Raw genomic sequence first — 516725 nt, forward strand, 5'->3', positions numbered from 1 at the left:
CTCTAGCTATATAACTCAATTGAACCAATTTGTCACCCACAAATATTTATTCAAGATAAATGTCTATGATTTTGAGAAGCATCTGATCGACTGTACTGGTCTCACTTATCTGGAGTGTGATTAATTCATACTCACCTTCCTCATTCCCTTATACTATTGTACTCGATAGAAAGTGTTTTTCTTGCCACGTAACAGCTACACATGCTACACATGCTGTATGTTGGAATGTGGTCCATCTGTTGACATGCTATGCCAAATAAAATTATCTTAAAGAAAAGAGTTTTAATATCTTGGATCTTTGTTCAGAAGGAGGGAGTTGGGACTTTGTATTATAATACTTTCAGTCTTATAATAAAAAACTATTATACTATTATACTATTTAATAATAGTTTGGTTAGGTTCTCAAAACTCTTTCCTTTGACTAGATCTTTTATTTATTTAAAAAAAAAAGATTGACAAGATTGAGAGTAAAGTAATTGTCTTAAAAAGGAATGGTCCAGTCCATAGTGAAGGACACTGGAAGTCTGAACTTCTGGGTTTTGTTCCTAGTTCTGCCAACTATGCATTATGTAACTTTGGCTAAGTCAAAGTTTTCAGTTATAGGTCCTAGAGTTAGCCCCTAGTGACCTGATTTTCAGAAGTGTTCAACACCCACATTTTCCATGAAATTGTATGGGATCAGCGTAAATATGGATTTAGGTGCCTAACTTTAGGTATCCAAGCTTGAAAATGTTTGTTCTTACTCACCTGCTCTCAGGTTTGCCACTTGTAAAATACTTACATATCTCAGATGTGTTATGGAGCTTCCTCAATTAATGTCTGTAAAGCACTTTGAGATTCCCAAAGGAAAAACCCTACTGAAGCACCATGTACTAAATATTAAAAAAATATTATACAGTCTTCATCTGTGTGCTATTGCTAGAATCTGAGTGAGCAAACCAAATCCCTTACAAATAATTTCATTTAGGACACAATGGCCTGAAAAATCTAACAACAAACTAGTTTATCAACTTTACTTTATTGAAGCATGGATCTTTAGCTTGGTTCACCATATAGTGAAACATTTTATTTATGATATTAGACAGCTTAGGGCTATAGGGGCATTGTAATGTTGCTGGTGTAGGTACAACTTTATCAGAAGATACAAACATGACCCGCAATAGAAACAAACACCAAATAGAACACGATGAAACGTTCACTTTACAAATCACTCCATTACTACAGACATCAAATGGCAGTTATTGTAAGTAAATCAGTCACAGAGAACTGTTTTACCTTTAGACAAGGAAATGGGAACTTCTGTTTGGGGTTTTATCCACAGCTGCTTAGTAAAAAAAATTAAATGTCAAGCATTCTTCTTATCCACAAAACAATGCTAACCAACAGACATATCAAAGAGTAAGACTGAAGGAGATCAACGTCTTTACAACTACTTTTGCAATTATCTTCTTGAGTAGGTATTGAAATTTGCTTTATGCATGTTATCAGAGTGTAAATAGCCCAAAAATCAGCAGCAAAATATTACAACAACATAACAAGTAAATACAGTGCCAATGTGTCATGTTGTAGAAGAGAATACAAAGAAGACAATGATAACTTAATCATATAAAATATGATACAGAGCTGAAATACAAGTGCATTTAAATAGCTATGTGACAAAGAATGTTAAATACTGTACTTAATATGTAGTTTTTTAAACATAAAATCTGAAAAAGTCTTTGTGCTTAAACTTTTTTCCTGTTAAACAGATTAGTTGCTTACTTCCCATACTGCCACTGTAACTGATATTACAACAGATCACAATTTTCACAGACACGTCAACATTAAAACATTTACCTATGAGAAAATAAGTCACTTCTCATTAGTTCACAGTGCGAAAAAGTGGTGTACACTCTGTCTTGAGAAAGGCTTTTCGTTATTCACCAAGCCAGTTGCAGAAAAGTCCTGATACCAGATGCAGTGCTAAGATTTAAAGAATGGAAAGCAACACATCACATGTTGTGAGGAAAATATAAATTTCTCGTTTCTTCATGGGTATCGTCTAAGTGACCTTCGTCTTCTGTTGTAGAAATGCCTGAGCCCATGTTGCCGTGAAAAATTCATCATGTAATTTTGTTTGCGAGTGCTGTTAAAATCAAAGGGTAGGGAGGAGGAAAAGAATGTCAGTCTCTTTGCATCCATTTTGAAATTGCCTTCTGACACATAAGCTGGGGGGCCAGATTCTCCACCCTCTTGTGCCTTGCACAGTGTTTTCTGCCTCTGCAAAGTGATGTAAAATACTACCATTTGCATCTGATAGCATGTTCGAACAATGACAATGACTGTACAAGGTGCAAGGCAGTTCAGAATCAGGCCACTCTGATTTTGCTTACAATTCAGTATTTCAGAACTAGAGCAAGAGTTTAAATTAATTATCACTGATGGGGGCTTAGGGCCAGATTCACTCAAGCTGTATGCACTCTATCCCCTCCCAACATAGGGCATTTCTCCAAGCCTGATTTATACTCCAAAAATCCTTGTCTCTCTCATTTACAGATTCCTAAATGGGAGAGATGCTGTCAACCCTTTTCCTCTTGAGTGCAGCAGAAAAATACGGCTCCACCTCACTAAAGTCTGGCTTTGCTATTGTGACGATTTGGGGAATCTGTTTGTACAACTTGTGAATTCAGGCCAATGTTACTCAGTTGTTGTTATGAAAATTTCTGTACCATTGACTACCTCTATATGTATGTGGTTCCACCCTTGCTGACGAGGGCTGTGTCACATTCCTCCCTCACCAGGCACAATGGGGGGTCATTAGAATGCCACAACTACTTATTCACAGGAAAGTACCATGGGACAATGGTTTAGCTCAGGGGTCTCAAACATGCGGCCCGCGGGCCGCATGCGGCCCGCGGAGCTCTTCCCTGCGGCCCGCGGAGCTCCCCAGGGGAGCTCCGCAGGGGCCCCCAAGAGAAAAGCGGAGGCTCCCGCCTCCGCCCCTCTCCTGGAGCCTCGGCGCATAGAGCGCCGAGTCTCCGTCCGAGCGCCTGAGCCCCGCCCCGATCCGAGCCGCGTGGGGAGGGGGCGGGGCTGGGAGCTCTGGGCTGAGCGCTGCGCTCGGCGTGGAGCTCCCAGCCCCGCCCCCTCACCACGCGGCTCTGAGCGGGACCGCCGGAGACGCGCTCGGGTAAGGGGGGGGGAAAGCGGGACCCGCCGGGGCCGGGCCGGGGGAAGGGAAGCGGGACCCGCCGGGGCCGGGCTGGGGGGGGGGGAAGGGAAGCGCTCAGGGCTGGGGCAGAGGATTAGGGTGCGGGGGGATGAGGGGTTCATGATGTGGGGGCGCTCAGGGCTGGGGCAGAGGATTAGGGTGTGGGGGGGATGAGGGCTCTGGCTGGGGCTGAGGATTAGGGTGCAGGGTCCTAGTGCCTGCCCTCCGCCAGTACTGGCAAGGCAGGCTTCCCTTACCCTGAGCCTCTCCAACCCCAAACCCTCAGCCCCAGCCAGAGCCCTCATTCCCCCGCACCCTAATCCTCAGCCCCAGCCCTGAGCACCCCCACATCATGAACCCCTCATCCCCCTGCACCCTAATCCTCAGCCCCAGCCAGAGCCCTCATCCCCCCACACCCTAATCCTCTGCCCCAGCCCTGAGCACCCCCACATCATGAACCCCTCATCCCCTGCACCCTAATCCTCTGCCCCAGCCCTGAGCGCCCCCACATCATGAACCCCTCATCCCCCTGCACCCTAATCCTCTGCCCCAGCCCTGAGCGCCCCCACATCATGAACCCCTCATCCCCCCGCACCCTAATCCTCTGCCCCAGCCCTGAGCACCCCCACATCATGAACCCCTCATCCACAGCCCTCACCCCACACTCCAAACCTCTTCCCTAGCCCTGAGCCCCCTCGCATCATGAACCCCTCATCCACAGCCCTCACCCCACAGCCCAACCCTCTTCCCTAGCCCTGAGCCCCCTCGCATCATGAACCCCTCATCCACAGCCCTCACCCCACAGCCCAACCCTCTTCCCTAGCCCTGAGCCCCCTCCTGCATCATGAACCCCTCATCCACAGCCCTCACCCCACAGCCCAACCCTCTTCCCTAGCCCTGAGCCCCCTCCTGCATCATGTACCCCTCGCCCTCAGCCCCACAGCCCTCACCCCTGCACTCCCTCCTATCCCCAAACTCTGTCCCAAAGCCTGCACCCCCACCCCCTGCCGCAGCCTGGAGCCTGCATCGAGCACAGAGCCTGCATCCAGACCCCCTCCCCCACCCAAACTCCCTCCCAGAGCCTTAGGCAGTAAATCTAAGTGCGTGTTTTGTCCTTTGAGTGAGGTGCATTACTGAGTGTATATATTTATTAAAACTGCGCGCGCTTAGGGGAGGAGGTGGAGAAGAGACAGGGCAGGGGCGGGGCCTCATGGAAGGGGTGAATTGGGGGTGGGGCCAGGGGCAGCAAGGGGGCGTGTCAGTGATGCGGCCCTCGGGCCAATGCACTAGTCCTCATGCGGCCCTCGGGGTCATTTGAGTTTGAGACCCCTGGTTTAGCTGAAGCCTAGAAGAATCAATTTTATCCTCTCTCTCTGCAGGAGGCTGGGGAGGGGGAGAGAGAGGAAAATCCTCAGCCAGAATAAAGGGACAGAGATGACAAAGCAGGGTTTCGAAAAGGGCTTATACGTGAGAACCACACAAGAAGTTTTGAGCAGGTGAGGGGGAAAAGACAAGCGATTTTCATGGCAAACATGGCCCAGTTTAGCTGCAGGACCAACCAAAATCAACAGGGCCAGCCAGAGGATTCAGGGGGCCTGGGGCAAAGCTATTCTGGGGGCCCCTTCCATAAAAAAAAAGTTGCAATATTATAGAATACTATATTTTTCTGGGGGGCCCTGTGGAGCCTGGGGCCTGGGGCAAATTGCTCCACTTGCCCGCCTCTCCTCTGGGCAGCCCTGAAAATCAAAGCAAACTGATCTGGGGAGGGAAAGATAGGAGCTCCATGGCTGAGAAGACAATCCATGAATGCAGAAGAAGGACCCTGGGAAAACCCACAGAGGATTCTGACCCCAACCCAAAGAATGCCCTGCAGTGTGTGTGTGTGTGTGTGTGTGTGTGTGTGTGTGTGAGAGAGAGAGAGAGAGAGAGAGAGACCTATTATATGCCCTTGAAGCGTTAACCCTGTGACCCCAGAGTGCATACCTGGCTGGTGTGCTGGGAAAGGGTGTGTTAAACTATGGGAGAGTGAGGGGTTAGCATTAGTCCCAGAGGCTAGGCAGTTGGACTAGAGGTCTAAGCTCTCAGGAGGGGATGCTAAAAAGATTTGCACACCACTAATGTGCCCAGAGACCTCAAACCGGGGCAGTGCCTGAACTCTCTTCAGACTCTAGAGCTTAAAGCACATGGAATCCAGAGTGGGATCCCTTACACGGTCTGGTGAGTAGCCACTTCCTACTGAGAATAAAATAAAAACACTGCTCCACCTCCCAAACAGATTTGCTAAGTAGCAAACCCTTGAACTACGAGACTTTGACTGAGTGAAGTTTTCTTTAAAAACCCCAACAACCCAAAAATCTTTAGAAGAGGATCAAAGAAACACATGGGAATAGAGTGACCAGATTTTAAATGATAAATCAAGACACTTTTTCATTTCCAACTAGGGCTCTTTCTTTGAAGACGGTAAGGCTAAATAAAACAAAGCAAAGGGAAATCCTGGGGCACAAGGGAAACAAATAGAAAATTCTGGAAAGTACCATGAAAAGTACCATGAAAAGTAAATTTCCTTACTGGCTGAATAGGATAGGAGTATTTGTGGGGCTAATATACATTACAACTGAATGGGTGGAGGCTGTTGTATCTAATCACTAGAAACTACCACTACCATCTAGACTTCAACTTCGTTTAAGGGAGAGGGGTATGGATGTTGCTATTTTTGGCCCTTTGGCTACACCAGTCCTAGCATATCGAATGGCCAGAAGATGGTGCAAGAATTTTGGTGCATATTATGTATAAATTCCATAAAAAGGCTGAGCTGTATTTAAATATAAACATAGTTAAAATAATCTACATTGAAACAGTTGTAATACATATAAACAGCTAATATTTGCCAAAGAAGCCTTTTCCCTTATGTTCAAGCCCTCACTTAGGTTGGGTGTCAGGAGATGCCACTTTCAGAGCTGGAAAGAATGAACTGGGAAAAAAGAGAGGTCTCTCTAGTGTTTCCTGCTGAGAGGCTGGTTTCTGAACAGTGTGCCTTGTAATATCTTTATCTGGCCAAAAGTTATAAATCCAAGCCAATATATTCCTGGTGTGGCTCCACTGATTAAATGCACTTGCACCAGAGATGTCTCTCCATGTTTCTCCTGGCAGCTTAATTCCTAACTGGTGGGAATGCCACTAGCTCCGGAGAAGAAGCTTATAACTTTCATGATGATTCAATATAGTTCTGCTCCTAAATGCAAACTTGCACATAACCCTGAAGAGACTCACTTTTGAGGCTACATGGCAATTCTAAGCTCTACCATCTGTGCTGGTGGAGTGGAACTCTGAACAGCTACATTTGGTTTAACTTTGTTTGCTTGTAATTCTCATTAGCACATTGGTGAATACAAGTCTCATTTAAAGTTACAAGCAAAATCCATCCAGAGTTATGAGAATGAAAAAATACATGTAGCACAGAATGCAAACATCTGACATTACTACAGCGCCTTTCAAGCCTATTGATCACAAACCACTTCACTATCCATATACACACATCACTATAAAGCAACCGGTTCTTGGTGAGGAGCGTGGCAACCACTATGGCACAACACTGGGAGGAGAGGGGACAGATACATTGGCCAGAACCCTGGGGTGAAACCCCTGCTTTTAAAAATGCAAAGAATGTGTCATGGGGAATTTAATGTCCATACATTGCAGCAAGGGCCTAATTTGTGAAGTCTCATCAGAGAGATCCCACACAAGAAACTGCGCAGAATGAATTTATCTCAGAATAATAAAGGACACTGTTGACTCTATTGGACTTTGATGCTGTTCTAGGAAACCCAAGTATCATAATCCTGATGCTTAAGGCCACTGCACTATCCCTTCTGGACACTATTTGCAAAAAATATTAATATTCCCTCAAGGCTATGCTAGAAGCCATTTTAGTCCAACATCCACAATCAGATCCTATGAGCAACCAACAATACTGATGGTTGCCAGCATGAGAAAACTCAGTGATTCAGCAGAACAACTGCTACCCACCACAGGATGAACTGTCATAGGACCTGATCCTATCTTTTCTAGTTTCAATGAATGCAGGATCAGGCCTATAAAGATCAAGTCTCAAGGTCAGATTCACCCTTGTGGATGCAAGGGGGTGGGGTGCAATTTTCAGCCCTATGCATCCATGAGGGGAACACTGACTGCACCAGAGTGAGGGAGATTCAGTCCAAGGAATGCTACCATAATTCCCTGGGGTGATTCCATGGAAAGACAACAATACGTTCTGGTGGAGTCCATGCAGCTTCTGGCTGGTTTGTCTCTGCCCCTCCAGGGCTGATCAGCCTGCTTTGGAGGTAGTGGGGGTTAGTTTTGGTCCCCCAGTGGTGAAAAGGATGCTGGTAGCTTGGCCTATTTACCTCTGCTGCAGGTGGACTGTGGGCCTCTGTTGCTGGAGGTCCACAACCCAGGGAGTTCAGCAAGTCCTAAGTTTTGTTATAAAGGTGATGCATGAAACAAAAAACTGGCAGCAGGTGTCACAATTACCTCTCTATTTGGGGAGCTAGGGCAGGGTGGTGAGTTTTCATTGTGAATGAAATCATAAACGCTCAGCTTGCAATCAATTACCCCCTCCCTTCCAAGTGCATACGCTTATTTTTAGTGAATATGACTCCTAAGGAAAAAGATTAAATACACGTTTCTCAAAATAAGCATGAACCTCCATGGGCAAGAATAGCTTTTACTGTTGTATAAAGAAACCACCTGTATAAAATTGACTTCAAAATTATCCCCTTTCCAACAACTAACTGAGAGCTTAATTTACTAGACTACACTAAAATAATTGATGCTATAACCCTGCCCGCCCAGTTTTTCAAGCCATGCAGCTTCTGGTGGGAATGGATACAATACAAACTCTTGCATTGTTACAGTAGCTATTATGCCAGAACATCTTTCATTTAAGAGGTGGTTTTTGTTGAACATTTGTTGAACACCTGGCTTTTACCCAGAAAGGGAAGTTCTGCACTACAATAATTTATTATAGTTTTGTGTGAGACTGACAGTGATTAGCAAAGCTAATGTTTCCTGTGCACCTTTATTTTCCTGCCACCTTATAATCTAAGGCAAATCAAATACGTTTTTAAGAAGAACAAATAGCTCAAAATGTTCTTTAACAATTCTTATTAATACACTATCATCTCCATCTAACACTGCTTACCACCTTAAATGTAATGACACTAACAAGACTTAAGCAACAATAATTATGCTACAGACATTTTAAGGAAATAAATGAAGAAATTTATAAAAGGTTATCATGTGAGTTATAGGCCAGAAGCAGTTGCTTAGTCTTTGACTTAAATTCAATCTATTAGTGGTATTTTCCAAGGTGGTGAAATGTATTTGTTGTGTGCCTCAAGGAAAAGAGTTCACATGTTTTACTATGTTAAATCAAAACTGTGCAGTACAAGGAAAAAAGTAAGGTATGAAAACAAAACAAAACCACAAAACAACAATTAAGCTAATGGTCAGTCCTTTAGTTGGGCTGATAGGATCCAATCTCACTCCCACTGAAGTCTGTGGTAGTCTTCCCACTGACTTTGGTAGGAGTTGGTTAGGGCTTGAAGGGTTGATTCAATGCCCAGTGAAGTCAATGGAAAAATTCTCATTGCCTTCATAGAAGTTGGATCTGACCTTTGGTGCAGCATATAAGAGTATATTCTGCTATCTGTGGGCTGGGGTGGAGGTATATGCATATCATTTTATTAACTATAATGGAAGTTAACTTCATAAATTGATACGAGAACAAAGTCCAATAGTACTTTATAAGATCACTTTAATAGCTATATCATAAAGCCATTGCAGAAAAGGTAATTCTGCATTTATTGGATTTAGTGTCTGTAAAGAAGCCCTTTAATGTTTTTATATAGTGGTACGGAACTTTATTTCTGTTTTTTAGAAATAAACAGATTTGTCATTAAGACTTATGAAGATGCTGCTGTTACTATTTATATTGTAACAGTATCCATAATGTGCGAGGTGCTGTAAAGATATATGGGGAGAAACAATCCCTGCCTCAAATACTATGGGATCTGAATAGAATCATTTCAGTCGCAAAGGGAACTTAGACACCATTTACAATTTCAGTGAAAGGGCACAATAAACTTTCCAAGGTTCATCAGCATGCACTGATCCTTTGGTGCATCTTCGGTGCACTTACCAGATCATTGGATGAAGGGTACAGATGAAAAAAAAATCTCCCAAAGACTAGTTATCTGTGGATCATTTGACAGAATGAATAGTAACAAAACTTAGGAAGCAATTATTGCACAATCCAATCTGTCACCTTTTTAGGGCAATCTGCTTGTATTTAAAAAATATATGGGGGCCGATACTGCCCTCACTTACACTAGTAAATTGTAAGTAATTCCAACGAAGTGACTGGAGTTGCACCACTGTACACGAGAGCAGATCTGGCAGACATAGTCTAATGCAGAGCCATGTTGGGTATGCTCAGTAAGCATGAACAATAAAGCAATTTATGAGGAGTTACTCTGTATGTGTCTTTTAAGCCTCAGCAATTTAACATGATTTGTTTAAAATATAAATTTCTTAAAGTACATATTGGACTATTATCCTGCATTTTTTTGTTTTTAAATCAAACATGGCCAAGCGAATAAGAACATTTGGTAAATAATATGTACCTATTCTAAGACCATTAATTATTTTTATTTGTTATTTATTTTTTTAACTGTCATGGCACATCAGAAACAAAGGCTTCTGGATGCCAAACCAAACTTTAACCTAAATCAAGCCTTTGAAAAAATGAAAGGCAACATGGTCTGATAAATAAATATAACAGTGTTTAGCATGAGTTACAACCTCCTTAAGAATGGTGACAGACTCCAGGCAAAACACTGGACCCGCTGAAGTCAATGGCAAAACTCCAATAGGATCAGTATTAAAACCTATGTCTCTAGCTACTATGGTGATTAGAAATGCCTAGCTGCATAACTATGGCTGTACAAAGTGACGCTGTTATAATAAGCAAAAAACCCACCCAATAAATACTTATTGCTGTTTTAGTTACATGGGCATGCATCACTGCATATATTTATTGTACATGTTTACGGACACACAGGTGATAATTTTGGCCTTAATTCTGTAATTTTAATTTACTGAAAATAGTGGAAATTTTACATCAGGTCTAAGGGCCAGATCCTGCAAGTTGTTGAGCATCCTCAGTTCCAACCTACTTCAAGGATTGCTGGGAGCACTCAGGAACTCTACCATGATCAGGGCTCTCAATCCTTAGTTACAATGCCCACTGTCTTAACTGAAAGTTTGCTTGAGGGAGGTGAACATATCCTGCAAACTTTAACTCCTCATGGCACTGAGAACCCTGCAGAATCAGTCTGTGAGGAACTGTTGCAGGGTTTGGGCCTTTATGAGACAGCAATGCATGCTCACTTCTTTGAGAGTACAAATGGGGCCGATCCCTTTCCCATAAAATATCATCATCGACAAAATACAGGGTTAGAGTCTTTAAAAATACCGTAGCTGTACTACCAACATATATTTGATATTATTTCAGGGAAAGTACTTACCTTACTCTAGTGTAAAACCAGTGACAGCAAATAATGAAATACAACACAAATTAGAAAATGCCTTTCAATGCATGCAGCACTGTGACTAGTCATAAAAGCCTGATGAGGTTTAGAGGCAATATAGGACTTTTCATCTCTTTTGAAAATAAAAATTGAACAAATTATTTCCTGATTTTTAAAATCAACATTTATATTTTTATTTTCTATAAAAATTCATCATGCAATTTTTTTTAGAAACATAGTAAAAGACAGTCTTAAAAGCACAGTCTGCACCCTACTAAATTTGGCATAAATCTTGTAAATACAAAGCTAATGCCCTAACATTTTAATTGTTCCTTTTCTTTATTACAAATATTTTTAACAATCTTGAGTGAAATGTTTCAAAGCATTGCTTTCTGCTAAAGGTATGAAGCAAATGAAAATGTTTTTCCACATGAATATGTTTTGTTACGGCTAGAAGATACAATTTGTATTTGAATATTGCAAAAAAGCATAAAATTCTTTGCAACAAATGCAACACAAAATCCTCAACAAATCATTTGTGCCAAAAGTGTAAGATTATCTCAACAATGAATTGCATGAAGTGATGGTTTATGGAGGGATTATTTCTGTGTTTATTATTGCAAAGTTAACCCCTCCCCCCCACACAAAAATTTTGGGGCCATATCCTACATTTCTTGCACAACTAAAATTCCCAAGGATGTCACTGGGAGTTTTGGGTGCTTAAAGAATGAAGGATCAGACCCTTAGTTTGCAGTTTATTCCCCTTCTGTTCTGAATACATTTATCAGAGCTCACTATTTCTTTATAAGTTAAGGGCCCACCCTGTTTACAAAGAAATGGCTTTTCAAGAAGCACATGCAAAAAAGGTGTGTAGTTTTATTGTGCAGCAGACAGACTGTGAATTATATGTAGAGAAAAACTGAAGTGCAAATGCAATGCAGAGCTGGATGCAGGCCGTTTTTAGGGTAGAGGTACTTGGGCACAGAATAAGCATTCTTCTTTTAGGAGTGGAAGGCGGGGGATGGGAGGTAAGGGAGAATTACCGTATTGTCCCGAGTATAGGCCGCACTTTTTCCCCCTAATTTAAGTCTTTAAACTAGGGGTGCGGCCTATAAGCGGGATCTTGCAAAAAAAAAAAAAACCAATAAAAATACTTTCAATCCCAGCCGCGGCCCGGACTCAGAGCGCTCTGGGCTGCCCGCCGCGGCGGGGCGCCCAGAGCGCTTTCAATCCCAGCCGCGGCGGGGAATCAGAGCGCTCTGGGCTGCCCGCCGCGGCGGGAAGCCCAGAGCGCTTTCAATCCCAGCCGCGGCAGGGAATCAGAGGGCTCCGGGCTGCCCGCCGCGGCGGGAAGCCCAGAGCGCTTTCAATCCCAGCCGCGGCCGGGAATCAGAGGGCTCCGGGCTGCCCGCCGCGGCAGGGAGCCCAGAGCCCTTTAAATCCCAGCCGTGGCCGGGAATCAGAGCGCTCTGGGCTGCCCGCCGCGGCGGGGAGCCCAGAGCCCTTTAAATCCCCACCGCGGCCGGGACTCAGAGGGCTCTGGGCTGTCCGCCGCGGCGGGGAGCCCAGAGCCCTTTAAATCTCAGCCGCGGCGGGGAATCAGAGTCCCAGGTTTTCTGTGGCTCCACCCAAGTCACCTACATTCAGACCCATTCCAGGGTAGCAGAAACAAGTCCAAACAAAAGTCCAAATTAATAATTCTTCTGCCCTCTTGGGCTACCGTTCTCTTCTCTACTTAAAAATCCTGTCTCAGGGCTCCCTCCCACAGGAGCCTACATTACTCCCGCTGTGAATTTCCCTCTGTAGAAAAGTCCTGCCTTCCCCCAGTCTCTCCCTAGATCTTGCCCCCATTTTTTCCAGGGCCCACCACGGGTACCAATCCTGTCCCTCTGGCCTTCCTTAGTCTGCCTACCCCAGGCCTTTCCCAGGGAGGGAATTCCTTATCTCCTCTCTCATGGGTCTTCCCTCCACAACTGAGCTCCCTCAGTTAACTTATTAGGCCTTGCTCTGCCTCTTCTGGCCAGGAGGCAGTTAATTAATCAGCCACCCTACAGATGCAGAGCATGACTAACTGGAGTGTTTGTCCCTTATCTTGCAGGTGATGGGGATTAAGCCCCATCGCACCAATCTAATCCAGGTTTTTAAACTATAATTTGAAAATATGAATTTTTTGGTGAGTTTGCACACAGCCTAAGATTTTAGTGAGAAAAATAGGCCTTTACAAATTGCATGTGTATATTTTCTTTAAGTTAAAAAAAGTTAAAAATTTAATTTTTTTAAAATAGCACCAAACTTTAAGGGTGCGGCTTATAATCAGGAGCGGCCTATACTCGGAACAATACGGTACTTTCTTATCCTAAGAAGGGCCACATTCATTGATCATGTAAGAAATCTGCCCAAAACTTTCTTCAAAAGTACAGAGAACAAGTATGCTGTATTAACAAAAGAAAACTCGGTTTAAAGGGACAAGATGACTTGATAGCAATTTCATCCCCACTTTATAGGTCCACCACTATTAAAACAGTTTGACAAATGATTAGCTGGCAAGATCATGCCAATATATACTATATTCATAATAGCTTCTATATTCACTCTGAGCACTATTTGCAGCTGCATTACAGGACTAGGAATATTTTTGTTGTATTAATTGAATGATTCAAAGAAGTATTACAGATAGACCCTTGTTTCCAGACTTACTTATTGCACACATAGGTTTTGCATGTGCAAATTAACTGCCATTCTAAATATTGGCATATTTGTTTGTGCAATCTATCTTGGGAGAAGAAAAAAAAATTGCCTCCACAAAAGGAGAGGCGAGGCTTGTGGAAATGTAGCCCATGCAGTGTCTGCTGCTCACAGGCTAGTGGTATGTTTGTGTTATCAGAATCAGGAGTCAATCAGAATGAACAATATATAATAATCCTCTTTATAACTCAGCTATAAACTATGTTCTGGATGCTAAATTGGCATGGAGTCTCATGAGAAAATTAATTTTAAATATTTGGAGAGATGAGAAGAGCCAAAGCATCAAAATAGAAATTATAAGGTCATGTAAGTATAAACATATTCATAAATGTAACTCTAGAAACTGCTTTATTGCTAACTGATTAAGTGGCCACTAGAGGGCACTGTAGGAGGGAGTAGGGAACATTTGTAAATTGCTGGAAAGCAGAATCAGACCAGCACTCTTGCTTCCAATGAGTCCCTACTGACCACAACATCCCTGGAGGGTGCCACTACTCCCAGCCTGCTCTCTATGTCCCTCACTCTTCTTGAAGGTGGGAATCTTCAGGGGACAGTGAGTGCCTACCAGCAGCAGATGCTGGGGGTGAGGAGAAGCTGGCATGGAACCTACAGTCATTCAGTGCATGTAGGCCAACTGGCAGTGATTAGAGGTGGGCTGGGAGAATCTGGCTGTCTGCATGCTTAGGGAGGAAAAGTAGTGAAAGCAAGGGTGGGTTAGAGAGAGGAGACATGGGGAGTTGTGGTAAGAAGGGTGCACCTCAATACAGAATGCTGAGAAGTTTAGAGAAACAAGATGGGTGAGGTAATATCTTTTATTGGACCAACTTCTGTTGGCAAGAGAGACAAGCTGATCTGAATGACCTGAAGAAGAGCTTTGCATGGCTCGAAAGCTGGTCCAATAACAGACATTACCTCACCCACCTTGTCTCTGTAATATTCTGGGGCCAACACGGCTATGACTGCATTGCACACGACAAGAGAAGAAGTATTGTCATCCTCAGCAGCCTAAGGATTAAGATGCTTACTAAGATACTTTTATAGCTTTAAAACAGTTTGAATTTAATAACTTAAGATCCAGATACTCTGGTCTCACTGAGTCACATCCAGAGCAGAATATGGGGCAGGAGTCAGAGATTACTTAATCCTTCCTTTGTGCTCTCCTAGTCCTATGGAAAGCTAAGTACTGTTTTTATTCCTGACATCAAGCTCTAACCATGAGCGCCGCCAGCTTTTTTGCTGCCCTAGGCGGCGGAAGGTCCCGCCCCCGAAATGCTGCCCCCGACAGAGCGGCAGAAGGTCTGGCCACCGCGACCGCCTCCCTCAAAATGTTAGCGCCCTAGGTGACCGCCTAGGTCGCCTAATGGGTTGCACCGGCCCTGGCTCTAACTCACACTGGCTACAATGGCCCTTCTGTGGCTGTGGCCATTCTGCTAGCACAGGACTGCCGGAGTTCAAGGTGCTCTGGTCATGGTCTCAATTCCCCAACATGCCTCCTGTGCTGGACAAGGAATATGCTGCATATAGCTTGAATAGCCTGCTCTACACCAGCAAGAGAGTGCCCTATGCAAGAGGAATCCCCACCTGCTCCCGGTTGGCTTTCCAGTCCCTGTGTGCCATGGCAGAACAAAGGGGTTGGACTGGGAGATGAGGAGCTGGTCTTTAATTTGCAGCCCTCAACCCCCTGCCAGAGAAAAAGGAATATAAAGTATGATCATAGTATGGTTTAATATTATGGCTGGAATAGTAAGGTTTATAATCAGATGGTGTATATAGTGTTTATACCATCTCCTCCTGGGAAGTTTGAGATGTATGTGGGAGCTCCTCAATACACACTGACAACACGGATGATTAGATTTTTAAAATGAAAAATCAGGACATCTGTCTCCTGGGGGTAGAGCAAAAGAAGGCAGGGGAGGGGATGATTTTGGTGCAGGGCAGGGAGGTGTACACAGGATGGTGAGAGAGAAGAGTGTGTCCACTCCTTGATTTGTGCCTACTCCTTGATTTGTGCCTCAGCCATGCAATGCCTCTCCCTCTCCTTCACCACACTGTGCTTCTGGCTCTATGTGTTGAGTAGGGGTAGTTTGAGAACTTGAGCAGGAGGGGACTCGCTGGGAGGTCTCCTTGGGAGCAGGACAGGTTGTCAACATACGACAGACCTGGCCAGGGCTAGTCCTTGAGGTGCACTCAGCTGGCCTGTGAACACTGTCACCAGCTCAGCTAACTGGTGTCTCTTTCAGGTGGCCAATCTGCAGGGGTTACAAAAATGGGGCGAAACTCAAATTTTATAAAACAGACAGGGACCATCAGAGAGGCCCTGAAAACAGGGATATTCCTGGTTTTCTGGGACATATGGTCACCCTACATATGAATCATTAGCTATTTGCTGACTAATACTTAGATAATACCCTCCCAGAAAACACTAGCAAGGGGACTGGGGTGGGGTGGAAAATTATGAGAAGATTGCCTCTTGACTTTTTCCTTGGATCAAACCATTGTGGAGGTAGGTTTTGTTCTCTTGCAGAGCGGGCAGCAATTCTGTGCCCATAATCCATGGATCAATACAGGACGCAACTCTACCATTCCCTGTGGTTTCCTGACAACTTAGCTCCAATGAATGCCCCCGGCATAGGGTATTTTTGTGTGCAGAATTTAGTTTGTAAAGCCAAATTATGAGATGACATAGCTGGTGGTGTAAGTGACAAGTTGAGATGGAAAGGCAGGGCTGCAGCAGGACAAGCAGTCTATGGAGAAGTGGAAGAAGGTTTAGGGTAAAGCTGCTCCTCCATTACTTTTAATTAAAATATTTTATTTAACCCTTTCAGAAATAAAATAGAGCACAAAATCGCACCTGTTGGTTGGTACAGCTCTGCCTCTCTACCTCCTTGGCATCTGCTACCCCAATTAATACTTGCTTACACTGATTTACTGATAAAGAACTTACACCACCATGTTCTGGGGCTGTGAATATGACCCAGCATATCAACTTTCCTGTGCTTCCAGGACCCATTTTCTTCCTTATCCTCTCTCTTTTTCTCTCAGTTATTGAAAATCCCAAGGAAACTCAGATATTACAAACAGTATATGTCTAGAGAATCAAGGAGAATTAAGAATTAAAGATAAACTGTATTCATAATACAAATTGTGATGCTTAATGCGTGGATGTAAGACCATCCAGCATTAATAGTAATAATGGTAATAATTAACATTTATATAGAGGTTTTCATCTGTACTTCTCGAAGCACTTTACAAAAGTGGTTATGTATCATTATCCTGATTTTGAAAACGGGGGAAACTGAGGTGCAGAGAGGTAAAGTGACCAGCCCAAGATGACACAATGAGGTACCAGCAGAGCTAGGAAGACAACCCAGTCTCCCAGCACCTGTTCCAATATCCTGTATCCACTGCATGCTATTTCCCGCCCTTGGCAAGCTAAGCAAGAGTTGGGATTTTGAGTGCTCTGAGTTTGTGCTATAGCTGAATGTTATTTAAAAGATTTTTTTTTATGTAATATAGAGAATATTCAGATTAACTACAGTTCTAACCAGTGCAGGTACAGGGAGATACAAAGAGGTCAGAACTAATTAACTACTAATTAGTACCCGCCATATGTGCCATTGTGTAGCATTTTTTAAATCCTGAGAGCAGCATATCTTACAGTATTGTGATTAGCAGGGTTTTTGATTCTACATCTGGCCTTTTACTAACATACTGCTATAGCTCTGTATGTACCAATATCTGCTGTGGAAGTAAACAGTTTATTTGTAATGATCTGTCTACCTTGAGAGATTGTGACCTAAATTCTGACAGGCATATAGGCGCTCACCTGAAAACCTATATCCAATATCCAATGCAGAGAGCAAAGGTTGTTCTCTCTGTTCTGGTTTTGCCCAAAACTCAGAGAAAGCCCTCAAAAAGTCCTCAACAGGAGCAATGGGGAAGAGGAGGGAGCATGGTCTGCATAATTCCTCTTCTGGACAAAGCAGATATACTATTCCTACAGTATATTTTCTATTGCTTTCTCCAGTCTAGTTTTAAAGTATCTCAAGTGATGGGGCTTCCACTACTTTTCTTGGGTGACTCTCCTACAGCATGATGGGTCACATTGTCAGAGAGGTTCTCCTGGTATTCAGCCTAAATTTTCTTCTTCCAAATTCTCTCATTTTTACTAATTATACTCAATTTCAGTATAATCAATGGTTAGATTGCTTAATTTTTTTTTCAACTGCTTTTCTCCTTTTTTTCAACTTAAAAAATACATTAAAGCAGAGAGAAGTGGGAATGTTGCATAAGCATCTGTACTTTTCCTCAGCTCAAACACTGCCCTAAATAATTAGCATTGGGTGTTTACATCCTTAGTCATTGGGAGATGCCAAGAACCATGTCCATCCCTCTGTTCCTTCAAACTTAAGGGTAATGTTATGAAGGCAGAGCCCAGCAAGGTGTGTGTAAAAGCAGTGGAGCGGATACAGCTACTTAGTGTTGGGATCAGAATGGCTTTTGTTCGGGGTTGATATGAAAGCCATGCAAGCTGGTACGCCTCAGTGGAAAGCAGAACAGGGCTAACTAGAGATCAAGTAATCCAATTTGCTACTGTTACAAAACAATACTTGTGCTGCCTCTACTAGTTTGAATTTAAAGACAGAAACCTCATTTTTATAATTACTAAATCTGGATGTTATCCAAATCTAGTTTCTATGCTGATTTTTTAAAGTTTTTCAATATAAATGAACATTTGAACCTATCTATCGGGAAGACACGCTTCTCTCTGCCAACCACTGTCAGTGATGAGTCCCAGCCCGTCAAGGCACTAGCATTTCAGCTCTACTGGAACTAAATTGTTAAAGAAAAAGCAGATAATCTCTCTGTGATGTAATACAGTAAAAATGGGTTAATACTGAGAGTGAGACCCATTTTATTAATGGGGAAATCAATATGGTGAAGACACTTTACTTGGTAAAATCTTGACGGGGGATGAATATAGAGCTTGGATCATAGGAACCTGATATAGTGAACCCTGTTTCTGAACAGTATCCTTCTTACTAAAAAAAGGAAATGAATACGGCATTAGTTACTAATGCAATTTTTCAGAGCCTGATTCAACAACATTACTCTGTACAAAGAGCAATACAATAGACTATTTTGTATCTTTGAAAGGACGTAAATCAACTTTATATGGCAGCATAGTTGCTGAACACACACATCCTTTCAGATATCACATCATAAAATGTTTCAAAGACCTTGATGATTTATATGAATACACCAATATTTAAAGATGCTAAAGTCCATGCTTTCCCTTCTGCATTTCTCCATGATGCACAATATGCTCCCTTGGTCTGTACCTTTATTTCCTGGTTGCCTTAAATGCTGACCTTTGCAGTCAGTGGAGAACATAAGCAAAGAATGATTTTCGGAGAACATTTCTTACTGAGTTTAACATTCATGCCATGCTGAAGGAATGTCAATGCTTTTTGAGATGGAGATGTTATGAGGTGAATCTGATACTCACAGGACGACTTCTACATGGTCCAAAGCCCACTGATCATGACCTGTTCCATTGTGACGGGGCTGCCACCAGCGCAGTAAGACTCCTTTCATTCGTGCCTCCCTATGGTTGCAAACAGAAGTACCAGCTAGATCTCCATACCAAGAAGGATCCTTTCCAGCCTGCCTATCCACCCCCAAAAATACTAAAAGCAAAACCAAAATATTATCCATGTGCTCCTAAACCACAATATACAGCATTCATAAAGAGTTAAGGGGAAACAATATAAATACTGTTAGCTTAAACTGAATTGATCCAGGAGACAAAAACAAGGTTGAGATGGCTTATTCTTTTATATTTTAAATTTAAAGTAAAGATTTTGCACTTATTTTAATTATACCAAAGGACTGCAGGCTACGCTTTTAATTATAACTATAATTATCATCCTTTTCCTCCACATTCTCTTGTCTCCTGTCTTTTCCTGCACAGATTCCTTTCTGCAGGAAATTTATAGTATGCATTTAGAAGTAATGTAGTGTGATTGGGTACTTACAGTGGAACATTGTAAGACACTCTTTGGGCTTGTATAAAGTCCTTTGGCTGATGCTGTGCTATTACTTGCCATGTAATTCCATTATTTACACTGTACTGGAGTAGAACTGCCTTGTCCACCGTATTCGGATCACTCAGGTTGGTATTGCAACTCTCTGTTTGTGAAATGCTTCCAATTTGTAAAACAAACATTATTTTGCTGTAAAACAGAGGGAACAATGATTTTTAATGTATGCAATGTATTAAAGTAGGAGTGAAAACATTGCCAACTTGTAATTATCCTTTTTAAAAAATACAGAACTTCAAGAATAATTACTATTAGCAAACAAATAAACTGCTGTAATATCCATAAAACACAACCCCTTTTCTCAGTAATAATATGCTTTGTTAACGGTTCTCTGTTTAAGTATAATTTTAACATTCATCTGTGTAATTGGAGGCAATCAATCCATGATTACAATGTAACTGCTCAAAAGTGAGGTGTATCACCAATGCCAAAAAGTCAAATAGGAACATGTACAAAAAATAAAAAGGGAAAAAACAAAGGACAAACAACAATAAGTGCCTTCTAAATCCTTGTTTAGGTACCGAAATAAGAAGTTAAATATTATGGATAACATTTTGGCAAATTTGTGGAAAGGTCCTAATCCTAATTTTGCCTTTTACAATTGGCCTCAGTGATAAACACAGTATCCTGTAAGCATTCCTTCTATTAAGTACCAAACTTGACAGATTTCATTTTGCACTCTATAGCCAGAGAAACAGCAGAGATGAAAAAGGTGTTCTTGTTAGCTGGTAGGTGAATGTAATTGTAGTTTACCAGTAATACCGGAAGTGGGTCTGTCATTACTGTTAGCATCCTCACTCACTAACGGTCCAAACAGTCCGGTGTCCAGTCTCTGCCAATGGCCTCATCTTCAGTGCTGGCTGTGCATACAGTGCTCTCTTGGGTGTGCTAAAACCATCTGACCTTTCCAGCCAACAGTCACTTCCTATTCCCTGACAAACTCCCAGCTGACAGTTGCTAAATATTTTGTTGCCCTTAATTTTTTGCTGCTGAAAGGTGTATGCCAACCCGGTAGAGCCATCCTTCTTCATCGTTATCATTGGAACCTTACATGCCATTTCATTTTTATAAATAGTTACTTCTGTCATGAGCAGTTAAGGTTGTTTTTCAAATGAATAGTAAAGTGTTGTTACCTTGCTCGGGTGAGATCCAGAGGTTTAGTAATAGCTTGCCTTATCTGACATCCGTTAAAGTACAGTGAATCTCCATGGGCATATGGTGCCAGCTGTCCACATCCATTCCCTATAACTCCACCCTGAATAGTTTCCCAGTTTATTTCAGTGACTCTTTCAGATTCAAAGTTATCTTTAATGTAACTGGGAAGCTCATGGCTGAAAACAGAGCAGTCATCACCTAAAAAGGACAAGGCGAAGTTATAATACAGACAAGTATCGAAACATTGAGAAAAAATGACTGAATTCAATTGGAGATTCAACTTGTTGTAGTTACTGCCACAGGCAGGGCCCTGTGTATAATATGATTGCACAGTGGCATACATTGCTTCCTAATTGCAGATTATGCTCAAACTGTTGTATAACTGTGCATGAGAATCTAAGCTTTCATTTAAAAAAAATAAGGGCATGATTCTCTTCTCATTTACAGCAGTGTAACTACATTGACTCCAGTAGGATTTGCACAGTAACAGGGAGAGGAAAATCAGGATCGAAGTCTCTAGTCTTCCTGTTTGCAATGAAAACCTTCAAAATGTGAACCTAATGTAAACCAATGCAGAGATGTCTGCCTAAGTCTGCAGGAGGCCTGAAACAATTGCTTTAATGGAAATGTCTCTAAGATAGCCAGGACTCAGTGTTATGGGGCTCAATCCTGCAAAGTGGTAGCAATCTGGCCCTGATCCAACAAAGCACTTAAGCAGTTTAGTGGGACTACTCATGGACTTATAAGCACATGCTTAATTGGGTCGATGGCTCAGGACCCAAGCGCTGTACTTGCAGGACTGAGCTCTTACAGGTCAAAATAAAAAACTTGAATACAAACTGGAAGGCTGCGTACTCTGTGAAATGAACACAGGTGTAACATGGTCTCTGTGTGGAGTAGCAGAGTAAGCAGCCAGCCACATTCTGTGCTTGGTGAGGTCTGAGTGGCCTTTAAGTGTAGCTCCACGTAGAATAAGTTACAGTAATTCAATCTATATCTGGAGGTAAAAAAGGGCAGGGATAGCTCTTATTCAAAGGTGAAAAGTCTTTCTGTTTATGAATTTGTATCTTGTCACTTGTTACTGAGGCACTCCAGTGCTGAGTTAGTAGGTTTGGCTGTGTCTCTACTTTATTTGTTTCATTTTGAGCCAGATTAACATATATACATACATACATATATATACATATAAAGGAATATAAGAAATAAAACCTTGGTATCTTTCATCACAAATGCAAATGGCTCCAGTAGTGCAATATCCATGACCACTGCAGAGTTTAGGGCACGCTTCTCCAATGTACACATGATCTATTGCCCAGCTTTGCCTCTCTGTTTCCTCCCCTTTTTGAATCCACCTGAACTGAGTCGCACTACAAATACCAAACAACACAATATCATATTATGTTGCAGACAGCACTTAAGCATTTCTGTACAGAAACATTCAATCATATGGACACACGCTGAAAGAGAAAAAATGCCTGGTAAGAACGCTAGATTTGCATTTTGGGGTGAGGCACAGGGGAGACTGAAGTGACTTGCTCAATGTCGCACACTGAGTCAGCGGAAGAGCTCAGAGAATAGTACCCAGAAGTCCAGGCTCCCAGTTTCCAGCTTTCACCAGAGGGCCAGACCGCGCTAAAGAACACCAGCACACTTTGTTCCATTGAAATGGAATTTTATATTGATGGGCCTCATCCTGCAAACATTTGCTACTCATTCTAGGGCCCACTTCTGTAAGTAGTCCCACTGCCTTCAGTTAAGCAGCTTTAGGATTAAATAGATAGCAGACTTTGGCTAGTCTGCACTATGAGATGGGGCTGTGATTCCCCTGCTTGTGCTAGCTCACATCAAGTTGCACGGTAGCACAGGTATCGACAGCAGAGGTATGGCTTAGCTGTGCTGAGTACCGGTTTCAATGAGGTCTGAACTCTGCCATGCCTCTGCTGCTGCTACCCTTTCTATTGCTATTTATACTTGCGCTAGCTCGATGAGACCCAGTGCAAATATGTGTACACAACCAGGGGAGTCACACCCCTAGCTTGTGCCGTAGACAGAGCCTCCGGCTAAGAGCTTCAAAAATAGAAGTTACGCTCCTAAATGCACACTGAGACCCTTCTGTGATTTTCAAAAGCTTTGGGAGCCCAACAGCTCCTAGGAAGATAAACTGGAGCTGTTGAGTGCTCAGCACTTTCCAAAATCAGTTTCCAGGATATGGGTTTAGAAGCCTAATTTCAGATTTCTATTTTTGAAAATACTGCCCAGGGTCTAAAGCAGCCGTTCTCAAACGGTGGGTCCGGGCTCCCTTTGAATGGGGTCGCCAGGGCTGAAGCCCGAGCCCCACTGCCCAGGGCCAAAACCCGAGGGCTGAAGCCCTGGGTGGTGGGGCCCGCTGCCTGGAGCTGAGGCCCTTGAGTTTCAGCTCTGGCCCCCTTGCCCGGAGTGGTGGGGCTCAGGCTTGGGCAGGCTCAGGCTTCAGTCCCCCCTCCTGGGGTCGGGAAGTAATGTTTGTGGTCAAAAGCGGGTCATGGGGCAATGAAGTTTGAGAACCTCTGGTCTAAAGGTTTACATTGGTCTACAATTATAAATCCCAACCTGGAAACCAGTTACTGCCAATATTAGTGCTTGCTAACATTACTACCCTGATTGGCTTCAATGGACTACTCAAAGTAATAAGTATTTGCAGGATGAGGCCTTATGATTGTGTCACAATGGCAATCTTTAGCCTGAATGTCATGACTATTTAATCCTTGGCAGTAGCAGTTTTTATTAAAGAAAAGCAATTCCAAGGGTGTCCATTATGTATCATTTCCAAATCCAGACAAAAAAGAGACACTTTAAATTCACCAGTCGTTCCATACTAACAGTGCCAACTAGACAGATGAAGTTTGATATCTCCAAAGTGAGCTGACCTTTTGGTAACCTACCTGGAGGAGACATGATCAGGCAGCTGGATAGTTATTCTTTTCCATGCGGAGCTGTTGACAGAGTTATAGATGGTAGCTTCATGGAATTGAAATGGGGAGCAGCCAATGCTATTAGATGAGGAAGGAAGACATTGCGTCTGGACAAGCTGCCATGAATCTGTCCTGTAGGAAGCAAAGAAAATATGTTGTTAGAACAACTGAAAATCATAATGAAAGGGAAGTTAGAAACCTACTAGAGGTCATGGCAATATTTCTTTTTAAAAAACCACAAAGGGTCTTCAGCAATAATTTCCATGCACCTGTAATCACAAATAGAGTGTGAAAGTCTACAAACTTTGCGTAGCCATGGTAACCTCCCACAGGATGGAAATGCTGTGATACATCTGTGCAGGTAAGGGGATTTGGGAAGCAGAGACCAGGAGCCCCTATGACCTGGTATGACTGGGAATTCTTTTCCTTAGTCCTTTCCTTTAGAGGTCAGAGAAGAGCCCTTTTATACTGGCTTTGCTCCATGGTCTTGTTTTCACGCAACAGGCATCTAAGCTCAAAATACAGCCCCACTTTTTGAAGTAATTCATATATTCTATTATACTACATTGCAGGAGACAATAATGGCACCAGTTAAGCCACAAATTAGCATCACATGACTTCTAGTACAGCATAGCTTTAGCCCAAAGTTTATAGTCCTTTATCAAAGACCACGACATACTGAAACAAGAGATACTTTGAAGACATTTGTGTGTGTGTGTGTGAGTGTGTGTGAGTGTGTGTGTGTGTGTACCAGCAATATGCTCATTAGATATAACTCCAGGTACAGTGTCATTGATCTTGCAATGTCCTGGGGTAAATTATCGAGAGAGCTTACCTGGCATCCTTAGTATATTCCAGCATTACAGAGTGCAGGTCACCACAAGAAGTTGCCTCACAGCCAACCACAATCTGAAACACAAATAAAATGTGTCAGGTACTGGTAGATCAGGGAGATCAAAAGGACATTTAATGTAATACATAATGAACTGTCAGTTGTCCTTTCTTTCTAAAGATACAGAATTAAAAGACTGCAAACTTAGATCTAAAACCCCCCACACCACAACAAAAACACACTTTAACCAAAGTGCGCACCACTTCAAACGTTGCTGCCTTTGTGAATCTTTGCATAAGACTGGAAATATTAATAATGACATTTGGGTCTTTTTATACCATGTAACCAGAGACTAGTGTTCACCTTTTGTATTCTAATGTACAATAATAGAAAGGGAAGTGCCATTCTAGGTACTAGAGCTTAGAATGCATTTGGAACTGGGGGCAAAGATTTTCAACAACAGGTGCCTAACATTAGGCTCCTAAATCATGTAGACACTTACATGAATAGTTAGATTTTCAAAGTTCTGGGCACCCTGCAGCTCTCATGAAAGTTAATGTAAACTGCTGGATGCTCAGAACAATTTTATAAAGTCAGGTCACTTATTTAAGTGCCTAAATATGGATTTAAGAACTCAACTTTAGGTAACTGTTAATGAAAATCTTGGTCTGCACAGTTTGGGGTGTACTCAGGTTCATCAGGTTAAATCATTTTAAAAGGCTCTGTAAACAGAAATATGCTGTATGTCTGAGGAAATAAACTGATGACTCATCTTGACATTATATGATGCTCAAGTTCAGAGACTTCAGTACACTTGACATATTACTGAATGGCTAACAAACAGAAATATCTGAATTTGAGCAGCTTCAAAACCTGTGCCCTCACTGCAGCTATACAGGAGAACTGAATCCTTACTTTAGAAATGTTTCAGAGTAGCAGCCGTGTTAGTCTGTATCTGCAAAAAGAACAGAAGTACTTGTGGCACCTTAGAGACTAACAAATTTATTTGAGAATAAGCTGTAGCCCACAAAAGGTTATGCTCAAATAAATTTGTTAGTCTCTAAGGTGCCACAAGTACTCCTGTTCTTTTTACTTTAGAAATAAAATCTGTAGCAGTAAGGAGGGGACAGAAAATATAGGAAAGTCAGGAGCAAAATTTAGCCAAGGGAAGCAAACTTAATAATATGAACGTAACATTTCCTCTGGATCAACACAGATCACACCCATTAAAATCTAAGTAAAAGATGGCTGATTGAGTAAGCTGACCACCTGTGAAGCTGATATACAAGGCTTTTCTACACCCTTTGTATACAATAGTAACAGTAGGTGAAATTCATCCCTGGGGTAACTTCAAAGGTGGTGGATTATGTGTGTGGGTCAAATGCTGTGAGGGAATGGATTACAGACATTTAATCTAAGGTCAGGTCTACACTACTGCTTATGTTGATCTAATTTACGTAGCTCAGGGCATGAAAAAGCCTCACCCTCACCCGAGTGATACAAGTTTCATGCTATCCACACCGGCACTATGTCGGTGGGAGATGCTCTCCTGCCAACATAGCCTCCGCTTCTTGCCGAGGTGGAGTAATAATGTCGACAGGAGCGTGCTCTCCCATCGGCATAGTGCGTTCTTCACCAGATGTGCTACAGTGGTGCAGCTGCATCAGTGCAGTTGTGCCGATATAGCGCTGTAGTGTAGACTTGCCCTAAAACTGGCAATGGCTGTGTGAAAAGATGAAGGTGTTAATTTGTGGCAGAAAGGGAAAACAGGGTGTTTCACTTAAAAACAACCACAAAAGACCAAGAAGCAAATATAACTAGGAAGACACATATGCCTATCAGCCTATCTCTTTGCTCATATGTTACATCCTGTCTTTGTTTTTTAAGCTTGTGTGCTCTTTGGGTCAGGGTCTTCCCTTTTGTTTGGAAAATGCCTAGCAGATTTTGAGCACTACTGCAATATAAATAAATAATAGCAATAATAATTTAATAGCTACATTATATTGATTATAAAATGTGTTGGCCTCATTCAAAAGTCCAGCTAAAAATCAAGAGTAACATCAAGTGGTGCTTTGTTGATTATCTAGACTATTTTTGCATGATAGATGACCAAGTAACAAAAAGGGTTATTACTTTTAGCACCTTCAGATTTTCAATATATCCCATTAGTTATTTTTCTGCCCAACTCTGACTCTGTATCTCCTTTTCTGCCTGGTCCTTGGTAGGAATTGTTTTTTTCTTCTCAATGCTCATTTTGATAGGCAATGGCAGGCACATACCCCAGATCTCCATCTTACTGGACTTATTAATCTTGCTTTAATGTTCCGTTTCAGTCAGTCTTTGTCTCCCTGTCCCCTCCAAGCAGCAGCTGCTATTATAATGACATCTCACTTAGATATGAGAATAAGAATAGTTGTTCTGCATAAGACCCAGTTGCCACTCACTTCAATAGAGAGCAATCAGGCAACCAATACCTCTAGCAACCCCTAGTACAGGGACAGTCATTCCATCCTGGTTTGAACTAACATTTATGCAGAGACAAGGTGGGTGAGGTAATATCTTTTTTGTTGGACCAACTTCTCTTGGTAAGTGAGACAAGCTTTTGAGCTTACACAGAGGTCTTCTTCAGGTCTGCGTACGCTCTAAAGCTTGTCTCTCTCACCAACAGAAGTTGGTCCAACAAAAGATGTTACCTCACTCATCTTGTCTCTCTAACACCCTGGACCCAACATGGCTACCACACTGCATACATTTATGCAATCATTCTGAACCCATGTTATTGTTTCTATTACTGTATTTCCCTGCATTCCAACAAACAAGTTATCATTAAATATTTAACAGACTACTGAATTTTATATTCTACTTGAAACTGTAATAAATTCCACAGACAAATTAGGTGAATTTTTATAGTATGTTTTACTTTGGATAAAGAGAAGGGTTTCCTTACTTTAAATTGCATCATGTATCCTGGCTGTATAATGAGCTCCCTGGAGGACAGGATATTGTGTGTGTTGTCCTTTTTTTTATTTGGCCAGTAGAGGTGAAATGAGGGGTTGCCACAGAATCCAGCAGTCCTGACTGCATTAGGGTAAAAACTCCAGTTTTCTTCATGGGAAGTGCCTTCTATTAACATGAGTTACATACAATTACTGGAATGTCTCAAAAAACATGTAGACTTAGTATTGAATCCACAGAGACATTATGTACAACATTTTAATGATATATGCTAAACGAGTAACCAAGAGTCTTAGTTAAAGTGTCAGCCCTAGTCAGATAGCTTAAATTGGTTTCAATACTAGTATATTAAAAAATATGGGAATTTCCAAATCCAGGCAGTTAGATGAAATAAACTGAACTGTCCTATAAATGTATGGATTTAAAAAAAATCATAGTAAAATAAAAAAATCCTTAAAACTAGCATAATCAATAAAATATCAACCTTGTAATTGTTTATAAAAAAAAACAATGTACAGTTGAAAAATAAATTAAAATGTGCATTTGAAAGACCTTCAGTTAACAATTATTTAGTTCAATAAAAAGGCTGACACAGGCTTCTTAAATCAGATAATAGAATGCTTACTACATCCTCCCTTACCATCATCGAATGTATCTACTAGTTGACTGGGATTGATCTCAGCACCTCCAACTAGTATGTCATCTAGTGCCCACTGAGCACGGTCAGAGCCTGAAACCACAATTCCATTGCTAATCACAAAAGGCTGCCACCAGCGCAGGCGAGTTGTATTGGTCAGAGCGTGTTCCGGGAGAAGTATGTAGTCATGTCTGACCGAGATGTATTTCTGATAATCCATCTCATGAAGCAAAATCCAAGATATGCCTATAATGAAAGGATTCAGGATTAGTAAAGCAACATAAGGTGGAAACTGTCTAAAGATTAATGGAAGGTAATATAAAGTCATAAGATAAAATCTTCAATCTTTTGATAGGAAAACCTTAAGTCCTAATACTATTGCTACTCATGTGATTAGTCAAACTAAAGTCAATGGGATTATTTATGTGAGTATAAGTACCAGGACTGGGTCTAGTTTCTTTTGAAACAAAGACAGTTTTATATGAGGGGAAAACACACAAGGTATAACGTTAATAACTGTAGATTACAGCTTTGAATAATTAACCCTAAAATATTTAAGTTAGATCTAATTCTGCACATTTCTCAAACATGATGGTGTTTGACTATACACAAAAAGTTTGTTCAGCTGCAACTAAAATGTTGACTTGCCTCCATCAATTGAATAATCTAACAGAACTCCCTCCTTCCTGCATGTTGGTCTGTGGCATGTTGTCATGTTGTTTTCACTTCCAATTCTTCCCCAGTACTGTAGAAATCTGAAGGAAAGAATGTTGGTAGTTACTCACAGAATATCATGTATCCTAACGATATGGAAAATTTGTTGCCGAACACAGTTCAAGAGATTAGTTTTCTGCCAACAAATAGATTGAAAATGCATAATATACTAAAATGTTTTATTAAAGAAAAGTGATGTTTACTTAGTGCAAATTTTTCAAAAATAAGCATCTGAATAAATCCTGCAAAATATGCATCTGTAGGTGCAAACAGGCAATCGTGTGCACAAAAATATTAATTTGTGTGTGCAATTAAGCAGGGAAACCAGGGAACTGAATGAAAATAAGAAGTGATTTCAGTAAAACGCAAGGAAGGGAAGGGAAGAGCTATATACAAAAATACAAATATTCAGCAGAAGGAGTGAGACCTTATTTAAAGTAAAAGACTGAGGTGGGCAGATGAAACTAACATGCATCGTCTCCTATATCTTATGGGCCATATTTTAGTTTCCATAAATTGACAGAGCTTCACCTACTTTAATGGAGATATGCTGCTTTACACCAGCTAAAGTTCTGGACTACATGTGTACACAAGCTGCACATCTAACATATCTAGCTTGTGTATGTTAAACAAATTAGGTAAAAACCTTTTTAGCTAGTGAACATGAGGTTATATTTCATAGCTGTCTTGCCACCGGACAACTCAATGTTATCACAATAAATAAACAGGTACTGGTGTTGCAGAGGCTGCAGCCCGGGCTTAGGCAGAGGCAGCTGGTCCGAACCCCTTGCCAATGATGAGTGGCCATTACAGACTTCAGTCTGCTCCAGTGAGCGGGGGCTAGATGAGGACTGGCAGTAGCCACCGAGGCAAGGTGGGTTTAGAGAGTTGGGGGTTCCCCTGGAAGGGGAGACCCAGAGTGTGGGGGTACTGCTGGGGCAGAACCCCGAGGAAAAGAGTAATGGAGTCTGGGAGGGACACAGGGCCTAAGGCAGGTGAGACACTGGTCAGAAGAAAGCGCTCTGGAGCTGAAAAAGAGCTAATTCCCAAGATGACCAGCAGGAGGCGCTGTGCCAGTAAGTCTCGACCTCGCTACATTCCCATATTTCAATGGGACTACTTATCCAGGAAAAGCCAGTCATGTGTGTAAGTGTTGCCAGGACTGGGCTCTTTGTTACCAATTACCACTGAGAATTGTTCCTTTAAATATTTGGCAAATACAAAGCTTTCACATACTCTCCTGATTTGGGGTGAGGAGAGACCGCAGGAGGAGGTTCTCTGGGCCATGTTGAAGTGTTAAATGCTTCATATTCACTTTACAGAAGCCTCATAATAGGCTTGAATTAGATGCTATGTATCACATCTTGATGCAAAGGAGCGAGTCTCTAGAGTTATTTTTGAATATTTGTCTTCCTTCAACACAATGCATACCCCTCCCAGCTACAACAATATATGGGATTACATCCAGTTCCCCTGTAGTCCAGCATTACTAAACACAATTTGTATTTTTGAAGTAAACAACTTTGCTTGGCTATTTTTTAAAAATAACTTTTTTTAGTGCTTGTGAAATGTGCTGGTGATACACTCTAGGAGACTGAAATCTTCTGGAGGTGCTGTTTTCCCCCATACCCATTTTTGCTGAGCCTTTTTGCTGAGACTTGCAACCCATGTGCTAACTAGTGCCAATTGTAGTGGTGAGGTTGTGATGTAGTTACCTGTCCGCTAAAAACTATACAGAGACCACCAATTCCTCACTACTCTCCCACACCTTTGTCTGTAAATTGTCTATTTAGATTGTAAATTCGGTAGGTTAAGGACCTTCTCCTATATATCTACAAAGCAGCAAGCATCCTGCGGGTGTTACACAAATGATATATTAACAACATAACTCATTGCATACAGTCAGTGAAAAGTCCCCTATTGACCGTAAGAATAAGAACTATTTGTCACTGCCTACCTAAGCTGACTCTACTCTGGTGGTGGCCAGGGCATAAAAAGGCTCTATTTCCTAATATCCATCCACTGAACTGTCTCATCTCCTGCTCTGTTATTATTTAATGAAGGCCTCCATTACAACTTATTAGCTATGTCAAATTCTACTACGTAACATGACATACTTGGCACCCCTCAAGTCCAGGTCTTGAGTGACAGCTTGCCTCACGGTATCACCTCCGAAATACAAAGCTGTATCCTCTGCTAGAATCCCACATTCAGTACAGGTGTTTCCACCTTCCAAGGACATCCATAAATCTGGTTTAATTTCTTCATTGTCAAAGCGCTCCTTTAGGAAAGTCTGCAGGAAGGAAGGTGACATCTGAGGAACAACCATGAAGAGGCATCATACTCTTTAGCTTTTCTAATGAACCCAGCTGGAACTGACTTTCTAAGTATGTTTAAGAGAGACAAGGTGGGAGAGGTAATATCTTTTATTGGTGAGAGAGACCAGCTTTCAAGCTACACAGAGCGCTTCTTCAGGTTCATGTAAAACTCAAAAGCTTGTCTCGTTCTCCAGCAGAAGTTGGTCTAGTAAAAGATGTTAGCTCACCCACCTTGTCTCTCTTCAACATGGTTACAATAACACTGCAAACGTAAGTATGTTTAAAATACTCACGTAAACTGTAACATTTTTTTGCCTTTTTTGTTGGTGTGGGTTAAGGGTCATCAGCCTTTTACAGACACTATAGCTTTGTGGGCACAAATAGGGTCATTTAGATGTTCAAATGCCTGATATATGGGAGCAATTACTATTTGCAATTATTTGATTTATGGTAAAACCCAGACACACAATTAGGATCAGGGCTCCATTGTGCTAGATGCTGTACAAATATACGGCCCCAGCCTTGCAGAGCATATAAGCATGTAGTCAGACATCTAAAATGACATTGACTGTATCAGTGGACAATTGTGAGCCCAAAACTGTGTTTGACATTATTACCACCTGCAACACTGAAGGAGGCCAGGTTGAGGCTCTACTGAGAGGGAAATTGAGCCCTAAATATTTAAAAATAGGTATATACTGACCAGTGCTGTGCAGCTACTAAAATATATATATTCACAAACATTACTTTGAATAAAAGATTATTTATCTTGATGGAATTCTTGACCCTTTTATATATTTTTCCCCACAAGTACTTGTACAAGTGATGTGCTAGCCACAAGAGTGAATGTGGAAAGTGAAAGTCTTGGATTACTTGTGAATATATGTTCATGTAATGGTTTGTACCACAGGTATTCGTACAAAGCTCAGTTGGGAATCTCTCTAAGTTCCATGTTCCTATTTATAAAAGTTTTAGTCAGTTTATCAGAGAGCTGAAATAATATCAGGGATGAAATCCTGGCCCCAGTGAAGTCAATGGCAGAACTCCCATTGACTTCAATGGAGTCAGGATTTCACCCTATATTAAATACCAGTCACGCAGCATCAATAAAAAATAACAAATACATGAAGACATAGATGAAGGAATTAGTTTACAAGTAACCCTTAAATGATCTAGAGCTCCTCCTGTTTCTACATTCCACCATGTTAGCTGGGTGCGTTGCAAGAGTCACCTCTTCTGGCAGGATAACAAAAGTAAAATGGCCATACCAATAATGCTCTGCAAGTAAATCCTTAAACTGAATATATGAGAAGTAAATGGCTTTAATCTTAGTGGAAAGGAGGGAAATTGATCAATTTCCTATAAAGATGTGGTACTAATTTACGTTTATGTAACTAGTACCTTAAAATACTACTACTACTATCACTAATAATAATAAATTATAATATTAATAATTCAAATAACACAAATTCAAATCTTGTGTAGTTTGCATTTCCTTTGGAAAAAATGTGGTTCAACTAACTTATCTCTTCTGTAGATTATGTACATACATTATCATGTATAAATATGGTTCAGAAAGCCTGAACAAGGTGAATACTGTCATTTGAAAACAGTTTGGGAATTCTTAAAGTTTTTTCCTCAAAATATAAACAGTATTTTAAATTGGAGACATCTGCTAAAGTCCTAAAAGTATATTTTTGCCTACACTGTACTCTTTTGCTGTATGTCTGTGCATGTTCATAGAATATCAGGGTTGGAAGGGACCTCAGGAAGTCATCTAGTCCAACCTCCTGCTTAAAGCAGGACAAATCCCCAGACAGTTTTTTTAAATCCCAGTTCCCTAAATAGCCCCCTCAAAGATTGAACTCACCACTCTGGGTTTAGCACTGAGCTAGCCCTTGCTGCCTCCACACCATCATCTCAAATCTAAGTATCTTCAGCCACACAAATACCATTACATCTTTTGTTGCAGTAATTTATTAACCTGGGATGTAGACTACAAGTGTGGAAAATTAAAACTATATGAAACTTTATCAGTTACTTAAATTAATTTTATATGACCTGGAGTTCAGTGCCTTGTTTACTTGTGTCTCCCTCTTTATTATAAAGATGAGTTTTCTATACTTGGTCTCGGTAAATTTATTGGTACACCTCTACCTCGATATAATGCTGTCCTTGGGAGCCAAAAAATCTTACCGCGTTATAGGTGAAACCGTGTTATATTGAATTCGCTTTGATCCACCGGAGTGCACAGCCCCCCCCCCCCCGGAGCACTGCTTTACTGCATTATATCCAAATTCATGTTATATCGGGTGGTGTTATATCGAGGTAGCGGTGTATTTGCAACAGCAGTTGTGTCCAGGAACTAACAGCAGGTTTATTAGTATTGTATTTGAGAACTGTTTTGTTCATTTACACACAGCAATGTACTGCAACTGTTAAATAGCAGTTTAATGTTTTTTTACTTCAGAAGGAAAATATTGTGTAATTATTGGTGTTAGTGATAAGGTGATATTTCTTTAGATACCAATATAGAAATGATATATTTTTAAATAGATGATCCAGAGCTGTACAGTTCAGATCCGAATGTAGATTTGAGGAGTCAGACCCAACATTCCAGTTTGGGTGCATCTGTTTTTTTTAAAAGCTCCGCTGATTCAATTTTTCTACAACAAACTTTTGCAGTACTACCAAATGCATTTAAGTTACCTTTAAAGTTTGGGTCAAGTAGCAGTTTGGACCAGAGTACCCAGGATCACAAATACATTGTTTTTTCAGGCAGTCTCCATGGCCTCTACAGTTGTCCAAACAACCAGGTCCCAGATAGAAATTATCAATGGCCCATTGAATATCTGAGTACTTCTGATAGAACCTAAACCTCACTGGACTATACATACAAGAATGAAGAAAAACAGATAAAGATAAAAAGATAACTTTACACAAATGAAAAATGTACACTATATACATACACTTATGAACAGCACTGCATGGAGTAACAAATCATAAGACACTTTTGTAACAGGAGATATGTTAATTAAAAAGTTTCTTTAGGGCCTATCATTCCTCTAATTGACACTGAGCATTCCATTTTAACATGTTGTTATTTAAATTATACTAGATTATAACTAAATAAAATGCAAATTTCTTGTTTTCAGTTTAAAGAAGTTTTATTTTCTTTTAAAACAGAAAGAGATGTTTCATCTGAACTCCAGTATAAATCTTCTGATTTAGGCCCTAATCCTGTGAGTAGTCCCACTGAACACAAATAATATTCATGGCATAAAATCAGACACATTTAGGATCAGGGCCTTTTAAAATGATGTCTAGCACTCTGTTGCCCTATGTTTATAGAAAGCCAAATCTCTTCTATTGTTCCTTTGAAAGTGCATCATCCAGCAAAACTGTATTAAGGAGAAGAGAGAAGCCACAAAGAAACATGAAATCTGATATGGATCTCTTGTTTCTAGGGTGGCATGGGCTGGAGTGCTGCAAAAGCAGATTACTCAGTTGCTGGGAAGGAAGAATTTTTCAGTGCTTTCCAGCAAACTCTTCTGGAGTGGAGTTTTGAAGACAACCTCTTCCAACCCTTTTCTGTAAAAGAGAAAGTTGCTGTGACATGGGCACACTGAGAAAAAGAACAGGAAAAAATGGAGCTGGAGGGGATTCTTGAACTTTGGAGGACTTCCTAGGAAAAAAGATGTCAGTAGGAACATAAATACCCAGTCAATCTGAAGAGTGGTTCAACCCTGGAAAGTGACTGTAAATGTTGCATCATAAGAGTCCATGTTCATTCTGTCTCCGTCATGTTTACTCATTTTACAAGTAAATAACCCCCCCCTCAATTTCTAGCTCTGTAAACTCAACCAAGTATCTTAAACCAAAATTGTGCTCTTTCTGGCTCACCATAAAGATTCAGTGGGCCAAACTCTGCCCTTAGTTACAGCTGTGCACCTCTATTGCCTAAAAACATATGCAATTAGAATCTAGTTAAAAATTCCATTGGTGTTGCACAAGCCAGAATAGAATCCAGCCCATTCTCACAGAGCAATGTTGGCCCTGTATAGAAAACGGGAGCATAAATGAATAAACCCCTTTTTAAAATCACTCAGCACTTAGGACTCCGAATAGACAAAGAGGCCCCAATTGAGCAAGATTCTTAAGCACATGCCTTACTTTAAGCACACGAATAGTTCTGTTGACATTAATAGGACTACTCAGGTGCTTAAAATTAGGTCTATGCTTACGTACCTTGCTGAACTGAGGCCATGGAGCAGATCTTTTGCATAAGGAAGTGTACACATAGCGTGGTTTTCAGACTATGTACTCCCCCCTTTAATTCTGCACTGAACCCAAGGTACTGTGAGTAGTTGTTTCATACTTACTTGCCCACTAGGTTTTCAGGCAGTGAATAAGTTATCCTCTTCCATCCTTTTGTTGGAAAGAAGACAGAGGGCTGTGAAATACTCCCAGAGCATTTTGGATCTGCAGGTAAGCACTGAGGAACTAAATAGCTCCAACTCACGCCGAAGTCAGTAGAATATTGCACATGGACTTGATTCTGTGCAATTTTTTCTGAAGTTTTACATCCAACAGAAATCTAATATAAATAAAAGCATATGTAAATTGGTATTGTAATAGTTCTTACTATCAATAAAGAGCTGGAGGGATGATTACAGTTTAAAGATTTTTCAGCAAGAAAGTTGATTGGAGGTTATGCTTTAAGTTACAGCAGTAACAGTTAGCAGCACTAATATAGCACTTGTCGCCCATAAATCTCATTAATCCCAATGTGCAAATGGGGAAACTGAGTCCAAAATCCTACTACAAATCAATGGACCCTGATCTCATGACTCCCAAGTCTGGTGCATTATCCATCAAATCATAGCACCTCCCGTGCAAGCTGCACTCATCCTATTATTATCCCACGACAGCAAAAGTTAAGATACTAATATTCCACAGGGGAATGTTTAATAAAGGGTGACATTTCCCTCTTAGTGAAAAGTGGAAGGTGGAAGTTGCCATATCAAGGTGGAAGTTGCCATATCAACTTACAGTGATTCAGTAGCTCCAAATCCTCATTAAAAGGATGTGGAGGGAAAGTGGCTGCTTTTTCAACCCACATGCTGGAACAGTGACGACAAAGGAAGCGTAGCTATATTCTAGCCCCGTAGCCTGTTGGTGGGCTCACCCAATCCCCAAGGAGCAAACAACATGAAGTTCTATTACTCCAACTTTGTGTGGTGACAAGTGAATTATCTGATGTGTAAATTTTGGTTAATTGTCACTTCATTAATCATAAATGACAAAACACACTTGGTGTATCCGTAACAAATCCCATTGCTGCATCATGTTCTCACACCTACACCATCGGAACCAGAACTCAGGATTATCTTTGTACCCTGTCAATAACATTAACACTGACAGCCTGCTGGTAGGTCACCACTGGAGGGTGACATAATAACAGTACGTGAGCAGTGCCACTCTTTTCAGTAGGGGGAAGTGGTGCAGACATCCTGGTCTATGCCACACATATCAGGCTGTTTCTTGTAAATCTGTCCTGCTCTGAGGAAAACAGGCTATTTTAGTATAATTATGAAGAATATTTAGATTATAAAGATTTTACCTTGAACTGCATAATCCAGCTTTCTGTAGGAGTTAGGTCATGGGTGACTGCATAAACTTCTCTGCCATCATGGCTACCACAGATCATAACACCATCAGGAGAATCACAGAATCTTTCAATTGAGCAATCATCATGGAACAGCCAATGTTCATTCACTTGAAAACAAATATGAAAGTCAATATTGTCAGGGGCGGCTCCAGGCACCAGCGTTCTAAGCGCATGCCTGGGGTGGCAAGCCGCAGGGGGCGCTCTGCCAGTGCTGCGAAAGCGGCAGGCAGGGTGCCTTCAGCGGCTTGCCTGCGTACGGTCCGCTGGTCTCGCAGCTTCGGTGGACCTCCCGCAGGCGTGACTGCGGAGGGTCCGCTGGTCCCGCGGCTTCAGCGGACTGCGGGAGGTCCACCGAAGCCACAGGATCAGCAGAACCTCCGTGCTTGGGGTGGGAAAATGTCTAGAGCCGCCCCTGAATATTGTATAACATATTGCAACCTTACCTATAGAAAACAGTAAAGTGTTAACCACTAAAGATGAGCAATGGATTAAGTCTTTAACTATGTACAAACTATTTAGTATTGTTCTTTGAAAAATTCCAGAGTACTTTAGTATCCACCATTCCCATATGTCTATACTTAACATTCAGAACAGCCCATGCTATTCTCTGACCATAAACCTGTTCACATAATTTTCAATGCATAAGAATTAAGGACCTGAGAATTGCTCACAATGTTTTGCAATTATGTGGCATACATGACATTGCTGTCTTATTATATAATAATACAGTACTAAATAATATTCTCTTCTTAAAACAAAGTGAAGATCCTGCAATTGACTCTGTGTGGGCAAACCCCTGTAAGTTGAATGGAGATCCGTGAATGCAGAAGTCTGCAAATGTGGAGTCAATTGCAGAATCAGAGCACGTGTGACCAAAGCAATACCACAGTATCTTCAACTAATTAGTCCCACTAGCATGCACAAATATTTCCTTATTTATATTTTACTAGCTGTAACTCAATAACTTAATCCTCTGGGTAAGTATTTTAAAAATCGTTGCTAGCAAATGTCTGCAAAATAGGAAACAAATACTCAGTGTAGGAAATCCTTTTAGAATAATGTGGCATTCAGTCAAATAATATTTGTTCCTGGAAACAATAACAGAAAATTCTGCTGTGCTACATGGTACAGAAATAAGAAAAAAAAATCTAGACAATTCTTTTTCTTTGCAGAGAAATGTCTCATAAGTGATTTCACTAGTAAGAAACCATTTTGTATAAAATATTGGTTATTTGAAAAACAGACTGCAAGATTTCTTTAAAATTTTTATTTCCTCCACCCCCCATTTACTTCCCCCTTTCCCTCCACGCACAGTTTGTAGATTTAAAAGCAGTTTGTTACATGTTGTTGGTTAAAAAAAAGTACAGTACAGGGATTGGCTCTGACATCCATTGTGGTGAGACCAACAGATCAGATTTAGAAGTAGCTGTACTGACTTCCTGCTCTTTGGCTCTGATCAATATCAAATTTTTACCTGTCGTTTTGTCTTCTGTAAACATATCAAAAGCGATCCTCCCAATGGGTCCTGCATCTGCAGGAGAGCGTTCGTGTTGTGGGAGTGGAGCACTGCTAAAAGTGTCTAACATCACTGTCCTCTGATCAGCAGAGCCAGATATCAGCACATTGTCAATAGCCCAGTCATTCTGATCTAAACCGTCATGTTTAGGTTGCCACCAGCGGAAACGGGTTCCGAGAGCTTTGGCCTCATGAGGAAGGAGAATGTTCACAAAGCTAAAATGTAATAATGGAGATAAGTCATGTGACAGACACATCTTAATCTCTTGAATTTTGAAAAGAAAAAACAAAGTTTTAAATAAGTAGTCGAACGGGGCTTTTAAACAACGCTGGGCCAGATTCTTTGACCAAGTCCATCCTATTTGCCCTAGGGTGCAAAGGGGTGGAATCTAACCCTAGCTCTCCCCGTTGAAGATTTCCTCACTGTAGGAGACTCCTCAATGGACCCAGAGCCTTTAAGACTCGTTCTTATTTCATTGTCCCAGCAGCATGTGGCACAGGTGGTGTATTATGAGTGGAGAGGGACAGGGAGGAAGAGTAGCCAGAGTATGGTGTGTACTGGGTATGCTTAAGTGGACAGTCCCTTTAGGGAACACTGCCAGTGATGCAGGTTTAGTGTAGCCCCATGGCTGCTCTAACTTGTTCCAGAGCCAGGCAGAGAATCAGGGAGTCATAACCATTTCAAGAAATTATATGCTGAAATGGAATCAAGATATTAATTTGATGTTAACGTTAATCAAGATGTTTATTTTCAAAGCTGGAGACACTGATCATATAACAATGTTTTATTGCAATTACCTTATTTCCTTTATAGCAAATGACTAATGCAGACATGGGTTAAAATGGCATTGATTCCTTGTAGTATTAGGAAGTAATTCATTAGTGCACAGAGGGCCAGTCCATCACTTAAGTCCCACTTCAGCATTAAAATAAGACTTAAATATAGCAGAGACCTTCTGTTTAGACAACAGATCTCCTTTGTGCTTTAGCAAATCAGAAATCAGAAGATAAATAAATGTATGTTAAAAATAGTATAGACTTTTATAAATCAAATTCTTCTGACTAGCTATAGTTTTACTTTAACATTTACTGGTGAATAATGGTCAACCATGCACCAGTGTAACTGGCTGTCACACACTCGATCTTAATAAATGGATGGTATACTGCTCTAATGTTTGAAGCCCAATCCTGCCAACACTTACACACATGCTTATCTGTAAGCACACAAGTTAATCAGGTACATAAATGTTTGCAAGATTATTTACCCACAGCAATATTAGCAATCGGGGCAGATTCTTTATGAAAAATCCAAAAGAACGAATTAGTAGAAGTATATATTTACAAACCCGGGTTTGCTGAACTGGTCATAGAAAATTTCCATTAAGAGGTTCCAAGTAATGCCACCATTCACAGAGTATTCCAGGAGAACTCCTTGGTTCCGATTGTTAGGAGTTATCAGACATCCATACATGAAATAAAACTGGATGAATTCTGCATTAGTCAAGTTTAAATCCACTGTCACTAATAAACGGCTGCATCCCTAAAAAAAAAGAAAAGAAAACATATTTTTGTTGGTGTGGCTGTTCAGTTAAGATAATTCCCTGGCTGTGATACTTTCAATGAATATATTCCTGAAACATACATTTAATTATTTCATTACTCAGTTGTTTTATGGGAATTAAGTGGTATTTTAAAAGGCCAATCCTCTTAATGGGAAGGCTTCATAACACTGAGCCAAAATAATTACAGAATCAGAGGATCATAGAAATGTAATACTGGAAGGGACCTTTACAGGACATCCACTCCCCTGCACAGAGGTAGGACTAAGGCCTTGGCTACACTGCAGGGGAAATTCGATTTAAGCTATGCAATTTGAGTGACGTGAATAGAGTAACTCAAATCGACCTAGCTTAGATCTACTTAGATCTACTTACTGCGGGGTCCACACTATGCGATGTCGACTCCCCCCACCCTTCTCGATCCAGTCAAGTACAGGAGTTGACGGAAGAGTGATCTGCGGTCGATTTAGTGGGTGAAGACCCACTAAATTGACCATTGATGCATTGATCACTGTTCGTTGATCCCCCCGGTAAGTGTAGACAAGCCCCAAATATTATCTAGACCATCTCTGACAGTTGTTTGTCTAGCCTGTTCTAACCTGTGGATGAAGGTAATTTGTTCCAGTGCTTAATTACCCTTATAGTTACTGAGTTTTTCCTTATTTTAACCTAAATCTCCTTTGCTACAATTTAAGTCCAATACTTCTTGTCTTGTCCTCAGGGGATAAGTAGAACAATTTATCATCCTCCTCTTTATACCAGTATTTTATGTGCTTGAACACTGTTATCATGTCCCCTCTCAGTCTTCTCTTCTCCAGACTAAACAAATCCAATTTTTTCAATCTTCCCTCATAGGTCATGTTTTCCTGACCTTTAATCATTTTTGTTGCTCTCCTATGGACTTTCTCCAATTTGTCTCTCTTTTAAAATGTAAATTATTATTTACAATTTAATAATTTTGCCAGAGAAATGGAACATACCATATCCTTTTTTTTATCACCAGTGTCATATGTAAGATTTTTTTTAACTTGTGAAGGAGATCTAACTTTATGTACATACACACAGAGCAAAATTTTGCACCTGCAGCTTTGCATGTCTAACTAACTGAATTGCAGGCTGCAAAGGTTGTCAGATGCCATCTCTCTATTTACTTATGCCCACAACTGATTGTGGCTGAAGAATTTCAGGCAAGAAAATTAGAGATCAGTTTGAGACTCTTAGAAAATTAGGACCATTGCTCTTTTAAAACAAAAATGGTTTTGCTTTAGATCAGTAATTCTTAATTAGTTAATATTTGTCAAAGCTCTATGGACATGAAAAGGGCTAGACTACATACTGATAAATAGGCTAATTCTACCTTGTAAAAAGCTTTAAAATATTACGAGTCTACAATTCAATTTGAAGTCCCATGTAACATCACAATAATTAATGCTAAAACAGAATAATGAATGACCTGATCTGCAAACATAATTTCAATTAATTTCCATTTTGAAAGATGTGCACTGTGGATTTACTGTCACAAATTGCTATCTATATTTATATGTTTACAATATTCAGGATCCACTGTATCTTTCTTTTCTTAAATCTAGATTACAAAAATCCTTATCCCCATCTTTTCAACACTGGCTGGAATAAAACACTTCAACTAACACAAAAGTCAACGGTCTGGTGTGTGTAGACCCTCAGGAGACAGAACAATTTTAATAGATTATTTTTACACCTTCTCTAATACAAACTGTATTTTATGAATGACTCAGGCTGCCCAGTGCATTCATGTGGTGTCAACTAACTCTTAATGGGAAAAGGCAGTGAAAAGTTACTGCTTTCTGTTTTTAGAAAATAATATAGGTCTGAGACTCAGTTCTAAATATACATTAAATAGCCCCCAAAACAAGTATGTTTAGACTTTTTAAAAGCAATATTAATATGTACATGCAACCTAGGTAGTAGCAGCACCAGACCCTGTACAAATTATTCTTGCCAGAAGTACAAATAATCTGTATGAGCAGGCCATTGGTGAATGAGTGGATATAAACACTTCAATACCATGAACTGTGCCTTGGTCTATAGGCTCAATTCTGGAGCCCCCCTCTACGGATTGTTTCAGAGAGCCTGCACATTGACCTCTTCTTGGGTACTGGAGATGGGATGAGCTGAAAGAGATGTATCCAGTTCTCCGTAGTGTTTCAGGCAGGCACCAGTGCAGAGTCTGCCAGACCTTGACCCCCATCAAGGAAGTAAATATATGTTTACTTGACATGAGGGGACATGATTTATTTCTAATACCTTTTTTAGGTTACTTATTTATTCAGTTTTCTAAATTAATCACATCGAAGAGTTAACCACAGAGTTAAACACCAACCCCGCTGAAATGAAGAGCCATTCCAGATGCCACAGCTCCACAGACTGTGCTCAGTTTCCCTCCATTTACTGTTAACCAGTTCTGATTAGATGGAGCTCGATTGAAGTTGTCTTTAAGTTGTGTTGGAAGGGATGCCTCTGGCTCATCACAGTAGAGCCCACCCCAGTGTTCATCACAGCTGCAAAGACAACAAACACAGAGTAAACTCATTTGGAAACGTTTTCTACACCAAGACTTAAAATCATTTTATTCCAGCCCAGGGGAGCAAGAGGCCATTTGTCTCACCTACAAGCACATGCTTGGAGGAGTCGCCCTGCTGTCTCTTTCTGAAGCTGTTACTGTTTAACAGGATATGTTAATTGTGTAAAGACCTGCATGCGCACGGTTTTAATTCAAGCTGATAATACACCACGTACATATGACATGTCTAACACCGAGCTTTATCATTAAAAGAAATGGTATTTTGGTAGACAAATCTAATCAAGATAGCATGCCAACCCTAAGCAAATAAGTTTAACCATCTTTTGGCGCTAGAACTGTATATGGATGGGAAGCAGCAGCAGCAGACAGCACATCTCTCGGCCTGCACTGCTTCCTGCAGCCCTCATTGTCCTGGAGCAGCAAACTGCAGCTTGTGGGAGCCGCGATCAGCCAAACCTGTGGACGTGTCAGGTAAACAAACTGGCCCGGCCCGGCAGGGTGTTTACTCTGGCGGGCCGCATGCCAAAGGTTGCCAATCCCTGACCTAGAGGATAGAACAGCTTGTACACTGCCTTTGGGCACCAGGGGGAAGGATTAGCACCATCTCTGTCTAAATTCTCCAAACCACATTGTCATCAGCATGGGCATGTATCTCTAAGGAAAATCTGGCCCACAGGAAGTCAGAGGGGATTCACTCACACACTCCAACATGCCCACCTATCCCTCCTCTTAGAATTTTATTTCCCAAGTGATGCTGGTGCCTCTCTCTGTTTCAAAGAAGAAATTCTGCTTTTATTTCAAAATAATACCTCTTCCAAGCAATTTCCTTGAAATCACACACTAAAATGGGAATGAAAAATCTACAGCCCTACCTACCAGAGGGAAACAGCTATACTTACACACAGTTCCCTTGTGTGCAGCTCCCATGGCCACTGCACATATCTATACAGCCATCCCCAATGTAGACATTGTCTATAGCCCATGTTTGCTGCTTGTCAAATGGAGCGGGCTGGTGCCAGCGGAAACGAGTTGCTTGAGACCTTTGAGAAAGAAAAAAAAATTCAAAGGTAACTCTTCCAGCTGTGCTAAACCCTATTTTGATTAAAAGGAAATACGACTGTGTATGTTCACCCCAAACTTGACCATATTTAGAAAGATGATTTATTTACTAACTGAACAAACAAGGGCTGGCTCAAGTGAATTACCGAGCCACTTAATAGGGCCCTCTGCTTGTAAGGCCAAATGTTCACTATGTAGCTTCTCTTCCCACCCTTGCAAAGCTGCTCTGCTGTGCCTGGAGGACAAAGGGAGTTAGTCCCAAGGAAACAATGAGATGATACAGCTCATCATAATGAGCAATGGTCTCATGACACCCGCTGTCTAATCACTGTCAAGTTTTTGTGTGCATTACAGCAGAGGGGAGATTTAAGGAGGGGTCTGAAGGAGAATAATGAGGAGGATGTTTACAGGGAGCTCGTCCCATGCATAAGGGGCAGCATGACATAAAGTATGAAGATGCTTGTTGAAAATTTTTAAAATGGGCAATCAAGATTGGCATCATTAGTGGAATAAAGGTGGGGTTCAACGTATCAAGAGCATCTTAGAGACAAAAGGTACAGCAGGGATAGCCCACAAAGGTCCTTAAAAATAAAGACAAGTAGTTTGAGTTTAATTCAGTACAGAAGGGGGAGAAAATGGAGGTATGACATGGCCGAAGGGATACGCAAAGAATTTCACACTGAAACTGTAGCCAGTTCCTGGCGGAGTGGGGTCCTGTATGCTGTAGGTTTAGCAGCATTGTCTGAACTGTCCAAACCAAAATGCCAAATACAAACAATCTTGACTTTGAGAGAAGTCTGGATCTAGATCCATATCAAGAGGAAAATTGTGGTCCCACTGAAGGCAATGAGAGTTTTGCCATTGACCTTAATGGGACTAGGATTTCATCCTTAGTTAGGCAGAGCCTGCTTGAAAGTAATCTGAACACAATGTGCATGCTAAAAAATAGACATTTTTTGTGACTTCTCATCAGTGTAGTTTCCAAACTGATTTAGTATATGTTTTGCTGTACTTCGGCAGTAGATGGCAGCATCAAACTACATGTTGCTTTACTCTGAGCACAAAAATAAACCACCTATTAACAAGTAACAGAAGAAGGTTTGTGCAGAAGAAAAATAACTCTTTTTTGGCTGGGTCAGTGATTGATATCAGTTTTATCTTAACTTTTAAAAGAAAATAATTAAACATTTTACTGGAAACTGGTATTGATAATTTCCCAGTTCAAAAATTAAATAAATTTAGTTTCAGAGTTTCTGAATTCACCAATATCAGTCTGGAGATTGTAGAGGATGAGCTCAATGTGGCGTTATCAAGGTCTCATGAATCATAATCAATATACTCTTGAAATCATCCACAATTCCAGAAAATTAAGTCTATTCTGTTTCCAATCTACAGTTCTGTCTGATATTCATTAAATCTAAGATAAAGGCTGTTTTATTTCCCTACTCTTCCATTTTTAGGTATAATCCCTTATCTATGAAGAAATGCATTGTTTACACATGCAAGGAAATGTTTTATTTTTCTGAATCTCTACTATTTTAAACTTCTTTATATTAGTTATTTAATAGCTTGTTGTAATATATGTGGTGGGACTGGAAAGGAATTAGATAATCCAAAACAATAGTTACTCTCTCATGAGTAAACTCATAACATTCAGAGGCTTTAACTACTGCGATGATCTCTAATTTAGACCCAACATGGGCTTTCTCAGAGAAACCTCACAGATTAGCTCACCCATGTAGAATGTTTGAGTTTCTTCTTCTTTTTTTTAATCATGAAGAAGATCTTGTGAAAAAAAACACAAACCCTGAGTCTCAGGTTTGGTGACTTCTATGACTTTTTATGGAATCTAGCAAATGAATGGTTCTCCTGGGAGAACCTTTATATTCTGATTTACATTTTAAAATCAAATCTGAGACATAAGAAATAACTATTCACAGTCTCATCTAGGCCACAAGTTACGTAGCACTCTGGAGTACATAAATCCCAGAAGGCCACATATGAATACTGTGCTCTAGGCCAAATTATTGGATAGACTGACTGGCAAGTTACATAAAATGCCCACAAAAATGAGCTATTAAACCACTGGGAGGAGCAAAGCAGCGCAAAGAACAGAGTGCCTTGTAAATGAGATGCCTCACCCTCCTAGCGGTAATAGTTCCTATTCTAAATCCCAGACCCCCTTCCTGCTGGGATCCTAGGGCTGTATTAACCCTTCTCTCACCCAACCCTTGTCTTAAATAATAAAGATAACTTTGTGGTATGTGATTGTGGTGGGAGGTCTCCTACTGTAGCATACGGCAAGAGGCAAAGCTATTGGTCTAAGCGGAGCAATGGTAGCTGTGGGGTCAGTCAAAGAGAGTCTGACTTAATCCTAGGGTTCTTGGAGGTTCTTTTCAGATCCAGATTAAATTGGGTTGGAATGTTCATGGAACCCATTATCTTGATTCAACCCCAGAGAACCCCTTTCTCAAAAAAAAAAAAAAGTGTGAACTTTAAACATTTAACAATGTTGCCAATTGATTACGCAAAATATATATGTAAAGCAATAGAAAAGGTTTGCCAGACTAGATGAGGCCAACAGACAGTGAGATATACAAATAATACTGCCTTATGAATATACTTAAAGAGACTGGATGCCTCAGTTGGTTAATAATAGGACGTGGAGTTTTTCAGTAGTTTGCTAGTTCTAATCCAGGTTAGGGTAATAGAAAGTGATGTAATTGCTAGTAAACAGAGGTCCATGTGACAGAAACCACACCTGGCACTATGGCAATCTTCACAGCAATCTTATCAGACACAGTAAAAATGAAATAAAATCAGAGTCTAAACTACTCTCTTGCCCCTAGCTGGGCCTTTCACGTCTAAGTTGAGGTATGTTGGCAGGGCATTATGGGGAAACTTATTCTGACACTGCCCTGCTGTACCTTTTCTGTGAACAGATAGAGAACTTCAGTCTCTAGCATTGTCAGCACAGAACATCTTCTTTCACACACGAAATTCAACCCAAAAGTGAAAACAAGTGTTTTTTTTTTTAAAGAATGTACTAAAAGGAAGTAAAGGTGATAATGGGACTTTTTGAAAACAATGAATAATATGTGAAAGCAGAATCATATGTGACAAGTACAACAGAAAAACAAGAAGCATCAAAATATTACTTAAAAATATAAATTTGCAGCCAATAACAGCAAGTACAGGAAGCAGGTGGGGATTTAGACAATAGAATTAACCAACCTCCTCCAAAACCACTGCTGGTAGCATAGAGCTATGGAATGTAGTGACGGTAACCATAACATTGCAATTCTCATCAAAGTCCAAACTGAGAGAGGCGCTTCTTAAATCATAGATATATTTCATCTACTAAAGACCACATTATGCCTAGCTGTCCGCTGGGTGCACTAAGGGGCTAAAGTAGCCTCCTCCCCTCTTGCTGGGGATAGGAATTTGCTGTGCTTTCCAGAGCATAGGAATTACTTCAGTCTAGCACCTTTTGGGGCACAAGACACCCCAGAGAGGATGGGGAGAAGTCAGGGCCAGGGCTCCACCTCACCCTCAACACTGAGCAGTGGAAGTGTCTGGGCCTGCAGGGGATTGGGGTGGGGGACGGGAAGAGTAGTGCAATACACACCAAAGGGATGTCACCAAGGGCATGTTCCCATGAGGGGCAAAGGACAGAGTGATTCTGCCTATTGCTGCATATCTGCGTATTGCTCTCTCTTTCTCAAATTGGACCTCTGCCATGCTCGCACTACAGGGACAAATGGATGGATACCGCAGAGAGGAGAGATGTGTGAGAGTCAATTGTCTTTTGTCTGCTCCCATCAATCCTGGCTATTTAAAATATGCTAAGCAGGAAACCTAACCTCCTCATTTCTAAATAACTGGTAAATGCACTTAGTAATTCTCTACTTCTTACTCAGAGCATAATGGCATTTTCATTTGCTCATCTGTATAACTACTATACACACAATCAGCTCAAAAACGGCAATACATTTTAGTTCAAGATTGTATTACATTAGGTCTTGTCAGATATTTGTGCACTAAGATTTTCTCTATTCAGTATGTAGCTACCTAGTATAATGAGGCAGGGGCAAAGTAATCCTGGTCCATTTGTTGAATGTGTCTGATACCAGAATCCTTTGGAGATGGTACTTGTTGCATTCTACGTTACTAGGCAGGCAGTCTTGCAGTATTGGGTGCCATGTCAATCCGAGATTCACTGAATATTCCAGCTCAATAGCTAAAAATTGAAAGATAATAAATTAGTTAATACAGAAACTTGTATGCTTAAGTGAATATGTTGTACCAAACTGGTGACAACAGAAGACTTCATTGTTGTCCCTATATTTATCTTGACAACTCAGAAGTTTACAGTTGCAACAGGGGACGTTTCCAGATTCTCTGACACCAAAAACACAGGCTTGCTCTTGAGCTAAAGAGGAACCTCTATTAGCTGGTAGCATTACAGGACCTATGACACACAGTTGAGCAGTTCTGATTCTACCCAGTAGAAGGCAAAAGAGCATCTCTACACTAGTCACTTCATTAGAATATCTTACATGAAACTCTTTTCAACTGAGTTTTTCACCTAGTGATGTTGTTTTCAGTTATATATTTCATTATCTAGCCATATCAAATCGACAAATACATTCAAATACAGCAAAAATCAGCAATTAAACTTATTTTAAGCTTATTGCTTATAAACTTTCATAATAAAAATAATGGGTAATCAAACTGGATAAAAACTTCAATTTATTTCCTCATACTGGCTGCAAAAAAGTTTAAGTAACAATAAGCACAGACCATAGACTTTAAATAAATGTTCCAGCTGCCAGGCATTCTGGCTGTATGGAACACTGAGTGATTGGTGGTTACAGTTACATTAGTGATAATTTTGCTTATCTTTTTTGATTCTGCTACTCTTAATAATCCTGAATAACCCTCAATCACACAATCAGTCCCACTCAATGTCTGAGCTCAGAACTGAGCATTATATAAATAAAAGGATAAGTTGCCACAAGTAGTTTTTAACATTAATTTTTCATCAAAATGAAGTCCTTCCTCTATCAGGACTAGAAGCACATAATTAGCTAGTGTCCTGCCTAACTGGATATTCAATTAAATAATGTTACGGGCAAAACAATAAAACAAAGGAAATTATTACCTGGCAAGAAATAACTAATCTGTCAAAACACTCTTACTCTTAATGGGGATGACCTAAGGGATGCTGTAGTGGCTTTAACACCACATGGAACAAAATTATTATGCATGGGGCAGTAGCTAATTTCCAGGTTTGGATATCTTGATTACTTCCATAAGTTTCAGAATAACAAAATCAGCTAATCTACTTTAGGGATTTACTGGAAACCCAATTTCCATTTTTATGCACAATCCCAAAGGAATTGCCAGAAGCTCAATGAAATTATATATATTACATTAAAAAAATGAAATTAAAAGAATGTTATGTAGGTTGCAAAGTCAAACACACAAAAGTTATGAAATGCCAGTATTTAATTCTTTGTTGTGCATACGCATTATGACACAGGTTTTAATTATGTAGTTACGCTATTTTTTCCATAGGAGCCATACCTCATTCACTGCATGGAATTATACAGGTATGAAACCTCTAAAACATGTTCAGGATTTCATGTAAATGATGATAATAAAAAACCCTTTGTGCCTGATTATGATCTAATTTGCATCAGGTTTATATCACTGTATTCCTGATTTACATTGGTGCAAGTGAGATCAGAATTATGACGTTGTTCTCTGCATTTGCACTAAGCACATCATTTTTAAGCATTGTCTATTGTGCAATTGTGGAGGATGTGAAGCTATGAAACAAGAAAATTATGCTGGAAACATCAAGCTACTTGGCATTAGACATGTATTATCTAGAGTTGAGAGCGATGTAACCACAAGGAATGGATGTGCTGAACTATTAGACTGCACCTACATTTGGGATTTATTAACCTGTCTAAATGAATTAAACTGAAACTTGAATTCTTATAAACTACATCTTAAATGCTTGTAAAGCACACAAGGAAAAAACTCAGTGCATACAATCATGCACATTCCAAACCTTTTGGGTTGTCTCAGCCTCCAGACACCAACAATAAATGCTAAAATTGCAATTTCCTTACAGAAAACTATTTTCCCTGTTTTGTTTCTGTACTTTAGTATAGTAGACAGCTGAAACAGAAAATAAGTAGCAATACTTTCCTATATAAAAGGAAAACAGAAAGTATATGATTTATGAAGAAGACCTCACCATAACAGGAGTCAGTGACAGAGCAGGATGCTGCAAAGTCTATTTGTATGAAAGAGTCCTCATTAACCACAATATCAGTGGTTACAACATAACGGGTGCTAGCTTTCTCGATGAAAACCAGTGCATTCCCAGTAGAACCACAGACTGGCATCTTTGTTCCACCTGGATGGAGAAGCCACTTCCTGCTATCCAGTGTGGTAAAATCATCTTCTATTACAGTGTTACCAGAAATATTTCCACCAATAAGAATCTGAAACATGAAAATAGGGGTTTGTTTACTTTATGTAAAGAAAATATAAAGTTCAGAAGTTTTTACAGACTCATAGGAATTTCATAGAATCCTAGAGCTGGAACATAAGAACAGCCATACTGGGTCAGACCAAACGTCCATCTAGCTCAGTATCCTGTCTTCTGATAGTGGACAATGTCAGATGCTTCAGAGAGAGTGAACAGAACAGACAATCATTGAGTGAACCATCCCTGTCATCCACTTTCAGATTCTGCCAATCAGAGGCTAGGGACACCTAGGTCAGTGGATCTCAATGAAGGGTCCGGGGCCCCCTTGGGGACTGTGGGTAGGCTTCAGGGGGGCCACCAAGCAGGGGCAGCATTAGACTTGCTGGGGCCCAGGTTAGAAAGCAGAAGCCCCACTGCATGGGGCTGAAGTCCAGGGCCCTGAGCCCCGCCACCTGGGGCTGAAGCCAAAGCCTGAGCAATGTAGCTTTGGTATGGGGACCCAAGCATGTTGGGGGCCCTCAGAAAGAAAAAGGTTGAGAACCTCTGACCTAGAGAATAGGGTTGCATCCCTGACCCTCTGGCTAATAGCCATTAATAGACGTATCTTCCAGGAAATTATCTAATTCTTTTTTGACCCCAGTTATAGTTTTGGCTTTCACAACATCCCATGGCAAAGCGTTCCACAGGTTGACTGTATGTTGTGTGAAGAAGTATTTCCTTTTGTTTGTTTTAGACCTGCTCCCTATTAATTTCCATGGGTGACCCCTGGTTCTTGTGTTATGGGAAGGAGTAAATAACACTTCCTTATTTACTTTCTCCACACCAGTTATGATTTTATAGATCTCTATCATCTCTCATCCAAGCTGAAAAGTCCCAGTCTTTTTAATCTCACCTTGCATGGAAGCTGTTCCATACCTTTAATCATTTTTTTTGTCCTTCTTTGTACCTTTTCAAATTCTAATATATTTTTTTAGAGATGGTGCAACCAGAACTGCACGCAGTATTCAAGATATGGGTCTACCATGGATTTGTATAGTGGCATTATGATATTTTCTGTCTTATTATCTATCTGTTTCCTAATGGTTCCTAACTTTGCTGCAGCACATTTAGCAGATGTTTTCAGAGAACTATCCACAATGACTCCAAGATCTCTTTCTTGAGTGGTAACAGCTGATTTAGAACCCATCATTTTGTATGTATAGCTGGGATTATGTTTTCCAATGTACATTACTTTGCATTGGTCAACTCTGAATTTCATCTGCCATTTTGTTGCCCAGTCACCTAGTTTTGTGAGATCCCTTTGTACCTCTTCGCAGTCTGCTTTGGATTTAACTATCTTGATAGTCTAGTCCATGCTCTGCTAGTATAGGATTATTCCATATTCCCCAGTGCTTGATTTTACCTGAATTTTCCAAAAAGGGATCAAAATTTACATTGTACAGACAGGTTATGAGAAAAGGGAGTAACTCAAAGGAGTCCATGTTGGAAAAGTACCCATGCAAAAGGAGGAGAGGAAAAAAATAAATGCAGACATAGGGCTTGATCTTGTAAACACTTGCACACATGGGTAACTATATTCACATGAATAGTCCACTGAACTACTGACTCATGAAGTAAAATTACTCACATGCATAAGTATCTGCAGGGTCATGTCCACAGCAATCATTTTCTTGTTGACTGTTTAAGTGCAGTACAACTTTATGCATTTTGATTGGAATTCTGACTCTGCTGAAGTCATTGGGAATTTTGTCATTGATTTCAGTAGGGTCAGGATTTCACCGTTGGTTTCCAGTCAGCATGAAATTCATTATTTATCTTTTTTTCTGAATTCAGTTCAAAATTGTGTGTTCTGACAATGGTTAAATAATTGTGAGGACCTAGGAATTAATAGTTGTTCTCTCCTTTAAACGAAGGAAAGGAAAGAAGTTTTGCAATATTGATATTTGACAAGGCTGAAAATTCAGTATCTGGGAATTTCAGAGATGGCCTGAGCTAACAATTATAAAAAATGTACACAAATATTTTACAATATTGGCCCCAAACAATGCAATAACATCACTGTTAGACATAGAGCCGGAGTCTCCTCCACTTACACTTGTTTTACATGACTGTGACACCAGTGACTTTAGGAGAGTTACTCCAGATTTATACCAATGTTCATGTAAAGAATATTTTTGATAACTAGCGTAGAATAATGTATAGAGGGAAACCCCAATCCTGAATACTCCCAAACTTTCAATATGCTCAAAATTGGAAGACGGATCCAGATCTAAGTTTTGCAAGTAGCTCATCTCTTTATGTGCCAAACCAAACTTCATACCTGCATCTCTTGATTTTCTGAGTTTCCCAGGTTAGATCCAGATATGTATTTTCCACATTAAGCCCATCTCTAATCTTCACCTGTTTTTTTTTACAAATTGACATTATCCATATGTCAAAGCCCTATCTAACTCTGATATGGATATCCTCAGCCAACACAAGAGCTGCATATTAGAAACAAAAGAGCTCTTACATATTAAGTTTGATCAACAATTTTGCTGTATTTCTGTCTTTCGGAAATATCATCCTAAAGATTTTCTAGGTACAGCTGGTAAAGGAACAGATATAAAACACAGTGGAAATATTAAGATTGATGGCAATGTGAGGTAATACTGTAAAGCACAAAAGATTAATTACCTGATCAATTACCCATGGGCTGTAAAAATGCCCATTCTCAGATGGTTGCCACCAGCGGAGACGAGTGGAGCTGGAACGGGCCTTCAAGGGAATTTCCAGAGCAATATATCGGCCTACATTGCTTGAATTGCTGAAGAGGAATTCCTGCAGCAGGCTCCATGTGAGGCCCCCATTGAGTGAATACTGCAAAAGCACAGGTTGGCTTCTGGGGTCTGGAACCCCCTTACCGCATCCCAGTCTCATGAAGAACTGCACAAATCTAACATCGGTAACAATTACTGTAAAACATTTCTTCACAAAAAACTCTGTATAATCAGTTAAGGACTAGAGGGAACTCAGCACTCGTCCAATCAGTTTTGGTTTTTATTGCAGGGGATAATATTTAACAAATATTCTAATTACGGAGACAGTGTCTGTACATACAAAAATATCTGCCAGCTCCTCCATAAAGCAAATGGTCACATTTTTTGTTTCTTTTCTAGTATTCTTGGTAGAAGGAAGACTCCACTTTAGGAGAGATCTAGTGTCTCCCTCTCCACAGGTCATAGAGACTAAAGCAGACAGTAGTGGTGGTGATACGTTTGATTTGTGTGTGGAGAGGTGCTAGGAATATGGAGTTAAACAAAGCTATTTATGTATCCTTCAAACATTTCTGTGCAAAACTGATATTTTTGCAAATATCAGCAAATTTGACCCGGAGTGAAATTTTACCCTTTCAGCCTGTTGGCATGGAGTTTAATGGTCAAAATAGCAACCCATGGCCCTAGGGAGAGAGCATGATTTTTTTTTATGCATTTGCTCTAGGGCAAAAATTCACCAAGTCTTGTTACTTTGACAAAAAGAGAGAAAAACTGGCAATGAAAACAAAGAATGTATAACTTCCGAGCTGATGAAAAAAGGGATGTTTTTGTCCATTTAGTCAGATATGAAAATTTAGTCTAAAAGTCACACTGCTTTAAATATACTGGGGGAAATCCTTGTCCCTTTGAAGTCAAAAGCAAAACTCCCATTGACCTCAATGGGCACAGTATTTCAAGCACCTTCTAATGGCCTGTATGAAATTTGTATGAAGTTAGGGAATCCTTCCTTTTGAGGTACCACAGCGATGTTTGAACAGGTACATCAACTCCATGTAGTACACAAAGAATTGTTGAGGACTGATTCAGTTATGATCCTATAATATTTTATATTAATTAATCCACACCATCATGCTCCATCTCTTACTGTTTTGTTTAGTAGAGTTTCAGGTTTTTTGGTACCCACGTAAAATGAGATATATGCACATGAACTTTTTTAGCATATGGAATTTAACTTCTGGAGATAGGATACTGAGCTACATGGATTGTTGATTTGATCTGGTATGGCAATTTCTACAGTTCCTAACTGCTGTGTATCGTAGGCTAGCACAGCCAGAATTACCAGTCTATTTTTTTCAGAGAATCTCTCATGAGAAAGTACATGACTTTTAGCATGGTTACTGACCCCACTGCTCCTACATTTACACTCGTTATTCCTTTTATAAGCTCTATTGGAGATTCCCAATCTCAGAGGGCAAAATTAATGCCTGACTTAAGTGGACACAGAACCTAATGACTTCAATGGGACTTGGCTCAGTTATATCAGGGATGAATTTGGTCCAGAGTTTAGCAGGAGGCCTATGAAGCTAACCTGGAAATTAATTAACTACAATAATAGTGGAATGCTAGAGAATAGTCATCCAAAATGACTTTGCAGTCTATACTGTTGTTTTATCCACAGAAGAGAAGAAAAGATAGTTATTTGCTGACTTTTCCAACTGCAGACACAAGGAATTAAATATGAGGTCCTGTTTTTTCTTTCCATTTTTGTTAGCATGGCATTCATTTATCTTCAGTCTTTGAGAAAATTGGGATTTTACATAGAACACCTTGAGGTCAATGTATGCAAATCCTGCTACAGCTTACCACAGAGAAGAGATAAATGACAATGCTTTGAACACAAGAGAGAAGGAAAACACATTGTGGATTAGTCTAATGGAGCATCATACAAGGACTCTTGTATCTTTTGTGAAATAGTGTTGTTAATTTTAGAACAACCTACAAAATCAAATTACTGAAAAAGTACTGATGTCTTCGGCTACCAAGCTGTAAAACCCCATTTGTCTTGCTTTGAGGAACCTTGGAATATAAATATAAATGTGATGACACTTTAGTGATGGTTCATCTACAGAAATGGGTTGTTTCTCTGAAAAATGTATAAATTAAGCATTACTGTAGACTAAGAAGATGGGCAATGAAATCATCATTTTAAGCCTTTATGTTAATGAGGACTACAAGCCAAAAAGAGCTAACATGCATGTTAAAACATGCTTTATGTAGTGTTAAATAAGTCTTGCATTAGGAGTTTTTTGTTTACTAAGAGTCAGTGAACAAATCTGTGCAAAAATACAACATTTCAGAGGTAAAATAGTATTAAGGATAATAGGCTAAGATAATGAATAAGTCAAAAGACAATGACTGTTCAATGGTTTGCAAACAATTAGGACACAGCTTCATTTTGCATTGGTTTAACGTTTTTTTCCCCACTTGCTTAATATTTTAGACATGTCCTGCTATCAGATATGTTCTCTGCAGGCCATAATGACAAGAGATATTCTCTAAATACATTAATTTTTTTTAATATAACTGTGATCAGTGTAGCTGGTGATAAGCTTGACTGGAATTTGTCAGTGAATTATTGGAAACAAATGTGTGCCATAAGAAGAAATTAAGCTTCAGAAAATTAAGGAATTATATGATGATGAATACAATGGCTATAATGGCAACAGATACTCCTACTTCAACAATGATTCATGGTGCAACAAAACTGTAAGAGAAGCAGAGTGTCTGATATACAACAAATTTCACGTTATGCATATGAGAAATGAACATATTATTGTTCACATGAATAAACTACACACGATGTTGTTTCAGATGCTGCTGTCCTCACTCTTGGAAAATGACCCCTGACTTAAATGGGAATTCCCATTGACTTAAATAGGAGTTTTGCCTGAGTAAGGATTGCAGGATATGCCCTGACATAGTTATACAAATTTGCTTTCACCACAGAAGTATAATATAAAGAATAGTTTAGCTATTCTCTCAATGGAATCTTGAAAGTGTTTTAAAATTGTATTACCTCGCCTGTGACAAATCCAGATCTCGAGTCATCAGCATACGCAAGCCTTCTTCATTAAAAAAGAGGTTGTTTCCTCCGGACAGGATACCACATTTCCTAGATGGTTTTCCACCACTCACCATCAAGAATCTATCAGACTCTAGCTGACCTGAGGGCACAGTACATATATTTTTAGGATTTACCCTGAAGCACTCCTGGTACAACAGTATTATTTCCAAAAGAAGTAAGCTATATAAATCATTATGTTCAGAGTGAACAAATATTTGTACCAGAACTTTTTGACCCCTAATATGTTTCCTGGAAAACTGCTACGGAACAAAACTTACTAAAATATAAAAACGTAACTCTGAAACTTAAGGTTTTCATCTCCGTTCGTTCAAAGGAGATTCTGCTTGCTTTCCTATGCTTTTATTTGGATTACATAAAAATACCCAACTATGTAAGGAAACAGCTCAGTGTTATCTCCAAGTTGCAGTTAGCAGTTAGTTCAGTTTGAAATAAATAATTACAAGTATTATAGGAGGAATTTGACTCTAAGACACTATTTTGTCCAAAATTAGTACTTTCAGTTATGTTTGTTTACAGAGTAGCTTATACTTTACTTTCTGTTGTGGGGAGTGAGGGGTTTTGAGGAATGTGACATGAAATTCTTTCTCCTGCTGCTCGATCCACCATGGCTCCTTAGTCTGCGGTATTTGCTCAGCTGCAGCCCTAATTCACCACCATTTGTGTGTCAGAGGAAGCTGGCATAAAAGGGAGACTGGGTGGCAGTGCAGTGACATGGGTGGAAATGGAAGTTGTATGGGTAGCAATGGAGGGTTCCAATGTATTGAAAGTGTTGCTTTGTGCCCCTCATTTCAGGGGTTGGCGCTTCCCATTTGGAAGTTTTTTGCCTCTCCTATCAGTGTCAGGAAGCTGAGAGGTATGGTCTGGTTTTCAAAGGCTGAGGAACTTTGAAATACTTAGGACTTTACTCCAGATTCTCTGTGTGGCAGAACAATCCTCTGCCAGTAGGCAAACTGTTCATCCCATTCTCTATTATTCTACTTATCTGAGAGGATGAACTAAAAGTAAAATTACTTCAAAACCAGACAAAATATTCATTTATTCACAACTTTCAGTGATTTAACTTAAGAGCTATTCCTTGCCAGAAATTCCATGTGCTCATTACTATGATAAAATGAAGTGCTTCTCTAGAAGTAGAGTTTTGGAATCATAGAATCATGCATCTGTTCTGGGGCAGAATGTATGCTTTTGTCATCATAGGTCAGTAAATAGGAAAAGATGTCTAGATAAATACCGTAGGAATCATCAAATGATCATAAATATTGTTTAAGGCTCAAATCCTGATCACTTCACTCATGTGAACAGTCACACTGACGTCATTGGAACTAACATGCATGAGGAAGGTCAGCAGGATTTGGCCATAAGAAGTCTGATCTCTTTAACCATAGGTTCTATGAAGGATGGTAGCTAAAAATCATTATGAAGAGTTCGTATAAAAAAGAGATACCTTCAAAATCGTCCTTGAGAAAGTCTGAATTCATGGTGCTTATTTTACAGGTTGGCCCAGAATATCCTGGATCACAGATACACTTAGTTCCATTGATACAGCTGCCATGCCCATTACACATCTCTTCACATTGTGGGCCAATGTATACATTATCAATGGCCCAAGTCACGGGTTGGGACCCAGCAGGATAAAATCCCTGGTACCATCTGAATCTTACTGATCTGAAACAGGTACATAGTATGTCCAGGTCAAACAATAATTAGTTGCATATGAAATTACAATGTGCTTTTTGCTAGAACTAATATTCTTACTAAGTTTGTCCTAAAAATGGAAAGATATAGTCACTACCTTCAATATCCAATACATCCCGCTACTCATTCAACACGGATGTATTTACAGGAAAACAGAAGGGCTTGATCCACCAGTTACATTACTTTAAAAACTTAGTTATGGACTTAAATCATCCCTCAGACCACCAATTTTTTGGGGGTGAGGGGCTGGACTTGGATGGTTTTCCTTTGCCTTTAATTTACAAACTTAGGACCAGATTGTACCACCCTTGCTCGTGTTGGACGCTATCTTACTTCACAATTAGTCACATTGATTTCAGTGAGACTAGTTATGGGATAAGAGCCCTAAATTAGATGGAAAGAAGAAATGATATGACATGTCAACAGACAGTCAACTTGGCTTTATATTATTTAATCCTAAAAAAAAACAAACAGAAAAAACCCAAAAAACCCCCCAACATGTTGCAAGATGTTAATTTAAATTGTAAACTCCTTGGGGGTGTGGACCTGTCATTTTTAATTTGTCTTCTAAGTGCTATGCGCATCTGTGCTGCATATAAATAATAACAGACCAAGGGAAAGGAGGGGTAACAAATGAAACAAGCAGAAAACTGCTCTTCAGAGAATAATTTAAAATCACTCCCTGCCCCTTCCCTCAAAAATGAGAAAACCTTGAAAAGGAGAGAGAAAACAGAAGACGTATGATAAAGAAGAAGCATTTAACTATGTTGTGGACTTTCTTTAATATATACCCTTCTAAACTATTTCTAAATTCAGCTGCTGAATCAGCTGCATAAACAGTAGCACATGTCTGGTGCACAGGTACTTTGGCTTTTATTTGCCATTGAATAGCAATTTTGGGGAGTGATTCAGAGAATCAGAGATGGCTGCTTGATGGTGAAATTACCAACAACTGATTCATAGAAAGGGAGCCAATAATCATTCCTCCTGTAGTCAGTAAAATGAATTGACTTTATTGCCTCCTCAGTTATCTTCTCAGACACAACTACAGTGTCAAGGGAGTGTTTTAGAGACTAATTTTTAAAATGAAAATTCCATCCATTGTGCTCAACCCACCAACATGAAAATTCAAAAAGACCAGGAATACTTCTCACTATCAATAAAATGTGACACATGATTGAAACAGAGGGTGAAATTCTGGCCCCAATGAAGTCAATGGGAGTTTTGCCATTCACTTTGCTGGGGCCTGGATTTCACCCAGAGTATGCAACTGCAACTGGCTATTCTTAGTTTACTGCTAGAGGTGCCCATCTGCTGAGGAAGCACATCAATTTCTGACAGAGGGAGCCTAATGTAAGAAACTAAAAATGTCTTCAAATTACTTTAATATTGGTTTAACCTCTAGAAAGTGCAGGTAGATGAGAGAATGTCTGTTTTAGAGTAAAACAGGTGGGTCAGTCTGGGGGAGCTAGTCGGAACTTTAGGAAGGTATCTGGATGCTGGCAGGTTGGGATTCTGCCTGGATCAAATCCCATCTCACCTCCTTGGTGACAGAAATTCACAACATGCACTACTCCCCATGAAACCCATTTTCTTGCTGCTGATTTATGACCCAACTATTCAAGGTGAGGTGCATGCCTACTGGCTTGGGAAAGGAACTGAGGGGAACCTGGACTGGCCATCATCCTGGAGGGCAGGAAAATGAGAAAGAGAGACCCAGAAAGAAAGGGGTCAGGTGGGATCTATTTGGCAGGTTTGTGGGAGGGCAAATGACCTGGGAATGTGTATGTTCAGATCTCTGGTTGGAAGGGAGGGATCAGAGCTTGGGGAAAGGGTCAGGCAAATCTGGGACAGATGAGCTGCTGAGGACTTTTCTGTGCTTCATGTGTTAGTCATAAAAACTGAATGCTCATGCCTAAAAATTAAACATTTTGTTTAATTACTATACATTAATGTTTTTCAAAATCAATAATATTATATTATATTAAATAGGATAGAACTCTCCTAATTCCAGTGCCACAATGAGGTCACTTGTTTAATGGGATGGCCATTACCCACAGCAGATCCAGAAATCCAGCCTGCAGTTATACAGTTTATTTTCATTCATATACAGGTCACAATTTAATCCATGGTCAGAACTGAGAAGCTCTCCTTTTGGTGAACTGGATTGAGAATAATAGTTGGAGGTTTCTCTGACAAAGGAGACTATACTGTTTTACATTTAAAATAATATGTAATAAAAATCCTATGAACAGAAATTACCTTCCTTTGCTGGATATTTATGACTATTTCACTTGTCCTGAAATAGGAACTACAACAAGTTCTTTGATTAACTGATTGTAAGGCTTAGTTTCACTATACTCTGTATCTTCTGAGGAAATGCTCATTTCAAGCTCTATGCAAGAATGCTCTAGGTGAATTACAGCAGACCTCCCTTTGCCGTACAAATCCACAGTAGGAGCATTTAGAAAGCCCTGCACCTAAAAAGATGTAGGCCATTTAACACTGACTTTACTATGCAGACTCCTTTTGTCTGTAGCAATGTTCCCAATATAAGTGAATCACAAATACCTTAGTAAGCTTTAAAATAGAATCAGACATGTAGATTAATAAGAAAAGTATCTGCAGGTATACCACAGTATCTGGGCCATAATTCCAGGGACTATCAATCTTTATGCTTCAAGGCATAAAATGATAACTGTCTGGGACCAAAGGGACACTTCCTTCAAGAGTGTAGTAATGTACAGTTAGTTATATTATTGAGCATTTACATACTCCTGTGAAGTATCCAAGCATTAGCCATTATTCAAGACAAAATATGGGACTTATCTGGATGATGGGTGACTGAGAGAGTAAGATCCCTACCCCCAGCACGAGTTATGTGGATTGATGGTTCATGAACAGGATGCTCCTGGGGGAATTCTGCACCACTGCACAATGCAGAATTTGTGCAGTATTAATGTTCTGAGCAGAATTTCATTTTCCCCTGCTGAATTGATGCTGCAGAGCTGCTGTCCACAACTAGGGATCGCAGGACCCAACAGAGCCCATCTCTACAGCTCACACATACAGGACACTGCTGGGGCGGGGAGCGGGGAAGGAAGAGGAGTGGGAGCTGGAGGATTCCAGGCAGCTGCGGTTCCCAGCTCATCCTGAAGGAAGCAGGAAGCATGCACTGCAGGAAACTCTGTACAAGCCCGGGACCCAGCATCAGGCTGTTTCTTTTTCACAGAATATCAGAGTTGTCTGTATTGTTACAGACATACTTGCTGACAGGTATTTTGAAATAAACTACCAAAATAATTGAAACTGGCATGATTATATTGAGTTATTTTGACAAATAAAATATGCAGAATTTTGCGGAATTTTAAAATACTGTTTGCAGAATTTTTATTTTTTTTGGCACAGAAGTGAGTAACAGGAGGCTTCACAAGGGTGCTACTTCCCCCACCCCACCTTGCATAAGTGGGCAGAGAAGGGCAGGCAGCAGCTATCATGGAAGCTTTGCACCAACCACAAGAACTAGAACCAGCATAGTGGCAGAAGTAATCTGTGCCAGATGAAGAGCTGGCACACTTTACTTTACACTTGGAGAAAAGGGTGAGCTAGGGAAAGAACTGTGACTCAGGGTGAGACATAACATCTCCATTTCCTCTATAAGATGGTTACTGTTTCAATAAAGCAAATTCAAATACAGAAAAAAACCTTACTAGAAGTAGAAGCCAGACACTTACCCACACAGGTGCAGTTTTCCAAAGTGGATGACCTCTCTTCTCCAGCCCTGAGCTGTACCAGCATAGTAAGTGCTGCTTGGATGATGCTCAGTGGAGCATAAGGAGCTGAGATAGCTGCTACTACTGTAGCACAGTGGAAGAAGCAGGTGCCAGGTTGCCCCTAGATCTCGTGAGAATTCAAGTTTCACTGGGTCTGCAGATGAGCTATCAGTGGTGCAGCCAATATTGATCTAGAGTAGAAAAATAAAATCACGAAGATTACACAGGTCCAAAATGTGGCATTTAGCTGCTGACCCGCATTTTGTGTGGTGCAGGGCTACATTGCCCTGGGGGAGCTCAAGGAGGGATTGCATCTCAGGGAGATATAATCCCTCCTTACGCAGCCCAGCATGCTGGGGCACTTTACAGGCTGTACAATGTTCTAAGATATTGCAGCCCACTCTTTCTCTTGATACTCTGTATGCTTGTGTGTGTGTGTGGTCCCAACTCCTCAAGGCAGAGGTTGCCCTTGTGTGGTGTTGTATAAAAGGTGAAAGTTTCTTGTGCATTCCCCTACCATCCACCTATCGAAGGGCATGCCACAGTCCAGGCTATCTTAAAAAAATTCAACTGCTACTACTAATAAAAAATTAATTAGATGCATTAAATATTTCTACAAGGGCAAAAACGTGTTTCTGAGTAAGCAAAAGCAAAAACAATAGACCTGCTGTTCCTAGCAGTATGGCTGTAGTAATTTGCAACATCTCTGGCAGTACTTAGTTAGAAAATGCACTAGACACGACGGCAGAGAAATGCAAATTTAAAAAAAATAGAAATGATAATAAAATGAACATAATATGCAAACATTCATTGTTGATTAAATGATCCTTAACCTAACTGTGGTTCTCTTTACTCTCATAGGGAATTATACTATCGGAACAGATTTATACTATAGGAATTATCCCTAAAGGTATTTACTATATCATTCTAGTCTCTTGTTCAGAGTTAGTAGTCTCTTTTTTGCTTATATAAAACAGTGGGGCCTAGGAGGAAGTGTCCAAAACACCTACGGATAGGGTAGGGTTTGGATTTGAGGCCAAAGCAGAGATGTAATTTGAGTCTGGCAGTGCCAGAATCTCTCATGCTGTTCTTGTAAGATCCTGCTGACATAGTGAACTGTAGAAATTTTATATAATTAGCAGTCCTACTAATATCCTGAAAAAATGTAATGTATAGTTTTGTGAAACATCTGAAACCTTAAGGGCTTAAAGGTGTGACTTTAAAGTGGATTAGTTTAACTGCATTAAACCCTTGCGTGGATGCTCTCATTCAGAATTAAAGTGGCTTTAATGTGGTTTCGTTTAATTCACTTTTTGGGAGTGAATTTTAATTCAGATTAATCTTCCTAAGTGTCCCTGTGTAGACAAACCCTAAAACATATTTTGGCATGCCCATAATGTAAAATAATCTGATTTCCTGCCTCCCATGTGTTTGTACAAAAATATGCTTGCAGTTTGAAATCTTTTATGCCATTGTGACAGTTATAAAGACATAATAGACTGGATGGAACCAGGGTTGTTAGTACACTTGTAGGACGAGGAAGCCTTCAAGAGTAAAATATATTGTGTTGTATTTACCATATCATAAGTAAAAACTCATGTTACAGACAAAATACAAAGCACAGATGAAAACCATTTAAATATTTTGTTTCCATTTATCTTTTTAGGGATAGTAGTTTTATTTCTAATGTACTGATCCTTAACTTAAAACAAATTATTTCCGAAAGCCAGTGACATACAGCACTATGTATAAATGTTGAAAACACACCATATAAGATAAAGCTTCCCTTATTGCTCCACAGTGCACATGAGACTTGTCAAGCTATTATAACTAGAGAATCCACCCATCTGGAAATTAAGAGAAATGCTTGACCAGATTGAGTTCTTGTACTCTTGAGACACAGACTGAAACTTTACTGCATTATGTATAAAAGCTTCATTTTAATGTCCTCAAAAACCTTAGCTGAAGGCATTTAACTTTTTTCATACAATGCGTATATCAGATCCAAAATATGCATGTAGGTCTTTTGAGGTTAACACTCAGAAGACATGCAGTATCTTATTGTGAACTCATTTTTTTGTTGTACAGGCTTTCAACCTATTTCTTAAAACAGAAAACAATTTGTGTTCCATATTTTATTAAGTGCTTGCATGACAAATTGAAATGTACATTAGTACACAACCAAATTTAATTTAATTTTCTTAGAATACTCTAGGTATCATTTCAGTAACAGTTTATAATCCAAAATGATTTGTTGTTTAATGATGGAATGTGCTATGACTTAGCTAAATGCTATATACATATTATATTGTATTATATAGCTTCCCGCAGCTCCCATTGGCCAGGAACGGCAAACCGCGGCCACTGGGAGCTGCGGGCAGCCATGCCTGCAAACGGTCAATGTAAACAAACTGCCTTTGGCCTGCCAACAGATTACCCTGACGGGCCGCACGCGGCCTGTGGGCTATAGGTTGTCCACTACTGATTTATACCATTTAGTATAAATATATATGTAGAAGTAGTTAAAAGAATTGCAAGAAAACAGAGAAAAATTGGAGAGAGAAATTTTCCATAGCTATCTGATAAAAGCCTGCTAGCCACATCCACAACAAGAATGGCTAGCAGCTGTCAAACCATATACAACAGTTTACAATTATGGGAAATTATACAGATCTCTATATTTGGGCAAACACCAGAGAGGAAACAAAATACCAAAATGAGATCAAGAAAGATTAAAACTCCTCATGTAAGAAAACAGAAAGGTTACATTGTGGGGATAAGTACCTCAAATTGGATTATGGTGTTCTCATTCACATTTAGTTCCCTCGTTGTAATGGAATGTTCTCCAACTTCATTTGAAACAAACACCATAGCAGAATCTTCCTCCCTACCACAAAAAGGAAACAGGTATTTTAGGTCTAATTTATTTGAGGGCTATTTATTTCCAATTTATTGCTGAGAGGTGGATTCTTTTAATACGTACGGGGCTCCCTTTGATGAATACGGACAATAAAGCCCAATATTACCACCAGGGTAGAAAAGCCAGTTATCCTCTTTAGGTCCAAAGTCAAATGTATCCAGAAGTATAACAGAATTCTTTAGGTTGTTTCCATTAATAATGAAGTTATCTATAATCCAGATTTCTTCTTTCTTGCCTAAGAAGAAAGGGAAAATGTATTGTGTTAACTCTTACAGAAGAGAGAGTGAGAACAAATAACAATGGGTTAGAGTGCAAAAGTCTCACTGCATTGGTGAACAGCTGCTTTCATGAGTAGTCTGTCCCACTGACTTCACTGGGCCATATGCATGATAAAGTACTCATCAGGCTGCATCAGGGCACCACGATCTGGCCCTATCTGCCCCTAAGCATAGAGTATTCTTCCAAAATAAGAAACCTGCACAAAAGTAATGACCAACTGAAGTGTGAAAAACGGTTTTGCAAGTATCTTTCAGTAAAGTCATATTTACTTTGCAAAGTAAGCTATAATAAAAAATTCATTGAGCTAATTGTCCAAAAAGTCAAAACTGATGATTAAACGGTATACTTTGTGCATGAGTCACAAGTGACTTGAACTGAATAATCTCCCTGGGCCAACTAAGAGCTCTTCAGTCCTAGTGGGATAAACACACATTTGAGAGAAAGAAAACTTTGGTGGCAGTCTCCAAACTCCCAAATAAGCGGTGGAACTCAGGGCAGGTCTACACTAAGGGCGGGGGTCGAACTAGGGTACACAAGTTCAGCTACGTGAATAGCGTAGCTGAACTCGAAATACCCTAGTTCGAACTACTTACCCGTCCAGACGCCGCGGGATCGAAGTCCGCGGCTCCAAGGTCGACTCCGCCACCGCCTTTTGCAGTGGTGGAGTACCGGAGTCGACCGCGGCGCTTCCGGAGTTCGAACTATCGCGTCTAGATCAGACGCGATAGTTCGAACTCCGAGAAGTCGAACTCACCGCGTCGACCCGGACGGTAAGTGTAGACTAGCCCTCAGATATGTCACAAAGGTTATGATTAAGGCTATGATTTAGTCACGGGTATTTTCAGTAAAAGTCATGGATAGGTCACAGGCAATAAACAAAAAGTCATGGCCAGTGACCTGTCCATGACTTTTACTAAAAATACCCCTAACTAAATCTTAGATGCTGGGGAAAGAGGGGTGCTCTAGTGGATGTTGCTGCTCTGGGGCGGGGGGGGAGGTGGTGTGCTCTGGAGGTTGCTGCTGCTCCTGGGAGGGGGCAGCCAGGGACCCCGCTGCTGCTTCTGAGGGGGGGGCGGCCTGGGGCCCCGTCGCTGCTCCTGGGTGGAGGGACGGCCCAAGGCCTCACCGCTGCTGCTCCAGGCAGGGAGCGGCCCAGGGTCCCACTGCTGCTGCTGCTGGGGGAGTGCGGGGAGGGTGGCCCAGGGTGCTGCTGCAACTGCTGCTGAGGTGGGAAGGCAGCCCATGGCCAGTGGCGTATTATCACCTAGGCCATCAAGGCCTAGGCCTAAGGCGGCAAATTTGCTCATGCCCCCTCCCCGATTCCGCCTCTTCCCCAAATCCCCGGCCCGCCTCCTCTCCCAGGCGCGCCGCACTTCCCTCCTTCCACCTCCCTCCCAGGCTTGCCGCGCGAAAGCGCTGGGAGGGAGGGAGAAGTGAGTAGCGGCACTCAGAGGACACGGAGCAGAGGTGAGCTGGGGCCCGTGGGCGTAGGGAGTAACCTGGCGGGGGGGAGGCTGGGAAGCGCTCCCCACCCCAACTCACCTCCACTCCACCGCTGCCATCTCCCGAGCGCGCCGCAACTCTCCTTCTCCCCCATCCCTCCCAGGCTTGCTGCGCGAAAGTGCTGGGAGGGAGGGAGAAGCGAGTAGTGGCGCGCTCGGGGGATAGCGGAGGTGACCTGGGGCCGGTGGGTGCAGGGAGTAACTCTTTGGGGGGGGCAGGGAACCACTCCCTGCCCCGGCTCACCATCACTCCACCTCCGCCATCCCCCAAGTGCGCCACAACTCCCCTTCTCTCCCGTCCATCCCAGGCTTGCCACGGGGGAGCAGAGGTGAGCTGGAATGGGGGGGGGCAATTTTTTAAGGGCCTAGGGGCAACAAATTTGTTAATCTGCCACTGCCCATGGCGCCACTGCTGCTCCCAGACTGCTGCTCCAGGGCAGCGGCCAGAACCAGCTGCCTGGGCCCTGGGGTCAGCTGCACCAGTGCTGCAGCTGCAAAAGTCATAAATCCATGACTTCCGTGACCCCATGAAAGACTTGCAGCCTTAGGGTTAGGGTTAGGCTAGAGGGTATCATTGTGATCATCTAATGTGACCTCCTGCAAAACACAGACCACAGAACTTCCCCGAAAGAATTCCTAGAGCATATCTTTTAAAAAAACACCCAATCTTGATTTAAAACACCACAACCTTTGATAAATTGTTCCACTGGCTAATTACTCTCACTGTTAAAAATGTATGGCTTATTTCCAGTCTGAATTTGTCTAGCTTCAACTTCCATCAGTTGGATTGCATTATACCTTTCTCTGCTAGATTGAAGAGCCCATTATTAAATATTTGTTCCTGATGTAGGTACTTACAGATATAATCAAGTCACCTCTTAACTTCTCTTTGTTAAGCTAAATAAATTGATCTCCTTGCCACTGTTACTTTAAGGCATGTTTTCTAATCTAATCATTCTTGTGCTCTTTTCTGAACCCTCTCCAATTTATCAGCATCCTTCTTGAACCATGGACAGCACAACTGAACACAGTATTCCAGCATCAGTCACACCAGTGGCAAATACAGAGGAAAAATAATGTCTCTACTCCTATTTGAAATTCCCGTTTATGCATCCAAGGATTGATTTAGCCTTTAGGCCACCATGTTGCATTGGAAGCTTGTGTTCAACTGATTATCCATCATAACCCCCAAATCTTTTTCAGAGTCACTGCTTCCCAGGATAGAGTCCCCCATCCTATAAGTATGGCCTACTTTCTTTGTTGCTTGCTGTATACATTTTCATGCTTTTGAGCTGGGTAGGATGGCTCTTCTGCATAATTGCCTCTTTCTAGATAATCCACAAAGTGAGTTTGATGTTATCAGAGAGGAGGCTGCAGGGCCTTCTCTCTAGGATATTTCCTTTTTAAGGATACTGTCTGAAAGGGAGGATGTCATTAAACATTTGCAGGAAGTCCACCAGAAAGATGAACTGGGGGAGGACTATTAGGACTTGGTCTGAATTGGCTTTTAGATAGTTAAGCCAACCAATGGTGAGCTAGAAACAACAAAAAGCCAAGTATATAAACAAGAAACCAAACCACCTGAAATAAAACAATTGTTGTATTATTGTGTTTAAATTACTACTAGAATTTTTCAGCGCTTTGATGTCAACATCACGCTATGAATCCTTTGTGGGGTCACTAAGATATTTCTTCTTCATCAGATGTATATCCTAAACTCAGTAGGAACAGACAATATTCCTTTGGATTTATATACTGCTTTGAAGTTTACCTTTCTACTTTAACTAGCAGATTACACACTAAGTATATTTTCTTATTCTGCTTTTAATGCCTTCTAGGGCATATAGGGCCTGATTCTTATTTACACCAATGACCCTGTCTACATAGCTAGAGTCAGGTAAAGGGTGCTTAGTGTAAATGACAATCAGGCCTATTAAGAATAATGAGACAGACTTTAACAAATTTAATTTTATAGATTACATTTCTAAACTCCCCTAAGGACCAAATCCTGCTAATTTTATGCAAGTAGTCCCAGTGATATTAAATTACATACTTTTATTTTAAAACATCCACCAGTAATATGGAAACTGCATGCATAAAAAGTACAAATGTAATGGTGTTGTAATGTCTAGCAAATCAAGTCCAAAAAACTTGAAATTTGAGTATTAAAAATACTGTATATAATTACAACAGAATACTGCACAAGATTGAGAGTCCTGATTATTATTTAGCCAAAACAACTTCAGAAATATAACTCTGTAAGCAAGTATTTGGAGTAACATGTGTTTATCATCTTTACCATTGTTGTAAGGTTGCCAGAGCCTGAAACGTGTAGAATTGGTTTGTGCAGTGTATGGTAGTGGAACATTAATGAAGAGAACATCAGTAGTTTGAGTGAAGTAAAACTCATCTATTAGATGCCAAGTGATGCCACCGTTGATGGAGTATTGTAGCAGAATGGAATGAGACCTCTCTGGGGTACCTACAGCAAAGTGAATACATTTACGTTCATTATAATCTCATTTGCAAGAAACACTACTTTATAAACATATATTCATATTTAATGTAATTAGGTTACTCATACTTTTATTACAAATTTTTACACTATGCATCACTGTTTTTTTTATAACAATTTTAACTGTTGGCAGGCAATACGCATACTGTACGTATGCATCCTCCTAAGCATTCAAGAGGATGGGACTCTGGAAAATGCTACTGATGTAAGGGTTACATTTGTATGAATATTAATGATATACATAATAATAGTTAATTTATTTAGACCCAAAGCAATCTCAGCGTTATCACTTTTTATTTCAGGCAAACCATTTCCTTTCCTACAAAACAACCACCATTTTTCAGCAAATCAATATTTGTTTATAGTATCACAAATTATATCAATACAGAATCACAGTATTATCACCTGTGTTACAGTAGTACCCACAACATCCACACCTTTTGGGCAGACAGTCCTCATCCTCAAGAATTTACAAGCTAATCCTACAAGCACTCATGTCAGCAACTTTATTCATGTGAGTTGTTTTACTGATTGAATGATCTGTAGGTATTTACTTATAAGTCTTAATGAAAAAATAATAATGCTTTGCACCTTCAATCTAGACCAGGAATTCTGTGGCTGAACCAAGAGTAAAACTCAAGGCTTTTGACTACCAGACCTGACCCTTAAACACAAGACCCTCCTTCCTTCATAAGAACATAAGAATGGCCATAATGGGTCAGACCAATGATTCAACTAGCCCTGTCTCCTGAGAGTGGCTTGTACCAGATGTTTTAGAGGTAGTGAACAGAACAGGGAAATTTATTGAGTGATCCACTCCCTATCTTCCAGTTCCAGCTTCTGGCAATGAGAGGTTTAGAGACACCCAGAGCATCTTGGCTAATAGCCATTGATGGATCTATCCTTTAGGAACTTATCTAATTCTTTTTTGAACCAAGTTATAGTTTTGGCCTTCACAACATCCCCTGGCAATGAGTTCCACATGTTGACTGTGTGTTGTGTGAAGAAGTACTTTCTTATGTTTGTTCGTAACCTGCTGCCTGTGAATTTCATTGCATGACCTCTGGTTCCTATGTTATCTTAAGGGGTAAATAACATTTCCTTATTTGCTTTTTCTACACCATTCATGATTTTATAGACCTCTGTCATTTCTCTCCTCAGTCATCTCTTTTCCAGGTTGAACAGTTCCAGTTTTTTAAATCTTTCCTCAAATGGAGGCTGTTCCATACCCCTAATCATTTTTGTTGCCCTTCTCTGTATTTTTTCCAATGATATTATATGGGGTATTTTTTGAGATGGCATGACCAGAACTGCGTGCAGTATTCAAGGTGTGGGCATACTCTGGATTTATACAGGGGTATTATGATATTTTCTGTCTTATTATCTAGCCATTTCCTAACGGCTCCTAACATTGTGTTAGCTTTTTTGACTGCTGCTGCACATTGGGCAGATGTTGTCAGAAAAGAATCCATGATGACTCCAAGCTATCTTTCTTGAGCAGTAACTGTAAATTTAGACCCCTACTATTTTGTATGCATAGTTGGGATTACGTTTTCAAATGTACATTACTTTGTATTTATCAACATTGAATTTCATCTGCCATTTTGTTGCCCAGTTACCCAGGTTTGTGAGATCCCTTTGTAACTCTTCACAGTCTGCTTTGTACTTAACTATCTTGTATACATTTGAATCATCTGCTAACTATGCCACCTCACTGTTTACTCCCTTTTCCAGGTCATTTATGAATATGTTGAACAGCACCAGACCCAGTACAGATAATTGAGGACCCTACTATTTATCTCTCTCTATTGTGAAAATTGACCATTTATTCCCACCCTTTGTTTCCTGTCTTTTAAGCAGTTACTGATTCAGAAGAGGACCTTCCCTCCTATCCCAGGACTGCTTACTTTGCTTAAGAGTCTTTGGTAAGGGACCTTGTCAAAGGCTTTCTGAAAGTCCAAATATACTATATCCACTGGATCATCCTTGTCCACGTTTGTTGACTCCCCAAAGAATTCTAACAAATTGGTGAGGCATGATTTCCCTTTACAAAAGTCATGTTGCCTCTTCCCCAACATATCATGTTCATCTATGTGTTGGGTATCAGAGGGGTAACCGTGTTAGTCTGGATCTGTAAAAGCAGCAAAGAGTCCTGTGGCACCTTATAGACTAACAGACGTATTGGAGCATGAGCTTTCGTGGGTGAATACCCACTTCGTCGGATGCATCACACACGAAAGCTCATGCTCCAATATGTCTGTTAGTCTATAAGGTGCCACAGGACTCTTTGCTGCTTTTACATCTATGTGTTGGATAATTCTGTTCTTTACTATAGATTCAACGAATTTGCCTGGTACTAAATTTAGGCTTATCTCTGGAGCCTTTTTTAAAAATTGGTATTACATTAGATATCAGCAGTCATTTTGTACAGAGGCTGATTTAGGTGATATGTTACATACCACAGTTAGTAGTTCTGCAGTTTTGTATTTGAGTTCCTGCAAAACTCTTGGGTGAATATCATCTGGTCCTGGGGACTAATTACTGTTTAATTTATCAATTTGTTCCAAAACCTCCTCTTTTGATACCTCAATCTGGGACAGTTCCTCAGATCTGTCACCTAGAAAGAATGGCTCAGATGTGGGAATCTCCCTCTCATTCTCTGCAATGAAGATGATGCAAAGAATTCATTTAGCTTCTCTGCAATGGCATTGTCTTCCTGGAGTGCTTCTTTAGCACCTTGATCATCCCGTGACCCTACTGATTGTTTGGCAGGCTTCCTGTGTCTCATGTACTTACAAAAAAATTTGCAGTTAGTTTTTGTGTCTTTTGCTAGTTACTTTTCAAATTCTTTTTTGGCCTGCCGAATTATACTTTTACACTTGACTCGCCAGAGTTTATACTTCTTTCTATTTTCCTCACTAGGATTTGATTTCCAATTTTAAAAAGATATTTTTGGTCTCTAACTGCCTTTTTTATTCTGTTGTTTGGATAGGATGGTGGGGTTTTTGGTCCTCTTACTGTTGTTTTTTTATTTGGGGTATACATACAGTTTGAGCCTCTATTACCGTGCTTTTAAGAAGTTTTCATGCAGCTTGTAGCCATTTCACTCTTGGGACTTCTAATTTCTGTTTTACTAGTCTTCTCATTTTTGTGTAGTTCCCCTTTTTGCAAGTTAAATGCTACAGTGATGGGTTTCTTTGGAATTCCCCCCCCCCTGTACAAGGATGTTAAATTTAATTACATTGTGGTCACTATTACCAAGTGGGTACACTATATTCACCTCTTGGACCAGATCCTGTACCTCTCCCCTTGTGTGTTCCAGGACAAACTGCTCCAAGAAGCAGCCATTAATAATGTCTAGCAATGTTATCTCTGCATCCAGGGCTGGCGCTTCCACTAGGCGACCCTAGGTGGTTGCCTAGGGCAGCAGAATTTGCGGGGTGGCATTTTGCCGCCCTTGGTGGCAATTCGGCAGCGGGGGGGGGGAGGGTCCTTCCACTCCAGGTCTTTGGTGGAAATTTGGCAGTGGGTCCTTCACTCACTCCAGGACCTGCCGCCGAAGTGCCCCGAAGACGCAGAGCAGAAGGACCCCCCCGCCACCGAATGCTCAGAGGAGCGCTGCTGCCTAGGGCGGCAAAAACCCTGGCGCCGCTTCTGTCTGCATCCCATCCTGAGGTGACATGTTCCCAGTCAATAAGAGGATGTTGAAATCCTCCATTATTATTGGGTTTTCTGTCCTATGTTACCGAACTTAAAAAACTCTCTGTAATACCTAGTTATTAACATAGGGTCAGATTCTGAAACTCTTACTAATGCTGACTAGCACATTGCTCCAAAAGTAGATCTTACAGGGAGTATACAGCCCTGCTTCAGAATCTGACCCATAATGTTTTGAGTATGAATGCTTATTGGAATGATAAGTATACTGAGCTGCACTTTCAATCACCTTGGCAATGATCATATCCTTTTTATTATTATTTTTGAAGGGGTAATTTTGAAAAACAAGAAGTCATCAGCCAAGATTTTGCTTTTAACATGTGCTATTTGGGCATGGTCATAATAGTTATCCTCTTATTTCCATAAAGATGTTTAATAATAGGAGCAAGCAGCCAATTATATTATTAAATGACAGACTGGAAGGATCCAAACTGAATCCACATGGATTTTTTTTTTAAATTGCCCAAACAGAAATTGACATAAGACTTTTGTTTAAAAAATAACCAACGTGGTTCCGAACTATTTTGGCATTGTTCTTTGGCAAAGAAACTAGTAACTTGGGTGCAATTGTGCAGCCCTTAGCTGCATGTAACTCCCTAGTAAGCCAATAGGAATTTTGCATCCACAAGAATTGCAGGAATGCAAGCTCTGTGCAAGTGGCCCCCTGTGCCTGTGTGGAACTCCACATAAGTTACCAGGGCCCCATGCACCTCCTGTGGTCCGCACACACATACCTCCTTTTCTTAATAACGTTATGACACAAGGAAAAAAAAAAGTCAGGTAATTTGGAAATGAGGATCAGACTGCATCACCAGCTTGATCAGACCTATATTAGATAAACTGTTTGGCGCTTGTTATTTCTGGTGAACACTGATTATTCTTCACATTGTATTAAACATAATTCCTATGCTAATTTATATTATGTCTATTTGGATGTCAGATGGTGGCAACTTTTGATCTCTGTCAAGCTGGGTTAGATTTAAATCAGCAATGAGCACATGAAATCTCCACAGTTTGTTACTAATCCCCTAAGTCATCCAGTATAGAGAGCATTTTATTAATTAATCAGTTGCTAAAAACCATTTCCAATAATTTTGATCTATGAAATTCCAAAAAACTTTAAATTATAATTTTTCTTTTATGCATCTAGAGAGTACTCAAAAATGGCATGTTTCTGGGCAGCACAAGTCTCTTGGTTGAGACTGCATGTGACATAACGAGCTAGAGCTTGGATTTCATTTTAAGGCCAAATTATAAACCCCTGGATAAAGGAAGTAGGAACAGAAGGGGTGATAGCTTTAATAAGAGTAAAGATAACAGCACACCTATCATTAGTTTGATGTTTCTTCTTAGTTAGAATAAGTATGGTGAACCTATTTGGTATTAAAATGAGCATGATAAAAAATCTCATAAAAGTTTCAATGTTATTTAGCATTAACTAATGGCCATTTAAATTAATTTTGTAAATTTAAACCCACATACTTCTCTGTAATGTTATAATATATGAGTAAAACTACTGAAAAAAACACAAATAAATAGTGAACCTACCTTTTGCTATAAATTTAAATGAAAACTGGATGTATATAGTATTTGTACAATCTAGATCTCTTGAAACAAGCATTCTCAGCCCTTCCTGTAAATACAGAACATACATAGAAAATTACTGTTTCCCATATGTTACATTAGCGTGTCTATATTTCAGTCTTGCTACATAGTTCTAAATAAGTACTGTAAAGGCTTAGTTAAAAATCAAGAAACAGAACTGATAAAATAATTTTTCCAGAATTCATATATACTTTTACAGAAATATCTAACTCTTGCCAGTAAGCTGCATTATACAGTCTGCATTATTATAGCTATTTTCTGCGTATTCTAAACAGAGTTTACACTGATCTTGAACTTTTCATTTCATAGTAGCATATTTTAATACGATCTCACTTTAAACAGCACAATGTGAGATGAATAACATAGCATGGATCAATGATGATCCTAATATTTCACAAAAACTCATGAAATCACTAAGCAATATTTAATTGTGATAGATAGGGTAAGAGCAGCATGGAGGGAAGAATGCCAGGAAAAAAACAGAAATAGAGAGATTATGGACAATTTCTTACTGATAATTTCCTTTTTGCTAGCACCATCACCCACAATTCTGGATGTCTGGGTTGCTTGCCTCCAGGGCCGGTTCCAGGCACCAGCAAAGGAAGCAAGTGCTTTGGGCGGCCAATGGAAAAGGATGGCATGTCCAGGTCTTCAGTGGCAATTTGGCGGCGGGTCCCTCAGTCCCTCTCAGAGCAAAGGACCCGCCGCCGAATTGGCGCCAAAGACTAAAGTGGCACAGTAGGGCTGTCACCGAAGTGCTGCTGATTGCGGTTCCCCCCCATCCGTCCCCCGCTTTGCCGCTTGGGGTGGCAAAAAAGCTGGCGCCGGCCCTACTTGCCTCTCTCTGCAGCTCACAGAGGCAGATCAGCCTTTTGGTGCTGCATGATCTGGTTACACTGCCTCTGCTCTTGCTTGCTACCAGATGAGTTATTCCCAAGCTCTAAAACTTGCATAACATCATTAACACCACATATGCCAGAGAAAACGAAATTATTATGTATATTAGATCAAGGAAGATGGTCATATGGTAATGAATCCATTTAATATCTGACCCTTGACTCTTAAGCCATTCAGGGTGGGTCAAATTACGGGAGATGTTGCTAGCAGAAAGGAAATTAACACCAAGAAATTTTCCATTCTGCAACCCAACATCTCCCATAATTCTTGATGTCTGGAAAGTAGCGATTATTGAACAGATGCAGGGTGGGTTATGAAACAAGTATCATAGGAAAGAAGTACCCCACTTTTTGCGAGCTCTCTCAAAAGTCCATATAATTTCTGAAGCACCTCCCTTGCAAAGGAGGCTTCTCCAGAAAACAGAAGCTCCATTTTGCAGCGCTTAATGAAGGTGTTAGCTGTAGACCAATGAGCACTTTGCAAATTTCTAAAGTGGATGCACGTGTTTGTTCCACCCATGATGTTGTTAAGGATGTCGTAGAATGCACCTTGAGCCCTTCTGGGACAGGAACCTCTGATGATCTGTAGGCTTCCACATTACACAGTCTAATTACACATCACTTTGTGATGGAGGACTTGGAAGTTCCGAGTCCCTGGCATTTGGGGTGGAAGGACATGAATAGAGAGCCCAATCTTCTTATGGATTCTGTATGCTTGAGATGTTCTCTTGACATCAAAGATGCCACATCTTTCTAGTTGGACAGAACAAAGGAAGCACAAACTCTTGGCAAGTGTGCAAAGAGGATTTTACATTAGGAAGAAAGGTCCTGAACACCACCTTGTTTTTGTGTAACACGCAGTAATGTTCCTGTATAGATAAGGCCGCCAGCTCTGGTACATTCCTGGTGGAACTGACAGCTACTAAGAAACAAGTCTTAATGGATAAATAAAAGGCCAATACTGAAGTTAGAGGTTTGAAGGCATGGATTGCCATGGACCACAAAACTACATGAAGGTCCCATTTTTTGAAGAGTGGCCTGACAACTGGTCCGGCTAATCAAACTGCTTGAAGATGTCTGGCTAGCTATGGATTGTCTGCCAGGGAGCTGGAGGACCCTGTGAATAGCACACTAATAAAGGCAGACACCTGACACACAATGGTCTATGCTTTCTTGGAGGAAGTCCAGAATGGTTGGAATTCCTGGATTTCTGGGATTTGCACTGTGCTCTTGGCACCAGTTGTTGAATCTGGGCCAGAGATAGGAGTATGCTTTTAGTGCTCTCCTAGGCGAAAGCAATGTCTTAATAACTCTGGGAGGTAGATCAAGACTTTCTAGAGCTTCCCTCTCAATAGGCAGGCTGTTGAAGTCATTTTGGGTCTGGATGAAGCAGAGGGCCTTGCAAGAGGATGTCTGGTCTCCATGGAAGTTGGAGTTGGGGCTCCATTAGGTCTGAGATCCAAGGTCTCCTCGGTCAGTGAGGAGTTTTCAGTATTAACCATTACCTGTTCTCTTTTTATTTTCAGGACCACCTTCTCCAGTAGTTGAAAGGGTGGAAATGTATAGAGTAGGCCCTGCAGCCAGCTGTGCTATAAGGCATCTATTCCCATGGATCTAGGGTCTGCCTCCATTGTGAAGTATTTTGGCCTCCTTGTGTTTGTACAATCTGAGAACAGGCTGGTTGGAGAGAAGTTGACAGTCTGAACTAGGAGATCGAAAACCTCCTGATTCAGGCTCCACTCAGAGTTTTGACCCTACGCCTGCTGAGCCAGCCTGTCTGTTAGTTCAGATCCCCTTTGATGTGAATCAGTCTCAGGGAAAGGAGGCACTGTTCTGCCCACCTTATTATTTCCACTGATTCTGCGTATAGTGCTGAATTCAGGATTGTTTAAATATATAACCATAGTAGTACTGTCTGATTGAAACAGGGCACTGATCCCCTTCAGGGTAGGCTGGAACCTTCACAGAACTAACTTAATTACTTTCAGCTCTAGATGGTTTATCCTGGGAGCCTTTTTCTCCTGGCTCCACAGGCCCTGAGCTGTTTGGGTCTCCAGGTGAGCATCGATTGTGAGGACTAAAGGATCTGGAAGAGTGATGGGCATGCCTTTGTGGACATTGTCCTGGGCTGACCACCAATATAAGGAGTTGAATACTGTCAGAACCTGTCCTTGATCTTTGATGCCTTACAGGGCGTGGTCTCACACCTTCAGAAAGAAAGCTTGAAGACATCTGATGTGTGACTGTGCCCATGCAAAGAAGTCCTAGGAGTTGGAGGCATAATACTAGGGTGGGCCTCCTGTGGCTCTGGAGCAAGGAAATGCATTCCTGGATGGAACCAGGGAACATTTCTTGGCACTGATGATGAAGCCATGCTCCTGAAGGAGATTCAAGATGTCCAAGATGTGGCCCTGTGTGCTGCTGACTGTGATAGAGCGCTGATCACAATGTCATCCAGACATGGTTACTGGTCAGTTCCCTGCAATCTGAGTCTGGCTATTATCACCACCACCATCTTTGTAACAACTCTGGGGCTGAGGACAGGCTAAATGGGAATGTTTGGTACTGCTAATGTTTCCTGCTGTAGGCGAACCTCAGATGTTTGCAGTTGCATTGTCTGAGGAGGATATGGAAATGTGTCCACTAGAACTACTGAAATCAAGAACTCCCCCTGGGGCAGGAATGAAACTGTAGAGGCCACGGTTTACATCCAAACCTTCATTTTCTTCATCCACTTGTCAATCCTTTGAGGTTAAGAATGGCTCCGATACACGTACTTCTGTACAGTGAAGATGATGGAGCAGAACCCAGATAACTTTTCTTCTTCTTTCTTCTCTCTTTCACTCCCATATCCAGATGATGAAATATTTTGTTCTGGATCAGACTGTGTTTTCTGGGGTCATGGGAGCTGGGTGACTGGAGGAAGAATGGAACGGGTGGAGCCCACCACTTGAGGGAGTAACCCATTCCTCTAGGAAATGGAAAATCCTGCTCCCTAACTTCAACTCTGGATGGAAGCCTATGTGATCTTTGTCATAAAGTGGATTTTGGGATGGAGGTAGAGCTCCATTTGGACTTCCACCCCCCCTCCCCCAGACTTCGAATCCACTGTTTTCCACTGAGGAATCTATTGTCCCTTTGCTGCTACCTCTGTGAGGATGAGGGTGAAAGAAGGAACTCTGACAGTAAAGGCTGGTCTATATCACCTCCTGAGGGCACTTAGTGGTGAAAGGAAAGACAGTTTGGATTTGCTGCACTGTCAACCATCATCGTAACCAACTTTTCTCCAAAAAGGAGGGATCATGTAAACTTGGCTGAGCATAGAACCTGCTTACAGTGAGTATCCACTTTCCAGGATTGGCGCCATAGTGGGTGCCTGGCTACTGAGCTGGAAGCCATGGCTCGAGGTGAGGACCTCATTGCATCCACTGAGGTGTCAGCTACAAACATCATTGCTAGGGAGAATTTCTTTAAAGTGGAGCCAAAGTCAGGGTGATCTCTGTCTTTAAGGGCTTTGAGATCTTCCAGCCAGGAAGGAGATGCTCTTTCAAAGCAGGTAGCTGCCAGGGATGCTCAGAGGGTGACAAAAGAGGCTTCAAAGCCCTTTTTGAGAGTGGCCTTCATCTTTCTATCCATGGGTTCCTTAGGATCGATCTCCCCCTCTTAAGGAATAAACATATTCCTGGGGAAGGTCGCTACAGCGTGTCACCCTTTGGTATCTCAGCAATAGAGCCCTTTGGTACTTGAATGTTATAGAGCCTGGAATTTGCTCTTGTTAACATGCTTGCCCTGATCAGGCTTGTTCCATTAATCCCTCATCGCTTCCTTGAAGGAGGAGTGAAGGGCTATTGCAGCCTCAGGGGAGGATTTTGAGAGGAGAAATTTACTCTGAGGTTTACTCTCAAGAGCATGCTCAGGTTTCACAGCCAGACAGCTCACCTTCCTCAGTGGGGGAGGGGAAGGAGGAAGAGAAAGAGGAGTCAGAAGATTCTTATCTTCTGTTTTTGTGTGTGCCTTTTCTTTCCCCTTTTTAGCCTTTTTAAAAAAATCTTTTTAGTGTGCTTTGAGAGTGTAGGAGCTCTGCTGTGGCTTGGTGATGCCTTTTGTGGCTTGCCTTCCTTACGACCTAGAGTCCTTTTGAGAGGACTGTCTCACTTCCCCTGGGATCGGGAGAGGGAACTCATTGTCAGAGCCCTCCCTGCTGGAAGGCTGATTACAAACCCTGCTTCTTTCCCCAGGGCACTCAGGATCCATTGTAAGACTGGGAGGAGGAGAGGGAGATTTGTGGCCCTGCAACCTCCCCTCTTTGTTTTACGGGGGTCCCATGGGAATTATCTCGTGAGTCAAGTGGTCAGGGCCCTCCTTGCTTTTGGAGCCTCTCCCTGCTCTGCACTGGGGTTCCCAGTTCATTTTTCCCATATAGAGTCACAGCTGCCTCTGTGGGTAGGAGACCCCACCTGCCTGTCCAACTCAGGATCTAACAGCGTAAGGGACAAAAGGCTGGGAGCCGGCTGGGCACACCTCACCATCTGCTGAGTCTGGCAAAGCTGCCTCACGTAGAGCACCACTTGGCTTTGACCTGGTGCTTTCTTGGCTGCTCTGCCATGCCTGTAAGGGGCAGAGGAGCTAGCAGGAAGATGCTGCAGGGGAGGCTCAGGGAGCCTTAAACCCCCAGAAGGTTGACAGACCCAGGGAGGAGGAGGAATGTCAAGGAGGGAGAGTGCTGCTCCCCACTGCCCAAAAAAATAGGCAGAAAAGTTAAAATAGGAGGAGGAAGAACGGAAGCAAAAGAACCATCACCGCCTGCTGCTGCAGAGGCACAGAGTCTGTCACCACGCAGGAACAGAGGGAGTTTGGCCAGACCATGCAGCAACAAAACTCTGCCTCTGTGAGCTGCAGAAAGAGGAGAGCAGCCCAGATGTCCAGAATTGTGGGAGACAGATGGCTGCAGAAACCAAACAGCAAGCAATTGAATTTTAAATCACATTGTCAAGTTTTGCTAAAGGATGCTTGTACTGGTGATAGGGCGTACAGTACAATCAGATTGTTACATCCTTGAACCCATAGGACACAGGTCTGGAAAGGACCTCCTTGGTCATCGAATCCAGTCTCCTATTGCAGGCAAACTCATCATATAATCCTATTTATAAATTTATTAAGATCTATCTTAGGTTGCTTGCCCCCACTACTCCTACTGGAACACTGTTCCAGAACTTCAGTCCTCTGGTAGTTCTTCTAATTTTCAGCCTAAATTTATTCATGGCCATTTTATAACCATTTGTTCTTGTGCCACAATTGTACTTTAGTTTAAATTGCTCTTCTCCACCTACAGACCCTAATACCTCCCTGATGTATTTATAAAGAGGAGTCGGATCCATGCTCAGCCGTTGATTTGCAAGCTTAAACAATCCAAGCTCTTTTAGCCTCCACTCATAAGATAGGCTCTCCATTCCCCTGATCATCCTGGTAGCCTTTCTCTGCACCTGTTCTAGTCTGAACCCATATTCTCTTTTAGGTCTTTCTGTTCAACTGCTATAATACTCAGCTCTGACTGTTTGCTGGAGCTTTGTGGGACTACTGGCATATTAACAACAACATTGTCACCACCATTAAGCTTTTATATAGATCCCAAAGGGCTTTACAAAGGAGGTAAATATTGTAACACAACCCTTTTAAAATGGGAATAGATCAAAGCACATTAACATAGTGTTAATATGTGTCAGCAGGATCCACCTGGACATTAGTCCACGACAGGCTAGTTTCAGGTACATTCACACCCCAGTTTGCTGTGAACTAATTGTTCATCTAGACAAGCCCTAAGTGGATGGCCCTGACTTTGCGTGGATCTGGGGAGCAGAACCACTGCTCATTTGGCAGGGATTTGGCAAACCCAGACTCTGCATGGGGTTCCTCACAGATTTTTCCCCTCTTCTAGGGTTTCCTTCCTCAGGTATTTCTTCAAGAAGTATCTATCCAGGTTTAGGACAGTTAATATTCTTAATGTGATTTTGATTATCTGAAGTTGCTTAACTGGAAAGGAATAGAAGTTGTGCAAAGAAATATTTTTAAAGATTTCACTGATTACACCTAAATTAATATTTACACTTTATTTTTGAGACGCATTAAACTAATGGTATGACAACACAGCTGTGGATTTGCACTCTAACTGAAAATGGCTTGCATGTCAACTCAAAACTAGAGTGCTTGTGTGAACAAAGACATATCTTAAGGTTATAAAGGCAGTGCAAGGTTTGGAAAGTAAGCTCTATTCTGTCTTACATATTTGATTTTTTAATCTATCTATCTATCTTCATAAAAATAAAATTTAAAAAATATACATTAAACACATAAATAAATATAAAATAATGCTAAATAATCCACATCATACAAAATTTGCAAAAATAAACATGTAGGTTGAGATTTATAAAATTAGCAATGGGATTTACAAAACTAGAAGGGGATTTAGACACAACTCCCATTAATTTTTTCAAGCCAATTATGGGAGTTATGTGCCCAAACCCTATAATTGGCTTGGAAAAATCTCAATCATGGAGTTTTATTTTCAGCTTTCAGCTTTGTTAGAAATGACAGCAGAAGCTAAAGTAGAAATTGGAAAAATAATATGTTAAATGTTCAAAAAAGGAAACGTGCTGAACACAGTGAATATAACTCAGGCCAGAAAATAGTATCAAAGGTGAAAAATAACCTCTTGTCTAAAATTATTAAAATAATCATTTGCAGGAAACAAAGAAAGGAAAATATACTTGCTATTATTAAGAGTATTGATATTTTATTAAATGTTTAAATATAAATAATATCTAACCCCTTTAAAAATGAGAGTGGTTCCAGATTTGATTGTGTCACTGTTCAGGTTTCCCCTCTCGGCACCATAGACTTCAGGCCAAAGATCAGGATGCAAGTTACCGTTGAAGTCATCTTTCAGAACAGAAGGCAGAGGCGCAACAGGGACACAGTACGGACCTCCAAAGCCTCTGTCACACCTGACAACATATTGGTGGAAAAAGGGATTATCTATCTGGGGTAATAAAAATACAACTTTACTATGAAAACAGCACATGATGTCAGGTTTGTCTACTTACACACAGTGGCCTGAGTCACAGATTCCATGGCCAGAGCACATCCAGGGACATCCTGTAGCCAAGACTACATTATCTATAGCCCAAGAATCTGCTCCAGGAGTGTAATCATATTGAATCCATCTGAAACGTGTTCTGGGAGAGCTAGCAAAACAGAAAAAACAGAACTCAGTTCAAAAAATGGCATTCTAGTCTGCATTTGGGAAAGGCAATAGAAATATCTTAAATGTATTCCAGCTGAAACTGAACCCTATCCTGGAGTCCTTCTCAGGCAAAATTCTAACTGACTCTAACAGGAGTATAGCCTAAATGAAAACTGATTAAGGATTTTAGGATTATTGTGTCTTTCTCTTCAATATCTAACTCTCTGAGTCTCCATTTTTCAATACTGTACACATAGTTGGGGGGGAGGGATAGCTCAGTGGTTTGAGAATTGGCCTGCTTAACCTAGGGTTGTGAGCTTAATCCTTGAGGGGGCCACTTAGGGATCTGGGGTAAAATCAGTACTTTGGTCCTGCTAGTGAAGGCAGGTGGCTGGACTCAATGACCTTTCAAGGTCCCTTCCAGTTCTAGGAGATAGGATATCTCCATTAATTTACTTTATTTATTTATTTATAGTACTTTGCAATGGGACATGTATGATGCTGAATTCATTGCTTAGATTTATGGTTCAGATGTGTGCACCATTTAACACAATGTAGTTGAGCAAGAGGCATTAAATACATTAGTATTCAATAGCTTGTTGCACACACAAATAACTTTTCAATGCAGCTAGGAGTTTATCTGTATGAATCAGTTTGTTTTAAACTATGATATGTCAAGCTAAAATTCAGAAGATAGAGAGCCCTATCCTGTGCCCATTGACACGGAAGCAGAATTGGGTCCTGTGTATTGTCAGGGTTTTAAAAAAATCATAATTTCATCAGAATAAGAAGGCAGATGAAAGATCTTCTCCAGTATCATGTAAGGAAGAAGGAATGAAAATATATATTTCTATAACTATTGCCCATCCTGCAGTACATTATGGTTAGCTGGAGGAAAAAAGTTGAAAAATCTAAACAAAGATGCTATTGGTTAGATGATCTTGGATTTGTTCAGGCAGGTAACATGCAGTGGACTGGAACGCATTGCATACCATACCATCTATATCACTGAATGCAAAAATCCCATTAACTTCAATAGGATCAGGATGGGGCCCAATGTATGAAGAAGACTATTTGGGAACGGAGGCATGGCGTAGTGGACTGCGTAGTGGGATTTGGAGCCATGAGTTGAGTTCTAGCCTCCATTCTGATGTTGACTTCCTGTGTGACCTTGGATATGTCATACTAACAACTATGTACCTGTTTTTTTTTCTGTAAAAGGGAGTAACAGCATTTACCATAAGGGTGCGAGGCTTAATTAGTTAATAGTTGTAGAGAGTTTTGGTGAGGGTGAGGTAAAGCACTAAGATGTGTAATGCTAAGTATTATTATCATTAGTGTGTTAATACTTAGCATTACACAGTTTAATGATATTCCTAAACTTGGAGAATGGGTTCATTAAGAAAGCAGAACTCAGCACATCTGCCATGTTTGGTTACAACTGTATCTTATTCATATTAAGGAGCAGGGTTTTAATTCTTCCTAAAAATGGAATTTTTTTCCCAATCAGAGAGGCTGAGATTCGCAGATTCAGCAGAAGCACATTCTGATTTTCTTTAATGTCACAATTAATTCTGCCTTAGTGGGTGTTATGTGGTTATGCTATGTAAGATATAAATTTTATCATTCTTATACTGATATGATGATGGCTTAATTAAATCTGACAAAGGAAGGACATGTGGGGTCTTATCATTGTAAAAGTGTAAGTGCATAAATCTTGGTCTGAAATGGCATTGTATCTATCTGTGCACATGGCAAAATGCCTTTATTTTAAGGTGTTTTTCTTCTGAAATGTGTGAGTGCATTAATTTCTGACACTTCATTGGTGAATCTTTAAAACCCCATAGTAGATTTACAGCCCTTGTTCTGGTTAGGTCAGAGGCAAGACTCAAGAATTGACTTAGCTAAATTTGATATTTTCACAGACTCTCGCAGCTCATATTATATCTGTTGAAATATTCTAAAGTGCAGTTTATAGGGATGATGTATTTATTTTCTGACACATTTCATATTTAATTAAGAAATAATCAGAAAATTCCCAAGCTGAGGCATATTTGTTCAAATTAGTTCAGAAAAGCCTATATTTTGATATATAGCCAACACAACAATTCTCACATGGTTGCAAGTGGAAGGTAGACAGTAATTCGCTTCCAGTTCTGGAATCTTTCTGATCTGTAAATTGAACTCTCAGTGTAATGCTGACAACCTATGCTTGGAGGAACACACTCTTCAGTCACCAGGTGCCAGTCTCTTCCATTATTTAAGGAATACTGCAAGTGAATGCCTTGGGAATCGCTGAATGGCTTACTGCAGCCCATGCTCAGCTCAAACTGCAGGAAAGTGGAGGCTGACACATGGAAATCCCAAGTCTCAGCATAACGAGGTTTTCCTAAGAAAAGAGAACAAAAATACTTTCTTATTATGTAATGTTTTAATATTATGTAATGTTTGCTTTTTCCTTGGGCTCAGCATTTTCTACTTTATAGCCTGAAAGCATTTCTCCTTTCCCCAACAGACTATTATACAGCTATCCTCCATTTTTTAAATGGATCCTATAAAGACTTAAGCCCCCTGTAGCCTAAAAAATAGGCCCATTCAGACCTTCCTTTAGACTCACATACCAGTATCTTCACTGAACATCAGAGCTGTATCCATAGATAGACAGTCAATATCTACTTGACCCCCTTGGATCCTGTACCAACTTGCTTGTAAATCTGCAGATCCATCAAATTTATCTTGAAAACCAGTCTGAGAGCTGTCATTCATTCCTATAAGGACATCATCCAAGGCCCACTGTGCTGAAAGTTTCCCTACAAACAGAAAGACAGGGAGGTTAGTGGAGCTCCAGTAAGATATTTAATCATGTCTGTACTATTCATGCAGACTAGCTTAATTGTTTCACAATTCCAATACCACCTTTTTGTGAGGATAAAGTTCAATCAATTAAAATCTTCTTGCTAACCATACCTGACAAGTTACTCAAGATATAATCCACCATCTATTGGTGGCACTATTTCTGAGGAACACAGACATTTCCTCCTCTTTAGTTTTCAAGCTGGAATACTAGTGCCATCATAATCTTTTCCTCTTTTTAAATGAAGTACTCCCTGAGCCTCTGTTATGCAGATTGGGCTTCTCAACCTGCCCTTTCTATTGCTAAATGGGAAGGGGGTCCTGACTAGTTAAGATGGGGGTTCTGGTCTGGAAAAGGGAGCTGTGGTGAGGAAAAGGTTGAAAACCCCTTGTGCAGATGATATTCATGGAGTTGTTCTTCACCTTCTCCCTACCTCATCTCTGTTCTCGTCTTCTTGCCTGAGCCAGCCCAACAATCCCATCAATCCATTTCTCTCTACACTCTCATACTGGATGTCCTACTACTGTATCCCCTTTAATACTATCAACTGAGAAGCAGGAGGACAGGAAGAGAAAAATGACAACTAACTTCAGCTTATAAATTGTAGGCAAAACATACATCAAGATGATAAAGAGCACATCTAAGTAACCATATAAGCTTACTTGGACTGCCTTCCTTTTCTCATTCCCTCATGTCTGTTATCAATCATAAAGTTTGATTGAAACTTAGAGTGTGAACAGTTTGGTGTAGGAACTGTGCAGTTATTTGCTCTGTAAAGCACGATGCACATTTATGGTGCTATATAAACAATAACAACAACAATAATAATATTATGACTGAGAAAAGCCTTGTTTAGCAGTAAGCTATGAATAGGCCAAGAGCCAAAACTGTCCTGTGGTAGCTGTAAAGGCATAATACATTTTTAGTTTGTTTTTCCTAAAATAAAATGTCCACAGCTCTTAACCTTATTTCCAAGCACTGGAAGGCTAGATGTTTGTTTTATTGGAAAACTGCTTATTAAATTTTTAGTAAAGCATTGGTTACCATGTTGGGGTTGCCACCATCGGAAAGCAGTTGCAGATGTTTTAGCTTCACGGGGTAGATCTATTGAAACAATCTGTGGTTCTAAGTAAGACATGTAATCGAGCTCTCGCAGCAAATGCCAGGTTATTCCATTGTTATTTGTGTACTGAACTACAAGCCCTGTATTAAAAATGAACAAAATCATTTATTTAAACCGCACAGAAAAAATAAGGCCAATCCTTCAGTCCTTATTCAGCCAAATCCCCATATCAGTTTAATGTACACTACATGACATGGGAAAATGGTTTGTTTTTTTCATGTAGCACATAATTTTTTGTGAAGAGAGCCCTTTGTTGGCAGCATGTTATTACTGTTGTCAGGATTACTGGTTGTCATATGTTGCTTGCATCTGACAGGGCCAGATTCTCCCTTTGGTTATACAGGTACAGCCCCACTGAAACTAGAGAGATTGCACCACTGAAACTGTGGGAAGGATTTGACTCACATGTTTTAATACATTTAATATCTATTTCATATAATTAATCTTGTGGCTTGTTTGGGTCACTAAGAGGATGTGTTTTTGCAGGCTATAAACCCAGTCCTTTCTGAAGATGGTGCCTGACTGTGATTTCACCCTTACTATATATACTACATCCTTAAAAGTTACATTATCTCCATTATCTTAGATTTACTATGGTAGATATTAGAACACAGTAGAGCCATGGGGGACAGAAGTCATTTATTGGCACTGCCTATCATATAGGAGAATGAAAGAAACACCACTAAGATACTCTGGGTTTGATTCTTCTCTCACATCAGTTTTACACTGCTGTAACTCCATCGACGTCAATAGATTTACTCCTGACTTACACCATTGTAAGTGTGAAGAGTATCAAGCCCTGTGAATGTAATGTATGAAAAGAGACTCTGGCCCTGATTCTGATCTTATTTATACTGGTATAAATCAGGGGGAAGTCCACTGACGTCAATGGTATCAAACTGCAGTGAGAGGAGAAAGAGGCTCTCCTGTGTAGAAGGTAATGAACTTCCTTGTCTTGCTTCTCATTTCACTTACCCTCAGTTTAAACTGGGAAATTCCATTTAATCTAATGGATTTACTCTTGATTTAGACCAGTGTATATAAAGGGAGAATCAGGCCCTCCCTTCATATTCCTATTTTATTCTAATTTTCTCACCCTCTTTAACTTCTTAGCTGAATAAATTATACAGTGTAAATGAGAGCTGACTCAAGCCTCAATGTTAACAAACACTTTTAGCTAGACTTTCAACTGGGGTCACACTTTCTTTAGAATACTTATATGATAATAATGTAACTTTCTTATCATTAGACCTCAGAGTGATTCACAATCTCTCATGCATTTATTTTAAGGCTGTGATTCTCTCACTGAGGTCGCAGAAGTCACGGATTCCGTGACTTTCTGTGACCTCCGTAACTTCCGCAGCAGCTGGTGTGGCTGACTCCAGGGCCAGCTACTTGGGTGCCCCACAGCCAGCTACATTGGCCGCTGCTGGAGCAACCCTGGGCGAGCTGCTCGGGTGGTCCCGGTGCCAGCTGCACTGGCTGCTGCTTGGGAGGCCCCGGGCAGCTGGTCCTGCAGACTGCTGGAGCAGCAGCCCTGGGGGAAGCCCCGGGGAGTGCCTGAGCAAGGGTCTTGTGGCCGCCGCAGAGCCAGCTACACCAGCCATTGCTGGACTGGCCCTGGGGCCAACTGCTCGGGCAGTCCCCGGGGCCAGCCGCACTGGCTGCTGCTCGGGTGGCCCCGGGGAGCACCTGAGCAGCAGCCCTGGGGGCTGCCCTAGGGCCAGCCGTACCGGCCACTGCTCGGGCAGCCCCGTGCAGCTGGCTCCGGGGATCGCCCGAGCAGTGGCCGGTGTGGCTGGGTCCAGGGAGCGCCCAAGCAGCAGTCCTGGGGGTGCCCTGGGGACCGCCCAAGCAGCAGCGGTCCTGGAGCAGCGAGGCCCCAGAAGTAGAGATTTAGTTAGGGGTATTTTTGGTAAAAGCCATGGACAGGTCACAGACCATGAATTTTTATTTATTGCCCGTGACCTGTCCATGACTTTTACCAAAAATACCCATGACTAAATCTTAGCCTGAATTTATCTTCATAACATCCCTGTGAGGTAGCTTTATTAGCCCCATTTTCATGATAGGGAATTGAGGCACAGAGAGGTTAAGTGACTTGCCCAAGGTCACGGTGGAAGTCTATGGAATTGGGACTTGAATGTGGGTCTCCCACAGCTTAACCCAGTGCCCTGACCACTGGATCATCCTTCTTCATCTCTTTCATTATTGGTTTTCTGCCTAAATGAAAACTGTATATTTCTGATTTTAAAACCAACTATGATTATTAAGACATGCCAGACTATGCCAGAATCTTTATTTTCATTGCTTCAAGAACTCTGTGCAAGGATTTAGAGAGATTTACATTTAAACTGCCAGTATTATACTAAGCCTGAGAACTGTCTGTGGGATGCAAATCACATGGGGAGTAAGATCTTTTGTACATTAAGGTTTTCGAGTGGTGCAGAAATGATGTTGTTTGTTTCTGTACCTGTCCTGTCAGGCAGTGTCCCCGTGGTGCTGATAGCATCCCTATTTGAATTGAGGTTAGTCCTTGTACTGAGTATAGACCCACGCAGAGGTAATTTGCTACAGTGCATATTATTTGAGCTCAGACACAATTATACTTGGAATCAGTACATAGTCATATGCATAAGCCTAGACATATTTTCAAACTGCTGTAGAACCAACTGACAAATCATGTTGTGGTCCTGTTGTTACACTCTGGGAGGAAAATTAGAAAGCATTCAGGAAATACACAAACAATTAATTTTGATTCACTTTCAATGTTATTTTTTAAACAGCATGCAGTCATCACTCCCCCTGCTTCATACCCAGTTCAGTTGGCAGAATAGGACCATAACAATGCAGGACAAGCTAGCTTTAAAAAACACCTCTGATTATCACTGTATCTTACATTTCCATGGGAAGCTGAGTTCATCTGCATGTAATGCCAATAAAATAATTACATAATTTTCCCAGCTGCCCTTACACAATAAAAATTATAACACATAGGGCCAGATTCTTATTTGGCATAAATTGTCACAGCTCTAGTGTCTCCCGTGGAACTACATCAATTTACACCAGCTGAGGATCTGCCTCCTGAGTAACTCCCTCATTCTTACAAAGCTCAAATTTCACACACCTCTCCCCTCCCCCCCCCCAAAACCCAAAAAACCAACAACAACCAACCTAGGGACACAAGAAAAATAAGAGTACAAGCAGATGGGAAAGATTAATTTATTTGGCCTAAATAATATTTTCTTCAGATTCAGTTTCATAATTCTGCATTCATGAGGCGAATAACGTATAATAAAGTTAACATCAGGTTTGTATGGCTTGGAGGTAAATAGGAGTTCAAAATGTGGAACAATAATTAGGAGTAGATTGCTTGTTTTTTATTTAAAAAAGACTTTTGTACCCTTCATAAAAGGGGGACAGTTAGTTGATTCGTATTAACTATTGTGACAGGGTCAGGCCAGAGGGCTACAGGAAAGTGATCAAAGATAGATATATTAGCCCCAGATTAAGCAGGTCCCTTTTCCCTGAGTAAAATAATGGGCTGTTCCAGAACAATCAGGAAGTTTCTGGAACCAATTATGGCAGGCAGGCTAATTAGAATACCTGGAGCCAGCTAAGAAGCTACTAGAATCAATTAGAACAGGCAGGCTAATCAGGGCACCTGGTTTAAAAAGGACCTCACTTCAGTTAGTGAGGTGCGTGCAAGGAGCTGGGAGCAAGAGGCATGCAAGGAGCTGGGAGTGAGAGGACGTGCTGCTGGAGGACTGAGAAGTACAAGTGTCATCAGGCATCAGGAGGAAGGTCCTGCGGTAAGGACAAAGAAGGTGTCGGGAGGAGGCCATGGGGAAGTAGCCCAGGGAGTTGTAGCTGTCATGCAGCTGTTACAGGAAACACTGTACAGAGCTGCAATCCACAGGGCCCTGGGCTGGAACCCAGAGTAGAGGGTGGGCCTGGTTTCTTCCCATCCCCCCAACTCCCTATTGGATACAAGAAGAGTTGACCCAGACTCTGGGTCCCACCAGAAGGGAAGGTCCCTGGCCTGTCCCCCGACCCACTAGGTGGAGATTGTTCTCCCCGCTTTCCCCATGCTGGCCAGTGATGAGGTTAGCTGAGTGAACGGTAGGTTTGAGCCATTAGCAAAAGTGGCCAAACCGAGGGCTGCTGTGAATCTCTGAGGCGAGCAAATCCGCCAATAAGCGCAGTACCCAACAAGGCAGGGGAGGAACTTTGTCACACTATGTAATGATCTTATTAATTCTGTAAAATAGGTCCAATGAACAAAAACTCTGCTAAAAGCTGGTTTCCAATGAAAAGGGACATTACCTTCATTCCTGGCTCTTGGTTTGTTGCAGAGAGTACCAGCTGTTTTGCTTCCAATTTGTAAATAAAACTGAACTAGTCTGTTGAAAAAAAAATAAAAAAGTGTTCTTACAAGAAAAATATAATACTGTTAGTTTTTTGTTGTTGTAGTTGAAATGTCAAAGCACAAATGCAGTATAAACAACTCTACTTTCCCTAACTCATGAAGATTTTTTATTTAGGTCGCTATTCAGGGCTTCTTAATTTAGGTAAAGTTTCCATCAAAATCAACAACCTATTAGGTCTATGGAAGTTTTTCCCAAGTAAGGAGTAATGTGGGGTCTGTAGAGCAAACAGCATTTGTGTGGACAGGTGATACCATGCTTAACAAATGCACTGTTCGTACAATGAAATGTATCTATTCACTAACATTGAAAAAACTTTCATAGAATTAAAAAAATGATTCTGAAGCAGTTTAATGTGGTTTCATTATTGTGGCAATAAAACCACCTGGACTTCTCTCCTTGTGAAACTACTGTCTAACAGCATAATACTGGGCTTTCTTGAAGGATGCTGCTTACTACTGCATTTGTGGAGATTTGGTAGCTCTTGAGAGAATGATATGGGAGAAAGACAAAGACACATTTATTATTATTTTTGAAATTTTAGCAATAACATTAAAATCCTAGTAATCCTAGTGCAGTGTTTATGCACAGACTGGAACACAGGAATTACCATACTAGTTCAGAGCCAAGGTCCAACTACTCCAGTATCCTTTCCTTGACAGTAGCTAGTCCCTGAGACTTCAGATGAATGTGTAAGAATCTGGTAATATTTGTGGGAAAATCTGCTCCACACATTAGCTCTGATCTTGATCCCTAATAGTTAGAGATTGGCTTAAACCCTGAAGTATGAGGTTAACATCCCTGCTAAAGTTTTTATTATTATTTATGATAACTCTGGATATTCCTGATATCCCTATAAATGTCCAGTCCCTTTTTGAATCTTAAGCGTTTGGCCTCAATGACGTCCTGTGGCAACATGTTCCGCAGGTTAATGATATGTTTTGTGAAAAAATATTTCCTTTGATCAATTTTGAATTTCCCATCTTGTAATTTAATTGAATATTATGAGGCAGAGAAAACAGAAGTTCCCAATCTACTTTCCCTAGACCATACATTATTTTATATACTTTTATCATGTCCCCCTTTAATTATCTCCTTTCTAAAATAAATAATCCCAATCTTTTCAATCTCTCTTCCTATTAGAGTTTTTTCCATGCCCTTGATCATTCTCATCACCCTTCTCTGCACCCACTCTCATTCTGCAATATCCTTTTTGAGATGAGATGACCAGTGCTGCACACAGTATTCCAGGTGAAGCCACACCCTTGAGGTATAAGATGGCATTATAATATTTTCAGTATTACTCTCCATCCCATTTCTTATTCACCTTACCATTTTGTTAGCTTTTCTGACTGCAATTACATATTGAGTGGAGGTTTTCACTGAGCTGTCTACACTGATGTCCCAGTCCCTTTCTTGAGTTTACAGTTGATTTGAACCCTGTATGGTGAAAGGGCAGTTTAACTTTTCCTCTCCAATGTGCTTTGTTTTGCAATTATCAGTATTGGATTCTGGTGTCATGTTAGATTTGGTGTTATGTTTCCCATTTGCATAGCTTATTTAGGGGCAGGTCTTCACTCAGCGGGTAGTGATCGATCTATTGGGGGTTGATTTATCGCGTCTAGTGTAGACACGATAAAATCGATCCCCAATTGCGCTCCCCATTGACTCCGGAACTCCAGCTCGCGAGAGGCGGAAGCGGAGTCGACGGGGGAGCAGCAGCGGTCAACTCGCCACTGTCCTCACGGCCAGGTAAGTCAACCTAAGATACACCGACTTCAGCTACATTATTCGCGTAGCTGAAGTTGCGTATCTTAAGTCCACCCCCACTAGTGTAGACCTGGGCTGTGTCTCCGAAATTCGTCACAGTCCTCTCTGGTCATGACCAACCTAAATAACTTTGTGTCATCTGTAAATGTTACCTCACCATTCATTTCTTCCTCTCTCCCTTTTCCAGACCATTAATAAATATATTAAGCAACAGTGCGATGTAGTAAAAAACCATGAGGTGCCCTACTGCTAACCTTTTGCCATGATGAAAATCTTATTCTTTGCTTTCTGTCTCCTAGCCAGTTTTGATCCATGACAATACTTTGCCTCTCCCCCCACGACTAATTAGCTTGTGTGGGAGCTTATGAAAGGCCTTTTGAAAAGCACTCACATAACTTATTTAAACATTTTACTTTATTATTTTAAATATACTTATTTTAGTGGGTGAATTTGTGGGTTGTGAAAGACCAAGGGCTTGATCCTCACTCACGCTGGTTTCATACCAGTGTAACTCCATTCTCTTCACAGGAGGTACACCTGATTTGCACTGCTACCAGTGAGCTCAGAATCAAGGAGTAGGACTATAGCCAAGCATAATGTAGTGCAGGTGCTGCACAAATTTCACTTGCACAGTTGTGCATGAATATCACCATAATCATCTACTCCTGTCTCTTGGCTTCTCTAAACCACAGTTTGTACTCATGCTCAGTTGTCTCAAACTGTGTGTTGTGTGTGTTATGTATTGTATGTCTACAGGAACTAGGATGATACTAGCAAGGTTATGTCCATCTGAGTCTTATTCTGGATCTAAACCCATATGCCCAAAAGTGAACCAACGTGGACCCTCTGCCCCATGCCTTGGTTTTGAAAGCCACTACCAGACCTGTATGTCTGTATAATACAGTGCTTGGGTAGTTAAACACTAGCTGGTGACAGATTTGAAAAAAATTACAGTTCTATTGTAAAATCTCTTTTTTTATGACTAGTAGTTCTCATGAAGACAGACTAGGAAGATGAAAATGTTGTGCAGAAGGACCAGCCTGCCCAACCAATCTTTAAGGGTTTGGCCCAAAACAAGTCTCTGAGACTATTCCACAGCCATTAACAACAGAGTCTGCAACACAGATGGGAGCCAAATCAACCAATGAGCCAGATGTCATCACTTGGAAAAAAATATATTCCACAGTTTTTATCTAGCGTCTGCAGCTGCCAGGCAGGCCCCATGTGTTACTACATTCACTGAGCTGATAGTGAAGGAAGCCACAGGGGGAAAAGATTAAGAGCAGGAGGCCGTGACTAATCAGTGATAAAAGAGCATCCAGGTTGGCAGCCTATTGGATGGAAATACTGCAGGTGAAATGGTGTCCTTGCTATAGTGGGCCATGTTTTGAGAATAGGGCTCTTTACCAGTAGGTGTCACTATAGGCAATTAAAATTACTGGGGCAATTTTGAGACGCAGGACAGCTTTTTCATGCAAACCAGGAATGATAATAGTTTAAAAGGGTCAAGAAGGAGCTTCAACTTCATCTCTGTAAAGTTTGAAATATTTAAAAAAATTAAAATGGTTTCAAACTCTGTAAAACCAGAAAGCTATCCATGTAAAAATGGCTTGGTACTAATGTGAAGATACTCCCTGGGCTTTACAATAGGTTTTCTGTGTGACAGGAGAAGTAATTATAAGTGTAACTTGCATATAAGTTTTACTATGATATGTTTACATCCGACATTATGCTCTGTGATTAACTACATAAGATTTCAAAAATCTGATATGACCCTTCAGGACACAGAACTAAGTGCTCTCCTCTGTCACATGGTTCACGGAGTAGCAAATGGACACAAATACCAGCCAAACATGAGTGTAACACACAAAAAAGGCAGCTGTTACGTTGCATGCTGCCCCCCTCCAAGATGCCAGCAATCTTGCTAAAGCCCCTGCACACACAATACAATATGTAGGGTTCTTTGGGGGCAGTGAATGGGCTGAAAAAAATGGTGTTAGGGAATGCCGACTCTGTGTAGTATGATCCCGTAGAAATCACCCATAAATGATGGGGCAAATTGTTGCATTACTTATTCCTGACCCTACAGAATTAACCCCCACTCCAATTTCTGCACCCCTTATAGATGGTGGTAGTGTACAGCAGCAGGCGGGCAGACAATGGCTCTGTGGCAATGCTGTCAGGATGTACAGGGTCCAGGACAGCACGTGAAGGAAGCTTTCTGCATGTTTGAGGCACAGATTCTTTAGGGATTCTCTGGTTTTGTACAATTTCAAGGCCATGCCTCCTGCCTGTTCCATCTAGAACCCGCTGCTAAGCCATCCTTCCAGAGGGGTGAATGGATCACATTTTCTAGGCTGCTATTCCCTTGCATATATTAACTTTTCCCCTTCTGAGTTTTTTTTCAAGGAAGGGAAGGATTTTGCCAAGAGTTTTCAAAAAGAGTAATTTCTGCTGGAGCATGCTGCATTTTCTCTCTAAGATGCGCCTTAATAATGTATTGGTTGCAGTAAAAACAAGAATGGTTCATACCCTCTCTCGCTTTATTTCTGTAACAATACAGGGGACACAATGCTAATATACATACATTTTCTGAGAAGCAGTATTTACTATTGACCTGATATTTGTGGTGTCCAGAGGGACAGTTCTTGCTTCCCTTTTGCCGGGCCCATCGAAGTAAAGAGATTTCCCATCACTGAGTGTTCCACAGCCTGTTCCAACCTGACCTCCAGTTATCTTGTACCAGAGAGGGCTCAGCTTCCTCTCAAACCTGTCGAACATCTCACTGTGATTAGGTACATTAGACACACAGGTTCCATGTGCGGCTTCAGAAGAAAAAAATATATAGGAGATGCTTTGTTGAAATAGTGCTGAACAGTAAAAGTCAGATGCAGTAAATTGGCAAACGGTATTATTACTTCCACATATTAGACTCTTATGAGACAGCTCCATGATGAAATGATTGCACCTCCATTTAATCCTCTTTACAAACACCCTTTCTAGTCAGAAAAAGCCTCCCTCCCCTAACCTCCCTTCTCAGAGTAGCAGGATGTTTAATTAATACAGTGAATATTGCAACATTTTATGTTATCAAACACAGTTTTTGCAAACAGAAAAGGTGTTATCCTGTTGCTTCTGTTTAAGTGCAAAACATGTTAGTTTGTTGCTTTGCTGCTGTAGAGGTTCAGAAAAGTTGTATATGCAACTGGTTGTGTCAATCACAGGTTTTTTTTTTCTTTATAAAACACTTGAAACCACAAGTGAACAGAATTTTCCACAGAAGGTCTGTCATAACATATGTTCATTCCTGGTCACATGCCATCTCAAGGCCAGGGGACTGAAAACAGAAGGAATTCTTTTGAAGACTGGCCAAAAAAATTCAAAGCAGACTTTTTAGTTTATAATATTTTCTCCAGTATTCTCTTTTATCTCTCTCTCTCTCCCCATTTATATGGATGGCAACATTCAAAGGTCGTAATGGTCAGAAAACATCACTAGTGTATGTGCTTTTGTAATGTTCCATTTTGGCAGTGTTGGATTTACTAGCTCATGAAATGTGCTTTTACAGAATTAAAAAAAAAAAGATTCTCACTCCAGAGTTGTGAAATTTATGACATCATGTTTTCCCTCTATAGCAGAGAATATAAGGAGATGATACATTTTAAACATTAGTTCATCACAAACATGCTTACAGCAGTCACATATAAATAATGTAGCCTTACCTGTATAGCCCAAGTCACAGAAACAGACTCCAGAGACACAGTCCCCATGACCACTGCAGTAATTGGGACAAGGCTCTGAGATGTAAACCCCATCTAAGCCAAAAGGGGGCACATTCTTGTGAGAACTGCTCTCCTGGATCCAGCGGAATCTAGTCTTACTGTGAAGAAATGATAACCAAAGGCACAGCATTACTGCTGATTGCTTTAATGTCCCTTTTGTATTTCATCTACTATCTCATGCTGAAAACTAAAAGAAGCTTTGCTAGAATAGCCTTTATAAATGAGATACAAACATGTGCTTGGAAAACACTGACCATTTTCTTTACATCCTTATATTTTTGTGAAATTTCCTTATGGATTTTCTTTCCAGACAGTTTCTTCTATGTATTATGACCTCCTTTATTTCTCAGGCAGCACAATGCCCAGTGTGGAGCACTGTGCCTGACGTGCTTATCAGTAGGCAGGAGTGAACTGAATAGATGCACTCTTTGTGATTTGTCTCCTTTTAGTTCTGCAAATAGCTTTAGACACTGCTGCGCGGGTAGTTAAGTTTTGAAATTCCTGAAACCCATTTGTTACAGTGCTTAATAAAAGAATCTAGTATTGACAAGGATGCAGAATGTAACTGATGGTACAGTGTATTTATGTGTAAAATGCTTAAAGAAATGAAGATTCAGTTATTACAAGAATTAGTTAACATCTGCAAATAATGGTAGGTAAAGAATCTTAAAGTACTTTGTGCACCTAAACAGAATAGTAAGTGTCTTAGTCCTGGATCATATTATGGCCAAAAACCGATTCCTTAAAAACAATGGGCCAAATCCACAACCAGTGAAAATTGGCACATGTCCATTAACTTCAGTGGACCTATACTAATTTACACCAGCTCAGGGTCTGGCCCATTGCTCAAGAAATTTGTCAATGAAAAAGGTGTCTATATAGAAAAATAAATTTTCTTTTAATCCTTATAATAATGATCAATTTGTAGGAGGATGACATCTGGGAATTTGCCTTGTCAGTGGTTTTATAGCTGCTAGTTAAAGGATCAGGAAGGTTTCCAGATTGGGTTGTCTCCTGTCTGATACTGGACCCAGGTAATTCTAACATCCAAAATGTGCTCATCATGTGAACCATTACAAGTTCCTGACTCACCTATAGGATTGGAAGTTGGCTTGGAAAGGACAGGTAAGCTGTGAGTAATGTCCACAGGGATCAGAGGTTAACTGATTTACCCAAGGTCACACAGGAAGTCTGTGGCAGAGCTAGGAACTGAATCAAGATCTCGTTTCCCACTTCAGTGCATTAACAACATGACCATCCTTTTTACCCTTTCTAATGTATCTACTTTTTTTCTACTATCCATGACCATGGTATCTGAGTGAGGAACAAGGGACATATTTTAATTTAATTGTCAGCTCTCAATCACATTCCACCAACTAACCACACAGCATATTCCAGAGATAACCCCAGAAGCACGAATTCCTAGTTGGTACAAAACCAATGCAATGTTGACACTTTAGGAACCACATAATACTGTCCTATCTGTAATGCTAATCTGCTGAATTTAAGATACTGGTGGCAACTTTTTTCTTTCAGTTGTGCTGGGTTTTTTTTCTGATCATGCTACTGAACATAACTCCAAACAGATTGCTGCTATTGATTCTGTACTGCTTGTTTTGGGTAAATCAAATCAGCTAGTGTCAGATTTGTGTGGCTTGGCCCCTGCTTTTCTTGGCTAATTACTGAAAAAACTTGTTACGGTACACATTGGTAATTCAACTCCTCACAGTAAAGACACAGACTCCCTCTGCTACATGACATGCCATATACAGTAAATCTTTGCAGTGGGAAAAGCATAAGGAGTGACTGGCAGTCTGACAGAGCAGAAAACTGCAGATAGCAATAGTATGGCTGCACTGAGAGAGAATTAGACAAGAGAGCAGATGATCTCAATCAGTGGGTGGTATATGGACAGACAGGTGTATAATTGCATGGTAGCTTCGGAGAGAAGCAGGAGGGATATTTCTATGTGGAGAACTAGGGGTATGCCAGACTTCAGAGTTTTTATCTGAGGATGTGGGAAGGCTGGAAATGGAAATGAGAAAATTCAAATAAGTTCAAGTAGGATTCAGACAAGGCTCTCTCTTTTGGGGCTTGTTAGAATCTTTCTAAACCTTTGAGGTTTTCTCATTTATATAGATCACTCATCAAGTTTATATGTGGGTAGTGTGACTGATGGGAGCTACTGAAAAATCTAAGAGCACTGATTTTCACCTGCATTTGCAATAGACTATAACGTAGACTTAAAGCCATCTGATAAAGTGACCTCTTTTGTTTTGGGGTTTTCTGGCTGTGAATACAATTTGACTGATTGGCACTACTCCATAGTGGAGTCTTTATAATGTTTATCATTATCCGATGACATGACACATTACATAGCAGCTCAAATACCCTTCTGGTTTTTTCGTCATCCAGTAGCAACTGTTTGCAAGACTAATCCTGTTGAGACAGCTTATTTGATTCCTATGACCTATCACTCTCTTGCTGGTGTTGCTGATCTAATTGATAAGCATTAAGAAAGGTAGCTTTATTATAAAAAGATTTATGTCAAATTAAAATGTGATTTTTATTATCGTTGCCTGTTGCCTTGTAATTTAATTTTATAGACTGTTCTGACACCTGTAAAATGAAAAGCTTTTTCCCTGTTTTGTATGAGAAATGAATATATTCTTTCTGGACCATGTAGTTTGGTTTTAATTTGCTAAATCTTACTAGTATTGGCTCAAAGTACAGAAGTCAAATTCACATGTACAGTAGAACCTCAGTTACAAACACCAGAGTTACAACTGAGTCAACCATACACCTCATTTGGAACTGGAAGTACACAATCAGGCAGCAGAAACGCCCCCACCCCCAAAAAGCGAATACTGTACAGTACTGTGTTAAATGTAAACTACTACAAAAATAAAGGGAACGTTTAAAAAAAAGATTTGACAAGGTAAGAAAACTCTTTCTGTGCTTGTTTCATTTACCTTAAGATGGTTAAAAGCAGCATTTTTCTTCTGCATAGTAAAGTTTCAAAGCTGTATTAAATCAATGTTGGGTTGTAAACTTTTGAAAGAACAACCATAACATTTTGTTCACAGTTACAAACATTTCAGAGTTATGAACAACCTCCATTCCTAAGGTGTTCATAACTCTGAGGTTCTACTGCATAATATAATTCACAGAATTAAAGACCTATAGTACCTGGCTGCAAGAGATCTTGGAATGATAATAGTAATTCTTGTCCACTCCTCAAAGTCTCCTGTGTAATACATGGATGGCTCACTCAGCTCCCGGGAACTTCCTTCACATCCTTTGATTCCAGGAGATGCAGGATAACAGCCCTCTTTCACAAGTGACCAGAACAGGCCAGCATCATGGGAATACTGAAGGAGAACTGGAGCAGAACTACTGTACTGATTACTGCAACCGATGTTCAGCTGTAAGAAATATGATAAAAGTAGAATAGAGTTGATGAGGTGTAGAGACCTGCAGTTTTGTTTTTGATTATCAGCTGCACCTAATCTGTAATTTTAAAATTTGTGAGGCAGAGTTCCTATGAAATATGGAAACCCAAAGACAATCAGAGACCATTATGTTTTGGGATCTATTTGGCATTCCTCAGTAAAAATCCTTGCTGCATCTTTGTTGAGGTTGCTGGGCACATAAAATGTGATGCTTCAAAGTGGATTTTATGCACATAAAACATATTAGGTATAACACTGTACTTGTATTTCTGCAATAAAGGACACAGACCCCAACTATTATTGGACAAGTATTCTGTTGCTTGTGTTCTAGTCCTCTCTTCATAAATGAAAGCAAAGGTGCATAGAAGTCCTTAAACAAGTTGTAGCACTGAGTCAGGCTGAAGAGTATTATGGAGAAGAATATTACATATACTATGATGATGAAGGCAGTACAACAATATTGCCAATTCCAAACGTTCAAAAATCATGAGTGAGGCTCCAAAAAATTAGGAGATTGTTTTAAAAATCATAATATTTTTACATAAACGCATGACTCCAGTTGATGGAGTTGAAAGAACACCACCAAATATCATGAGATTTGCAATCAAATTGCAAGAATTGGTATAAGAACCTGTACAGAATAGAAAAGAATGCACACTGAAATTCACTGTATCCTTCTTCTTCATAAAAGGCCCTATTCTGGATCTCTTATTCAAATGAATCATCTCAGGCCTGATTGTCCATGACCCTTGTGCAAGTGGATAGGTGGGAAAGGTACAAGGAACCTTCCTTATCCTATGCAAGAGGCTAAGATAGTCATAATCTCTGTGCATAGCTGGCCACAGAGAGGGGAATATACTGTGGGATAATGCAGCCTGCACATTCCACCTGCACTCCTGGAAGCACCAGGAAGATTTGTGTCTCCTGAGACACAATCTCTCCCAACGTTCCAAATACAACCCAATGTTTAGGGATGTGGCCACATACCACAATTTAGTCCATTGATTCCAGTTGGATTATGTATATGAGCAAGAGGTGCAGGATTAGTCCCCAATATATACGCAGCTTGATTAAATTCAAACAGTGCCACCAGCTCACATGAAATAAGAACGTACATTAGACAAACTTCAGCTACCACTTTCAGTTTTCAAATTATTACAAGTGTAATATTAGAAAAACTGATATTAGCTTTCATTATTGACCTGTAGAAATTCTACATTACTATGGAATATTTGTAAAAATATGCCAAAACATTTATGACAAATTACGATAAATGTGACTGTGCTTGGGTTTACTAGGAAAAATTATTCCCTACACTTGTATTAACAATGGAAACGCCACAAGTTCTCCAGGCACCTCAGTTAGAAAGAACACGCCCTTGTTTTATGAAGTCCCTCCTCTGTAAAGCCTGTGCAATACATTGGCAATGGGGATGTTGGGGAACTAATGGAGAGGAATTTCATTTTGGAGGTGTCATGAATAGTTAGTAAAGGGTTAAAGCATAGTACCTGGTGGGCATCTGACCTGAGGACCAATCAGGGAAGAGAATTTGAAACTCCTAGGAGGGAACTTTTCCCTCTGTTTGGGGGGGTCTTTGTCTTTGGCCGTTTGGAGTTCAAGAGACCAGACGAGTTAATCAAGTCCCTACAAGTTCCACCTTTCTGAACTAATTTCTTCTAGTCAAGATAGTGAGTATTAGAAAGATACTTTGTGTCCTTATCTAATAATCCTATGTTTGCAATTCTGTGTGTTTGTTATTGATTATTCTTAATTCTGCTTGTACTGGTTGTACTGAGAAAGAGAGAGGATTCTCTCCAGAACTTAGCAAGGTTATACCCTATGAGTGCCCAGCTTGGATTCATAGAGATTCTGTATTTTCTTTTTATTCTTTAATAAATTCTTTTCTTTTCTTTGGACTTGGTTAATTCCTTCCCTTGGGGAAATTCAGGGGAAGGGGAGGGGGAAGTGGGCTGCTTCCCTGTGTGTAGAGATTCAAGGCATTTGAATCCAGGCACCTCTGTCTCCGGAGCAGGGGAGAGAGGGAAGAGGGGGGAGGTTCCTCCTCTGTGAATTGATCTGTGTTCCCAAGGGGGGAAACAAGGGTGTCCCGGCCCACGGAATTGACCGGGTGGTGGCAGCCGAAGGGGAGACCTACCCTAAGATTTTGGGGTGGGGGGAAGACATGCGGGTCCTCACTTTGAAACCGCCCAGTTTCAAGTGAGGGTAGACTCTGACACAGGAGCCAATGTTCAAACCATGGACGAGCTAACCCTCCTGATGATGATGGAGCAGTTCTTGGATGGTGTTCCTGAGAACATTAGACGCTACATCCAAGATGGTAAACCAAAAACTCTCACTGAGGCAGGAGAGATTGGAGCCAGATGGATGGCATCGGTAGACAACACGACAGCTACTGCCAAGGGGAGCGAATCCAACAGGGTACACAGCGACACTAAACCCTACCGTCGCGGACCAATCAAACCCACACCTACAACCCACGGACAGTCACACTCTACCTCTTCTTCTACCTCACCAGTCTCCAGTAGACCAACACAAACCGGTGACCCATCAAGTGGGCGATGTTTTCAATGCAATGAATTGGGGCATATCAGAGCCAAATGCCCAAAGAACCTAAACCGAGTGCAACTCCTTGCACCTTCACACCAAGGAAAGCCGGACATAGATGTATCTCAAATACCCTTAGAACATAGGGAAACTTTGAGAGTGGACAAAAAGGAGATCATCGCATGGAGAGACACTGCAGCACATGTGTCAGCTATCCACCGAACCTTCGTGGACCCCAAATTCATCAACCAGAAAACCAAAGTGACAATTCGACCCTTCATGTCAAAACCTGTAACATTACCTACAGTGCGTTTACCTGTCCAGTACAAGGGCTGGTCAGGGAAGTGGACTTTTGCTGTCTATGACAACCATCCGATTCCCATGCTACTGGGGAACGACTTGGCCCGACACATTGAACAGAAAAAACCAGAGGGAGTGGTTACACGCAGCCAAGCCAGACGAGCTGCCGGACCCATCCCTGTTCCTGAGCCATCCACCGGGACCCCGTCTGTGTTACCAGGGACCCAGACAGAGGTGGTGGAACCGGATCCCAGGCCAACACCGACAGCAGCCATAGTTCATCCAGTCCCAGAACCGGAACTGGAAGGGCACCCAGCGCCAGCACCGGCGCCAGCTATTACAACTCCACCGCCAGAGGGCGACAACGGGCCTGAACTGGAAAAACCAGCAGACAACCCTACCCAAGAGGCTCAGCCGGAGCCTGAAATGACGCCTTGTGCACCAGCGGAGAGCGGTTCACAGTCAACGGAAACAACCTCATCACCTACATCGCTCCCAGAGGAACTGGTGTCTCCCGCCTCAAGGGAACAGTTCCAAGCAGAGCAGGAAGCCGATGACAGCCTCAAGAAAGCATGGGCGGCGGCACGCAGCAACCCACCGCCTCTCAGCTCTACTACCCGATCCCGGTTCGTTGTGGAGAAAGGACTGTTATACAAGGAATTTCTTTCTGGTGGACACCAGGAGGGCTGGCATCCTCAAAAACGGTTGCTCGTTCCGACCAAGTACTGGGAAAAGCTCTTAAGCTTAGCCCATGATCACCCTAGTGGCCATTCTGGGGTGAAACGAAGCAAAGACAGGTTGGGAAGGTCCTTTGACTGGGAGGGGATGGGCAAGGCGGTAGCCACTTACGTCCGGTCTTGTAAGGTATGCCAAACGGTAGGAAAACCCCAAGACCAGATCAAGGCCCCTCTCCAACCACTTCCCATAATGGAGGTCCCATTTCAGCGAGTAGCTGTGGATATTATGGGTCCTTTCCCAAAAAAGACCCCCAGAGGAAAACAGTACATACTGACTTTTGTGGACTTTGCTACCAGATGGCCGGAAGCAGTAGCTCTAGGCAACACCAGGGCTAACACTGTGTGCCAGGCCTTAACTGACATTTTTACCAGGGTGGGTTGGCCCTCTGAAATTCTTACAGATTCGGGAACAAATTTCCTATCAGGGACCATGAAAGACCTGTGGGAAACTCATGGGGTGCATCACTTGGTTGCCACCCCGTACCATCACCAAACTAATGGCCTAGTGGAAAGGTTCAATGGAACTTTGGGGGCCATGATCCGCAAATTCGTCAATGAACACTCCAATAATTGGGATCTAGTGTTACAGCAGTTGCTGTTTGCCTACAGGGCTGTTCCACATCCCAGTTTAGGATTCTCACCATTCCAGCTGGTGTATGGCCATGAGGTTAAGGGGCCATTACAGCTGGTAAAGCAGCAATGGGAGGGGTTTACACCTCCTCCAGGGACTAACATTCTGGACTTTGTAAGCAACCTTCAAAACACCCTCCGAGACTCTTGGGCCCTTGCTCGAGAGAACTTAAGAGATGCTCAAGCGGAGCAAAAGGTCTGGTATGATCGACATGCCAAGGAGCGGTCCTTCAAGGTAGGAGACCAGGTCATGGTCTTGAAGGCGCAACAGGCCCATAAGATGGAAGCGTCCTGGGAAGGACCATACATGGTCCAGGAGCGCCTGGGAGCTGTTAACTACCTCATAACATTCCCTGATTCCTCTTTAAAGCCTAAAGTGTTTCATGTTAACTCTCTAAAGCCCTTTTATCCCAGAGAATTACAGGTCTGTCACTTTACAGTTCAGGAAGGAGATGACACCGAGTGGCCTGAAGGTGTCTACTACGAAGGTAAAAGAAATGGTGGTGTGGAAGAGGTGACCCTCTCCACAACCCTACAACGTCTACAGCGGCAACATATCAAGGGACTGTGCACTGACTTCGACCCCTTGTTCTCAGCCATCCCAGGACGGACTGAGCAAACCTACCACTCCATTGACACAGGTAATGCTCACCCGATTAGAACACCACCCTACCGGGTGTCACCTCATGCCAAAGTTGCTATTAAACAGGAGATTGACAACATGTTGGAGATGGGTATCATCCGCCCTTCTACCAGTGCATGGGCATCTCCAGTGGTTCTGGTTCCCAAACCAGATGGGGAAATACGCTTTTGTGTGGACTACCGTAAGCTAAATGCTGTAACTCGTCCAGACAACTATCCGATGCCACGCACTGATGAGCTATTGGAAAAGTTGGGACGTGCCCAGTTCATCTCTACCATTGATTTAACCAAGGGATACTGGCAGGTACCACTAGATGAACCCGCCAGGGAAAAATCTGCCTTCATCACCCATGCAGGGGTGTATGAGTTTACTGTGCTTCCGTTCGGACTGCGGAATGCACCTGCCACCTTCCAAAGGCTGGTGGATGGTCTACTAGCAGGATTGGAAGACTGTGCAGTTGCATACCTCGATGATGTGGCCATTTTTTCTGATTCATGGCCCGAACACCTAGAACATTTGAAAATGGTTTTAGAGCGCATCAGGCAGGCAGGACTAACTGTTAAGGCCAAAAAGTGTCAAATAGGCCAAAACAGAGTAACTTACCTAGGACACCAGGTGGGTCAAGGAACCATCAACCCCCTACAGGCCAAGGTGGAGGCTATCCAACAGTGGCCTGTCCCAAGGTCAAAGAAACAGGTCCAATCCTTCTTAGGTTTGGCCGGATATTACAGGCGATTTGTACCACACTACAGCCAAATCGCTGCCCCACTAACTGATCTGACCAGGAAAACCCAGCCAAATGCAGTTAAGTGGACTGATGAGTGTCAGAAAGCCTTTACCCAGCTTAAGGCGATGCTCATGTCGGACCCTGTATTAAGGGCCCCAGACTTTGACAAACCCTTCCTAGTTACCACCGATGCATCTGAACGTGGGGTAGGAGCGGTACTAATGCAGGAAGGACCGGATCACAACTTCCATCCTGTCGTGTTTCTCAGCAAGAAACTGTCTGACAGGGAAAGCCACTGGTCCATCAGTGAAAAAGAATGTTACGCCATTGTGTATGCCCTGGAAAAGCTACGCCCATACGTTTGGGGCCGGCAGTTCCAGCTACAAACTGACCATGCTGCGCTAAAGTGGCTTCACACCAACAAGGGAAACAACAAGAAACTTCTCCGCTGGAGCTTAGCTCTCCAAGACTTTGACTTTGACATTCAACACATTTCAGGAGCTTCCAACAAAGTTGCTGATGCACTCTCTCGTGAAAGTTTCCCAGAATCAAGTGGCTAAAAACTGTTCTTAATATGTTTTCATGCTTAGTAGTCGATGTAATAGTGCATGTGTTTTATTACTCTGGTTGTTTTACAGTTCTAGGAGGAAATCGCCGCCAGTGGATCCCACTGTGACGATTTGGGGGGCGTGTCATGAATAGTTAGTAAAGGGTTAAAGCATAGTACCTGGTGGGCATCTGACCTGAGGACCAATCAGGGAAGAGAATTTGAAACTCCTAGGAGGGAACTTTTCCCTCTGTTTGGGGGGGTCTTTGTCTTTGGCCGTTTGGAGTTCAAGAGACCAGACGAGTTAATCAAGTCCCTACAAGTTCCACCTTTCTGAACTAATTTCTTCTAGTCAAGATAGTGAGTATTAGAAAGATACTTTGTGTCCTTATCTAATAATCCTATGTTTGCAATTCTGTGTGTTTGTTATTGATTATTCTTAATTCTGCTTGTACTGGTTGTACTGAGAAAGAGAGAGGATTCTCTCCAGAACTTAGCAAGGTTATACCCTATGAGTGCCCAGCTTGGATTCATAGAGATTCTGTATTTTCTTTTTATTCTTTAATAAATTCTTTTCTTTTCTTTGGACTTGGTTAATTCCTTCCCTTGGGGAAATTCAGGGGAAGGGGAGGGGGAAGTGGGCTGCTTCCCTGTGTGTAGAGATTCAAGGCATTTGAATCCAGGCACCTCTGTCTCCGGAGCAGGGGAGAGAGGGAAGAGGGGGGAGGTTCCTCCTCTGTGAATTGATCTGTGTTCCCAAGGGGGGAAACAAGGGTGTCCCGGCCCACGGAATTGACCGGGTGGTGGCAGCCGAAGGGGAGACCTACCCTAAGATTTTGGGGTGGGGGGAAGACATGCGGGTCCTCACTTTGAAACCGCCCAGTTTCAAGTGAGGGTAGACTCTGACAGGAGGTCAGTCAGGGATAGGAAGGAAGGTGTTGTATGAATCTCACCTGTCCTTCCAAAATAATAAGTGGAGGGTAGGAGCCCTCTAGAACATGCCAGTAATGGAGCAGAAGGCCCTTTCACAACAAAGGAATTCTCAAGAAGAGGAGTTCCTAGCTATAGCTAGTTAAATTATTCATTGCAAGAAAAAAATTCTGTGAAATTTTGCCATTTTTATCAAATAAGGCCATATAGAAAAGTCCTATAAAATTTAACAGGGATAACATTAATAAGGTCCTGTAGAAATTACTCTAGAGCCTACAAAACAGAAAATGCCATCCCTTCTGTAGATTTGTGAACCATCCTATATAGAATTCTATAGAAGGGATATGGTTCTCTATTATATTCTATATGCTTATGCAATAAGGGAATTATGCCCAAATAAGATGTTTCATTATCTCACCAATTCTATCCCGACCATTCATAGGTGATGGCAAATGGAGAGAATAGGTTTCTAATTTTTGCTAGAGCAAGAAATACTAAATCCAAAAAGAAAAAGAGGTTGAATTATGCTAAGCAGAAATCATTCAACTATTTCACAAGGATATATAATTATTAAGTATGGGGGGAAGACGTACAGTTTTACCTATAATATCAATAACTTTTGGACTGCAAGTGATACAGACAGTTAAAATCACTGTGTCTATTTCCCTTATAACAAAAAGAACATGAGTAACTTCTATGTTTAATTTTAATACTGTGTAAAACACAACATTTAGGACCTGATTTAGGAAAGCACTTAAACATATGATTAAAGTTACGAATGGCAATGGAATGTAAGCAGGTTGAAGTTAATCACCTGCTTAAGTGGATTCCTGAACAGAGAGAGACTTAAACACATGCTCAAGTACCGTCCTAACTTGAGACCCTAATCTATATACACAAAAAAGAAAGAGTTATTATTGCTTCAATAGATACTTTTTTTGTTTGTTACTTTGCTAAAAGTTTCAAGAATGGAAAGCATTTTAAAAAATGTCTGCTTTATTTACACTATACATCATGCTTGGATCCCTGCTGAGTATAACACCTACAGAACGATGATTTTGTCACTCGAGTAGAAAAAGTCTCAAAATGTGATTAGCATATATTTCTGGTGAAATAGTATTTACATAGTTAAGTGTTTTTTGTTTTGCAAAACAGTCTTAGGCACAACACAATGAACACTGATTTATGTAATGTACTGTAGTCCTCAGATGGTATAGTATTTTATCAGCATAACTTCTAAATCTGGAATAAGATTATTTTACAAATTCCCTTATTCTAGCCAACTTCCTATTTATATAGGGGGACCAGATGTCCCGATTTTATAGGGACAGTCCCAATATTTGGAGCTTTTTCTTATATAGGGTCCTATTACCCCCCATCCCCTGTCCCGATTTCTCACACTTGCTATCTGGTCAGCTTATATTTATATAACTGTGGGAATTATATCGAAAAGCTGCCTGTAAACATCTGATCTCTTTAATAATTCTGTTTGTAAATTATTCAGTATCTGTATCCACCAATTATGTAAGGACCATGTATTTGTGGCTAGCTCATTAAACTTGCATTGCAACCGACCCCCAGAATTCACCAATGGGATTTCATTATAAACTCAATAAAATTTTGATTAGGGTTCAGAAACAACAGCTTGTCAAAGCAAATACGCTTCCTTTTGAGTTTATATTCTGATGTATTGTCACAGCAAAGAAAATTTTGTAAGCCCTTTAAAGAAGAGAATGCTAATTGGAGCCTATATTCACTGCCACAATAAAAGTTAATTATTTGAAAAATACACATTGGAGTGTAGAACAGCTTGTAAATTCTTAAATACTTTCAAGTATAAAAAAATGTACTCATGCCACATGGAAGCTTTGTAGTCACTGGGTCCCAAATGGGATACAGTCTCTCTCCACACCCCACACCCCATTGCAGTAGCATTTCCTGATACTGAATGGCATATAATGACACTTCAGAGGCTTATTAAAAATATAACATGTTTTTAAAATTTATTTTGGTGAAACAAACAAATCTTTCCTGTTCTATGGTTGTTATCCTTTTCTTTCAGAAAGCAGGGTCTTAGGCCTGGTCTACACTGTGGGGGGGGTGTCGAACTAAGGTACGCAAGTTCAGCTACGCGAATAGCGTAGCTGAACTCGAACTACCTTAGTTCGAACTACTCACCCGTCCAGACGCCGCGGGATCGAAGTCCGCGGCTCCCCCGTCAACTCCGCCACCGCCGTTCGCAGTGGTGGAGTTCCGGAGTCGACGGGAGCGCGTTCGGAGTTCGATATATCGCATCTAGATGAGACACGATATATCGAACTCCGAGAAGTCGAACGCTACCCGCCGACCCGGGCGGGTAGTATAGACGTAGCCTTAGTTAATAGAGTATGACAACATATTTATGTCCTCTGCATCTTTTACACAGACAGAAATGGGAAGGATGTTTTACAACCTTTAATCTCACAAGTAGTTCTTACTCATATGAGCAGTCCTGTTAAGATCACTATGATTGCTTGGGTGAGTAAGAAATATTTACATGAGAAAGGGTTGCAGGATCAATGCTCTACACCTCAACCTGAACTGGAGAGATCTGAAATAAAAGAATACCTTGAACTGCAGGACATATCCAGGTTTCAGTGTTAAATCCCGAGTCACAGCAAATCGATCTCCATCTGATTTACCAAATATCATTGCTGATGGAGTGGCAGAACAGAAACTTTCATTTTTGGTCATCCCTTCATTAGCCAACATCAGCCACACACTGAGCTGGTTCATAGGGTAATCAAATGCTGGCTTCTCATAAAAATTCTGGCAGAAATGAAAGAGACATCAAACATCACCACCACGCAATGAAGAAACTTTCAAACACTCTTTTCTATCTCGAACGGGGAGTTACGCATGTCAATCAGTCAGCACGAGGATTAGGTGCTCCACATCTATTATGATTAGGGTGATAAAAATACCTAGACAGACAAGGATATACCTGCAAATACTTCAGTTTTCTTTAAAAGCAGTCAGTAAATTCAAAGAAAACTCTATTAAAGCTCCTGCTTCATTAAGGTACCTATTTACCGGCATTGCTTATTACCTGTGGTAATGTTGGGTTAATGACAGGAATGATCTGCTTCTGCTTTTCTGACAAAATGATGATATCATCAATGGCCCACTGGTCATAGCCTTCCCCTGAAAATACTGGCTGCCACCAGCGGAATCTAGTACAAGGAGTCTTTGCAGCAGCAGGAAGCTCAAGATAGACAAATCTAAAAGACAAGATTTTAGCAGAACTATATAGAACAGTCAGATCTTAAAAAGACATATGAAACACTGTAGAACAGAGAGTGGAGGCCAGAAAAGGTAAAATCTGTTTTACAGGTGAGAATCCTTAGAAATCTTCCAAATTCTTGGAAATTAGCTCCTGATCTGTAAAATGAGGATAATGATACATCCTTTGTCTGTCTTGCCTAGCACAATGGGGCCTTGATCTCAGAAGGGCTTGTAAGAAGCTACTGTAATAAAAACAATAAATAACAATAATCTAGAGAGCTATCACTGAAAGCAGGACTCTGTTTCATAATAATTCTCCATAGCAATATCAGAAGACGATTCCAGCAAATTAGGCATTCCCTTTTTGGTGACATCCTTAGGCCAAGTATCTTTCTGATAAGTATAGGAATAAGAATAACAGTATCACAAAGAGTTATTTTATGTCCTACTTGAATAAACTTCATTCAGTATCATTGACTTGGACATGTTAGAAGTATGTCTTATGTGTAAACAGAGACTATTTTAGTCCAAACGTCATACTTTGAACTAATTAAGTAGAATACACATTTTGGCTGGTTCTTCACTGAATACAACAGTATTTTCAAATGTTCTGTTTAGCACATATTAAAGGAATGACTCCTGTGTTGTGAGTTATTTTTAACACATTGATTGTAATCTAAATTAGAAATACATAAGTTTTAATAGTAATAAAGGGAGATATACCAATCTCCTAGAACTGGAAGGGACCTTGAAAGGTCATTGAGTCCAGCCCCCTGCCTTCACTAGCAAGACCAATTTTTGCTCCAGATCCCTAAGTGACCCCCTCAAGGATTGAACTCACAACCCTGGGTTTAGCAGGCCAATACTCAAACCACTGAGCTATCCCTTCCCTCCAATAGCCTCTCTTTTGGCAACCCTGCAAATCCTCCCATACATTACCCACTGTGTGTGTTCTGTAATTTATTATGTCTTTTTTATTAGTAAGCCCCTAACTTCTATGGTGATAGCAGGTATAAATGTCAGTAAAATAAGTAATAAAACAATAATACTTGATGTCATGTGACCTAAATAGGGTTATCAGAGTAACGTACTGATATAAATGGCATTTCATCTATTCTTCTATATTAACTATTTGTAACATTACAGGCGGAGCTGGTTGTTATGTCTATAGTTAAGGTTGCCCTGCATTTTCCATTATAAGACCCAATTTTCAGGTGCATATAACTTTGCTAAACTTTAACCATTCAGACTGAAATTTTCCATGCTGGGTGACTCCCTCAAACTGAACATTTTAGGGAAAATTTCAGCCAAAATGGTTCAGACATTTCTGAGAATGAGGTTAGGGAAATACATTTTTGCATATGTTAAATATCTTTATAATTATTTCAATGAGCAGCTCGAGCACCTCCATGCTTTGGAGCAAGAACTTGAAATTTGTCAACAAGCCAGAGAAGCCAAGAATCAGAGGGATGTTTGAAAATCCAACTAAATTTTGCTGACTTATAACACTTTGAAAGTCACCATTCAAATGTGCTCAGTAGAGGTTTGCAAGAGGCTGGCAGCTAAATTCTCTGTACATTCCCTCTGCACTGAGTATGTGCCAACCAGGCTTTCCTTGCAACTGCTCCTCCTGCCTGCTATGAGCTGCTGTGGCACCAGGCACCAGATCTGACAATGGTGAGACTCAGTGCTCCCTTTGCTGTTGCCCAGGAAGCATGGAGAAGAAGGAAGAAGCAACCTGACTTGAATGTAAAGGTTCAGGGGGTGGTGGACAGGGACAGAATGAGGATGGGAGACTGGAGCAGAGGGTGATAGGAGCAGGAGGTGACTGGGCAGAAGGGGACAGATGGGATGGAGGAGACAATACAGGGGCAGAAGTGCATGTAACTACTAGAGCACATTCCCATCCAGAACCTCAAACCTAAGCACAGCTGGGTGGAAAATGGAAATCCCTTCCCATGCAAAGTTTTGCATTTTTAAAAAATATTTTCACCCTGAATCATGACAAAAAGTCAAAATGGTGACATTTTTCATGGGAATTTTTGGCTTCCTTGTTGCCCACTTTGATTGCTCTTGTTTTCACTGTAGTGAAATTGACAAAAGCCTTCCAGCCAAGCTTCCGGAGTGGCAGACAAGCTGCCAGGGAGGTCAGCTACTCTCCAGCTCCATAGCCAAAGAAGCAGAGCGCACAAAGCACTCAGCCTTTCCACCTCTCACCACCGTCTCTCGGAGCCAGAGAGGCAGAGTCATGGCACTCAGCCTCGTAGTCCTTCTGGAAGGCTTTGATAAGAGCCTTCCACGCGGGCAGCTGGGGAGCTGTCATTTCCCATGGAAAATTTCAATTTTGTCAAAAGGGCATTTTCCATGGGAAAATGATTCTGACAAAAAATTCTTGACCAGTTCCAGTCCTAAGTTACTTAGGCCCTTTTGAAAATGTTACCCTCAGTTCTTTCGTGCCTCAGTTTCCCACATGTAAAAATGGAATAATTGTATTTATCTACCTCACCAAGGGTGTTGTGAAGCTAAATACATTAAAGCCTGTGAGTTATTATAGTAATAGAAGCCACATAAGTACCTAAGATAGATAGATGTAATTAAAGCAACCTTAATTCTGGCATTTCCTAATTTTGGAGTGTTTAACTTTGCATCCTTAATGTTCTTTTAATGTACTTTTTTACATGTAATATCAATACATATTCATCAGAGCTGAAACCAGAGATAAAAAGAAACAACAAATTTCTGCACCTCATTTTGGGCAAGTTCTGTATTTTCCTGTTAATTTTGTATATATATTAGTGGTCATGTTGCACATTCGATTGACTAACTGGACACTTTAATTTTTCACTACAGTTTTTCTTTAAGGTCCAGCTTTATTATTATTATTATTATTTATTATTATTATTTTCTCCAGTCCTAGTCATAGTACTTTACTACTGAAGCCTGGAAGAGTTTCCTTGTAATGGATTTTAAGCATTATGCCTTGCAATGTTTTTGTTTAGACTTTTAATAAACAGAGAGATTTTTTAAAAAGTCTGATATGATATGGCTTTAGTTTGAACCAATACCTTACCTAGGTTTGCTGAAGTCAGAGAAGTACATTTCTGCTAGTAGGTGCCAACTGATACCTCCATTGTTGCTGTACTGCAAAAGTACACCTTCCTCTCTGTTGTCTGGTTTATTGCATGAAGAGCTCTCCCCACCTATCTGAATGTAAAACTGGACGAAATCTGCCCAGGTGGTGTCCAAATCCCAGCTCACCAACTGCCTTTTTCCATCCTGTAGTACAGAGGCATATGAAAAAAAAATAAATGTATTCAGATTGTTAATCATCACACTAAGACACTTTTACTGAAAATGTCTAAATGTCAAACACAGTTGTATATGGAAAATTATGTACAATATACTGCAATGCAAAGGAGTTCCATTTTGTACAAGTGTAATTCTCCCCGTATCGGGCTTTAAGACACAGTCCCTACTTTGGCCATTCTTTACACTGTAATCACTTTTGACTGTATCACTACTTCTATCCTGAACACCTTTTTATCATCACAAGCCCAGCATTCCATGTTTTTTTAAAATTATTTATCTAGCACTAGGCGTGCAAGGCCTTAAACACACATTTGTAAATTTTGAAAATGACCCTCTCTCTTCTGTGCTCCTCCTCATGGTTTCTGGTGTCTTGCACCCTCAAGGGAGCCAGGAGGGAACAGACCCTGTACATCCTGAACCGTTTAGGGCCAGAATTTCAAGTGTCCAGCACCTAGCAACTGCCATTGTTACACATATGGAACTGCACTAAAGTGTTTTGAAAACCTGGCCCATAACATCTAATTTTCCCAGTCAAATCTTGTACTATCACTTTGTCTGAAGTCTAGATCCTGAAAATTGTTTAGCACTGTGTGATGGGGTATACAAACCCCACACTGGACAATGAAGGGTTAAGGAGCTGCTCTGGGCTCAGGTAACTCCATCCCCCCCATCTGCAAGACATGCAAAGGTTGGAGGAGGAGTTTAAAAGGGTAGCAGAGCAGTCACTTGTTTGTAGACCAGAAGAGAGAAAGACCTTCAGCTCCTGAGGAAAGGGCTGGCTGAAAGCAGGAGCCTCTCAGATGACCACTCCATGAAGGCCTCTCCCTGAAGGAAGGGTGGCCTAGATTTTGATGCACTCTAAGCAGAAATAATTCCCCTCCATTTCCTATTAACTTAGTTTATTTGCATTAATTCCCTTTGCTTTTTGTTCATGGACTACCTCAGAAGAAGACAGATTTTAAAGTGACCTGGCTGGAGGGCCAAGTCATAGGAAGAGGCTGGTCACCACAGAGGCCGTGTGGCCATCAGCAGCAGACAGAGGGGAAAGAGCTGCTATGCAACATCCAGTCACCAGGCGGCACCAGCAATGAATGACCCCCTTCACACACTGTCAATTCCCACGGACTTTAAAGGGACGCGAGGGTGCTTAACATATTGCAGGGTCTGGGCTGGCACACACTAACACCCTATCATAGTATCCTTGTTGATTTCCTGCATTTTCCTTCCATATTGCATCTTAAAAAAAACCTAGGACCATTTTTGTCCAGGATCTACTCTCACAGAGCAGCACTGACTAAATACTTGTCTCATTCACTCTCTTTTTCACCTACCCATGAAATATCTTCTTTCTTCTGGGTTGTTTCTGTGGTCCAAGAAACATTCTTACCATGGATGCATACGTTCACCTCATACTCACAAACTTTTTCGCATTCACAGCATTCAACATAGCCATAGCCATCCGACCCTCTCCACTATTGTTTTTCATTCATTTTCCTCCATGCAAGCCTAATGTTTTAAAAGAATCTGAATTGAAGGCTTCACATTTTTTCTGAGGCACCCAGCTACCTAAATCATCATCATCATCATGGCAGCTATCAAGGATCCAGTGATCAGAGTAGCAGAGTCAAATTCCAGATCTCCTCTACACTTTAAAATCAGTATGTTTGATATCTCTGCTTCCTATTACCTCCTTATGGAGACAGTCCATGGTAGCATTCACTGAAATGGATAAAGTCGACTCTTGCAACAGGGGTAAAAGAGAGGCATTTTACCTTCAGTTCTCATGTAAGTATGTTTCACTCGCACCTAGGGATATGTTCTGCTCCCAATTACACTGGTATAGATCAGGGGTTGCTCATTTCAAGTCAGTGAAATTACTCTGTGAAATCACTGCGAGAGCCAGATCCTGAGCATAAAGTGGTTTGACTACATGCAAAATGTCACCATCTCCCAAGGATGTGGCCTTCCTTTATCTGCTCATTATATTCAAAAGCAGCACTACATGCTCTTCAGCCATTTCACCCAGGATGGACAAAACCAGCCCAGCTCTCAAACTTTCCACTGACGTGTAAAGAGGTGGACATGACATCCTGACCAGACCAGGCACTATTCACAGGCTGCCCCCGAGTTTCCTGGATTTGCAGGATTGAGCCAGATCTAGAAACTTCACTACATGACTTCTGGTGTGATGCCATCAACCATGATTACTCTGGCTGGCACAATGATCCTTATTAGACTATGTATGTTTGATGATGAATTACTCTGGATTTATGCCAGCAGAAAGCAGATCTGGCCTGGTAGTATTTAGAAGTCTGTTTTGCTATCTGTATCTTTGAGTACCAGCAAAGGAGACATACCATCTTTCTCTACATTGAACTATTGAAGTGATCATTGCCTGCCTTGTTATCAACTTAGGGGAGGGCAGAATCAAGTTCAACAATGGTTTTATAGAGTAGTGTATTTCCACTCTGAATACATGACCCCTCTTTTATAGGGAGGGCCCTATCTTCAACAGAACCAGTGCAGTACTGTTGTGCTGGGATGGGAGCAGGAGTTGTAGGGTCCTACCCCCAAAACACCTCTCTGTGAAGCAAGGATTTGAGGGTAAGACCAATGCCTTTGACACTATGTAGGTCCACCAAACTTCCCACTCTATAGAGGTGATTTAAGCACATGAAAGGGGCCATACTGGGTCAGACCAATGGTCCATCTAGCCCTGTATCCTGACTTCTAACAGTGGCCAGTGCCAGATGCTTCAGAGGGAATAAACAGAACCAGCAATCATTGAGTGATCTATCCCCTGTTGTTCACTGCCAGACACCCAGAGCAAGGGGTTGCATCCCTGACCATCTTGGCTAATAGCTATCTATGGACTATGCTCCAGGAACTTACCTAGTTCTCTTTTGAACCCCACTATAGTTTTCACTTTCACAACAACCCCTGGCAATGAGTTCTACAGGTTGACTGTGCATTGTGTGAAGAAGCCCTTCCTTTTGTTTTAAACCTGCTGCCTATTAATTTCCTTGGGTGACCCTTGGTTTTTGTGTTTGTAAAGGAGTAAATAATACTTCCTTATTCACTTTCTCCACACCAGTCACGTTTCTGAAGACCTCTATCATATCCTCACTTAGTCATCTCTTTTCCAAGCTAAAAAATCACAGTCTTTTTAATCTCTCCTCATACAGTAGCTGTTCCATACCCATAATTATTTTTGCTGCCCTTTTCTGTACCTTTTCCAATTCTAATATATCTTTTTCGAGACGGGGTGAACAGAATTGCACCCAGTATTTAAGGTGTGGTCATATCATGGATTTGTATAGTGGCACCATGATATTTTCAGTCTTATTATCTATCCCTTTCCTAATGGTTCCTAACATTGTGTTAGCTTTTTTGACTGCTGCTGCATATTGAACGGATATTTTCATAGAACTATCCACAGTGACTCCAAGATCTCTTTCTTGGTGGTAACAGCTAATTTAGCCAACGTTATTTTATATGTATAGTTGGGATTATGTTTTTCCAGTGTGCATTACTTTGCATTTATCAACATTTATCAACACTTTCCATTCTGCATGGAGGCTACTCCTGCCATGATGCTGGATTATTAGCCATGGAGTGGCTTCATGGCTGCCCCATGGTGTGATGGGTGGATTTTTTTGCCCATAGCTTCCAATGCAATTTCAAGAGCTCAGCCAATCTAGTAAAGATGTGCATTGGGGGAAGATTTGGTGCTACTGTAATTATGTGCTATAAGATATGGAGGGATTTCTAATGTGTCTCAGTTGATGGAAATGAAGATACTTGAAGAGCAGAATTACAGGTCCAGAGATACACAGGGAAACTGAACTAGAGACCTAGAGAGGAAATGGGGTTGGACTGGGGAAAGGATAATGGAGGAATTACAAGGAATTATCAGAAAAGAACAAAAATCTTAGAGGAAGATTTAGAGAAGCAAACAGGAGATGAAGTTGAGCTCATCACCTGATATCAGGCTCAAGGACTGACCAATCCTGCACTGCCATACTTTACTATAGGTAAGATGGTGACAGGAAAAACCATCACCCAAGAGTATCTGTGCAGGTGGAGACAGAACACTGATTTCACCATTTTTGTGCTCTAAAAAAAGCCGTAACTTGGCATATTTTGGCAGTAAGAATCACTGACTTTATGGTAAGCATCTGAATAAACTTTACTGAGAGGTGTAACCTGATGTATCGACTGCTCAACAGTTGGAAGGGAGGTGATTAAAGAAAGCCCTTTCCTGGAGCAGAGAATCTTCAATACGTTTCAACTGAAGTAAGTACCCAAACTCCCAGCATTTCCCCCTAGAGATTTGCCTTCACCAAAGAATTCAGCCAGGAGGGAAGAGAGCTGAGCTCAGTTTGGGTTAATTGCTCTTTATAAAAAGAGTGTTACAGGAGTCACTGTCTCACTGGGTTGGAGTACGCACGGAACCAGATCCATCAAGACAAGGCTCTGACTGTGAAGAGTCTTGTTTTTTGGATTATGGCTACAAAATGGATCAACCCTCTGAACCTGAATGTATGGATTGTTTGTTCCACTCCCAACATCATATTACCCGATCTGCCACAACAGTAACAAAGTTGAACTCTGGGTTCCAGAGTAGACTAAACAAACATAAGACTTAGGGACACAGTGGAGCAGAGTAGTGGACACTCATGTTATCTTAAATTTTCTACAGAATCATCTCTTGCATCCGACGAAGTGGGCATTCACCCACGAAAGCTCATGCTGCAAAACGTCTGTTAGTCTATAAGGTGCCACAGGATTCTTTGCTGCTTTTACAGAACCAGACTAACACGGCTACCTCTCTGATGCATAATATTATACATCTAGTTCCATAGACTGTACAATACACTGTATATGCAGAATATCAAAGTATCAATCCCTTTACATGTTTAGAGCAATAATCTTTTGTAAATTGATTTATGAACCAAATTAAGTTCTTGAAATTCGGCAGCCAATTGCAGATTTTATTGGTTTAAAACTTTTTTTTAATATGCAAAAAATCACTTGAGCCTCATGAAATTAAATTAAAACCCAATGGTATTGTTTCATTTGAGTTATATAAGCTTTTGTGACATAATATGGGGCCCCCGCATGAGGAAAGTCTACCTGGAATGAGAAGGTGGTGGGGTAAGATGATTGCAACAGCAACTGTGCTGTGGGGTCCAAACCTGGCTAGCATGGTACCAAAAATGGGTTACACTAGCCAGGGAGGGAGCATGTCCAGGGTGCAGGGAAGGGCTGATATTCCCCTGGGAGCCTCCATGGCAACTTCCTTCAGCGACTGAGCTGGAATTGAAAGCTGTCCTGATCAAGCTGAACCTCTGAGGGGGGAAGACATGTAAACACACAATCTTCTGAGGGTACCAGTCCTGGATAACTCAGGGTCTGTGTGCAATGTACTTCATCCTCTGAACTAGCAGGAGTGAATCAAGCTTCATGTGAAGAACTGAGATACTATTTCAGATAGGTTTGCTGTATTTCTCATACATATAACACAAAATCCATTCTACCAATAGAATAATCAGCTACAGAATTAGGTTAATTAAAACAGGCCTCCAGTTTTGCAAAGTCACAAAGGGAATGCAGGGGGCTAATTGAAAGAGTACTGTGATGCAAACACGCCTACAACTGATTAAAATGAGTTATAAAAGATAAACCAGGACTCAGCAGAACAAAGCCAAAATTAATCCTGAAATGAGAGACTGATAATGGCAGTAAACATTAGAAGTTCAAATACAAAGTGGCTATTTGAACAAATACAAAGAAATAGCAACACATGTGTACGTGCTCCGAAAACAACACACAAATGTCAGCCAATGATTACAAATAATTTATTATAACATCTATCACCATGGCAGCGAGGTGCATTTAACACAGAACATCTAAACACAAATTAAATAAGCCACCTTCAATTATGGCACTCAGACTGCTGCTACTGAAAAAAATAAATGCTAACCTAACCCTTAGAGATCAATAGAAAGAAGCCAAGAATTTCTAAATGAGATTTTCACTCTTCCTAAGCAGAAATAAGAAGAAAAATAATAAAAGAGAACCCCAGATCATAGCAGGCTAATTCTAATTTAGCAAATTAGTTTGAGAAACTTGGCTTGAGAAAATGAGCCAGAAGGAGGAACATCTAATAGAGAAGACAATTATATCAAAAATCCAATTATCACAATTAGCTAGTTAGACTGATTGGTCTATTATGAAACTTGCAGTACAGCATTGCATTTCCAGGAGACTTGGCTGTATACATATACATAGGTGCTGGAATTGAGAGTACTGGGGGTGCTGCCACACACCCTGGCTTGAAGTGGTTTCCATTATATACACGATTTACACTTTGGTTCAAAGGTTCTCAGCACCCCCACTATAAAAATTGTTCCAGCACCCCTGCATGTATATAGAAGTTCTGAAAATTATTTGATGGGATAGATTTTGTAAATGAGATAAACGACGTATAATTACATAGCTTAACACATTAGCTTATTCCTCTGGGGGTCTGATCCAACTTCTATTGACTGCAGTGGCAGTTGGATCAGGCTTGTAAAAGGAAACCACATAACTATGTGTATAGTTTTCCTTTCTGTAATGAAAGTCAGATATTACAGCCAAGGTAATGTAAGAAGAAAAGTAAATCTGTGACCACAAAGCCATTCTCCTAATCTTACATTTGGTTATAAAAGTATCTTTTTGCTTTCATCTGATTATATATTATTGATCTGCACATTTCCTAATTTTCTCTTTATTTCATGTTATTTTTATGTGTGAGCCAACTGAGTCATGCAAACAAAGTATCTCATAAGAGCATTTTACAGAAGGCTGGAGGAGTAACATATCTGTATTTTCACCAGTTCCAGTTCTTTGACTTCACAAAAAGTTGAATGCTTTGAGTGTAGGAAAGAACTAGCCTCTGAAAGAAAGACTACTGCCCTTTCTTAAGAAAAAGAATTAAAGAATAGTTACTAATGGGAGTTGTAAGTTACTTGAAAGAAAATACAGTATATATACAAATCCTATTATAAACAATAGCAGATTAATATGCAGATTTCTCAGGTACATCACTGATCCTTTACTTCCTCCCATTACACATGGTATTTCTTAGGTGAACAATCAACTTCTGCATTCCCATCCTTTTTGTCTGTAAAAAGTCTAACTTGGCTTTGTTCTGCACACGTATCCATATTTTTGTCTGTTTTGCATTTATGTACTGCATGTCATCTAGTCTTGTCACTCTTCCTAACACATACACACCAATCTCCTTCTTTGTTGCCATACAACGACATTAGGTTCCACTTAAAAATATATATAAAGTGTTTCTAATTTATCCAACTCTTGGCCGTACCTTGGTGAAATAGAGGGATGATCCAGAAGAAATGACCCCACAGCCTTGTTCAGGTTTTACAATTTCTCCCCCAATAACTTCCTGCCATTCAGTCTTCAAACCATTTGGGTTCTCAAAATCAGACATTACAGTTGAAGGGAGGGAAGTCTCAGGGTGACAGTCAGTGCCCTGGTACCCTGGATCACATCTGGAGAGAAGCATAAAGACACCAAGCTCCTAAAGATACATATATATTCTACTTGATGTTATCCACAATTACTTTAAAGCAATGCAGCAGCCCTTCTAAATTAGGTGTGAAATAATCAGACTCCCTGGAATCACAAGTTCAGGTCCTGGCATGTTCAGTTCAGCCCTTCTGAAACAGATACACAGAAACTACTATGTAGGTAGATGTTTCCAATGAGACAAAAAATGTAATGGCTATTCTCTTCACAGGGGTATTAAGGGCCAAATTTCCAAACAGGCCTGCACACTTCTGCACATCTTCTGACCTGTGTATTGCACAGTCCCTGATTTGCATGGGCACACTACTACACACGAGTGTGCAAACTGGAGAGAGTATTAGCAAACTGGAATTAGAGCATATACAAGTTGGCCACACACAGAAAGGCCCATGAACTGTTAAAAATCTATCCTTACAAAAAGTTTCATGGGATATTTAAGAACAGGGGCTTGTCCTAGTGACCATGATCAAAACTTCTCCTCCACTTACAGTTACATAGTGTTGCTGTCTCTCCCCCCAAAGATGGCTACATTTTAGTGGTTAGTTATACCTGCATTTATATAGTCAAAACACTCTGTGATCTTTTGGGATGGAAGGTAAATGAATGATACTATGGGGAGAGAAAGTCAATGGCATTTGGGTTACTGACTTCCATTTGTGACTTAGAAAATCTCTCTCGTAACGATCTATCTTGTGTGGACGTGTACCACAGCTCAACTCTGTGTCTTAGGTTCTAGAATAATAACAGCGATCAGAGGTTTTCCTCCTGCTCACATGGCAGGGGCATTTGCTTTTGGTGTAGATGGATCTTAGTTGTATCCCTGCCGTCCCTGTAAAGTTCTGGCCATGGTGTGGAGCACATTGACTACTTTGCAGTGTCCAAGAGGTCTTGAAATTTGTTAGTCTACTATACTTTTCTATGTTTTTACAATGTGGATAAACATTAATTGGTTATGTTTTCTCTATATCCACGACCTCTATATTTTTTAAAAATACCATCTATCTTTTTCTCTCTCTAGTTATTTAAAAACATGCCAGTCACTGTGGTATCTAGATGATCTTGAGGCCAGTAGGCACTAGCCAAGTCCCTGGTATAAGTCACAGAAGCCTAAAGATACTGTGTGATACTGGCTACCAAATAGTACCCGCCCAGGGGTCCACTCTGACAACATGGGATCAGCTGGTCACAGCAGTGCCCTGGTCATATCCCCTAGCCTGGGACAGGATGGTGATGCTGGAGTAGATGCAGTTATGATGGCTGTACCCCACTGAAGGATCCCTCCACAGCCTGGATCCACCAGGTATATGGCTGCTTTGCTTTTGGGGACTGGAGCACCTGTTAGTTTTTGTTCTGGCTATAATGGTTTAACCAACACATTATTTCATTTATTTAATTTAGATGTTAAATGATTGAAAGATACGTCTCCAAAGCTTTAGGTGCCCTAACATCCTTATAACACAGTACATAAAATCTCAGCAGCATTCAGAGTCACCATTTCCAGAGGAACTGGCAAACATGCAATACCTGCATACGCCATGGTCGCACCAGCCATGTCCATTACACATATTTGGACACTGCTGTCCAATGTAGATGTTGTCTAAAGCCCATTCATCTTGGACTGTGTAGTAGCACTGACTCCAACGGAAACGTGTAGCACTGGACCTTAAAATTAATAACAAAATTGTTTTATTTGTAATGCTTTACACAACTCTCAGCAAGAGGCTAGAATGCAACAAAGCAGAAATACAGAATAAACTAGTTCTACAGTTCTACTTGTAAGAGATTGACAGAACTGAAGATAGATTTTGATAAACTAATTTTCTAGACAGAAGCACCTTTATGTGCAGGAGAAAATGAGGGACATTCCAATTATTCATGACATTTCTGAGGGATGTTACAGAGGTGCTTCAAACGCTTTATGCTTAACTGAAACATGATGTTTAAAAACTTCATGAAGAGGAGCAAACTTCTATTCAGTAGCATTCTGTGAGGATGATAAAACATAAAGCTAGAAAAGAATGGTTGGAGATTGAATTTAAGAGATTTTACATGTCAAGCTTGTGAATTAATAGGTTGTACCTTGCATGGTAAGACTGCCTGTTGGGTACTGCATTATTTAAAACAAGTCATTTTAGAAAACAATTTTTTTGTATGTTATTTCCATTCACTAACAGTTGTGTCATTTTTACTGAATACAAAAGTTTAACTTTTTTGAGACAATATTACAAGAATTTATGATCTGCTTATTGACATTTTAATCAGCTTTTAGAGGCAGATATGTTTTACATAATACATTTTTGCTTTTATTTTAATATTTTTTAAACGACCCATTGTTGGCTAGGCACTCAAATGAAATCCAAACCCTGTAATTTCATGCTATATGTTAAAGGTGTAACATTCCCCACCCCTAACCCAGGTTTTGCGGTTGTTGTCGTTTCTGTCCTGCTGGTAATTTGACTTCTCCACTTCAGCCATTTCTGAGAACAAGGTTAGAGAAAAATACATAGCTTTGGCCATGTTAAAACAAACAAAACAAAACAAAACAAAAAATGTTAAAAGAATGTTAATAAAGTTGCAAAGTCAAGTACTAAAAAGCAGAAATGCCAGAACTAAGTATGCCTGTACCCCTTTATGCATGTATGCATTATGACACCATCTTTAACAATATGATCATATACTATTTTTCCCTCTGGACGCCTGTCTCATTTAGTGCACGGGATGGACCTCTCTTGGGGATGAATCAGGATTATGTTAAAGCAAGCTGTTGTTCATAGGACCCCTAGCTCATTTGTTGCAGAAGCTGGCAGATGTGGAGTGAATGAGGCAGGGGACTGCAGGGAGAGAAAGGAGGGTCTCATGGCTGAATGCTGTCCTAGAGAATTGGATTCTACCTTCTTCTGCCAAAGAATTCCTGTGTAATGTTAAGCAAATCACTACACCAAACTTTTCCCAGGTGGTCACTAAGTGTGAGTTCCTCATTTTGTAGGTGACAACCTGAGACCCTGGTCCTGATTTGTAGAAATGCTGAGCAGAGAGTTGTGCTTGAATATAAAAAGTACTATATGATGCTAAGTACTCTGAAAAGTCAGGTCCCAGGCATCTCAAATGGGACACCCAAAATTAATGGATATATTTTACCATCATCTCTGTGTGTCTGAGCTCCCAATCTGTAAAATGGTGAGAATACCCCACCACCTCAAAGGAGGGGTTTGTGAAAAGAAATTAATTAATGTTTGCGAAGCCCTTGGATACTATACTGATGAGCTCCATAGCAAAGACTCTAAGGAAATTAATAATTGTTTCTTCATAGTAGGGTCTGAATAGTGTGCCATAAATAAGACAGAGGGCACATATTGAACAATGAGCCTAAAACAAAATATCGAATAGCTGCTTATTAGTTGAGCACCGTGCTTCTTGAACACTGAGTGAAGCAGGGGATCTGTGGAAAAATAATATGTGATTATGTAATTAAAGACTGTCGCATAATGTATAAGGGAGCTAAAGTAAGATCGCTCAGGCATCGTTAATTTTGGCATTTTTTAACTTTTGAGTGCTTGACTTTGCTAGCTGAATAATGTTGTTTTAACATAATTTTACTTTGATTTGATACATAATAGTGAGAATCACTGAAATCCACCCACAACTGAACAAAAAAGTTAACTTCTTTTGCATAGGAAGACCTCACTTTTTCTTAAAGATGTTTAAAGGTGACAGAGTTATAGCCAGACATATCAAGATGCCTAAGCGCTTGTGGGAAGTGTATGTATCCCGATACTCAAAAAATGAACAAAGCAACAAGGTTAGACAATTCAAAAACTCCCAGAATGTACTAAAATTCCCAATTTTGAATTGTCTAACCTTGTTGCTTTGTTCATTTTTTGAGTATTGGGTCTTGAGGTCTTGGGTAGTTTGCCCACCCCACCCCCGAACCGCCTACCCCAGACCGGAGCCTCCTCCCACACCCCAAACTCCTCATTTCTGACCCGACCCCACCCCAGAGCCTGCACCCCCAGCCAGAGCCCTCACCCCCTCCTGCACCCCAACCCCCAATTTCATAAGCATTCATGGCCCGCCATACAATTTCCATACCCAGATGTGGCCCTTGGGCCAAAAAGTTTGCCCACTTCTGATTTAAGTGATAGTTAGAATTTGGTTTAAAGCCATCAACTAAAGGTTTCTGTTCACCTTTAATGCTGTAGGCACTGCTTTTTCACCCAAATGAACTATTTCCCCCCATTCTCAGTAATTACGTTTCATCAAAAATATAGTAAGAGTTTTACAGTATATAGAGTTAACATGCCTGGGCAGGTTTGCAGATTAAATATTCCTTCAGGATATGATGTATTGAAAAGTTAGATCATAAAAGCTATGAATGATCCATTAATGCCTATCACATCATTTAATCCACAGAATAAGGACTTCCTAAGTACACACAGACACAACTGACCATAAACATTCAGAGTTAGCTTTTACTGTTTATTTTGTCAGTGACCTGAAGATAATGTGCTATTGACTCCTTCCACCCCCTCAAAAAATCCTTTAAATTCTTAGAACTGTGTTTCTAAAATTCATTGAAGTATATCAAGGAACACTAAAGCTCACTGAACAATGGTGCTCCTCAAGGCACCTTGATCATTTTCACTTCATTGAGATCACAATTTGTAATCCCAGAAGAAGAACCATAACAATCGGTATTTGCTCTTATTGGGTTCAAGGAAATAAAAAAGCCACTGACCACAAGGAGAAATATTTTTGTAAAAGACTGTTTTTAAAAAACAATGCACTGACAGATTATTTAACTCAAATTGTTGTTCCAAGTTACTGGAGTGGAAGCATTATCTCTGTATTCCCTTGCTTGTAAATGATGATCATAGCTTCACAAAACTCAATTATGCAGCACTAGAACCAGTGGGGGACATTTTCAAAGGCATAAAGGACAATTAGGCACCTAACTTCCACTGAATGTTTCCTATTGTGTAAGTAGTAAGCATGAGTCCTATGCACAGTTTCCTGTAGCAAAAAAAGTCGAGAAGGTATAGTATAAAAGGCATTTCCCTGATTTCCCCCAGTTGCCTCGACTGGCTGCCCATGGTGCACAGCTCAGGGGATGCCAGGACACACAGGGCTCAGAGGTGAAAGCAAAGAGAGGTGAAAGTTAAGAGCCTGAAGATTTTATACCATCAGGCTCTTAACTGCTCTGCACAAGTGACAGTACCAGCAGACCCACTGGTAACAATTTACACCTCTTTTTGTGAAGAGTGTTGTGCAACACATGGGATGTGGAATTTAAAAGTTCATTCACATTTTATGTGGCAGCACTTCAAAGATGCTACAGCTGGCCATGCATTACACAGTACTGTAGCCGGGACTAATGGACTGTGCAGGAGATGCTTTGCAATTTACCAACAGTGACAGACCAATAGGTGCCACTGCATTGCCTGCCAACAGAGATGACCGTTCGCACAAGAAGAAGCCTCTCCTCCAGACATATCTTCCTGGATATGGAACTGCTTCAGTGACCTGCCCTGTGATTCTGAATGTGGAGTAGGATTTATGTCAACTGCAATGTGGAGTTTGAGTACTGAGCAAGAGTAATGGAAGTGAGTACATATTCTGTATTCTGAACTTGGTGTGCTGGGCTATAGCTGCAACTCCAATTACTATTAAAGAGTGTTGTGGCTAAAACTTGGTGCATTGATTTGAAAGGAAGTCCTTTAATTGAGCTATGGCATGAGATTTGTTTCTCATATTTACAGGTGGTAAGTACATTGAGTTGAATTTTTTAGACCAATAGAAATGTGGCCAAAATCTTCTTATAAAGAACTTATGTGAAAACAGCTTGATCACTTTGTCAGAAACTGAGAAGTGGATGGTCAGGCCTAGTGGTTGAAGCAGCAGTGGTAAGGCCTAGTGGTTGGGCTGGAGACCAGAGACAGAGTCAGAGCAGGAATCAAGAATGGGGTTGGAACAAGGCTGGAGCAGGAGCAGGAGTAGTCTGTCAGAACCACGAAGTGGCAGGGGATACTCCCAGTGAGACAGTGATATTGAACAGACTGAGTGGCTGCTCTCATTGAGAACCTATATCCTTGGATTTGGGGTCATCTGGTTAGACCTGCACCTATGGACTTCCTGGGCCCCAGTTGATTCATGTGGATCCCTCAGGTAATCAGGGTCAGGGATGACTAATCAGCCCAGCAGCACTTATAGGGTTCAGGCTGAGAGTACTTATCAGGCTCAGAGATGACTCATTACATTTCCTTCCCTCCCCCCATTCAAAAGATGCCTACCAGGGGTCTTTGGAGCAGGCTTAATTGATGGAATTATCAAAGTGGGTCGGGTGCATGTATGTTTTCAATGGGCTCCCACAAATGATCAGCTGGACCATCACCCTCCCAATTGACAAGGTACATAGCTTGGAATCCAAAATTTGCTTCATCAGGTACTCCTCATACCCCTGGACCATGATGGGTGGAGGTGATGGTTGTACTCATCTGGGGAAGGAGTTGTTGATGTGCTTTTTCAGCAAAGAGATGTGGAATACTGGCTGCATTTTCATCACCCTAGACAGCTGGAGTTTGAAGGCCACAGGGTTGATTTGCTGGATGACTCGGAATGAGCTAAAATATCGATAATCCAACTTCCCTGAAGGCCAACTAGAATCAAGGTATTGTGTTGAGAGCCATAATTTATCTCCAACTGTGATTGGAGCAGTTGCTCACTCATGAAGGTCAGTATAACACTTGTAATATTTTTGGGCTGAATCTAGATGAGCTTTCAATTTTTCCTGGATGCAGTGATGGTAATTGACTAGGACATAGGCTGCAGGTACATAGGAGGCTTGTGGCATGGACAGGTGAAAATGAGTGTAGAAACCACAGTTGGCATAAAAGTGACTCTGGGGGTTGATCAGTAGTTGGAATTACTGTACAGTAACTCCTCGCTTAACGTTGTAGTTATGTTCCTGAAAAATGCAACTTTAAGTGAAACGATGTTAAGCAAATGCAATTTCCCCATAAGAATTAATGTAAATAGGGGGGGTTAGGTTCCAGGGAAATTTTTTTCACCAGACAAAGAACTATATATTATATAGATATACACACAGTATACATTTTAAACAAACAATTTAATACTGTTCACAGATATGATGATTGTGAAGCTTGGTTGAGGTGATGAAGTTAGAGGGTGAAAGAGGGAGGGATATTCCCCAGGGAATGCTGCTAAATGATGAACCAGCACTCGGTTGAGCCCTCAAGGGTTAATACGTTGCTAGTGTAGCCTCTCACACAAGGCAGCATGAACACGAGGGAGGGGAGACAGCATAGTGGACAGAGACAGACCCACACCTTGTGTGTGGGAGAGAGAGAGACAGAGATGCACACTGCTCGTTTAAGTAAACTGACCCACTCTTAAGTGCATTGTCTTTTTAAGTGGATCAGGAAGTTGAGACAGCAGCTGCTGCCCCAGGCTCTCTCTATCTCTCATGTCCCCCTCCCTGCTCTATATGGAGAAGGGGTAAGCGGGGTGCAGGAGTGGGGGGGAGGGGAATACCCTGACATTAAGCCCCTCTCTTCCTCCCCTCCTCCCTGCACAGCAAGCAGCAGTCTTGCCCGGCAATTGATATCTTGATGGGTGGCTGCAGCACAGGGAACCTAGGGGAGCGGGGAGCTGATGGGGGGCTGCCGGTCCACCCTGATTACAAGTCTCCATCAGCTAGCTGCAATAGGCTGCTCTTCCTGCATGCAGTGGACAAAGCAGGCGGCTGCCAAACTACGTTAGAAGAGAGCATTGCGCAACTTTAATCGAGCATGTTCCCTAATTGTTCAGCAACGTAACATCAAAACAACGTTAACTGGGATGACTCTAAGTGAGGAGTTACTGTACACAAATTTGCTGAAGGGAAGGAGGGAATGGTGATGATAATTCACAAAGCAATGGAGGTACTGCTGCAGAATTTGGTTCACTCATTCAGTCTGTCTATCAGTCTGTGACTGATAAACTGAGAAAGCATACAGTTTAACATCCAGGAACTTGAACAATTCCTGTCAGAAGTGTGAAACACACTGTGATCCCTGGGCAGTGGAATCAGAGCACCAAGGGGTCTTTGTTTGAGCACAGACATCACAGGATTCAATGTAGGACTCAATGGATGCATGTAGTTTTGGACACGAGAAATATCAAGAGACCAGCTTCAACATTTTCCAGTGGCTGAAATGGCCAGCCAGGGATGATTCATGGCATAGCTAGAGTATTGCTAAATGTGGTCCACCACTGGGGATATAGATCTGGTCCTTTAACATAAGAATCCCATTCTTGACAGAGAATTTCGGGTTAGAAACTAAGTCATACCAGTTGACATAAGGTTTATCGCAAATGCAACATAGGGTAGGAGGGGCTTCACATGAGAAAGCAAGCCATTGGTCACCATCACACTGATGAAATGGCAGGCTTAAAGACTATGGCAGGTTCAGGTGCCATATTTTTCTTATCCAGCTACTCTCCCTTGTGGACAGTGCATTGGGTTTACCATTCCAGGGATCAGATCATGGTGAAATTGAACCTGGAGAAAAAAAAGACCACCAGATCTGATGCTGGTTGAGAGCCCTTCCTCTTTGCAGGTACTCCAGGTTCTTATGGTCTCTATATACCTGGATCAGGAAATATGCACCTTTCTGAGATGATGAGGATGTCATCTAGATAGATTCCATGAACTGGCCTAAAACATCCCTGAAAATGTCCTTGACAAGGAACTAGAATGTGGCTGGGGCATTGGAGAGACCAAAAGGCATACCCAGATATTCGATATCGTCGTAACAGGTGTGCAATGCTGTCTTCCATTTGTTACCTTCCCAAATACAGACTAGACTGTAAGCCTCATAAAGATTGAACTTGATAAATATCTTGGTCGAACCAATTCTTTCCAACAGCTTGTTTACCAAAAACAAAGCATACTTGCTCTTGATGGTGATTTTGTCCAAGGCACGATAGTTCATGCAAAGGTACAAGAAGCCATTCTTCTTTTTTCATAAACAAAACTGGGGCCTCAGCAGAAGACATGGATGGATGGCTGAAGTTCTTTGCAAGATTTGCATCAAGGTATTTCTGGTTCTGATAAGGATTACATTTGTCCAAATGGAAATTTAGCCCATTACTGGAGATCGATGGGGCAAAATCTACATGGGTGTAAAATATCAGCATTCCTTTTATCAAATACATCAGCAAACTGTTGATATTTTGCTGGGATTAATGTGCCATTAACTCCTTTAATCTGGTGGTCACAGAAGGCAGTGGGCTTCTCAGTGCTGGTTCTTGTTTCATTGGCCCGGACTCAGCTAGACACGATTCTTGACAATAGCTCAACTCAAATCATAGTTTGAGCATCTTTCATAAGATGTGTGGATCATGTACTGAGAGCCATGGAATACTGAGCACGGTCAGAGAGTGTGGTGACTTAATTAAATTAAAATGCAGTCTCTCTTGGTGATCTTGGTTTTCAGCCTGGAAGGGCATGGCTTATTGGACAACTGAAGAAAAGGACAGCATGCTACCATCAATCATTACCACTAGATCTGGGGTGGGCTTCCTTTGCACTGGAAGCTGATTAACGTTAGTGAATCCAGTATCCATGAAATTGCTAGAGGCACCAGAATTCATTAGTGCAAGCTGGGTTCAATTCACCTCAGGTGTAACTGAGACCCAGAGATGGAGAAAGACCTGCAGGTGCAGAGGATGACAGTTCATGGCTGCCAAGATACATATGGGCAGAAGAGGGGGCTTCGTTGGAGAACTCAACTGTGAGGTTACATCCAGCGGCAAACCCTCTAATGGGGCTGGACATGATTGTTTCCCTGGGTCTGCTGAAAGCCTGGATTTAAGGGGTCACTCAATGGCAAAGTAGCCCCGCCCCCCAGTACCAAAAGCTGTTCTGATGTCAATACTCCTTCCCCTGATTAATGAGGTATCTTCTCTTCACATCACTCTGCATAGGCTCCAGTTCTAGGACAGCTCAAGGGGATGGCTGGAATGAAACAGGACAAGGCTGGAGTTGTGTGCACGACCTCTTCTTTTCTTGGCATCGTTCTAACAAATGACTCTTAATCTGGAGCCTCCGTTCAATATACAAATCCAAACTAATGGGAGGTTTGACCTGTACCAATTCATTTTTCCTGTCTTCATTCAGATCCTGGAGTAAATGCTGAATCGATGCCACCTTGTTCCACTCTTGTCAGCAACCAGATGCTGAAAATGGGCAGCATAGGTAGACACAGGCTGACAGTCTTGCTGGAGAAACTGCAGCGTGGCTTAGATGGTATAGGTGCAATTCTGATAATCAAATATTACAGAGAAGGTGTGGATGAACTTGTCAAAGTTACTGAGAATCAGGCTGGCCTGTTCCAGGAGTGGCTAGCTCCAGTTCAGGGTTTCACCAGTCAGTATATTGATAATAAGGCCCATCTTGGTCTGATCATCAGGATACATCGCAGGACTCATCAGGAATAAAAGGCAGCACTGATTAAGAAAACCACAGAACTTCTGGTGGTTCCCATCAAATCTTTCTGGCAGTGAAACCTTTGGGCTGGGTTCCCAAGGTACCATGGCTGACGGTACTGGGGTTATCTGTGGCTGTGGGGATCTGTGAGTGTAGACAGGCATTCTCTAGATGCAATTGGGGAACTTGATCCTGAAGACTCTGGACCATCTCTGTGATCTCAGTGATAGACATAACTCCAGGGGTTTCCAGCTCAGCTTCTGCAGCTGGGCACAAAAGGAGGCAGTCTACTCAAACTGTCAGAAACTGATGGATGATCATTCATAGAATCATAGAATCTCAGGGTTGGAAGGGACCTCAGGAGGTCATCTAGTCCAACCCCCTGCTCAAAGCAGGACCAAACCCAACTAAATCATTCCTCGTAGTTAAAGCAGCAGCAGTCATGACTAGTGGTTGGAACTGTGGCAGTCAGGACTAGCGGTCATGCTGGGGACTTAAGCCAGGGGTCAGAGCAGGAATTAAGAATGGGGCTGGAACAAGGCTGGAGCAGGAGTAGGAGCAGTCTGTCAGAACCACCAAGTGGCAGGGGATACTCCCAGTGAGGTAGTGATGTTAAGCAGACTGGAGTGAGAGCTCTCATTGCCTATATCCTGGGCATGGGGGTCACCTGGTTAGACCTACACCTGTGGATTGGCTGAGCCCTGGCTGATTGATGTGGAGCCCTCAGGTAATCATGCTCAGGGATGAATCATCAGGCTCAGGCTGAGGGATGAGTCATCAGCTCAGCAGCACTCATCAGGCTCCGAGATGACTCATTACACTGACTAGGACTAGAACAGAATGTGGGGTGGTTTTTTTTGTCTTTTTGTTAAAAAAAAAATTAAAAAGCTTCTCAGCCATTATGCTGGAATCTGAACAAGCTAGCTATACCATTGTAATGCAAATGTGAGTGTTCAATGCAAATGTGATCTGTATCAAGGCAAACGGCGCAGATTTCTTCCTTACCACAGCACAGGTAAATTGGACAGAAGTGATTGGAAGGAACCCTGTGAAAATGAACATGACTGTCACTTGGCTCTGAATAATAAGAGCTGTTACATATCTAGGTGTCTGTCTGAATTAAAGAAAACGTATTTAGACTAAACTCTTGGTTGCAAGAGCAGTGTTACGGAAAAAACAGTCCCTCCCATACTTTTTGAAAGCCCTCCAAAGCTACACTGCAGCTCAAGGGAACAACTGGTTTAAGAGGATTACTCTATTTAAAATTGTAATCAAGATTTTAAAAAGGCCATGTTAATTAAGGAAAAAAGAATAAAAGGCAGAGTGTCAGCTGCATTCTCAGTGATAAAAAATTGGCTGTCTGGACAATCACCATTTGGCCACCTACTAAAACAAACAGTGTAATATCAAAAATTTATATAAAAAAAATTACAGGGGAAGAGCACCTTCAAAATGTTACAGCTGTTTCTCAAATTTTATACTTTTTGTATGGCTCAAAATCTGTTTTTGGCTTCCTGATATTACATTTAAGTCAGGTTGATGTCAAATTTAAGTTATTGTTATGGCATTACAGTTAGAAAATCATACTGATTCCCAAATGCAGAAAAGGTACTGCAAGCAAAACACTCTCCTCTTTTTTACAGAATTTTTGTGATATGTAATTTAAAATAATGCTGCATTCTCTCCTGGTATTAAGGAAACTTGAGGAGCCAATGCAAATTTGAAGCTGATAAAAATTATATTTGCTACCTTCTGAGATACTGTAATTACATTTACTCCATTATCCTGAAACTCTCATTCAGTCATTAAGTGCTGATTTGTTTATGAAGTCAGCAAACTGACAGCTGTTTGTTTCTCATTAAGGCCTGTTCTTATGTAAATGTCTTTCATAAAATTGAAATAAATTTTGATCAGTGTTAGAAATGTTCAATTCACGTACAATACAATTTCAGAGAACAGGTGCATACATTTGCTTTTTCCAATGCAATTAGATTCCTTATAACAGATTTTCTAATCCAACAGATCTCAGCTAAAACAGGGACCTTGTAAAACCATGATTACTTGGATGCACTACATTTACAGATGCATATGTCAGTATAAAAATACCTGAAGATTAAAAAAGATTTATGCCAAGGAGAGACACTGTTTAAATGACTCATTTGAAAAGGAAAACCATCCAGTCCCATGGTGAATATGCACCAAGTCTAGTTGCTTGTTCAAGACCTGAGCAAAAGGACTTTGCATTACAGGAAAAACTCCTCTCTCAGAAACTAGAGGCAGAACTCAGAGCATCCCTGCACACCCTGGCTACAGCTCTGACTATCACCATTGGCTTTGGGCCTTAGCAGAGGTCGTGACTCCTATCTACAAAAGGCTCTGATTCAGAGGATTTATGCAGTTCACTGAGCCAATGGCCAACACCAGTGGAATTGTGTTTCTGTGGCCTCCGAGCAGATTTAAGGATTTGGTCCCAAGTGAGTAATAGAGACACTAGAGTGATGGAATGGACTTATTGCTACATTTTCATCTCAGAAAACCTACAGAATTAACAGTTACAATAATAAAAATATCTATACATGAGGTCAAATGATTTCTGAACAGATAAGAAAAAGAACTGCTGATTTATTTAAAAGTTGGATTCATCAAGGGCTAAATTGTGCTCTCAAGTACTAACATGGCCATACAGGGGAGTAAGGGTACCTCCCACCTGGCTGCACTAGGGCTACCCAGAGCTTGGGTCCAGGTCCTCAGTGCAGCTAGGGGGTGAACAAATGAGTGGGAAGAGATCAGAGGGGCCTGGAGTAGGTGATGGCTCAGCTACCTCCCGTATGCTGCGTCTTAGAAAGCATATTCTCCCATCCTCTAGAAGAAGAGGGGCTTGGTACAGTTCCTCCCAGGGCTCCGCCCTGGGCTGTGCAGCTTATACAGGACCTCAGGACACAATAAAGCTGTACAGTCCAGATGGCTCAGGGGTCCTCTGTATATCCAGTCCCCACCCACAGCACACCTCAAACTTGCAAGGGCAGAAATTTCCTTTCTACTAGCAAGTGCCCAAACAAACAAAAAACTACTACTAATCTCATCAGTGTTAGTTGTGTAGTTGTGTCCTATCCCCACTCCTCACTGATGAAAACGAAGGAAAAAATAATATCAGCTGAGAATAGTACTGAGTATCAATTACCTTCTAGTGGAGGGCATGCCATCCCTTTCCCCTCAACGGGAATACTCAATATCATGTCACAGTTTCCTAAAAAAATATTTTTATGAACAGGAAGTAAAGTGCAGCACCCATGCCTGCTTCATGTAACACTCTATCTCCCTTTAATGGCAGCCAGACCAGCTGCAGATTGATGAGTCTGCTACAGCCTTGGCTAAGAAAGACAGGTCTTTTAGCTCAAGCTTCAGAGGTCCCAGGTTTGATGCCACTCACCACCGATTGGGGTCTGTCCACATTACACAGTGATTATTTGTACTTTAATTACATACAAAACTCTACTAACAGAAGGAAATCCCTTCAGACACAAGATAAAGTGGGATATATTAATTTTTTGTGCATGGCATAAACCAGTAACTTGACTATTATTTCACTTTGACTCTTCCCTTTAAACAAGTCTCCTAAATTGAAAATGGAATCATTTTCTTCTGTCATCACATATGTCTAGAAAACCTAAAATGAAAAAATGCCTGTAATAACACCACTTGCACATTTTGCATTATAACTTTAGGTACCAGGTATGTCTTACTACTGAGTTTAAAAACAATTTATTTCGGACCTGAATCCTAAAAAGTGCGAAAAGCCTCTTGGAAGCTACTGGGTGCCCTTAGGCCTCCCAGATTTGACATCTGAGGCCATTCAGCACCATGCAGGATTGGGACTATTATAATCTAACTATTTGTTCATTGGCCTTTGAATGGGGATGTTTAGTATTTTCTGACTTTATACAAAATATGTGGAGACATGCAAATGAAATGATTTGCAGCCAGCATATGGAGAGTACAGAAAAATTACAAAGGACAGGAAAAACAATGAAAAATTGATCTACACTGGCTTTAATTCCAGCTGCTATGATACATTGGGTTTGAAGATAAGCAAGGAGTAATTCTAACTGGAATGATGGAGTAATTTAATTCTTAAATGAAGGAATCAGTGAAGATTAATCAGACATATAATAATCTATTATTTGAATATTATAATAAAGTCATAATAAATAATGTAAGACATCATCTAGTTAAGCAAATAAAAATATGAATGAAGGCAAAACAGTTACGATTACAAGAAAAAGGAACAGGGTAGGACTTTCTGGTCATTTTTCTTTTGCAAGAGGGAATGCTATTCTTGAACACCTCTAGAGTAAAAGAGGAACAGGGGTGACAATTCCTGGAAATGAATGATTAGTTAATGTTTGTACAGAAATTCAAAAGTGTAAACGGCTATAAAGGAACAAATTATTATTATTAATGAATCATTTTGTTGGTGGCCCCTTCAAAATAATGTGGGTGTTGTTCCTACAGTGAGCTCCATGCAGGCAGATCCCTATGCCAATGCAGAGCTCATTAAAGGATCAGAGTCTTTGTGTGTATTGTGTCCTTTGAAAAAACACTTGGTGTTCTTACCAATACTTCACAATCTAATCATGTAAGGAAGATGGTCATTGATAAAGTATTGTATCTGGGCCAAATCCAGCAGCCATTACTCAGACAATACATCCACTGGCTTGAGCAAGGGCAGCAGGATTTCGCTTATTCCTTGTGATATAAATACAAGGTTAAGTGAATAATTACATCAAAATATGTAGTCTCTTACCAAGTTTTCTGTGGTAACAGGGCTGTAATTCTCCTCCACTGCATGAATTCACTGGAATGGTAGATACTTGCTGACGTAAACTCCTGACAGCTAGGCATACTTGGAAGGCATTCCTTAAAGTAAAACATTTCAATATCAGGTTTAATCTGGAGGCAACATTAGGAACTGAATTCTTTCTGGAAGGTGAATCACGTTCAGTGAATCTGGAGGTTGTGTGGTCCAGATGGCAGAGCAAAGAACTGAGAGCCAGAAGGATCCTAAGACGAGCCAAAGGCTTTCTTCGGTAACCTCATAACAGCAACAGTTTAGGATAGAAGAGACCATATGGCCCATTTACAGCAGGTCTGTCTAGCATTATTACCATGTGATGTTTTCTCCTCCATGTGGATGTCTAATTATATTTTTCAATATGTTCACAGATTCCTTTGGTATAATTCTACAAAAACCCTTTTGTGTCCTTTTGCTGTCTTCCTGTATGTGATTCCTTCACATTCTCAGGCAGTTTAGTCACAGCCTTCTTTTTACAATGTTATGCACTTCTATCATCAAACCTCTTTTTATAATGAAAATAAATGCAAGTTCATTATCTTTTCTGTATCATTCCTGTTGTTGTTGACCACACCAGTGTCCAGTACCCTTGGGTGTGGTTTTAGAAAAACTGGACGAGCACAAGTCCATAGGGCCGGATGCGCTGCATCCAAGGGTGCTAAAGGAGTTGGCGGATGTGATTGCAGAGCCATTGGCCATTATCTTTGAAAACTCATGGCAAATGGGGGAGGTCCCGGATGACTGGAAAAAGGCTAACGTAGTGCCCATCTTTAAAAAAGGGAAGAAGGATGATCCGGGGAACTACAGGCCAGTCAGCCTCACCTCAGTCCCTGGAAAAATCGTGGAGCAGGTCCTCAAGGAATCAATTCTGAAGCACTTAGAGGAGAGGAAAGTGATCAGGAACAGTCAGCATGGATTCACCAAGGGCAAGTCATGCCTGACTAACCTAATTGCTTTCTGTGAGGAGATAACTGGGTCTGTGGATGAGGGGAAAGCAGTGGATGTGTTATTCCTTGACTTTAGCAAAGCTTTTGATACAGTCTCCCACAGTATACTTGCCAGCAAATTTAAGAAGTATGGGCTGGATGAATGGACTATAAGGTGGATAGGAAGCTGGCTAGATCGTCGGGCTCAATGGGTAGTGATCAACGGCTCCATGTCTAGTTGGCAGCCGGTTTCAAGCGGAGTGCTCCAAGAGTCAGTCCTGGGGCCGGTTTTGTTCACTATCTTCATTAATGAGCTGGAGGATGACGTGGACTGCACTCTCAGCAAGTTTGCAGATGACACTAAATTGGGAGGAGTGGTAGATACACTGGAGGGTAGGGATAGGATACAGAGGGACCTAGACAAATTAGAGAATTGGGCCAAAAGAAACCTGATGAGGTTCAACAAGGACAAGTGCAGAGTCCTGCACTTAGGACAGAAGAATTCCATTCACTGTTACAGACTAGGGACTGAATGGCTAGGCAGCAGTTCTGCAGAAAAGGACCTACGGGTTACAGTGGACAAGAAGCTGGATATGAGTCAACAGTGTGCCCTTGTTACCAAGAAGGCTAATGGCATTTTGGGCTGTATAAGTAGGGGCATTGCCAGCAGATCGAGGGACGTGATCATTCCCCTCAGTGGTAGCAGATGACAGAACAAGGAGTAATGGTCTCAAGTTGCAGTGGGGGAGGTTTAGGTTGGATATTAGGAAAAACTTTTTCACTAGGAGAGTGGTGAAGCACTGTAATGGGTTACCCTAGGGAGGTGGTGGAATCTCCTTCCTTGGAGGTTTTTAAGGTCAGGCTTGACAAAGCCCTGGCTGGGATGATTTAGTTGGGAATTGGTCCTGCTTTGAGCAGGGGATTGGACTAGATGACCTCCTGAGGTCCTTTCCAATCCTGATATTCTATGATTCTATGACCTGACTTAAATGGAAAGCAGCTAGCAAATCTTGCTATATAACTAACAATAGAATCATAACTTGAAAGTACTTTTCGTGACTAATAATATTTGTATTTAAAGTTTAAAGAAGCTCAATATATATTAATGTTTTGCAATTATCGTTAGAGAAATCGGATAATCTAAAATCACCCCAGCCATCCATTAAAAATATTAAAATACTGACCAAAGTTCTCACAGCTCTATGTGATTTTGAATATTTCTTCTGAAGAAAGAGGTTCCTTCTAGCAATTTTCCAAACATTTTCTCCATTTCATCTCTCATAAAAGGTCTGATAAATGCAGTCTGATCATTTATGAGAAGCAAACAGAACTTTCAGACATTTTAATTAATTAGTGCTTTATTTACTGGCTAGATTACCTCCTTGCAGCATACTACAAATAACTTCCACTCTTATCCTTTCATCATGGTAACACCTGGTGATGTGGGAAAAATGATTCAGCTGCACACTTTTCCTCTGAACTCAACTCAGTTGAGATAGGACAAGGACGTTGAAAACTAAAGGGAATTGATCTCTCCTTAATGACAAGGACAAATTCCAAACACCTGCCAGTAGGATCTATTTGTAGAGACTATTACAGCGCTTTCCAAGTAGAAGTGACATGAACACCATTTAAGTACAGTATGTATTGCTTTGCTCTGAATACTATTTCAATCAATGAAGCATTACTGAAGGGAGAATAATGCAATGTTTAAACCCTTAGGCTACTGCCATTTATCTACTCTGCCCCCCAAAATAAAGTACCAAGACACAACATGACACACAAAAACTTTTATATTACTCATGAAAAGTGCTGGATTGGAGTCCTGGACACTGAAATTCTCCCCACGTATCTGCAGGATCAGTACTGCACAGTACATGCTTCTCTACAACTTCCTTAAAACTGCCATCTAGGGAGCTCAAGGATAAGATGTTAGTTTACTCTCTTGGCTAGTCAGAGTTTGGTCTCTCTGTTGACATGGACAACAAGGATGCAAATTAAGACCAATGCAATAATCACACTTTTGTTATAGGAAAAGGATTGAGACATCAATTCACATAGACAAATAACAAGCCAGAGATGGTGCTCACTGTTGATCACTATTACCCTGGTCTTGATTTGAACCAGTGACTTGAGGTAAGAGGCTTCATATATCATTACTAGTCCCCAGAAGGGATGTACTTTGGGTCTACGGAATGATTGAGCTTGACGGCAGAAAGAATTTATGCAAAACCACATTCAAGCAAATAGCAGCTATATCTTACTACAATAGTAGCATGGGAAAGGTGTGACCCACTATGCTGTAGTGGTGGTAAGCATTCCCATTTTTTCCTCTATAAATGAATCCCTTTCTTCCCCAATTGTGTATTTCAGACTTCCAGACAATGTTCTTGCAAATGTTATGAAAAGCAGGGTGTCACTAAACACAAAAGTTACTAGCCAATCTGCCTTACCTCCTGAACAAGGTGCCAAGTCAGGCCGTGGTTGGTGGAGTATTCCAATTTCACCTGGTTGTCCATGTGAGGAGTAAACTGCTGTCCACAGCCCATCACCAAGTTGAATTGTATCATATACGAAGCTCCAATTTGCATGGACTGTGTTTCCACATAACGCATGCTAGAGGTTAATTTAGAATCTCCTGTAAAACTGAGAGATAAGGTAGAGAATCAGAATTCATTTCTGAAATAGTTCAAAAGGTAACATTCTGAAAGATTATGGGATTAACTACAGCTTTACTTCTGCAAACCTTTCATTCTGCAGACTACCACATAAGAAAGAGACCCAGGCATGGTCTTCACAAACCACTAGTAGACCCCAGACCCCAGTTTGAGAACCACTGAACTATAAGTTATCATATTTTTTGTGTTACAGTAGTGTCTGGGAACCCTAATCAAGTATCAGGTATGATACAGATAAGCACCAAAGAAGAAAGTCTTTGCTTCAGAGTGCTCACCATGTAGGTAAAGTTGTAATTTCAGACGAATACTGGGCAATGAAGATAACAAAACATGAATGTAGTTAAAATGTCTTTCTTACAGATATTTGTAGTTAGTCCATTTGAATACCATCACCTTGTGACAAAAGCACAGTTCTTTTCTCCACTATACATTCCAGAACTAATATCCACAATGCATATTCCTACTGCATATCCTGTACTTATTCTGAGTGAATTACCAGAGGGTTATACGTATTTATAGTTTGGCAAATTGTTTTTGCCTCAAATCAGAAAATTTGAGATCAATAAAGCAAAGTCACAATAGTTCAATTGAACAAAATAAAAAAATTGAAAGTAGTAAGTTTGAGTAAGTATCTAAAGATCCCCTATCCATGTTAGTTGAGAAATCCTCCTTCCAAAACTGATGAGTGTATGCACCCCACTCCTGGAATTTAAAATAAAAGCCTTTCCCCCCAACCCAAGTGTGAAACTTGACTGTGTGAGGTACCGCAGGATTCATTATTAAACCCTTTAAGTTGATCTCTGATCTCAGAGAAAACTTCACTTCTTTGTTAATGCTGGTACATAGACCAGAAAAAATTCTTACAAGAGAATCCTGGTTTATCTAACTTGCAGGCCATTACTAAAATGAAATTCCAAAATAAGTGTCCTATAGGAAAGGAGGATAGTCTATGTCTATGATACTCCAAGTAAAGCTTTTTTTCACTTGGAGGAAGTTTCAATATGGACTCATGGAGTCCTTTATCACCCACAAATTGCCTCCAGCTAAACAACAGTAGCATTAAAGATATGATCTCTACCTCCTTTCCCACTACTTTTCCCTACAATTCTCCAGTGTACGTGTTTACTGCTGGACTCTACTGCTAGTATATTTAATGCATCCTTTGTGTGGGGAAACATTCAGTTGGAATACATTTGAAGATGTTATAGAAAGATAGACTAATGTACTTGGTACAAAAATAAATATAAAGAGACATACATGAAGTGTGTTTAAAAACACTGTATTATAAATATTAGTTGTGAACTGATTTCTAGTTATGTACATAATTACAGATGAGCAGGCAGAGAAATAGCCAATACCCACATGTACCCTCAAAATAATCATTCTACCTGCAAGCACTCTGAACTAATTGGTACTTCTGGGAATGATATCACAACGAATGTCAGCCAATCATCTTTGTAAACTGTGATGGGATTTGCAGATTTACTACACCTTCAAGGCCAGTACTTCCAGGAATAATAGAAAGCCACATGGATATAACTGAGTGATAAGGCTAAACTGACCTAGAATATTAACATAACAGCCAGACTCCAAACTCTCATATTGGGCCCAATCTTGCTCCAGCCGAAGATAGCAGAAGTGTTAGCATTTTACATCTCCTTGTGTCTGATACACACAGATAATTCCCAACTATATCATCATATTATATTTTAATTATGTGTATTGCATGAAAACAATATGCTTTATGTCACAAGTTGATGCTTAAAATAAAAGGAATAATCTCCAATGAAATACAAGCAAAATCTCAATCGTGTGTAATGCACTCACATTGTAAGGATTTGTCCAGTCAATTTTACTCCTTATTGATTGTGAATCTGGCCCATTATGAACAATTTCCCTCCCAGCACAGCATAACCATTTGCTCTCTCTTATGGGCTAAATAATAGTATCATGATCTGGCCCAGTATGATTTACTGATATGCAGTTAGTTTAATTTACACCTATGGGAGTATCCCAAAGAAAAGGCTTTAAGTTAAGTTTGATAACTAACTACAGTTAAACAAACAGAGCTGAATATTACAGTTCATATTATGCTCCCACTACAATAAAAAAAACATGGGGTTAATCATGCCTGTATATGACCATTCTGCAAAGAGAAGTGTGCAACTTATTTGTTTTTTAATGTGAAACTCTCTGCACTCAGTGTGTCCTGGATCCCTTCCGTATGTTGAATCTACTTACTATTATAAAATATATGACTCAGATGTCAAACGGATTATAAACAGCAAATTTAGATTGTTGGTTATATATAATCACAAAAAACCTCAAACAATAAAAGCAAATATTCCTAAAATAAAATTGGGGATTATTGGGGAAACTTTCCCAAAACGTACGCAGAAATAGTTCCAGATTTACAGATTCCAAGCCAGAAATGAAAGCAACACAGACAATTAGAGGCAATCGTCTCTCCACTGAAAATGGGCTTTAGGATGACATGCTGTAAAATGATTTATTTCATATTGACTATAGTTGTTCTAATGAAAAAGCAATTGTCGGAGTATTCTCAGGAGAACACTCTCAGTGCTACAGCTACCCATGCTCATGGAAAGTCATGAGTTAGAAAATGAGAACCAAATGGACTTTCAGCTGGGAAAAGCCAACAATAATTAATTTAACTACCAGTCATTTGTACAGACCTGTTATAAATTTAAAATTTCCCTCGAGAGAAACAAGGTCAGTGGAGGGCATAGTTCATGTCTTACAATGAGCCTGAAGAATACTTATCCAGCAATAAAATGTTGGTATTCCAAAAGCTTTACTTATTTATTTGGTAACAAGAAGAGATCAACATTTTTACCACTACAGAGAATTACTGACATAGCTGTAAATAAAACCCTGAATTCAGTACTGCAATTTTAAAATTTTGATGTGGTCTTAAAGGAAAATAAAGCAGAACTTTTGCTTTCCCAGCTAATCTTGAAAAACCATGTATGTTACATATGTCTAATGATAAGAGAGGGAGAACAATGTCATTAGAGCGCTTTCATGATAACTCTTTGATTAAGAACATGCAAACAATTTGAGTCCTGCCATGTTGTTCCATTTTAATGAGCAGTGAATACCTTCCTCATCCTTATTAAAGTAGTTAATGCTGCTTCTATAGTCTCATTATCACTGCCAGAGCACATTGTGTGTTGTTACCACAGCCAAGTCAACTCCTTATAGTTTGAGAGATGATCAGAAAATCAAATCAGATTGCTCAAATTTCCTTGTTAATAAAACTCCTATGGTGCTGTTCTAGGTGTCCACGGGGATCTACAATTATTTATATTTCCTTGAGGGTTCTTATAATGACTATGATTGTACTTTCTCAAAGTAAATGTATCTATACCAATTAAAACGATAGTAGGTTAAAAATGTTGCTCAGACTGAGATGAAACTATGTTGCTTGGGGTTTGATCAAAGCACAGAAATTAAACTACTGTTATCTTACATTAACCTATGTATTATATTAAGACACTCCACAACTTTATTTGAACAGATATTAACAATTTACAAAAAGAGCATTGTTCAATATTGTACAAAAATATGTATTATGAAATTAAATTTGAAAGAATATTTAAAAAACTGTTCACTAAAATAAAATGATTCTATTCAAGTCACATTGCTATTAATTAGACTTGTTTCACTGGTATATCTATAGATGACAAGATCTTACCAAGCTACTGGATCTGAAAATTACTCAAAGGTAGAAACAACAGCTCAGAAGTAAACTTTAAACTCGTTCATACCTTCCCTTCTGCATTAATCCCTTCCCTGAGCTTGTCTGAAAGGCTGCTACAGTACCTTCTGCTCATTCAAATCCCTCCCTAAGGTTAACTTCTGCTATGGTGACTATAAGAAATTACCCAAGTGATAATGGCTGGATAGTAAAGGAATGAGTGGGAATCAGTTTATAAAAATCCATATGATGTTTCTCCTTCCCAGGTCTTCAGGTGTTTCTGGGCATATCACATGAAAAATTTCTGGGGGGCACCCTTGGCAAGAAAGCATGTAGGGCTAGCCCTCACTGCAATTCTTATATCAATGCCGAGCACAGTATAGATGCCTAGATAAGCAGTAATGCCAGACAAAATTACTTGCAACATTGCAGACCTTTCTCCTGTCCCAGAGAATAATTGTAATGTCCATGCAAACAAATGTAGAAATATAATTATTTGTCCTTTACTGGTTATTCTGTATTATAGAAGTAAAGTGATAACAACAGATGCGTTTATATTATCATTTGTAGTCATTTTGGGATCAACTTTCAATATATTGCGCAGGAAGTGTATTGTATGTGCATAGTTCTCATCAAAAGTAAATCTCTGTGTAATGCAGTGTAAAATTTACTCCTTATTATGAAAAGGTCATTGGTTCTATTGTTGTTAGTGATGTGTACGTGGGGGATAATTACAACAAATAGGTACCAGAAAGAAGAAATCAATTAGCTCTTACTAGTACAAGGAAGCAATCACTTTGTACATTACTCACTTATTATATTAAAATTAACTACTTAAATACAACATAAATGATCTATGTTCTCACCAAAGTGTCCAGTCATGGCCACAGCATGGTTGAATGTTTCCCAAGTAGAATCCCAGAGACTGAGTGACTTCTACTAGATTGGTGAAGTCTAGACTAATGCTGTTGAAAAGCACGGAGGTCATGATGATCTCATCGATAGCCCATACATCTTCTCCCTGAGAAGAATGATACGGTTGCCACCATCTGAACTGAATACCAAATTGTCTTGCGTCTTCTGGTAGCTCCACAGAAATTATTCTGAAAAACAAACCCAAGTTCTTATTCACACAGTCATTATACATAGTAATTTTGTGGGAATCCAAAATGGTTCATTTTTATTTTAAAGTACATACAGAATCTAAAAATTATGTGCTAAATTCAGCCTGAGGTCTACACTGGTTTCTACTGCTGTAGATGGACTCAAAGGCAGAAAAAGTCAGGGGCAGCGAGTTGGAGTTAGAAAAACAGCCATAACATCTACTCTGTCATGGGACCTTGGACCTGCAGGAGACCCACACATCCCTAACAGTGGATGCATCAGGTGAAGCAAAGGAGGCCAAAGGTTCCATTGATTCAGCACAGCCCCACTGTAGCTTCTGCCATGCTGCTACTAAGGAGATCCAGGAAGATTTTAAAGCTTCCCTTCCACGTGATGTGAGAAACCTGGAGGGAGGGCAAATGAGTGCAACAGCTTTTGTTTCACTAGAACTGAGATTTGAGCTACAACACAAAGGCTCATATTGGCACAAGGAGGGGCAATATATATCTCCCACCATCAGCTTCAATGTCTCAATCCCTATGTATTTTGTTTTGATCTGATAAAACACATGTGGTTTGTGTGCTCTACTCTTTAGTGTAGGAATACTTTTAATTTCAAATTTATTTTCATTGCAGCATACAATGAAGTTGTGCATTCACTTAGAAGAACTGACCCTAGCAAATTCTCATCTTGAGGACCAATCAAGATTAATCTTGTCAAGCAGAGAGATTATGTGTAGTCTTGTGTGGCATACACATTTCTTTTATGGCTCTGTAGAAATTTTATTGTAGGTCAGTCCCATGAGCTTACTGTGCTGTGCAAGGTCACTTGATTTGTCATGGCAGCTATGACAACAAACCTGTACTTGACAAACTGTGAAGAAAATTAAGAATAATATCTAATTTCCAGGAGCAATTATTGTATACAGCAGCAGGAAACATACATTAATTGCCACGGCAATGACACCTTCTTGAAAGTTCCATAAATCACTAGTACCATGCTGCCCATGTACAACATATAAGGTGAGATGTGAAGCAGAATGGCAAAATGGACATTTGTCTCCATCGGAGTACAATTAATTGCTGGCAAAGGGGTTTTCAGTAAATTTATTCTGAGACTCATGTTTTTTCTTTTTTTTTAAAGAGGAAATTTAAATACAATAACAAGCCAGATAAAGTGGAAACATTTTATATTCTTAGCACTAATTTTTTTCCAGATTTTATGATTATTCAAGGTTTGTGGTATAATCTTTTGTTCCCTGTGACGTGTGAAATTGTCTTGTACCTTTAGATATCTTTGCTTAAAACCACACAGTGAAAACCACTTGCTAAATTGTTTTTGTGAAGCCTAATTTATGCATTAAAACAACTGTGCAATGTCACATTTATTTTAAAAAAATAACATGTTAATTGATTAGCAGGAAAAATCAAATTGTGTGACTAAACAAGGGACTTTTGGGAAGCACTGAGAAATAAATGTAGACCACAGAGTCAGGATAAACACTTGCAAAAAAAGCTTTATTGAGGTTCTAGGCTCATGAGATGGCATCCAGGATCAGCAAGCACAAACAGTTTGTGAAAAAGGTACACTGAAAAAATAGCTCAGTTATAAACATGGAAGGATATTTAAATAAGACAGCAACATCAACTGGGTTGCAATCACTGAGTGGTCAAGAAATGCTGTAGAATCTGCTCAAAGGCTGATTGAACAGGTTCTGCACATGTTCTTTTATGATGGGACGTAGGAAGATGAAATGGTGTTCTCGGGCTTTAAGAGCACCAGTGGAACTACTCCACAGCTACTACTCAAGGTTGTGATAGTGTCTATGGACACTACATTCCCTTTGAGAAAGGAACTTTTTGCTAGGGGATCTGTGTAGTGCAGAGGTGGGCAAATTATGGCCTGCAGGCCACATCCAGCCCACGGGACTATCCTGCCCAGTCCCCGAGCTCCTGACCCGGGAGGCTACCCCTGGTCCCTCCCCTGCTGTCTCCCCTTCCCCTCAGCCTCAGCTCGCTCACTCTGCCACTGGCACAATGCTTTGGGCAGTGGGGCTGTGAGCTCCTGGGGCAGCGCAGCTGCAGAGCCTGGCCTGACCCAGTGCTCTGTGCTGTGCGGTGGCGGCAGCGTGGCCCGGCTCCAGTCGGGTGGTGCGGCTGTAGTGCCGCCAGCCACCGGTGCTCCGGGCAGTGTGGTAAGGGGGCAGGGAGCAGGGGGTGTTGGATAGAGGGCAGGGAAGTTCGGGGTGGTGGTCAGGGGGTGGGGGTGTGGATGGGGTCAGGGTGGCTGGGGGGGAACAGGAGGTTGAATGGGGGCAGGAGTCCCAGGGGGTGGCAGTCAGGAAGGAGGGGGGGTTGGATGGGGCGGCAGGGGTTTCAGGGACAGTCAGGGGACAGGGAGAAGGGGTGGTTAGATGGTGCAGGGGTCCTGGGGGGGCCGTCAAGAATGAGAGGAGGGGTTGGATTGGATGGCAGGGATCCGGGGGCAGTCAGGGGACAGGGAGCGGGGGTGTGTGGATGGGGCAGGAGTCCCAGAGGGGCCGTCAGGGAACAGGGGGGTTGGATGGGGCAGGAGTCTTGAGGGGGGGCAGATAGGAGGTGGGGGCCGGGCCAAGCCCCCCTACCCTAACCAGCCCTCCATACAATTTACGAAACCCGATGCGGCCCTCAGGCCAAAAAGTTTGCCCACCCCTGGTGTAGCGGATTTTAGGACCTAGCTCCTTTATAGCACTTGAACATGCAGGAGGAATAAAATCTCTCTGCGTGGCCTCTTTGCTAGGACTTGCTCTAACCCCTTACAATAGAACCATGCCAGTTCTGCCTCTTCAATGGCTGAGATGGGTATCCTATTCCAAACCCCCTGTTTTCAGTTTGTAACTTTCTAAATAAGGGTGGAGAGGCACTAAAAGGATCCTGCTAAATAAGGAATTAACTTCAGCTCACCTTCCTCTCCTTGGTTTCAAACCAAAGATACGTTTTTGAGAAAGTTTGCGAAAAATCTATTCAATCATTTTAAAGTTAGGGGTGCAGAAAATACATATTTTCTACTTTAAAGACAACATTCAACCTAAACAATTATCCCCATTTTACAAATGAGGAAACTGAAGCACAAAGAGATTAAGTGACTTGCCCAAGGTCACACAGGAAGTCTGTGACACGAATAGGACCCAGCTCTCCTAACTCTCATGTACATTGACCACAAACCAATCCTTTCCCCACCAAAGAAATCCTTGTCCACAAGGAGTATCAAACCTACAGGGTAGAGTTTTCAAGGCACAGATGGTAGTTAGGGGCTGAACCTCCACTGAAAGCCAAAAGAGTTGTTGAGCATGATACTTTGTTTCTCACAAGCCAATAAAAATGAAGTAAGCTGAGGAGAGATTGCACTCATGGGCCATTAAAGAACACTCTGCTCAGCACACAACATGAAGCACTGATCAGCTGCCTGCATGAAGTAGGACTTTCTTAGAACCCTGGATACATTTCTATTTTAGTGGCTGACTCCGATGCCTGCTATTTAATTCCTTTTGCATCTCTTAAATTCACATACGTAGTTGCTATTCCTAGCTGGCAGTAAACAGTAACTGAAAATCCTAAAAGTAATCACTACACTCATCACTAATATATTGATGATAAAGAAAAATTAACTAATTACTTGCCTGTAAAAATACACTACTCACCCCCACGACAGGGTACAAATAGAACAGGGAACACTGAAAGGCTACGCAGTGCATATGTTAATGTGTATTTACGTTTACAACAGCTTCTCTTGTTTGACTTTGATTTGCAAGTGATAGATAAAATAGGAGGGAAATTCTTACTGATGACTTTTCCACTGCAGAGAAGAAAGGTGTTCTTAGTACTATTACCACATACCATTAGGTTTTTTTTAAAAACCAGCTGAGAGACCTTTGCTCTGATCTCATTCTTTCAAGCTATGCACATACCTAATATTGAAAAACTACCGCTGTTCTTCTTAGAAGAAAAATGTTGCTGTCAAATAGCAGTAGATTACATGCACTTTCCAGCAGAACATTAAATATGTAATTTTTTCATATGACTGAAGATTAATTAAATTTCTGGATACAGATTGACTGCCAAACTTTACAGGAGTCCATCTGTTACCCAAAAGTAGTTATTTTTAGACAACTTAACATACAAAGGTGAAGCTTTTTCATGTTCTTAATCATAATAATTGTCAGTATTACCTTCAGGTTTGCATGTCTGTTAATTTGTTCCATCTTCCCTTAATCTAGTAAAAACTTGGGAAAACCTTTATAACATGCATGTTTCGATCATATATTGGGTCTATGTTGAGCTTAGTCCTTAGTGCCACCAGAACAACAGAAACTAAACTGCTTATACTGATCATCAAATAGAAAAAAGGGTGACAGCACCAATGTAAATTACTACCTTTATATATGAAACTTGATTAAAATCAGTAACCAGTATGTGCATTTTCCTTTTTATTGTAAAAAATTAATAACACTGTATATTAAAAACCTTGAGGAAATATAAATCCTACAGTTGTAATTTTGGACCTAAAAATTAGAAACAGCACCCTATAAAATATATATGTGACTGTAATAAAGGAAGTAAAAGAAAATTTTGAAAGGTGATTATTAGTATTAGAGTTTATATAATCACTCTCTAGTACACATTTAAAAATTCAGAAATTAAAGCCTATATAAAGAAGATCCGATCAAAGACAGTCATTGTCCTCATTTTATGGGGTATACTATTTATTACTCCAAATAAATATTTTTAATGTTACAGAATTGTTTACATTGTAATGTGCTTAATAATCTTTTCTATTGTCTAGTTATTACATTAGTGGGAACAGTGAATCAAATCTTTCCTTGACATAGGCTCATCTGTGTTTGATAAATGTACATTTTAATTACAATTTAACAATAGTCAGCAACTAGGGGAAAATATATAGATGTGTAAGCACCCAAAGGAGCAATTTTTATTTAGTGCTTAGCTAGGATGCAGGGTGGAAAGGCTCAAAAGGTTCTGATTCTGAAAAGCACTCAGGCATGTGTTTAAGTGAGTTCAATGGGGCTTCTCATGACCTTAATGTTAAGCATGTGCTTAAGTGCTTTCCTGAACTGTAGCCAAACATGAGTGGTCAGTCAATGGCAGCATGGCTGTATAATAAACTGGGCTGAAAAAGAAGAAGCGTCTTTCTGTTTCGGTGGCTCAGGATTTTCAAGATTTCCCTGAAGAACTTGAGACATCCTCATGGTTAGACCGTGCCCTCGCCTCCTTCTTAGGCCCACAAACTCCTAGCCCAAGCGAATAATGTGGTAGGATGTCTGTGGCTTTAACGCTGTGCATATTTTATCTTAACCTTTCCCTTTAATCTGCTGCAAGGCCAGAGATTCACTGTGAAACTTTCTTCCTTCTCTTCCACAAGTGCTCCAATTTGTTCTGCCATGTACTCTGGAAGGTTGTTCCTAAATATCTATTTTTATACGAATAGGCAAAAAAGGAATGTTTTCAGAATTGGTGCATATGTTTGTGGAGGGAGATGAAGGCACAGAATGCTCAGTTAGCAAGGAGTAACCCACATTTCAAACCATACCTGGACCCTCTGCAGGTTTGGCAGCACAGTTTCAACTTGTCCAAGGAGGGGATGATATAGACTTTAATATTTTATTGTTGTATTAACAACAGAAAAGTGGCAAGGGCTTATTGTATGAAGGAAAAATCACTGATGCTTATCTGCTCCTCATTTTTCCTTAGCTCAGCTTTCCAATACACTGGGAACAACTTCAGTTCTGTTTGGGATAAGCAATCCTGGGCTAAACTGAACCTGGTGTAGGCAGATGCAACCACACTGAAGCCAACTTGCTTACACTAAGGCTGAATTTCCTTGCCAAGGTACAAGGCTCAGATACATACAGTGCTCAGAATACTCTGATTTTCTGTAACACAATAAATTGGTCAGTGTAGATTGTATAAATTAGTTCCCCTACATCTCAGTACAAATGTATTTACACTCTATACCGCTGCAAATTACTGCTTACAATATTAGCTGTCTTTAGATATCCCTTTTCATAATTATAATCCATATACCTTGGCTCATGATAGTTGAGATAAGAATAATGTTCCAATAGTTTCCATGTAATCCCATTGTCATATGAATAGTGTAGTAACACTCCTTCTCCTGGCTGATCAGGTGCTTTGCATGTACTCAGCACAGACTTGCTTCCCAAGCGTAGAGTGAACTGGAGGAACCTAGAATTATATAAATATTGGTAGGGTACCATTTATATAGCATTTTTTCCTAATCACATTTTCTGATCTTAAAAATCTAGCCAAATTTTGAGAAACAGCAGTTATGAGTTTGTAGCTGAAATGGTTTTTACAATCAAGTAATGCAATGTGGCATATATATTTTTAAAATGTCAATCATTACAACATTTAATTATTTATTAGGCACTGGAGGGGAGGAGGAGATACTGAATGGATCTAATCAGCTGCCACAAGCTGTCAAATAAATACAACCTTATACATAATTAATTAGCACTTGGCTCTGACATTCAGTTTTGATATTAACATTTCATATTTTCTAGCCTGGCTATATAATAACTGCCCCCACATCTGTTTAATACTCATGCTATTTACAAAACAGGGGAAATGAAAGGACTATAGCCTATTCTACACAATCAAAATTAAAATATGAAACAAAATGTTCTATAATTTTGCTCATACCACAAGAGAGGTTAAACAAAACAAAAAGTGAAGATGAAAGGACCAGTAAATTCTATTACAAATAGCCTCTAGATTTGTTTATAGCACATTACTATTCTTTCTTATTCACCTGGACTGTGAGCTGTCAAGAAAAGAAGTGATCAGTTGACGTCTTCCATCTTTGTTAAAAACCAAGGCCTTGCCACTTGCTAGGACTCCGCAGCCAAAGCTGACTTCAGCACCACGGATAGAGTAAAAATTGTGATAGGATGAGAGCCTGGAGCTGCCAAAGCTTTCTGAAATAAACACGGGGAAGGTCTGGGAAGCCATTTCACATGCAGGTCCTGAGTACCCAGGGTCACACCTATAAGAAAAATATATTAAAACATAATTAATCCCAAATAAATATTTTAAACCTTTTTCTCCCCTGTGGAAGATCAAGATACAGTTTTGCAACCAATCATAACTGTTGTAAACTTTTAAAACCCTAAAAATAAAGTCCATTGATTCTCTCAAACCTAAAGTGAGAGACTCTTCAAAATAAGTTATACTGTATTCAAAATATTCTTATGGATGATGTATTTGTTTTGGTCAATATTTACCCTTTGGGTAAAAAAAAATTGTTATTCATCTAAATAGAAGTCAATATTTACATATTGTAAAATAAAAATATAGAGAGAGTCTACTTCTTGTTTGTGGTACTAAGATCCTACTGCCAGGGCTGCCCAGAGGGGGGGCAAGTGGGGCAATTTGCCCCAGGCCCCGGGCCCCACAGGGGCCCCCATGAGAGTTTTTCGGGGCTCCTGGAGCAGGGTCCTTCACTTGCTCCAGGGGCCCCAGAAAACTCTCACAGGGCCCGGGCCCCCCAGAGCTTCTTCCGCTCCAGGTCTTTGGCGGCAATTCAGCGGTGGGAAGACCCCAGGCCCCCTGAATCCTCTGAGCGGCCCTGCCTACTGCCACTGCCACATGTCAAACCATTAGTTTGCTACTATGTAACTGTAACAGATCAAATGTGATTACAGCTAATGCCACACAATACAAAAGAACCCAGAAAATATTTAGAACAACATCTTCAAAAGTGGCTAATGATTTTGAGTGCCTTGAGTTTTAGCAAGACACCCTGAAGGAGCTTGACTTTCAAAAAGCCCCTCTGAAAACCAGGCTGTTTTTGATCTTAATATAAAGATTCTAGTCTGTTCAAAAGTGGCACAATTTAATGGAAAATGGAAAAGCCACAATTTACCAATAAAGCATAATATAAAAAAGCATCATTGTAATTTCTAGCAGGTAATACAGTACATTTCAAAATGAATAGGTGGGCCAAATCTCTCCAGGTTTAATATAAAAGAAAATTATTAGATAAAGTCATTTAGAAATTTACTATTAAACTTACATTGTATTAATAATTTGATGCATTTCAGATGCTACATTAACTGATTTTACATTTAGCCTTTATAGAATTACAAGGGCTGAAATGAAAATAATTTCAGTGTTCAGTTTACAAAGTAAATTGCATGACAAAAAGTGAACACATCAACTCTGGTATTATTATAGCCCTTACTTGCAGCCATTTCTAGTACATTGTCCTCGCCCTGAGCAGAATCTGAGGCAAGATGGACCAATATAAACTGCAGAGAAAAGAAATTAGTTAAATTAAAGGTTATATTATGTGACAAAGAAAGATTACCAACACCTTGTTGAGCATATGGGTCTGATCTTGCAAACAGATATTAGTGTTTCTCTGTGTACCATTGACAGGAATGGGACTACCTGAAGGAGTAATGATGCACTCTGTGGTACCTCTCTGGAAGACTGAGTAAATAAATATTGACTTAGATCAGGGAGACCCATGGATAACCTATTGTACACTGGATGCTGTATTTTTGTGTCCACTCTCAGTTTGAGGTGCTGGAGATGTTTTAATATATGCACCTATTTTGTTTCAAGATTTCTAAAGAGGAGACTAGATGTAGCTAGCTTGTCTGAGCATTTCTTATCCTTCCCCTTTTTCCACCCTATTTTGGGCATGTAGGCTTCCCATTAGCATTGCTGCAAAATTTTGAAGGTTATTCCTTATCTGACTGAAATTAATAGCAACACTCCTGTAGGACTCAGTGGCACTGGGATCTGGCCCCAACTTCTGAGAGGGAAATATTAATATCATGCATTTTTAGTAAGAGACCTGTATTAATGTTTCATTTGCATTAAACAAAAATGAAAATCATATGCGCTGAATCCCTGACAACATACTACTATAGCTCACCTTTCTCCGGTCAGAGTAGCTTTTTTATTTGCAAGACAACTTTCATATTCAGTGATACAATAAGAGGGTAGGATGGTTGGGATCAGCACAGTGTGGTTTTTATGGGATAATCCAAATTAATACATTTATTTGCTAACTATCTTGGGGGTAAATTTTTGTAAGTCTGAAGTTGAGAAACTAGTAGCATTAACTGGAGCCAGGGACAGTGCAAGTACATAGGGAATATCTCCTTATGCCATACCTCTGTAAATGCAGCATAATCCTGAATGGACACAAAGACTCTCCTGCACAGATTACCAACTACATAGAGCTGTGGCACTTGTATAGTGACTTTTGAATGTTATCAAAACCTACCTGACACCAGATTGAGAGGATCAGTTCCTTCTTTCTTTCTTAAACTTCCGCCCATCATGGCAGTGTATGAGCTCTTGTCACGTAAAATAGACAGCAAGAGCAATCTTCCCTGCAGACTTCATGGAGTCTGTCTAGCTTTTCTCCCTTTTTGGATGTAAAAACTCTGCTCTGGATAAGGTTATGTTATCTGCTTGTTTGATTCATTTATTTGACTTAGCTGTGCTGTGAATGTCATTCTTGTCATGTCAGAAAAGCTTTATCAAAGTTGAAGGTTCGCAACATTTTCTAAAGAGGGTCGGACTCCGATTTTGTGTGACTTAATACATATTTGAAAAGAGGTCTGGAGAGCTAAAAGGTCAGTGTATTGAATCTTTCAAATACTTCTCTCTCTCCATCTGACATTTTTAACTGGCAAGCTGTGCTGTGAATGTGGGTGATTTGTCAACAAATATGGGTTGGATCCTACTAAGTGCTGAATGCCTTCAATTCCACCGACACCTATTCAAGTTGAGAGCACTCAGCACCCTGGAAGACCAGGCTTTCCAGGCCTGATCCAAAGTCCACTGATGCCAAAGGAAAGACTTCTACAGGTTTTGGATTGGGTACTTAGTGGATAGCTGGCTGATAAGTTTGCCTGCATGCTACACTGCTCAGTGTTTAAAATCCTTTGACAGAACTACATTTACTGCATAACTATTAATTCAGCATATTTTGTTCTAAAAATAATGATAGTTTAATGGATTTATGGTGAAATCCTGACACCACTGAAATAAACAGGGGTTTTGCCATTGACCTCAAAAGGGGCAGGACTATACCCTTAATCATTTTGTATATATTTTTTATTCCTGGATTTACAGAACAGAAAAATGCAGAGATTTGGGGGAACATGATGAGCAGCATGTGAAAAATGGGCTTAGACCATTGGCACCATCTGCACTTTTTTTTTTATTTCTAGCTCCATAGTTTTATTTCTAGCTCCATATCAAGGGCAAATATTAAGTAGGATATTTATACTATGTTATATTTATACTTAACATGGTCTTGAAACTGTAGTCCTTACACAGGCAAATCTCTCAATGGGAGTCTGGCCTGCATAAGGTCTGCATTACTGAGCCCTAGCACTGCTGAGGAGATACGTCTCAGCATGGCCCCTACATATTCCTCAAGGAACTGACAGAGTTACAACATTGGGAAGTTAAAGAAGAAGTGTGGAAACAGTATTACAGATGAATAAGAACTAATCTAAAGACACAACTCATCTCAAGGAATTTCATCTGAGCCATTGGGTGATAAAAGTATTACGGTACACTGCCGAAGTTAACAAGTGGAATCAAGAGAAGAAAAATTTCACATCCAAACAAGAAAGCTCCTGAAAATGCATAGACTTAGAGTAATGGATATCAATCAAGACATGGCCAGGATGTACATCAGACAACATGATGGAGGAAAAGGTCTGCTATCTATGGAGGAAGCAATTGACAATGGAAAATATCAGAGGGGTAGCCGTGTTGGTCTAGATCTGTAAAAGCAGCAAAGAGTCCTGTGGCACCTTATAGACTAACAGACGTATTGGAGCATGAGCTTTCGTGGGTCAATATCCACTTCGCCGGATGCATCATGAAAAATATAACACCCCAAAATATGAGGAGTCAGCCAAAACAAAAGATCATGTGGTCGCTATACCAAGTGCTGGACAAGCATGCATTCCAGCCCTGGAAAACATAAAAAAGGAGAACGCAAATCACCAAAGAAAGACTAGAAAGATTTACAGAGAAATCAATGTGATGGAGAAAGATCAAAGCCATTAGTGATCAAAGATTAACAAGCTTATGACTTGTAGAAGGATACTTCAAAAGAGAGACAGTGAGCCTCATTATGACTGAGCAAGAGCAATCATTAAGGGTTGATAACATTCAAAACAAAACTGGCCAACAGAATTGCTCCCCGAACTGCAGAATGTGTTCTGAAAAAGAAGAGATGGTGGAACTTTTGTTGAGCACCTGCAGGAGCCTGACTGGAAGAGAATTTATGAAGAGACACAATGAGATTGCCAACTGTCTGAACTGGAGCCTCTGGGGCAAATATGGATTTAAACAAAACATGCAAAATTAGGACCCACCAATTTGAAAGTGCTCTGGAGAATGAAGATTTTACAGGATCTGGCAATTGTCACAAACTAAACAGTGCAGGCCAACAGGCCAGACATAGTGGTTGTAGAAAAGAAAACAAACAAGACTGTGTTAATTGGCATTGCTGTGCCAGCAGATAAACATAAAAAGGAAACAAGAAGAGAAGATAGTTAAGTATGAAGAGCTATTCCATGAAGTGGAACAATTATGAAAAACTAGAACAAAAGTGATCCATTGATCTGTGAAGCATTTGGAGCAATCCCTAAGGGTATGGATGAGCAGCTCAAGAACACATTAGGAGTGGAAGACATCACAGTCATTGTCCTCCAAAAGACTGAACTCTTTGGCACTGCAAGAAGTTTAAGGAAAGTCAAAAGAGAACTGCAGGAATTCTGCAGCGGGTTTAACAAGATTCCTGACTACCCAAACCTATGCAGTTAGTTCATGATCAGGATTTATTGGTAACTCATGGAGATAAATTTTAGACAGTTTTCCCCTTAAAGGTCTGATATGCTGTGAAGGCTATTTTTTTAAAAGAAGAAAAATCCCCATGATGTAATACTGAGGGATAATAATATTTTTGAATTAACAATCCAAACCCTGTATTTTTCTTCTGATTGTAAAACTTCTGTAGACTTGCATTGACTGGATCATTCTGTTGTTTCCAGAAACTTGCATTGACAGCTACATTTTGTATTTCCTTATATAGTAACTCACCTTTCATAGACATCAGTGTTTTGACTTACCCTTCATTTTGCTTAATTTTTGACATAATGTCACTATATTCAAGACAAGAATTAATACTGCCTTGGGAATATTGAGATGATACTAAATCACACTAATGGGAATAAGGAAATAGCATTACCAAAAACGTGATGGAAATTAACTACTTCATTAGCTTAATTTTTTTTTTTTACATTTCAATATTCTGGCAGTTTCAAAAGGCTTTTCTTTTTTCAAAATGCCAAAGGGCTTCTTTGTAAAACTTAAAATGTAGCGATATTGGGAGCATAGTTTGTTTAAAATTAAAATTAAAATGTGCTGTATCTTGCTGTTCCCTAATATGTCAAAGTGTCTTAAGAATTGTGGCACCCCACAATTTAACCAGAAGTTTCAGACTATAAAATATGCATTCAGAATATAATGCATTTTTATCTACATACCTAGAAAAACAAATTCCTGTGCTCCACAAACCTATCTGTGCTTTGGTTTGTAGCAGAATGTCTTCCTTTTAAGTTAGCTGAGGCCCTCTCAGTATCATCCTTATATATAGTCATCCTTATATATGAGGTATAAATCCAGAGATATACAAATCTTGCATTCACAAAGTACTTGTTTCTGTTTTAAATATTCCTATCCTGACTGAGCTTGCCTTTCCATGACTGTAAGATTTATTACTATGTTATTCAGTGCAAGATGCCTTGCTTTTTTCAAAATAAATGCATATTTTTTTTTAAAAAGATGTATTTATAGGTATTAGGAAATAATTTAGGTAAAAATAAACCTCTAAAATGGAAATAGAGAATGTACTATCATAGAAGATACTTCTTCCCAGCAAATACTGTACACAGTGCAGAAGCTGTCATCCATGTGCTGGTGGCAGTGTTTCTTTATTACGGTCTTCTGTGTCTAGCAGGTATAATATATCCCAGATGTTGCAGTTACTTAGGGAAGCACAGTACACATTTTTAATAGCACAATGTAGTACCTACTTATGTTAACTGGATTTAAGCAGTCAGAGGAAATGTTATATTAGCCCCTCATCATGAATATTCTACTTTTAGAAAACTTTCAATTAAAAAAAAAAGATAATCTACATTTTGCCCACTGCAGCTCTATATATCATTTATCTTCTGATTCCACTGCCTTTTCAGATTATATAATTCCCCTCTAGCTTCATTAAAGACTGGTGACCACGTGCACATAAGATAGATGTTTAACAATCTGCAAATCCCAGCCTTATGACATTGGGAAATATGTGTCTACTGGGAACTGTGGATGGAAATTGTACCTGAATGGTACATGATGATAACAGGTATGAATACTAACTATTATCAATCGCCCACATATTTCCATGGATTGGTCCTGTTTGTCTCCATCGAATTCTGGTATTTCTGGTTAATGCTGCACTGGGAAGGGGAATAGTTATTCGGTTCCACCTGAAATACATTTCACACATAAATTCCCACATTTTTAAATGGTAGTTGTTAAATATTAGTATACATTGATGACATTTTTTTACACTGAAGAGTTTTAAGAACTTTATACTTATATAGACCTAAATTCTCCTTTCACAAGTCAATGCAGTTACTACAGATTTATATGCTGTAAATGATTCATGGGTTCCAAGGTCAGACGGGACCACTGTGATCATCTAGTCTGACCTCCTGTATAACACAGACCATAGAACTTCCCCAAAATAATTCCTAAAGCAGATCTTTTTAGAAAAATATCTTGATTTAAAAATTGTCAGTGATGGAGAATCCACCATGACTCTAGTCAATTGTTCCAACGGTTAATTACTTTCACCATGGAAAATGTACACCTTATTTCTAGTCTGAAATTGTCTAGCTTCAACTTTCATGTATTGGATTGTGTTATACCTTTCTCTGATAGACTGAAGAGCCCACTATTAAATATTTGTTTCTGAAAAAAAAAACTTTAATCGTTAATTCCAAGTCCCAAGCTAGTGCCCCAAATGCTTTCCCACCCCACAGCTACCCAAAGGAGAATTTGGTCCATGGTATTTTAGTACATTACAGAATATGTTATTTAAAGCATTTAAAATGAAACAAACAAAAATATGCTGTTGTTTCTATTCAAATGATCAAAGTTAATACTGCCCTTGAACGGCTTAGTATAATGAACCTTTCCCTGACAGTGGACCTCTCTAAAGCTACATATAGAGTTAAGCCTTTGGATCTGGCTGAGCTCCACTTGGAGCAGGACCTGAAGAGGAGATAAAGGCTGCCATTTGCCACCTTTACAGCCACCCAATCCTGGGGCGGGCAGGCAGGGAATGGCTCTGGCCACTAGTGCAACTTTTACCCATCTAGGTAGTTGTATGGCTATCATCCTTATAATTATCTGAGCATCTCATGTCTCCTGTAAGTTATGATCAATTGTAATGGCCATCAAGGCACTCCAACTATGTTCCCTTCCATGGTCATGCCTCTGACTTGCTCTCTATTCTGAGGGCTACAAGGAACGTGGGATACAGGAAGTTATGTCAGCTCTGTATCATCATGGGATTGCCCTATGCAAGAGGAATCCACAGATGGTCACTTAAGTCCATGTTGAACTGCCAGAGTAGCATCAAGCATACTTAATTGGGAACAGAATCTGGCCCTTTATTTTTCTTCTGTTAGATTAATGCATGATTAGCATATTTCACCCAGTCAATGGCTATTTTTTTCTTGCTGAACCTCTATATGCTGTTCTACCCAACAAAATATTTACAATCACAATTTTTGGCTAGTGAAATCCAGAGGTATTCCACTGTATTCCAGATGTCATAATTCCAAATTAGTAAAAGATGTGGATCATGTAAAACATGGCCATAGGGGGAAGAGTCCTTTGTTATTATAATTTAATAGCTTAATCAAAACAAAACCTCAAGTAAATTTTGCCTCATTTTGTGTATGTATGTAATTTTTGCCTGTAGCATCAGAAAAATAATATTGCTATACAACAAAAACTGTCCGAGGTACATAACTTTTCATTTCTGAGCAGCCAGAAAAAACAGCTCCTTTGTTTGCTATCCTCAGTTAATCAGAAATGAAAGATTGCATGGGGACACTTTCTTCACTGCTTTCCAGTGTCACAAAAGATTTACTTCCTTTTGTAGTCTTGAATCTCTGCTAGTTTTGCACAGAACTCTCTTACCCACTGTAGTTTTCAGAGGCATAGATGGTACTGTGAGGAAGATGAGACCCAGCACATATCTCAGGTAAGCACTCAGTGTGAAGTAAGGACCAGGAACGGCCATGATTGGTTGAAAACTCCAAGTAGACACTAACAACATAAACAGAGTATTCACCTCAGACTAAATATAATACATCAGGATTTGTAGCACCAACATATAAAAGCTTTAAAACTCATTGGTTGCTAAATAATTGATACCTCTGATGTTGAAATATGAAATGCCTTTGAGGGTAAAACACTGAAAATGCAAACATGAAGCAAGTTCAGTATTTTAAAGACAACAAAATGTAAACCATATACGAACACCTTTAACTGATAAAGGTGAAAGCAATTATTGCAGTCCTTTTTTGGCCATGACACGTTTATTTTTATGATGTATTTGAATGGGATTGATGTTATTCTTACATTATTCCTGGTGGAAGTCTGCACCACTGCCCAATGCAGAATTTTGCAGAAATTAATGTTTTTAGCGCAGAATTTCCTTTTCCCCGCAGAAATGGGCTGCAGTGCTGCTGGCTGCCACCAGGAGCCGCTGGACTCAGCAGAGTACAGCTTACACATGGAAGACACTGCCAGGGGGAGTGGGAGGGAGCCAGAGTGTTCCTGGCAGATGCAGTTCCCAGCATCCCCTGAGGGACGGAGAGGGCAGCACACAGGAAACTTCACACAAGCCTGTGACTGAGCAACAGGCTGTTTCTCCCTCAGGATCCCTGGGCTCTGAGGGGTAGGGAGTGGGTGTCTGAGCTGGGGGGGTGGCCTGCGGCTGGGTTCTGGAGGGTAGAGTGTTTGGGTGTATTGGATGGGGGGACCGTGGTTGGTTTTTTAGGGGGGGGGCGAGGAGGCAGAGAAACAGGAACTGGGTTGTCAGAGGGGTTTCTTTAACTCTACTTCTGGGGGAAATTTTGTGTCTGTGTTACAGAAATACTTGCTGACAGGTATTTTGAAATAAATTACCAAAATAATTGAAACTGGCGTGATTATGTAGTGTTATCTTTGTCAAATAAAATTTGCAGAATTTTGCAGAATTTTAAAATATTATGTGCAGAATGTTTAATTTTTTGGCGTGGAATTCCCCCAGGAGTATTACCTGTTAGTAAGAACCAGTCAGAGCACAGTACTGAAGAAAAATATTAAGAAGGAGAGTCTGACTGATCTGACTGCTAATAGATTTTATGAATTATTTCCTTGGGAGAGTCACTAGATTGAGAAAGCAAATGAGTTACGTTATTTATATTTCCTTCACTCAGAACTATCTGGACTAAAAGGCCAAGTGATTGACTGCCCAGGCATGTAGCACAGCACTACTGAAATATTTTGGGCATACAATAGGTGCTTTGATTAGGAAATTATATAAAACCCTCTATAGCTCAAAATATCCAGGACTCTCCAATCCATGCATCCTACATAAAGCTGTGGATACTAGCTCTATAACAGGCCAACCTGTTGAAGGAAAGAATGTCTCCATACATCTATTGGGATATTTCAGCTGTGCTCCTGTTGAGGAACCCTTTGTCTTTGATCTGTCCCTCCATCCCCACCTGAGGCTACACTGCTCATGGGAGTAGCACACTGGCAGTAGCCTTAGGGTTAGACTAACTCCAATGAGTTGTCTCACTGTTGAAGAGACTGACTGGTTTTCCTTCCTTCTACTTTTCTTTAAATATCAAGTGTGGGCAAGACCTCTGCTACTGTCAATCCCCAGATAGGTATATATTTAGAAGACAGGGGAGACAATATTAGTCATCCACCTAATGCTCCTTTTTTCTTTTCACTCTCTGATAGTTATCAGATCCAACTGTCATTAGAGTCTTTCCCTCAATAGGGGGAGGGATAGCTCAGTGGTTTGCGCATTGGCCTGCTAAACCCACAGTTGTGAGTTCAATCCTTGAGGTGGCCACTTAAGGATCTGGGGCAAAAAATTAGTCCTGCTAGTGAAGGCAGGGGGCTGGACTCCATGACCTTTTGAGGTCCCTTCCAGTTCTAGGAGATTGGTATATCTCCAATTATTACCTATTTAATGACTGAATGCCAGTCATAAAAGGAATAACCAATGCCTTGCATTAGGGAGCAGGGAGACTGCTCAGTGCATCTGTCTATCTACGTAGCAGCTGGATGGAGAGACATCACAACAGCCATCCCTGAGAACAGAATTACCCAACTGGTATCATCTGACTGTGACAGAACAGGTAATGCTCACCTGGAGTCAGCACCCCAGATGTTTAGAGCTGCTCTAGGGACACAACAGAGACATAAACTGTGTATCTCCAAAGCTGCACATAGCTGCTGAAATGTACCAGTGAAGACAGACAGATGGAAATCAGACAAGGAGAAGACCCATTAGATCAGTGATACTCAGACCTCAGTAGTTCAGGAGCCAAATTAGAGATCTACATTATCCAAAAGAGCCCCAGTAGTATGAATTCATTGTTTCATTTACCTATATATATATATATATATATATATATATATTATTCTCACAGCAAAATGAGTGACCACGTATTCTACAATTGGCTAATAACATAGTAAAAGCAATCTGATTAATAACTTAGATTGATTTATAATTAAATCACACAGTGTTTTAATATAGAATCATAGAATATCAGGGTTGGAAGGGATCTCAGAAGGTCATCTAGTCCAACCCCCTGCTCAAAGCAGGACCAATCCCCAACTAAATCATCCCAGCCAGGGCATTTTCAAGCCTGACTGTAAAAACCTGTAAGGAAGGAGATTCCACCACCTTGCTAGGTAACTCATTCCAGTGCTTCACCACCCTCCTAGTGAAAAAGTTTTTCCTAATAGCCAACCGAAACCTCCCCCACTGCAACTTGAGACCATTATTTCTTGTTCTGTCATCTGCTACCACTGAGAACAGTCTAGTTCTATCCTCTTTGGAACCCCCTTTCAGGTAGTTGAAAGCAGCTATCAAATCCCCCCTCATTCTTCTCTTCTGCAGACTCTCCTCATAAGTCATGTGTTCCAGCCCCCTAGTCATTTTTGTTGCCCTCCGCTGGACTCTTTCCAATTTTTCCACATCCTTCTTGTAGTGTGGGGCCCAAAACTGGACACAGTACTCCAGATGAGGCCTCACCTATGCCGAACAGAGGGAAAGGATCATGTCCCTGGGTGCTGCAAAGAGCCACAGGAGGCACATTAAAGATCCACTTGTGGCTCCCGAGCCTCAGTCTCGGTATCACTGTGTTAGATGATATAGTCAATCCCCTGGCAATGCAGTGTCATTTTCTGTAATATATCTACAAATGTTCCTTGAGGACTTCGGCTCTCATGAAGCTTCTGATGGCATGTTCCCCCCTACCCTTGCATTTCACTGCAGCTTATTTTTTAAAATAAAGTGTTTATAATACATGACTCCGTGAATGGCTTTAGATTTCTAACATCCTGTGAACCTTCAACAACTAATGTAGAAAGCATTTAATTTATTTGAGCTTCGCTGCTTTATTGAAATATTCACATAGAGTAATTTACTAAGCATAATTTGTTTCTAACACTCTATTTTAAATAACGCAAATGAAGGATTAAAAAAGTCACAGTTCATCATCCTGACACCACATTGCTGGGCTATGACTTTTCTATTTCAGAATAATTTACTGAGAATATGATTTTATTTAAAGAGTGTCTTACTATACAACTATTGTCATGATATTATAAACATATATTAAAATGGTTTATGAGGGTTCAGCCAATTCATTTCAGATTTACCTATACTGATACTTTGGAGGTTTGTATTCACATAACATATTCTCTTGCATTCCCAGTAATGAAAACATTATGAATAATACTGTAGGCCAGGAGATCTGCACTTCCAAATTATTTGTGAAATGCAAATCAGGCTTATGGAGACCTAGTGTTTCTTTTGTTGTGAAGGAGCTCACTCCTGTCTTAGAAATGCTATGTGAGTGGGAAGAAAATTAATCTGAAAACATATAAAAACATTACAAAAAAACTCCGCTAGAAAATTTGTGATAGAGATGATATAATAAGTATTATGGTTTTTAAAAGAAAACGTTCCTTTAAAGGATCATTTTATATTTAGCTCTCAAATTGCTGTGTACATATAGTTAAAATACTTACAACTGCTAATATAACCCATTAAATATGACAGGACAAATTCTAGCAGTCATTCCATGTAGCTGACCACCAGAAAATCCACCTGAAACAGTGGAAACATGGAGCAGCAGTTGGCTTTCTCTATCCAAGTTCCTCCCCTGATTCCACAGAGAAACTGCTTTGCAGCCCCTCTAGAAGAAAAGCCAGAGGGGAATGTTCTGGAGTTGGGCCTAGATGTGAGGGCCTCATGTTTATGCCCACACAGCTCTGATCTGACAATGGACACTTTGCACCATTCCAGAGTGGATTATTCATGATATTGGCAGCAATAATCTATGGAAGATTAGTAAGCGGGGCTGCCAATAGCACACTCATAGGCATACATCATTGCTCTTTCTTCAGCACGAAGTGTGTGCAAGCCTATTTTGGAAACTATTCTTTTCCATACCTTGATCCCTTGAGAAATCCATGATGTGCTGACATTTACTGTTATAAGATACAAGAAGGTTCTTGCCTGCACCCAATCAGGGCCGGCTCAGGCTTTTTTGCAACCCCAAGCGGCACAGGGGGAGGAAAAGGAGGGAAAAAAAAAGCCATGATCGCGGCACTTCGGAGGCAGCTCAACAGCATCGCTTCATTCCTTGGCGGCAATTCGGTAGCGGGTCCTTCCCATTGGCCCCCCAAGCACCTGCTTCATTCGCTGGTGCCTGGAGCCAGCCCTGCACCCAATATCTTCACCCAACAAAGCATGAAGAGCCAAATCCTGTAGTCCTTAATGCTTAGTTCAGCAAAAGTCCCATTAATATCATTGGAGTTGTGTCAGAATAGGACCTGAATAAGAACTGCATGATTTGAGCAGTGAGTTAGGGAGACAATAATATCTCCATTGTACAGAATAGAAACTGAGCCCTCACTCTGTGAGCCCTCATACTGTTTACAAAATAGCAGCAATAATTTCAAAGGGGCCAAACAATACTAGCCCATTATCCATGTAGCTTCTTTCATGTTGACTATTAAATTAACTATCTCCCCACAAAAGAACCCAGACAAAAACACATTTAACTCACTGCATGGCCATACTATCCTGGGTGAAATCAATGACAGCTTTGCCATTGACTTTCAACTGGTACAGGATCAAGCCCTAAGTGGTTTGCCCACAGTCACACAAGGCATCTACTGCAGAGCCAGGAAGTGACCGCACATCCATATAAATGTAATTCCTCTCAGTGTAACAATTATGAATGAAAGGATTTGGTCACAAATAAAAATCAAGTTCAGTCATCCAAGATCTCTTCATCCAGACTGAGAACCAGTCCAGTGCCTTAACCATACGGTTGTCCTTCCTCCTGAAGTCAATAACCACCCTTCTGCTGGCTTCAGTGAGAACAAGACTGGACTGGTGCTAGGTGAGATGCTGCATGCAAGCCTCAAACCTGTTTACATTTGTTGTTTTTAATTGCCTTCTTTCTTTCTGGGAAAAAGATCCAAATCATTTCAGAGATGCTATAATATGAAAAGTATAAGACAGCAGGTTAGTTGCAAGATAAATCTAGCCTGTTGTACCTGTTACCAGGTTGATGAGTTCCACAGCCCAGATTAATGGAAAACTGGATCATGTGAGTTATGGTGGAGGGGAGTACCGGCAGGACGTGGAAGTAATCAACAGCCCAGACATTCTTGTTATGCCCTTGATGATTCTTTTGCTTAAGACAGAACTTGGTAGCAGGAGTCTGCAGCTCCGGACTAATGACAACAGAAGCCAAAGATGGAACCTTCAAAAGAAATTAAACTAATTAGATTTATATAAAAAATTACACAGAAAAATACTGTTTACAAAATAGCAGCAATAATTTCAAAGGGGCCAAACAATACTAGCCCATTATCCATGTAGCTTCTTTCATGTTGACTATTAAATTAACTATCTCCCCACAAAAGAACCCAGACAAAAACACATTTAACTCACTGCATGGCCATACTATCCTGGGAATCAGGGGTGCTCAGCACCTACAATAATCAGGGTATTTGACTGTAAACACCTTGAAGGGACCATGTCTTCTGTGTTCTGAAAAATACTAATTAAGCTTGATTGCTTAGCAGTGATGGTGCATTAGAAAAGGGTATTGCTTCTCAACTCTTCCAGTTCACATTAGCAAATGCAATGGAAGTGCACCTCTGGTTTAAATAGAATGGAATAATTTGGAGAGGATGTCATGTTTAAAATATAAGGAAATGTTCTTTTGATTAAATTTAGCTCGTGTCTGGAGCTATATGACTAGTCTTTTTTAATATAATAAAGGGACACTTTTAGCTGTAAATGTAGTCGATTTGAAAAAAAAATGTCAAATGTAGTTGTAGAGACTACCCCTGCCTCTGAGTCACCCTATTATTTTCTTCAGTTGTCAATAATAATTTCCTTTTTTTAAAGTGGGTTCTTTCCAATTGCCATGCAAAGAACAGGAGAAACTTTACTACAGTGAAACAACAAAACTGACTCAGCACAAAGTGCTTTCAAATACATAAAGTAAACAGACTGAAAAAAAAAATTTTTCTCTAAATTTTATAGTTATAGTAATCTTAGGTGTTAACAAAAGAAAGTGATAAAAGTTTAGAAGTGCTTTTTAAGTAGTCTAGACCTTTAATACAATATCCTCTATGTACTGTAAGGCAGAAACATGCTGTAGTTTAGTTTGTAACAATGTTATGTGCATATGTATATATGTAACCCCTGTCTTTTCTTCTTCCTTTTAGACAGCACAATAAAAATATTGTACCAGAGTTACTGTGCTGGCTAGGGCTCTGTGTATGGCACATCCACAGACAGCCCCTAAAGCATATGGCTCTTCATAGCAGGGAGGACCCCAGATTCAGGAAGCAATCCTGAGAAGAAATCGAGGGGTGAATATTCTTGTTGCCTGGGAGAGAAGGCAAAAGTGTTTTCCAGCAATAGTAATGGAGCTGTCTCTGTATCCTTTTTTAGTAATAAATACATTGTCTGTTGTTTACTGAGCTCATGCCTGTGTGATCATTCCAGGGAGTCTGTCTGCTTGTGCTAAACAACCAAAAAGGAGACTGCGAGGTCACACAATTGCCAGCGAACCGAAAAATCCATTATTCGCTCAGCTCTAATTTTAACTTTCATCTAGACTTCTCATATTTTGATTGGTGTATAAGCTTGACAAAACCCAGGGTGAATTTTGCTCATGTGTTCCTTTCACAATAGAGAACTCTTTGGAAATTGCATATGAAAGCCCCATATTTTCTGACACAACAAAAACAGCATGCTCTTTTTAAAGGATACATCTGCTATCACAGTAGGGCTGCAAAATTATTGCCCAGTGCTAGCTTCACAAACCTACCATGCCTACCTGACTGCTTACCAGACCATACGGCCAGCACAAACCTCTCCTTTATTGACACTCCCATTCCCCCAATCTAGCTGCTGCATGCTCAGAAATAGCTATAAGAATTACAAGCTTCCAATCTCTTTATCTGCTACCAAATGAGCTAAGTAGTGGGCATTGCAGAATTTTGATGCTCAGATGCTTTCTAACAGAGTGATCTGTATATGTTAGTTGCTTGAAAAGCTCTTGTTGAATTACCCCAGTGGAATGCCACACTCAGCATGGTCAAATTGGCTTAAAAATTTACATGTATCCGACGAAGTGGGTATTCACCCACGAAAGCCCATGCTCCAATACGTCTGTTAGTCTATAAGATGCCACAGGACTCTTTGCTGCTTAAAAATGTAGGTTGTCTATCTTTGTCTATAACACCTACCTTATAAGAAGCATAGGTCAGTGTATCAAGAGCTATGTGCTCTTTCTTTCCTTCTATCTTTGCATAGAGGAGGACATCATTTTCATGGGCTTCTCCAGAATCACAAGTTCCCCCTTTACAATACATATTTGAGAAACAAAATAATTGAAGCACATGTTATTTAAAAGTACAAGCACGTTCAATTCCCATAATTATGAAAACAATTACACCTAGATATTATTAAACTAAGATCTGAAACAAAAGAACACAAGCCCCAATGGAATAATGTATAAGAACCATTGGATCAGACAGGCCATGCTGGAGATCAAGGCCTTGACAGAAAAGCCTAAGTAACTATTTTTATCAGTTTATTGAAATAAATTTTAATAAAAACAATGTTATGCTACAAGTGGTGTTTGTATCTGTGCATCTTACACCCTATTCACATGGAAGTGCTCTGCTTTTTTCAGTGTTTGATTTCCCATGTTTCTGGTAGAAATCAGTGAATTGTTATTATTTAGTATTTACATCCTGGTTAGAGTCAAAGGCCTCTGTCAGGTTCAGGGCTCCATCATGTTTGGTGCTGTGCAAACACAGAGGCCATATAGGAAGATTGTACTGGGCCCTGGGCACAAGAGTAGTCCTTGCAAGCAGGCAGTGCAGGGCTGTTCAGGGCTAGCCTCTCCAAAAGATACAGAGGGAAGTTCAGAGAGCCTGTGGGACCATAGTTTCTACTTCTTCCTCCTCACTTCACTAGCTAACAAGGCTAACTAGGTGCATGCCAGGCCCTGTCTTCATGGGTGTGGTTGCAGCCATACTTTCTCTGCCTCCCTTTATGCCTCTCTGAGCTCTGCCCGGAGTGGTGCTACACAGTTCCTGATACATATGAGCACAATAGAGCCCTTAGTGAATATTGTGGAGAAGTAAAAGATATGCCATTTGTAATTGTGATTTACAGTACTTTCAGTAGGGAATAAGAGAGACAGTCTTTACTCAGCCAAACTCCCATTGCTCAATGGAAAGGAGCATGGTGTAGTGGTTTAAGAATGAGATTAGGAGTCAGGAGGATTTGTGGGTTATTTCTGTCTTTCACAGACTTGGTGTGTAATTCTGGGCAAGTTCAGCAAGACTCTCTCTGCCCACCTGTATAATGAGAATAATGTTTATATAATCCATAGGATTGTTGGCAGGACTAATTAGAATTTGTTAGTTGCTTTGAGATCTCTGAATGAAAGGTGCTATATACATTAAAAATACTAGTATTAACATAGCAACCTTATTGCTGGCTCTCCCAATATACTTGGCATTCATGGATGTGAAGAGGGTGCTAGTCCTGTGTCCCAAAGCCTTGTTATGGCAGTGAGGTCCTAAGCAGTTCTGCTGCAGGAAGTGGACCCCCAGTTGGGTGTGGAAAGGTTCCCTCATCCCCTTCTTCTTCCCTTTCCCCATTTATCCATAGTTGTGGCACTTCCCAGATACTTTGGGAAGCACAGTTAGCTGAGCATGAGTTATACTTTAGTCATACACAAGTTATTAGGCTGAATACAGGGGAACAGTGAAATTTAATGGCATGGGACACATAGGTCAGATGAGATGATATAATGGTCCCTTCTAGCCTTAAACTCCATGAATCTATTCATCTACTTCCTCTCTGGCTAACAGTCAGCTGGCCAGCAGGCAGGCAGGCAAGAATTTGCTTGGGGAAGTGCATGGTGCATCTTGCTCAGTGTGCCCCTGTTCCCTAATGTCATTAACATGGGCTCAAATGGAGTTAGACATGGTAGAGTTTGTGACTTGTTTTTCTTCCCTGCAAAGGAACAGGGTTTCAGCTGGGGCAGCATCTTCATATCTGTAGAGCTCAAGAGACTTGTAAAGCTTTCATGTGGTAGCAGCTGTGGAGGCAAATCTGGGCTGGGCATATTCTTCAAATGCTGCAATAGAGATAGAATGGCTTTAAACAACATGGACGCTAATGGTAGTATATTTTATTGGCATAGCTCCATTTGGTATCCTGGATAATGAATATTAAAACAAGGTATCTGTAACTGAAAAAAGGAAGTTTCACGCTTTCCTGTATCAGGCTGACATTGCAGGTTGGTTTAAAAAACAGGATGAGGAAACTCCTTTAAATAGTCTGTAAGATTTCAGATATAAAACACTTCAATTGCGTTGTCAAGCAAAGATGGCCAATTATAGGGGTGGAATAAGCAAAGGGTGTTCTGAAAAGCCTTATAAGGCTTACATCTTTGCTGTGACTTACATTGGCCTATGAAAGCTCTACTTGCTTCAGTGAGGCTTTATTTGTATCCCTGAATATTTACACTATTATGCATTTAGCTACAAACAGGCATAGCTTATGTTTTCAGTGCGAACACCCAATTTCTCCACCACTCTTGCTGAACTGACAGCCTCTCCCGTAAGTTCAGAAGGTTGACAAAGTTTCTTTCCTGTTTCTCTTGCAGGTGTTGCAATGCCTGGAAGACCTGGAAATAAGGCAACCTCCCTTTCCTGTGCTTTATTGGTAAATCATGTAACACAGGGGAGATGTGTGACAATTCAGAGTAACTACAGCAGGACTTTAAATCAACCAATTAAGGGTTTTTTTCTTGTTGACTCAAAAGGTGGCTTTGGAAGGTCACTAATTTAATCCATGCTTCCTCCTTTATCATCCCATCATTTTCTTCCCTATTTTCTAAAAACTAAATCCTGTGTTGAGAGAATAAATTTCATGTGGAATTTCCTTTATTTAGACATGTGCACATTAAATTCCTGGAAAAATACAACAAAATATTGGATGATTTCCCCACACCCAACAAACATTTGTATGAATTTGGATTTGTGAGAGCGAATGCCTAATACAGTTGTACTAACAACAGCCTTCTTATTTGGAGAGGAAACTTCTTGCTTTTACTTCATCTTTTATTCTTGCTAGTTTACTATTGCCCCCCGAGAAAACCATTCAGGGTGAAATTCATCCCATTGTGAAAGGTCTGCACACAATCCTCAGCACTACTTAAGCATTTAATATAGTATTTCAGTATTGTGGAGTTCTTGTGTGGACTTTGTGCTCTGGGGTTGAATTTCACCCTCTAGTAAGACATTATTGTGGCAGCTATTCATGTGTCTGGTGATGGCTTAGTAGCTCAGGAGCAGAAACCATTTTGTGAGTTAGTTAACAGAAACATGGTCTGTTGTAATAATTGAGGCCTAGAAGGCCTTCCTCAGCTGTGAGCCTAACTGTGGGAAAGTGGATGGAAGTTTGTAATATTGTTAGGTTACCTGGAATAACAAATGTTTGCAAACTTTGATGTGAAAAAGGTAACAGAAGTCCAACCCAGAATGTTACATAAGGTTGTTTGTAAAAATTATTAAAAGTGAAATACAGAATGACTGAGTTAGTCTAAACAAAAAGGTGTTACCGATATAACTGAAGCACTGTGTTGAGATCATATGTGGCAACAAGGCAGAAGTGGAGCCAGAAATCAATGGATTAAATGTGGCATGTCAGAAGTAAGGCGAGAGTGATGAACAAAATAATGAGAGGATGGCCTATTCCGCCCATCATTCGGTTTGGTTTTTTTTAAAGAAACAGACTTTGTGAGAAAAATTGGCGACTGCAGGAGATTCACAATTATGGCTGCCACCCCAATGTTACCTGGGAACCTGGGTCTTTTTCATTCTGATCCTGTCCTGATGAGACCAAGCCAGAGAGAGGGACCCAGATGACATTGTCATCTCCACCAGCTCTGGCTGAATCCCAAATGTCATTTAGGATGTGAAGCTCTGTTCTCCCGCCTCTCATGTGTCCTTTTCCTTCCCCACCTTATTTCTTATCTTTCTTATTCCTCTTCTTTTGCCTTCTGTCTAAGCAGAGTCTGGCTCAGCTGGCCAGGATTATATATTTTGCAACACTACTGTAAGCCCGAGACCAGAAAGAGGCAGCTTAAAGCAATGCCCTAAACAGGCCAATGCATATTTGCCAGGTCTCAGAGTGGCTGATAAGACCATGTGCTGGGCCTGTATTTTTCCAGCAGTGAGGTTGCAAGTGAAAGTCAACATCAGAGACAGAAAAAGTTGCATTTTAATCTTTGCTGTTCTTTCCTTTCCCATTCATGCGTGTTTGTCTTGTTTTGTCTTCTAGAAAATGGGACTGGACTTTAATAACACAGCAACAACAACAGCTTCAGCCTATCTCAACTAACTTCACTTTTTCCCAAAAGGACAGTTATTGCCACCTAAGAGACTGTCAAACACGGGCTTTATTCCCGGTAAAGACTCTCTCCAGCTACAGGAAAAGAGAACAAGGGATTTGTTAAAACGAGAGCCTTATTTAATACTTTACATTTCAATTGCATTAACTGTTTTTCCTTCTTTTCTGTATTTTTAATAAAAGATTAAAAGGATTTTTTTGCCATAGTATTAAGCAGGCTGAGATCTCTGTATACCAAACGCTGAACCTTGTTTAAAACTGTTTAATGCTGGACACTGACTGGGTTATGTTAACACCTATGACTCTATGGACCCCATTTTTCTCTCTAAAATTTCTCTCTCCACCTGGACTCCCACTTCAGACAGAACAAATTGGGCCTGATTCTCCACTGTGTTACTCTCCTCTCACACTGGTGTGACTCTGCTGAAATCAATGAAGTCACACCCGTGTAGAGGTGGAGTGACTCACAGCTATCATCTTCAGAAGATATTTAGCGTCTTTTGGTTCAGATTGTAGGATTTCAAATTTATTCTCAAATTCGAGGCTGATATATTCTGCGTGTCCCAAATATGTTAAAAGTACATACTCACCCATGCTGAAGTAAAATCTCAGGTTCCCATAACCTGTAGTGTCCATATATGGAGTACATAGTTTTCTCTCTCCATCTCTGAGGAATACCATAGATGAACCTGACTCCAGTGTTCCACATTCAGTACCAATGACAGCTCCAGATATGTCCCATCTAAATACATCAACAATGTGTTGAGAGTCAGATACCTGGTAGGGGTAAGCCTGCATGTTTCTAACAGTTTACTTTATAAAGAAAAACTTCTTCAAACCTCATGTGGTATAATGAAAAGCAGTTTGTTCAAACATGCTAATCACCACAAAATAACAGCTCCTTCAATTCAGTCAACTTAAATAGCATACAATTAATGTATGTCAGCAAAGTTGTAGATTATATTATTTAAAATACAATAATTGGCAGAATTGTACAAAGTTATTTAAGTTGTTGAGATATTTATTTTGGCTGTTGAATATTACCCTCTCTCAGTACTTTGGTGTTATATAAACAAATAACATGTAATGTAAATGCAACCTCCATTGTATTTTCATTCTGGTTAATTTAGAAGACATTTACACATCACTGAAACTTTAAAAGGAATACTGCATTGATCATATCTACTATGCAGTCATTGAACACGTAGGCCATAACAGGGGATGCCCTCTATTTAACTTTTTGAGTAGCATTTGAACATTTTTGAGTAACAGTTTTAATTCAGTGCTTGAATAGAGGAAAAAAGAGATACTATGCTTCTCAAAAAATTTAATTTGATCCCCCTTTTTCTCACATTTCATAGAAAACGTGTTTTTGTTTCTTCAGCCAGTGGCAGTGAATATAGTTGGTCAGGAATTTTCCAAGGAAACATTTTTTCATCAGAAAATGGTGTTTGTTGAAACTAAAACTGTTCATAGGCAAGGGTTGGTTTCCAAATCTCTTGATTGAAAAACAGGTCGGTAAAAATCCTGTTTTGACATTTTAGAAATGAAAACTATCATTTTTGAGTTTGAAATGACTTTTCATTTCAAAGTTTTAGTTAATTTATATTAAAAAAAGTTTTAAACATAAAAAAGGTCAAAATAAGATGGAATGTTTGAAAATGATCAAAATGAAACACTTGGTTGGCCCTATCTGAAAAGGTCTTTTAATGACTGATTTGTGAAAATTTTCATTGTGATTTGTGATGGCAAAATAATTCAGAATCTCAAAAACACTCACAGGATGGGAATACCATTTCCTGCTCAGCTCTAGCAGTGAGAAGTGAGTGAACAGAACCTAACAACTACCTAAGGTCTCCTTTTCTAATTTCTAAGTAGTGGTTTCTTTCCAGTAATAAACAATTGTCAGTAACCCCCATCGCAATTGTTGATCTTGTTTATATTTGATAATTTTTTTAACCCCTTAAACTATTTCCAAATGTACAAGTATGATTTTTTTTAAGTGCTCAGTGCTGCTACCACTTAAGTCAATTGGAGTTCAAACATTAACTTCAATGGCCTCAGAGTTAGGCCTATACTGAGTGCATTTGAAAATCCCACTTTATATCTTATAGTAGATTACAAAGAAATATTTGAAAATCTACCAAATTAACGTTTATTGAAATACTTTTATGGTACAAACATAAATGTGTCATCTGAAGAACAAAGAGCTCCGCAAGAATTTAATCTGTTTGGCTGCAAAAGTATTGTTAGTTTATATTTCAGTAAATTTAAACATTCTGTAGCAAAGCATTTTTGTTTGATGTACATCTAATTCTGATGAAAGAACTTTTGTGGTTTGGATGTTTAAAAAAATAACATGTGATATGATAAAAAAATAGTTACCATTTTTGAAGATGGGTCTTTGGGGACCAAGACAATTGCAGAGTTAAACAGTTGAGCCTGTTTTGATTTATACAAAGAAATCTCACAATGGTTCATTGGTCTTTTTATATGCTCCATTTAGCCCAATTAAAACACCCTCTTTACTGACCCACAAAACAACTTGGGGTCATGAATGATGCAGATCATGGCTGTTTCTAGGGATAACTTCCTTTTAGGGAACATTCAAAATGAAAAACAGAAAGTTAAACAATGTAAAATGACTCTGGCATTTTTGTAAAAATAAATCCAAATTCTCTCTGTAATGATAAACAGAGAAAGAATGGGATTAACTGCATCTATTATCATATTATAAACACGTAGAAAATCTTTGTTAAACGTAACTTTGGGATACATTTATCCCCCAAATCAGTCTATAGTCATTCTTCTTTCACTGGTGAATGATAAATGATGTGCAAAAATGGTATGATGGTTTATCAATCTAAATGTTTACACTTTATGTCAGATGGAAACATAAGACCCAGTCCTGCAAGTAGATCTGTGTGGGAAGTAAACAGGGCTCTGCAACAGTCTGCTCACAGGGATCCAGTTGCAGGATTGAGTCCCTAATCTGTGTTATAAAAGAGAAATGGGATAACAATCCTTTGTGAATGAGAAGATTAATTCTACTATAAACGTAGGTTATTGTAAATACACTTTGAGGAATTTTCAGAAGTACTGAGCATTGGCCTTACTTTGCTCCCATTAAAGACAATAGTAAAACTCTATCACTACCTCGTTGATTGCACAGATTAATTATGCCTCCTTGTGCATCCAAAATTTTGCATGAAACTGTAAATCTGGCATTTCCCAACTTTTCAGTGCTTGATTTCACAATCTAATGCAATCCTTGGATGAGTAAACAAGGGACTCTTGAATAGGAATAGAGATATTATTTTACTGTTGAATTTGTCAGTTGTGCAACCACTGCTGGAGTACTGTGTCCAGTTCTGGTGTCCACAATTTAAGAAGGATGTTGATAAACTGGAGAGGATTCAGAGAAGAGCCATGAAAGTGATTAAAGGATTAGAAAACATTGATAGTGATACAGTGATAGTGTCAGGGCACGCAATCTATTTATCTTAAAAAAAGAGGGCCTGGGGTGACCTGACCACAGTTTGTAAGTGCATATATGGGGAACAAATATTTGATAATAGGCTCTTCAATCTAGCAGAAAAAAGTCTAACCCAGGGGTAGGCAACCTATGGCACATGTGCCAAAAGTGGCACGCGAGCTGATTTTTAGTGGCACTCACATTGCCTGGGTCCTGGCCACCGGTCTGGGGGGCTCTGCATTTTAATTTAATTTTAAATGAAGCTTCTTAAACATTTTAAAAGCCTTATTTACTTTACATACAACAATAGTTTAGTTATATATTATAGACTTATAGAAAGAGCCTTCTATAAGTATTACTGGCACGCAAAACCTTAAATTAGAGTGAATAAATGAAGACTCGGCACACTACTTCTGAAAGGTATACCCCTGGTATTACCCAATGGCTGGAAGTTGAAGCTAAACAAATTCAGACTAGAAATAAGGTGTAAAGTTTTAACAGTGTGGGTAATTAACCACTGAAACAATTTACCAAGGGTCATGGTGTATTCTCCATCACTGGCAATTTTAAAATCAAATTGGATGTCTTTCTAAAAGATATGCTCTTGGAATTTGGGGAAGTTCTATGGCTTGTGTTATACTGAAGGTTGGACTATATTATCAAAGTGGTCCCTTTTGGAATCTATGAATTCAACGGCTTTATACAGGGTGGAGTAAATTTCTCCCTGTGATGAGGTGCACCTACCCCGCCCTGGCTCTGCAGGGGTTAACTGTGCATTGCGGACTGAGGAAGCCACACCCCTTCCCCTGTACTGGGCATGCTCAGTCTGGAGGCAAGATATAAAGGGAAGCAGCCAAGCTCAGTCTGGACAGGCTGCTCAAGGGAGAGGACGCAGACTGCAGTATCTCTCCAGGGAGCTGCTACAGAACCCAACCCCAGAAGCAAGGTCTGCCGAGCCCCAAATGGATTGCAGGTGGCCTGACCAACCCAGAGAGGAGGCTACACCATCAGGGCTATGCTGCCTGAAGACCCCAGAGACCTGTGGGAAAAGTGGCCCATCGCTGGTAAAGACAAGGTAGGAAGCAGCCCAGGGGACTTAGCCTTTGCTCCGGTGGATGAAGCAGAGAACCAGTCAGCGTGTTTTGGAAGGATCCCTACTGATTCGATGGTGAGTAATCCCGTCACTGCTAGAGCACTGGGCTGGAGCTTGGAGGAGTGGTGCCACCCCCTCCTGTCCCTGAGTGGTGCGCTACTTCCCCAATGGACCAATAGGCCATGCAACCCCACAGAGTGGTGCAACTTTATTGCCTCTGGCCATTAGAACTCACTGCCCTGACTGAGAGGGGCTTTTGTACTGACTAGGGACATTAGGCTACACTACCCTGGTTGTAGGGGGCTCGTATATTGATTCTGGCCATTAGGCCACCCTGCCCTGACAGTGAGGGTTGCTTTATCATCTCTGGCCATTGGGCCATGCAACCCTGACTGTAAGGGGTTTCGGTACTGATTCCATCCATTAGGCCACACTGCCCTGGGTGGAAGGGCAGCTCTGCTGACTCCAGCCACTAGGCCGTAATACCAAGTTCACAGTAGGGTCTTCCGCATAGGACTTAACCAGCTGCAGTACAGCCTCTTCCCTCTCTTGTGACCAGACACCCGGTGATGGGGTACACCTACCCTGCGACCCTCCCTATATTTGTTTTTATTTTTTCTTTTAATCTTTGTATGGCAGCTAATTAAAAGACTGAAGTTGAAAATTCATACAATTTGATTCCTGGTTAAACATCCTTAACACTGCAAAATCCCCATTAAGCAAAATTCTTACTAATATTGTTCCCATTAAACATCAGTCATTACCATTCACTGTCATTCAGCTAAATTGGTTTCCTGTGAGGCATCACAATAAAATAGCAATCCTGATTAAGTAGACTCCACACAGTATATCTCTAGGACTTTGCATTTGGAAGCCATGGAAAATTGCATGTATATGAGCTCTTTTTTTCCACCTTGAATAATTAGTTTTGAACATATTCAGAATGTGTCAGTAAATCAAGGTAATTTGTGGGGAAATTATGCAGTTAATATGTCCTCAGTGATATGTATGGAATTTCTTATCCCAAGGAACTGCAAAATTGATACTTAATATTTTTACTGATTACATAATAAAAGAAGCCTTAAAATCCTGTATATTAAAGATTATGAATCCCTTAATGAAACTTCCTACCAAAATGAACACTTTTCTGAATACAGAATTTCATTAGAAGTAGAAAACTAATAGGAAGTTAATGGGTCATATTCTTCCCTGTGTAACTTCAGACACTTTGGTGGATGAATTTTTAACTAAAATATTTTTAAGGAATCAAAAGACACATTCTTCCAAAGTAGCAGCACTAAGGAAAATCATAATATTAAAATGGTGTTTAGGGTGCAAAATTCAGAAGTAATTAACAATAGGGTTTTTGTTTTGTTTTTACTTAAGCAGCTACTTGGAATTTTTTATAGGAAATCAGATTGGTGAGTCACATTTATAGAGACATGAAGACTTCATTTAGTACCCACATACAAACAAATAAAACTGCAACCATAGAAAAGCAATATAAATATAGCAAAACAACCTTTAGCATTGCACATACAATTTTAGGGAGACCATCAGAAGTGAAGATGGAAAGAGCAGGATATGGAGAAGCACTGTAAATGGCAATGACAATAAGATTTCCACTCTCCTGTCATCCCGATAACCCAAGTAGGGTTGGTCAGACAATCTTTTATAACCCTTTTTCCTTACATTCCCACACTTCCAGAACCATATTGGATGAGGCCTCAGCCTTTTGCCCATGTTTGCTATTTTGAGGGACGATAATTAGTGGTCCAACTGCTAATGTAAGCTATTTGCTTCAATACATTTCCCAATAGTTTTGACACGTGAATGCCATTGCTCCGTGGTTACATATACCAGAAAGCCCCTTAACTAAGTCTGCTAATTTAAAATCAAAACTGTTATTTTGCTGTTTGTGTTTATTACAAGACACAAACTGCTAAATCTTATATTCACTGGTAGCAGAGAACCAGTCAGGACCCCCAGAGTTCCACCAGTCAGATCCCAGGACTGGAATCAAACTTCTTGTTCTGATGCTTGTGGACAGGTTGGCACTTACTAGCTCCTAAGAGCCGTCTAGATAACGGTTCAAGACCCGTAGTCCCTAGCTCAGAGCGACTGTGTAGTCATAAACTAGCACATAGTGAACAGTATTTTATTTCTGTATTTGTACTCCCTGCTGTATTTTTTTAATTGTAAGTCACTTCTAAATATGTTTGAAAATTAGGCTCTTTTTCTACTTAAGATGGCATCCATATCAAAACAATTGATTTAAATGGACCTAATCTGTTTTACACCAGCTAAGAATATGGCTAGTAAGTACTCTGTCTACAGAAAAAAACAGATGTCCACTACAAGTCACCATTTTCCAGTTCTCTGAAAGAAGAAGAAAATAAAGGCCAAAAGGGCATCAGACATATGGTTCACTTAGCAACCCTTCCCACACATACTCATGTTTTGTTGTTGTATAAAAACTTGTTCTGAAATGAAAAGGATAACAGCAAAGAGCACAAGACAAAACAGCAGGGCCGCCCAGAGAATTCAGGGGGCCTGGGGCAAAGAAATTTTTGGGGCCCCTTCTATAAAAAAATTGCAATGCTATATTCTCCTGGGGGCCCTTGCGGGGTCCACAGCAAATTGCCCCACTTGCTCCCCTCCACGGGCGCCCCTAGGAAAAATAAACCTTCTGCATTTTGGCACAAACCCAGTTTTGAGAAAACTTCTTTACAAGGTATCACTGGTTCTCAGCATCAGCTAGTGCTAAAAGGCACTAAAGCTCATTAAAAGTGTTGGACAAATATTTTCCATCAAAACTTTTTCTGGATCGAAAACTAGGGGTTTTTAAAAAGTAGAAAAAAATCACGGACAATGTCTGCTTTCCTTCAAAATTTGTTGTGTTTTTTTTTATTGAAAAGCTGAAATTAGTCTGCCAAAACCTGAACATGGTTTGAGGTTTCAGAAGTGTGTGGCCAAATATTTGCTGCTTGCTGTGTTTGATTGTTTAAAGAAACAATAAAAAAATTCTGCTTAAAAAAAATCCAAAACTTTTGAACCACCTCAGCTTGTAACCAAACACCTGAGCCCATCCAGGCAGAGATTTTTCCAGGTTTCTGATACTCTGCTGGCTTCCTTGACTCATATCTGTCTCCATAACTTTGGGTTCATTTAGGTTAGAACATAAGAACAGCCATACTGGGTCAAACCAAAGGCCATCCTGCCCAGTATCCTGTCTACTGACAATGGCCAATGCCAAGTGCCCCAGAGGGAGTGAACCTATCACGTAATGATCAAGTGATCTCTCTCCTGCCATCCATCTCCACTCTCTGACAAACAGAGGCTAGGGACACCATTCCTTACCCATCCTGGCTAACAGCCATTAATGGACTTAATCTCCATGTATTTATCTGTTTCCTAGAGAATGGCTCCATGTGGTCCCTCACAAACTGGAGACGGTTACTGTGGGTTTGTCTTTAGTATAGCTTATGTACATACTCCACGGAATGAGCATTTGAGCTTGTTCCAGAATCTGGGATGAGCCTATGTTGTCCAAACTGAAATGCTCAAAATAGCACATGCATGTGAATGGACACAGGGTGCTAAAATTAAATTAATCCAGGGGTTCTCAAACTGGAGGTCAGGACCCCTCAGGGGGTCACGAGGTTATTACTGGGGGTCGTGAGCTGTCAGCCTCCACCTCAAACCCCGCTTTGCCTCCAGCATTTATAATACTGTTAAATATATAAAAAAGTATTTTCAATTTATAAGGGGGGGCGGGTCGCACTCAGAGGTTTGCTATGTGAAAGGGTCACCAGGACAAAAGTTTGAGAACCACTAAATTAACCCCTCTGAAGCCTCAGGGAATGCAGGGGAGAGGGGTCTCCCTTGGTAGGGTTGGGAAGGATATTGCTCTTCTCATGTGATCCCTACCCCCAGTGGCTAATTTTAAATGAAGCTACCCTCCCCTGACATGAATCTCTCTATGGCACTGAAATTACATATAGACTATAATTTGGCATTTGAGAAGTGAAAGGGATGGTAGCCCTAATGGAAAAGCTAACAGCTTGGCTCTTCTGCAAGCCTCAAACTGCTGAATGAGCTTTAGGGTGGGGAAGGCTGTGCCTCCCAAACAGCCTAGCCCTACCCCCTATCCAACCCCCACCCACTTCCTGCTCCCGACTGCCTCCCTCAGAATCCCTGACCCATCCTGCTCCTTGTCCCCTCACCGTCCCCCAGAGACGCTGTAACCGGGTCAGCCTCACCCCTGCGGCGCCTCCTGCTGGTTGACCTTGGGAATTAGCTCAGCCCAGCGTCCAGAGCGCTCTCTGCAGGCTGGTGATCCGCCTTCCAGCTACTGGCCCCCGTGTCCCTCCCAGGACCCCAGTGCCCGTTCAACTGGGTCTCCCCCTCCCAGGGGAACCCCCCACCCCACTATCCCCACTTTGCCTCAGTATTGGCTACTGCCAGTCATTGTCTAGCCCCACACCCTGGGGCAGACTGCAGTATCAGCCTATTCATCACAGGCAAAGGGGTTTGGACCTGCTGCCTTTGCCTACCCCTGGGTTGCCCCTGGCAACGCCCAGTACCTCTTGGCCTATAGCTAGGCTGCAGCCTGGGGCTTTCCAGGCTGGAGCTCCCCAGCTCCTCAGCCTTTCCCCAGCCCTGCTCCACTCAGGTACTCTCTCTCAGCTCCTTGCAGCCAGGCCCATCTCCTTCTGAATACAGAGAGAGACTGTCTTTCTTCTGGTTTCCCTGGCCTTCTTATAAGGCCCTGTTGCTCAGTTTGGGGCATGGCCCCAGCTTCAGCCACTTCCCCCAATCAGCCCAGCCTAAAGCCCCTTCCCAGGGCTGTTTTAAAGCCCCAAAGGTCAGGAGCAAGTAGCCATCCCACTACAGATCCCCACCCCCCCAACCACCACCCTGGGACCCCACCCCTGCTCCCTATCTGCCCCAACCCCTATCCAACCCCCCCATTTCCTGCCCTCTGACCACCCCCCAACCTCTGCCCCCTCCCTGTGCCCTGACTATCCCTGGGACTCCCTGCCCCTTATCCACCCCCCGGCCCCAGCTTCTTACCCCCAGCTCCCTCCTCACCTGGAACCTCAGCGCCTCGCCCGACAGCCGCAGCGTGTGTCCGGCGGGGCCTGAGCCCCGCCCCGCTCAGAGCCGCGTGGGGAGGGGGCGGGGCTGGGAGCTCACGCTGAGCGGAGGCAGCTGAGCTCAGCCCGGAGCTCGCAGCCCTGCCCCCTGACCACGTGGCTCTCAGCGGGGCGGGGCTCAGGGGCCCCAGCGGAGACACCCCGCTTGATGTGCTAAGGCTCCCGGAGAGGGGCAGAGGCGGGAGCCTCCGCTGTTCTCTTGGGGGCCCCTGCGGAGCCCGGGGCAAATTGCCCCCTTTGCCCCCCCCTCTGGGCGGCCCTGCAAAACAGATCAAGAGTTAGTTATTTAGATTGGGAATAAGTTTACATTTCCCCTCCCCCCCTAAACTCAAAAATAAGCTCAAGAGTTCACATAACATATTTGCATATATTACTTACAGAGTGATCTTTATCTCAGACACAGCATAAGCAGCATGTGATTTGGTAGCTGCTAATGAAATTATGTGTCTTATAAGTTGAAACCAGTGTTCAGAAGAAATGACATAAATTATCAGTCTGTTTTACAGCTACCCTGTGGCTGCAGTAACTAATATAATCCTCACTTTTTTTTAAACAGAAAAAGTCATTTTACTAAGTGCATCCAATTTGTTGTTGTTCTGGTTTGTTTTGCTTTTTACCCAGAATTTCTCTCTTTTGTCCCACTTCATGGCTTCACCCCGCAAAGTGCCACTGGGAATGGCTGCATGGTGTCCACTTTTGCAAATAATAAAGAGGCAGGAAGGGCTGAAGCCAGGATTTAGTGAGGTTACAGAACAATTTGAATAGGTTGAAAAAATGGCCAGATGTTGGGAAATTGATGTTCATTATTAAGAAACTGCATTTGGGGAGGCCCAACAAGCAGGAGAAATGCTCAGTAAATGGATTCAAATTATATGAGAGACACAGAGGGAGCTAGAACACAGAGCTGAAATGAAGAGAGCCACAATGGTGTTAAGTTAATATTTACCACAGGGGCCAAAGCTACCTCCCAAGAACTGGGAAAAACTATGGTAACCAAAGATACCACTTAATTGTCACTGTTTGAAAGATGTTGATTTTTAATGTACCCATAGGCTTGTATAAGCAGAGAGCACTTAAAATGATCTACATGCACAGAGGAGTATAATGCTTGCTTATGATGTGACTGTTCTCTTTTTACTATTAATGACATATATTAATTATTATTAATACTAATTATTATTAATTATAATTGTTGTTGTAATGAAGAGAAAAAGCCTGGAGAAGAACTGGCTGTTGGACACCTGATTATGTTGTACTTAGGTCCTTCATTAATAGTATCTTTGATAATAGTTATTTGATGTGTAAGCTTAGGTAAGATAAGTAGTTTTACTATGTCTCAGTTTCCCTATCTGTACAATGGAGATAATGTGATACTTACTTTGCTTTGTAAAACACTTTGAGCTCATTTGATGAAAAATGCCATATAGGAGCTAAGTATTATTATTATTATTATTATTATTATTCTCATAGTGAGTTAATAGAATGTGGGAACAGACAGTATAAAGATACTAAGATAAAGCTGCTTGGCAAAACAAAAAAGGTAGATACTTGGGATAGAAAAATCACAGCTTGTTATATTTACTGAGGTGCAAGAGGGATAAGTCAAGATGAATCTTTTTGTCTTTCTATCTAAACTTCTTTTATTTTTATATTCTGTATAATGTAAAACCATTCTTTAAACTAAATTTCCCCCAAGCTGGGGCTAAATTATGATGCAGTTTTGCTGGGAGTTCTGGGAAGAAGCTCTTAGGCCAGTTGCTACCATTAAATATTATGGCATCTATTTTCAACTTAGGCATGTGCAAGTGTATGCAAATAACTGCATGTGCTGTTATGCACAGAAATACCCAATGCACATATACACATGAGATATTTATGTATACACATGCCCAACATGCTCATGCACACAGGCCAAAATGTTCAAAGAAATTGGTCTAAAGTCAGGCACCCAAAGTCATTTTTGACATGTAACATAAATAAATGGTTGACTTTAATGGCTGGGAAGTCAATGGGATCTGTGAGTGCTCAATACTGTCAATCAGGCCATTCATTTATGGCAAGTGCCCAAAAATGGATTTGGGTGCCTGACTTTAAATATCTTCTGAACATTTTGGACTTATGATATTTCATGTATAACTTGGTTGCACACAATTGTATGTAAGTATCCATGCCAAATTAGAAAATCTGACTGTGTATGTCAAGCTTCCAATTCCCCGTCTGTAACCACTACTCTACATTCTTTACAAAACCAAGGGCTTGATCCAAAGCCCATTGTTATCAATGAAAAGAGTCCTGTTGACTTCGTGGGCATTGGATCAGGCCCTGTGGACCCTGTTTCAGGTCCAAACACTCTCTCACTCACCAGCTGTATATTTAAAGAAAAAATACTGGGCCAGATCGTCATTTATGGCCATAGAACCTTAAATACAGCTGAGGAGGGGTACACAAGTACCCTTTCCATTCCACCAGTCCAGGAACTGCTCTTCACCAGGTTAATCTCCCTAAACCTGGGGCTGCTGTAACCTCCACTAGCTACAAGGGAACATAACAGTTGCCCGGGTTTACTAGGGCAGGGCAAAGTCCTGGCCATGCCTCCTGTGCTTGCAGCCAAGAGCAGGGGTGGCAGCTGCCCTATAACACCTCTGCATCCTCCCATGCAGAAGTGATTCTCCCTATTTCACCAAGATTTAGGGCTGGTTTGTGCAGCCAGAGTATGGCTCAGTATGGGGACCATTTTGTCCAACACTGACAGTAACAAGATTATGTTTTGCTCGAGGGAAAGTTTGAGTTTTTCAAAAGATTGGATTTCGTCCAACTGTGTATTTTTAATGCTAATTTGTGGCAGAAGTGGAAAACATTGCAACACTGAAAGTTTCTAATGTAACACTATGAAGTTCATGCACACAACTTTTGTCTATTTAAGCAGCAAAGAATCCTGTGGCACCTTATACACTAACAGACGTTTTGCAGCATGAGCTTTCGTGCAAGCATCCGAAGAAGTGGGTATTCACCCACGAAAGCTCATGCTGCAAAACGTCTGTTAGTCTATAAGGTGCCACAGGATTCTTTGCTGCTTCTACAGAACCAGACTAACACGGCTACCCGTCTGATATTTGTCTATTTAGATATCTAGAGACAAAATAGTCTGGAATCAGACAGGACCTAATGACCCTCCTTGACTTCTTCATCTCTAAAACCTATAATTACCAACATTAGTTTCCTTATCTCCTGAAGTAATGTTGCATGCACACTTATAGCACTGGAGATAACAAGTACTCACCCTTTAGGCTGGCTCTCAAACTCCTCTGCCCACTGCTCCTGGGTATCCTCAGTGGAAAGATCCACATCTCGGGTTGTGGCAAAATTGAACTCACTGCCTTCAGTTCCATGGAAATAAATGGAGTTTCCATCTGATTGACAGCTATGCTATAGATAAAAGGAAAATGCAAGAGATGGTTGTTTAAATGTTTTCTGTTTTTAATGGCAGCTGTCTTGCTCATGTACAATCAGAGCTCTGAGAAAGTCACTAAATTATTTAGCATGGACACCTGAAACAAAACAAAAAATAGTTTGTTCATTCTTTATCTTTCTTGAACAACTCCCAGTTATTACTGCCTCTCAATGTCATATTTTCTATTTTCTTCAATTTCAGTCCTCTGTAAAGTGTATAACTTTGTTTTCATAATAATAACAATTTTAAAGCATTACATTGCATCTATCTCAGACCAAAAATCACATTCATATGTTCAAATAACTTAGCAGTATATTAAATCTAGAGTGGATGTTTTGCCTGTTTAGAGGTTCAGAGACATGTCTTGAGACAAATGCCAGATCTTCTGTGCCTGAATGTTTGCCAATGGAGTATTGTGGTTTGTTATTAGTAGTAGTATAAATGATATTAAATAAATAAATTAGATTTAAATAACATAACTTTTGGACTTTTGACATTTATGAATGAAAAAAACGATTGCATGTTTAATTCAAACATATTATTTTCTGTCAGCACCATGTTCCTGAGAGTCTATTATTATTAATTTGTATTACAGTAAAACACACAAGCTGAACTGAGATGGAAGCCCTCTGGGCTGAACTCTGTATAAATGCAAAGCAGGAAGCAGTTCCTGCCCTGAAGAGCGTGCAGTCTAAAGAGACTGGGGGAAGGAAAGGGTGGGGAGGAAAAGGAAACATTATTATTCCCAGATGGGAACTGAGGCACAGAGAGATTAAGTGAGTTGCTCAAGTTGACACATGAAATTGGTAGCAGAGATATGAAATCAGCACAGATCTCCTGAATCCCAGTCTGAAAGAACATCCTTTCTCCAATCTTTTTAATATTCCCTTTCTACAAAATACTCTTGGTCTGTGAAAGATGCCTTTCATCTGCATTAAAAATTCAAAGCAAAACAATATATCTTTTCTTCTTTCTGAAATCCCAATTTTGCTGGTGGCTAAAATTTCCCCATTTCTAGTGACTGGATGAAAGGGGGTAAATTTTCAAAATGTGAGAAAGTTGATCAAGGAATTTAGTAGCATACAATTTCTGTTATTAAAATAATTAGTTTTAAACACTTTTCAAGAGAGCCTCGGGTATATTAAAAACTGAAGGATGAAACAAGAATTAGTTAATTAGAATAATTTTCCATTCTTATCACAATTCATAAGAATGAGATACAATAATGAGATTTCATACTCTGGGAATTATTGCTGGATGTGAAATCACATTGACCTTTTCAGTGTAATCTATGCTGGCTCCTCTAATTCAAACCCCTCATAACTGGTGACTGTGTCTGTAAAGGGGGATGAGTATGCTGCCCAACTAAACTAATAAGAATGAAAAAAGGTCAAGGTAGTGCCAGGGTAATTCCATAACTTATATAAGATATAGGGTGTGGAAAGCAATGGAAAATTGCACAATATTTCTTTTAATAATTTCATAAGAACAAAGTAAAAATGATGATTCTTTGTAGCATTCCACAGCTCATCTTCAATTTAATACTGTGAGAGCAAATTTAAATTGAAGAGAGTTTGCCAATGATTTTCAAACTTGGGTACCTAAACTTAGGCTGTTTAGTTCATATTTAGGCTTGTAAATAAGAGACCCAATATTCAGAGGTGTAGAGTACCTGCAGTTTTCATTACTAGAGAAGTAACCATGTCTGAATTTCGCTCATTGACTTTTTGGTCTAAGGGCATGCAGATTCTTGCTATATTGATGTTGGAATGACAGTCAGTTTCAGTGCAAAATAAGAACTACTCAACTTCATATAGAGAACAAAACATGGTATAAAGAGAAATTTCAGCAGCTGAAATAAGTAAACTTCTGTGAATATATTTAGCCCCAAATAGAGGTCAAAGCAATTATGAGATTTAGAAATGCTGATAAGCCATGAGCTATGTTTACCCTAGAAAATAACAAGAACTCTACCGTAAATACACAATAATGCTTGAAACAGTCAAGAAACTACCACAACACTTTAAATATGGGACAACCCAACATACCTACAACTGAAAGAAAAAAATTATTTTCACTGGGTTGTGACACAAAGTATGTATTGATAGCAACTATTATCTGAACACATACCTCTCTGAAAAAGCATCCCTTGTACTTCATTGTTATTATATACTACATTGTTCTAAAATGTATTTTGCTTGTCTATTTTAATACCTTTTATGTTTGCATATATTGCTCACTTGAGACTTAAGAGTAAAATTCATTTGTTTATTTTGTTACTTGATTTTCAGTATATCCGTTTACAGAATGGGGAGGAAGCTGGCCATTTATCAGTCATTCAATCTGCCACAAAATTCTTTTTTTATGCTCAGGAATAGTGAAAATGAATATACAGAATGAAAATTTAATCCTTAGGCTGCAGGAGCCACCTTTTCAAGTTTGTACGGTCTTGTTTTATCTTTTACTAAACAGACAGAACTTAAAGTAGAGAGAATTATCTACTATAGTTGCATATAGACACTGGAGCATCATTTATGGATCTAGTATATTTCTCAGTTGGCAAGTTACAACCAAGCATTAATTTGATAGCTGACTATACCATTTGTAATTACTTACTTGATGAAAGCCAGCAATTAAAATCTACCTCAAACAGATGTAATCACATTAGCATTTAATGGCTAGTATGTCCTTCTGCAGTCTACAGTAATATTTATTGTGGTAAGTGTGACGGAGTTTCCATTAAAGTAGTCTGGATAAGTAAATAGTCATTTTGACTACAGGGTCAAAAAAAAGTCATTTATATTGTGATGTACTGCAGCTGTGTGTGGAAGCTTTGCAAAATTCAACAGGACACAAAGCTATAACTTATCTAATTAGGTCTATAAAACTGTTTTTTACTTTTAGATAAAGCTATGTTGTCTGTGGTGTGTGTGTGTGTGTATTTCATACTTCTTTTAGATGTTAATTTACTACACAACTCAAATTGACCTTTGTTCAGGTTAACTTTGGCTGTAGTCAACTTGTTCACCTGTGAGACAGCTACATGGGAGAGAAAGTTTAAACTGAGGTTTATGGGTTTATTGTTATTTGAGTTACCAATGAAGCCAAAGCCCTGAAAGGGAGTGGCAAAGATGTTCAAAATTGAGGCTTGGATTTTTAACAGAATCTAAAGGAGCCAGGTACCCCTATGCCATTAAAATCCCTACCTGAGTATCTAAAGTTGGGTACCTAGAAATCCATACTGGGGTACCTAAATATACATGGTCTGGTTTTTAAAGGCGCTGAACACCCATAGTTTCTATTAGTCACAATGGGAGCAGTGGGTGCTCATCAGCACCTTTGAAAATCAGCTCAGCATGTGTGTATTCTGTTCAGAGAAAGATGTGAACTCCGTTGATTTACTGATTTTTGGTCTTGATCTGAGCCTTCAAAAGCCTCACTCTGACCTACCATGTTATCTGTGAGATTTGTTTTCCTTTTATAACCATCCTCAGTTAGTGCTTAATTTCTGATTTACATTTAAAGTTTTTCTTTTTCTTTTACCTTTCAAGTTATTACTCTTAGTGCTTGGTATTGCTCATTTTTGTTTGTTATAGTCAATTCATAGCATTTTGAGCCTTACAAAAACACTTAACTAAATTTTCAATCGAGCAAAGCTCTGCCAAGACACTTCACTTCTGACTTGCGCCACCTCCCCAACAATGTCAGTTTGTTCAACGATCTAACAGACTGCTGACTGTGCTGAATTACAGTGTGCATTTGTGATAGGGCTCACTCTGTACTCTGGGGACTAAAGTAAGCCCATCAAATTCATTTTCTCTTTTGATCAAAATAGGATTTGAATCCAGGCCTCTAGGAGTGAACAGTTACTGTTTTTACTAATGTTCTATGTCACCTCATTCCCAAAGTACATATTCCTTGTCAGGTTGTAATTATTTGCAGTATTTAAAGTATTTAAATCTAGTTCTAATGGGTTTTATATTAAAGAAAGAAAAGTACTAAAATGTGAGCAATTAAGGTATTATGAACCAAATCCATAACTGGTATAATGGGAAGGCATAATTCCACTGATGTCAATGGAGTTGCACCTGCTTTTTACAGAAGTTAATTTGGCCTTGCATTTAAGATACTGGACATCTTTTATCTAAATTATCAATTTAAGAATCAACGCTCTCAGTTACATTTGGATTTATACTTTTTTGAATGTGTATTCAACATTAGATTAAATTGCTAAATAATATTTGTAATTCAAGAGACCATATGATATCAGAATATTTCCCTCTGTTATGGAAGCACCAATTGCAGTTCCATAGTTAAGGCTGAGTTGAATTTAGCATTTAAAGCAGGGATTCAATCACATACGAAGCATACACCATATCATCCCCCAAATTACAGCATTCACTCTGAGTACAAAATCAATTTTCTGACAATTTACAATTATATAGCTTAGTTTATGAGTTAAAATTAATTTAGAAAATGGATCCTTTAAGAAATTAAAAACCTGCGTCATTCCATAGTTTTTTTCCAAATTATCTTAATATTGGAATAATTATTCCCATATAGTTCAAACTCACTGAAGTTATGTGCCTAGGCTACTTCTGAAAACTTTGTTTTAGGATTAATGGTCATTTTTTGTTGTTCTTTAGCAGAGGCTGACAATTTAATGTTCTTCTACAGAAAATTCCATCACCTCTTTTAATAAACTGGCCACCTCCTATTATTCTCAATGGACGTCAGGCTACCGGACTACCATTAACAAAATTGTGGATTTCAGAATGGTCTCTGCCTCCCATGGTTGCCAATAAGAGTGAAGCCAGGCTGTCCTCAGGGAAGATGGCAGCCCCAAGAAAATGAAAAATGAAAAAAAACCCGAATATATGTTTAAAAATCAATTTAATCTAATCTAGTACTACAAATACCCATTACATACTAACTGTAACTGTATGGCGATTGCATACCATAAAGGCAAAATTAAGGTTGCTTGGGTGTCTTAGCTGTGCATTCTCATATCTCAACATACATGGATTCCTTTTCAGTTTAACCTTAACTCTGAATTTCCTGAGTTTCTTATGCATGATTTTTAGTTAATTACAACATCCCTGTAATGCTTTAGTGCTAAAGTTACTGCCTGTATTCAATACTGACTCCAGTTTAACCTAGGTTTTAGCTGAGATTTTTTTTTGTACATAAGTTGCTCCATTAAATCTGTCCTTTAAATTGCAGCTGTGGTATTATGTTAAGTTGTGTTATGTTGTATCACATGGCAATGCAATATGCAATGGCTAAAATCTAAATGAACACCACATTTTTGGAGTGGATACAACTATCAGTTTGTCTAGCAAATACTGGCCCACTTTTTGGCATATTATCAATAGACTAGGCATCCCTCTAAAAGCTTATAACTTGAATTATCCATGGGCGTTTCAAATCCAGGAATAAAAAAATCTTCCACAGCACCAGGGGCGGCTCCAGGCATCAGCACGCCAAGTGTGTGCTTGGGGCGGCAAGCCACGGGGGGCGCTCTGCCGGTCGCTGCGAGGGCAGCAGGCAGGCTGCCTTCGGCGGCATGCCTGCGGAGGGTCTGCTGGTCCCATGGCTTCGGCGGACCTCCCGCAGGCAAGTCGCCGAATCCGCGGGACTGGGGACCTCCCGCAGGCAAGCCGCGGAAGGCAGCCTGCCTGCTGTGCTTGGCAGGGGCGGCTCTAGCAATTTCGCTGCCCCAAGCATGGCAGCATGCTGCGGGGGGCGCTCTGGCGGTCGCCGGTCCCGCGGTTCCGGTGGACCTCCTGCAGACGTGCCTGCGGAGGGTCCGCTGGTCCTGCGGCTCCGGTGGACCTCCCGCAGGTGTGTCTGCGGAGGGTCCGCTGGTTCCGCGGGACCAGCAGACCCTCCGCAGGCACACCTGCGGGAGGTCCACCGGAGCTGCCTGCCACCATCCCGGTGACAGGCAGAGCACTCCCCGCGGTGTGCCGCCCCAAGCACGCGTTTGGCGCGCTGCGGTCTGGAGCCGGCCCTGGTGCTTGGGGTGGCAAAATACCTAGAGCCGCCCCTGCACAGCACAATATGAGGACATTAGATAGTCATTTGAAGATAATGACTATGGGAAAGAGCACAGAATGGTTTCAGAATCCAGCTTTTGAGAAGAGTCTGTGTTTGATCAATCCTGCGTTACTCTATAAGTTACAGTTTTTAGATATTATATCAATGTCTTTCACCTAATTTAGGAAGATCTCTCCAGGAAAACCTACTGATCTTCTGAAGGTTAGAAAAGTTTCAATTAGGACTGTTCAAATCTGTTGGATTTCAGAGGCAAATGACTAAAACCACACATGGTTATTCTCATAATTGTTTTTGTATAACTATGGATTGGATCAAGGCTCAGAACCTAACTTAAGAAATATCCCCAGATTTTTGCTATCACTGTGTCCTTCTTCCTAACCCTAGCGCTACACTACATGACATCTACATATTTGCATAAAGAGATATTGGGTAAAATTTTCAAAAGAACTGAAGTTCTTTTGTCCTATTTTCAAAAGTGAAGTAGGCTATTAAATCACTTATGCGCTTTTGTAAAATGTACTCATTACAAATGATTTGTACTACAGAACTATCTAGAGGCCTCAGCTGAAATCTGGGCCCCACTGTGCTAGGCACTGTAAAAATACAAAGTAAGGGACAGTTCCTGCCCTGAAGAGTTTACAGTCTAAATAGACAAAGGGTGGGAGTGGAAACACAAGCACAAAGAAGTTTCACATCAGATCAGAGGACAAAACCCAGATCTTCTAACTTTGAGTCCAGTGGCCAAGTTACTGGACCATGCTGCCTCTAAAGATACAAATATTTGATTTCAGTTTTATAAGTGTGGTACAATAACACTCCAGTTTACATAGGTCTGCAGGGACATATGAAACTTTCATAAAATAAGATCAGTAAAACTGGGGGAACGTGCAGGAACCCATTAAAAGACTGGTAGGGGAACGGAGAGACACAAATTTGGGTTAAAAATTTGGGGTTCATAAAAATCAGGCTTCTTTCCTATTTGTTTATGTCAAAAATTGTCAATCAACAAATATTATCCTATTTCCCTGACTGTATGGCTTTCTTTTGCTTGAAAAGAAGAACACAGTGTAACTAAGTGATACAATTTTGCCATTCAGAAAGCATCAACAGGAAACATCAGTGCTATATTCCCCAGTGTAACAGATTTTTGGCCTCAGCTGTGGATAACATCTTCCTGAGGTTGATCCCCACACGCCGATGTAAATGTTAGTGGCTTCACCTCTGTGTTTTTAAAGTATTCTCAGTCACCTTTACCATCACTTAATTAGGTTTTTATTAAAGATGAGCACTGATGCACCTCTTCGTAATATCTCTCTGCGGCCTAATGGCCCTGATGATTCTTTCAGACAGCTGTAGCCTCACAATTAAATTTCTGGCAGTATTGTTTACAGTGGAATGAATATACTGGGCATTTGGGCAATGCCAGCTTGCAAAGGGCTGGTGGCAGATGGAAAGAAATCTGCCCAGTATGCCTCACCTTTCCATGAGCAGAGTCATCAATTTCCTCCATTAAGGAGTTGTCACTCGGCCCACCCAGCTGGAAGAACATTCCGGATAACCAGGCTGGCTGGTGGTACACAATTCAAATACAAAATGCACTTTAAAAGAAAACTAAAATATTGTTTGTAGGCCAACAGACAATGCATTACTTTGACCGCAGCCAATTTTTTAATGACTGTAATATTTTAAGTGATTATTTTTGCCACTTCAGATTGCTCCTTAGAGACGAGAGGTTTTTTTAATTAAAATCTAGGCAGTGCAAACAGATGAGATTTGAGAAGCAGAGGAAAGAGAAATAGAATGAAGAAAATTAATTAAAGCTGCGTTATTGGCAGAGTCATAAATTTGACATTGTGTCTTGCTGGGAATGAGTTATGTTGGTATTTGGAACTTCAAGATTTTAAATGTGATAGCAGGTAGGTGGATTGAACTGATGTTAATACAATTCTAATTCACATACAATTTCTTGCCTTGCTAACATATTTAAACGTATAATTACCATCATTCAGAACTAAGCAGTTATATGATTTTGACTATGAGGATTTCCGGGTTGAAGTCCTTCTTACCGCTAAAGGAAATATTACTATAGGATTGGACAGATTTCCCCATTAGGTAAATGAAGATTCTAACATTTTCCACATGTTAGATATTTAGATAATTTACAGCAAGTTACAAAACTGAAAACGTGGCTAAGAAAACAGACCAGGTGCAAGCAGGGTTACAGTGCACTTTCCCCTTTCAAAACAATAGGTTGAAACTTGCTCTGTAATGTGAGGAGAGGCAATTTATAAAGTGTGATTTTGCTCATCATTTCTTGTTACAGATTGTCATTCAAATGGTAGCACTAGAAACAATTTGCCTTTTTATGAATCAAGCAACATTAATTCTTTATGTGGAGTATTTTATGATGCATGTATAAATTGACTGTAGAACTAATACATTGCAAACCTGGGATTAAAACTATTTTCAGCAATGGTTTGAATGGTTATCTAAATGGTGTGTGTGCAGATGTGTTAGAACCACTGATGTTTTAGTATTCCAAAAGTGTTATTCTACAGTAGTGAGCCTGATTCTGATCTCGTTTACCCGAGTAAAAATCAGAAGTAACTTTATGGAAGCCAGCATAAAATGATGTGAACGGAGAATCAATCCCAGTAGTTTGATCTCTTTTACATTTCACTAGTGTTACTTCATATTGATTATATTATGCTGTATCACACGGTGAACTGTGAAGGCCAGATCCTTTGTTGTTTACAGTGACTAACTCAGCGTTTCTCAAATGCGGCCACCGTGGCCACGTGTGGCCACCAGGGGGTTTTCTTGCAGCTACAGACTCCTGGACTATGACTGGGAAGGGAGCAAAGTAGAGCCCCTCCCCCTCCCTGTTGCTCCTGGATGCACCACCTTGGTGATGATTGCTGGGGCTGCCAGCAGGGGTTGGGCCCTGCCCCCCTCTGTAGACACTTGGGGCACAACGCTGGAGAAGCAGGCAGCCAATGAGTTTCCCAACTTCCCATGGGTGGTGGGGCTCAGGCTTTAGGCTTCAGCCCTGAGGTGGTGGACTCTGGCCTCAGGGCTTTGGTCTCCAGCACCAGGTTCCAGCTGCAAAGCAGCAGGCCCCAGGCTCTGGCTGCGCAGCTTCAGGCTGTGTCCCTGGGTCCTGTCCCCTGGCCATGGGACATTAGGTTCCGCTCCCCCTCCCCCGACATTGACTCCCCCGACCACCCATCCGGGGCTTAATTTGTCCCCAGGTTTGTGGGGCTGAGTAAGTCTGCTGTGAAAAGGGATACTTGTATGTTTGTTGATATCACTTTTCACAACAGACTTATTAGATAGCAAGAAATACATGGATGTGTCTATGTGCATATTTATTTGTTTTTCCTAAAGCTAATTAAGTATTTTAGGAAAAAGTGTGAGAGGGGCCACCAGCCAGAGTTGGTGGCTGTACTCTGAGGTCACCAAAACATTTGTCCTGAGGAGCCCAACCTAGGGGCTATAAAGCTAATGAATCCAGCCACTGGAGATATCCTCAGTGAAAGGGGATTCCCTGATTGCCACAGAACTGGAATATAAAGTCTATGCCATTCACCCTCACAGTTCTAATGTACAGGATGTGGGCTGGACTATGCTGCGCTCTAATTATTCTCAGCTGTCAGAATGGCCCAAGGAGTCATAAACAGCCAACTGTAAGGCCTGGTTTACACATAGTTATTTTACCAATTTAACTATTTTGGTCAAGGTAGTGATTTTTTTTTTACCCAAATAGTTAAATTGGTAGAACCTCTCATGTGAACACAGTTATACAGGTATTAAGGTGCCTTATACTGGTACAGCTTATTCACATAAATGTACAGGAATAAGATATACAGGTATAAGCACCTTAACACCTGTATAACTGCATCCACATTAGGGACTTGCACCACTTTCAAATTGATATAGTTAAAGCAGTACAAAAACTGTGTGTTGACAAGCCTGTAGTTAGAGCAGTCCTGAGGCTGCTCTGATTTCTCTTGGGGCAGTGGTCTCCAACCTTTATGTGGCCAGTAACACATTCATGTTTTCAGAAGAGTGTGGCGGGCGCCAACAATTTTGCAAGGCTTATTTTGTATTTGTACATTAAATAATGCGAAAAACATCATATTTAATATTACATAATATATGAATCCATAAGATAAAAAAGGTAATTTTACATGTAAAAAGTATTAATTAAATTATTCGGCAATTACTCTTTCACCTTACCACGGGAATTTGCTCTTTTTTATCTATCTGTAAGAAAAATTAAGGCGTTTTTACAAAATAAATATCATAAACATTCGGTCCATTCTGCAAAGGTGGAGTGTTTGGGTTTTTTTTGTTTGTTTGTTTGTTTGTTTTTGGCAGCAGTTCTGGGCAGTGCAGAGAGAAGCCTGAGAGAAGTTGCGAGGACAGAGAACACCGGTGCCCGCAGCCCTGGAGTACTCTGTCCCCGGCAGGCGCGGGGCCCCAGCTTCTCTCCCCTGCTGGGCACTAGGTGGGCCCCATGCCTGCCAGGGACAGAGAACACCGGCGCCCGCAGCCTGCAGCCCCGGAGTTCTCTGTCCCTGGCAGGCACGGGGCTGCGGCTTCTCTCCCCTGCTGGGCACTAGTTGGGCGCACATAAATGCCTCGGCGGGCGCCATGGCACCCGCGGGCACTGCGTTGGGGACCACTGTCTTGGGGGGTTGAGAATACAGGAGGCACAAAGGTAGATTCAGTCAACGTTGTCTCTTTCGCTCTTTTCTTGCAAGCAAACACAGCTAATACAGATCAGAGACTTGGTTCCTCAACCTACTGTTTGATATCATTTTTAAAAACTACAAAGGAAATATACAATGTTGTTCATTTGAAATAAATAAATAAATAAATAGAGCATAATCAGTTCACAATGGTAAAAATATATTAAAAAGGTCAACGCCAGAATGTTGGTGGTGAAAAAGATCACATGATGAAAAAAATGTGTCAGTCATACTGCTTAATTGAGCGCTCAATGAAAATTTGGAATTCTGATCTGGATTTGCTATTGTGGAGTAGTTTAGCCAGTCTTTTTGCCAGTGTCTTGTGAGTTTGCATGCATGACTTCTCCACTTGCTGACACCCAGCAATGCACATTCAGGAAAAAGATGTGGAAAAATCCCGGATCTAGGATTGTGCAAATCACTAAAGCACTATGAGTGGAGGGTGAGGACGTGAGTTTAGCCAGTCAGTTGATGAAACTGCCACATGTGGCACAGTAACTGGCATATCTTTGTCATACATGGCAGATGCCTGCTCAATTAAGGAAGAAATTGTGATTTACAGATGTACTTCCAAGGTATTTTTCTGAGTGCAAACTTTGATCCCCGCCCCCCTTGAACTGGCACATTTTTTTAAAATTTAGGGCACACATGGCAGAAATATTTGGAAAAGCATGCAATGTATGTACAAAGCTGTTTCATAATTAACAACATCGGGGACATGCACACCGGGAGAGTATCCCACAACAGGGTGCTCACACTATCCTCAAGGAGATACACTGAGAAACATTTTAAAAACAATCCATATTGCTCAGCACATCTCTTACAGCATTAGCCTATTTGATATGGACAGCGTGTCTGAGTTTGGCAGAGTCCCCAACTTTGGCACCTGAGTGATTTTAATGAAGTTTATTAAATAAATAAATAAAATAAAATAATAATTGGAGATATACCAATCTCCTAGAACTGGAAGGGACCTTGAAAGGTCATTGAGTCCACCCCCTGCCTTCACTAGCAGGACCAATTTTTGCCCCAGATCTCTAAGTGGCCCCCTCAAGGATTGAACTCACAACCCTGGGTTTAGCAGGCCAATACTCAAACCACTGAACTATCCCTCCCCCCTTAAGAGTGGTTGGATACCTGTCTTTATCTCTCCTTTTCTATCAGAAAGAAATATGGATGATTTCCTGTTCTCCCAATGTCGGCTGCTGTAAGGAGCAAGTACATGGTGAAGCACTTGTCAGATTGATATGCAAACGCATAGATTTGCAACTGCTGATCTATTTGAAAAACATGCCATATTGCAGCTGCTTTGTTTAGGTTGGGTCATAGGGTGGGAATGTATATGAGAAAGAATGAATATGTGAAATGTCCACAGTACATATAAAAGCTTTTTATTTTTGTAAATGTTCTTTCTTTTTTCTTTCTCTTTGGGTTTCTTTCCCTTTTTCCTATGAAATTAGTCAGCCTTATGGTGTAATTTTTATTTTGGAGAGGAATAGAACGCTCGTCCCACACTGAATTAGTTATGCAATAAAGTGTTTCTGACAAATAATAATGTCCAGGAAATCTGACTGATGTTTGGAAGTGTCAAATAATTTGATGGGGGAAAGCCATTGATGGACTGGAGTGGACTTCAAGCAAGATTTTAATGTCAAACCACACAAAATGCTAATTGATGGGGTGGGGGGCATAAAAATGATAGGTACAGATATTTGTATGGACATAGCAGTTTGGACATCAGACAAGGGTCTTGAGAATCTGAAATGGAAAATATGGGAGTGCTGCAAAGACCTGATTTTTTGGGACTGATTAAGACTGATTTTGTGAACTGCAGATAGCCAGTATGGTGATGAAATTTGATGATACTGCATTGGCCACCCAAGATTATACCAAAATCAAGGTGGCCATTGTTGATGTCCTGAACATCTCGCCTGAAACCTACCAGCAGAGGTTCTGCAGTGAGAATTCCTGTTTGGGCTAGGCCCCAGGCCATTGCCCAAAGTCTGGAGGAACATTGCTGGTGGCGGGTCCAGCCAGAGAAATGCGCAGGGGTTCAGGTGGAGGAGAAGATCATCATGGAGCTGTTCATGCAGATCCTCCCCATAAAGGTGTGTGAATGGGTATTGAGAGACAGTCCCAAAACTTTGGTAGAGACCATCGCTCTGGCAGAGAATTATCTGATGTCCCATGGGTCCGAAGTAGAGACACCAAAGATCAATTCAGCACATCACCAGGGCCTATACACTATGGAGCCTCAACCCTGCTGAAGGTGTCCTGGGGAACTTGGGCACCCAACCCAATAGAAAGAAGTACAAAGACCTTGAGAGAAGCCCAGAAGCCCACTCTCAACTGGTAAGGAGGGATCTGGGCCTGGCAGAGTGACCTCAACCAAAGGGGCCAGTGTCCTTGGTTGAATTAAGGACTGAACCACATTCTACTGGGGGGGCCTGTTCTGCATCAGGGTAACAAGTGTATATCCACCCTCAACTTAATGAAGGCGTATTGGCAGAGCCTCTTGATGCCTGAGGCTAACGAGAAGACCGCCTTCTTCACTTCATTTGGATTATATCAATCTAAGATGATGCTCTTTGGGCTCGATGGGGCTGTGGTTGATGGATAGAGTGTTGCAGCTGTCTGGATCACGTGCAGCGCCCTACATCAAAGATATTGCCATCTACAGTGAAGGGTGGGCTGACCATAAGGCACTTTACAGCACTACTACTTCTTCTTTGTATGGCAATAGTGGAACAGTGAAAGCAACAGCACGACTACAGTTAGATCTTAAGGTCTCTTATCCAGTCCAGAGCAGAGGGGGTAGCCATGTGAATGGCCACAACACCTCCAGGATGAGCTCAGACAACAGTACTCCTAAGGAGGCAGGATTGACAGCCAACCCAACCAAGTGCCGACTGGCCACCCGGGAATTCACCTACCTGGGATATGCAGTGGGAGGGTGACAGTTATGCCCTCTAGTGGACAAAGTCCAAGCCCTAGTGGACTGCTCTACCCTTTCCATTGAGAAGCAAGTTAATTTGTTCCTGGGATTAGCAGGGTACTATTGGCGATTCATCCCAAACTTCACCACCCTTGCTGCTCCCTTAACAGACCTGATCAAAAATTCTGCACCCAAAAGGATCTATTGGATGACAAACTGCGATGAGGCATTCAGAACACTGAAAAGCCAGTTGAGCCAGAACCAGTGCTGTTCCATCTAGACCTCACAAAACTGTTTGTCTTACAAACCAATGCATCCAATGTCAGGCTCAGAACTCAGAGGAGAAGAACATCCCACCCTTGTCCTCAGTAGAAAGTTGCTCCGACAGGAGGTTGCATACTCGGGACTGAGGAGGCAGCCCCTGGTAGTGAAATTCCAATGTCCTGTGATATTACTTATGGGGGCAGCTCTTCCGTCTAATAACTGACCATGCACCAATCCAATGGCTGAATTTCATGAACAATCAGAACCTATGCATCATGTAACGGTACCTCTCGCTGCAGCTGTATAACTTCCAGGTGTCTGACTGTGCAGGTCTGGAAGATAAAAATGTGGATTTCTTTTCATGGGACAGAGGAGACCCAGAGCAGCTCTATGGCACCACAGCTCAGGGTCTGAGGGAGAGGGGCTGTGATGTGGTATACAAACCCCACATCGGGGCCAGGTAGCCCTGCTCTTAAAAGTCTGCTGAGCATGCTAGAGTTGGAGGAGTGGGTTAAAAGAACTCCAAATCCCAGACAATGGGTGGTGGGAAGACTGCAGGAGAGAAGAATCCTTCTCCAAGGAGGTTAGACAGAAGGTGGAGCCTGAGAGGGGACCACATAGCAGGTAAGGTCCTCTGCAGCACCTTCCCCAACCATCACCCACTTTAAAAAGCAGCAGGTGTTGCAGCGCCCTGCTCAGTTTGTGAAACTATTGACTGATTGGACTACAGGAGCCTTGCCCCAAACAGATGGGGCATATAGGTAGGAAGTAGCCCAGGGTGGCAGACCTAGGTTTTCTATGGGGAGGAACATGCCAATGTTACTTCCCACAGGGCTCTGGGTTGGGATCTGGTGGAGAAGAAGGGCCCCAGGATTCCCTACCATGCTCCACTAGCCACTACACCACCCAGACTTTCAAGCTTCTAATCACATGGGAACAAATGTCACCTGGTGATTAGATTGACAAACTCATTTAATTTATCACCTAAAACAGGGTACAGGTTTAGAAAAATGTAAAGTTAGTGAACTAATCCACTTTCTTCTCTGGCATATGCAATGTTGGTTTTGAAAGGGATTTTTGATAAGAAGCATTATGTGAAAAACAAGAACAGAAAATGTGGAAATGGCAGAAGTGCTAAGTGACCTTTTTGTTTTAGTTTTCACCAAAATGGTTAGTAATGGTGGGACAACTAACAGTGAATGTAAGTGAAAATGAGGTAGGATCAGAGGCTAAAATAGGGAAAGAACAAGTTAAAAATTACTTAGACAAGTTAGATGTTTTCAAGTCACCAGGGCCTGATGAAATACATCCTAGAATGCTCAAGGAGCTGACTGAGGAGATATCTGAGCCATTAGCAATTATCTTTGAAAAGTCATGGAAGACAGGCGAGATTCCAGATGACTGTAAAAGGGTAAATATAGTGCCAATCTATAAAAAGGGGAATAAGGACAACCCAGGGAATTACACACCAGTCAGCTTAACTTCAGTACCCGGAAAGATAATGGAGCAAATAATTAGGCAATCAATTTGCAGACACCTTTGCAGAAGATAATAAGGTGACAAGTAACAGTCAGCATGGATGTGTCAAGAATAGATTGTGTCAAACAAAGCTATTAGGGCAGCAAGCCTTGTGGATAGGGGAGAAGCGGTAGACATGGTATAATGTGACTTTAGTAAGGCTTTTGATACTGTCTCTCATGACCTCCTCTTAAACAAACTAGGGAAATACAACCTAGATGGAGCTACTGTAAGGTGGGTACATAACTGGTTGGAAAACCATTCCCAGAGAGTAGTTATCAGTGGTTCACAGCCAAGCTGGAAGGGCATATCAAGTGCAGACCCACAGGGATCAATTCTGGGTCCGTTCTGTTCAATATCGTCATCAATGATTTAGATAATGGCACAGAGAATACACTCATAAAATTTGCGGACCACGCTGGGAGAAGTTGCAAGTGCTTTGGAGGATAGGATTAAAATTCAAAGTGATCTGGACAAACTAGATAAATGATCTGAAATAAATAGGATGAAATTCAATAAGGACAGATGAAAAATACTCCACTTAGGAAGGAATAATCAGTTGCACACATACAAAATTGGAAATGACTGCCTAGGAAGGAGTACTGTGGAAAGGGATCTGGAGGTCATAGTAAATCACAAGCTAAATATGAGTAAACAGTGTAACACTATTGCAAAAAAAGCAAACATCATTCTGGGATGTATTAGCTGGGGTGTTGTAAGCAAGACACGAGAAGTAATTCTTCTGCTCTACTCCATGCTGATTAGGCCTCAACTGGAGTATTGGGTCCAGTTCTGGACACTACATTTCAGGAAAGATGTGGAGAAATTGGAGAAAGTTCAGAGAAGCAACAAAAATGATTAAAGGTGATTGAAAAAATTGGATTTGTTTAGTCTGGAGAAGAGAAGACTGAGAGGGGACATGATAATAGTTTTGAAGTACATAAAAGGTTGTTAAAGGAGGGTGGAGAAAAAAATGTTCTCTTTAACTTCTGAGGATAGGATAAGAAGCAATGGGCTTAAATTGCAGAAAGGGTGGTTCAGGTTGGACATTAGGAAAAACTTCCTAACTGTCAGGGTGGTTAAGCACTGGAATAAATTGCCCAGGGAGGTTGTGGAATCTCCATTATTGGAGCTTTTTAAGAGCAGGTTAGACAAACACCTGTCAGGGATGGTCTAGATAGTACTTAGTCTTGCCATGAGTGCAGGGGGCTGGACTAGATGACCTCTCGAGGTCCCTTCCAGTCTTATGATTCTATGATATATAACTTTTCATTTGCTAAATTACCCAGTTTTTGCATGAAGTTTAACCATTGTTGTGTGCTGGTGCTACACAAGTGTAATTTAAAAAAAACCAACAACATATAGTGCTGCTTGCTAAACATGTATGTGCTGGTTATGTGTCTTTCAGGTATAGTAAGTGATGAGTTTTTGCAACAAAAATTACTGATTGTGTGCATCCAACTGCTATTTTTTTTGCTCTTTTTTCCCCTTCTAAAATCCTAAGCCTATGGGCCACATCTTTTCCATGTTCAATTCCTTTAAACAGAATCTTTGCAACTGCTTAAACTGATATGTGAAAAGGAATCTTTAGCTCCTGATAAAAAAATTAATTGTATTCTTGAATAGAAATCTTGTTGCCTGACTCTGATACCCATACTCTTGAGCAGTTGTCTTCAGTGAGACTTCTTATGGAGTGAGGTATTATTCAACATCAGTGAGGGCATTACAATATGGCCACTGGACTTAAAAAACACTAGTCTCCGTCAGCTGATAGGAGCAGTATCTGACACACATCAGTCCTTTCTTTACTTCAACATCTTCTTAAATGGTGAACTGGGGTTATGTATTCTTAAACATCACTGATGAGATTGAAAGCACAATAAAGATAAAAACCACTATAGGAAATGACTGACTAAATATACTAAACAAGCAGCACAGGATTACATTCCAAAATCCCATATGCAGAATTTTTCAATTTAATGTAAATTACTTTACTGAAGCAAAAAAGATGATTGCACTTTATCATGTACTATGAGTAGATTGCAACGTATAGTAGAAACAGCATTTATTTCTACAAAGGCTTATCAGAGGCCATACAAGTCTTATTATGGGGGGAAAGAATGAAGCCATAAACACTACCTCACTGCCCTGAATTCCACATCTGTTTCCTGTGCACTTGCCAAAACACTACCAATATCATTAGTGAACTTTGACGACACCACTGCTTTTTTTGTGAACGAGTAATAAGATGTTAACAGCAAGTCATTTGCTATTCAAGTTTTCGTATATTTTGCAGCATGAAGGGGAAGATTCTATCAGCTTTCCGCACAAAGAGATCTCACTGAAGTCAATGGGAGTTCTGTGCAGGGAGAGGTTGTAGAATCAGGCCGATGGAGAGCATGCTCATGTATTACCAAACAGCGTGAAGCCTTTCTATTAGGTGCTCTCATCTTGCCAGGTCTCATACACTAAGCAAGCTCATGATGGGAATGGAAGATTTCTGAGGAGCTATTTGGTGCTACCGGAAGTATTGATGATGATTCAGTAGATAGCACTCCTGGTGTACACTACAAATATTTGTATAAATATAATGAGATATTTCAGGATTTTTGTACCAGTACCCTCTCCTGGATGGCATCAGACCTGCTGTAGTTATGACACCCTCTAGGAGGTTGCCTCAAAGAGAATAAAACTTGACAGCTAATGGAGATTCTCATTTAATTCCAGTGGCAGAAGTTGGTATTTTTAGAACAGAAGATACAGACATCTGTTCTTCGTGCCATATGTTTATGGAGTAGCTTGCACCCACTACATCTATATGTATACTGCAATGGATACATTATGCTCACCTAAGTCACATTTAGGAAAATTTGGGGGTGGGGGGGACACTATAAATTTGTGTAAATTGAGTATTTTTGTTACAAGTTCACTGACTTGAAGAAATATTGTTTACAATGATTCTATGAGAGATGTCACATTCATCTTCACCATCATTTCTGTCATAATGATATAAAACTGAAGGGAATTGCATGGGTAGGGGATGGAGCAGGTATAATTGGCAGCAATACTACACTTCGGCTGACAAATACAATGACTGGAAAACACTTCGTGGAGAGACTTGTATTCGTTTCAACAGTTCTGTACTGTTTTGCTAAAAGGAAATAGTTATATGTTTTCTGCTACATGATCTTTGACATGACAACTGTTACAACCCCTGTTTAATTTTGGTAAATTGCAGAAAAGTTTGAGTTAGATGTGATGGACAAGAGGTTAAATGCTACTTCAAAGAGGATTAAAGAAAAAAGAGCCAAATTCTGCAAGGGGTGATGGTAACTCAAAATACACTTTTTCAATCAGAATTTGGCTGAAAGTGACTTTTCTATTACTACATGCATTCATTTTTTTTAAGTACAAAACAAAATTAAGCAAACCTTAACTGTGGCCCCAGGGAAGAAAAGCCAGTTGCCAGTGTCCACAGGATCAAGATTATCTTCTAAGACAATTTGTCTGTGAGCAGCATTTATGATCAGAATGTTGTCCAATGCCCAGCAGGCTTCATACACTTCACCAGCATGTACATATTCCTGTTTCCACTGAAACTGAACATTCTCTCCTTTGGCATCTTCAGGAAGGTACAGGATGTGGATGACGGTGCTGACATTGGAAGGGGCTCTGTAGAACATCAAGATACAGAATCAGATCGATATCAAGCCAATGAAGGTTTGCCTGATCAAAGTGATTTACCAGATGGGATATAGTTACACCCATGTCCTAACATGTCCATAGATTTTTCTGTGCACAATAGAAAATAATTTTAATGAGCATGGAGTTCAAGCATAAATCAAGATAATTCTGTCCAAATACATGAGAAAATGAAGAGAAATAAACATTCATTAAAATCTAATGGTACTTTACTGGAATGTTACATAATGTTCTAGGAAAACCAATTTGATTTTACTATGAATTATTTACAATGGACACCATTAAAGTCAGAATTTGCCAACAGATTTTACATGGTGGGATCTGACATTTTACAGTTTCAGCCTCTGCTTAGAATAGAAAATAATTGTGGTAACCATACGGTATCTCTTACAAATTTTGACATTTTAACAGCAACCACTGAATATCTGATTATAAAGGAACATGTTGCTTTATAAGCCACAGTCTAAGGCACAGGCCCTGCACCAGAATTTACAATTAGCTCAGACAAACAAACAGAAAGCACTAGGTGTAAGAGGGCATGGAGCCCATAGAAAGAGGGACTCATGGAAGAAATGGGTTTTGAAAGACAGATGAGGGATACCCGATGAGCTAGAAAGGAGAGGCTGTTTCAAGTGCAGGAGGAAGCTAAAAAGGTATAAAACTATTTTTTCTATAAATGTTTATTACATTTTTAAAACATATACACAGAAAAACAAACTATACATAAATTTGTCATAATACATAAACTTCTCATACCATATTAACCATTTACAACCTAGACTTAGCTATATTTGAAACATTTAATTATATATTGTGATGTGCCCCCCATAAGGCTTTAGGGAATATGCTTATGAATGTATATATGACATAACTGGAATATGTTTTATGCTACATATGCCATGTAACCTATCCCTGTAAAGGTTATGATCTACAGAATCTATTAATCCTATTTGTATGCATGTATCATTTTTGTATTCAAAGTTATGAATATTGGTTGTGTACTTGCTTGATTTTTAAGTAGCCTTTGTAAAGCATTTGGTCAGCTTCTTGCGAAAGGAATGTGCAAATTAAGTGCCCAATCAAGAAGCACTTAAGGGACAATGGATCTTAGAAGGCTCCAATCCACATAAGAAGTCTACATGAGGATGTTCAAGGCAGCAGGTAAGCAATGGCTGCTGCCTGTAAAAACTGAGTCATGCATGGACATGTGACTTGCCCATGTGACTCCAAAACTCCATCTTGGAGCTGGACTTTGCATAGGAGAGAGGAGGGGGTCTCCACCCGCAAGAGAAAGTCTATTTAAGCCCGTGGGAGATCCCTCCATTTTGTCTTCAGCTCCACCCCTAAGGATACCGGAAAGAAACTAGAACAAAGGACAGTAACGACAGAGGGTGTGAGTGATTGCTGGACCCAGACTAGAAGGAGACTAGTCTGTAAAAGGAAGCTTACTGGAATTCCTCTAAGGGTGAAGTTTTTATCTGTACTCAGTTTTCTTACTGTATTAGCCTCAGACTTGTGTGTTTTATTTTATTTTACTTGGTAATTCACTTTGTTCTGTCTGTTACTACTTGGAACCACTTAAATCTTACTTTCTGTATTTAATAAAATCATTTTTACTTATGAATTAACCCAGAGTATGTATTAATACTTGGGGGTGGGAGGGGAGGGAACAGCTGTGCATACCTCTCTATCAGTGTTATAGAAGGCAAACAATTTATGAGTTTACCCTGTATAAGCTTTATACAGGGTAAAATGGATTTATTTGGGGTTTGGACCCCACTGGGAGTTGGGCATCTGAGTGCTAAAGACAGGAACACTTCTTAAGTTGCTTTCAGTTAAGTCTGCAGCTTTGGGGCATGTGGGTCAGACCCTGGGTCTGTGTTGGAACAGATGGGCGCGTCTGCCTCAACAAGACAGGGTGCTGGAGTCCCAAGCTGGCAGGGAAAGCAGGGGCAGAAGTAGTCTTGGCACATCAGTTGGCAGCCCCAAGGGGGTTTCTGTGATCTAACCCGTCACACATATAATATGAATTGTTAAAATATAAATCAATTATTTGTATTACACAATTTACAAACAAAATTGGTTTATAAAAATCCAACTAGTTATATTATTAAAATAGGATAAAGAACAGAAGCAAAATTCAAAGGAGGGGATACAGATGAGGGAGGGAAGGAAGGAAGTAGCGAGGAGGGGGCAGCAAGGGAGGGAGGGAACCCATAGGCTCATTCAGACACTTCCAGGGAGAAAGCCCATATCTCTGAGAATTTTTCTTGTTTTTTTTTTCTGTTACAGTACACAATTCTTTCCATGGTGGCCAAGCTTATGATGCCTATATTCCAGTCTTCAATTGTTGGATTTCCAATTTTGTGGTACTAGTCTCTTTTAACAATTATTAATGCTCTTCTAAGCCAAAGTTTTTCAGATGTATTCAGCTTCCAATTAGAACATAAGAACATACATAAGAACATAAGAACGGCCATACTGGGTCAGACCAAGGGTTCATCTAGCCCAGTATCCTGTCTACTGACAGTGGCCAATGCCAGGTGCCCCAGAGGGAGTGAACCTAACAAGTAATGATCAAGTGATCTCTCTCCTGCCATCTATCTCCACCCTCTGACAAACAGAGGCTAGGGACACCATTCTTTACCCATCCTGGCTAATGGCCATTAATGGACTTAACCTCCATGAATTTATCCAGTTCTCATTTAAATGCTGTTATAGTCCTAGCCTTCACAACCTCCTCAGGCAAGGAGTTCCACAAGTTGACTGTGCGCTGTGTGAAGAAGAACTTCCTTTTATTTGTTTTAAACCTGCTGCCCATTAATTTCATTTGGTGGCCCCTAGTTCTTATATTATGGGAACAAGTAAATAACTTTCCTTTATTTACTTTCCTTTATTTACTTTCTCCACATCATTCATGATTTTATATACCTCTATCATATCCCCCCTTAGTCTCCTCTTTTCCAAGCTGAAAAGTCCTAGCCTCTTTAATCTCTCCTCATATGGGACCCATTCCAAACTGCTAATCATTTTAGTTGCCCTTCTCTGATCCTTTTCTAATGCCAGTATATCCTTTTTGAGATGAGGAGACCACATATGGATGCAGTATTCAAGATGTGGGTGTACCATTGATTTATATAAGGGCAATAAGATACTCTCTGTCTTATTCTCTAGCCCCTTTTTAATGATTCCTAACATCCTGTTTGCTTTTTTGACTGCCACTGCACACTGCGTGGACGTCTTTAGAGAACTATCCATGATGACTCCAAGATCTTTTTCCTGGTTCGTTGTAGCTAAATTAGCCCCCATCATATTGTATGTATAGTTGGGGTTATTTTTCCCAATATGCATTACTTTACATTTATCCACATTAAATTTCATTTGCCATTTTGTTGCCCAATCACTTAGTTTTGTGAGATCTTTTTGAAGTTCTTCACAGTCTGCTTTGGTCTTAACTATCTTGAGCAGTTTACTATCATCTGCAAACTTTGCCACCTCAGTGTTTACCCCTTTCTCCAGATCATTTATGAATAAGTTGAATAGGATTGGTCCTAGGACTGACCCTTGGGGGACACCACTAGTTACTCCTCACCATTCTGAGAATTTACCATTTATTCCTACCCTTTGTTCCCTGTCTTTTAACCAGTTCTCAATACATGACAACTTAATTTACGTAAGAGCCTTTGGTGAGGGACCTTGTCAAAGGCTTTCTGGAAATCTAAGTACACTATGTCCACTGAATCCCCCTTGTCTACATGTTTGTTGACCCCTTCAAAGAACTCTAATAGATTAGTAAGACATGATTTCCCTTTACAGAAACCATGTTGACTTTTGCCCAACAATTTATGTTCTTCTATGTGTCTGACAATTTTATTCTTTACTGTTGTCTCAACTCATTTGCCGAGTACTGATGTTAGACTTACTGGTCTGTAATTGTCAGGATCACCACTAGAGCCCTTTTTAAATATTGGCATTACATTAGCTATCTTCCAGTCATTGGGTACAGAAGCCGATTTAAAGGACAGGTTACAAACCATAGTTAATAGTTCCGCAACTTCACATTTGAGTTCTTTCAGAACTTTTGGATGAATGCCATCTGGACCCGGTGACTTGTTACTGTTAAGTTTATCAATTAATTCCAAAATCTCCCCTAGTGACACTTCAATCTGTGACAATTCCTCAGATTTGTCATCTACAAAAGCTGGCTCAGGTTTTTAAACATCCATCATGTTTAAAAATATGTTTAGTTTGTAACACAATTGTATTTGATTGGAAAACATTAACTCTGCAATTATGTTCTTTCCAAAACATACAGGTATAAGCGCATTCCCAGACCATACAGGTTAAGTTAGCACCTGCTGAATCACAGTGCCAATGTTTATTTAACTTAGCAGTTGTTTTGAAGATTTGGGGATGGATCCAATGCATCCTTCATATGATATTCTGTTGGGTTAATCTTAAATGGAGGTCCAAGGAACGGTTTGGTGCACTGGCTAAAATTTGTTTCCATTGGTTAGCAGAGAATAATTGTCCTAGTTCCTGTTCCCATTTTTAGGGAATCTGTGTTTAGTTTATATTTGCTGGCTAAGTTTGCATATAATGTTGTCATAGGTGTTGGCAATCTGAGTAATATTTGGAGAAATGAAAGCAATTCAGGTGGGTCAAGCGAGTGCAGGCATTGGGCCAAACAGATGGGAGATGGCATGTTTAGGCTGGATATAGTGCTACTCCTTCTTATTTTCTAGATTGAACCTTTCTTTTAATATTTGAGAGGAAGTTATTTTCAATAAATTGACTGATGGTCAAAATCCCTTTCCTGATCCAATCTGGCCAGATGAATGTGTTGCCTGCTATGTGGAGTTTCAAATTACCCTAGATAGAGGCCTCACTATATAGAAGGGGGTGATTTTTAAATTTAGTAGACATGTTACACTAAGTATTTTTGGCTGCCACAATAGCTGGTAATTGTTCTTTCAGGGAACTGGTAGTAATCTGAGTCCAGGAGAGCCACTTCCAACTAAACTCAATGAGATCTTTATTGTTTCCTACTTATCCCAATTTATCTTGTAGCCACAGAATTTACCAAAGTTACCTATTGTTTGTTAGGATATAAGAGGTAGGATTGGAACATAACAACTTTATCCATGAAATTAAGGATTTCCCCAACCCAAATTTTATCCAGAGTAAGAAACATATTTGCAATTCACTCTGTCAAAAGTTCTTGCTGCATCAATTGAAATCATTGTATGGAAATTGCCAGAGTTTTGATGGAATGCCATAACATTAATCAGCTGATGGGTGTTATCTGAACCAGGCCTTTTCAAAATAAATTCCACCTGGTAGGGGTGAACCATATTACTTATTACTTTTTCAAGTTTTTTGGCCAATATTTTTTAGAGTATTTTTATATCAGTATTGATTAAAGCGATGGGGCTATAGCTGTTACACTTTTGTGCATCCTTACCCAGTTTTAGTATAGAAATTAGGGTTTCCCTGAGAGTAGGAGGTAACCTACCTTTCTTTAAGGCATCTTCATAAATGAAAACAGTTTAGGGGCCAGAATTTCTTTTAAAGTTTGATACAATTCTATTGGTAGGCCATTAGGGCTGGGGGTCTTCCTGGACTCATTTCCTCCAAGACATTGATTATTTCCTCTGGGAGAGGCCAGCTTGGTCTCCTGCTTTTCTGAGATTTGTGAGAGGTTAAGAATTTTAACAAAATTATTCAGTTCTTCAGGTGGTGAATCATTATTGTAAATAGCTTGGTAAAATTTCAAAAATTGATCATTGATCTCCTTTTGACTACTAATAAACTGCCCTTGATCTGATTTGGGTGATACTTTTTGGGACCTTTGACCTCCCACTATGAATCTGTTTGTAAGAATTTTCTCTGTTCTCTCCCTCGACTCCCTGTACCTTTGTTTGAGTCTAAAAAGGGCAAATTCTGCTTGTGCTGAAGTCAGCCTATTTACATCATGCCAAAGATTAATTAATTTTTTAAAGATTTTCTTGGGAGGGGTAGTGTGCACATTCTAAATCCATAGCTTCCAATTGTTTGGTTAATTCCAGGAGCTGAGCCTGGCTAGCTCTGTTCCTACACACTGAGTAGGAAATGACCCTGCACCTAACAAAGACTTCTAGTGTATCCAATAGGGTGAATTGGGATATCCCTAGTGTATAATTTGTTTAAAAGAAAACCTGAATTTATTCTGTGGCATAGTTCTGAAAATGTTTATATTTCAACAGAGAGGAGTTCAGTCTTGACCTTTTACAGATCCAGTTTATCTCAGGGTGGGGGGGAATTGTAGTATCACTGGTGCATGTGTAACCCACACACTTCCTGAGTGTGGTGCTCTGTCCCCCTCTAGTGGCACTGAGACCACTTAGGCCTGGTCTACACTAGGACTTTAATTCGAATTTAGCAGCGTTAATTCGAACTAACCGCTCAACCGTCCACACCAGGAAGCCATTTAATTCGAACTAGAGGGCTCTTTAGTTCGAATTTGGTACTCCACCCCGACAGGTGGAGTAACGCTAAATTCGACATGGCTAGCTCGAATTAGGCTAGGTGTGGATGCAAATCGAACTTAGTAGCTCCGGGAGCTATCCCACAGTGCACCACTCTGTTGACGCTCTGGACAGCAGTCCGAGCTTGGATTCTCTGACCAGCCACACAGGAAATGACCCGGGAAAATTTGAATTCATTTTCCTGTCTGGGCACTTTGAATCTGACGTCCTGGCTGGACATCGGGGCGAGCTCCGCAGCACCTGCAACGATGCAGAGCTCTCCAGCAGAGGAGTTCATGTTATCTGTGAATAGAAAGAGGGACCCAGCATAGACTGACTGGGAACTCTTCGATCTGATCGGTGTGTGGGGCGAGGAGTCTGTGCTTTCGGAGCTGCGCTCCAAAACAGGGAATGCGAAGACCTACGAGAAGGTCTCCAAAGCCATGAGAGACAGAGGATACAGGCGGGTGCAACGCAGCGCCGCATGAAAATCAAGGACCCCAGACAAGGCTACCAAAAAATCAAAGCGGCAAACGGACGCTACGGAGCCTGCCACCACTGCCCCACCAGTGACCGTGGACTCTGACGATGGGACAGTGTCGACGGCCAGTTCCTCGGTGATGTTCGCGGACGGGGAAGATGAGGAAGGGTTTGTGGAGGACGAGGCAGGCGAGAGCGCTTACAACGCTGGTTTCCCCGACAGCCAGGATCTATTCATCACCGTCACGGAGATCCCCCAACAACCCTCCCCGGCCATTAACCCGGACCCTGAATCAGGGGAAGGAGCAGTCGGTAAGTGCTTTAACCATGTTAACTTTTATTCTTAATATAACAGGAATCTTAACTGTGTGAAAAGGAGGTCTCTCTAGATATGGGGATAGAACAGAAATCATCCTTGGAGATCTCCACGAAGCTCTCCTTGCGTTAATCGAAAAGCATCAGCAGGAGGTTCCTGGGGAGAGCTGCCTTATTGGGTGCTCCGTGGTAGCACAGTTTTCTGCGCAAGGCTTTCATGAGGTACTCAGGGAGCACTGCCTCCCCGAGCACGGCTGCATCGGGCCCTGGTTCGTGCTAGCTTTCACGCAGCATGCGCTCTCTATCTCCTTCAGTGACCCTCCTCAGGGTGATCTCGCTCGGAGACTCCTGCACCTAATTAGGGTAATTACTGTAATTTTACGCCTGGTCCAAAGTATTTTTAAAAAATCTACGGACAGACGGCATAGCACAGACTCAGCACGCAGCTGCGTGACGAGCGTAACGGAAAGCCAAAGAATATAATGGACGCTCATGGAGGGAGGGGGGAATGAGGACGCAAGGTATCCCACAGTTCCTGCTGTCTCCGAAAAGTATTTGCATTCTTGGATGAGCTCCAAATGCTTCTAGGGTCAAACACAGTGTCTGCGGTGGGTCAGGGCATAGTTCGGCAATTTGCGCACACACCCCACCCACCACCAGAAGTGAAAACAATCCTCTGTTGACTCTTTTACATGTCACCCTATCTTTACTGAATGCTGCAGATAGACGCGATGGTGCAGCACTCAACACCAACATCCTTGCTCCCCCCACGCTATGGATGGCTGATGGTACAGAAAGATGGAAATCCGTCCTCATCATCAGCCTATTGGCACATGGGGCAGTGCAAAAGGGCTGGTAACCATGCCGACTAGCATCAGTAAGGTCGATCAAGGGCGCCTGTCCCTAATTTTTGATGGCAGATGGTGCAATATGGCTGGTAACCGTCCTCATCATTGCAACAGGGGGCTGAGCTCCATCAGCCCCCACCCTTCATTGTAAATAAAAGATTCAATTGCCCCTGGACTAGCAGAGGGATGATGGGCTCCTTCATCCACACCCCTTAATGTCCTGCCTGGACTATCATTGCAGCTGGAGGCTTCCTTCCACTCATTTCTCACAAACAAGTCACTGTGTCTTATTCCTGCATTCTTTATTACTTCATCACACAAGTGGGGGGACAATGGTATGGTAGCCCAGGAAGGCTGGGGTAAGAACGGAATGAACAGGTGTTGTTGTTGCAGGAGCACCCCCTGTGAATAGCATACAGCTCATAATTTATGCAGGATCGGACACAGAGCAGCTGTGCTCTCTGGTTCTATGATACAGTGGTTCTCTAGTACACTTGCCCATAATCTAGGCAGGACTAATTCTATTTTTAGATACCAAAAAGGAGGGATTGACTCAGGGAGTCATTCCCAATTTTTGCTTTTGCGCCCCTGGCTGCTCGGCCAGGGGCACTTATGACAGCACCAAATGGGGCAGTGCAAAAGGACAGGTAACCATGCCCATCTTATTACCATCTTATTACCAATGTATGGTATGGTAGATGGTACAATATGGCTGGTAACCATCTCTGCTGTCATGCAAAAGCAAAAGCATGCTGCTGTGTAGCGCTGCTGGCCCCCCTCTATCAGCGGCATCTAGTACACATACGGTGACATACACAAAAGGCAAAACAGTGTCCATGGTTGCCACGCTATGGCGTATGCCAGGGCAAATCTGGGAAAACAGGCTTGAAATGATTGTCTGCCGTTGCTTTCCCGGAGGAAGGAATGACTGGCGACATTTACCCAGAATCCACCGCGAAAATGATTTCTGCCCCAGCAGGCACAGGGGTCTCAACCCAGAATTCACAGAGACAGCCTAGACTCAGTTAATTGTTCGCAAAAATGTATCTTTGCAAGGAATTAACTCCCTGTTTCCCATCTCACAGCTTCCACTGTCTCCAGACCTGCCACAGCATCCCCCTCGCAGAGGCTGGCAAAGATTAGGCGGCGAAAGAAAAAGACAAGGGACAAGATGTTCGAGGAACGTATGGGCTGCTACCTAGCAGAGGCGGACCAGCAGAGCCAGTGGAGGGAGACAGTCTCTCTGTGCCAGTGCTCACACAGCGAACGGGAGGAGAGGTGGCGTGAGGAAGACAAGCAGGCGACTGAAACAATGCTTGGACTAGTGAGGGAGCAAACGGACACGCTCAGGCGCCTTGTGGATGTTCTGCAGGACCGCAGGAGGACAGAGACACCCTGCAGTGTATCTGCAACCGCACTCCCCCGCCACAAAGTCCCATACCCCCCTCACCGAAAATAATCAGGAGGAGGGGCGGCCGGGGACGTGAATACTGTCACTGCACCACAGCACAGTGCTCAAGTACCCAAAAGCTCTCATACCCTACATTTGCCGAAGTCCTTCACTTCCAGACTCACAGTAGTCCCAATCCCAGTCCCATCCCCTAACTGTCTACTTAATTAATACAAATGCTTTGCTGTTAATTACTGTTTCCGTTATGTTTTTTCAAAGAAGACTGTGTTTGAATGGGGGGCATGGGGAAAGGGGTGGTTAATTGCATAGGACAGTCACCTTTCCCAGGGTACAGACACGGGGGCAGGATCAGCAGCGGGTCACACACACGGTGCAGTCAGTAGGCACCCTGGTCGGTTTTTGGAGGTGGTTTCCAGGATCTGTGTGGGCGGGGGAGATGTGACTTTGCAGCGTGGGAGGGCGGTTACAGATCTTATACAGCGGTCCTTGTCCTGGACCGCTGAGTCACGCAGCTGAGGAATCTGTATCCGTCCTCCTCCACCACAAGGTCACATATCCGCCCGCACACAGAATTCCATAAAGAGGGATGGCAGGTTCCGTTGAAAGAAGCATTCCGGCACTGCGGACCGCTCTCGGAGCAGGAGCCTGTCATTCCTTGAGTTTAGAGGCGGTCTTTACATCACCGCACACCCTAGCCAGCACAGCCTGCGTCCCAGTTTCAACCCTTTCACGAAAAGTCATGAATAAAGAAACCTTTGTTAAGTAATAATGGGACATGTATTTTATTTTTACACGTGTGCTGGAAGTGGGGGTAACGGGGTGAACGGGGTATGTAACCGAAGAGGAGAGTCAACAGTAACTGGGTAAAGAAACAGGGGCAGGTTCAGCTTCTCTGTAAAGAAACTGAACAGTCACAGGTCACGCTGCTCGCTGCTCGCTGCTCGCTGGTATTTGAAGAGTTCCTTTTCGCTGTCCCAGGCGCCTGTATAGGGCTTCATGAGCAAGTGCATTAGCGGGCAGGCTGGGTCCCCGAGGATGACTATAGGCATCTGCACATCCACAACAGTTATTTCGTGGTCCGGGAAGAAACTACCTTCCTACAGGCGTCTGAGCAGCCCACAGTTCCTGAAAACACACGCATCATGAACCTTGCCCGGCCACCCGACGTTGATGTTTGTAAAACGTCCCCTATGGTCCCCCAGTGCTTGCAGCACCATTGAAAAGTAGCCCAATTTCTCATTAGCTGACTGTGGAAGAGGTGGACGATAAAGTGCGAGGAGGAGAAAACGGCGATGATCGCAGCGGGCTCCGTGCTTGCAGTGCTGTGGCGTCCGCGCTGTCACTGACCAGAAAAGTGCACGAACAGATTGCCCGCAGGCGCTTTCAAGGAGGGAGGGAGGGAGGTTGTGATTGACGGTTCAATGACGACACTTACCCAAAACCACCCTCGACACATTTCTCCCCCCAGCAGGCATTGGGGGCTCTACCCAGCATTCCAATGGGCAGCGGGGACTGCGGGAACTGTGGGATAGCTTCCCACAGTGCACCGCTTTCAAAGTCGACGCTGGCCCCGTGAATGTGGACTCAGAAATTCGAATTAGTGTATTTAGTATGGATACACAAATTCGACTTCATAAGGTCGAATCCACAAATTCGAACTAAGTTGATTTGAAATAGTCTTGTAGTGTAGACAAGGCCTTAGAGATTAATGAGGCTGCTACAGCCTTAACTGAGAGCCATGTGGCTTTTAGCTCATGCAGTAGAGACTTATGCATTTAGCTCCAGAGGTCCCAGGTTCAATCCTGCCTGCTGATAACTGGGATGTGTCAGTATTACACATGGTCAGAGATCATGATAGACAATTTCATTATTAAGCACCGAGTCCACCAGATCTGTAAGAAATCTATTGATTAATAGGAATGTGGGGAGAAAAAAAATGTAAAATTCCTCATTGTAGGGGTCTGCAACCATCATACATCTTTCAACCCTGATTCTTCCATATAACCTTTAATAATGTTTCTTGCATTGATTGTGCACACGGGGCTTGGCCTGACTTATCTAAAAAGCCACACCTCATTAAATCTCCTGCTATGATAATTGATTATAGTGGGATACTAATTTGGAAAAAACTTGTTAAAAAAACTTGGGTATACATAAAGTCAAAGATCTTAGTATTCTCCATCAAAAAGCTACCTTCCTCATCTTTATTTACATCTAGAATTTGTGAAATTGAGTCTCTTGTGAAACACTATTGTTACATCTTTTGTGAGGAGGAGGAGAAATTGTTGAACACACCTTTCCCCATCCACTCCTTCCTAAATTTCTCTGCCTCCAAGTCATTCAGATGAGTTTTCTGTAGGAAGAGAACATCTGCTTTCAGTATTTTTAGATGAGCGATGATACTTTTTCTTGTTATTTGTTGACTCACCCCTTTGATGTTCCAGGAAACAAAATTTATAATATTAGCCATAAGGAGTGCTGAGGTAAAATATCTCTTTATCAGGCACCTGAATAGTGTCATTACTTGGGTCATACACCCTCACCGCCCTGAGTTATGAAGTGGAGTCAAAAGGGAACAGAGGAAGGGAGGCCAGCAAAGGTAGAAGATAGGTATAACACGAGAAATAGAAATGATCAAAATTGACCAAGGATTACTTAAAATATACATAACTGTTACCCAAACTGAAATAGGATTGAATGTCTAGGAAACTTGCAAGGGGATGGCCTCATCACTTTCTTCCCCCAAAATACCCAGCTGGGATATACCTAGAGTCCAATTAAGTTTATCAAGAGGAAATAGTCTCACGCCAAGGGCAGCCATGGTTTCTGCACTATTCACAACAAAAAAGGAGGAAGATGGCTAGCATCTCAACTTAAGAGCAAGTCTACGGTGGAGATATGAGAAAGATGTACAAATTTAAATAATCTTATTCCAATATAACTGAATTATTTGCAAATAAGGGTTCACTAGCAGAACAATTCTGCCAAAATTTCACCGCCCCCCTACCAGTGCCTTGTCCATACTGGATTATAGGGTGAATGTATTACCCCATAGTTTGATCAGCAATGTAAATCAGCATAACATATTTTTCAACTAATTGAACAAAAATAAAAACTAAAGAACCTGAACTATTATTGAAAAAAACAACTAACAGTCTCATACTAACACATTCTCAGGAATTTTGGTGACTCATAACCAGAATAATTATTCATGGATAGGATTTTAGAAGATCAGATTTCTTTACAGTTTGAATTGAAAAGAGTTGTTTTAATGCATCCTGTCTATGTCTTCTGCGGGGGGCTTTTATTGTAGTAAGATTAGATACCTTCCAGCTTCTTCTGCTATCATAAAATTAAGCATCTTGCCTTCCTTTTTCACTTTGAAAGTAGCAGGGAAGTAAACAAAGTAGTCCAAGCCCAGTCCTTTGATAGGGCTCTTGATGTACTGAATGTATCCCTCCTGTCCTTGGTGTAAAAAATCTGCAAAAATCATCAGCCTGTGTCCGTTCCATGTTCGGTTTTTAAGTTCACTGGGTTTTTTAAGAATGAGTTTCTTAATATTGTATTTTAAAAACCTTACAATTATGGCCAAGGCTTTGCCTTTGTAGAGGCTTTTGGGGCAAGGGAGCAGTGGGCTCTCTCAATATCTAAATTCTGATCAGGAGGGAGAGACTGACATCACTGACAGAATGGTGCATAAAAATTGCACACACCTCCCTTTTTCCAACCCCTCTGGGAGACCTACAATTTTCAGATTGTTTCTTCTTGATCTTCCCTCAAGATCATTAACCTTCTCCTGCAGTGCTTTAATAGTCATTTCCTCTTGCTCTGAGGTTATATTTATAGTAATCACTGTGTTCTGTAGTGAGAAGATTCTGTTCTCGGCGTCCTCTAGTCTTGACGCTAATCCTTGCAAATTAGCTTCATGTGTGCTAGTAATATTTTTGATCTCAGTTTTATCTTCAAATATTTTTCTCAAGATCCCAATCTCAAGTGACCACACTGTTGTAGCCAGTCCATAATTTCATCTAGTCTCAGAGGAATAGCCTTTCCCTGGTCAGAGGACTGACAGCTTCTGTTTTTTAGGATTTTGTAGAAAGTCTGGAGACGGAGAAGCATCCATAATGATATTACATTAAAAGAACAGAGTTGTAGAAAAAATCTCATGAATATAAAATGGGGGGGAAAAGCTGATGGTTATGGATTTTAGAAGGTGGGGAAGGGAGATGTAAAGTTATGCAGCCACTATCCCTCTAACAGCTCCTGGAAGTCAACAGCACAAAGCCATTCTATTCTAGTCTTACACTGTGCTCATCACCATAGTATGTGAGCACCTGGGTGTGAACAGGAAACAAAGGGGTAGATTTTGATCTAAGTTTCACCAGTGCAGATTGTGAAGATTTTGGGAATTTGTTGGTAGAGCTCATGAATTGTGAGATATTAGGGGCTTTTTATATGCATCTGTGTCAGACTGCAGACTCCATTTTGGATGTGGGGTTCTTTACCTTCTTTGTTACCTCTTTACCTTCATGTTGGACTGAAATTCCAACAGGGTAGTGGTATAGGCCCGACAATAGGGGGTCGTTAAATCTGGATTGTCCTCCACTGAGATCTTTCTAGACAAAAGGCTGGCAGGGGAGACATCACCTAACAATGAAATCACTAGGCAGGACTCTGTGGTAGGACTCTGGTCACTTGTGGAGGCTGACCAGGGAGTCACTTGACTGAGGGACTGGAATTTTATAAGAGGCAGAAACTGCTCCATTTGTGCTATTTTTTTGGACAATTTTCACCAGCTTGAGAAGTGGGAAGCTTCTGCAGGAGCTGGATGAGGCAAAGGGGATGGGGGGGGGACCCTTCCTACATGAACACTGATGGTCCTTCAAAGACTCCCAAGGGAAGGATGGGCTAGTGTGAGGGGCAATGCTTGTAAGGTTTATTATTTTTGTCTGGATCAGTGCATTTTTGTGTGACTAACAGTGTCTCTGTGTTAAGTTCTATTCCTATCACATGCTTCCTGAGAGAGTTAAACTATAACCCAGAAGGCTCATGTCTTGAGTGGGATTCTGGGAGAGAGTGTGTCTATGCTACTGGGATATATTGGTGATCAGCACTGGACCTGGGGGCCTAGAGAGGTGGGCTAAGAGGCTCACTTCTGTGAAAGGGTAACAGATAAGGAACTTCCCATAAACATCTGCAAAGATACCTGATTATCCACCTTCAAATCCCTCCTCAGAACTCCCCTTTGCCATGATGCCTACAAAAAACCTTGACAACGGTTAGGCTGTTGGTATACTGTGAACACTGCCTACCATGGTGACTTCTTGTTTCCCCCCTTCTGTCTGTATCCATCTGTTATCTTATCTTGTGCTTAGATTATAAACTCCTTGGGGCTGGGATTGTCTGTTCTGTGTTTGTACTTTACCTCGTATACTTGGTCCATGACGAGTATACCTAGTATGCCAGGTCCATGACTAGGTCTCCTAGGTACTATGGTAATAGTTTTTGTTATGTTTTTGAAAAACCCAGTCAGTGGCTGGGTTTCTCTTGGACAGAGAAATGAGTTTCCAATTTTTCTAAGATCCCTCAACAAATAAGGGATTGTTAGCAAAGGAACCTTTGTTCTCTGGTAACTCAGAAGCATTGATGGAGCAGAACTGTAATGGGGAAAAAGTTGGACAACTTCCCCTCCAGTGACATACTTAGAGAGGAGAGGAAATGGAGTCATGTATGTTTTGCTCAGTTCCTGCCCCACTTTCCTACAAATCCCCCCCATCCCTCAATAATTCCTCCCCATAGGTGTTCCACCAGGTCAAATGAGGGGGCTCAGGGATTCCCCTTCCCTTCACTGCTCCCTGTTCAAGGGAAGGAACTCATAACTCCTCTCCCTCCCCATGCTGCCTCCAGCCTCATGCTTTCCCTTGATGCTGCTGCTTCTATGGCAAAAGGGAAGGTCAGAGGAGAGTGTGAAGAGGAAAAGAGGAGGTCAGAGGCATGCAGTAGGAGGTGTAGGGGGGCTTCAACTCAGCTCCCAACATCCCTCCATTTCTTTCCCTCCTACAAAACATGGTTGCACTGACTCCATGTCAATCCTTGCACACTGTTCCTGAATCCTCTGCCCACCTCCTCAACCTGTGGGTCTTCCGCCAAAGTCTGCCTTTTTGGGGAAAGGAGAGGTAGCATGGGAGGAGCAGGCTGTACTGGTTAGGCAGAGAGAGAGAGAGGAGGCAAGGTGATGATGCTGGGGTAGTGAAGAGACTGACATACAACCAGTGTTTTCTGTGGCTAGTTTAATCATTGCCAAGGATCCAGAGGCAGTGGCAGGGGAGAGCTGGGGCTGTAGAATATAAGGATGCTGAGAAATAATGGTTTAAAATACAAGAAAATTGGCTGTCCCAAAACTTTGTTAATGCAGAGTTTAGTCTGGCTGGTGGTGCCTCATGCTCTTTCAGAATGTCTAGTTCAGCTGCACTCAAACCTCTGAAAACCAGGAAGTGAAGAACTGAGATAATAAAAACATAAACCTCTGAAAACCAGCAAACGTGCCAGTAACACATATACTAGCACTCTACCTTTACAGATGCTACAGAACACTTTGGGAATCGAACGCATGAGCACCATAGGACTAAGTCTAAGCACTTCTCTTTGCTATGGCAAAGCTCAGGCTTAGATCAGGCATAGTGCACAGGAGTTGCCTACACTCAAACACTCCGCCTACTCCACACATATCACCCCAGACTTGCAAAATATTACCACCACGTCATCCTTCCCTGAGGATTCCTTCTGAGAAATTGCCTTCACTTTACTCCTTACTAAGCCCTGGAGACCATTGCCATGTATTCCGCTAGACTGCTGACAATGCCCAAGGCAAGCAGACACTCTTGTGCACCTGTACTGAGACAACCTACAGAATTCAGTGCTGAAATGAGGCATACTTGATCCCTCAAGGTACACGTGCTTCTCCTCAATCACAATGACAGGTCTGCTAACCAGGGCCGGCTCCAGACCCCAGCGCGCCAAGCGCGCGCTTGGGGCGGCATTTTGCCGGCAGGGCAGCAGGCAGCTCCGGCGGACCTTCCGCAGTCATGCCTGCGGGAGCTCCACCGGAGCCGCAGGACCAGCGCACCCTCCGCAGGCACGTCTGCAAGAGGTCCCCCGGAGCCGCGGGACCGGCGACCGCCAGAGCGCTCCCCGCGGCGTGCCGCCCTGCTTGGGGCGGCCAAATTCCTAGACCCGCCCCTGCTGCTAACCCACCCCAGATGATCCCTCCACCTTTAGCACAGGTACACCTACCACAGTTCAAATCTGGAACATAATACAAACATTCACACCATCTCATAATCCTCTTCATGTCTACTTATTATGGCACCACCCTTACTGAACTATTCCCAATAGCTATTGACAGGGCCAGCGGGCACAGTTCAGGTAGCATTGCCAAAGTGGGGTATATTTTAACTTTGTATTTCCTGGTTTTCAGAGGTTTGAGTGTAGCTGAATTTGACATTCTGAAGGGGCCTGGGGTCTGGCAATCATACCTGCATTAGCAATGTTTTGGGTAGTTAATCTGGAGTAACATGAGTGACCTCAATGAATGATTCATACCTGTGTCAGATGGTAATCAGACCTACTGGTCTCATTGGAGTTACTCTGTTGCCAATGAGATAAGAATCTTGCCCATCAGGCGCAGGAGAGTGTGGAGCTGATGTCAGATATCTTAGGAACAGACTCTGGCACACTCACCACTGCTGAATACCACCTTACTCTGAGTAATCACAAGGGTATGAAACTTTGCCCAAGTGGACTACTTGTGTAGTAAACGTACTACTCAAGATAGGTAAGGGTGGCAGATTCTGGCCTTAGGGAGGACACAATAGACAAGCTGCAAAATCTTGTATCTTGTTTCCCCAGCAGTACTATTGAAATGAACAAGGCAGGAGTTAATGTATACAGTACATTTCCCAATACTACTTTTTAAAGTGCTTGCTCTGCCTCTTGCAAAAATTCAAAGCTTATATTGAGTCTCAATTTAAAGGTATGGAGATTACAGTAAAATATTTTTAAATCCTCATTCAAAACCCTTTATACTTTAATGTAAACCTATTTATTTAAAAACATGGCATAATTTACCATAATTTTGATATTATGACAATGTTAGAAGCCGTCTTCTTATCAAACCATAAAATATTTTTATTGAACATTTTATTCTAGTGAAGTACTAACCTGCCATGCTGGAAATTATTGTTCCTGCTGAGATTAAAGTGGTACTAAAATGCAAACCAATGCTAGTTTTGGTTTGTAATAAAACAGCCATGAAAAGACCATTTTTCATTCTTTGGTGGAGCACTGGTAAAAGTGTCAGTGCATATAATAGAGAACCTATTTCATTTTTGCTTTAATCAATTTATACTTTGTTTTAATTTTTTCATTATCTTCACTAACTTTTGAATGAATGCATTAATATTGATAAAAACACGGATAAAAAGTGGAACGTACTGGCTTTTTAACATTAAAGAAGAAATCTCTATGGGAATTTCCGCTGCATTCTCCTCAATGTAGTATTTAGACACCTTACAAATATTAATGTACAATATTAAGCCTTACAACACACCTGTGCATGAAGGAAGTGTTACTCACGTTCTAGGGCCTGATCCAAAGCAAACTGATTTTGGTTACCCATTCAGCCAGCTTTGGATCAGACTCTTCCTGAGGAACAGAGAAGTTAAATGATTTACTTAGGGGCACATAGGAAGTCTTCAACAGAACCAGGAATAGAACCCAGATATCCTGATTCCCAGGCCTGTAACACAAGTTAATCCATTCTCCCTCAGGAAGAAACCCATTCTTTTAAAAGTCCTTGGGTGAAATCCTGCCCCATTGTAGTCAATGGAGTTTTGTCCTTGCTTTCAGTGGGGCCAGGATTTCACCCCTTGTTTTTAAGGCATCTAAAATAGGGAGAACGGACACATTAACCACCCAAATCAATAGATAAAAACATTTAAGTAAAAATTTAAAGAAAACAAAATGATGAGTAATGAAAATGGAGAAAATGTCTCTGGGTCAAAATGCATTAACATGTTTTTTTTTTTAAATATTACAAACCTAATTTTCTCCAGCTGAATCCAATCTGCAGAGTTATTCCTGGTATAGGACACAATGATGCTGGGATCTGTGTAACTAAAGCGACATGAACCTGAACCTGTGAAGAGCAATACAATTAAATGTGTTATAACACAACGAAGCAATACATTATCCTTCAATAACAGCAGCTTCTGACGAAGCCCTTGTCACCAATATCACTTTTCCATATTTTAAATTCTTTGATTGATGAAAAAAATTCCTGTGATCTGTTGCTGAAAATAATGCATGCTTTGAGTCAGAAATAACGCAGAAATGATAAAGCACAACACTGCAGTGTAATCTGCTGTAAATTTCCCATGGGAACCCAAAATAAATTACCGAACAGACCCCTTGCAAAAAAAAAATGCATGTGTTATGTTGAAACAAAACCTAAATATTAGAGACTAATTCACACATCACTTTTTAAGGGGGAACATTAAAAGGCTGCTTTAGACCCAAAGAATAATACATGAAACAAAATATACTAAATGTTAGAAAAATATATGCAAAATTCCTTGAGTTCTCTAAGAGGGAAATGTACTATAGCAACTATAAAGAATAAAAATGCTGCAGAATGTCAAGAAAAATTAAAAACCAATCCTAAAAGCAACTTTGTAGTATTGTTATATTAAAAAGAGATTTTTAAGTCTATACAAGGAAAATGAAAATGAGAAATCATAGCGTAAGCTCACTAAAGCTTACAAATAACAAACTTTTGTCACTGATCTGGGAATCAGAAAGTATTTTACTTAAAAAATGTGAATTAATTAAGTCCTATGACACTCCTGCAAGGTAGGTTAATATATTTATTTATTTATGATTTCTCAATGGGCATCTCTAGGAGATGACACAAAATAAATATAAAAATTTATTACAGAACAATCAAAATAACAAAAACCGAACCCCCAAATTCAACCAACATAATGCAATAAACATCCAGCCAGGTAATCAAATTCAACAACAACATGTCACCTTCTCCAGAACATAATTATGATGTACAACTTAACTAACCACAATCACACATACATACCCCCCCGCAAAAAAACCAAAAAACAACAAACCAAACCAAACAAAACAAAAAAGCAGATCAAAAAACCAGATGAATCTTGCTGTGTGCTCTGTAGGCCAAAGTTTTGGCTATTTTGTACCAACAATGAAGAGTAAGTTACAAAAGGGGAGGACCATCTCCTATAAAAAAAGCTTCAGACATCATTTTAAAGAAAAGGGACTCCCTGTTGAGTGCTTCCTCTGATCACAGCTGCCATAGAATCACATGAAGACAGACATGGTAGGTAGGTAGGATGTTATATCCTTGGGGCAGCCGATGTAGGAAGCAATCACTTGAGGCCAGAGAGCAGGCAGCTAACCAAAACCTCCATTTTATTTACAGATATACAGAGAGCTCACTCAGCCGGTTGAAACCGGCTGAGCTATCCCTTAATAGTCTAACTCAGTTGCCATAGTAACAAAACCCATGACAACCAAATACACAACATAGGAAGATTCCAAACTATTTAGGGCTTTGTAGGTAAGCATGTAGGTGATAATGTACAGAGCAGTAAATTGCTGCACAGAGAATGCCAACATTTTCAGACATGGCTGCCTAACACTAAGACACCTGAAACTATACTTAGGCACCTAAATAAATGGCCTGATTTTAGAACGTACCAAGCACTCTCATTCAAATAAACAGTAACTCAGGCCACAAATTTACTTTCCCTGCAATTCAGTGGTAGAACTGGGAACACAGAATCCAAAGTATCTTGATTTTCAAATCTGGACTATATCTTAAGACCTAGACCACACCCGATTCCAGAAGGGAAATCGGAGGGTGAAGTCCTAGCTCCACGGAAGTCAATGGGAATTTTGCCATCAACTTCCGGCGCGGGGGGGGGGGGGGTGGTGGAGGATTGCTCCCAGACTCTTTTGAGTGTCTTTGAAATTATCCAGTGTATTTCTTTCTCATACCAATATTTTTTATTAAATTGTTAAATCATTACTATGAAAACCATAGTAAAGTTTTAAACCACTACAACTATGCTGAACATGTTCAGCCAGCTTGGTATGGGTACTACTGCAACAAGGCTGAAAATAATTAATGTTGCAGAGCCAAGTTGCCACCTCGTACTCCAAAATGGCTAGAAAGCAACTGTCTGTTGTTTATTTTGACCGACGTGGCAATTTTCCCCTACTGTTTTAAAAACAAATGAAGTAAAAAAATGTTTAATTTGTACCCATCTGCTGGGATAGTCTGCTTTACTGAATGGGCATCTGTTGTTGGCTCTTACATTTGTATCACTTAGGGGTTCAAAACTTTAATCATACTCATTTATTTTATTTCAGAGGAATTCAGTTCAAAACCAATGAACTTCAACTAGTTTATAATCACCAAAGCTGGCAAGAGGCTGACAGGCCAAACTGCAGTGTTATTGAGTTTGATGTGTAGAAAAAGGAGAAGGAAGAAGTGCATACATGATAAAGATATCCAGTAAAATAGACCTAAGGAAATGATCTTTGCATAATTCCAACTATTGTTAAAGTCTGCTTTATGTGTTGGACTTTTCAAAAAACAAAACAAATCAAACTACGCCACTGAAAAAAATGCAAGTGGGAAAGATTCTGTTTCATAAATATAAAGCAAAGTGGGAAGGGTCACTGCAGGAAATGTAGATTGTCTAACAATTCTGTAAAAATGAAAAATGTTACCTGAGAAACCTGCATATCTCACGTAACTGTCTAATGATATCACTTAATTCCTGAAAGAAATGGAAGCACTGGGAAGGGTCTGTGCAAGGCAGATAAGGTGCTTCACTTTTGTTATTGTATAAAGAGAGCCATAGAGGAGGGGTGATAAGGGAAAGAGAGAGGTTTTTCAGTTCTAATAAACGAGACAGGACAAATTAAGATTGGGAAAGTCAACAAGACCAGCATATGCAGCAAAGATGTTTTGATGACCAATAATTATGCTTTCATTAATGTTCAACTTCTTTTTATATACATTCTTTTCTCAAACCCCAAATAAGAAAATCAGATCCTTTATAACCTAAGGGCCCAGTTCTGCAAACCCTTACTCACAAAGGGTACATTTACGGAGCAAATCAAACAACAAAAACTCTGTGGCAGCACGTTTCAAGGTATGTCTACATTGCAATAAAACACCTGCAGCTGGCTTGGGTCAGCTGACTCGGGGTTACAGGGCTCAGGCTACCAGGTGATAAAATTGCAGTGTAGCCCTTCAGGCTTGGCTCCAACCTGAACTCAAACATGAACACTTCAATTGTATAGCCCCACAACCTGAGCCCCGGGACCCCAAGTCAGCTGACCCGGCCAGCCACAGGTGTTTTATTGCAGTGCAGATGTTCCTTTAGAGCCTTGGGCCAACTGACTTGGCCATACAAAGCTTGTGCTATGGGCTAAAAATAGCATTATAGATGTTTGGGCTCAGGCTGGAGCCCGGGCTCTAAAACTGCTACTTATCACCTCTCAGAGCCCAGGCTCCAGCTTGAGCCTGAATGTCAGCACTGCTATTTTTAGCCCCAGGGCATAAGCCCCAATCAGTGGACCTGTGCTCTGAGACTCACTGCTGGAGGGGTATTTTTGTTTTTGTTTTTGCTGTGTAGGTTGTACTGAAAGGGAAGGTGATATTAATCCCCGTGAAGAAGGTCAGCACAAGGCCCAGGCATTATTCAGTGCTACTTGAGCCCTGTTATTGTTTACTAAATGGTGCCTGGACCTTGTGGTCACCCGCTACGCAGAAGTGACTTTCAGCCATAACTCTTGCATATATTAATAATTTGTTGGTATGAATGGGAGCTGAGAGTGCTCAACATCTTGAAGGTTCTCCAACTTTTGTATTGGTGACCCCTTTCACACAGCAAGCTTATGAGTGTGACTCCCTGCTCATAAATTAAAAACCAATTTTTAAATATTTAACACTATTATAAATGCTGGAGGCAAAGCAGGGTTTGGGGGTGAAGGCTGACAGCTCGCAACCCCCCACATAATACACTTGCGTTCCCCTGAGGGGTCACAACCCCCAGTTTGAGAACCCATGGTTTATGTCTTCAATCCTATTAAATTAACTCTAAAATTTAAAAGTAAATTATCAACAATTATCATACAGGATATCTGAAATACTAGTTATTTGCTATTCTTGGCATAGTCTTGAAGGGTTAACTACAATAGGAACACAATTGCACACAACTGTGTTTATTTAAATATTATGAAAAGTCAATCGATAAAGCAAGCTATTCAGGATTACTGAAGACACTTTTGGAAACCTGCAAGTTTGATATCTGCATTTATTTATCTAGATACAAAAATATATCTTGACTTTGTTTAAACATATATGAGAATTTTTATTCAAGTAATAGAGAAACAGAGATTGAAGGCAGAATCTCTGGAGGAAGGGGGAATGAAAATGTCCTTCAGACTGCTTCCAGAGATGGTAATAAACAGTTTGTCAGTTTCAAGCAGAGAAGAAAGGGCAGGATATACACTATAAATCTTCAGTCCCAGTGCCCTCTATAGTAGAGAATCTAGGGGACTAGGTAAAATCCACTGAATGATGTCATTTACTAAAGGACTCTGGATATTGTACAATTTAATTCAAGAATATCCTGCTTTTGTATAAGCCATGCAAACAGGTAATAAACCATATACAGTGGTTGTTTTAAAAAAGCCAACATTAACCAAATTACCACACTACAGGATGTAAGACACCAGTTATTTCCTAATCAAGTATAGTTTTGCAGAATCTCTGATACTATGGTGTAGTTACTGATAGCAAAAACTGACTTTCTAATAGCAAGTATTTTATTTTTCAATTCCAAAGGCTGATATCTTCCTCTGGTCAACTGGAAATAATTCTCTGTTTGTCCAAAAATGAATACTCTATTCCCCTCACATACACAACCAACCTTTCCCCTAGCCTTTCCTTATACTATATTTTTCTTTCTTTACAACAATGTACTTACCATGTGTCTTTATCCAAAATCTGTAGATTTGTAAAATGCATTAAAAAAACTGCAGTGAAGAGAAACAATCCTCACAGAGATATTTTCAAAATGGTGCAACTATCACTGGCTGCAATGGAGGTCAAGCTTCATGGATAAGTAAATAAGCCCAACCCAGATTGAAAATTACCCTTAAGAGTTTTAACATACCTTTTTTTTAAATTTGCCTTGGCTTATTAAAAAAAAACAAATTTCTGATATCAGGTTTGGTTTTAAGAGGGTCATTACTTTATTTTAGATACTCTTTTTTTATTTGGCCTTAAAACCATTCCCCAGTCCTGCAAATATGTTTCATAAATTGTTATTGATTGAGGCTGAAGTAGCTCATTCTAAAAAAATATTTAAGATTATAATATTAAATTGATCACTGGTAGTGGATGGCTGCCAAACAGTTTCCATTAAAAACCTCATTTTCACACACACACACTTTGAAATGCTAAGTTTTGGGCTGCAATTGTCTATGTGCAATTTCTACCCAAAGGTAAATTTCTTGGAAAGAAGGGCTGCTCTAAACTGAACCAAGCTGCAATGGCTACTGAGGGCCCATTCTGACAGCTGGAGCTCATGGAAATGCAGCCATATTCCAACCAGGCTTCCTTTCCTTCTCCCAGGCAGGGAGAGGGCCAGCACTGAGCCAGCTATGTTAGCACCATGCCTCTTAAATCAGAGGAATCCCCAGGTAGCTATTTAGCCTTCAAGCAGCTTTGTCTACTAGAGCAGCACAAATTTCCAGGGAGTATTTAAGTTCTTTCTTCCATGGATTACTTGTGAGAGGAATTGTAATATCTCAAGGTCCTGGATATAGAAATTAGGGCATACACTTGCAAGTATTCATCATCTAAGACTTTGCACAGCAGAGATATGTATTTAATTAAATTAGGATACCATTTGTTTCTTCTAATTGGTTCTTCCCCAATTGTGGAGTCTTTCCTTTTGTAACAGTGTACAGGAAATATCTAAACATATAAGTACATATAGAAATCCTGAGAAGGTAGATTAAATTTAATTTTGAGCTGTTCAAAGTTCAGCAATCATAGAATCTTAGAACTGTAGAGCTGTAAAGGACCTTTGAGAAGTCATTAAGTCCAGCCCCATGCACTGAGGCAAATCAAGTATAACTAGACCATCCCTGTCTAATCTATTCTTAAAAACCTCCAGTGACAGGGATTCCACCACCTCCCTTGGAAGTTTATTCCAGTACAGAACTATCCATGTATTTAGCAAGTTATGTCCTTGAAAAAGTCTCCTGTGGTGGACAGTTGGTTTCCTTCCTATCTTTTAAAGTTAGTGTCTTCCTGTCCTAGAGGAAAACCTGGTAGTCAGCATATCCAGGAGGCAATGAAAATGTTGGCACTACCCCAAGTGCCCAGTTGTCTTATTTGTAGACTGTGTTCTCCCTAAATCAGACTGGAAAGAATGCTCTCTCTCCCTTTTTTTAACCTGCTTCCATGTTTTGTCACATTGGGGCTGTTTTGGGGGGTTTGTAAAATGTAACCAAACATATCAAACTCGAACACACAGTTATAGAGTTTCCAACTGGGGATGGGGGAAGTTAAATACCACTCTTGGTCTTTGTGTCTGGAGCTTGAATAATGTGAATTTGGTTTCTTCCAATGCCATATGAAATTGCTGTGGATAAAGTACTGGGAGGACTCGAAGGAAGTACAGCACTCAGTGAAGAATGTTAATTGTTATCAGTCAAACACAGATGATGGTAAGTTATGCCATTTTTGAAGTTCTTGAGAAGCTGCAGATTTAGCATTGTTAATTCAGTGAAACTTTGTGAGATTTTCACCTCCAGCTATTTGATTCCCCCAGGGGATAACTGGCAGGGAAAAATAATTAACGTCTTCTTAGGCCATTGCTTTGGAGTGTGTCAAATTTATACAAAATCCAGATACAGTGCTGTTGGCCTCTAAGACTTCTTCACAGCATTGATTGGAAGCTTGTGTTTCACAGAGATAAAGCAAGATGTCAACTGTGAGGAGATAGATATTTTGTGCTTTGTCATGGATTGTGGTGCCTTGAACCTCTAGAGAATCCCTTGATAGCCACTTGCAAGTGGCTCAATGGATAGAGAAAACAGAAGAGGTATCTTGTGATGGTCTTCAAGAAAAAAAATTCTAATGGGGTGCTGTTGCTCAAATAAAGGAATGCCCATGGAAAATTGTAGAGCAGTTTGATGGTGAGGCTCCAAAAGAACCCTTCACATGCCTTCTCTGTATCTAATGCTAGACTGCTTTTATTCATCTGGTTAATGTGATGAATGATGATTAATGTTTGCTGAGTATTATGGTTTGTGGCTTTCGATGGAATAAGGCCAGATTGGGTAGTGTGAATTAGTATGGGTCAGAATAATAATAGCTAGTTTAGTAATACTTCTGCTTGTTTTTTATTCTCCAGATTGATGAATGTTATTGACTGTTATGGCATACAATCTTTGGATTTTTACCTTTTTTCAGATGTCTGGTTATACTAGCTTTGAGGGAGAAATAGGCAATTTTAGCTGGTCATGAGAGTGATGAAATATTGTGTACTGGGTGCTAGAAGCTCCTGGAAAAAAATTGTAGAATTCACTACCAAAGCTGTCCTGTTCTGGAGATTTACCATATGAAAGGTCCCAACAGCACTTTAACTTTTGCCTCATTATCTCTGCTTCAAGTTGTGATTTTCTTTCTTAGTAACCTGCAAGATTTTGAGGTTGTTAAAAACAAACAAACAAACACTTAGAATCATAGAATCATAGAATTCAAGATCAGAAGGGACCATTATGATCATCTAGTCTGACCTCCTGCAAGATGCAGGCCACATAAGCCGATCTACCCACTCCTTTAGCAAGCGACCCCTGCCCCATGCTTCGGAGGAAGGCGAAAAACCTCCAGGGACACTGCCAATCTGCCCTGGAGGAAAATTCCTTCCCGACCCCAAATATGGCGGTCAGCTGAACCCCGAGCATGCGGGCAAGACTCTCCAGCCATACCCTCTGGAAAAAGGTTAAGAATATCATATCATTGACCCATTGTACTATTTACCAGTCTGGCACTTAATTGACCTATTGACTAAGCCCGTTATCCTATTATACCATCTCCTGCATAAACTTATCTAGCTTAATCTTAAAGTCATGGAGGTCCTTCGCCCCTTCTGTTTCCCTCGGTAGGCTGTTCCAGTATTGCACTCCCCTGATGGTTAGAAACCTTCATCTAATTTCAAGCCTAAATTTCCTGACTGACAATTTATATCCGTTTGTCCTCGTGTCTACATTAGCACTGAGCTGAAATAATTCCTCTCCTTCCCTGGTGTTTATCCCTCTGATATATTTAAAGAGTGCAATCATATCTCCCCTTATCCTTCTTTTGGTTAAGGAAAACAAACCGAGCTCCTCAAGTCTCCTTTCAAACGACAGGCCTTCCATTCCTCGGATCATTCTAGTGGCCCTTCTTTGTACCCGTTCCAGTTTTAACTCATCCTTCTTAAACATGGGAGACAAACACTTATGTATTGTTGAACAGGAAAAAAAGGTTTTGTAGAACTTAAAAATGTGCCTTCCGTTGCTTTGTTATAACTTCTTTTATTGTCTTCGCTTAGAGCTGTAGGTATAAGGATACATGTCTTAAACATATGCCTGACTTTATATTTTTGGGCATATGAGAGACCTACTTGTGTTCTCAGTGTGATAATGTGGTCAAGTTGCAACCTCTTAAACTTAAGCTTTTGCTTCTTGGGAAGCACCAATTGTCAGTTACTGAAGATATTTTCTTTTCTTTTCCAAGACTAATTGCTCTGCTATAGAGCTCTTTTGCCTCCCACAAAAACCTGAGTGAGTAGGCTGTTCCATTGTCATTTATTTCAAAATATTGTTGCATATGTCCATTGATAAATTGAAGAATTGCTTTTTTGTTTTAGCACCAAGAAGGGACTTTCTCACACGGGTGTCTGGTCTTTGACATCTCATGCTTCTAGCCAGACACATTCTGTGTGCGATCTGAGTACTAGACCTATTCTAGAAACTAAATATTTAAAGGGTGTTTCAACTTTAGTGAGATTCAGATCTGTTCTATATGAGAACCATGAATTTTGGAATGGAAAGTAAAATCTTTACCATTTGGTTTTACATTTCCCCAGAGGGCAACTACATCTTGTTCTATAAACAGAGAACTGAAAATTTTAGATTTTTGTTTTAGTCTGGAAATTGGGGATAGTTGTATCTAAGTTTGATTTTAGCACAGCATTAAATCTCCCATAAGAAAAATAATTGTTTGGAAGATGAGTAATTGGTAAATACATCTGATAGAAATTGAGAGATTTATTAGGGGTGGGGGAAAACTTGTATGCCTCAGCTATTCATGTTATTACCAGAAATGTGTGAGAAAGCCAGAATGTAACATCCTCTCTCTTCTGTAATGCTGAAGTAAGACCAAGGAGCAAGTTTTTACGTACTAATATAGCTACACCCATTTGAGATGCATAGGATGCAGCAAATAATTGTCCCATCCAATCTCTCTTCAGCCTATTGTGTCAGAGATATGTAGATGGGTTTCTTGAATTGCAATGATATACACTTTATCTTTCTTAAAGAGAGAACTTTGTGACAAGTTACCAAGTGCTTAATGACCTTAGCATTCAATATCCAGAATTTTAAAGAATGCAAAAGAGATCATAAGTGCTGGAACTAGGGGTACTGGGGGTGCGGATGAACTCCTTGGCTTGAAGTGGTTTCCATTATATACAGGGCTTACAGTTTGGTTCAAGGGCTCTATACACATTGTTCCAGTACTCCTAAAAGAGATGAGTTAGGAGGTTGCATTTTGCTTCCTGTCTGTAGCCAATGAATTCTTGTCAAAACAGGCTCACTTATATATAATGTTACTTTCTCCAACAGGTCAGCTATTGGGTAATGTGTCTGTTGCCAGATGAATAATTAAACGATACTTCCAAATTTAACCAGGTTCTTAAACACACTAAGAGTGTATATAATATACTTCTGAGGGCAAAGTGAGGTAGACTAGTTAGTAGCGCTGTCAATTAATCACAGTTAACTCACGCAATTAACTCAAAAAATTAATCACAATTAAAAAAGTTAATCACGATTAATCACAGTTTAAATTGCACTGTTAAACAATAGAATACTAACTGAAATGTATTTAATATTTTGGATGCTTTTCTACATTTTCATATATACTGTATTCTGTGTTGTAATGGAAATCAAAGTATATATTATTTTTTATTACAAATATTTGCACTGTACAAATAATAAACAAAAGAAATAGTGCAAGTACTATAGTGAAATCTCTTTGTCATAGAAGTGCAACTTACAAATGTAGATTTTTTTGTTACATATCTGCACTCAAAAACAAAACAATGTAAAACTTCAGAGCCTACAAGTCCACTCAGTCCTACTTCTCGTTCAGCCAATCACTAAGACAAACAAGTTTGTTTACATTTACAGGAGATGATGCTGCCCTCTCCTTATTAACAATGACACCAGAAAGTGAGAACAGGCATCACATGGCACTGTTGTAGCTAGCATTACAATGTATTTACGTGCCAGATATGGTAAACATTCATATGCCTCTTCATGCTTCAGCCATCATTCCAGAGGACATGCTTCCATGCTGATGACACTCGTTAAAAAAATACATTAATTAAATTTGTGACTGAAGTATTTGGGGGAAAATTGTATGTCCTCTGCTCTGTTTTACCCACATTCTACCATATATTTCATGTTATAGCAGTCTTGGATGATGATCCAGCACATGTTCATTTTAAGAACACTTTCACTGCAGATTTCACAAAATGCAAAGAAGGTACCAATGTGAGATTTCTAAAGATAGCTACGGCACTTGACCCAAGGTTTAAGAATCTGAAGTGCCTTCCAAAATCTGAGAGGGACAGGGTGTGGAGCATGTTTTCAGAAGTCTTAAAAGAGCAATACTCAGATGCAGAAACTACAGAACCTGAACCACTAAAAAAGAAAATCAACCTTCTGGTGGTGGCATCTGACTCAGATGATGAAAATGAACATGCGTTGTTCCTCTCTGCTTTGGATTGTTATCAAGCAGAACCCATCATCAGCATGGATGCATTTCCCCTGGAATGGTGGTTGAAACAGGAAGGGACATATGAATCTTTAGTGCACCTGGCACGTAAATATCTTGCGATGTCAGCTATAACAGTGCCATGAGAATGCTTGTTCTCACTTTCAGGTGACATTGTAAATAAGAAGCTGGCAGCATTATCTCCTGCAAATGTGAACAGACTTGTTTATCTGAGTGATTGGCTGAACAATAAGTAGGACTGAGTGGACTTGTAGGCTCAAGGAGAAAGCCACTTATTGTAGCACGCAATGGGATATCTCTATTTTTATCTTATTTTCTTTTATCTGTAGTTCTAATAGTTTTAAAATCCATTCAGGAAAAAAAGTTAACTGGATGGAGGTTTTCCATTCCTTTAGGTAGACCCAAGAGTTTTATACTGAGTTGGCGGCTCTATTTTATTTTCCAGGAGCTGCAGACATATGTTTGAGTTGATTCAGATGCTTTCTACTCTTTGTTCTACTGCTGTAGATGGATTCTGAAATCCATGTACCCTTTCAGTTTGCTGGTCAAGGGAAGACTGAAGACATATTTAAATTCTGAAAACTTACTATCCATCGCTATGGCCAAGTTTAAGATAATTTCTTACATGATCTTGGTGGCCCAATCACTGGATTTTTACAGACAGCATAACTCCACTGGATTGTCTGATTTGCACCCACTCTTTTACAGTTGTGAATTTTGGTATCAAATGTAGCAAGGTAGCCTCTCTTAGTGCTCAAAAAGGAATCTGTAGAATATTGGAGAGTTACCTCTATTCTTAACTAGTCAAAGACTTGCAATACAAGCTTGAAATGAAAATATTAAAGGGATCCAACTGGAGGCTCTTGGAGACATCACACACATATGCACAGGGCCTATAGAATACCATAAATTCACATACTGAGTGAGAATTTCCACTCAGGTTATGGATTCTTCCTAAAAGTGGGGGATGCCATGAGTCCCTGCCCCCTCCATGGCCCCACCCCATCCCTCCTCTCCCCCCCCCCCGAGGCCCGCCCCGGAGAAGCCAGAAGCCGGAGTTGGGCTGGGGAGCCTGGGCCCCTTCACTCCTGTCTGGGTGGGGGAGAGGGGGCGCTGAGAGCAGCCCCCAGCCCATGTCCCCACCACCTGGACCCCTTGCTCAGGGCAGGTGGAGGATCCACGGCTCCCCACAGCTGCCTGCATGGCTCTTGCCCTGCCCCAGCTCCAGCTTCTGGGCTGGCTTGGGGACGGGGCTTCAGGGACCAAAAGGCCAGAGCCAGGCCATTGTAAGAGCTGCCCAGGTTGCTGTGGGAAGCCGCAAGCTCCATCTGCCCGGGTGAGAGTCCCTGGGGAAGGGACACAGCCTGAAGGCTGCTCTTGGGCCCTCCCACCCCAGGCAGGTTGAGGGTTCCTGGCTCCCCATAGTTACCCGGGCTCCCTGGGATGCTCTTACCGAGGCCAGGCTCCAGCTTCCAGCTTGGGCAGGGGGCGGGGCCAGTGATGAGCTGCCAAAATCTTAACAACCGGTTCCCTATAAAAAGTTCTGATTTAAGGTGAAGGGAGGGAGCGGGAGAGGGGCCAGGGGAGACATCCTTGTGGGGCTGGAGGCCCCTGCAGGGCCTGGGCCAATTGCCCCACTTGCCCCCTCCCCTCCCCTCTGGCCAGCCCTGGAGCTTGCAGCAGCCCCCTCCACACACACCTTGCTGGGCCATTCAAAAAGTGGCAGCAGGACGTCTCTGGAGCTCAGCTGAGCTGCCCAGCTGAGCTGCCCAGCTGGTGCCGGCGGCTGGCCACGCTGCAGCTGGGGGGAAGCGGGGGATGGGCCGGGGGAGCCTCAGCCTCCCCAGCTGGGAATCCTGGGAGCAACAGGATGGTCCGGCCCACGGACCAGAGTTCTTTGCCCACCTCCTGGCCCTTTAATAACCGGTTCTCCACGGAGGTCTAATTTTAGCAACCGGTTCTTGAGAACCTGTGGGAACCTGCTCCAGCTCACCACTGGGCGGGGCCTTAGGGGGAAGTGGAGGGGCAGCGGGCCAGGCCCGTGTTGAAAAGTGGAGGGTCCAGGCCCATCCACTTTCAAAAGTGGAAAGGCCATGGCCCTTGGCATCCCTGTTCCAGCACCCCTGCTTGGAGACACCTATACATTAAAAATGAAATTCCACTCTATTTTTTGACACACACATATGCACAGAGCCTATAGAATACCATAAAATCACATACTGAGTGAGAATTTCCACTCAATTTACAGACGCACACATGAAATTCAAGTGGAACCTTGACAGGGTATTAGTTTAGAACAGGGGTTCTCACTTCATTACACTGTGACCTCTTTCTGACAACAAAAATTACTACGTGAGCTCAGGAGGGACGACCAAAGTCTGAGCCCGCCCAAGCCCCACCGCCTTGGGTGGGGGTTCAAAGCCAAAGCCCAAGGAGTTCAGCCCCAGGCAGTGGGCCTGTAACCTAAGCCCCACCACCTAGCGCCTAAGCTCTCAGGCTTCAGCTTTGGCCTCAGGCGGTGGGGCTCAGGCCCCGGCTTCAGGCCCCACCAAGTCTAAGCCAGCCCTTGTGATCCCATTAAAATGGATTTGCGACCTACTTTGGGGCCCCGACTCACAGTTTGAGAAGTGTTGGTTTAGGATAAAGAAATCCCGGTGTTTATGGATGTTGTACAATTTTAAAACACTTATAACTCTGCCAAATCAAAAATGATTTTTATCAGCCCACTGAAAGATATCTCTGCCAAATTTCAGTTTTCTACCACATCCTGCTGAGGTGCTAGAACTGTACAAGAGAAAAAAGTGGCAACATTTTTTTATATTGGCAAAAGTGGGGGTTTTTTTTAACTTTGTTTTTTAAAAATAGCTTAACTGTTTTTTCCTCCTCCCCCCCCCCCTTTTTTTTTTAAAAAAAGATTCACTCTTAGGCTGAAAACAAATGAGCAAAATTTCAGCCCAAAATGTAAATATTTGACAAAACATGTGAAAATGGCCCTTTAGAATGGAAACACTTGTGCAACTTTACAATAGGTGTCACTGTGAGCTCCACATATGCTAAAGGTTGGGGCTATCCTGGTGGTCTAATGAGAATGAAACACATTGTCATGTGTGGCATCCACATTTGGGTAATGAGCTTTATCCTGAGTCCTGTTTCTGGATTGAATGGAAAAGGCTTACTTACTCCAGCACATTTTTAAACTGCAGTTTTCTATAGTATTTCTTTGTAAAATCTACAGCACACTATTCAGAAGTGGAAACTAGTTTTTCAAGTTATATTGACGAAAGCAGTTATGGTCTAATAAAAATGGACAATTTTAATCATACAAAAGTGTTATCTTAATAAAATGCAGCAAGCGGGATTAAGTTTAAAGTCTGCCTATAATCCAGCCTTTACTATTTCAAACAACTAATTCCCTAATGGCATTTGCTTCTGCTTCCAACGATCCATTTTAACACAAGGAAGCGATTCAGACTCAGTGCCCTAAAACAGAATGCTAGGATTTGTCCCTGTTTGTTTTTTCTGCTTTTTTTCCGTTTGCTAAATCTCCAACAATTACGATTTATTTCTCAATAATGGCAAAAAGCACTGGTGTAAAAGTAATTAAATATGGTATTTCGAATAACCAACAAGCCATACAAATAATTTATTACAACTCCATGAAAGTGTCTTTCAAATAAGACGTTGACTTTTAACCCTGGTATCTTTTAACTCTAGGTATCTGAGCAAGCGTCCCTTGTATAATTCAGCAAAATCAATAAACAACATCTAACATTTCCATGTATGTTATGTGAAGTGTGTCAGATTATATTACTTACCCATCTTATCTTTCACATTAGATGTAATTTACAACCTATATATTTCCACTAAAGACTTTTCTGGCAAAAAGGTGAGTTTCCCAAATTCCCTTCAGCAGGGGTCTGTTTTTCATTTTAGCTACAGTGAACATTGTATAGTGAATGTTTGGCAACATATCTGAAACAAATAGTTTGTCTGAGTCCAGTTGCATATGGATGTGTCCAATATCCACATAAAACCACCATAATTGTCATCCTTTGTTCACGATCTAAAAAGTGAACAAAACCAAATGGAGAGAGAGAGAGAGAGAGAGAGAGAGAGACTCAATAATCTAAGCACAGAGGGCAGCTCCTCCAGGTCAAAGCTGGACAGTGTGTGGAAGTTACCCCTCTGAATAACTGGTCTGTCCATGACTAGTAGATAAATAGATAATTTCAGTGCAGTACAGTCAATATGATACCTGTCACCAGAATTATAGTACACAAACAAACAATAAAGAATAACAATAACAAAAAAATCTACAGATTGCTACAAATAAGGGCCAAATTCACTCATCAGAGTCCAACTGGTTGAGCTAGATGCTATGGGGAGGCAGAATGGGAAAGAGGAGGAATCCTTTTCCCACACAGCTGCTCCATGGAACCACTCTAGATGCTATTACTTCTTAGTGGCTGGAGAAATTTTCACAGCCCCCAGGTCATCCTTTCCTCTAAAGAAATACATAGAGCAAGTTATTTCAGCAGAGGTGAGTGAAAAAAACTAATTATTACAGCAGCACTGATGATGCAACAAGATGAAATGGTTACTTCCTGTAACTGTCATTCTTTGAGACGTGATGCAGATGTTTATTCCACTTAGGTATGTGCGTGTCCAGTGTGCCGAAGCCAGAGAATTTTGCCTAGCAGTACCTGTAAGAGGGGCGGTGCTCATGCCTTGTGGTGGTAGCTCCTCCCTTGGTTACATGAGGTGGCAACGCCCTGACCCCCCTCAGTTCCTTCGCACCAAATGCCTATGAGATGAGACTCCGATACAGAGGGGACAGAAGGGTGGGTCATGGAATACTGTAACGGGTTAAGGACTCACCACCTGGCGCCTCCTGCTGGTGACTCTGGGAATTAGCTCTTTCCAGTGGAGCGCCTCCCTCCTGGTGGTGTCCCGTCCGTCATTCTGTCCTCCGTTGTTGTCTCTGGACCCGCGTTGCTGCGTGCTCGGCGGCGTCCTCTTCAAGGCCACTGCCCTCCGGCAGTCCCCCTTAGTCCATCTGCACCCCCCTTCCGGGGGTCGGTGCTCAGCAGTCCCACACCTCAGTCACTATGTTCAACCGCCCTTTGAGTCCAATCCCTTTCGTCAGGGATCTGGCGCAGCAAGATGGCCGCTCCCTATGGCCAATGGCTGGGTGCACTGCAAGGAGTGAAGGGGGGGACCGAGGCCCGCCCTTTACTCTGGGTCCCGGCCCAGGGACCCTCTGGCGTCAGCCTCGCTGTCCTCTCCCCTTCCGCTGTCTGTTTCCCTGGGCCGCTTCCCCTACGGCCCCTTGCACCCGCTAGGCCCTTCCCTTCAGGGCCTGCAGCCTGGCAGGCTACAGGTTCAAGCTCCTTAGCCTCCCTGAGCCTGGCCAGCACTGCGCTGTCCGCGGTGCTAGTCTCCTCCCTTGGAGACTGACCTTCCCCTGTCGAAGGCCTGGGACAGACTGACTGCTCCAGCTCTGGGCAGGCTTTATATACCTCTGAGCCTGGCCCTGATTGGCTGTCTCTAAATTGGGCCCTAGTTGGCTCACAATAAGCCCCTTGCTGATTGGCTCACAATAAGCCCTGTCTGCGCAGGCACCCTGGCCTGCTGCAGCCCATTCTCACAGGGAGTGGGGCAGTCCGCCCCACTACAAATACACATCTGCATCACATCTGGGAGAACCACAGTTACTGGAAGTAACTATTTCTTCTTCTTTGAATAGATGCAGATGTGTATTCCACTTAGGTGACTCACAAGCCGTACCCATCCCAGGAGGCAGGACTCAGAACAAGGATTGCAGGACCGCCCTTCTAAAACTTGCATCCATCCTGAAAGATGCGGTGATGGCATAATGGTTCATAAATACACGTATGGATGACCATGTAGCAGTCCTGCAAATGTCCAATATGGAAATATCACTGCGGAATGCTACTGACATTGTTTGTGCTCTCATCAAATGAGCTTGCATTTGCTAAGGAGGCATAGTTAGTTATTCACTAAGGGGGCGTTGCTAAGCTATATCATATGCAGTCTTGATACAGGATGTTATCCATTTAGAGATGGTCTGTCAGGAGACCGCTTGCCCCTTCATGTGATCTGCATATGACACAAACAGGGGAGGTGACACATGAAACAGTTTAGTCCTATCCAGATAGAAGGCTAATGTATGGAGACAGTGTTCCCCCGGAGACGAGCTTATGAAAGAAAATGGGTAAGTATACTTCCTGGTTCAAATGAAACGGAGAGCACTTTAGACAAAAAATTTGGGTATGGTCATAAAGTCACCTTGTCTTTGGAGAATTGTGTGTAAGGACGCTTTGCCATCAGAATCTGCACCTCACATACTCTCCTTGTGGATGTTATCGCTATCAGGAACGCACTTTTCTGACACAAGAGTGGAAAGGGACAAGATGCTAGGGCTTGAATGGAGGACCCATCAGCTCTGCTAGGACTGTGTTACAGTCCCACAGAGGAACTGGCTCTTGGACTGGGGGATGTAGGCAAAGAAGCCCTTTTAAGAACTTTGCTACTATGGGATTTGAGAAGACTGATCTTCCTTGGATGGGGGATGAAATGCCGATCTCACTGCCAGATGCACTTTCAGTGAACTAGGCACAAGTGCCAACACACAAGAAGGTCAGAAAACCAGTACTGCCTGGCCATACCAGGACAATGAGGATGAGCTTTGCCCAATCCCCCTTCAGTTTGAAGATGACCTATGGAATGATTGGGACTGGGGAAGGTATAGAAGAGAGCCGCTTGCCAGATGAGAGAGAAGACATTGGACCTGGCACCTAGATTAGGGCCCCTGCAAGAGTGGAACAAATGACATTTTTGGCAAACATTCTCGAGGAGCGTCCAACACTAAGGAGGACCAGTGGAGGAAGATGGAGCAATTTGTCCAAGGAGCAAAGAGTCAGATGGTAAACTCTCCTGAGCCACATTTGAAGGGGGCAAAGGTGCAAACTGAACCACCTGTGTGCAAGCAGAGATGTGGCCCAAAAGTCCCTGGCACATCTGAGCTGTTGTGGAAGCCTGAGACTGCAGATTGAGGAAAAGGTGGCAAATCACCTGAAAATGGTCAGTCAGAAAAAACGCTCTTGAACTTGTAGAGTCTATTAGGGCCCCTAATGAACTCTATTTTTTTGAGTGGGAACCAAAGTACACTTGCCGATGTTTAGGAGAAGACACAGATGATGAAGCAAGCACGGTGTAGTGTTGATGTGAGAAAGAGCTTCCTCTCTAAATCTGCCCCTCAGTTACCAGTGGTCCAGATATGGCAAGATGTGATTTCCTTTCTTTCTGAGATATGTCATGATGATGGCCATGCATTTGGTAAAAACCCGAGGGGCAGAAAAGAGGCCAAAGGGAAACACTGTATACTGGAAATGGCAATCTGCTTTGACAAATCAAAGGAATTTTCTGTAGCTTGGCAAAATTGACACATGAATGTAGGTGTCCTAAAGGTCCTAAAGGTCCATGGCATCAAATCAGCTGTTCTGAGACAACATGGGGAGAATAGTTGATAGGATGACCTCACATACCTGATATATTTGTTGAAGCTGCGAAGGTTGAGATTGGGTCTTATCCCTCTTTTGGATTTGGGTACCAGAAAGTACTTGAAAAAGCAAAGCCTGACCGTGGTGATCTGGCAGAACCTTCTTCACCAATCCCAGTGCCAGCAGAGAGCAAACCTGCTTGAGGAGCAGAATCTCGTAAGACAGGTCCCTGAAGATGGGTGAGGAGGAAGGGTGGAGAATAGGGTTGGAGAAGAACTGAATGGCATAGCCCCATCTGATGGTGCTTAGGACACAGTTGTCAGTTGTGATCGAGCCCCAAGCACTGAGAAAGTAGACCAGCCTGTCCCCAAATGGAGGGGATGAGAGAGAAAGTGAGAACTGGAACACTTCTCTGAACCAAGGAGTCCAAATGGAAGCTTGGGGAGTTCCAGAGGATGACATGTGGACTGTAAAAAACCCTAAATCAAAGTTCTTCCTCGTGTGATGGGACCTATGGCCCTTTCCTGCAATCTTCGGGGAGAGAAAGGCTGCCCAAATGTATGCTGCAGACAATACTGCAAATGCTTTTGCTGTTGAAAGCCAAATTGGTGTCTCTGCACTGCTAGTGTATACACCCACAAGGATTGAAGGGTAGCTCTACAGTCTTTGAAGGAGTGCAGAGTCTCATCGGTTTTATCCAAGAACAGTGCCTGCCATCGAAGGGCAAATCCTCAATGGCTGCTGGATATCGGGGGCAATGCCTGAGTTCTGCAGCCAAAAAGACCTCCTCATGGTCACTGCAGAGGCCATCACTTTGGCTGATGTATCCATGACATCCAGCGTGGACTGCAAAGCTGTCTTAGCCACCAAGCAGCCTTTGGTAACGAACATCCGAAATTGCTTCCTCGAAGCCTTGAACATAGCTGTCCAGTTGACAAAGTAATACTTGTAGGTGTTCTCCAGCAGGAACTCAGCTTGAATACCCATATGCCGCAACAGATCCTGGTATGCCTTGAAATCCTCTGGTATCAAAGGGGAGGAAGTGCCCAGCATTGCAGAATTGTCTGGGAATAAGGATGAGGCAGTTGAGTGTGATCGAGCAGGATCCTACTCCAGGGCTGACAGATTTGGAAGGGATCTGGAGGCTCCTTGAGGAGAAGCATCACTGGTACCTGGATCTGTGGTGGATCGACAGTCACTGCCACAGACCTGACCAGCAATCTTGACTTTGAGTGGGATGACTGAGGAGTGTCCCATGGGGGCAACTGGTCTGGATAGGGCATTGGTGGCCAGTAGGTGCCAGGCCAGGGGCGAAACGAGCACCAAACCTGGTGCTCATAGCGCTGCACGAATAGCCCTCACTCAGGTGATGGGGAGTGGGAAGAGGATGATTCCGACTCAGACACCGAGGGGTCCAGGCCTTTGAGGTAGTGGTCTATCCAGCCCGGAGGGTGCACCCAGCCGGTCCTACTTGTTCATAGCCCTAAATGACAAAGGGGCTGGCGCCAGAGGTGGAAATGGTACTGCTGGCACCGAATACATCTCCTTCGTTTCGGGTGCCAGGAGTGGTGTTGACCCTGAAATCAGCATCGGTAACAAAGTAACCGAAGGTTCCAAAAGTGGAAGTTGGTCACTGCTGCCATGGCAACATTGCAGCGCTGGTCATAGGGGTACCAAAGTTCCTGGTGCTGAGGAGGTCCCCTGTGCATTGGCCCCATTTCCACTGAATGTGGAAGGGAATCACTGGGGTGTGGCGCCAACAGACCTGACAGGTTCAGGATCCCAGCCAGCCAGTGTGGCTACAAAGTCCTGGACCAAGGGAGAGGTCAGGACAGGGAGGCAGAGGAGACCTGTTGCTGCCTGATATGCTGCTGGCGTGGAAGCAGCCTGTGGCAGCATCAACCTCGTCGGTACCAGACTCAATTGACACCCCAGGGCCAGAACTGGAGTCTGTGGTACGGGGTCTCTGACATCCCTGCATGGTGCTGAAGAGCAGTTGACAAGACCTGCTCCATCCCGTGCATCAGCATTCATCACATGCTTATTTACACTTCCTCTTAGGGAAGGAGACAAGTCCAAACAGTCTTGGTCAGTCTTATAAGATCTTTTCCTTGGTGCACTCGGTGGGGAATGACTCGTCTGTCTCTTTGGAGAGATGCCAGCACCAGGACACAAAGCAGCAGCACTCTCCATGCTGACCTTCGATCTGACGAGGGCCTTGGTGCCAAAGCAGACCATGTGACCTGTTTGACCAGATGCTACTTCATACAATGATCCCTCACCATTTGCATCTGTTTCATGATGATCTGCAAATCAAACACCAATCCTTGATGCGGGCTTCTAGACACAGCAAGCACCACATGTGGGGATCATTGTTTGGGATCATCCTCCCAAATGACTGACAATGTTTAAATCCTGGTGAGGGCATCAGTAGGGAAACTTAAACAATAACTAACTAACACTAAGTCTGACTATATTAGCGGTACTAATTAGCTATATACAATTAGAGAACAAAATCACTAGAGGAATGTGATGTAAAAGCCATGCAGAGCTCCGATTCCAGCCACCAGCAGTAGGAAGGAGCTGAGAAGGGTTTGGGGTGGCAGCGCCCCCTTTAGCCGTGGGAGTGGTTATGGTCACAAGGTGTAAGGCAGCTCTCTATGGGAACTGCTAGGCAAAATTATCCAAGTCCAGTGCGCTGGGTGTGCACACACCTAAGTAGAATCCGTGTCTGCATCTACTCGAAAAAGAACATTCAGCTTGTGTTTCTCTCTTTAAGATCACATTTGTCCATTATGATCTCTCATGTACTGAAGTTAATAGAAGAGCCAAGTATAAAAACTTTGCATATAAGGCCTCATCCTTAGGGTGCATTTGAGGATTTTGTTAAAAAAAACCAAAATCATTTGGATAGTGTACATTTATGACAGTGCAAAAAAGGTGTTCCTTTCATTTATATATAACAAGTTATGTTTTAAAATACAATTCTGCAGGACTCATGATAGTAATAAAACAAATTGCCACTGAAAAAATGAAATAATAAATACAAGTCAAGTGAGTTGCCTGGCTTTACTACAGATACTAGACAATCTCAGTGCATTCTCTCCTAAGAAATGTCAGATGGATTCTTGGTATGTGGACTTACTGAGCAAGAAGGGACTTCTCATTGACCCTATCAACCTTAACGGTTCAGGAAGAGTAAGAGAGACTATTAGGTCAATGATTCATTAACTCAACATTTCTGACCATTAACTCAACATCTCTGACACGAGAGCCTTTTGGAGTCATTACAATCTATCATGTCAAGGACCCACATACAAATTTATGATTCCTATCTACGTGCTAATCGAAGACATATTAAAATTGTCCTCTACATATACTTATGCAGTAGACTGTGAAACAAACAAGCATTGTGGAAGATTGACTAAATGTACATAGCGTAATAGAGGAGATTTCATTACATATAGTTTAATATATGTATATATATATTTTCTTGTTAAAAAAGTGCTTCTATAAAAATATAAGCCGCCAAGATCAAAATAATTATATTACTGTATTTAAGAAAAGTCAAGGGTTTTATAACCTTACAAAAGTCAGGAAATTCTACGTGAAGGCTGAGATGATTTTGCCTTGACTCATTTCATTAGAGAAAAGGAAAGTCACAACAGTGGGAGGTAAAAATTGAGAATGATCAAACAAAAACTGCTAGCTTAATTTTTTTGCAGTCACACTTTATATTAAGTATATCTATAATATATGTGTAAATATATGTGTGTCCTTTTACATTTTATTTTTATCCTGCATCCTGAAACTTTTTTGAGGGGAGAGGACATTCAGGTGAGTGGCAATAGGAAGAAAGCAGAGAGACTTCCTAAGTGGGAAGGGTCAGTGGCAGTAGCAAAAACAAGGAGCGGGGTCCTGTCCATATGACAGTTTCAATAGAGTTTGATAGAAATTGATAACTTTTCTTTAGCTTTTTTTTCCAAGCAATCCTCTTGTATTTAATCAATAATTTTATCCATGCCAGAGAATTATACAGAAAGGCTAAAATATCAGTAGACTAAATGTAATAAATAGAGAATGATAATAGGGGTTTATATAGTAATTTCTATAAAAACTATTACATTTCTGTAGAACACTACAGGTTTCATTGCTATTTAATTCCATAGGACTTTTTCAATAAGGGTGATCATCTCAGGGACGTTTGGGCAGGAAAAGCTGGAACAACATAGGGAGCAACAGCAGCATGTGATAAGAGCAGTTGAATAAGGTGGGATAGGGAGAAGCAATAGAGAACCAGGAAGGCAGATAGGGAAAGAAGTAGCAGTAGTAAAAAGGTCATTTTCCAGCCTATGATTAGAAACAAGGAGTTCCTGGCTCCAGACTAACATGTAGACACTACACCACACATCTCTTATATAATCTGTGCCAACGGTTTTAACACCAGTGGCAAGGGCCAAAAAGCCTCATGAGAACATTCCCAAGGGCATAAGTACCTAGTCACTATAAGAAATAGAAAAATATTAAGAACATTTAGAAGTACCATGAAAGGTGCAAGTATACTATGAAAAAAGTGTAGGTGGCAAAAGTCAATTGCATTTCCTTAGCTAGCCAGACAGAACTTTCACATGTGCTTCCATCCACATACCTAGATTCTTGTGGGACATTAATAAGGACATAAATAAATAATTGTATCTATTCAGATTGATTTTATTTATTTGAATTGAGTAATTTATATAATCCAAAAAAAAAAGAGCCAAGTAGGCTCAAATGAACATTTATATGTAAAAATTATAAAACTCAAACCAAGTATTAAATAATTACAGTAAACAAATTAAACTCTAACTGGATGAATGCATATTCAGTTGTACTGCACACTGCAAATTCAGTGGCCTCTGTGTTTTAATTTTCATCTTCCTCTTCCTTGGCTACTTATCCCTTCCTCAGTTTCTTTAAACTGTGTATTAAGGAAGTGGTGCACTTTCTCTGGAGTAGTAAAACAAAAGCCCTTCCAATACCACCCCCCCCCACTGCAGACATAGTTTTGCCTGGCAAATTAAAACAAAACTCAAGCCTCCTCTCCCAAAATGTTGTTTCACTGTTGCACCATTTTTCTTTCTTTTTATTTTTTTAGCAGGGCAAACAGCAACACAGCTGATAAAAACCAACAGGACTGTTTTGAAACAGCACCTGACAACATAGGTTACATAGGTCCCAATGAACATGAAACTAGATTATCTTTGTGATCATTTTCCATTAGTATTTATCAGAATGTTGCACAGTAGGCAGAACAGGGAGCAGCTCAGAGGTTTCATTTGCAGGTGTTCATGCAATTTGTCTTTCTGGTTAAACTTCACATGAGTTTGCACCTTTTGAGTTTCACTTTTATTTTTCTTTTGAATTAAATCAAAACAAATTTAACTCAGACAAAATGGCCATGCTTCTACAGGAAACCATAGATCAGCCCAAGTAATTTAGGTTAGAAATGGGATAATGACAGAGGATCTACTAAATCACAGCATAGAAACTCAAGATGAAAGAAAATTATTATATTAGAATCCTGCCTTCAGCAAACATTTCCTATTTAGCCAGTATTTGGCCTGTTGGTTGCCTACAGTCATGTTAGTCACATAACAAATTAGAGGTGTTCAAAAGTTTTGTATAAGCAAAAATGAAGATAGTGTAGTTTGTACTTTACAAGCTACCTACCCATCTTTAAAACAACTAGCTGTACAACAGATGATCCAGCATTAATAATAAGTTATGAGAGTAAGATTGGGTAACCGATTTTTTCAAAATAATATCATGTTTTTATGTTAAGTATTTTCATATTGAGATTTACAGGCAGTTGGTCAGTTCCAGTAGCATCCATCTCCAGTACAGGGTCAGGGGATGTGTGTGTGTTTGGACTCACCACAGAGTCTTATGCTATTGCTTTATACTTGTCTCATGAACACCACAGAGAAAAAGAAAATTAAATAGTCTGCTAATGCTTAATGCACTGTTACAGGATGCAAAACACACATGCAGTGAAGCTTTGGAGTATACACCTTTCAAAAAGAACATACACAAAATCTGCAACCATCAGGAGTGAAGCGATGCCTATCTACAAAACTCATGCCTCAGGGCTGCTCCACCTTGAGACTTTCCTCTCATCACTCTTCCTTCTTACAGCTATCTTATAGGCCTCTGTGTATGCTCAGTTCAGTCATCAGTCTATCATTAATATGAGTCACCTTCCTCATATTGGCCTATGGGGATGGCAGATCATGTTCTGTGGAAGTTCAGAGATGTAGCTAAGGGGAAGTCTGAGTTTGTGAGTGAGATGCAGAGAATACTTCAGCTAATGAATCATGCTAATGCTTTATGGCAGCTGGGTTTGGAAGCTTGTGTGTGATTCTCCATGGCCCCAAACTGTGGAATTAGAAATTCTGGTTTGAGAGAGCCCAAAGGTATTACTTTAAATATCTTAATTAAGAGCAATCCCACTGCACATTAAAGTAAATGTTAGAATTTGTCTTTCATGTATCAGGAACAGAAGCATTTGGTCTTAGAGAAATACAGTCAAGAATGATGAGGAAATCTGAAGTAAATGCTTGGGCAGATAGTGGGCTAATGTAAACACCATCCCAACATTTAGGTCAAAACCAACGCTAATGGTTCTGAACAGTTCAAACACAACTCAGCACAGCAGGCAAATCCTGTAAACCCTGGGAAGATGTCACAGGGGCTGTATATCAGTAAGTGCAAGTCTTACTAAGTAACTCTTCAAAGTAATTATTCACTGTCTCAGTAAGAAGGTAATACAAACCTGCAGTTTGACACTGTTGCCTTTAAAAGAACCCATGGCTATTGAATATGTGGCACTTTAGGGACACTAGTTAGAAGCTCAGTTAATGAAAATGTCACTGGGAAATTATCCTTCCTGTACACATGATTTAAGAAGCTTTGGGATTTATGATGAAATCTGGGCCATTTTGTGCTTAATTCATTTGTCATTATCCTTTTCTCTAACTCAAATTATTAAAACCCACCAGATTAACACCTGGTGGTTGGCAGTGGAAGAGGACTGGTTAAAAGACTACACTTAATTGTTGCTTAGGGGTTTGAATGTACAGTGTAGTACTAATCTAATATAACAAGCTTTAGGATCCTTTTTACTCCTGGGGAAATTCTGCGCCACTGCAGAACAAGAAGCAATGGTCTCAAGTTGCAGTGGGGGAGGTCTAGGTTGGATATTAGGAAACACTATTTCACTAGGAGGGTGGTGAAGCACTGGAATGGGTTATCTGCGGAGGTGGTGGAATCTCCATCCTTAGAGGTTTTAAGGCCCTGCTTGACAAAGCCCTGGCTGGGGTGATTTAGTTGGTGTTGGTCCTGCTTTGAGCAGGGGGTCGGACTAGATGACCTCCTGAGGTCTCTTCCAACCCTAATTTTCTATGATTCTATGATTCTACTGTACAATGCAGAATTTATGCTGAATTCATGTTCTGCGCAGAATTCCCTGTTTTCCCCACAGAATTGGGGCTGCAGAGCTGCTAGTGGCCGTTAGGGGACCTGGACTCTGTGGAACCCGGATCTTCAGCTTGCAGTGAGTGGAGCACCCAGTCTGGCAAGGTTGGAGGCCCTGCACACTCTGGCTGCCTGGCTTGATTCTCACGCTCCCGAGAATGGGAGAGAGCCCGGGAGACCAGGCTCTGGCAAAGGGTGAGGAAGGGCAGGGCCTCACCACACTGCATCCCTCAGTGGAACAGTAAAGAAGCTGGAGTAAAGGCTCTGGGAGGTGCAGGTATCTGAGCCAGGGGATTCACCCAAGCTGGGCTCTGGGGGAAGGGGGTTGTGGGTGCCTGGGCTCTGGAGGGTCCCACACAGTCTCCTCCAGCACTCCCCAACTGAAACTGGTTTGATGTAGGGATTTCTTAAACTCTCTACTCCGGGGGGAATCTTTTTTGTTGTTGTCTGTATTGTTAACATACTTGTTGACAAGTATTTTGAACTCTTGCATTTCTAATATGAAAACATACAGGGCAGTTAATCTCATTGAGCCCTCTAGGTAAAGTGCCTTCTTCCTTCTCTCCATCTACCCCACCCCCCATTCATAAATTTCTCTTTCCAGACATTTCCCACCTGTATTATTATTTATTTCATAGTTCCCAACAGTATACTAGATGCTTCACAGAAGACATTGTCCTTATCCCCAAAAGCATACAAACTAAAGCCTCAATCCTGCAATTGATAGTGTGTGATCAGACTGCTATGTTCATTAAAAAAAAAAAGTATTTCTCCTAGATGAGTCTCTCAGTGGGGTTTTGATTAAACTATGAAACATGAAGAAAACATCTAGTAGTTCTGGTTGCAAACAGTTCTAAAACCAATTCCATTGGCTCCAACGGCAGTCTGCACAGTGCACAGGCATACCCACCTCTTATCAGTTATAGGATCAAAGCCTAAAATTGCAGATATGAAACAATGGGTGAGGGTGATAGATACCAGAAGGGATGGGATGAGGAAGGATTAGGGGTATAGCCATATGATTACACAGTCACTCAGGTTATGCATGTGCACATCTGACTGGTTTTGTAAAAACAATAGTTTAAAATAAAATAAATCTCTCCGAATAGTAATAGTGACTCCCTCACTAGAGATTAACTACAGTACAGTTACTTGTATTGTGGTAAGTAATTATGAGATAAAATAAAAACCCAAATGAACAATTTAAAATAATATAAAAATGAATCTTGCTGACAGGCAGTTTAGAGCCCATTGGAATTTGGTCTTAGAATTGTTTTAAATCCAAATCACTTGAGGTACATCATTCTAACTCATAGTTCTCATTTCCAGGAGAGATTTCCACAGTTTAATCACAACCCTGCTGATGTACACTAAGATAGGAGAATTACTTTTTTTAGAATGGGAATATAATTTGGAAATACATTTCTGGGAGTCCACAGAAGAAACAGTCAACATTCCTTGCCTGTTTATTCTTACTGAATTATCTTCACCATAAGAACATTTTCTCTCCACATTTTGTAATGAATCATGCCCTAAGAAATTAAGTTTCTTCCAAATCAGTCTCACAGCACAAAACACTGCTGTCCATACTCTACAGTGCCAAACTGTAGTAATTTATAATAGGTAGTATATTATTGACATAGCAGCATTAATAGTAGCAAAAACTTCCTTTAGGCACTAAATGAAGCAGATATGATTTGAAGACACATTGAGTTTTAATATATTGAGAGAGAGGGATCCATTTTTACTTAGTCATTTTTTTCTTAAACCATTCTAAAGAATAGGCAATCATTGTCATAATGCTAGGGTGATCATATTTTCCCAAAGGGAAAATGGGACACCGCACAGGGCTGGCCTGAGGCTCCACCATCCCCCAGTCTTCCCTGCCATCCATTTGTGTGGGGCCTGCCTAAGGCTCCCCTCTCACTTCCCCCACATGCAAGTCCAGACAGATCCCGCCTGCCACCCGCCCACCCACAGGGGTGGCCCGAACACCCTGCCACATCCCTGCGTGCAGGCCAGTCTGAACTCCCCTGCTGCCCGCAGCCGGTCCAAGCCCCCCTGCCACCAGCCTGAGGCCCCCGTCTCCTCCACGCGCATGGGGCTGGCCCAAGACCCCCTGCCAATCACCTGCGCTGGGCTGGCTAGACCCGAGCAGCTTGCCTGAGCCCTCCACCCCACGCAGGGCTGGCGTTGCGGCTCGCCCTCCTTCCCCCCTGCACATTCCTCCATGCCCAGCTAGGGGTTGCACTCCACTTTTTTTGGCAAAACTGCATTTGTCCAGTTTGCCTTTGCCAACTGGTGGATGGGACAGGGCTTAAAAAAGGGACTGTCCCAGCCAAAACATGACATACAGTAACCCTACACAATGCTGATTATCTACTAGATAATGAAATAAGCATGAAAGGATAAACCAATAATTATATAAGGTTAGACAAACTGCTAAAATTCTTTCTTTCCGTTGCTTTGGTTAGAAGCTCTAAATATCATCGGGGGTCAAGAAATGTTGCAATTTTTTAAGATTGATTTAATCCCTCATGGCAGATGGAAATTATGGCCAAAAATGTAAATTTAAAATTTAGTGTTTTCCATATTAACAATGACCTTTTAATACCTTTTAAAGTAAAATTGCTATACAAACTTACCGATGGAAAATTGAAGGACAGAAGCTGTGGTTGTGTTAAGACTAGTGGTGGTCTAGAGGAGGAAAAACATGAAAAATAGAAGAAGCATTGCATTAAACCAGCAAAACAATATATTTATAACCTTTTAAAAAATATGGGAGTCCTGTGGATGCCCAGATCTCCCATGTATAAATCATTCATTTCTAAACCTTTCAGATTGACAGATCATGGACATTTCTGTTACATCCTTCGAATTATTGTTATCTCATCATATGTCACAATGAGAAACCCTTTTTGTTTGTGGCAGTACAAATTTTTATAGCTCCAGTAAATTTTTCCATGTACTAGTGCTTGATCAGTGATCAGAAAAATTTAAAAAAATGAATTCATAACTTCAGTGGGACTCTGCATAGGCTCAAGGATATGCACGAGCAGATCCTAATGCAGAACCAAGGCCTAAAATTATAAAATGGAACAATAAATCTAAGTGCTTACCAGCTAAATTCAAAACTTCACATATATAGCATAACATAAACCAACTAGGTTTTGTACTTATAGCTAAATACTGTTATGATATGAAGTGTATATAATTAGCCCCCTCCTCTGATGGCTCCCACACAAAACCTCATCAGTCCATGTTGGGAAGGTTTTCTTGAAAACCATTAAGAGCTAAAAACTTTAATATTTGCTGAAAGTGGTAGTATCACCCAAGAAGTACCATAATGAAGTTCCAGTCCTTTCTGGCTCATTTTGAATCCTATAATTAATTATACTGGTAGATAGCAAGCAAAATTATTGCTTAAAAAGGCTCCTTGACTGGAACATTTGGAAGGGGTAGGGGGAGAGCTAAATTAGCACTGTGACTGTTTACAGAGATCAACATGTAACAAGATGAAAGTTAACCTCAACCTTGTTTTTCATGGGAGGGCAATGACTCTGTGCAGTGTCATGTTCACATAATTTATTATTTGATTATAACTGTTTAATGTTTGTATTACCATAGTCCCTGGTAACCCTAGTCATGGACCAGAACCCCATTATACTAGGCTCTGTACAAACACAGAACAGAAAAAAGATGGTTCCTGTGCATCATAAAAAACTCAAGGACCAAGACTCCTCCATCAAATTCACAGCAATTGATATTCCACAACAAAGCAGTGCATGCCATGTGACAAGAAACTCTTCTCATCTGAGTGGGGATAGGGGGAATCAAATAAGCGGTGTGAACAAAGGAAGAGTAGAAATCACAATGGGAACAAGAATGGCAGTTTATAAACACATTTACTGAAAAAGTCAAGTGCACAAATAAAAGCCAGCTTTGCTGAGCAATCTGAATTTGTGTCACCATCACTTAAGTGGCCTTGGCAGTATTACAAAGATAGTTCTAGTTTGTAATGATGAACAATGCAATTTCTGTACAATTTACCTGAGGCATGAGGTGTACACATGATCTCTTTCATTATCAGGCATTCTCAGGCATACCTGCCTTATTTTATTAACTAATATTTCTTGAAAAATATATAAGGTAAATCCTATTTCTCATTTATGTCTGAGTTTCCAAATTTCCCGCTGACAGCATATTAGGGTTAAGATGCAGAACAGAAGCTTGTTCTTAACTTAGAGGCTTTTTTATTCTTTTTCAGGACTTCAGTGCCACAGAACAACTGGTAGTGCTTAGTGATATGCATTGGTATTTCTGTCTTTTGGGAATTTCAGTAGATTTCCTCATCTTGGCAAGTGGATATCCCAAGAGTGCACTCTGCCCTATCACATCAGAACTTGCAACAACACCAGCAGGTGAGAATGGAGACAACAGATTTAGAGGTATTAAAGGTGAAGAAAGAATGTCCTAAGGGATGTCTCTCCTGATACCTTGAAACCAAAACAAATCCTACTGCCTCTTTGTTGATGAATTCCACAAAATTCTTTTTTTTAAGTTCTAAAGCAGAGGTGGGCAAACTACGGCCTGCAGGCCACATCCAGCCTGCGGGACTGTCCTGCCTGGCCTGTGAGCTCCTGGCCGGGGAGGCTAGCCCCCAGCCCTTCCCCCGCAGCTACACCGCTGTGTGGGCAGTGCTCTGGGTGGTGGGATTGCGTGCTCCTGCCGAGCAGTGCAGCAGCGTGTCTGGCTCCGGCTGGGTGGCACAGCTGCCAGACATGCTGCTCTGAGCGGCATGTTAAGGGGGCTGGGGCCAGGGAGTTGGATAAGGGGTGGGAAGTTCTGGGGGGCAGTCAGGGGACAGGGGGAGGATGGATGGGGCGGAAGTTCTGGGGGGTGATCAGGGGGTGGGGGATTGGATAAGCGTGAGAGTCCTGGGGGGGCTGTCAGGGGGCAGGGGTGTGGATAGGGGGCAGGGGATGGGGAACAGAGGGGTTTGGATAGGCGTGGGGTCCCGGGGGGCCTGTCAAGGGGCAGGGGTGTGGATAGGGGTCAGAGCAGTCAGGGGATTGGGAGCAGGGGGGTTTGATGGGGTGGGGTCCCGGGGTGGTTAGGGGCAGGTGGTACCGTGAGGGGGCGGTTAGGGGACAACGAGAAGGGGGGATTGGATGAGTTGGAGATTCTGAAGGGGGCAGTCAGCGGGCGGGGCAGGGGGGGCAGGGGCCAGGCTGTTTGGGGAGGCACAGCCTTCCCTACCCGGCCCTCCATACAGTTTTGCAACCCCAATGTGGCCCTCAGGCCAAAAAGTTTGCCCACCCCTGTTCTAAAGGGTTGAGCGTTTTAAAAGTTTGATTTGGATGTCTATACCAGACAAATAACAGGAGTCTGATTTGATATGGAAGATAGATAGGTCAGTGTTTTTGGTACAGTTTTGGCCACACAACTTATCTGTACTTGAGACCATCTGCCACCTGAAATGCAATTAATGTCAGTATCAAAGAAGATCACATGTTAAGACTGCCCAGACAGGGAAGTGCTACAGCAGTGATTAGCAAGATGGGTCCAGGGAGACTTAGAAACAACAGAGACTGATGTTTGAGAACTGGCTTTTGAACATGCACATGCATGCATGCTACATTCAGAGGGAAAATTTCTTATAGTTATACTATGATCTTAGTAAAAAAAAGGCCAGGAAAATTTTTTATGGTTGGTAATAATCTGTGAACTAAGAAGGACTTGGTGGGATATATTTTAAAGACTTTTCGTGTCATATGAAGCATCCACTTTTTAGAAATGCATCTAAAAACCTGGACCTACGTGTATGTGCCCTATACTGAAACTATACCTCTAACACTTTATGATCTTCCGAATAAACAGTATTAGCCTCTCAACAGATATAATGAAGCTTTGCTTAAATAATTAAAAAACCCTTTAAAGAAACATTTAACTCTTCATTCGTGTCCGTTTAGTTAGGATAGGTTCAACACTGGTATTACGTTTATCCTGCCAAATAATAAAGTGCTTTCTGACTTGAGGTATGAGCAGCTGTTATTTTAATTTACATTCAGTTAATTCTGTTGTGTGGGTTCTAATTTCAACAAGAAAGCCTTCAATTTATCAATGTTCTGTGGCTCATATCTTCAATAGATTAAATATATCAATTACCATGGAAGAGGTATTCTCGTAGAATTAATTAAACTGTTACTAAAAATTAATTGGCCAGTACTTTTTGATAATTAAATCTTCTTTTAATTGCTTTATCCCTTTAGAAAATGATGTAAATACAGGTTGTTAGGAACTGTTTACATTAATTATGCTAATCAAGATGGTAGGGATTGAGGGCTGCAGATAAAGAGGAACCTGTATTTTCCAGAATGGTGAGAAATTTTAAATGAACGTCTATTATTTTGCTTGCAGCATATCAGCAGCTATCAGTTGTCCTATGATTCCTTTAGTGGTGATATCCCAACCAAATAACATGTGTGGTTTGGCATTAAAAACCTCTATATCAGGAGTACTAGACTGATTCCTCCGTGCAGCAATTGAGAGCAGCAGTGGGAGGATGCAGAGGTCAAGGAAACAAACCATCTAATTAATTTAATTTTGCAAATTCTTTTAATCTTGCTTAAGTATTTCAAAGCAAAAATAAAATGTACAAGCACGCCTGAGCCTGAGATGTGAGCAGGGATTTCAGCAACCATGTGTAAGGACAACAAGATAAAGGACTGGCTTAGGATGGAGAAAGGAAATCTGATTATTTAGGGAGGAAGAGACTTGAACATCAGGGATGAAAAACAGATCCCAGAACTGCTGGAGGAAAGTAAGTGAGAGTTAGGTGTTAGCAGGGGGATGGAATAAAAAAAAAAAGGAAGAGAGAGTTAGAGGAAAAATAAAATATTATATAATGAGTATTAAAATTCAACATCTGTGAGACCTAGACACCGGACTGGGAAAAAGTAACAAATTGGTTCTAGTCTTGGCTCTTTCAGTGACCTTGGATAAGTCATTTAACCTCTTTGTAGCTCAGTTTCCCTCTATGTAAAATGGGATAACATTTACCTGTCTCACTTTTATAAAGTGCACTAATAATTATGCTGGGATGATGACTTGTAAGATTTTGATTTATTCACATCTGTTAGGCATAATGATCAATATTTTCAGTTTCAAAGGGTATAGTATGGTAGTGCCAGTTAAGCACCAGGTCATATGACCGCTTTAGCCAATCACAGTCCAGGATTTTAAACCCAATTTTATAATTGCTGAGCGTAGTCTAAATTATACATATTTAGTGGAGCACAATACATTAATTAGAATGAAAAGCATGCCATCTAGGTCTTTGGAAAGCATGGAATCTAGGTCTATTTGCTCAATATCTGTACTGTGGGCTGAATTTCAAGCATCCTAATCAGCAACGAGTAACAAAATGTGGAAAAAGTATCCCAAACATGTGACTTTAATTTTTGAATGGACACAAAATGGAACCTCTTTCTTCACAAGTATATCAAGGCATTAAATGAGACACAGTATATGCAAATAATATTTAAAATAGCAGGCAGAGGCATCAATGTCTGGATTCTCCCACAAGGTTTGTGCATAAGTGAAATGAGATACTGTGAGGTTCCACTATATCCATGAAATTTGTGAAATATTTTTAAATGACTTCTCCTGTCACCATAACACATGCATTTGTATTGTGTTTGTCAAACACCACAAGACAATGCAAACATTAACAGAACATATTAATATGATCAAATTTAGCATGCACATAAATGGTAACAGAAATATGCTAGTCAAATGTGTGCATATTTGGCAAGGTTGTATTACTGTCACCAATGTGTCATTTAGTGGTTCAAGGAGAGTTGTGCCTGCTTAGGCCAGGGTTAAATTTGGTCTCAGGAGTATTGTGTAAGATACAATATTACCAAAACTCCCTGTCTTCAAAAATCACAAGACAACCATTCCCCAGACAAGAAAATCTTAAAAATCATTAATATTATTTTAAAATTGCCTACATTTTGGGTTGGATTTCTGACTACCAAACTCCTTACAGAAAGCATCCTGCCTCCTTTGCATATGTGTCTGTGGTCTGTGGTCACCAGCTCAGAGCCAATTGTAGGATTGTTGTATAACTTGTACTTTCTTTTCCATACCCACTGGATCCCAAATTAATGCAAATCACACTACTTCGATACTTACATCTATTTTACACCCAATTTACACACCATGTGTAATATTTACCGTGACAGATACTGCAATCCCATGCAGTATCTTTGAGGACCACTGTATTAAATTTATAAATGGTTTACATATGATTATGTTCTACTCCATGGGGAAGGGTTACCATAGCTCCTACAGGAACTAAAAATAGTGTGTGTGGGGGATTAAGGTGAATCACTGAGACTAAACAGCTCCAGAGATGTTACACCCTCTGGGGTAATTTGCATATACTGGTTCTGCTTAAAACTGGGTTTTCCAGAGACTAAGAAACAAGGAAAGGGCTTGTGATATAAAAGGATGAGCTTGAACTAACTCATGGCCTTTCTGATCAGCCAGATAGATAGGATCTTCAGTCCAAGGGGGGCCCCAACCCTTGTGGTCTACTGGGGCCCTATATGACTGAAGAATGAGTCTTGGTATGTTTAGTGTGTGTTTAAACCTTTGCAATGTTTCAATAACTTTTCTTCACTTTTACCTTAAGAATAAATGTGCTTACTTAGAAAGAGATGTGTGGTCACTTGGAATTGCTGGCAATACACTGTTCATAGCCCTTGGAGAGAAAGCAATGCACAGGCACTGACCTTTAGGCAGACTGGCTTGCTGGGGATATCACAGTGGAAGGCAGGAATTCATGCAACCTTGAAACTACCACTCAGAAGGGGGGTTCCTGCCCAGAGGCAGGTGATAGGTCTCTGGTTTCCAGCTGACTTGACAGTCCTGGAACGGACCAGAGAGGTGGCAGATACAGCTGCAGTTATCCTGAAACTGTGACATCATTTACCTCACCACTGATTTTGGCACAGAGACTTCTACAGGACAGGCAGGTAATTAATCCAGACTGCATGTGACTGCTTTAAAGCCACAGAGTGCATTATTCCCCAGTGATATTTTACACAAACAAATTAACATTTTTTGACTATAAAGAAAATAAGACACAGCCAAATAAAATAAGAGAGGAAAAAGTAAGTCTTTGGTTGTCTAAAATGAAGAAAGCATCCCAGGCCCCAAATTTGGTTCTATATTTTGGCCTTCCAGCCTTTTCTAAACATTGAAATAACTTTCATGAAAGTTCACTCAAAAGGTTTCCTGGCCATGTGCAAAAAGCATGCAAAATATTTAGAAAAAATGTGAGGAGTTTTAAACATTTAACCTTACTATCCTATGCATTATTGAACTGCTTAAGAACCTCTTTGCTGAACACCAAGCTTTCAAAGCACACCAGAATCACTGTGGTGATAAGGTCTGAATTCAAAACCTGAAGTCCCATGATCCATGCAAATTAGCAAACATCCACTTACCAATTCTCTTGGACCATATGGCTCACAGAAAGTGACAGCACTGCCATGCATAATTACACCGCACTGCTCTCCAACCTCACAGTTACTACATTCAAACCTGCAGGAAAATCAGAACACATCAAGCTGAAAATTATAAATCATACATCTGGGGCTGTAAGAACCTGCTAAACTGCTAAAAGAAGAACGTTTGATTTTGACACTCAGACAAATGGAACTATTTAGTTATCCCAACATTGAATTTAAAGGGCAATCATGCATGATAGATGTCTCTATTTAGGAGGGACAAAACCTAAATTTCTGAAAAATGTTTACTTCCCCATCCCACTACTGTCCCTCAAAAAAGCTCTGACAGATTTGAAAGAAGTGCCCCTACTTTATTTTCAAATGTGCTCCTAAGTATGGTTTTCCAGCTTAATTTTCTCTGGGGCTATATTCCTTTCATAATATTGACAACTCACTTAATAAACTATATACAAACCCAACATCATACAATCAACAACTTATTTCCATTGCAGAACAAACCAATGGGGAACTGTTAAAACTGGACAGGTTGTGTATGTCAGATAGTGTCATTGTGAGTTATTAAAGATTATGTGGCTACTGATACCTCTTAGGTCTAGAGCTAACTGATCTTTTGCTTTGCTTGCCAAACTGAAAAATTGAAAAAAAAAATAATTTCAGGTTGACCAAAAACAGTTTTTGGGTGAACCAAAACAGCTGGGTTGAATGAAACATTATCTTTCACAGAAAACATTTTTTTCAGTTATTATGTAGCATTTTTTCAAAGACTAAAAGCATGGGGCTTATTTATGGTGTTTCTAGGCAATTGCCTTGGTCATAGTAAACGATGTAACAAAAGGAAACAACAACTAAGGTCACATGCATTTCAAACATTAGCATACTATCAATAGACCATTTTAAACATGTTTCCTGGAGTTGTTTTGTAACACTGGACTCATTTAGTCATCGACTATAATAGATCTTATTTAAATATTTCATATTCTTGCTAACAATACACTGTTACTCATTTTTAAAAAAAGGCAACCCTGGCAATTACAGGCCAATAAGCCTAAATTCAATACTAGGCAAATTGTTTGAAACTATAGTAAAGAACAGAATTATCAGACACATAGACGAATATGATTTGTTGGGCAATAGTCAACATGGCTTGTGCAAAGGAAAATGCCTCACCAATCTATTAGAATTCTTTGAGGGGTCTACAAACATGTGGACGAGGGTGATCAAGTGGATATAGTGTACTGGGACTTTCAGAAAGCCTTTAAGGTCCCTCACCAAAGGCTCTTAAGCAAATAACCAGTCATGGGATAAGAGGAATGGCCCTCTCATGGACCAGTAACTGGTTAAAAGACAGAAAACAAAAGGTAGGAATAAATAGTCAGTTTTCAGAATGCAAAGAGGTAGATAGTGGTGTTCTCCAGGGATCTGTACAGTGACCTGTGCTGTTCAACATATTCATAAATGATCTGGAAATAGGGGTAAGCAGTGAGATGGCATTTGCAGATTATACAAAATTACTCAAGACAGTTTAACCCAAGGTTGACTGTGAAATGTTAAAAAGGAATCCCACTAAACTAGGTAATTGGGTGACAAAATGGCAGGTAATTTCAAGTAATGTACATTGGAAAACAATACCAACTATACATACAAAATGATGGGGTCTAACTTAGCTGTTACCATTCAAGAAAGAGATTTTGGGGTCAATGTGGATAGTTATCTGAAAACATCTGCTCAATGTGCAGTGTCACTCAAAACAGCTAACCAAATGTTAGGAATCATTAGGAAAGGGATAGATAATCAGACAGAAAATACCATAATGCCCCTATATACATCCCTGGTATGCCCACAGCTTGAATTCTGGGTGCAGTTCTAGTCACCCCATCTCAAAAAAGATATATTAGAATTGTAAAAGGTAGAGAGAAGAGCAACAACAATGATTAAGGGTATGGAACAGTTTCTGTATGAGGAGAGATTAAAAAGATTGGGACTTTTCAGCTTGGAAAAGAGATGACTAAGAGGGGATATGATAGAGGTCTATAAAATCATGACTAGTGTGGCAAAAGTGAATAAGGAAGTGAATAAGTGTCTGTGGTCTGTGGTTACCTGCTCAGAACCAATTGTTGTATAACTTATACTTTGTTTTCCATACCCAATGGATATTTACTCCTTCACATAAAACAAGCACCAGCGGTCACCCAAAAAAACTAATAGCAGGTTTAAAACAAACAAAAGGAAATACTTCTTCACACTATGCATACAGTCAACCTGTGAAACTAGTTGCCAGGGGATGCTGTGAATGTTAGAACTATAACTGGGTTCAAAAGAGAACTAGAAAAGTTCCTGGAAGATAGGCCCATCAGTGGTTATTAACCAAGACGGTCAGGGATGCAAACCCATGCTCTGGTCCCTACACGCTGATTGCCAGAAGCTGGTATTGGACAACGGGATGGATCACTTAATGATTGCTTGTTCTGTTCATTCCCTCTGAAGTACCTGGCATTGGCCACTGGATATTGGGCTAGATGCATCATTGGTCTGACCCAGTTTGGCTGTTCTTAAATATTAGAACAAAAATAAGCATAAAGAAAATCTGAAATAGGTCTAATAAAGTGCAGCTTGGCCAATTAATCACACATCTCCCTACCTCTGAGATTTGTTGCTTTAATCCTAGGACTTCAAATTGGGCCTGATACTATGAGACTCTGAGGTCCTTTTGGGAGGTGCTGATTGTCCTTTGAGGATCTGGAGTGCTAGTGTAACCCACATGCCTAATAGGGAGATATGTCTTGAAGAGATTTATGGGAGAGGGTAGGAATGAGTTGTGTCTGGATCATTGTTGCTAGGCAGATGCACAATTAGCTCTCCACACTCAGAAGTTTCTGGAATTGGGTGAGGCAGTTTTGGGTATGCTCAGTAGGTTCCCTGTTGCTGGACTCAAATTCCATGAGGCATCTGTGGGTTGGGAGAAGCTAAGCCACAGAAGCAGAAAGCAGGCTGTTTTCCCCCTAACTCTAAAGCATTTTGCAGCAGGTTAATTATATTAACCCTACAAAAGGGAAACCCCCAATAATAAATGGAGATATACCTATCTCATAGAACTAGAAGGGACCCTGAGAGGTCATTGAGTCCAGTCCCCTGCCTTCACTAACAGGACCAAGTACTGTCCCTGACATATGTTTGCCCCAGATCCCTAAATGGCCTCTTTAAGGATTGAACTCTCAACCCTGGGTTTCGGAGGCCAATGTTCAAACCACTGAGCTATCCCTCTCCCTACAGTGGTAATTATAGAAAAGGAAAATTGGGAAGGGAAACTTATTTCTTTTATTTTACTTTTATAATTGGAATGTTATTTGATTTTAGCCAAACTAATTTAGTTAAATTGTCTCAGTGTGATTCACCAACTCTTCTCTTATTTAAATATGATGATGGGGAAAGAATCACTTTCATATTGCTATTCTTAGTTTGTATTTTTCTTGTAACAAGTTTTTTTCCCCTATATACTTCAACTGAGTGGTAGGTTAATTAGTTATCTGACTAGTTAACTGAATGATTTCAGCAGAGGAGGAGGAAGAGTCTGCATGGAATCCAGTTGGAAGTTTCTAGAAGAGACTGGAAGACAAGAGAAGAGAAGATATTGTTGCAGTGCTTCTGACTGAACAGACTGCATAGATTTTGGTGATCCAAGACTGTAACTGAGACTCACGTGAACTCAACCTAAGCTTTTGGGAACTCTGAGTTACTTCTCCCTGTGTTTCTCTAGCAACTGACCTGTTTAGATTTAATTTGTTTTCTTTATGTATGTTTACGTGTAACTGAGGAGTTAATGTATGTGGATTATAAAGTAGCCTTATGTTGTAGAAATTAAGTTATTATTTTTCTGTTTCCTTATCATTATAAGATTTTATGAAGTTGGTACTTAAGAATTAAGTTACGGTAATTCCTTTTTTTCTTTTTGGACTTAATTGTAGGGAGGTTGACCCTGTGCACTCCTTGCTGAAAATCCTCAGTGACTGAATTCTGGGTCTCCATGTGCATTACTATGGAAGTTGGTTTTAGGCAGTAGGAGAAAGGCACTGAAGTAAACTCTAGCCCACCAAAGGTTACAAATGCACCTGAACAGACAGGGACTTGAGGATTGCTCAGAGCTCACCTGATTTCTTTTTGAGGAATATTGCAGCAGTTACTTATGAAATAATTTAGTGTTATTGAATATTGTTATTGAATTTGTACACTGTATTAATATTGTTAAGATAATGGAAACTTGTGCACAATTTGGGTTAGATCACTATAGGACCATTTTGATCAGTGAGGTGTCCCCTTATTGTACAGCAGAAGTTAAGAGGGCTGTTAGAAATTTTGGTCATGTGACTAATATGAGGCAGGTGAACAAAAATATATGATATTTTTTGAATTTGAAGACCCTGTTTCTGTGAAACACATAGGGAGGAACTGTATGTTGTGGAAGCTAGAGCAGAAATGGGATGAGACTCGTATTCATTTTCAGGTTTTGCCATTTATATCCACTGGTTCTGTGCCCAGAGTACCTCAGTGCAGGGATCAGGGATATTCTCTGTATTTTGACACAGGATTCAAGATTGGGACACAGGATGTGGTTACACCTGTGGGTGATAGATAGACTAGGTGGTTAACAGATGCTACACCTGTTACGGACGGAGGTCCAGTAGGAATCTCTACGCCTGCTGAGAGTCTCCCTCTTGACATGCAACATCTTTGTTAGACCAGGTGCTGAAATGTACCAGTGGAACAGTGACTAATGTGGAATTTAAACTGAAATGTTTTTTGGGTAATTCACCCAGACCCCGTGTAGAAATAGATTATTTTAACTGGTGAGCATAAGTCAAAGTGATATTGAAGATAGTGAAATTTCTGACATGTGTCCAAACCATCGCAGTCGTCTTTCTTGATTCTTTTGTAACAGCTTTATTTCTTGCCCTAGCCATTTTTTCTCTCTTCATTTTTTATTTTTGTACTCTTTAAACTCTCAAGTATTCTCTTCCGCCAGGTTCTAGTTCTTTGTCTCAAGGTTTGATCTTTACCTCTTTCTCTTGTCTTCCAATTGTCATATTTTTTTTCTTCTCTCTTTTTATCTTCAAGCCAAATTTTCTGCTTTCCCAATCTACCTTGTCATTTATTCTCTGTAAATCCTCCTTGGCCAATGCAGTGAGGTCAATATCACCTGCGAATCTAAAGTTATGCTCTGTCCTACCACATAATATGACTCCTCCTGTTTCATCTCTCAATGCTACAGCCATTACTGCCCCCAGTACTCAGTTAAACAAATCTGGTGATAGCATGCATCCTTGTCTAACTCCTGTGGTCATCCTGAACCATTCCATCCATTTCTTGTGTACTCTCACCTTATACACTGTCTTGTTGTAGATATTTTCTGTCAGCTTGATCAGTTTTTTGGGCATGTCATACATTCTTATAACTTGCTACAACTCTTTCTGATAAATGCTATTGAAAGCCATCTTGAAGTCCATAAAGTAGTTGCAACAGGTTCAGTTGTGTTCTATGTACTTCTCCAATATCTGTATTATCACAAATAACTGATCTGTTGTACTTCATCCTGGTCTGTATCCTGCCTGTTCCTCTGTAAGTGCCACATCTACCTATCTCTTCATTCGCCTCAGCAATGTCTTGGTGAATGCTTCTCCCAGCACATTTGGTAATCTGATTCCTTTGTAGTTCCTGCATTCACTTTTACCTCCTTTTTTATAGACTGGTTCTATTATCACCTTCCTCGATTCATTTGGCATTTGCTCTTGTTCGTAAATCTTGCTGGACAGCTTGTGCATCACCTTTACTATATGTTCCTCACCTGCGTGCAGCAGCTCTGTGGTTGTCAATTCCCAGCACCTTTTTCTTTTTCAAACTTTCTATCAGGATCTTTATTTCTTCTAAGAATTTTGATATCTGCTGTCCCTCATTTGTGCTGGGAAGTTTCTCCAGGACCACTTCAACCTACTCTGGTTCTGCACATTGTACAGCTGTTCAAAATTTCGTTCCATTGCTTATTCTTTGATTGTTCATCCTCAATTACTTGTCCATGATTGTTTTTCATCGCTGACATCTTCACCTCATATGTCTCATTCAGTTCTCTTATCTTGTGATACAACTGTGTTGTACTTCTCTTCACACAATTTTCTGCTTCGCGTATCCAGGTGTTTGTCTCTCTCTGCTTTCTGTTTTATCTCTTTGGTCAGCCTTTTGTACTCATCTCTTAGACTTACACCCTCCTATTCTCCTTCATCATCCTACGCTTGTCATGCAACTGCAGCACTTCAACCATTATCCAATTGGTTTCTTTGTAGTCCAATACTTGTTCAGTCACTCTCGTAATCCCACTTTATATACTATTACATGTCTCGTCAACAGTCATTTCTTCTTTCACCAGAGATTTGCTGAGGACTTCACATATACTTGTACTATTATAGCTGCACTGGATTTGATACTGAATCTCGCCTTCAACATATCAGTAGATAAATGCCATAAGAGGCTGGCTTACCTTTGGCTTTAGAACCAATGCAACTCTGTCCTGGCATCCACCATTTTCTTTTCTTGATGTCATTATCCTATGTTCATCATGATACAATTCTCCTTCCCAACTCATTTTGCATAGACTGATGATTTCTCATAATGTTCAACTTATGCATCATTACCACAAGTGCTTCAGCCTGGATCAACTTGTGAGCAGGCATAACGCTATCCCAACAGATGGCTATAAGCACAGTTGGCAAAAAGACTGTCCATGAGCATCACATGGAGTTGTTTATGGCACAGTAGTTAAGACATTCAAATTGCTGTCTGTTCTGAGTTATGGGCCAGTGAAAACAAGCTATCCGGCTATTGATGGATCCACTTCCTATATACATATATATACATATATATATAAAATGCTTGTTCATCCACATGAAGACAGTTCTGAGTCCTGGTGAATTGGTGGTTAGTGTTTCATGCAGCCGCACATTGTCATTTATCAGTTCTTCTGGCTTCCCATGAGAACTCTCCTGAGGTAACTGAAATAAGGTTCTTTATTGTAGCTGACTTTCTGAAGAACAGAACAACTTTGTGAGAACACAGTGCCCTGCAGATTTATGAGTGTTAAGATGTACTGAGTGATTGATGTTATATTTTCAGATGCTTTTTCTGGATGTGGTGAATTATTGATTGGATTTGTTATTCTCAATCTCTTCACATTTGGCCCTGGATCAATTCATTGTAGGGCTGGCTTTGTTTCACCAAAGTCCATTACAGGAGTCAAAGATGACCTCATCTCCCCTTAAGGTCAGGTTCAGTTCTGTTTTCCAAAACAATGTGAGATATTATACAAGAAAGTAGTTTTTCCTCTATACAATCACATTAAGGTACTCTTAGCAATTCATATTGCTGCAGCTTAATAAATCATTATGACGGAATAATTATGTAAGCTGGTGCAACTCCTATTGACTTCATTATGATTCCTGTCCACTTACACCAGGGTTGAATTTGGCTTATAATTTTATTTTTCTTTAAAATGCAGGGAAGGAGTGTATGAGGGGAAGTCAGAGTATTATCAGGAGAAAGGCATAGGAAGGGAAGGTAGAGAATATTTGTTTTGTGTCTTTCCAATGATTCTTCTGAAAAAGAATGTATCATGTCTATGGATTCCAGCATGCGTAGAAGATAGGAATAAGAAAAAATCAATTTTAGGGGACTTTTGGACATTTTTGACCAGCTTGGAGTGGTGTCATATCTATAATAATAGTACATTAGTGTCCACAAAATACACAGATCAAACTGTTTTCTTTATTTGTGAGTTTCATTATTCCATTCCATAATAAAAATAAGACAATCCAGAAGCTATCAGTATATTCGGGAAATTAACAGAAGCCAGACTGAGCATCAGGAATCCTGATACGTTTTCATTACTCTTTACTGTTCTATGACCTTGGGTAAGTTACTAAAGTGAAAATTTCCCCCAAGTGTCCACTAATATTGAGTTTCTTGATTTCTGGGTGCCTAATTTAAAGCATATAGGGGCCCATTATTGGGGTGCTAAGCACCTACAGCTCCATTTGAAGTCAGTGAAAGCTACAGGTGCTCGGTATCTATGAAAATCAGATTCTAAGTGTTTCAAGTTTAAGATCCCAAAATTAGTGCACCCAGAATTAGCAGACACTTCTGAAAATTTTGGCTTAAACATCTCTTGTGGCTCAGTATCACACATTTCTAAGATTGGGATAATACTAACCTGACTTGGAGGGTTATCTTGAGACTTAATGAATATTAATCGAGTACTTCAAAATTCTCATAAGAGATTTACTATAAAAGAGAAAAGTAGTATTACCCTTCTCAATTAAAGTCACGTGGTTTCTGACTGCATCCAGATTACCAAGAAAATCCATCATTCAGTCAGTCACTGCTGATCACATACTAAATATATTTATGTACAATTTGGATAAACTGACAGAGATATTGTGACACAAAGTTCTTCTGTAGACAACTTGTTTTAAATAACAAAATCATTTCCGTTTATATCAACTTCATGTAACTTCATGTAACCTCAGCAAAGTAAATGTATTATGCCATTTTTGCTCAACTACGTTGCTGATATGATTATTCTACTTGATTATAAGCATTATTTTTATTTTCTGTCCCCATGTTTTTGTTTTTCATAGCTCAGCTCCTACATGAACCCTTGCTATGTATGTATAGCAGGGCAGCATTGTCTATAAATATAGTGTAAGGAATACTCATGCACGAGTAAGAGGATAAGCTAGATGACCTAACTGGTCTTTTCTCTCTCTAATTTCTAAGATACTATGAATATAAAGTGGTTCAGCTGCTCAGATACTTTTCTTCCGTAATCTCATCTGTGAAATATATTGTGAAGAACTCTGGATAGCTGTCCTCCTAATAATCATTCATCTTCTTTAGGATTATTTTCTCATAAGAAGTATGAGTAATCCTGATCCCAAATCTTCATGTTCCATTTGAAATATATTGCTCCAGAGTTAATTGCTCAGCAGCTTGACAGAAATATATGGACAGTAAAATAATTGATGTGTATTTCTCTAGATCATCGTTATCCTCTTGCATGTATAGAAATAAGAACGCTCCAATTTGCTGTGCTTCATTTCCTCTTGGTGCAAACAGTAATGCTAATTCCTTATACCATTTGTACTGTCCTAGCTAGGTGTGTCCCTTTGCATAGTCTTAGCTACTTCCTTGCCTTATGTCTTCATTCAACTTTCTCTTCATTTCTTTTGCTTGGTGTCACTATTGATACATGTTCATCTAGATGTCTTTTCTGCAGAGCTCACATTGCTTTCCTCTGCTCTCTACAAATGCCTATGTTCATTTCTTCTCTTTTCTCATTGTGCTGAAGGACAAACATCTGTTGATACCTTGTCCCCATTTGTCATCTTGTTTTCTACCAGCTCCTTGTTTCCTTCTAGATTACACTAGATTGCTGACATTATATTGCCTCATGTCTTCTATGATCCTAGAAATGTAACGGGGATAAACATCTCAAATTGTCACATAAATCTTTTTGAAGTTTCATTCTTGGCTTTACTGCAATTTGGAGATCGTTTTAGGACCTTTGTCTCCTTTCACAGAACTTTCATCCACCTCTTCGCCACTGGAAATATCACAATACCTGAACACTTCATTTCTCACAGGCTATGGATAAGAGTTGGAGTCTGTTTCTTAGTGATTGATTTCATATGCTCAGCTTTTCTTCATGTCATCTTCTAAGAGGGTTTTTTTTTTTAGTAAGTGATTGCTGTTATGAGTGTTGATGGGATTTGAGATGAAACACAGTTTCATGCTGGTAATGAGAGCTGCTGGACTTGAGCCAGTAGCAGCTTTTATTTTAAATCATTTTTTAATTTACTGAATGTACCCATGAGTATGCTGCTTATTTTGAGCAGCCTACTGTTTGAATGAGAACTTTTGTACAGCACAGGATAGATCACTGACAGCAGGTGTTCTTGACTAATTTATAGATCGTAGAGGTTTTTCCTCTCTCCAGTTTTCTTGTGTTGAAGTTAAAGCATTGCTCTTAAGTTAACAAAAAATGTTGTTCTGGATCTGCTTTCTAATTTGGTAGCCTGTTCTGGTTATTTAGCACTTTGCTATAACATTCTCCTCAGGGAAAGTTCGAATGTTGTGCCATAGGGTCACTATCACTGCTATAAAGAGTACACAAATACTAGCTGTAACGTCCCTTATTTAGTCTTGGTGTGCGTATAGAAATTTATCTTACTTGCACTATCCCTTTCCAACACATGTGAGGAGATATAAATCAATAGGCAGTAACAGCCAGATCAGTCCAATGCTCCAGGATAAAATACAGTTATTTCATGTGAGGCTTCTACAAGTGAGGAAGTGACATGCTCAATTTCTACAAGGTCTCATAAAATTAGACACACATAGCCATGAAATGGCCTATCTGTGCACTTGTACTATGCATCCCTGGCTGCAGTTGTACATGCCACGAAGGCACTCTGGATGGCTGGGGCAGCATCAAGCACATCCAAGTCAGAGTTGCTATTTAGGGATTTGGGAAGAATAGAGAATAGAAAGCATGATAAACCTCTTTTCATCTTTACACAAATAATGGCTACAACTAATTATTAGTGGGGCTTAGTCTCACTAGCCCCTAGTGACCAGCCCCCACTAGAGTATCCTGTGCATGCAAGGCAGCTGCTACTACATTCTGAGCAGAGCAAATCAGGGAAAGAATGGGACTGGAAATACTGCAGTTGCAGTTACAGCAATTGTTTGTGATAAAGAGAGGATCTCACCAGCTGCCGGGGAAAAATGCGATTTTAGGGTAGTTGGCATAAACGGTTAGTAATCCCTGACTTAACTCCAGCTACACAGTCAAGGAAGAATGAGCTTTCTGAATTAAGCAGGTCTTCACTGAAGGGAGTGTCTCTGGAGAAATCCTCTATGCAGCAAAGTGCAGGATATCTTACAAGAATTACTCTTTTCCCCTTACATTTTTTCTAACTTAATTTATTGTTGCTGAAAGGTGTCAGGCTTATTATTATTATTTGTAGTTGTACCAAAAGGCCTGTGAAGGATCAGGGCCCATTGGACAGATGTATTGTATGAGATAGACATCACAATGAAGACTAGAGTCCTTTATCCAAATATCAGCTATGGCACTAGTGCAAAGTCCCAACACACTGACACACCAATATGTCTCAAGGTTATTAGAGGGACCAAATCTAGGGGACTGGAGTTCAGTCCATGGCCTGTCTGTTGAGACTTCTAAGAAGCAAGGATGAATTTATGAATAGGGCCCACCCAGTGAATAAATAAGTTATGGAGGCTCCCAGTAGCTAGGCCCTCTGTGAGTGATGAGACATCTGTTGGGGAAATAATGCCTTCTCTCATTTCTTTCCTTTAAGTCTATTTAACACACTGAAACTAAAATTATCTTCATTGCCTGCTACTCTGTATCCCATTATAAAGCCCCTGATCTATCCATTCCCATGAAAAATGAGATATTTATATGTTGAGATTCAAGATTCTCATTGCATCTGCCCAGAATTCTAAAGGAGAACATACAAAATGTAACAAAAAGAAAAAAAGATAGCATTAGAAAAAATATCTGCAACAGACAGATATCTGTGAAATTCTTATAAACTACAATCTGGATACATAAAAAGGTAAAACTCTGAAAGATGTCGACAGGAGGAAAACAACACATAGCAGACTGTAATAAAAAAAGAAAAATTAAGTCAGATCACCAACAGGGAAAATATACTTCAGAACCAGCCATAAACACAAATAGAACTAAAGCAATCACTGTTCATCAGATAAAAAGCAGAATTTGAATTGCATGAAAGAAGCTTTGCATTTGTCAGGAGTTTCATTGAACAAAACAAGTTAACCCACCAAAATATTTCTCTGTCTTGAAGGAAACACAACCTATAAGGTGAGTAGTATTAACTGAATGGGGCGGTAAATGGCAGGGACCGTTATTAATAATCCCATCCAAATAAAGGACTGGAGGGAGGAAGGGGCAGCCAAGCTAATTGCTGGTGCCCCCTGGTGGCGGATGTCCAATGCAGGTACTCCATAGGGAGGGGATACAGTGATCAGATAAGTGGTTTGATAAAGGATTTAAAGGAGCTGTTTGTTAAATAAGCGGAATGGGGGTGGGTGTGTTGGGGTGCTGAGACTGGCATGGCCGTGAACCAACCCACCCCCGCTCCCTTTATAGCCCACTTTAACCCTCATTTCAGGGGGGATGGTAAGGTCCCAGCAGTGGGTTGGCTGGGGACCAGGATGGAAAAAAATTAGGGGAGGCTGACGGAAGCCCCCAGGTAGCTATTGAAATGATCATGGAGTTACCTGCACTATACACTTTTATCTGCCAGGTAGTTGCAGACATCTAATAATAAAGTTAACGCCTAATTAAACCACATCCAGTGTATCCTGTCTTTATTCTGGTACAGCTGGACAATGTTCATACTTAAAATCTTTCTCCTAAGACTGATATTATAATATAGGATATTAGCTTGTACCCAGGAGAATTATAGTTTACTGGGTTGTGCTAGTGCCATGATTCCCTTTGGTATCATAGTGTGGCCCTGATAGTGTGGTAATGCTGCTCCCAATCTTCCTCTCCTGGTTCCATATAAATACCTGTTTACCGGATAGTGGGTTTGTGACATTACATGAAAGACATCCCTTTAACAAGTCATTATTAAGTGACAGAATTGTGACATTACAATGGCTTAATGAAGCTGTGTTTGTACCTGTAGAGGTTGAGGGATGAGGGACACATGAGACTATTTTATATAGATAAATATATATAACATTTTGTTATGTATCAATACAGTAGTTTGCCCTTGTCAAGAGTGATCTTGCAATCTAAGAATATTTGCATGTTAGTGCCTATGGTGTACTGTAAAATGGGAATTTATAATGGAGTCTTGTGGCTTTAAGAGCCAAAGTGCAGTAGCAGTATCTCTGGGATACACTTGTAAAAGAGAGCTTTATTAATAATTGCTGATTTGTTCCCAGTTATAAGGTAGATATACAATTGTTATAATTACTTACCTCATTTGAAGTTACAGTGTGAATCATCTCAATGTCATCCATCTCACATTTATCTTTGCATAAATGTCATCATTATGTATAGAGAGACAAGGTCAGGGAGGTAATATCTTCTACTGGACCAACAGAAGTCACACGCTTAGCCACTCCCTCAGAAGTTGGTCCTAAAAAGATATTACCTCACCCACCTTGTCTCTTTAATATCCTGGGATCGACCTGGCTACAGCTACACTGCATAACATTGTGCATACACATCTAGACAAATTCTGGTCCCACTCAAGGTAATAGGAAAAACTCCCATTAACTTCAGTGGGAGAAGGATTTGCTTGATTATGGGTAATGATGTTGCATCTGTTTAAAACTATGTTTTTTATTTCACACAAAATATAAACTGAACTTTAAATTACTAAGGATACAGTGACACCACTCAAAGGAAGAATAATTTGGTGGCTACGGCACTGGGCTATGACTCAGGAGAGCCGGGTTCAGTTTGCAGCTCTGCCACAGATGTCCTTGGTAAGTCACTTAATCTCTCAATACCTGAGTTCCACACCTGTATAATGGGGATTGTACAGCCTTTCTCCCACCATTTGGGTGAAATTCTGGCTCTGTTGAAGTCAATGTTAATTTGCCATTGATTGCCATTGGGGTTAAGATTTCACCTTTTGTCTTTTTAGTTTATATAAATTGTGATCCTGCAAAGACCAAAACACTTATTTAACTTTGCATACTTTGAGTAGTCCCACTGAAGTCACCTAGGTGCTACCATAATACAAATACATAACCGTAATAATAATCAAAGCATATTCACTTCCTAAAACAAATGTAAAGGGAAGGAGAGACCTGAAACTTACCACATACTGGGATTCAATTCTAGCTGATGATAAGAGTCAAAGTCATCTCGTAGGATAATGCTGTCACTATGCATTTCAGCTAAAAAAAAGAAATAAAGCACTGTAGGAAAGAATTCCAGTGTAATGGTCCATTTTGCTAACCAAACCTGACAATGTATTGCCTTACCTAGAGCAAAAGTATTTCAGAATTGTAATGTAAAAAGAACAAACCTAATAAATCAAACATCAGCTTTAAGCATATAAGTGTTGTAATGCAGGATTTTCTGGGGAAAAGTTTCTTATGGTAGTGGTCTGGTCTCAATTCATTCACTCTGGATGTAACATAAACAGATTTTATAGGATTCAAAACAAATGTTTTAAGGGACTGTGCTCCAAACTCCCCTTCACACTGAATCTTGTTTCTAAATACAGAGTTGGAAAAATTCCTGCATTGACAGAGAGATGGACTAGATCAGGGGTAGGTAACCTATGGCACACGCGCCAAAGGCGGCATGCTAGCTGATTTTCACACTGCCTGGGTCCTGGCCACCGGTCTGGGGGGCTCTGCATTTTAATTTAATTTTAAATGAAGCTTCTTAAACATTTTAAAAATCTTATTTACTTTACATACAACAATAGTTTAGTTATATATTATAGACGTATAGAAAGAGACCTTCTAAAAACGTTAAAATGTATTACTGGCACGCGAAACCTTAAATTAGAGTGAATAAATGAAAACTTGGCACACCACTTCTGAAAACTTGCCGACCCCTGGACTAGATGATCTAACACAGGGGTGGCCAACCTGAGCCTGAGAAGGAGCCAGAATTTACCAATGTACATTGCCAAAGAGCCCCAGTAATACGTCAGCAACCCCCATCAGCCTTCTCCCACCCCCGCCACCTCCAGCACACCGGCAGCCCTGCCAATCAGCACTTTGCCCTCCTGCTTGCTGCAATCAACTGTTTTGCAGTGTACAGGTGGCTCTGTGATGGAGGGGGGAGGAGCAAGGGTGAAGCAGGCTCAGGGGAGGGGACAGGAAGGGGTGGGAGCCTTGGGGTAAGGGCTGGAGTGGGGGCAGGGCCTGAGGTTGAGCAGTGGAAAGTTGGCACCTGTAGCTCCAGCCCCAGAGTCAGCACCTATGCAAAGAGCAGCATATTAACTTCTGAAGAACTGCATGCGGCTCCGGAGCCACAGGTTGGCCACCCTGATCTAACAGGTATTTTACATCTCTAATGTCCATAGACTTGACTCTGGCATGACACAAGTTATTCAACAGTGTAAATCCACTGAGTTCAATGGAGTTACTCTGGATTACATCAGAGTAAGTAAGATCAGAATCAGAATCCATGATTTTTAGTCTCCTGTGAAGGTACTTAGGAGTATATTAATAGCTAGTGATGTAAATTTTTTTTTACACATTGCTCTATAAGCATTGAACACCAGTTTTTCCCCTAGATTTGCTTTGTGGACCAAATACAGTATATTTCTGCCCAAATCAAACTCTCTGTGGTTTTCAGCCTTTATGTTTACCGTTTCTCTTCTGTCATTTTGGAAAAGTTATGCTGACATAAATGGACAGATATCCTTGATACCCTTTGTCATGCTGAATAGTGTAGTACTCCACAGATAGTCCCACTGAAGTGAATGAGACCACAGTGGAATACAGTACTACTCAGCAGGAGCAAGGGTATCAGAATCCGGCCCAAACTGATAAACACATGATGGAAAAGCCTTCGATGCATTCCCACATTTTAAACGTTTTGGAAATGATAAGCCTGATCCTGACATCACAAGGTTTTACATCAGTATAACTCCAATCACTTCAGCGGTATTATTCCTGATTAACATTTGCGCAAATGAGATCATAATTAGACTCTGTGGGCATATCCAAAAATACTTTTTTTAAAGCCAGCAACAAATAAGTATGATCACTGGAGAGTACTGAACATTGGGGGACACAGCCTTATAGTCATGGAGGTCTCTCTTTTTTAAGCTCTATTTGAGGTCTTGACAGGCACAGAGTGACACCATCTCTCAACCGTGTTAAACAGAACACACAAAACTAGTCAGAAAATAATCTGTTTTGATATTCAGTCAGATCAGGAATTCAACTAGAACACAGAACAATTGTATCTTTTTCTATTTGTTTTCATAGCACATAAAGCCAGACAGTGGCCTATTGCTCCTGTGCTGACATAAAAGAGTAATAAGCAGGCTAATGTGCCCCTTACTCCCTTGTGCCAGTGTGTTATGCCACATGGATTGGAAGGAGTGGGAGTGGACGGAGTCTTGTCTACCCTTCCCACAATTTACCCAGCAACACAGTTAATGCAGCAGGTTAGGAGTTGTACGCTTCCTCATGTATAGATCTTTTGTAGTTCGCTCCCTCCCTGAAGCAGCAGGAAGAACAGGTGCACAATCTTCCTACCGGGCTGCTCCAGGGATGGTGCACGAGCACAGTATCTCTTACTACAGGCTAAATCATAAACTGATAATCTAGCCTATAATTAGAGAGGAAAGTTATGAGACACAATGTATTCATGCTGCAAGAACTCAGAGCCAATAAGCAAGTGGCAATGAAAAAATCATGATAAATAGCAAACCAACCAGAACTAGATTTAATTTGATCCCTTTTAAATGAGTCTCATATTTATTTGAATTTCCCCAAAGCAACAATTTCTATGTGACTTTACAGGTTATTTATGTATAAAAAAACTAGTGATTTCAAGTTATGACAATAATAGTAAACACTTTTAGCACATACCTAGATGAGGATGCAATGAGGCTTCTGTTGGAGCTGAGGAAAATAAAGACATATAATATGTGAATTTTGATTAAAATAGGAATTAAATACTGTATTTAAATTCTGTACAGTGTAAAATATCTTGTAATAGCATACATATTATTAAGTCAATTATACTGAAGTTTTAATTTATGAAGAACAGGGTATAAATTAAATAATATGATAAAAACAAACATCTAGAAAATGATGGTAGAATTGTTCTCTACTTAAAAGAAAAGTCAATAAGTACACTAAATAACAGTTACAAGCAGTTTTACCTGTAGACAAAGAGAGAATATTTTTAATGTGGGGCTAGGAGACATAACTAGAAATAATTGGAAGATATTAATACAGGAAAACATTAAGTTGACTATCAACAAAAAATTCCCGAGATTGAGATCTGTTAGATTATGGAATAGTTGCCCATGATAAGAAGCAAAAAAACGCACTCTTGGGTCATTTAAACTTCACTATACTGTACAAAGAATTGCAAAATAATATTATAAGGGCTGACTTTGGCCCTGATTCAGCAAAACACGCAATAATACGTTTAACATTAAGTAAGTGCTTAAGTGCTTTGCAGAATTATGTCCTTCATAGGTCTTTTCCATCTGTGATTTCCATCATACAATAAAATATATTTTAAAAATCCAGTGCATGGTTGTGGCCTATGTGAAATTTAAAAATTTTATGAGATTTTGATCTTTTACTAACACTATGTAATGATAATCCAAAACTAAACCAGAGAAGATTCAGCATTTGTTCCTCCTACCACAGAGACAGACTAGGCAGCTGAATCTGAGCATTCTTATCCAGAAAGCATGTAGAAAACTCCTTGCAGAGAAGAAGAGCTTGACTCTTACTATAGAAATGTCCTGAATTAACCAAGTTGTTCAGCACATGGAAAAATTTTGCAGATTGGGACTTTGCTGATACAATGGTAGAGGAAAATCAATCTTTCTTCATTTGCTGTACAGATATGGTATGGATTAAAAAACACTTTATGCTATAAATGGTCAGACTCAGAACAAGACTTGTAAAAGCAGCAAAGAGTCCTGTGGCACCTTATAGACTAACAGACGTTTTGGAGCATGAGCTTTCGTGGGTGAATACCCACTTCGTCGGATGCACCCACGAAAGCTCATGCTCCAAAACGTCTGTTAGTCTACAAGGTGCCACAGGACTCTTTGCTACTTTTACAGATCCAGACTAACACGGCTACCCTCTGATACTTGAGAACAAGACTTCTGTCACTGACATTGTAGCCATTTTCTTTCCCACATCATTAGATGCAGGATCATCAGTAGATAATAAATACCTGTGAGGACACAGCTGGGGAAGCGGATGTTTAGAAGCCACTGTATTGCTGGTCACTGACACAAGATTATGATAATGTAGTATTAGGCCATTGATGTAGTGATCAATTGGCTGAGCAGGATTTCTCCCCAGTGTCATCTGAATTTAAACAGGTCATTAGCTATTGAGAGCAAACCAATAAAATGGGTTCTGTGCTCCAAGTAGAGAGATAGACCCTAAACTGAAAATGAAGATAGGAGGCCTAATTCTCATTCACTGTTAGGCTATGTCTACACTGCAAAGTGAAGGTGTGATTGTAACATGGATAGGCATACCCATGTTAACTTTAATTTAGCTATGGCCTGCTAAACCCAGGGTTGTGAGTTCAGTCTCTGAGGGGGCCACTTGGGGATCTGGGGCAAAATCAGTACTTGGTCCTGCTAGTGAAGGCAGAGGGCTGGACTTGATGACCTTTCAGGGTCCCTTCCAGTTCTATGAGATAGGTATATCTCCTTATATTATATTATATAATATTTATATTACATTATATTATTAATAACAACAGTGGATGTGGTGGTACAGGCTTCCACACGAGCTAAAAACCAGACTAACAAGCCCTCCAGGGACCCTTTGCAGTGTAGACATACTCTAAAGCTCCTGTTAATGAGCCTTATTGTAAATGAGAATGCAGCCATGATGTCTTGAAAAATGTTGTATTGAAAAAAAATTATGCTATCTTAAATTATGTAAATAGTAAAAAGGTAGCCTAGGCTCAATCCTGCAAACCTCAAGGCTACATCTACACTTGAAGCTGGGAGTGTGATTCCCAGCTCAAATGCCCATACTTGTGCAATCTTAGTGTCTAAAAATAGTAATGTAGTCAAGGTAGCATGGGCAGCGGTGAGTGGTGTCATGGGCTAGTTGACTGTACCCCATTGGTACATACTCAGAGCAGCGAGCCCATGCCACTGCCTGCTGGTGCCTGCATTACCTGCAGCTACATTACTGTTCTTAGTGCACTAGCTCAATGAGAGCTATCACAAGTATGTCTACTCAAACTGGGAATCATACCCCAAGCTCCAAGTGTAAACATAGCCTTAAACGCATAAATCCCATTGACTTTGGTGTATCTCTTTGTGTGTGGACAAGGAATTCAGGATTAGGTTCCTAAGAGGCTCAATAAAATAAAAGCACAGGCTTTTCAATTATATACACAACACACTGCAAAACAAATCTAGTTGTAACAATGGACTGCCCATTAAACCAAACTGATGATAATTATGCATATTAGCACAACTAATTATTAATTTCAAAAACAAAATGTGGAGTTAGACAAACACTAAATGTAGAACAAAATACTTTTGTGACAAATAAACATTGTTGAGGGGGACTACATTTACCACTTCTCTACTGTATCCAAATGCTTATGTATTTTTGCCTCAGGTATCCCTTCACCTAATTTGTCATTCAAATTCCTCAGCTAAAGATGACAAATTACACAAGGGCTATGAATTTACCATTTAATGAGTGATGAACCTAGACTTTCATCTCCCCAGGAATAATTTCTTTATTACATTTTATATTTTATTGCAATACAGCACTGTTTTGACCTTCAGGTATTATAATTAAGGTCCCAAAATGTTATAAATTTGGAGCATCACACAGAATTGATTGTAGTGGTTTTCTAGCTATTCTCAAATCTTCCCTTTTTATCAGTCCAAAGGATTACTTATTTTAAAGCAATGTAAATTATACGCAGGCTGATACTGCACAGCTGAGAGGCATATTAAGTCTCCTCAAGTCATTTCACTAAAGTTCAACAAAATAGCATATGCTCCAAAACAAAGTAATAATATAGAACCATGAAAAATTCCTACTTATTTTTTCAAAGTATCATAAACTATAATAAACTTGACAAATGAGAGGGAAAAAAAGAGTATTTAATATTTATTTAAAAGTGTGATTCTCAGTTAACAAATCCCCCTCAGACCCTTCAAGTGGGTAGCTTGAAACGTATATGGCATATGTGTGTGGATTAAAAATGCATATAGCTTCGATGGGGATGGCATTCTCTTTTTTAAAAACTATGTAAATGAGTTGATTATACATTATTTAAATAATAATTAATATAAATAATAAATAGTCATAGTGCCTAGATAGTGCTTTACCACACATGAATTGTGCCATGCAAAGAATAGAGTCACACTGCCCAATAGTGCTTAGGTGTGAGCAGGTACAATACAGAACAATACAAGGAAAAGGAGGAGGCTTGCCATACAATGATCGGTAACCTTTTCCAAGTGTAGGGGGCAGCATTGCAGAAGGCACATAGTAAGGAGTGATTGAAGGAGAGAAAGGAAACTGTGCTGCAATCATGAACAACACGAAAGGAATAAAAGGGAGTGGTGGAGCCAATGAAGTCAAATATATAAGAGAGGACAGAATTACAGAGTCCTTTGAATTAACAGTTTGAATTTTATGTGGACAACAAGTGGAAGCCAGCACAAAGACACAAGTAAGGGGAAGATGTTATTACATCATCAGGAAAGGAACCAGTGTTTTGGATGAACAGGAGAGAAGAGAAATGGGAAAGGGGAGATAAGATAGTGAGAAACTGCAGTAGCTGACATGTTAGCTAAATAAAAGTCAGCACTACCCAGAACTGAACTGCTAACATAACACAAATTAAATGTGACTATGTCCCACCAGTGCAGACTAGAGACACCTGAAAGTGGGTAGGCAAAAATGACATGTACAGGAAGGTTCAGAGCCTGTCTACAGCAGCAAGTAAACATCAGAGTGTATATAACTCAAAACAGGCTAGGCAAAGCCTACTATAAGGAGCCGCCCATAATCCTCGCTTTTACAAGCAAAATCCTCAGTAAACGAATGGACTTTGTGCTGAGCTTTTATAGCTAACAAATTTAGACTCTGTTAGATCAAAAGGGGAAGTGAGGTACTGGGTCATCAGCTCTTCTAGGAAAATGTCTTGCCCAGAATTTCAAATCCAGGGACTGTTAGCTGCAGCACATCAGTTCCTCACAAAGGGGCATATGAATAGATGCTCATGGTATGTTGTGAAGAATATGTAAGATGCTAATCTCCCTCTTTTTTTCTCTAGCAGTCTGACGAAGAACAAAATAAAAAAAATAATTATTTTTTTCAGACTGCAGCCAATATTTTCTATTTACTATAAACAACTGTTTAAATACTGAGGTTGAACCTTTCCCTCCAGATTATGTTGCCTTAGGATTGCTTTACTCGCATGGACACACAAGTCAAGGAACTCTGTGTCATTTCTGAACTCAAGCCCTCCGTGTAGTTTTATAAAATACTAAAGTGTGCCTAGAAAAGCCTCCAATTTATGTTTCAATGTACGAAAAAATCAGCCTATCGAGCACATCTTGCGTAAATATCGTAGAAAGTGACTGGAAGAAAATAGAAAAATGAGAATTTGGGCTGAATCTCAGGATAAACTTCCCTACAGTGATATCTCTAAAGAGTAGGCTCCTTAAGGAATCAGTGGAAACCCCATAATGTGTGACATTTAACACTAGATTGGACAAAGCTAGAAATTATGCATCAAAGGGACAATTCTGCACTGGCAGGGAATAATCTGTTTCCATCTCTAATTTCTATGGTCCTATGACTAAGGCTGCAAGTTTGTCATGGAGGTCACGGAAATCACACATTCTGTGACTTTCCGTAACCTTCGTGACTTCTGCTGTGGCTGGTGCGGATGGCTCAGGGGCCACCTGAGCAGCTCAGGCAGCCCCTGGGCCAGCTGCACCGACCAGTCCTGGGGCAGTCTTGGGCCACTGTGCCCCTCTCCCCCAGCAGCAGCAGGAGTTTGGGTGGGGGACTCAGGGCTGGGGATTGGGATGTGTGAGGGAGGAAGGGCTCTGGGCGGTGCTTACTTTGGAGGCTCTGCACGCTGCCTCTGCCTGCAGGCATCGCCCCTACAGCTCCCATTGGCCGCAGTTCCTGGCCAATGGGAGTTGTGGAGCCAGCACTTGGGGTGGAGCCAGCACACAGAGCTGCCTGGCTGCGCCTCCGCCTAGGAGCTGAGCGATGTCACCACTTCCGAGGAGGCCCAGAGTCTGGTAGGGAGCCTGCCAGCCCTGCCAACCCCCGCTCCCCTGCAGCACCCATGGCACCCCCGGGCTGCCTCCCCACCTCAAAATTTAGTCAGGGGTATATAGTACAAGTCATGGACAGGTCATGGGCTGTGAATTTTTGTTTACTGCCTGTGACCTGTCTGTGACTTTTACTAAAAATACCCATGACAAACATAGCCTTATCTATGACACTTCTCTAGTTAGCTGCAACTACATTAGCCACTCCTCTAATCCACTGATACTCTCCTTATTCCAGAGTACTATACTATTAGCTATCTTTACAAAATCTTTACTATTTCTATACTGTACTATCCTACCCCGTCTAGAGCTATGTAATGTAATTCAGCAGGTCTAATCCTTTGCCAGCATGATTTTGCTTTGGCAAGTGTTTATTAATGTATTAGTTTTACTCCACCGTAATCAAGGAAACATGTTTTTTTGGCTAACTTCTTTTAAAGAAATAAACCTCCTGCAAAAGACGGGGTGTGACGGCAAATGCTTTGGAGTTGGGAAGAAGCTAGGCCTGGTGACACCATCCAATCTCAGATCTCAGCCCACATCTCTGAGTCTTCACCTAGGAGTTGCACTGTCAGCGCAAACAACATATCCAGAACTGTACTCCAGTGCTACACTCTTGAAATTCCGCCACTGTTCACAGCAATACTATCTTCCCAGGCCCCTGCAACTCCCGCTCTCTCTTGCCCTGCACATGAAGGCCATGTCTAGATCTTGTCAATTCTTCCCCACATTTCCAAAATCCAACCTTTTCTTTCTGTTCACATAGTGAAAACACTGATCCAGGCTTTCATCATCTCCCATCTTGATTACTGTAACCTTTGTACAGCACCTAGCATAATAGGCTTCTGGTTCATGACTAGGGCTTGTAGGTGTTACAATAATAACAATAACAATAACAATTCATTATGGTTTCTCCAACATCTCCAATCATGTTCTTCTAGTTCACTCAAAACACAGCTACTAATACCGTCTTCCCAGCTCATCATTCTGACAATGGCAGCCTCCTCTTTGAATCCCTCTAGTTGCTTCCTATTTTCTACCCCCCATCAAATTAAAGTTTCTTGTCCTCACCTTCACGGCTCTACATAACTCTACCACTCACAGCTCCGTTCTGTTTGTTTCATTCTCTTGATCAAATATTCGGCTACATCTTCCTATAAAAAGCTGAACATAAAAACATTCCCAAACTCATCAAAAATATCTGCAGTTCTGTCTGATGCTTAAAGGGGCTTATCTCATGGGATTTCCCCTTATTTATGAATCTGCATGATGCAGCTCTGATTTTGGAATATTTCTTTTGGATTGACCACAGATATACTTTTTGGCCAGTTTTCCACTGTCTCTTCTAGCATGAAAATGGGATTGTTGGGAGTGTATACATAAAACTCAGAGTCAGTGTAAATGCAGAAGTTCCTTTGCTTTTCCACCATAAGTGATGAACACCCACTTCAGCACCAAGTATTTTAATGAAGGGTGTTCAGTGTAGTATGTCCTGTTTGTAGACATACTTTCACAATATAAGATTTATTATCAGATCATTCATCAAAAGGATTTATGTGATAACCTGTAGCAACAGTTTGATTTTTGAGGAAGTTAGTATACTTCAAACACTCCTGTTTTGCTTTAAAAATGATCAAATGTTGTAGCTGACTAGCAGAAATCTGATGACCTACTTTTGCAAAATGGGAAAGCAGATTCTCTACAAAATACCATCCAGATCAATGGTAAATGAAACTTTAGCTTTAGGCATATTGCATTTTTTTACAGTTAATACATTCATAGTTATTCAACCTGTGTTTCTGATAAAAATAGAGGTTAGCATGTTTTAAAAGTTTCAGAGTATTTTAGAATATGGTTTATTTTTATTTTTTTTTGTTCCTTCTTGTTTAACAATTGGGACCTACATGTGAAATCCCGATCACTCATTAGGGGGTACAAATGTAAAAAGGTAACTGACTTCAGGATATAAAAAGATACTAACTCTAGATTTTCTCTGATCAATGAAATAGCCTCCTTCCGTGATGAATTATACTGATATGAATAAAAATGTAGAAAGCACATTTGGCATTAAATTTTAAAATGCAGTAGCTCTCACCTCCCTGTTCACACAACTGCTGTGCTAAGGCATCCTTGAATATAACTTGGCCTCTGTGGGTAGCTGTAGCCCTGGAAATAGAAAGAGACAACAATAAATAATGTGGCAAACTTATTTACATACATGGATGGTCAAATCAAAGATGAGCTTCTAGTTTTTTACCTCCTCCCCAGTCCTCCTTTTGGAAGAATAACTTGTTTATTTTTATTTTGCTTTACTTAATTTTATTTACTTTATTTTGCTTTACCTGAACCAAAATGATTCATCTAGTAGTAAAAAGGCACCACAATGTGCTATTCACAAGCACAGAGCTCAGCAGAGGACATTAGATTTTAGGTCACCACCTGGATAAGACTAAGCATGTTACAAAATTGATGTGCTTTGCCTGAGAAGGGCTGTTGTGGAAGGTAAGAGGAACATAGGAGAGATGTTCACAAAGCAACCCCTGTAAAATCGCTATCAGTTGATCCAGGGAACAATAGTTATATTAGTTCTGGAGAAAGTGACATTTATTTGCAGTAATGTATCTGCCAGAACAAAAAGGAATAAATGTAAAATTCAGTCTTTTAGATGCAATGGGTTCACAAGGCAAAGCCCACCTAGAGCTGCCATCGTATTGATGTCCATCAGTAAAAAAGCTCCTTCCTCAGGAGCTTTAATTTGCCTTTTGATCATGCATGTAAGTCCCATTGACACTAACTGGAGTTACACATGCGTATCGACCTTGTCATCTTGGTAGATATAATAGAAAATGTCCATATACGTTGCAGATATTAGGGATTTTATATCAGTGTTGTAAACCTGGGGCTATATCATGCTCTCATTGACTTTAATGGAAAAACTCTAGCTAATGTTGATAATGGGCTCAGAGGGCATGTCTACACTGCATCTGTGTTTGAACTTCTCTGCCTGGGTCCACAGACATGTGCTAGTGAGGCTCATGCTAGTGCGCTAAATATAGCTGTGTACACAGTGAGGCTTGGGCTGGAACTCCGGCTCTCAGCTGCAAGGACTAGTTTGCAGAACTGGGGCTATAATGTATAATTTTATTTGTTTTGAAAAATAATGTCTAAAATGTCCTTTTCCCCCATAAAAGCAACACATATTGTATTTAGGACAAATGCATTTCATTCTGTTCATCTTAGTCACAACGGCATGTTTATGAAGTGAACTGATCAATAGAATTTAAAAAACTAAATTTAATTAATAAGCTAAATTGTTTTCATCAAGCTTTGAAGAGGATTGGCCACAGTATTTGATCACTAAAAAGGCAAATTGGTTAGGAGTCATCAGTGTTTGATCATTAGAAAAACAGAGTAGCACCCTCAGTTTCTTTGTCTAGACCAGCTGGGGAAAGAAAATCCTTGGCTCCTTTAAGGAATGCATCCTTCCTTCTCCCCTTATGGGCTGGAAGAAGGTAAGAGGGGAGCTATGTGGCTGATTCTGATTGGTTGGACAGAAGGGTGCAGCATAAGCCTATTTGCTTCCATGCAACAATTATAAAGCCTTCCACCTTCCCAAATGTGCCACTGTGTGCTGGAAAGAAAAGCCCCTCCCCAGCACTTCTTCCCTTTGAATTAGAGCAGGGCTGAGTTTTCAGGTCTTGCTGTGGGCTTCCTGCTGGTTGCCTTTTGAGGGCTGGGAAGGAGTGTTTCCTTCACTACCAAACAGGTCAGGCTGGGTACATTTTTTCATCTTCCTCTCAGCAGCCCAGGGAGCCAATGGGTAGCTTAGGTTATAAAATTCATTTTGTCACAACTTGTCAGGTGCCCAATGCAGTTAATTGTTCAGTAGGAGGGTCCAATTCCCTGATAAACCAGAACTGGAAGCGGATTAGGAGAAGGCATCACCTAAAGAAGGTGGGGAATGGGGTTGGGCTCCTAATATCTGATACAGCGAGGAGAAAGCCCCCTTTTCCATCCCCTTTAGCTCTTTATGAGGGGAGAACGGTGGGCTCCCAGCACTGGTACTAATGGGATGGGGGGGGCGGGCTGAGAGCAGGCCTTCACCAGGTGGAACAGATTACAAAAGAGGGATGATCTGCACTGGATGAGAGTTATTGCTGAATAGTTCCCAGATGTGTTAATAAAGCTGCAGCTTAATGAAACCACATCCCTGGTGTCTTGTCTGTCTTCCTGCAGTGTCTGGAACAATAAGTGTGAGCTGTATAACACATTTTTAAAATGCAAATGCAATGAAAAAATAAGTCCCAAGAAATCTTCATGTGGACACTCTTTTAGGATTTCAAACACTTTTTACAGTTGTGTGAAATATGGCATAACTTATAACATTTCTATTTTAGCACATGCTGTCTGTGTTATTGTGACCCAGTGGCCATGTAGTATAAAAGAAAAGAAGGAGAAGAAGAAGAAGAAGAAATACATTATTTTGGCACATGAAGACAGCAAAGAATTCTGAAAACTTTACAGACTCCTTTAAAAACCGGAGCTAAAATACAGCGAGCTTTCAAAATTCTTAAAGCACCATCCTGTGTACAGAACTCACACATTGTTTTTAAGTGCTCACAGTTCTGAGCTTATGGATATTCAAGGAGATTATTTATTATTTCTATTACATTTATACACTTACTCTCACAGTGAAAAATGGGTACAGAGGTTAGAATGCTACCAAAAAAAATATTCTCCAAAATGGAGAACATATACTCTGCAATCCATAGGCGCAATTGGCCAGCCTTCTTGAAAGGACCAGATATAGTGAATGCAGTCAACAGACTAAATACCAGAACATTCCAAAGCCAGCTGTTACTAAAAATCCAAAATAAAGAGATGTTACTTATATAGTTAGTTGTGTGTTGTATATGTGACAAAATCAGGCTCCTTGTGCTCCTGTGCACACGTAGGAAAATGCCACAAGAGAAGTGGGGCAGACATTTTCCCTCTTGATTCTGTTCCTCAATCAAGCCAACACATGGAGAGGCCTCTTCACAGATCCAAAACATAAGCACATGGCAAGGTTGGAGTAGGAGTTCACCTCTACAGTTAGAGGGATTTTTCCCTGACATTTGAATGCAAACACAGGGGGCTGGGTACTGGAGATAGTGATGGATGCATATGAGTGCGAGACAGAGAGAAGCTGCTGAAATATCACAGACACAGACAGAGAAAACAGCAAGGAAGCCCAAGAGACTGCCAAAGGAACACTAATAAAAAAGAAAAAGCTAAGAGGCTTTTTGGGTAGCACATTGGCTAAAAAGAATCTTGAAACTGTGAGCAAAGAAACTGTCTCCTATTGTTTGATTCTTACTATGTTCAGGGAAACAGGACTTTTATCTATATTCTTTGTAAATAAACAGGATTGCATCAAAGAAATACCTGGCTCCACCATTTATTTCTTTCCTTAATGGAAACAACCCACAAGACCCTGAAAATTGGCTAAGTGTACAGTTCAAAAGGGATATCAGAGCCACTGAGGGACATTCTGGGGTAGATTTTCAGAAAGCCTTTGACAAGGTCCCTCACCAAAGGCTATTAAGCAAAAAGTAAGCTGTCATGGGATAAGAGGGAAGGTTCTCTCATGGATTGGTAACTGGTTAAAAGATAGGAAACAAAGGGAAGGAATAAATGGTCAGTTTTCAGAATGGAGGGAGGTAAATAGTGGTGTCCTCCAGGGGTCTGTATTGGGTCCAGTCCTATTCAATATATTCATAAATGATCTGACAAAAGGGGTAAACAGTGAGGTAGCAAAATCTGCAGATGATACAAAACTACTCAAGATAGTTAAGTCTCAGGCGGACTGTGAAGAGCTACAAAAGGATCTCTCAAAAGTGGGTGACTGGGCAACAAAATGGCAGATGAAATTTAATGTTGATAAATGGAAAGTAATGCGCACTGGAAAACATAATCCCAACTACACATATAATATAGAGACAGTCTATATTAGCTGTTACCACTCAAGAAAGAGATCTGGGAGTCATTGTGGATAGTTCTCTGAAAACATCCACTCAATGTGCAGCAGCACTCAGAAAAGCTAACAGATTCTTAGGAATCATTAGGAAAGGAATTGATAATAAGACAGAAAATATCATATTTCCTCTATATAAATCCATGGTACAGCCATATCTTGAATACTGTATGCAGTTCTGGTCACCCCATCTCAAAACAATATATATTAGCATTGGAAAAAGCACACTGAAGGGGAATAAAAGAGATTAAGGGTGTGGAACAGCTTCCATATGAGGAGAGATTAAAAAGACTGGGACTTTTCAGCTTTGAAAAGAGATGACTGAGTGGTGATCTGATAGATATCTAATAAATCATGACTCGTGTGGAGAAAATGAATAAGGAAGTTTTATTTACCCTTTCATATAACACAAGAACTATGGGGCACCCAATGAATTTAATAGGCAGCACATTTAAAACAAACAAAAGGAAGTACTTCTTCACACAACACACAGTCAGCCTGTGGAACTTGTTGCTGGGGGATGCTGTGAAGGCCAAAACCGTAATGGGGTTCAAAAAAGAATTACCATATATACTCGATCATAAGCCGGTTCGTATATAAGCCAACCCCACCCCAAGATGGATAAGTAAAAATGGAAAATTTTTATAACCTGTTCATAAGCCAACCCTATAATTAGGGGTCAGCAAACTTTGGCTCCTGGGCCATCAGGATAAGCCGCTGGCGGACTGAGATGGTTTGTTTACCTCGAGCATCTGCAGGCACGGCGGTAAACCTAAGTAAACAAAGTGTTCCGGTGTGCCAGCTGCTTACCCTGACGGGCTGGGACAGCAACTTGTGGGGAAATGTTTTTGGGGGGAGAAGCTGGGAGCCAGGGGAGTAACCCTTGTGACCATCCCACATGACCCCACCCCTAGCCCGGGACCCCCACACTCTCCCCATCCCATCCCTTCCCACCTTATCTAGGGAGGGCTAGGGTAGGATGTCTCTGGCCTGGCTGGAGCTGCTCTAGCAGGCTAGGCAGCACGGCCGCAGCCTGCTCCGGCAGGCCAGACCGGGCAACACGGCCACAGCATGTTCCAGTGGGCTGCAGCCTATCAGTCCCGGAGCTGTGTCTCACCTCTCTCTCTCTACACTCGTTCATAAGACGACCCCCTTCTCTGATGCTTCCCTTTTTTACTAAAAGAATCGGCTTATGAACAAGTATATACAGTAGATAAATTTATGGAGGATAGGTACATCAGTGATTATTAGTCAAGATGGCCAGGGATGCAAACCCATGTTCTGGGTGTCCATAAGCCTCTGACTGCCAGATGCTGGGATCACAGAGGATGGATCACTTGATAATTTCCCTGTTCTTGTTCATTCCCTACAAAGCATCTGGGATTGGCCACTGTCAGAAGACACAATACTGGCGTAGATTATCTTTGAAAACTCATGGCGATCGGGGGAGGTCCCAGATGACTGGAAAAAGGCTAATGTAGTGCCCATCTTTAAAAAAGGGAAGAAGGATGATCCGGGGAACTACAGGCCAGTCAGCCTCACCCAGTCCCTGGAAAAATCATGGAGCAGGTCCTCAAGGAATCAATTCTGAAGCACTTAGAGGAGAGGAAAGTGATCAGGAACAGTCAGCACGGATTCACCAAGGGCAAGTCATGCCTGACTAACCTAATACCTTCTATGAGGAGATAACTGGGTCTGTGGATGAGAGGAAAGCAGTGGAAAGCCTGACTTTAGCAAAGCTTTTGATACAGTCTCCCACAGTATTCTTGCCAGCGAGTTAAAGAAGTATGGGCTGGATGAATGGACTATAAGGTGGATAGAAAGCTGGCTAGATCGTCGGGCTCAATGGGTAGTGATCAACTGTTCCATGTCTAGTTGGCAGCCGGTTTCAAGCGGAGTGCCCCAAAGGTCAGCCCTGGGGCCAGTTTTGTTCAATATCTTCATTAATGATCTGGAGGATGGCATGGACTGCGCTCTCAGCAAGTTTGCAGATGACACTAAACTGGGAGGAGTGGTAGATACGCTGGAGGGTAGGGATAGCATACAGAGGGACCTAGACAAATTAGAGGACTGGGCCAAAAGAAACCTGATGAGGTTCAACAAGGACAAGTGCAGAGTCCTGCACTTAGGACGGAAGAATTCCATTCACTGTTACAGACTAGGGACCAAATGGCTAGGAAGCAGTTCTGCAGAAAAGGACCTAGGGGTTACAGTGGACGAGAAGCTGGATATGAGTCAACAGTGTGCCCGTGTTGCCAAGAAGGCTAACGGCATTTTGGGCTGTATAAGTAGGGGCATTGCCAGCAGATCGAAGGACGTGATCATTCCTCTCTATTCAACATTGGTGAGGCCTCATCTGGAGTACTGTGTCCCGTTTGGGGCCCCACACTACAAGAAGGATGTGGAAAAATTGGAAAGAGTCCAGGGGAGGGCAACAAAAATGATTAGGGGGCTGGAGCACATGACTTATGAGGAGAGGCTGAGGGAACTGGGATTGTTTAGTCTGCAGAAGAGAAGAATGAGGGGGGATTTGATAGCTGCATTCAACTACTTGAAAGGGGGTTCCAAAGAGGATGGATCTAGACTATTCTCAGTGGTACCAGATGACAGAACAAGGAGTAATGGTCTCAAGTTGCAGTGGGGGAGGTTTAGGTTGGATATTAGGAAAAACTTTTTCACTAGGAGGGTAGTGAAGCACTGGAATGGGTTACCTAGGGAAGTGGTGGAATCTCCTTCCTTAGAGGTTTTTAAGGTCAGGCTTGATAAAGCCCTGGCTGGGATGATTTAGTTGGGAATTGGTCCTGCTTTGAGCAGGGGGTTGGACTAGATGACCTCCAGAGGTCCCTTCCAACCCTGATTTTCTATGATTCTATGATTGGTCTGACCCAGTGTGGCCATTCTTCTGTTCTTCTCTTCCCTATTTATGCATCTCAAGATCACATTTGCTCTTTTGTCCACAGTGTCAAATTTGTTAGTCTTTAAGGTGCCACAAGTACTCCTGTTCTTTTTGCGGATACAGACTAACACGGCTGCTACTCTGAAAAGTGTCACACTGGGAGCTCATGTTCAGCTGATTATCCACCATGAACTCTAGCTTTTTTTCAGAGTCAGGATAGAGTCCCCCATCCTGTAAGTATGGCGTATATTTTTTGTTCCTAGTTGTATATATTTACATTTGGTGATATTAAAGTGCATATTGTTTCATTGTGCCCAGTTTACCAAGTGAGCCACATTGCTCTGTATCAGAGATCTATCATCTACATTATTTGCCACTGCCCCAATTTTGTCATCTGCAAACTTTATCAGTGACGATTTTATGTTTTTTTCCACGTCATTGATAAAAATGTTAAATATTGTAGGGGCAAGAACCTATCCCTGTGGGACCTAACTGGAAACACACCCACTCAGTGATGATTCACCATTCATAAGTACATTTTGAGACTCAGCTAGTCAGTTAGCTAGTTTTTAATTCATTTAATATGTGGCATGTTAATTTTATATTGTTCTAATTTGTGGTACCAAGTCAAACACCTTACAGAAGTCTAAGTATATTACATCAACACTATTGCCTTTATCAACCAAATTTGTGATCTCATCAAAAAAAGATATCAAGTTAGTTTGACAGGATCTATTTTCAATAAACTCATGTTGATTGCATTAATTACATTACCCTCCGTAATTCTTTATTAACTGAGCCCTATATAAGCCACTGCATTATCTTATCCAGGATTGATGTCAGGATGACAGGCCTATATTACCACATGTAATGGACATAGTTAAATCAGTTAAAAACTGTGTGTAGACCAGGTCTTGTCGAGATTATAGCTCATTAGGAACATGCTGAAGCATTTAGAGCCTTTCACCTGTTGATCATTAGTTTGAATGCTGCCCAATTCATTAGCAATTAAAAGTTGTTCCCATCTAATGGAAGTTTGGTAGCCCTAAATAAGATTAGCTTGGTGCATCCCAGTTCCAGCTCCCAGGTCACAAATTCACTACCATGTTTTGCACTAGACTGTACACTCTTTAGGACAGAGACTCTCTTTTATTGTGCATTTGTATTGTGCCTACCACAATGGCAATACTAAAGGTGACAATAGAGAATCAGGCCTGAGACTCTTTTGAAGTCAGGGATTGGTTGCAATGGCAGCTCTGTGTCACTTGTTTTTGCCTCCTGCCTGCATTTTATCAAGAAGGTATAGGAGGGGGTTACCAGATTGTATGGCACTTTGACTGACCCTCAGCCAGCACAATTCCTATAAGACTATGGCAAGTGGCATAATTTAGAGCAGCCCTAAGTTATGCCAGGAGTTATTTTGGTCCCTGACTGGACCAGGATCAGGGTTGACTGATTTAAATCACCAAGTGGAAAACCTTGATTCAAATAATTGATTTTAATCAACTTTTCTGTTTGTACTTTAGTTATTTTCTAAAGAAAGGCACATTTTCATTGGTTATGACCATTAAAACATGTTGACTTACAACAAAATAGAGCTTTTACACTAGATTTAGTACACCTTTTTGCTACCCAGGAGGGTAAAGTATAACTATGTATATTTATTTGAGCAATTATATAGCTTAATATTTTCAGCTTCTCATTAATTGTACATTTTTAGTATGTTGGAAAATGGTGAATGTTATATTGCTTATTTACTAGATAAACTTTTTGCTCATGATTTGTGTCAAACTGCATTAGGATGGTAACTGGAATTTAATTAAACACACAAAACAGCATATGAAATTTATTTTTATTAAACCGAACAACCCTAAATGTTTTGGATACAGAAATTTCTCTTATCAAAACATGATTTACATTTAAAACTACATGATTTATTAAAGGAACAAGAGGGCTTAACTGTATTCAGTGAATTAAAGTGATTAGTTTGGGTCAGCCAGGGAAAATTTTCAAATATGCCTAAGTAAAAGTGACTAGAGATTTACTTCCTATTCACCTAAGTGTCTTGAAAATGAGACAACGGTCTCCTAAGTTACTTAGGCTGATAAGTAATGGAATCATCACATACCAGCACTACACAACAATTTGGAGCAGAAAACAAAGATGAATGCCATATCTAACGGTGTATGTTTGTGAGAAAAATGATGGGTTCCCAGATTTTTCATGTTTAAAAAAGAAACATTTCTGAGAGATGTTCTAAATGAAATTGGCTCATTGAGAGTTGCCAAGTTAAAACCTGTGCTGCTTGGTAGATAAGAGAGAGAAGGAACATTTAGAACTTCATAATTAGGGCTAGTGGTATTTCATCGGAGAAGGGGAGGTAATGGATTCTGTGACATTTCTGGCCATTGTCAGGGTAAAAAAGGCATGTGTGCAGAGCTGCTGCTCTTGTTGCTTTACCAGAGGCTGAGGTAGGAAAGCAGTTCTGAAGAATAAGCAGCAGTGTTTTTTTCCACATCCACATTTATGCACTGCTGCAGGGCTGAACCTGAAGGCACTGGGATAGCACTGTTAAAAGGTTTTAAACTATTACTTACTTAAATTGTTCTAATCAGTTTCTACTTGAAGTTAAATTTAAGGCATTTTAAATATCAATTTGTGACTTTGGTCTCTCTCCCCCCCCCCCCCCGACTGTCTTTTTCATATGATTATCATGAAAAACCATCACTGTTAACAACATTCAGCTGAAATTGCAGAAGCAAATTTGGCAAGCAAAATGTAATTACCCCATATGGGAATTTGGTTAGGAAACTGGGATTAACCCCCTATTCATAAAGCTTGTCTAAAAGATGAAAATGGATTTGGGTAGGCATTAAAGCGGTCTATAAATATTTGATAGCTGCAAACATCAAGGACCAAATTGTGAAACCAAGAACCAACTCACGCATGGGAGCAGTCCCACTGAAGTCAGTGGGCCAAATTACAAATAAGATGTAAGATTGTGTGACTTAGTCTCCCTTGCATTTACTTAGACTTCTTTACACAAATAGAGTGGGTCCAAGTGAATGTAAGAGTGAATATGAATTACACCACTTTATGTATCACTTCTGAATTTGTCCGAGTGGGCTGACTCACTTGAATAAAGTTACTATAATTTGAACCCAGCGATAGAGAGATTTATTTGGTGTGATTCACAAAAGTATAACCCAGAGTAAATGAGAGGAAGTTAAGAAGGGGGAAATTTAAGCTGAATATCAAGAAAAACTTGATGGGAAGCAGTAAAAGCCCCCTTATTTGAGACTTATAAAACAAAATTAGACAAAATTCTAAAAATGGACTGGAGGGACCAATCCTACAATGCCAGATAGGTAGACTGAATGACCTTATAGGTCTTTTTCAGCTCTAACCTCTATGTTTATAAGATATTCCTATGAAAGCGGCATAGAAGCTTTCTTTTACGTCTCATCTGACAGGTGCTATCTTCAGCAGCTGTGTGCCCTAGTCTCATGCTGGGGCATTGGTTCAACAATATGGCAAAGGAAAGTGCACCACCTACTGAATCCTCAGCTACATTTTCTGAAGCAGTTATGTTTTCTCCCCTGCCCAGTTTTGTGCTGGAGCACATGACTGAGATATGGAGGTGTCCCAGCGTTCACTAGTTCTGCAGGTAAATTTCTTTTTATCATTACCTTTAGAAATAATTACACACAACACTCTTTTACCTAAATTACCACCAAGAAAGAAGAATAATTAAGTAGATGATGATTGGGCGGAATTCAAAGTTAGAGAGTCATATTCACAGACCTCCTAACAGTCCCAGGTTTTTGTCCTGCTTTGACCTCCAAAGCCTGCTGTCCTGGTTGAATCAGCTCCTGTCTTGCAAGGCTGGCTGGGCTCAGCTCCCTGCTCCAGGATTTGTTTCCTGCTCCCCCTTCTCCTTCCTCCCAGCCCTGCCTCCCTGAGAACCTTTCCTGGCCCCTCCTTGAGCCTGGCACATGCTCAGAATACTGGAGCTGAGCCCAGCCAGTCTGGCAGGAGAGAAGCCACAGGAGCCACCTCTGAGGGGTCAATGCGGGCAGGGGCGGCTCTAGAAATCAGGCTGCCCCAAGCAGCGCGGTGCGCTGCGCCGCCCTTCCCCGGTCCTGCGGCGGGTCCCCTCTTCCCGCGGCTCCGGTTAAGCTCCCGCAGGCATGACTGCGGCAGGTCAACCGGAGCCCGGGACGAGCGGACCTGCCGCAGGCATGCCTGCGGGAGCTCAACCGGAGCTGCGGGAAGAGGGGACCCGCCGCAGTCATGCCTGCGGCAGGTCCACTCGTCCCGGGGCTCCGGTGGACCTCCCGCAGGCATGATTGCGGCAGGTCCGCCAGCCCAGCCTCCCGCCCTCCCCGGCGACAGGGGACGCCCCCTACATTTTGCCGCCCTAGGCACCAGCTTGTTTTGCTGGTGCCTAGAGCCGCCCCTGAATGCGGGGTAGACTTTCTCTGCAAACCCCCCCGGCCACCCCCCCCGGCCTGCAGGGCGGGGTCCATCCTGCTTTAGCCACTGGGAATGTTGGGAGGTATGTATTCATCACTAATAAATCATCTGATATGTTACTTGAATCATCACAATGCTCATGCTTTCCTACATAGCTGCACTGAGGCCTTGATCCTGCAAAGTGCTGAAAATTGGACCTGTGTGAATAACTGATTTTTCTCTTTGGTGACTAAATTGAAATATATACAACAAGAACAAAAATAGGTTTGGATTTTTTTATTTTTCTAGCAAAACAAAGTTTTAAAAAAATTCTTTGGGTCAAACAATGTTTTCTTGGCTCCAAAATGAAGTGTTTCATTTATTTTTTTCAGGTCTTATAAGCTTTTAAAAATTAAATTGAGTGAAATTCTGAAATGCCTTTCTGAAATGAAAAGTCAAAATGTTTTGTTTTGAAAATGCTGAAATGAACCATTTTGACATTTCTTTCCAATTTTTAAAAATTTTACATGATTGAAACAATTTGCCAAAATTGACCCAAATTCAATAATTGTTTTGGTCAACCCAAATCTGTATTTTTCAGCAAAATACTTCCACAAAATGTTCATCCAGCTCTACTGAGAACCCTTAAGTTCTATTGGAATCAAGTCTCAAACGCACATTGATCCATTAAGGGAGATATTTTCAAATCTCTAACAGAGTTGGGAAAGTAACGAAAATATTGTTGATAGTTAAATTAACTATAATATATGTTGTAACACAGCTACATATTTCTCACACAATGATTAGCTAAGCACAGCATGTCAGCAAACAAATAGTAATAAATCTTCCAAGGCTGCTCTCAATCATATTGGGATATGATGCCCTCCAGCCTACTATCCTAACAATTTACCAAATACGTGTGCTACTGCTATCTGAATCATGAGCCTAATCCCAAACTCACTGAAGTCAATAGACTCTCACTGACTTCAATGGGCTTTCGATCAGGCCCCATATGCAAAGAAATTAATATTTTTATTTTCTATATATTCAGTAGAAAAAAAATCACAATAGTCCAATGCCAGAGACTTGATCTGTCTAGAGCTCTGTTCCACTTTAAATCAAATTCTTACCATAAAAGGTCAAGTTAAAACAGCTGTTTTCTATTTAGGGATGGATCTAAAGGTGTTTACCGGTTGTAAAGAAGAAAAACACACACTTTTTTTTTTAAAGCCTAGACATCACTATGGAAAACAGATGCCAGTTCAATTGCTTTGATTTTTTTTTAACTACCTTTAAAGCTTGTTGTGGGTGAGTTGGTGTGTGGGTGAGACCGAGAGAGACTGCATTAGAGACTTTTTTAGCCAAGACTAGGTTGTCATTAACAAAATATGCATCAGTATGGTGGTCTCTATTGCAAATATCTCCCTTGTGCTTGGAATTAAGGAGCTATTGGTAGAGTGATTGAGACAAAAAAAAAACCTGTTAACTGAGCACTCTACAAGATGGCCATAAGTCTACATACCTTACAAGGTATGACCTGTATGGGAAAGCTCAGACAGAGCCTTGTCTCATTCAGTGCATTCACATGCAAACATGCATTTTTAAAACAGACATCTTTAAAATACACTCTGAATGAGGCACTATTAAAGTGTGGATTGGTCCACTCACACTTCTGTGCATTGGACTGATTTGTACATTTTAGAATGTGTACATGGTTCAGTGCACACTTATAAGATTTGTAGAGAATAGGGCAATGTTCCTGTGGGCCCTAATCCCATTCCTTACAAATATTCAGTAAATTTTTAATGGTGTAGAATAAATTATCATGCATAGATGTGTAACAAAAATGTATTTCTTCAGGATGTTAGGCTACCATTGTTAAAAATATATAAATGAACATTTATTTTGCAGGTGCAAAGTACGATTTTTCATAACTGAGTTAAATCAAATCCAGTTTCACCACTATATTACAAAGTACTTCTCCTCCATGACAACTATTTCCTTGCCTAATTTCAACTTTCAATCCCTGCCATTTTGGAACTGGAGTTGTTTAAAAAGGTTGATTTTTTTTTAATGAGGAAAGTTGGTTGTTGGGTTTTTTTTGCATAGCCTCAAATGGCAAAAGTATTCCTCAAATTGTCCACTCAAAGATCACCTCTGGAGAAAGACAACGCCTATAAAAATGTCAGTCCAATAGGTAACAGTTTTAGAAAGTTATGAGCAACTGAAAATATAGGCTTAGAAAGGAAATACCTCGGAAACTTTAAGTATGGGTGCAGCTACTGCTCCACCGGCAATACTAACAAAAGTTTGTTAGTGTACGAAATGCTGTCATTAAAGCATATAGTTAAGGTTGCCCAACCCTTTCCATTATAGCCCATAGTTTTCAGTTTGTTTTGACTCTGACTAACTTTAACCATTTTGGCTGACATTTTCCCTATTTTATGTCTGCCTCAGGTTTAATTGTTTGGAAAGTTTAAAGAAAAATGGTACAGCTATTTCTAAGAGTAAGGTCAATTAAAAATATATAGGTTTGATAATTCTAAATATCTTCTATCTTCTGTTTAGTGGCTCTAGTTTTTCTGTGGTTTGGTGTAGAAAGTTACAGTGAGATCCCACACATGTTCAAGTGCTATCCTGAATAGGGATGTATTTAAGTACATGTTTAATTGCTTTCCTAAATCAAGACTTGAATGAGGCAAGAGTCCTAAAGTAAAAAAAAACATGTGATATGTAATTAAAGACTGCATCATAATGGATACAGAGAAGGAGACAGAATATAGGTTGCACAGGCAACCTTAATTCTGATACTTCCTAATTTATGAGTGCTTGAATTTGCAATCTTAACTATGTTCTTTTAAGATATGGTGGTGGTGTTGTTTTGAGGGTATGGGAGCAAAAAGGAGAGGTATGTTAGAATAGTGAATATATAGTATAATAGAGGGAAGGAAGAAAGTGGAAATCAGACAATTTAAGTTGTACATAGGTGCTTATATTCCCTCTCCCCAATATCCCCTATAACATAAAGATGATTTTTCTCTACTATATAATCATATGTAAATAAACTGATTAGAAACTACTTTTCTGCTTTCTGTAAACACATTATGAGAGACAGTTTTTGACAAAGCTTGCCCCCCAATTACAGGAATTCTAGTATTTTTGAGTATTTGCCGTAAGTCTGACGAAAGGAAAGCAAATTCTAATGTTTCTATACTTTAAATAAAGGGTTATTTTAGTGGCATCTGCCAAGTGAGTCAATTCATATAAATAATAGAACAAGCATCTATTGTCTCTCTGCTGAAACAGTGCCAACAACTAGGTCTTACCTTTTCCAGTGGGGAAATCATGTTTGTAGGCTCTGTAGTCTATCCTATTACCCTTTGAGCTGTATCTGGAATACTGACTGTATATAAAGTTACATACAGTATAGAGTTTAGATTTCTAATTTAATGAGTATGAGTATTAAAAACCTATATTTATTATAATCTAATGATTCTATTGCACTTCTTTAATATTTAAAAAAGCAAAAACAGATTTATTAAATTGTGAGTCTGGGTACACGATTGACAGTCTCGCAAAGCCTACGTTTAATTAAGATCTAATTCAAATACTCAGATTATACTTTCATATCATTCAGGAAAAAATCTTTGGCATTTCCTGTCATAGCAATAAGCATATTACTACTTACTAAACACTTACTTAATGCCTGACATCTTCAAAACAATGTACAAGCATTAACTAAACAGATTTGTCATTATATAACTATTTTATTTGCTTGTACTGTAAATAAAACATTTTACTTAAAATGGTGTACCAATAATGTAGTCTGAAGTTTGCAAAACTGGTAAGATTTTAGGTGTCAGATCAGATTAATATATGAAAGAAAGTCTTATACAATTGTGTCTAATTAGGTTAATCAACACTTATTCTGACAACTGCTTTTTATGTAATACAAAAGAATCCACCACTTCATTAAATGTGACACTCTGCAGACATACTGTAGTTGTTTGTAACATGGCTTTGCTATGTAGTTGAGATTATGCCAATACATTCTATCAGTGCTGTCAGTCATAACTGAGAGAGAGTTTGGAGGATTCTCTACATTTAAGAACCTCTCCATAGTTCCACTCAGGTTATTTCAAACTCATGACACATTTTCTACATAACTGCTTACAAAAATCAGCAAGCACACCCATCACATATGAGTAAAGGATCATTTAAATGAAAAGGTTTTATGGGGTTTCAAATAACACATAAAATGCATTTTAATAAGGGTTGCCAACTGTCCAGGATTGTCCTGGAGTCTCCAAGATTTAAAGATTAATCTTTAATAAAAAAAAAACTATGTCATGTGATGAAACCTCCAGGAATATGTCCAACCAAAATTGGCAACCACAATGTTAATTAAAGCAAAATCTGAAACACTGTGCTAGATCCTATGGTTAAGCCAAATTGGTCTTAGTGAAATATTGAATGGTGGGGGCAAAGGCGATTAAAGCCATCTTTGCAGTCCACTGCTCCTGAGCCTTCTGTTCTCCAGTCAGCTTCCCAGCTCAGATTAGAGCAGCCTTTTATAACATACTAGCTGCCCACAGCCCCTAAAGGACTGTTCCAGCAGCTATGGATCAGCTGGACCAGATGAATGCTTGAACCACACCTCTTGCACTAGCTCTACATCACCCATAGAGAAATCCTCCAGTAATCATGCTTTTCACATAAAACTCATTTGAACATTAGCTATACATTATGCAGCTGATGGCTGCATAATACTAAAACCACAAGCATACAAGGAAAAATAAAACCAGCAGCTTCTGTTCAGCCTAAAATCAGAAAATTATACACCAAACATGAAACCCTACTCAGACAGCCCCTCGGCCCACCACCATATATACCAGCGCTCAGCTTTCTAAGACTTCACTGAACATTGCAATATTGATATCTGTAGTATGAGATTTCTTTGTTCTCTTCCCTTCCTTCTATATGGTTTAGCTACATTTAAAACTTACTGGGTTCTGAAAATTTATACAAATTTGATAAAAATAAATTTAGGGAACAATCTGCTTCTGACAGTTGTTATTGATGAAATTTTACTCTCTGCTTTTCCAAGAAGAAATTACAGTTCCTATTTGCCTCCAGCATGTTGAAAACATGCTAGATTTCTTGACAACATGAAGGGTTACTAATCATAGAAAGGTTAGCTATTTTTTGTCCATTTTTAATATTTCAGATGGGCTTATATTCTGGAAGAAAAATATATAACCCTGAAGAATAGAATTGGTGAAGTGACATATTGTACCAGGAGAAAAATTAATTACATTAGCCAATGAAAGAATAACAAATGTGTTAAGTATTATATTGCTCCAAAGTATTAATATGCTATGGGACACTGTTCCTTCAGAAGTGAGATTTTGCACTGCAGAATTTGCAAAGTCCAGAATGTAAAACCTGTAGCCATCATCTTGTACAAACTCTGTGGAGAAGTGACTTTTCCATGACTGCTTTGAAGCATATCCAGTGCTCAAACAAGCAATTAAATCCCTAGACAATGCTGAAAGTGGCCATGACAACTCACATATCATGGCAGATGGGAGAGAATCTCCATGGCTGTTTTTGAAACATCATACTTTTTTTTTAATTCATGAGGAATACCCGAGTTTGGAAAATAATGGCAAGATATTTAATGAAGACAAAACAATTTATAAAACTTTACAATTAGCCTTGAAGATTTGCACTCAGCCATTACTTTGAATATCATTCATCTGGTAAGAGAATAGCCCTGAACTGTTTTTCAAACTTTGTTTATATGATGAAATGCTGATATGAATATTGCCTTGCCTCAGATACATTTAAATACCAATAATGAAATTCTAAAAGTTTCAAAAAGAGTGCAAAACTTGCTCCTGAGCACAGTGACACCAGTGGCAGGACATTGCATAGCTCTGAGGGGCAGGATTTTAAGGAAACAATGAGCCTGAAAACTTTTAAAAGAAGGGACTGTACTGTATAGAACTGTGGAGTAACACTTAGCAGATATACTAGTGTTTAAGAGCCTGATCCATAGTCCACTGAAGCCAGTGGGAGTCATTCCACTAGCTTCAGTGGACTTTTGATCAGGTACTAAAAATGCTAATGTCATTATTTTTCTCCTTATATCAGGGGTCGGCAACCTTTCAGAAGTGCTGTGCCGAGTCTTCATTTATTTACTCTGATTTAAGGTTTCACGTGCCGGTACATTTTAACATTTTTAGAAGGTCTCTTTCTATAAGTCTATAATATATAACTAAACTATTGTTGTATGTAAAGTAAGTAAGGTTTTAAAAATGTTTAAGAAGCTTTATTTAAAATTAAATTAAAATGCAGAGCCCCTGGACAGGTGGCCAGGACCCGGGCAGTGTGAGTGCCGCTGAAAATCAGCTCGCGTGCCACCTTCGGCACACGTGCCATAGGTTGCCTACCACTGCCTTATATGATATATTACCAACTTGTTTGAAGTATAATCCTAGTTTCAGGAACAAGTCACATAAAATAAATAACTAATAATAAACACATTTGTCTGAGGATGTTTTTTATATATTAGTGCTCTGTTCATTTATATATAAATACACCCTTGGAGGTAACTTGTACCCTCATTTTAAAAGATGGAAAAACTGAGGGAAAGAGAGATTGAAGTTTAAATTTTCAGAAGTGACTACTCATTTTAGGTGAGTCAAGTTTTAAGTGCTCAACTTGAGACACACACGACACCCCCACGTCTCCGGACGGGACTTTCACTGTCACTGCGGACTCACAACTCCAAAAATAAGTCAATGAAAGCTGACGAATTTCAGCACCTCTGAAACTCAGGACCTAAGTATCTCAAATTACTGCACACTTTTAAAAAATTTTACCTCACTGACAGCTCGCAAATAGTAAGAATATTGTAGAAATGATTTCCAGCCTAGCAGTAATTGGGTCTTCTTTTTTGTACCCACAGTTTTGTTCATTCAGATGCCTAAATTTATCTAAATTTCACCCACAAGTGTTTGCACATGCAAAAAAGGAGGCTGGGTTTTGAAAATGTAGCCCTGTGCACTCAACAACACTTTCATACCGTCAGGAATTTGTGCATTAGAATGTGTTTACTTGATAATGGAAATGTTAGCAAGGATACCCAGGATTATTTTAGACTAAAAATGCCATGTCATCTCTAACTTCCATCTGGTCATCCATCAGAGAGAGGCAGAGAGGGCCACAATTTCACAAGTTATTTGGACAGCACCTTTCCCTATCAACACTGGGCTGTTCTGCCAATACTGATTTTGACCCCAAGTTCTGCCATGAGACATGAGCCCATGACTATCTGATGCAGAAATGAGAGCTACCAAATGAGCTACATTGACAGTATCCTGTGTTTTAACTATTTGCTGGGGCTATACAAAAAAAAATCTCTCTCCAAAATATTCAGGTCTGTTTTTAAGCATATAATAGAATATTAATGAATAGATTCAACAAGCAGTCTATCCTTGAAAGAAATCATATTAGATTAAAGTAACAGGGAATACATTTATTATATGTACATATAGAATAGATGGTTGGTTTCAGCTCATTACTACGAATTCATATTTTATTTGAGCATAGATTTGTTTTAAAATATTTTGGCAGAGTGATCACAATGCTGGGGAAAAAATGGTAGAGAAACCTTTGGAAGTGCTATGAGATTCTGTATTACAGACCCAACATAGTTCTATTTTCCAGGACAGCAGAAACTGGCAATGTTAGCAAATATGCAGTTAGCCTCCCACTCTTCATTTATTTCCTAATGACACAATCTAGCTACAAGGAATGCACTGAGAATCTGGGTCCAGTAAAGCTGCAAAAAAGGTGAACTTTTCACATACACACAAAAAATATCATCCTGTTAAATGTGAAATATTGTTGAGGATCATAAATTAATTTGTTTGAAAATCCTCAAATACTAAGTACTCAAAAGAGGACATCTATCAGAGACATATTGTACAGGAAGATATATATACCTGTTGCTGTATGCAAGAGCTGCCTGATTTTCTACATGGAAATCTATGGTAATTACATTTCTAACAGTAATGATTTACGTTATAAAATAAACTCTAGGTAACTTTTATGATAAAATCTGATTCTTGTTTAGCACTCAAATTCTGATGGACTTTGCAGGTTACTTTCTTACTTTCAGGACTGTAGATACAAGAATGCACTAAGGAAACACCAGAAAAAGTGGGCTGGATTCATCCTGGCGTTCTGCCATCATGAACTGATAGAACCCAGGTTCCATCACCCCGGTAGTAGAAAGTCTACCGGGGGAGGGAGTGCAAAAGCACAAGCTGCTCGCAGCCCCTATGCCATCAGAGCTTACAGCCATCTGGGCAAGCTCAAGAATGAGAAGGCAGGGGCTAGCTGGCTTGAAGATATTTTGACTCAATGGAGCTCCTAGGCACTCTCCTTTGCAAGGGGAACTCCAGAGCATATTTCTCAACCTTTTGGATACCAGGGATCAGCTTGCTACCTGCCTAAACTGTGTCATGGAGTTCTCAGGGGCTAGCACTGGTCCCTGGCCCAGTCATTGAGAAACACTTCTCTAGAGCCCTGACTGGATTTAAAGCTGCTGTCTCCAGGCAGCATCCTCTGGTAAAGGGAAGCAGTATAGCACCTGCTGTCCTTAAGGTGATGCCTCCCTGTGGTGCATCTCTAGTGAATCTGGCTGGATATCTATATATCATCTAATGGAAGGACTCAAAAACTGACTCTAGACTTAGGTAAAATTCCAGGAGGCTGCCCAAAGAAGGCATTACAAATATTTTCTGGTTTAAATACTTCCACATCCAATGTCCTTCTATGAAGAAACTGACATGTTTGCCTGACGTATATTCTGAAGCCTTGAAAAATTACAGAGCACACACGACATCCTACACAACAAGGCACCTTGCCCAATTATGAATTTATATGACTAAGAATCACAAATTTTGAACAAAAGCCTTGAAACAAACGGAAAGAATAGCAGCCGTCTCTTAAATGGCACGAGCATATGGCATCTAGATACAATTACCAGTTTAGAAGTAGAAATGAAAAATCTGTGAATGCCATCTAACACCAAAGCTGCAAAAACAGCAATGACTACACACTTGTTTAGGATATGCCAAGAACAAAGCCAGATTTCGCTCAGCAGCAAGTATTAACCCTGGTATACTGTAAAATCAGAGGGAGTGTGAAAAACAATCTGTCAACAACAAAAAGTAAAGAAGCACCTTAATACACAGTTGTTGACCTGTGAACCCTGCAGCCTCAGGAGTCACCCACTTTCCAGGGATACCTCAATAGAAAAAGCTTATAATAGGTACTGTTCTGATGCCCCTTTGCAAGGTATGAAGCCCTCTACTTCTTCTTTTTTTTTTTTTGGTTATTCACAGATCCTTTCGTTATGACCTCAGGCTAACCCTGTGCATTTGAAACTGCAATCCTGATACATATATTATGTATTTGTAATATTAAAAGGACACACATTTTTTAACTTCAGAATTTACCAAAACTAACATAGGAGATTTTATATATATATAAAGAGCTGTGTGAAACCTTGTTATGAGGGTGATATGAGTGAGCTCATCTTTCAATCAACATAACTGTAAATGTAAGCCCCATCTAAGACTAAAGGTGTGTATGAACCCATTTGGGGGTTTTGGGCTGAGCACTGTTTTGGGTAAGTATGTGTGGGAGTGTGAGGGAACACACTGTCAGAGTCTGCACCCTCACTTGAAACTGGGGGGTTTCAAAGTGAGGACCCGCATGTCTTCCCCCACCCCAAAATCCTAGGGTAGGTCCCCTTTGCTGCCACCACCACGGTCAATACGTGGGCCGGGACACCCCTGTTTCCCCCCTGTCTCCCTTCAAAGACACTCCCTGGGAACACAGATCAACTCACAGAGGAGGAACCTTCCCCCTCCCCTCTCCTCCCTCTCTCCTAGCCACTCTGGAGAGATATACACCGTTTCAACTCTGTGAATCACTGAGAGAGAGTGTCTTAGCCCCTCCCCCTATATCCACAGTGGAAGGGATTTAATCAAATTTTTATAGAAAGAATTTATTAAAAGAAAAACAAGAAAATACAGAATCTCTATGAGTCCAAGCTGGATACTCATAGGGTATAACCTTGCTAAGTTCTGGAGAGAATCCTCTCTCTTCTCAGTACAACCAGTAAAGGCAGAATTAGGAATAATCAATAACAAACACACAGAATTGCAAACATAGGATTATTAGATAATGACACAAAGTATCTTTCTAATACTCACTATCTTGACTAGAAGAAATTAGTTCAGAAAGGTAGAAACTTGTAGACTTGATTAAAACATCTGGACTCTTGTAACTCCAGACGGCTAAAGACAATACACACACACACAGAGGGAAAAAGTTCCCTCCTAGGAATTTCAAATTCTCTTCCCTGATTGGTCCTCAGGTCAGGTGCCCACCAGGTACTATGCTTTAACCCTTTACTAACTATTCATGACACACACGGATACTGAGGTGACAGACAAGAACAGAGAGAGAGACAGACAGAGAAAAAGAGGCAAATCTAGGCCATAGTCTGTGAGCACAGTGTGACTGGAAAACACTAGAGAGAGAGCTTTGGGGTCAGGTTTTGGCTAAAGGAGCTTGGTGGGCTGGTAAGCTAAGAAACTGCTCTTTTTTTGTTCTTGGTTTCTTCTTCATTCAGAGACACATGGCTTTATATATTCCTTGTAAATAAACAAGACTGCATCAAAAGAAATACCAGACTCAATTTCTACTCCCAACAGGAACGCTCTCAGAGCCTCAAACTTTGTGTAGCTGCTTGGGTCAAAAAGGGGCAACACTAGCACCATAAACTTCTTTTTTAACAAATATATAGCCTGCACTCAAGCATTCAGGTACTTACAGTATGACACTATATATAAAGTGACATCGAAAAATCAACTTTGAGCTCCTTACATACAGGAAAATAAAAGTCATCATAGTTATCTCTAGCTTCTGTCTGTTGACTACAGGATGGATGAATGGACTGTAAGGATGAATGGACTATAAAGTGGATAGAAAGCTGGCTAGATTGTTGGGCTCAACGGGTAATGATCAACGGCTCGATGTCTAGTTGGCAGCCGGTATCAAGCGCAGTGCCCCAGGGGTCAGTCCTGGGGCTGGTTTTGTTCAACATCTTTATTAATGATCTGGATGATGGGATAAGAACATAAGAACGGCCATACTGGGTCAGACCAAAGGGCCATCCAGCCCAGTATCCTGTCTACCGACAGTGGCCAATGCCAGGTGCCCCAGAGGAGTGAACCTAACAGGAAATGATCAAGTGATCTCTCTCCTGCCATCCATCTCCATCCTCTGACAAACAGAGGCTAGGGACACCATTCCTTACCCATCCTGGCTAATAGCACCCTCAGCAAGTTCGCAGATGACACTAAGATGGGGGGAGAGGTAGATACGCTGGAGGGTACGGATAGGGTCCAGAGTGACCTAGACAAATTGGAGGATTCGGCCAAAAGAAATCTGATGAGGTTCAACAAGGACAAGTGCAGAGTCCTGCACTTAGGATGGAAGAATCTCATTCACTGCTACAGGTTGGGGACTGACTGGCTAAGCAGCAGTTCTGCAGAAAAGGACCTGAGGATTACAGTGGATGAAAAGATGGATATGAATCAGCAGTGTGCCCTTGTTGCCAAGAAGGCTAATGGCATATTGGCTGCATTAGTAGTAGCATTGCCAGCAGATCAAGGGATGTGATTATTCCCCTCTATTCGGCACTAGTGAGTCCACATCTGGAGTATTGAGTCCAGTTTTGGTCCCCCCACTACATAAAGGATGTGGACAAATTGGAGAGAGTCCAGTGGAGGGCAACGAAAATTATCAGGGGGCTGGGGCACATGACTTACAAGGAGAGGCTGAGGGAAATGGCCTTGCTTAGTCTGCAGAAGAGTGAGGGGGGATTTGATAGCAGTCTTCAACTACCTGAAGGGGGGTTCCAAAGAGGATGGATCTAGACTATTCTCAGTGGCACCAGATGACAGAACAAGGAGTAATGGTCTCAAGTTGCAGTGGGGGAGGTCTAGGTTGGATATTAGGAAACGTGATTTCACTAGAAGGGTGGTGAAGCACTGGAATGAGTTACCTAGAGAGGTGGTGGAATCTCCATCCTTAGAGGTTTTTAATGCCCGGCTTGACAAAGCCCTGGCTGGGATGATTTAGTTGGGGATTGGTCCTGCTGTGAGCAGGGGATTGGACTAAATGACCTCCTGAGGTCTCTTCCAACCCTAATCTTCTATGCTTCTATGATCTCATCCCAGTTTCCACTCTAGACTTTTCTCATCTATGCTTGTTACCAAGAATTCTCATATCGTCTAGTTAAAAGGGAAACTGTCCATTTCTTGTATTGTATTTTGTAAATGTCACAAATGGTCTGAGGAGTTGCTATTCAAGATTAGGAAATAGGTATTTACTGTCCGATCAATATGAACATTAACTTTTTTTTTTGTTCAGTTGATGTCTGAAATGGCTATCAAGATTGTTCTTATTACAGAGTAATTCATCCATCACATTAAGCACAATAAAACACACTAAATTACAGAACATATTTGTTTTTCAAACATTGAGGGTAATTCTCCCATGACTAAGATACTGACTGTTGATTTTTATTTTAAAGGACCTGCACACACCAAACACACACACTAATATATTGTACTGTGTGTTCTTTTTTAAAACACCACTCATCTTCAGAAAGCTATTATAGAAGTCAACACTTAAACCGTTATCAACATAAAGTCCAGGATACACACTTAAAACTGCCTTCACCAAACAAGGACACTCTACCAGAGAAGTAGCTCTCCTCATGGAACCAGCCAGCCGGTACAGACACTGGATTTATATCCCATTAGCCCTCTTTTGTCCTATGACTGCAGAGGTGTTGGCTGCTCCATTTCCTTGAATGGTCTCTTTCAACATGTTAACTCCTTATGCTAAACAATTTCACCTGGTATTTAGCCTATGACACTCTGAGTACTTTTTCCAGACCCGAAGAAGAGCTCTGAGTAAGCTTGAAAGCTTGTCTCTTTTCCCAATAGAAGTTGATTCAATGAAACATATTACCCTCACACACCTTGTCTCTCTATGCTAGGACCAATATGGCTACCAAAACTGTAAATCAGCATAAAGAACAGAAATCCAGTTTAAACATTTTGATAATCAGCATAACATGAAAAATCGAATCCTATATTCCTGATGGCAGATATGTTCCCACAACCTGCTGTGTGAATAATAAAACTAGCTTCTTGCACTTAGATTTCTCAAAATCAGCTACAATGAACGGATGAATATGCATACAAAATGCATGTAGGAATATGTTGAATTATATGTTTTTATGATGGACCTAGCTGCTTCAGAAATTAACCCAATAGGATTGATTAACTGGAGAACAGCATTCTCTCAAACAGTTCAAAGCTGTTGCACATAACTTCTGTTTCTTCTTATTCACATCCGAATGAATCAGTAGAATTTCAAAGCACAAAAAGCCCTAGAAATGTGTAAAATTTCACAGTATGTTTATATCTTCCTATTTTTATGGATATAAACACCTTTTGGTACTAGTAATAACAAACTTGTCTTCAGCATAACAGCTGAGTGAGAACTTGGACAGTAGCCCAGTAATTTGAATTCCATCACCACTTCATCATGCACAGTAGTTTCTCATTTTAAAACATAATTCTCCTAAACAGATGACATGTGACGTTATGAAGAGAAATTACTCTGTGAATAGATATTTTAGAAGTAATAAAAGGTGAACTTTTGAGTTTGAAAGTAATCATTATGCTGTTATCCTCTGATCTTAAAGGATGAAACAGAAATTATGGAGATGAACACATTCATATAATGAAATAGGAGCATAAAACCCTTTACTCAGGGGCGTGTGCAGAAATTTAAATTTCACTGCTTTTAGAAGGGCACGTTCTGTGCCCGTGCCACGGCCACAGGCTGGAGAAGCTGTCAGCTCCCGCTGCAGCCTTGGGGCCAAGCTCTCTCTCCCCACTACGGCCCTGGTGCCAGAGGAGTTCAGTGCCCCTACTGATTATGGGGGGTTCATGCCCCTGCTGTGCATGTTTACATCCCCATGTAGGTGAACAGGATGCCCTGGCTAACATGACAGCAATCTGCTTTGTGTGCCCAAGACACAAGTCATTTATATACAATTTTTTACAAGTGAACAGTGATTTTATGTGCTCAGCTTGAGACACCATGAACTCTGATTTTCAGAGGTGCTGAGCAATCATTACTCCCAAAGAAGACTCAAGTTATCAAAACATGGGCCGGCAAAAATTGCGCACCTTCAAAATTAATGGTCACTTTTTAAAACTTTGGCCATGTTTTACTTCAGTTCAGGAAGAGATGGGCTTTTAGGAATTAAATTATATATTCAGTCATGCAAGGGCATTGTTCATTGTGATGTTCCTAGCAGCAATTCATTAGTCGTGATAATTCTGGTAATGGTGATATTCAAGACAGTGGCATCAGCCTACTGCCCAAGCACAAGGAGTTGTGAATGGGTTGAGGTGGAGAAAAGCTGGTGGGGTCTTCTGTGCTTTTTTCTATTTCTCTGTTTCCTTTATTTCATGGCTTTGGGCTTACTACTCCAAAATGCTGATGTATGACAACTCCAGTGTCTGTGATAGCTGCAGAAGGGCTGTTCATTATTCAAGGATGTCAGCAGAGACACCAGGTCTCACTGACATCTCTCCCTTGCATCTCATTGTTTGTCTGTATGGTAGTAGGGGGATGGAATCATTCACTCGACTTATGGAATGGGGAGACTGGTCTTGGTGGCTCCATGGCTGATGCTATATTGGGGGAGGTTTCACCCCTAAAAATCAGAGGTGTATACTAAAGGTGCTAAGTGCAGCCAGTGGGCATCTAACCCAAACTCCCTTGTGGCTATTTCTGTATTTCTATTTCCTTCCTCTGTATAAGAGCTCTGATATTATGGCAATGAGTGCAGTAAATCTGCACAGTAGATAGATGGATTATCATTCCCTTTTTCATCACACTCTTGCTTGTGTGGTGGTACCATTTCTGAACTGACATCATTCTTTATAGGGTGCAATTTTATTCTTTTGTTTAATTAATGTTTTTCTTATTGTGCAAAATATGCCTTAGAACATACCTATATACAAATATCAAACAACATGTATACTCAGCAAAACCAAAGAAAATAATCCTACAGAGAATTACAGAACAAACATTAATATACAGAATTAATAAAATTAATTATACTAAATGTATGCTTAATAAAGTCCTCATATTCTTAATATCTCTGGATGGCCTCTGGTTTGATAAAATGTTCTAATGAGACACACATTAATTCTCTTAATATACCAGGATACTGAAGGTACAGAGTCCAGTGTTCATTATGCATACTCCTGGCAATGCTGCCCCCATATATTATCTTTGATGTCTGTTTAATATAACTGTTCTTTAAATTGATGCTATATCTGCATGTACCCTTGTCTCACTTGCCTCCTACACCAGTTTGGTTGCTGCTGCTGCTTGCACATCCTGCCTCATACGACTTTGCACCTTCTTGGGTATTTAACCTTTACTTTCTCCCCGTATCCATTTTTGTCTTTTGTTCCCTATTATCTTTTTCTTCTTTATACCCTGAATTTTTAAAGTTGTTCTCTTTAAATGTTTCCACACCCGCCTTTTAAAAAAATGTGAGGCTGCATGGTGCCTCCAGTTCCATGGGCAGAACCTTGAGGATGCTGGCTGGCAGGGTTTGGAAGATGGGAGTGTAAGTTCTCCAGTAGGTTCCCTCTTCCCTCAGGTTTTACCAAATCCCTTCTGTGAGTTCTCTGCAGTTTTGAAGGTGGTGCTGACTGAAGCCTGGTCTACACTAGGCGTTTAAATCGGTTTTAGGAGCGTAAAACCGATTTAACGCCAAAACCGTCCACACTAGGAGGCACCTTATATCGATTTTAATGGCTCTTTAAACCGATTTCTGTACTCCTCCCTAACGAGAGGAGTAACGCTAGTATCGGTATTAACATATCGGATTAGGGTTAGTGTGGACGCTGATCGACGGTATTGGCCTCCGGGAGCTATCCCACAGTGCACCAGTGACCGCTCTGGACCGCAATCTGAACTCGCATGCAGTGGTCAGGTAAACAGGAAAAGCCCCGCGAACTTTTGAATATTTCCTGTTTGCCCAGCGTGGAGCTCCGATCAGCACGGGTGGCGATGCAGTCCGAAATCAAAATAAAAAAAGAGCTCCCGCATGGACCATGCGGATGTGATCGCTGTAAGGGCAGGCAAATCCGTTCTATCAGCGCTCCGTTACAGAAGATGAAATTCAGAATCCTTTTTTAAAAATCTCCAGACAGACGCCATAGCAGGGACTCAGCGCACTGCGGCGTGACAAGCGTAACGGAAAGCCAAAGAATCAAATGGATGCGCATGGACTGGAGGACTGAAGCTATCCCACAGTTCCTGCAGCCTCCGAAAATTATTTGCATTCTTGGCTGAGCTCCAAATGCTTCTAGGGTCAAACACAGTGTCCGCGGGTCAGGGCATAGCTTGGCAATCTACTCACCCACCCCCCACCCACCCCCAGAAGCGAAAGGTAAAACAATCCTCTGACTCTTTTACATGTCACCCTATCTTTACTGAATGCTGCAGATAGACGCGATAGTGCAGCACTCAACACCAACATCCTTGCTCCCCCCCCCGCCATGGGCGGCTGATGGTACAATACGATGGAAATCCATCCTCATCATCAGCATAAGCTGATCGTACAAAAAGATGGAAATCCATCCTCATCATCAGCCTCAGCTGATGGTACAAAAGGACTGGTAACCGTCCTCGTCATCAGCCTATTGGCCCTAATTTTTTCTGGTGGATGGATGGTGCAATATGGCTGGTAACCATCCTCATCATAGCAACAGGGGGCTGAGCTCCATCAGCCCCCACCCTTCATGTGTAAAGAAAAGATTCAGTTGCCCCTGGACTAGCAGTGGGATGCTGGGCTTCTCTCCTACACACTGCTTAATGTCCTGTCTGGACTATCATAGCAGCTGGAGGCTGCCTTCCACTCATTTCTCACTAACAAGTCAGTGTGTCTTATTCCTGCATTCTTTATTAATTCATCACACAAGTGGGGGACAATGCTACGGTAGCCAAGAAAGGCTGGGGGAAGAACGGAATCAACAGGTGGGGTTGTTACAGGAGCACCCTCTGTGAATAGCATACAGATAATAATTTCTGCAGGCTCTGACACAGAGCAGCTGTGCTCTCTGGTTCTATGATACGGTGGTTCTCTAGCACACTTGCCTATATTAGGCAGCACTGATTCTATTTTTAGATACCAAAAAGGAGGGATTGACTCAGGGAGTCATTCCCAATTTTTGCTTTTGCGCCCCTGGCTGATCGGCCAGGGGCACTTATGACAGCAGCTAATGGTACAAAACGATGGAAGGTGCAATATGGCTAGTAACCAATCTTGGCTTTTGCGCCCCTGGCTGATTGGCCAGGGGCACTAGCAGCAAATGGTACAAAAGGACTGGTAGCCATGATCATCCTCAGTTCCAATTTATGGAAGGATTTGGATGGTGCAATATGGCTAGTAACCATCTCTGCTGTCATGCAAAAGCAAAAGCATGCTTCTGTGTAGCGCTGCTGAATCGCCTCTGTGAGAGGCATCTAGTACACATACGGTGACAGTCACAAAAGGCAAAACAGGCTCCATGATTGCCATGCTATGGCATCTGCCAGGGCAATCCAGGGGAAAAAGGCGCGAAATGCTTGTCTGCCGTTGCTTTCCCAGACGAAGGAGTGACTGACGACATTTACCCAGAACCACCCACGACAATGATTTTTGCCCCATCAGGCACTGGGATCTCAACCCGGAAGTTCCAAGGGGCGGGGGAGGCTGCGGGAACTATGGGATAGCTAGGGAATAGCTACCCACAGTGCAACGCTCCAGAAATCGACGCTAGCCACGGACCATGGACGCACACCACCGATTTAATGTGCTTAGTATGGCCGCGCTCCACCCGATTTTATAAATTCTGTTTTACAAAACCGGTTTATGCACATTCGGAATAATCCCGTAGTGTAGACGTACCCTGAGGAGGGGAAGAGCTGTTATGATGTTCTCCCCTCCCTAGGCAGTGGATATGTGGGTCTCTGCTGAAATTAGCTTAGGACCTGATCAAACTTCCATTAAAAGTCAAAGAAAGAATCCCATTGACTTCTGTGGACCTGGTCAGGCCTTAAAGCAGTACTAACTCAGGCCCTATGCCTGTATCTGCCTTTCTGAGAGGATTTTGTGCAGGTGCAATAATCTTATCAGTTACATCATGGCTCGCAAAGGAGCCATGCTACCTGATATGGGTGGGAGGAAGAGTAGCAGCAGGAGGGAAAAAGGGAGTTCCTTCCTTGCCACTGCCTCCTCTGTGTATTCCCAAGCTCATCCCACACCTGTGGGAAGAATTTCCAGGAAATTCCACCAGATATCCTTCCTGGAGTTTTTAGGACCCCAAGCCACTTCCAGTAGCTGTCCCAATGGGCTGTTACTTTGGCTATACGGTTTTGCAATGCAAAAGTGAAAACAAAACAAAACACTTATTAGAATTATCAAATTTATAAATTGAAACAGGCAGACTATTCTCATTTCTTGGGAATCCTGTGTTCATATTCTTTTTTTTTTTCCCCCGAAGGCCATGTTACCTCTTTCTCAGAAGGTTAATCAGCCTTGTTCATCAGAAGGGGGATGTATCACATCATAACATAAGGACTCTGAACTCTGACATTTTATTTTGATTTCATTTTTTAAAACATCCTGTTTCCACTGCCACAGTAACAGTTCACTAAATAATAAAATTTAAAATAAAATAAAGTGTTGGCACAGAACATTTTTTTTTTAAAAAACAGACAGTTTTGTTGATTTTGATTTGTGTGAAAATATTAACGTTCTTCTGTGAATGAAAGTCATGATCGTCATCTATAACAAATTTATGTTATGGTAGTGCTTAGAAGTGTCAAACAGACTGTGGCCCAGTTCTGCAGCTAGGCAATGGACAAACATATAGTAAATGACGCACATGAGTAAAAACCTCAGTCTCTTTCATAATTATTATAAACCTGATATTTTATTTTAGTAATCCATAGTTATAGCATGAATAGTTAAATCTTGTTGATTCAAAACTACCATGTATATATATGAATGATATTAAAATTTATAGAGCCAAGGTGGATGAGGTAATATCTTTTCTGGACCAGCTTCTGTTGGTGAGAGAGATGAGCTTTCAAGCTACACAGACTCTTCTTCAGGTCAAGGAAAGGTATTCAGGGTCACAGCTAAATATAAGATTGAACAGATATCATAGGACAAAAAGGAGGGTTAGTGGGTTACATACTTTTGTAATCAATCATAAATCCAGTGTCTTTACTAAGACCATGATTTTTAGTGTCTAGCAAAGTTATGAATTTAAGCTCCCAGGATCATCTTTTGAAAGTGCTATGCAGGTTTCCTTTGAGGATGAGAACTGATAGGTCATATATAGACCTGGGACTGACATGGCTACAATGACTCCGCGTATTAAAATCATAGGTGCTGAGTTCTAGTTTTCCCCAAGGGTGCTCCACACCTGCTCCACCCTGAGGCCCCTCCCCCATTCCACCCCTTTCCTCGAGGCCCCACCTCTCCCTGCCTCTTCCTGCCCTCTCTCCACCCTCTTCCTCCAAGGCCCTGCCTTGCTCTACCTCTTTCCACCCCAACTCCACCCCCTTTTGAGAGTATCCAGTTTAAGATACACTGTCAGGTCAAATTTAATGCAAAATTTAGGCATTATAAAAATATTTTTTTACGAAATGTAAGATGTATAGAAATATTTCCATAAAATTAACAAAAGGAAAAAATGATACCATGAAAAGAGTTTAAAAAAATCCCCTCTATTATTTTCAACCCAAAGTATTGCAGTAATATGCTAGTTCATGAGGACCTTAAAGTGATATGGAGTACAAAAAAATTGTAATGAATCATAGAATACCAGGGTTGAAAGGGACCTTACGAAATAATCTAGTCTAACCCCCTGCTCAAAGCAGGCTCACTCCGCCGACTAAATTTTGCCCCAGATCCCTAAATGGCTCCCTTAAGGATTAAACTCACAGCCCTGGGCTTAACAAGCCAAAGCTCAAACCACTGAGCTATACCTCATCCCAAGAAAATAAGGTCTATCTTAATTGTCTATATTTAGAGAAATGAAAAAGTATAACAATAAAATAGAGAAAAGTGTATTAGATTTTTCAAAATAATTTTAATCATCAAGATGCTGTTTGTAATATGGGAAAGGAGGTTTATTTTTCAAAATATACATATCCCTTAAGTATCACTTTAAGTGTATTCATGTAAATACATTCCTTTTTTGTGCTGTGGTAAAAGCATAACCAATTGTACCCAAATAAATAAAAAACAAACATTATTCACTGACAAACTGCACTGCATTGCCATATATTATTTTCACATCGAGCATAAGGACACGCAGATAGAGCCTGAGTATAATCAAAGAAGTACTGTAAAACATATTTGTGACACCTCCTAACCTAACCCACACCTAAGTGAGAGATTGGTGCATCTTATGAATTAAACATAATTTCTGATTTATGTTCAGCTACCCTTATATCAAAAGCTATAGTTGCAGAGGAGTGACACTGTGAATTCATTTAATGATATTGATGACACATCTAGCCTGGAGAATGCAAAGTAACAAGCAGCGCATAGCATTGTTTTATAAATCACTCCTGTAGAGTAGTTAGGCAATAAATAACAAGTCATTAATTCACTCTAAATTATACTAAGATCCTTAAACTATGTGTGTATCATATTGTAAACAGCTGTCATTTCTGGTACAATGATGGAAATAGGCAACATCTGACAAAGAAATTCTATCAAATTAAATTGTGTAGACTAGAATTCACAATTAATCTGTTTTGGATTCTTTCTCATTTCCTCCTTAAAACAAAAGGAAGCTCTCAAAGAAAAAGTGGAAAAATTCTATCTTTGATGTTATTCAAATTCTTAGATAATCCACTGCAACTGGACCATTATTCAGTGCTTGAATTACTGAGTTATCCTTTCAGTTCTGTAAAGAACCAGTTAAATTGCAGCTACTTTCTGAAATAGAAATCTATCTAAATAATCAGGATTAGCCTTGCTACTTTAGCCTTTTTACATTGCTAAATGGGCCAGATTCTGATACCCTTACTCATGTTGAGTAACAGTACCTTACTCTACAAGAGGTCCCATGTCACATGACTAGCACTTCACTCTACAAGGATTCCGTCTGACCTTAGTGGGACTACTGCTGGAATGAGGATAGTAGAATATGATCCATAGTAAATATTGCATTACATTAAAGTTAAGCAGCAGGGAACCATAGAGGAAATTCGCTTACACAAAGAATCACTGACGTTAAAGATAGTTGACAGATGTTAAAGTCATATAGTTGAGCCCTCTGCCAGGATAAATTTGTTACATACAGTATAATTTCTACTACTTTGTGAAGTTTAGTTTCAGTGTTGGGTTTTCCATAATTATATGGTACAGATTAAAAGTCTGTCTCTGTCTGTGTTTTGGGGACAGTTATAAATATATTTAATAATACTTAGCAGTTTTATATTATCAAATACTTTACAGGCATTAAGTAAATATCTTTCACAATCCTATGTAAATCAAGAATATTATCCCCATTTTACAGATAGTGGAATGGAGACACAAAGAGGGAAAGGCCTAAACTTGTCAACTGGCGTTGTGGGTGCTCAGAATCTCGAAAAACAGGTCAAAAGTGTCTCAAGTTGGGCACTCATAAATGGAGGCACCTAAAATTAGTAGACACTTGAAACCTGTGGCCTAAATAAATTGATCAAGGTCACACAGCAAGTTAGTGAAAGAACTGGAATTACAACTCAGGAGTTTCTCTCTCTCAGTCAATTCAGTAACACATACTGACTCTCAGTATAAATAATTTAAAAAGCATTCTTTTCAAGGGACTTTCTATTTTATTTACATTTGCATGGTAATTTATATTCTCCCTAAGACTGGCTGTAACATATTTGCAATATTTGACCACAATGCGGGAAAGCCTCCCTCAATGTATAGTACATAAGCATCTTTCCCCTCCATGGTTAGCCGGCTCTTTCTTTTCCTTCATTCTGGTGAGGCTAGAAGCCACGGCGACACAACCAGAGACCATTAATTGCACTCAAGAGGAGAGGATGGATGAATAATGGATTTTTTGATTTGGTGGGCAAAACTCCAAAACCCTAAAATACCAAACTGAAACTGAAACTGTTTTTCCCTTTTTTTATCACTGAAACAAAAAAAAATGTTTGAGTTGAATGAAACATTTCCAATGCTGCTTCAAAATGACATTTTCTAAATAAAATGTCAATTCATTTTGAAAATGTCCTTTCGAATCAACATTTTTTGAAAATGTTGATTTTAAATTCTAAGGTTTCTTTTTAAACGAAATGTCAAAATGGTTTATTTAATATCAAAATGAAGTGTTTGACTTTTTAAAAAATCCTCAGTTTTTAATTTGCCAAAACTATTCACCAAATTCATGAATAGTTTCAGTTGCCTGAAAACTGCATTTTTCAGTGAATTTACAATTTGACTGAAAAATTCAATTCAACTCTGTTCAGGAAAGCATGACAATAATTGTTTAATAGCCCAATGCCTGTTCAGCTTGAGTGTCATGGTACTTGGCCAAGAATATGGTCCAGGTTAAATCTCTCTTTGTGTGTTTGTAGGACAGTTATAACAATATTTAGTAATACACAGCAATCTGATACTTTCAAATGCTTTACAATTTGGGTGAAGCCGATACACTGCCCCCTAATCTGTTGCCTCATGATCCCACCCAGGTGCACACTTTCTCATTAGAAAATGGTAAAAAAACAACAATCAGCTGCATTCTTAATATGTCAAGGCAAAGCATATATTGCACAGGTAAGCAACTGAAAGTGAGGAAGCATAAAAATTAAGGTTGAATACATATTAATTCTGTCCCTTTGTCCATGTAGATTATCATACAGTCATTACTCGATCACATTATCTCTGACACCCATTTTATCTAATGTTGCAAAATATACAAACATAAATATTACCTGAGAATTAGTATGTGATCACTACATTATTATAATGTGTACACACAAGTACAGAGTTAAAGCTGTGCATTCACCGGTAACTTTCATACTTCCTCACTCTTGAATATTTAACTATGCAACCTTAATGTTACATTTTTAGATGCTGAAAACTTTGTCATAGTATATATTGAGAGAATTATGGCCCAAATTTTTAAACTTGGGTAATTTTGACATTTCAAATTTTTTCACAGAATGGAAATTCTGGAAAAATTCTGGAAAATTTTAGTTCAGAAATATTTCAATATTTGTGATGTAAATGAAATATTTAGATATTCCCAAAATCAAAATGCTTTGTTTCAGTTTATTGAACTCACCTGAAATGCAGTTTATTGAACTGACCTGAAATGCAGCTCAATATTAACCTGCACTCTCCCATAGTGGTGTATTTCCCTATGAGAGTTGTAGTTTGGGGGCCTGATATCCCTGTTCTCTTCCTTATAAGCCAGGATCTCTGTTAGGGCTACATCTCCCCTAATGCATCTAGAGTCATGTGACTCCCATGATGACCCAGGCAGTTCAACCAGAGGAAAAAATTTTTTGCATCATGGGAGATGCAGTCCTTCAACTTTACTGGAACAAAAATGAAAATAACTTTCCATAACTTCTCCTACTGTATACCTAATGTCCCTGGGCAGAGATCTAATTTTCTGTATAGAGTTTTTCCAAACCCTTATTTACTCTAAAGCCTCTAGTGATTGGACTTCTCTGACTGCAACAGATTACACAATAAAGCTAAAAAAAACCTGGGCCTTATTGAAGGACCTAGATGTTCTGTCACTTCACCCCTTTTAAAAAATTTCCCAGATCAAATTTCCTTCCCCCACCGATCTTCATGTTTTCCAAAATAGAACTTCTAATCTACAAGATGGAAAACACAATTAACAGCTTGCTCTAATGGTCCAGATAGGAAATATCTGCTAATTTAACTTCCCCTTTGAACAAACCATTCAGTTTCACACTGTTTTAAATATGCTGTTTGGATATCAATATAATTATATCCCACATAAATGAACACCAATATGAAAAATATGGCTTATTTTTTCCACAAGCCTGCATCATCATTAATGAGATTAAGAATTACATTGTAATTTTTGAATATAAGGAAATTATATATTTAGCTGCTGGGATCTCTGCCCTGTTTCTTATCTCAATAATTTCCAAACTGATTACATATTAAAGACTATATACTGCCCTTGATCTGTGATTAATTTCACCAGTTGCAAACTCAGACTGGGGGCAGTGTAATTATATTTGTGCACATAACTGATTTTTCAGTTTGCTGGCATTTCTGAAAAAAATGCTTTTCAGGTAAACCTGAAACAAAACATTTCATTTAAATTTTGAGCATTTTAAGGTATTTTAAATTTTTTTTAAATAAAATTGAAACATATTTCAAAATGAAAAGTTGTTTTAAATCAGAAAAACAAAAATGTTTCATTTTGAAAATGTCAAAATGAAATATTTAGACCTTTTCAGATTTTTTCTTTTTTTCTTTGAGATGTACAATTCAGCAAAACCAACATGAATTCACAAAACATTTCAGTGTTGCCGAATCTGAATTTTTCACTGAAATAAAGTTTTGGATGACCAATTTCACTCAGCTCTAGGTGTAATATCTTTTAAATATATCAGATAAAAATATCTAAATGGCAAGCCACTGATTTTATGTATACTAGATTGGAGATAGTAACAGTCAGGATTTTTCCAAATAAAGACCCAGATTCTGATACTGCTAAACAGGTTCAACATCACTGTCATTCCATTGCTTTTAATGGATACACTCGCAACATAACCGAGAGCAGAATCTGCTCCAAAGTGTGCAAATAATGGATACACACAGTGGGCCAGAACCTCGGCTTATGTAAATCTGGTCCAGTTTGTAAAACTTGTCAAAATAAAGTGTTAGCATATAAAGAAGCTAAATTTAGAACGTTCAAAACATAAAATCACTTACCTCTTTTCTAGCTGCTACTCTAGTTATGACATTAAATTCTAATAACATGCTGAAATACAGAACTCACCATAGCAAATGCTATACTTTTCAAACTTTGATACAGGGGTTAATAGTCAATAACTTATTTAATCTTTATTCTTATTTTGATGCTGTTTTGGTAATGCTACTGTTGTTTTAACTCCATTCATATAGACTCTATAAATGCATAGCTTCAGAATTTGCAGCAGGCAGTCAACTTTCAGCTGGTGAATTCTCTGTACCGTGCTGCCCAGCTGTGGTTAAAAGTACTTTCAGCCTTTGGCAAATGCTCTCTTAGTGACAGTATAGCTGCGGGAATGCACAAGCTGGAAAGGTATTATTACGTTGCCATTTATTATGCTAATTTAGTTAAGGATCTGTCAGAATTTCATTATAAATCTTATTTTCAAGGAATTCATAAATCAACCGTGAAATGTATTCGAGGAGGGGGAGACTTCTTACACAGAAAAGAAGTCCTAATAACATTATTATTTTGCCAGTTGAAAACAAAATAGCAACAAGGCTCATTAAAATTATATTTATTAATTTTTCAAAGAAAATGTAAAGGAATTAGCAAAACACTATTCATTAGAGCACTGCAAAACTTCCAAAGCCAGGCAAAGCCTGAGTTTCACTCACCTTAGGGTGTTGTTACTAAACCTGAAACTCTAATGAAGATCAACAAAATGTCATTAACTTGGTCTAAACTTTGGGTTTCACACTGCTTTGAAAGCCTCCTCCACTCCCTCTATTAGCTCTCTCCTCCCCACGCTCCTCCTTCTGAAGTTTGGAGAGACTCAGTTCCTGCAGTCCCTCAATCTAATGATACTGAAGAGGACTCATTGGGTCCTTCCACAAATCATCTGGGGTGTTGAGTGGCAACTCACCCCTTCTGACATCTTTCAGGGGCTGGTTTATATGGACTGTGGCCCCTAAATACATAAAATCCTGCAGAAACAGCAATAGGAAACCACTTGTTCTCACTTTTCCTTTCCAGTTCATTGTGCTCTTTGGCTAAAAACATCCCAGAATCCTTTGACTGCAGTGGCAAGAGGTTACTCAGCTATTAGTCAGGCTTCAGATTGGTAGCCAAGGAAAGCCCAAAATTACCCTAGAAATGCTCATAAAAATTTTTGTGGTGCCCCAAAATGCAAAGAGAGTGGACCTTGCTGGAGTTTTGGGTTCATTCAAACTCAACAATAGCAAGCAAGCAATCTCCTGAAATGCTTAAGGTCTGTACATCATTACAAAGTACTAAAAAATAAACCTCTAAAAGCTTAATAATGAAAAAAGGCCAAGTGCAATTTGTAAGTACTAAAACTAATGGGTTTCATACAGTTCTGCTTATCTTCTGTATAAGTCTAACAAACTAAAATACAAACTCCTAGACTCTTATGGGCTGAAGTAAAATTTCCTCTAAGTCCTTATATTTGGCCAATGGCCTCAATATCATATTAAGGTATTAATGATCTCCTTAAAGGTATTATGTAAACAAATAAATGTACAATTTGTTCAGTAGATATGCTAGGACTGTATTCACGGATAAAATAAAAAAAATAGAAAATTAAATTACCAAAATGTAACTTATTTATAGCAAATACATCAGTTTCTTGGGTGGGTAGCTGAACTAGGGCTCTGTATTATAACAGGAGTGTAAAAGGAGAAAGAAGTCATTCATATACATTTGCTACTACAATTAGACCTGAGGAATCTGATTTGAAAACAGGAATACATATGTCTGAATTATATTAATCAGGAAATATTTAGAGACAAAGATCAGCGAATGCAGACGTAAACTTTTGCATGCTAAACATTCAGACTCAACTGCACTCAGTTTGTGTGGATGTGGAACTCTGGAGCAGAGCGGAGGAAGCAGAGAGAACCTCCCTTCCCCCATCCTTTTGTGCACTCAGAGAGCACTATGGGGATGAAAAATACGCAGAACCAAGTCCCAGCCAATGGTCAGGAGAGCTGGCCCCAGTATGTGTGTACAGGTAGTGAATGTTGCACCTTTCGAAAGTTTGGTACAATGACTGTGTTCCTAAAGCTCCAAGAAGCACTGTGCCTCTGGCCTCCTGCAATCCAGCCAGGACTGTGAAATTCCTCATCATTCCCAGTATGTGGCTTTTGCTTGAGATCCACAACTGAACTCCTTAACAAAATGAGGGGAAAGGCCACCATAAAAACTGTTCTAACTGGATTATTCAAGGAACATAAAATGGAGAAACATATTAGGAAAAACTCTGCTCAACTGTAAAGAAAAATATGTTGGCAGAAACATACTATTGTATCCTGAAAACATTCTCCGAAGTCCTTGTCTGGGCCAGAAATGTGAAAGCTAGCTGCATCTTTTCTTCAGAACCAAGATAAAATGTCATCTTTGTCTTCAAAAGAACTTCTATTTTTGACATAAAACAAAAGTGACACAGAAATCCCTTGAGACTCATGGGCTTCTTTCAACAGGGACAAATGTTTACTGTATTAAAAAACTGGGCCTTAATCAAGAAATGCTTTAAGCAGGGGAGGAAAGGGAATTAGGTGCCCTTTAGCTCCCTTATACAGGCTCTCTTAATTATTGGTTTGTGCACAGGCAAGAGAGCAGTCACCATAGGCTCAGCATTACGGCTTTGATATAGGTGGGGGAGTGGGAGGAGCCGCGGCTCTACTCTCCAATGTGCCGGCCATTGCAGCTGAGCTGGCAGGGAGAGGAAAGTAAGCTGCACCAGTTGTAAGCCTAGAGCAAGGGGGAAAAGGCGCTGAATTCTGACTGTGACTTACAATTCAGTGCCCGCCCAGTTTGCTCCTGTAACAGCACACCTACAGGCCACTACTCACTCTGGTCTCACAGTCTCTCTCTTTCTAAGTCCCATTATTCAAATGAACAGCAAATGGTAGGAAGTTGTATTTCTCACCAACTTATGTATTAACAGTTAGTGTAAAGTACCAGTCAGAATCAGGTTCAGAAAGAACCTCATACTCTGATTGCTCTTTTACCCTTCTATACTGAGATCAAATCAAACAAAAGAAAATTAAGGACTGCTACTGAACTCCATGTAGTGACAATGTTCCTCCTCAAAGGGTACCTCTACACTAGAAATGCTACAGTGGCACAGCTGCAGCCGCTGTAGCTCTGTGGTATAGACACTTACTACAGTGATGGGAAGGGTTCTTCTTCTATCACTGTAATAAATTCACCTCTCTGAGAGGCAGTAGCTAGGTGGACAGAGAAACTACTCCATTGACCTAGCGGTGTCTACACTTGGACTTAGGTTGGCTTCACTACATCACTCAGGGGAGTGAATTTTTCACCCCCCGAGTGACAAAGCTAGGTCGACCTAATTTTGTAGGTCATTGTCAGACATAGCACTACTGTGTGATGCAATGATATTTGCACAATGTTACCTTATACTGAGAGTTTACTGGTTTGAAATATTTTTTGTTCTAAAGTCACTCAAAAATTGCTTTAATTTGTTAAAACAAAATAGAAGACAATTTACAAGTGGATAGTAATAATATGATCTAATAGTCTGTACACAATAAAAGGTCTGGCTAAAAGTATCAGTGACCTTTGAGCAGTGCCAGCCCTGGAAGGCTAGGGACACTAGCTCCTAAGCAGGCCACTCCACACAAAGTAAAGGTCAGCCTGCCATGGGGGGCAGGAAATCCCCCAAGTCTCCAGCTCCACAGCCTAGATGGCAGAACTTCCCTGGCAAGGGTGGTGGGCAGGATAAAACAATCATTCATCTCTCCATCAGGGCTAACTAGTGCATGGAAATTACAATGGCCCTAGAGACTCCCCACCCACCCTTCACCTCGGAAGAGGGCAGTGGACTCAGTCTGGGCCCAGCCTTTAAAAGAGCAGGCTAAAACAGCAATAACAATGGTACAGTACATTGATTTGTTTGGGACCCCTCTGCCTCCCATGGTGAGTTGCTGGTTTAGTGTATGCATAGGAAGGTAGAGAGGGTTGGACTCCCCTAATCACCAGACTCCAGTAGGGAAGAAGTTCCTCTAATAGATAGTCACCTGCAAGGCATAGTATTCCCAAGTGCTATTTTCTTACAAAGCAAGCAGGATGCTCCCCTTCTGCTGTTCGTCCCATGCGGTATTCCACATCCTTTCAACTGCCCAGTTCGGTGAAGACTGACGAGTTACGACTATTCATCAGCATATCCCTCCGTGATCTATTATAGACCTTGCAGCGCCAGTGGCCTCACTGCTCCAGATGGCATAAAATCCAACACAGTGACTCTAAGGGTCTGATTCTGTGAGGCGCTGAATGCTTTTGGAGAGGTGCTGAGTATTGCAACTCCTGTTGACTTAGGACCAGACTGTGATGGCTCTTGAGCAGCCAGGCAGTGTGTGGTAAGGAGGAGGTGTATCTGGAGGAAGGCTTGCAAAAGAAGCCTCTTCCATTTGCATTGCCACAGAAAGGCCTTCCGCCATAGCAGTTCTTTTGCTTTGGAAAACACTGCTTGCTTCTGCTCCAACCCAGGAACCCACTCACCTGAGAAGCAGTGGGGAGGAAAAGGAATGGTGCTCCAAGAAAAACGAAGGGATGGAGCAGAGAACATATCTCCATGCTCAATGAGCAGACTGTGACAGTCTCTCCGTGGGTAGTGTTGCTTTGCACTGCCTCCCATACAGGCATAAACACAACAATCTAGTGTTTAAATAGCAGTTGAAGGTGCTTGGCACTTCTCAGAATTGGGCCCTAAAAGAGTTTCAGATATGTGCTGGAGATATGTTTTTAAAATGTATTTGGCAAAGAGTGCCTAAGCCATGCTTCTTCCAGAACAAGGAATGAGATTCTGCCTGCTGGAATGTGTCTCCAATGTAAATTAAGCAAGTTGTGACGAAAGGCAATGAAAAGCACATTTACATGCAAGGTAAACAAAGCCACCAGAAGAGCAAGCGGAGAGAGATCACTACTTAACAATGCTGAGGGGAAGCTTTCCTGACTCTTGAAGCCAGGGCAATGAACTTTGGGAAGATATAAGGAGAGAGAAAATAATCCATTTTAGCATCCAAAATTTGAGGGACTAAAGAGGCCAGAGCTCCAAACTTGCGTAGACAAAGACTTTAACTTGCTGAAATTAAGTTTTAGTCTTAGAAGCATATTTTACCTTTGTTTGTTTATAACATGTTCCATCTTTATTCCTTATACTTGGTATGACTTAAATTTGTTTTACTTTTACTATAAACCAGTTCAGTGCTTTGATTGAAATAGTGTTTGTAACCCTGCTTAAGGTAATGAGCTGTTAGTACTGTCTCTTTAAGAGAGCAGTGAACTTAATAACATCTGCAAGCATTCAGTGAGAGGGCTGGACACTACAGGGAAGATTGTTTGGGGGAAATCTGAGATGGAAGAGGTTTGGGGTCACCCTGAAAAAAAGACATAAGAATGGCCATACTGGATCAGATCAGTGATTCATCTAGCCCAATATCCTGTCTGTGACAGTGCCCAGCATCAGACGATTCAGAGGGAATGAAACAAATAGAGTGAATTAGAGGGATACATCCACTGTTCTCCAGTCCCAGCTTATGGCAGGTGGAGGTTGGGGGACATCTAATAGCCACTAATGGACCTATCCTCCATTAATGTATCTAATTCTTTCTTGACCACAGTTATACTTTTGGCCTTCACACCATCCCCTGGCAATGAGTTCCACAGGCTGATTGTGCACTGTGTGAAGAAGTACTTCCTTGCTGCTGCCTGTTCATTTAAGCCAGTGACCCCTAGTTTTCGTGTTTACTTTTTCCACACCATTCATGATGTATAGACCTCTATCATAGCCCCACGTTAGTTGTCTCTTTTCTAAGATGAGCAGTCCCAGTCTTTTTAATCTCTCCTCATATGGAAGCTATTCCATATCTTTCTGTGAGCATTTTCCAATTCTAATATATCTCTTTGGAGATGAGGTAACCATAACAGCATGCAATATTCTAGGTGTGAGCGTACCATAGATTTATTTAGTGACATTCTAATATTTTCTGTCCCTTTCCTAATGGCTCCTAATATTCTGCTAACTATTTTGACTGTTGCTGCACATTAAGGAGATGTTTTCAGAGAACTATCCACAATGACTCTAAGAATGGTAACAGCTAATTTAGACCACATCATTTTGAATGTATAGTTGTGATTTTTTCCATTGTGCATTACTTTGCACTTTCCAATATTGAATTTCATCTGCCATTTTGATTCTTCCCCAACATATATTTATCTGTGTGTCAGATAATCCTATTCTTTACTATAGTTTCAACCAATTTTCCAGTCACCCAGTTTAATGAGATCCCTTTGTAACACTTCACAATCAACTTTGGACTTAACTATCCTGAGTAATTCTATATCCCCAGCAAATTTTGCCACCTCACTGTTTACCCCTTTTTCCAGATCATTTATGAATATGTTGAACAGCACTGGTCCCAAACAGATCCTTGGGGGACCCCTGCTATTTACTTCTCTTTATTGTGAAAACTGCCCATATATTCCTACCCTTGGTTTCCCTATCTTTTAGCAGTTAGTGATCCCTGAGAGAACTTTCCCTCTTATCCTGTGACTGCTTAGTTTGCTTAAAAGCTTTCGGTGAATGACCTTATCAAAGGCTTTCTGAAAGTCCAAGTACACTATATCCATTGCATCACCCTTGTCCATATGCTTGTTGATTCCCCTAGAGAATTCTAATAGCTTAGTGAGGCATGATTCCCCTTTACAAAAGCTGTGTTGATTCTTCCCCAACGTATATTTATTTGTGTGTCAGATAATCCTATTCTTTACTATAGTTTCAACCGATTTTCCTGGTACTGAAGTTAAGCTTACTAGTTTGTAATTGCCAGGATCACTTCTGAGCCTTTTACAGAAATAGGCATTGCATTCGCTATCCTCCAGTCATCTGGTACAGATTAAGCAATAGATAACATACCATAGTTAGTGGTTCTGCCATTTCATATTTGAGTTCCTTCAGAACTCTTGAGTGGATACCATTTGGTTCAGCTGACTAAGTACTGTTTAATGTATCAATTTGTTCCAAAACCTCCTCTACTGACACCTCTATCTGGACAATTTCTCGGATTTGTCACCTAAAAAGAATGACTTGGGTGTTGTGATCTCCCCATATCCCTCACAGTGAAGATCAATGCAAAGAATGTATTTAGCTTCTCTGCAATTGCCTTGTCTTTGAGGAGAGCTCCTTTAGCACTTCAATTGTTCAGTAGCCCCGCTGACTGTTTGGCAGGCTTCCTGCTTCTGATGTACTTAAAAAAATGTGTTATTAGTTTTTGCATCCTTGGATAGTTGCTCTTCAAATTCTTTTTTGACCTGCCTTACTACACTTTACACTTGACTTACCAGAATTTATGCTCCTTTCTATTTTCCACAATAGGATTTGACTTCCAATTCCTAAAGGATTCCTTTTTGCCTCCATCCAGCTCTTTTATTCTACAGTTTAGCCACTGTGGCATTCCCCCCCTCCCACTCTTGTGACTGTTCCTTTTCATTTCCATTTAACTTGCTTCCTCATTTTTGAAGTTTGAAGTTGAATGCTACTGTGGTGGGTTTCTTTGGGATTCTCCCCACCCCAAAGAATGTTAAATTTAATTACATTATGGTCTCTATTATCTAGTGCTTCAGCTATACTCACCTCTTGGACCAGATCCTATGTTCCACTTAGGACTAAATCAAGAACTGCCTCTCACTTGTGTGTTCAAGGACTAACTGCTTCAAGAAGCAGTCATTTAATGGGTCTAGAAATTTTCTCTCTACATCCCTTCCTGAGGTGACATGTACCCAGTTAATATGAAGATAGCTGAAATTCCCTATTATTACTGAGTTTTCTGCCTTTGTAGCCTCTCTAATTTCACTAAGCATTTCACAGTCACTGTCACCATCCTGATCAGCTGGTGGTAGTATCTTCCCACTACTATATTCTTATTTTTCAGGAATGGAATTTCTATCCGTGCCAGTGGATAACTGGGCAGTAGAAGCCAGGTGTAGCCTGCATGCTTGTATGCTGCTGTTGGTGTCAGGGCTGAAAGCCACAGGAGCATCGCATTTAAGGCACCCAGAATTGCAGGGCCAGCAGTGACACAACCCCTTACTGGTCTGAGTTGAGCTCCAAAGTATCAGAATGACTAGCACATTTTAGGTGCTATCACCATATAAATAACACACAACAATATTGTGCTGACCCAGGGGCCCCAGGCCTCTGCACATTGATGTGCAGGGGCTAAAGTTTAACTGGAACAGTAGTTACAAACTATCTGTGTGGAGTCCTGCTCCCTATCTCTGGATATAAGGGGCTAGAGGTTTATGTGCCATTAAAACCCCATGCTCCATTTAGATTATTTACATCTTAATGTTACTTTCTCTCTCTCTGACCCTGCCCTTTTTGCTTTAGCAAAAAGAGTTACAGTACATTTATCAACGTTACAAAACACTAATGCTAGCTGATAATATTTACAGAGAATGAACATCACATTCACGACATTATCTGAAGAAAATACATTTTCCTACTAATAATACTGGATCACACAGACAATACTGCCAAATACAATGGGATTTAGATAGTCTAGCCTTTTGACTTATTGAGATTTAAAATACGCTTCCATGGCTATTGTTGTTTTAAACTTTCATATCTTCAGAGGGTATTATTTTGCTCTTTACATTTTGCCAAATTGTGATCTTGCACATTTTGGGGAAATTCTCAAGCCATGGAGGTATCTTTTAAGCCATTTTTAAAAAATGGTCCATCATATTTTATGACAGATAAACAACTTCTAGCTCATCAGCTCAACAACTGCTAATAAGCAACAATAGTTTTTTAATGAATAAGGGCTAAGTATCACTAAATAATGCTAAATCAATCCTGATTTACACAGAATTTCAATGGAAACATACATGATAGTCACATTAATATTAAATGAATTCATTATGATCTGTGCTATTACAGTGAATCACAAATGAATTCTTAATGATGAGAAACTTTATGTGTTACCAAGATCAGGAACTGACAAGAAAGCCACTTAGGGTATGTCTACACTACGGGATTATTCCGATTTTACATAAACCAGTTTTGTAAAACAGATTGTATAAAGTCGAATGCATGCGGCCACACTAAGCACATTAATTCGGTGGTGTGCGTCCATGTACCGAGGCTAGCGTCGATTTCTGGAGCGTTGCACTGTGGGTAGCTATCCCGTAGCTATCCCATAGTTCCCGCAGTCTCCCCCGCCCATTGGAATTCTGGGTTGAGATCCCAATGCAAAAACAGTGTCGTGGGTGATTCTGGATAAATGTCGTCACTCAATCCTTCCTCCATGAAAACAATGGCAGACAACCATTTCGTGCCCTTTTTCCATGGATTGGGAGCTCAGCCAAGAATGCAAATGCTTTTCGGAGACTGCGGGGACTGTGGGATAGCTGAAGTCCTCAGTACCCCCTCCCTCCCTCCCTCAGCGTCCATTTGATTCTTTGGCTTTCTGTTACGCTTGTCACACAGCACTGTTTGCAGGGCTTTTCCTGTCTACCTGGCCAGTGCATCCGAGTTCTGATTGCTTTCCAGAGCGGTCACAATGGTGCACTGTGGGATACCACCCGGAGGCCAATACCGTCGATTTGCGTCCACACTAACCCTAATCCGACATGGCAATACTGAGTTCAGCGCTACTCCTCTCGTCGGGGAGGAGTACAGAAATCAGTTTAAAGAGCCCTTTATATCGATATAAAGGGCCTCTTAGGGCTTGTCTACACTACAGGACTATTTCGAATCTACTTAAGTCGAATTTGTGGATTCGACCTTAATAAGTCGAATTTGTGTATCCATACTAAATACACAAATTCGAACTTCTGAGTCCACATTCACGGGGCCAGCTTCGACTTTGGAAGCGGTGCACTGTGGGAAGCTATCCCACAGTTCCCGCACTCCCTGCTGCCCATTGGAATTGTGGGATTTCCCCCCAATGCATGCTGGGGGAAAAAATGTGTCGTCATTGAACCGTCAATCCCGCCCTCCCTGTCTTCCTTGAAAGCGCCGGCGGGAAATCTGTTCGCGCCCTTGTCTGGTCGGTTACAGCACGGACGCCACAGCACTGCGAGCATGGAGCCCGCTGCGATCATCGCTGCACTTATGGCCGTTGTCAACTCCTCGCACGTTATCGTCCACCTCTTCCACAGTCAGATGCTGAGAAACCGGGCGAGGAGGCTCCGGCAGCACGGTGAGGAGAGTGGCGCAGACCTCTCAGAAAGCAGGGTACGCCGGGCAGTGGAGATCATGGTGGCAATGGGTCAAGTTCATGGTGTGGAACGGCGATTCTGGGCCCGGGAAACAAGCACAGACTGGTGGGACCGCATAGTGCTGCAGGTCTGGGATGACACAGAGTGGCTGCGAAACTTCAGGATGCGTAAGGGCACTTTCCTTGAACTGTGTGACTTGCTGTCCACTGCCCTGAAGCGCCAGGACACAAGGATGCGAGCAGCCCTGAGTGTGCAGAAGCGAGTGGCCATAGCCCTCTGGAAACTTGCCACGCCAGACAGCTACCGGTCAGTAGCGAACCACTTTGGCGTGGGCAAATCTACCGTGGGGATTGCTGTCATTCAAGTAGCCCACGCAATCGTTGAGCAACTGCTCTCAAAGGTAGTGACTGTCGGAAATGTCCAGGTCATCATAGATGGCTTCGCCGCGATGGGATTCCCAAACTGCGGTGGGGCTATAGATGGGACTCACATCCCTATCCTGGCACCAGCCCACCAGGCCAGCGAGTACATTAACCGAAAGGGCTACTTTTCAATGGTGCTGCAAGCTGTGGTGGACCATAGGGGACGTTTTACCAACATCAACGTCGGGTGGGCGGGCAAGGTTCATGACGCGCGTGTGTTCAGGAACTCTGGTCTGTTTAGACGCCTCCAGGCAGGCACTTTCTTCCCGGACCACAAAATAACGGTTGGGGATGTGCAGATGCCTACAGTGATCCTCGGGGACCCGGCCTACCCGCTAATGCCCTGGCTCATGAAGCCCTATACAGGCGCCTTGGACAGTGAAAAGGAACTCTTCAACTACCGGCTGAGCAAGTGCAGAATGGTGGTGGAGTGTGCTTTCGGACGTCTAAAGGGGAGATGGCGGACCTTACTGACTCGCTCGGACATCAGCGAAAAGAATATCCCCGTAGTGATTGCTGCTTGCTGTGTGCTCCACAATCTCTGTGAGAGCAAGGGCGAGACCTTTTTGGCCGCTTGGGAGGTTGAGGCAAATCGCCTGGCTGCTGTTTACGATCAGCCAGACACCCGTGCTGAGAGAATATCCCAGCGGGAAGCGATATGCATCAGGGAGGCTTTGAAAGCGAGTTTCCTCGCAGAGCAGGGTAACCTGTGACTGTCCACTTGATTTTAAGAGAGCCTGATCATAAACCAAATTTCCCCCAGTTCCGAAGGACGTTTTAAAACTAAGGACATGTTTTAGTAATTAATAATAAATCTTTCGTTGACTTTGCATTTCTCTTTCTTCGTTGAAACATGGAAGCACTCTGTGCTGGTTAAGGTGTGCACTGATGGGTGGGTTTGCAGGAAGGGGCGAGGGGTGCCGTCTTTGGATAGGGGTTAACATGACGGCTGTGGGTTTGGGCGTTGGAAGGGGTGAGGGGTGTGGGGGAAGGGTGAGTATCTGCCCCTGGATGAGGTCTCTTTTTGGGGCTCAGGGCACCGGGGAGGATCGTGACTACGGTCCAAGTGCATGTGAAGGGAAGCCTGCCTTTACATTCTGGGATGTCAGGCACCAGGACCCTGCACAAGCATACACATCAAGGAAAGACCCGGGGCAGCATACACCACACAGACTGTCCCTGGTGCCTAGTGACTGCAGTCTGTGTGTGCCCTGCAGTTGACCCTGCAGCCAAGTCTGTAGCATGGCACTGTGGGCTATGCAGTGAAATTACAACCCCCCCCCCCCCCTACAGAACAACAGAAAGTCTTCTGACACCAGAAACGTGACGGAAACAGTCAGTAACACAAAACCGCTTTTAATAATGTAGTACACAGTGGGGGGTTTAAACTTGGAGTTGGGACTGGTTGATGCTTTAAGGAAAGAGCTTGTACAAATTTACAGCGCGACAGTTGTCTCGAACATTATCGGTGTGCTGCGGTGCAGGGACAGTTCTCACGGCCCCTACCGCCCCTCCGTCTTGTCACTTTGGGTGAGGGGGGGACAGGACTTCTTGGCGTTGGAGGGCGGTTGCAGATGCACTGCAGGGGGGCTCTCTCCTCCTGACTGCGGTCTTGCAGAACATCTACAAGGCGCTGGAGCGTGTCCGTTTGCTCCCTCATTAGACCAAGCAGCGTTTGAGTCGCCTGCTGGTCTTCCTGCCGCCACCTATCCTCCCGTTCCATGTGTGTGCGATGCTGCTGACACAGGCTCTCCCTCGACTGTCTCTGCTCTGCCGCCTCCGCTCTGGAGCTGGCCATCAGTTCCTGGAACATGTCGTCCCTTGTCTTTTTCTTTCGGCGTCTAATCTGAGCCAGCCTCTGCGAGGGGGATGGCGGGGCAGTCCGGGAAGGACCCGAAGCTGTGTGATGCGAAAAAGTAGGTGATTTCCTTGAACAAATACATGTTTGCCAACAGTAAACACAGTCTAGTCAGTTTCAGTTAAGAAGACCAAACAGGGAACCAAGTCTCAGGAGATCTCGGAACTAGTCCGAGATTTCGGAATACGCTCTCATTGGCGGCGCGATTGCACTGGATAGCGCACAAGCGAGGAGAGACAGCTGCATCCCTCTTGCACAAAGTCCTGGTAAGCCTTACAGTACAGAGTGCTTATCAGTTACTGCTTAGCTGTGCTCTCCTGCTGGAGGCAATGTGCAAAGCAGAAAAGATGAGCGTTATGCGGCACCTCCCGCCAGTGAACGGGAAAGACCCCTGTATGCGTTTCCTCTGTGGCCTGCAACACGTGGCTGTTAAGCGAGGGTCATTCTTATGCAAAGTAAAACTCTGTTAAGCGAGGGTCATTCTTATGCAAAGTAAAAGTCTACCATGCACAATAGTAACGGTACACTAATTCCACTAATTAGATGCAGCACTTCCACAACGACATCACCCTGAGGCGTGTCAGGCGCACACAGAGAGAGCGGATGCTAACAGAAGCCCTGCACAGACCAGGACCATACGCTGCCATGCTTGTCGAGGCGATGGTCCCCCTGTACCTGAGGATGGCCTGGCGCGGAAGAGTGTGCTTCAACGGAGCACCCAATAAAGCACCTCTCCCAAGAAACCTCTTGCTGAGGCTTTTCCAGCTGCTCTCTGAGAGCTTTTTTGAACTATCCCCAGAGGACTATTGCTCCATTGCTGTTTGTGTAGACCTGCTGTTTGTCTAGTTTCATATTTAAAAATTGTTATATAGTATTTCTATTTTTTATATATATCCCTGTTTCTTAAAAAAATAAATGTATCCCTGTTTGTAGCACTTACCGCCTGATCCTTCCCCTGATTCCGAGTCCGGGTTAACGGGCGGGGACGGTTGGTAGGGGATCTCTGTGAGGGTGATGAAGAGATCCTGGCTGTCAGGGAAAGCGGGAGTGGGTTCGATGTCGCCTGCGACGTCCTCAACAGACCCTTCCTCATCTTCCCCATCGGCGAACAGGGAGGGGGAACTGTCCCGGTACACTATTCCGTCCTCGGAGTCCACCGTCACTGGTGGGGCACTGGTGGCAGACCCACCTAGAATGGCATGCAGTGCCTCGTAGAAGCGGCATGTCTGGGGCTGGGCTCCGGAGCGTCCGTTTGCCGCTCTGACTTTTTGATACCCTTGTCTTAGGTCCTTCACTTTCACGCGGCACTGCATCGCATCCCGGCTGTATCCTTTGTCTTTCATGGCTTTAGAGACCTTCTCGAAGGTCTTCGCGTTCCGCTTGTTGGAGCGCAGCTCCGAGAGCACAGACTCCTCGCCCCACACAGCGATCAGATCCTGGACTTCCCGGTCAGTCCATGCTGGGGACCTCTTTCTATTCTGGGATTGCCCGGACTCCTCTGCTGGAGAGCTCTGCATCGTTGCAGGTGCTGCGGAGCTCGCCCCGATGTGCAACCAGAACGTCAGATTCAAACCGCCCAGACAGGAAAATGAATTCAAATTTTCGCGGGTCATTTCCTGTGTGGCTGGCCAGAGAATCCAAGCTCGGAATGCTGTCCAGAGCGTCAACAGAGTGGTGAACTGTGGGATAGCTCCCGGAGCTGCTAAGTTCGATTAGCATCCACACCAAGCCTAATTCGAGCTAGCAAGTGCGAATTTAGCGTTACTCCACCTGCCGGGGTGGAGTACCAAATTCGAACTAAAGAGCCCTCTAGTTCGAATTAAATGGCTTCCTGGTGTGGACGGTTGAGCGGTTAGTTCGAATTAACGCTGATAAATTCGAATTAAAGTCCTAGTGTAGACCAGGCCTTAGTGTGGACGGGTGCAGGCTTAAATCGGTTTAACGCTCCTAAAACCGGTTTAAACGTGTAGTGTAGACCAGGCCTTAGATACACCTTCCTTATTCTGCTACATTGCTAACTATTAATATATTCAAAAACTTAAAAGCAAAGCATGAGTATTTTAAAAATAAGTCCTTTCACAATATATGTAATGGTCAGGAACAACTATAAGGTTTTATTCTTTTTAAAGGTTCATTTTTCCCTTTATAAATAGAAGTTCATTATAACAGGTGTTAGAATAATTAAAAAGTGATTACGGTAGGGTTCAGGGATTTGTTTGTTTGTTTGTTTTTTTAGCAACCAACCGAAAGAATGGAGAGTTTATAGGTGTCCTTGTCTCACTTTTACAACCTCTTTGTTTTTGACGTGTAGGTTTTAATGTGCATCATAACACCTCTCATCCTGCAGTAAGATACTCTCTGGGGATCACTTGCAGAAAATAGGACATTGAGTCCATAATTAAAGTAATCTCTTTCCAGGCAGATGCTTCAGTTGGCTCTGTTATCACATATTACAAAAGGCATCTTGAGGCCTATAAAATGTGAAGCAAATGGCTTTGGAGATGAGAAACAGCAATTTTTCATCTAATTTTGATCCATAGACATGTAAGTACTGCATTGCCACTTCTTGGTATGGAGCCAAATAACTATTGTGGTTGCTGAAATGAGCCTGGCAGTAACCAAAATTAAAGAGTACTTCAGCTTTTATCCTCAGTCAGGAAAGCTTTTTTTGTAACCATCTTTGTGCTTAGCAAATAAGCACGCCATCTCAAATATGAGAGTTAATGCCTACATGTGGATTTGGAAGAAAGGCTTTATACAGTTTAAGTTGTCATTCATATTCTCTACATATTTGCTTAAATTAAAGCCATAGTTCAAATTATGGTCCTAACATCTTCACTGCTTTGCAAAATAGTCTGCAACATTAACTGGAAACATTTTTCCAGTTTATCTTTTGTATGCTATTTTAGGACACTTAGGACATTGCTCTTTGAAATCTGTAAGTAGATTCTGCTAAGTAATTTGTTCACATCACTTTTAATCCTTTCCATAAACACTAATGCTGATAAGTGCTGGGTGAGCTTTATGAAGCATATTTTTGGTTCCAGATTAAGACTCCCGGGTTGTACGTAGCCAAAATTTGACCTCAAATTAGTAAAACATTGAAAAGGAAGACTGACTGTCTTGTATTATTCATGTCTTCCTACTTATTGTTTTAAACCCTCCTCTGCCTATGTGGGAAATAACACAGATTAATAAAGATCTGCTTGTTTTCAGGAGATTATAAATGTGTTTCACAAAAAACATATTAAATAATGTATATCTTATAACTTGGTTCAACTGAATTATGCTGAGTTAAGGAGGCTATTTAGAAGACTATACATAATATGTTAGATTTTTGCATCACTAAGGAGTAGAGGATCCAAGACAGCCAACAGTATGTTTGAAAAAATTATCTTACATTGTTACAGTATCTGTAAAATTCTTGTTACAGCAGTTGCCATTAGAACATCAGCACTTACCAACAGTAGCTACAAAGTGGTGTTGGAGACACTGCATTTATTTTTTCTTACAAATACTATAATTTATTATTTGTATCACTATAGCATGTCGGAGTCCTAGTCATGGACCAAGACCCCATTGTGCTAGGTGCTGTGCAAACACAGAACAACTGATGGTTCCCGTCCCAAAGAGCTTACAGTCTAAGTAAACAATACTAAGTAATAAGGTAATATTGTGATGCCTCAGATATATGTATGGTCACTGTTGGTAAATGACGACTTTTTTTTATAGTCACCACTGTAGGCAAGACTGGAACCAATTTCTAGCACCTGATCCAAAGCCCAATTAATAGAATGGAGTCTTTTCTATTGATTTCAGTGGGCTTTGAATCAGGACCATAGCACTTGTGGGGATGTACATGTCACAAGCTGGCTAGAAGAAATACATGGAAAAGGGCATTCTAAATATGGTCTCAGAAGAATTTAACATTCTTGGTGGCTGAAAAATATTCAAGTGAATGACAAATATCAATAATAGTGTTCATCCTGGGACAAGTCTCAAAGACTGCTCATTTTCTATACAGATCTTTCTCAGTCAAAAATCCCATTGAAGTAACTAGAAGGTTTGGTCAAAATAAAGACTGAGTAAAGGAATTGTGTACATGGAAATTAGAAAGAAAAAACTAAAATAGTTGTAATTCACACTGTTAGCTGTTTCGATGCAAGTCCATGTGTGAACACTCTTTGATTTGGAATAATAGTGCCCTTTTTAGATATAACTTACCGTAAGTCATATATTGAAATAGCTCATTGACCAGCTTAAGTTTTATGGAAATAGAGCACTCTTATTCCAGAACAAAGAGTGTCCACATACAGAATAGCTAAAGATGTGATTAACAACCAATCTAGTTATTTGAGTTCCAGTTTCCACATAGACAAGCCCTGATCAGGGACTCTAGGATTTGGCACTCTGCTAGAAGTATTAACAACAGTACAACTTTATGACTTTCCCTAAAATTAATGCTCCAGTCAGTTATTTTGATTATGAAACCACACCATTTTGGTGACCTATTAATAGTAGCAGAATGTAGATTGTAGCAGAAAGTAGCTACATAGTAGGAAGCAAAACAGATGAGCTAACATTTCACTTTTTATTGGTTGGAATTATTTAAAATAATGATAGATTTGTTTTTTTTTAATACACTTAATTGAGATGTGAAGAACAGACCTCAGAGCTTCATACAGTTTGAAAAACAATTAGGAAGTATGTGATGGGATATACTTTCCATATTGTTCTTGACATGCCCCTCTTCCCCCCTCTCCCCAAGCTACTGTAGGGTCACCCAGGGGAGGGTCAAAGCCAATTTTTCAGGGAAGAGGATAGGAAACATGGCAGAGGTTCAATGACTGGAGAACCAATGCAGCTGGTGCTAATTTAAGTTTTGCCACTAACTTCAATGGGGCCTATATTTCATTCCTTGACTTTTGGGGGACATAAACGTCAAAGAAATGCCCTTTTAACAGAGACTGAGGTGAAAAAATAAATTTTCTTGTTTGTGTTGGACTAGCATTACTTGCTTCCCACAAAGTCCCCAGCCCTCAGATACACATAAGAAGTCCTGCTGAATACTACATTTGAAATTAATCTCTGCTGTACTTCATCCAAAGAAGAAGGAAGAGGGAAATATTCAGTTTTGCTGGTGTACGTCAAGAGTAGGAACAGAGCATCCTAATGTGTTTTCTACTGACTATTTAAACAATCAAACCAAAATTTCAAACAAAACCTAAACTGAAGCTTTAAAAACACAAAAAAATTGGTAGTCTGTGTCTACAGCAGGACCATCACATATTTGAGTGCTTTGCTGGATTAAAACTCTGCAGCACCTTGCAGGGTAGAGCCCCTAATGATATTAATTCTATAAAAACAAAGTACTTAGCAAAATTCTCTTGCAAGAAGTCCAGTGCCTCCCACAGAGGCATACACACAATGCTCTTATCTGAAACTCATCCATGCATTAAACATTTGCTGTATTCTCCATTCCAGAGATTGCATTAAAATTATCTGACTCACTCAACTGTCTATAGGTGCATCTCAAAGCTGAGACCTTATAAAAGAGTTCTGTGCAGACATTCTATCTGGCTGTGGAAACTTTTTTTGTAGGACTGAGGCCTACCTCCCTAATACATCTCTGTCTGTCTGTGTCTGTCTGTGTGTGTGTCTCTCTCTCATGGGGAAGGAAAGGAACAGACCATAGTTGTATATATTATTCATCTCTCTGATTTCACAGTGTGACTCACTCAATGTTTAAACCTCACTGTTTAGAAACACCAAGCATTTCCACAGCAGTTCAAGCAATTTCCACTTCATGTCCATCTCAATGAGCATAATTCTTCCAGGGGCTCATCTTCAAAGCCTAATTATCAATCAAAACATATTCCACCCAAGTAATGGGTACATTTCTCAATGGGGAATAAATTAAAATCTAATCTCAGCTTCTAAAATTCCCAAATGAACATTTGTGAGAAGGGAAGTATTCTCATTGCAAGTGATTTATTATTTAGACTCTACTAGCAGAAAATGATCAGCTTCCATTTTCTCTCATGCAGAAGGTGCCAAGGTCCAATATGGAAATATTCCAAAATTGTAACAAAACATTCAAAGGCAACAATAAACAACAGCCTCCTGCTACAGTACAATACAAGTATGTGATATACAAAAGTTGTAGTTGTACAAAGGAGAGAGGCGGGAAACAGAGTAATGCTAACATTGTCATGACATTTAAACAAATACTCTTTTTGGCATTGCATGACCCAATTGAAAGGAGGAATTTATCCTTTGCTACCAGTAGAGACAGGGAAAACTTATGCCTATTATTTGAACTGAGTCCAAACAACCTTTTGGCAGAACTGGTGTGTCCTTTTCTTTTAAATCATTTTTTCACATGCTCACTCTTCCTGATTTGTGCTGATGTGAGCATGTTGGGTCACATCAGGTACTTGGCAGACTCTGCATCCCCTGAAACGAGACAGCACCATGCACTTTATGGTACGAAATGGCCTTTTTTTGGTGAGACCTTTGAGAAAGAATTAAATTACCGGACAATCCTCCTCTCCTCAGAGTGAACTCTTAAATGAATAGCTTCCTTCCTCAGGAGAAAAGGCAAAATAAGCTGTAAGATGTCATACAACTCTTCCCTTTATTTGCAGTCCTTTATCATAGAGCTAATCAGGAATATTTTGATGAAATTTTTTAGTTGGAAAATGGGGATTCTTCCAAACTGGAAGTTTTCATAGAAATGTATCAGTTTTGATGACTCTTTCATTGGGAAAGATTTCTCAGGTCCAGAACGGAGCAGTTGGTCAGAACATCAGAGTGAGAGAAAAACAGCCAAAAGCTCAGTGATTAGAACTGTCAACTGGCATGTGTGAGTCTCTGCTCTGCTTGATTTGGAGCTCTGAACCTGACTCTCCCACATCCCCAGTAAGTCCCCTGACCACCAGGCTATTCTGGGGTAGGTTGTTCTCAGTCTCTTCTGTTGAAGCTGTTACACTTTATAAATAATGAAACAGTCATTGGGCCAGAGGGAGACTGACTACAGCTCAGTGGTTAGGGCACTGAGTCAGACACAGTAGGGGCCTGAACCTTGGTCTCCCACATCCCAGGCTATTCTGGGGTCTCTCCAGGGGTGCTAGGGGTGCTCCTGCACCCCCTGGCTTAAAGTGGTTTCCATCATAGACAGGATTTACAGTTTTGTTCAATGGCTCTCAGCACCCCCACTATAAAAACTGTTCCAGCGCCACTGGGTCTCTCTCTTTTTTCATGAAACGTTTCATAAGGTCTCGGTTTCATCCCAATGTGACTGAAACGAAATGGCGAAACCTCATCATTTTTCACAAAATGGAATCCTTGTTTTCCCAGCCAGCCCTACTTATATTGCTTGCAACTGCCAACTGCTCTGCTCATTTAGAAGCTCTTGGCCCTGGATGACGATGTGGCCTGTATAATAGCCCTGTAGTGGTGGTGAATTCCATACTGATGTTGCCTAGTAGCTCCACAAATCAGCAAAACAAGCTGCTAAAACCATCTAGAGAAAGGGATCCAAACAAAGCCAAAGTTTTGATTCTCAAAATTCAAACATGTCGATCCCTTCCACATGCTCTGTCAGCCGCAGAACTGCTAGCACCTTACAGGACTATTCACAAATTAGATTGTCATAGTCTATGGGCTTGATTCACCGCTCCATCTGAGGAGGTGTGCTGAACCCCGCCTGTGCCAGTTCCCATGATTCTGAGCCACCTTGCCTCTACTAAGCAGCCCTAACTCTCATCACTGGCATAAGGTCCCTTATGCTAGTGGAAGATCAGGTGTAGTGGAGCTTTGCCATGTTCCCTCCCACCCCTATCCCATCCACACCCCACTCTCAGAACACCCCAACATGCCTCTTCCCTCCTCATATGCAAGATGTCCATGAGCAGAGTTCCCCAGTGGTCCCCAAATTGTGGGGCACCCCCCATAAGTGGGCGCAGAGGAACATTCAGGGGTGTGTGCAGCAGGGCCTGGGTCAGCCCTCATGGGAGGCAGAGAGTGCCACCCAGCCCTGCTCTGCCCCGAGCCCAGCTCTGGCCCCAGTCACAGCTCCATTCCGTCCCCAGCCACAGCTCCACTCCACCCCCTGCTCTCCCCCCAGCCTCTCTCTTCCCTCATTCCCTTTCTGTCCCCAAACCAGCTCTGACTCTAGCCCCAGCTCCTCCTTCCATCCCCAGTTCAGACCCCAGCTCCACCTTCAGCCCAAGCTAATCTACTGAGTCAACTGTGCAGTAATGAAGGAGGGACATGAACAGATTCCATTTCTGGTAAGGGGGGCAACCAACAGGAAAAGTTTGGGCATCACTGCCCTAGACTGGGGAAATTCTCCACTGGTCATTTCCAGCTGCTTTCAGGCAGTGTAAAATAAGCATCCTTGGTGGACCAGAGACGCAAGATCAATTTCTGCAGAATCAGTGAGGTCTAAGCTGTTTTGGGATCATATTCAATAGAGCCATAATAATAGCATGTACAGTAGTTAGCAGTTACTGCTCACTGAAAAATGCACAAACACTGGAGATAAAGGAAATAATCTGGGCACCACATCACAGTGAGACCTGTTTAGAGCCAAGTTCCTAATCAACTATTGGCCTGCGCTTTTTTCAAAAATGCTTCACATAATGTTGATTGGCAGCATAACAAAGCTTGTTTCAAGAGAAGAGTCCAGGGAAGGGGGAATGCTTTGTATCAGACTCATCACAGTTCTACTAAACTTAAACACCAGAAGGAGCAAAAAGGCATGATTTTTTTTTAAAAGCATGTTATCAAGAACATTGAAAAATAAAACAGCCAGAATATTGGGTTAATATTTGACTCACTCTTAGGGATCTAGCACATGGTTCTTAACTGCAAACAGCAGCAGAAGGAAAGGTACTCTGGGTTCATTCATGTCTGGTGTTTCACCAAATGTTTTAAATGTAATCCTGCAGTTATGCTGCATTTTGTCAGTGATGAACAACTGTGGGCAAGGATTGTGTTAGCTGGACAGTGTACCACACAAAGTTTGCATCAACTTTATCTGTTTACTGAAAGACCATGAGAGTCTTCCTTGAAAAAATACATACTGCAGTAGCTCATTCCATATATAAAGAACCAGAATTCTATGTACTACACCATTTAATATATTTTACAATATATTAAATTTAATATCTTTACAGCAGCTATTGTTGCATACAACTGGCACAACAATGGTGGAAAGAGTACTTTTTTATATGGACAATGGTGCAACACATCTTCCGATCCTGAAACCTTCTGTAATTTCTAACAAGAAAGTGAGTGCTGGAACAGCAGCCTTAGTCCAAGTAATAACATGTATCCAGCTGTTGAAAAATAAACTAGAGAAAATATGGGAAAACTCCCAACTCTGAGTGGCCCTTTCTCATCTCATACAAATTAAGGCTGGTGAGAATTTCCAGAATTGATAACCCTTTGTTTTTCAAGGAGGCAATATGGTGCCCTCCAGTGGATAGGGAAATGCAATAGGACCGAAGAAACCTGAGTTCTCTTTCCAGCTCTGCCAATATCCTGTTGTTTGATCATAAGAATTATCATACTTGGTTGTTTGACTAGTGGCAACCATGGAGAAAAACATCTAACCATGCTGGTAGATGTACAGAAATTTCTCAGCTGACAATACAGCAGACACTCTAAAGGATGTGTAGTTATACTCTGAATGGTGATACTGTAAAAATGGCATCATGGGGTGCCATGTTCATTGTATCTAAATGAGTTCAGACCAAATGTAGTCTCAGTTTATAAGTCAAATGCTATTTTTTCTAACTGCCAGTCCTGGAAACTCACCCAGGACTCTGGAATCAAGCTGAGTTCTTCTCTTCTTTCATTTCAAGAATATAAAAGCAAATGGGACTATAGAGGGAGAATACCAGTGCAGTTGCCCTGAACTGTGACAGGTGCCAATCTCCTCTATTCTCTGCCTGTGGCACACAACAGTTTAGTCTCCTGAGGACTGAAATGCTTTAATCTAACCTAAGTTACTGGGCTCAACATAGAGATAAACTGGGTGAAATTCAATGGCTTGTGATCTATAGGAGATCAGATTACGTGATCCAATGGTTCTTTCTGCCTTTAAACTCTATGAAACTATGAATGCAAGATTCCTGAATCTCAGAATTCCTCTGCCATCAGCAAATAGTTGTGAAACCATTGGCAACATTCTTGTTTCATCCCCCTTTAGTGGTTGGTTCACATAGAGGATGACAACCTACTACTACTGCTATCCATTAGTCCATTCGCTCATATGTGCTCTGAATCTAAAGGTTCCAATCCTGTTGATGCTCTGTGTACATGTCAAAATGATTCCACATGATTGAATTTCTGTGTTTTCAGTTTGCTATTTTAAAACTTAGAAAATAATAACCCACAAAAATATATTAAAATAATGGTAAAGTTGCAAAGTCAAGCACAAAAAGTTAGACTATGCCAGAATTAAGACTGTGACTTAAGGTTATGCATATGCATTATGATACAGTCTATAATTATATGATCACACATCACAACAAAAACGGAGGCAGGGGACCTACACACAACTCTGATCCAGCCCCCAAAGTATCATTAAGGCTGTGAGTCTGTCACAGAGGTCACGGAAGTCACAGATTCCGTGACTTTCTGGGACCTCTGTGACTTCTGCAGTGGCCAGTGTGGCTGGCTCCAGGGCTGCCATGACCTCTGCCCAATGCTGCCAGGGCCTACCTCCCCAGCACCGGTGGGAGTTCCAAGCCTCACACCGTCGCCTCCCCCTGAACACCCCGGGGCCGTGTGCCATCCCCACAGCACATGCTGCATCTCCAGGCCACCCACAGTGCCCTGGGACACAACCCAAGATTTAGTCAGGGGTATATAGTACAAGTCATGGACGGTCACCAGCCATGAATTTTTCTTTACTGCCCGTGACCTGTCCATGACTTTTACTAAAAATACCTGTGACTAAAGCGTAGCTTTAAGTATCATCCATTCTGTGCATTGAATTAGTCAGGGGTCCTATGGAAAAAGTAGTATGTGATCATGTAATTAAAGACTCTATCATAATGCATATCTACATACCCAGGGGACTGAATTTAGCTTGACTGGGCAACCGTTTGAGAACTTGACTTTGTTACTTTAATGTTCTTTTGTTGTTATTTTATGTGTGTAATAAATACAATCACATATTTAACTTTGAAAGTATTTTCCTGTATTTCTTTCAGTCAATTATTTTTAACAAACTAAAAAGTTAGTAAACAGACTATCTTAAATGACAGTTTAGCTAAGTGGTTTACCAGGAGATTGTGGTTCGCTCAGACAGTATGTCACTTTTCCACCATGGTTAAAGGACTAATATAGCAGACTGTGTAATCTTCTTGGCTGTTTGTTCAATATTTCCACAATTCTCATCATAGTTTCTATAACTGTTTTAAATAGGTAACCAGGCTTTTAAATCACAGCCTTTATTTTATGTATTGTTTGTATAATATGACATTTCAGGTTCATGTATTAACATAGTTGCCAACTAACAGCAATAGTCCCAGACACATACTCATTCAAATTTTATTTCTGGAAGAGGGTACTTAAAATTTCCCAGAAGGGAGTTGTATTATTAGAGGATTATAGTAACATGACCACATGGAAAAAGCATATTTGATTTCCTGTAACTTAACTTTAAACCAGGGGTGCCAAACATCTTCTCTGGAGAGGGCCAAATTACATTTTAATTTATGGCCTTTGGACTGGGTCTATTACAAAATTAGGGTCATATTCTACTCTCCTTCAACAGTATGGTTGTCTGCACTACTATTCAGTCCCCACTTTTGCGGGACAATGCTACTACATGCTGCCTCAGACAATATGTACCTCAGGGTTGAAAATAAGGCTGCTGCTCTATCCCTTAGTAAAAAGAACAGGAGTACTTGTGGCACCTGACAGACTAACAAAATTTATTGTAGCATAAGCTAAAAGTTGCAATATTACAACAAAAAAACTTCAAAAACAGACTCCAATGAGAGACTGCTGAATTGGAATTAATTTGCAAATTGGACACCATTAAATTAGGTTTGAATAAAGACTGGGAGTGGATGGGCCATTACACAAAGTAAAACTATTTCCCCATGCTTATCTCCATCCCCGCCCCCCCCCCCCCCAGTTCCTTATATCTCCTTGTCAAGTGCTGGAAATGGGCCATTTTCATTACCACTACAAACAGTTATTTTTCTCTCCTGCTGACAAAAGCTTATGCTACAATAAATTTGTTAGTTTCTAAGGTGCCACAATACTCCTATTCTTTTTGCGGATACAGGCTAACACAGCTACTACTCTGAAACCGATCCCTTAGTAAGTTACTGTTACATTCAGCTTTACTTAAGGGAAAAAATGAGGAAAGGAACTTGTAGGACCACAGCTATTTCTGCCCTTTCTTGGCCACTTGCACATGCAAGTACCCAGTATGTGCACACGATTCCACTAACTATGCAAATTAGGTAAATACTCTTATTTTCTAATAACTTTGTTTAGTATTTCATTAGACTTAATTTACAATGCATCAAGATGAATGGGTCAGTTCAAATCTCTTAGATCCATTGTTATATGCTACCTACAGATTCAGGAAAACAACACTGTATAAGTTAACAAATTCAGTTCATATTTGAAAGGAATTTTTTATGACCACAAGGTCTAATAATAATAATACCTTACATTTTGCAATCAGAATCTGTCACATATGCTTGATAAATACTTAAATAGGCAGTAACACCCCACAGGATGGGTGGTTAATACACTGGTTTAATCTCCAGGTTAGCATACAAGTTACGTGCAATGTGCTCATAGCAGCAATCAAAATGATATTTTCTTCAGTGACTAATTAAAAAAAGAAATGTATGACACATATACACTTCTAAACACATCGAAAAGAATATTTTTCTATAACACACCGAATATTGCTCTATAATATTGTATTTAGAGACTTCCGTAGTAAATTATTCCAGCGATTAAAGCACAAATTGCTTTTGCAATTGAGGTCATCCTTATCACTTCTACAAACTGGTAAGTGAAGCTATCTATAAAAGCACCCGTTTTAACAAGCTAAGCTATAATGTTATGTATCACCTTGCAAAGGAGTCAATACAAGAAGGGGCTTAACTAGGTTAGTGTGAGCTCAAAGAACAAACGGCAAATTTTAATAGAAAGATATTATGTTATGCAAATTTCCAAACAAACAGTAAAATGACTTATTGGCCAAATAAAGGGCCTGATTTTGAAAGGTAATCAGCATTTACAACTCCCATTGGTTGGGAGTCACAAGTGCTCAGCACATCTTAGGATCAGTCTCGACATTAAATATTTTTTAAATTTACATTGCCGGAGTTCATCTTTAAATATCTCTGGTGGGAAGACAGGGAAATATTCAAATGTATCATATTAAGCTGCTATCAGAAGATTTCTACTGCTTGGAAATATCTGTACTTTTCATTTTCATAAACGATGTATTTGTAAAAGAGTGCCACTATGTATTCATTGTTGATTGATTGAGATATTTAGACAAGAATAAACAATAGCTCAAATGCTGCCAATCTAAGCATAGTTCATTATCTGATATTGCACAGAGACAGAACAGATCTTGTAAGATTGATGCATGTCATCACTATGGTCCAGATTCTGATACCTTTACTCATGATATATCGTACCCACTGACTTCTGTGGGACTACCTATGGAGTAAAGTGTAAAGAGAGTAAAGCATGAGTCAAGAGAGAGCATGAATAAAGGTATTAGAATCTAGCCCTATGTGACTTGCAGTATAAGTGTGTATTCACATGATCCTACACATAATATGAATAATCAGACTACATACAATTATAAACAGAACTGGGCTGAGAAAAGAAGAGAAGAAACTTAATCTTGCATTGACCTCAGTAAGAGCTGAGTATGCTCAGTCCCTTTTAGGATTGAGCTCTAACAGAGCACAGAGAGACCAAGGGTGAAATCCTGGTGCTACTAAAGTCCATGGGAGTTTTGCCATGGACTTCAATAGGGACAAGATTTCACTATAAGGGCCTGGGTTCTCCTCTCACTGATTTTACAATAGTATAACTCCAGTGACTTCAATCAAGTTACTTCTGATTAACATGAGTTTAAGTAAGAGGTGGATCTGTCCCTAACATTCAGATATGATCTTGTATTCCCATTCCCCAGTCCTTGGCATTTAAGCATATCAGTCATTAAGATACTCCTCATATATCTGCCTGGCTGGGGTTAAGGGATGATGGTTACTGTAAGAGATGGAGATGATTAAGAGCTACAAAGAGATACAATATTAGTCCTAAATTGAAAGGATGACCTTTCGGTGCAGCTAGGCAGTGTAAATGAGAGACCATGCTCCAATGAATAATAGAGAGTGTAGGATTAATAGAATGACCAAATTCAGAACATAATGATGACTTGAAATTCAATCTTAAACTGGAGATTATTTAATTCTATATTCCACTCCTGAAGTCTTTTAAACTGTTTCTAAATAAATACATTAGAATATTTTAAATCATGTCATTAATCTAAGCGTGGATGCTACTAACTTGAATTCATTGTGTTTTTTGTTTTCCTACACATATGTGTCTGGTGAACTCCACCTCAGGTCAGTAGTGTTGTTACTATAGGATAGCTATTAGGTGGCCTGTGAAAGATTGGTTTGGTGGTTTCTGTCAAGTTCTCAGGGCAGAAGTATCAACATTACAAAAAAAATCCACCCCCATAACTGGCACTAATTAGCAACTTTGTTATCAGTCTCAACAGAGGTCAAGGACTGAATGGCTATAGAGGCTGAATTGAGACAGACATACTGGCAACAGCATGGAGAGACTTGCATTACTGCTGTCTGTGCTGTTCCTGTTCTGTTGATAAACAGTCTCCTGGGTACTCATTCTGGCTCATTTCATATGTATTAAAGTCACACTAATTTTTAAACTAGATTAGCAGTTAAAGATGGTGACATGTTGTTTAAAAGTTAATTTTGTCAAGATGTCTGTTAAGGAGCAGCTACATCCTACCAAGCAGAACAGTGATGAAGAGCAATGAGATCAGCCTGTAGTTGCCCTTGTACATGGACATATGATGCTGGTACTTTGCCTGAAACCCACACTTTTAAGTTGATGCAGGCAGTTGTTCACTGGTTCCAAGACACCTTTGAGCAGCTGAGGTGAAATACTATCAGGTTCAGCAGCATGTCCATTTCATAACTTTTAGATGGCCTTGCATATTCCTCAAGTGACAGAGGATCAGTGCTTGTACCTGGGTCTGCAGCCATGTGGTTCATGTAGCTCTGGACAGTTGTCAGCAGGTGTGTAGTTCAGTGAGCTTTCATAATGTGTTTCCTATCAGTCCAGGACCTCGTCTATCAATGAGCAAAGAGAGATGTCTGGTTTTGTGATGGGGATGTTAGAAGGCTGTTTATGGCTACCAGGCAAGTATGTGATGGTTCAGGCAGGATGCAGGTTGTTGTACTTTAGGCTTTGTCAGCCAGTTAGTTGATGTAGATCTCATGGTCACATTCTGCCGTGGCCTGGAATATGCCTTTCAGCTGTTTATGTTCTTGGACAACTCCCTGTTTGTGTGCTTCTGCCTTTTTTGCTAATATAGCAAGAACTCTTCAGAAGGCCCAGGTTTCTTGAGAGACCATCCAAAGCCGATTGTTTCAGCAGTGGCATGGTGCATAATCTTCATACCTGTATTGGTGTGAGAGTGTGTGTTGGATCACAGCTTTTGCCACATTTCTGCACAGCCTCACATGTGCAGCAGAGTTGTATTCTTGCCCTGGCACTATTCTGCTGAGCTATTGACTGGATATTAGGATTTGTTGCTTCACACCTTGGAATCAAGGTTGGTCAAGAAGTGTTCACCAACCAGGACTATGCCAGTGATACTACCTTGCCTGTGGAGAAGTCAGAGAATTTCATCTGCATCTCCCAAGGTCTATAAGACATTGCCCACACTATGGGATTGAACATCTCATGGCAGACGATCAAGGTCCAGAACGTCAGAGTTGGGCCACCAGAACCCAAGCACAGCTCAAATGGTTGCAGCAAACGGGACTTTCTTTGACAAATAGATCTTACCACCACTTCCATGAAGTCTATGTCTCATTTAAGGATGCACAAATGTCTTCATGCTGAGACAAAGTTCCAGATCTATCAAACCTATATACTATCTCTATCACTATACTGGTCAAAAACCAGGACCCTTTTACAAGCAGACTTGGAGTGGTTAGAGACATTCCATATGTGTGGTCAACACCAAATCCTGAGCATACAGTGGTTTGACTTTGCGAGAAATGTAATAATCTTGCAGAGATCTGGCCTTCCTTCAATCGCTCATTATATTAAAAAAGCAGCATTGTAAGCTCTTCAGCCAAGTCACAAGGATGGACAAAAATGCCCCAATACATCATGCTCTGAAAGCTCTCCATCAATAGGTAAAGGGGTGCATGCACTGTTCCTATATGTTGCTGCCCATAGGGCTGACCCAAAGATTTGTGGATTTACAGGGTTGAGCCAGATCCGGGAACTTCACTACACGATGTAGGTCATTGTGGTCACTCTGGCTGGTGCTGTGGTACTCAGTAGACTATGGATGTTTGATGATGATTCAGAAACATAAATTGCTTACATTTTCCTTGGACAGGTACCTTCCCTAGTGTATACATTAACTGTTTATATAAACAATTAAAGGTAGGATTTCCATAGTGATCATTGATGGCCTAACTGTGCCAGCACTGAGGGCTTTTGAAAACTTATAGTAACTTTTAATTTTTCATAGACCTGTCCTCCAACTGTCTTTGAAAGTGAAAATTATACAAAATATTGGTTTAGGAATAAGGGAATTCAATGCAAAATGCTAGCAAAAACATCTTTTGGAAAGTCGCCACTCCTATAAATGACCTGAAAATCCCAGACTTGGGTAGGACCAACAATTATTTCATGAGCAATCCTTTAAAAGAGAAACAAACATCTGAGAAGAAAAGGAAATAAAATAGGGGTAGAAAGAAGGAAAAACGTCTTCATATCCTGCTCTGGATTTCTTTGTATAATGACTCCTCCTCCCAGCTAACTCAAAGTATGGACTAGAGCTGGATTAACAGTTTCTATACTTTCAGTTATCTGGGAGGAGGAATCATTATACAAAGGAACCTTCAAAACAACAGGTTGTTTTGAATTGGAAAATAGAACTTTCCACCTCCACTTATCTCTCTCCAAATGTAAATTTTTGGACCAAAACTGTTTTTATGACAGAAAAGTGCAGATTCGGTGACAATGAAATATTTTGACAATTTCTTTCTATTTGCCAAATTATTTCAGTTGGGGGAGGAACAAAATTCAGAATAAAAATATTCATTTTGAAATTTTCAAAAAGAAAGATTTTAATTTTTCAATTCAAAACAGCTTTTTGTTTTGAAGTTTCCTTTATTTTTTTTTTTTTTTACTTTTTTTCATTTTAAAAAATGCTGGAAATTGAAGTGAAATGTTTTTTTTCTGATCAAACACGATGTTGCTTTACTTTTTGTTTCACTTAAAATTTTGACCCAAATATTTTTATGTTTATCTTTGGAATTGCCAGTAAACCAAAAAATCCACTATTCACACCGCTAGTTTCAAATCCGATATGGTGTAAGTGGGTGCAATCCATTGATTTCAGTAGAGTTGCATATTCACTTATGTCTGTCTGAATGTGGCCATTTGAGTTTATACTCTTTTCTGCAACTGAGTAAATATTGGCATCTATTTATTTGGTCAAGAGTGTCATAAAATTTGATGTAACATTTTCAGTTCTTATTTCTGCAACCCTGATCTTTTAATTTTTTTTAAAGAGAGAGGAGGAGAAATAGGAAAAATGAATAATTTTGTGTTACTATATCTTTCAGGGTAGCAACTAGCAGTAAAATAATGCCATTCTTTAGGAGTTATTATTTTGTGGTACAGTACTCCAGTAAAGCTAGACACAGCAGCAACAATATGTCCCACTTACTACTTTTTGCTTTGTGTTTGTTACAGACCCTGCAGAATGTGTGTGAGGCCAATAAAAATACTGCAGCTATTATGAAAGTTATATTAGTTATGAAGTCTTTTATTAAGTTAACTTTTCAGAATATGGAAATTAAACAAATGCAAAAAACTGCACTGACAATATTTTGTCAATGGTAGCCAGAATCTTTAGCCAGTTGGGGAGAAGCAACCAAAGCAGGGACTGCTGCAATAAGGAAAAGTGAGGAAAATGGGGCCCAGTCAAGGCACCTCTCCCACTAGCACCCTGCTGGACCCAGAACCTTACTCTGGGGGCACCAGGACCCAGGCAGTGCCTCCCTCCTCCCCTGCCCTGCCACATGGGCTTGGGCATAAACTGCAAAGATGAGCCAGCCAGCATCTCCAGCCACTAGGACAGAAGCACCCAAAGCTGGGATCTTTGGTTCTTGGATATCTTTCTGAAGTTTTGACAGGACCTTCTCTGCCCTGTGCTGATTAGCTGCCTGCTTCAACCCTCCCCTACTCCTCCCTTTCTTCCACAGTCTCTTCACCTCAGCTTCATTCCGCACCTGTCCCACTCATCCTCTTCCCTTCATTATTCTTTCCATTTAGTCGATCCCCTGCTAACTAAACCCAAACAAAGAAAGTAAAAATAAACAAAAACTGTGGCATTAAGATGACATTTGTTATCTTTGTCTGTGTGTTCAATCCCTTCCCCCACCCTGCATCTGTCTTGTTTATTTAGATTATAAACTCTTTGAGGCAGGGACGGTCTCTTTGTTCTGTTTGTACAGCACTTAGCACAATGGGGTCCACATCCATGACTAGGGCTCCTAAGAGCTATGGTAATACAAATAATAAATAATAATAATAACTTGCGATGATGTAAAAGTAAATTTCCTTTGAGTCACTATGCACAGCTGCTGTGCAATGCTATGTGCTATAGGAAACATCTCTGGTTGAATCATGAAAATAAGGAGGCATGTATATACTCCGAAAAGGCCACCATCATTAATCTTAACTACTTTCTGATTCCAGTTTACTATTTGAGGTTAAAAAAATAGGATAGTCACTGCAGTTTGTGATATATTAACATCCAATCTATGATCACTGTGTCCTAAGAATAGAAAGAATGCCACACTGTTAGTACAGAATAGTATTAAAGACTAAAATTAAAAAAGCCGCCTATCAGTAGTCATTACATTACCCACCTGCACTTATGTTCCCAACCAACCAACCCACCCACGTTTTTAAATATAAGAACAACTTAAGATTTCAGTAAGAGTATGTGGAACTTTGATATCGACAACTTGTCAGTGGTGGTGGAAAGGAAAAAAATCCTCATCTAAAACACAGACAGCACAATTCATTTTGACTAACATAACAGATGCCACTATTCTGAGTGACAACAGACATTTATGTAGAAAGCCTTAGAAACCTCAAACTGTTTGAATTGTTTACCTACATAATTATGGCACAGTCTGGCTTTAATTTGATTTATGAATGAGTCAGGCCTGAAATATTTCCATTTCCAACCCTACTGTAGGTGTGTTTCCCTTCAAAGACCTAATTTATCAAAACTTTAGGCTGGATGAATGGAAATTGCTTTTTCTAATTTTTTTTAGGTGACATACAAAAATTATATTACATTGCTAGAATACGAGGATATGTTATGCTTTGCAACTCTGACAGCACTTAATATGGCACAATATAACCTAATGATGATTCAGGCTTTTAAAACAAAATTACCGGAGAGAATCAGTTGGAGAATTAATAAGCTGGATTTTTGCATGTAGTAAACAAACTGGATTACCCAAAAGAAAAAAATATAAAGTTGCTGGCTATTAAGATTTTCTGATATCTCAGTATGATAGGTTTATTCTGTTTTATGTCAAGACTTGGAATCTGGACAATATCAAAATTGAGCTGTCATTTACTAAATACCTAGGATTAAGAATGGACACAAAGTGAGTGGAATTATGAAGTGATATACACAGTCACTGGATAACTAATTATCAGTTGATCATTTAAATCCACAATATGATCGATGGCTAGAAGAATCAGTTCGTACTCAAATGCCAGGCTTTCAAAAACCTGGATGAACCTACAAATTGAACCCCACCCCATTTTTGTTTCACTGGAAAATGTTAGCTGGAGAAAGATGACAGGATATTGGTTTTTGGGTAGACAAAAAAACAGAACAAAATATAAGATATGTATTCTTTGGCTTTCCGTTACGCTTGTCACACATATCTTTGTCACAAGATATGGAGAAATGTTTAGGTCTGGAAGATGGGAACTGTGTGGTGATGAACCTTAAAAAGATGAACAAATTTATTTGGGCATAAACTTTTGTAGGCTAAAACGCACTTCATCGAATGCATGCAGTGGAAAATACACTAGGAAGATATAGATACATAGAGAACATGAAAAAATGGGTGTTGCCATACCAACTCTAATGAGACTAGTCAATTAAGGTGGGCCATTATCAGCAGGAGAAAAAAAGCTTTTGTGGTGATAATCAGGATGGCCCATTTGATTTTCTCCTACTGATAATACCCCACCTTAATTTACTAGTCTCATTAGAGTTGGTATGGCAACACCCATTTTTTCATGTTCTCTATGGGTATGTCTACACTACGGGATTATTCCAATTTTACATAAACCGGTTTTGTAAAACAGATTGTATAAAGTCGAATGCATGCGGCTACACTAAGCACATTAATTCGGCGGTGTGCGTCCATGTACCGAGGCTAGCGTCGATTTACAGAGCGTTGCACTGTGGGTAGCTATCCCGTAGCTATCCCATAGTTCCCGCAGTCTCCCCCGCCCATTAGAATTCTGGGTTGAGATCCCAATGCAAAAACAGTGTCGCGGGTGATTCTGGGTAAATGTCGTCACTCAATCCTTCCTCTGTGAAAGCAACGGCAGACAATCATTTCGCGCCCTTTTTCCATGGATTGGGAGCTCAGCCAAGAATGCAAATGCTTTTTGGAGACTGCGGGGACTGTGGGATTGCTGGAGTCCTCAGTACCCCCTCCCTCCCTCCATGAGCATCCATTTGATTCTTTGGCTTTCCGTTACGCATGTCACACAGCACTGTTCGCGGGGCTTTTCCTGTCTACCTGGCCAGTGCATCCGAGTTCTGATTGCTTTCCAGAGCGGTCACAATGGTGCACTGTGGGATACCACCCGGAGGCCAATACCGTCGATTTGCGGCCACACTAACCCTAATCCGATATGGCAATACTGATTTCAGCGCTACTCCTCTCATCGGGGAGGAGTACAGAAATCGGTTTAAAGAGCCCTTTATATCGATATAAAGGGCCTCGTTGTGTGGACGGGTGCAGGCTTAAATCAGTTTAACGCTGCTAAATTCAGTTTAAACGTGTAGTGTAGACCAGGCCTTAGTATATATATCTTCCTACTGTATTTTCCACTGCATGCATCTGATGAAGTGGGTTTTAGCCCATGAAAGCTTATGCCCAAATAAATTTGTTAGTTTCTAAGGTGCCACGAGTACTCGTTCTTTTTGCCGATACAGACTAACACAGCTACCACTCTGAAACCTAAAAAGATGTGTGGCAAACCCAGGACAAATGGCTACAAAGGGAGGGGTAGTAATTAGCCCCAGGGGGGTTAAAAAGCCTCCCCCTATCCACTGAGGAGAGATAGCCATGGGGAAATACGGTTCAGCTGGAACAGGGGTTACCAGGGAACTAATTAGGTTCAGCTGGCCCCAACTGCTGGAGACCTTTTTAAACCCTGCCTGGCATGGAAGCAGGGGGAGAGAGTGAGAGAAGCAGAGAAGCTGCCAACACGTTAGGTGCAGCAAAGCTCTGAACCCTTCCAGCAAGGAAGGCTGCACTCTGTCCCCAGAAGGGGAGAAACCCAGCACAAGGGACTGACTGAGAGAGGGATCAGCCAGACCCTGTGTGACCTGGAAGGATTTTGCTTTGCCCAAGCCTGTGTCTCCAAGGCTAAAAAGGACTGAGCCTGCTGAGGAGAAGCAGGTACTTTGCCACAGATGGTAGAGGTTTAGAAAAACTATTTCCAAAGACTGTTAAATAAGAAGAGAGAGTTGTGAGTGCAAGCATCACCGACAATTACGGAGAAGCCTCAAATGGTATTGATCTCTGTATAGGAGGTAGAAAAAGCACTTAATAAGATGAAGAATGGTAAAGCAGTTGGTGAAGATGAGATAACTGCTGATATGACCAGGGCAGTTAGAAATATTGGAATAAAGTGGCTTCACAGACCATTATGCATTTCCTGGGATTGTCACAATACCAGATGATTGGAGAACAGAACTGATTGTCCCTCTTTGAAAGGTTAAGGGTTGTACAAAGAATCATAGCATCTATCAGGGCATCATCCTGCTAAATCAGCCTCTTAAAGGTCTTGAGAGAGTTTTGGAGGTAAGGGTTAAGGTGCAAGGTGGAGGAAAATATATGAAAGGACAACATGGCTTTAAGAAGGGAAGGGTACCATACATGCAATATTTGCAGTAAGATAGAAGCTTGAAAGAATGATAAATGGAGAGCATATCACCCTATCACCCAGGGGTGAACACTTTGCACAAAGCGATCACTCTGTATCTGACCTATCAGTCCTCTTCCTGAAAGGAAACCTGCACACTTTCAAAAGATGAGCTTGGCAGCTTAAATTCATTACTTTGCTAGACACTAAAAATCATGGCCTGAACAGAGACACTGGATTTATGGCTTATTACAACAATCTATAACCCACTAACCCCCTCTTTTTGTGCTTTGACCATAGAGTTATTAACGGACCACTCTACCTTGAATGGTCCCCTTATAATATGTGCTAACTACTTATGCTAAACAATCTGTTCCACCTTGCATTTTGCTGTAATGCTGGGAGTATCTCTCCAAGATCTGAAGAAGAGCTCTATATGGCACAAAAGCTTGTCTCTCACCAACAAAAGTTCGCCCAATAAAAGATATTACCTCACCCACCTTGTCTCGCTAATATCCACGGGCTGACGTGGCTACAACTACACCACACATAACTGCTCTTGAGAAAGCATGACTTGGTTCTAGATGAGCTGGTGTCTGGGGTACTGAAATGGGAGGGAGGGGAACTGCAAGAAATGGAGATGACAGAGGAGCTGTATTGAGGGTCAAGAGCTAAGATGGAATTTCGAAGAGTTTTGAGGTGACAGTGAGATTGAGACAAGGCAGTGTGCTGAGTCCACTTCTCTTCATCTTACCTATGCCGTTAATTAGTAAGATAACTGAGCCTGTGGAGACAGAGAAAACTGATGTATGTTGATGATCTGCTTGTGACAGAATTCATCCTTTTATTTGCACTATACACACTATTGTACTCATCTTTGTAGAATGTATGCCTTGTGAGGTATCATTTGAAAACTCATAACTAGCTGGTCAATCTTATCATGGTGAAATTTACATAGCAACATTATGTGTGAAGTTATAAACTTCCCCCATATGATGTTAAAAGTGTATGTTCAAAACTCATGTAGCACCAAACTGGCCAAACAGGCCTGTCCTTAACAAAGGAGTGTGTGTTTGCATTAATTTGTATTTAAGCAGTAAACTGAGTCATCAAGCAGAAAGGGGAAGGGAGGAAACAACAGGAAACCTGCATGTGAGCATAAACAGTGAAAAAATCCGGCAGGGAACATCCTTCCACACAGATTTTGCATCTCCTGGTTTCCCAACCAGCAGCCCCATGTGCTCCACTGTGACTGTCTTAACCTGGGTCTGTGGACATGGTGCTGTGATGAACTTCAACTCCTGGGAGAATTCTGCACCTGCACATGCCCAGAATTTTTTTTTCTCCACAGGAAATACATTCGGCCCCAGAAATGCTGCAGTTCCACCGTTTGCCTACCAGAAGCTGCTGTGATGCCAGAACAGCCAGCTGCATTCATGCTGCTGGCTGCTCTGATGCCATAGCAGCTTCTGGTGGGCAAAAGGCAGAATTTCAGCACTTCGTAGGCAGAATGTATTTTCTCTTGAAAAAAATGAATTCTGTGTGTGCGCAGTGGCACAGAATTCTCCCAGGCATAATATACTGAGGAGAAAGGCAGGAAAGCGGAGCGTAGACAGAGTGTGCATGGAAAAAATTAGAGAGACGATGGACTTGGGACTCTCAGAGATAGATAGACTGGACAGTGGACATTTGAGGTGGGCTGCATATGTGATATGAATGGGTAAAGAATGACAAGCAAAGAAAGCATGGGGAGAAGACAACAAGAAGAAAGGATCTGGAAGACTGAGGATATGATGGAAAGACTCTGTCAAGAGAAGTTAGAAGAGAAAAGGACCGAAACCCAAGACCTATGAAGCCGTTATGTACTGGAAAGAATGGTGAAGAATAGTGGGTACCTCCAACCCTGTGTAAATGGGAAAAGGCATCGAGAAGTGAAGTGAAAAAATGTTTACCTAATTCTTTCAGTCCTTAAAGTATAAGGGCCTGATTCTGCCAGGTGCTGGTCAACTCCAAGATGCTGAGTGCTCTTAATTCCTGTTGAATTCAACACTTTGCAGAACTGAGCCCATAATCCTTATATTTGCAAGTTTATAGTGCAGACAGTTTGGACAGTTTAACTATTTGCAAACAACAGTCACACTGACGAAACATATTGTTATTCTGATTAATAAGAAAGAAAATGTCAGCACAGTATATTCATGTAAAATAATTTCATGGGAGATTTATGTGATCATACTTCAAAATGTTTATACTGAACTAGTATTTATTGTATATATTTAGCCTTTCAACAATAAAACAACCTTATTGTTTTTGATAATTGTTCCACAAACTTACATGAAATTCACACAGCCTGTTCCTGCAGGTGGAGCAATCCAAACGAAACTGAGATTTGTCGTTGGTAGATGACTCACATGAGATGCAACCACACTGCACATAAACTGATTTCCAAACTGGCGATCGGACATAATTCCTAAGAGAAAGACAGAAAGGTAGGATAAAAAACAGCATATTTCAATGACTCATTGCAATGTTTTAATAGTGTTATGTAATGTATCTACATCTACAACATTTTGCTTTCAGGAATGGCAATATGAAAATCAAGACCAAAAGGCCATGGTATAGTCAAAGTTAACTCCACTAGTGTCAATGGAGTTGCCCTCTGCTTTCACTAACATTGAATGTGGCCCAAACAATTTTCAATCATTATTTTTCATGACACAGTAACACTATCTGAGTTTGTTTTTGTTTTTTTTCCCCAGGAAGGCTAGATCTTCAGATGGTGTAAATCGATGTTGCTCCACTATCTTCACAGATTTGCACAAATTAAGGATCTGGCCCATAATATTTAAAAGAATGCAAAAAACTCTACGAACAAATTTAACACTTTAAATTCATTTTCATTTTACTGCAACAACTTTTTATGTATTTTTGAACGTGGATGTCTTACATAAACAACACTTTGGAATTCACCTAGTTCATCATTAGATAAAAGAATCGTATCACTAAAACAAAGCAAAAACACTAGCAGACAGCAACCTTTCTTCTACTCAGATCCCTTCTATTGTTGCTTACAAATTAGTGCACAGTTCCATTATTTTTAACGCCTTTGGGCTTGCTATCTGAAGTCACTGGAATTATGCCCTGAAACTGAAGGCATTCTTATTCAACTGAATTACTACATCTTTAATCTTTTCTACATGGTACATTAAACATTAAATGTTTAAACTGTCCTTTATAATGCAGTTATCAAAAGTAAATACCTTGTTTCGCATTACTTTCTTCAAATATTGACCCTTCAACTCAGAAAACAATCACATTGACTAAGCATATTGTGAGTCTCATTAAAAAGGAAAGCAAATGGCAGCAGTACATTCATGTATAAAAATGTTCATGTTAGATGTTATGTGATTATACTTCAAAATGCTTATACTGAGCTGGTATTTATTCTCAGTTCTATTTATTTCAGTTCTGATAAGAATAGATACCACTGGCTCTAGGCTCCTTGACAAATGTTTTGAAGTACAATTCTTATGAAATGCAACTCTAGCAATTATGCTTAATCTCTTACTCACCCAACCAACAATGACCAAGCATAGAAAATAAACAAAAAATCCCCCTTGCTATTCTCCTGAGAATTCTAGATCTTCCTCAAAAGCAAACAGATGACCTTTGCAACATACCCTACCGATTCCAGCCATGAGGGACCAGAGTTGTAGAGATTTTTAAAGCTGGAGACCTTCGTGAAGAATACCCAGCAGCATCCTCTCTATTAAACCAAGTATCAGAGGGGTAGCTGTGTTAAGTCTGTATCCACAAAAACAACGGGGAGTCCGGTGGCACTTTAAAGACTAACAGATTTACAATATTTGGTCATAAGCTTTCGTGGGTAAAAAGCCCACTAAGCTTTTTACCCTCAAAAGCTTATGATCAAATAAATCTGTTAGTCTTTAAGGTGCCACTGGACTTCTCATTGTTTTTATTAAACCAAGGGAACTCCAGCTTGACTATCTTCAGAGATTGCAACTACTGTTCAGAGAGAAAAGTGGTCTCTCAAGTAAATCATTTAGGGCTTTGTAGATCAAAACCAACACCTTAAAATCCACTCAGGAGGCAAGAGGCAGCTAGTGCTGATCATGGACAATGACTCAGGGTGAGATACACAACTTAATAAGTGAGCTGACAAATTCTGCACCAGCTTCAAATTCTAGATAAATTCAAGGAATAAACCTGTGAATAGTAATCTAGAGGCGACACTCAGGCATGGATGATCATAGTGAAGTGTATATCCGTAACAAACAATCACAACCTTCTACTCAGAAACAGATGGGGGCGGGGGATATCCTTTAGGCCATTATTGCAACATCTAAAAGCAGCAGGGAATTGACCAGGCTCCCAGATTGTGAACATGAGTATTAAATACTCAACACACACCTTCAATCCCAGAGGTACAGATTATCCTTGACATATCATATATTCACAGATTTTAAGGCCAGAAGGCATCATTATAATCATCCAGTCTACCCATAAGCGGCACAGAATTTTACCCAGTAAATCCTAATCAGCCCTATAACTTCTGGTTGAACTAGAGCATATTTTTTAGAAAGAGACATCCACTACTGACTTCAAATGATGGAAAATCCACATATATAAATTGTTCCATTGATTAATTATCCTCACTGTTAAAAATGTGCATGTTATTTCCAAACTGAATTTCTATAGCGTCAGACTCCAGCCACTGGATTTTGTTGTGCCTTTGTCTGTGAGGTTAAAGAGCCCTTTAACTAGAGCTGGATGACATTTTTGAACCAAAACTTTTTTGGCAAAAAATAAAAGATTTAATGACATCAGAACATTTTGCAAATTTGTGTCAATGTCACTGAATTATTTCAGTTAAAGAAAACCCTACAAACGGCCCGTGAAATAAAAATTCTAACAAAACCAAAAATGTTTCATTTAGACATTTTCAAAACAAAACATTTTTGTCTATTTGAAAAGCTTTTTATTTTGCAATTTTGTTTACATTTTATTTTTTTAATCTAAAAACATAAAAAAAAATTAAATGAAAGTATTCATTTTGGTTTGAACAAAATATTTTAAAAAAATTTTTTACTTTTCAATTCACTGAAAATTTTGAAAAATCTGGTTTTGGGTTGACTCAAAAATATTTTTATTTTTATTTTTTGGAACGGCCAGCAAACCAAAAAAATCTGTTCTTCAACCAGCTCTACCCTCAACTATCAGAAATCTTCTCCCCCTGTAGGTACGTTATATACCATCAGGTCACCTGTTACATAAACTAAATAAATGAGCTTCTTTAGTCTTTCACTGAACAAAAGATTTTCCAGACCTCAAATTATTATTGTAGCTCTTTTCTAAGTCCCTTCCAATTTGTCAACATCCAGAACTGGACATGGTATTCCAATATTGATCTTACTAATGCGGTACACAGTGACTAACACCTCCCTATTTCCATTCCTTCTTATTCACACAAGGCCCATATTAGTTTTTAGCCACCACATGGCACTGGCAGCTCACATCCAGTTGGCTTACCCACAATGACCCCTAAGTCTCTTTCAGAGTCATTGCTTTCCAAATACAGTCTCCCATCCTGTAAGTGTGACCTACTTTCTTTGTTCCTAGAAGTAAGATCTTGCATTTGGCTATATTAAAGTGCATCTTGTTCAAGTGAGCTCAGCTTACCAAATGACCCAGATTGTATTGTAGGACTGACCTGTCTTTATCATTATTTACCACTCCACCAATTGTTGTGTTATCTGTAAATTTTACCAGCAACATTTTTCTTCCGGATCATTGCTAAATATTTTTAACAGATCTCTGAGATCCCACTAGAAAAATCTCCATTGGATGATTTCCAAATTACAATTATTTTTGAGCTCTAATTTGGTTTTAATTCACTTCCAATCATCTTCAGTTAAATGGTATGATAAATGGGGCTTGCTGTAGAATTCTAGCCCTTTTGCGCATGCACGCACACGCACGCACACACACACACACACATGCACACTTTGACCCCTAAGCAATTTTCTCAAATTTTTAAAGAAGTGCTAATTACACTTTTTGATAGAAAAACTTTATGGTTTTATCCAGTTTTGGAGGAGTCTTGTGCTTTCCCCCTCCTCACTTAACCTTTCCCCAATCCTTTCCTGTTTACATTAAAATCTCCCTCACCATACTGACCTTGATAAAAGCATCTTTTAAAACAAAGGTTTCTTTGAAATGTTATCTTTGGACTTCTTTCCCAGTAATTAAAAGTTGGTGAGGTGCCAATTACATCATTTCAGTTTCCTAGCCCTTCTTATCCTCCGAGGCTATGTCTACACTACTACAGTGCTGCAGCTATGCACCTGTAGTGCTGTGACATATACACTTGCTACAGAGCAATGGAAGGGGTTTTTGTCACTGTAGTAAATCCACCCCCAAGTGGTGGTAGCTAGGTTGATGGAAGAAGTCTTCTGTCAACCTCGCGATATCTATACTGAGGCTTAGGATGGCTCAAGTACATCACTCAGGGGTGTGAATTTTGGGGCACTGACCCCATGAATTGGGAAGAGCTGGCTGCCAATAGACTGCAATGGCATCACATCATACATGAAGCCTCAGCCCATTTTGAAGGGAATCACCTTGCTCTAAAGGCTGAGAAATGGCAGAGGAGGAAGAAAAATGTACAGCATCCCGGCCAGCATTGTGTTTTCTCCAAGCAACCACCTATCATATATAGAGCACGGACTGGGCTCCTCAGCCATCTTAAATCTCATCAGTGACCTTTTCCCCTCTGGCAGACATCATCCTGGTATCAAGCGATAGCCAACAATGAATTTTTCACACCCCTGAGCGACATAGCTAGGTCAACCAAAGTTTTAGATGTAGACTATGCTTTAGTGGACATTCTTGGAGTCTAGATGTCAAGCTGTGAGAGACATTTTCCCCTTACTAGATGGAAGCTTCAAAGAAAGTCTGGTTGGCAGTTTTGAACTTGTCTCTCATTCTTTCAAACAGTGACACTACTGATGAGATATCCAGGCTGTTACAGCTTTCTGCATATGCTTGCTCTTACACATTTGTGGTTAAACTTTGTTAAAATTACCTGGCCTTTGTGTGGCATTTTTCCTTTCTTCTCTATAGACGTATTTAATATGTGAATCTGAAATTGACCGACGAAGTAATTCAATTTTTAATTAAAACAAGATCTGTGCCACATAAGAAGTCATATTTTTCACTGGCATTAGGCTTAACTCAATTCCAACTACAGCCACTGGACCCAGTTTGAATCTGTACCGGCAGAGTGCTACAGGTGCACTGAGAGGGCAACTTCCCCTCGGGGTGGCTATGTTGTGCACATGCCACTACTTGCCTCCTGCCCAGGGGTGGGAGTCCATGTCTCTGACCCATTCCCACACTTTTTGGGTCAACTCCTGTTCTCATGAAGTCCATGTTAAAATTCCCACTAACTTCAGTGGTGCAGGATTGGGCCCTTAGAGTTGATGTTAGGGAGGTGGTAGCACACATGCACAGTGATCCCTGACTGCACAGTTGGAAGTGGAGCAGATCTCCACTGGCTGACTGGCAGTAAGCTATAGACCACTGGGTCTCAAATTTTTGCATTGGTGACCCCTTTCACACAGCAAACCTCTGAGTGTGACTCCCCTTAGAAATGAAAAACTTTTGTTTATATTTAACACTATTATAAATTATAAATAAATTATAAATGCTGGAGCCAAGTTGGGGTTGGGCGTGGAAGCGGACAGCTCATGACACCCCATATAACAAATTTGCAACCCCCGAGGGGGGTCACAAAACCCAGTTTGAGAACCCCCTACAATAGACTTTAAAAGGCTCAATCAAAAGAGTAACAGCACTGAGAGTGGAGATGGACAGACGTCCCACTCTCTTTGAAAGCCGATCAGAAAGTGGGAGAGGACAAAGATCTAACACCGCACATCCTTCAACCAGTTGGGGAGGAGCAGCAGTTTGGGGAACCTGCTTCTTTCCTTCTGTAGACGCTTCCTGAAGGTTACTGACGCCCCTGGGCTTTAGGCACTTGACCAGCAGGGAAAGCGCACAGTGCACCAAGCACACACAACATCCGCAGAGTTTATGTTTATTTTTTGTAAAAGGAGCCACTTTGCAGTGACTTGGAAAAATTCTTAACAATGAAAAGGCAACTCATTCAATTTTTCCACAGAATTTTTTTTATTCATTCTTCAGCATTTCTACAGATCACCAATTCTATTTACGTACGGTACCTGTGCTCCCTGGGATTAACACCATTAGGGAGATCAGCATCCTCAGAACATTAAAAAAAACAACAACAATATGTCGCAACTTTAGCAAAATGATATATAAACCCCCTTCCTTAAACGTCTTACTGCAGCTTAACAACAAATCACTGTGGTGAAAATAATGAAGATGTGGTGAAAGAATTGGAAAAAATAATTTAAAAATTCATGAAAATAAATGCACAGTGAATATTTCCGATTTGCCTCCAATGTTCTTGTGTTCCTCTGCTATGAAAAGCAACAGCATTTCACCTCCTGATGGGAAACCCTCTTCCCAAACAGAATGCTGGCTCAGTGGGTGAAAATAAACAAGCACAAATATAAAGGAGGCTTCCACTGAAAACAATAAATTAGAAATAAAAATAACTAATTATACAACAGTTCTCAAAAACACTGAATGGCTCTATGCATCCCACAAACAACTTCTGACACAGAACTCTCCTTATTTTAAGGTGTTTGGCTCCGATCCAAAGCACCATGTAGTCACCATATTCTCAGCATGTCCTATTGGCCAGCTAGAATGCATCTGAGATGCAGAAATCCATCCATCTAAAGATAAACAATAAATTAGAAATAAAAAAAAAATAAAAGGAGGTAAAAGCCATCAGATAATATCTGAAGATCTGTATGTCCATCTGTATAAATCTGTTCGCAGTGTTGTAGCTGTGTTGGTCCCGGGACATGAGAGAGACAAGGTGAATGAGGACCAACTTCTGGTGGTGGAAGAGACAAGCTTCCAAGCTTCACAGAGTTCTTCTTTGAGTCACCTCACCCATCTTGTATAAATCTGTACAGCCAGAATTGTAAATAACCAGGTGTTTCCTTGGGAATCTAGTTTATCAAAGAATGTTCAAAGGTTTGTGGCAGCTGTGCATCCACAGCTCTAAGACATGTACTGCTTCCATGAAAGTCATTAGCATCTCTCTGAACTCCCTTTCTCTTCTGCGTTACAGTGTGTGCTCATTTATGTTGAGGATTTTCATACACTACCACAGTCCAGTTCCCCTCTCCCTTCTCTAGATTTATCAGAGTTTTGTTTGTCTTCAAAATATAATAGGACAAATCCCAGCAGTGCTTAGCACCTGCAACTGCCATTGCCATCAATAGGAGCTGCAGGTGCTCAACCCCTCTAACCCGAACAGCTGTTTTTCCTGTATAAATTTCCCTCATTTTAAAAATTACATATTTTGTGCCAACGGTATGCTTGGCCCTGTATAATGCACAAAAATACAGTCACTGCACAAAAGAGCTGGTATCCTAGAAGGCAGACACATAGGAGAGGAATGCAGTAAGAAATACAGAGGGGAGATAACTTAGCAGGTACATGACTTTTTTAAAAAGTCAGGAATTTTCTCTTCTTTGTAATCCAAACCCTTATGAGGATTTAAGAAGCTGATATATTGTGCCTGACTTTTACGTATGGGCATGGAGGTGTAGAGGGAGAGGAGGAAGAAGGAGCAAGATGCAAAGACTCTTTTCCCTACTTAGATGGTTCACATAAGGGCCAAGCATAATTGCAGTCCCTGAGTTCCTCCCTGTGCCCCGGGGGCATATAGTATTACAACAGGCCAAAATGTGCATTTTTCAGCCTACAGGAAATTTCAGGGTTTTTTGACATTTTGGTTTGTTCCACAGTGGAACGAAACCAAATTTGCCAAAATTTCTCAGTGAATCCAAAATTTTGTTTTGGAAACGCTGAAACACACTGTTTCTGAAACAAAATGTAAAACTGACATTCCAGTCAGTCTCACTGAGCTGCTGCCAGGGCTCCCAAGGCCTGTGGCTCCAAGGCAGCCCTGCCATCCAGACTATCCCAAGGCTGGGAACCCCAGGACTTCCAAACTCCTGGACCAGCTAGCTCCCTGAGCTTCTCCCCTAAGCAGGCAAGCCCGGGAGCTAGCTGACCTGGGAGTCTGGAAGCTGTGGGGTTCCTGGTCCCAGGGCAGCCAGTCTGAAGGGGATGCCCTGGAACACCAGACCTTTGTAAGCCAGTCCCAGGACTTCCAGGCTCCAGCATCATGACAAGGAGAGTATGAATCCAGCAGGGAGTCCTGGGGCTGGCTTGGTCCCTACCATGTAGCGGGTAGCCTAGCAGCCGACAAAGTCCTGGTTTCAGTCAGGGCTCCACAGACTGACAGGCTCTGTGCCATAGGACGGGGAGCTTATTGCAGTGGCATAAAAAGGCCTCAAAGGGCCCTCGTACAATAAGTTGGGGTCCTTCCCCTCCAGCCTCCCTATCCTCCACCCCCCAGGGCTGGGGACCTGCACTCAATTTGCCCCGGCAACCTTCCTTGGGAGCCACTCAGCTCAACCACAGTGGCACCCAGACACCCCCTGCATGTCTGACTTCCCGCACTCTGTACCCGCACCCCGCCTCCACTGCCTGGCCCCCAGCATCCATCACAAACCCCAGTGCACCTCCTTCCCACACCTTTCTGGATGAGCGCCTCACTGTTGAAGCAGTGGCCGCAGGGCAAGTCCAGGGTCGTGGTGGTGGCCAGGACAGGGGCCAACAGCTGTCTGGTCAACAGGGCACATAGGGCCCAAAGAAACAGCAGTGGCCAGGAGCAGCCCCAAGCCTCTTAGTGCCTGAGCCATAGCCATGATCTTACCCATGCTGGGGCCAGGGTGAGGCTGGGGAGGGGATGGGAACACTTCCCTGGCAGTCCAGCTGGGGGCTGCTAGTCTGCCTACAGGTAAAGCATCCTCTGCTGGTTGGGCCCCCATGATCTCGTTGGTCCTGGTGTGACTGCACCACTTCCACCTTTGTAGCAACACCATAGCTCAACAGCCTCCCCCACCCCTCTCCCCTCCAGGGACTGTCAGGCTCCCTGCTGCAAAGCTGGGAATCTAGCAATCCCCAACGACCTAGCTCTAGCCAGGACTCTGGGGGCTGGCAAGTTCCCTGCTGCAAAGCTGCGCGTCTAGCAGCCCCCAGAAACTCAGCTCTAGACATGGATCCAGGGGCTGCAAGGCTCTTGCATCTTGTCTACACTAGGACTTTAAATCGAATTTAGCATCGTTAATTCGAACTAACCGCTCAACCGTCCACACCAGGAAGCCATTTAATTCAAACTAGAGGGCTCTTTAGTTCGAATTTGGTACTCCACCCCGACAGGTGGAGTAACGCTAAATTCGACATGGCTAGTTCGAATTAGGCTAGGTGTGGATGGAAATCGAACTTAGTAGCTCCGGGAGCTATCCCACAGTGCACCACTCTGTTGACGCTCTGGACAGCAGTCCGAGCTTCGATGCTCTGACCAGCCACACAGGAAACGACCCGGGAAAATTTGAATTCCTTTTCCTTTCTGGACAGTTAGAATCTCATTTTGTGGTTGGACATCGGGCGAGCTCAGCAGCACCGGCAGCAATGCAGAGCTCTCCAGCAGAGGAGTTCATGTAATCTCTGAATAGAAAGAGGGACCCAGCATAGACTGACCGGGAACTCTTCGATCTGATCGGTGTGGGGGGCGAGTAGTCTGTGCTTTCGGAGCTGCGCTCCAACAAACGGAATGCAAAGACCTACGAGAAGGTCTCCAAAGCCATGATACAGACAGAGGATACAGCCGTCATGCAACGCAGTGCCGCGTGAAAATCAAGGACCCCAGACAAGCCTACCAAAAAATCAAAGCGGCCAACGGATGCTACGGAGCCTGCCACCACTGCCCCACCAGTGACCATGGACTCTGATGATGGGACAGTGTCGACGGACAGTTCCTCGACGATGTTCACGGACGGGGAAGATGGGGAAGGGTTTGTGGAGGACGAGGCAGGCGACAGCGCTTACAACGCTGGTGTCCCCGACAGCCAGGATCTCTTCATCACCGTCACGGAGATCCCCTACCAACCCTCCCCGGCCAGGAACCCGGATCCTGAATCAGGGGTAGGAGCAGTCGGTAAGTGCTTTAACCATGTTAACTTTTATTCTTAATATAACAGCAATCTGAAGTGTGTGAAAAGGAGGTCTCTGTATATATGGTGATAGAACAGAAATCCTCCTGGGAGATCTCCACGAAGCTCTCCTGCCGTTAATCGATAAGCATCAGCAGGAGGTTCCTGGGGAGAGCTGCCTTATTGGGTGCTCCGTGATAGCACACTTTTCCGCGCGAGGCTTTCATGCGGTATTCAGGGAGCACTGCCTCCCAGAGCACGGCTGCATAGGTCCGTGGTTCGTGCTAGATTTCACGCAGCATGCGCTCTCTATCTCCTTCAGTGCCCGTCCTCACGGTTATCTCGCTCGGAGACTCCTGCATCTAAGTAGGGGAATTACTGTAATGTTACGCCTGGTCCAAAGTATTTTTAAAAAATCTCCGGACAGACGGCATAGCACAGACTCAGCACGCAGCTGCGTGACGAGCATAACGGAAAGCCAAAGAATCAAATGGACGCTCATGGAGGGAGGGGGAACGAGGACGCAAGGTATCCCACAGTTCCTGCTGTCTCCGAAAAGCATTTGCATTCTTGGCTGATCTCCAAATGCTTCTAGGGTCAAACACAGTGTCCGCGGTGGGTCGGGGCATAGCTCGGCAATTTACGCACCCCCCCCCGACCCCCAGAAGTTAAAGGGAAAACAATCCTCTGTTGACTCTTTTACATGTCACCGTATCTGTACTGAATGCTGCAGATAGACGCGCTGCTGCAGCACTCAACAACAACATCCTTCCTCCCACCCCGCCATGGGTGGCTGATGGTACAATAGGACTGCTACCCGTCCTCATCATCAGCCTATTGGCACATGGGGCAGTGCAAAAGGACTGGTAACCATACCAACTTGCTTGGGACAGGTCGATCAAGGTCGCCTGGTCCTAATTTTTCATGGTAGATGGTGCAGTATGGCTGGTAACCGTCCTCATCATTGCAACAGGGGGCTGAGCTCCATCAGCCCCCCACCCTTCATTGTAAAGAAAAGATTCAATTGCCCCTGGACTAGCAGAGGGATGATTGGCTCCCTCCTCCACACCCCTTAATGTCATCTCTGGACTATCATTGCAGCTGGAGGCTTCCTTCCACTCATTTCTCACAAACGACTACCTGTGTCTTATTCATGCATTCTATATTACTTCATCACACAAGTGGGGGGACAATGGTATTGGAACCCAGGAAGGCTGGGGGAAGAACGGAATGAACAGCTGGGGTTGTTTCAGGAGCACACCCTGTGAATAGCATTCAGCTCAAAATTTATGCATGATTGGCCAGAGAGCAGCTGTGCTCTCTGGTTCTATGATACAGTGGTTCTCTAGTACAGTTGCCCATATTCTAGGCAGGACTGATTCTATTTTTAGATACCCAAAAAGGAGGGATTGACTCGGGGAGTCATTCCCAAATTTTGCTTTTGTGCCCCTGGCTGATCGGCCAGGGGCACTTATGACAGCACCAAATGGCGCAGTGCAAAAGGACAGGTAACCATGACCATCTTATTACTGTCTTCTTACCAGTTCATGGTATGGTAGACGGTGCAGTATGCCTGGTAACCATCACTGCTGTCATGCAAAAGCAAAAGCATGCTGCTGTGTAGCGCTGCTGGTCCGCCTCTGTCAGCGGCATCTAGTACACATACGGTGACATACACAAAAGGCAAAATAGGGTCCATTGTTCCCACGCTATGGCGTGTGCCAGGGCATTTCATGGAAAACGTGCTCGAAATGATTGTCTGCCGTTGCTTTCCCGGAGGAAGGAATGACTGGCGACATTTACCCAGAATCCACCGCGCAAATGATTTGTGCAACAGCAGGCACAGGGGTCTCAACAAAAAATTCACAGAGACAGCCTAGACTCAGTTAATTGTTCGCAAAAAAGTATCTTTGCAAGGAATTCACTAACTGTTTCCCATCTCACAGCTTCTACTGTCTCCAGACCTGCCACAGCATCCCCCTCGCAGAGGCTGGCGAAGATTAGGCGGCGAAAGAAAAAGACAAGGGACACGATTTTCGATGAATGTGTGGGCTGCTACCTAGCCAAGGCGGACCAGCAGAGGCAGTGGAGGGAGAAAGTCTCTCTGTACCAGCGCTCACACAGCGAATGGGAGGAGAGGTGGCGTGAGGAACACAAGCAGGCGACTCAAGCAATGCTTGTACTAGTGAGGGAGCAAACGGACACGCTCCGGCGACTTGTGTATGTTCTGCAGGACCGCTGCAGGTCAGAGCCCCCGGCAGTATCTCTGCAACTGCCCTCCCCCGCCACAAAGTCACATACCCCCCTCACCCTAAATAACCAGGAGGATGCCCGCCCTGGGCCGTGAATACTGTCACTGCACCCCAGCAGAGTGCTCAAGTAACCAAAAGCTCTCATACCCTACGTTTGCATAAGTCCTTCCCTTCCGGACTCAAACAAGTCCCAATCCCAGTCCCATCCCATAACTGTGTACTTAAGTAATAAAAATACTTTGCTGTTAAGTACTGTTTCCGTCATGTTTTTTCACTGAAGACTGTGTTTGAATGGGGTGCGTGGGGAAGTGCGTTGCTAATTGCATAGGACAGGCACCTTTCCCAGGGTACAGACACGGGGGCCGGATCAGCAGCGGGTCACACACACAGTGCAGTCAGTAGGCACCGTGGTCGGTATGGGAGGTGGTTTCCAGGATCTGTGTGGGCGGGGGAGATGTGACTTTGCAGCGGGGGAGGGCGGTTACAGATCTTATACAGCGGTCCTTGTCCTGGACCGCTGAGTCACGCAGCAGAGGAATCTGTATCCGTCCTCCTCCGCCACAAGGCCACATAGCCCCCCGCACACAGAATCCCAAAAAGGAGGGATGGCAGGCTCCGTTGAAACAAGCAGTCCGGCAATGCGGACCGCTGTAGGAGCAGGAGCCTGTCATTCCTTGAGTTTAGAGGCGGTCTTTACATCAGCGCACACCCTACCCACCACAGTCTGCGTTCCAGTTTCAACCCTTTAACGAAAAGTCATGAATAAAGAAACCTCTCCTCAGTAACAGTGTGACATGTATTTTATTTTTACACGTGTCTTGGAAGTGGGGGAAACGGGGAGAACGGGGTATTTAACCGAAGAGGAGAGTCAACAGTAACTGGGTAAAGAAACAGGGGCAGGTTCAGCTTCTCTGTAAAGAAACTGAACAGTCACAGGTCACGCTGCTCGCTGGTATTTGAAGAGTTCCTTGTCGCTGTCCCAGGCGCCTGTATAGGGCTTCATGAGCAAGTGCATTAGCGGGCAGGCTGGGTCACCGAGGATCACTATAGGCAAATGCACATCCACAACAGTTATTTCGTGGTACGGGAAGAAACTACCTTCCAGCAGGCGTCTGAGCAGCCCACAGTTCCTGAGAACACATGCATCATGAACCTTGCCCGGCCATCCGACGTTCATGTTGGTAAAACGTCCCCTATGGTCCCCCAGTGCTTGCAGAACCATTGAAAAGTAGCCCAGTTTCTCAGCAGCTGAATGTGGAAGAGGTGGACGATAAAGTGCGAGGAGGAGAAAACGGCGAGGATCGCAGCGGGCTCCATGCTTGCAGTGCTGTGGCGTCCACGCTGTCACTGACCAGAAAAGTGCACGAACAGATTGCCCGCAGGCGCTTTCAGGGAGGGAGGGAGTGAGGGCGTGATTGACGGTTCAATGACGACAGTTACCCAAAACCACCCTCGACACATTTTTTCCCCCAGCAGGCATTGGGGGCTCTACCCAGCATTCCAATGGGCAGCGGGGACTGCGGGAACTGTGGGATAGCTTCCCACAGTGCACTGCTTCCAAAGTCGATGCTGGCCCCGTGAATGTGGACTCAGAAATTCGAATTAGTGTATTTAGTATGGATACACAAATTCGACTTCATAAGGTCGAATCCACAAATTCGAACTAAGTTGATTCGAAATAGTCTTGTAGTGTAGACAAGGCCTTGGATGCAGACCTACTGATCCTAGAAGTGAGCGCTTTGCCAAAACATTTAGCTCCAGTGATTTGCCATTTTCCGATATAGCTTGGTGAACATTTCCGACGTGCTCCATGTAGCATTCTAATAGGAACAGGAAAGGAAAGGCAGGAAGTAGGGTCATGGATTCCCATCCCGCAAGTGGCCCCCATGGAGAAGGATGCTGCACTGTATAAAGGAGTATAGCCTGGTGTCCTGAGGAGTTTGGGGAGTACCTAAAGAGCACTAATGAGCCCATAGAGATACACATGCATTTCTACCATAATTAACAAAGTCATAGGGAAGTCTTTGTATTAGTCATGAGTCATGTGTCAACTATGTAATGGTGATCAATTGGAAATGAAGTTCTAAAAAGCAAATTTTAAAAAATATATTTCTTTTGCACACCTAGATTCCTGGCATACTCCCCAAACATTTTGAAGATATACATCAAAATTGTAATAGCATTCTATATGCTACACCAGATAGCAGAAAGCTTAGGACTTGGCTTTTATTTAAACCAAATATGACAATGAATGAAAAGGTTAATATTAGATAAGAATGTAAAATGAAAGACTCTAAGTGTTCTTGTTACTTCTGAGCTGGGAACCTTGGGCATCAGGTATATGTGCTCCGTCTCAATTACATATTTGGGAGTGACAGCCAAAGGCACAAAAATGAAAAATTCTATAAAATATCAAAAAATGATGCTGTACATGTCTTGCTCTTCAAAATCTCTCCTAGCTCCTTTGAAAATTATTATTGAAAATCAGACATTGTAGATTTAAATGTACACACAAAGTGCATAGAAACAGTATTTATTGCAAAATATGTCTTTTCATTGAATACGAACTCTGTTTATCTATGATGAAAGAAGTAATGTTTTATTTCCAGTTTATTACTGCAACTGAAGACTATTTCAGCCCATTACCTTGGATCATTATCAACCATTTTTCGTGATTCAGAAACCTTTGCTTTATAATTCTATAAAGCAGTAGGAAGGAAATTAAAATCCTTCCTGAGTAATTTTTTGTTACATAAATATGCATTTAAAAAAAGAATATAAGAATTCAGTGTTAATAACATACTCACTAAAAGGACTGATGTGTGTAAAGAAACATCAACATTTAGTTGGCTTTTTAAAAAAACTGAACTATTAAACTATAAAAACTATTAAAAACTATTTTGTTTAAAAACTACATCCAAATGTACAGTAACAGCCTCCCTCTGCAATCTTTACTCAGGTGAGTACTTTCATTAAAATCAATGGAACTACTCACTTAAGTGCTACTCAGAGTGAATAAGGGTTACAGGAGTGGCTCTAAGTGAACTGCATCCTCATACCTAAAATACATTGCTGCTGATTGATTTTTTCTGGACGGTTACACGCTGCTTCATGGGAAAAACACACGTCTAGTTTGATAGAATGTAACAGACTTCTAAAGCACTTCCTGGCTCTTGCAATCAGCTAAGGGTCAGCATGACTTGATAAATTATTAAATATTATGAAAAAGAATAGACTAGCAATTCTGGCAGATGGAGTCTTCTACCCATCAATATACAAGCTTTATATTGAAGCCTTGGGATTATTTTACCGTTATTATTACTTCTCCATTATTAAACAATAAAGCCTTTCAGTGCACGTAGTAATGTGGAAAATATTGCCCATAAACTAACATGAACTTTATGAAAGAGATGAATAAGTAGACAACAGTTTAATTGACTCTGTAAGTAAAATATTTAACTATTCTGGTATTCAGAAACAAACCAGGGCCTAGACAGAGTAACTGAATCCATTGTAGGTGGACCATTACATCCGTGTGAATCAGGTTGCAGGACTTTTAATATCTACTTTATAATCTTTTACTGGATATAAAATTATAAACATTATCTTAATATATATATAAAAACAATAATTTATTACGAGTTCAACTCCCAATCCATTACATGATTTGGGATTCAGACATGAACTAGACTGGGCCAGATTGTGAATACACTTACAAATGTAGTGTTTTATGACCATGCACACTGACTACAGTAGTAAGCAATTTGCTTGGAAGGGTTTGCAAGAATGAGCCCATAATATACAGATTTAACAAATTTATTCTGAAACCTTGAAAATTCTGCTTAATCTCTTTTTTTAATGTCCTACTTTTAAAGGATTGTTTAAAACTTTCTCAGAGGCCTATTATTAGACTCTGCTTGTGGTATATTTTCATTTCATAGATTTATGAATAGAAGTACCAATAAACTTAATAGAAGTTACACATTTAGAAATTCCAGCGCACTGGGAGGTGAATATACCCTCTAATCTGCATAATTCCCCAAAACACTGAATGAGATCCCTTGTGTAATGTGTGATGTCTGTGTGAGTTGAAGGACGGGGTTATGGGGATGCTGATACATAATGTATTGGCAGTTTAAGGGTGTTCACTGTCACTGTGGATGAGAGAATTATTTACAGCTGATGTGTAAGTGCTCCTTAGAGAACAATACGACATAAAATGCTCTAAGGCAAATGGATTTAACAACAGTAAACAGGGACCAGGAGTTAATATAAATAGAAAATGTTAATAAGCTACCTTACTACTGAAGTCATAAAAGAGAAAATTCACTTTTCTAAGACTTCCCCAGGCCCCTTCACCACAGCTGCCAACTTTCAGGTGGTAAATAAGCACCCGACTTTCACAATAAGCCAAAAATCAAATTAATCCCATTTCAAAACAAGGCCAAAACAAGCCAAGCCCTAAGAACCTGAACACTCTATGTGACTAGGTTCCTCCGACGTGCAGTTTGGGACTGTGGTGGGTCCGCTGTGCACCCCGATTCTCTCTCCACCTTGCCCTTCTTGCTGGGAGCTAATCAAAAAAAAAAAGAAGCAACAAGCTACAACAAGCACCAAGTTACAAGCCAAAAACTAGCCAACAAGCAACTCACAAGCCAATTAAGCCCCCAAAAAGCCCAATTTCTGTGTTTTTTCCATGGGTTTGGCATATCTGTACTTCACCCACTTTCTATTTTTAAATGCATCCTTACCAGCTTTCTAATGCTGTCTTTTACTATATCTTTCGCTTTATAAAAATCTGTTAGACTGGCACCTTCATTCTGCACTGCTGGTTTCACAGGCCTTACTTAGCGTGTATTCTCTTTTGGGAAAATGGCTGTTTTATATTCTATCTCTGGTTTATATTAATTTCTCCATTTATATAAATTATGGTAACTGGCTCCTAAGCCCTTCATCAGTGTGAATAGCTTTTGTGCAATTTTCTCAAAACTTTGCATTAGCTTAAATCTTTTCATTTTGTAAGTTTTACAGCTTCTCCTAGAAGCTCAAATATCAGACATACCATTTGGTAGTTATTGTGTCAGTGACAAGCTTGACAAAGAACCTCTATACCGTCAGAGGCACCAAACCCCTAGCAGGTTCATTCTCAGTAGCAAGTATAGCCAGATTCTGCTGCTTCTTACTTCAGTGTAAATCCAAGTAACTCAATTCAAACCAGTGTATTTACCCTGAATTTATCTTAATTGTAGTGAGATTAGGCCCCGGCTCGTAGGCTTGGCTATCATTATGATACTGACCCACACCAGTTAACTATGGGAATCCATCTAACCAAACCTTTCAGTACATTGACAGTAAGTAACTCCAAATAAACTTCTGCCTTGCTGTAAGCAGAGAATTGCTGGAAATCTTCTTTCCTCAATGAGGATAAACGTCACTAACCTTTTCACATAGCAAGTATTCTTGAACCCTACAATCATCCTGATTTGTGCTACAGCAATAATATCCTACAAAAAGATGATCACAACGTAACCCAGTATTCTAGTTGTGCTCTGCCCTAGTGTTGTGTAGAGAGTAACTATCACTTCTTTGGTTGTATTTTGTTTGTTGATATAGCCCATTATTCTGTTTGCCCTTTATGTAGCCTTGTTTGCCTAGCTGGGATGATGGCTCTGAGGTTTTACCTACAAAACCCTAAGTCTCTTTTTATTTTATTGTAAACAACTATAATAGTTACTGGCAGCAGTTTCCCCTGGTAGCATCTCTATTTTGGTCCTTTGCCCACAGACACATTATGTATTTGCCAACATTACCATTACTGGCTCAACAACCTAAGAGGGGACTGGGTTCTTTTATGAGCTTGCATTGTTCCTTATTATAATTCTAAATTTGATAAAATCCACTAATTTTGATGTTTTGATATTCTCATCCAAATGAATTATGTACACTGTAACAGCAAGGTCCTAAAAGCAATCCCTGAGGTACCCCTCTGGCAACCTCTTTCCAACTAGAGAATTTATCATTTACAGCCACTCCTTGTTTCTTGTTTCGCAGCTAGTTTTCTGTTCAACAAGTTACTTTATCCTTATTCCATGATTCCTTATCACAACCTGTCTAAAAGTCAACTTGAAAATATGTACTGTATATAATACCCACAGCAGATCCCTCATCTACTAACACAATAATATCTTTAAAGAACTTTAGAGAGTTACCAAGATAAACTTCTCTCTCATAAATCAACACTGGCTGTTTCCAATTAAATTACTCTTTTCAAGGTGTTCCTTGTCCCTGACTGAAATCTTACAAAACACATAGTGTATAACTTGAAATATGTGATTGAAAGATCATTTTAAATTAAATCAATGCTGATGGCTGAAAACATTCACTTTGGGACTGATCCGACAAGTCTTATTTATGTGAGTAATCTTTAGACACAGAAGTAGCCCCATTGAAGATAATGTACCACTCACATAAGTAAAGATTACTATGAGATCTACAGGTGAAAAAAGCTGTATACGAGCTAGTTGTTATTATAAATGTAAGTACTTGCTGGATCAGGTCTACTAATAGCAGTAAATTAGTTCTGGTTTTGTCTACCTTATCTTTTGTACCTTCAAATATGTTACAGATACATTGAGGTCAGTTCCCAAATACAGTTCGCCACTTCTATAAGATTATTCTCAAAGACAAAGGATTTAACATGATATAGCATAAGGCATACTGAAAAGAAGGAGTTTACAGAGTAGTTCACATCAATTCAGTTGAAAGATGGGCACTGGTGTAGTTTAATAATGAGTATGATATTTTTCCCCTTGTGAGAAAAGGGAAAATATTTAAAAGTTCCCAAACAGTTACAAAGTTGAAATTAAAAGCCAAAAGAAAACCTGTTGAATCAGCACCACTATTGGCAGCAAAGGGCCAGATTCTCAGTGAGGGAAAATTGCTATGCTATTTTACTCTAGCTGTGAATCTGGTCCCATGTATTTAAGACAAAGCGGGGAAAAAAGATGCGGGGGGGGAGAGCATAGTGAAAAATATGTATTGGTTGGTTCAGTGGAGCAACTTCTATTGAAACTGACAATTTTCAGGAGTTCTCTTCCTGAAAGTATGGGTTGAGAAAACAATTTCACTGCCCACTTCACATGAACTTCTGTAGGTGAGTACATATCAGAACACAGTGTGAAAGCGCCGTAATTACTCTGCCTTAATAAGCCTAAAAAATATTGTTGGGTTTCCCCCCCCCCCATCTGTAACTGAGAACCTATAAAATTCACAGTGTTTATGTAGTAATTTTCTGCTCTGATCAACAAATTTTCCAATGCTCAGGAGTACAGTGGGAGCAGAAACCTCCCTCAAGTCTGGAAGGGTATGTCTACACTGCAATTAAAAACCTGTGGCTGGTGCCAGCTGACTCGGGCTCAGGCTAAGGGGCTGTTGAATTGCGACATAGATGTTCAGGCTTGAGCTGAAGCCCAGGCTCTAGGACACCCAGCCGCATGTGTCTAATTGCAGTGTGGACCTATCCTCTCTGACTTCTACACCTGGGCAGAAGATGTGGGAGGGCCAAAGGAGCAGTGGCCAGAGTTCAGTGCATTCTGGTTACCCACAGCTGGAATGCTGACACTTTTATTAACTTTGAACTGTATTACATTTACTAATCAATAATGTATTAGGTATTTGTTAGTATTTAAATTAGCAGTTTATTGGAGGAAACAGTGTTGAATACTGATTATGCATACTGAGGTACTTATCAGATCGGCTTTCAGACCACTGAAAATAGAACAGTAAACACTAAGGAGAAAACCCACAGAATAGGACACCTCCCACCCCCTCACTTGAAAGTAATAACAAAAATCTTCACACCAAAGGAAGCAAAAACAAACAAAACCCAGCAGGAAAACAATCAAACCCTCACCATTTCACAGCACTGCTGCTAACATTCTCATTAGTAAGGAATACTATATATATCTGCTATAATGTCCTTTTGGCTGTATTATCTATATTAAGGGACATTTACTACAAACAGAAACTCTTAGTATTACGCTGCTATTTCCATCCAGCATAGCACACAATCAGTTAAGGAAAACAAGAGGGCAGAAAATAAAGTCATGCTGCATTTCATACCTCTGCTAGAAACATATTAAGACTTAATACCAGCAATCCCAAATATGCAAAAGCAATTCCAGATCAGATATGGGAAGGGAAAATAAAATTAAACTCTCAGGAACAGACATCCTTTTGTAAATGATCGTACAGTATAGGTAGTGATTAAAAAAAGAAGTCCATTGTTAATGGAAAGCTTTGTGCTCCAAAGCACACTTTATGACTGAATCTTAAGAATTAGACTTGGTGGGCTAGGTCCATTCCATGGCCAACGTGTTTAGGATTTTTAGGCATAATATTTTTGAGTGTTTCATCCAAACTAGTTTTAAATTCTTCTAGCTATGGGGTTTCAAACATATCCCACCTCCTGGTTATGAGAGTGTCACACTTAACAGGGCTAGCTGCATATCCATCCCCTTGCTGGTCTCTCTGAGTGCACCCCCACAAGTGTCAGATCTCATGCCTTTACCTTTTCTGGGGTGGAATGCTTCAGCTCTCCCACCCAACTCAGGCACTGGGCTATAGTACCCTGTATATCAACCATGCTTACTCAGCAGGTCTGACTGTGTTCAGCACCTGCCGTTCTCTTCGGGAGTCTGACCAGTGGTGTCAAGTATCAGAGGGGTAGCCGTGTTAGTCTGGTTCTGTAGAAGCAGCAAAGAATCCTGTGGCACCTTATAGACTAACAGACGTTTTGCAGCATGAGCTTTCGTGGGTGAATTGCATCTGAAGAAGTGGGTATTCACCCACGAAAGCTCATGCTGCAAAACGTCTGTTAGTCTATAAGGTGCCACAGGATTCTTTGCTGCTGACCAGTGGTGTATATAGTGATCAAACAGCCTGGAATTTCTTGTCTCTTAACTTTCAACTGGCTTCAACTCGAGCCGTTCTTTTCCCTTCCTGATTTTTTCCGTAAAGCTGCTATTAAACTAAACCAATACATTCACTCAGTAAACATCCCAATAGCAAGGTCAATATACAATATTCATAAATTATTGCAGAATACATCCAGTTCCATCACTGAGAGGACGGATCTTTCTTCCTCATCCTTATTGTAAGAAGGAATAAAGCCTGAGGGAACAGACCTTTGCAACAGTGGGCCATCAGAACTCATTGACCTATACTCTTCTAAAGACAAGGCACAGCTAGGTGACTACTGATCAGTACATATGAGATGGCAACTCACCCCACAGCTGCATCTAAAGTTAGGCCTCTCCCATAAATTAGAGAGCCCCAGGAATTTGGGGACTTTTGGCCATGGGAGCATGCTCTGTGCAGTTGGCATGTAAGAGCTCCACGAGGCTGGAGTACACTCACTGCAGATGGAATGCTCAGAGAATTTAGCAGCTAGCCTAAAACGAACATGTGTAAATGGCAATTTTCAGAGACTTGTAACAGATATATCTGGGTGGGTTTTCATGAGGACAGCAAAAGGGATCCCCCAAACCCTAGAACTAACCCTCAAATTTCAAATCTCTGCTTCTCAAACAGATGATTGGGTGTGTGTGGGGGCGGGGGGGATTAATTTCAGCTTGAACAGTTCAAGTTAGATAAGGTTATAAGCAACTGAAAACAGGTCTTATAACAGAAAGTGTTTGGCAAACTTAACTATCAGCTCTCCCAGCTGTCACCACCAGCCTCACTTTTAACAATGGGGAATTCAAATAAAACTAATGTAAAACTATCAAAACAAACAATTTTGATAAGTTTCCCACATGAAACTTGGAACAAAGTGGATCTGAAAATTCCTAGTCAATAACTTGTCTCTGAACTTTGGCCTCAGCTTCTTTGGGTTTTGCTGAAAACAGGTCTGCAAACAACCTGAACTTTGATTAATTAATGAACTTAATATGATACTTTTAACACTCCTATTTCTTCACCATTTGTTGGCAAATCAAAAAGCTGGCTATGTCATTCCACACAAGCTGTCCATAGGCTTGCCAATTTTCTACTTGCACAAAACCAAACACCCTTGCCCCGCACCCTGCCATATCACTCCTACGAGGCCCCGCCACTTCTCGGCGGCCCTGCCCCCTTCTCACTCCATCCCCACCTCCCTTTGTCATTCACACTCCCCATCCTCCTTCACTCAATCATTTTCACTGGGCTGGCTCAGAGGGTTGGGGGTGCAGGCTCTGGGGTGGAACCAGGGATGAAGGGTTTGGGGTCTAGGAGAGTGTAGCAGGGTGGTCACCTGCTCCGAGCCTGAAAGGGTTACAGCTGGCCCTGGGAGAGGGCTGGGGCTGCGAGCCAAAGGCTGGGCTGATTGGGGAAACAGCCTCAGCTGGTGCAATGCCCCAATCAGGCCCCAGCTGGCCTTATAAAAGGCTGTGGGCCAGGAGCTCAGGCAAAGTCTCTCTCTTGCTGGAGAGAGAAGGACCGGGCTGCCTGGAGAAAAGGGTACCTGGAGTGGAGCAGGGCTAGGGGAGGGCCAGAGGAGCTGGGGAGCTCCAGCCTGAAAACCCCCCAGGCTGCATGCCTTGCTGAAGGCCGGGAAGGGTACTGGGGTTGCAGAGGTGCAGCTCAGGGTTAGGCAAGGGCAGCAGGTCCAAACCCCCCTTTGCCAATGATGAATGGCTTATACACTGCAGTCTGCCCCAGTGAGCGGGGGCTAGATGGAGACTGGCAGTAGCCCTAGACTGAGGTGAGGTGGGGATAGAGGGTTGGGGATTCCCCGGGGAGGAGAGACCCAGATCTGTGAGGCAGCACCCAAGGTTAAGGGGCACTGGAGTCCGGGAGTGACATGGGGCCAGTGGCAAGTGGGACACTGGCCTGGAGAGGGCGCTCCTTAGGCTGGAGAGCTAATTCCTGAGACAAGCAGCAGGAGGTGCCGCACCAGTGAGTTGCCACATTGCTACAGAGGGTGCTCTGGGCTGGGACGCAGGGGTTCAGAGAGTGGAAGAGGGATCATTGCTGGGGCAGGGGGTTGCTACAGAAATGCTACTTCAAAGTTGGCAGGAGAACACAGGTTTCCTTGGCAAAAGGGCCTGGCTCATCTCTGAAACTCTTCTTCTCCCAGCTCACATGGCTCAGGGAAGAGGGGCCTCCCACCAGAGTGGATGTCAAAGTAGCCACTAGAGCAGTAGTATCAGTAGATTGCTAAGCCCTGTGACAAGGGTATAGCTTTTTCTAATACTGACCCAGGAAATTTAGATCTGTTGGGCCCATGATAACTAATCATACCCAACTAGCATTTTAGCTAGATGTGGCTGTTAAAATTAGCAGCAGTCAGCTAGCTAAATGATGATCAGGATTCAGCATTAATACCTCATTAGGAGGAATAGGGTTAGTTTACACCTCTGAGTGATCATTTCAGGTGCTGTGTTGATCCAGATGCCATACATTCATTCAGAAGGTTTCCACTGTGATCACATAGGCCTTAAAACTTTTTTTTTTAACAAAAAGTTCAAATTCTGCACAGAATGTCAGAGTTAACATGAGTTGTACAACACATGTTTAATATATGTATATAAAGTACCACTAGCCAAAAATAAGAACTATTTTAGAACTGAAAGTATATTTTCTTGTTAAGTCTGAATATAATTGATGGGGGGGAGGACAGAGGGAAAGCAAATATAATTGCAACAGCCACAAAATGACAACTCTTAACAATAATACTCCTAAATATTGTCTAATTTGATCTTATGAAATAAATGTTTCTACATGATGCTTTCTTGCTGAGTATAATGCAGTGATGTGTCTCCTTCATTAGGAGGATAACACTATTTTCCTGTCCAGTTATATTTCCCAGTTTGACCATTTAAAAAAAAAACCCTTAACTTTTAAGAAAGATTACTTCATTACAGTGCCTTCCTGAAAAGCAAGGGGATTTGTTCTTTGTCCTTAGGGCACAAAAATACAAAAATTGTCTGTGAAGAACCCATGTTACTTTGTCTTGATGACTGTAATTTCTATCTTATTTACAACCTACTGCACTGTTGACACTTGCCTTCCTAAATGATTCAACTGCTGTAAAAAAGTAGTCCCTCGTAATGGTAACACAGTTAAAAACACAAGACCAAATTGTAAATTTTAACAGTGAGTACCCTAAGAAAATTAACTTGCAAATAAACTGGACTGAGATTTAATGTATTAAAGTGCAAATTTTTCTAGACTTAGAAATTATATTAAATGCTTGAAAAACACTACATCTCTGATCTTTGTTTATGGTTTGTGGAAGACATAAAACCTTACTTATGTCTCAGCATTGTTACCTCTGAAATGCTACCAGTGGGCAATATCTCATTTTTATCAGGGGCACTACTCCAGATTTGACATATTTCTTCCCTGGTGCCTTTGTTTGCCTCCAGGAGGTTTTGTACTGTGACAAGTACACCAGAGCACATTTTGTTTTATTAGTAAATCATGTAGGAAAGTGTCAATTAAACAGACAATGAAAATCAACAAAACAGAGCAGGATATTTTGTTACAGTTCACAATACTATGTAGTGATTTACAAAAAAGACCCCCTTGTTTAATTGATTTCTAAAATGTTGGGATATGTTTGTGGGGCTTAAATAGTAAACATTGTTCTTTTAAAGCCCATATGGTAATTATTAGTATTTTCTACCAACCTGCCTTTGGCCAGAACATTATCCATTCAAATACTAACCAACGAATCAATATGCTCCATCTTCCATCACTGTGTGCTCAGGGTTAGCAGGCTGTATATATCTGAGATACTGTCCAATACATACATTAAACTGATGTTTCTTTCATGTAGATTAATTATGGCACATCACTTTAGGAACACAAGTGTACATATTAATCTGTAAACTCTCAGCAAATCAGTGGAATTGTCTCCAAAATATTATACAAGTTGCCATCTTGAGTGCATAGATCCTTAAATTACAGTAATAAAGGAGAATTATAGTAGGCTTGTGTTTCCTGCAAAATATGGTGAGGATTTGTGAAAGATTACGGTAAATGAAGCTGAAGAGCCTCAAACCATCTCTCACGACTGACCCAACTGAAGCCTCCGTGGGACATTGTAAATTAACCAATTCAAAATAAAATGCTTTCTGAGTCATTCACTAGAGACATACTGTAGGGTGGAATTCAGCCTTTGAGTACATATGGGAAACTACCTAATGTAACTCAATAAGGCAACACATGAAAAGCCACTTTTTATTTTGAGATTCGTTCCTCCTGAGCATTTCAGAGGCTTTCAGGTAGCGTGAATTTCCACAACAAATACTAAAACAATCTACAGTATCTTAAGAGTAGCTACTTTTCCTTTTTTTCTAGTCATGCATCATCAAGAACTCTTCAAACAAATTAATTGAACAGAGATTCACTGAACAGGTCTAACTTCTGCAATATTATTATGAAAAAATAAGTCATTTGTTGAAAGAAAACAGTTGTAGTACATAAATTGATAGTTATTCCACAGACTGAACCTTAAACATGTATATACTTGGTTTCATCAGAGGAAATAGATAATGCTGTTTATGTTTCTCAAAATCCAAAGCAGCTAATTGACATTTGTAACATCTCTAGAATCTTGTAAAAGAGCATTCTCACTGGGAATGAGCAGTATTTACCTTGTGTAAGAGAATCATGACAGGGAAGCCTGAGAAAAATCACATAAACACCATACAACAGCTAGGACTAAGGACTGGTTCTTGGTCAAAAGCAACTGACTAATAGGCGAACTCTCAGTTAATTAAATTACATATTACTTACTGTACATTAAAAGAAATTGCTGTAGTATTAGCTTAAAACTCCAATTTCTGCTTACAAGAAATAAATAACAGAACTGCAGAAAAAAATTGATTCATAGCAGGTAAATTTTTCCCATGTTGGTATCTGATACCTTATTCATATACAATGTAATTAAATAATGATCATATCACAGGAATCAAGACAATCAGCACCATAGCAAAATCTCTGCTTCTGTCTGAGTGTAGTACATTGGGTAGTATGGAGCCTCCTCAAATCTCCAAGAGAAAAATAAAGGCAATTCTGAGGACTTGTCCCCACTGCAGAGTTACCTTGAGTTATAACTTAAGGGCTGTTGTGTTTGGACAGCATCTGAGTTAGGGGCAACACAACTCAACAGCAATGGTGTTTTTAATTCGAGCTGGCTGGCCCATCGGGGGCATGGGCGACAGCTTGAGTTAGCACAACTTGTCAGCTAATATAATCACTCTGTGCAGCTAATATAATCACTCTGTGCAGCTCATATGTTGTTTTGAAGCATAACCATTCTCACTTTAGAGGAATTAACTCAAGTGTAGATAAGATAACAAGTTAACTCTGCAGTAAAGAGGTAGCCCAAGAGTGCAAACTTGCAGTTCCCTATGTCCCTTATGCAGGAATAGCCCAGGTAGGGGGATGATAAAGTACTGGGATAGTTTTTGTATATGGAACAACTGATGTACTGCAAAGCAAAGTTCAAATGTAAAGGGCTATTAAAAATTATAGTAGGGACTGTCCATAAACTACATAATGCTTTTTGGTGATTTTTTTCAAGACTCACCCACCCCTTGTACCACTGAAACAAACATGCAAAATTAAGGACCCACCTACACCCTAATGCATTATACACCAGATGTTACTGGAGAGGGAAATATGACTGAATTAAATCTTGATCCTTTTCAAAACAATCTATTTTTAAGCAAATACATCAACATCACAGTAAAACTCTGACACTTCTGCACAGTCTGTAACAAGTGTCATGGCTTCATAGTTCAATTAAATGGACTTGTTCACCATGAAGAGCCCCTGCAATTTGAATCCAAAGCCAAACAGGACAGGAAATTGTTTTCTAATTCACAAAAGGAAGACTGGCTAGCAAATGTGTTTGAATCATTGGCTTACATGCAAACTGCTTTCAGCTTTGACGATGCCAAAACACCTACAATATCAATATCACTGCACATATACAGCACCAATTGCCAAATTTTACAACCAAAATTCAGTGTAGCAAGGCTAGTCCACATGGAAAGTTAGCTAACAGAGCAAATTAACCAACTATAAACAGACTGCCTTTAAAATGATCTTTGGGGATAGAACATGATGTGGCTTTTCCACCTCTAAGAACTTCTTTGAGTAAAAATGTAAAGTGCAAGTGTACTATTCCACCTCTTCTGGTTGGCCTGTATATTCAAGATTTAGATGTGCATACAAGTAAATTTGCTAGGAAGGATATAGAGGTAATCCTATGTAGTTTCACATAGGAGACAGTGCCATAGCCTGTATTTATATCTTTTGTGTACTTCTAACTCAGGGGTCGGCAACCTTTCAGAAGTGCTGTGCCGAATCTTCATTTATTCACTCTAATTTAAGGTTTCGCGTGCCAGTAATAATACATGTTAATGTTTTTAGAAGGTCTCCTTCTATAAGTCTATAATATAGAACTAAACTATTGTTGTATGTAAAGTAAATAAGGCTTTTAAAATGTTTAAGAAGCTTCATTTAAAATTAAATTAAAATGCAGAGCCCCCCGAACTGGTGGCCAGGACCCGGGCAGTGTGAGTGCCACTGAAAATCAGCTCGCATGCTGCCTTCGGCACCCGTGCCATAGGTTGCCTACCCCTGTTCTAACCCCTTAAAAGGAAGGAGTGACTTTTTGTTCCAGGCTTTATTTTCAGATACTATTTGTAACAAGATATGTATGTTTCTTATTACTACATTTGAGACTTGAGCACTAAGAAAAGTTAGTTGTCTATGAAATATCTCAGATGTATATATCTGCCTTGCTTGTTATTAAAGCAAAATGCTACATGTCAATATTGTACTTTAAGAAGTCTAGTCAGCCAGTCTGGTCCATCCCTGAAAGTTTATCAGATCTAGCTAATTTTCCTTAAGTACAAATTAGTGATTGTAGCTTCTAAAAACCATTTCTTAAATTAAACATTCTAGGCCTGGCTTGATATAAAGAGTGTGTGTGTGTGTGTGCGTGTGTGTCCTGATTAGCCTGCCTTGATTGGCTGCAGCTGTTCTAATCAGCCTGTCTGCCTTAATTGGTTCTAGCAGGTTCCTGATTACTCTAGTGCAGCCCCTGCTCTGGTCACTCAGGGAACAGAAAACTACTCATCCAGTGACCAGTATATTTGCCCTCTACCAGACTCCTGTACCCCACTGGTTTGGATCTGTCACAATATATATAAAGGAAGACGTTTGCTGTGTAATCTTGGACGTGTGGTACACCTTGTACACACCCTCTATATTTCATTCTGGTCAACTCAGCCTAGCTTTGCTGTATGCCAAATAAACTTACCTGAGTGGTGAAATATAGAGTTGAACTGAGTCCTTGGGTAGACTAGGGCAAAGAGGTCTCAGAGAGAATACAAACAATCATGGCCATGAGAACACAAGCTTATGAAACCTCATGGGCTATCCAATTTAACCCAACTACTTATATAGTTGTGGTGATCACTAACACATTACTGTGTTCTTTGTTGTTAAGTACAGTATATTTCCTGTTCATTTTTAACATGCCCTCTCTACTAGTTGCTTCTCCTGCTACCCTTGTCAACGTAACTTTCCTCTTCTGCAAAATGTCTCTGGCAACTAGTTTCAGAAGGGAAATGACTGATGTGATTAATTGTCCATACTAATCCAAGCAGTACTTGCAGTTCTGATGTCTTGTGTGTTCCATGAGCCTGCAATGACTCTTCATATTACTCAGTGACCACAACATAGAGCCTTTATGGAACACTGCTAGGTCTAAAAATAGTTAACATAAGAACAGCCATACTGGGTCAGACCAAAGGTCCATCCAGCCCAGTATCCTGTCTGCCGACAGTGGCCAATGCCAGGTGCCCCAGAGGGAGTGAACCTAACAGGTAATGATCACGTGATCTCTCTTCTGCCATCCATCTCCACCCTCTGATAAACAGAGGCTAGGGACACCATTCCTTACCCATCCTGGCAAATAGCCATTAATGGACTTAACCTCCATGAATTTATCTAGTTCTTTTTTAAACCCTGTTATAGTCCTAGCCTTCAAAACCTTCTCAGGCAAGGAGTTGCACAGGTTGACTGTGCGCTGTGTGAAGAACTTCCTTTTATTTGTTTTAAACCTGCTGCACAATAATTTCAATTGGTAGCCTCTAGTTCTTATATTATGGGAACAAGTAAATAACTTTTCCTTATTCACTTTCTCCACACCACTCATGGATTTTATATACCCCTTTCATATCCCCCTTTAGTCTCCTCTTTTCCAAGCTGAAAAGTCCTAGTCTCTTTAATCTCTCCTCATATGGGACCCGTTCCAAACCTCTAATCATTTTAGTTGCCCTTCTCTGAACCTTTTCTAATGCCAGTATATCTTTTTTGAGATGAGGAGACCACATCTGTATGCAGTATTCAAGATGTGTGCGTACCATGGATTTATATAAGAGCAATAAGTTATTCTCCATCTTTTTGTATTTACCAGCAACTGGACACAGATGTAGCTGGGTATCATAACTGAATGCAAGAGCTACCTTTTGAAAAGTCCAGACGTTGACTATGCAGAAGGTCCAGGAAGCTAGGGCACCCAGAGCAGAGGCTGAATTTTCCAAACGGCTGAACCACCGACTGTCAGCTTTGAAAATTCCTCTGATTTTAAGAAGGTCTAAAACTGAGTGGCCAAATGCACCCCAAATATTTCTTGGGGCAAGGAACGTGTCTTGCTTGGTATCTATATAGCAGAGTACATCGGAAGTGCAAAAATAATAGTACTTTTTTGAGCAAAAGGTGCCTTGCTTTCAAAAAGTCACACATGATTAAAAAAACAAAAAACAAATTCCCAGGTCCAGATCTGAGATTTCTATTCAAATTAAATCCTTAGCCAAACTTCAATTAGACACCAGAGTGCTGTTTCATTTCTTTGACTTTCGCTGAGAAAATTGCAGCGAAAGCAGCTTTCGTGAATTTTAGTACATTTCAAATTTAGTTGAAGTGAACTCTGGCAGCTTAAGACTGAAGATTTTTGTAAGCATTCATTAGATCTTTGCCCTTCTTAAATAAAATTTATCCCAAAGGTCCCGCACAAGTAAATTATTATTATTAGTTGGTTATGAGTGCTATGATATTACTGTTACACGTTCAGTGATAACATTTAAGAAAGTAATTGACTGAGAGAAAGCCCATCCAAGACTATTAAGGGGAATCTAGGGAGAATTACGTTCCTCTTGTAAAGTACTGACTTTAATATGCTGAGTGCACAGATGGAATATTTTATATTTACCATTTGAATATGAATTAGTATTTAAAATTTAGATCTGCTTTTTAACTAGTCGACATGGAAATGTCTTTTTGGAATTTTTTTTTCCTGCTGCAAACACAGAGTATCTATAGCAAAAGAGCACATCCGCAGGCTTTGTTTGTTCTGCTTTAGGCTTGTGAGTCATAGCATCCACACAACTCTGTACTTTTTCAAAACAGCTGCCCAGCATTCTAGGCAGATATTGCATGATGCAGTTTTCTACTGCTAGGCTCTGTGCACTCTTGAATTTTTCTCACTGGGAGATTCCTACCTGAATTGACTTGAATTCGGGGATTTGGGGTCAAATTAAACTACTCCTACGATTCCTCTCCTGGCATTCCACAATTTTTCTGTGTTTTGTAAGCCATTGCCATTTTTGAACTGCTGTCACGCAGCATAGAGAAAACACAGCTGAGCACCACAATCCTGACCACCGTTAATATGAATAGGCTCCCCACGTGCATTGGTGTTCACGCAGCTGGATGACTTTGGATGGGTTGTGTAGGAAAATAGGCGACATTAGATATTGGTGAACTTTGGTGTTAAATTGTGTTGGCATATTTCATGAGCAATAGGCCCAAAACATGTGACCAAAAAGAATGAGATCACGAGAAAGAAGAGTGGTTTTGGTGTTAAACTTGCAGTGACCCTTTGAAATATCAGTGTTACCTCATTTAAGATTTGGGCTGAAGTAAAAGAAATAAAACACAGTTAATTGTGTACCAGGTGTAGTAAATAATTGGCTATATAAGAAACTGCTTCCTCTGGCCTTAGCTAAGGTTGGATAATTGGCAATGACATCATTTGTTTCTTAAAGAGTATAAAAAAATAAAGTCTTAAAAGGTTCATTGCTAATACCTGCCTGATCAAGTTGGAGCCGACCAATATGGGCCTACGAACCCTGGGTTTAGCCCATTTGTAAGCATTTTGATCAAATGCATATAAATGTTTTGTCACTCTTTGGCTGTAGTAAATTGCTTATTTAGGCTTTTTTTAAGCCTGTTTAGAGCAACTGCATAAATACCATTCAGCCTTTGGATTTAATAAAGGAATTTATGATTAAATTATTATTCATACAGGATATTACCATGACACTAATTCCAGCAGGTTAGGAGACAGCCACCATAATGCTGTGATGATTTGAATAGAGGAGGAGATGGGGATGAAATCAAGCAGTTACTTCTGCGGGCCATTTTCTTGGTGTGGCGTCACTCAGTGCAAAGCTGCTTCTGGGTTCAGAAAACAAGCACTGACTGGTGGGAAAGGATAGTGCGGCAGACCTAGAATGACCAATTATGGTGGCAAAGCTTCAGGAGGACAAAGGCTACTTTCCTAGAAGTCGGCAGAATTCATCCCGGTGCTGCAGCGATAGAACATCCAACATGAGGGTGCCTCTCAAAAGGGAGACCAATGCAGCCATCACCCCCTGGAAGATTACCACTACTGATAACTACTGGTCAAATGCTAACAAGTTTGGTGCTCACAGATCAATCATCATGATTGTCTCGATTACAAGCCCCATTGCTCTAACCACTACATACACTGTTCTACAAGTTCATGTGAAAACATGGGGAATAGCTGATCTAATGGCTGTATACTTGTCATGAGCTAGAAACACAAAGATGTGCATTTGGCTGCATGCCAGCATTTAAATGGGGAGGTGACATCTGTTGAAGATGACACTAACAATAGAGGGTACACAGGCCAATCCAGGTGAGAAGCTATGCAGTATGGGGTAGCAGTGGAAGGATTACCAGATGCCAAACAGTTCATCTAAAATATGACAGCGTCTATATTCATCCATATTAACATTATCCCCCAAAAAACTCATTCCAGTATAGAATTATTTTACTCCCAAAGCAGATTAATTAATATGGTATGAGATGCAAAATAATTAAAAAAAAAACTTGTGTGGACAAAAGGCAATTTAAACCCTCTCCTCCCTGCCCCCCCACCCTCCCAAAAAAATACCCATGTAGACAAGGCCTAAGATTTCTGTCCGTCTTGCTAACGGAGCAGCTCCACTAGCTCAAGGCTGACCGGGCTCTCTTTTCTAACCTACACTTCATTACCACTTACAGTCTTCATCCAGCAGCTAGTGTCAGTATTTATTGATTCATTTTACTGATAATTACATTGCCCTCGTAGTAACTCAAAGAATGTCAAGGTGACCATGATGCCATCTGATTGCAGTATGTCTGTAATGTCACAATACATTTGTGTCTGCTAGTCATTCGAAGACAGATATATAAAGAGCATGAGTATGTTTAAAAAGCAGACTATTGACTTTATTAGTAATCTGTTATGTAAAATGTTTCATTACTCCCTATATTATGTCTGATACAATGTTATTGTCATGGAGAATGCTATTTATATTTTCCACCATTCCTAGTAAACTATAAGTAATAACTACTTATATTTGCATAGTCTCTTTCACCATAAAGGTTCCAAAACCACTCTAAAAGCTTTAAACTAGATATAAGAACAATTTCCCCACCATCACTGAAATTCAGAATTCACTAGATATTCTACTTGAATAAGTTTTACTGTTGTAATTACAGGGGGAAATTTAGGCAAACAATTACCCAAGTAAAATTACTCAAGTCAGAATTCTGCAAGGACACCATGACCAGCACCCACTGTCTTTTGATACTCATGGTAGTTAATAATATTGAGTCCTCAGTTTTACATTACATCTGAAAAATAACTCCAACCATCAGGACACAGTGTTCCTTCAGGGATCAAAACTGGAGTATGTTTATCAACTCTTCTGGGATGAATGAACACTATTGGATTTCCTGTATCACCTTGATTTCTCTTGTCTAAGCACTAACCTAGCCCAAGCCTGATGAACTCATGAGATAGACGGTTTGGCCACAGGCCATCTTTGGTTTTAATAACTGCATTACTTTTCACTGCTGCTGAAAGTCAGATGGGGATTACAGTATGGTGCCTGGTTTGAGTTTCATAAATCCCTATCTTTTAAGTACATTTATATTTTAATATCACATTTTTTAAAGTAAAAAAATGTTTTATTTAAGAAAATTTCTAATATGGTTTATTCCATGCACTGAATCAATTCAATATCCTTTGACATATAGATTACCTTCAGATTTATCCAATAGACAGCTGGATTTTTATACCTCTTATTTTCATCTTTGAGCATATTTTTTCATTCATCTATTCTCGAACTTCAACATACAATTAAAAAATATGAAAAATATGTATATATTGATTCCAAAGCTGAGAAGTATTAGTTTTAAAATAAAATATTTCATGTTCCTTGCCCTGCTTTGGCAACAGCAGTTACTCAACAGGAAATGAAAACTAAATTCTAGAAAGGGTTTACACAAGGATATTCCTTGTCACATTAAAGAAACTACAGTGCAGTTTTCTTTTATACCAGCTTGTAAATTAAGCATAAAATAGTGTTGAAAAATTATACCTAAATTACTCAAGTTTTTCCTCCTCCAATTTATTAAGAGTCATCAAGATATGTAGTCAATTGTTCTTTTCACAAGCGCTATGCACAGACATATAGTAATAATAAATTTTAGTTTACAGGGTATGAAAAAGGATGTAACAAGAATAGGAAATAGCAGGATGAACATTACTATAATTTCTTATAAACTATAAACTGAACAGCATTCCCACTTTAAGTCTTGGCAACTTTTTATGTTTTAAAAACATAGCTGCCTGATCTTCCTCATGCCCGCTTCCACTTGTAACCCTGCAATGTTGTATATGCTTTTGGTGCAGTAACACCAGCAAACACACCTGACGACAGATTCCTAAAAGCTTTGTTCAAATGTGGGGCTGGGCTTGACCCCTTGACAGACTGAACCTGGCTCTTGTTGCTGTCCTTCTCTCCTGGCAGAAGGGTTACATATGCACATGTGCCTGTTTGCAATGCATATTTTTATCCATAAAATAGTTGAGGGTGCCTACATTTGCAAGTGCAGGAACTTGATCTAAGTAAACTGCTCTCTTCAGAATAGCCAAGCTGTGACCCTGATATGCCCACACACAGTTCGGAGGGGATCTTCAAGAAGGGGGTCAATCTTATGGGGAAAAAGGCATAAGAATCTGTGTCTACTACAGCACGCCCCCCTCCAGAACATACGGTAGAATGGAACCCAAGATTCCTGAGACTCACCATTCCTCTGCAGTCAGCAAATATCTATGAAAACCACTGGCAAAGTGTGTATCTCATCCCCTTCTAGAGGATGCAACCTACTATTGCTGTCAGTTACTCTGTTAGTTCAAGTGCCAGAGGTCTGTGTAGTGGATCTATGAGCTGATGAACCATAGGGATATTAGTCTGATGCCACATGATGGAATTTCTGTTTTTTAAATTTGCTTTTTTTTAAAAAAGATAGGTAATTATGCAGAAATTAATTGACTGAACATTCAGGTTGCAAAGTTAAGCAGCCAAAGCCAACATTAATTCTGCCCCCTTGTGCATAAACATAATGAAACATACTTTAATTACCTGATCATATCCCCACAACCCCTACTTCATTCAGTGCACAGGATGGTCTTAATCTATGGATGAATGAGGGTTGTACAGCCAAAGAGGACCCATGCCTCATTTGTTGCAGAAATTGGAAGCTATGTAGTGAATGAGGTGGACTATTGCAGGAAGAAAAAGGATAGTTTTATGGTTAAGGCAGTTGAATGCTGCCCTAAAGAATGGATTCTATCACTGCCTCTACCACAGAGTTCCTGTGTGATGCTAGGCAAGTCACTTAAACCATACTTTTCACAGGTAGTCACTAACTGTATCTTCCTCATTTTCCAGATGGCCAACTTCATAGCCTGGAGTCTGATTTGCAGACGTGCTAAGCAGTTACAGCTGCAACTGAAATCAATGGGAACTCCACTTCAAACATACAAAGTGCTATATATTGATAAAACTGGGCACCAAAATTAGTGAATATTTTTTCTCAATCCCTCTGCACCTCAGCTCTGAAAAATGGGGATAATAATATTGCGTCACCTCAGTTTGAGAAAGATAAATTAACTAATATTTGTGAAGTATTTGGATATTATAGTGATGAGCACCACAGAAAAGCCCAGGAGGAAATTAAATTTTGCTCTGAAGGCAGAATTATTGAATAGTATGCAGTAAACAAGGCCTAACACATTAACAATGAGGATAAAATAAAATACTGAATAACTGTTCATTAAGTAAACACTGCCCATTTTCCCCACAACCCCTACTTCATTCAGTGCACAGGATGGTCTTAATCTATGGATGAATGAGGGTTGTACAGCCAAAGAGGACCCATGCCTCATTTGTTGCAGAAATTGGAAGCTATGTAGTGAATGAGGTGGACTATTGCAGGAAGAAAAAGGATAGTTTTATGGTTAAGGCAGTTGAATGCTGCCCTAAAGAATGGATTCTATCACTGCCTCTACCACAGAGTTCCTGTGTGATGCTAGGCAAGTCACTTAAACCATACTTTTCACAGGTAGTCACTAACTGTATCTTCCTCATTTTCCAGATGGCCAACTTCATAGCCTGGAGTCTGATTTGCAGACGTGCTAAGCAGTTACAGCTGCAACTGAAATCAATGGGAACTCCACTTCAAACATACAAAGTGCTATATATTGATAAAACTGGGCACCAAAATTAGTGAATATTTTTTCTCAATCCCTCTGCACCTCAGCTCTGAAAAATGGGGATAATAATATTGCGTCACCTCAGTGTGAGAAAGATAAATTAACTAATATTTGTGAAGTATTTGGATATTATAGTGATGAGCACCACAGAAAAGCCCAGGAGGAAATTAAATTTTGCTCTGAAGGCAGAATTATTGAATAGTATGCAGTAAACAAGGCCTAACACATTAACAATGAGGATAAAATAAAATACTGAATAACTGTTCATTAAGTAAACACTGCCCATTCTGTGCACTGAATGAGGCAAGGTTGCTGTGGAAAAAAGTAGTATGTGATTATGTAATTAAAGAATGCATGATAATGTGTATGCACAAGGGTCTGCATTAGGGTTGTACAGGCAACCTTAATACTAATGTTTCCTAACTTTTGAGTTCTTGAATTGGCAGCCTTAGTATTCTACTAACATAGTTTTGTGTCATATATATCAGACTGAAACAGTAAAGTGAAACAGATATCAGTAGTCCCTACTGGTCATCTATACTAGCCATTATACTTTAAACTACAAATTTAACCAACAAAGTGTTTTTATTAAATCAGGATTTATTTATTTTTATGTAATTTACATTAATTATAATGTTGCATATGATTAATGAACTAATTATTACTATTTGTCATTATCTGTGACAGAGGCCTATTGATGGTTCACTACTCTGTGTCAGCAACCCTTGTCAGACCTGACATACTCACCACACTTAACACTCTGTTGTCATGATACATACCCAAAAGGTGGCACGTAATATCTCACTGGAAAATTCACTTATTATTAATATACTTGTGTGATGCATATATGGGGTGTGTATAAATAGTTATGGATATGTGCTAGAATTATGTTATTAAAATGTGTTTGGCAAGCAATGTATTAGCACTGTTTGTCTTAGACAAAGGAATGTACGTTTGTTTGTCTGTACAGCCTGATCATCAGCCAGAGACCACAAAGGACCATTTACACATTAAGGTAAACAAAGCTAACATAGTGTCTCCACTTCAGCAGGAGAGAGAAACTTTATCTGGGCTATAAAAACATGGGATCTGAACCTTAAATGATAAGTAATTGAATCAACTGACTGTATACAATATTACTGAATTATAAAAGTATATCAGGTAAGGCCTTATGAAAGCTAATGATCACACCGGTGATGAAAATGATTGTGACATTTATGTATGAACACTATATGATGAAATATGGATACTCAATGGTATTATGGTTTAAAGTCTGTGACCAAACAGAGAGAAAAACAGGTATTCTTCCCCCCCCCCCCCGCATAGGAGGAAAGGTAGCACTGTGGAACCAAAACAATTGAAGCCCTATTTACATATGAGTCAGCAGGGAATGGGAAGTCCAGCATGAGGAAGAGAAAGGTAAGAACAGCATGAGGTCATCCTGACTCTGGGGACAAAACAGTGAGTTTGGGAAGATGATAATAATCTTATAATAAGGAGAGAGAAGAAGCCATCTTGGCATCCATCTCTGGACAGACGTCAGAGCTCTTGCAAGCTAAGAAAAATGGGTCGTTCAGCCAAGGGGGTTGTAGTCTCTGGGAACTGAGTATATGTGAGTAACCTGCTTAGGCAAAGATCTTTCACTTAGGAAGACAATGGAAGACAGCACCTTGTACTTCTGTGGAAGGTCCTGACTGAGAGAACATCAGCCATGGCTGGAAAGAAAAAGACCGGTAAGAAATCAATCTTGAACCAAGGCTGTAGTTTGTTGAGTCGAGTCTTAGCCACTAGAAAGCAGACTTTTACTTCTGTTTGTTTGTGAAACTTTCTAACTTTATTCCTTCAACTTGGTATCACTTAACCTATGTCCTTTTGTTAATAAACTTTTTGTTAATACATTTTTACAATAAACCAATTTGGTGCTGTGCTTGAAGTGAAGGGTGTATTTACCCCAGTTAAGTTAATAAACGGTAATGTGCTTTTGTCTTTTTAAAGGAGCAAGTGACCCTTGTTATTTCTCTGAGTGTTCCAGGAAAGGGTGAGACCCTTCACAGCAGATGGCTTTGGGGAAGTTTGGGACTAATAGTGTCTTGGGGTCACCTCTACAAGCAGTAACCAGAAGCTGGTGGAAACCAGGATGGAACTGCTGTGTTATAGGCAGGCTGCTGGGATCAGAGTGCTGAACCAGGGCTGCACAGCACACAGACTCAGGGAACTGCATGCTAGTCTTCTGGGTGTTGGTGTCCATGCTGCAGAGCATTCAAGGCCCCCAGGGTTACAGGGCAGGCGGTGACACAGCCGCTTACTGATCTGGATTGCACCCCAAAACATGACATTGTCACAAACCCATTACAATGAAGCACTGTAAAATACCTCTGTTACTGAATTCCTCCATTTATTGTAATCATTTTACAAGCTGTATAACAGCAAAAGGAATTCTCCAGTCATTCCAAATGTTAAAGCAGTGCTTTATTAAATGCTTTTATTAAAAAATAAAATGCAATAAAACTTCAAAAATGCTCTATGTTTTCACCTTAATATATTCTGGGCATCCCCAGGGAGAACAACAGATGTATCAAATAGTTGGAGAAGCACCACTATCTAATAAACATGCATGCCAAATTGACCCAAGATTGGCCCCAGTACAACTGTTTACCACTTTGGTTTTGGCTATGTAAACTGCTTGTAAATGCTTTCTCATTTGAAAACCCTGGGGCTCCTTTATAAACACTGTATCATCCCACAAAATAGTCTGCCTCCTTCCCATTTGTCCAAAAAGCTGATCAAATTATCTGTAAAACATTAAGTGCTGCCTGATGCTATTAATCTCTTACCTGCTACTCTGTAACATGACAAAGATCACAAATAAACACAATTTTATGCATTCCTCATTTTGAGAAAGGATAAGTCTTGCTGTCTTTTATGTCATTACCTTAAGACATATTAAAGGATATAGTCGCAGATATATAAAAACTATAGAAAAGTACATTCAAAGCTTTTACTGCTACAGAGAGATTTTACAAAAAATAAAATATGGGCTTGATTCCATCATCCTCGCATACATGAAATTAGGTATCTTATTCTACCATCCGCAATTTACTTCACCCTGCATAGGACTACTTGCAGAATAATGTCAACAACATGAGTGACGGTGATGGATTAGGGCCTTAATAAACTAAAAGTACCCAACCTTAGATTTTTTTGCATAATCTTTTTTTTCCAAATTATCCTCCTCTCTAATGCTGGGGCAGCTAGAAGTACATTATATTTGAAGAACCTTCAGTCTTTTAGCAAGCAGAATATTCAGAGACCACAGTACTCCAATTCTGATTAGGTAAACTCAGGCAATTATTGTCAATGTTATGATTATGAAAATATACTGGATTAAAAAAAATCAAATTCTATATGTAATGCGTATGACAGGAGACAGGCACTTTTCATAGGAAGGGTCAACTTCTGGCATTAAATGGAATTGACAATGCCACGACATTTTATCTTTAAAAATTTCACTGTCATTATGGTTCTGGTACAGAATGTTGACAATGAGGGGAATCTTAAAACTATACTCAAATTTAAACTTTCTTGACCAATGTCAGCTTGGCATCAACTCACAATTTAATTAACTGTTAACAGATTCTTCCAGATATGACTGCTATACCGATATTTTATCTTCCTGTTAATTAGTAATTATGCATTGGCAGGAAAAACAGTGTTTCTTTCCAATTATTCCAGAACTCAGTGATTATTTAAAGTTGGCTAATTAGCAGTGGACGGCTGGTACATCTTCTGGGCAAATTGTGTTTGATAATCCCTATTAAAATATACATGGCGGTAGTTGACTTGTAACAAAAAAAAAGTGGCAGTTCAAAGGGTATTAGATACAGCACAAGGCAAATGGGGGCCTATTAAAATTTCCCCAACTGTTCTAATGAGAATGCCGAGGGTAATTTCTTCCTAGTTTACCATCTGTTTGATTTCTGGCATGTATCTCTGGTGTGAAGGAAGGGTCCTGGAGCCCAATTGGCTTGTCACAAAGTAAACCAGGGATCTGAAGCAAGTTCAGTAGTTTACAAAACAGCCCATCAAGAGCAATGTTATGTGCATAGCTAAAAACTTTTTAAAAAAATAACATTTTACAGAATATTCCCTACTTTTTAAAGCTGTGAGTATAGCCACTGGAAAAAAAACTTCATAGGCTCACCTATGCATAAAATTCAACAGCTGGCTTTTTTCCTTCTCTTATAAAGGTAGTGGGAGATGTTTTTCCTTTATCTAGATCTGTAAGCTAAAACATTACTCCACAAATACCTACATTTGAGTATAAGTCTCTGAAGGGTAGGTAGTGCTCCTAATACACAGCTCAGTGTAAAGGCAGTGGAAATGCACTGCTTCACTAGGAGCTCTCAGACTACTCCTTGGCAAATTCTGTGCAACTGCAGCACAACAGAAAAATGCCCCCCTGCAGAATCCCTTTGCTTCCTTGCAGAAAATGCTGCACCAGTGCTCACTCACACTCCCCGACAGCTCGGCAGCTCAGAGGCATCTGTTCAGCCAGCCTGTTCAGGAAGCTGTGCGCTGCAGGGGGAGGGGAGGTCTGCATGCGGGGCGGTTGAGGCTTGGGGGGGTTCCAGGTGCGGGTGGGTGAGGCTCAGCAGGCGGGGGGGTCGTGCGGAGTGGGGTCCAGATGCGCTGGGGTTGGGCGGACAGAGAAAGCAGCTTCCTGTACAGTGATCCCCCCCCCCACCAAGCTCCCTCCATATCAGGAACCTGCCGCACTCAGTACCCCCTACAGAGCCCTCCAGACTCCCACCCCGCCAAGCCTCACCCCCTGCATCATGAGCCCCCACCCCACCAAGCCCCACTCCCCCCCATCCACTGAGCCCTAACCACCTTCAACTTGCCCCCCCCTGCAGAGTCCCATTCCCCCTGCACCCAGAACCCTGCACCGAGACCCTGTGAACCCAGATTCCCTGCTGCACCCAGACCCCCCACCGAGCTGCCCACACCCAGGTTGCGCCACACAGAACCCTGGTGCTCTTGAGGGAATTCTGCACTGAAAAATTTAAAAATTTAAAATTCTGCAAAGCTCTGAATATTTTAATTGTCAAAATAACACAGAAACACAATTATATTATCACACCATTTTCAATTATTTTGGTAATTTATTTCCCTCAGGAGTATCAGATGCATTGTGGTTGAAATGGGCCATTTCCTATGATGGCTATAGAGAGCACAAGTCAGAATGACCCCAGCTGCAAGCTCTTAAATTGCAGACACCTCATGCACTGCACTCTCTTCCTCCTCTCTTCCCCACCCTCTATTTCTCATATGACTTGAGTCCAATTCCCAGTCCCTCACTCTCACCAAACCCCACACCAAGTCTCCAGCTTCCTACCTGTAATTTTCACCCCTCTTGCTGTCTCCCTCCTTCTCTTTTAAAAAGGAGTGCAGAAGGTCTTGTAGCTTCCCAATAGGGCCACTCATTGCATGCTGAAGCCTTCCAGTTATTTGCGCCTCAAAGTGCAACACCTCTTTGAAGGGAAATGTCAGAACAAGGGATTTCCTGCTTTACAGCTTTGTATGAGGTGTGCAGTCCTGGGGTACAAGTAACCATAAAACTGAAGGGTGCAATAAGCAAACATACTAAGATGTAGCAATGAGGCCATCAGCCATGTTCATGGATTCCAAGGTCAGAAGGCAACATTGTGATTGTCTAGTCCAAGGGTTCTCAAACTGGGGGGGGGAACCCTCACGGAGTTGCGAGGTTATTGCATAGGGGGTCGCAAGCGATCAGTCTCCACCCCAAACTCCACTTTGTCTCCAGCTTTTATAATGGTGTTAAATATATAAATAAGTATTTTTAATTTATAAGGGGGGGGATCGCACTCAGAGGCTTGCTATGTGAAAGGGGTCACCAGTACAAAACTTTGAGAACCACTGGTCTAGTCTGACCCACTGCATAACACAGGCTGGAGAACTTCCCCAAAATAGTTCCTAGGGCATATCTTTTAGAAAAACATCCAACCTTGATTTGAAAATTGGCAGTTGGGCCCTCATTTTACTTGGGGAGAGGGATAGCAGTAGAGTAGGGGGTAAGGAATATAATCAGGGATGAAGATGGGTCCACAGGGAAGGATATTTGGGGACTAGAACGGGAGTGGGACAGGGAGGCAATCCTGGAAAGGACAAGGAAGGAGAGTGGAGACTTGAAGATAAATACGACACTAAAATGAAAATTGAGCTGAGCCCAGAAACACAAACTGCACTAATTGAGGACTAATGGTATATGTGATGATTCAGAAAGATGCAGTTTGAGATATCTTTAGTGAACTAGTATATGCCAAGAGATCTCACAAGGAGAAAATAATTCATATTAAAAAGTAGGTTTAAAGCTTTTTTCTGTGCTGTAAGATTCTCAAGCCTGGTTAGTCAGGCACACAGCACATATTTCTGTCTTCTCTCAGTTCTGATTTTAGCTTTGCAGTTCATGTTTAACTGAGCCTGACCAAAGGTTCTGTTTGGGTCAATGGACAAATGTTTAGGACCTTCATTAAATTTTACCCAGATCAGTTCCCTCATTCCTTCCTAACATGATTGTTAGATTAATATTCAAATTAATATTTTGATAAGATGGTAAAGTCCCTACAGGAAAACAGAAGTGACTCGTTCTCTTGGCCAGAGAATATATGGTGTTATGCCTATAAACATAAAGAAACCTAACCCCTTTGGAATAAATCTATCAGCATAACTCTTTTTTCCCCCATAATGATTCCAAACAGAGGAAACTAACTAAGGGTTCTCTTCATTGCATTGTCATCTTGAGCTACAACCTGAGTTTTGATCCTAACCTGACCACACACAAAAATCTCTAATTTTAAGTGGTGCTTTGAGCTTGAGCTAACTGGCCTATCAGCTGGTATGGGCTGAAGCACCACTGCTGCTGATGCTGGAGCCAGTAATGCAGTGGAGTTGCAGCAGCTTGACTTACACTACCCATCAGATGCCAATCCAGTCACTGTGTGTATCTTCAGTGTTGTCTTGAAGTGTGGTCACTCTCATTCAAGCTAGCCGAGCTTGAATGGAGTGACATGAGTGTAGTAACTTCAGCTAACTATTGCAGAGAAGAACTAACAGCATTTGGGTCTCTATCAAATGTTTTTCTAAATTAGGTAGATAAGAGATCATTATCATGACAGCATGAAAGATTTATTGGAAAAATTTCATAGATTTTATCACCAGACAGAACCATTAAGATAGTCTAGTCTGATCCCCTACATAAAACTTCCCCCAGTAATTCATGTAGTAGAGAGAATTATTCTTTCCTACTATACAGATAAACACTACCAAGCCCAGTTTCCTAGTTTTCATCCCTCCAGTTCTTGTAAGGGCCAACGTCTGTCAAGTTTCTTCTCCACAAAATGCCACACAAGTGTCCAAATTGATGTTTTTAGGCCTCACACAATTGCAGCCAATTTTTTTTAAGTTCATTTCTGTATGTACTATGACAATCTCACCCACATATGACTGATAGATAGGTGGATCTGCTTCTCTGATAAAAAAAAAGAAAAATTAAACAGAATGTTATTAGCCTTCCTAGCAATGTTCTTTATGTTTCTTTCAAAAAGTAAAAGCATGCCATTGTCTCTATTGTTACTTTGCTTCCAATGACCCTGAAATATATTAAACATTGTGGCTAATACATTTTTAAAACTACCATTCCTCTAGGATCTGATCCTACAGTGTACTGATTGCTATCTGGGAGGCTTTCACCACTTCACAGGGTAAGTTCCCAAATGAGCCTAAAAACTAAAAGCTGTTGTTATCACCATTGCTCTCATGGTTCTTTTTTACTGCCAGTGTTAGGAGAGAGCACAATAGCATCAGGTCTTAGTGATCATCCAAATGATTTTCTTGAATTTATACTTAAACTTACGAGCAAGCAAAGAAAAATAGCAATTAAAAATTAAATGAGATTTTATCTAAAATGCCATTTAAACAACGCTGCTCAGATAAAAAATGAGCCCTACAGTTTGCATGGTTAAGCTGCAGCTCAAAAGACAGGTCAGAGATGGAAACATTTTTTCTGCAACGCATAAAGGGATATTCATAATTAAAGAGTAGACTTCCTCAGGGCATCGTGTTTCAGTATTCATATCGACAAGAAAAATGAGATATTTCAAACTATGCATGACTGATTTTGCATAACTTCTGCTTTAATTTTTTTCTGGCCTTTAGGCTTTGAGATCTTTTTGGTCAGGCGTGCACACATTTTAGAGAGTCTTGTTGTTGAGTCTTTTTATCTACTATTCCAATAATATGTTAACACTTAAAGAGTTAGATTTAGAAAATGATATCTGACAAATAAAGAAGAGATTATGTTTTGTTTTGTTGTGTATGTTCTATAAATACTAGGCACAGTGAGGAGCACATCATAACACACACCTTTTATGGATGATAATGCCAATGGAGAAACTTAGGGAAAAATATATTTGCCTTTTTGTAAATGACCAATCCTGCTTAGATGGTATTAAATATCTTACTTAACCATCATTCTTAGTTAGACCTAGTTAAACATAATATTTACTGTTTACTTTTGTGAATTGTTAGGAAATTATTAATATTCTTTGATATTTGATGTAAACTACTTAACATTTCATACTGAAAGATTATACTCTTACAGTAAATTGGCCATTCTAGAAATCTGAGATATGTACATAAACCCTGTACAATTCCTATCATTTACAGTTTTTAAATCAAATATGAAGGTAACTCATCTACACCATGGATCTGGATGTATAAAAATACTATACAACAATGGTACTCAACCTCCAAGAGCTGAAGAGCCATCATACAAATTAGTTATGCCCTAACTTCAATTTGCAATAGTTTCATCTCTGCAATTCTTCTAAACAATGAAATTGTTCTTCACCTCCATCCCTTCCTTTCTGCACCCTGAGAGGGAGGGGCCATGTTCCTTCCCCATTGAAAGGAAAGGTTGTTTCCTTTCTCTTTCACTCCATCCTACCCTTTCTGGGTATCACTACTGATGGGGGAAGCTCCTTTTCTTCTTCTTCCAGCAAACATAGATTCCAGTGACTCACATGCTGTTGATGAGTTTGGTACATGATTCCCATGCTGTCTCAGGCACCATAGGAAGTACCTGCAATATATGCATTTTGCTTCCCTCTGGATGGTTCTTATGCAGAGCAAGAAGACACATAAGCTAAGCGGAGTTGGGATGGGTGAAAATGGTGCTGTTTGGTAGGTACCATCAGTGAATATTAATGAACCAATACTTGGTATTAAAACCTTTTTTAAAACTGGATTATTTTATGTTTTGGAGGTGAAACAGATAAGTCATAGGCTCAATGATTTTGTTTAAGAATGATAATACTTATCATTCTACTATCAGAGGGGTAGCCATGTTAGTCTGGATCTGTAAAAGCAGCAAAGAGTCCTGTGGCACCTTATAGACTAACAGACGTATTGGAGCATGAGCTTTCGTCACATGCATCCGACGAAGTGGGTATTCACCCACGAAAGCTCATGCTCCAATACGTCTGTTAGTCTATAAGGTGCCACAGGACTCTTTGCTGCTTTTAATAACCTACTATGTATGTTTGCTATATGAAAGTTACAAAGAAGTTATAAGAGTAATGTTAATAATGTGCATTGTAACAGAGAGTGTTACATCCTCCTCATTATTTAAGATTCTTATAAACAAGGTGTTTACAGTTTAGCTATAAAATGTACAGAAACATACAAACAAGTTAGTGCAAATGCAAAATGTGTATTTTTCCTCTCATTCAGATATGCTGCAGCATAATTACCCATTTAGCGGATCAGAGATATATTTATACTGCAGGCACTGCTTTCACATCTGTTGTAGGAAATTTAGCCCCAATTATTTGTTTTCAGAAGCAAGGGTCATAATAAAGTTAAGTGTTACAGAGAAACCGTGTCAGTAAAAGACCGTCAAGATAAGTAGAAGATTGGATGCAACAGCTACATCTCAATGAACAGATAAAGTTAAAGGTCACAAATCATCATAGTACCAAACATGTCCATTCTATTTTGTACAAAATGTTCTTTTGGAGTTAATGACTGCAGAGACATCTGTTATCTGAGAATAAGTAAGTGTGCTTATTTTTTTTTAAAAATCACCAAGTCTTAACCAAATGTCAAGAGTTTATGTATTACTTGCCGTTTATAAAAGTGGTAAAACAGACAAAGAAACAAAGGTAAAGTACGTGTATTGTGAAAAATTTTGGCAGCAGGAGATGAAATCATGCAAAAGTGGGTTTCTCCCAATTCTGCATATGACATCTTTGTAATTTTCACCTAGTCTCCTTATAGAATCTAATTTATATTAATGCAGAAGATGCTTCCAAAAGATGAACTGCAAAAACAGGTGGCTGCAAATTATTCATATGCACTTAGGGTGGGATTTTCAAAAGTGCTCTGCATTGGCCTACTTCTACCATTGGCCTACTTCTACCATTGGCCTAACTTTTACCAATGAATTCAATGATAAAACCCTCAGAACATTTGAAAATCGTCCTCAATCTTTTACTAAAACTCTGGACAAAAATAATCAATCGTTATATAATATATATTGAATGGAGTTTTGGTTTAAATAGAAGGCTATTGTGCAGTCATTGGAAAAAGTGGTTGACATTATTGCTCAGCAGAGTTGGTTTTCCAATCTGTTTCTTTATGAATTAAATGCTTCCAGTTATACTGCAAATTATACCATATAGAAATGACTGTTTTCCTTCAGTTACTCTGCTGAGGCTTCTCTTTCAGTTCATATGATTCTTTCAGCAAGTAGAATTGCTCCAGCAGTAATAGAAGCATCCACCTTAGATAAACATATCTGAAGTATATGTGAAAACTTCTCACTTTTCACAGTTATCCCTCACATTTGTAGTGTAATCACCAGTCCCTTCCAGGCCAGGACTTACGGGAAACCTATGTGTTGATTAGAAGCAGGCAGTGTGTTTAATTAATATTTGAGCTACAGAGCTATGGATAACTAGAGGGCCACCTAGCTGTATCAACGGCCTGGCTACAGAATCACCTTTTTATTCACAACAACTCGGTCCTGTCTCTTTTGTATTATCATGGACACAATAACAATCACTAAAAACTGTTTTTATTCAGAACACATTTTGGGGTATGTGGGTGTGTAAGTAAATTATTTTTATATGAATGGGGCAGCTATTAGTGACTTTTCTCTTCAGGTTGCCTAACACTTTCCATTACAAACAACTCTTGCAACCTTTTCTTTGAAGAACTCTCAGACCTCCATAGTTTGCAGCAGGCCTTTAAAATTCACCCATAAGAACATCCTCCAGGTAAAAAAATGCCTTTTCTTTGGCTCATGAAGTTCTCCTGAAAACTTGTTGAGATAAAAACAGTTAAAAATATCACCATTTCCCTTTTTTCACTTGCCTTCCTCAGGTAGCATGACAAAATAGTAACTGACCACAAAAATTCTAACACTGGGTCCATGCTGCTTCCAAAACTGCGGCAGCAATGGGAGAACCTAGAGCAGCTGGGGGAGAATGAAGCAGGGAAAGAGCTGGGCTCCCCCAAGCAATCTCCTGGTCCTAACGTATGGCCCCAACTCTGGGGGGCACCTAATAGGGCAGGCGCTCTTACAACTCATGGTGGGGGAAGGGAAAAGTATTGTTTCCTTCATAACCACCTCCCCTGGACCCAAACATGGTCATGCCCACCCTGGAGGCATGAGTCCCCCACATCTGGCAGGTGGGGTGCAAGGGAAAAAGAGCCAGTCCAGGATAATCCCCTAGATGACTCCCCAATGGATGTAGCACATGGTGCCAGAGTCTGGTTTTCTCCTGCCTGGGGTAGCAGCCTAATCTGCCAGCACCAGCTAACATAATTAGTCCTATGTCTCAAGTGGGAAAAGTCTGTGCTACAATGCTGACGACTCAGAGTTCAAACTCTACAGATGATATACAATGGAGAAACCTTTTTACAATTGCAAAGAAAAGTTTGATCTAAATTTTCCCCTTAACAAAATCCTAGAAAATTACATAAAAAGCTACATTAAAAGAATGTTATTTAGGTTGCAGAGTCAAGCACTCAAATATTAAAAAATGCTAGCTTCATGCTTCCCATGCAATTTTAATTTTGTCCCACTGTACATGGGCACTATGGTATAGTCTTTAATTACATGATCACATATGATTTTTTCCAACAGGATCTAGGCTTCATTCAGTGCACAGATTGGATGCACATGAATGCCAAGTTAAGGTTGCATGGGCAACCCATCTATCATTTCCTAAGGTTCAAGTTTTTGCTTTGTATGTATCATATTGCTATGTATCACTTGTTTGTGTATGTGCGTGTGTCTGTTTGTGAAAACAGTGACAGCAGAGGAGAGACCATTTCCTCTCTAGAGCAGCTGAATATTTCCAGAGGTAAGGAACATCCGGTAAACTTTCCAGTAAGGGAAAGGTGATCACTCTTGTAGTATCAAGTGTGTGAGAGAATCAGGGTCTTCTTGTGGGAACTGGTTCTCTCTCTGGAATGCATGCAATTCTGTGCATCCGAGGCATGTCTTTGGGATGGAAACTTTCTGATTGGTTCCCCCCCCCTTTTTTTTTTAAACTGTTTAAGGAGCTGATCCAAAGCTCGTGGAAGTTATTGACTCCTATAGGTTTGGGATCAGGTCCCAGCATGCAATATAAAATCAATTTATTTAAATAATTGCGTTCACCTTAATTTCTCTACAAAACTAAGTATTTGTTATCTTGAGTTGCAGAATATTTTGAATTAGAACAAATACACATCTAGGTTTGTTAATCACAATAGACTTACCAAATCCAAAAGTACTCGGGCCACCAATGCTTTGTGAAGCCTGAACGCTGGTAGATGTATAGAGTCCCGTTACCAGTAAGCCATCGAAGAATGTACTTGTTGAAATAGTCACTGAAATGAAAGATATAAAAATTCTGTAAGGACCACTCAACTGTGTGCTGAGTTCTGTACTCATTCTATGGGCAAGATTCTGCCATCCTTACTTCATTGACTAAAAACTTTGCTACACACACACACACACACACAGTGGTTCTTCTCATGGAGTAGAGCAACTCTGAATAAATAAGAGTAGCAGACTCTTGGAGCTCAAATAATGAACTTCGGTTCTGTGTAAGCAACTGTCCTGAAGTAATACTCTCACAACATATAAAATGATTTAGTGACTGTAAATTGGTTTGCAAATGTAAATTTCACAAACATCATTGCTCAATATCTAATCAGGGTTCCTATTTTGAAATTTATTTTTAATATTTTTCAGGGTTTATTTTTAGCAAAGAGACTGTATTTAGAATAGAACAATTGGTGTTTGTTACTTTTTTACTCCTAAATCAATCATAAATCATTTATCAGTAATAATCTGTTGCATGAAATGGACACAATTGAGAATTACAGCACCAGGATTTGAAATTAACATCAGAAAGGTCACTCATCTCTATCCGATAAGCTCCTTTTCCTAGAAGGCAAAACTGAAAACTGGCTGTCAAGACCACAGAATAAATGACATAAGCAATAAAATAATTAAGGTTTATAGTATCACTCTTTCTGGATTTCAAATGTGTGCTACATGACAATAGTAATACTGAGCTCAACTTTAGTGTATTAAGCAGTTAAGTCATATGCGCACATAGGTCATTACAGACCAAGTGTATTAAAATAATCCACTGGATACTTTTAAAAGATATTCTTAGCTAGATCAGTTAAACCACTGTCCCGGTTTTCTTGACATTTGCAATTTTCAGGTCAAAATGCACATTATTTAGGAAGGCATTGAACACTGAAAAAATGCCAACAATTCACAAATTTTGCAGTTTATTCCATAAACATTCATCCTCAGCTTTTTGCTTCGATGTCTTATCAGATGTTATCAGTTTAAACAGAAAACCCTATGTACAATCTGCTTGAATGTTTTATCCTAAAAAGGCCAGAACTGTTAAGTGATAAGTTTTGTTCTATTATGTAAATGCAATATACACAGCGATATCCTCTATGCCTGGAATGACCTCACTGATCCCGTAATGCCATGCAACCTCCTTTGCCCCTCTAAAATCTATTGTCAAAACCCATTTCTTCTGACAGTTTCGAACACTTGTCCAAACAGCTATATATTTTTAAAAATGGAACTAACATAAAGCACAAAAACTAAAGCAAGCAACTAAACTATATATCAGGTAAATTTCCATTCTCCCTGTCTAATACCCTCTCCTATCTTGGTGTTTTTGTTTGTTTGTAACCTACTTTGTAAAATCCTTTTTTTTCTAAAGTGTCAGTAAACCATGTTGCACACCTATAGCTGTGTATAAAGAACAAAGACCAGCAATTTCTTAGAGGCTATCAAAGGCCCAGACCCTGCAAAGAGATTCACACAGGCAGACCTTTGCAACAGTGAAGAGTTCCATTGAGTTGATTGGTGTCCCACACAACTTTTTGCACGATAGAGACCTTAGTAACAATTACAGGTTCTCTTCCACTCTTTCATCCACAGAGCTCAACAATGGAATGTAATCTCTGATCAGTTCAGACTCCCTTGTCCTCCAAACATTTTTTGGTTCTAAATATCTGGCCACATAGGGCAAACATACTCTCCACCCCCACTGTATTCCTCTCTTACTCCTGCTAGAAATGTCATGTGCTGGGGCTAACTCAGTAACTGAAGCAGTGAGGTGTTGGTTCAGGGTTCTGTCCAGTTACCATTTAAATCAGTGCCATGTTAGGACATTCCTAGTACATTCAGCAGCAGGACTAGTCTGTTGTTCTGGCTGTACCATCACCAGTCATTCAGTGGTTAATCTGTGGGACACATTAATTCAATTTTTTTTGAGTGGGGTAGTAGTATTGTATAGTAATAGGACCTGTAAAAATAACAGGGAGAAGGGGTTGTTTTGGTTTTTAACTAGAGCAGGCCTGCACAACACGCGGCCCGCGGGCCGCATGCGGCCCGCAGAGCCTCACTGTGCAGCCAGCGAGGGGATTCTAAATCCCCCGCACACGGCGCTCTGCGGGCAGCTCAGAGCCCTTTGAATCCCAGCCGCGTCCAGGAAGCAAAGAGCTCTGGGCTGCCGGCAACCGCGGGGAGTCCAGAGCCCTTTGAATCTCAGCCGCGGCCGGGAGTCAGAGGGCTCTGGGCTGTCCGCCGCTGTGGATAGCCCAGAGCCCTTTAAATCCCAACCGCGGCTGTGAATCAAAAGGCTCTGGGCTGCCTGCAGCGGCGGGAGCCCAGAGCCCTTTGAATCTCAGCCGCGGCCGGGAATCAGAGGGCTCTGGGCTGCCCGCTGCGGCGGATAGCCCAGAGCCCTCTGACTCCTGTCCGCGGCTGAGATTCAAAGGGCTCTGGGCTCCCCGCCTCTGCGGATAGTCCGGAGCCCTCTGACTCCCAGCCGCAGCTGAGATTTAAAGGGCTCTGGGTTGCCCGCAGTGGCAGGGAGCCCAGAGCCTTTTAAATCCCAGCAGCGGCCAGGAATCAAAAGGCTCTGGGCTGCCCGCAGCAGCGGGGAGCCCCAGAGCCCTTTAAATCCCAGCTGCGGCTGGGAATCAAAGGGCTCTGGGCTGCCCGCAGAGATTCTCAGCCGCGCCTGGGATTTTAAGGGCTCAGGGCTCCCCGCGGCTGCGGGCAGCCCAGAGCCGTTTGAATCCCGGCATGCGGCCGCTGTTTGCTCCCTCCCCAGACCTCTGCCCCAGCTGCCCTTCAGGACCCCTACCCCCCTATCTAACACCGCTGGTCCTTGTCCCCTGATACCGCTCTCCTGGGAATCTTGCCCCTAACTGCCACCCAGAACCTCACCCCCATCTAAATGCTGCTGCTCCTTGTCCCCAACTGCCCCCTCCTGAGACCCCCCCCAACTTTCCCCCAGGTCCCCACCCCCTACCTGTCCCCTGATAAACCCCTGGGACTCCCATGCCTATCCTACTGCTGCCTGTCCCCTGACTGCCCCCTGAACCTCTGCCCCATCCAACCACCCCTGCTCCCTGTCCCTTGACTGCCCCCTGGAACTCCCTACCCCTTCTCCAACCCCCAGACCCCTTACCGTGCCACTCAGGCCAGCGTGTCTGGCTCCATGCAGCTCCAGATACATTGCTGCCATGCTCCCCCGTGGAGCCCACAGGCCCCCCCACCCCAGCACCTGCCTTCCAGATTTGAACACCTCAAAATTCAGGAGTGCTCAAGCTCAGTTTGGGCAGCTGTTACTTCATTTCTCCCAAATCAAATATACTGATCCACTGTAACTTGCCGTAGAAAAAGCAGGATAAAATTGAGCAAGAAATGCTTATTAGCACTGGAATTGCTATTTTCAACAGCCATTGCCTTTTTGTTTGTTTCAGGAAGACAGTGATATTGCATTGGCAAATTCCCCATAGAAAGAAAGAGTGGAACAAAAGAATAATAAAGGCACCTCAACTTTTCCTCATTTATGGAGGACAGTCTTATAATATGCATCCAGATATCTTCCAATCACACAAGCTGAAAATTGTTCCACTTTACTGCACCTCTGTAACCATATGGGAACCAATCCTGTCTGTGTTTTGTGCACATCCAAAATTCCTGCTGAATGACCCGCCCTGGGAGCGTTACCAGTGACCCAGGGCTGGGGAGGCAGGAGGTGTGTGTGGCGGGGAGGCACTGGTGGAGGGGAGCCCAGGGCTGGGGCAGCAGCAGGGTGTGGGGAGGGCACTGGTGGGGAGGAAAGGGGGAAGCCCAGCGCTGGGGCGGCAGGGGGTGTGGGTCAGTGGGGGGAGAGCCCAGGACTGGGGCAGCAGGGGGGTACGGGGGGAGCCCAGGGCTGGGACGGGGGGCAGACAAATTTTTTTTTGCTTGGGGCAGCAAAACACCTAGAATCGGCCCTGCCGGGTTCCCCCAGCCGCCGGAGCCCTGAGCCCTTTAATTTGACCCTGAGGGCTCCCAGCCACCTCTTCAGCTGGGAGCCCCCGGTTGATTTAAAATAAAGTATCACCTCCCCACCCCCAACCTTCCTTTTTGGCCCACAGCTGTTTTGGTGGGGCAGCACTGGGGAAGGAGGGTTTATTTCTGCAGGGCTGGACGGCCCTGGGGCGGGGTGTTTCTGCGGGGCCAGGAGGTTTCGGCCCTCGGCTGTTTTCTTTGGAGGAATGTGGCCCTCGCCGCTTTACGAGTTGTGCGGGCCTGAACTAGAGGATTAACATCCAGTGTGTTTAATTTACTCCTCAGTAATTTACATTTAAATTATCTATAGTATTTATTCTAATATTCAATAGTACAATGAATAATTCCAGGACAAAGAAAAACTCCCATGAAGTTTAAAAGGAGTTTCATCTGAGCAAAGAGAGCAGGTTCAGAATCCTAATCTCCATTTTGGAAAGCATCCCGTCATAACATACATGTCAAACAAACAATCAAAAACAAATGAGAAGCAGACCACAAAGGCGACAAGACTTCAATAAAATAAAATAATTATTTTGAAAATAAAATGAAATAAAATAAAATAAAACAATGAATGCTCCCTACAACTGATGTTGAAGTAGTGAATTTTGCAGGGTTTATTCTTTCCTTGGTACTTTTTAGTCTGGAAAAAGGAAAATGTATGCTCTAAATTATGCTTAAGATTTATTTTTGAAGACTAGAAAAAACAGTGGGTGAAAAGCATTGATCAAGTAAGGGCACTGGGCCAGTTCTCTGCTGCCATTTTGTTTCGCTGTGGGGTAGCCTTATTCTTTCTTGAATAAATGGTGATCACTCTCTCTGGGACAGAAGGGATATTTTACAATGCCCGTATTTGGTTTTGGACATATTTGTGTGATCACCAATCCCCAATTTACATGTACATGTAATGGATCAATTTTCATTGCTGAATAGTATCCAACACAGTATGGTTTCCCCATTAAGCCCGTGGGAAACTGCAGATTGCCTTGAAGCACTTTTTAATGGAGCACTAAATTGTTGTTATACATTTGTAATACATTGTAGAATAATTTCAGAATTAGTTCTGTAAGAGAAAAAAAGAAGAGTGGCATTCTCAGAAGGTGTGAATCACAAAAAAAAAAGAAGAGTGACATTCTTTTAGGACTTATGGGGAAGACATCAAACAGTTTATCTCAAATGAAAGAAGGTATGTTGTATTACATATTAGTACTAACAATCATGAAGATGAAAGCTATGCTAACATACAGCCCAAAGTATAGGATTATGATTTTATATCAGGGACAGGGACTTGTTATTACACGTTATTTTTCCTTCTGTGCTCCAGAACAGCAGCAAAATAATCATTTGGCAGTCATTTGTTTCAGCCCATATAGTGGCTTTCTTGTTAAACAGGCAACAGCATGTATTTGCAGCCTTGAGGAGGGTGGAGTGGGTATTAAAGCCTAGGCCAGGGGTAGTCAATAGGAAGACCGCAAGCCAAATTTGAACCATCAGACATTTTTTAAACAGACCCCCAAAATATTTTATTTACTTATTATTATCATTACTGTTTGGGGGGAGGTAGTATTATTATTGTCTCTGAAGTCTGGACCTTGATCATATCGTGACCAAGAAATTTGGACCTTGACAAAAAATAATTGACTACCCCTGGCCTAGACCAAAGCCTACCTAGGGGTAGGGAGTGGCCTCAGCCCTGCAAGGGGTGGCTGTCTCTCTGCTGCAGCTGTTTTGTGAGACAGCGGCATGAGAGAGATTGTGAGTACCTAGCAAAGAGTGTAGGAAATCACTTCACTCTCAACTGTATCCCCCCCCCCGCCAAAAAAACAAAAAAAACCCCAACACATCTTCCTCATAGGATAACCAGGGGAGCAAGAAATGTACCTCGCACTTCCCTGGCCATATTACTGTGAGGAGCCATGGATCAGCAGCTGGGGAATTGGGACCCACTGGGCTGCCTCCAAGAACTGTGCTGCAGGCACCAATCCAGTTGAGTGGCAGGATGCCACCACATGCTGCCACTGAGAATGCAGACAGGCTGCCAAAAGCCGCTGGCAGTCTGCCTAGAAGGGAAACAGAGGTCAGCAGGGGCTAGAGGGGGAAGCTGGTTTGATTCCCTCTTCACACACAGAGATCACCAGGGCAATGTGGAGAGTCATGTGAGAAAGTCATTGGAAGAAGGAAGCTCATAGGCAAACAGTCATAGCTCCACACAGGAAACCCCCAGCTACCCTCAGATAGCCTAGTGACCAAAAAAGGAGTGACAGACTGAGATCAGGATATCTTTCCCTGAGAATCTGACCAGGCGCCAGCTTCCTCCAGGCCTCGGGGATGCTCAACTCCTCCACCCACCTGCCCCCTTCTCCCAAGCCCTCACTCCCGCCTCGCCTCTTCTTCCCCACTCTGACCCAGGCCCCACCCCAACCCCAACCCCACCCCTTCTCCTAAGTCCCCACCCCATCTCTTCCCGCCTCCACTCCTCCCCGCACCCTGCCTTTTCCTGCCCAGTTCCATCCCCTCCCCTGAGCATACCCTGTCCCTGCTCCTCCCCCTGCCCCCAGAGCCTCCTTCACGACACGGAACAGCTGATCGCAGTGGGCAGGAGGCACTCGGAGGGAGAGGGAAGAGTTGATCGGTGGGGCTGCAGGCGAACAGGATGTGCTGGGGGGAGGTGGGGAGCTGGTGGCCGGTGGGTGCTAAGCACCCACTAATTTTTTTCCGTGGGTTGGAAGACCCACAGAGTTGGCACCTATGACTCTGACCCAGTTATCCTGGAGAAGGGCAATAGTGTTTGCTAGGATTATAGATAGGAGTGGTAGAATTGCTAATTATTAAGGTTGCCCTACACTTCCCAAAGATGCAGAATTCAGTTGCTTATAACTTTGCCAAATTTTAACCATTTAGCCCAAGATCCCTGAGTTTCCCCAATTCCTCTACTGTCAGCAAATAGCCATGAAACCCACTGGCAAAGCATGTACCTCATCCCCTGCTAGTGTCAGTCCATGTAGAGGAAGACAACCTACTATAGCAAACAGTTACTCTATTAGCTCAAAAGCCAGAGATCTGTGTTGTGGATATAAAAGTTCCAACCTTGCCGATGACCCACATGAGTATCAATATGATCCCACACAATTGAATTTGTTTTTTCAGTTTGCTTTTTTTTTTTAAACCTAGGAAATTATACACAAAAAACGATGTTAGACAAACATTAAGGTTGTACGGTCAAGCATCTGAAGAGGTAAAAAATGCCAGAATTACATGGTCACATACCATTTTTCCACAGGATTATAACAAATACAATATATTCGTTCAAATTTCTGATAAGGAGTCCTGCAGTCTGAATGTCCAGGAAACAAACACTAAAGGTCAGCATTTAAGCAGAGCTCTACATCTTCAAAACATGTAATAAACATCAACTAAATAATAAAATGTATACATATAGGTCTGATCCTGCAAGATGCTGGACATCCTTAGAGAGCTGCTGAGTACATTTCATGGGAAGCAGAGGGTTTTTGACAGCTTCTCTCAGGAGATGCTTAGAAGATGACTTCTCATGATTGGGCTTTATGGAATCAGACCTTTATGGAATCAGACCTAAATTTGGTGTCTCCTTTGGGATTAAGAGCTAGAAAGCTCAAGCAATGCTTACAACTGTTGTATCTCAAGGGACAATCAGATGGCCAAGAAGCTGCCTGAAAGCAGACTGCATCTGGATGTAATAGTATCACACAACAGATAGATCAGATTTTCAAATTGTATTTACTCATAGGCATTTCTAAGGCACTCATCATTGTAGTACTGGAGCTATGCTTCATCTGTATTTCCAATATTTTATTAAGGAAAAAGATAAGGCATGCCTTTAATTCTTCTTTAAAGAGCTGATTGTTTAAAGAGCTGTATATTGGGTAATATTCAACATATTGCTGAGTCAGTGAATCTAGACATTGAAGGCAAAAGACAGAGATGACTTTGGGTGTCTGCACTACAAAAACACATAGCAGCAAGTCTTAGAACCTGGATCAACTCACTCAGGCTTGTGCTTTGGGGCTAAAAATAGCAGAGCCTGGGCCGTGAGACCCATCCTCCTCACCGGGTTTCAGATCCCGAGCTCTGTCTACACTGCTATTTTTAGCCCCATAACATGAGCCCAAGTCAGTTGACCCAAGTCCTGAGACTCACTGTTGTGGTGGTGGTGGTTTTGTTTTGTTTTGTTTTTGCAGCCTGAGATACCCTTTGGGTCCAATGATTTTCTGAAAAATCATTCTATTCGCTGTCACTGAAATCAATAGATTTTCAGAAGCAGCTACCAGGAATCACTGACCTCTAGAACTGCAACAAATTATTTGAGCACCCTTATTCAGCATTCCACAGGATCAAGCTCATCTTGGATACTTCTTATGGACTAGATTGTAACATTACAATCTGCTGTGGTCGAGGCAGAGATCAGATAATGAACTGTGACTGTGAGAGTCACAGTTCACTGATTTCCCCCTTGTTCCCAGAGAGAACTCATTTACAACAGCCCTTGGTCAACAAGATTCTTCCCCCACCATACCAGCTTAGCGCAGTGCAGACTCAGGACCCCGTCTGTTCCTCATCCCTGCCCACATGACGGGGATGTGGCAGCCTCCTCCATTCTGCCCCCATCCCACACCAATCCCATGGCATTTCAGACCTTGCCTTATTCTCTCCCCTTCACCTCTTCTCCATTCTGCTTCCTGTCCTTGCCTGTTGCTACTGCTGCTTCCTTTGCCCCAGGGCTTCATGCTAGCTGGGCACCACAGTGGTCTCCAGGAGGAGGAGCTTTTGCCTGCTGCCTGGCTGGATGTGTTTGAATCCAGCTGTACTGCAAAAAAACTGTGCCAGAGCTGCCAAGTGCATGTAATGCAAAATGAATGACACTTGACAACCTTGTAGTGTAGCACAAAGAAACATTCACGTTGGTGGGGCGGTGTATGTGTGCAGAATGAGATAACTTCACTAGCCAAATTGAAATATATGAAGATTTTACTGAATTTCACTACTGTTTTGGATATAAAAGAGACCCAGACTGGCAGAATTGTTTCTCAAACCTCTGAGGCACTAAAAGGGACGATATGCAGAGACAAGGCTTTGACATATAAAACAACGTAAGCTGAAATCTTACTGGATTCAAGTATGAATTAATCAAGGCAATAGTCCTTGAAGACTTATACACTGTTTATCCAGTCACATAGCCTTAGTACTGGAACTGTACATCCATATACCACGGAGCAAGTAGAAAATATGTTTGGCATAACAGAGGCGATCTCTTCAGAACTGAAACCTCTTACTGAGAGACGGCACATCTTTGTCTTAGAACTAGGGCAGCCACCTTTTAGACTCTCTTCCTGATTAAGACCCCTTCTTTGTGTCTGTAGTAGTTCACACCCCACCCCACCCGAACACATACCAATGCAAAAAATAATCAACATGCAACTCTCTCTAAAATATTAAAAACAGTAAGGCATTGATTCAAGCAGAGCCAACGATTCATTGCAATAAGGGCAAAAGCAAGATGGCAAGTGTGGTCTATGCTTACAATTAAATGTGCACACCACATCATAGCAAACGGATTAACGTACAGATAGCAACGACTTTGTATAATGCTATGCAAGCTTAACAGAAATCCATCAAAATGCACAGTGCCATCTAGAGTCAAATGCACAGCGCCATCTGAGGACCTGATACATCTGGAGGAATTAGCTTTGCTACTTACTCATTGCTGTGGGTAAAATGTGTGCAGTATGTTTTTTTTCCCTAAAGCTTCTCACACACACACCCCAAAAATATTCCGTGCCCTCCCAGGGGGGCCTGCCCCCTGGTTTGAGAACCTCTGTTTTAAAGGCATGTGTGAATACTGCAAATAAAAATGATATTTAAATATTTATAATTAAAGTGATGTGTGTGCAGTTAGAAGAATCCCAGATGCCCTATAAATTTAGTTTGCAGTCAGTACCACATTTGTAGAAAAAGTTATTTAAAAACAAATAGTGGCACATATGCTAACAGCAAACTAAACCTGACTGCATATAGAAATGATTTTGCTTTCAGGAGAAACCAAAAACATAGGAACCCATCATGATGCATCAATTTCAAATATGAATTCTAGACCCTTCCTAAGGATAGTCTGAATCACAACCCTCTAACCCATCCAACAAAAATAAAAGCAATAAACATAGGAGGAGGCTTAGTCATACTGGGTAAGTATTCTCCCCAGTGTGATGAAGAAAAAGCAGAGGAAAAAATATTGCAGCATTGTTAGTATGGAAAAAAATGTCCAGACTGAAGGCAGGCACAGTAGTAACATGACTGGTAAGCTTTGTCTAGAAAACAAATTTCATGAACACTTCAGACTTTAAATTCTTAATTCTAAATCTCTCCTGATCTAAAGCTAACTGAAGTAAGTGCAAGTCTTTCCATTGACTCTGATGGGCTTTGGATTAGGCCTTCATGTATCACCTTCACTCCACTGTTACCTGTCTCGACGGCTCCTCCCTGTTCATTTCTTCCACAAATGTATCCAGGCCTTTTCCCAACCCTCCTTATATATGGAACCTCCCTACCTGTTCCAGTTTGCCAAGGCAATATCCCCTTAGTGTTCAAAACCTTCCAAAGACTCTCTATTTCTGTGATGCCAATAAGAAGCAAATGAAAAATAGCATTAATTTGTTAAAAAAGCAACAAAAACCCCCCAGTAATTTCCTTCTTCTAGGAAGAGGTTCTCAACCCACACCCTGCATGCGGCCCAATTAGCACACAGCTACAGCCCAGCCCAGCTGTGTGCTAAAGCCTGCAGGCTCTGGGCTGCCGGCTGCCGCACGGCCCCGCACAGCAGGCTCGGGGTCTCGGCTGCTGCATGGCCCCGCATGCCAGGGGCAGGGGCCGGGTCCAGGGTCCTGGCTGCTGCCCGGCCCTGCACAACAGCGTCTGGGGTGGCGGCGGGGTTTGGGGTCCTGACTGTCCCCCGCCCTGGGCCCCACATGGTTCTATGGTTCTCAAACTGCAGCCCAGGTAACACTTTGTGGGCCACATATGCAGCCCACAATGATAAACAGGTTGAGAACCACTGCTCTAGGCCTTCCAGTGCATTATATATGCTCTGTTTCAGAGTAGCAGCCGTGTCTCTAAGGTGCCACAAGTACTCTTGTTCTTTTTATATATGCTCTGTGTACATCTTATTCAGAGTAAATGGCTTTAGGAGCACGGGCAACCTTTATTTTGTGTCCTGTACAGTGCCAGGAACATTATTAGTGCTTAATAAATTATATACAACAACACACAATAATGTCATTTCCTTAGTATTTGAAAAGTTCCACAGAATGTTGTGAAATGTCTGGATCTCAATTTTGTAGTTCCTTGACAGCTTTTTGAACCCTGAAAATTATAAATAGCATGAGGAATAAACAAATTACTATGGGCATGAAACAAAATTTAGTCAACAAAAATATCCAACAATAGCTGCCCTGAAATCAAATGGCCACTAGCAGATGTTGTCAAGCGTCAAAATTGAAATATTTAACTGTATTGCATACTGAAACCAAAACAGTGACCACTGAAATACTGCTTGCTATAATAATTAGTTTAATGATTATTTGTCTTTATAGAGTGCAAAAAATACTAAAATCAGCCACTTTGGTCGTATATTACAAAAAAAGTTATACCACTTATTAAACCCCACCAAGGGAAGACAAAATACCCAAGCAGAAGTTTAGCAGACACCATTAATGAGAATTATTGACATCAGCTACGAGACATTAGCCTGTACTATAGCTCCAAGTGACCTAATGTACAATCTCAAATCAACTGATTATTGAGAAAGAGACTTTTCCAATCATAGCAAGTTGTCCACATAATATAGTCTCTTATCCAAAGGCCCATAAAGTTATTGGAAAGATTATCAGTGACTTCAAGGAGCTATGGATCAGGCCCATAATGTTTAGGTACTTTATCTGTTTTTAAAATTCTCAGTATTACAACCATTTTAATACATTCATTTTACTACACAAAGTGACAAGCTCACATTGGACACTAGCAGAATGAAAATAATGTGTTCTAAAACTCTCAGAAAAATTCTATTTTATTTCTCCTAAAATTTAAAGGCAGCTAAACCACTTTAAATCAAATTGTTTTGTTAAAAAACATGTTCCTGTACTGAAACCTGGCCAGCTTTCAATCTAAAATGAATTTTTGGGCAGCCACATAAATACTTGAACAACAATTTCTAACAGGCACTCCAATAGACCTTTAATAATAACAGCAGAAACAGCAGTACTGAAATCCAACAAATTTATTTTGGTGCTGTATCCATGCATATAACAACTGTATACCCTAATCAAGACACATCTGTTGGAAGTGATAACACTTGCAGCTTTACAGTCAGACAGATTCAAAAAATGCTTATACTGCAAATTAGTCTCAGTGTGTAAAGTTTATTTATATATGGAGATATACCTATCTCATCGAACTGGAAGGGACCCTGAAAGGTGACTGAATCCAGCCCCCTATCTTCACTAGCAGGACCACATACTGATTTTGCCCCAGATCCCTAAGTGCCCCCCTCAATGACTGAGCTCACAACCCTGGTTTAGCAATCCAATGCTCAAACCACTGAGCTATCCCACCTTGTGCTGGTAATGGTGGTGTGTACACCCAGGAAATACCAATATCACACTAAGTTTGAGTCTGAAATTTGAATTTTGCCATGATTCTATGAAATGAAAAAATGAGATTTTTCTTTGAAAAAAATCAATCATTACTGTGATTAACTTTTAATTACTGTAAACCCAGGAACAGTAGTGCAAAGTTACTGACCTCTGTGTTTTAAGCCTTTCAAGTTTATGTGAGGTTGTTTGCTTGATACCCTTTCATGAAAATTTCATAGTGTTGGCCATGCTCTCAATAAATTATTAAATAGATATGAATATGACTGTAGTGTTCAGATTTTCAGCAGAGTGGTAAATCCCTTTATTCTCCTGTTCTCAAAAGATAAGCGGCTATTGTCTACATAACTAATAATAGTATCTTAAAAAAATATAAAGACAATTCAGAAGAGAATAAACATTCATGTCTGCTGGAAATTTATTATAACTCTGTAATCTCAAAATGTTTGCAAGAATTTTTTTGGTCTTGTTTTTAGCTTAGGAGAGCATGTCAGCTAAGCACAGGCTCTTGAATATGTTTATCTCAAGCTAAAAGAATACAAATCCTCTTAAAGACACATGAACTGTGATTATGATAAGCAAATAGAGTGGAGTGCATGAATTCTAGTGACATTAGAGAATAAGGAAACATTTACCAATTAAAATATATAATATGAGGCATAGATCCAAATAAACATAATAGTGCTATTTTTCTACAGTATATTTTCTTATTTACAAGTTGGAAAAGAAACTCTTTGCAGCTTTGTCCTACAATTCTTTTTTTTTTTGTATTTTTTAAAATACAATGGGCCAAATTTTCATTTGAGTTAAGCCCTCTTTACATCACCCTGCAGTGTATAGGGGCTTAACTATACACCCACTTAAAGGCCCCTTTTCACTGTCAAAGTGGCATAAAGGTGCCTTTGTGTAAATGAGAAGAAAGTCCAAGCTATTTACTTAGCTTAAGGAGCATCTGTCCTACAAAATTTCATACCTGCTTTCCGCCATCAGTGTATCTGCACCAGTGTGAGCAACAGCGTAAGCACAAGTATAGACTAGAGGGCATTTTCAGCACCTTGTTTTGAAACCCTGCTCAATGGGATTTGTGAATTCTCAGAATCTCTGAATTTCAGGTCACTTGAATTTACATGCTTAATTTTAGCATACCCAGTTTTGCCAATGTTGGTCCTTCCTCATCAAGCGCCATTCATGTCAATGGGATTCCTCATGTGAAATAAACACAGACCTGAGTTAAAATAAAGAGCTAGGACCCCATCATGGTTTAAGCTAAGGAAAGGAGTCAGAGGTAAAAGTATTACTGACCCTATTTATGTTTAACTTTTGTTCTTTACAGAAATGAAGTTTAACAAGTTGGAGGAATAATAATAAAAGATTTTATACAGCACTTTTCACCCATAGATCTCAAACACTATACAGAGAAGGCCAGCATCATCCTCCCCATTTTACAGATGGGGAAACTAAGGCACAGAGTTGAAGTGAGTTGCCCATAGTCACGCAGCAGGCCAATGGCAGAACCAGGAATAGAACCCAGGTCTGAGTCCCAGTCCAGTGCTCTGTCCACTAGGGATGATGATTGCACGGTATTGCCCTGAGACCCTGGTACTGAAGTGACTGACAAGGAATCCAGCCACTTTAGAATGAAGAGCCAAAATAGAAGCAGATAACAATCACAGAGAATAAGGCCACAAAGAGGAGATAATGGAACTCAGTGGGGAAATTACTGACAAGGTAGAGAGCGTCCAACTCCCTGTTGGTAAGCACTGGCTCATTTTAACAATTGCTACTTTTAAACAGCTTCACAAAGGTGTTCTGGTGGCAAGGGTCATATTTACAAGTTAGGCTTCACAATGCAGAAATAATACAAACTGCATACATGTTTTCTGACAAGAGATACCTTGGGAGTACAGCTGGTTGGGAATTTTTCGACTGAAAGTTTTTTGAAGAAAAAAAAAAAGCCAGTTCATCAAAACCAAAACTCTTGACAAATCAGGGACAATTTTGACAAATCTCCAGACTCAAAAATATGTTAAAAAAAGTTTTAAAATTGTTGCAACATTTTGTTTCAACATTTTCTAAATGAAAAAAATCCTGTTTTCTGATTTGAAACAAATTTGTGTAGAAATTTAAGCTAAGTAGACTAAAAAAGGTTAGACAAGAAAAGTTTGAAATCAAAACAAAATATTTCAAAATTTTAGAAAAAAAACATGTCAATTCACCCTAACCAAAAATAAATAAATAAATAAATAGCTTTTCCTTTTGTGAACATTTTTGAGATTTTTACTTTTTCCTCCCAATTAAAAATAGGGAGAAAAATTGAACTCTTGAAAATATCTGAGGGAAGAGAAAACACCATTTCAGCTCTTTTTGGGAGGTCTCCTGGTATACACTGAATAGAAAGTATGGGCCAGAATGAGGCAGAATAACCTAAATGAGGTGATGGCAAAGAGAAGGAAGGGGGTAATCTGGCCAGGACAGTGAGGATCGCAGTGAGATGGGAGTTACTGAGAACCTTGAACTGAAGGCACAGGATTAGCACATCTGAAGCTAATGATTATAGGAACAGGGCACAACAGTGTACAAGTGCATATGACAATCAATTTTCCAAGGGCAGACTGTATGTGTGATTCATAAACAAAATAATTCTACCAAAAGCACACAGTGGTTGCTTAGTTCATCCACCATGTGATTTGTAACAAAAAACTACAAGGATCACCTATGTTTTCCATTTTAGTTAAATGGGCAACATCTGTCTATAACATGGAACTGTACTACAAAATAGCCTAGAAACTGGCCCTGTAAATACTTATATGCTGGTTGGGACAGGCAAGTGTGGATTTACATAGAAAAAACTCAAATATAACCATCAGGAAATACATTCGTGATTATACAGATTTTTAGCCATACATGCAACAGCGGACAAAAGCATATTTAATCTTTTTACCATAATACAGTATATTAATATTATGCATATCTTCTCAGTCCTGACTGATGAAAAAAATATGGATCAAAGCTTCAGTTCAGTGCAGTACTGAACAATTTGTTAAAGTAGTAGTGGCCAGAGCACAAACAGATGGCAAAGAATCAAAAAGGTATTAATTTTATTCTTTTGATACTTTTAATATCTTTAAAGGAAACTAGGCAAAATAATGTGTTTTAACAACAAAACTTCTAAAATAAGAGAGATTACAGCTTAAGTGTGTCTATGTCTCTTGCGTCTATAAAAAATACATTACTAAATGATTCTGAGGCACAGATAATCATAGTAAATACAGTATATATGTTTATCATTTTAATTTTACAGCATGATTGTAGAGGATAAGGTGGCTCCGGGAATTAATAAACTAACCCATCTCATTTAGAGACCAGGGGCCAAATTCACTGCTGGAATTAGCAGCTGCAATACCACTGTAGCTATATCACTTTATGAGAGTGTTAAATTTGTTCTCTGGTTTCAAATCCTGGATTAAGTCTAATTTAAAATGAGTTTGATGGTCTCATCATACTCATTAGCAGATATCTATCTACATCACAAAAATATAGCACAGTTTGTCACAACTGCCAGGGTCTGCAAGAGAGGCTGAGAACTAGAGCAGCAGGTATATTGCAGGCCAGGATTAAGGAAGATTTGACAGGGCTCAGGGGGAAGATTTGCACAGTGCCTACTCCACACTTTGCTTGCTTCTATCTGATAGTATTAGTCTTTCATGTTAACAAAAACTAAATTTCACCTACAGGATCTGAATTTGACTGGGGCCTTAACCTACCTCTTTCGCATCCAGAATTTTGCAAGTATAAATAAGCACAGATGCAATTTTACTTTTGCAGTTGCTAGGGTTGCCAATTGTCTAATCACACAAACCCAAACACCCTTGCCCCGCCCCCAGAGGCTCTGCCCCTGCCCCGCCCCTTCTCTGAGGCCCCGCCCCACTCACTCCATCCCCCGTCCCTCTGTTGCTCACTCTCCCCCACCCTCACTCACTTTCACTGGGCGGGGGCAGGGGGCTGGGGTGTGGAAGGGGGTGCGGGCTCTGGGGTGGGGTTAAGGGGTTCGGAGTGTGGGAGGGGGCTCCGGGTTGAGCCTGGGGCAGGATGGTGGGGTGCAGGGTGAAAGCTCTTGGAGGGAGTTTAGGTGCTGAAGGGGGCTCAGGGCTGGGGCAGGGGATTGGGTGTGGGAGTGGTGAGGGTTGTAGGTTCTGGGAAGGAGTTTGGGTGCAGGACGGGGCTCCTGGCTGGGGTAGGGATGCAGGAGGGGGCTCTGGGCTGGGGTAGGGGGTTGGGGTGCAGGAGTGGTGCGGGGTTCAGGCTCCAGTGGGGCGGCGGTTACCTCAGGCGGCTCCCGGTTGGTGGTGCAGTGGGGCTAAGGCAGGCTCCCTGCCTGCCCTGGCTCTGCGCAGCTCCTGAAAGTGGCCAGCACATCCCTGGGACCCCTGTGTGGGGGCAGGGGGTTCCGTGCGCTCCTCACACCCACAAGCACTGCCCCTGCAGCTCCCATTGGCCACAGTTCCCAGCCAATGGGAGCTGCGGAGTCAGTGCTGCGGGTGGAGGCAGTGCATGGAGCCCCCTGCCCGCCCCCCCCGGGGGCCACAGGAACATGCTGGCTGCTTCCGTGAGTTGCACGGAGTCAGGGCAGGCAGGGAGCCTGTCTTATCCCTGCTGCGCCACCAGACTTTCAGTGCCTAAAATCTCCCAGTTTGGCTTCTGTAGCCTCTGGGAGATAGGGCCTGATTCTGGGAGAATTCTGGCAAAACTGGGAGGGTTGGCAACCCTATTAGTTGCAATTAAGTTATCTAACTACATGATTTGTTGGACTAATCAGGTAAGTAGACATATAAATAACACCAGTTGAGCCCACAAATTATTTCTGGTGCAAAATTATGCCCTCAATTATCTGTGCAATGCAAAATGGTTGGTTCAGAATGGAAGGTCACTTCTCAACCAGGCCCAAAATTCAGAAAAAAGCAAACAAGCATGTATATAGTATACAGAGAAAGTAAGTCGCAATACTAAGGAACTTTGTTTTAAAGTTTTTAAAAATCCATAATTTTGCTTATTTTGTCTTACATGTAGAGATATAAAGGACACTCCTAAACTGTCTTTTTTTCACTACTTATATGTTCCCCTTTAAAATATCTGAACAACAGGATGGCTCCTTTCACTATTATGAACTAAAATAATGGTGCAAAAAATAAAGACAAAACCCAAGAAATCTTTGACATATTAATCAGGTATCATAGAATCATAGAATCTCAGGGTTGGAAGGGACCTCAGGAGGTCATCTAGTCCAACCCCCTGCTCAAAGCAGGACCAAACCCAACTAAATCATCCCAGCCAGGCCTTTGTCAAGCCTGACCTTAAAAACCTCTAAGAAGGAGATTCCACCACCTCCCTAGGTAACCCATTCCAGTTCTTCACCACCCTACTAGTGAAAAAGTTTTTCCTAATATCCAACCTAAACCTCCCCCTCTGCAACTTGAGACCATTACTCCTTGTTCTGTCATCTTCTACCACTGAGTACTTTATGCCCTCTTTCTTCACCCCTAACTAAAACTGTTTCTATCCGGAACATGTCAGTGATATTCCTATCTATTCACAGCCATGTCCATAGAATGAATCACAGCTTGTTAGAACAGTTACAGTTGTTGGATTTGTGAAAAGAAAATACTGCAGTGGTTTGGCTAGACTTCCAAAATGCCTATAGTTCATCAGTTTACGCTCAGCTGCTTTGTGTCATAGAGGTCTTCCATATCCCACAGGAGACAATTAATATGAAGAAGTACCTTGCAGAGTAGAAGGTGACATTCAACATGTTAACATGTATTACAAGATGGCAGCAGGGGTAGAGAACAGGATAGTTATTTGCTGCTACACAAGCGATATCATTTTCATGTTGATCATGGTGGTCAGCTGTGCAACTTTTCTTCCTATGGTAGTTATGCAGCTAAAAAACAGGTGTGTCAGACACAGACTTTGAATAAACTGGATGGAATGAAAATACAGCATGCCTCATTCTTAAGGACTGTGTGGTTAGGTAGGAGTGTGTGTATGAAACGGCAATGTTCTTGGGTGGCAGAGAGCTTGAAGAGGAGTGATATGTTGGCTCTACGTAGCTGTTGTAAATTGGGGGTATACCAAATATTCTATAGTTCTATAACTATATTAACTAATTTTTATTTATGATAAAGGTTTCTATTGCTTCAGGTGAAAATAAATAAAGCATAAAATACAGTTATGTTAAGTGAGGGGGTTTCTTTCCTACAACAGAATAAGGCCTATAGCTATATCAGTGAATCCTCCTAGTGGAGATGTAGCTTATACCACCAAACAATTAACGTATACCATATACTGGCAAAATGACTTTTTTTTTCCTGGTACAACTGCATCTACAATTTTGCTGGCTTAGCTATGCTGGTAAAACTTTTAAGTGTAGACCCTGAGTCAGACCAAAGTAAATGAGAGATAAAGAACAAAAAACAGAAAGTGAAATGGGACAAACTTAGCAAAGTTTATACAGGGAGAACATTAATAATCAGACATATGCAACATAATGTGGAGAATTTCAATTAAGTCATATAGAGTCTGTCCAGTCATTTATACCATATGCAAAGCTCTCCAGAGTTACCATATCACCCATTATGTTGCACCTTTCTATTCTTGGAGCTATCACTTTCCAACTTTGAATAAATATTGGGCTACCAAAGAAGTCTTCTAAAGCAATTGGGCAATCCTAAATGATGTAGAGTGGGATACTGACACTGATATTCTAGCTGATCAAGAGGCCAGGACTTGAGTGAATTTTGATGTTCCTTTTTCAGCCTTCAGCTCAGATGCATAAAAAAAAAATCACAAACTGCCACTTCATCTTTCATTTTGGGATTCTACTAAACTAGGTGAAGGTGGACTAGTCACCTGAAATGGAAGATTAATTTTGATGCACACATGGTCCCCACGTCCTCAGACCACAGAGCATTTCCATAGTATATGGACTAAAGAGATCTCAGATGTTTGTCTACTCCACCAGCAGGCATCTATATTTTTTGAAGCAAATTCTGAGCAGTCTGGCTGGGGTCCAGTATAACTAAAAGTTTTTTTCTTTGTTATAAGTCTGAACTTGCGGTTGGAAAAGGAGCACTTGACATTCAGTCTGAGTAGGTCCTTACTGGTCTCAGTATAGTCTGAAGAGGAGTCATTCCTTTTGACAAACATAATCAATAGGGGACCCTCAGAAGCAACTATCAAATGTTGCCCAATCCAAATAAGCTAATTAACATATGGTAAAACACCAAAATTAGTTATAGCAGCTGATATTGTATGAAGCTCTCTCCATGAGAGAAGGGCAATAATACCATGGGCATGCAATTTGGAAACCCTTTACACAGTCATTCTTTCTTGTACACTCCATATCATCAACTTCCCTTTGCTCTGAAATTGAAAGGAATAGCTCAGTGGTTTGAGCATTAGGCCTTCTAAACCCAGGGTTGTGAGTTCAATCCTTGAGGGGGCCATTTAGGGATCTGGGGAAAAAATCTGTCTGGGGATTGGCCCTCCAGGGGGTTGGACTAGATGACCTCCTGGGGTCCCTTCCAACCCTGATATTCTATGATATATAGGCTGCCCCATAATATCAGTTCATCATATAATGAAAGAGTGAATCTATGAGGTCATAGCCCTGGTCCACACACAGCCCCTAATTCGAACTAGGGTACGCGAATTCAGCTACGTGAATAACGTAGCTGAATTCGAACTACCCTAGTTCGAAAACTTACCCGTCCAGACGGCGGGGAAGCGAACTCCGCGGCTCCAGGGTCGACTCCGGCAACTCCTCCTGCCGTGGTGGAGTACCGGAGTTCGAACTAGCGCTTCCAGAGTTCGAACTATCGCGTCTAGATCAGACGCGATAGTTCGAACTCCGAGAAGTCGAACTCACCGCGTCGACCGGGAAGGTAAGTATAGACGTGGCCTAAGTCTCTCAAATGTCACCATACAGCATGTATTACCAGAAGGAGGATCATGACAGCCTATAAGTAGCAGATAATTTCTATCCTGCAGGAAATTATATTTTACTTCTGTTTTCATTCCAAATTGGGATGAAAAGTTGGAATATCATTTTCCCATGAAAAATTTGATTTTGTGGAAATGGCATTTTCTGTCAAAAAGTCACTCCTGACCAGCTCTAGCAGTAATGTTCAGGGTCCGTAGCACACAGCTGAGCAGTTCTGATTTCATGCAGTACAATATTTTGGGGCAAGGTAATCTAAATTTTTCTTATGCAAATACATTTTTTCAAGAGATATTTTACCTCCAAAGAAACATTACTAAGCAGCATTATCCTACAAAGAGCATCAAACTGGGAGCCAGTTCAGCACATAAAGCAGTCTAGGCAATATATTCATTTGGATAATGTGTATATTACCCCTTAGGAAGACAGTGAGGGCCTGGCATTTATTCAGATCCAGAAGAACCCAGTCTAACAGAACGCTAGATTGTGTCATTTAACCACAACCAATGGTGTGAAACCCCAGGGTTCCAGTGGAGAGTTCAAGGAGTAACAGTCTCTCCCTGAGGTCCCTGGTACACTGGAGCAGTATGCGAGCTGCACCAGGCTTTAGATAGTACAGCCTTCTCCTCCAGGCACACACGGCCAGCTCCCAAGTGCTGGAACTGTGATCGTCCCTAATTCTTACATGGGGTGTGCAAGAGGAGGCACCTGGTTCTCTCTCTTCCCCTCCCCCATCCACCTCTGAAATGGCCAAGAAGGAATATAGGCCAATGAATCCAGATTCTATCTAACTATCCCAGAAAGTAACTTCGTAAGAGCCCAAAGGCTGTAATTCAAACAAGAAGTTGTGGGACTGACATTATTGGATGGAAAAATAAAAAAGCACCAACCTACAGTAATTTTTGTGCTCAGCCTTCCCCCCTTTAATGCCATTGATTCTAAGGTACTTCCTAATACAGGCAAACAGAGGCTCTAGTAGTATGTCAGAGCGTATGTCTACACTGCAATTAAAAACCCGCAGCTGGCCTATGCCAGCTGACGTGGGCTAGGGGCTTGGGCTAAGGGGCTGTTTAATTCTATTGTAGACTTCCAGGCTCGGGCTAGAGCCCAAGTTCTAGGACCCTGTGAGGTGGGAGGGTCCCACAGCTCAGCTGCAGCCCAAGCCCGAATGTCTACACTGCAATTAAACAGCCCTGCAGCCTGAGCCCTGCAAGCCCAAATCAGCCGGCACAGACCAGCCACGGGTGTCTAATTGCAGTGTAGGCAAGACTAGTGATAAGCAGGGACAGAGGGCACTCAGGAAATGCATAAACTGTACCAGAATAAGCAGATTTCTACCTTGGACTACAGTAAATTGATCTGCTAGTCTATTATTATATGTGAGACACTTTTAAAGGATCACTCTTGCTGCAATCAGTGGGGCTTTGGCCAATAAATTCAGGCCTTGTCTCAACTTCCGCGCTGAATCAGCGATGCTGGAATCAATGCAGCGGCATCAATTTAGCAGTCTGATGAAGACATGATAAATCGACAAGAGAGCACTTTCCCATCAATGTACTTAATCCACCTCAATGAGAGGCAAAAGCTATGTCGGCAGGACAGTGTCTCCCGCTGACACAGCGCAGAGTAGACACCGCATTAAGTCAATGTCAGTTATGTCACTCGGGGTGGAGGGGTGATTCTTTTCATATGCACGAGCAACGTAACTTTCATCGACTTAAACGGTAGTGTAGAAAAGGCCTCGGAGGGCTCAGGTTTTGGCACTGAATGCAATTAAAAGAATTTAAAGTATGCTAACCAAGAAAATAATAAGTTGTCGGCATAGTATGCTAACTGGACTGTTTGCAGTTGTTCTAAATGAACTAACAAGATATGTTGCTACCATCACCCTGGCAACTTTGTTGATATGCCATATCCTACTTCCTTTTCCTCCGTCTGTTTTTTATCTTCTTAGACTGTAAGTTCTTTGGGACAGGCACTAGCTCTTACTAGGTGTTTGTACAAATCCTAGTGCAATGGACTTCTGTTGCTGCTTTGGGTACTACTGCAGTACAAATAGTAAATAATAACAATAATTAATCATAATAATATCATCTCTCCTTCCTCTTTGGAGTATGCTATAAATCAGAGCTGAGTGTGTGGGCTTGTCTGGACTGCCAGCCTTCCAAGGAGGCCTTTTTCCTGAGGAAACAGATATTTTTTGTAGACAGACAAAATGACACTGCTGAAGAAATCTTACAAATGCAACATGCAGTATGGAACAATTGGAAGACGTTAATAAATCCAGGCTAAGGTAGATGAAGAAGGGAAGTAAATTCCAGAACTCAGGACCCCTGACAATGATCTCCCTGACAGCAGCCCCTTCATTTAATCAAGGGAGCTCCAACACCTCTGCTGATTTTAATTAAGGCATTATGTATTAGGAGAGGGGCAGCCTTTCAGGGAACTGGATAGCAAACTATTTATAAATGTATAAGGTTAAAACCAACACACTGAATTCCATATCATAGAATCGTAGGACTGAAAGGCACCTCCAGAGGTCATCTAGCCCTGTCCCCTAGCCTTGTCCTCATAGCAAGACTAAATGAAGAGAATGGAACCTGCGACTCCTGCATTCTGAGACCACAGCACTAACCCCCTGAGCTATGGAGGAAGGCCCAGTACTACTCTCAAAGTATTGACTCTTATTTATTTGGGGTCACAGATTCTCCTCATGTAACTATCCTGAAACACTGAAAGCATCCATTTCAAACTTTCCAAAACATTCACCTTTGGGATGACAGTAACCACATAAAAAGGGTCACTTTTCAGAAAGTTGTCAACATTTTATAAGCAGACAAGTGCCTCCCGGCCATAACTATAGTCCTGCTACCATAGTATTATAGTCCATTTTAGAACAAACTTCAGCAATGAAATTCAGCACCAGGACTAGCTCAGACCCCCTTGCATTTGGCCTGGTCTCCCATCCTGAGAGGTACCTCATCTACTTCTTGAGCTTTTTCATTTAGGGCTTGTCTACAAGGCAAGTTACTGAGCAACAAGCCAAGGTGTGATTCTACAGATCACTAACTTGCCATGCACTAAATCACTGCATGAATCCTGCCACAGAGCACTAAAAATGCCATTCTGCACTTTGATGTTCTCAGAACACTTTTAGAGTGCTGTAGCAGGGTCCACATGGCAAGTTAATGCACAGCAAGCTAGTGTCCTGTAGTCATACCCTGGCTTGCTGTGTGTTAATTCACCATCTAGACAATCCCTAGGCCGCATTGTGCATTGTGAAATAGTGAGGCTCTTCCATGATCTTCTGGGGCTTAATCCTAGTATAATTTCAGCATTGACTCAGTTCACGCACATTTATCATGTGAATGATAAACAGATCAGAATAACTAAGAACGTCAGTAAAGGTAAATCACAGCTTCTTAATTTTTGGAATACTAAGTCTGTGTAAATTTAATCTTGACTTTTTTTAAAAGGAAGTTATACTTTAAAGGGATTTTAAGCAACAGCTGTCAGCTAGACTTTAATTATTAATTCTGCAAAAGATATTGTGAAACAATGAACAATAACAGTGAAAGCTTCAAACATTAATATTAACCTACAATCAGAGAGATAATGTTTTAAACTGGACAAAGAAATAAAAGATGAGTACCTGGTCCAGCAGCACTAGATGAAACATACAGCTTAAATTATATCCAATCAGGCAAAATACAGACATTAAACATTCATGAGATGCTCAGAAATATTCTGAATTAATCAGCGACTGCACATTTAAATGTTTAATATTTAATGATGCTACTTCTACAGTCCTGTAGAAATATTAAACTTTAGTATGTCCCTTATCAAATGAATAACAAGAGGATTTACCATACATAATATTTGAATTGTGGTTATAGATTTTGTGCTGGGCTGTATTTTGTGGAAGGCATAATTATAATGTATTCAGCTGCAACTAAAATTCTCAACAATTTCACCACAGATGAGATAGGGATAACAATGAAAATAACAATGTTAAACGAAAGGTAAGTACATCTGGTATTTGATTAAGTCTCCCATGCATGATGGATTACTTATGGAGGCTTACTAAAAATCATGCTTTCATTAAATCTCTTAGATGAGTGTAAATGGAATGCTAAAGGCATTTTGCATATCACAGAGTATTAGTGTTAGTGTGTTAGTATAGTAAATCTTCTCCAAAACACCAGCTGTGGAAATAAAAAATATCTGTCAACAAATTCTTTCATTGCTGAGAGTAAACATCTCTGAGGCTTTTTGCATTATTGGCAATATTGGTACTTTAAAATATAAATTATAAGAATTATTAAAAGTAGGTGTCTAAGATAGGCCTACAAGAAACCAATGCCTGCCTCCTTGTTTAAAAAAAAAAAGAGAGAAATTTTAAAGAAGGGCACATAGAAATACAACTACATGAACAAACCTGTAAAACATGTGATTATAGGTTTTTCTGTCCTCACCGGAGCCTACAAAACTCCATGCACAATTACATGTGGGTGCAAAAACAGGGGCCAAGTAAATGCCTTTTTTAAAAACTAGGCCCATTATCTTTGTACCAATAATGAGCCAGCAGGCTACAATACATGCAAACCTCAAAACACTCTTTTTGAAAACCAAACAGTGAATTGCTAAGACCATTTCGTTTGGGAGTTTTTCCATGGTTTTTTGTTTGTCTGTTTGAATTGCTATAGTACAATGTTCCAATCATATTGGTTTAATTTAAGTGATATTTTTGTGAGTATTAAATGTATCTTAACCAAAATCTTGTCTGGAAATGCATAGGGTTTTCTGAATGAAAAACCCAAAATAAACAAAAACCCAACCCTGTTAATGCTATGCTATTGTTGATAACTGAAACAAAAAAATACTTTGCATTTAAAGACTTATTTTTCAGTTTTTATTCCAATGATTGTAAAACACTTTATAAAGGTAGCAAACACTCCTAATTGTAAAGGTGGGGAAACTGAGACAGAGAAGAGATAAAGGACTTGTCCAGTATCTGAAAATGATTAAGTAGCAGATCCAGGAATAGCATCTAGATACTCTAACTTCCAAGTCCTTCAGTGGCACTACTCATGTGCTTAAAGTGCTTAACCTTATGCACACGTTTCAGTAGTTTGCTGAATTGGAGCCTTAACCATTAGACCATAATGCCTTCCATCTGTGATACAAAATTTAAAGTTAGGATGGTCTTAGCAATATTTAGCTGACCACTTTGTGCAATTATTCTATAGCATTTTGTGTTATTCCATCTGCTATACAGTTTTATGCCTTAATATCTTTTGTGCAACATAATCAAGTTACAATTGCTGTGTACACCATAATTCTGAATTTCCTAACTTCTGTACATTTAAATTCTCAGCAATAGCATTGCATTCACTTGTAGTAGCTTTTGGAATTCAATTTCTGTTTTAAAACAAAACAAAAACAACAACAAAAAATGATTGCTTATGTGTTTATATGATCACCAATGGAATTAAATGCTACATGTGTAGCACACTGGATATATAAATGCACAAATATGACAAATAAGACTTTTTTTTTAAACTAGTAAACCAAATTTCTTCAAATACATCAAAAGATGTATTAATGAGCAAGAGTCAAACTGCAGACTTCAGGAGGAGTTCAACATATTGCAAGGCTGCAGAACTGAGTCCAAAGACTATGTCAGGCTTGACATTTTAAAATTAAACCATTTGAAAATTATTTGAAAGAGGGGAGAAAACAGATTTTCACTTATCAGGTTAAAAATTGTTTGTTTGTTTGTTTTAAATTCACCAATAACTTTAAAATGGCCATATAACATTACAGTAAAAACTTCCAAAACTCCCAAAAACAATTCACCACGTTGTTGAAAAAAAAAAGTGAAACAATATCCTTCTGAAAATTAAGATTATAAGAAAGTTATAAGCAAATGAAAATGCATTTAAAATGATAATGTCTCTCAGTGAGAGCTATAGTATTACATACATCATTCTGTGTTGGGGGGCGGGGTCATGAAAATAGTACCACTAGCATAATTGTAAAGCATATTGGAAAGGCAGGTGCTGCTGTTTATTGTTATGCTAAGAAACTCCTAACAATCTTCTATAGTCATTGCAGCTGTCTTCTTTTTTACCAGTGTATAACAATTATCCATCTGATTAGTAAATGAAACCACCTGCAGTTAACTAGCTATTAGTTTAGTTATTTCTAAGGATGAAATGTCTTTACAAACAGACAAGTGGACATATTTTGATGACACTTTAAAAAACAAACTGCATTTTGAAAGTTTCATCAATATATTAATTGAAAGAATGTTTTGATTCACAGGGGAATGATTTACAGCTTATCCAAACATTGTTGGGAAAACATTTTCTGAGACTTGAAAAGGTATCCTAAAAAAACCCACCAACAAATATTAGAGTATCATATGCCTCACTCAAAATATTGTAAAATCACAATTACTATAAATATAGCATTCTAAAAAAAAACCCCACATTTAAATGTATACAATCCATTTTTATATGGCCAAGGTTCTCTCTCTCTTTTTAAAAAAACATTACAGTTCTGCTTCTCATATGAGAAAGCAGTTCCTTTTCAATATGCTTCACTTAGTCTTGTAAAATTCTACTTGCCCACTTGCCCGGAGCATTTGATGGTTGAGTCAAATATTATTAGGTTTTTCATTATCTCAGGTCAGAACAGTGAAGAGCAGGCAAGCAGATTTTGTACTTGAGCTGGTAAATCTTCATGGCAATTTTGCAAAGCTGGCTTTACTATTCCTTTTATACTCTCAAGATATCTGCCTACTTAGCAATACCAGCAAATTCAATCAGTTTCCTCCTGTGAGATGCACAAATTATCAGTGTAAATATTACAATCCTGGACACAAAGATTTTCATTAACTTCTTTAATATCCATTCATTTATTTAAAAAAATAAATTGGCCTCACAATAATTCACACATTATGTTCCTCCCTTGTGTGTGTCTTATATTAGCCTCCTGTGTATCACATCAGAAGATATACATATATGTGCAAACCCTGCTATTTACCTAACCATGTCCAATTCTTCTTAAATCTGATAACCACTCTTTGTCTCAGATTCAGCTTTCTTGGATTTAAAGGAAAGTGAGCAAACAACGTTTAGATTTTTATTAATTATTATTATTATTTGTGATTGTGTACTGTTTTCCTTGCTGTTAACAATATACAACACTTGCTTTTAATCAATTGCTTTTGTAAATGTTGGTCTGCCTCTGGAAGGGAGCTGGGAAGCTCCATTCTCCATCAGGGTTTCAGATTATATTGAAGGATATCAACCTATCACCAACAGAGTATTTCAGCGTCTGAATCTATATTAGTATGGTCTGCTTGAACAAGGATTGCCTCATTTTGTGGTGATGGTTTATAGCAAAAGGATGAGAATGGAAACAAAAAGAAAAATATGTGAAAGAACTTCATGTCCCAATAAGGCCCACAGCCAGACAAAGTGTAGTGGGTGTGTGGAACTGGTTAGGGGCACATCCCTGGTACTAGCTATCCTCACTTTTATAAACACCAACATTTAGACTTCTCCAGGATGGAGACTCTGTACTGATGTAAAAGCAGAGAATAACAGATAATCTAGACAGATCTTCCCCCTCATATTTCCCTGCGTTTTAGAAGACTGTTGGTATTTCAAAGAGCTTTTATGCAAAATGTACCTATAGTAATGAATCTGGAAAGCAGAGGACTTCAGCCTTCAGCCCCTCCCCACTATACTTCTCTTTTCCCACGCCAGATGTCTGGGGTCGGTTTGGGAGCAGCGACTGTAGGGAAGCGAGGAGCTGCAGGGAAACTAAAGCAGTGGCCAGGTGAAAAGCAGAAAGCTAGAGAGAAGCTGAAGGCAGGAATGGGTGCAGAATTGCGTGTGGAATAAGCTATCAGTGCTGGACATTGCAGCTGGGTGCAAATCTGTGCAAGACTTATGAGGAAGTAGCAGTGGCTGGGCAGGCAGCCAGTACAGAGGGCCCTCAATGAGAGACACTAACTGAGCCTTGCCTGGAATCAGGGGCGGCTCCAGGCCCCAGCACGCCAAGCGCGTGCTTGGGGCGGCAAGCCGCGGGGGGCGCTCTGCTGGTCGCCGCAAGGGTGGCAGGCAGGCTGCCTTCAGCAGCTTGCCTGCAGAGGGTCCGCTGGTCCCGCAGCTTCGGCGGACCTCCTGCAGGCCTGCGGGACCTGCCGTGCTTGAGGCGGCAAAATGCCTAGAGCCGCCCCTGCCAGGAATTTGTGTGATGCTGTGTATAAGAAAAGTGACATTTATATCACTGTTGTTACCACTATTACACAATTTCAATAAGTCTTGTACAAAGTATGTCATGTTTCAGAGTAGCATGTAAGGTATTAATAGAAAAATTATGATTTGCTAAGTGTGCTTGTCCTTTTTATATACATGTATCATCTTTGTATCTGAAGTTATGAATATTGTCTGTGTATCCTTATCTCAAACCATTGTTGTATGCCTGGGTGATACCCCTCAGATAGATTTACACCAGGGCTAGCCAGCTGTGTGTTGATGGCCCATTAAGGACACTCAGTTTTACAATGAGCCATTGAAGAATCTCATCTCTCCCAGTAGGTTTTCCTATGGATGCCCCAGACAGGGAGGAACCAATGACCACCCCTTATGATTCAGCAAAAAACATGTGATATTCTCATGTGACCCTGAACTCCATCTCGGGCCAGTAACTTTCCACATACAGGAACTGTGGGCTTTGTTTGGGACACTAAATTTCCATGCACATGGCAAAGTATATAACAAACACCTGAGGAACCTCCATTGTGCCTCTTACTTGCTCTAATTCTCTGGACGATGGATTTACAACTAAAAGAAGTATTTTGAACTATGGACTGAGGACCATCCAATCTTTTGGAAGTTACCAGAGAGACTTTTGCAAGCCAGCAGTCTTCCATCACTACTACAAACCTGATCTAAGGACTTTGCAATCATTTGTAATTATATGATCAATTAGCCATTTATAACTCTCTTCTTTTATTAATAAATCTTCTTTTATTAATAAATCAGTTAGTTTACTGAAGATTGGCTGATAGGGTGCTATTTGGGTAAGATCTGAGGGCTTGTCTTCACTACAGGGGTAAGTCGACCTAAGTTACACTACTCCAGCTACGTGAATAACATAGCTGGAGTCAACGTAGCTTAGGTCGACTTACCCCTCTGTCTTCACTGTGCTGTGTCAACAGGAGATACTTTCCGGTTGACTTCCCTTACTCTTCTCAGAGAGCTGGAGTACTGGGTTCATTGGAGAGCGCTCTACCGTCGATTTAGTGGGTCTTCACTAGACCCGCTAAACCAGGGGTCGGCAACCTTTCAGAAGTGGTGTGCTGAGTCTTCATTTATTCACTCTAATTTAAGGTTTCGCGTTACAGTAATACATTTTAATGTTTTTAGAAGGTGTCTTTCTATAAGTCTATAACATATAACTAAACTATTGTTGTATGTAAAGTAAATAAGGTTTTTAAAACGTTTAAGAAGCTTCATTTAAAATTAAATTAAAATGCAGAGCCCCCCGGACCGGTGACCAGGACTCAGGCAGTGTGAGTGCCACTGAAAATCAGCTTGTGTGCCGCCTTCAGCACACGTGCCATAGGTTGCCTACCCCTGCGCTAAACCAATCCCTGCTGTATCAGTTGCAGCAGCATCAATCTCTCTGTAGTGAAGACCAGCCCTGAGATACATATTGATCTGGGGGTAAGTGAGTGATCTTTTGGGATTAGTAAGAACCACACATATGGTGAAATGGGTTTTCAATAACCACTCATTATATTATACCTATTTGTCTAAATGGGAACCAAGGACTGGAATGCCTAAAGGGGACTGTGCTTGGCTTCTGGTTAACCAGTGTGGTACTGCAGAAGCTCTTTTCTTACTGGCTTGGTTAATCTAATTATAGAATAAACCACCAGTTTGGGGGATTGTCTGTCCAATTTCTTGCAATCTGCACTGAATGTGGCATTCTCAGTGTGGTCATTCCCGGGCACCCAGTCACAATATGTAAGCCCCTCTTTGCTTGAATAGAAACTGTATTGTACAGGGCACCCCAATTACCTTGGGCTTGAAGATCCCTCACTGTGGACTGGAGACAGAGACCCAAACATTTACCACTGTCACTCATTTTGAACTGTAACTGGTTAAGCCTGTGTAACTAGAGCATTTGCAACCTTCCACATTCCTGCCAGCCCTATTAAAATAACCATTCCCTTAGCCATGTGTCTGAGTAGTTATTGGGATCCACCAGGGCTAGTACCTACAACGTTTAGTTGCTGAAGCACCTACAGTACTTGCCTGACTCATGGTGCACCTGACACACTACTGGCACCCTGGAACAGGGGTGGGCAAACTTTTTGGCCCAAGGGCCACATCTGGGTGGGAATATTGTATGTAGGGCCATGAATGTAGGGCTGGGGCAGGGTGTTGGGGTGCAGGAGGGAGTGCGGGGTGCAGTGAGGGGGTGTGGTGTGCAGGAAGGGGATCAAGGCAAGGGTTTGGGGTATAGGAGGGATGCAGGGTGTGGCAGGGGGCTTAGGGCAGGGGGTTGGGGGCTCAGTGCAGTTTATGATTTGTCCTTCATCAGATGCTGATGGTGCTTCAGTCACTGATGGGAATGCTAGGAGCCCCAGAAATTCCTCAACCAGGAATGAACTTTTCCTGCTGCTCCCATGTCACATTCCTCTTCCTGCCAAGTTATCAGTCAACCAGTGAAAGATGCGGAGAACTCTCTGACACCCTGGATAAGGAAGGTGCGGGGGGGTTGAAGGGAGTGCTCCCTAAGCCTTTGGCAGAGGATGAGGACTTGTGCTCTCCCTTTACTATAACCCCTCACTTTAAGTGAAGTATCAGAGGGGTAAGTGAAATATTTCTGATTAAGAGAGTCTTTATTGTTTGGTTAAATCATCCAAATTCTAGGTCAGTAGTTCTCAAACTTTTGTATTGGTGACCCTTTTCACATAGCAAGCCTCTGAGTGTGACCTTATACATTAAAAACACTTTTGTATATATTTAACACCATTATAAATGCTGGATGCAAAGCAGGGTTTGGGGTGGAGGTTGACAGCTTGTGACCCCTCATGTAATAACCTTGTGACCCCCTGAGGGGTCTTCACCCCCAGTTTGGGAACCCCTGTTCTAGGTGATGTTACATAACCCAAATGGTTCCTTACAAACGGATTGCAGTGAAAGTGGAAGTAGAGTACATAGGCCAAATTGGTGAAATAAACGTTTTCACAGATCTATTTACCGTATATACTTGATCATAAGCCAGTTTGTTTATAAGCCGCCCCCCCAACCCCAGATGGATAAGTAAAAATGGAAAAATTTTATGACCTGTTCATAAGCCGACCCTATAATTCAGGGGTCAGCAAACTTTGGCTCCCAGGCCATCAGGATAAGCTGCTGGCGATCTGAAATGGTTTGTTTACCTTGAGCGTCTGCAGGCACAGAGGTAAACCTAAGTAAACAAAGTGTCCCGGCGTGCCAGCTGCTTACCCTGACTGGCTAGGACAGCAACTGGTGGGGAAATTTTTTGGGGGGAGAAGCTGGGAGTAAGAGGAGTAACCCCTGTGACCACCCCCCACATGACACCACCCCTAGCCGGGACCCCCGCACTCTCCCCATCCCATCCCTTCCCACCTTATCTGTGGAGGGCCAGGGTAGGATGTCTCTGGCCTGGCTGGAGCTGCCTCGGCAGGCTGGGCAGTGCGGCCACAGCCTGCTCCAGTGGACCAGACCGGGCGGTGCAGCCGCAGCATGTTCCAGCGGGCTGGGCCGAGTGGCACGGCCGCAGTGTGCTCCAGCGTACCGAGAAGCGCGGCCACAGCCTGCTTTGGGGGGCGGGGTCAAGCGGCACAGCTGCAGCCTGCCAGCCCCAGAGCTGCAGCTGCTTTGGAGGCTGGGGGGAGAGCAGCGTGGCCAGAAGCGGAGAGACTCTGGCCCCGCCTCCTCCCTTCTGTCTCTGCTGGCTGTGCTGCCTCTCCTTGCTCCCCCTGTTGGGGGGAGGGGCTGTGCCCCACCTCTCCCTCTCTATACCCGTTCATAAGCCGACCCCCTTCTCTGGTGCTTCCCTTTTTTACTAAAAAAATTTGGCTTATGAACGAGTTTATGTGGTAATTATCATTCAGTGTTCTGAACCTCTATTACAGGCACTGCAGTTCCTGGTACAGTAAGGCTAAGCCATGACTGTAGCCTATCTGGTTAGGGTTGGTTTGTCTCAGTCTAAATGTTTTGTGCTTCATTTCTTTGGTTTTTAACCAGTAGAATAACTTGCTTTAATTTAATTTTGACATTATAACAAAATCTGTACAGACATTTAGGGACATGGTTTTGTTCTTTTTGACATTTTAATATTTCTAAAAGACTTGAATTTCAATGTACTATATACATCTTTCTGCTATAATCTTGACATTGTTAAAAAAAGACACCACAGACTTGCAATAATATAGTTATGAAACCACTGAGATGTAGAAAAAACCCATTTAAGTGAATGGAGAATTACTATCTTTACAAAAAACATGAAAACTGACTACAGGGCATACTTTATAGTCATTTTCATGAAATGTCATGGCAGTGGAAAAGTGGTTTTATACAGGGTAGGAAAGAGCTTTGCTTATAAATACTTCAGTGGTACATATTAGGCAAGGACACTGAAATATAACCAATTAGTTTTTGTAAACTGTCTAATAACTTGGGATTTTTGAGTCCACAACATGATACATATAGGGTCTGAATTTCCAAAGGTGCTGAGCGCCTATATCTCCCATCAACTTCAACTGGAGTTCTGGGTGCTCAATACCTTTAAAAATCAGCCATACGTGTCCAGAGTTGGACACTCAAAAAATGAGGCACTCAAGGTTGGCATAGAATTGAAAATTTGGGACAGAGAGCTTTTATGCTGTGGATAAGAGTGGACACTGTTCTGTCATTTTGTAGGCAATTTTTGTGCTCACCAAGCAATGCTTTTCAGGTTAGACTGTATGTTCTTTGAGGTGGAGAAAGTATCTCCTTTTGTGTTTGTAAACTATCTAGCACAGGGGTGGGCAAACTTCTTGGCCCGAGGGTCACATCTGGGTGGGGAAATTGTATGGAGGGCCATGAATGTAGGTCTGGGGCATGGGGTTGGGGTGCGGGATGGAGTGCGGGGTGCAGCAAGGGGGTGTGGTGTGCAGGAAGAGGCTCAGGGCAGGGGGTTGGAGTGTAGGAGGAGTGCGCAGGGATTCAAGGCAGAGGGTTAGGGGAACCAGGTCAAGGGGTTGGGGTGCAGGAGGGGTTCAGCGCCAGTGACCTCGAACAGCTCTTGGGTGGTAGCAGCGCACAGCAGGGCTAAGGCAGGCTCTCTGCCTGCCCTGGCCCTGCGCCGCTCCCAGAAGTCGCCAGCATGTCCGGCAGTGGCTCCTGGGGGTGGGGTGGGGCAGGCGGCTCCGCCGTGCACTCCTCTCGCCTGTGGGTACCACCCCCGAAGCTCCCATTGGCTGCGGTTCTCCATTCCCGGCCAATGGGAGCTGCAGGAGGCAGTGCCTGCACATGAGGGCAGCACCAGGAGCCCTTTGCCACCCCATCCCCCAGGGACATGGTACCAGCCACTTTCTGCTGTGCCACAGGGCTGGCAATCCCGCGGGCTGGATTGAAAGCCCTGACAGGCTGGATCTGGCCTGCGGGCCATAATTTGCCCTCCCCTGATCTAGCACAATCAAATGGCTATCCTGACTGGAGTCTTTGGGCACTGCTGCAATAAAAAATATTATTGAATAGATGTATTTATTTCCAGTTATTGTTTATTTCTCTATTTTCTCTCTATTGTTGCATTTTGCCAGTCAATCTATTTTTATTTAAGATAAGCTGACTGGGTCTTGGAAACTCTTACTGGGAAAAATCAATGTACAGCACCTTGAAGAGAAATTAAACAATGACCCTATGCAAGTCAAAATCCAGAATGGATAACTGCACAGGTATAAAGCCACGAGCAAAGAAGGCTACAATCTTTCCACCCCAGGCAGTCCCACAAGGAGCCCACGCAAGGACAAGTGTGGGGACAGGGAAAACTGAATTATCTGAATGTTAACTTTTAATATGTAACCATATTAGGCACATACAGAAAATCATATTCTCCTATTTGAGCATTCTCATCATTTTAAACCTACTAAATGCATCCCAGAAGTGCCAAACCAAACAGCTTTGGAATACTAATTAGAGACAGATTTTCAAAAGGATGGTTTCATATTTATGGTCACAAATTGCAGCTGCAAAATTTGTGTTTGCAAAGTGAATTGTGGGCACATATCTGCACTTCTAATTTCTTGATTTGAGGAATAAAGCAGCAGGGTAAGTACTTTGATTTGCACCTGCAATTAATTTTGCAGCCTCAGATTTTGTGGTTGCAATTTGTGCTTGCAAAACCAACCTTTAAAAAAAAATGCCTTCAGATATCTACACCACTTGGTATGAATATTTATGACACTTCACATTTAATACTGCTTTTCAAACATTATCTGATTAATTCTCAAAATGACCCTGCAAAATGGGGTAACTGAGGCAGAGAGGTTAAACAACAGAGCTGGTCAGAACATTTTCAAATAAATGTATTTTCATTAAAATAAGCAGTTTAATCAAAGCTGAAATGTTTTGTGGAGACGTGTTGGTTTCCAAGAAGTTTTTGACATAAAGGTTTCTGAGTTCCAGGACTCACTGGACACTTCTGAACAGAGAGGGAGACCCAAATCGAAAACCTAACCACTTCAATCAGGAAATGGATGTTTCGACACAATTTCATTTCATGAAAACTTTCAAAAGATTTTGATTTTGTTCCAATGTGGAACAAAAAACACATTCTGAAACCTCAAAAGCTGTGGAAAAACAGAATTGTCATCCTCCAGACAGCTGTTTAATAGTTTGCCCAAACCCTATAGAGGAAGGCGATATCAGAGCCAGTATTAGAACTAAGGAGCCTCTGGGCCCCAGTGCTCTACTGCTAACCAATGCATCACACTTCTCTCTATACAACTGAGTTTAAGTCACTAAACTACTCTAAGTCTGAAGCTACAAATAGTTTGGTTGGTGAGCATGGATTTCTTTAAAAAAAATCTCCAAAGCGTCTATCTGAGCATTTTATGTGCTAGTATAGCATATGTTTCCCCTGCCATAAATTGATGACAATAGTAAATTTTAGAGGGTCTGGAGGCTTGATCGCCCAGAAAGTTGATGTTGGTTGGTTTGGTTTTTGGTTTTGATGAAAGTGGATGTAGTGTGCTACAAAGATAACAACCTGTGTCAAAAGAACTGGAAGATCCTGTATGAATTTTGAGAGATACTCCAAGCATAAGCACAAGAGCCAAAAACTAATTTTAAAGCCATGTTTTTAGACCAGTCTAGAGAAGACTGCCTGATCTCAGGACATCAACTGACCATTTCCCACACCAAGCAATGGAAAAGACGAAGAAGATCATGAAGAGATGTTTAGTATATGCAAACACAGAATGTGAATATGAAGAGGGATTAATTAAACTTCCAACTCAAATAGTCATCACGATTACTCCCTGCCCAGGTACCTTATATTGAGGGAATTGGCAGACCTGGAGGAGGAGAACATAGAAAAACATGGAAAAAGATAGGAAGATATTTAAAATATATTTCATATGTAGACACATGCATAGAAATATAGATGATTTTACTTGATGATTCCTCCCATCCTCATATCTACTGTTTCTATAATCTTTCTCAGTTTTATTTTTTCTTCCTGTGGGTTCTGGGAAATATCTTTGATATATAATTGATAGTTACTGAAAATACCTGTATAGGGTTCTCTCTATTAATAGGTGCTATATTAAATGAAAAAATATTACTTTAATGTAAAATTAAGGTTACAAATTTAATTGCAAATGTATGGAAATGCAATAGTTAAGAATATCTCATTGACATTAACTTGCCCACATACTGTATAACCAGTATACATTTAGTAATGTAACCATCTAATAATAACAAACATATGGGAATCTTAACTTTTGCATTAACTGGCATTTTTTGTGTTTCAAGTGCTAATTCTATGAACTCTTTCTCATGCGTATAATCCTTTCCCCTCAAATAGTTACAGGGAAATCCACAAGACTACTCAAGTAAAGAGTCCTTGTGTGAGTAAATATCCCAGACTCAGGCCCTAGACCTGTAAACTTAGCATTGCATTCATGGGTTTGTTTTGTTGGCTTTGTTTTTGCATTTAATTTACTTTTGCTTTTTTTTAAAAGGAAGTAGAAAAGAAGAAAGAAAAAATCAAAATCTTCCTCTCTTCTCAGCACCTCTTTTTCCAGACCCCCTTCCTTCTTCTCAACCTGATACTCTTTTCCTAGTCCCTTCTCCTGACCCAACCATTAAGAGGCATTAAGAAACAAGCCCAATTGCCTGGCTAGAGGAAGCTGAGCAAATCCCAACCAAGACAATCAGAACTCCGATACTGCTGCAACACTTCAAATTCACCAGCCGTGTGAGAGAAGTGGAGTGTAGGTCTAAAGCAGGTGTTGCCACAGTGTTACAAAATAAATATTGGGGCCTGGAAGGAAGGAAGGAAGGAAGTATCTGAAAGGAAGGACAATGAGAATCTGAGCAAGGACACAGAAACTTCTGGTTGCCAATGACCAGGTGGAAGTGGCTGAACAAATCTGCTTCTGTGGGACTCCAGAGACAAAAGAGAGTATCAGGCTATATCCCTTCACCCTCATACACTCTGAAAAAATTGCAGGATTACACAGGGGATTGTTCGAAGAATTATTTTAACGAATGCTGAGGTTATCAGCAACCTAATATTACTTTGAAAGAGAGTGCTGATGATTCCATCAATTTTTACTTTAAAATTGCTATAGAAATTTTGGGGAAACTATTTTTAAAGCTTAAAAAACAAAAAGGCATAAAATACATAGTTTCATCTGAACTGTCCTCATAAAGACCCTCTGTGGAATAAAGACAATGTACATAATAATTTTAAAAGGAAAATTAAATTGGAGAGTCTCATCTCACATTGCCACCAACTAATTTTCACCCACTACTGAATATCAGCAGGCTGGGCTTAGATATGTGTATTCTCTCCCAGCCTAGACCTACAGCTCAATTTTTTCTGTTTTACTCAGACTAGCTCTGGGTTCTTTCCAAGAGTGTCTCTTTTGAAAAAGAGTATTTTAAGGTACTATCTTAAACAATTAGGCTCATAAGGATAGCAAAGTTGTTCTGAGCAGCAAGGAGAGGCTCATTCATCGCAGGAGTAGAACAGAAAGCTGCACAGTGACAAGAAAAAATGATATGAGACTCAGGCCGATTAAATAAGAGCAGTAAGAGACTCAGGCAGAGCATGGCTGTGAGGCAGAAAAAAAATTAAATGGTATAAAAATAGGAGAAGGATGAATCATAGAATCATAGTAGATTAGGGTTGGAAGAGACCTCAGGAGGTCATCTAGTCCAACACCCTGCTCAAAGTAGGACCAACCCCAGCTAAATCATCCCAGCCAGGGCTTTGTCAAGCCAGGCCTTAAAAACCTCTAAGGATGGAGATTCCACCATCTCCCTATGTAACCCATTCCAGTGCTTCACCACCCTCCTACTGAAATAGTGTTTCCTAATATCCAAACTAGACCTCCACCACTGCAACTTGAGACCACTGCTCCTTGTTCTGTCATCACTGAGAACAGCCTAGCTCCATCCTGTTTGGAACCCCTCTTCAGGTCAGGGGCGGCTCCAGGCCCCAGCACGCCAAGCGCGTGCTTGGGGCGGCATGCCGCGGGGGGCGCTCTGCTGGTCGCCGGGAGGGCGGCAGTCGGCTCCAGCGGACCTCCCGCAAGCGTCCCTGCGGAGGGTCCGCTGGTCCCGCGGGTTCGGTGGAGCATCTGCAGGCACGCCTGCGGGAGGTCCACCGGAACCACGGGACCAGCGGAACCTCCGCAGGCACGTCTGCGGGAGGTCCACCGGAGCTGCGGGATCAGCAACCGGCAGAGCACCCCCCGCAGCGTGCCGCCATGCTTGGGGCGGCGAAATGGCTAGAGCCGCCCCTGCTTCAGGTAGTTGAAGGCTGCTATCAAATCCCCCCTCACTCTTCTCTTCTTGCAGACTAAATAAGCCCAGTTCCCTCAGCCTCTCCTTATAAGTCATGTGCCCCAGCCTCCTAAAGTCATTACAAAAATGTGCACATTTAAAACTAAAATTATTAAAATGCTCACACAAAAATCAAGTGCTCAGACTCATCTAGATTCACTTACCTGTTAAAGAGAAAAACATATTTAACTCCATCTCCTCTAGTTACTTTTTTGACTCAGACTTCCTATTTACCAACACTCCATAATCTTAGTGTGACTCTTGTCCTTGAACAAAAATGTAAGCTCTTTAGGGAAGGGACATTGCCTCAATATTTGTTTTAAGTGGCACCTAGCACACATGTGGGCACAAAAAAAGAACCTTCAGTCCCCTCCTACTTCTCTGATGAAAACTGTCCTTATCATCTCTGCAACATGTTCATGTTTGTCACTGCCTCTACTGCACCTCTGCTGAGATCACCCTTCATCTCTTCTCATCCTGACGCCATTCTCTATGTCCGCCTCAAGGCTCAGGTCTCCAGATCCACTATGTATGGAAAGCTCACCTTCCACAGACAAGCTGGAAGAAACTTGTGAGGATATAGGCAAGCCCCTTATTAAGAGAACTGACTTTTGTGCTCCCACAAAAGAGAATTTTAGTTTTCATTTTAAGAGAAAATTTTCTGGCCCTTTTCCATAACAACATAAAACAGTTGTAAAATGATCTTCAGGACTGAAAGGAGCAAGCAGTTGAGGTCCAATTCTGAAGCCAGAGGCTGGGATGGGACCTAAAGATGGCCCTCTGACATACACACACTTTTTAGCTATAAAATAAGTCAGGTACATGTGGATTGTATCTCAAAGAATCATCTCACTAGCCCGCCTCAAAATCTTCAGGCCAGCACTGTATGTGAGTGCTTTGATCAGGGTGGAAAAGAATCAGTTACATTTCTGAGAGGTCAGCAAAACATTGTTTCACAGACATGCCTAAAAATGCAAAGCTCCACTGTGCTTTGTAAGACTTTCAGCCACCTTTAAGCTTGGACTGAACAGGTGCTGCACACTCAGGCAGCTGTTACGCCACTGGTATGCCCAACATTGCTGCAGCCTGGGCACCTAGAAAAGGGGAATTCCCTTTCTGCATTCCCCCTGCCCCCCATCAGCAATCTAGGGAGATTCACCCAACTCTAGAACCAAAGGGGATCCAATTCCCCAATCACACACCCAACCAAACACCAGAGGGGACGAATTCCCATCTGACCAATCACCCCACAGCCAGAGGCCTCAGGATAACTTACCAGCCACCACTGCTGCTAGCAGAAATCACAAAACAACATGGCTGCCACCACCACTGTAGTTAAGAGAGATGGCTGCCAGATAGTACAGCCATCTGAGGAGCTACCAGGAAGTGCTACGAAGGGAAAATGTGGTGGAGACAGAGAGGAAGGAAGGACTGATGGATCTGGGAGGGTAGTGTTGGAAAAACTGATAAATTTTGGGAGGTAGAAAGGTATGGAATGTATGATTATGGGCGGTAGAGTATCTGCAAGATCAATATTTTTAGTGGGGATGACATGGATGGATACAATTGGAGGGAGGGAAAGAGCATACTACCAAGGGAATGTCTCGTGTATCATCAACTGAGGCACAATTATTTTGAAGAAGCACATTACTGTCACCTTTTCTCAAACAATTCCACTGACATCCCACTCACTTCATAAGCCAGTTTGGAAAGTGGTTTTTTCCCCCTTCTTATAACTCTACATTGGGTAGCTCCATCCTGATTCACTGACCTTGTCTCTCTCAATATCCATATTTCCTCCCTGTTTTTGTTGAGTATTGGCCTCTTCTTTATTTCTTCACACTGTTTGGCCACTCTTGCTGTGAGAGTGCAGTTTTGGTTGTTTGAAACACTCTTCCCCTATCTCTTTTTCTATTGTCAGCTTTCATCTAAAAACACCTCTATTCTTTTGCCTATAGGTCACAATTTCTCCCCATCTGTTATTCTGTATTTTAACTTTGTAGCTGTATACAGTGCCTAGCACAATGGGGTCCTGGTCCATGACTAGGGCTCCTACACTCTATGATAATACAAATAAATACAATTATTAATACTGAACTCTGTAAAACAGTTTGACACAGTTGGCTTGAAAGTCACTGCACAAAATAAACTGAACTTGCTGTAATTTTTGTAAGCAAACAGAGAAAAAAGTCTATATTTTGGCTACAGACGTCTGTCAAGTATGGAATATCACCCAACATGTCCTTTCTTTAATCAGAGCTTGTTCCAGGGGCCATATTGTTCCCTACTGCAGACTGCTGTAGGGGACAAATTCCAGAACCAGAGCCCTCTGCCTCAATGAATGCCTACAGCCTACCCTCAGAAATTCAGCTTTACAGACAGGCAGCAGAAATATTCCAGATAGAGACAAATGTCATGACAGGACATAAGGGGAGAAGTGGTTTTATAGATAAATGGGTCAACAGACATTTGGGGTTTGATGGATTATTCCCAACACATCAAGTTCCATCTGCAACAACAAATGGATTAACAAGAATTTAAATCGTCTCTTTAAGTCAACGTATGAAGCCAACAATCTACTGTTTGAGATCCAAAATTACTGAGAAGCATTATTAAGGAAACTAAATCCATAATGCAACATTAACTGAGAATGTTTTTATCCAGCAGAAGTACTTCTCGGTAAGTGTACAGAACAGATGAATGCTGCTAAAAACATTATACAGATGTTCATACCACTGAAGACAGAGAGAAACAAACGTAGGAAATTACAGAAGGTCCACAGCAAACTGGAAAAAGCTGATAATGTGTAAATTATTGAACTAGATTGTGACAGTGTAAAGAAGAGCTACATTAAATAGCAATAAACAAATTAAGGAACACATAAAAGGATAAATGTAACCTGGAGAATGGTCAAATAAAGAAATAGAATAAGTTATTGCAAAATCACAGTATACTTTCTCCACAAAGCAGGAGAAAAAGGTGTAGTAAAAAGGTAGGCAATGACAGACATGGTACTAAAGTGCAAAATTCTCTTTTCACATTTACACAGTAAGTCTAGACACAGGGCCAGATGCTGCTCCTTTCCTCTCCATTCTTTGAAGTTAATTCTCTCAGTTTTTCCCATTGCTCCTCCTCTATGTGTTATTCACTCCCCTTGCTTTCTTCCTACTTGCCAGAATGACTGAACTATAGTTTATGACCTTATAGGCAGGTATTTTTTAAAAATAGGTGCCTTGCTCAAAAAGTGCCCCAAGGCACCTAACTAGAAAAACTACTGGAAAATATAGACTCAAGCACAAAACATTCAGTGTAAGAAAACCACAACACAGGAACCTGAAGGACATTCATGGTAAGCATCTAAAATGTCTCCATGTGCCAATGAAAGAAGCATTAGGATAACAGGAAAACAAGCATTAAATGCACACAATGGGTTTTAACATTATGATCATTACAAGTGAATGAGATTATTCAATGAGTAAAATTAAGCGCATGCTTAAATGTTTGCAGGATTGGAGCCATAGCAGACAAGTAATAGTCAGGAAGGGCTATTTTTTTTTAAGAATACTGTTTACAGCAGACTAGTGAGAAGAGTTCAAAATTATTTGACTGTATCTGAGTGTAACAGGGCAGTCTGACCCTTTAAGGGCTGGGGAGCAGTCAGCCCTGTTATGGAGAGGAGCCCAGCAGGAAGGTGCTGAGAATCAACCAACACAGCTTGATCGCATCTAGTGATTGAGTCTGATGCTTCCTAGCTGGGGCATATAGATGAGGGCAATAGCTCCAGGAGGGAGCCTGGGATGAGGAGAGGGCCAGGAGTATGCGTTCCTGTCGCTTCAGGACAAGCCACTGTGGATTCCCTGAGGCTGGGGAAGGTCCAGGCTATTAAGCTACTGGAGACAAGAAGACCCCACAATCCCAGTTGAGAACAGGACTGTAGCTTCTCGTTCCCGCCTTTGGGGGAGGGGAATGAATAACTAGAGCTTGGAAGCAAGGATTAGAAACTGAACTGGGCCTGACTGATCATTTGTCCCAGGCTGACTTACCAGGTCCACTGGGTTGCAATGAATTAAGTTCTTCAGTGCAGGGTAAATTTAAGTTACATTTCTCAAGCTAGCCTATCTTGAGAGTGGCCACAGTGTGAAATTACACTCAAGTTGCTGTGGCTACAGTGGCTCTGTACTTACTCATGTGTGGCCCTGAGTCTTCTGAAGCCATACCCCATGGTTCTTTACATTGCAGTATGCTGAGCTACTTAATTCTCTCCCAGGGAATTGGGGGAGAACTTTTCTGACCTTTTTGGTCAGATGGGAAATTGTGGGAAGGATCTGAAGGATCAGCCACACGCGAGTGGAGCTGGTCTGCATCCATACTACAGAGTGGTCATGTTAGCAGCTCACCAGTTGTGCTGTTGCCCATAACCTCTGATAGCCCAGCCAACTTAAGCTAAAATCACCACCGTCCTTGAGTTAAGGGATTTTGTGTGTAGATGGGACATGAATTGGAGGCAACACTTGAATTACAACTTGAATTAACTATGCAGTGAAGATAAGCCCTCTGAGATAGGATATCCTGGGGTCTACTTTGAGATAGGGTAAAACTACCATGATTATAAATTTAAAAGATAAAGACAGTAAAGTGATACTGTGAATTAGGTAGACTGTCTAAATGAGAGCAAGAGAAAGAGAGAAATCAAAAAGTGCTATATATCAAAAAGGTGCCTGTAAAATGAGTAACTGTCCACTCATGCCTATAATAAAAATCTTTTATTGACAAGAAATAACATGACAAAGAGTAAGACTTTCAAAAAATAAAAACAAAAAAGACTACATGTTAAACACTACCTAACAAGCCTCATGATATGAGCACAAAGTCTTAAACTCAATGTCATAAATTCAATACCATGACAAAGATTCAAACTATCATGTTCTTATTAGAGTTTGTGCTGTAGTAGTCAAGCTTAGCATTGTAAGACCTCAAAGTCGGTAGCAGTTATGAAATATGTCAAAGGTATGGATCTCATTCACAGAAACATCATCATCATCTTTGTCTGTCTTTTTCACCATCTTGTTTAGCATGCCTTCCAGATTTTGTGTAATTAATAATAAATATGTCCCTAGATAACTACAGAAAACATGGATGAATCTCAGAATTCCCTAGATGGCCATGATATTGCAATTGTTTGGACACCTTAACAAAATATACCCGCAATAACTTTGAGACTGTTTAAATCACAGCTTGAGAGGTCAGTTTTACAGCTGCCTGTGGAGTCATGGGTACGGTATATATTGATTATTCTTCACACATATTTTTGAGGGGGAAATACCTTGTTCAATAGGGTTGAATATTGTGTTACAACTGTATTCCAAGATCATCCATTTTCGTTTCACATTTAGGGCACATGAGCCTTTATTTTCAGTTTAAATATACTAATCTTCTTAACGGTATAATCAAGCCTCTAATATATAATATTATCAGTTTATATTTAGAAGGAATAACCATTATTATAGTGGTGATGGACATATCTCTCCATTCATCTGACTGAATTACTCTGGATAAATCCCTTTCTCCAATTCATTTCTGCAGAAACAGCAAGCCGCTTTATTTTATTTAAAAGCAAATCATACATTTTCAAGACATTTATAGTTATTATGTAAAAACCCTCCTTTCATTTAGAGAAACACTTTTTCCCTCCCTACCATATTCCCAGGGAAAAATGCCAGTTTGTAGGTTTTTAATTAATACAATATATTATAGGCTATATAAGCTCAACAAAAGATACTCCCTCTTTGAACAAATGACAGATGTTTAAATTACAATGTTTACATCCCTCAATATCTTTGTATCCATGCCAGGAAAAAAAAGTAAGTTTTCCTTTAAGAGTTACATATTTGGTCATTTGGATAAATTTAAGTAATTTTATATTGGAGCATATTAGAGGATTTTTTTTACTATTATTTTGAAAGCATGTGTGTTTTTCCAATGTTTCTTAATCTTCCTTTATGCATATCAACAGCTATATACCTCACCAAAAAAGACTACAAATCTGTAACAGAAATCCAACTCTAATCCATAGAAATCTGGTGTTTCTCCCAGATATTATGGGGAGATTTTCAAAGGCACAAATGGCAGTAAAGCAGCCAACTCCTATTGACTTTTAATGGGAATTAAGCACTTAATTGCCTTTTATTATTATTTATTATTTAAATTACCGTAGCACCTAGGAGCCCTAGTCATGGACCAGGACCCCATTGTTGTGCCTCTCCCTTTTAATATGTTCTTCAGAATCAAAGGACTAGTTTCTGACACCCTTATTCACAATGAATAGCAGATTACCCCAACAATAACCCATTGTCTTCAATAGGAGCTCTCGTGGAGCAAAGCACTAGTCAAGTATGAGAGTAAAGATATCAGAATCTAGCCCTAAATGTACAATTAAGACACTCTGGGTAGCCTTTACAGTTGTGCAAAGTAGTTGTAAAATGTGTGCAGTTAGTATATAGCTTGTGCACATGCACGCTTGGCTCTTTGCTTTGGTACTGTGTGTACACACCATGAGTGCTTGTTCCAATAAATTATTATCTGGTAGCATTTCCCACCCTCTTTGGATATAGTGTGTCCAGGTGTAAATGACTACACAAAGCACAAGGCAGTGGAGAATCAGGTTCTAAAATACTGGTTCAGCTAATTGCAAAGTTAGCTATCACAGGTTACACTAGTGCACAGTATTTTTGACCTAGACAAACAGCACAAAGAAAAAGATGAATTCATGCCTACTCCAATTAAGTATCACCATTTCAAATGTTAACATAGTTGGCACCTGTTAGAAGCTTTTACTGCTAGACTGTCTAACAGTGCACCACAATGTGCATCGAAACAACAACTCCTGGTGAGTACACACAGCGCCGAAGCAAAGAGCCAAGTGTGGACACATACAAGTGATATACTAACTGCCTCTGCAAAAGTTTGTAGTGTAGGCTTGCCCTAAATTTCACTTGATTAATTTGGTAGTTAAACCACGGATTTTGTTTCAGTCAGTAGAAAAAGTTCTATTTGTTATGTACCCCAGAAGGAAGTCAACAATAATAATCACTTCATCCAAGAACCCATTTTGAACCGGTTTATTGCTGGATGAGGATTGGTTTTGTAATAGCTGGCTTCCCCTGTGAGATATACACATCGGAAGAGCCAAAATTAAGTTACTCTGGATTGAGAGTCATCGCCTCTTCAGCCAAAAAGAGGAAGAGTATCACTGGTGCTCTCTCATTCCTATCTCTGTATGGTCCTGGGGAGCAGTGAGAAATCTGGGAAGGCATATACCAGAGACCTTGTCCAGCTTTATGAAAAACTATATATTACCTTGCATCCCCAGTCCTGACACATGGAGAGGCCACAGGGTGCTTTACTGCTGTTTCCAGGTGCAAAGAGGTCAATCATAAGAAACTCAAATTCACAGTGAGGATACTTCTCTGTGCAAGTTTCACTCTGCTTAATCCAACTTCCATTATGCAGCATTCAGTGTTCATCTTCCTCTTGAGGAGCAGTGCAGACAGATAGCCAACTTTACTTTGCCTACACAGAAGTCAAGTTTCTCTCTAGATTGGGCTGAATGTGTTCTTCCTACATTTAGGGAAATCTGATCAGGCACGTTGACTGTCATGACTAGAGCAAGTCTGTTATCCACAGAAAGAAGAGTGCTCCAAAACCTCAATGAATCACAGTATTCTACGCAGTGGATGCTGTGCTTTCTCTCCTACTAGCATCCATACCCTGGACAGAAGTGGGACCCGAATGAGTCCCCTTCATTATTACCAGCTAGTATCGGCCATAAGACTCATTCTAGCTGGTTCATTAATGGATGAATCCCTCTGAAAAATCTAATTCTCCACATCCATCAGCTGCAGAAGATGACAATAGACAATGGGACCTTGACCTCTGCCAAACAAACAATGTGATAGGGTGAGATGTGGCGGTGATAACAGGATTTACTGGATTGGTCTCATGTGAACTCTAATTCACTGAAGGACATCACTAAGAACTGGAATTTTGTTTCTGTCATACCACTTGTTTTCCTTTGTGGCCATCTTCATCTTCTGTTAACATTCTTCTGAGATGAGACCTTGTACCCAGTAGGATTCATCCTCAGCTCAGATCTAAGATGGACTTCCCTGATACTATACAGCTGCTGTCATGGTTCAAAGATACTTCAGAAACTGTATTACTCTGTGAGCTTGCTTCAGCTCTCTCTCTATGTACACAGCCCTGATCAGCAGAATTTTTAAGGACAAGATAGGAAACAATTTTCATCTTCCTTCTTCTTTTTCATATGGCTGATGTAAATGTACAGCAACAACTATAATTTTACATTTAGATGGTTAAGCCAGATAATTGTGTCTGGAGTAGGTGAATGTATTTGTTGTGATGCCTCCTTCATATTTGTGAATCAGGCATTGAGTTGTTATATGTTCCATGGTATGTTCTGGGTGAACACACTCGCATAGTGGAAAGTCTTTAATTTTCCATTTGTGCAGCAAGGATCTGAATCTGCCATGGTTTATGCGGATACAATTTAGGGTGGCCCATGAGCATCATGGGAGATCAAAGCCAGGGATCTTCCGCATCGGATCTTCCACAAGGTGTTTGTTACTTCTTGTGAACTCCATTCAGCTTTCCAGGGTTGAAATTGCATTGTTGAAGGTTAAATGCATGGGTCCAAAAGGGCTTACGTGACTTCAAGTGGTGGTGAGGGACATTGTTACGGTCTTGGTGGATGGGAAGATGTTCATTTTCCATGACTCTCTGAAATTCCTGAAGTGTGGTAGCAAATGGATGGGGGAGGAATATGCAACAGCACTGGTAGTCAAGGTGCTCAGGTCGATTTGAGGGTTCCAGTGATGCTCTGCACTGCAGTATTTGGTTGGTCATCAACAAGTTGAGTATAGCTACTTCTGTTCCATACACAGTACTCAGCTACAGGGTACACAAGGGCCACTGCTGATGTCTGTAACACTGATGCTGATGCTCCTCAGTTTGTGCTTGCCAGTTTCTGGACCAGGTTGACCCTTGTCTTCATCTTGGTAGCTACCTTCTTCAGAGGGTTGTGGCAGGTTAGCGTGAGATCCAGCTTCACTCCAAGATAGGTCGAGCGGGGTCATGTCACACAGTGTTGCTGCAGAAAGTCACTTTTAGGGTGTGCTTAGCATTCCTGTTATCAAAATGGAATGCAGTGACTATTTTATGAGGATTTGCCTTGAGCCTCCATTTCTGGAAATATTCCTCCACCGTGTTTAGGTTTCTGTTCAATCTGGACTCGATGTCGCAGAAGGTGGCTGCTTGCATTGCCAGGGCAAGGTAATCCACATATGCAAATTTGCACGATTTCGTTGAAAAGTGTTGGCATGAGTACTGAGCCTTATGGCAGTCCATTGTTAAGGAACTGGGGCAAACTGAGTTCATTGCCCAAGTGGACACGTAGCCGCTTATTGCTCAGCATCACCCATAGCAGGGATGGCATGTGGCATGGGATGATCCTTGTGAGCTTCAGCATCAGGCCTTTAATCCAGATTGGATTATAGGCTAATGACAGGTCTACAAACGCTGCACCGGTCTTAAATTTCTTCTGGAATCCATCCTCAATATGTGTTACAAGGGCCAAAACTTGGTCACAACAACTGCGTTTAGGCTGGAATCCCAATGGTTCTTTGGGATCACTGACTCAACAAAGAGGACTGATTTTCCAGAGAATGATACGTTCCAGGAGTTTTTAGGTAGTGCACAGGAGTGATATCGGATAATAACTTCCTGAATCATCTGTCGGCTTGCCCGGTTTGAGTATGGCAATGACTGTCGCCTCCTGCCAGGCTTTTGCAATGCCTCTGGGTTCTAGGTTTTGGTGTACAGTTTCATCAGCTATTGGAGTCCCCTGGGGTCCAGTTGATTAAGAAATTTGGTGGGTGGTGGGTGGAATACCATCTCCATCAGCCACCTTCCTTTTCTTCATTGCAGCTAAACCCTCTTTCACTTCATCTGTACTTCTTCCTTAAAGCCAATATTAATAATGCCAAGGTTCTGCTGGAAGAGACCCTGGGAGCACTTGTCAGATCAAAAAGCAGTGATCAGAATTGGGGTTGGGGGGAACGACGACTCCACCATACTTATGCAAAGTGGGGAAATGGCCTCTGGAATGGTAAAACAGGAATGCGAAGATAAGCTTCCTTTAGAAACGTGTTCAGATGTTTCAAATGGAGCCCTGCTCTATTTGTTTCTCATTCTCTGAGTCTTTGATTGGAAATGGGTTATATCACTACTGTGAAGTAGATGATGTACGTTTCATTCATGTACTGGCATTTCCATGGGCTGTTTGAGACTGGAAATAGGACAAAACTGTCCCTGGGATTCTTGCACAGCACTGTAGAGTACCGCTTCTGGCCAATGTCCAGTCACCTCATTTTGACTAAAGCTCTAGGTAGCCATTTTCTTCCAAACTGAAACACTGGCACCAATTGGGGGCTAACCCTAGGTATGGCTGGTTTGGAGTCATGCTCTGAGGCAACTGAGGCTAAGTTGCTGATCTTACCTCAACACCCTGGATTTGTTCCACTTCCACTTGCAAAGTGGAATTCTTTCTTGTACTTCAGGGACTGCTTCACTACTTCAATTTCCCATCTGATTTGTCTTCCTTTCTACAGTGTCTGACAGGAGCCAGTATTGCAAATCTACTTTTCCAATGACTCCGTGAATAGATTCAGCTTTCCATAAAGTTTCCCACTATAGAACTAAGAAAGCTGAGAACTGATTTGCCTGTGTGTCTAATCTCATTGATGAGTGCCACATATACCTGCATGAAACAGATTTGTGTATCACTGTCTTTTTCAGAGAGAAACTTTTGGATATGGGATTGAGGGGGCTCAGGGTTACAATAGCGTTCACCCATGTTAGCATTGTTTGTGAAAGCATGTAGAGGGAGTCAAATTATACTTTCATTATTTCATAAAAATACAGAAATGTAGGGCTGGAAGGGACCTTGAGAAAACAGCAAGTCCAGCCCGCTGCACTGTGGCAGCACCAAGTTCATTTAGACCATCCCTGACATGTTTGTCCAACCTGTTCTTAAACCCTCCAGTGATGGGGATTCCACAATCTTCCTTGAAGGCCTATTCCAGAGCTTAACTACACTTATAGTTAGAAAGCTTTTCCTAATATCTAACCTAAATCTCCCTTGCTGCAGATTAAACCCATTACTTTTTGTCCTAGCTTCAGTGGACATGGAAAACAATTCATCACTGTCCTCTTTATAACAGACCTTAATGGATTTGGAGACTGTTTTCAGGTACCCCCTCAGTCTTTATTTCTCAGGACTAAACATGCCCAGTTTTATTAACCTTTTTTCATAGGTCAGGTTTTCTAAACCATGTATCATTTTTGTTGCTCTCCTCTAGACTCTGTCCTATTTCTCCACATCTTTCCTACAGTGTGGCATCTAGAATTGGTCACAGTGCTCCAACTGAGGCCTCACCAGTGCTGAGTACAGTGGGACAATTACCTCTTTTACATATGACAATCCTGTTAATGCACCCCAAAATTATAGTCTTTTTTGCAAGTGCGTCACATTGTTGACTCATATTCAATTGGGATCCACTTAACCCCAAGATCCTTTTCAGCAGCACTACCACCTACCTAGTTATTTCCCATTTTATAGTTGTATATTTGATTTTTCCTACATCAGTGAAGTACCTTGCATTTATTTTTATTGAATTTCATCTTGTTGAATTCAGACCAATTTGCCAATTTGTCAAGGTCATTTTGAATTCTAATCCTGTCCTCCAAAGTGCTTGCAACTCCTTTCAACTTGGTGTTATCTGCAATTTTATAAACATAATCTCCACTCCATTATCCAAGTCATTAATTAAAATACAGAATCATACCAGACCCAGGATTGATCCCAGTGGAATCCGACTGGATTTGCATCAGAAGCAGGAAGCCTGGGGCCACTGGATGATCAAGGTGCTAAAGGGGCACCCAAGGAAGACAAGGCTGTGGAAAAGAAGCTAAATGAATTCTTTGCTTGCGTCTTCAATGCTGAGGATGTGAGGGAGCTTCCCACACCCGAGCCATTCTTTTTAGATGACAAATCTGAGGAAGTGTCCCAGATTGAGGTATCAATAGAGGAGGTTTTTGGAACAAATTGATAAATTAAAGAGTAATAAGTCCCCTGGACCTGATGGTATTCACTCAAGAGTTCCAAAGGAACTCATATATGAAATTGAAGAACCATGGTATATAATCTGCCACTTAAATCAGTCTCTGTACCAGATGATTAGCATATAATTAATGTGACGCCTATTTTTTAAAAAGGCTCCAGAGGCGATCCTGGCAACTACAGGCTGGTAAGCCTAACTTCAGTAGCAGGCAAATTGGTTTAAACTACAGTAAAGAACAGAATTTTCAGACCTTGATGAACATAATGTTGGGAAGAGTCAACACGGTTTTGTAAAGGGAAATCATGACTTACCAATCTACTAGAATTCTTTAATGGGCTCCACAAACAGGTGGACAAGGGTGATCCAATGGATATAGTGTACTTGGACTTTCAGAAAGCCTTTGACAGGGTCCCTCACCAAAGGCTCTTAAGCAAAATAGTCAGTCATGGGACAAGAGAGAAGGTCCTCTTATTGTTCAGTAACTGTTTAAAGGATAGGAAATAAAGAGTAGGAATAAATAGCTGGGAATTGGAGATGACCGGGAATTGGACAGACACATTGAGCTGAACTGTTAGTCAGAAATTTGAAATCAAATTTTGGAATTTCTCTCAGAAAAGTTCTGCTGCACAGAGGTCTGCTGGGGATGCAGATACACAGAAGGGAATTTTGGAGGGAGGAGGGAGCCATTCTCCTACTGCCACGTCTGGTTCCGACTCCAAGCTGTAAACAGATGACATACCTATCCATTGTAACAGATCTGTAGAGAACAGGGTAATTCCTAGAACATTAAAATTGAGTTAAGGATACACTACACAGAGTCATTAAAAGAAGATCAGTGATAAATACCTTGACAGACATTATTTTAGGAAATAAAAAATGATGATAACAGCTATTAATTTAATACAGTTGAAATAGAAAGTAGTGCAAATATATTTTTCATATAGGAGCTAAACAACTGTTAAGAAAAAACATTATAAGGTAAAGCTACTATCTCAAAGGAGGAATGGATCAGATGGATTTATTAAGCTCCTTTTGTTCAGCAATATCATGGGCCAGATTTTCAGTTCCCATGATTGCTATGCCAGTTTACACCAGCTGAGGACATGTTCCATCATATGTTCCTGTTTTAAAAGACTAGGAGAAGATAATGATTAAGGAAAATGAAAACTATGGACTCATAAATATTATTCTCTCCATATTCCTGGGTGACCGATATTACTATAACGAGACTGGATATGGTGACCTTCAGGACACTGTAAGATTTCCCCATTCTTCTAGGATTTTTCTAGGGAAGGGTTGGAGACAAAGGACAGGAGGAGGGATTGATGAGAGGGAATCTTCCTGGAGGCTGGGAAGGTCTCTTTCACAGGCAGTCTATTCTTTGTGATTATACAGATTTTAAATGTTGCATCGTAAGTGTTTGTCATGTGCCTAGACCATTGGCTGGGGAAAACTGGAAAAAGTTGGAATAAAATAAATATTCCAGATACACATTTATACACTGTACACCTTTATGCATTATGAGAAAGCAGGAAATGTTAACAAAAGAAAGGAAGCATGTAAAAAAGATTGAAACTTTCATCAGAGGCTATTGAAATCCTCATAGCAACTCTAGGATCATTAAGGAAGATTTTATGTTCTAGAAGGTCAGATAATGTTGTTTCCTTTCCTGGTTATATAACTAACAATGCCATGACAAATCTGGTGGTCAGTCCTAGGGCATAACCCAGACATAATAAATAAAAGATAAATGTGGGAGCATCCCTCATTTTTTACCTCAGAATTAAAGTGATTTGATAATAAGTGATATGCAAATAATGACACAGTATTTCAAAACCATGGCATTTTAAAATGCAGACTGAGGAAGTATATAATCAAATACAGAAAGTTACAGGGCATTCTGACAATGTCTGATCCCTGCTTAATTTGGTGAATCTGTTTCAATAGGGGGAGAAATAAATTAAGATTTTGCTGCCACTAAATTAATCCTGAAAGTGTTTCAGGAGTAGGGATCATGTCTTTGGATTCCTCTTAGGACTTGTCTATATAGTGAGATAATGTATACTACAGGGGTGTGATTTCTAAAGCACATTAATGTGTTGCATATTATTTGGTCCATGTAGCCCCGGCTGGTGCTCACTAGGGGACTTTTATTGCACATCAACAGAGTCTACATGGACCACTCTGAGCACGACCTGTTAGTGTGCTTTAGAAATCACAGCCCTAGTGAGTATTGCTAGTCCATGTATATAAACCCTTTGACTACTTAGGGTGTTTCAAAGGTGGTCACATTAGACTCTATTCTACATGCTAGCATATTCTGCTATTAATAAAGCCATTTTCACAAAATAAGGGGAAATAGCTACAATTTATTTCCAAAAATCTAACAATAATAGGAACATAGGACTTGCTATACCAAATCAGTCCAATAGTCCATCTAGTCTGTTATACTGTCTCCAAGAATGGCCAATGCACAATGCTGCAGAGGAAAGTACAAGAAGAAAAAAGAAAACCACCACAATGGAAAAACCTGCCCACAAGACAGTCAGCAGTTGGCTTATGCCCTGAAGCACAAGGGTATATATGGTGTTAAATATGTATATTTTTATCCTATGGTATCTAACATAACTGTAACAATTTTCATTATCCTTATAATTGTCTGATTCTTTCTTAATCCTGCTAAACTTTTGGTCCCATTGATATCTTCTCAATGAGTTCCATAGATAAATTATGTTGTGTAAAAATCTGTTCTTTTATCAATTTGAAACATATAGATCTGATGTATAAAATGTATATAAATATTTATACTAAAAACAAATACGTAAGAATTGCATGGATATTTTAATTATATCCTTCTCCACCATCCTTTAAATGTTGCATGGCTTCCTAGATTTTGTCAGAAACTCAGCTACCTCCAGGCTCAGTCCCCTGGGCTCTGACTGACTACGCCTCTGGTTCTGTCCTCTGATTCTGCTCCAACCACTAGGCCAACCACTAGCTTGTGTGTGACAGTTTGAGCAGCCCACTAGAAGATAGTAGGGACTTTGCCCATGCCATGAAGCTCCCCTCCAGAACAGCCCCAACAGGAGCCAAACCCACCTTCTCAGACAGTGCTGGGGTCCTGCAAGAACTTCTACATGACCAGAATGCAGCACTCCAGGCCAGGTACAAGCCCAGAGCATCTTCTGTCCCCCCAACTCTCACATTTACTGTCTGAACCCAAGCTGGCCCTACCCAATAAATTGATGGGGATCATGCCATATTTTATGGGTTTCTTAACCAATGTCATCTCCAGTTCATGTTGCAGCCACAGTCTTACCCCATGGATTAGTCCTGAGTGGGATTAGAACTTAGCCTGCTCACCAGAGAGGTCCTCAAGTGGTCATTCTTACTCCTGAAGGACCAGTCCTCTCCATGAACATTTCGAGAGCTTTGTATGGACAACAGCAAGCATTTTGGATAGCCCTAATTGAGAACATTCTGCAGAAGCTGCTTTCCGCACCCTCCAGCAGGATGTCAGGTACATCACCAAATATGCACCCAAACTCTAAGAGCCAACAGTGCTTCCCCAGATTTAAAGTTTCATCTACAACAAGACATCCTTTATCATGGGGATCATCTCTACATTCACAAGGGAAGCTTCAGGCACTACGGTTGTGCCATGACATGCCCATAGTGGGACATTTCGGCCAATTGAAAATCTGGACGCTGATTGCTAGGTACTTCTGAACTGAGGTTAAAAACTATGTTGGGTCATGTGGCCTCTGTGCCCGTCTGAAGAAACCATTTTCAGGAAACACAGCAGGAACTCAAAGAACATAAGCACTATGCCGATCAAAAGTGACATGTTGCCCCAAACCTTTCAGCAGGGGATAAGGTTTGGCTTTTGACTTAAAAACTGAGAACAGACCATCCTTCAGCCAAACCTGACTACCAATACCTCGGTCTTTTCAGATCACTGAACAAATATACCCAGTGGCCTGCAAGCTTCAACTCCCAGAATCCTTCAAGATGTGCCCCATCTTTCATGTTTGTCTCTTTAAACCACTCGTTGACAACTTCTTCCCTAACTGAGGGTCCCTGGGAGGAGCCCTGGAGCAGGGAGGTACCATCAAGAACTCAGCTATCTGTGGATTTTGTTGCCTAGCAATGCAATGAACTTGGTAGAGCACAATAAACCCTCACTAACTGACTGTGCTCCCTGATTGGTCAGAAGGGCCAACAGGTCCCCATTTAAGCCCTGTAGCAAGAGCAGCACAGTGCCTGTTCAATGCGTTCCATGCCCAGAGTTCCACTGCCCAGTCCTTTCTCCACCCTCCTTGCCTGCTCCACTCCAGCCCTATCTCTGCCTACCTCTGAACTCCTGATTCCTAACTCCTATTTCTGACCACTGACTTGTCTCCTGAACACAACTGCAGCTCTGCCCTTTGGTTCTATTCTGGTTCCTGACTCCCCGTGCTCTGACCATTGGCTTTGCCTACTGACCACACCTCTAGTTCTGTCCTCTGATTCTGCTTCTACCACCAGGTAAGACTCCTGCTCTGACCACTAGGTCACACCACCTACACATTGGTGTGTGACAGGTTTCAATAATGCAATGAGTTCTATGTGGGAGGGCCTTTGCAGCCACACAGACCTCAGTGCATGATCTGGATCTTAGACTAAGCTCCTTGAGCCAGGAATAATATTTTCCTCTCTGTGTATACAGCACCTAGTATATACTGAGCACTATCTTAATGCAAACAATAATAATTCTCCTCTCCTGCAATAATTTTGGCACCCCAGCTTTAATACACAATCCATTTCTATATGTCAATTCTGATTTCTGTAATGTGGGACAATGCAGCCTTCCTTATAGGAGGAGGCAACCCTCTGATGACAGGAGGAAAGGATTTAAAGAGTATTATGCCACTCTTGCAAATGTGTAAGAATGAATCACTTGGGTCTGTTTGGACCTTGAACCTCCCTCCACAAAACCCAAGTACGACAATATCTATAACTGAGCCATCTGTTGACCACATATTTGGACCCAGAATTAAAAATGATGGTAGCTGAACTCTTTACAGTTTTAAATCTCTAGTGAAACACTACTGTCTGCAAAAGGCTGTCAGCAGTAATGCTGTCTATACTTTTCTTACTAACTTCATAGAAATAAGTCTGGCATTGTTCAATTTTGGGATCTGGATCTCAAAAGCAGATCTTTATTTTTAATTTACAAACGCTCCCATCATTTGGTCTTGGAGTTATACCATAATTTCAAAATTAAAAGACACACACATCATTCAGCTATATACTAAGACCATAACAACACAATCAGGCACAAACTTAAGAGAAGAGATGGGCCTTACACTATGTCCTGAAGCTAAAATATGACAAACTCATAATATAGACTATATAGAGAATAGAGAAGAATATTAAGAAATCATTTTATATCTCCATATCTAGTTTATTCAAGAGAATATATTCTGACTACAATGGAATCTCAGTAGGATGCATTATGTAAACATTGGTGAATTGGATGTATTTTGCCGATGCTGAGCTCAGAAGAATTCCTTTTATATGTCCTGTGGAAGTGTCCCCACTACTGTGGAGTTTTTATAAAATAGGGGAGAGAGAAGAGATCTTAGCAATAACATTTTCCTTATTCTTAATACTTTTCTCTTCTCTGCCACCACCTTCCAGCCCTTGCATCCCTGTGCCTCACTGGACTCCTGAGACCAATAGATTCTACATGCCTCTTTCACTTAGGCCTGGTCTACACTAGGACTTTAATTCGAATTTAGCAGCGTTAATTCAAACTAACCGCTCAACCGTCCACACCAGGAAGCCATTTAATTCGAACTAGAGGGCTCTTTAGTTCGAATTTGGTACTCCACCCCGGCAGGTGGAGTAACGCTAAATTCGACATGGCTAGCTCGAATTAGGCTAGGTGTGGATGCAAATCGAACTTAGTAGCTCCGGGAGCTATCCCACAGTGCACCACGCTGTTGACGCTCTGGACAGCAGTCCGAGCTTGGATTCTCTGACCAGCCACACAGGAAATGACCCGGGAAAATTTGAATTCATTTTCCTGTCTGAGCACTTTGAATCTGACGTCCTGGCTGGACATTGGGGCGAGCTCCGCAGCACCTGCAACGATGCAGAGCTCTCCAGCAGAGGAGTTCATGTTATCTGTGAATAGAAAGAGGGACCCAGCATAGACTGACTGGGAACTCTTCGATCTGATCGGTGTGTGGGGTGAGGAGTCTGTGCTGTCGGAGCTGCGCTCCAGCAAGCGGAATGCAAAGACCTTCGAGAAGGTCTCCAAAGCAATGATAGAGAAAGGATACAGCCGGGATGCAATGCAGTGCCGCGTGAAAATCAAGGACCTGAGACAAGGCTACCAAAAAGTCAGAGCGGCAAACGGACACTCCGGAGCCCAGCCCCAGACATGCCGCTTCTACGAGGCACTGCATGCCATTCTAGGTGGGTCTGCCACCACTGCCCCACCAGTGACCGTGGACTCAGTGGATGGCATAGTGAACCTGGACAGTTCCTCCTCGATGTTCGCCAATGTGGAAGATGAGGAAGGGTCTGTGGAGGACGGCGCAGGCGACAGCGAACACAAAACCGCTTTCCCTGACAGCCAGGATCTCTTCATCACCCTCACAGAGATCCCCTACCAACCCTCCCCGGCTGTTAACCTGGACTCTGAATCAGGGGAAGGATCAGGCGGTAAGTGCTAGAAACATGTAAACATTTATTTTTTATAAAACAGGTATAAAAAATAGAAATACTATATATAAAATTTTCAATGAAAAACTATATGAAAAGTAGGTCCACACATATAGGGATTGAACAATAATCCTCCAGGGACAATTCAAGAAAGGTCTCATTTAGGTCCTCGAAAAGCCTCCGCAGGAGGTTCCTGGGGAGAGGTGCCTTGTTGGGTGCTCCGTGGAAGCACACTCTTCCGCGCCAGGACATCCTTATGTAGATGGGAATCATCGCCTCTACAAGCATGGCCGCATATGGTCCTGGTCTCTGCAGGGCTTCCCTTAGCATCCGCTCTTTGTGACTCCGAGGGACCCACATCAGGGTGATCTCGTTCATGAAATGCTGCATCTAATTAGGGCAATTAGTGTATTGTTACTGTTGTGAATGGTTGACTTTTACTTTGCATAACAATGACCCTCGCTTAACAGCCACGTGTTGTAGGCCACATAGGAAAAGCATACATTGATCTTTCCCATGCACTGGCGGGAGTGGCTGGAAAAGGGTCAGAGTATATGATTTCCAGATTGCCTTTAGCGGGAGGGCACAGCTATCCATTAACTGATAAGCAGAATGTACTGTAAGGCTTACCAGGACTGTCTGCTAGACGGATTCAGCTGTCTCTCCCCACTTGTCCGCTCTCCTGTGCAATGCCGCAGCCAATGAGAGCGTATTCCGAAATCTCGAACTTGTCCCAAGATCTCGTGAGACTTGTTGCCCTGTATGGTCTTGTTCAGAGAAACTGACTAGACTGTGTTCACCGTTCGCAAACATGTATCTGTTCAAGGAAATCAGTTACTTTTCCCATCACACAGCTTCGGCTCTTTCCCGGACTGCCCCGGCATCCCCCTCGCAGAGGCTGGCGCAGATTAGGCGGCGAAAGAAAAAGACTAGGGACGAGATGTTCGCGGAACTGATGGCTTCCTCCAGAGCCGAGGCGGCAGAGCAGACACAGTGGAGGGAGACCCTATGTCAACAGCATCGCACACACATCGAACGGGAGGATAGGTGGCGGCAGGAAGACCAGCAGGCGACTCAAACGCTGCTTGGGCTAATGAGGGAGCAAACGGACACGCTCCGGCGCCTTGTTGATGTTCTGCAGGACCGCAGGCAGGAGGACAGAGCCCCCCTGCAGTGTATCTGCAACCGCCCTCCCCCGCCAAGAAGTCCTGCCCCCCCCTCACCCAAAAGTACAAGACGGAGGGGCGGTAGGGGCCGTGAGAACTGTCACTGCACCACTGCATAGCGCTAATGTACCACACACCTCTCACGCTATACTTTTGTAGAAGTGCTTCCCTTACAGGCTCACCCAGTCCCAAATCCAAGTTTCATCCCCCCACTGTGTATTAGATTATTAAAAGCTGTTTGCTGTTATTCACTGTTTTGCTCACGTCTTTCGTGTCAGAGGATTTTTTTGTGTATGGGGGGGGATTTATAATTGCACGATATAGCCTACATTACCAGGGTACAGACTTGGGGGCATGATCAACTGCAGGGCACACACACACTGCAGTCAGTAGGCACCAGGGTCACTCTGTGTGGTGTATGCTGCCCCGGGTCATTCTGTGATGTGTATGCTTGTCCAGGGTCCTAGCACCTGCCACCCCCTTAATGTTAAGGCACGCTGCCCTTACCATGCACTTCCACCGTAGCAACGAGCCTCTCCGCTGCCCTGAGCCCCAGCAAGAGCCCTCATCCACGGACAGATACTCACCCTTCCCCCACACCCCTCACCCCTTCCTACGCCCAAACCCACAGCCCACTGCCGTCATCCAAACCCCTATCCAAAGAAGGCACCACTCGCCCCTTCCTGCAAACCCACCCCTTCCTGCAATCCCTCCCCTTGATGCACAACCACTTGCAACCGTCCCCCACCCCAGAGACCTATGTAGGAGCAGGAGGATGTCATTCCTCTATGGAACAAGCGGTCTGTACATCAGTGCACACCGTGCCCAGCACAGTATGCGTCCATGTTTCAACAACTGAACAGAAATGCAAAGTAAAACAAAGATTTATTAATAATGAGTGTAACAATTAATTTTATTTAAAACGTGCTTTGGAAGTGGGGGAAACTTGGAGAACGGGGTATGTAACCGCAGATCGAAATCGACACATACAGACACAGGCCCAGGGTCAGTTTCTATTGAAAGCAAGTGGAGAGTCAAAGGTTACCCTGCTCTCCGAGGAAACTAGCTTTCAAAGCCTCCCGGATACACAGCGCTTCCCGCTGGGATATTCTCTCGGCACGGGTGTCTGGCTGAGCGTAAACTGCAGCCAGGCGATTTGCCTCAACCTCCCATCCGGACAAAAAGGTCTCGCCCTTGTTCTCACAGAGATTGTGGAGCACACAGCAAGCAGCAATAACTACGGGGATATTCTTTTCGCTGATGTCCGAGCGAGTCAGTAAGCTCCGCCATCTCCCCTTGAGACGTCCGAAAGCACACTCCACCACCATTCTGCACTTGCTCAGCCGGTAGTTGAAGAGTTCCTTCTCTCTGTCCAAGGCGCCTGTATAGGGCTTCATGAGCCAGGGCATTAGCGGGTAGGCTGGGTCCCCGAGGATCACTGTAGGCATCTGCACATCCCCAACCGTTACTTTGTGGTCCGGGAAGAAAGTTCCTGCCTGGAGGCGTCTAAACAGACCAGAGTTCCTGAACACACGCGCGTCATGAACCTTGCCCGCCCACCCAACGAAGATGTTGGTAAAACGTCCCCTATGGTCCACCAGTGCTTGCAGCACCATAGAAAAGTAGCCCTTTCGGTTAATGTACTCGCTGGCCTGGTGGGCCGGTGCCAGGATAGGGATGTGAGTCCCATCTATAGCCCCGCCGCAGTTTGGGAATCCCATCGCGGCGAAGCCATCTATGATGTCCTGGACGTTTCCGAGAGTCACTACCTTTGAGAGCAGTTGCTCAACGATTGCGTGGGCTACTTCAATCACAGCAACCCCCACGGTAGATTTGCCCACGCCAAAGTGGTTCGCTACTGACCGGTAGCTGTCTGGCGTTGCAAGTTTCCAGAGGGCTATGGCCACTCGCTTCTGCACACTCTGGGCTGCTCGCATCCGGGTGTCCTGGCGCTTCAGGGCAGGGGACAGCAAGTCACAGAGTTCAAGGAAAGTGCCCTTACGCATCCTGAAGTTTCGCAGCCACTGTGATTCATCCCAGACCTGCAGCACTATGCGGTCCCACCAGTCAGTGCTTGTTTCCCGGGCCCAGAATCGCTGTTCCACACCATGAACTTGACCCATTGCCACCATGATCTCCACGGCGCGGCGTACCCTGCTTTGTGAGAGGTCTGCGCCACTCTGTGAATTCCTGTCCTCACCGCGCTGCCGGAGCCTCCTCGCCCGATTTCTCAGCAGCTGACTGTGGAAGAGGTGGACGATAAGGTGCGAGGAGTTGACAACGGCCATAAGTGCAGCGATGATCGCAGCGGGCTCCATGCTCGCAGTGCTGTGGCGTACGCGCTGTAACTGAGAAGAGAAGGGCGCGAACAGATTTCCCGCCGGAGCTTTCAGGGAGGGAGGGCGTGATTGACGGTTCTATGATGACAGTTACCCAAAACCACCCTCGACACATTTTTCCCCCCAGCAGGCATTGGGGGCTCTACCCAGCATTCCAATGGGCAGCGGGGACTGCGGGAACTGTGGGATAGCTTCCCACAGTGCACCGCTTCCAAAGTCGACGCCAGCCCCGTTACTGTGGACTCAGAAATTCGAATTAGTGTATTTACTGTGGATCCACAAATTCGACTTCATAAGGTCGAATCCACAAATTCGACTTAAGTAGATTCGAAATAGTCCTGTAGTGTAGACAAGGCCTTAGAAGAAACTGATGCTTCCAAAAGGTGGAACTCTCCAGTCTTTCTCAGACCAAACACTGGTATAAATGAGTGAGTGAAATGGAAGCTCTCAATAGAACAGTCAAAATTTGAAAACATGGAAGCAAATCTGTCCTCACTTTCACCAGAACAAACCCCCTGATATTGCACCTCACACTTTATTCCTGGATATTTCCAATGAGCACTTTAGATTATTTGAATAATTGGATATACTTATATAAAACAGTGGTTGTAAATGATGCTGTGTAACACTGTTACACTCTTGTACCTCATATAGATCTGTTTCCCCACAATCATTTTCTTTCTGTTACCCTCTCACTACAGAGTCCATCATATTATTTTTGCTTTTTATAGCCATCTCAAAAATAAATACATAAACAAGAATTTAATATAAGAATAGGCGCTATACAAAATGGGTAACAAAACTATCTATTCCCCTTAAGAATAAAACAAAAAGTGCTAAAATAAAGAGATACTAAACCACATGGTTTATTTTTACAAGTAATGTGGTTGACCAATGAAGGGGAAAAGGGTCAGATTTTCAGGAACATTTTATAAGAACTTACCTATTACTGGACATAGTTTTTCAGTACCTATCAAAGGAATAGTTCCTGACAATATACAGTACATCTAAGAATAGCAACAGTCATTGATGGAAACTGATAACATTAGATGAGATTTTCAGAAGTTTGACCAGCTCTGGAAAAAAATAACTATAGAAAGTGGAATAGAAATGTAAGTCTCATTAAAGAAAACTATTTTGGGAGTAGAATTAGAGCTTGCACATGTCAGTTTGACATCAGTCATGGGAAAACAGTTGGAAGCTGCTTTTAAGCGATCTAAAGATGAAGCAAAATTGGGGAAAATAGTCACTTTTGCGTTAAGGGCAGCAAAAAAAATTGGTTGAAAATTGAAAAAATAAGAGTTATTTTCATTGCACAATTATATTAAATGTTTTTAAAGATACAAAATCTAAAAATGAAGTGGTAATTTTATAAATAATGCTAACAAGACTGTATTAAACTACCTTAGGTATGGATTGTATATATATATATATATTTCCAACCATCTGCCTATCACCATTATACAATTGCACAAAAATTGGTATGATGATAGACTGGTAATAAAGTAATACAGGGACTGCCATAGAGATCTAAATTTAAGTTAAATGTTCTGAATAAGATGCTGAAGAAATATTATCCCATTTTGCAGATGACATGGGAAGGTCAATGAGGAATATAAATTATATAAAGAAAGATCAGTATAATTTACCAACATGCCAGTAGCAAATCAGCTGGGCCCGATTCAGCAAAGCACTTAAGCACATGTTTAAGTACCAGTGTTTCAACAGGAAGTAAGCATGTGCTTAAAGTTAAGCAAGTACATACAAGCTTTACTGAGTAGGGATGGACTTAAGTACATGCTTAAGTGCCTTGCCAATTCAAGGCCCTAATTAAGCATAAAATAAGCTAAAGAAAGAAAAAAATATCTGCCAAAGCAAATAAAATTAATCATATATAAGAACAGGAGATATTCTAAAGTTCTCTTTATTCAATAAGTAATTACTTTAAAAAATATATTTATTGATTCCAGAGACAGGGCCATATTCAGAGGTGGTTTTTAGGGATTTTTAATCATGCCCACTCTACCCCGATATAACGCTGTCCTCAGGAGCCAAAAAAATCTTACTGCGTTATAGGTGAAACCGCGTTATACTGAACTTGCTTTCACCTGCCGGAGTACGCAGACCCGCCCCCTGGAGCGCTGCTTTACCACATTATATCTGAATTCATGTTATATCGAGCCGTGTTATATCGGGGTAGAGGTGTATTTTGAGGCATTTTTGTATAGAGCTCATCAGAGTATCTGAGCAGATCATTAAAGAATTTAGCTTCAAAACATCCCTGTGAGATAAAAGGTATTATTACCTCCCATTTTACAGATGAGATACAGAGGCACAGAGTGATCAAGCGATTTCCACAAGGTCACACAGGAAGCCTGTGTCTGCAGTTGTAATTGCCTGATTCCCAGTTCATTTTCTTAATCACAAGACTGTTTTTCCTCTCTTGATGTGTAAGGTGGTGTGAGATGGGCAAACGAGTGAAAGCAGGTATATGAATCTACATGGTTCTAAGTTGGTATTACTTACTCTTACTGCTTGCTCTGGCTCTTCAGTGTGTATGAACTATAAGTAAAAGAATGGGGTCACTTTAATAAATATACACTTTCTTACACCCTTTCTTACTTGCTTCTCCTGCTGCATTCCTCTCTTCCAGTCACTTGGGATGTGGGTTTCACCAGATTACACTCCTCTCTGAATTTGGCCTACCATATTTATTTTAGTAAACTATTTTTAATCACCTGCACTTAATTATTGCCACATATTTAAAACTCCCTTTGTATTGTACATCAGTACTGCATCTGAAAATTCACTATTTTTGTTTCCTTACGAGAAAACTTTTAAAGGATATTTTTTACATTACAAATGGTGACCCACAGTGTATTTGCATTTTACAGTAACATTAAACCATATTGTTTAAAAACAGAATTGCCCCATTTGATTTCTTCAGATTGTATGAATTTATTTTCTTAATGTATTGTGTTTGTTAAACGAATAATTAAAATAATTGTCTGCGTATGTGTTGTGTATAACACAAAAATGTTTCAGATGTGATACAGGGACTGCATATAGCAAAGCAATTAGTACCTTTCCCTTTCTTTTCCTAGCAGTGAGCACTGAATTAATGTACCAAACATGAAAAACCGAGCTGTACAAATTGGAAATATTGTATAAGATTATTTTACAAAAAGGTGTAATTTTCTCAGAACTATTGCTATATAAACCAATGATTTATTTAAGATCATTTTAACGTACTTTGTTCTGTACTCATTAGAATAGGATTAGCTCTTAGAATACTGATTCATGTATTGTTCCCTACTATGATAGTATAAAAAGATACTTTAAAATTCTTTGTGAATTTAAAATTAGTGCACCGAATTTCAACTTCAAGGACTGACTTAGAAGGAGCAGCAGTTGCTTGTGCTCGGTCTGAATATGATCCAGTGAGTCAACCTACAATTTAAAGTTCAAGCAAACATTGAGAATAAAGCCAGAGTTAATAAATTATGTGTGATGATACAACTGAAGTGGGCCTAACAAAAGGCATATTCAATGAGCTGACTCTCATTGTCTTGTACCTTGTATACTCATTTACACCAGTGCAAAGTGGTTGTAAAACATCATTCTGATTTAGGGTTGTCAATTTTGGTTGGATGTATTCCTGGAGATTTCATCACATGACATAATCTTTAATTAAAGATTAATTTTTAATTCCTGGAGGCTCCAGGACAATCCTGGAGGCTTGGCAACCCTATTTAGCAGCATTTTATATCCCCTCTGCACATATATAAGGGCCGGATCTGAGTCTTCCCACTGACTTCAATGGCCTTTGGATTAGGCTGCAAGGGCCAGATTTTCAAAAGAGCTCAGCACCCAGCAACTCCCTCTGTGACACCTATGTCCAGGTTTTCAAAGGGATAATCACATAACTTACTGAGCTATGTTGAAAATCTAGCGACTTATATTGGTGTCTGGTGAAAACTGGGCCCTGGTTGTGGATGCTGAGCACTTTTGAAAGTCTGGACACAAATGACTACGCAACGTGCAAGGCAGTTGAGAATCAGAACCAACAGCATTATTTTTGGTCTGGATCTGATGCTTACTCATCTCCTGAGTCCCTGCAATCACTCATCAGGATAAATACAGGCCATTGTCCAAAATTCATGGGAGCTTGGCAACATCTGAAAGTGGGTACGCAAAAATGACATGTAAGAGTGTGTTCAGAAACTAGTTATAGCAGTTGATAAAGATCACATTGTTTCTAACTCAAAACAGCAAAGGCAAAGCCATCCCTGCCTAATTTAAGGACCCTCCTCTGATTTGGATTTTTTCATTCCTGGGTGATAATTTCTCCCGTCCTTTAGCAATCCAAACCACAAATAACAGCAGCACAAGCCCCAAAGGCAAGAGATACACATTTTCTGTGAGGCTTTGATGCTGCTCTACACTGACATCTATGGAGAGAGCATGAGCAAAGCAGCACAAAATTTGCACCTCCTCAAAGTCTCTTTCTGGGAGACTAAAACTGTCAGCTCCATAACACGTCCAATCACTGTTCACCTAATGCCTTGGAATCCACACAACAGGCAGTCATACTCAGAGCTCTTTCACCACGTCTAGGATAAACCACATTTTTCAAGGTTATACACTTGGGTCTGAACATTGACTTCAGGCTGAGACCTGGAAAATAAGGTGTTAGCCATGAAACAAGATGTATTTTTTTGGGAAAGAAAAACAAACAGTATTTAAGAGTTTCCAAAACAAAAGCTTTTTTCCTCCTAGTTTTATCATTAACTTTTAAAAACTAAAATTGGATTTTTAATATATAGATTGGAGATTGTAGAGAAAATATAAATATGGTTAAGTTACATCTTTTACACGAGCAGTTTACTATATATAGACCTCAAACTATTTTTTAAAGAAAGCTCTGTACGATTTTTAGCAATTGGATCAAAAGTACATTGTCTATCTTAAAAAGTATAGACAGCAAAATTGGAACTCCCTTGGAGGTTTAATAATTAAAGTAAAAAATTATAACATCTTTTAATCCAGTTTTTAAAAAAAACCAAGAACATTGAGACAAAAATGTTTACATAAAACAATTTTTTGAGATAAAATAATAATCAGATAATTCAAAGTTAAGAGTTTAATTCCATCTTTAACCAAGTGCTGTTATATCTTTCTCTTTATATTGTGGTTTAAGTTTTTACTTTTAATTTCCTCACTTTTTAAAATGTATTCTAAAATTAGCTTTTGTTCTGAAGTTGTGAAATACTACATAAGGATACAAAGAGAGAGAAGGAGATTTAGTCAGTGCCTCTTAAATAATGTACAGTGACTATGGATTATAAAGGTTCTACACATACAGGCTTCCTGTATAAAGAAATTATTATAATACCATTAAATTATACCATTACTGGTTTACATAGGCACTTATGGGCAAAACCAAAAGCATGTAAACTATTTCACAGGAGCTAAAACACATGTATATGTGGTGGGGAAATCAGCAAGGTGATAAACACATAATCCATTAAATCAGGGAAGTAAAGATTTTGCATGAATGGATAATTTACTTAAGCCTAAGTGTTACTCTCTTCAGTTTGGGCAGTTAGAAAAATGAAGTTATTCATAATTACAGTGCATGATCTCCCAATAAAACTTGATTGCTCCATCTTCAAGACAAGCTGTGAACACTTGACCTAACACTCTCACTTTTGGCTCTTATAGATAAATTCCCTTCCTGGGGTCACATTGAGTGACAAAGCTCAATCACCCCTCATGTCAAGCCTGTGTCACAATCATATTGGCTGTTCAGTCGATGAAAGACACTGGTGACCTCCAAATGGTACCTATCAGCTCTTTCAGTGCACGTATATCAAGGAAAGGGACTACAGTTTACTCAGGAGCAGAGACCATTCTCGCCCATTGCAGGCCCTAAGCAGGAATATTTTTGAGGTCCCTCCTTCCCCCCTCCCCATACACACAACACATATTAAAAAGTGAATAGAGGAGAGGGGCCCCCTGAGCCGCTCTGGGCCCTAAGCAATTGCTCAGCATGCTTATGCCTAGTGTCAGCTCTGTTCAGAAGAGGTCTGACACAAAGGCCACTTGAGTCAATGGAAAGACTTCCAGTGATTTCAGTGAGCTCTAGATCAGGACCTAAACGAATGTTCAGAATCCGAATTTCCATTAAAAAGCAGCTGTGTTTCCTAAGAGATGGGGACCAGAAAGCCCAGGCAGTTTTACAACACAGATGTAATCCAGAGAAGTTGTTTTCAAATACAGATAAACTAAAATTCACTTCTTTAGGCTACTATATTTTTGACAATGGAACAAAGTAGAAGGGAGCCCTCAAGGATTAATTTGTCTTCCTAATTTACATCAGAAATGACATACAAACTCTATAAGTAATCGCTTATTTTCCTTTTATGTCACAGTTAGTACAAATAGCAAAGACTGAAAACACCTGCAGGCCCTACTAAATTATCAGGATAGGTCGAGACTATTTTGATGTTCTTGAAGTCCTAATTAAATCAATGAAATAGCTTAGTGTTAAGTACTTAAATCTCTATGGCAGGGAACTAGCCAGCAGGCTCTGTCTTTATACATATGTCCTGTAAAACACACCTCTGCCCACATTTTCAGTTTTATTAAATTAATATGTGGATAGTCTGAAATATAGGCACCAGCTAATTTTTTGTTTGTAACAGACTGTTGCAAGATTTCATCTTGGTCTAATATAGAATGTACAGTTCTGATGTTAACATCTAAAAAAAATAGTGACATTTGAAAATAAATCTCTACAAGAAAACAGTGCAATTTTCCAATAGGTACATGGAGTTGTTTAACAGCACTGAACATCAGGAGTATTGTGATAGGAGGGGCTAATATTGCATGAAAATGTGAGACCACTGTGGGTCATTCAACAATGTGAACTTTTCCAGCAAGCCATGCAATTGCAAGCAACACTATATTAAAAAAAAAAGGACTAAGTATGTAAAGTGTCCCAGTGATGTTCTAAAGAGATTCCCAGCCACACTGAAGCTCTGCCAGGTAAATAACCTATCCCAATATTATCAGCTGATAAGAGAACTGGGGGTGGGGGGGGGTTATATATATTTGATCTGCCCGGGGAAAGCAATGAGCATGTAGAGGTGGAAGCAGATGATCTGTGGGGAGAAAGGAGATTCCTTTGGCTTCCCCAGCCCAAATCAGTCATTCCTTATTCACATTTCAACCAACTTTCACCCACACACCCCGCCCAGGGGCGTAGAGAACTTCGCGGACGAGGCGAGTCGCACAGCGGGCTCCCTCGCTAGCCACAAGTCCCTAATTCCCCCCCCCCTCCCCCGCCCCCAGGCCCAGCGGAGAAGGCGAGTGGGGGAGCGGGACCAGGCGCGGGCACCTACCGTGATATTCCTGGCCAGGTACGTAGCAGGTCGGGTTCCCCGCGAGCTGGAGGGACACGAGCACCTCTCCCTGCTCCCCATCCCCGGCCAGCTCCCCGTGGTGGGTGCAGAGGAAAAAGAAGGGCGAGAAGCGGGGGTAGTAGCCCGCCGCCCCCTGGCGCCCGGGGAGCATCAGCCCCAGCACCGCCACCAGCACAGTCCACCCGCGAGGGAAACTCGGCGGCGGCTGCCTCCGCTCCATGCTGCCGCTGCCGCTGCTGCCAGCCCCGCACGCTCCTGCAGGGCAGAGCCGGCTGAGGCGGGGAGCAGCCGACCCGAAACCCAGCCGGCAAAAAAAAAAAAAAAAAAAAAATTTTGCGAGGCGGCCGCCCGGGAAGTTTGGCAGCTGGGGAGGAGCCGCCGGCCGGCCGGGCAGCTGCGCGGACTCCCCCTTGGCCAGGGGTGGGGAAGCAGCCCCGCTCTGCCCGCCGCCTCAGTCTCCACACCTCCGCGCCGCGCCGCGCCCTCGCGCTCCAGGGCAACCTGGTGGGAGCCGGGCGAGCGCCTGCCTCGGCTGCCCCTCAGGGTGTCAGTGACAGGGGAGGGGGGGAGGCGAGGCAGACAACGCACGGGCTGGAAATAATTTATTTCCCCGGGTGGCTGGGTAGAAGGGAGGGGGGAAATCCCTCCCCCTTTTTGTTGTTGTTGCTGCAAATGAAGAGGAGACGGGCAGGGGGCTGGTTGGGAGAGTTAGGCAGAGCCCGTTTGCTCTGTCTTTGTCTGTATTGGCTGCTCCCTCCTCCTGGTTCCCTGGGCGTGTGATCTTTGCTCAAATTATTTGGGGGGGGGAAGTGGGGTTGGCACCTTGGTACTGTCACCCAGAAAGGAGAGTTTGTGATCTATGGAAAAAAGCCGTTTCTTGTGAGCAGAAGCGTTTATGGTGATGATACATTTGGGTTTTAATGTCTATTTCAGCCCTGACCTATGTAATGGAAAGGAAAGAGGGAGCCCTGGCCAAAGGAGTAAGTGTAACAGGGACTAAATGAGCCGCTGAACATGAAGCCCTGGCTGCAGGAATAATGCATAAAAACATACATTTTTAACAGAGGATGGGTTGGCAGAAGGACCACAGCTTCAGGAGATGGGAGCAGACCTGCCAGGCTTTAATGCATCTTCCCACCCCACACTTGGATCCCAACCAATGCTCAGATACAGCCACTGTGAGCATTAGTGACATGATGTAATTGGAAAGAAGAGCGTACCTGCCAGCATTTTTGAAGTGCAAAAATGGGACAGTTCAGGGGGTCCCTGCTGGATTAATTTCATTGCCAGAGGGAAAGGTTCCCCCTTCAAGGAAGAACAAGTAGAATGGAACATATCTTGCATCTGCCCTACATCTTTTCCTCCCCTCATACAGCCTGCTTCCCTGGCCCACCTCCATGCATCTGATGTAGATTCTACATACTAGACCCAAGGGAGATCATCACCATCTGCTGTACCTGGCTGCACTGCCCGCTCTACACCAAACTGAAGCAAACCCACTACTAGCAAAATTTTGTTACAATTTTTCATTTTATTCAGTCCTATTCACTTTTACTATTGTTTTTGACAAGCCTGGATCAGACCATGAAAACACTCACTCCTATGGAGACTCCTCATAAAGAGAGGGTACAATTGGTGGCCTTTGATGAAAGGGAAAAGACAATCTGCAACCCCATTCCAACTGGCCTAATATTCTGGGCTACTGCCTTGGACACTGAACCTCTTGATGGTCTCAGATGAGACTCAAGCTGGCTCTGTATCTTCCTTTTAAAATCTATGTATTTATTTTACATTTGTGAGTCACTGTGAATTTCAATGCTCATGAAAGCGATGGGCTAATAATATCTTTTGGTACAGCCAAGCACAGTGGAGGCAAATGCTCTGCAAGCTCTCTCACAAACCTCTGCCAATACAATACATTCAGAGTCTTACTATGGAATACTCACTTTTTCCGAGGAAGAGATTTCCAACAATCCCAAACTGTGCCAAATTATGCAAGGTGATTTTATGAAGTGAACATTGAATGATTTAGGCGCCTTATCTGAACCATTCCCCAAACATATTCACACTTAACTCTTCACCACTGTGGTCATGGCTGTACAGGTTTGTGCAAGATTGGATTTACAATTTTGGGGGGCGCCAACAAATTCATTTTGGGGTGTTGCCAAACATAACTGACTTTCTTTATGTATTAAAAAACAGGCAGGTGGAGAGAAGAGGGAACCTTTGGGCCATCACTTGCTTCCACTGCAGCAGGAAAAGTGGAGCTCAGCTGCTTCTATTGAGATGTAGGTATAGTTGTCAACACTGAATTTTTTTCAAAGGACAATTCTCCAAATAAACTGGGTAGGTAAACTGCCAGAGGCATTTGGGGCCTGATCTAATTCCCACTGATTTCAATGGGAGTATGTCCACAGATTTCATTGGGAGTTGGATAGGGCCCATTCTCACAAATTTTAGGTTATTTTCTCTATCTTTGTTTCCATTTGCTTAGAATCCACAGTAGCTAACAATATTAATTCAGGTTCTCAAAACAGCCCATCCCGTCATTTTCTTTCTAAAATTACAGAGACCTACCAGGTAAGTGAAATAAGGTAAAGGAATGCAAGCAAATTATATGTGCTAAGCTAGAAGCTGGGTGTCTCTCCTTGCTTATTTCCTTCCTCCATTTCTTTATCCTTTTTTCTCTCCTCCCATGTCCAACCCATCCTACCTGTCTGTCTCCATCTCACAGCTCCACCTTTATTTCTTATTCCTCTTTCTTGTCTTCTCACCTCTACTTTCTTTGAAGAGCAGCATCTCCTTTCTCTTCCACGCACATTTCCTCTGCTTTCTCACGTCTCAATAATCATGCCTATCAAATTTCCTGATTTTGGTAGTGCTCTCATAAGTTCCTGAATGGGAGTTTGAATCTCCCAGGGAAACAAGACTCTACCTAAAAACATCCCTAGGCTCTGGGTCTCAGCTAGGTTGATCCAGGATATGGCTGGAGTAACCTAGCTGAGACTCTAGCAGGAGTGTTGGCATAAAGCATTTTACCTTGATGTCCTGTTAGACCTAGAGACCATGGGGTATGTTGGAAGTAGAGTGCCTTACAGACCTGGTTCCACTCAGTGGGCGCTGCAGCTGTGAGGTTAGGAGGAGCAGCACCACTAGACTCAACCATCCTTCACCCTTCCAGGTTAGAAACATTGTGTTTTATGCAGTCTGCTTTCAGAAAAGTGAGGGTGTTGAATCTTTCATATCAGGTTTTAGCAACCAGGGCAGTGACTCCTTGACTGGTGTAGACAGTTACACTCCCATGATACATTTTGTAAGAGCATGAGTTTGCCCCGATGTCTTTGGCCAGTATTTTCCATTCACCCCTCTGCTATTTATTAATAGTAGAGAGATTATTATTACTCCAGTTTATATAGGAAAAGTGACTAAAGATCAACCTGTGCATCTCAAAATGAAACAAAAGCTGTAATAAATGATTTACATTTTATAGGGTCTTTGATCAAAGGATCCTCATGAGCCATCTAATAAAGCCACACAAAACCCCGGCATCATTGTGATATATGGTAAAGGATTGGAGAGATCACCACACAGCATGGCTGCAGTCCATATCGACTCGTGAAAACTGAATTAAACAGCAGCATCTTTATTAATTTGGCTATGGTATGTGGTTTTGCAAGGTGCAATGTAGGCTGTATATGTTGAACATTACTGACCTATAAAGAAAGAGCCAACATTAGAACATATTGGATACAGATAAACGATTTCATGGAATACAGTAGGAGAGAGCTGTTTTGCCATTTTGATCATCTGGATGATTTTGATGCTGATCCCGTCTCCACATTCTTTACGGATAGCACCAAGATAAAGGAACTGACTAGACTTTTACATATGCAGATGAAAATCACAGAAATAGTCTCACCATAGTATCCAAGTGTCTTGCAGCAGTGCATTAAACAACATGACTACACATCTGTCTTGTGTTGTTTGGAACTTGTGATGTAAAAAATCCATTCCTCCATTGTTCCACAGCACTCAAAGTCTTTAAGGAGAATCAAAAACAAGACAGGAAGTTGAAACACTTCCTATTTCACCAATGCTGATAAGGATTTTAAGATGGAGACACAGTGTGAAAAGTTAAAAGTGGAAAATCTTCTTTCCACTGGATATTTCTATTTAAAACTCAGCAATGCAAACAAACTACATTTTCTATGCATGTATTCCACCCATGACCAGTGCATATGCTGCATCTGTACATCTTACTTCTTTAAAGGTTTCATTGAAGATAAATCACTGATGGATAAGGAAGAATGGTGTGTTTGATACAGATAAATGCTTTCATGAGAAACCATCTTTGTACCTGATACAATGGCAAAATTGCTCATGAACACTTCATCCTTGAAAAAATATTACCACATTATTAGAGGCAGTTTTACCCCTGGGCTTAACATGAGCTGTAGCTCAGGCATGTTATTAAGCTCAGACAGTAGGGATGGTTTTTAACTGCACACCAGTCGATGGACTAGATATTGGGATACAAGGTATTCAGGAAATAATTCCATTGTAACTGCAGGACATAGTCATATCAAGTCACTCAGAATATATTTTCCAGCCCACTCATTCTTACCTCAGCAATACAGCTGAGAAAATATGAAAAACGGAGAGCCCCACACTGCAGAATACAAATTAGGGACAATCAAGACAGTTCTATTCCAGGTAGTCAAGTTCTTCTCCGGCTACCCCCTACTTACAGGGTCAAATCATGATCCCATTAATTGAGGTCAATGGGAATTCTGTTGCTGTCTAAAACAAGATCAAAATTTGTTCCTTTCTGCTGTAAAGTTCAGCTGAGGTGTCTATCATATAAGTGCTGTCTGTGCACATCAGGAATAGTTAGTAGCTAGTCAAACTTGCCTTCCCTTTCAAAACAAAGTATTTTGTTTATTAATTCTTCTATTCTCTGTCCCTATTTATGCAACAACTGCCTCAGTTACTTACCAGAAAGGGCTGGGGCATCTTTGTCATGCCAAATAATCCTTCTGGATGAATTCCCTTTTTGTGCACGGTACTTGTCATGGTCATACAGCAATGCAATTTTTTCTTGCCAGTTACATGAACTTTGATCTTAAGTGGGGCGCAAGTCATTTCTAAACAAAGCCTTAAAAGTGAAACTGTAGGCAACTTCCATGCCTAAGTTATTACGAGATTTTAATTTTTCTGTGATGGGAACAATGGGAATTGTTTGGCTGCTTCATTTTCCAGTGGAGTGGTATAATATGTATTTTGTTTTCTGGCAGCTCTGAATCTCACCATTTCATCTGAAAATATAACATTTACCATCATATGTTCTCCTTCTCTCTCCCTTACATTGCATTTCCATCAAATTATTTTAAATTAACATTTATTATTGCTAATTGTTAACATTAATGAATTATGAATAGAAAAAATAATATTGATAAAGTCTCTCTTTTAACAACAACCTGGCACGTCTTCCTAATGTGACAAACTCTGTTAATGTTACAAAATTGGTCAGTTTGGAGCCCACTTCCATATATTTGTCACTGATCTTGTAGCCATTTACAAAAAAAGATTTTAAAAATGCCTTCAAATCAGCAAAATAACATCAGCAACATTCCTCTATGTGATTTAATAATGGAAATGTTAGGCATTACAATTTTAATATGCATGAAACCTTTATGTTTTGTCATATTGTTTTGAATGCTGCTTTTTTCTACTATATACTGTTCAGTATTCAAATCTACTACAAGCAACCTCTGTTTAGTTTAAAAAACAAACCAATGGTACCTTGTGTGATTCTGACCTTAAAACTTATTTTAGACTTTCTGACTATTTCTCGTATATGAAGATGTGCACATCAGACAGACACACAACAATTCTTAAAAATAGGGTCTGAGTTCTCTGTAGTTTTAATTACTTCAGAGAACTCATGGATTTTGTTTCCTTCAGTGCATGGTCTGGAGATTATGTATAGGCATAAGAATAGAATCTTCTCTGTTTCTGATCCAGTGCATTGATGCTCCCTATGAATATAGCACAAAGAGTGTATTTCAATATATTTAAATGGACACTGGTAATTTAAAATCTCTTGATCAATTTTTTATTTTGAAAATTTTATTTTTGGTGTAATTTGATTAATTGTGTTTTTAGGAAACATTTGCCTGTACAAACATTGATGTCCAATAATGTTGTTTCCTACTGTATATTTGCAACTTTGGATTTCTGAAAAAAAAATGCTAGATGTTTACATGAGTAATACCTGCCTGCTGAGGCTTCCACGGTTTTTATTAACTTGCAAATATTTATCCTCGGTAGCCTTTATCTGAAGAATTTTTTAAATGTCAGTGGCCACAAAAGAAACCCTTAGACCATTTTACAACCTAAATTATCTCTCCACTTTACTATTCCCACTAAAATAACCTCAAGGACCTAAAGTACACATGAGTAACAGCCTATGACAATTTTGACTGTTTACCTTTTCAAGGAAGCTAGAATTCAAATCCTGAGGAAGTCTGTAAAAGATGTTCCTTCTGTTCCATCTAATGATTGTTAATCCTGCAGAGCACCAGAAATCATACAGTCGACCAATATACTTTACTGCAGTTGCTAAGAATTTGTCTTAACATCAGTGTGTTTAAAGTATATATAAAGTACATGACGTATGCTGAAGATGAGCTCTGTAATCAAATGTCAGTGAAACTGTGCATGAGGATTCAACACTTTTCTCAAACGTATACACAATACTGGTTTGTGCAGGAAGAGCACATTACTATAATACATTTTATTTATATAGTGCCTGTCAGGAAACGCATACAAATGACAACTAAATGTAAAAAAAAAAACAGATTAAAGTCAATTAAAATTCTTTAAAATGACTAAAGTTATACCAAAAACTTGAGAATTAGTAGAAGGTCTAAAATACTCATTGAAATAAGGCTAAGCCTGGAGCACTTCTCAACTCAGAAGAGAGGGCGTTCCAAGGGTCAAGAGTCACAGCAGCAAAGATATAGGCAGCACACATTCTATCTTGACATACTGCCGCCCAGAACTAAAAACTCCACGCTCTCTGACCTGTGGGGTGAGATGAGACATACATAGGGTGTCAGAAGCTTGGTAACTTATGTGAGAACTAGTCGGTCAGGGCCTTCAAATATTAAAATTAGAACCTTCTACTCTATTTGCATATTAACAAACATCCAGTTCAGGGAGCAAAGCTGCAGGTAGGCGGTAACTCTTTGCCCATGCACAGTAATTGAGCTGCTGCATTCTGAACTACAAGCTCTTTAGGGAAGGAATTGTCTTTTAATACGTATTTGTAGAGCACCCAGAAAAGTGGGGCCCTGATCCTGAGTGGGCCTTATTGGGGCTACTGTAATACAAATATTAGTAACAAATCTATCTTTTAGTCAGCTCAATATAGAATGCATTGAAGTACTTCTATGTCCTCTATAACAGCGGTTTTCAATGCACTGTGACCGCCTTCTGACAACAAAAATTACTGCATGACCCAGGCGGAGGGTGGAGCCCAAGTCCAAGCCCTGCCACTCTGGGGTGAAGCCCTCAGACTTTGGATTCAATCCCAGGTCCCAGTGAGTCTAATGCTGGCCCTGGCGACCCCATTACAATGGGGATGCAACCCACTTTGGAGTCCTGACGCACAGCTTGAGAACTGCTGCAGACTATAACAATTTCCCTCAAAGACAGGGCCCTAAAGAAACACTCTCTCCCATCTATACAGGAAGTTTCTGGCCAGCTAGTACAATTAGATTGGGGCCAAAGTGGGCTGGCGTACATAAGTACAGCACAACAACACTTTTCTAGGTTCTGCTCCATGTATCAGCAGAGGAACAACACAAAAGTGCAGCAGTGCAATGTTCTCAATTTTATTTGCTGCTCTGCCAGCATAGGGAAAGGAAAGGGAGTGGTGGGAGAAGAGAGACGCAGTGTGTGTTTGTGTGTGTGTGCATACTTATATAATGGCAAAGCAACCAGGAAGAGAGATGATGGGAAAACAACCAAAGGACAGGACACATGAATAGAGAGAAAAAAAATGATAACTTGTTCACAGACCTCACTTTTCATTCTCCCATTCCCAGCAGTCCCCACATATTTAGGTCCTACTTATTATGAAACTTATGTAAAAATCTACATCACAAGGATTGCACAGAAAAAGGACTGAATTATTGTTATTTAACTTCACTCATATTTTGGCATTCATAAATTGTCAAATTACTTGTTTTTCATAAGAAGCCCTGTCCAAGAAATATGGGAAGAACATAAAAAATGGGCCTAGGGTGTGGTGAGTGCTGGGAGGGTGACACAAGGTGTGTGTTTTTAGTGAGGAAGTGAAGAGGAGAATAGAATTTTACTTTAATTCTGACCCAAAAAAGTGACTTTGACAAGCAACAAAATAAGATGGACTAAAAAAAAAAAATTGCAAGTTAGTTTTAAAATTTTTATTTTGCAATGAGAGCAAGCATTAAGCAAACCAGAATATTGCACAATGAGCAGATATTTTTTCCTTATTGCAAATTGTCTACTAGAAGTATAAAATTCATCACTTGTGAGTCAACTGTTCCTCCCAGCTCTCTTTAAGGTCACTGAGAAATCTCTTACAGTGACTGATTGTCAATGAAAACCTCCTTCATAGTGCAAAATATATCTCAGGACACGGTACTATATTCCTAGGCAGGGAGGATGGTTATATCATTAAGGCACGAGTCTAGGAATTAGGAGATCTGGGTTCTACTCCCAGCATGCCTACTGCCTTCCTCTGTGTCTATAGACAAGTCATTTAACATCTCTGTGTCTCAGTTTCTTCACCTGTAACATGAGATAATAGTTACCTGTTTCACAAGGGTGTTTTGAAACTAAGAGCTAGATTGTACTGGCACATATTAAATAGAGCAGATTTTAAATCACACTAAGGCTCATTTACACCACTAGAGTGATGTAACAGGGCCTTAGTATAGTTAAAAATCTGGCCAGTGGATTTTAAAGCCAGAGGGTACTTTTGGGACCATCTAGTCTGACCTGCTGTTTAACACAGGCCATAGAATCTCACTAAGCAATTCCTCCATCAAATCCAGTAATTTGTGGCTGAGCTACAGGATAGTTTTTAGGAGGACATCCACTCTTGATGTAAAGTATTCAAGGAACAATCTACCACATCCCTTGGTAAATTGTTCCAATAGTTAATTACCATTACTGTTAAAAAATTACCACTTATTTCCAGTTTAAGTTTATCCTACTTCCAGCTATTGGATTTTGTTATAGAGCCCTATAGTATCAGATACATTCTCTCTCTGTAGGTAATTATACACCATAGAATCATAAAATATTAGGGTTGGAAGAGATCTCAGGAGGTCATGTAGTCCAACCCCTGCTTAAAGAAGGACCAACCCCAAGTAAATCATCCCAGCAAGGGCTTTGTCAAGCCAGGCCTCAAAAACCTCTAAGGATGGAGATTCCACCATCTCCCTAGGTAACCATTCCAGTGCTTCACCACCCTCCTAGTGAAATAGTGTTTCCTAATATCCAACCTAGACCTCCCCCACTGCAACTTGAGACTATTGCTTCTTGTTCTATCTTCTGCCACCACTGAGAACAGCTGAGCTCCATCCTCTTTGGACCCCCGCTTCAGGTAGTTGAAGGCTGCTATCAAATCCCCCCTCACTCTTCTCTTCTGCAGACTAGACAAGCCCAGTTCCCTCAGCCTCTCCTCACAAGTCATGTGCCCTGGCCCCCTAATAATTTTCATTGCCCTCTGCTGGACTCTCTCCAATTTGTCCAACAAAACTGGATGCAATACTCCAGGTGTGGCCTCACCAGTGCCAAATAGAGGGGAATAATCACTTCCCTCGATCAGCTGGCAGTGCTCCTGCTAATACAGCCCAATATGCCGTTGGCCTTCTTGGCAACAAGGGCACACTGGTGACTCATATCCAGCTTCTCGTCCACTGTAATCCCCAGGTACTTTTCTGCAGAACTGCTGCTTAGCCAGTCAGTTCCCAGCCTGTAGCAGTGCATGAGATTCTTCTGTCCTAAGTGCAGGACTCTGCACTTGTCCTTGTTGAACCTCATCAGATTTCTTTTGGCCCAATCCTCCAATTTGTCTAGGTCACTCTGGACCCTATCCCTACCCTCCAGCATATCTACCTCTCCCCCCCAACTTAGTGTCATCTGCAAACTTGCTGAGGGTGCAATTCATCCCATCATCCAGATCATTAATAAGGATGTTGAACAAAACTGGCCCCAGTACCGATCCCTGGGGCACTCTGCTTGGTACCGGCTGTCAACTAGACATCGAGCCATTGATCACTATCAATGATCAAGTCACTTCTTACCTTTCTTTTCAATAAGCTAGTAGACTGAACTCCTTAATTCTCTCAGTCAGGCATGCTTTTCAGTCCTGGGATCACCACTTCAAGAGCACCCCAAAGAATGAATTGTGCTTTGGAGAAGTATGATTCCTTCTTTGTTACCAGTAATCTGCTAGTGGCTCTTACCAGCTCAGCTGCTAGAGTATTGGGAAGGAGCAAGGTGGGATGGAGTCAAGGGTCTGCCTATTTTTGCCTTTCTCCTTACAGACTTGCTCAGGCGAAGGGGAATAGCAGGTCTGCAGCATGCATTTACCTCCTGATACCTACAAGGTCCAGAGAGGATGCATAGGAACATTTGGGGATCTTATTCCCCCTTATGCCCTTGCACAGCCATGTAGACCAGGCCACACTCTGTCCCTAAATGAATTAATATCTGTCAAATATTTTGGGAGCCTTGAATGGAAAGCCCTCTAGAAGTCCAAAGCACAGTATTCTTCTTCTTTGGAAAGTGGCCTAGAAAAGTAGCAAAGAAGGCAGGAATGCCAAAAAGTAAGCCACCTACTGTTTTCTCCTGGAGATAAAGCAGAATATTTTTCCAGAAAGTATTGTGTCATTTATTGTGGAAAAATAAGATGTCAGAAAATATTGGGAAAAAATAAAAAAGAAAGAAACAAGCAGCTTAAAGAAACCTCTTCAAATGAAGCCAAGGTAAGAAATGTAACTATATCTGACATACAGAGCAAAATATTATAATATACGAGTTCATGTATTCAAAAGAATCACTGCCGCAGGAAATTCATGCAGATAGAAGAACATTTGCCATAGTCATAGGGTTACCATAGTTTGTTGCAGATCATTTTATTACTCCCGCTTCTGAGGAAAGAGCTACACTTATAGGCATGAGTCATAAGCAACTGCTTGTACATAATATTATGTCCCATTGCACCCTCTTGTCTATTATATTTTTACCCCACGCATTAAAAAATGTGAACTTCTAAGTATATGATTTCTGACACAGCCTTGTTGCTTATGTTAGACTATCTCCACAAAGACTACAATTTGATTGTCATGATCCTTACATCATTTTCACTAAGCTAGTGCTGGCCATTTTTCAGTCCCATCAGTTTAATAGAGTAAATAAATAAATTTTAAAATGAACAGCTCTATTTGTATCTCTATTTGTAATCTAGTATCCATTTACATTTATCAATGTCAAGTACCATAATTATGGAAATTAACAGCATAATTAAAGATTTCACTTTTTATTTGAATAATAATAGCAATGACATATAGTACTCAGTTTCTCCCTCTTTTATGAGTATTAAATTATGAGGCTGAATTAATCCCTATCCTTAGGAAAAAATTTCAGACGTGTGTAAGTGATTTAGGAGTGCCATTTTCAGCCAAAGTAAGCTCAATAAATTTAGCAATTTCACCTCTGTGCATCCTTGGGGGATAAAACAGCAAAGTAACAACAGATGAGTTTAGTAATGTGCAAAGCAAACTTTATTTAAAAAATCAGATATACAATAAATCACTTAACCACATATCAAGAAATACTGACTTCATTCTTTTTCTAGCAAACTTAATTAAGTTATATTCTGTCTATAGCTATTTCCCAATCAATAATCTCCACCCAATTCCTAAGTGTCCTAAGGCACTTCACCATGCAGACATTTACTTGGAAGAGCTGGCTTGGAAAAAACAGATGACTGTTACATAGCTAGTGTTCACAGCTGATCAATGGCATATGCAAGCTCAATGGTATCAGGACAACACTATATTTTATTTCCATTCCATGTTACAATAAGACCCATAAAGAAACTATTGATAAATTATATTATTCCTGCAGGCTACTGGGTGTGCAGGATCAAGATAAATGTATATTTTGCTTTCTATATAACTCCCACAGTGCTAAAGAAAGCTAATAAATAATGACAATACTTTGCATGTATATAGATTCTATTATCCTGGGCCTCGGAGCACTTTATAAATGAGAGTAAGAATTACATCTTAGATTTTATACAAAAAGGAACTTGAGCTCCAACCAGTAGACCACATTTTTTCTCCTACATGTCCCACCTATTAGAACGAACACCGTAATGATATCACATATGTTCTAGCCCTGCTACCTTTACTCATACAAGTAGTTCCAATTATACTTTATTTTTTGGGCACTGGGTGATTACTGCTGTGAATAAGGGTTACAGACTTAGGATCATAATTACAGAAACTCAAATAATTGCTCTCAGATGGTATTATTACCACATTCTGTTAAAAGAATTCAATATGTGCGCATGACTCAGGTACTTGCAAACCCCAATGTATGTTGGCTTTCATCTTGTGCAGTTATTTACACCATTGCAAAGTGGGTATCAAACTTTGCTGCACGCAGTTTTGAAAAATCTGCTCCATAATATCCAAAGGTATAAAAAGTTGCATTAGAAATTGAGATTCCTCTTTTTTTTAAAAAAAACCTCTGTTTTGTCCAGTGGCATCACTCCATACATCAGCTGATGAACAACTCAGATCTTGTCAATATTACTGACAAAACAAACATTAGATGACAGATGATTTAACTAATTCAGTATGGACACAAGATTTGTTTAAGGCAGAAAAAAATACTTTGAGTTCATTCAAAACCTGGGTTGATATTATTGGCACTATGACTGCTTCACATATGAAAAGCCTCTTTCTACGTTCAAGGCTGGAGTAGAAGAAATGATGCTAGGAACACAGGTTGGTGTACAAAAGGAAATATAATTTTAATATCCTGAGTGCAAAGTTTTTTAGTCTTCATCTGCCCTTATATTAACACACTTGATTAAATTTCATATAGCCACATTTATCTTTCTCGGTTTCTTTTTTTCCCAAAAACAAATTGTAAAGAGATTTTTTTTGTCACTGTTCACAATAGGCTTTATGGCTGAAGCTGTCTGTTTACCCAGAGTACAGACAAAATAACTAGTGTGTCTGTCTGTGGAGAGAGCATCTCCACTGGTGGATTTGGGTTAATTCTCAATGCCCATTCAAATCCTGGGCTACCAAGACTGCCAGCAAGAGGTGCTTATTAGTGCCAAATTATGAAGTCTTGTTTGTATATGGATTGTGGACATCTGCCCATTAAAAAAATGGACCGAGGTCACCAGCTTATTTCAGCAACAAGCCATCAGATGGTCCCCAACCTTCCAAAGAAGCGTTCAGAGCAGAAGTAGATTCCATATCAGAATGCCACTGTGTGACCTTGGCAGAATGCAACAAGTTCTTTCCCCAGCTGTAGAATGAGAATTAATGCTACTTATCCACCTTTCAAGGCACTTGAGCTTTTTACCTGAAAGGCAATGTACAAGAAAACTTTTATGATGCTGATTGCTATAGTCCTTTATTGGCTACTGTATAGAATATAGCTTGTGCTGGGCCATCACAGAAGTTGCACTCACGTTTGCAGTACTTATGTCTGTGCTGTAAGACTGAGATTTTGAAAGGCACTTGACCCTGAAATTAAATGGAAGTTGGACACCTACCTCCCTTAAAACCTTTCCAAAATCCAAGCCTAGAGAACACTTGCTTCATTGATCTGTTACATATATTGGTCTACAAAGTTGTGATTTGGGAAACCATTTGCCTTGTTATGTCAGTCAGAGGATAGTTGTCAAGATGGATGGATTTCAGTGGGAGAATGAAATGGGGACATATATGACATTGAATGAGGTTGAAATAAAAAAAATAACCCTGACTGTCCTGAACATTTTAAAGGAAAGGACAAAAACCTCACAACTTAGTGTCTGGACTCATAAGAGACAAAAAAGACCTAAAACCAACCAAATCTTGCTTTGCACAACCTTTTGTGTGAGTTGCTCAGCTTGGCTCTTATGAATCTGCTCTTCGTTTCATCTTGTTAATGGCATTTTCTCATTTCCCATTTTGTGGCATATTTTCTCTTCTGCTGACTTTGTAAAGTTTTCAGGGGGCTGCTGGCAGCTCTGTGAACACAAAGAAACTTCAGGAGAAACTGAAAAACAGATGATTAGTTGCATTGCCCTCTTGCTGAAATTATTGAATTTCATGCTGTTTACTAAGTCTCACATACTTATTGATTCAATGTTTTGTAAATTTAGCTCTCTCCAGTTTCAGCTAATGTGTGGGCTCAGACGCACTAGGCTGCTATTTATTCTATAAGTGAGAAATGACTTGATAATTTATGGGTTGTAAACCCAAAGTTGTACAGGTTTTACCTTAGGGAAGAATAAATATATGTCTCATTTCAACACATTTTAGACAACATGCTCCTTTTTAATGGTTCCTTTTAATTTTTAATTTGAAATGTGTAGACACTTTCAGATAGGATTTTCATATGGGAATATCATGCTATTCTGTCAGGCTTCATATTTTCCCTCTGAAGTTCTTAGAGAAGATCTAACTTATTTGAATAACAAAGATGTTAAATTTGTGTAGTCATTGTGAATAAGAGGAGCTTGGGCAAGGATTTTAGTTTAAGAAATGAAACAGGGTTGGGAGAATAAACACTGCATCAACAGTGTGAATCCTATTTAAGTTTAAAAATGGATTATATATTATATATTTTTACACTCTCAAATTAGGGAATATTCTTATCTTGATGAAAAGGGATTTATACATACAGCTATTAAATCTACCGGTAATAGAGCTTATACATATGATATTTGCATACTGAGAGGAGAATATAGCCCATGATGCATCTATAATGCAAAAATGGTTTAATGTCAGGGCTTTCTTAGGCAATGATGTTTGACATTACAGTTCAAGGATGCAAAAGATCTATTGATCCGTGAGTTAAATAGTGACCTCAGTTTCACCTCTTCATAGTACTTTGTAGGTTTTTTTAAAGCAAACATACCACAGTAATAAATGTTTAGACCCAGGTAAATATAAAACCTTCCCTTAATATGTCATTAAGAAACAAAGTAGGGGAAAAGATGTTTAATTTCTCTAACATACCTTAAATCCCAATTTTTCTTCATTCCTCCTCTAGAAATAAGTGTCTGTTCTGAGGGGAAATTCTGCACATCTTATTTTAATGATTACAGACCAAAATGAATGGAGTTATGAACTCTCAAGTCAAGATGTGTGTGTATGTGGGGGTGTGGTGTTTGTTGTTTGTTTTTGTTTTCATGTGATTAATTTTTTATTAATTGTCATAAAGAAACAAACAAAAAAATACAGTGTGTATATATATCCTAATGCCACCCGTTTAACAGGATATCCAATAAAATTATGCAACTTTACAACTTGTCAAAGCTTCAAAACCAAACAATGCAACGCCAGACAATATTACACAGACATAATAAATTAGATAGGCGGGTAACAAAAAAGCAAACAAAAAAAAGACGTACACAAATAGGCAAAAAAGTGAAAGTGGGGACACAGAAAGGGAAAAAGTGGAGCCCCTGCAGAAGTTGGATGGAATGGAAGTCTGGCATTACTTGAGCTATCTCAGCATTTCTTATTCAAATGTATCAAAATGGGATTCAAATTCTTCTAATTCATATACTTGCTCACTATGTTGATAAGCTATTTTCTCTTTCTCGGCTAACTCAGACTGTTCTGAATACCACTGCTTAATGCTGGGCATAAGCCTGCTAGTTCATTTTTGTAAAATCATGTTCTTGGTAAGGACCTTCAAGAACCAAAGTCTTTGTGATGAAGTTAAACCCATCATAGTGGTTACATAATCTAGGATACAATTTGAGGTTTGGTTGCTGAAGCCAAGCACTATTTTCACTCTTGTGTCCACCTCTTTCCACAGCTACCTGACTGTTGGACAGTGCCATAGCATACGAATCGGGGTTCCTTTTTCTTTATTACTGCACCAACACACATCAAAGGACAAGGCCCGCACCTTGTACAATCTCTGTGGCATCCAGGACATATTGAATAAAATCTTTTGCTGCATTAGGCGTAGCCTGAGATCCACAGAAGCATTTTTTAACATTTTGTAATATGCTTTGCCCCGGAGGTTCTTTTAAGGGCTACGATAACTCCCCTTCCCACACTTTCACAAAGAACTCCAGACCAACAGAGTTCCTCTTCATTAGTGGACATGGACATGGGCCTGGGGAGTTTATGAAGCATTTCCAAGGTTCCCAGTAGCTCTGGGCCCTCTGGCAGTCCTAGGGCAACTGGGCCAAAGTGATACTTTAGCAAGTGTTTTAGTTGTAAGTACTGCCACTCCTCTGAGGATGGCAGATCATATCATTGCGTTAGTGTTAGAAGAGCCCTAATTCTTGACTAATTGGGAAATCCATATGATGCCAGTTCTTCAAAATTATAGTTTTTTTTCCTCAATTTGTAAGTCTAGGTTACCCAGCTAGGTGCTGTTGCACGACAGTGAGATTGAAATTGATACTGCTTAGCCAGGATAGCCCAGACCCTTTGTGTAACCATCACTCTAGGCACTTGATTTTTCTCCAGTGGACAAAAAGAGGAACGGAGCAGACCCACAGAGGAAATTAATACCCATTCAGTTGCCACTCATGTGAATATAAGGGTGTTCGCATGCTGGAACCAATTTGACATCTGTAACATGATAAAAGCATAATAGTAATTTTATAGGTCTGAGAGCTCAAACTCCTCCCTTGGCTCTGGGGAACTTGATTTTTTTAAGTGATAGTTGTGGGCATTGACCAGCACCCCATAAAAGGTTCTGAAAATGTTGTTATATTTTCTAAAATAAGATGGAGAAATATATACAGGTAGGCCAGTTAGAATATATTGGAGCCTAGGCAGAATATTCATTTTTATTGTATAAACTCTTCTCCGCAGGCTCACAGAGACAGGATGCCACCTATTTTTATCACTAGTTATTTGAGAGCGTATAGGATCTAAATTTATCTTCACTAGTTTGTTAATGTTTCTTCATACTTTTATACCTAGGTACTTAAATGCTTCGGTTTGCCCATGGAAATTCCACTGAGAAAAAACCCATTACATGACAAGCAGGAGCTATCCAATGCCAATATTTGTAAATATTGACTGAAATCATAAGTCACTATAAACTAAACATACAGATGTCAAACTGCACAGGAAAGTTTTACTGTGTCAATGCGCTCTGGTTCACATCAATAAGATAATTATTAATCCTGTGGTAAACAGAACTTTGATCCTGTGTTTATTTTTAGATGATTGACAACTGCAGATTTTACAAAAATGTCATTTTGACAAGTCGTTCTCCACAGGAATCCATTGTGTCAACTCATAAGGTGTCCAATGCAAGAGTTATAAAAGTAAACTAGGCCATATGAATGGTGCTGGCATAGCATATTGTAGAGGGAGTAGAGAGATCTGTCATCTGAGACAGACTGTTTATTCTTTGATTCCAAGCCATGGAGGTTGAACACAAGAACTTAAAGCATGGTGTAAGAAATGCAGTGTGTGTTAGTACTACTGATTAGCCAGAGGTGATATTAATGACCATGGCCTGGAGGGGGTGGGGAAAAGGAAGAATATGGAGTCCTTACATTTAAGAATCCAGAACAAATGTGTGTGTGTATGTGTGTGTGTGTGTAAGGATGGCTAAAATGGAGATAATATATGTATGCTGCACAAGGCTATTGTAAGATAGAGCTGAACAAACATTTTCGACTAAAACCCTTTTTTTTGGTGGCAAAAAATGTAGATTTGTGTTGACCAAAACATTTTGTAAAATCATATGAAATTTGCCAAATTGTTTTGGTCAGAAAAAAAAATCGGAAAAAAATCAAAATGTTTCATTCTGACATTTTCAAAATGTTTTGATTTGAAATTACTTTTTATTTAGAAATTTCTTTCAAAAAAAAATTTTTTTTTAAAAGCCTTAAACAAAGCTCACTATCAAAATGATACATTTCCTTTCAGGTCAAATAAAATTTTTTGTTCAACCTGAAGCAAACATTTTTTCAACGTTTTGGTTTGCCCATTCTTTTTTTCAATTTTTTGGAACTGTCAATTAAACTGAAAAGTCAATTATTCACAGAGCTTCATTGTGAAGTTTAATTAAGATTAGTGAGAACTCAGCTATTACCCTGATGAACACCGTCGACATGCCCATGACTAACAGAAAACATCAGATGTTTTTAAAAACCATTTTCATAGCATAAATTTAAGATATGCTTTTTCATTTGTTAAGGATTGTACAGTCTCCAGCTTGATCATATTGTTTTTTTAGTTTCCGTCTTCTCAGCCTCAGAAACAACTGCAAGTGCTGCTTTTCTCCAGTCAGAGAACTGAAAAACTGATACTTCATCTAAGTGATGCTACAAACTACTGCACAAATTCTTCGCACAGTGCCCTCCAAAATGAAGCATAATCCTATACTTCCATTTAAGAGCTAATAATTGATTTTTCAGTTTAGTGGCTGAACTAAAAAATCCCTCCTCCCCAGCCCCAGTTTTGTTTGTCCTGACAAGACAATTTCTTTTGTTTTTTCTTGCTGAAACAAAAATTCAGCCCCTTCCCCCTTTAGGTCAAACAAAACATTTTGTTCAATCTAACACAAAATGTTTCGTTTAGGTTTTGGTGTTTTTCCACCTTTTCATCCCTGTTAAAGCTAGTTAAATTTCAGAATGAAACACCACTTTGAAATGAAAAGTAGAAACATTTCATTTTGAAAATGCTGAAAGGAGAAATTTTGACTTTTTCCATAATTGTTTCCCCATTTGTTTCTATCTAAAACTATTTGCTGGATTCAACCCAAATTCACAAACAGTTTCAGTCAACTCAAAACTGCATTTTTCAGTGAATAAACTATTGATAAAAAAAATTTCACAGCTCTACTCCAGTTTCATTACCTTTAAGACACACAGTTTTTATGTGTACATGCATACACCTATATGCATACATGCCTTTAGAAGAAAGCCGGAGGAAAGAAAGAAACCATAGAATACAAGAGAGGAAGAAAGGAAGGACTCATGACATCACAATCAATTACAGAATCGCTGACTTCAAATGAGAGCACTCAACACCTTGCATGAGGCACTCAGCAGTTCACGGGATCAGGGCCTCTTATCTAGGTGGCTCAACTTGCCCCATGAAGGCAAGAGCTTCCACTTATAGAGGAAAAAATCTTGGCAATAACTAATAAGCCACAAAAGGAGATTCTGAAAATATGTATAGCAGAGTAATGGAGGTTTTCATAAAACATTCCATTTTTGAAGTGTACCAGAGCGGGGCAGTGCTTTTTTTAATATACTTTGTCCTGTCTAAGTGCTTAACTATTTAAACACTGTTCGCTTGGGTTAATTACAATCCAGATTCTTAACTGGTGAATACAATGATGTGATGCTGATGTGCACTATGGCCTAGCTATTCCAGACAGCACACCCAATTCATTTTCTCCGACTATAATAGTCTAGGACAGGTGGGTATTCATAATCCAAGTGGTTTAGGGTGGATTGACGAAGGGCAGAATCTGTATTTTTTTCCTCTTGGTCTATTTTGTTTTCTAACTGCAGTGTTTATTTTATTGAACACATGCTCAGTGTTTGGATAGGCAAATATCTAATCTAATCTAATTAAATACAATAAATAATATATGCATTAGGCATATAACTATAATCTAAACACAGATAACATGCTTAGTTCATGGAGTTATATTTGAATTTAAGAAAGAATTCTAAAGTCATGGGCTGGAAGATGAGTTGGCTTTTTTCCCCAATATAATATTTTGTGTCATGTAATTATAAAGCTCTTGTCTATTTGGACTTTAAGATCTACAGAAGAGGAATGTGACTTCTCAGAGCTCTGTGTAAATTTACAGCACTAAATAAATGTTTTATAATGATGATGATAAAATAATAATCATAACAGAATGTAATCAAAATGTGTGTCATAGCTTCAAAGGATGGAAATGGTATAAAGGATGATGGAAATCCATCTATCTGCTTCTGCAGATTTGCACAGTCAGTCAGGCTCTGTCTGTCAGGCATTACCTGCACACCCAGTTTTCTTGGGAATCTACAAAGATTTCCAGCAGGCAATTTATGTCAGTCTCCCTCACTGTTCTTTGTCACCCATTCCATTATGTGAAGGTTATTAGCATATCTACAAAATAATGCTACTCCACCATTCTATAACACCTTTTTTCCTGAGACTCTCAGCACTTTACCAACATTAGGAAGTATATATTCCTGGCCAAAGGACAAAGATATGCAGGGGTCACCCCCAATTCAGCACTGAAATGCAGCTTTTCTTTCTTTCTTTCTTTCTTTCTTTCTTTCAAGAACATAGTCAATGTGAAGTAAATATCCTCATATTGGTAGCAATAACTAATATATATGTATAGGTGATTTAGAGAAAAGTACAGGTGAAATACCAGATATATTTGGCATGTAAAAACCAATTCTCCCAGCTTGCCTGCCCTCTAACAGTGCCACTATATAACCACAAACAAAATTAATACTTACAGGAGTGTAATTCGTTGTTGATGACTGATAATGGGATTACTGCTTCTACACCTAAAGCGTGGCATTTGAAATCACATTATTTCATGCTGAAGGAAAGACATGATTATTACATCCTGACTTATCAATGTGAGGTTCAATCAGTTATCTATATAGGGTTCAGTGTATAGCTCCTAGATTTGATAGAATATTATCATGTTATATGAAATTCATGCCGGGCATGCTGCTGCAGCTATAAATCAAGAGAACACCTCGGATGGTGGCTGGTTCTCCTTGGAACAGTATTGCTACGCTCGTATTATGTTCAATAAGCCTCTCCATGGAAAGGTTATGGTGTGATTAAAAAAGGTTTCCAGTGATTTTAGTGCTCATAAAAGGGCTTGGATTTATACCCCTGGAGTCCTCTGTTTAGACACATAATAAGCACAGTACAGGTTGTAACAAGCTTCCCCCCAGCTCCTTAACGTTGTGTTCTAAGCCTGGCTAGCTAATACTCCACCCCAAAGGGTAAGGTTTATTTAAAGGGTTAATTTAAAATATCCCTTGAGGGAGATACCATTGCCCCAGTCCAGAAAAGCACTTAAATACAGGTGTAAACCCAATGGCTTCAATGTGACTCCTCACGTACCTGAAGTTATGCACATGCTTAAGTGCTTTCTTGGACTGAGGCACAGGATGGCGGGCTGCACGTCACAGACAACTCTGGACTGAGCACCGATAGGGGAGATAAAAATAACAAACCTAGAAAAGATCTAAATACTAAAAGCCCTCCTTTAAATTGTCCTTTGCTATGATGCCTACAGTAACCTTGATCACTGCCTATCGCTATCATGCTGATCAATATCATCTCGTTGTTTCCTTGTACTCCCATCTGTATCTAGATTATATCTATATTGCAAGCCCATTGGGACAGGGACTGTCTTTTTGGTCTGTGTCTTTATAGTGCTTAATGCAATGGGGTACTGGTCCGTGACAAGGGCTCCTAGGTGCTAAGATAATAGAATAATAAATCATAATAAAACTAATAAAATCCTGCCCAAATTAAAAGCTGAGGTAACAACAAATAAACAGCAAAGCTTAAAAGGAGAAATAACTAATTAACATTTTTGTTCTGCTGGACTGAGCTGTTCCATCTGCTTGAAACAGGAAATGAACTAGAATTCTCAACTGGAATTGGCCCGCCTACAAGGGCTGACAATATGAATTTGAAAGACTGATTTGTCTCCTTCTGCTGACAGGAGGCCATAGTTTCCATAGTCTGGCTTGATCCAGGAGGGGTAGAAGAAATTGGTATAATAAATTATATAAAACTTATTCCTACTTAAGCCTTGAAAAGGGCAATTCTAGTCTTAGGGACCAAATTTGTATGGTAGGGATCTTGCCGCCCTTATTTAGGGCCCCTATTTAAATCCCATTGAAATCAATGAGTCTTTCCACTGATTTTAACATGCTTTGGCTCTGGCCCCTAGGCTGCTGGCGCTAAACCTCAGAGCCATTTTAATAGCAATTTATAAGGAGAAATCAAATATAGAATTCCAACAATAACTGAATTCTTAGACCAAATGAAAGTTCTTCATTATTGATTTCAGGAAGATAGCCTGAAACACTAATATTTCTTGAAGACTTTCTCCTGGTGCTTTTTCCTCTCATAAATAATATCAGCAGCTTGAGTGAGGCACTAAATATATGGTGTATGCGTCTGATGGAGTGCACAAACCCGTCTGAGCCCAAAGGGGTTAAAGGACAATACTGGGCCCAGATTGCCCCGCCCCTCCAGACCCGCAGAGTGTGCTCCAATGGGAGCTCAGAAGGAGAAGCTGAGGAAGAAGTCAGACCTAACTTCAGGGTTCCTGGACAAGGATGCGGAAGAAGCCTCCCTGTGAAGAACAGGACTGTCTGCTGAGCCCAGTTGGGGCTGAAAGTTCAGTTGGCTTTTCTTTGCCTTTTGTTACCTTATATTGGCCTTGGAGCCGTGGGGAGAGACGGATGGTAGGAAGTGAGCAGGGAGGGTAACTCTGAGGGCTCTCCAAGGCATCAAACACTGTTGAGTCTGATAGGCCCCTGGGCTGCAGCCCCGGAGAGTGGAAGGGCCTGGGCTTCCTTCCCAACTGCTGTTGCTGCGGAAGGGGCATAAGCCACATTCCAGTCTCACTGCCTCTCTGATCAGAAGAGAGCAAGGACACTGCAACCCAAAGTGAAGCTAAACCCATCCTTGGGTGAGGAACTGGACTGAAAGGCCGTCCACTTGGGAGGGGATACTGGGTGCACTACCCACTAGGAAACCTGGTCCTCCAAGAGCTCTATTACAGTGCTGCTCAGGAATAAAATAGATCTGTAGCAAGTAATCAGGAGTGCTCTTCTCATTGGGAATTAATGCTATTTATTAGCATTTTTAAAAATAATTAAGAATTGTTTTCAAAGTGTCCTTTTTAAAAAAAAAAGGAATCTGATTGCTCAATTAATAGTGAGGGTGCTATGTAGTTGAGGGAGGACAGAAGGTAAGGCGAGGACTGGAGGAACATTTCAGCCAATCAAAATGTGGCATCCAGCCATGCCCATCAAATTTCTGAATTAAGTCAGTCTGGTAGATTAGATCACTAAGTAAGTGTCCCATGTGCTGGAGACGTGTCTGCGCTCCATGGTGTACATTCCAAGGCTTGCCATATATCGCACTGGCAGACACTGAGCATTTATCTGTAACTTTGGGAAGTTTCTCCTTGAGATTTAACATAGGGGTTTAGGGCTTGATGCTGTTCTCAAACCAGTAACAAATCAGGAGTAACTACATTGAAGACAACGGGGTTACACCAGCATGAAATTGGTGTGAGATCAGAACCAGGCCCCTGGGGTAGAGATTTAGGGCTTTTGTCTGCGGCCCTGCAATGTGTAATCATTTAGACCTGTGCGACAGAGGGCCAAGGGGATGTAAAATCCGGCTAAATCAGACTAAGGCTATGTCTACACTACAAAGTCAAGTCATAGAATATCAGGGTTGAAAGGGACCTCAGGAGATCTAGTCCAAACCCCTCCTCAAAGCAGGACTAATCCCCAGACAGATTTTTGCTCCAGATGGCCCCCACAAGGATTGAACTCACAATCCTCACTTTAGCAGGCCAATGGTCAAACCACTGAGCTATCCCTCAACTGAAGTTACAGCCACCTTCATCCACTGCTGTAATTAAACCACTTTTGGAGTGCCTTGTGACAGCTGAGAACATCCACAGTTGGTGGTCTTGCATCAACAGAAAGAGCAGTGCACCATGGGTAGCTATCCCACTGTGCAACTCACCACCATCTGCCACTGGGTGTTCTGGCAAGGGATCACAGTGCCTCAGAGCGGTGGGCTCAGCATCCAATGATGTAGTTTTTTTTGTCCCATCATTCCATGAGCTTCCTACTACATTTCACACCACTTCTCACCAACCCCTGTAAATTGCATGCCCTCCTCTCTGAAAGCATGGATCCTGCACTGCTCTTTGTTATTGTGATAAGTGTTATGAACACAACACAACTGATTCTGCAGTATTTCATGAGCTGTGAATCTGATGATGACGCCATGATGTCTGCCTTGCTGTGTGCCCTGGACAGAAACAACTCAAGCTTGCTTTTGGCATTCACTGAGCAGCTGCACATGGTGGACAGTTGGTTCTGGGCTCTGGAAACAAGCACTGAGTGGTGGGATTGCCCTGATATGCAGATATGGGATGATGAGCAGTAGCGGCAGAAATTTTGGATGCGCAAAGTCACCTTCCTTGAACTGTATGTGGCACTTGCCCTGCCCTCCAGCGCATGGACACCAAAATGAGAGCTGCCCCAACGGCTGAGAAGCACATGTTGATCACTGTGTGGAAGCTGGCAACTCCAGACTGCTACCGATCAGGTGTGAATCTGTTTGGAGTGGGGAAATCCACCATGGGGGTTGCAGTGATGCAAGTGTGCAAGGCTATTAATCGCCGCTTGCTATGAACGACTATGACTCTGGGCAATGTGTGTGAAATAGTGGATGGCTTTGCAGCAGTGGAATTCTCTAACTGCAGCAGGGAGATAGATGGCAAGCATATCCCCATTTTCACCCTAGACCACATTGTAACAGAGTACATCAACAGAAAGAGCTACTTTTCTATGGTATTGCAGGCACTGGGGTTGTTTCACTGACATCAATGTGGGGTGGTCAGGGAAGGTGCATGATACATGCATCTTCAGGAACACTGGCCTGTACACAAAGCTCCAAGCAGTTACTTTCTTTCCAGACCAGATGATTCCAACTGGGATGTGGAAATGGGATGTGGAGACCCAGCCTACCGCTTGCTTCTGTGGCTCATGAAGCTGTACACCAGCAACCTTAACTGCAGCAAGGAGCTCTTCAACAACAGGCTCAGAGGGTGCAGAATGACTATTGAATGTGTCTTAGGCCATTTAAAGGGTAGCTGATGCTGCCACTCTGGCAGGTTAGAACTCAATGAAGAAAATATTCACGTGGTCATAGCAGCCTGCAGTGCTCTGCATAACATTTGTGAAGCTAAGTGGGATAAGTTTCAGCAGGGGTGGAACATTAAGATGGATTGCGCGGCTGCTGCTTTTGAGCAGCCAGATACCAGGGCTGTTAGAGGGGCTCAACAGGGAGCTTTAAAGAATCAGTTTGACAATGAGCCACAGTAATGTGGGTTTCTATAATGCATTAAGCCAGGCACTGTTTTCTGGTGTGCACATTAGTATTACAATTCAAATGCACTGATTAACCCTGTCTATACATACACCATACATAAGAGACAAATACAGATTCATTCTCTTTCTATAAGTACATTTTTATTAAACACCGATGCAAACATTTCTATGTTCTGCAAGGAACATGAAAATCAAGAGCACATTTGCAAACGAGGGTCTCACAGCTGGGTAGATGTCCAGCTGTCATTGTGACACATGTCGCTTGGGGTGGAGTACATAGGGTACTGCGATGGCCCAGGAATGTGTGTAGCAAGGACATGGAAGGACATTTTATATGGGATGCAGGGGGAGGTGAGCATGGATGTGTTCCGCCTGAAGTTCAGTCAGGGACCTCAGCATGTTTGTCTGGTCCTGGAGCAGCTGCATCATCCACTCCTCCCCGTTTCCTCTCCTGTGGAATTTTTTTATTGATAGCCTCTGTCCATGCTCTCTGCTCACAATCCGAAGCACCAGAGGATTGCAGCACCTCCCAGAACATGTCTTCCTTACTTCTCTTGTTTCAGCTGATCAGAGAGAGCCACTCAGCTGGTGTGCAGAAGGAGATGCTCAAGGGCACATCTGCAGATGCTAAAGAAACAATAGAGAGAGGCACTATTGTGAGTGTACTCACAGCCTTGATCCAAACATGTCAGGAACACCACTTTCCCTTGGCAGGCACACAGCACGGCAAGAGCCCCAGCCATGCTGAGTTTGGCCCACGTGAGAAGGGGAAAGAAGGAACAAAGGGTGGGGAGGATTTCAGAGGGGTATCACTACAAGCGCCTAAGGGCTACTATTCTGAATACTGGCACCGTAACCGAGGATGCAAGGGTGCAGCTCCTGCATGTGTTTGGCGGCACACTGGGCCCGTATGCTGCTTGCTTATGTGCTGCTATGGTGCCTGCAAAAGTAATTGCCGAGTGGTGTAGCAAAGTTTCCTACCATGGGGGGTGGGGGAGAAAAAGGCACCCCTCCCAGGAAACCTGCAGCAGAAGGTTGCAGAGTACCTCCAGGAAAGTGTTGTAGAGCTCTCTATGGAGGATTCCTGGGACAGGCTGGAGTGCATAAACAATTTTTTTCCACAGGGCCCCTTCTGTCTAGCTGCACAGGGGAATGAGAAGCAAATACAAATGGTACCTGTGATGGTTATTTCAATCCATCTTCTACCCTGATTGAAAAAAGCAGAGCACTACCTCATGTCTCCTTGCAGTATCGAAGCATGAGTACTTACTGGGGCTGGCTCACCGTGCCAACAGGCATACCTGTTTCCTGTCCCCCATCCTCCTCCAACTCCACTTCCTCGTCCACCTCGTCATCTTCAGGTTTCACTTCACTGGCCACTGTCTCCATGCCCCCCTTGAAGTATCTATGGGGCTCTTGTTGGTGGCAGTTGGGTTGCTGAGGATGGTGTGCAGAGGGGCAAAGACTGTCCTCCATCCTTCACCCTGCTCCTACAGCCCTCACATCCCAACCATCCCTTCTTCCAGTCGGGGGGAAGATTAACCATGGCTCTCTCTAGAGCCCAACAATGCAATTTCTTGACTGACTGTAGGGGTCACTAAAGAGTAATGTAAGGCATTCTTTCTCCCAAGGGATTGTGTGTGTTGCCTTTTGTTGACCTGGCCATGTGGACCCCAGCATGGCAGCGCATTGCATTGTCATGAGACCACTACACTTTTCTATTTAAAAAGCAGCCAAGAGCAAGAAAATCTCTATGTACTCAATGGGCTTGCTGGGGGGGGGGGGGCGGAGTGAGGACAGGGGGGGAGAGTCAGCAATGATTTTGACCCAATAGGCTTCAAAAAAATGTAAACATCTATTAATGTCTTTGGGAGATTCTCTACAACAAAGCATGAACATGTGTGCTATATTTTTTGTTTCCAGACAGCCAGGTTAACCGTACATAAAAAATGTGTGATGAAACACATCATGTAAAATGAAGGCATTTTGATTCACGACGCAAAATGAAATAACTATGCAAATTAGTAGTAGTTTCACTACACACTATTTATGTTCTGCAACAGAAAAAAATCTTTAATTTCACCAAGGCACATTCAGTCTACCTATAGTTCGATGGATTTTTAGAATGGGAAAGCTTCAAAAGTTTAATAATAAAAATGCCTAAAATATGAAGATTAAAATATCAATACTCTATGCATAGTAACTGAATGAAATTAGTGCTTAAGAAATTGCATATACAAGAAACTCTTCTTCATTTTGCCCAGACATGCTTTGCTTTAAATTCCATATTTTCCTTTGCCACATTTTCCACTTAATGTCCCATATGAGTTTTTGTACTGTTACTAGGCTATTTCTTTTTTGTTTATATATGGGGTCTCGCCATGGAGATGTGTCCCTCATATGAAGGCATCCAGAATAAGAAATGACATGCAATGCCTTATTCTTCCAGTTTAATTAATGTTATGACAACTTGGCAATAAGGCTAGAGTGGTGAAAAGGTCTCTGCAGGGAACTGCAGGTTTTGAGCGGTAAGGAAGCTGTCAAAATTTTACTATATATCTATAGTAACATATTGAACATCCAAAGATTTCTGGAAGGCATCTGTAGAACAGAATTCAAAACAGAAAAGGTTAGCATAAAAATGATGTTGCATAATCTACTGAAAATAAAACAAAAAATACTTTCTTGGCAACTTACAAGCACAGATTCTTAAAGCAACATGCACAGTTTTAGTCTTTGGATATAAACACTTTTCAAATTCAGTATTTTTAACCTGCCAGAACCATCTGACATGTAAATAGCAAATGGGTTACTGACACTTTTGTGGCCTGAGTTTTTCTATATATTTAGACAAGAGAGAGAGCAACTAGTGTAACTGTTCTAACCATTCCAGGCTCTCTCAAGGTCCCTTTCGTCCTTATGTTTCTATTATTCTGTCTCTCCGTTCTCTGGTTCTCTCTAAGCTCTTTCTGGGTGTTGTATCTGCTGGCTTGTCTCTCCTGGTCCTTTGGATCAGTTGTCCCACTTGCGTAGTTACCTTGTATGACCGGGGTGCCACTGCACCTCTCACAACTCCTTTAGACCTCTCCTTCTTGTGTCACTCTAACGGCTGGATCCTCAGGAAAAGTACCCATCTTTGAACCATGGAAACAAAGAGGAATTTTAGACCAGTCAGCCTAACTTCAATACTTGGAAAGATATTGAAATAAGTTATTAAACCAATTTGTAAGCAGCTAGAGGACAATAAGGTAATAAGTAATAGGCAACATAGATTTGTGAAGAACAAGCCATACCAAACCAATCTAATTTTCTTGTTTGTCAGGGTTACTGGCCTCGTCAGTAGGAGAAAAGCAGTAGACATGATTTATCTTGATTTTAGTAAGGTTTCAGCACAGTCCCAACATGACATTCTCATAAGCAAAGTAGGGAAATCTGGTCTAGCTCCTACTATAAGGGGGGTGCATATCTGGTTAAAGACCATACTTAAAAGAGTAGTTCTCAATGGGTTCTGCTACTGCAGCCAGATGTGGACAGAATGTGGACAGAAAAATTGTCATTCCTGTCAAGCTCTGTACCCATTTCATGTCCATTGGAGCTAGCATATCACTGACTTTCTTGATCCTGTTGAGATCTGCTTTCTGTCCCTCTGCTATGAGCAGATGTCCAACGTATGTCACCTCATAGTGTTTAAGTTGCATTTTTTTCTGGATGCAGTTTTATGTTCTTATCTTGCATCAGTGTAGAAAAGCTTGTCGTTTTTTGTTGTTGTCTTGTTCAGCTGCTGTATCATTGTTCCCCTCACCTACAATGAAGTTATTTGCAATTGTTTTCACCCCAGGCAGCCCTTCCAGCACTTGGGTGAGTCTTCTTTGTAACACTTCTGGTCCTGGGCTTCTGTCCATCGACAAGCGCAGCCATCTGGAATACCCAAATGGTGTTGCAAAAGTTGTTAGTGTGCTGGATTCTTTATCCATCCGTAAGTGCCAAAACCCATTCCTCACATCAAGCTGTAAAGCTTCTGGCTTTGGAAAGTTCTGGCAAAATGTCATCAATTTTGGACAATGGAAGTGGCATCTCAGTGCCCAGTTCAGTGGCTATGGGTCTATGGAGCTGTGTAATTTGCCCAATGGTTGGTTGTTGTTTTTTTGTTTGTTTGTTTTTTTACCACCCCGATGCTGCTTACCAACTGCTGTGATACTCCTGCTCTGCAGCCTTTCAAGCTCCTTGTGTACTGGATTATGTAGTGCCACTGAAATTTTCCTTCTTGCAAGGCCCACAGGTTCCACTGTGGGATGTACTTCCAGTCGCTCCCATTTGCCATTGCCCGTATGCTTTTAAAATTGTCTCTATTGTCCATTGGATTATCCCTTTTGTTTCTTGCACCACAGCTATAACATTCTGTACCCTGATCAGATCCAGTGTTTGTATGGCTGTATTCCCCAAGAAGAATCTGTGGTGCTTACCTTCCACCGCCACAAACTTCAGTTCGTACCATATGTTATTTATGTTATTCCTCTGCTATCAGTAAATAGCTGCAAAACCCGTGGCAACCTGTGTCTCATTCCCATCTTGTGGTTGGTTCACATAGAGCCTGATAACCTATCCATTACTCAGCTATCCATTACTCAGCTCAACTGGCAGAGGTTTATGCTGCAGGTTTAAAGGTTCCAACTTTGTTGATCAACCACGTAGGAGTCAATATAGCTACACCTATTGGAGCTTCTTTTTCTCTCTCCCACCTTCCTCCCAGTTTAAATTTTAAAAAACCTGTGAAGTGACACAATAAACTACATGAAAAGAATGTTAATGTTGTAACATCAAGTACTTAAAAGTTACAAAATGGCAGAATTAAGGATGCCTGTGTAACCTTAATTTAGACCTTTTGTGCATATGCCTTACGAGACAGTCTAATTACATGATCACTTACTATTTTTTTCCTCTCACACACGCATCTCTATTAAAACAATACCCACTGACGCTGCTCCGCTCACATACTTCTGAGCTGTCTCACAAATGCCTTTCTTTTGGGCAGTGACATGTACCTGAGTTTGATTGGAGGATTTGATTGTGCCAGCTACCAGCTTCCATGAAAGAGCTTACTAGTTTTATAGCAACTATATTAAATGAAGGGCATTGGGTATACTCACCAGGTTCAATTAGGTTTAACCCAACCTGTAATACCATGGTAATAAGTAATTATAATAACTAGAAAAAGTGGAACTAAATCAAGTCTTTTGCTACTGGGAAGGTGAATCATTGACCTCCCCCACATTCTCCTTTGTCAATTTTCTTCTTACCACTTTCTCTTCCTCTTTGTAGGACAGTGTCCTGGTATCTGGGGAAGGTCTGGCGAATGGAGAGAGACTGAAATTCCATCTGGCTCCTTGTCATCCTCTTGCCTGAGAGCCCCATTGGTGTTCTCTGTCTGCCAGGGGTTGGAAGGAATCTAGGGGGCTCCTCACCAGGCATGATGAGGTGGAGGAAGAGAATCAGTGTGGTCAACTCAACACAAGTATGAAAAGATCTGTGAGAAGGTGTGCTGCTCCCTGTGCCTGAAGTCAGGCAGAGTGAGGCCTTGTCTACACTACAAATGCTTTGCCAGTATAGCTATACTGTCAGAGCCCCCTATGGTAGATGCAGCTTATGCCAACAGGAGCTTTTCTTGGCAGCGTAACATCACCTCCTCGAATGATGTTAGCTATGATGACAGACACACTCTTCTGCCAACATGTCTGCCTCTACTCTGGGGTTTTTGCTGGCATAGCTATGTCAGCTAAGAGGTGGGGTTTTTCACATCCCTTGACTGACAAAGAGCAGACCTGCCCAAAAGGAATGGGCAAATTTTTGTGTATTCCAGGTAGTCCTGTACATACATCTGTAGAGAAGGGATTCAGGGGAGAACTGCAGCGTTGAGTCTTGTACAGTGCTGAACTCACCAGCAGCACTTGCTCTATTGGCTCCAACCTCATCAGTTTTCCTATCCACTTCTGAATCAAAATCTAAGCAAGTCCAAATTGACTCATTGCTGCCTTCTCTCTGATTCCCCACTCTCTCCTCATTCTGCTCTTCTAGTCCTGTTTTCATCACCCTGACTCTCCAGTGTTAATGCATGTGTGCCTTTAGTTTGTGTTACACACATACTGTCTGTGGAATGCTCTCCCAGCCACCTTTCAAATCTCTTTAAATCTTGTCTGGAGGTTAAACAAACGGGCTGTATGCTATACTCACCACAGATATTTAATGGGAGGGAGGGACTTGAAAAGCAGCAAGGCGGCAGAGCTAGGGGGTGGAAATAGCGACTGTGGAAAGCAAATTAAATAGGAGCTTGCAATGAGATATGTCTGCAAAATAAAGTCAGTGCAGTTTCTGCCTGTACATAAGGAGGTCTCACATTGTGGGTCTGAACAGTGCTAATTCCTCTTTAGAAATTATAGCAGATTATGTAGAGGTCTAAGTACCTCAATAGCATAAAGGCATCAACAGAGTGCAGGGGATTCAGAGAAAAGAGTAAGGGCTGTTTCCGCTCTTAAGTGTTACGATTCTATACTATTCTCTTCTAACTGGTGGATAGTGAACATATATTTTTCTTTCAAAATACTGGCTCCCTGGTAGATCCTGAGATATTTCTTTGCAGGAAAAAATGGTTACTTACCTTTTCGTAACTGTTGTTCTTCGATGTGTTGCTCATGTCCATTCCATTCTAGGGGTGCGTGTGCCCACATGCATAGTCGGAGATTTTTGCCTTAAAGGTATCTGTAGTGTCAACAGTGGCATCCCCTTGAGTGCGGTGCTCATGCGTTGGTATATTTGGCGCCGTCGGCCCTACACCCTCTCAGTTCCATCTTGCCGGCAACTCCGACAGAGGGGCAGGAAAGTGGGTAATGGAATGGACATGAGCAACACATCTCGAAGAACAACAGTTACGAAAGGTACGTAACTTTTTTCTTCTTCGAGTGCTTGCTCATGTGATTCCATTCTAGGTGACTCGCAAGCAGTGCCAATGGAGGTGGGCTTGGAGTTCACGGTCTTGCAGCTTGCAGCACTGCTTGCTGAAGCCAGCATTGTCTTGGGCCAGGTGGGTAAGTGCATAATGGGACATCAGTGTGTGGACAGACAACCAAGTAGCAGCTCTACAGATTTCTTGGATTGGCACCTGAGCCAGGAAGGCTGCTGCTGTCACTTGCACCCTAGTTGAATGCGCCTTGACTATTGCTGGTGGAGGCATTTTTGCCAGCTCCTACCAGTAGCGGATGTAGACTGTGATCCAGGATGAAATCCTTTGAGCAGACACTGGGCGACCTTTCATCCCATCTGCCACCACAACCAACAGCTGCGCTGACTTGCAAAACAGCTTTGTCCTGTTGATATGGAAGGCCAGCACCCTCTTGATGTCCAGCCTGCATTCCTCTTCCAATTTATGAGGCTTCAGGAAGAAGACAGGTAAGGATATGTCCTGGCCGGTATAGGAAACTACCTTGGGCAGGAACACTGAGTGAGGCCACAACTGAACTTTATCCCTGTAGAATATCATATAGGGCGGTTCTGAAGTAAGCACCCTGATCTCAGACACCCTGCGGGCAGACGTTACCGCAACCAGCAACAAAAACTTTCAGGAGAGAAGGAGAAGAGACCAGAAAGCCAGAGGCTTGAAGAGAGGCCCCATGAGTCTTGACAGCACAAGATTCAAGGACAGAGTCCCGGACATGAGGGTAGAGATGCTCCAGAGCTTTCAAAAACCATATCGTGAGCGAAGACCAACCTGCCCTGGAACAGAGGACAGAAAGTCGAAATAGTGGCCAGGTGGAACCTGATCGATGACAGGGACAAGCCCTGGAGTTTGAGGTGCAGAAGATAGTCCTGGATCACCTGCAGTGAGATCTGCTCAGCCCGGATATGTCATTCTGAAGCCCAGCACATGAACCACTTGGCCAAGTAAGTTGCTCTGGTGGAGGGCTTTTTGCTACCCAACAAGACCTGTTTAACTGGGGCTGAGCATTCCCACTCTTCTGCATTCAGCCATGCAGTAGCCAAGCTGTCAAGTGCAGCACCACCAGGTTTGGGTCCAGAAGACTGCCATGGTTCTGGGACAGCAGGTCCAGCCAGAGAGGTAGCTGCAACGTGGAAGCTACTGAAAGGTCCAGCAGCATGCCAAACCACTGCTGGCAAGGCCACTCAGGGGGCTATCAGGATAACCTTTGGCCTGTCCTGTTTGAGCTTTACAAGGACTCTGTGGATCAACGGCACTGGCGGGAAGGCGTACATCAGAGCCTTTCACCATGGGAGCTGGAAAGTGTCTGACAGGGAACCCCTGTCCATCCCCCGGAGTGAATGGATCACATGGCATTTCCTGTTCTGATGGAATGCGAACAAGTCCACCTGGGGAATCCCCCACTTCTGGAAGAAAATATTGACCGCCTCTGGATGGAGCAACTACTTGTAGCGAGATGAGAAGGTTCTGCTGAGGCGATCTGCTAATATGTTCCTGGTCCTGGGCAGATGCGTGGCTATCAGATAAATGGCACACCACATATAGAAGTCCCAACGGCAGAGAGCTTCTTGGCAAAGAGCCAATGACCTGGCTCCGCCCTGCCTGTTGATGTAATATATCGTGGCAGTATTGTCCATGAGTACCTGCATCATCTTGCCCCTTAGGAGGGGCAAGAAAGCCTGGCAGGCCAGGTGAACTGCTTTCAGCTCCCTGACGTTTATATGGAGGGCCAGATCATCTTGCAGCCAGAGACCTTGTGTGCTGAGTTTGCCTAGGTGGGCTCCCCAGCCCAGGTCCAAAGCATCAGAGACTAGAGTCAGTGAAGAAGACGGGGACGTGAAGGGAACTCCCTCCAACACCAACCCGGGGTTCAACCACCATTCTAGGGATGATAGGATGTGGTGTGGCACCCTGACTGCCTGGTCTAGGTCAAGCCTGCTGGGAATGTAAACCAATGCCAGCCACGCTTGCAGAGACCGGAGATAGAGCTGAGCATAACTGACCACGTATGTACAAATGGCCATGTGGCCCAACAGCCGCAGCCAGGTGTGAGCCATAGTGAGTGGGTGGTTCTTCACATGGGAGATAATGTGACATGATCTGAAAACGCGTCTCCGGAAAGAAGGCTCTGGCTCGCGTGGATTTGAGAACTACCCCGATGAACTCTATTAGTTGGACGGGCCTTAAGGTGGATTTTTTCTCGTTTATCAACAGGCCCAGGTTATGGTAGGTGGAATGCACCAGATGGAGGCTCCTCTACACTTGTTCCCGAGACCTGCCCTTGATGAGCCAGTCATTGAAATACGAGAAGACCTGGACCCCTCAATGTCTCAGGTAAGTGGCCACTGGCGTCATACATTTTGTGAAGACCCCTGTGACCGATGAGAGGCCAAAGGACAGTGCTGTGAATAGGAAATGGCATCTGCCCACTATGAAATGGAGAAAATGTCTGTGACCTTGGAATATGGAAATATGCGTCTTTCAAGTCGAGGACGGCACACCAGTCTCCCGGATCCAGGGAGGGGAAGATGGAGGCCAGGGAGATCATGCAAAACTTCAACTTCTTGGGAGACTTGTTGAGGCATCTCAGGTCCAAAATGGGTCTAAGGTCCCCTTTTGCTTTCAGGATTAGGAAATAATAGGAGTAGAACCCGTTTCCTGTCATGTCCCAAGGTACCTCCTCCACCACCCAGGTGCAGGAAGTTCTCTATCTCTTGAACGAGGAGTTTCTTGTGAGAAAGGTCCTTAAAGAGGACCTGGAAAGGAGGATTAATCACACAATTAAAAAAATTAATGATTAATTGCACTGTTAAACAATAATAGAATACCATTTATTTAAATATTTTTGGATGTTTTCTACATTTTCAAATATTTTGATTTCAATTACAACATAGAATACAAAAAGTGTACAGTGCTCACTTTATATTTATTTTTTATTACAAACATTTGCACCATAAAAACCAGAATAGTATATTTCAATTCACCTAATACAAGTACTGTAATGCAATCTCTTTATCATGAAATTTGAACTTACAAATGTAGAATTCTATAAAAAAAATAACTGCATTCAAAAATAAAACAATGTAAAACTTTACAGCCTACAAGTCCACTCAGTCCTACTTCAGCCAATCGCTCAAACAAATTTGGTTACAATTTGCAGGAGATAATGCTGTCCATTTCTTGTTTACAGTGTCACCTGAAAGTGAGAACAGGCATTCACATGGCATTGTTGTAGCTAGTGTTGCAAGAGATTTACATGCCAAAGCACTAAAGATTCATACGTCCCTTCATGCTTCAGCCACCATTTCAGAGGACATGCGTCAATGCTGATGACGGGTTCTGCTTGATAACAATCCAAAGCAGTGCGGACTGATGCATGTTCATTTTCATCATCTGAGTCAGATGCCACCAGCAGGTTGATTTTCTTTTTTGGTGGGTCATGTTCTGTAGTTTCCGCATCTGAGTGTTGCTCTTTTAAGACTTTTGAAAGCATATTCCACACCTCCTCCCTCTCAGATTTTGGATGGCACTTCAGATTTTTAAACCTTGGGCCGAGTGCTGTAGCTATTTTTAGAAATCTCACATTGGTACCTTCTTTGCATTTTGTCAAATCTGCTGTAAAAATGTTCTTGAAATGAACAACATCCTGGGTCATCACCCAAGACTGCTTTAGCATGAAATATATGGCAGAATATGGGTAAAACAGAACAGGAGACATACAATTCTCCCCCAAGGAGTTCAGTCACAAATTTAATTAACACTTTTTTTTTTTTAAAAACAAGCATCATCAGCGTGAAAGCATGTCCTCTGGAATGGTGGCTGAAGCATGAAGGGGCATAAATACCTTGCAACGCTGGCTACAAAAGTGCCATGCGAATGCCTGTTCTCACTTTGTGACACTGTAAATAAGAAGTGGGCAACAGTATCTCCTGTAAATGTAAACAACCTTGTTTGTCTTAGCGATTGGCTGAACAAGAAGTAGGACTAGGTAGACTTGTAGGCTCTCAAGTTTTACATTGTTTTGTTTTCGAGTACAGTAACAAAAAAAACTACATTTGTAAGTTACACTGTCACGATAAAGAGATTGATTGCACTACAGTACTTGTATGAGATGAATTGAAAAATACTATTTCTTTTATCATTTTTATAGTGCAAATATTTGAAATAAAAAAATATAAACTGACCATTGTACACTTTGTAGTCTGTGTTGTAATAGAAATCAATATATTTGAAAATGTAGAAAAACACCTAAAATATTTAATAAATTTCAATTCATATTCTATTGTTTAACAGTGTGATTAATTGTGATCAATTTTTTTAATCGCAATTAACTTTTTGAATTAATCGTGAGAGTTAACTGCAATTAATCGACAGCCCTAATAATATCCTTTTGACATTATTTAAATACCCAAATATGTTTGGCTATTAAACCAGCATTATATTGCGCCAATATATTGCTAGTGTAAAAATTATTATATTACTTATAAGGAACAGGGTGGTCTTCAGAAAGTCCAAACAACACATTTCAACTGACTTTTTTTTTTTAAAACTCCCTCCAATGTAATTTATTGCACACACATTTTCACACTGTATACCTAGAACTCCATGCATGTGATTTCAAGGAAGCTGGAACATAGAAAGTATTTTTTCATATCTAATTTTCTTTAATTGTACTGACATATTAAACACACAATATAATGAACACAAGAAATAAAAAAACCACACACAATGTATATAGTTCAACAGCTGTACTGCAAACAATTTATCTGGATCGACTGACTAAAGACAATGGACAGGTTATGGTGAAAGTTAAGACAAAAAAACATGTTTTTTTCTGTTATTAAACATTCATCCATTCAACATTCTAGCAGAGCCAATCCAATGATTTGGACCACAAAAGTTTATCATTACATTTAATTCAACTTGCTAATTGATTCAAATCATTACCCCAACTGGATATATCCAAGGATGAGGGCCTTTTGCATGATTTGCTATTTTGCAGTTAGAAAACAGAGGGGAAGTCAATGCTACCTGGAACAACATTTACTCTTGGATGGATTTCTGCTCAGAAATTCTGAGAGTGGAGTGCAACATGTGGCATATCAGGCTACACCCTCACCTGACTACTGTCCTGCAGAACCTGCTGCTCCCCACCGCAGATTGCTTTGGACAGCACTGTCATCTTTAGCATTTCTCTGCTAATGCAAGTGCAAAGGGAGAGCCCAGCCCATGGCAACTCTTTACATGCAATTGTGTTAATACTAATTTATAATCCAAAACCCCCCCTAAACCAATAAAGAAAGGGAGGCCAACAGCTACTTGCCCTGCACGTTAGGGACTGTACACCTGTTGTTACGTGTAGATTGAATATTAAACCAGGAATGTAATAAGTGTCTAGGCTAATAAGATATTAAAGAGTTGAGGGTTATATTTAAAAATAATTCGGTCTTTTCTTGTTTTATATCCCAGAACTGGTGGAAGTTTGGGGCAAAACCTTTCCTAGAAAAATCAGACTGAGTATTTGAAGCCAGGAGTTATGAGTTTATAGGATTTCTCGAATGTAATGTAATTCCTTGTAATGTCACTTTTGAATGATAAAATATGAAAATATTCTCATACCTATTTGTCCTAAGTTTGTTGACACCCTGGTTGTGCAAAAATACTTGGGGACTGCTAGCTGGGACAAAAATTATCTTGCTCTATCTTCTTGCCACAATTCTAAAGAGCACACCATGTGTATCAACATGGAGTGAAATCCTGGCTTCACTGGAGTCAATGGGAGTTTTGCCGTTGAATTCAACGGGGTCAGGATTTCACCCATAAGTGAAATCTCAACATGGAATGTGAAAGTTCCCAGGCTATACAGTAATAGGCACATTGTAATAATTTATAGATGTAGATGTACAGAAATATTTCTAGTTTGACGGAACAAATCCTGCTATTCATCATCAGTATAGTTAGTCTAAATCAATCCTCCACGCTTCAATCACCTTGCCCATTCTTATTCTGCTGATTCAGCAGTAAGTTTTATATCACCGACAGATGTCTTTCAAAAGGGCACAGAAAGGAATCGATTTTTAAGGATAGTTGTTTTATCTAATGGGTCCTTAGCAAAGACGACAACTGCATATCTCTCAAATGCACCTCATTTAGAGGGACATCACTCATTTTAGTCCCCAAATGACCTACATCTCTCACAAATTTGAATTTGTTCCCACTTTTATTGTTGAAAATTATTTACATCAAATACTCACGAAGCCAATGTTCTGGAGTTATTTACACTGGAGGAAGGAATCCCACATAGCATTTCAAGTTTCCTGCATAATTATGTCCCTTATTTTGTGTCTCTGTCTTACATTGTGCCCCACATTTAAGCCTTAGCAGCTTGAGAAGTATGGCGAGAATGGAAATATTGAAGCGAGAGGCACCAGAGAATGAATGTTCTGTTCAGCACTGTACAAGAGATTTCAATTGTTCCCTGACGTATGTATTCCTTAGTGCAAGTGAATGTGTGTTTTCCCAGTTGCAAACTACAATAATACTTCTATTTAGTCCTATGGTTGGATCACTGCACAACAGGACATTTGTCAAGGTTTCTGACCCTGACTCATATATCAACAGACATTTGCCAAATATGGACCATGAACTGTATTATTTATTCAAAATTTCAGGCTGAGTGATTCCCACCAAATTTCTGCTCAAATGTTCAGCACAAGTATGGATGGAGAGAGTAAAACTGAGGGAAGAACTGCAGTTGTGCTATGGTAAACAATAAACGCTTTGGGGCAGTAACTAGAGGTCTTGCTCTGTACAGGGTCTATCCCAGTGAAGTTCCTGACCTGGCTGTGGGCTCTAAGAACTTGTCTAAAACACTTATGGGTTTACTGAAAAAAATAATTGTTATAATACTAGAGCCATTTTCAGAAACATCTTTTCCGGTTCCAAAATTTCATTCATTTTTTAAGTTCAGCAATAGTGTAATTCTAAAAAGGATGTTATGAAATGTAAGAAAAAAAATCAAGCAACTAATATGACATTTGCTGCTATCACATTGTTCACTCTGCTGGTGTGTTCGATCTCTTCCCTCCACCCTGTGTCTGTCTTGTCCACTTAGACCAGAGGTGGGCAAACTATGGCCCACGGGCCACATCCAGCTGGCAGGACCCTCCTGCCTGGCCCCCTCCCCCACAGCCTCAGCTCGCCCCACCACCAGCACAACGCTCTGGGCCGGGGGGGTTGCGAGCTCCTGGGGCAGTGCAGCTGCAGAGCTTGGCCTGACCCGGTCTCTGTGCTGTGTGGTGGCATGGCTGGCTCCAGCTGAGTGCCTCTCCTGGTGCTCTGGGCAGCATGGCTCTAGTGCCACCAGCCATTGGTGCTCCAGGCAGTGCAGTAAGGGGGTGGGAACCCGGGGGCAGTGGATAGAGGGCAAGGAAGTTCGGGGTGGTGGTCAGGGGCAGGGGTGTGGATAGGGGTTGGGGTGGTCAGAGGGCAGGGAACAGAGGGGTTGAATGGGGCAGTGGTCCCAGGGGGGCAATCAGGAAGGAGGGGGGCTGGATGGGGTGGTGGGGGGCAGTTGGGGCAGGGAGGTTACGGGGAGCTCAGGGAGTGTGGGGGTGGATGGGGTTGGGGTCCTGGGGGGGCTGTCAGGGAATGCAGGGGTTGGATGGGGCAGGAATCCCAGAGGGGTATCGGGGGGCAAGAAGTAGGGAGGGATAGGGGGTGGGGGTTGGGCCACGCCTGGCTGTTTGGGGAGGCACCGCCTCCCCTAACTGGTCCTCCATATAATTTCCAAAACCCAATGCAGCCCTCAGGCCAAAAAGTTTGCCCGCCCCTGACTTAGACTGTATGCTCTTTGGGCAGAGACTGCCTACTGTGTGCATATATAGTGCCTGGCACAATGGCTGTCCCAATCTTGGTTAGACCTTTAGCACCTCCATAAAAAACATGATTAATAATCATAGAATTATAGGACTGGAAGGGACCTTGAGAAGTCATCTAGTCCAATCCCCCGCACTCATGGCAGGACTAAGTATTATCTAGAACATTCCTGACAGGTATTTGTCTAACCTGCTCTTAAAAATCTCCAGTGATGGAGATTCCACAACTTCCCTAGGTAATTTATTCCAGTGCTTAACCACCCTGACATTAGGAAATTTTTCCAATTTCCAACTGAAACATCCCTTGCTGCAACTTAAACCCATTGTTTCTTGTCCTATCCTCAGAGGTTAAGAACAACAATTCTTCTCCCTCCTCCTTGTAACAACCTTTTATGTACTTGAAAACTTATGTCTCCTCTCTGTCTTCTCTTTTCCAGACTAAACAAACCCAATTTTTTCCAATCTTCCTTTGTAGGTTATGTTTTCTAGACCTTTAATCATTTTTGTTGCTCTTCTCTGGACTTTCTCCAATTTGTTCACATCTTTCCTGAAATGTGGCACCCAGAACTTGACGCAATACTCCAGAAGAGGCCTAATCAGCGCGGAGTCAAGTGGAAGAATTACTTCTTGTGTCTTGCTTACAACACTCCTGCTAATACATCCCAGAATTATGTTAGCTTTTTTTGCAATGGTGTTACACTGTTAACTCATATTTGAGAGTCCACTATGATCCCCATATCCGCAGTACTCCTTCCTAGGCAGTCATTTCCCATTTTATGTGTGTGCAACTAATTGTTCCTTCCTCTGAATTTAATACAACCACATGACAAGAAAAATATTGGATTTGGCTCAATTTGTTGTCACATTAGAAAGATCAATGTATTTACATACATTGGCCAATGTTAAAGGAAACCAAAGGTCCAAAAAGGCCCAGGAGACTGGTACAACACATGTACAGTAGAACCTCAGAGTCATGAACTGACAAGTCAACCACACACCTCCTTTGGTACACAATCAGGCAGCAGCAGAGACCAAAAAAAGCCAACAGTACAGTACTGTGTTAAATGTAAACTACTAAAAAAATTAAGGGAAAGCAGCATTTTTCTTCTCCATAGTAAAGTTTCTAAGCTGTATTAAGTCAATGGTTAATTGTAAACTTTTGAAAGAACCACCATAATGTTTTGTATTCTGTTCACGTGTGCACATGGAGTTTGCTTTTGACTAGAAATAGCAGGAATAATCATGTAAGTGTGGCTGGGACACACTTCTATTTTAGGAACTTTTTTTTTTTTAAATGTTTCTTAAATTTTATTCTGAACATGCGAAGGATTTGGAGTCATCCTGATTTCTGGTGTAAGGGGATTTCACAGGTTGGATTTGCCACCAATAAAACCTTACCCATCATCTTTGAGAGCTTCAGACTGGGCTTTGCTCATGGCAGGGTTACTGATGTGGTAGATTGTGGAAAAGAGTTCAGCCCAAGCCCTGGGAGGACTTTTTAGGACCTTAAAGCTTATCAGGAATTGGAGTGGAAGACAACATAGCTTGCAGAGCTGTGATGTGCCCCTGTTGGTATGTATTACACAGTAGGTGATACAGTTTGTGTTCAGCCAGCTAAAATTTCCTAGTGTCCCCTGCTTTCACCCCCAAGAGTAATGCTGGAACTCTCAAAATCCCATACTGCACATTCTTGCTCAAGTTCCTAGTGCAATTAAAAAAAAAAGCCACTTAGCAGTTAGCCTCGCATCTGATTCTGAAAAGTGAAGGCAATTTAGAGTTTATTACAAACTACGGTTACCCTATCATACACAATTTTTGGTTATCAAAAAAAATTCAAGTTTTTGAAGTACTGAAAACTTGGATGTTTTGAAAATTAAGTGTTGGAGTTTCTCAGCAAGTGTGACAAAGGCTTTACGGTATGATAATGTATGTTCAACTTTTTGCCTCTTTCAGACTGCAGTGTTTTCTCTGCTAAGAATAACATGCAACAGGTACATCGTGTTACTTGCTGAATCTTTATCTTCCATACACATTACTGCAGAAGAACCCATGCTGCACCACAGTATAGCATGTACCCTGGCTTTAGAGTGTACTTACAAGTATACTTCAAAC

The 516725-nt window shown here is 41.0% G+C and overlaps 1 protein-coding gene and 1 long non-coding RNA gene across 2 annotated transcripts; one reads left to right on the forward strand and one right to left on the reverse strand.

The window, feature by feature from the left end:
* Window positions 1-999: 999 nt before the first annotated feature.
* RELN (reelin) lies at window positions 1000-474566 on the reverse strand. The gene is made up of 64 exons (XM_045031243.1): window positions 474311-474566; window positions 405588-405698; window positions 356710-356845; window positions 282892-282962; window positions 275347-275379; window positions 272601-272679; window positions 258646-258742; window positions 251773-251824; window positions 223004-223100; window positions 204074-204314; window positions 184941-185086; window positions 172524-172675; window positions 167745-167857; window positions 165531-165739; window positions 159864-159992; window positions 158028-158137; window positions 152794-152860; window positions 151363-151596; window positions 150615-150776; window positions 144297-144533; window positions 139485-139677; window positions 136058-136170; window positions 122292-122429; window positions 120544-120730; window positions 112930-113135; window positions 109684-109855; window positions 109203-109403; window positions 99254-99489; window positions 96005-96162; window positions 94900-95107; window positions 90412-90488; window positions 86007-86165; window positions 84730-84918; window positions 84224-84497; window positions 81969-82109; window positions 81692-81869; window positions 73916-74000; window positions 68435-68617; window positions 64418-64589; window positions 64219-64321; window positions 61396-61625; window positions 57411-57631; window positions 55898-56045; window positions 52742-53000; window positions 49829-50078; window positions 47629-47797; window positions 43398-43538; window positions 42298-42475; window positions 39723-39916; window positions 38336-38592; window positions 36814-36968; window positions 35573-35787; window positions 33900-34077; window positions 30990-31165; window positions 28807-28913; window positions 28162-28404; window positions 27514-27689; window positions 24570-24643; window positions 23705-23866; window positions 21993-22150; window positions 20762-20981; window positions 19563-19760; window positions 19034-19132; window positions 1000-2125 (listed from the first exon to the last, which is right to left on the reverse strand). Exons 1-64 carry the CDS (start codon window positions 474549-474551, stop codon window positions 2029-2031), a joined length of 10395 nt encoding a protein of 3464 aa, XP_044887178.1. The 5' UTR covers window positions 474552-474566; the 3' UTR covers window positions 1000-2028.
* A 1545-nt stretch (window positions 474567-476111) lies between these two features.
* On the forward strand, window positions 476112-481161 carry LOC123377908. Its single transcript, XR_006582383.1, has 3 exons — window positions 476112-476434; window positions 476534-476619; window positions 477822-481161. It is a non-coding gene; the product is annotated as an uncharacterized LOC123377908 (long non-coding RNA).
* Window positions 481162-516725: the final 35564 nt, after the last annotated feature.

This window comes from Mauremys mutica, chromosome 1 (assembly GCF_020497125.1).
Source record: "Mauremys mutica isolate MM-2020 ecotype Southern chromosome 1, ASM2049712v1, whole genome shotgun sequence".
NCBI classification, from domain to species: Eukaryota; Metazoa; Chordata; order Testudines; family Geoemydidae; genus Mauremys; species Mauremys mutica.

Coding starts and splice junctions, on each gene's coding strand:
- RELN (XM_045031243.1), bottom strand. CDS start 474,551: ATGGAGCGGAGGCAGCCGCCGCCGAGTTTCCCTCGCGGGTGGACTGTG. Junction 96,163..99,253: donor CCAAGATCTCTTGCAGCCAG/GTACTATAGGTC, acceptor ATTTCTTCACAG/TAAGACTAGATTCCGCTGGA. Junction 81,870..81,968: donor TGTGACTCAGGCCACTGTGT/GTAAGTAGACAA, acceptor ATATGTTGTCAG/GTGTGACAGAGGCTTTGGAG.